The 453363-nt window shown below is 35.8% G+C and overlaps 2 protein-coding genes across 4 annotated transcripts; one reads left to right on the plus strand and one right to left on the minus strand.

Annotated features, from left to right (window-relative positions):
* The first annotated feature begins 4594 nt into the window (after positions 1 to 4594).
* On the plus strand, positions 4595 to 164443 carry LOC150107256 (heme A synthase COX15). Of its 2 annotated transcripts, none has more exons than XM_090391762.1 (10): positions 4595 to 5017; positions 25169 to 25243; positions 31053 to 31210; positions 34824 to 34943; positions 35034 to 35220; positions 68913 to 69080; positions 86715 to 86796; positions 117184 to 117338; positions 125715 to 125769; positions 151268 to 151381. In XM_090391762.1, the coding sequence occupies exons 1-9, from the start codon at positions 4913 to 4915 to the stop codon at positions 125763 to 125765; spliced, it is 1101 nt and encodes a 366-aa protein (XP_090247888.1). In that variant the 5' UTR covers positions 4595 to 4912; the 3' UTR covers positions 125766 to 125769; positions 151268 to 151381. The 2 variants fall into 2 exon arrangements, with proteins under 2 accessions (XP_090247888.1, XP_090247887.1); XM_090391761.1 differs by lacking the exon at positions 125715 to 125769 and adding an exon at positions 161383 to 164443 and having other exon boundaries at positions 4599 to 5017.
* Positions 164444 to 183699: 19256 nt separating this feature from the next.
* On the minus strand, positions 183700 to 435959 carry Zip99C (Zinc transporter Zip99C). Of its 2 annotated transcripts, none has more exons than XM_090391764.1 (9): positions 435593 to 435959; positions 371512 to 371616; positions 344456 to 344559; positions 318877 to 319122; positions 290010 to 290099; positions 259771 to 259884; positions 241292 to 241361; positions 217618 to 217717; positions 183700 to 186609 (listed from the first exon to the last, which is right to left on the minus strand). In XM_090391764.1, the coding sequence occupies exons 1-9, from the start codon at positions 435714 to 435716 to the stop codon at positions 186573 to 186575; spliced, it is 990 nt and encodes a 329-aa protein (XP_090247890.1). In that variant the 5' UTR covers positions 435717 to 435959; the 3' UTR covers positions 183700 to 186572. The 2 variants fall into 2 exon arrangements, with proteins under 2 accessions (XP_090247890.1, XP_090247889.1); XM_090391763.1 differs by lacking the exon at positions 183700 to 186609 and adding an exon at positions 205560 to 205652.
* Between the last annotated feature and the right edge of the window lie 17404 nt (positions 435960 to 453363).

A 453363-nucleotide genomic window follows, 5' to 3' on the forward strand; every position in this document is an offset into this window, starting at 1 on the left:
TCCTGCAGGACCCCTGCATTACCTTCATTTGCCATTGGTCATCCCAGTTTAAAAATGTCAGGAAGCGACTAAATGTTTGCTGTCAAATCATTTCCTGTATTATATTCCTTCACTTCCTCCATAAACCACTTTTTGATATCTGTCCATCAGCCACTGTTCCAATCCAAATCAGATTCATATCCATCCCCCGATATGTGGTCTATGTGAAATCTTGTCAAACCCATTTGCAAAATCTAGCAATATCACCGAGTAGCCATTTCCCTTATCCAACTACACTGTCTCTTGATTATAAAAAGTAAGAAAATTACTAAGGCAAAACCTATCCTTCACAAAAACCATGTTGTCCCTTATAGAGTGTCACATTCCTCTTCATCCAGTCCTGAATTCTGTCTTTCACCAATTTCTCCAATACCTTAACCACAAGATGCTGATTGGCCTATAATTTGCCACTTCTGTCTTGGAGCCTTCTTTATGGAGCCTCCACAACCTTTTATTTGTATGCAATTCCTGCTCAAAGAAGCTTTTCATCCATCTTACTCCTACGTGATGTATCTATCCTTTTGACTCTAGGTATCCATTTAAATGCTGCTTTCTTCAACCCCCCCCTTGATCACATTCCAAGCACCAGCAACAATCTTCACTTCAAGTTCTTATGCCACGGCACTGCTGAAAGCTGAGTCCGCAACTTATCATAATCATCTGCGTTGTAATTCGACATATATTCCTTCTTAATAGAAAATTCTGCATGCTTGGTAACCTCCCGGGCAAGACTACACGATATCTTTCTCTAAACGGAAGCAGTATAGGTATATTGGTTAGTGTTAAGTTCACTGATGAAATGACCAGATCCACTTCTCTTGAACCTCATTTCCCATCCATTACATCAGGGGCGAATTCTCCATGTTTGCTGTGCTAGCTCATTAATTGAGAAAGAAGTAATACTTATTTGTTAATAAATGCATGCTTATAAGCATTCCATTTAGGCTTTTATTTTTGTAGACAGAAGACGTCTTAAGCTTGTGCGGCAATAATTGAGCTTGCGTTGTGTATCGAAGGCCGATGATTGCTCGTCTAGTCATAGCTACCTTAGCTTGCTCGGTTGTAGGAGCTTCTATGCGCATGCATAGCCATTTCACGTCGTCTCACTCTGTTGCTTAAACACAGGCCATACGCAGTCAACGTAGCTCTAGCCAGTGAGCTTCAGCCAGCCTTTACAAGTGTGCGTGTTGCTTGGGAAAATTAAGTTACAACCAACTTTTTATGACGATGTTATTGACCAGTTTATAAAGAAGAACCGTAGGGTAGAATTTGTATTCAAGTAGCTAAATTGAAAGGATAGAATATCATTTGTAAAATAAACGTTGTATTTGTATGATTAAATGTACACAAATTTCTAAATATATAGTTTCTAAATATATATAGTTTCTAAATATTTCTACATATTTTTATTTGCTTTTATAAATACTTTTATAAATATTATAGTTTCTAAATATTTATATTTATATATAGTTTCTAAATATATAGTCAGTAATTCATTATTCCTCTAATCAGACTTTAATCACATCTCTCACTCCCTGAATGATAACAAGAGCAAGCGTGAATTTCAAGACCAGCATTCTCTCCTGCATTACATGTTGTTTCAGGTAATTATCTCCATAAAACCATATAAATTCCCTTTCCTTCCTTCCTTGCTGTGACCATTCTTCTTCCCAATTTATGTCCCTGTAGTTGAAATCACTCATAATAATTATTCGACCTGTACTCATCATGCTAATTTGCAAGTGCATGTCATCTGCATTCTCCTGTATACTCCCTGGATTATAGCAGCAATCTAGTCTTGTTTGCCTCTATCTTACCCCAGATCGTTTCAAATGAATCTCTGTCCCTGTGACGTACTTCTTTTTTAATTCCTCTGCTATCATTAGTGAAACCTCCTCTCTTCTTGTTCTTTCTGTCTTCCATGAAGACACTATATCTTTTGCATTCTATTTCTATCACATATCATCCTAACTCAACCACCTCTCACTAATGTCCATAATTTTTAAACAAGTTATGCTAAGCAATGCCAAAAACTCCTCAACCTTATTTCAAATACTTAGCGATTAGTATACATAAAGGATGATACCCCTTCATCCTACAACCTCCCTTACATCTTTTGTTACTTAGACCACTAAATTTATCCTGAAGTTCTACATTTTTGTATCATATGATCACTCTCCAACTTACTAACCTCTAGGTTGTTTCGACTCATGTTCAGCAGCAGCATCCCCCCCACCCCTAAAAAGAAAACATTTAGCTTCCCAGACTTAGAACTTCTGACCTTTCACTGAACAACGATTTTTTAAAGTGTCCTGCTACCAAATCCATTTAAATGCAAACTATCCACCTTATATAAATCATTCTTTCCATCAAACACACTACATAAGTTCATGAACTACATACCATTTCTTCTGCAAAATAAATGTGGCTGCCGCTAATCGAACCAGGTAACTTCTGTGTGTTAGGTGAATGTGATTACCAATACATCCAAATCACTTGCATTCTTGGACATCCTTTTTGTTTACTCATTTACTCATTTACTTATGTTTACCTATGTTATTCAATTACCTATTACCTTATCCTTATAAGGACTGGCTTAAAGGGACGAAGCAAGAATGCTTTTCATCTTCCCCGTTATCTGCAGAGGAGAGTGTAGGGATAAGGTGTTATTGAGCTATTAAAGCTCTAGTCATGGCAGGAGGGTAAGAGCAATAGCCGAGCCTCAGTTAGAACAGCATTGCCATCCATTACCCTCCAAGGGTATTAATCACCGCATCTCACGGTCGATTAACTCTGTCCTAACCAATTACCTATAACGAGTTCGCTTGTGAAAAATACAATTTTCATGCGTGAGATATAATTTGGTTAGATGGAATTACTAAGGAAAGAGCCACAAGGCTTCATTTCGGTGATGTGAAATTACATAAGAAAAGTGGATATTAAAGATCCAACATTAATAATATGTTGGATCTTTAATATATACATTTCCTATGTTGTTTAGAAGGTTCTAGCATACAAAGATTTCTTCCTGAACTTTAGCGTGTATCGACAGTTCCACATCGCTGCCAGATGACTGAATACACAAATTATAGTACTAGTAGACTATACTGTATATATGTAGAAACTGTATATAGTCTAACAGCGATTTGGAACAGACACAATCACTCACAGTTTTCCTGAGAACCCAAAACTTCGAATTACGGTTCTTGTATACCGTTATTCGGAGTTTCTGGATCTCAGAGAAAACTGTGAGGGTTTGCATCTAGAGGTCATTCTATTGCATTTATAATGCATGTGTGTTTTGTCATTGTATGCATGGGCCTCTGTATCATTTATATAAATAAATGCTAAAATATATGATCATCACAAAAGAAACGAAGAAATTATGAAAGAATTAAACCAAGAACCAGTAATAGAAAAAATTAAAAAATATAAACATAAATGGATGGAACACGTTCAAAGAATGAAAACAGAAAGATTACCAAAATAAGCCTTAAAGTACAAGCCATTAAGAAGGACGTCCTCTTAAACGATTCAACGATGATTTCTAAGGCTGGAACAGGCCATGCTAGGCCTAAATCCTTGATACGCATGATGATCATATGCTAAAATTACTATGTCTCTATTAGTCAGAATGTTATTTAGCAAGCAATGTTATGAGAGTGAACTAGTGCTCCGTTATACTTCTTACGTTGTGATGTAAAACGATGAGTTCAGGGACTGCATGTAGATTAGTGTTCAGTGTCTCACAAGTATAGATTTTAATGATTTCTATACGAGCATGATCATCAGGGTTTATGTTGACCATAACTGATAAAACAAAAATTAATAAAAATTAAATAATAATCATAAAAACTCCGCAAATGCCTTTTATTCCCTTATAGGGAGGTCGAGATCGTTTAGCCCTACGTAACTTTGGAGACCGAAGGGTGGTTCAATCTCCACTGGTAGGCAATCAGATATAGCCAGTCCATGACTATTATTAATTATATACAGCATCCGGTGAAGATAGGCGGCTGACAAGCGCGGCCATCTTGTCGCCTTAATCCTAACACTATATTTTGCTGTCTGAAATAGTGTGGGTTCTAGGGTAAATTTTCTTGACTCTGCGGGACGAAAAGCTTGAGATTCCCAGAGAAAAAACTCGCTCGCGCCGATTGATCGGCCGATCACGCGTTATCGCGTGGACATCGCTAACTAAATAAAAAAATGAAAAAAATTTGGCCACCACACGAAATTCCAATTTTCAGCTTTGCAATGAAAGGCAAGGGGCCACAACCCCGACCGGTTTCGACTTTTATTGAGGCCTAATCAGTGGAAGCCAGGCTAGAAAATATAAGTTAAAAAAAAAAAAAAATCAGCTAAGTGTATCTAAAAACTATTATTGGTCTAATTATGTACTTTAAATGGCAACATCCTTGAAGGATGTGAACAAAATAAATAATAAATATATTTACTTGTTTCCACTTTCAAACCAGGGATGGTAGTTTCGGAATCATTATTATTATCATTATTTTAAATTTTAAGAAAGTAGAAAAACAACAGCAACTAAACCTTTTCTTCCTATGACACATTGATAAGGAAATAGGATATTAAATAGTAGAACTCTTTCAGAATTCGTTGTCAGTAGAACTAATAAAGATATGGACGTAGCGTTTTTTTTTATTTTTTTTTCCTTTCCTCTCTCGAAATGTGATAATTTTATGGATAGAGGAAGAGAGAGAGATGTTTCATGTTCCTGTTGCAATGATTAGTTGTATGTTGTGTGTAGGTGCGGCACACAATTCAACCTGTAGCAATTTTATTTGAAGTCGATGGTGATAGTTTGAATCATGCAAGCCAAGTAGTGCAACCCATGTGATATATAAGCGTGATGGTATTACGTTTAGGAAACTTGAAGTCTCGTTGCACGTTTACGAGCTTTGTCAACTGTGAGATGTTCTCAAATATTACAAATACAGCATCCATGTTATTTTTGGTAAATTAAAATTTCAGAATATCTAAAGTGTATGTCTTGTGATCGTGTGATGATGGAAGTCTGGGTGAATGTTGTATACTTTATATCCAGTGTTTGTGATGTTATTTTACGTTACATGTATTATCCCTCAGAAGCGAAATTAGATTTTAACTTGAAGTTTCAAAGTAATCGATTGTCAATTCTCTGTTATAAAACCTTTCGGATTTGGGAGCCACTTATTAGATCTTTCCACACATCAGACTTTAACTTTTCTGCCAATTATCATGCATACCTATTGAGCAATGACTGATCCATGTCATCTTCCATGCTCCATGTGTTTCTGTTTGTTTTACTTTTGTGTAACAGTTCCTACATGTTATGTTTAGTTATATAATGATTCATGTTTACCGCTTATTGTATTATTTTGTTCTTCCTAATCCAGAAGAAGCCACTAGCATATATGGCGAGACCAGTCGGTTTAACTCTCTATATTATCACAACCTATTAAGCCTAGTGTCCGTTATCATTTGTCACATGATATAAAACAGTAGAAATACATGTGTAAGACTGTTACAAAGTAGAAAATAGCAAGATGTTTAGTTATGTATAATTGAAAGAGAAAAGGGCAGTTATAAGCAGGATAGGAAAAACAACATCAAACTGTAAGCTGGCTAGTTGAAAGAATAAATAAAACCATTAATACACTTACAGTACCCAATGAAACGCAATAATAAATGTTAAGCCATTGAGTATGGAATAGTATATTGAATCAATAATGCAAGACTTGAATAACTAAATAATAAGTATTGTAATGATCAAAACAATCATTAAAAGGTGGATTTTTGTATATTGACATTATTTATCAACACAGTTGAACCTAGAACTGTTTGTAGGTGTGTATAGCAAGATGTACAAGTGCTTGTACATCTTGCCAAACTGCATATGTTATTCCTCATCTCTCTCTCTCTCTCTCTCTCACTCCTTCTCCATATATGTCATCCTCCTTTTATATACTCAGGAATGAATGTTATTAAAATTTGATATATGAGATAAATTTTATCATTTTAGTTTAAACTGAATCATTTCATTTGCAAATTTGTCAAAATGATTCTGAACAAAACAAAATTATATGTTATAAATTTCAGTAATCTATTTCCTCCTCCTACGAGAGGTTTCAGAACCCATAGCAAACTAATGTTATGTATGGACAGATGTCAAGAGCAAAGTAATCTGTTTTGTATGAACAGTTGGAGGTTGGTCCTCCTCATGAAGAAGAATACATAATGAGGAGGGCAATTCTAGAGAACAGAGATGGTTATGGAATGAAAGACAAGTGGATGAAGCACAGTGATTTGGTTAATTATTATTATTATTATACAGGTATCCCCCATGGAATCAGAAGTCCTGATTACATGGGGGTCCATTAATTCACACACTAGCCATCATTCATACAATACCTATCTTACTTCTCCTTAAACTAATTTACTACTGAATTACCCATTACCACCTCAGGGCAACTCATTCATCACCCTCCAAGCAATAAAACCTAGTCCAAACACCCTTGCTAACCACACTGTTATACAACTTCTACTGGTGACCCTTTGTTCTATATCATCTTGTCATGTATTGAAAAACAACTTCAGTGTCAATCCTATAAAACTCTTTTAATAACTTAAATGCTTCTATCATGTCTCCTCTTTTATGTCTATCAGCTGATTTTTTAAGCCTACAGACTGTCAATCTATTCTCATATGCAGCATTCCACAGACCTGCTACAATCTTTGTGGCAGGTTTGTGGAATGAGACCCAAGTCCCTGGTCTCATTAGTTTCCTGCAGTTCAGTTCCATCAATATAGTACACAGTTTCTGATCTCTTCCCAAAGCATATTATGTTACACTTTGCCACATCTAGTCTAAGTCTTCCTGCAGGATCTCTGCATCACCTTCATTTACCATTGAAGATTCATTTTCCAACACAATTGAATGCAGAGTTCAGAGCATTAACAGGAACATGAATCTGCACAAAATCATTCAAAACCGAAGCTCACAACATGGATTTCCATGGTAGGACTGCAGTTAGCATTGTCAGCAAACAACTGAATGTTTCCTGTCATAACATTTCCTATATCATTGATATATATATATAAATTAAATAGAGGACCAAGTACTGAGCCTTGTGGTACACCACTGGTCACTGGCCTTCTCCTGGACTCAACTCCTCCATAAGCACTCTTTGACATCTGTCAGCCAGTCACCCTCTAATCCAAATCCAGATAGATTTATATCTATCCCCATTTGCTCCAATTTATGCAATAGAGTTCTATGTGGAATCTTGTCAAATGCATTTGCAAAAGTCTGGCAATATCACTGAGTAGCAATTTCCCTTGTCTAACTCTATTGCCACTTGATTATAAAAAGGAAGAAAATTACTAAGGCAAGAGCAACCCTTCACAAAACCATGCTGGCCCTTATAGAGTATCACATTCCTCTTCACCCAGTCCTGAATTCTGTCTTTCACCAATTTCTCTTGTACCTTAACGACCACTCCTAAGATGCTGATTGGCCTATAATTTGCCACTTCTGTCTTGGAGCCTCCTTTATGGAGTGGGACTATTTTATCCTCTTTCCACTCCATTGTCACCTTCCTAGTAGTGAGACTTAAATTAAACAGCTTGATCAGAGGAGCTGAAAATTCCCTTGCATGTTCTCGTAATACACAGGCCGATATGTCTTCTAATCCTATAGCTGTGTTCGTATTGAGGTTCTGCAATATTTTAAACACCTCTATTTTTTCAGTCACTATTCTCCTATCAGTTAATGTCACATTTTGAATTGCAGTGTCATCATCTAGATGGTGCACCACTGCAAAATGCTCTCTCAGTAATTCAACTATTTGGTTTGGTTCTGTTACCTCCCCATCATCTGCACTTTTTAAAGTCATCTTTCCATAGTCATTCCACCTTTTACTTGCCACATAGTGAAAGAACTTAGGGTTTTTTGGCCTCGTCAGCTGTATTTCTCTAATAATTAGCTTTGGCCTTCCTTATGATATCAGTTGCCCTTCTTGCCTGTGCCTTATAATGTTCATTGGCATTCTGATCACTTTTTCTTTATAATACCTCCACAACCATTTCTTTGTGTTCAACTTTTGCTTAATGAAACTATTCATCTATCTAACTCCTACCTGATTTATCCTTCTGACTAGATATATATTCAGATGCTGCTTTCTTCGAACACCCCCTTGACTACTTCCCATGCACCAACAACATCTTTCTCCTGTAAATTCTTATGACATTGCTCTACTGGTTGTAATTGCCTTCCTTGTAATTCCACATACACTACTTGGAAAGAAGTCAATGGACACCCACATAGGCAAGGGCATTGTGCCATGTAACCAGTCACATGTTTGTAACCGCTATAAATTGGAGGAATGTGTTGCTCTCAAGTCAGTGCAACTGTGTCTGGGTGAAATGGCTGCAAGAAGGAAACTGACAGAGTTTGAAAGAGGCATTGTGATAAGATGCCATGGCAGATTGTTGACAAATTGTGACATCCCAAGTCAACAATCAATCAACAATTCTCAGATGGAAGCACAGAGAGTCAATTGCAAGTGCTACCTGCAGTGGATGGATGATCCACCATACCGAATATGACTATAGGGTGTTATAAAGAATAATATGTAAATACTCCCATTTGTCAGTATTTACATGTGAAAACAAAATGAAACAAAATTATAAGCTTCGCTATTAAATATAAATGGGCTTTCTTGAATTAATTAATTAATTTATTAATATTAATTATGTTGAAGTTAAACCATGAATTAAGTACTTACTACTATTGTATTAATGTGACTGCATTACATGATTAAGTTTACATTATTATAGCCGGCCTGTTTGGCAGAGTGGTTGGTTTGTCTGCTCTCCAGCCAAAAGGCTGCGCGTTCGAATCCCGCCATGGGCATGGATGTTTGTGATTGTCTGTGAAAATACTAGTGGTAGTGATTGACAGTAGATGGCGTTAGTGTAGATGATGAAGGTAGTTGTGGTTGGTGGAGACAGAGAGATATAGAGTAGGTTCCCTCCCTCCCTCCCTTGATGAGTCTTTGGACTCCCTGGAGGTGTTAAGTAATAATAATAATAATAATTATTATTATTGTTCATCTCCTATCCACAATTTTCCTTCCATTTACTCCATTACTTTTCAGCCCTTCAATACTGTCATATCTACATTTTGTTCTTCTAAGGCACTTCTGACTGAATCAGTCCATCTAAACTTCTGTCTTCCTCTTGGTCTTTTCCCTGCCATCTTGGCATCAAACACTTGTTTTCCTAACTTTTCCTCTCCCATTCTGTTTAAGTTACCATACCACCTTAGATTAGCCCTGCTGACACATTCTTGAATGAAAACAATGTTAAGTTCCTTCCTAATGTCTTCATTTTTAATATGATTCTGCCATTGATGCTAATCTGTTCACTCCCCTAATTTTTTAAAGAACTCTTCTATTTGTGGTCTTTGATCAATGTTTTTTTTTTATTTTTAACCCAACTCTCAAATGCATAACTTAAAATTGGTTTGTATAGTGCTAGTTTAGTATTTTAACTATTTTCTTTCATATTACATATAAATTTATTCACGTGGATCCCCACCACACCAGCTTTGTGATTCATTTGCTTATTCTGTTGTCTGTTTTTCTGTTGGCCAGCCTGGCTGACCGAGTGGTTAGCGTATTCAGCTGCAAGTTCGAATCCCACCGTGAGCATGGATGTTTGTGATTGTCTTTGGAAATGCTAGTGGTGGTGGTGGTTGGCAGTAGATGGCGTTGGTGTATTTGCGGTCAGTTAGTGGATTGGGTGGTGGAGAAGGGCGTTGTAGAGCAGGTACTCTCCCTTGATGAATCTTTGAATTCCCTGGAGGTGTCTAATAATAATAATATTTCCAGATTTAACTTGGCATCTTTACTGAAAACTGTGCCTAAACAGCTGAAGTATTTTACTTGTTCTATAGGCTCTCCATTCAGAATGCAGTTCACGTATTCAATGTTTCTGCCCTATTTTCATAATTTTAGTCTTTTTATTGCTGATTTTCATGCCAAATTTGTTACAGCTGTTATTTAATTTAGTTAGAGAATCCTTAAGACTTTCACTGGATGTGTTTAGGAGTACAACATCACTTGCATAAAGCAAAGAACTAAATTTGATATCTCCAATTTTAATATCAGGTTCAATGCCACTTTCATTCGATTCATATAGAGGATCAATAAGAGTGGAGATAATGTTCATCTTTGTCTTGCACCTGATTTTACATCAAATTCTAACTCCTTCAATTCTAACTGCTGACTTACAACTTAAATATAGGCTACGTGTTGTCCTGAATAACGTTCCATTTACACCACATAACTATTGTTTTGATAAGCTTTTCCCGGAGCACCTTGTCATATGCCTTTTCCAGATTTAGAAAACTTAAGTACAGATCCTTGTCATATGCCAATTATTTCTCAACTATTTGTTGTAAAGTGAAAATCTGATCCTGACAACCTCTATTTAGCCTGAATCCAGCTTGTTCTTCTCCTAGTTTCCCTTCTACAATTTTACACGGCCTCTTTTCAAGTATGCTTGCGTGAATCTTACCTGGAACACTTAGTAGAGAAATTCCTCTGTAATTCTCATATTCAGCTTTATTCCATTTTTTTATAGATGGAAACTATGAGAGCTCTACTCCAGTTATCTGGAATTGACTTTCTGACCAGGCCCTCTGAATTATGCAGTGTAGCCACTGCAGCACTTCCCCCCCCCCCCATACATAAGCATTACTAATTGAATATCATCTACTCAAGCTACCTTTCTGCATTTCAACTTTTTGATGGCTTTTTCTACCTCTACTTTTGATATATACTCCTTTAAAATGTTCTAATACGGTTCTGTCACTGCTTGTTTCATTTCAAAGCGATTATTATTATTATTATTACGGGTATCTCCATGGAGTCAGTAGACTCATCGCGGGAGACCCAAACTAGCAAAACAATATCTGTCATATCTCTTCTTGAATTCATTTACAGACGAAGAGCTCACAACTAAGTCAGGCAATGAATTCCACTCATTCACCACCCTCCAGGCAAAAAACCTTGTTCTGACACCTTTGTTAACCACACTCTTCTTTAATTTCCACAGATGACCTCTTGTTCTTCCATCACTATCACACAGCTGAAACATTTCCCCTGCATCAATCCTATAAAAACCTTTTAGTAATTTGAATGTTTCTATCATATCCCCTCTTCTTCGCCTATCAACCAATCTCTGCAATCCACAAGCTCTCAATCTATCAATGTAGGGAGCATTTTTTATATCACTCACCAACTTGGTCACTCTTCTCTGAACCCTCTCCACAGCCTCCTCATCTCCAAGGAATCCAGGTGACCAGACCTGAGCACAGTAATCCAAATGTGGAAGTATCAATGCTTTATAAAGGGGAATAATAACCTCTTTATCTCTGGATGTCAGTGTGTTCCTCAACAACCAAGTAATCCTATGTGCAATCTTGGACACCTTAGCAATGTGTCCTCTGAACTTCATCTCCCTATCTACCAATACCCCTAAGTCCCTAGCCTCATCAATCTCTTGGAGTACCTTTCCATCGATGTAGTACACAGCTGGTAATCTTTTAATCCCAAAATGCATGACTTTACACTTTTCCACATTGAACTGACATCCATTTTCTTTTGCCCATTTTACCAGCTTATTTAAATCCTCCTGCAAACTTTCAACATCAGCTTGATTTTTTATTGCACTACACAACTTTGCATCATCAGCAAACAACTGAATATCTCCCTTTAAGCCGTTTCCTATATCATTTATATACAAATTAAACAACATTGGCCCAAGCACAGAGCCCTGAGGCACACCACTGGTCACCTGCCTCATTCTGGACTCGGCTCCTCCATACACCACCTTATGGTATCTCTCCCTGAGCCATTCTCCTACCCATATCACCAATTTAATATCCATTCCCATCTGCTCCAATTTGCGTAACAGTATTCTATGGGGTATCCTGTCAAAAGCCTTAGTAAAATCCAGAAGTACCACTGTGTAGCCAGTTCCTTTGTCCAACTCGGATGTTATCCTATTATGAATAGTTAATAGATTGCTAAGGCAGGATCTACCTTTAACAAAACCATGTTGGCCTCTATAGAGTATCATATCCTGATCCACCCATTCTTGAATTTTGTCTTTAACCAACTTTTCCGATACTTTTACCACTACTCCTGAGATGGTGATTGGTCTGTAATTCAATACCGCAGTTTTAGAGCCACCCTTATGCAAAGGAACCACTTTGCCTAACTTCCACTCCCTAGGGACCATACCAGAGTTCAAACTTAAATTAAATATCCATGTAAGAGGGGTTGACAATTCATTTGCACATTCACGCAACACCCGAGCTGATATTCCATCTAAGCCTACCGCAGTGTTTGCATTTAAGTTTTGCAATATATTTAATACCTCTGATTCTTTAGCTTCAATTCTCACATTAGGTATTGCTATAGGTATAGAGATATCCTCACTTGGGTGATAGACTTTTGAAAAGTGATCACTCAGTAACTCGACTATTACATCTGATTTTGTCACCTCAATACCATCAGCACCCACTAAGGTTATCCTTCCGAAGTCATTCTTCCTCTTACTTGCCACATAATGGAAGAACTCTTTGGGATTACCCTTGATCTCTTTGGCTAAGGTCTTCTCATAATCTGATTTAGCTTTTCTTACTATGCTGGTAACCTTCCTAGCTTGAGCCTTGTACTGCTCATGGGTGTCCTGATCGCCTTTCTCCTTGTAAATTCTCCATAACATTTTCTTTTTTTGCAGTTCAAGCTTGATGCTACTGCTCATCCATCTAATGCCTGCCTTGTTTGACCTCCTGACCATGGGGACACAATCTGATATTGCTTTCCTCAGATACCCGCTGATTTTATCCCAAGCACTGCTAACATCTTTCCCTTGCAATATGTTCTGCCATGGGATGGCTGCAAGCTCACTCCGAAGCTTGTTATAATTGCCTAACCTGTAGTTCCGTACATACCCCTTCTTAATAGAAAAATCCACAGATTTTGCGACCTCCCAAGTCAATACCACATGATCGCTTTCACCAACTGGAGGTAACGAGGACACCTTACTTATGCATATAACCTCTGAACCAATAACCAGGTCCAACACTCTCACACCACGTGTCCCTTCAGTTACGTGCTGTTTCAAGTAATTATCTCGTAGAAGATGTATGAACTCCATTTCCTTTTTGCTACGTGATATTTCCTCCTTCCAATTGATATCACCATAATTAAAATCCCCCATAATAAACACTAAGCCTTCACTCATTGCACTAAGTTGCTGATGCATGAATTCAATATCTCCCCCCGTACTCCCTGGCCTATAGCAGCATCCAACTGTATATTTGGTTGCGTTGGTCACTATTTCGCACCAGACTGCCTCAAATGAACTCTCATTCACATGTCTATCATCATGATATACTACTTTCTTTGGCTGCAACACATCAGCTATCATCAACAGTACTCCTCCTCCTGTTCTATCTTCTCTATCCTCCCTGAAAATACTGTACCCATCACATTCAATTCCAGTGACCACATCTTCTGCTGACAGCCAAGTTTCACTAATGCCTACAACTTTTGGTGAGATTTCACTGACTAATGCCAAAAATTCTTCTCTCTTATTTCTAATGCTTCTAGCATTGGTATACAAAAATTGCAGATTCCCTCTAGATCTTGTGCCGGCTTTAGAACTGATATATAAGTCACTAACTACCGTAGTCCTATGCCGATTTTTATCCCCTCTCTTATGCAATTTATTCTGCCTATAAGGATCAATAAATACACAATCAGTGCTAAAGTTTCTCTCTCTTACACTCAACCTTTTCAATATTAGTTTCCCTGCCCAATAACTTCAACCTGTTCAGAAAACAATAACTTCTTCAATCGCTTATGTCCTTCCATGTTAAGATGCAGTCCATCTCTAGCATACAACTGCCTTTTTCCTTCAAACACACTCCAAACATCAACAAACTCAATGTTTGTATAGTTGAGTCTACAGTTTGGTTGTAACAGCTGGCTGCCAAACTTTAATTCTTTTTTAAGAATTTTTTACATACGTTTTTTCCAGTGTGATATTCAGTTTTATCTACTTGAAATTAAGTGATGGTCACTTCCAATTTCAGGTACTCTCTATACACTTTTGTATTATGAACCAGCATAAAGATATCATTATCAGCAGTAACATACTCAATGAGCTTTTCTTATTTCTTGTGTCTTCTCTCTGTGTAAACTTGTGCACATCTTCATGTAGGAATATGGTTTTAGTAATGCCCAGTCTGTATTCTGAGCCGAAATCCAGCAGATATTTACCATTATTATTATTAGCCTTGTCCTTTTCTCCAAATTTTCTCAAAACATTTATATATGTTTGATGAGATTCACTTCCTCCTCTGCTGTTTAGATCTTCAACAAGTACCTCTTTTCCCATTTTCTTTATGTTAGCTGCCCACTCTATTGTCTTGTAAAATTCTTCCACTTCTTCCTTAGGTGTACCTTCTATGGGACCATAGGCACAAATAAATTTCATTGTCCATTTCTCCATTTTGAACTTTGTCCACATAACTCTATTTGAAATTGAGTTCAAATCAATTTAGTTTATCTTCCGATCAATTAGTTTATCTTCATGTTTTCTGTTGAATTCTATCACTACTCCTTCCTTCCTTTCATTGATCATTATTGTCTGAATATATCATTGTATACTTGTTAGTTATTGAGATCTTCCCTGTTTTTGTCTTCTTTGTTTGTGATGCCATGTCCATGTAGCACTTTTTCAGTTCTTCTGCAAGCTCGATTTCTTTTCCATTAATACTCCTGATATTGATGGTTGCTATCTTTAGTTCTGACATTGGGTTTATTCTTCTTCTAGATGTTGAGCTTGTGTCTGTTTTAATCTCTGACTTTTCACTTCTTGCCCTGGTTCCCTGACAAAAATAGCATGAAATCTCATTTTGCACCATCATTTTATTTGTGACTTAAACCAATGCAGAATACAATTTGGTTGGCTAAGCCCTATATTGCTAGCTCATCCTTGTTTGTTCAGTATGCTTTGTATTAAAGGCAAGGGGCCACTACCCAGACCGGTTTGCCTTTAATACAAAGCATCATACATCTCCTCCAGGAGATGTGCTTTGCATTAAGGGTAAATATTAAGATTAGTGATCAGAACTTATTCTACTTTTACCATGAGTTGCCTTGGTCTTGCACTACATGCAGTGTCAGCTAGACTTGCAACACTTGCAGGCGCAAACTTGACTTATTTGTCTGTTTGCTTACTTGGGAAATGGAGTAAAACCAGGTTTAAAATAACTTGGTATCTTTAACATTTATGTTCAGTACCTAGTGGATACCAACTAACAGGGCGCACCTTGTGAAGGTAAGGATTGGACATGAGGTCAGAAGCTTCAGTTGGTTCTCTGCATTCCTTAAAGGTGATCTGGAGGTCTCCTACCAGTTATTTGGCTTTGACCCTGAAATGACCCCAGTTATATTTTTGTGATGTTTTATTTATTTATTTGAAGCTAGAGTTGCAAAAATGGTATACCAGTTATACTAAACTGTGATGATGTTTTTTTCTAGATTTAAATTTGTGCAGCTTGATACATTTGATATAAGAACACGTTTGTATGATGTTATAAAATCTGGAGCATCCTAGAATTAACTAACATTGAATAGTAAACAAATGCATGTGTTAAATGATTGTATAACAAAACATGGCTCTATGTATTTGAATGCATTCATACATGCTCATGACCTTAAAAGGTTAATTTTATGTAAATGTATTTATATTAGTTTTTTTCTTAAGGGGTAGATTAAAACTGTTGGTAGAGTCTAACCTGCAGGTTAATGATCAAACATTCCGGCCTAATAAAAGAATGAAACAGGTAGTAAAAACTCGGTCTGTTTCAGGTTTTATGCTATATTATCAGAAAATGTTGATCATTATTAAAATGCTTAATTATTAAAACAGAAAAAAAAATTCAGATTCCTAGGATTGCATAAACTAACAGATGCACCACTAGCTAGCAAGTCAGTATTTGATTTCAATAATTAAAAAGGAGTAAAAATGAATAATTCTAAAAGTTAAGAATTAACTTTTAGGTAAGTAATTTGTAGGTAAAATTTATCTTGAACTGCAAATAAATATAAATGAAATTTTGAAGTAGGAAAAAAAAAACTTAATGAGAATAATCTGCAGTTGACAAAAATTTTTACAAATATAATTGGGTGATACTGCAATTCAGTCACTTAGCTGTCTTACCAGCAACCGTGCGAAGTTGAAAAACATCCACACATGAATACTTAAAATGGCTTAAGCTTTGAATAATTATTGTCACTTCCTTCCCATTTTCTGCACATTTGTTTAAAGTTTTGTTTATTATTATTATTATTATTAGTCTTAGATTTCCATAGAGTCAAAAGATTCATTGCAGGAGGTTTCATTCTTACACATAGCTTTTACTGTAAATTAAATACATTCACTGTTTCTGAGGCAATTCCAATGACTTGTCACTCTCCATGCAGAAAACCTACACCTCATTCCTTTTGATCACACTTTCTTTATGTTGCTTCCAGGGATGACCTCTTGTTCTCCCTTTGTTTCCATCCATTTTGTGAAAAATCTCATCCAGTTTAATCTGGTATAACTTCTAACTAATATGTCTCAATCATGCCCATTCCTCTTCCTTTTATTCACTAGACTTCAAATTGTATTTCCTCAGTCTGTCTTTATACTCATCATTCTAGAGACTAGAACCCACCTTGTCATCTCTCTGAACCTTTTGAAAGCTAGGTGACCAAATCTGCACACAGTAATCCATGCAGAATCATAATATCCTTACTACTGCATGTCAATGTCCTCTGTATCATTGCCAGAATTTGCTGCTGCCCTACCAATCTTAGCAAAATGTCCCTGAAATTTCAGATTACACCATCATCACTCCCACTTCCCTCAGTTTTGATGCAGTAATATATTCTTCATTTCAGTTAAATTCACTTGATTTTGATATAACCACTAAAATAAACATATCATATAAAATTAACATTATAAATTAAAACATGATAAATTATGGAATGAAAGAATAATAGAAGCTAGAATAAAAATAGATAGAAGCTATTTAGCAATAATTGGTTTATATGACCCAGAAGAAGGAAGAGAACAGGATAATATTGATTTATATAATCAGCTACAAAACATATATAATAAAATAAATAAAAATGATTACGTAATTTTAGCAGGAGACTTAAATGCAAGAATTGGAAACACGAAAATTAATAATAATATAAGAATACATGGAGAACATACTCTAAACAGCAATGGTAAAAAATTGATTGACTTTGTAGTTTATAATAACCTAAAAATAATGAATTCCTTCTATAAACATAAAGAATACATAAATATACTTGGGCAGCAAGAGGATGGAAATCAATATTAGATTATTTTATATTAAATGAAAAGACATCAAAATTTTCACTGGATATTAGAGTTCACAGAGGATATGAAATAAGCAGTGACCACTTCCTTGTTAAAATAAAATTAAGATTACCACCTAAATGGCTACAAGTAACAAGAACAGAAATAAAATTTGAAACATTTGTTTATAAAACTAGACTATTGAATGACACAAATTTACAATGGCTATATGAACAAAGAATTAACCAATATCTAGATAAAATAAAACAAACTGAAGAAATAGAAATAGAATGGCTTAATATAAAAACGATACTAAAGGCAGCAGCAAATTAAAGCTTAGGAAAGACCAAAAAATTCAATAAAAGGAAAAAACTGAAGATCTGGGATGATACAATCAAAGAAATAATCAAAAAGAAAAAAGAAGCCTATCACAAATGGTTAAGCAGTAAAAGATTAGAAGTTGAAATAGAATATAAAAGAATAAGAGCCATAACTAAAAGAGAAGTCAGAAAAAGACATAGAGAATCTTGGAACAAATTTGTTTCTAATTTAGAACATGATTTATTTAAAATAAGACCCAATGTATATATGATTTTGAAACACTTAAATGCAGATACCAAAGAAAACATAAAATTAAACCCTGAATTGAAATTAGAAGAATTTCTAAATTACTACACAGAATTGTGGACAGACAAATATTTTAAAAAAGACAACTGGCAAACAATTAATGAAAAGGAAATAACTAAAGAAGAAAAGAATTAGAAATCAGCCTGAAAGAAACAAGAAACGGAAAATCACCTGGAGAAGATAAGCTAGGTTCAGAACTATATAAATATGCAGGAACAAGACTCAAAGAAAGACTGTTACTATTTTTAAATAAAATTTATTCAACTGGTATCCCCCCAATAGAATGGAAAAAAGCAATTGTGATTCCTATCTTTAAAAAAGGTAATAGAGATGGCCCTAAAAACTATAGAGGTATCAGTATACTAAATTCCTGTTATAAAATATATAGCAGAATCTTAAATAGCAAACTAATGAAATATTTTGAAAACTTTATTTTAGAAGTATAGAATGGATTTAGAAAAGGACGATCATGTATAGACCCGGCCTTTTGCCTAAAATTAATAATAGAGAAAGGAAGAGAATACAATTTAGAAACATATATTGTATTTATTGACTTTGAAAAAGCATTTGACAAAGTTAAAAGAAACATATTATTTAACATATTAAAAGAAAGACAAATACCAAATAATATCCTAAAAGCTATCACAAGTATATATGAAAATAATCAAATACAAATGAGATTAAATCACGAGCTATCATATACGGGAGAGATAAACCAAGGGGTGCAACAGGGATGTTCCCTCTCAGCAACTCTTTTTAATATTTACTTAAGTGAAATAATAATAAAATGGAATAAAAATTTACATCAAGGTATTAAACTTTCTCCTACAGTGAACTTAAACACTCTCCTTTTTGCCAACGACAAATAATAATTACAAATTCTGAAGATAACTTACAGAAAGCTATTTTAGATCTAAATGAGATATCCAAAGATTATGGTATGATAATATCAAAGAAAATCAAAAACTGTGGCTCCTTTAAAGGACAAGATCCTGCAAGAACTAAAATAATAATAGATAACAAGATCTTAGAACAGTTGAATTCATTTAACTACCTAGGATGTATGATCACATGTGAAAATGAAAAAGATATAAACGTAAAAATTGCAAAATATTTAAAAATAACAGGTGTAATTAACTCTATATTTAAAACAAATCAGACTAAAAGTATACAATACATTAGCCCTACCAGTCTTAATGTATGGAAGCGAAATCTGGACAATAAAACAAAAAGACAAACAAAGATTAATAACAGCAGAAATGAAGTTTATGAGAAAAACTGCAAAGTATACCTTATTTGATAACAAAAGAAACGAAGAAAATTATGAAAGAATTAAACCAAGAACCAGTAATAGAAAAAATTAAAAAATATTAACATAAATGGATGGAACACGTTCAAAGAATGGAAACAGAAAGATTACCAAAACAAGCCTTAAAGTACAAGCCATTAGGAAAAAGAAAACCAGGACGTCCTCTTAAACGACTCAACGATGACTTCTAAGGCCGGAACAGGCCATGTTAGACCTAAATCCTTGATATGCATGATGATGATGATGATATAAAATAAACTAAACTAAAATAATAATAAAAATAAAAATAAAATATCAAATAAACTAAAATAAACATATCTTTAGTGGTTCTGCTTTTGGAGTTTCGTTCTTATATATTGTGTTATTTTTGGGTTACCAAGAAGGCGTGGTCACAGTCGGCAGCATTTGCGGTGGAAGTGAAGATAAGTTTTTGCTATCTAATATAGTTGAATATAGCATTATATTTATATATATATGTTTATATTTAGCTTTTATTTATTTATATATATATATCTATGATACAGCGTTCATATATATTTTTAGCGATTGGTTTAGTAGATACTTGGTAGTAAGAATGATGGCTGGTGCAGCAGCAGTCACAAATGCCATTTATAATGGAGTTCGTAAATGTCACCATTTACGAACTCTATTATACGTAACGTAATAAAGGACTGTGGCATGTATACTTCCCAGGAGTTGGATATGTAGTGGGTGAGAGAGGGGGGAGTGTGCATATATGCACAAAATGCAGGCAGTGAGAGGAAATCAGTGAATTAGATATTTCGATAACCGACCTAGTTGCTTCAGGGACAGGAAATGAATGTCGGGAGACAAGTAGTGTGATAGGAGAGAATGACTGTGAAATTTACGGAGATGGTTTTGATTGGGTAAATGAATGGCAAGTAAGAGTGACTAACTTGCAGAGCTGGATAGATGAGCTGAAAGAGGAGTTGGAATGTCTTGTGAATGAGATGAGAAATATGAAAGATGAGATAAGGAGAATGGAAGAGATGTGTGCAAGATGAATGCGAATCAGAGTAGGAGTGAGAGAAGGTTTTGGGAATGATAGAAGAGGAGAGTATAGAAACAGTTGAAGAGAGGGAATGAGAGAGGGGTATTGGAATGATAGAAGAGGAGAGAATGGGAACAGTAGAAGAGAGGGGGAATGAGAGAGAGAGTTATGTGAATGATAGAAGAGGAGAGAATAGGATAAGTGGAAGAGAGGGAATGAGAGAGAGATATGGGCTTTGATAGAAGAGGAGAGAATAGGAACAGTGGAAGAGAGGGAATGAGAGAGAGTTATGGGAATGATAGACGAGGCAAGAATGGAAACAGTAGGAGAGAGGGAATGAGAAGAATGCAAGGGAACACTGGAACCAGTGCTTTTATCAGAACGATAGAAAGTGTGACTATGGCAATTAAGAGGGGTGAAAGGGTGGATGAGATGATTGTGATGGTAGGAACAAATGACTTGATAGATAATGTAAATTGGGCAGTCAGAGATATGAGATTCTTGCTTGAGGTAGTATGAAAGAAGACGCAGAGATGAAAGATAGTGTGTGTGTTGCCTAGGTATGATAGTGACGAGCTGAGCAGAAGTGCTGTAATATTGAATAACATAATAGCTAGAATGTGTCAGAAGAGAGGATTGGAATATGCGGATGCTGGGAGTGTGTTTGAGAACAGAGAGGAATTGTATGCGAGAGACCGCCTACATTTGAATGAGGAAAGGCTTAGGCATCTTGATAGATTGCTGTTCTAAATGAGTCAGTGTGTCTATACAGGGAAACTAGAATGCCCAAGGTAGCAGGGGTGACCTCTTGTGGGAATTGGTACTTGGGAGAAGGGGGAACGACATCAGGTAATGCTGAGCCCAGTGCAGTCTAGAGGGGATAAGGCTGGGTATAGAAACAGTGGCATTTTTATGCTTTATATTAATGTCAGGAGTATATGAAATAAAGGAGAGGAATTGGTGGCACTGATAGCATCAGCTTGGCCAAAGATTATTGGGATCACTGAGACGTGGTTGACAGAAGAGGATATAATAACAGGAATAGAAGTAGCAGGGTACAGCATTTTTTGGCAGGATAGGAAGGGAAAGAGTGGTGGTGGAGTACTGCTTATGATAAGTGACGACTTATGTCCTCTAAGGCTTTGGAAGGCAGTGACACTAATGATTTTGAAAGCATATGGTGTGAGGTAGGCAAGACAGGATATTTAGTGGGATATTGCTACAAACCAAGCAGCTCAGAGGGTGGGAACCAGGAGATGTTTAGTTAGTTCAGCTTGGCAAGTGCAAGAAGAAGGATTGTTATAGGAGATTTTAACTACAGCAGTATAAATTGGAAGATGCATATAGCAATAAGAGAATGAAATTTCTAGAATTCTTGAGGGACAAATGTCTTAGGCAACATGTAACAGAGGGAACAAGAGGTTCAAGAGTTTTGGATTTGGTCATAGCATCAGAAGAGTTGATAATAACTGAGATGACATCTCTCCCACCAGTTGGAGAGAGTGACCATGTGGTTTTGACTTGGAAGATGAATAGAGATGAAGGAGTATCAAAGAGACTGGAACATATGTGGAATTATAAGGCAGGTGATTATAATAGTCTTAGACATCAACTTGGAGAAGTTTCATGGAGGGAGGAATTGGAAGGCCGGGATATCATTAGTGCTTGGGAAATTGTGAAGGAATATTTTTTAGCAGCAATAGTTAGCTGTATTCCATAAGTGAAGAAGAGAACACAATTTGGTTTAAAGCGTATGACAAACAATATTAAACAGGAACTGCATATGAAAAAGAGGCTATGGAAGAGATATAAGGAGACAGGTGAAGAACAGATGCATGAAGAATATAAGTCACAGGCCAGGAGAGTGACTAGTATGGTAAGGAAGGTGAAACTGGAATATGAAAAGAAAATCCTAGGGAATTTTTTAGCCATGTGGCCAGTAGGAGGAAAAATAATTGTGGAAGAATGACATTGTGGGATAACAATGGGAATAGAGTGACTGATGCAGAGAACATAGTGAAATTGTTCAATGAACTTTATTGGTGTATTTCATCCTGGAACAGTAAATTTTAATACTTCAGGGATAGGGCAGGTTTGAGGTCTAGAGGTGCAGGAGGAAAGCGTGTTTCAAATACTGAGTACTCTGGATGTCAGTAAAGCTGTAGTACTGGATTGTATTTCACCAAGTTTTGAGAGAATGTGCTAAAGAACTGACAGCTCCTTTGACATGGCTTTTTAATGAAAGTCTGGCTACAGGGAATGGAAGGAGGGTAAGATAGTGCTATTGCACAAGGGTGGTAGCAGACTGGCATTGTCTAATTATAGGCCAGTTTGTGTGTCATCAGTAGTTAAGATCTTGGAGAAATTAGGGACCATATACAACATTGGGCAGATGAGGATAATGTTATCTGTGAGAGTCCACAGGGATTTGTGAAGGGGCACTTTTGTTTTACTAATATGCTAGCCTTTTATAATAAAGTTACAAGAGCAGTAGATTACAAAAGGCATATACTGCCATTTTCTTTGATTCAGCGAGGCCATTTGACAGGGTGCTTCATGATAAGCTGATATTTAAGTTGCAGCACATGGGTTTGGATGTCAGGTTGGTCAACTGGATTCAGGATTGGCTGTCCGATAGGTATCAGAGAGTTGTGTATGGTGGGGCAGTTTCAAGGAGGCAGAAGGTTACAAGTGGGGGCCTATATTGTTTAACCTTTATATTAATGACATTGTCAGTGGATTGCAGGGGGATATTCAGTTGTTTGCAGATGATATTAAGCTGGGAAGAGTTATTAGTAATAGTGCAGATGTGGTAGTCCTTCAAGAGGATTTGAATAAGCTAGACAGATGGGCAGATGAATGGCAGTGTCAGTTTAATTCAGCAAAATGTAAGGTCTTGAGGTTTGGGACACATTGATGGGATGCTGCTTACTCTATTGGAGGAGCTATACTGGAGGAAGCAAGGGAGACAAGAGATCTAGGGTTGATGATTGATAGAAACCTGAAATTCAGGGACATATTGCAAAGGTGGTGAAGGTAACTCAGAGGATTGCTGCAATAATGAGAAGGACTCTGATCTGCAGAGATAAAAGAGTTTTCATTCCGTTGTATACAGTGGCGTATTTAGATATTTCCCATCCCTAGGTCCACAGAAAGTGCCACCGCCCCATATTTAATGAACATGTTGATTTACATGCATAACCTATTTATATCGTAAATTCGTAATATAAATATAATTACAAAAATGAGAGCCCGGAAATTTCCGCCAACCCTCAAAATTTGCCGCTGTAGGCCCGGGCCTATTCTTAAATACGCCACAGTTTGTTATAAGACCCTGATCAGACCACACTTAAACTATTGTTCTTAGATTTGGTCCCCAGGATTTGAAGGGGATATACTAACTGTGTGAAAGAGTACAAAGGCAGATAACAAAGATGATTTAAGGACTGTACAATGTTAGTTATGAGGATCTACTGAAGGAATGTTGACTGCAAAATTTTGTGGATAGAAGAAGGAGAGGTGATATGATTGAGACTTTTAAACTGTTGAGAGGTGGTTACAGGGTTGACACTGGGGAGTTCTTTCACTAGGTTGAACAGCAGGCAGGAGTGATGACAAGGGGCCATCCCCGGAAGTTACGAAAGGAAACTGTGAGCGAGAAAAATGAGGAGTGGTTTCTTTGCCCGATAGAGTGGTGAGAGCGAGGACGGTCAATGAATTTAAGGAGTGGTATGATGGACTTTGTGTTTCCCTAGGAGGGATCTCCCATGATGAGTCTTGATAGACTTGTGTTTCCTAGGAAGGACCTTTCGTGATGAGTCTTTAGACTCTTTGGAAGCCTAAATAATAATAAGAACATATTTTTATGAAGTTTATTGATATCTAAGTATTTACTGAGCAATGATAATTTCATTTCAGTAACAGGGAACAGTTGAATTTCATGACTTAAACAGGACTATCTCAGACATATATAGGACTGTTGTAGACAAATATGGAATTAAATTGAAATTTAATGTCCATATTTGTTGATGGTCAATTTTAGTAACTATAATGATGTCCTCGTTGAATTAAATTATGAAATGGGTCTATTAATCCACATTTAGCGTGAAAAATGACTTACTGATATGAAAATTAATTGATGATATATTACATAGCTTTTTTAACTCAAAATTGAAGTACTTGTTTTTCAACATGAGTTTAATAGAAAATCATTTATAAAATATTACTCTTTAACAGATTTTTTTTTTTTTTTTATCCAGTGATATTAGGATAATATCACTGGATAAATAACATTGTGAATTCCAAACTTGTATAAAGAAAGTTGCTCTTGTTATCCTCTATGCAAATAACCTACATATTCTTGTATACCATGTGATAAAAATGCCATTCTTGAATAACGTCTGTTTTTTTTTTTTTTTTGGACTTTTTGCTGTTAATTTCAGTTAAATTACATGAAGTAGCATTGTGCATTATCTCTCTATCTATAATTTTTCAAATTATGAAGGAAAAATTATGTCAAAATGATATGTGAAAACTTGCTTTGTCAATAAGTATCTTTTCATCTTTTCATATCAATGCAATTATACTTTAAATTGTATAGGCTTACATATGACAGAGTCCCAGTTTATTTTTATGTAAATATCGAAACCTTTTATATGAAATAAAAATTACTGTGTATGTATCTGAGTGCATACATATTTCATTTTGTTGTTTTACAGAAACAGTATTCTGCTGATGTATCTCAACTTTCATGGATGAGAAAAGTAAAAAGTTTTGGACTACATCATACCAGGGTAGGTAATGAGTTTATTTTAGACAGTTCTAAAAATATAGCATTCGTATCTGTTATATGGTATTGGTTTAAATGAGTTATATGGTATTGGTTTAGAGATACTTAGGGTAGAATATTATAGATAACTTTCAATTGCTGATATGAAGACCTCACAGAGATATAGTTAATTAAAAGAACACAACATTCTACAAGTTTAGAGTATATAGACAGTAGGGAAAAAAAAGTACAGAATGAAAGTTCTGCTTGACAGTAATCAACTAGCAGTTATTTATTTATTTTTTCAACAACCTCCATCAAAAAAAAAAAAAAAAACATACACTTGAACCCACAACTTTGCCACCTCTGTGTGTGTTTTTCAGGGCTTCATCAACATAAACACACAACCTATTCATGATGTAGAAATTTTATTTATGGATTTGGACTTCAAGTTAAAGAAAGATTATTTAATAAATTAATTTGGACTGTTTTCATATGCATCTCTTGCATAGATTTCATAGCATACATCAGCGTTTCCCACATTTTTTCTATGACGGAACATTCACAAATCCTGAAATTTTCACAGAACACCTTGGTTATTTTGTAATGTATTAATAATTAATTATGGTATAATCATAAAGAGTATTAGTACACTTATGTATACGGTGTGACATGTTGACAAATATAAAATTACATTTAAATCAGTTATCAATCACTGACTAATGAAATCTTGTAGCATATTGTAGTTTTCTCAGGCCAACATCATTAAATTAATTTGTGCTGATTTTCATTGACATATTCCATTCTGATGACCAAAAATTTATAATATTATAAGTACTTACAAGTGAATGCAGACTTTTTTTCCCTGTGTGCTGGTAGTTTTCTTTTTGTACATCCTGGAGATTGCTTTGTAGGCTGGAGATGGATAAATCACTATCTGTTGCATCACAAACACCTTCAATAAGAGATTTCTTAACACCAAAATTAAACAAAGTCCCTTATCTCTTATTCATATTAAAATTTAAATCATCTGTAGGCCTATTACTTTTAAAAAATCATTTCAAAACAAGCACTTTCATCCTACAATACAAACTTGCGAAGAAAGTATTCAGTATTACTAGATTTGGAACTGAATACAAACTACCTTGATCTTCAATTTCAGTTGAAAAATTTCCTTTATACTTCCTTGCATTCATTTGCAACACAGATGTTATTTCGTTCAGTTTTGAGAACAGAGGATATACCGCCTATTGTTGTAATCGACTTGCAGGCAATTTTTATACCAAAGTACTTATAAACATGCAGTATTCCCTTTCCTGAATGTTGAAAGATTTCGATGTGTGAAAATTAATGATAATTCATGAATATTTCCATGTTTAAAAATATGCGGCTTGTTCACTGACCTTTGCAGCACAGATGCTATTTCGTTCAGTTTTGAGAACAGAGGATACGCTGCCCATTGTTGTAATCGGCTTGCAGGCAATTTTTATGACCCGGTCATAAACAGCGGTATTCCCTTTCCCAAATTACTTCCATGTTTAAAAATACACAACTTGGTCACTGACATCACGGAACACTTATTCACTTTCTGCAGAACACCAGTGTTCTGTAGAATGCAATTTGGGAAACCCTGGCATACGTGATGTACATACACATTGTGGTGGGGCTTGCATAATTGTAGCTGTTAAGAAAATTATTTACAACAAATTTTCTTTATGAAAATAGATGGTTGAAATGATTGTTTTTCAGCTCACTATCTAATTAAAGTGTTAAAGTGCTAACAAAAGTACCAAAGGCTAGGAAGCTGGTGTGTGTGTGTGTGTGGGAGGGGAGGTAATTGGTTAATAAAAGTCCTTGATTGATTGAGAACAATCTGTCAAAAGTTGAGAAAATAGCATATAATTGTTTCTTTTCAAATATGAAGCATTTTGAAGGGCTCTCTTCACAAGAATCATAAATGAATCTCTTAAAAGTAAAAGTGGCAATGATGGATGACTTGCCAGGTTTTTTTTTTTTTTTTTTTTTTCCCCCCCAAACTGATTATCTGGTTAATATTGATGGCATGATCCAAAAATACTGATTTTTCTTGTGTGAGGAAGTGGTTATTCACATTCATGGAGAGAAAATCTAAGGGAAATCTACGATTCATTCTTTTCATTTTTAGGCACCTTGATGTATCATTTATCCATGTTAGCACTAAAATTTTTCTTAAAGATTTCTATGCTGTTCACAGCTATGTTTATGATGTTTCAGAGATGATGCCATGATATCTGATAATCTCTGCCAGTGGCAGAAGCCAAATAGCCTAAATGTGCTGTATGTATGTGTGTGGAGACGAGAGAGACAGACATTGATCTGATATCAAGAATTAGTGCTGATAGGTAACTAGCAGTGGTGGTGGTGTTTCATCTGTATTAATATTTATGTCACTTATGCTTGCTGTCGTTCATCTTTTAAATCAGGTTTGTTGAAGATGCTTATGACATGTTAATCAAAAATTTTATGAATAAAGAATTTTTTTTTAAAAACTTAAATAATAAGCATTTAATTTCTCTTATAGAGTGATGATATTAGATGGCTAGTTCTGAACCAAGACATTTAAACATGATTTAGGAGGAACTAAAATGAACTGAAAACTGAACTGTCAAAACATTAGTATCTTAGTGTTTCAAGATTCTTTTGACTTTTTTTTTTTTATTGAAGATCACCTCCAAAAGCATGCCTTCCATGCTTTTGGAGGTGATTTGGATTGAGCGTCTCAGCAAGAGTTGCAGAAGGATGATGTCAGGTGGTCATTTTTGTCTGAAAGCTGTTTCAGGAGTATTGTCTGGATTGCAGAGCAAGTGAGATGGAAGCAAGGTATGTAGCAATTCATCCAGTTTCTTTTGCAAAGGACCAGGTGGCATGATTGCTATTTCTACAAAGAACAGGTTTTCTGCATTTAATTCATTTGAAGTCATATTTGGATTGGTTGATAGTTGCTGAGAATGTTGTTGATAGGCTGAGAATGTTCTTGAATTTTTTTCTGTAGTTACTTGTCACGTCTCTTTTTGCAGATCAGACTACTATTTTTTTCCACTCATGAGAGTGGAAAGCAATCAAGGAATTATTTCCTCTGATTGCTTGATTGCTTTTCACTCTCATGAGTGGAAAAAAATAGTAGTCTGACCTACAAAAAGAGAAGTCTTGGAAGTTGTCTCTCATTGTGCCATTGTAACTACAGGGGACTTTGGCAGAGAACAGCTGAGAGAAACGGATTCCACAAGAGAGGAATTGATACAAGGCAGTTATTGCTTTCATTAAATATCTTGACATCTCTTCCAAGTTGGAAGCCATGCTGAGATATTTGAGGGGATGTATGCTTATATATGATAATGAGATATATATGCTGAGGGGACTTGGGTATTTGAAAGTGCTGGATCTAGTGATAGCATTAGAGTTTTGTTCATAACCAAAGTAGCCATGTTGTCTCCAATTGGAGAGAGAGTGATTGACCAAGGCGATTGATGAATATGTGGATTTTTATTTAAGAAGAGATATATGTGGAACTACAGGGCAGGTGATTATGACAAGCTAAGGTGGCATTTTGAAGTGCCAAAGCATAAACATCTTCAAAGGGTAAGGGATAGCTCATGAAAGATGTTCAGACATCCTTTGATCATCCCAATCTAACTCCTACTGACTTGTTCTCATGACCAGGTCATGAGGACAAGTCAGTAGGAGTTAGATTGAGGAGTAGTATCATTAAGTAGGAGCTGTACAAAAAAAGTTTTGGATGGTATATAAAGAGAAAAGTGAAAATCAGATTATAAGAGGAAATTAGCTGAGCAGGCCAAAGGAAATCCCAAACACAACTTTCATTATGTGGTGAGTAAAAGGAAGAATGACTGTGGAAGGAAAACTTGAATAATTGCTTATGGCAAGAGGTAACAGAAGCAGATGAAATAATTGAGTTACTGAGTGACCACTTTGCACGCATTTATCATCCAGATAAAGATAGTGCAGTGATGATAGATATGACAAGAACCGATGTGGGTGTAGCAGTTGATGAATTGGAAGCACTTAGAACATTGTAGAATCTCAATGCAAATATAGTCATGGGATAGCATCCTATGTATTATTATGAGAATATACAAAGAAATTACATTTCCTCTGACTAGACTGTTTAACTTAAACCTCATTTCCTGTAAAGCCCAAGGAAGGCAAAACAGTTTCACTGCATATAAGGCTCCAAAACAGAGGTAATGAATTAAAGATGTGAATTAGAGGTAGAGGTGTGCATCCAATTCACAATTGAGATTGAAAAACACTAACACTTTCTTTTCTGGATACACTTGTCACATGTTTTTCCCTCAATCTGTCTTTCTTCCATAGTCTACAGTTATCTCAACCCCCCCCCCCCACACACACACACATGTGGGCCAGTACATACAGTAAAACCATGTCACCGTCCAACACAGGTATCATTAGCACACTCAAAAATAGGGCTCTTACAATTTGCTCTGAAGAGCAGGTTGGGAAATATGAGTTTTAAATAATAAGCACTACATTAATAAAGAATAATTACAACAGGGAAAACAATCAACAGACAAATCCTTTGCAAGAATGTAATCAGAAATAGGTTACAGTAAGTTCAAGGTCATTTCTTACATTAGAGGAATATCTGAGAAAATCGAATACTTCAAAAATACAGTAGGCTTCATTCAAACTACCCACAAAATTAAAGTTTACTCAGTTCTAAGGATCACTTCCTCCCCTTACCCATCCAAGGGGAACCATATCAGTACACCTGTACATTATATATGTGCCCTGTTTATCCTGCATAGGATAAACAGGGCACATTAAATTCCGTTATTATGGAAAATCAGTTCATTCTGATCATGCACTTCAAATGTGGCAAAAAAGCTTGTGAGATGCTAATCCATCATTCCAGTCTCAACAGAAATGATCTCTTAACTGTCCCAAACCCTTGGGACAGTTAAAAGATCATTCTTGTTGAGTCCATATAGCACTGGGAATAGGACAACAGAAGAAGAACAAAACTGCAGAACTCAAACAAAAAAATCTCCAAACACAAAACTGTAGTAAAAATAGAAATATAGGTCAATATGTAACCAGTTGTTGATGGACAAGAATCAAAACTTAAAAATTACAGAACTGTAAAAAAAAAAATTAAACCCTAACCAGTAGCAATTGATGTAGTTTCACTTAAGTATTTAATTATTTTTTTTCTTTTTTTTTTCTTTTCAATTTCCCTTTGCCAGAGGTCAAACTGGACTCAACAGTTGACCAGAACAATGATGCCCTAACTTACTAGTGTATACCGATGTCATTTGTGCCTGTGTGCGTATTCTTGATGGAAAGGTCAAAATACTGAGTGTTATTTTATCATAGTTTAAAGTAAGTGCTCTAACACTGGAGTTTGTCTCCATAATGCTATACATATTGTATTTATTATCTCATATAACTGAAGTGCTGTGGATACCTTCATGAGTCGGAATTTTATTTAAAGAAATTATTTAATTTTAATTAAGGAAAAGATATAATACATTCCTATATAGAGAGGACTAGTGAAGCTGAAGTTATTTTGAATAGTTAAGCATTAATATCCTATTTTAGCAGTGCTAATCTACTATAGACTAAATGAAAGCAAGCACCCAATGTGAGTAGAGAAGGATGACAGTAGAGTATTCTGAAGTTTCATTTATATATGTAAAAAAGTGTGTATATATATATATATATATATATATATGTGTGTGTGTGTGTGTGTGTGTGTGTGTGTGTTATTTCACTTTTTCAGATTTTTATTAATGTGCTTTTTTTTTTTTTTCCAGAGCAGAATAAAAGCAGTATCACCAGCTAGAACAGTAGTTATGCTGACAGCTCAGCCTATAACGGAAATTTCTCCAAAAGCTTCTAAATGGGTTGGTAGATGGCTTATTGGATGTAGTGGAATGGTATTTGGTGCTGTAATTCTTGGAGGAATTACCAGGTTAGGACTATTTTTAAGCACTGTTTTTGGAATTGATGCAGTTACATGTTTAAGAATGTCTGCAAGCTGATATTCTACAAGTTGTGACAGTCATCTGTTGCATTCACCAAAATGTTTAAGGTGTTAGCTCTACTGATATGAACTTTGAATAATTCTGTTTAGAATGCAAGGAGCATTTATAAGTATTTTACAAGTGAGATTGAGTTAGCTAGTCTCACATAGAAGTGAAAGGAATTTCCCTTCTGGAAATTTTTTGTCATCTTAGAAAACTAGTAAACTGCCCTTAGAACCTGTGTAGTTAACAGACATCATAGCTATAGTTGCTTTGATCATAATTATGACCACACCACTGATATGAATGCTTAGATATAATAATTTCAGTAATTTGTATAAAATTGGATTTTATTTTTATTTGCCTTTCCAGTATCTTATTTAATCATTATTTTATTCTGTATTTGTCTCCTCAGTATAAACTCCTATTTTTGGTTGAGAATAATTCTTTCTCTCTTTCTCTTTCTTTCCACTTGTTTCTCTTTTCTGCTTTTAAGCATTCTTTGCAAGCTAAATGAATGCTATTTGATATGCTTGCTCACTATATATTCTTCATATGTTTTATTTCTCAAAACAGTTGACAGATTTTGAATCTTGATAAAATCTAATATTGGGAATTCATGTATTTATCTCTTTTACATCTTTAGGATTTATTTTCCTCAATTTTGTATCAGTTACACATGTGTTTTTTCCACATCCATAGCAGTGCCATTGCTCCATCATCCACACTGGCTGTCATACCCTCTCTTAAACTCATTCACACTAGATGCAGTCATCACTGCAACAAACTGTTCCATTCACTCACTCACTGCTCTATAAAAGAAAAATCTAACTCTCAACCCTTTCTTCCAACTGCACAAGCACACACACACACACTCTCCTCTCTCTCTCTCTCTCAACTTCCACAGATGCCCCTTTATTCACCCATTTATTTATTCATTCCTTCATCTGTTATATTTGCACGACAACCAGTCATAGCCTTTAGTTCCTACATCTAGTCATTCTGCTTTTATCAGAGGTAATGTCACCTGTATATTCTTACATGAATTAATAGCCTAGCAATAAACAACAAAAGTACATGATAACCACAGTAATTAACTTTAATGAAAGTACATTTGAAGATAACAGTACATTATCAATGTCAAAGAACAGGAACACAAGGTATATACAACAATTGGCTTACCAATAAAAATTGGTTGCCACAACTAAAAACTAATATATTAATAAATAATATTCGTCAACATCAAATTCTTGACATATACCCTCAGGGGTGTAAAGAATCTTATGATAGTACTACATGGAAAAGTTACATCACTACTAACTTCCTATCAACAATTTTCTTCCAAATTAGCCTGTAATCTGTCAACATTCCAGTATTATCAGATTTTATATTTCTGTCTTTTAACACACTTTTTAATGTATCAATCCACCTACATCTTGGTCTTCCTGTTTCACTCACTGTCTGTGAGAGAAAAATCTAGCTCTCAACCCTTTCTTGACCACACACACACACAAACTTATCTTCCACAGATGCTCCCTTGTCCTCTCCCTACCTTCCATATAATGAAAAAGTTCATCAACCAATATATTACAACACTCATTATAAAGTTTATAGACTCTTTCCTATCATTCCTCTTTCTCAAATCTACCAGTGTCTGCATTCCACATAATTCAATCTCTCCTTGTAATCTACATGCCATAATCCTGATATCACATTTGTAACTCTTCTTTATAGTCTTTCTGCAGCTTCTTTACCTTCAAAGAAATCAGGAAACCAAATCTGCAAACAGTAACCCAGGTGCAATCATATTTGAGAAAGACCATGTAAAGAGGCAAAATGACCTCCATATCTTTACATGTTAATGTGTGTTTCCAACATCACAGTTATCCTGTAGGTTGTATTAGCAATTTTTGCTATGACCAATGAACTTCCATTTATTATCCACTGTAATTCCAAAATCTCTGGCTGTGTTAGTTATTCAAAGCATAATTCCTCCAGTATAATATGCTGGAAGTTTTTTTTCCACTTGGTTAGATTATAAATTATATATTTAGTTTAATCCTTTATCCAAGTGTAAGTAAACAAAGTTTGTACCTGAAGTATCTTCAGCACTGGGGCAACTCATAGGTGGACAAAGCTTCACATCACTTGCCTTAGTATCCCATAATGCAAAGCATGTCTCCTTGCAGACATGTATAATGCTATGCATTATGGGAAGGGTCACTACCCAGACTGGTTTCGACCTTTATTGAGGTCTCTTCAGTGGGAGCCAGAGGTGATACCAAGGGTGAAGCAATGCAGAAGTCATATTTACCTATACGAGTTGCCATATGGGATACTAAGGCAAGTGATGTGAAGCTTTGTTCACCTTTGCTATGAATTGCCCCAGTCCTGAAGATATTTCAGGCACAAACTTTGTTTGCTTACACTTGGATAAAGGATTAAACTAAATATATAATTTATAGTCCAACCAAGTGGGAAAAAACTTCCAACATCTTTCTCTAATGCAGAGTAATTTAATCATAAAGTGTGACACCTTTTGGCAACTCGTATAGGTAAATATGACTTCTGCATTGCTTCAACCTTGGTATCACCTCTGGGTCTGGCTGCCACAAGAGACCTCAGTAAAGATCAAAACTGGTCTGTGGCAGTGACCCTTCCCATAATGCAAAGCATTATACATGTCTGCAGGGAGATGTGTTTTGCATTATGAGATACTAAGGCAAGTGATGTGAAGCTTTGTTCACCTTTGCTACGAGTTGCCCCAGTCCTGAAGATACTTCAGGCACAAACTTTGTTTGCTTATACTTGGATAAGGGATTAAACTAAATATATAATTTATAGTATAATATGCCATTAAATATCTCATCAAATGATGTGATATCAAATGCCCTTGACTACTTGGAGATACATTCTATTCCCATTTTCTCCAGTTTATGCAATAGCCTTTCATGTGGTATCCTATCAAATGCCTCATCAAAGTTTAGGTATCATACCGTATTTATTCCTTTTATCCAACTCAGCTGTAACATTATTATGATATTAAATAAGAGCAAATTGCTGAGACATAAACCTTCCTTCAGGAAACCCATGCTATTCCTTGCAAAGTATAGCATATTTGTTAACCCATTTCTCTATGCAAGTTCTTACCAACTTTTCTAAAATTGTCACAATCACTCCAGAGATATTGTTAGGTTGATAGTTACCTGTCAGTCTTTGCACCACCCTTGTGCAATGGTATTATCATATATTCTTTCCATTCCTGTAGGATATTTTCTGAGCCGAGACTCAGATTATACAAACATGGCAAGGGACTAGCCCCTTTAGTATAAGTGCTGATATCCCATATGCCTCTTGATGAATTCTTATCCAGATTATGTGACAGCTCTACAAACTTCTTCCCATGCACTACCATCTCTTCATCCAATGTAGCATTAGTATTGTTGACATAAAAACATATTATACACATAGATATTGTACAATAAAAACAAGGATAATTACATAAAATATTTGATATTATTTCAATGCAATCTTTCTTCTTCTTTTTTTTTTCCCCCCTAGGCTTACAAAATCAGGATTATCAATGGTAGATTGGCATATCTTCAGAGAATTTCCACCAATTGGGAAAGCTCAGTGGAAGATAGAATTTGAAAAATACCAGCAATATCCTGAATTTAAACAGTAAGTAATTTTGTTAGCATTTATGCTAAAATATATTATTAATTTATACAGTATTTTAATTTTGTGTTATTAAAATATTCTTTGTAATAGGAGAAACGAAGAGATGACTCTTGAAGAATTCAAGTGGATTTGGTATATGGAGTATGTACATCGTATGTGGGGTCGCACTCTTGGTGTCATATACATTTTCCCTGCAACATATTTTTGGTATAAAGGATGGTTTACCAAAGCTATGAAACGAAGAGTGGTTGTATTTGGAGGCCTCATTCTGTTTCAGGTAGGAACAATTTGTTTTTAAATATTGAAACCAATTTTACATAGCATTGTTTTTTAGATACTTGCTGTATTAAAACCTGGTTGATGTGATATTGGATAATATAACAGTAATAATAGTATAGTATATTATAAAATAGGATAACTGAAGATAGGCATCATCATTATTGTAAGAAGCATCCATAGAAATGAAGTGGACCCAGCAGAGATATTACAGAAAAACTTTGTTGACATAATATGGACTTCAGGATGAAAAAAAATGTATGTCTTACATCTGATCATAGTAGAAGGGATAGATTCTTTAACATATTTTCTTGTCAGACATTTAGCTAAACTATTTAAGGGCTTGACAAAAGCAATTACCAACCTTTGTTAAAAACTCTGAGCATTTTGTTTCAAGCATCAGCAATATCATCCTTGATGGACGTGACATTTTAGCATGCTTTGATATAGTTAATCTGTTTACCAATATTTCTACTGATTTACTTGCACTGCTACAAGATAAATTCTCTAAGAAGGTTATGGCACTTCTCTGATCTGATTTTTCCTTTCAGTCATTTCTGACCATAGGCAGCTTTGTAGGCATTGCCCACAAAGTATTCCTGGTGAGATTTTTTTACAGGGTAGTTCACCATTGCTTTCCCCAACTTCCCAATTTTATCCGGGCTTGGGACTGACATATGGCTGGGATGTATTCATGACTGTAATCCACATGTGTTCACAGGGCCAGTTTGCCTGTTCTGGGGGATGAAAATCCAGAGTTTCTGGGTGAAAAAAACCCCTACCTCCTTATGAGACTGGCTAACTCACCTTTAGTCAAAAGAGACCAGATAAAGGTTCTTCACATCACTGATGGGAATCGAACCAAGGTCTTTCCGACCAAAGGGCTTCATCTATACTGACTGACTGACACTGTATTTTATCTGGATATTTCAAATACAAAGACACGATATACAAACAGTCCTCTTTTGCCAGTTTCAGCAAATCTTTATATGGAAACATTCAGAAGCCAGGTCCAGGAAGAATACTATCATAAACCAAAATTATGGAAAAAGTACTTTGACAATATATTCTTAGTCTGGAACCATGGACTACCTTCACTTCTCTTTTTCATGAGTACCTGAATTGTCAACAACCTAACATAAAATTCACCAATGAAATGGTTCACTCCCATTTCTGGACCTTCTACTAACCAAGGAATGTGAAAAATTAAGTCTATATTTCGAAAGCCTACATTATAGACCTCAAAAATTAGGCATTATTTCCACATTAAGAGCAAAAGCCCTCCAACTCGTTACTGATAAGGATGAACTAGCCAAAGGATTTCAACATTTAAAAAACAAACACTTTCTTTCAAAACCACATCATCTCTGACTACTACTACTCAACCGAACATGAGACCAGAGAAATTTCTAATAAAAAAGAAAACAGAAGATTCATCATGCTTCCATATATTAGCTCTATTTCCATAAAACTAACAAAAGCACTTGAGGAATATAAAATCAAAGTAGTATTTACCCCCCCCTTATCAAGATGAGATCAATACTCTTATCCACAAAACCTCGACAGAGCTCACATCATCTGGGTGTTCATTGTTTATCGGCTATGGTGCAATTGCCATTCATCTTACCATAGACAGACAGAAAAATCCATTAAACAACATATCGAAGAACACATTCAAAATATTGAATATATCATAGGTATGAAGCCTCAGCTTTGTCATCACATGCTATATTGAGCTGACCCACAAGACATTTTGCAAATGAGACATCAAGTGTTATGGGATGAATTGTAACTATTAAACTGTTGCTGTGATACAATGGAGAGAAAAAATCTGTGAGTCTTTGGAAATGGCATAGATCCTAAAGATCTAAATATTAAAGTATCAACTCATCTGAACATTCTAGACTTCATTAGTCAAATACGTGCATGTGAAGGTGTATATATGCACAATGTTCTGAACAATGCAACATACAATTAGAAATATTTTAAAATAACATCAGTCTCTTTTATAACTGCATAATAGTTACCGCATTTGTTAGTCCATACTGTTTTGTCAAGAAACAAAACAGTAAGGAAGAAATCTTTCACTTGAAGAAATCCTCTGCAATTAGGATGGAATGTCATGTTATCATCTTATCCCAGTGTTCTGAATTATAACCTCTTAGTTACATACTCATGAATCAGCAAACACACTGATATATATATATATATATATATATATATGGGAATAAATTTTTAACTTGGGTATATTGTATATTAGGATAACCAAGCAATTTTATATGCTTGGTTATTTTAGCTCCTAATCCCAAGTATGCAAACAATTAAGTTTGCGCCTGAAACAAAGTTCAAGTCTAAAGATGGTACAACACCAGGGCAACTCATTGTAAAGGTGGTTAAAGCTTTGATCACTATTCTTAGTATTTTCCCATAATGTAAAGCACATCTCACTAGAAGATGTATACTGCAATGCATTATGGGTGGGGTCACTACCCAGACCGGTTTCGACCTTTTTTGAGGTCTCCTCAGTGAGTAGCTAGACCCTAAATACCAAGGTTTTAGTAATACAAAGCCTTATCAACTTTACCTATATAAGTTGCAACAAGGTGTATTAAGTTTTAATAAAAATCTCTGGAGGAGATATTGATGGGAATAAATATACCCAAGTTAAAAATTTATTCCCATCAATATCTCCTCCAGAGATTTTTATTAAAACTTAATACACCTTGTTGCAACTTATATAGGTAAAGTTGATAAGGCTTTGTATTACTAAAACCTTGGTATTTAGGGTCTAGCTACTCACTGAGGAGACCTCAAAAAAGGTCGAAACCGGTCTGGGTAGTGACCCCACCCATAATGCATTGCAGTATACATCTTCTAGTGAGATGTGCTTTACATTATGGGAAAATACTAAGAATAGTGATCAAAGCTTTAACCACCTTTACAATGAGTTGCCCTGGTGTTGTACCATCTTTAGACTTGAACTTTGTTTCAGGCGCAAACTTAATTGTTTGCATACTTGGGATTAGGAGCTAAAATAACCAAGCATATAAAATTGCTTGGTTATCCTAATATATATATATATATATATATATAGTTCTACAAAGTTTTACAAAAGTCTTAGCTTATAGGCTTTGTACGACTCTAAGACCTAGCACAATCAAAAGAACAGGCAGGCTTTCGAAGTAGCTTTAGTACAATGGACCATATTCAAGTTGTACAGCAGATTATTGAATGGTGTAATGAATATCAGTTACCATTATGTCTTGGTTTTATTGATTATGAGAAAGCCTTTGATTCAGTAAAAACTTGTGCAATACTTAAAGCATTACAAAACCAACAAGTGGAAGAGCCATACGTCAGGACCATCAAATCAGCATACACCAATGCCACAGCTGCAATTCATTTCAATGGAAACATCTCTACTGTGGAAATACAGAGAGGTATAAGACAGGGTGACACAATATCTCCAAAATTATTTACAGCATGCCTAGAAGAAATATTCAACCTTCTTGATTGGGAAGGGAAAGGTCTGAAGATAAATGGAAGATATTTAAGCCATTTACGCTTTGCAGATGACATAGTTATCTTTACTTCAACTGTACATGAATTACAGTCTCGTATCCATAAACTCCAAATTGCTAGCAAAACAGCTGGCCTAAAGATAAACCTAAAAAAGACCCAAGTTATGTTCAATAGCTATGTCCAACCAGAAATAATAAAAATCAATAATAAGAAATTAAACAAGTTTAAACCTAAGATATATATACTTAGGACAATAGATATCAACGGAACAAAATATCATGGACAAAATTAAAAGATGCATGATGCTTGGGTGGAAAGCATTTAAAATTGCATTCAATATTCAAAAGCCAACTATCATTATGCCTGAAAAGAAAAGTTTTTAACTACCATTATGCCTGAAAAGAAAAGAAAAGGCTGTGAAACATGGACACTAAATGTAAAGGAAATTCAAAAATTAAGAACAACATAATTTAGTATGGAAAGAAGTATGCTTGGTATCACAAGACTGGATCACAAAATGAATACATGGATAAGAAATCAAGCCAAAGATCTCTGACATCATAGGAAGAGTGAAACATTTGAAGTGGCAATGGGCTGGGCAAATTGCTTGAAGACAAGATCAATCAGCGACAGAAGAAGCACTGGATTGGATTCCATGAGAGGAAAAAACTACCATGACGCTGACTTAAATCGTGATGGATTGATGATATCATCAGATTTGGAGGAGTGACATGGGAAAGGAGAACCATGGACAGGCAGTTTTGGAGTAATCTTGGAAAAACCTTCATCCAGTGGGTGGATCAACAATGGCTGATGATGATTATATATATATATATATATATATATATATTAAAGAAACTTAAATGACTAAAAGCTGAGGAATAACAAAATAGAAAAACTATTTATTTTGAATGCGTGATAGTTTCATTTTGCACAAGAGGTGAAACTAGTCACTAATATGCTATATATTCTTGTACCTCTTGGGTGTGAGATAAATATTAAAATATAAGAATAATATAAATTAAAAAATATTAAAATATACATATAAAAAAAATCTTTCAACTTTAAGACTTCATTGGGTGCATAACATGAAAAGAGAAATACAAAATATACATTATAAGAGAACAACAGTTATAAATTTAGTTACAAATGGACTCTGCTGACATTTGAAGACATTCTGGATCCCGCAGTATTGTCGAGAATGTTCACACGGGTATGATCTTATGTGTGCAAAAGTTTGGATGGCTGAGAAGTAATAATTAGAGAGGTTATAGCTTAGATTGGTATTAAGATGAACCAGATTGAGGATAATTTTTGTTGATGCAATAATTCTTCCTTGAAGCTCATCATAGGATCTAAAAATGTATCTGCTTTGTTCCAGATCACTAGGTGAGTGATGGTATCTTCATCAGGGGTTATTAGAATTAAGAATGCGATTAGATAGAATGGTGGCTCTAGTTCTGCCATAGGTAACGTCTCTTGCATGGTTCTCTAGATGTGGCTCAGTGGATTTTTCCATCGGACCAAAATACAGCACACAGCACATACACCAACGATGGTAAATGCCTGGATATTTTAAGCTGTCATGTTTAGGTGTTTTGCTATACCAAGGAAGAAACGGAGTTTGGTTAGAAGAGTGAAAGTAGTGCAAATTTTATATTTTTTGAGAATTTTGGCTTTTGGTGAAACAGAGCTGATATATGGAAGAGATATAAAACCTTTTACGTCATTATTATCTTTAGCACAGTGAGCAGGTGGATTGAACATGAGGTTATTAATAATCTGCTTATAATAACTTTTGTTCTTTGGTGATCTCTTCACCAAATGAACTGAGGAATGAAAAGGCACCTTTACCCATCTGTTCCAGCATTACACAATCTCTTAATTATCTTCCTGTATTTTTTTCCTCTTTTGATTCATAATTTGTTATTCTTTTTGGAATCCTGTTTGATGCATTCTATTCATATGCTGCATTCATTTGTTAAATTTTCTGTTGTTTGTAAAATTGGTTCTCATAGTTCTTGTAAAATTTTTTTTTTATGTAGTTTAGTTTAACTTTTGCATAAGTTGCTTAAAAACTTCATTTCTGCTGATGTTATTCTTCATTGGTCTATTTTTTTCATTGTCAGTGTTTCACTTATACATAACAGGTTTGGCTAAAACATTGACTATTCATAATGTTCTTTGTACTAAATTTGTTTTAAAGGTATCATTAAAACATTGAGCAAAGCTAATAATAATGTCAAATATCTGTTTGATTTCTGCTCTGGACATGCACTGGTTATTACTAACACCGTGTTCCAACATAAAAATGTGCATAAATTCACATCGAGAGACGAGGCAAGGAATAAGAAAAGTCTCATTGACTATGATATTGTCGATAATGTTAAATTGTGAATGAAACTATGTTGTGTAATTTAATTTTTTTCATTCACATTTAACATTGCTTATTATGTATTAATCATGATTTGTATAAAAATTATTTATTATTCCTTAATTTAGGATTACTATTTAAATATTTATTCTAAACTTAACCTACTATTAATTTATTAAGCAATAATATGTGCAGAATTTATAATAACTAAAATATATATATGATGTAACGAAAAGTATTATTATAATTAATTCTATACGTAATGAAAAAGCTGATTAAGTAGCTCAAATATTCTGTTTATTCTTATTTGTGAAAATTTAATGTTATGTAATCACTCATGTAGTAGTAGAGCATTGTATTACATTAGCGAAATGTTTGCGTTCATTTGTTGTCATGGAGACGCATGAAATAAGCACGAGTCGAAGAGAGCGTGACCTTCGGACTGAAAGGAGAGGAAAAAAATATAAGATTTTTAATTAGAGAGAGGAGAGGAAGTTTTTGCGGAGCGAGAAGGAAGGTAGGATACAAGCAAAGGAAGTGGAAGAAAATTATAAGTTCTCTAGGGCAGAAATTCATGAGAATAGTGTTTAGAAGTGAGCCAAAACATAGTGAATCATATACTTAGCTGCAAGTGAAGTCAGCTGTGTTGTAAAGGAAAATTAATGCCGTAACCGGATAAATAAAGAACTGGACATTCAATGGAAAATTCTGATTAGTTCCAGTTAGTCTAGGATTACGTCTTAATTCTATGTTGCCCTGAGAAGAATTATATTGAGATTAACTAGTTTGAGAAAAGTAAACAAGGAAAGATATCAGTGCCTTATTGATGTGTTTTTTTTTAGAGTAGTGAAGCGCGATTAACAGTAGTTCAGTTAAATCGTTGGAGAAATTTTTATTAATGTGTTCCGCTAACGTAAATAAGTTAATTCATAAGTGTGCTCACAATTAATTGATGTATTGAAGATTGTATCTAATAAGAGTAGTCATACTTGTTTGTTTATTCTAACATTAACATATCTTCGAAGTTCAAAGTCCGAAATAAGATTGCTTGGAATATTGTCTACCTTGATTAGTGCTTCCTGTGAATTTTATACATTAAGTACATCTGATAGATATGTGGAGACTGATTAAATAAGAAGTTTCGTTTTATTAACTTGAGTTAAGAAAGCTTGTGATTTTGAAACTGTGAATTGTATGTGAAAGTTTAGAACATTGAATTGGCATGAGTGACTTAGCAAGATGTATTAAGTTGATTGTATTGTTTCATTTTAAAGCAGAATTCTTGTATTTGTTATATATATCATATATTAAATGTTTTATTTTGTTAATCTAAATATTGTGTTTGCCTGAATTCCTTTTTATTGCACTGTTCATAAATATTCGAATCTTGCAGGAACCCCAAGTGGAATAGGTAAATAATTCGGCCTAAATAAATGAGGAGACTGCTAACTTAATTAAGAATTGATCCTACTATTTTATATAGACTAATCTAAAAATAGGGTGGCGCAGTATAATTATAAATTTCCCTACTTTTGGATCGGTGATCAATTTATAATTAGTTGTTATATTGATAAGAGTGACTTGAACCAAGATGGAGGATTTAGAACATAACATGAAAATAGAACGTCACGACAATAACGATGTTTTCTCCCTGGTACAGGATACTAGAGTGTACAGAGGATTTGAAATTGAAAGTAATCGCTATTTAGTCATGAGCAGCATAAAATTGAATTTCATATTGAAAAGAAGAACGTGTAAGAAAGTTTTAAAGCGAATAAAAGTTGAGCAGCTCTCAGATGTGAACAGTAGACTAAAATACACATACATTATTCAAGGAAAAATGAAAGAGTTTAAGAACAGAAACCAGACCTTGGAGATTCACTGGCAAGTCCTGAAGAAAACATTGATTCAGCCAGAGAGTTGCGTGGTGAGGTTCTCTGCAAAGATAGAAAAATCAGAACTCCATGGTGGACACAGGAAGTTAAAGAGGCAGTGAAGCAAAAGAAGAAAGCATATCAAAAGTTCCTGGCAAATAAGTATATAGGTATGAAAGTCTTACAATGGCTGCACTGCATAGTTCAGAAGGTCTGGATAAAGGAACGAATTCCAGATGATTGGAGTAGAACTCTCTTAGTACCCATATATAAAAAGGGAAATAAAACTGAATGTGAGAATTACAGAGGTATATCGCTACTGAGTGTTCCTGGTAAGAGTTATGCACGTATACTTGAGAAACGGTTGAGAATAATTGTGGAAGAAAAGCTTGGTGAAGAACAAGCTGGATTCAGGCCAAATAGAGGCTGTCAGGATCAGATGTTCACTTTACCACAAATTGTTGAGAAATCATGGGAATATAACAGAGATCTGTATTTAAGTTTTGTAGATCTGGAAAAGGTATACGACAAGGTGCCCAAGAAAGAGAAGCTATTCAGTACGCTACAGTTATATGGTGTCAATACTTGTCTTTATTTGAGTCGAAATCAGCAGTTAAAATTGAAGGAAGTTCAGGAAGATGGTTAATGTTAAATCTGATGTCAGACAAGGATATACATTATCTATATGGACCATATTATGAAGGAAAGTCGTATTAAACCTGATATCAAAATTTTAGATGTTAATGTTAGCTCTTTGCTTTATGCAGACGTTGTTATACTTCTAAATAAATCCGCTACAAGTCTGCAAGATTCTCTGTTTAAATTGAATAACTGGTGTAACAGATATGGTATTGAAGGTCAGCAATAAAAGACAAAGACAATGAAAATAGGCAGAAGGATTGAAAATATCAACTGCGTTGTGAATGGAGAACCTATAGAACAAGTAAAATATTTTAGCTACTTAGGCACGATTTTTAGTGAAGATGGTAAATTAAATATGGAAATAGACAACAGAATCAACAAAGCTGGTATGGTGGGAAGTCAATTGAATAAATTTATATGAAATAAGAGAGAAATTAGTCGGAACACTAAATTAGCTGTATACAAGACAGTGTTCAAACCAATTTTAACTTATGGATCTGAGAGCTAGGTCAGAAGTAAAACACTTGACCGAAGACTAGAGACAGCAGATATGAGAGTCTTGAGAAAGATTAGTGGTACAAACAGATGGCATCGATATCGTATTAAAAATTAGGATATTAGGAAAGAACTTAAGAACTGTCAGCTTCCAGGAATGCATTAGCAGAGCTAATCTCAGGTGGTATGGTCACTTGAACAGAATGGGAGAAGAAAGATTAGCAAAACAAGTGTTCTCTGGGCAGGACAAAGACCCAGAGGAAGACCAAGATATATGTGGATTGATACAGTAAAAAGTGCCTTAGAAGATAGAAATATAAGATCTGATAATGTTGGAGTCTTGACAAGTAACAGACTGATTTGGAGCAAAATTAGATAGGAAGTTAGTAATGATGTAAATTTTTCCTGTAGTACTATCATATCCTGTACACCCCCTTGAGGGTACATTGCAGGAATTTGATGATAATAATGTATGATAATGATATTCATAATGTTCTTTGTATCATTTGATGATAATAATGTATCATTACATTATTATCATCAAATTCCTGCCGTGTACCCTCAAGGAGGTGTACAGGATATGATAGTTCTACATGACTAATTTGGTTTAAAGATATCATTAATCTTGCCTATATTTTAGATCTGTTTCTTCAATGTAATCTATACTAGAGCCAAGATAATTGAAATGGCTGACTTCCTTTAAATGCCATAACTTTTGTTTTATCAGAAGATATTCTCTTTGCTTTATTTGATAACAATCCTGTTCAGGTCATATGGAGCTAACTGTAGTTTATCTTCCATCTGCATATAATAATATATTTAGTTGGTAAATTTGGTTCTAATTGTATAGCTGTTATTTTAATATCTCATTCCCATATATATATATATATATATATATATTAAAAAGAGCCTTCCAAACTATATCACTGTGCTATTTATCAGGTGACAATCATGTAAAACATAATCAGCAAGAGAACTGTTAAATGACTAATTTTGTACATATCCTCAGGTTATGACCATTATTACATGACACCTCCAATGATTCATCACAGAATGACACTCCACTCTACACTACTTTAACCCATCATCTATATGTTGTTATATACACACTATGCCACAATTTATCAACTACATCCATATCGTCTGCTGCCAGTAATGGTGTTTTTTGGATCTATTTCTTCAAAGTATAAATTATATGTATACTAGATTAAATTACAAAATTAGAAGGAAAAAAAAGTTTTTTTTTTTTAACAGTGAGAGAATTCCATTTTAAGAACTGTTATACAATGAATGAACGTGAACCATATTTGCAATATAGCATCAGAAATTACATCAGCACATTGCAATGAGCCATGCATGGCTCATTGCAATGTACTATATAGGTCTTCTGATATATGCTGACCAAAGAAGGCTCAAGATGAGACCTTAGCTTTTTATTACATTAGGTTGGACATCTTAGCATTTTGGCAATTTCTTTAAATCTGGAAACACAGTTATTGAATTCATTGTAGGGAATTCCTGTATGTAATGCTAATCCTGATTTATGTGCTCATTTTTTCTCCACATCTTTGAGGTGATCTTTGATCGATTTCTCCCAATCAATCCCATTTGTCCAACATAGCAGATACTGCAGCATGCATAGAAAATTTTGTGCACTCCTAGTCATTTGAGTGGAGGGAGACGCTATTATAGCAATTTTAACATTCATAGACACTTTTTAGTGGTGTGAAGACAACTTTTAGTTGTATTGCTTGAGCATTTTTGCTCTCTTATCTGTAACATTTTTAATGTAAGGCAAAGAAACAGCACTTTTGTAGTTTTCTTGCTGCTGTATATTCACTGGAATATGTAATGGTCTGTTTAAAATATTATAGATAGTTTTAAGATTGTAGCCCATTTTTAGGGGCACATCTCTAAGATATGCTATTTCTTGTTCTTTTTGTTGTCATCACTTGATATAAAAAATGCTTTAATAATAATGTTTTGGCAATACTCAATTTTTTGTGCTATGATTCTTCACTAAAATGAGAACATATAAAAGAAGTGATCTGCTCCTTTCAGTTTCCAGTGTAAACTAAATTTTGTGGTTGAAGCTGTTAAGGAAGTCTGTGAAATTGTGAAGAGAATTTTTGGAACCTGGCCAGATGACAAAGATGTTATCCATGTACTTCATCCAAAGTCTGCATTTAGCATGATATCTGTTGAGGGCTGTTTGTTATATGACTCTCAACTGCTAAATGCAGGGAAATGGATGCTCCCATTACTAGGGATAAAAACAAAGCATCATCAAAACAGAGACACAGCATTCACTGTATTCTACTGATGACAACAAAAGAAGGCAACAAGTAGTAACATGTCTTTGAGATGTACTTCATTGATAACATCTTAAATAGATCATTACATTTTACAGTGAATTTAGAGCAGCAAGACCACAAAATGTTGTCTTGCTGCAATACAACTTAAAAGTTATCTTTACACCACTACAAAAAAAAAAAAAAGTGCTCATGATGTTAAGATCGAAAAAACAGCCTCCTTCTCTTCTCAAGTAATTAGTGTACAAAATTTTCTATACGTGAAGTATCTGTTATGTTGAACAGATAGGTTGATTAGGAGAAATCTGCATCAAAGAACAAATGAATGATGTGAAGAAAAAAGGGAACACATACACTGCTTGGAAAGAAGTCAACCTCATGGGCAAAGTGCATCATGCCATGTAACTAGTCTTGTGTTTATAGCCAGTATAAATTAGAAAGATATGATGCTCCCAAGTCAGTGCAACTGTGCTGGGTGAAGTGACTGCAAAAATGAAAGTGATGGAGTTTAAAAGAGGTGTTGCTATAGGATAACACGTTTCAGTCCTATTCAGTAAATAGTTGACAAATTGGGCCATTCCAGGTCAACAATCAGTAATACCATACTAAGATGGAAGTGCACAGAATTAACCTCAAGTGCTACCCACAATGGATGACCCACCACACTCACTGAACATTACTATAGGATGGTACAAAGGATAATATGTAAAAACTATTATTCGCCAACTGACATGTTGAATGCAGAGTTCCGGCCATCTACTGGAACACGAATCTGCACAAAATCATTCAGAATCGAGGCTCACAACATGCAAGTCCCACATTACCTGAACCAACATGCAGTGTCATCTTCGGTTATGTGTGTGTGTGTGTGTGTGTGTCTGTGTGCAGTGTAGACATGGAAGCTTGGAAAGCTGAGTTATGGAGCAATGAATCACACTATACCCTCTACCGAGCAGATGGATGGATGTGGCATTTGCCTGGTGAACATATCTTACCAGAGTTTGTAACCCCATCTGTGAAATTCGGAGGTGGCAGTGTGATGGTATGGTCCTGCTTTTCCTAGTTTAGCCTCAGACCTCTGTGATGCCACAAACATTGAACCATGAGAGGTATTGGAACATTCTAGACGGTGCAATGCTTCCTACTTTGTGGTGTTTCTGTGGAACTGACCATTATCTCTTTAAGCAAGACTGCACCATGTCATAAGGCTTCTGCTCTGACTGTGGTTTGTAGACATGATTTGTCACCACACAAGACTTCCACAAAGCCCTGACTATGAACTGGAGCATCAGATGAGGTCAAGGGACATCCACTCCACAACAGCCCAGGACATCATTACATACCTACAGGAAGAATGGCCCAGAATTCCCATTGATCACTATTGAATGCTTGTGAAAAGTATGCCCTGTAGGATTGCTGCAATCATCACAGCAAAATGAGGTCTTACATCTTATTAAGGTGGGGGGGTCCATGGCTGTTTGGTCCTCACACTATGGTGTCCTTTGACTTCTTTCCAATCAGCATACATCATGATTGGCATTGCATATTACTAAAGAAAAACATCCAGTATGTTGGAAGATCACATGAATCTTATACATAGAATTCAACAAGTATGTTCATAGATTTAAAGCTGTCAGTGCTATGTTTTCCAAGCCAGTGTAACAAAAACAAAAACCAAGTTCCTTATCTTGAACCAGCTGTCGTCGGCATATGTCAACAAAGTAGGTCATAATAGAAGTTACACAGAGCATCTTATAATAATGTAGTAATAATAACAATCTGATATCTTGATGCTATATTCCACATCCAATTTAATTTCATTTGTTGTATAACATTTATTAATTTAGAAATCTCTGTTAATACCTTTCTTTTTTAAATTTTATAATTTAATCTGATGATGTACAGGGTGATCAAAATTAAAGTATCCCTTTTTAAGGCCTTGTGGAGTGCCATCCAATGATCCATATGCTGCAAAACTTTGCAGGAATACATTATGGATCATCTTGAAACGATATCTGAGAGGGAAAAAAAAATAGTAGTTCCAAAATTCACCACCACAAGAGTGTTGGAAACATCAAATGCATGGAACTTGCATATAATGCAACTGGGCAGGTACCAGGAAAGTTTAAAAATATGAACATATGATTCTTCCCTTCATTCTGGTTGTTAATACCATCCATGGATGACACTAACCTTTTCCCAATGTGCTTTGCTTGTGAAGCTGTACTACCTAAACAGTTGCAATGCTGTTGCTGCACTTTGTGAATTTTGTCACCTGAACAAATGTTGATGAGGTCCACTATCTCCATGTGCTCTGCAACGAATGACTAGTCGTTCTGAGGAAACTGATTGTTGGGAGTTAGATCTGGCAGAGTTTGCAAACCAGTCAGTTCCCAACAAGTCACTGAAGTTGCTACTGCCATTGTGGAGCATGCCATGAATAACAGAGTTGGTTCCTGTTGCATCAAGATACATGGATGTGCCTTACACAACTATCTGGAAAATATGAAAGATTCTGAATTTCTATCCATTCAAGATAACCTTTTCACAGGAGTCGTGCCTACAGCACTTTGAAGGTTGACTGACATTTGCTTTAACATTCCTTGCTTGAATGGAGTTGGATGTTGTGTGGCTGTGAATGATTTTGAGGGTATTCAAAGCTGATCCTACAACATTCTATCTCCTTTGCCAACCTAGAATCAACCTTGAACACAGACCTGAACATTCTGGAAGAGTACTTCAAGCAGTGGTGCTTGAAGCCAAATCCAACAAAAACTGTGTCCCCAGTATATCACCTGAACAGTGCAGAGGCGAATCGACACCTCAACCTTTCTTTCTGTGGAAAAATGGTAGAACATGAGCCTCACCCGAAATACCTTGGAGTGAGCCTGAACAGAAGCCTAACATATAAAAGGCATATCACCAACCTGTCCAACAAAATTAAAACAAGAAATAATATCATTTCAAGGGTTGCTGGAACAACCTGGGATTGTGGTGCAAAAGTCCTAAGGTCGTCTGCACTAGCCCTCGCATTCTCTGCAGCAGAATATTGTGCCCCTGTCTGGGAAAGAAGCACACACTAACATTATAGACACCCAGCTAAACTCTACCATGTGCACAATTAGTGGCACAGTGAGAAGCACCCCTCTCTCCTGGCTGCCTGTCCTATCTAACATTGCCCCACCAAACATATGGAGAAGACAAGCCTTGATTAAAAAATTTAATAAAGTAATGAGCAACCCACTCATGCCCCTGCACCAGACTCTCATAAATCCACCTAGTGTTCGCCTAAAATCTAGAAAGCCTTTCTGGTCCATGGACAAACTCTCTTCAGCTGCCCTGCCATCAACACCTGACATGTGGAGAGAATACTGGTCCAACAATCTTACAACAAATGGCTTCCTGGTTGAAACTGTTTGCTGGAAGATTGTTTCTTGTGCACAACTCTCTATGCTCCACAGCCTTGTTTGCTCTTCCTAGGAAGATTTGGTCATCTATCAACAGGATCAGAACTAACCAGGGCAGATGTGGCTACCTACTACATAAATGGAGATTGGTAGACCACCCTTATTGTGATCAGGACAGCCACAAAGTGGTGGATGAGGCCTTGGATTGACTTTCCAGACTGGGCATTGACCTGTAGCTGTTCTGTATTCCTTTTTACATAAGAATAAATAAATAAATAACTGTGAAGTGCAGGTTTGCAGATTTGTTTATCATTGGACCATTCTTTTTTGAGGACATTTGCCAGTTCGTTACTGTGATCTGCTCACTTACTGCTGAGAAGTATCATGATGTGATAAACAGTTTTGTTGTGTCACAGCTACAGCAGCACCTGTACATGAATTCAGTCATTTTCATGCAGGCTGGGGGCCCCTCCATATATTGGTACTTGATACTGGGTCCCAAGCACTTGGGACCCAGTATCAAGTAGGACATTACAAGGTGTCCCTTCTGCTAAGTTTTGAATGACACTGTCAGAGAAATATCAGATCTCTTACTGATGTAATCCTTTTGCAATTCTGGTTTATTTATTTTACATTTTCTAGGGAGCATAAAATTGGACTCGTATCTCATTCCTCTAGGTGGGGGTGACTTTCTCTTCCTATGGCAATTACTAGCTAGGTGCCCACTTTGTTACAGTTATGACTTCAGGAGGCTTTCTTCTGCCTTTTTCTTTGCTATTCCCCCCCCCTCCATCCTGACAAGGCTTAATTTTGGAGGTGGTCATTTGGAGCTCACGTAGTTCCTTGATAATGGCATCTAGTCGCTCCATTACTGGTTGATGTAACCTCTCTACCTCCTATCTAAATAACAGTCTTACTGCTTCCATGTCAAAGGAATCGGTTAATTTAGGTTTGGTGGTCAATTTCTCTTCGTCCACAACCTTAATACGAGTCTTATTCTCTAGGTCTATGTCCCTTTCTTCTGTTTCTCTTGGATATTTTTCTTCCTCGAGCCAGGTGTCCCACATTTTCATGCAGGATGGGGGCCCCTCCATATATTGATTGATCCATACAGGAGGTTCTTCGAGAACATTTTACAGAAGCACTTGGGATCCAGTATCAAGGACTTTCTTAGAGTCACAGGTGTAATAACCTAACTGTTTAATTGAGTGTACTTTTTTGGAGGTAGAGGCAGGATGAATATCGCCAAGCCTTTCCTCTCTCTCTCTGACTGCGAGGTAACAGTCTAAGTTCTTTATCTTCTTTTTATACACTGTCTCTTTTAGTTCATCCTTTAATCCCAATTGAAAATAATGGAACACTGCCCAATCCAAATGCGGTTTTTCTCCAGAAACACTCAGACTTTTCGCAAGGTTTAGTTATCCTATTGTAAAAGTCTGTAACACTTTCTTTGTTTCCCTGCGCACAAATCTGTCATTTCCAAAGATTAGGGCTTGCATTCTTCACCCTGGAATATTGGGATTAGGATATCAAAGTATCCTTAAATTTAGAATATTCAGAAGTGTCTCTAAGAATAGGGGAAGCATTTAAAAAGATCTTTGCCTTGCCAACTACTTTGTTTCTTAGGAGAATCAGTAACCAGAAGTCCAACTACCTCCCTATTTTTCTTAATTCTTCTACAAAGCCAAAATAAGAATGTCATCATTATCGTCCCCAGAAACGATGGAATAACAGGGTGAGGATTTACCTTCCTGAAAAACCTCCTTGTCATCCATTATCATGTCAGTCCTAGTTAGGTCATAATCAGTATTGTCACAACTCATATTAATACAATTTCAACTTACAAAAATTACTACCTGTTAAACTTTACCTGTTCCTTAAGCCAAAACTATCCCAATCCACTTCGCTTGAAATTTATTATGTGGATCTCATCCTGTGGACTGTGCCATTTGTAAACTTTATATTATTATGTTATGTTTTTATTTTAACTTCACTATGCTTAGGCTATCTCTTTCTCAACATAAGCCTCCCACAGTTAATCCTTTTGTGACCTATTTATGCCCCCTCCCCACTATTAGACAAACATTGTGGTATAAGTAAGACTAATGTGTGCAGTTTCCCACTCTCGCACAACGTCAAATTGGGAAATGTATTTTTTATTTTCAACTGCGCCACCTAATTTGATTGGATATTGTTTGAAAGATGGGGTGGGAAAAACAGGAAATAATCACAAAACTTATATACTAATTCTCAAAAATGCAAGTTGTGACTAATTGTTAAGTCTGCAGGTTCACAATTTTTTTTTTTTTTTAGAGATAGTGCATTGGCTAAGGAAAACAGACCAGGTAATTACAAAAACACAACATTTTTTTTTTTTTCTAAGACAATAATTACAAAGGATACAAAGGACATAAGTTACTGAGAAGTAAACCACACAACCATTAAACAAAGATTAGAATGTAAGATTCATGCAAGAAAGCTCACAATGTATTTAACACTAAGTTACTTTATAAGGAAGTTTCCTGTGACATTGCTATACAAAATTTGTGCACTGTGATCACAAGTAACATAAACTCATTCTTTATAGTAGCATCTTAAATCTTGTCTAGCTACATACTCTCCTTATTAGTACTATGCAATTAAACACACAATCAATATCCAAACACAAAAATAAACATACTATTCACCCACAACACTTTTGATTTTAGAAACCGCCTGTTTACAAACACTTAAGCAACACACTCAATTCCGATACACACCTTAACGAAGATACAAAAGCTGTTGCTTAACTCATAACCAAGTGTGAACAGTCCCAAAACCTTTTCAGCAAACCATCTCAGGCTTTGACCATTCCTTTCCTGGAAAATTTCTACTTGCTGCTAGGACTTTCACTGGCAGTAGTCTTATAGAACCTGCCTCATTGAGATACTGCCGACATCGGAAGTTCTCAGATCAGACACTATCGACCCTCTACGGCCTGGAGAATGGCCGGCTACAGGAATACGGCTGGAGATGTCGATATCGAGAACACAGCTGGCACCTGTGGGAGAATGGCCAATGATCATGGGAACACGTCCTAACGACTACAGAGAAAGGCCTTGATGGCGACCGGAGAAAAGGTGAGCCAAAAAGGGAGGGAAAAAGGAGAGTGAGCTAAGAGCTACAAGCCCCTTATATATCATACTTATTCCTTTGTTCTCATGGTCTACTTTTCTGGGATAAGCCTATAGCGTTATGACGTCAATGCTGCCTGTTTCGTTAAACAACATTTAGCTTCACGACCTTTGGCAGATATTTGTCATTGCTAATCTGGCTAATCCCTACCAAACTTTACAATTAAGTCGATCTATTGCACTTTTCCAGCAATTCTTATAAGATTATATTCAGCGCGTAATATTTTCACATTACATTTTAAATATTTGGAAATGCTGAGAGAAATAAAAATTATGGAAAATCAGTTGCAAAATTTAACCATAGCAAATTATTTTTTCTATCTTGCCACAGATTTTACGGTTTGGGATCATCCTAATTGGGATGATCCCAATTAGGATGATTGGGATCATCCTAATAACTTGTCAGCACTGAAAGACAGCATAATGTGGTGTGCACAACATCAGTCCCAACCAGCACTCTGCTGTTTAACACACTGTACAAAGGATGCAGTATGTGGCACACCGGGAAGGGCAGCACATTGAACAGTACAGCCTGTGAATACATAATGAAAGTGAATAAAATTTGTTATTTATGCTTATGTCGCTTTTCTCCTTATGCACACACACACACAGAGAAAAAATCACTACCTCTACATTCGGTACATCACACTGCACTCCTGGTGGTGAATTTTGGAACTTCTTTTTTTTTTTTTTTTTTTTGTGGCTTCTGCGTGACATGCATGTATTCCTGCAAAGTTTTACAGCATTTGGATCACTGAGTGGTGCATCACAAGGCCTTAAACAGGGAGATACTTTAATTTTGATCACCCTGTACATGACATGATGCATGAAAGTATTTATTAAACAGTTCTTTTTCTGATTGTGCATAGTTCTTCCCTGATAAATAGCAATGGACATTTTACAGTATGGAAACTAATTCAAACTACATCACTGCTTTGCTGTATTTATTTTTATCTATTCTGAAGATGGGTCACTTGTTTTTACTGTTATGGTATGATTTTCGTATTTATTGCCAGTTGCTTTTATTAACTGTGTAGATAATTCACTGTTAACTAATATTTGAAGCATTTTGTTTCTTTTTATAGATAAAGGCTTTTTTTCTGTGAACAGGATATGAGTATTTTTTGTATTAAATCCCACTCTGACTTCATAAAGACAAATAGCAGAAACTCCTCCTAATGGTAGCCCTGCCTTCTGCTCTCTCACAAAGGCCATTGAACACAACTTATACTCAACTGTATTTCCACCCCTCTCTCATCCTGGATGAGAGAGGGGTGGAAATAGCACCTAAAAAATAAAGGTGACCTCCTGGCATTGCTCTTTTCCCCCAACTCCTCCACAGATGATCAAAGCATATTGCCTTCTACAATATGTCTCCTCTGGTTTTCGGCAAAAGGATGGAAAGAACTTGTATGCTAAAGTCTTCTGGTCATTTGGGTATCTTCTCAACAATTATATTTAAATGTTGTGATCAAGAGTTAACAATTTTCCTGTATTGTCTCTATAGTCTTCTATACATCCCTAGCACTTATCTCAACACAGAAATAACCATATATCCAACCTATTAAAAAAAAAAAAAAAAAAAAGTAAGTCTGCCATCAAACTACTCACCAGTTGCCATCACCTTAATCCTCACCAAATTAATGGAGAAAGTCATTTTCAACTTCTCCACTATCTGGAAACCTACCAGTTAATCAGCAACCTCCAGTTCAGATTCTGCCAATCTAGACTATGGCTGATTTCTTAACCTACATCACCCAAAATTGGACATATGCCATGAAAAAACATGCTTCACTGTTAACACTTCTAGAACTTTTGATCATGTTTCGTTTGATGCCTGCTATACAAATTACCATCCTCTGTAATTGGGAAGCCAGCTTTCTCTCAGGTCACTGCACATAATAGTTGATAGTTCCCTCTCTTCGAGTTTCGCCGCCAATTTAGGAGTGTCTCAGGGATCTGTTCTATTACTTATGCTCTTTCTCCTATACATAAATGATCTACACTTAATCACCACTAATCCTATCACAAATTTGCTGATAATAGTGCACTCCATCCTACTCATTCAACAAACCAGGTCACTTGTTTTTACTGTTATGGTATGATTTTCGTATTTATTGCCAGTTGCTTTGATTAACTGTGTAGATAATTCACTGTTAACTAATATTTGAAGCATTTTGTTTCTTTTTATAGATAAAGGCTTTTTTTCTGTAAACAGGATATGAGTATTTTTTGTATTAGATCACACTCTGACTTCATAAAGACAAATAGCTTTATGAAGTAGTTTTAAGTAGTGCTTAGACAACCCAAGCTTCAACATCATCTCTAACTAGTGCCTTAAACACCGATCACCATACCACCCTTCAGTGGGGTGAGGACAACCTACTCACATTCAGTGCCAGTAAAATGCTTTTTTGCCTTTTCTTTTGCAAAAGAGATCTCAGCTCACCTTTACCGTTACCCTCAGTAATACAAAATTCCCAGACAGGATCATATCTCTCTGTGCGGACTGACATTTCTTTCTGGCTCTTTTCCTGGCATAAACACATCACATTAGTAGCTTTCTCATCCTAAAAAAAAACAAACAAACTAGGAATTCTCTTCTTCTCAAAATGTTATTTTTTGCCTTCCCAGCTACTAACTTTATACAAATCCAACCATCCTTAGAATACTGTTTACAAGTTTGGTGTTGTTCACCTAAAACTTCTTCGAAAAAAATTCCCAGTGCTGTCCACAGGAGGGCAGTTAGACTCATAGATGATTCTGCAGCCTCTATCTTACAGGCATACTGTTATCACCTGTGTTTCTTTTATAGATGCTTCAGTGGTCATTGTTCCACTCAACTGGTAACTGCCATTCTTCCACTTTCTGTTGGGCCAGTAAAAACAAGGTACAGCATCTGCCCAACATCCCTTTTCAGTATAACTGCAAACACATGGAACCTGCTTCTCTTCTTGTTTTATTCTGTGTACTTCTGTCCTCAAGGTCTTCCTCATAAAGTATTAATAAAGAAGGCTATTCAAGAAAAATGCCAATAACCCCATTACCTGTATCCCACACAACACCAATATGGTTATAGGTTCTACCTCTCATGGATCGTATCATTAAAAAAAAACAACAACAAAAAAGAGAACATGAATTCTGTTTGTTTATTAATTAGCTATATGAAGACTGAATCAATACATGATCAACCCCCTTTCTAAATTTGTTTTTGATCTTCTGTTATAGCTACTTTATTATATAATTACTTTTCAATATTGCTATCATCATCATCAAATTCCTGACATGTACCCTCAAGGGGTGTACAGGATATGATAGTACTACACGAAAAATTTACATCATTACTAACTTTCTGTCTACAATTTTCCTCCAAATCAATCTGTTACCTGTCAAGACTCCAACATTATCAGATCTTATATTTCTTTCTTCTAAGGCACTTTTTTACAATCCAACTATATCTTGGTCTTCCTCTGGGTCTTTGTCCTGCCCAGAGAACACTTGTTTTGCTAATCTTTCCTCTCCCATTCTGTTTAAGTGACCATACCACTTGAGATTAGCTCTGCTAAGACATTCCTGAATGCAAACAATGTCAAGTTCTTTCCTAATATCCTAATTTTTAATATGATATTGCCACTAAGGCCATCTGTTCATGTCCCTGAATTTTCAAAGGACTCTCATATCTGTGGTCTCTGGTCAAGTGTTTTATTTCTAACCCAGCTCTCAGATCCATAAGTTAAAATTGGTTTGAACACTGTTTTGTATACAGTAACTTAGTGTTTTGACTAATTTCTCTCTTATTCCATATAAATTTAGAGAGTTGTAGAGTAGGTACTCTCCCTCGATAAATCTTTGGACTCCATGGAGGTGTCACATAATAATAATAATAATTTATTTAGTAGACTTCCTACCATACCAGCTTTGTTGATTCTGTTGTCTTTTTCTATATTTAATTTACCATCTTCACTAAAAATCGTGCAAAGTAGCTGAAACGTTTTACTTGTTCCACAGGTTCTCCGTTCACAATGCAGTTGACATTTTCAATGTTTCTGCCTACTTTCATTGTCTTTGTCTTGTTATTGCTGACCTTCATACCATACTAGTACAGTTATTGAGTTTAGTCAGGATATCTTGTAGGCTTGTACCGCATTTATTTAGAAGTATAATATCATCTGCATAAAGCAAAAAGCTGACATTAACATCCCCAATTTTGATATCAGTTTTAATACTAGTGTCCTTCATAAGGTAATCCATATAAATAATGAATAACATTATCCCATATGTTATGTACATCCTTGTCTGACACCAGATTTAACATTAAACCATCTTCCTGTACTTCCTTCAATTCTAACCATTGAATTACAACCCAAATAAAGACTAACTATTGCTTAATATAATGCCCCACTGACACTGTACAACTGTAGCGTATTGAATAGCTTCTCTTTTGGCACCTTGTCATATGCCTTTTCTAGATTTACAAAACTTAAATACAGATCTTTGTTATATTCCCATGATTTCTCAACAATTTGTGGTAAAGTGAAAATCTGATCCTGACATTTGGCCTGAATCTTGTTGAATGTTGTTTGATTCAGAATCCAACATGACTTTCCGTCACAAGAACTATATTTGTAAATATTATTTGATGTAAATAACATAAATTATAATTGATATCATATAACTACCTTAATTATGTCAAATATTTAATTGCTTAATCAAAGAAATGTTTTAATGGTAAATAGATTCTGTATTAAATATTATTAAGCTGTTTTATTTATTATTTTGTCAATATTGTAAGAACTTATATTTGTAATTTAACTACGCATTTATTGGAATGCAAATATTCTATTTATTCTTTTCATGAAAGTTAACGTTATGTAATAACTGAATGTAGTTTTATAACCTAATGTAACATTCGCGAGAATGTTTACGTCTATCGGTTGTCATAGAGACGCGTGGAAATAAACGAGCGCGTGTGAAGGGAGCGTTTGTAGAGGAGAAGAGAAAATAGATACGTAGTAGTAAGAGGGAGTCGGAACGGAACTTTGGAACTATAAGGTAGCAAGGAAGTAAACTAAAGAAGTAGAAGTAATTAAAAGATTCCTAAGGATAGGAGTTGAGTAGATATTTTTTTATATAAGTGAATCTTATAGTTCGCTGAGAGCAAAACCAGCCGTAGTAATAAAAAGAAATTATTGCCGTAATCGGATAATTAGAGAACTGGACATTCAAAGAAGAATACTGAAAAAAATCCAGTCAGTCTACAATTGCGACTTATTTCTGTACTACCATGAAAGGGAATTGTACGGAGTTAAACTAGTTGATGAATGATAAATAAGAATAATTAATGTACCTTATAGTTGTTATCTGGATTTTTGAAGCGCGATTAGTAATGTTTTAGTTATTTAGTGTTTCGCAAGTGTGATGAATACAATTTGAAAGTGTGCTCACAAAATATTGGAAATACTGAAGATTATTTCTGGTAAGGACAGTCATATTAGTTTATTTCAGTGTATGCAGATTTAAGTATTAGTTCCGTTGCGCTGTTTCTAACATTAACTGTAGCTTACCATCGAGGTTGAGAGTTGGAAATATAGACATTGAAGTGATATCTACCGTGGTTAGTGCCTGTTATGAGTTAATCGTAGAGTGTAGCTGAGAGATACATGGAAACTGAATAAATAAGAAATTCTATTGTAATAATTTGAGTAAAGAAACTTTGTGATTCTGAAACTGTGAATTTGTTTGAGAAAGTTTGAAAGATTGGATTAATATGAATGACTTGACTTGATGTGCTAACTTGACTGGTTTGTCATATTTAGAAGTGGAATTTATGTATTTGTCAAATAACCATATATTAAATATTTTGTTTGTTAATTTAAATATTGTGTTTGCCTGAATTTCTTTTTACTGCACCATTCACAAAAACTCGAATCTAGCGGGAATCCCAGAAAGAAAGAAAATAAATACCATCGGCCTGAATGAGTGAAAAGACTGCTAACTAATTTTGAATTAATCCTACTAATTCATATAGACTTATCTAAGGATAGAGTGGCGCAGTATAATAGAAATTTCTCTACCCTTAGATCAGTGATTAATTTGCAATTAGTTTTCCTTATTTGATGAAAGTGACTTTTAGCAAGATGGCGGATCGAACGTCAAGAGAACACGTCATGACACCTTGTCATATGCCTTTTCTAGATTTACAAAACTTAAATACAGATCTTTGTTATATTCCCATGATTTCTCAACAATTTGTGGTAAAGTGAAAATCTGATCCTGACATTTGGCCTGAATCCAGCTTGTTCTTCACCAAGCTTCTCTTCCACAATCCTTCTCAACTATTTCTCAAGTATTCTTGCATATTACCAGGAACACTCAGTAGAGAAATACCAGTTTTATTTCCCTTTTTATATATGGGTACTATGAGAGCTCTACTCCAAACATCTGGAATTTCGTCCCTTTGTCCAGGCCTTCTGAACTATGCAATGCAGCCACTGTAAGAGTTGTATACCTCTATACTTGAACATTTCTGGTGAAATATCAACTACCTTTCCACATTTCAGGTTTTTAATGGCTTTTTCTACTTCAAGTATGGATATGTATTCCTGATTGCATATCTGGTCAGTGTTTTTTACCACTCTACTGTCACTGATTGTTTCATTTAGCAATTTTTTGAATTAATTACTCTGTACTTCAAGGATATCTTTTTTCTCCAGTGTTCATGTCACCTTTATCATCTCTAATTCCTTTTACAGCACTCTTTCCTCCATTTCTTAGCTTCTTCAACAACAAACTCCAGAATATCTTGCCACCTTCTTGATATTTATTTTCTATGTTCTTATCAAAGTCTTCCCATGACTTTTGTTTAGCTAGTTTTACACAGTGTTTAGCTTTCTTACATTTATCTCTGTATTCTCTAAGAGCACAAGCTGACTTATTTGCCAGGAACTTTTGATATGCTTTCTTCTTTTCCTTCACTGCCTCTTTAACTTCCTGTGTCTACCATGGAGTTCTGATTTTTCTATCCTTGCAGACAACCTTACCACATGCCTGTCTGGCTGAATCAATGTTTTCTTCAGGTTTTGTCAGTGAATCTTCAAGGTTTGGTTCCTGTTCTCAAACTCTTTAATTGTTTTCTTCAATAATGTTTGTGTATTTCAGTCTACAATTCACATCTGAAAACTGCTCAACTTTTATTTGCTTTACAACTTTCTTACATGTTCTTCTTTTCAATATGAAATTCAATTTTATACTGTCTTGATGGAGCTCCAGGCCTGGCGTCTTCAGTGGTTGGAGCACCTGTATTGTATGGACCCCGAAATGACTGTGAGACAAGTGTGGGAGGCACGACCCCGATCAGGGAGGCCAAGAAGGATATGGGCAGATCAGGAGAAGGAATACCTGCAGGCTGTCGGGTTGGAGACCAGAACGTGGCAGACAGTCACATAGGACCATGCCCAGTGGCGACATGTAGTGCTTGATACCAAAAGTCCCCCAGGGCTGATAGCACCTGGCTAATGTAAAATGATATGTACTGCTCAAGACTAAATTATTATTATTATTATTATTATTATTATTATTATTATGATTATTCAGGCCTCCATGGAGTCAAAAGACTCATCGTGGGAGTTCCTTCCTACGAAACACAAAGTCTATCAAGATTCATCGTGGGAGGTCTCTCCTAGGAAACACAAAGTCTATCATACCACTCCTTGAACTCATTGACCATTCTCGCTCTCACCACTCCATCAGGCAATGCATTCCGTGGTTCAACCACCCTCCATGCATAGAAACCGCTCCTCACCCTCTTACTCACAGTATCCTTTCGTAACTTCCAGGAATAGCTCCCTTGTCATCACTAATTCCCACTGTTCAACCAAGCGAAAGAACTCCCCAGTGTCAACCCTGTAACTACCCCTCAACAGTTTAAAAGTCTCAATCATATCGCCGCTCCTTCTATCCACCAAACTCTGCAGTCCACATTCCCTCAGCTGATCATAACTTTCCTCATTCCCTCATAACTAACACTGTACAGTCCTGAAACCATCTTTATCTGCCTTTGTACCCTTTCCACAGTTCATTTATCCCCTTCAAATCCTGGGGACCAAATCTGAGAACAATAGTCTAAGTTTGGTCTAATCAGGCTCTTATACTATGGAATGATAACTCTTTTATCTCTGCAGGTCAGTGTCCTCATTATTGCAGTAATCCTGTGTGTTACCTTCACCACCTTTGCAATTTGTCCTCTAAATTTCAGGTTTCTATCAATCATCAACCCCCTGATCTCTTGTCTCCCCTACTTTCTCCAGTAGAGTATGCAGCATCCCATCAATGTATCTCAAACCTCAAGACCTTATATTTTGCTGCATTAAACTGACACCACTCAATCATTTGCTCATTTGTCTAGCTTATTCAAATCCCCTTGCAGGGCCACCACATCTGCACTATTACTAATTATCCTTCCCAGCTTCACATCATCTGCAAACAACTGAATATCCTCCTGCAATCCACTGACAATGCCATTGATATAAAGGTTAAACAATACAGGTTCCAGTACCATCAATTTTGTATTTTGGTTTAAGCCAATCAACAAAGCTGGTATGGTAGGAAGTCAATTGAATAAATTCATATGGAATAAGAGAGAAATTAGTCCGAACACTAAATTAGCTGTATATAAGATAGTGTTCAAACTAGTTTTAACTTAGGGATCTGAGAGCTGGGTCAGAAGTAAAACACTTGACCAAGGACTAGAGACTGCAGATATGAGAGTCCTGAGAAAGACTAGAGGCGTAAACAGATGGCATCAATGGCAATATCATATTAAAATCGAGGATATTAGGAAAGAACTTGACATTGTTAGCATCCAGGAATGTGTTAGCAGAGCTAATCTCAGGTGGTCAATTAAACAGAATGGGCAAGGAAAGATTAGCATAACAAGTGTTCTCTGGCAGGTTAACAGGAAAACGACCCAGAGTAAGACCAAGATATAGGTGGATTGATACGATACAAAATGCCTTAGACGATAGAAATATAAGATCTGATAATGTTGGAGTCTTGACAAATAACAGACTGATTTGGAGGAAAATTGTAGATAGGAAGTTAATAATGATGTAAATTTTTCATGTAGACACCCCCTTGAGGGTACATGTCAGGAATTTGATGATGATGAGGTCCCAGTACTGAGCCCTGTGGGACCCCACTTGTAATCTTCTGCCTCCTTGAAACTGCCCCACCATACACAACTCTCTGATACCTATCAGACCTCCAATCCTGAATCCAGTTGACCAACCTGACATCCAAACCCATGCGCTGCAACTTAAATATAAGCTTATCATGCGACAAATGCCTTTGCTAAATCCAAGAAAATGGCAGTATATGCCTTTCCCTCATCTACTGCCTATTGTAACTTTATTATAACAGGCTAGCATATTACTAAAACAAGAGCTCCAATTAACAAATCCATGTTGAATCTCACAGATAACATTACCCTCATCTGCTCAATGCTGTATACGGTCCCTCACCAATTTCTCCAAGATCTTAACAACTACTGATGATACACAAACTGGCCTATAATTAGACACTTCCAATCTGCTACCACCCTTATGCAATGGCACTACCTTACCTTCCTTCCATTCTCTGGGTACCTTTCCTGTAGCCAGACTTTCATTGAAAAGCCAGGTCAAAGGAGCTGTTAGTTCTTTAGCATATTCTCTCAAAACCTGGTAGTGAAATACCATTGAGTCTCACAGCTTTACTGACATCCAGAGTACTCAGTATTTGGAACACACTCTCCTCCTGCACCTCTAAACCTCGAACCTGCCCTATCCCTCTAGTATTAAAATTTACGCCTCTAGAATCAAATACTCCAATAAAGTGTTCATTGAACAATTCCACAATGTCCTCTGCATCAGTCACTCTATTCCCATTTTTATCCCACAATGTCATTCTTCCACAATCATTTCTCCTCCTACTAGCCACATAGCTAAAAAATTCCCTAGGATTTTCTTTGGATATTAGGGCCAATCTCTTCTCATATTCCAGTTTCGCCTTCCTTACCATACTAGTCACTCTCGTGGCCTGTGTCTTATATTCTTCATGCATCTGCTCTTCACCCGTCTTCTTATATCTTTTCCATAACCTCTTTTTCACATGCAGTTCCTGTTGAATATTGTTTGTCATCCACTTTACACCAAATTGTGTCCTCTTCTTCACTTGTGGAATACAGCTAACTATTGCTGCTAACAAATATTCCTTCACAATTTCCCAAGCACTAATGATATCCTGGCCTTCCAATTCCTCCCTCCATGAAACTCCCCTAAGTTGATGTCTAAGACTATTATAATCATCTGCCTTATTATTCCACATACGTTCCCGTCTCTTTGATACTCCTGCATGTCTATTCATTTTCCAAGTCAAAACCATATGGTTACTCTCTCTCTCTCTCCAACTGGTGGGAGGAGATGTCATCTCAGTTATTATCAACTCTTCTGATGCTATGATCAAATCCAAAACTCTTGAACCTCTTGTTCCTTCTATTACATGTTGCCTAAGACATTTGTCCCTCAAGAATTCTAGAAATTCCATTCCCTTATTTCTACATGCATCTCCCCAATTTATACTGCTGTAGTTAAAATCTCCCATAACAATCATTCTTCTTGCACTTGCCAAACTCAACTGTCTAAACATCTCATGGTCACCACCCTCTGTGCTCCTTGGTTTGTAGCAACATTCAACTAAATATCCTGTCTTGCCCACCTCTACCTCACACCATATGCTTTCAAAATCATTATTGTTACTGCCTTCCAAAGCCTCCACTCTTTGAAGACATAAGTCGTCATTTATCATAAGCAGTACTCCACCACCACCACTCTTTCCGTTTCTATCCTGCCAAAAAATGCTGTACCCTGCTACTTCTATTCCTGTTATTATATCCTCTTCTGTCAACCACGTCTCAGTGATCCCAATAATCTTTGGCCAGGCTGATGCTATCAGTGCCACCAATTCCTCTCCTTTATTCTGGATACTCCTGGCATTAGTGTAAAGCATAAAAATGGCACTGTTTCTATACTCAGCATTATCCCCTCTAGACTCCACTGGGCTCAGCATTACCTGATGTCGTCCTCCTTCTCCCATGTACATGGTGATCACTTCCAGTTTCAAATCCTCTGTACACTCTAGTGTCCTGCACAAGGAAGAAAACATCACTATCAACAATAATATAATCAATGAGATTTCTTATTCCTTGCCTCTTCTCTCCATGTTAATTTGTGCACATTTTTATGTTGGAACATTGTGTTAGTAATAACCATTCCAAGTCCTGAGCAGAAATTGAACAGGTATTTCCCATTATTATTAGCTTTGCTCTTTTCTCCAATTTTTTCCAAAATATTTTTGTATGTGTGACCATTATTTCCTACTCTGCTATTTAGATCTCTAACAAGGACCAACTTTTCCTTTTTCATTGTGTCAGTTGCTTTCTCTAAAGCCTCAAAAAAATTCCTGCACTTCTACATTATTCTGTGGGACCATAGATGCAAACGAGTCTCATTGTCCAGTTCCCCATTCTGATGAAATTGCCCACATCACTCTACTTGAAATTGCATACCATTCAAGAAGATTAGCCTCATATTTAGTGTTGAATACTATGGCTACTACTTCTTTTCCTTGATTGTTATTGCTTGAATATAACATTTGGTATTTATTGCTCAGAAATATCTCACCCATTTTATGTCGATCTGGTACTTTCCAACTTTCCAATTCCTCAGCTAACTCCATTTCTTTGCCATTCAGGCTTTTTATTTTGATAGTACCTATCTTGAACTCTGATGTTGAGTTGTGGTGTGTTTTAGGATTTGTTCCAGTAGCTGGCTTTTTGCTGTTTACCCTGGTTCCCTGGCAAAAACAACGTGGGCCTTGTTTATGAAATTTGGCATGAAATTCTGTCATGTTGACCATCATTTTATATTGTGGTCTAAACTAATAAGAATACAATTTGGTTGGCTAAATACCAAATTGCCAGCTCATCTTTGTTTGTTCAATCCAAGTAGTAGTTACCTAACATGGTGCACCATGAGAAGGTGAGGATTGGACATTAAGTCAGAAACCCTGGTTTGTTCTCCACATTCCTAGGCCACATGGAGTTCTCCTCAGTTATACAGCTTTGACACTTAAGCATCCCAAGTATTGATATATATATATTGTATCCAGAAATTATTATTTATGATGGATTTTTTTCCTGTCATCTGGAGTTATTTCTGATTGCAAAATTTTATTTAATATATTTCATAGTCTCTCAATGTTGTTCCAAACCAGCATATTTAAATAATTCCATATTTATTCTATCCTTTGTTTTCTTGTTGTTGTTCGTTTTTTTCATTTTCTTTAAAATTTCATTTAATTCATCTAATGTTATAGTTTCTCATTTTTTTACGATTATTAATGTCAGGAGTGTTAAATTAAATCTTTCCATAAGTTTTATTATCATGATGATGATGATGATGATTCATGGAGTCAAATGATTCATCGTGGGAGATCTGACTATTACACACAGTTTATCATACTCTGCCTTAAATCACTGTCTTTGCATTCACAACACTCCCAGACAATGCATTCCAATCACCCACCACTCTCCATGCAAAAAATCTGCTCCTCACCCCATTGTTCGCACCCTCCTTATAGAGCTTCCACGAGTGATCTCTTGTTTTCATTTTGTTCTTCCCCATTCTATGTTAAACATGAACCGCATTAATCTGGTATCTGCAATTTACATTTCCTCAATCTGTCTTCATACCCTGCATTTCAGAGACCAGAAATGACCTTAGTTAATTGTCTCTGGAACATTTTCCGGTATCTCCTAATCCTTTTGAAAATCAGGTGACCAAATCTGTTCACACTAATCCATATGTGGCCATAAGATATTGCCACCAATTGTATACTCTGCATCCTATCTTTGCTTTCCAAATTTTAAAGCTACACTTTGCTACGTTGAACTGGCAACCTGTTCATATTTCATATTTAATTTGCCATCTTCACTGAAAATTGTGCCTAGATAGCTGAAATGTTTTACTTGTTCTATATGTTCTCCATTCACAATGCAGTTGATGTTTTTAAAACAGCAATAAAAGACAATGAAAATAGGCAGCCTATTTTCATTGTCTTTTATTGCTGATTTTCATACCAAGTTTATTACAGCAGTTATTCAATTTGGACATGGAATTTTGTAGAATAGTATTGGATTTATTCAGAAGTATAACATCATCTGCATAATGTAAAGAGCTAAGATTAATATAATCAATTTTGATATCAGATTTAATATGACTTTCTTTCATAATATGATCCATATAAATTATGAATAACAGTGGATATAATAGGTATACCCTCGTCACACACCTAAGTTAACATCAAACCATCTTCCTGTACCTCCTTCAATTCTAATTGCCGATTTACATCTCATATAGAGATTATGTATTGCTTGATATTATGTTCCATTTACACCATATAACTGTAGCATTTTGAAGAGCTTTCTTGTTGGCACCTTGTCATATGCATTTTCCAGATCTACAAAACCTAAGTACAGATCCTTATTATATTCCATGATTTCTTACCTATTTGTTAAAGTGAAAATCTGATCCTGACAACCTCTGTTTGGCCTGAATTCAGCTTGTTCTTCCCCCAGTTTCCCTTCCACAATTTTATTCAGTCTCTTTTCAAGTATGCTTGCATAAGTCTTACCTGGAACACTTATTAGAGAAATTCCTCTATAATTCTCACATTCAGCTTTATTCCCTTTTTTATAGATGGAGACTATGAGACCTCGGCTCCAATCATCTGGAATTTGACCTTCTGACCAATCCCTCTGAATTATGAATCCCTCTTCTGACCAATATATCTGAATTATAACCACTGCAAAACTTTTATACCTCCATACTTGAGCATTTATTACTATTATTACTATTATTACGGGCAACTCCAGGGAGTCATTAGACTCATCGAGGGAGGCCCCAAATCATATTCATCACAACTATTTGACATTCATACAGTATCTATCATACCTCGCCTTAAACTCATTCACTGTCACAGCATCCACTACAGACTCAGGGAGCGCATTCCACTCATTCACTACTCTAAAAGTAAAGAACCCAGCTCTAACACCTTTACTAACCACACTTTTGCCCAGTTTCCATGGTTGTCCCCTAGTCCTCCCACAACCAGCCCTGTTCTCAAAAATATCTTCTGAATTAATTTTATAGAAACCCTTCAGTAATTTTGAATGTCTCAATCATATCTCCCCTCCTTCGCCTATCAACCAATTTTTGCAACCCACAAATCCTCAACCTGTTCTCATACGGTTCATTCCACAGACCTGCTATCATCTTGGTCACTCGCCTCTGGATCCTCTCCACCTCCTCCCCATCAAGAAGAAACCTAGGTGACCAAATCTGAGCACAGTAGTCTAGATGGGGTCTTATCAAGGCTCGATAGAGAGGAACAATAACCTGCTTGTCTCTGCTTGTCAACGTATTCTTCAGCAACCAAGTGATTTGATGAGCTGTTTTGGTCACTTTTGCAATGTGTCCCCTAAATTTCAATTCCTTATCTACCAACACTCCTAAATCTCGTGCCTCATCAATTTCCTGGAGCAGGGTTCCACCAATGCAGTAAACTGCCGCCAATCTTTTCACCCCAAAATGCATAACCTTACATTTTGCCACATTAAACTGACATCCATTCTCCTTAGCCCAGACCTCCAATCTATCCAAATCATCCTGCAAAATTTTGACGTCATCTGCATTCACTATTGCCCTACCCAACTTCGCATCATCCGCAAACAAATGAACTGTTCCTCTCAGATCATTTCCTATATCATTTATGAACAAATTAAACAGCAGTGGTCCAAGAACAGATCCTTGTGGCACACCACTAGTCACAGGCCGTCTTGTGGACTCTACTCCCGAGTAAACCACTCTCTGATATCTCTCCGTCAACCACCCTCCTATCCATCTCACCAACCCTGTGTCCATTCCCATATGCTGCAATTTACTGATTAGAATTCCATGTGGAATCCTGTCAAAGGCCTTGGCAAGGTCCAGTAGAATCACCGTAAACCCATTACCCTTATCCAGTTCAGCCGTCACTGTGTTATAATACGTGAGCAAGTTACTGAGGCATGACCTACCCTTCACAAAACCATGCTGTCCCCGATACAGTATCCTATTTTCCTCTTGACTATTTTCTCTAAGACCTTGACAATGATTCCTGATATGCTAATCGGTCGGTAATTTACAACAGCAGTCTTGGAACCACCTTTATGCAGTGGAACTATTTTCCCCTCTTTCCACCCGCTCGGGACTAACCCAGACCCGAGACTCAAATTATGGTCAGATAGCATCTACTTTTCTGCATTTCAAGTTTTTGATGACTTTTATAATTCAAGAATGGATACATATTCCTGACTGCATTATGATATCTTCTCAGAAACTTGCTAATATCCAACTACATTAAGATATAAATCAACATCCTTAATTTTGTTGATGAAATCCTTCAAATTCTTCATGTAGAAATATGTTTTTCCTATATGTGGAATTAGTAGCTTGTGGGTCAGATTCTGTTGAGTGATTTTTGTATTTTTCTGCAGAATAATTAACATTATGCAAATTCCACCTGTCATTAAGATATCTCATGAGTTCAACTCTGTTTGCAATGGAAAAAACCTTGGTAGTTTCTGTGACATGTATGTTTAGCATTTTGGCCCCACATATGAGAACAAACTAATTATTTGAATCTTTGTGTAATACTTTGGTTAGCATAGATCAGATTCTGAGAAATTTTAAATTAACTTAGATTGATTTGCAATATGAATTAATACATGATTCAGATTTTTTTTCATCTTTTTTTAAGGGCCTCTTGGGATGGTACATGGTAAAAAGTGGCTTAGAATTAAAATCAAGTACAGATGAAGTGGCAAGGGTTAGTCAATATCGACTGGCTGCACACTTAGGAACGGCATTTATTCTTTACAGTCTGATGCTATGGTCAGGATTAAATCATCTTTTACCCCCTCAGAAGGTGAGTTAATTATGTATATATGACTACAGTTTTGTCATAGATGTAATCATAATCTTAACATAGATATTTATATTAGGTAGATATTTATGATATGTAGATATATAGATATTTATGATATGTAGATATTTATATTCAACTCATTGTAAATTCTGAACAGCTGTTAACTTGCGCAAATTCCAAATCTGCCCTGTCACAGAATCGTAAATTACTATGATTGAGCAGACTTTTCTTTTTTGGTTCCATTCTTCACTAAAAAGCAGGTTATTACAACTACAAAAAGGTTTTTCACTTGGTTACAAATTAAATTAAACTTGCCAAGAAATTATATTGTTTAATCCTTTATTATCCGGCGCTGTAAGCAAACAAAGTTTGTGTGAATTACCTTCACAGTTGGGACTACATATATATATAGAGAGGCTGATGATTTCACATCAGCTGCCTTAATATCCCATAATGCAAAGAACGTATCCTTATGGATATGTATAATGCTATGCATTATGGGAAGGGCCACTACCCAGACCAGTTTCAACCTTAATTGAGGTCTTGTCAGTGGGAGTGAGATCCAGAAGAGATACCCTGACTTCTGCATTAATTGGACCTTGGTATTTCTTCTGTGTCAAACTATAATCCAGAGTATTTTAATGAAGTGATGCATCTTTTTACTACTCATATATGGGAAATATAATTTCTACATTAATTCAGTTTCTGGTGTTCAATTTCTGCAGCCTGCATCTTCTTTGGTCTCTGTACATCAGAATTAGCATCAGTAATTCCCATCATCCTCTGCCAAATCTGTCCAAACGCATGAAGCAGCCAATAAACATACCCTCTCACAGTTCAATTCCAACAAACCCACAGAACAAATTTTGTCTCCTCTTTGTTCATCCCTTCCACTGTTCTCTGGAACAATCTACCACCATGTGTTTCCCAAGGAATATAACCCACAGCCTTTCATGTCAAATGTGAACAAGTTACTTATTGCCCATTCATTCTACAGTACTAGTGTTCTATAGGTTGATCAACCTCTCACAGATGGGTCTCCATATATATATATAAATCAATCTTGGTATTATTTTTACAGGTCTGCTCCCACTGATGGTGGTTTGCTTCCTGGGGAATACAGCAGTTCTGCTAGATTGCAGGTTTTTGCCTCTCACTGAATGGAGCCACTGCTGAATTTTCTGTCCTGGAGTGATTAGTTTGGTAGTAATCCTTTAGAGTCACTCAGTGAGATTTAGAGTGATCTTGTAGATTACTCATGTTTGGAGAGAGAGGTACCCCAACACTTTAACAATACCCCAATAAAAGTCAAAACTGCTCTGGTTAATGGCTCTAACCAGATACTTCCCATGATGCATATCATTATATATGTCCAAAAGGAGGTGTGCTTTGCATTATCAGATACCATAGCAATTCACTTGAAGTCAACAGTCTTTATATACAAGTGGCTTAGTCATAAAGATACTTCATGCACAAACTTTGTTTACTTATGCTTGGATATAGGATTAAGCAAGAATATAATTTCTTGTCAAGTTTAATTTAAGTTAATTTCAACTGTTCTCTTGCTGTCCTTATTAAATAAATGCTCAGTTTGTCATGTTTTTTCTGCAGGTAGTTTAATTTTTCATCTCAACTGGTATCTCAGGTGGGAGATACCAGTAAATCAAGTGTGAGACAAGGGTGCAAATCATCTCCAGTATAATTCATCATCTATATGGAACACATTATGAAGGAAAGTGGCATTAAACCTGATATCAGAATTAGAGATGTTAATCTCAGCTCTTACTTTATGAAGATGTGTGTTATACATCTAAATAAATCCAGTACACTTCTGAAGGATAACCTAACTAAACTGAATAACTGCAGTAATAAACTCAGCATTTAAAAGACAGACTATGAAATAGGTAGGAACATTGAAAACATCAACTGCATCCTGAATGCAGAACTCCTGTAGAATAAAAACATTTTGGTTATTTAGACATGTTAAAAAAGTGATGATGATGACAAATTAGTATAGAAACAAACTACAGAATTAGCAAAGTTGGTAAAGTAGAGAATTAAAAATAAATTTATATGGAATAAAAGATATTAATTAAACTTAAAGTTTAATTATGTACAAGAAAGAATTCAAACCAATTTTAACTTATGGATCTGAGAGCTGCATTAGGAATAACACTTGATCAGTGACTGAAGACTGCAGATTTAAAAGTTCTGAGAAAGATTAGAGAGTGAACAAATGGCATCAATGATAGAATCGTATTAAATATGAGGATATTAGGAAAGAACTTGACATTGTTAAGATTCAGGAATATGTGAGCAGAGCTAATCTTAAGTGGTACAATCACTTAAACAGAATGGAAAAGAAAAGGTTAGCAAAACAAGTGAACAAATTTAGTAGAACAAATTTTGCTGAGTTGAAACCGTTATTCACTAAACATAAAAATACTTGTTAGAAACACAAAGCACCGTGTTTTAAATTGTTTAGATTATGTAGGGTTGAGGCTGAGATGCTTGAGAAACAAGCAGATTTCAGGAAAGACAAGAGTACCAGAGTTAGACGGATCATTGAGAAATATAGAGTTTAGAACTCTCTTTGATAATGTATTTCATAGACTTCTCCAAGTTTTGACTGTGTTCAACATGAGAAATTGTGGGAGATAATGAATATAATGGGTTTTTCTGAATACATTATCAGGCTAATGGCTAACTTATACATTGAGCAAGTAGGCATATATTACGAACAGGTGTTGGATTAACTAATTGGCTTTAGGTAGGCAGGGGAAGTTAGCTAAGGATGCTTATTTTCTCCTCACCTGATTAATATCTATGCTGAGGACATCATGTGTGTAGCACTGGATGAGCTTAAGACAGGAATTAGGAGAGGTGGCAGATAAATTAGTGATTTAAGGTATGCTGATGATACAGTACTCTTTTGTAACGTCAAGGAAGACCTAGGGTAAATCTTTATCAAAATTAATGAGAGATATGTAAGAACAGAGGACTTCAACTCAATCCCAGCAAGACAAAGATGATGGTTCTCAAAGGAAACATAGACAAGGAGGCACTTGAGAAACAAGTGTACCTCAACAGAGAAAGAATTGAAGTCAGCAAATTTGAGTACCTGGGATCCATCATTTATGTTAAGTATAGCTGTTCAGAAGAAGATTAGGAATGGCTAAAACAACCACCAGAAACTTGTTTAAAATCTGGAAGGATGGATCTATCTTCACAGAAACAAAGTTGATGATTTTAGATGCATCTGTTTTTTCTAATAGTAACTTATGGATGTGAAACTTGGGACCTAAAGAAGTCAAATAGGAAAAAGGATAGCTGTGGAAGGTAATGAAAATCATGGATTTTCTTCAACACATTATCAAGTTGATGGCTAACTTGTACAATGAGCACAGAAGTGGTGTTACAGGAGATTGTCGAGGATCTCATATACTGGAAGGCAGACAAATGGATGGGTGCCAGAAAGGATTGGTAGAACTTTAACACTCCTTTAAATATACTGACATAAGAAAGCTGAAATACTTGGGACATAAAAATATATAAGACTTATTGATAACCTGACCATAGATATTTAATTCGTACATATGTTCGTGCAATATTGCCTACTGGTTTTGCTAGTAACTGTAATGATAAAGGTTTCGCTAGTAATGATAAAGGTAATGAGATGGATGGATGGTGTGTACAGTCTTCAGAGAGTTGAAGTCTCAAAGCATACAGCAAGACTACCTAGAGACAACTGGTGTGGCACATCACTGAGGAGCAGAGTGACTATACAACATCTGATGATGGCCAATGAACCTATGGAAATGGATATTTGGAAGAATTGTGTGTGCTATAAACTAAATAATGTAAGCAGCTTAAAATTGTAGCAAACAAAAAACTTATAAACATTCTCTTCAGCTAGGAATAACCTGTAGCTGATGGGCTTAAGATATGCTTTAAAATCTCAAATTTTGAGAATAATGCTGATGTACCTCTTGAGATCAAGAGAATGCTTCATTGCTGCTGCTCCTTTTAAAAGTAGCCTTTCATATTTGTAATGATAAAGCCTCCAAAGTTCATTCTGGAGTTCAGTGATGTTATTTATTTGGTAAAAACCTGTGGTCTGGGACAAAAAAGAACCTTTATAAAAGCTTTTCAATAGAAGACAATTAAGCTAGCTAGTCTTTGTAGCGCAGATTTTTTTTCCTGAAAAACTATTTCACTGCAAGATAATTAAACTAGTCAAAAATTAACACACAGCTGACTAGGTCGATGGTATGCTCACTTGACCTCGACAGACTATTGAGTCCTACCTGTTAAGAAAAGATGGAGAAAATGAAGTGAGATTTGTAATGTCTCCAATGTAGAATTTTTTTTTTCTTTCTTCCATCTCTTCCATCTGATCCTCTGTGAAGGGCATTTAAATGCATATGTTACCATTATTATGCAAAACCCAATTTGCTATAATGATGGTTGTGTATGCTCTTATCATTGTTAACCCTCCTTTTGAAGAACCTAGCTAAAATGGCTTAACTTGCAAGAACATTGCACTTTACACATTCTTTATGTCATTTCATCACACCACAAATTACTTGAAACAAGAACTGTAGCTTCATCCTCAGCTTACACTGAAGCATGCAATAAATGCAAAACAACCATCAACAATCCATATCTGATTTTTTAAAGGGTCAGATTGCAGAAAGCTCATTGCCTATATAAATGGCAGTCTTACTTCTGAATACTTGCATAGACCATTAAGCCTGTCAATCTGTGCTCTCTCTTTCTCTGTCTCTTTCTGTCATATAGATGGCACTAGTTAACAACACCTAAATATGAGTTAGCCCATATTTAGGTGTTGTAAGCCCATCAAGTCCTACTTTGCCAATTGCCATTCTTCAGTCTAATTTCTGCCATTTGTAATTGGGTTGTTAGTTTTCTCTCTGGTCAGCCACTGCACATCCTGTTGAAAGTTTTTTCACTTGGTTATATTCTTGGTTTCATCCTTTATCCAAGTGTAAGCAAAGTTTGCACATGAAGTCACTTCACGACCAGGCTACTTGTATATAGACTAATGACTTCATATTAATTGCCTTAGTATTCAGTTTTCACTGCATATTGGTGTAGATTGACCTCCTTTCTTAGATCTTTTGTACTGATGCATAAGTGCAAATGTCAATGAGAGAAGGTCACTAATAATCATAGTTTTTGCTGATAGTGCACTCTATTCCTCCTACATTTGACAAACCTGTCATTGCACGAACATTCCGAATTGCATCACTGAGGCTTATTGTTTTACATTCGGTGCCTTCAACATAGACCTTCATGCCATTCTTCAGTGAGGCAAGAGTAACATTCATTTTTTATCAAAACACACCTGTCTTCTTTCTTAACAAAGGATTTCAATTTACCTTCCCTTACTTTTTTCATAGCACAAAATCATCAGATGAAGTTAAATCTCTCTCTCTCTCCCCTTCTTGGACTTATTACTTATCTCTAACCATTCCTGGCACAATCAGATCTTTACACTCATTCACCTAGTGAACTCTGTACAAATTTCCAAATCTCTCAAACTTTAGAATGCTGTTCTCATGTTTGGAATGATGTGGCACAAAACAAAAATTCATGATCATTGATGATTCCTCTTCTCACTAATTCACTTCAAGCACCGTCTGTCTTTCAGCTGCTTTTTTTTTATGGATACTTCCATAATTGTTGTTTCTCTGATTTGATATCCATTATTCCTCCGCTTTCCACTAAGCTTGTTAAAATACGAAAAGTGATTGTTCAACATCCTATTTCTTTGAATCTATTTCTCCTTTTCTTTTATTTAATTTGCTTGCATTCTCTGAAACAACCTTCCTCACAATAGGTTCCTCAACTACAACTTCTGTCTTTCAAGAAAATATAACCTCTTTAACTCTTGACTGCATGTGGCACTAGGGTGCTATGAGCTCTGTAACCTGTTGTGTGTGCCAAATTGTGTGTGTATGTGTATGTAATGAACATATAAAAGAAGTATATCTTAGGAATATTGAATTGCTTGTTTATGATGCACAGTTCATATGCTTATTTAGATTTGTGTTGGTTATAAATGATTTTTTAATGGTTCATTAACAACGCAAGAGTAAAAAGTTTGAATATTTTAATCCAGTATTTTGCCTAACAGCAACCAAAGTATTTTCAGGTATAAAGATAGCAAAGTAAACAGAGTAATTTGAATAGGAACACATAAAGCAAACATTCAAATAATTTGACTGTGCCTTCTGAGAAGCCTGAGATGATTTTTTGATTTAAATATAGAAATACTGTCTCCCAGATATGTGGAAGTTTTTTAATCCATATTTGTAGATTAGGAGAGTTCTGTAAAGCATAGGCAGACCCTCAGAATAACCCATCACTATTAACCACCTTACTGGCCATTATGGATCAGATACGCATTCTCATATGCTTTGTATCCATCATATATTTCAATGTAATATGAATGGAATTACAATTTTAATATGCACTTCGCATCCATGGTAACTTAGACATATATATACACATCCTGGTCGGTAGCATGGTTAAAGCCAAGTCTTTTTAGGATAACAGTTTTTCTCCACTTTACTCCATAGAGTGTCAAGCACATAGCCTGCCAATCCATATTGTCTCTATTGGTTCATAACTTATAATTTCGATAGTCTTTTCTCCATTTTGTTGGAGCTATGCCAGAATGTCCATACTAAGGGAGTTTTTACTAGCGATGTATCTTGTATATTCTGGGCGCTAATAGGTGAATTTAATCTTTGGAGAGTAGATGAGGGAAGCTAGTTTCAGTATTAGTTTACAGTATTTTGTTATTTCAGTTTTTCCAGATACTCATTCAGTATAAGAACTATTATTGTTTTGGATGATGCAATAACTCTTTTAGTTTGTCTACTGCTAGACAGAGGTGGTGGTGGTTTTTCCCTTTCAGTCATTTTTGACCCTAGGGTGACTTTAGCTGTAGGCACTGCCCATAAAGTGTTCCTGGTGAAATTTTTTGTTGCAGGGTAGTTTGCCATTGCTCCCTCTGGGCTCAGGACAGGCATATAACTCTGGCTGGAACGTATTCATGACTGTAATCCATCTGTGTTCACGGAGCTGGTTTGTATTAGACAGGAGTACAATCTGTTTATTTTTTTTTTTAGGATTGTAGCCATTATTGGTAAAATTAAAAATGTATTAGAATTATTTTTTGGAGTATATTGTCATTTAAATAAATAGCTTTAGCAGTGGATTGCCAAAGATAGATATTGGATTAGAGAAAATATATTTGGGTGGTTTGCAGTAGTAAAATTTTATTTATTTTTTCTGTTTATTTTATTTGCTACGATTACTATTTTTTAAAATTTAATTCAATAATTTTTTAAAATTAGATAATGAAATGCCTTGTCATTTCATTATCTAATTAAATTAAATTTTATTTAAAATCACTTAATTTAAATTTGGGCCTTAATTGTAATGTTATTTTATTGTAACCACTCACTAGATGGCATCCAGCATGTGGCTCAGCTCTGTAAATAGGATTTACATTCTTTGTTATAGCTTCTCCTTGTGATTATGTTGATGCACTGATGATGACCAGTTAGTTTCTTGTTGAAATATTTGCAGTAATAAAATTACTATATTCTTGTGAATATGTGTGTATAATTAAGGTTATAATGACACAAGTTTTTAAAAATTGCAGTAGTAAAATTTCATCTTGCTAGGTACTCTGAACCAGGAAGCGGTTTTTTTTTAGTCATTTGCATACATGTTTTGATTTGTGTGGTAAGGAGTGCTCCAAAATTAATAATACTTTGTTTTGTTATTCCTGTCCACAAAAAGTTTGAACTTATAGTGCAATATTATTCTGGATCTCCTAAGAATTTTTTAATTTTATTTATTTTTTAATTTTTATTTATCATCATCATCATCATCAAATTCCTGCCACGTACCCTCAAGGGGTGTACAGGATATGACAGTACTACATGAAAAAATTACATCATTACAAACTTCCTATCTACAATTTTCCTCCAAATCAGTCTGTTACTTGTCAAGACTCCAACATTATCAGATCTTATATTTCTATTGTCTAAGGCACTTTGTACCGTATCAATCCACCTATATCTTGGTCTTCCACTGGGTCGTTTTGCTGCCAACCTGGCAGAGAACACTTGTTTTGCTAATCTTTCCTCTCCCATTCTATTTAAGTGACCATACCATCTGAGATTAGCTCTGCTAACGTATTCCTGGATGCTGACAATGTCAAGTTCTTTCCTAATATCCTCATTTTTAATATGATATTGCCATTGATGCCATCTGTTCACGCCTCTAATCTTTCTCAGGACTCTCATATCTGCGGTCTCTAGTCTTTGGTCAAGTGTTTTACTTCTGACCCAGCTCTCAGATCCATAAGTTAAAATTGGTTTCAACACAGTCTTGTATACAGCTAATTTAGTGTTCCGACTAATTTCTTTCTTATTCCATATGAATTTATTCAATTGACTTCCCACCATACCAGCTTTGCTGATTCTGTTGTCTATATCTATATTTAGTTTACCATCTTCAGTAAAAATTGTGCCTAAGTAGCTGAAATGTTTTACTTGTTCCACAGGTTCTCCATTCACAACACAGTTGACATTTTCAATGAATCTGCCTATTTTCATTGTCTTTGTCTTTTTATTGCTGACCTTCATACCATATCTATTACAACAGCTATTCAATTTAGTAAGAGAATTTTGCAGACTTGTAGCGGATTTATTTAGAAGTATAACATCATCCGCATAAAGCAAAGAGCTGACATTAACATCTCCAATTTCGATATCAGGTTTAATACCACATTCCTTCATAATGTGATCAATATAGATAATGAATAACAGAGGGGATAATGTACATCCTTGTCTCACACCAGATTTAACATTAAACCATCTTCCTGTACTTCCTTCAATTCGAACTACTGACTCACAACTCAAATAAAGACTAAGTATTGCTTGATATAATGCCCCATTGACACCATATAACTGCAGCGTATTGTCATATGCCTTTTCCAAATCGACAAAACTTAAATACAAATCTTTGTTATATTCCCATGCTTTCTCGACTATTTGTCGTAAAGTGAAGATCTGATCCTGACAGCCTCTATTTGGCCTGAATCCAGCTTGTTCTTCACCAAGCTTTTCTTCCACAATTCTTCTCAACCGTTTCTCAAGTATACTTGCATAGATCTTGCCAGGAACACTCAGTAAGGAAATACCTCTGTAATTCTCACATTCAGTTTTATTTCTCTTTTTATATATGGGTACTATGAGAGCTCTACTCCAATCATCGGGAATTCGTCCCTCTGTCCAGGCTTTCTGAACTATGCAGTGCAGCCACTGTAAGACTCTTATACCACCATACTTCAGCATTTCTGGTCGAATATCATCTATTCCTGCTGCCTTTCCACATTTCAAGCCTTTGATGGCTTTTTCTACTTCAAGTATGGATATGTATTCCTGACTGCATGCCTGGTCAGTGTTTTTTATCACTGTGCTGTCATCACTGCTTGTTTCATTTAGCAGTTTTTCAAAGTAATTACTCCATACTTCAAGGATATCTTTTTCTCCTGTTTTCATTTCACCTTTATCATCTCTAATTCCTTTTACAGCACTCTTTTCTCCATTCCTAAGCTTCTTCAACAACCTCCAGAATATTTTGCCACCTTCTTGATATTTATTTTCTATATTCTTGCCAAAGTCCTCCCATGACTTTTGTTTAGCTAGTTTTACACACTGTTTAGCTTTCTTACATTTGTCTCTGTATTCTGTAAGAGGAAAAGCTGACTTATTTGCCAGGAACTTTTGATATGCTTTCTTCTTTTCCTTCACTGCCTCTTTAACTTCCTGTGTCCACCAGGGAGTTCTGATTTTTTTATCCTTGCACACAACCTCACCACATGCCTCTCTGGCAGAATCAATCAATGTTTACTTCAGAGTTTGCCACTGAATCTCCAAGGTTTGATTCCTGTTCTCAAACTCTTTCATTTTCTTTTCAATAATATTTCTGTATTTTAGTCTACAGTTTACATCTGAGAGCTGCTCAACTTTTATTCGCTTTAAAACTTTCTTACATGTTATTCTTTTCAATATGAAATTCAATTTTATCCTGCTCAAGACTAAATAGTGATCACTTCCAATTTCAAATCCTCTGTACACTCTGGTGTCCTGCACCAGGGAGAAAACATCACTATCAACAATAACATAGTCAATGAGACTTTTCTTATTCCTAGCCTCTTCTCTCCATGTGAATTTGTGCACATTTTTATGTTGGAACATGGTGTTAGTAATAACCAGTCCATGTCCTGAGCAGAAATCCAACAGATATTTGCCATTATTATTAGCTTTGCTCTTTTCTCCAAATTTTCCCAAAATATTTTTGTATGTCTCACAATCATTTCCTACTCTACTATTTAGATCCCCAACAAGGACCAACTTTTCCTTTTTCATTGTGTCAGTTGCTTTTTCTAAAGCCTCAAAAAATTCCTCCACTTCTACCTTAGTAGAACCTTCTGTGGGACCATAGGCACAAATAAGTCTCATTGTCCAGTTCCCCATTCTCATATTTGCCCACATTACTCTACTTGAGACTGACTGCCATTCAAGAAGATTAGCCTCGTATTTTGTGTTGAATACTATGGCTACTCCTTCTTTTCCTTGATTGTCATTGCCTGAATATAACATTTTGTATTTATTGCTCAGAAAGATCTCACCAGTTTTGGTCTTTTTTGTTTCAGTCACCCCTATTATGTCGATCTGGTACTTATCTAATTCCTCAGCTAGCTCCATTTCTTTGCCATTCAGGCTTCTTACGTTGATAGTACCGATCTTTAACTCTGGTGATGTTGAGTTGGGGTTTGTTTTCAGATTTGTTCCAGTAGCTGACTTTTCACTGTTCGCCCTGGTTCCCTGGTGAAAACAACGGGGGCCTTGTTTAACCGGGCGACGCCCCAGCCGGCATGAAATTTTGTCATGTTGTACCATCATTTTTTATTTTGGTTTAACCAATAAGAATACAATTTGGTCGGCTAAATCCCAAATTGCCAGCCCATCCTCGTTCGTTCAGAATGAAAGTAGATACCCAACAGGGTGCACCACGAGTAGGTGAGGATTGGACATTAGGTCAGAAGCCCTGGTCGGTTCTCCGCATTCCTTTAAAGGCTATGTGGAGGTCTCCTCTCAGTTATACAGCTTTGACCCTTAAGCACCCCAATAAATAAATTTTTATTTATTTATTTAATAAACCCAGAAACTAGCAGTGGATTGATCTCCTACCTAAAGCGAACACAAGCATTTCTGCCAATGGAAGGATTCATATCTGTATCCTGGTGGTTGGAGAGAGTGGTTATGTTAATTAATTAGAAGAAACACACGTATAAACCACAGTGAAAATTATTTAATTGTAAATATTTCATCCTAAGTATCTTAGGATGAAATTTACAATTAAATAATTTTCACTGTGGTTTATACGTGTGTTTCTTCTAATTATGAACGCACCACAGGTTTCGTTATTTAAAAAAGTGGTTATGTTAATCACTCTGGCAACTATTATTGCCAGCTGGACTTGTAGCTTCAGAGAAAAGTTGATTTGATAAAGTAAACAGTTATCACTCATTGTAAAGAATTTATGGAGACAAAAAGCACACATGTTCAAGTAATTATTTTACTTATAATGATGAACATTAATTATAAGTAAAGTAATTTCTCAAAAAAATGGTTTTTTATCTTCATAAATTCTTAACAATGAATGCTGACTACCATATAATCTTAAAAGAAAGAATAAACAATTATCACATTCATAAATTCAAAAGCCTCCAATAGCCCAAAGCTTGAAAGCTTGTGATTGCTTGTTAATAAATTCATTGTGTCATTGCTACTAACAGAAGCAGTCATTTTCCCCACTTGAGATCAAAACTTTGACATTACACTCAGACTTCCTAAATAAGAAATTATGGTGATTGTTGAATATGAAATCTACAATTTCCCACCCATAGTTCCTTACACAGGTAAACTCTATAAAGTCATTATTTCTTCAAACAAAAAAGCAGCTCATCTTAAAAATGTATATAACAAAATATTTATAATTAGGACAGATAAAAACAAATTCTGTCATAATGAATAAGTAGACTAAACAGGAAAATATATTTAAAAGGACATGCCACTAACCAGATCATAAATAATGATTTTGCTAGTACATGAAAGAAAAATATATAAATTACTGGAAATGTTCCATCTTGCTATAAAGAATTTTATTTACATGATAAAAGCTTAATATAAAAACTACCCCAGATATACAGGATCTTCAAAATTCTCAAATCTAATTCATTCCTTCATACAGGAAGCAGATAGGATTGACAGTTTCACTTACCAATTTGGCATGCCATTAACTAAATCATCATCCTCTCCTTAAAAATAGAAACCCAGTCCTTTTAAAGCTAGTTCAGAACATCTCATTCTCAGAGTTTCAGACATCATGATTAGCTACACATTCCTTGTCTTTTTTATGGTGTACAAAGGAAATGACGAGAGAGAGAGGGGGGGGTGAGACTTATTTAAAGTATCATCCCTCGTTTTCAGCTGTTTAAATTCACTGTTTGTGTTGGTTATTTCATATGGAAGGAAAAAATGTATAGCTAGATGGTACCAGTGCTTAGACCATTTTTACATTCTACATTCAAAATACCATTCTGGCTGCACTGTGTTGATGTTTACTAATGATCTAGGCACATTATTAGATGCATTTGTAGTGTGTACATTCAGCTAGCATTCTAATACCCAAAAAAAATGTATAGCAAAAAGAATAAAAACTGTTTGTATTTCCTTGACACATTATCTGCATCTTCCAAATGGGTCTTCATTATTATTTTTTGTTATTAAAAAAGGCTGCACATACTTGTTGGCAGATAATAACAAAACAGTAGGACATATCATCATCATGCTGGCTGGTTGGCTGAGTGGTTAATGCACCTCCTCTAGTCAACAGAATGTGGGTTCAAATCCTGCTATGGGAATGGATGTTTGTAATTATCTTTAGATGGCAGTTGAATTTCATCTCTTGGTATGAGACCACTGCCTTGCTTTAAAAAGAAAAAAAAAATGATGATGATAAAATCCTTAGCCTGCCCATTGTACTAATGTACTGTAATTTTACAAGTGGACGAGACACCTAAATGGTGATCAAGACTATTTGTCTTGTGGACATAGCACTCTGTAAATAAGTTACACACACACACAAACATGCATCATTATAAAAACTTTATATACATATATGTACGTGTATATTTGTCTCTTGGCTGTGATAGTTGCTCTATCAGCTGCAACTCATATCAGACTTCTATACTAAAACCTCAGCACACAAGTTTGATCCTAGATATACACTGCTTGGAAAGAAGTCAATGGACACCACAGTATGAGGAACAAACAGTCATGGCACCCACCTTAATAAGATGTAAGACCTCCTTTTGCTGTGATGACTGTAGCAATCCTAATGAGCATACTTTCCACAAGCTTACGATAGTGATCAATGAGAATTTTGGACCATTCTTCCTGTAGGTATGTAATGATGTCCTGGACTGTTGTGGGGTGAATGTCCCTTGATCTCACCCTATGCTCCAGTTCATAATGATGATGTTCAATAGGGTTGAAATTAGGCCATTCATGTGTGGCAACATTAGTGTCCACAAACCATGCAGTTATAACAGCAGTCTCATGACACTGAGCATTGTCTTGCTGAAAGAGACAAATGGTCAGTACCATAGAAACATCATAAACTAGGAAACGCTGTATTCTTCAGAATGTTCACAAACAGAGATCTGAGACTAAACCAGGAAAAACAGGACTGTACCATCAGACTGCCACCTTCAAATTTCATAGTTGGGATTACGCACTCATAACTCTAATGTGAGAGACGTTCAATGGATATCTGCCACACCCATACCCGTCCATCTGCTCGGTAGAGGGTATAGCATGATTTGTTGCTCCATAACTCAGCTTTCCAAGCTTCCATGTCCCACTGTACATGCACTACTGAAGACAATGCTCCATGTTGGTTTGGGTAATGTGAGACTTGCATATTGTGCTCTTACCATGGAAACCCATGTTTTGAGCATCTGTTCTGAATGTTTTTGTGCAGATTTGTGTTTCAGTACATTCCCGGAACTCTGCATTCAACATGGTGGCCGATGAATGGTGGTTTTTACATATTGTCCTTTGTAGCATCCTAGAGTCACATTCGGTGAGTGTGGTGGTGTGTTGTCCACTGTGGGTAGCACTTGCAGTTGACTCCCTGTGCTTCCATCTCAGTATGGTATCACTGATTATTAACCTGGGATGGCCCAATTTGTCAACAATTTGCCAAACACATAGGCCTGCAACATGGCAGCCTATCATAATGCCTCAATAAACTCCATTTCTCTTCTTGCAGCCATTTCATCCAGACACAGTTGCACTGACTTGGAGCATCATATTTCTCCAATTTATACAAGCTACAAATGTGACTTATTACATGGCATTATGCACCTTGCCCATGGGGGTGTCTGTTGACTTCTTTCCAAGCAGCATATGTGTATTGCTGTGATAATTCTCTTCTATTTTTAAATTAAATCTTGAACTTCTGCGGTAATTGAGTAAATTTGAGTCTATGTTCCCATATATAAAATATGCAAACAGTTTAATAATTCTATGATACATACAAAAAAAATGAAGAAATAAATATACAACTTACTTTCTGAAACTTTAACGACAAAAATTCCTTTGAAGGTCTAAAAAGACAATTAAATAATTCACATTTTATCTGAACTCAGAATGTGCTAGCTTTTTAATCCCATGATAACTTTAGACTAAATTTGTTCATTCACTGGTAAAAATGGACATCTCTCTCTCTCTATATATATATATATATATAATGATAAGCCTTTTTATGTCACATTTTTTGAAACTCGGTGGCTGCCCCTGAGTGTCGAGTCTTCAAAATTCGAGTCATCAGAATTCAAGGAGAATTGGCCTACCAGTCCGGAACATGGGGGGGGGGGCGTAGGTGCTAGGGGGACACCCCCCTAGTGTGTGTGTGTGTGTGTGTGTGTAACCCTGCTCTATATAAAACCCTTATATATATAAACCCTGCTCTAGAGACTAAACATGGAACTTTTTCAAACTGTTTCAGGCCTCCAATAAGTGGGGAGGTGGGATCATGCACCATGCAATGAAATTCGTCTTGATGTATTCTGTGTTCCATGTATTTTATAAAGTTCAAAATAACTGTTGAGTTGCCTTTGTCAGTTTTCAATATTACAATATTTTTGTCCTTTTTAATGTTCTTTAAGTCCTTTAATTCTACTTTTGTGATATTATTTTTAGGTGGTTTTGGTATTCTTTGGAGGCTATTTTCCACATTTGCAATGATATCTAATTTAGGAATCTTACTTTAGGAGATCACAAAATTCAAACCACAGAAAAGGATGTTCATTTCAGGATAACTTTTTTGAGGACTTGATAACTATTTTATTGAGTGGTAATCTATCATTATGGTTGTTTTCTTTCATTGATAAGGTTTGGAAGATTCTTCATTCTTTCTTGACTTACAGTACTAATGCATTCTGATTTTTCATATGAAAGTCTGTCTGAGTTATTCTAAATGTTTGTGGAGAGAAAAGATAAATCTGTATGCTTGGCTGTTTGTTTTTGAAAGCTCATATCTTGTGTGCACATTATGTTCTTTAAGTAATTCTACTGCCAGCGCAATTTCAAAAAAACAAGGGAAGATACCATTGTCTCTACACCTTAATAGAAATGTTAATCTATTGAGGAACGGTTTTTATTTTATTCTGAGTTTTTCAAATTTATTCTTGCACAAAAACTCACCATGAGTTTGTATCTTATTGTCATCAATATTATATAATATAATGTATATTAGAATCACTATTTTCCAATATTAAACCACACACAGAGAAGTCAAAAAGAAACTATGTTTTAATTCAACTGTTTCATGAAAAAACTTTGTTTCACTTCACCAGGAAATAGCACAAATAAATTAAAAAAGCTACAAGCAAAGTAATAACAGTTAACATTTCTTGTGAAGAATATTTGACAAAATGTAAACAATGGAAAGTATGCATTTGCTGTTACGATGGCCGCTGGTTTGTGGTTGTTATATACTGCTGGTAGATATAAGTGTCTCGAAAAAATAGGCCTCCAGTATCAAGGAACACAACCAAAAATTTGGTGAAGATATGTCGATAATTTTATCATCTGATATGGTTCCTCTACACAATTAGAAGATTTTGTTACCTTCCTGAACAACATTCATTCTCAAATCAAATTCACAGTTGAATTAGAAAGAAATAGTTCTTTACTATTTTTAGATACACTACTTGAGATATCAGAGTCAAACACACTCATCTTCTTGGTCTACAGGAAAACCAGCTAACACAGGACATTATCTATACAGAACCTCTCATCATCACCCAGCATGAAAAATAGGCATCATCCATTCCTTATGTTGATAGAGCCTACAGAGTTTCCATGAATATAGATAAAAGAAATGAAGAGCTACAGTATCTTATTAAATCTGTCCTTCCAAAAAATGGCTACAACAGAACATTAGCAAAAAAAAAAATAATAATAATAATAAACCAAGACTATTAAATAGCAATGAATTCTCCCATAAATTATCTCCCCAATCAAAATCTCTAATCATCTAAACCCTCCTGAACCAAATCATCTGTCACAAGATCAGTTGCAGTTGTGGGTTACACTACATAGAACTAACTGGCAGATCTGGGAAGATACACCAATTGGAACACATCAAGGACCTTGAAAATGGAAGAAAGCACAAATCAGGACTGGCAGCACACATACAACAGATACAAAGAGCATCTAATAGAATGGCAAGAAACTGAAATGTCCAATATTGATTTCTCCTTCTACTCAAGAGCATTCAATGAATCAGCTGAAATATGAAATAATGAAGTATCCTCTACAGTGTAACAAAAAACAAAGGATGATTTTACATCAAATGTAAAATCATCCTCAGTCTTCCTTAATCCATCATGACTAACTTGTAACTACCAGCAACATACAGCAACCCATGAACCAACAGTTAGCATAATGGCAAGTGTATGTTTGCTATTGTTTAAACATTTTCAAATATTCTTCACTAGAAATGCTAACTGTTATTACTTTTGCTGGTATTTTTTTTTTAATTTATTCATGCTATTTCCTTATGAAGTGAAACAAAGTTTTTTCACAAAACTAATTGAATTAAAATTGTTTCTTTTTGACTTCTCCGTATGTATGGTTTAATGACACACACACATACACAGAAGTCAAAGACCTCTTTCTTTCTAATTCAACTGTGAATTTGATTTGAGGATGAAAATTTTATGTCAGAGAAGATCAAAAGAGAAAATTTACAGCAGTTTATACACATATGTATGTTCATTAATAATTATAAGGTAATATTCACTTTTTAAGATGAATATTGGAAATGATATAGAAAGTAATACATAAATTTTACTAACATCATTTTAGGCAAAACTTGAGTATTTGTTTTATTTACAATAGAATTTATTATCGGAATTGTATATTTCAAAAATTGAATTTGTTGCAGACTTCTTTTACTCCTAAAATGAGAACCTTTTGGAAATTTTCTCATGGGGCAAAATCCTTAATATTTTTGACAGCTTTTTCTGGTAAGATACTTTATAATTGACTTGATAAAAACATTTGCTTTTGTAACATTCTTAACACATAATATTCATGTGGATAGATGAATATGTGCTTACTTTGAACTAAAATGTGCTATAATTTATATGCAAATTAAGAAGAGTAATTTAAATAGGACATATTGATATATCATCCTTTTGAATTTAACTCTCTCAGTAATTATAATAGCATTATCATTATTTTACTTATCCTTTATTAATTCCTGGGAAAGAGATCTAAGTTTGAATTTCATCTGACAGGAGGAATTTTCTAGATAGGTTTTATCCTTTATCCAAGTGTAAGCAAACAAAGTTTGCACCTGAAGTATTTTTAGAACTGGGCAACTCATATATACAAGCTAATGACTTCACATCACTTGCCTTAGTATCCCATAATGCAAAGCATATATTCTTACAGACATGTATAATGCTATACATTATGGGAAGGATTACTACCCAGACCAGTTTCAATCTTTATTGAGGTCTCATCAGTGGGATTCAGAATCAGAGGTGATACCAATCAGAGGTTGAAGTAATGCAGAAGTCATATTTTCATATACGAGTAGCCAAAAGGTGTTACATCTTATTATTAAATATACTTGGTTATACTATAAATTAAAGATGCCAAGATATTATTTTCTTGGTTTAAACCTTTATCCAAGTATAAAGGGTCAAAGCTGTATAACTGAGAGGAGACCTCCACATTGCCTTTTAAAGGAATGTGGAGAACCGACCAGGGCTTCTGACCTAATGTCCAATCCTCACCTTCTCGTGGTGCACCCTGTTGGGTATCTACCTGGATACTGAACGAACGAGGATGGGCTGGCAATTTGGGATTTAGCTGACGAAATTGTATTCTTATTGGCTAAAACCAATATACAAAATGATAGCACAACATGAACAAAATTTCATTCCGGCTGTGGCGTCGCCCAGTTAAAGGTTAAACAAGGCCCCTGTTGTTTTCGCCAAGGAACCAGGGCGAACAGCGAAAAGTCAGCTACTGGAACAAATCTGAAAGGACACCCCAACTCAACATCACCAGAGTTAAAGATCAGTACTATCAACATAAGAAGCCCGAATGACAAAGAAATGGAGCTAGCTGAAGAATTAGATAAGTACCAGATCGACATAATAGGGGTGACTGAAACAAAAAAGACAAAAACTGGTGAGATCTTTCTGAGCAAAAATACAAAATGTTATATTCAGGAAATGACAATCAAGGAAAAGAAGGAATAGCCATAGTATTCAACACAAAATACGAGGCTAATCTTCTTGAATGGCAGGCAGTCTCAAGTAGAGTGATGTGGGCAAATATGAGAATGGGGAACTGGACAGTGAGACTTATTTGTGCCTATGGTCCCACATAAGGTTCTACTAAGGTAGATGTGGAGGAATTTTTTGATGCTTTAGATAAAGTAACTGACATAATGAAAAAAGGAAAAGTTGATCCTTGTTGGGGATCTAAATAGCAGAATAGGAAATGATTGTCAGACATACAAAAATATTTTGGGAAAATTTGGAGAAAAGAGCAAAGCTAATAATAATGGCAAATACCTGTTGGATTTCTACTCAGGACATGGACTGGTTATTACTAACACCATGTTCCAACAAAAATGTGCACAAATTCACATGGAGAGAAGAGGCAAGGAATAAGAAATATCTCATTGACTATGTTATTGTTGATAGTGATGTTTCTTCTTGGTGCAGGACACCAGAGTGTACAGAGGATTTGAAATTGGAAGCGATCACTATTTAGTCTTGAGCAGGATAAAATTGAATTTCATACTGAAAAGAATAACATGGAAGAAAGTTTTAAAGCGAATAAAAGTTGAGAAGAGCTCTCAGATGTAAACTGTAGACTAAAATACACAAAGTTTATTGAAGAAAAAATGAAAGAGTTCGAGAACAGGAACCAAGCTTTAGAGATTCAGTGGCAAGCCTTGAAGAAAACCTTGATTGATTCTGCCAGAGAGGCATGTGGTGAGGTTGTCTGCAAGGATAGAAAAATCAGAACTTCATGGTGGACACAGGAAGTTAAAGAGGCAGTGAAGGAAAAGAAGAAAGCATATCAAAAGTTCCTGGCAAATAAGTCAGCTTGTGCTCTTAGAGAATACAGAGACGAATGTAAGAAAGCGAAACACTGTGGAAAACTAGCTAAACAAAAGTCATGGGAGGACTTTGGCAAGAACATAGAAAATAAATATCAAGAAAGTGGTAAGATATTCTGGAGGTTGAAGAAGCTTAGAAATGGAGGAAAGAGTGCTGTAAAAGAGTTAGAGATGATAAAGATGACATGAAAACAGGATAAAAAGATATCCTTGAAGTATTGAGTAATTACTTCAAAAAATTGCTAAATGAAACAAGCAGTGAGAGCACAGTGGTAAAAAACACTCAACAGGCATACAGTCAGGAATTCATATCCATACTTGAAGTAAAAAAAACCATCCAAGGCTTGAAATGTGGAAAGGCAGCAGGAAAAGATGATATTCGAAGAGAAATGCTGAAGTATAGTGGTATAAAAGTCTTTCAGTGGCTGTACTGCATAGTTCAGAAAGCCTGGACAAAGGGATGAATTCCCGATGATTGGAGTAGAGCTCTAATAGTACCCATATATAAAAAAGGGAAATAAAACTGAATGTGAGAATTACAGAGATATTTCCTACTGAGTGTTCCTGGCAAGATCTATGCAAGTAGACTTGAGAAACTTGAGAAGAATTGTGGAAGAAAAGCTTGGTGAAGAACAAACTGGATTCAGGCCAAATAAAGGCTGTCAGGATCAGATCTTCACTTTACGACAAATAGTTGAGAAAGCATGGGAATATAACAAAGATCTGTATTTAAGTTTTGTCGATCTGGAAAAGACATGACAAGGTGCCAAGATAGAAGCTATTCAATACGCTACAGTATGGTGTCAATGGAGCATTATATCAAGCAATGCTTAGTCTTTATTTGAGTTGTGAGTCAGCAGTTAGAATTGAAGGAAGTACAGGAAGATGGTTTTATGTTAAAACTGGTGTTAAACAAGGATGTACATTATCCCCTCTGTTATTCATTATCTATATGGATCACATTATGAAGGAAAGTGGTATTAAACATGATATCAGAATTGGAGAGGTTAATGTCAGCTCTTTGCTTTATGCGGACAATGTTATACTTTTAAATATATCGCTACAAGTTTGCAAGATACCCTGATTAATTTGAATAACTATTGTAATAGATAGGGTATGAAGGTCAGCATTAAAAAGACAAAGACAATGAAAATAGGTATAATTGTTGAAAATATCAGCTGCATTGTGAACGGAGAACCTGTGGAACAAGTAAAACATTTCAGCTACTTATGCACAATTTTTACTGAAGATGGTAAATTAAATATAGAAATAGAGAACATAATCAACAAAGCTGGTATAGTAGGCAGTCAATTGAATAAATTCATATGGAATAAGAGAGAAATTAGTCCAAATACTAAATTAGCTGTATACAAGACAGTGTTCAAACAGTTTTAACTTATGGATCTGAGAGCTGGGTCAGAAGTAAAACACTTGACCCAAAGACTAGAGACCACAGATATGAGAGTCCTGAGAAAGATTAGAGGCGTGAACATATGGCATCAATGGCAATATCATATTAAAAACGAGGATATTAGGAAAGAACTTGACATTGTCAGCATCCAGGAATGCGTTAGCAGAGCTAATCTCAGGTGGTATGGTCACTTAAACAGAATGGGTGAGAGGAAAGATTAGCAAAACAAGTGTTCTCTGCCAGGTTGGCTGGAAAATGACCCAGAGGAAGACCAAGATATAGGTGGATTGATACAGTACAAGGTGCCTTAGATGATAGTAATATAAGATCTGATAATGTTGGAGTCTTGACAAGTAACAGACTGATTTGGAGGAAAATTGTAGATAGGAAGTTAGTAATGATGTAAATTTTTTATGTAGTACTATCATATCCTGTATATACCCTTGAGGGTACATGTCAGGAATTTGATGATGATGAGTGCAAGAGCATGTAGTTTGGTTCTCTATACACATGTATCCTTCTGATGATGACCTCAATACAGGTTCGAAACGTCAAGTGTTATTTTATTAATAATTAGTAAAATAATCATTTCAACATGTATTTTGTATCCCTAAATTCGTAAATATTAATGCTGATCATCGTGTATCCTTAAAAGAAAAAAAATGTTAATTCAAAAAGTTGCTGATCGAACCAGTATTAATCAACAGCTTACTATATTTGGTCTTCTGAAGTTATTCTGTATCTCTTTTATTAATCTTGTTAACTTTTATGTTATGTATTGCTATTCTTAATTTATTGTAGAAAGCCATGCATCACTAATTGTGGTTTGCAGCCATACAACTATACAAATTAAAAAGAAGTTGACATTACATGCATATGTGCAGAAGCTTGTGAGGGATTTGCAGCTGTTACAGGAATGTGTTCAAGGGAATTGTTCAAAACACAGAAGACAAGTAGATTTGTTTTCAGTCTCTGTATAGAACATATATATATACCAAAACTTCTCTGTCACATATAAATACTCTGATTGAAAGAGCATATTGAATGAAAGCTTAGTATAGAGAAAGGCTTAAAATTTCTATTTGTATGACTGTTAGTGAGGTATTCCATTGAATATTATGATAGATGCAATGGTATGTCCAGACACTTTGGCCATTTACAGTTAATACCAGTAGGCAAACCCTAATATCGGGTATGTCCACCTTTGGCTTTGATCGCCTCCTACAACCTTTGAGGGAGGCTTTCCGCCAATGTGCGACAGATATCAGGTGGAATTTGTCTCCATTCCCTCCATCAAAGCAGCACTGAGTTCAGTGACAGATCGAGGAGACGTACTGCTCTGGATCTCAATTGCCGCTCCAATTCATCCCTCTGTGCAGGCCAGGGTAGTTGTTTAACACCCTTCTCTTCATACCATTCCATAAGAACTGCAGCTTTGTGGCATGGGGCATTGTCATCTTGATAGTAACACGGGTCTGCTCCATAAAAACTCCAGTGTAGGCAGCACCAGATTATTCAGAATATCAAGGTACTAAGCTGTCTTCATGAAACCATGGACAACAACCAGTGGTCCCACTCCAAATCAGCTGAATACATCCCACACCATTACTCCTTCACTACCAAACTCTACTGTGGGTACAACACACTGTGGTAACAAGCATTTACCAGGCTACCTCCACACCCACACCGTGCAATCAGACTGGAAACAGGTGAAGCTTGATTCATCACTCCAGAGTACTGTTTTCCACTGGTCAGTTGTCCAGTTCACATGCTCTTTGCACCAGGCCAGATGAGCCACCTTGGTTGTTGTTGTGGTGTTCAACTTGTGTGCTGCTGCTCTTCTGTGGAAACCCAGTAACAGAGTTCTTTTTGTATAGTATTAGTGCTCACCATGGTGTTACTGGCACTCTGGAACTCATCACAGATGATCTGTGGCCAGATTTTGCATGCCACCTGTTTTAACACCCTCCTTTCCCTGAATGCACCCCTACGGTTATTTTCAGTGGGTGCTCTGGGTGTTTTCCTGTGGTAGTGATGCCGGAACATCTCCATTTGTTGATCACATCACAAACCTTTGATTTTGGATGCTCCAGTTGAGCGGCAATGGCATGTATGGACATGTTACCAGTGGTGACAGCTCACAGACACCTCTCTCAAAGTCACTGAATTCACATTATGTTGCCATACCACCTGCATTCAACTCCTACGATCACATACTGCTTCCTACTATCCGTACACCGGTTTTTATGTTATTAAGAAATCTCGAAATGTTCCATAACTTCAAATAAAAGGGATGTTTGGCCAATTATTGGTAAATAGTGTATATCTACCTGAAGCTAAGTTAAATAATCTCATGTGGAGGTAGTAGTTTTTTTCTTTCAGAAACTCAGATTTTTTTATGACTTAATTTAATATGTTAATAAACATCCTTTTATAATCCACAATATAGCTTAATGGTATAACTAATACCAAGAGGAAAAAATACATTTATTACACTCACTAATATTTTGCTGGTTTTCTACCCAACATTATCAGAGAACAGTGAAATTGTGCCAGGCACAGCACTAAACCAAGTAATTGTAAAAACAATTTAAATTCTAACTGACACCTAATGTCCTTATGTGGCACCTTTTATAATTTTTGTGTCATAATACCATTAAATTAAAATAGTTATGAATAATGTTCAACACTTGAACCAGTCAACTATATACTAGAATGATGATCCTCCATGGGGATGATATAGTACACAATATCATCCCCATGGAGGATGATATTGTGTACTATGATGAACATAGAATGGGGTATCAACAATCTTCTACCTGAAATAGCCAATAATGTTTGTTTAGACATAGTAAGCATCCTAACCAAATCTGAACCACCTAAAAGTAATATACGACAGAAACAGCTGCTTTAAAAAATGTTGTATAAGCATAACAATATTGCTATTAAAGCTGATAATGGTAATGCTACTCTTATCATGAATGAAGAGGATCATAACAAAAAAAAAATCCAGGATCTCCTAGATGACAATTCTATTTACCAGATCAATGATCAAGACCACAATGTCTCAAAAGAAAAAAAGTTCATCAATTATTGGAAAAAGTTAAATTATTTATTATATATATTAATTAATTATTAATATTAATTTGTGATATTATATATCACAGATTAAATTATGAGTAACGAATATGTTGAGAAAATTAATAAGGAATCCTCCTTCCCTTTTTCCCTTTGTAAATCTAAATCTTTACAAAATTGAGTATATACTTTATTATTATTACAGGCAACTCCTTAGACTCATTGAGGGAGGCCCTAAACATCATGTCCACACAACTATACAACATTCTCACAGTATCTATCATACCTTGCCTTGAACTCACTCACTGTTATAGCACCCACAACAGAGACTCTGGCAGCTTATTCCCTCATTTACCACTCTAAAAGTAAAGAACCCAGCTCTAACACCCTTGCTAACCACACTCTTGCCCAGCTTCCATAGGTGTCCCCTAGTTCTCCTACCACCAGTCCTGATCTCAAAAATATCCTCTGAATTAATCCTATAGAAACTCTTTAGCAATTTGAATGTCTCAATCATATCTCCCCTTTTCTGCCTATCAACTAATTTCTGCAACCCACAAATCTTCAACCTGTTCTCATAAGATTCATTCCATAGACCTGCTATCATCTTGGTCACTCGCCTCTGGATCCTCTCCACCTCCTTCCCATCAAGAAGAAATCTAGGTGACCAAATCTGGGCACAGCAGTCGAGATGAGGTCTTATCAAGGCTCGGTACAGAGGTACAATAACTTGCTTGTCTCTGCTCGTCAAAGTATTTTTCAACAACCAAGTGAGTTGATGAGCTGATTTAGCCACTTTTACAATGTGTCCCCTAAACTTCATCTCTCTATCCACCAACACTCCCAAGTCCCTGGTCTCATCAATCTCCTGGAGTACAGTTCCACCAATGTGGTATACTGCTGCTAATCTTTTCACCCCAAAATGCATATCCTTACTTACATTTTGTCACATTAAATTGACATCCATTCTCCTTAGTCCAGAACTCCAATCTATCCAAGTCGTCCTGCAAGATTTTGACATCTTCTGCACTCACTATTACCCTACCCAACTTTGCATCATCAGCGAACAAATGAACTGTTCCCTCTTAGATCCTTCCCTATATCGTTAATGAACAAATTAAACAGCAGTGGTCCAAGAACAGAATCCTGTGGCACACCACTAGTTACAGGCCGTCTTTTGGACTCTGCTCCTGAATAAACTACTCTCTGATATCTCTCCATCAACCACTCACCTATCCATCTACCAACCCTATACCCATTCCCATATGTTATAGTTTACGGATTAGAATTCCATGTGGTATCCTGTCAAATGCATTAGCATGGTCCAGCAGTATCACTGTAAACCCATTACCCTTATCCAGTTCAGCCGTCACTGTGTTATAAAACTTGAGCAAGGGCATGATCTACCCTTCAAAAAGCCATGCTGTCCCCTGCAGTATCTCATTTTCATCGATCCATTGCTGTATTTTTCCTTTGACTACTTTCTCCAAGATCTTGATAACAACTCCTGATATGCTGATTGGTTGGTAATTTGCAACAGTAGTTTTGGATCCTCCTTTATGCAGTCGAACTATTTTCCCCTCTTTCCACATTTAGTCCTTTCGGGACTAAACCAGACCCAAGACTCAGATTAAACAACATGGTCAAGGGCACTGATAATTCTTTAGCCGCTTCACGTAAGACCCGTGCCGGTATACCATCCAATCCCACAGATGTATTCACATTAAGGTTCTGTAATAGACTATTCACCCCCACTTCATTTATCACAATTCCCTTTTAAACTAATGGTTCCTTCATTTTTTTAATGTCACCACCTGGATGATATACTCTTGCAAAGTGTTCGCTCAGTAATTCCACTATATCGACTGATTCAGTGACCTCCTTACCATCGTCATTCCTTAAAATCATTCTGCCGTGTACAGTTTTTTTTTTGCTTGCCACATATTGAAAGAACTGTTTGGGATTCTCTTTAGCTTGCATAGCTAGTTTCCTTTCATAATCCGCTTTTGCTTTTTTTTACCACACTCTTTACCCTTCTGACCTGCACTTTATACTGTTCGTTTGCCTGCAGGTCACCTCTCTCTCTCTCTCTTTAAATTCCTTCCACAGTTGTTTCTTTTTTTTGCAGCTCAAGCTTAATGGTGTTATTCATCCATTTAATCCCTACTTGTTTTACTATTCGGACCCTAGGTATACAATCAGCCATAACCTCCTGTAAATGCTCCTTGACCACTTCCCATGCTCTATCGACATCCAGCCCTTGCAGTTTTACATGCCATGGTACTGAACCAAGCAATCTCCTAAGCTTGTCATACTTGCGAGCACCGTAATTCCACATATACCCTGTCTTAATCGAAATTTTCACACCTTTAGCCACCTCCCGGGTCAAGACCTTATGATCACTCTCTCACCGATAGGTGGCAACATGGTCATATTCATTACAGTCAAATTCTCAGATGCTATTACCACTTGTTATTACTACTTGTTATTGCTATTACTGCTTGTTCTTATTGTTGTTGAAAGTTTTTACTATATAGGTTATACTATAAATTAAAGATACCAGTTTCTTGGTATCTTTAATTTATAGTATAACCAAGTGGGAAAACTTTCTCAACAACTATCTATCTCTAATCCAGAGTATTTTAATAATAAGGTGTTGACACTTTTTGGCACCTTGTATATGAAAATATGATTTATGCATTACTTCAACCTTAGTATCACCTCTGGGTCTGGCTCCCACTGATGAGACCTCAATAAATGTCGAAACTGGTCTGGGTAGTGGTCCTTCCCATAATGTATAGCATTATACATGTCCGTAAGAATATGTGCTTTGCATTATGGGATACTAAGGCAAGTGATGTGAAGTCATACTGCCTTTACCACAAGTTTCCCCAGTCCTGAAAATACTTCAGGTGCAAACTTTGTTTGCTTACACTTGAATAAAGGATTAAACCAAGTATATAATTTCTTGGTATCTTTAATTTATACTTGTTCTTATAAAACGTATGGTTTATAACCATGAGCAGAGGTTGATATCTTTAAGGTGAGTTTCACTGTGTGTGTGTGTGTGTGTGTGTGTAAGCACTTATTTAGATTAATTTTGTCTGTTTATATATATGGATTATTCCAGGATTCTGGTTGAGCAAATTTCATTCAGACTTGGTATTTGGAATCCTTACAAAAATTTGTTGGATCATCCCAATTATTTCATTAGCACAGCAATTGCAAAGGGCAAAGCATGTACAAATTACATACTCCAATAATTCTGCTTGGTTTGGAAAGAATTTAATAAAATGTGGGATTTAAAATACACATGCAAGATGTCTGTGTAGTTCGGTTTTTTTTTTTTTGGTAAAATTATTTAAACTGATATTAATAATTCTGCACATGCTGAATGGAAGTTATTGAAATATGGTGTTTTGAATTTCTGTTGAAATTTATCGGATCTTTTCAGTTTTTAATTTCCATCAAACTACTTCTAGTAAATGTTATTGTCTAGAGCAGTGGTTCTTAACCTTTTATGATTCACATATCCTCTGGAAATGTGTATGTAACTTGCATACCCCTTGTATAGATAGATAAAACTTAGTTATAGTATAACAATGGGAATAAAATAAAAAATACACACACACACATGTTCAATTTTGTATTCATAAATTACATATAACAATAAGCATTAATATTGACATAAACAATTTAACAAATCTTATAAAATTATAAACATTTTACTGGGTAAGATGGTTGTGCTTGATTATGCTTGCACAGATCATCAATGGTTAAGGTTATCTTTCTAAGGTACATTCACAAGTCACCATCAACATCCAGCCTGTTCCTATATTTTTTAAAGCAATTAAAGATGAAAAACCAGTTTCACATAAACAAGTTGTTGTGAAAGGTAACAAATATTTGACTGCAATTTTTGACAAAGTTGGATATTCCTCCATTCCAGTTCATAAACTAATCAGTGGATTTTTGGAATGAATGCTTTTTAAACTATTGTCACAAGATATCTCAATCAACTCTTCTTTATTGGACAGTGGAAGCTTACATTTTTCCAAATCAAAAGTGAAGGGGTCTCGAATCCATTCTTGCGTTTCATCAGGGAGTGGAAAATATTGCCTTATAAGATTTTTAAGAGGACTTAAGTGAATGATTATTTGTTGTCTAGGTCTTAAAAGTCTGCAGTCGTTTGCTCATTTTCTTTAAGAAATGAATCTAGTTGCTGAAATTGGTCACAACTGTTGTTTTTAATTCCATTTTCCCAGAGATAAATTTTTTTTTACCATGGCCTCTGTTTTCTTCTCAACATAGAACACATCAACATTGTCTTTTTGCAATGATAAGTTCCAAATATTAATTTTTTCAAAAATATCAGCTAAATATGCTAACCACAGAGCCATTCTAAGTCTTGCAGTCTTAAAGAGAGTCAAAACTCGTAGTCCATGAAAAAATAGCATACTTCATTGTGGAGTTCAAATAAATGGCAAAGAACATTTCCTCGTGACAACCAACGTACTTCTGTTTGAAGTGGCAATCTCTTATGCAGCTACCCATTTCTTCACAGATAATTGAAAAAAGTCAAGACTTCAATGGTATCATCAGGAAGAAATTTAGCTATCAGTGCTTCATGATGAAGACAATGAGTGAACTTACATAGCAATGAGTGGTTGTATCACAAGACTAGCAGGTTATATAAAACAGGTTGCAAGTCTTGTGATACAACCACTCATTGCTTTTGTTCCGTCAATACATACAGAAATACAGTTTTTCCATTCAAGGTTGTTTTCAAGCTAGCCCAGCTACATCTGTTGACTCATCCACTTGTATGGTAAACCACAGGCTACATAGAATAGCTTGAATGAGTTGGTCCTTAATATTACAGGATATATCTTTAATTCTCCTGGAAATTGTGTCGTTTGACAAAGGAATTGTTCTGAAATGGTTTGCCTCTTTTTGACCAAACATACAAGAAGCTATTTCTTCTACTGTTGGAAGAATGAGTGACTCTCCTATTGTGTGAGCCTTTCTGGCTTTGACAATTTGAAGGCTTGCTTTGTAAGATGCTTTAAGTGCACTTTTTTCTTCTATACCAGAAAAATGCTTAATTATGGTTTTTCTACTACTCGAGTCTTCCAAAAGATGTTCAAAATAGCTTAAGCACTTATTTTTTAAATGCTCATGTTTTGTTTCAAAGTGTTGCCATAAAACATAAAAGAGACAGTTTCATAGAATTTTGTGACAGGACTTCAGAGCAAAAATGCATTGTGGATTTGGTTCTACTAAATTTCCTGTCCATGTAAAGCCAAATTGTAAATATGATTCATGATATTTATGTTTTTTAATTTATTTTATCTCTTCTTGTTTAATATTTAATGTTCTTTTAGTTACTGCTGAATTCATCTCTTTACTCACATGGGATGATGACGTAGTCATCATCCCATGATTTATAACTTTGGAAACACTCATCAGATTTTTACAAAATATCACCACTAGATGGGTAGGTGAAGAGTATAAATTTATCAGACATCATGATGCTATGCAAACAAAATGTTTATCAAAAATTTACTTATGAAAAGTTTTATTGTTTGTGGTATATGAATGAATGATACCAATTATAAGTTCCCTAATCTTCATTTGATATAATGAATAGCATCCACACAGTTCTTGTTTTTAAATAGTTCAAGATCACATGAAGAAAATTACCTCATCATAAATTGTGTTTTATATTGGCAAAGCAGTTTCAAGTTTTTCACTTGGTTACGAAGAGTAAAGAAATTTGATAAATTATTATTATCCTAAAGCCCCATGGAGTTAAAGGCTCATCTAGAAAGCCTCCTTTGTCATACACACAGCTAGGCATGGTATGATGAACCTTGAACACATTCATATTTTCTGCAGACACCATGATCTCAGGCAATGCATTCCAATCATTCACAACTCTCCATGCAAAAAAAAACCTGCTTCTCACTCCCTTGCTCACACCCTCCTTATACAGCTTCCAGGGATGACCTCATGTTCTCCCCCGTCTCCCACCATTTTACGAAAAAACCTCTTCAACATTAATCCTGTAACAACCCCTTATCAACCTGTACTTCTCTATCATATCTCCTCTTTCTCCTATCCACTAGACTCTGCAAATTGCATCATCTCAACCTTTCTTCATATTCAACATTCCAGAGATCAGAAACTATTTTAGTCAATTGCCTCTGGACTTTTGCCAAAATCTCTTCATCCTTTTGAAAACCAACTGACCATAGTAGTCCATGTGTGGCCTAATCAGAGCCTTATATAATCAAGCTGGAATCGCCTTACTTCTACAAGTCAGTGTCCTCTGCATCATTGTCAGAATTCATTTTGTTGTCCTCACAATTATGGCAATATGTCCTCTAAATTTTAGATTCTTATCCACCATCACCCATAGAACTCTTATCTCCTTCACCTCCAACAATATATCCCCACCAAGAGTAAATTCTATATCCCATCTTTGTTTTCCAAATTTTAAAACTTTACGATTCACAACATTGAACTGGTCTTCCCACTCCCATGTCCATTCAATCAGTCCATTCAAGCCTTGTAAGGACACAACATCTGCTCTACTCCTCATAGTTGTTGCAACTTTGCACCATCTGCAAACAACTGTATATCCCCATTCAAATCTTCCCCAATATCATTAACATACAGGTTAAACATCAGTGGCCCTAAACTAGACCCCTGAGATGCAATACTAGTGGTTTTCCTTTTCTGGGATATTGTTCCTCCATACACAACTTGTTGACATCAGGCAGCCAATTTCCAATCCAGTGCATTAGTCTAATATTCAATCCCATCCACTCTATCAACTTATAATCTATCAAAGCCTTTGCAAATTGTAAGAATACTACTATACAGCAATCCCTCGATTAATGCACCTAATGCGTTCTTTAAAACAGGCGCATTAATCGAAAACTCACTAATCGAATATAATAACCTACGGGAAAAAGTATAATTCGTTCCTCAAATTTCTTTTTTGAACCTTAATTTTTTTATAAAAGAATTAAGGTGTGTCTTCTCAGGGCCTAGTTAAAGGAAAGCCATGAAGCTGAAAGACAATAAAACATATTCAGAATATAAATTTTATTATTCTACTTCTTAACAAAGAATTGAGCTAACGTAGTTTGACAAGCATTTTTTTTTTTTTTTTTTTTTTTTTTTTTTCATACAACCGACGGTATGGCCCTATTGCCTCTTCTACTCTTTGCAAATTTTACTGCTTCTCTCTCTCTCTCTCTCTTCATCAGGGTCAGCCTCTAAGCATTGCTGCTTAAAAATTTCAATTGTACGAATAATTGTGAAATCTCTTTTGGCTGACTGTCAGTAGTTAAATTTTCTTCACATTCTTCAAGATCTTCCCGCTGTGCATCTAAATTTAGCAGATCGGAATAACTCAATTCTTCAGAATGAGATTTAATTAACTCTTGGACGTTATCATTGTCAATCTCATGAAAACCTAGTTCACGGCGATGTTGGCAATTTCCTCAACAACATCCATTTCATTTGAAAAACTTCCAAAATCTTTTGCACAATATGGAAAAATGTGCTTCTAAACGGCTCTCATATTGCTAGCAGTAATTTCATTCCAAGATTGATGAATATTTTCAATAGCAGATTTAACATTAAATTTCTTCCAGAATTCTACTAATGTCATAGAATTCTCACCAAATGTTGCTTCTATTCCCTGTTTAAATGTTCTTCTCAGGTAGTATGCCTTAAAGTTTGCAATAATCCCCTGGTCCATTAGGTTGTATTTGGCAGTAAAAATTTGGACATAGTATACATGGAAGTAGTGTAGTATGCCATTAAAAATAACTTTGTAAAATGTTTTAAATCGGTAACTAAATAGTTACCGATTTAAAACCGAGGTAACTTTTAAAACAGAGAAAAAGTTACCGAGGTAACTTTTTCTCTGTATTACATGCATAATCTCTTAATTCAAAAATTTTGCACCTATCTTATTTAACCCTCTGACCTTTGGAATACGTTTAGACATTGCTTCTACTAGATAGTTCTTGTAGAAGAACTATCTAGTAGAAGTATCACCTAAGTAGAAGTATCACCTAAGCAGCATTGATTCTCCTTTCATTCCATGTTACAGCTGCGAAATGTTTCCTAAGCTTCTCATAATTACCAGCCTTGTAGCTCGACATATATCATTTCCTCTCATAGTTGGCAAAACCATCCAGGTAATCACTTAATGGTCACTCTCACCAACTGGAAGAGAGTTGATACCTCATTTATAATAACATCCTCTAATGAGATGGTCAAATCCAAGACCTTTAATCCTTGTGTGCCTGCTCTTAATACTGCCTGAGGTCCTTTCCCCTCAAAAACTCATTAATTTTCCTATTTGTGGTTGTTATTTCATCATCTCAATCTATATTGTCATAATTAAAATCATCCCTAATGATCATCCTTTTCCTTGGCTAATTTACTTATACATTTTCTGTCATTATCATCCATCATTATCAGGTGTATAGCAACATCCTACAAAATATTTCATTCTGTTCACCTCTATCTCACATCATACTGCCTCAAAACCACTATCACTGTTTCCTCCCTTGCATCTTTACCTTGTGCGAACATACTCTTTTTCTGTCATCAATAGGACTTCACCTCCCTTTTTGCACTTTCTATCTTAACGAAATACATCATACCCTTTCATCTCTATTCCTCTCAGGATGTCATCCTCATTCAATCCTGTCTTACTTATTCCAATAATTATTCAGTGAACGAACTTATTCAATGCAACTGTTTCATTTCTCTTGTTTCTGATACTTCTAGCATTCATATACAAACATAACATTTCTGGATCTATAACAAGATTCACTGCTACCATTTATTAGATATGACTTATCTATACCTTCCTTGAGCCATTTCTTTTTCTCCATACTCATCCCAGAACCTTCTTCAAATCCCACTGTTTTTTCTACATCCCAGGTCATCCCCTTCTCTCTTTGTCTTTATAGTTGACCCTTGAACAGCATGGGAGTTAGGGGAGCTGATCCCCCTCCCCCGTGTTGTTCGAAAATCCACGTATAACCTTTGACTCCTGAAAAACTTAACTGCTAATAGCCTAGTGTTGACCGGAAGCCTTACTGATAACATAAACAGTTGATTAACACATATTTTGCATGTTATATGTATTATATACTGTATTCTTACAATAAAGTAAGCTAGAGAAAAGAAAATGTTATTAAATTATATCATTAAGGAAGGGAAAATATTTACTGTACTGTACTTATCGATACTGTAAATTTGTCATCTGTTTACAAGATGAATCCTATGTCTGTCAGTACCTACATCAATATTGTCTTACATGATATGAAACGCTGTAGATGTTATACGTATTACTAATACTAGACATCAAAAATGAAAAGATAGTGTGAAAAAGAAATTCGTATTTATTTACTTACTTCATTAACAATTCAGCATTGATAATGAAGAAGCAGCAATATGATTGCATTATGGAAGCATAGTGTAATCAATGATAGCCTCCGTAGCTCAGTCAGTATAGATGAAGCCCTTTGGTCGAAAAGACCTGGATTCAATTCCTGTCCAAGACATGAGGAACCTTTATCTGGTCTTTTTCAACTAAAGGTGAGTTAACTGGTCTCATACAGAGGTAAGGGTTTTTTTCACCCTGAAACTCGGGTTTTTTTGTCCCCCAGAACAAGCAAACCGGCCCCACGAACACATGCATCTACAGACATAGGATGCACTGGGAGGCATAGGTCTAACCACCTTATCCTCAAAGCGGCCACAGTTCAAAGCATAATAGCCCATGCCTAATACAAACATAACAGGCCACTAGGCCTAACATACATATAAGGAGTATAATAAATTTAGTTTAATCCTTTATCCAAGTGTGAGCAAACAAAGTTTGTACCTAAAAATATCTTCAGGACTGGGGTAAGGTAGTACAACACCGGGCAACTCGTAGCAAAGGTGGACCAAGCTAAACTTTCAATACATATAAGGAGGAGTGTAATTGATACTATTGCTTCACGGGTGGCCTAGCCTATACACTAATGAATGAGTTGTATAAAATTATCATCATCATCATCAAATTCCTGCTATGTACCCTCAAGGGGTGTACAGGATATGATAGTACTACATGAAAAATTTACATCATTATTAATTTCCTATCTACAATTTTCCTCCAAATCTGTCTGTTACTTGTCAAGACTCCAACATTATCAGATCTTATATTTCTATCGTCTAAGGCACTTTGTACCGTATCAATCCACCTATATCTTGGTCTTCCTCTGGGTCGTTTTGCTGCCAACCTGGCAGAGAATACTTGTTTTGCTAATCTTTCCTCTCACCCATTCTGTTTAAGTGACCATACCACCTGAGATTAGCTCTGCTAACGAATTCCTGGATGCTGACAATGTCAAGTTCTTTCCTAATATCCTCATTTTTAATATGATATTGCCATTGATGCCATCTGTTCATGCCTCTAATCTTTCTCAGGACTCTCATATCTGTGGTCTCTATTTTGGTCAAGTGTTTTACTTCTGACCCAGCTCTCAGATCCATAAGTTAAAACTGGTTTGAACGCTGTCTTGTATACAGCTAATTTAGTGTTCCGACTAATTTCTCTCTTATTCCATATGAATTTATTCAATTGACTTCCCACCATACCAGCTTTGCTGATTCTGTTGTCTATTTCTATATTTAATTTACCATCTTCAGTAAAAATCGTGCCTAAATAGCTGAAATGTTTTACTTGTTCCACAGGTTCTCCATTCACAACGCAGTTCACATTTTCAATGATTCTGCCTATTTTCATTGTCTTTGTCTTTTTATTGCTGACCTTCATACCGTATCTATTACAACAGCTATTCAATTTAGTCAGAGAATCTTGCAGACTTGTAGCGGATTTATTTAGAAGTATAACATCATCCGCATAAAGCAAAGAGCTGACATCATCTCCAATTTTGATATCATGTTTAATACCACTTTCCTTCATAATGTGATCCATATAGATAATGAATAACAGAGGGGATAATGTACATCCTTGTCTCACACCAGATTTAACATTAAACCATCTTCCTGTACTTCCTTCAATTCTAACTGCTGACTTACAACTCAAATAAAGACGAAGTATTGCTTGATATAATGTCCCATTGACACCATATAACTGCAGCATATTGAATAGCTTCTCTCTTGGCACCTTGTCATATGCCTTTTCCAAATCGACAAAACTTCAATACAGATCTTTGTTATATTCCCATGCTTTCTCGACTATTTGTTGTAAAGTGAAGATCTGATCCTGACAGCCTCTATTTGGCCTGAATCCAGCTTGTTCTTCACCAAGCTTTTCTTCCACAATTCTTCTCAACCGTTTCTCAAGTATACTTGCATAGATCTTGCCAGGAAAACTCAGTAGGGAAATACCTCTGTAATTCTCACATGCAGTTTTATTTCCCTTTTTATACATGGGTACTATGAGAGCTCTACTCCAATCATCGGGAATTCGTCCCTCTGTCCAGGCCTTCTGAACTATGCAGTGGAGCCACTGTAAGACTCTAATACCACCATACTTCAGCATTTCTGGTCGAATATCATCTACTCCTGCTGCCTTTCCACATTTCAAGCCTTTGATGGCTTTTTCTACTTCAAGTATGGATATGTATTCCTGACTGCATGCCTGGTCAGTGTCTTTTAGCACTGTGCTGTCATCACTGCTTGTTTCATTTAGAAGTTTTTCAAAGTAATTACTCCATACTTCAAGGATATCTTTTTCTCCCATTTTCATGTCACCTCTATCATCTCTAACTCCTTTTACAGCACACTTTCCTCCATTCCTAAGTTTCTTCAACAACCTTCAGAATATTTTGCCACCTTCTTGATATTTATTTTCTATATTCTTGCCAAGGTCCTCCCATGACTTTTGTTTAGCTAGTTTTACACAGTGTTTAGCATTCTTGCATTTGTCTCTATATTCTCTAAGAGCACAAGCTGACTTATTTGACAGGAACTTTTGATATGCTTTCTTCTTTTCCTTCACTGCCTCTTTAACTTCCTGTGTCCACCAGGGAGTTCTGATTTTTTTATCCTTACAGACAACCTCACCACATGCCTCTCTGGCAGAATCAATCAATGTTTTCCTCAGAGTTTGCCACTGAATCTCCAAGGTTTGATTCCTGTTCTCAAACTCTTTCATTTTTTCTTCAATAATCTTTGTGTATTTTAGTCTACAGTTCACATCTGAGAGCTGCTCAACTTTTATTCGCTTTAAAACTTTCTTACATGTTATTTTTTTCAATATGAAATTCAATTTTATCTTGCTCAAGACTAGATAGTGATCACTTCCAATTTCAATTCCTCTGTACACTCTGGTGTCCTGCACCAGGGAGAAAACATCACTATCAACAATAACATAGTCAATGAGACTTTTCTTATTCCTAGCCTCTTCTCTCCATGTGAATTTGTGCACATTTTTATGTTGGAACATGGTGTTAGTAATAACCAGTCCATGTCCTGAGCAGAAATCCAACAGATATTTGCCATTATTATTAGCTTTGCTCTTTTCTCCAAATTTTCCCAAAATATTTTTGTATGTCTCACAATCATTTCCTACTCTGCTATTTAAATCCCCAACAAGGACCAATTTTTCATTGTGTCAGTGGCTTTTTCTAAAGCATCAAAAAATTCCTCCACTTCTACCTTAGTAGAACTTTCTGTTGGACCATAGGCACAAATAAGTCTCATTGTCCAGTTCCCCATTCTCATATTTGCCCACATTACTCTACTTGAGACTGACTGCCATTCAAGAAGATTACCCTCGTATTTTGTGTTGAACACTATGGCTACTCCTTCTTTTCCTTGATTGTCATTGCCTGAATATAACATTTTGTATTTATTGCTCAGAAAGATCTCACCAGTTTTGGTCTTTTTTGTTTCAGTCACCCTTATTATGTCGATCTGGTACTTATCTAATTCCTCAGCTAGCTCCATTTCTCTGCCATTCAGGCTTCTTACATTGATAGTACCGATCTTTAACTCTGGTGATGTTGAGTTGGTGTTTGTTTTCAGATTGGTTCCAGTAGCTGACTTTTCGCTGTTCTCCCTGGTTACCTGGCGAAAACAACTGGGGCCTTGTTTAACCGGGCGACGCCCCAGCCGGCATGAAATTTTGTCATGTCGTACCATCATTTTTAATTTTGGTTTAACCAATAAGAATACAATTCGGTCGGCTAAATCCCAAATTGCCAGCCCATCCTCGTTCGTTCACTATCCAAGTAGATACCCAACAGGGTGCACCACGAGAAGGTGAGGATTGGACATTAGGTCAGAAGCCCTGGTCAGTTCTCTGCATTCCTTTAAAGGCTATGTAGAGGTCTCCTCTCAGTTATACAGCTTTGACCCTTAAGCACCTGTTAAAAGTTATAAAATTATTTTATTCTAATTAACTAAACAAATTTAACCAATTAATAACAGTTAATTTTATGCAGTTATGATTTAATAATGCACCTTTAAGTTTGTTTACATTTCTCTCAACTGCAAATCGCTATGTACCATCTGTAAATACTTATCAAAAATTATGGAGACAACTACCCTATTAGAGCAAAACTTTAGTTTAATATAAACTCGACGTTTCGACCTTCATATCAAGGTCATCATCTGCAGCATACACATATATATACAAAGAAACAATCTGCACTACAATCTACATGGTTTGCTAAAGTTACTGATCAACTGTTCCAACAATTATTGGCCTGACCTCTGATGAGGAAAAAAAAAACAACTTTACTACATCAAAGCTAGAGTCCTATTATTATTATCTATTATGTTACAAAATTAAATTGGGCTGGAGAGCAACATGTTTATATATATATAGAAAAGTATGTGATTATACATATAAATTTCAACCAATTGGTATGGAAGTTTCCAATAAAAGCTGAAAATTGCTTAAAGTCCTAAAATATGCTGGAAACTAAATAGGCTGAATATGTGCCATCCAAATTCTTGGAATTTTTATGCCACCATTATTGTTGAGATTAGGGTGGTTAATCAGAATTTCACAGGCTTCTTTAAATTTTCTTTCATACCAGGTTTTTGTATGATGTAAAGAGCAGGCACTTTTCCAATCAATTTGGTGTAGGGTGTTGAGAGCATGATCTGAGAAGCCTGCTTCACCAAAATTGTAAAGAAAGCCTGTGACATTCTGATAAACCCCATAATCTCAACAATAATGGTGGCATAAAAATTCCAAGAATTTGGATGGCACATATTCAGCCTGCTTAGTTTCCAGCATACTTTAGGACTTTAAGCAATTTTCAGCTTTTATTGGAAACTTCCATACCAATTGGTTGAAATTTATATGTATAATCACAGTTTTATATATATATATATATATATATATATATATATATATATAAACATGTTGCTCTCCAGCCCAATTTAATTTTGTTACATAATAGATAATAATAACAGGACTCTAGCTTTGATGTAGTAAAGTTTTTTTTTTTCCTCACCAGAGGTCAGGCCAATAATTGTTGGAACGGTTGGTCAGTAACTTTAGCAAACCATGTAGATTGTAGTGCAGCTTATTTCTTTGTGTGTATATATATATATGTGTGTGTATTCCAGATGATGACCTTGATATGAAGGTCGAAACGTTGAGTGTTCATTTTGGTTTATGTTAAACTAAAGTTTTGCTCTAACACAGTAGTTGTCTCCATAATTTTTGATAATGTATTCTGATCACTGTGTAAGCATGAAAGAAAGGACCATCTGTACATGCATTCGCATCCTCTTGGAGCATCAACATTTCTCGTGCTGTGTTCCTCTGTACACCTTGAATTGCCCCACTTCTTCATTCATAAGCACCACTTCAATCCCTCTTTCCTTACTTTCCTGCTCTTTCACACCACCTCTAACTTGCTCAGGTTCATTCTCTGCACTCATTACTTTCCTTTCCAGCAGCAGTCTCTCCAAATGACTCACACAAAAACCATTCAAATGCAATCTGCCATACTACAGTCCAAATCTTCCCTCACACTCATTCTGCACATTAACAAATTGCACTCCTTTCTCTTCACATAACATTCATACTTCTTGCTCTCTGCCTCATCTCATCACTGTCCTACCTGGGCAACACACTGACTACCTTTCTTATCATACTATTATCTTTTATTCTTCTCAACAACCTCCTGATATCCAGTCTTACATTCTCCTTGTTTCTAGTCAAGTCATTTGTTCCTACTACCACTACCAACTCTTTTGCTTGATTACTCCTCATATCCCAATGCCTTAATCACTCTATTTATTTTACCTCCCAGAAAACATACTTTGTGCATCTTCTCATTTACCACACCTCTAATAATTGAATTTCCATACAATGCCATCTGTGGGTCTTTTGTACTGACATTATTTGTTTCCATCTTCTTTGCTCTTCCATGCACATCTACAGTGCTTTTCGTTTCACTGTGCATCAGCCTCATCTTCACCAACTCAGTTTTCAAATCTTGCATCCTTTATTCGCTGTCATTCACTCTTGCCAATCACATACACACTTCTTCACAGTTATCACCACTTACCACCTTACCATTAATTGCAGTCTGTTTTTTTCTACATCATTATCGCTCTCTTTATCATCAATTGAACTCTTTTCCTTGCTATCACTTCCACATGCTCTCTGAACATTCACACAGTCTTCATTTGCTATGTCAGTTGTGATTACATGTTCTCTACTCATATTTAAACTGTTTAAACTTGTATTTAAGCAAGCTTTATGGTCCATCAGAATATTGCATTTCATACATACCCACACTTGTACTTTACTCTTATTCAGTCTCATTACATAAATATCTGTGACATCTTCCGTACTACATGCATACATACTACATTCACGGCACCATACCATTTTTGAAAATCAACTCTGTTTTCTTTGTCCTCCATGCCTCTTGAGCTTCTCATAATCACCAGCCTTGTAGTTCCACATATGTCCTTTCCTCACCGAAGTTCTCATAAATTATATTAATTTAATTTTTTACCTGAGTGTATGCAAAGCAAGTTTGCATGCTAAATATCTCTGTATGACTAGGTTACTTGTATATTGATCTGAGCAGCGACCCTTCCCTTAATGCATAGGAATATATGTTTGGAAGGAAGTGTGCTTTGCATTATGAGATACTGAGGCAATGATGTGAAGTCAACTTCTCTTATGTATATATAGAGAGAGATGCACACAAAGTGGCTTAGTTGTGAAGATGCTTCACATGCAAATCCTGTTTGCTTACACTTGGGTAAAGGATTAAACAAGAATATAATTCCTGGTCTAATTTGATTTACTCCCCCCCCCCTTGGCTTGATGGAATTTAATGAAATTTAGTATTTAAAAATTACTATTTAAATTTGACATTTCATTTGAATCATTTTAGGAAAAAGTAGGCAATACAAAAAAGTGTCATAACTGTCTGGAAGCCTACTAATTAATTGGCATTCAACAGTATGGATTCTAAAGCTGATCTTTTAGTTAAACTTATCCACCATGAAAAGATTTAGAAAAATTCACATACATTACTTTTGTTATTTCATATTGGCTTTTTAAAGTATTGCCAACAAAAATTTGTATATTTTGCATTTTTCTCCAAATACTTGTAGTTGATGTTAGCTGCTAAAATTGTCATGAAAATGTTATTTGACATATTCTATAATTAAAATTTTAGATGTTTCCATGACAGTGTCAAAGGTTCCATATTAAACAAAATATAATCTTGAATCTAATCTTTAAAGGTACCTGTGGCATGACTATGAACAACAAATTACACAATAACCACAGTAATTAATTTTAATGAAATGGAAGTACAGATTTCGAACAGTACATCATCACTGCGTAGAAACAAGAATACAAGGTACATAACAATTGATTTAACAATTAAAAACTTTTGCCGGGTGCTAGAAATTAATACATTAACATTATTTATATATACAGGGTGTTCGGGATAAATTTGACAGTTTCGTAAGGAAAAAGAAAATCTTCTTTGTATCTATTAAATTTAATGAATTGACAAAAAAACATTACAGGCAGAGTTAATTACAATACTATCAACAAGATTTACTCAAAATAACCACCATTAGCATCGATCACAGCTTCAATTCTGCTTCGGAATCTCGAACAAGCTGATGCTACAGTCTCCCTGGGAAGGGCCGCAAAAACTGTTTTAATTTTATCCATTAACTGGGCTTTTGTATTACTGGAAGTGCGATTGGTGTCTTTTTCAACTGCGCCCCATACAAAATAATCCATGGGGTTAAGGTCTGGGGAGTTTGGAGGCCAAACATTTGGACTGGTGAAGTCGTAGAAATTTTCAGACAACCATTTTTGACTTTTCCCAGAGGTGTGGCAAGGGGCCGAATCCTGCTGCCATACATACGGCCTACCATTGGCTACCCTTGTTATCCAGGGCTTGACTACAGTTAGCAACTCCACGAACAAAGCCCGAATTCCAATGCCAGGGTTCTTCAACACCTGTTCCTGCAGATTTGCGAGGAATTCTGCTGTACGAACGCAATCAGATCGTCTGCTAGGGATCTTTCTTCTTGCTACATCCTCGTAGTCACCATTGCAAGTCTCTAGTTCATGCCTGATTGTTTTTACTGTATTCAGGGAGCATTGGGCAGCAGTCGTAATATCCTTATTTTGATGGCGGGCACGAATCATCATGATACAATTGAATGATATAATCACGTAATCACAAGAAAGATATTTATTTAACCAAATATTTCGGTCTGGAAATAGCAGACCATCGTCGGTGGTATTACAAGAACAGTTTAAAAAATATACAAGCTAGAATACTAACAATAGATCGTTGAAATTAGAACATGCCGCGTGATGTTATATCACTAAGTATGAAACGAAATATTTTGAAGTAGAAACATGATTGAATTTGCTATTAAAAAAAAAAAAAAAAAAAAAAAATTAATGAGTAATCTTGATTAGGCTTTCCCAGATTTTTGATATAGATATGCAGTCATTACGATTCAGGTTGGGATGATGGAGCAAGGCCTCCACGCTTTCCTTGAACAAACGTTTGAACCTATAACGGGATCTATGTAAGAGGCGCGTCTTGGACCAAAGGATGCTGTGGTCAGTTTCAATCCCGTGTTGAGCCAAACCAGACTTTTCAGGTTTATTGTGAAGAATGGATGATTGATGTTCTTGGATTCTTTTTTCAAGAGAACGTCCAGTCTGTCCAAAGTAAGAGAGATCACAGTTGCAAGGAATTTGATAAACTCCAGGAAGAGATAAAGTTGAGCGTTTGTCTTTAGGAGAAGGAAAATGAGAAGACAATTTGTTAATAGGAGAATACGTAGCTGTTAAATCATATTTCTTCAAAATTCTTGCGATAGGTTCTGAAATACCGGAGATATAAGGAATAGGTACTCGACGTATTGAATCTTTGTTGTTTTGTGGAGGATTATAAGATGTAAGAAGACGTTGAATTTGGTTAAATAAATATCTTTCTTGTGATTACGTGATTATATCATTCAGTCTTATGTCGCAAGTATCCTTAAAACAACATCATGATACAAGTTATTCTCTTCCATGATTCAGGTGGGTTCCAGCTATCCATCCTTTCTGACATCTTGTATATGAATGAAGAAGGGTCCAAACTTTTAAATGAAGAGAAGTGTGTGTTAATACATGTAACTTACGGAAAAATATAATTAATTATAAATATGTCAAATTTATCCCGAACACCCTGTATATATATATATATGAAACGTACTATTAACTCGGGGTTGGGATATGTTCATTTTTTAAATTAACTGACTTAATATGTGGACGATATATTCCTCATATGGGAGCATGGTACTGAGAATCTTCACAAGTTTCTCGACCACTTAAACAACCGCCATCAAGATATAAAATTGACTATGGAGATTGAAGAAAATAGTTCCATCTGCTTCCTAGATGTTAAACTCACCAAGACGCCTGAATCAATTAAAGTCTCTATTTTTAGAAAGCCAACACACACAGACAGATATTTGCATGCGTCCTCCCATCACCATCCAGCGCAAAAGTTGGGTATTATATCAACTCTAGCGAATCGTGCAAGATCTGTACTGTCAGATGAAGAAGAACTGAAAAAGGAACTACAACATCTTAAATGGACCTTTAAAAACAATGGCTACTCTCTAAAAAGTATTAACAACCAATTATTCCGACGTCAACGTAACAACGTAGAGACACAGGACGACTCCAAAGGTCATATCGTCTTGCCATATATCAGCACACTATCCAAAAAGCTGAGCAGAATTCTAAAGAAGTTTAACATAAAAACGTGCTTCTCGACTCTGCCAAAAATAATATCACGCTTCAAGAACTATAAACAACCTCACAACCTTCTACAATTCCCAGGTGTATACAAGGTCACTTGTGAATGCGGAAAGCCTTACTATGGGCAGACAGAAAAATCTATCTTACTACGTCTCGAAGAGCATCAGAGAGACATTGCTTATAAGAGAACCAGAGCAACTGCTCTGTCGGGCCATGTCCTGCTTTCAATAAACACGAACAATGAAGGCCACCAACATGAAATAAATTGGACATTGACTTCAAACCTACACGTCTGCCATGATGAAATAGAGCGCCGCATTGTCGAGTCAAGGGAAATCACCTTAGACCCTTTGCATTTGAATAATAATCTTAGCTATAATTTGGCTGACTCTTTCAACTCTATTATTAGATACTGGAGATCGCGTGATTCCACACACGCACAGGTGCACAACAATAGAACATTAACTCGGACTGTAGTTCAAGCTCATAACTGTAATTTACAGTCGAATATTATGACTTTGTAATTGTATAGCTTTGGAGTGTGTCAATATTAATTTAAGTGTCTTTTATTATCTTTTCTATGTTCTTATCGCCTGAAGAAGTCATTTTTGACGAAACATGTTGCGTTTTTTTCAAATAAATGTCATTGTGTTATAATTCTCGGGTTTAAGTCAGTTAATTTAAAAAATGAATATATATATATATATATATATATATATGACTACTAATATTAACTCAGAGTTGGGATATGTTCATTTTTTATATAAACTGACTAAAAATCTGAGAATTATAACAAATTGAGATTTATTGGATACGCAACATGTTTCGTCGGGATCGACTTCATCAGGCGTTAAGAACATAGAAAGCTATTAAAAGGTACTTAAAAAAACATTGAGACACTCGACACTCTAAAGTTATAAAATTATAAAGCTATAAATTCAACTGTAAATTACAGTTATTATGAACTTGAGCTATAGTCCGTGTTAAAGTTCTATTGTTGTAACACCTGTGTGTGTGTATATCCACGAGATAGCCAGTATCTGATAGTAGAGCTGAAAGAGTCAGGCAAATTATAGCTGAGATTATTGTTCATGTGAAGAGGGTCCAAGGTAATTTCTTTTGACTCGACAGTGCGGTGTTCTATCTCATCTTGGCAAATGTGCAGGTTTGAAGTTGTTCAATTTACTTCATGTTGGCGGCTTTCGTTATTTGTGTTTATTGAAAACAGGATGTGGCCTGATAGGACAGTAGCCGTGGTTCTCTTGTAAGCATTGTCTCTCTGGTGTTCCTCGAGACATAAGAGGATAGATTTCTCCATTTGGCCATAGTAAGGTTTTCCACACTCACATGTGATTTTGTATACACCTGGGAATTGTAGAAAGTTGTGAGGTAGGTTGTTTGTAATTGCTGAAACTTGATCTTATTTTTGAAGAGTCGAGAAGCACGTTTGTATGTTAAACTTCTTTAAGATTTTACTCAGTTTTTTGGATAGTGTGCTGATATATGGCAAGGAGATGTAACCTTTGTCAGGGTCATGTATTCAGGGTGTGCGGTGCACACCCATAGAATAGCAATTTCACCGATATTATATTTTTGTATTTATTCCTGTTGAAGACTCCATAATTGTTTGCTGGCTTCTCATGATTACTAAACACAATATACTAATGCTCATGAAGAGGAGATGTTTCAATGCGTAAACATTGTATCACATTCATGTTAATAGCCTGGGTGTGCGATCACAAATACAGATACACCTTTCAGCCCTTTAAACATATGAGCAGATGCTGCAGCATGTCAAATTCTGAGTGTTCCAGTAGTTTTAAACGGCCCAGAAGGTGAGGATGTACACTGAGACAATAGCACTCAGAAGTCATTAGTGGCTGTGATTGGTTATTGTGTGAAGCAATTCAGTTGAACATTGTCAGTTGCTGTTTTTGTTTTCTGAGTTTCATCTGTTTTGTATGTGTGAAATGTGAACTGACATCTTTATGACATTGATTATAGACAAGTTTTTAATATATAATTTTCTCTAAATAATTTATAACTTTTTTTGTCCATATTTACAATCAGAAATAGTGTTGCCAATGTCCTGTTTTCTGCCAGAGCTTTTGCAGATTGTATGATTATACCTGAAGGAGGTTGAAATTTGTGTATAAGTAAGTAAAACGAGTTATTTCAGCCTTTCATTGAAAAAAAAATTATTATTTTTCAATCCAGAAAAATAATAATTTCTGAAGTGATTACTTTTTCCAATTTCTGTGCATATTATATGGCTGTATTTAAAAATCATCAAAATTGAAATTCTCCCTGTGTCACTGTAGTATTTGCCAATGATAATCTAATCTCACTACGTAGCGTAAACACTTTGTGCTGCTCACATAAACAGCATGCATAAAGCATAGCTATTGTTCATTTGACCTTTATACTTTCAATATTTAAAATTATATTAATTGATAAATTAAAGTATTCAAAGTTATCCTACAATTAATTGCATTGGACCAATTAAGATGAGCATTGATGTGCAATGCATTCTTAAAACTTTCATACATCAATAAAAATGCAATCATGTGGTCAAATTGACATGAATTTTGTAGCGTGAGTTGCAAAAGCCTCACGATAGCACACACAACCTAAATGGGCACACGATGCCACTGTTATATATATATATATATATATATATATATATATATATATATATATATTTATTTAAGTATAATATGGATGAAAACAATGATGCAGTTTTAATTCTGCAATATATTGTTAATAAGTTACAAAAAATGGGAAATTTATATAGTTAACCCTCGATTTAATGGGCTAAGGGGTGTCCGTTAAATCGCGAATTTTTTAAAATAAAAATATCTGTAATATTATATTGCGATTTTATCAATATTAGCACTAATAACAAAAAAATTGTTTTATACACACTTTTAGATAAGTTAATGTTTGATGTTGAGGCGCTTGGTTTAGGTAATCCTGCTTTTAAAAAACTATCAAGGTTTTTTTTTGAACTTTTGAATTCTGCTGTTTTTTTATATCTGCAGAAAGTCACGCAATGCAACAAAAGAACCAATTATAGTGCGATTTGTGTTATCATGTCCTAATCATTCGCCGAACTTGTTTTATGAGCGGTGACTCATTTATGTCGGCTAAATTACTATAGTGTTTCCAACATATGATGACCTATTTGCCAAAATATGTTAAAAATAACAGGAAATTAATAACAAAAAATAACCTGTTAATTTAATTATAAGCAAATCTTGGTTAAAAGCATTTTAAAATTAACGTTAATTTTCACGTGACATACGAACCAAAAATTTTGTCCGTTAAGTCAAGGGTTTACTGTAGTATGATAATACTGTGGGCAGGTTGAAAAAATCAAATAATTCATGGATTGTGCTCTGTAGACAATAAAACATCTTAAGATTTACAAACATTCGTGCCATATATTAGAATTCAAACCCCACAGTCTGTTTGTTGCAAAGTAGTGATGCTGTTTGCTGCCCAGTAAACAACTTATTGTTTAAATAAATTTTAAAAGAGGTATATATACCGTGAGTAGACATCGATACAAAATTAATAACGGAAAAAACTCGCGTACAAAGATTATTTAATAGTATAATTTTCGCCTGTGTGTCACAGGCATCTTCAGTACATATTAAGCTCAAATTAAACAATAACTGACAATTCCAAAAAGCGCCGCCTAAGTAGCTGGTGTAAGATAACTAAAAAGGTCAATAAATTTCCTAAACAAAAAAAAAATCAATACAATAAAAAGCTAGGAAAGATTAACTGATTTGTAAAGTACTATCTCCCATAAAGAGGACAGACATAAGCCGTCGGATCTTTCCTAACTTTTTATTGTATTTTTTTTTTTTTGTTTAGGAAATTTATTGACCTTTTTAGTTATCTTACACCAGCTACTTAGGCGGCGCTTTTTGGAATTGTCAGTTATTGTTTAATTTGAGCTTAATATGTACTGAAGATGCCTCTGACACACAGGCAAAAATTATACTATTAAATAATCTTTATACTTGAGTTTATTCCATTATTAATTTTGTATTGTTATTGTTTAAATAAACCTCAGTTATTATGGAAATAAAAAGATTATTCAAATAAAATCTTCAGAAAATGTTGCTCTAATTCCATATTTTATCAAAGCAGCATTAAGCTTTCACAGAACTGGATACAGTAGTAATTTGATTCATATATGTATTCAAAATTGATATATATATATATGAATTTACATGAGAATTGAATTAATTGTTGAATGAAATCATAATAAGGCAAATATTTGGTAAAGATTTAACGTTTCTGTATTTCATTTGCAAGAAAGCGCCCAAATTACTAATGCATTGCTAAACTAAATCTAATCTGATAATTTTAAAATTTAATATAAAAAAATTGTTTTTCAGGATTGTTATTTTTGGATTTATTTTCATGCTCTTCAGGTGCCTTTGTAGCAGGACTGGAAGCTGGACTTGTATATAATTCATTTCCTAAAATGGCAGATCGTTGGATACCATCAGATCTTCTTCATTATTCTCCTGTATATAGAAATTTTACAGAAAACCCTACTACTGTACAGTTTATCCACAGACTTATGGTAATTATCATTCAAACTTAATGCCAATTTTATATTTTTTACATGTTAATTTCTATTTAGTAATTATAGTAAATTAAGGTTCTACAATTTTGTCTTTGCAAGTATAATAAAAACTGCAGTCTAATTAGTGCAGGCATAACAAAATCTACAATTCGAAGATCTTAACCCCAAAAATACTATCAACTCTGTGCTTCAGATGCTGAATCATCATAAAGTATAAGAAAATGTTGAATGTATAAGAGATTGTCTTTGATCCTTATTAAAGAAGTGAACTTTGACTCTCATTAACTTGGCTGTCATTATCTCTTTATTGTTCAAGAGTGAGTAGCCCTGCCTTGTGGGCATGGCTGTTAATTATGTGTTGTCATGAGATTGGCCAGCTAATGTTTTAATCCTGACACATGAACATTTGTAACTGTTAGACCAAACTCATGGTAGGTCCTGCCTTTTTACTGCAAACATGAAAATTAAAGCACAAACAAGTGGAAAACATGAATGAAGAACAATGTAAGACCAAATGCATTAGATATGGTGTTTACTTGTCACAAAAATAGGTACAGTCATCTCTCACTATAGCAAACACTACTGTTACACTTGCTCATTGTATCACTGAAATGTCCCCGCCACAGCTCTGTAAGTATAATGTTTGATAAAAGAAATTTACTGTAGCAACTGTCCTGTAACAAACTGTTCCTGTGGTCCCTACAAGTTTGCTATTAGTGAGTCAGCTGTATTAATACACACGCTTCTGATTGCCATCTCTTCTCTCTCGCTTTATATATTAGTCTCTTCAGCTAAGTAGCTGTATTAACTTAATTTTCCTAACGATAAGACTGTGGATCCTACTTCATATTCTGATATATTTCATCAGTGTATGTTCTGTAGCTGGTTTGTTTTGTAGGGTGAGACATTTCCTGTAGGGAAAATCCTGTCTTTCATGCAGTGCTAGTTAACAAACTTTGATTAAAAAGTCATGTCTCAGATGGGATTTAAGTTTATTCTTTGCTCCCATAGGGTGCTGTTACTGCTGAAGGAATCAGCACACCATTTTCTGTCCAAAAAGTTACATTCTGACTATAGGGAATGAATGAAAATCAGTGATGTATAGTGTCATCCATCTAGCAAATTAGATTTTAATTTATACTTCTGCTTATATGTGAATATGAAAATATGAATCATCATCTGTGATTCAGATGCTGAATCATCATAAATTTTCCTCCTTGAGCAAGTGAATGTACATAGGTAAATAAGCCAAAAAAACAAATAAACACCTAAATGATGAACAGGGAGTTGCAAGCAGAAGACAGAGCTCCTTAGCTTTATTCATCTTTCATTTACCAGCCTGGTTGACTGGATATTGTATATGCTCTCCAACCACCATGCTGTGTGTTTGAATCTTATCATGCATATAGAATTGTTTTAGGTGGTAAATGCATTTCATTGCCTGGTGTTTTTCTAATAGTGTTTCTGGATTATTTACTTAGCACATTCACAGTACTAATATTAATGTTGCAGGCTTTTATGGATAGGATTCACATAAAAAGTATTAATTAAACTTTAATTAATACTTTCCTATATTTCAGCAGTGTTGCATTTCATTATCATGGATCACAAAGATAATGATATGTGCATGGAAGCACTAACACTTGGCAAATGAGGCTGAAGAAAGCAACTAAAAGTCAGGCCTAGAGAACAATGCTCCTTACTGGACTGAACTGGGTGGTCTTGGCCATGGGCCAAAGATCTTAGGATGTATGCTTCCCAAATTTGTGACAGTCTCATGCACCCAAATTTGTTGTGGTTTGAAAAGTTTTTCGGGGCTGAGGCAGATTCGAGAAATAGCATTTCATATTTGTTTTTGCTGCGGTGTAATAGTGGCCTTCTTTCAGTGTATCCTCTGGTGGGTGTCCAAAGCATGGTCAGCAAGTCTTGAATGGCTGTACCTAATCCACATTAGTGGATTAGGTACAGCCACATCTAGACTAGTAACTAGACCACATCTAGTTCCACCAATTAATTGGTGGAACTAGTTGTGGTCCTTGTGTTTGCAAATTCTAATATTGGTATTCTGCCGGTTTGGCCATAGTAGAACAGTTTGCAACTGCAAGGGCACGTGGCTGGTCTTTGGTGGAATGGATAAGGGATGCCAATTTCTCATGTGGTCTGTAAGTGGTTGTAAGGTTGCATTTTCTTAGGATTTTTGTCAATTTTTCAGATATTTGGAATGGTGATAGATCTTGAGTAATCTCTGCTCTGAAGAGGGGGGGGGGAGAATTGCAGTTACGGGTTTTTTTAATATTTTTCGGAGGTTGTAGCCATTGGCTAAGAAAGTGTTGAAAATATGGTCAAGTTCAGCAGTTAGGGCGCTGTTATCAGAACTGATTAATTTTGCCATGTTTTATAATCCATGTTGTTGTTGGTGTGCAAGGTGTGATGACTGCTGGCGAATGTATCTGCCTGTATGCGTAGGTTTTCTGTAAATGGAGAATGCCGGGGATCTATCTGGCTAGTGTGTAATCAGAGTGTCTAGGAATGGTAGAGTGCTGTTGTTTTCCTTTTCTAAGGTAAAGTGGATCCTGGGATGTTGATTGTTTAGATGTGTTAAGAAATTGTGGAGTGTATCTTTCCTCAAAGGTCTCCATGAAAAAGTTCCCAGGGGTAGAGAAAGTGGATAACCCATTGCTGTCCTCTCTATCTGTCTGTAGAATTTTCCTTGCCACACAAAATAGTCTGAGTTCATGGTGAACTGAAACAGAGCTGAGATATTGGGAGGAAATATGACTTAAAAGAGGTCTAAAGTATCTTTGAGTGGGACATTGATGAATAAAGAAGAGACATCAAAGCTGACCATTATGTCAGTGTGTTGGAGTGTGAGGATTTCTATACTGCTTTAAAGTGGGTTGAGTTTTTTATGAGTGAATGTGTTTTGCCAGTATATTGTGTGAACACTTTGACTAAATGTTGGTGCTATTTTGTATGTGAGTAAATCAGTGTTATCTACAATGGGATGTAATGGTACATTTTGCTTGTGGATTCACAGCAAATACAAATACGAAAGGCTATTTATCGAATCTGCCTCAGTCCTAAAAAACTTTCCAAACCTCAACAAATTTGGGTGCTTGAGACTGCCCCAAATTTGGGAAGCATACATCCTAAGATCTTCAGCCCACTATTCGGGGTGGGGGTGGGGACCATTCAGGACTCTAGGCCTGAGTTTAGTTGCATTTCTTCATCCTCATTTGCCCAATGTTAGTGCCTACATACACATATCATTGTTTTGTGATCCCTGATGATTACAAACATTGTTGAAATATAGGAAAGTATTAATATAATTAATATTTTAGTATATGTTATTATTTCCTGAAAAATAATAGTTATGAGTAACCAACTTATATAAGCCTATCTACCAGAAAGGCATATACCGGGTGACCCAAAAGTAACAGAAAAGGTAAAAATTCAATAATTCGAAAAGTATAGACAGTAGCATGATGCAGTTTTCACAGAAATGCACAGAAAGACATGGGATTTTTTTAATAATGAAAAATTTTATTGCCAGAATAGTTACATTTGCCACCGACAGGTGGTGTTTTGGTGTGTTGTGTCAGTTTGTACAGTGGCGCAGCACAGTTCGCAACGCAGCTAGGGTTACAAATGTTCAATGTGACTGCAGTCATTCATGAGAATGGCTGTCAGATGTGGCACAACACTCTGCACAGTATCGAAGATGGTTTCAGCTATAATTCCTGTCATATGATAGCGAATAGCTTCTTTCAACATGGCCAATGACGTCGGCCGACCTCTGTACACCTGTGACGTCAAGTAGCCCTATAACCAAAAGTCACAAGGTGTAAGATCTGGAGACCTTGGTGGCCATTCATGCAGGAAAGAGCGACTGAGGACATGGTCATCGCCGAATGTCGATCGCAGCAGGTGCTGGACAGGACCTGTGATGTGCTGGGGCGCTCCATCCTGCATGAATGTTACACTATGTAGTGCTTGCCTCTCTTGCAGGGAGGGAATAATGATGCTGTCTCTTAAAAGTGCTGCATAATGCTCGCCTGTGACTGAAACAATTCGAAATGTACTGCTGTGGACTTCCTCAAAGAAAAAGGGCCTATAATGAATGACGCAGTGAACCCACACCACGCTGTCACCTTTGGCTGATGCAAAGGAGTTTCCACAATCGCATGTGGCTTCTCTCTCTCACCCAGATGCGGCAGTTGTGTGCATTTACTCTTCCATTAAGCGAAAAGTGTGCTTCGTCAGTCTGCAGGACGTTTGACAGCCAGTCTGCATTGTTTTCCATATGTTCAAAAGCCCAACTTGCAAATTCATGATGTCTCTCGAAATCAGTTGGTTTCAGTTCCTGTACATGTTGGATTTTGTAAGGATACCTCTTCAGGATGATCCTGAGTGATCTCGACACAGTGTCGTACTAAATGTCAGTTCGTCTTGAAATTTCACGTATACTGCATTCCCCATGTGCAGAAGCTGCCGATTGTGTGTTGGTCTCGTGTTCGACCTCGTGCACAACTGCAATAGTTTTTTTTGGGTCTCCTTTCTTGCATGTGCTTCCAAACTGCCAGTATCCTCAAACCTTTTCATCATAGCTATCAATGAGGAACAAGACATCGGTCCCTAATACCTCGCATTGAACGATAGGTGCACAAAGCAGCACTTGCACATTCGGAGTTCTGATAATACAACTTAACTGAAAGTGCTTTATCTCATAACGATAACATGCCCACATTGGCAGAACGTTTAACTTCGGTAATAAATGTTAAATGCAGAAAGTTTAACTTCAGTATTCACTACATCTGAAATTTACGGTCCTCATGGTTTAAATAGCGACAAGCAGCAGCTCTAGGACCGCTACAGTGCCAGCGGTGACAAATGTGACTATTCTGGCAATAAAAGTTTTCGTTATTAAAAAAAATCCCATGTCTTTCTGTGAAAACCGCATCGTGCTACTGTCTATACTTTTCGAATTATTGAATTTTTACTTTTTTTGTTACTTTTGGATCACCCGGTATATTATTCATGTGTCAAACAAGCACTGCATTTATTTCAACTTAATTTAACTAGCATAATACCCTTGAAAGTTTTACCATGGCTACAGTGTAAAAGAGGTTGCCCAGCTCTTTGCAGATGAGAATTTCTGGAAGCAAAAAGAGAAACAAGCACCAGGTCTGATTTAACTGATTTAGAGAAAAGGATAGTTTACAGTAGTTGTCTGCTGAAAACTTACTACTTCTGAAAAGAGTTCACTTGTGATTGGATAAGTGCTATTAGTCAACATTATTATGATTATTCTAGAAGAGGAAAATAAGACCAGAAGCTAGTATGGTAGGTCTATTGCTTGTATTCTTTTAGCTTTCTTACATGTGGGTGAGAACATGAATAGCTCATATAAAAGTTCCTTGTCATTGTCCTTTACAGCATATTAATTGTTTGGTATATTAATTGGTGCATTGCCACCAAAATTGTGGCATTGCACAATGTTCCTCTCGGAACAATTCAAAAGGAACTTTTTTTTTTTCTAATCACACAAATTAATAATCCCAGATAGAAATTTTTGTTATCATGAATTTTTTATCCATCCAAATTGGAACAGTCTGTTTGTTCCTCTGAAGATATATTTCTGGGTCAGAGCAAAAAATTTCTCTCTGAAAATAATGTTCCATCTGAAAACACACTCTCTCTCTCTCTCTCTCTCTCTCTCTCTCTCTCTCTCTCTCTCTCTCTCTCTCTCTCTCTCTCTCTGTTTGGAAAGAAGTCAATGGATATCATAGTGTGAGGAACAAACAGCCAAGAAAGTTTTAAAAATAATTAAAGTGGGGCAGCTTTTACAGGTTCAACCATACAAACATTGAAGAAAATTTGAAATAGTTTGAAAACAAGAACTTGAACCTTGGAGTCTTAGTGGTAAACTCTGAAGAATACATTGATTGATTCAGTTAGGGACGTATGTGGTGAAGTTCTATCTGTAAGGATAGAAAAATAAGAACTCCATGATGGACACAAAAACATAAAGAAGCATTTCTGGAAAAGAAGAAAGCATACCAAAAATTCCTAGCAAAGAAGTTGGCACATGCCCTAAAAGAATACAGAGAAAAATGTAAGAGAGCTAAGCTACATGCAAAAATAGCTAAAAAAGTCATGGGGAAAACTGGTAAGAATATAAAAAATAAATATCAGTTAGGTGGAAAATTGTTCTAGAAGCTATCAAAAAGCTTTAAAATAGAGGAAAGAATACTGTAAAAAAGGAACCAAGATAGATGATAAAGGTGACATGAAAACTGAAGATAAAGATATTCTAAATATCTGGAGTAATTACTCTAAAAGTTAAATGAAACAAGCAGTGATAGAACCATACACTAAAACATTTTCAAGAGGAATGCAAAGAGAAGTATATATCAATACTTGAGATAGAAAAAAAACAACAAAAACTTGAAAGGCAGTTCGAGTAGATGATATTCAACCAGAAATGCTTAAGTATGGAGATATAAAAGTTTTGCAGTGGCTACACCACATAATTCAGAGAGCCTGATCAGAACGAATTCCCAATGACTGGAGTAGAGCTCTCATAGTACCCATCTATAAAAAAGGGGAATAAAACTGAATGTGAGAATTAGAGAGGGATTTCTCTATTAAGTGTTTCAGGTAAGATTTATGCAAGCATACTTGAAAAGAGGTTGAGAAAGATTGTGGAAGAGAAACTTGGAGAAAATCAAGCTGTGTTCAGGCCAAATATAGGTTGTCAAGATCAGATTTTCACTTTAAGGCAAATAGTTGAGAAATTGTGGGAATATGAAAAGGATTTACACTTAAGTTTTGTAGATCCAGAAAAGGCATATGACAAAGACAGGGGATACACATTATCTCCACTGTTACTTGTCATCTGTATAGATCACATTATGGAGGAAAGTGGCATTAGGCCTGATATTAGAATTGGAGACATCAAACTTAGCTCATTGCTTTATGCAGATGATTCACTAAGTCTCTAAGATTCTCTAAATTGAATAACAGCTTTAACAAATTTGTCATGAAAATATCAGCTGCATCCAGACTGAAGAATCTGTATAAAGAGTAAACATTTCAGCTACTTAGGCACAATTTTTAGTAAAGAATCAAATTAAATCTAGAAATAGACAACAGAATATGCAAAGCTAGTATGGTGGGTAGCTGAATAAATTTATATGGAATAAGAGAGAAATTAGTCCAAACACAAACTAGCATATACAAGACAATCTTCAAACCAGTTTTAAATTACAGATCTCAGAGTTGAGATGGAAATAAAGCAATCAATCAAAGACTAGATATCACAAATATGGGGTTCTGAGAAAAATTAGGCGAGTGAACAGATGGCATCAATGGCAGAATCGTGTTAAAAATGAAGATATTAGAAAGGAACTTGATTGTTAGCATTCAAGAATGTGTAAGTAGAGCTCATCTAAGGTGGTATGATCACTTCAATAGAATGGGTTAAGAAAGGTTAGCAAAACAGGTGTGTGATGCCAAGATGGCAGTAAAGAGACCCAGAGGAAAACCAAGGTGTAGTTGGATTGATTCAGTCAGCAGTGCCTTAGAAGCATGAAATGTTAGATGTGACACTATTGGAGTGGAGTGCTGACAAGTAATAGAGTAATTTGGAGGAAAATTGCAGATATGATATTAATAATAATATAAACTTAATCATGTACCATTGTCATAGTAGCCTGAACACCCCTTGAAGGTGCATATCAGGAAATTGATGATGCTGTATATGTGTATATCAGATGTATATTCAGATTATGCTATGTGTGCAGTGCACACCCACAGAATAGCAAGTTCACTAATATTATATATTTGCATTTATTCCTGTTAAAGACTCCCCTAATTGTTTGCTGGCTTCATGTGATTCCCAGAATTAAACACAATATACTAATGCTCATGAAGAGGAGACGTTTCGATGCTTAAACATTGTATCACATTCATATTAATAGCCTGGCTGTGTGGTTATAATTTGAGCCCTTTAAACACACATGCAGATGGTGCAGCATGTCAAATTCTTAGCATTCCAGTGGTTTTAAACTGCCCAGAAGGTTGAGGCAGGGTGTGCACTGAGACAGTAGCACCAGAAGTCGTTAGTGGCTTATGTTGGTAATGTGTGAAGCAATCCAATTGAACATTGTAATTTGTCATGAGTTGCTGTTTTTGTTTTCTGAGTTTCATCAGTTTTGCGCACGTGAAGTGTGAATTGGCATGTTTATGACAATGATATAGATAAGTTATTAATATATATTTATAATTTTCTGTAAATAATTTAATTTTTTTGGCCATGTTTACAATGAGAAACAATGTCAACAATATACTGAATGTCCCGTTTTTTGACAGAGCTTTTGCAGATTGTATGATTATAGTCAAAGGAGGTTGGAACTTATGTGAATAAGTAAGTAAAAAAAGTTGTAAATATGAGACATTTTCTTTGGATTTTATTGGAGCATGATTTTATATATAAATATATGTATACAATCGTCAACCAGTTTCGCCATCTTCGGTCTGTCTGACTTCTTCAGGACGAGAATGGTTACATTAACATTAAATGCTACAACAGAAGAATGCAGTAACGACCTTAAAATCAGTTAAAAAAATTGAAAAAGACGTGCGACATTAAGAGCATAAAGCGTGGAGAATTAATCATTGTTAGTAGATCGCGTTTTATAGTTTTTCATGTAATTCAGCTCTGCTAAACATAGTGAATTTATTAAACTTTTCCAAATGTCTTTTAATATCATGCCTTGATTTTTATTGAGATTGTCTCTTGTATGGAGTACCACTACAGCTTCTTTAAAGTTTCTACATTTGAAATCTTCTTCAATGTACGGCATGGAGCTGTTGTCCCAATCAATGGAATGGTTTGAAATTGAGAAATGATGGGCTAATCCTGAGGTGTCCTTTCTCTTGTTGTTGTTGACATCTCTGATATGTTATTTTTTTTCGGATTTCTAGGCTTTGTGATGTTTGGCCTACATAGCTCAGTCCACAGGAACATGGGATGCTGTCCTTAGGAGATCTTAACATGTGCCGTGTAGTTAAAATAGGTTTAAAGGCAACCCTGATGTTGAAAGACTTCATGATTTTTGCTATTGTGGTGGAGTCTGAGTCTACATAAGGTATGATGATGTGTACTGTGTCACTTGAGGTTGTCACTGTGGGCTGTTTCTATAGAGAATCTTTTGAATTATATTTTGTGGATAACCATTTTTGGATAGAGTTTTTGATATGAGTGAGAGCTCATCAAGTAGATCTTTTTCTTCTGTGATGATAATTATTGCTCTGTTTTTGAGCATATGAATGATGCTAAGATTTTGTGAATAATGATGAGTAGATTTAAAATGAAGATGATGTCCAGTGTATGTAGGTTTGCAGTAGATTGTGAGCTTGATTTGTCCATGGAAGATGTTATCCTGTTTTTTTACTAATACATCCAAAAAACGTAATTGATGATTGTTTTCTAACTCTAATGTGAACTTAATTTTTGGTGGAAAGAATTTATTTTTTGAAGGAACTCGTGTGAGGCATTTTCCGTGTCTTACCAAACGATGAACACATCATCTACATATCTCCACCAGACTGATGGTTTCAGAGTTATTTTTGATAGGATGTCATTTTCTAATTTTTCCATGAACAGATCCGCACACGGTGGTAACAGGGGACTACCCATGACTAAGCCTTCCAATCGTTGATACAATAAGTTGTTTACTTTAAAATAGTTTGATTTTAGGCAATGGCGAAAAAGCTGCGTAATGTCGTTTGGAAAGAGATCTTCTATGATCTTAATTCCTTCTTCGACCGGTATGTTCGTGAATAAAGACACTATTGTTGGATTCTGATTATGTAGAGATTAGAGTAATTATTATTTGGTTCAGAATCCAACATGATCTTCCATCACAAAGGCTAGACTTGTAAATATTATTTAATGTAAACAACTTATTTTACAAACTAATATTCATATAACTCCTTAATTTTGTCTAATATTTAATTAATTAATCAAAGATATATGTATTAATAATGAAAAGACTGTATTAAATATTATTAAGCTATTTTATTTATTACTATGTTAATATTATAAGCGTTTGTATTTGATAATTTAACTGCGCATTAATTGAAATATAAATATTCTTTATTTATTCCTATTTGTGAAAGTTTAACGTTATGCAATACCTCAATTTTATTGTATTTTATTTTGGTTGTCATGGAAACGTATGTAAGTGAACGAGCACGTTTTTGGAACAGAACGTGGGGAGAAAGCTGAAGGTTTACTAAAAAGGAATGAATTAGTTAAAGAGACCACGAGAAGAATTTAGGCGGGAAAAACTGATATAAAAAGGAGGACCGCTGGAAAAAAGAGTATTAGGAGATTAGAGATTTATTAGAGAGAGAAGGATTGGCATTAGGTTGGAATCGGGCATTCGGCAATCACAGTGCGATAATAGCCAGTCGGCAAGTCACTCAAGCAACTAAATAAAGTCTACAAGTTGAGAAGCAGTTAGCTGATAAAAAGTCTGAATAACAAATAAAGCAACGGAAGATAGCTGAGTGACTACTGAATGACTAGCGATACTTTAGTTGAGATTTATTTTCAGGGCCGACCTTTCAAGGACATACGGAACCTTGAAGTATAGTCTACTTGAAGTATAGAGAATAAGTAGAGGCTGTGAAAATTGAAGTTTAACGATAGTTGTATTCAGAAGTATAGTGCTTAAAGAATTAATTGAATGCCGGAGGGATGAACAACTGTGCATATAAAACCTAAAGTTAAGGAATTATTGTATTGCTTTATTTCATGAGTGATTGGTAGTACTTTATACAACAACTTTTGTTTATGTGGTATTGTGACCGATGATTAATTCAGTTATTGCTTAGAAGATTTATTTTAATGAGTGCCGTATACTGTTTAAGTGTTTACAGTTTATAAAAAGTGTTTGTGTGTAAGTTAAAGAAGAAAAAAGATTATCAGTAAGATTATTCCAACCTTTAATAATTCTATACAGAGAAGTGTGTGGGTTTCATCCTAGAAATTCCCTATACTAACAGTAACTGTTGCGGAGAATTAACTGAAGTGTAAAATTAAAAGTGTTTGTTTGTAAAGAGGTGTTACTGAAATTTTTATTGTATTTTAAACTTAAAGAACTATGAGATATTGATGTGAATGATCATTAAGGAACTTTATTAAATAGCTAAAAGGAACTATGAGAAGACTGTATTACAGATAACAGAATTACCATTGTCTGAGTTTGCATGACTGTATTGCCAAGAAGGCTGAAGTGTTTCTAATAACTTAATTAGTGATTTGAAGTTAAGTGTAAAATTTGTGATTCTAAAATTAAATGTTTGTTTTTGTTAATCGAAAGTCGTATTTTGCCTGAATCTCTTTTACTGCACCATTCATAAAATATTCGAACCAATGCGGGTGAATTAAGTTAGTTAAATATACTCGGCCAGTATATATTTTAAGGAGAAATAGTTGAAGGTTGATTTTTCTTCAATTCTTGAACTAATTCAGATATAGAGTGGCGCAGTCTATAAATATAAATTTTCTCTATATTTGTATTAGAAATCAACTAGCAACCTTCTATTTTGTTAAGAACATCGTAATAGTGATCATGTCGGATCCAAAGCACAGATTAAGAAAAAGTAGGATCCAATACTATGTCTAGACTTGCAGGTATATCTGTATTGGATATATTGATACTTTTTAGTTTTTCAATGAAGCGCTGAGAGTTCTTTATGAATGAGGTTGATTTCTTTATCTTCTCTTTCAACAGACTGGCTAGGTGTTTGGCTCGTAGGTATATAGCCGGCCTGGTTGGCCGAGTGGTTAGCGTATCCGCTCTCCAGCCAAAAGGTTGTGGGTTTGAATCCTGCTGTGGGCATGGATGTTTGTGCTTGTCTGTGAAAATAATAGTGGCGGCGGTCAGCAGTAGATGGATTTGGTGTAGATGATGAAAGTAGTAGTAGTTGGTGGATTGCGTGGTGGAGTGTTGTAGAGTAGGTGCCCTCCCTCGATGAGTCTTTGGACTCCCTGGAGGCGTCTAATAATAATAATAATAATAATATAGGAGAATTTCTACCGTCTACAATCAGGCGAAGCGGAACTCTGACTTTATGGACTTTTGGTACACCATATAGGCGTGATGGTAATTGATCTAGAGATTTTAAATTTCTTTGTAATTCTTGAGGCCATCTAGTCATATTGCATATTAAGAGATTGGTCTCTTTGTGGTTTTTCATGGTTGGATCTACATCTAGTATATGATAGATAGACGAGTCAGAAACTAAAGCATCTATAGGATGTTTATCTATAGTCCCCCCCTAGAGGACTAGGGGCCATGCATGGAAGCTGGGCAAGAGCGTGGTTGACAAGGGTGTTAGAGCTAGGTTTTTTACTTGGAGAGTGGTGAATGAGTGGAATAAGCTTCCAGAGCCTGTTGTGGGTGCTACGACCATGAATGAGTTCAAGGCAAGGTATGATAGATACTGTGTCAATGTCGAATAGTTGTTCTTGACATGATGTTAGGGCCTCCCTCGATGAGTCTGTCAACTCCTTGGAGTTGCCCAGAACAATAATAACAATCTATCTTCGTTATGTAATCTTTGGTATTCATAATAACTGTTGAGTTTCCTTTGTCTGCTTTAAGGACGTAACGTCTTTGTTCTTTTTTAACTTTAAGAGTGCATTCTTTTCAGATAGTATAATATTACGTTTCGGTGGTTTTGCGTTAGAGAGTATGATTGTACTTTTAAATCTTATGTCATTTTGCTACTTGCTCTGAAAATGAAGAAAGACCGTTTTCAATATTACTTATAAAATCTATGTTTGGGATGTGATTAGGAGCTATTGAGAAGTTGAAACCTTTTTTTAAAATCTCTGATTCTTGTTTGGAAAGACTGTAGTCCGAAAGGCTGAAAATAACCTTATCATCTGGAAGACGTGGTCTAGAGTTGTATTTTCTTTGATAAAGTTCATCAAATTTTTTAATTTGAGATTCCTTACTAGACTGAAAAACTTTGCTGTAGCTATTGTATATCATGCAGTCAATTATATTCCAAGTGGTATTATCTATGTTGTTAGAAATATCATAGGGCTAGGCATTGACGGTCTATTTTATTCAGTACTTATCTGATATATTGGATCATTTCCCAAAGTAAGGCTAAAGAAGTTTTGTAGTAAATCCGTTTTACTTTTTTAGATTTTATGTGCTCTTTGACTATTAAGAACTTTGGAATGATAGAAAACTGTCTGCATCTTTTAAGGAAAGTTAGATGGTTAAGCAGTCTTGCCTTTCTGCATTTAAATTTTTCAAAACAACGTACCTTGTGCTTTGTATATCCATCTGAGTTATTCATTTTGATTGTTGGTATTTGGTCCTTGTTACTAAATATGAGACATTTTCTTTGGATTTTATTGGACCATGATTTTATATATAAATATATGTATACAATCGTCAACCAGTTTCGCCAGCTTGGGGTCTGTCTGGCTTCTTCAGGAACGAGAATGGTTACATTAACATTAAATGCTACAATAGAAGAATGCAGTAATGACCTTTGAATTGAAATCGTCTTCAACGTACTGCATGGAGCTGTTGTCCCAATCAATGGTTCGAAATTGAGAAATGATGGGCTAATCCTGAGGTGTCTGTTCTGTTGTTCAGGGTTGCCTTTAAACCTATTTTAACTACACGGCACATGTTTAGATCTCCTAAGGATAGCATCTCTTTCTACAAATATGCAGGAGTATACAACATCCCATGATCCTGTGGACTGAACTATATAGGCCAAACATCACGAAGCCTAGAAATCTGAAAAAAAAGAACATATCAGAGATATTAACAACAACAGAACGGACACCTCAGGATTAACTTATCATTTCTCAATTTCGAACCATTCCATTGATTGGGACAACAGCTCCATGCCGTACATTGAAGATTTCAAATGTAGAAACTTTAACTGCTGACTTTATATTCTACTGACATTGTCCCATATGCTGAATTAATTTTGCGAAAAGTTTATAAATAAAATCAATTAAAATTCTTACTGAAGTAAGAAGTCCGGACAGCATCATAAATTCTTGATATACACTTGTTCACTCACAAAAATGATAAAAATAGTGTTTTATAAAATTTGCATAATCAAGGGATGTTCACTCGATTATGCAAATTACACATTAATTTATGTAGAATCACCAGAATCTTCTTCATCTGAAGTACACAATTCACTTAACTTGGACAATTTTTCTCTTGACTCATTTGTTATCATTGGTAAGATAACGCATATATTTACTGGTAGACGCCATATTGTGACATCCTGGAAATTCCCTCAGTCACGTGGTTTATGCATCGTGCTGCATATTATTATTATTCGTGACACCCCCAAGGAGTGTGAAGACTCATCGCGGGAGGACACCTACTGTAAAACTCTGTCTCCACCCGAACCTCTACTACCAATCATCCACATTAATGCCATCTACCGCCATCCACCACAACTAGTATTTTTTGTCTGTAAATTGCGTGTGTTCTGAAGGGCTGATTTGTCTGTATTCGGGCTGAAAAACCCAAGTTTCCGGGAGAAAAATCCTGCTACCTCCATATGAGATCAGCTAACTCACCTTAGATTGAAAAAGTCCATACGTAAAGATTCCTCCCGTCACGACGATAATCGAACATAGGCCTTTCCCAATCGAAGGGCACAATGTACCGTCGTTCTTCCAATTGTGCTACAGAGGCACTTAATATGATTAGTTGCACCAGTTCAAATTTTTCTCTTTAGAAGTCATACAAGGGCAGAAACCCAAGTCAAATAAACTTCAATTGGTTGGCAATAGATGGAGGAACCTATCTGCGAAGTTTGAATATCTTATGATGATTCTTTCCATACTAAAATATTGTTTGAATATGGGAGGCACGCCAACCGATCAAATCGAGTTAACTTGATTGTAGCAAGGTCGCCATTTTGTTCTGCACTCGAGTTAACTCAACCGTAGCAGTTAAAGGGATAAAGAAGCTGCAGTGATACTCCATACAGGAGACAATCTCAATAGAAATCAAGGCATGATATTAAAAGACATTTGGAAAAGCTTAATAAATTCGCTTTGTTTAGCAGAACTGAATTATGCGAAAAACTATGAAACGCGATCTACTAATAATGATTAATTCTCCAAGCTTTATGCACTCAATGTCGCGCATCCTTTTCAATTTTTTTAACTGATTTTAAGGTCATTACTGCATTCTTCTGTTGTAGCATTTAATGTTAATGTAACCATTCCTGTCCTGAAGAAGCCAGACAGACCCAAGCTGGCGAAACTGGTTGATGATTGTATACATATATTTATATATAAAATCATGCTCCAATAAAATCCAAAGAAAATGTCTCATATTTAGTAAAAAGGACCAAACATCAACAATCAAATAAAACAAGTTGTTTTGGTCTTTTTTTTTAGTTCAATCCAGAAAAATAATAATTTCCCAAGTGATTACTTTTTCAAATATCTGTGTGTATTTTATGGCTGTGTTTAAAAATCTTATCAAAATTCAAATTATTCATGTCTCACTCTAGTATTTGCCAAGGATAATCTAATTTCACCATGAAATGTAAACCCTTTGTGCTTCTCACATAAACAGTATGTGTGAAGCATAGCTATTTTTCATTTGATCTTTATGTTTTCCATATTTAAAATGATATTAATTGATAAATGAAAGTATTCAAAGTTATCCTACAGTTAATTGCACTGGACCAATTAAGATGAGCGCTGATGTACTATGCACTTTTAAAACTTTCATGCATCAATAAAAATGCAATCATATAGTCAAATTGATGTGAATTTTGTAGTGTAAGTTGCCACACAACAGTACACCCAACTTAATTAGGCACACAACTCCACTGGTGTATATATGTGTGTGTCATGTTTTTCAGATGGAGCATTATTTTCTGAGAGTGATATTTTTTGCTTAGACCTGAAAAACACAAACACACACAGAGTTTGTGTGTTTTCAGAGAGCACATTATTTTCTAAGAGTGAAATGTTTTGCTCTGACTGGAAATATATCTTCAGGGGGGGGAAAAAATATGCACGCATAAACACATGCACACACAGAATGTGTGTGTGTGTGTGTGTGTGTGTGTGTGTGTGTGTGTGTGTGTGTGTGTGTGTGTACACGTGTTTTTCAGATGCTGCATTATTTTCTGAGAGTGAAATTTTTTGCTCTGAATGAAAACGATTTACTAGAGTGAAAAATAAATTTCACTCCTCTGTATTAAATCCTCAGAGATAGATATCCTAGAACTTAAATATCAATTGTTTCAGTGGGATAGAAATATATTTACAAAATAATATATCGTTCCACTTCAGAATAATTGTCTGAGGCATCGAAAAGTATTCATTCTTCGGATATTTATTTCAAACCCTGTTTGTTTGTGTTTTTATTACTGAAATAGGTAAATGTTTTAAAGATAATGTATTGTTGGGTTGAATGATTGTAATTATCTTTATATCACTATCCTCCAACCTGTTAGCTTTCAGTAAACAGATAAATCATTTGAAACACATTCAACTAATGTGTCTAGAAAATGCAGACAATTATGGTTGATTTTCTGTTGTTAAGTGTATTTTTGTGCTGGCTATTTGCACTAACCATACCAAATAGCTGGCATATCGTAATAGTCAGACAAAGTAAAGATTTGAATGCAGCAGTATTGAGGGCTTTGTTCTCTAATTGTTCTATACGGAAATTAGCTTTAGCTAAAGGGGAGACATTGCAAATTGCATTGCAGTTTAGTTGTATGTATATTTTTTCTTTCTGTATAACCAGCATGAATAGCGAATTTGAGTAATTCAAATATATTGGTGGTTAGAGTTCAATAAGATCAGGAGAGTCTTGTAGCAATAAAACAGAAATGCATTATCAGAGCTAATTCTTTCCCACCCACAGGTAATTTCTGCTTGGTAAGTTTGAGTAGGACTGTCTGTATTATTAACTACTGAACTAAAGAAGTATTAGATTTGTTGGGGATGGTTTAGCATGCGCCCTTCGATTGGAAAAGATCTGGGTTTGATTCTCCTTGTGACGAGGGGAATCCTTATATGGTTTTTTTTTGGTGGAAGGTGAGTTAGCCTATCTTATACGGTGGTAGCAGTGTTTTTTTCTCCTGGAAACTCTGGTTTTTCATCCCTCATAGACAAATCAGCCTTCAGAACACACACACAATTTACAGACAAAAAATACTGTTGGTGGTGGTGATAATGGGCAATAGATGGTAGTAGTGTCGTAGTTGGAGAATTAAGTGGTGGTGGAGAGGAGGTAACACTACTCTCCCACAATGAATCATTGAACTCCATGGAGGTGTCACATAATAATAATAATAAGAAGAAGAAGAAATAGTTTCTTTAGTAATCTGCAAACCTTTTTCTGTTATATATCAGTCTAATCTAGTAATCCTTTGAAAAATATGTACACAGAGGACTCCAGAAATCCACTCGCCACAGGCAAGTTATCAGAGACAAGTGGTGAGTGAATTTTCAGCCTCGTTCTAAATGCATTCAAAATACCTTTTTTCTTTCTTTTTTTTTTTTTTTTTTTGCATAATTTACACTTTTTTCCATTTTAAAGCATTATTTCCAGCGAGTTAGAAATGAAACTTCTGGATCCGAAGTCCTTAATTTGAACATCCCTTTTAAAGAATCGCAAAAATTTTAGTTGCCAGTTTATTCTGAAAGTCATAACTTAAGTAACTCATCTTCACTTTCTTCCATCCTTTTATCTCCTTTAAAGTTCAGAACTTTATTTTTCTGTTAACCTTAACAGATGTTCTGTCATTGTCATAACATTGACAGTTGATAACTTTTAAATGTTTTTCTTTCTATATGAAACACTTCATAAATATTCACTATTGAGTTCCAAAAATCCTCTTATTTCTCTCAAAGTAATATTATAGTGTTCTGTTCTTGTGTGAGAAACATGTAAGTTTTTCATATCGTGAATGCATTTCAACTAAATTACAGTTATCATTTTGAATAAATAAATTTTTAATCAAATCAATACATTCTGTTAGTTCAATATTAACCTTTACATATATGCACATGCATGACATGTGTAGTCAGTTATTATTTAAAAAATAATTGTACTTTTCTCACAATATAATTTCATTAACAAAATAAACCAGTAATTATAAATACAAAAATTAAAATTGGCACAGTCTAATTAAATACTGCTAAACATCTATACATCTTATTCTTCCAATGACTTTATCCCTTAAGTGTGTATGCAATTTTAATATAGTATTAAAGTATTATTTAAAGAGGCCTAAGATTATTTTCACAGTTCACAACATGAATTATAATAATGCTTGAAAATTTTACATGAAAATTTATTTAAATACTGTTATTTAAAGAATACAGTTATCTTTCAAAGACCAAGAAGACAGTAGTGCTTTGTGAAAAGTAAGTCTGGCTCCATGTTGAGTGCTGTCTACTTTCTTGGTTTTGTGAATGTTATTATTTGTCTTTCCTGTTAAATTATTGTTTATGGATAATTTATATACATTCACCCTTCATTATGAAAAATAAACGAAAGAAAACACAAAATGAGTTGTGATGCGCTATGTTGTGGCATACATTTTAAGCCCACATTAAAGAAAGCATATTTCTTTGTTTATAAATAATTATATATATAATGTATTACTTTATTTTGTCAACATATTAGTTTTTTTTTAACCACCTATAATATTTACCCCTGAAGGACTCACTTTAGTGAGTATAATAGATTTAGTTTAATCCTTTATCCCAGTGAGAGCAAACAAAGTTTGCGCCTGAAAATATCTTCAGGACTAAATATAGTGTTGTACTATCTTATCCAGTAAGTAGTGCAACACCAAGGCAACTCGTGGCAAAGGTGGAGCAAGCTACCAGGCACTTCTAACCCAGTATCTCCCATAATGCAAAACACATTTCCTATGTGGATATGTATATATATACTGTTATGCATTAAAGGGATTGGCCATCTACCCAGACTAGTTTCGACCTTTATTGAGGTCTCTTCAGTGGGAGCCAGGCCCAGAGCTGGAGATACCAGGCAGAAGCAGTAGCAAGTCATCTGTGCCTATGGGAGTTGCCAAAAGGTTTATCACCTTTTTTAAAAATTACTCTGGATTTAGAGAAAGATGTTGAAAATTTATTTATCACTAGGTTAGACTATAATAGATTTAGTTTAATCCTTTATCCCAGTGAGAGCAAACAAAGTTTGCGCCTGAAAATATCTTCAGGACTAAATATAGTGTTGTACTATCTTATCCAGTAAGTAGTGCAACACCAAGGCAACTCGTGGCAAAGGTGGAGCAAGCTACCAGGAGTAGAAGTGCCTGGTAGCTTGCTCCACCTTTGCCACGAGTTGCCTTGGTGTTGCACTACTTACTGGATAAGATAGTACAACACTATATTTAGTCCTGAAGATATTTTCAGGCGCAAACTTTGTTTGCTCTCACTGGGATAAAGGATTAAACTAAATCTATTATAGTCTAACCTAGTGATAAATAAATTTTCAACACTTTAGTGAGTGTGGGAGTGGCGAATCCGAGGTACTTAATGCTGGACCACGTCTTATTTCATGTAATATACATCTGTTGTATTATCTGTAGACTGGTCCATACTCTTCTTTCTTCCCCTCCCCATTCTTTCCTGATTTACTTTTCTTCATCTCTTGCAGTTTGTTTAGCCTTACCTATATGACCTCTCCATTGCTTCTGCCTTAGTATCACTACTCTGGGTCTGTCACCCACTGACGAGACCTCAATAAAGGTCAAAACCGGTCTGGGTAGTGGCTCTTCCTTTAATGCATAGCAGTATACATTGCCGCAAGGAGGTGTGCTTTGCATTATGGGAGATACTGAGACAAGAAGTGATGAGAGCTTGGTTCATCTTTGCTACGAGTTGCCAAGGGATGTACCACCTTACCTCAGTCCTGAAGATATTTTCAGGTGCAAACTTTGTTTGCTTACACTTGGATAAAGGATTAAACTAAATTTATTATAGTCTAACCAAGTGCAAAATAAACTTCCAACATCTCTCTCTAAATCCAGAGTAATTTAATAATAAGGTGGTACACCGGTTGGCAATTCGTATAGGTAAATATGACCTCATTGCTTCTGCCTTAGTATCACAATTCTGGGTCTGCCTCCCACTGATGAGACCTCAATAAAGATCGAAACCAGTCTGGGTAGTGGCCCTTCCCTTAATGCATAGCAGTATACATGTCTGCAAGATGTGCTTTGCATTATGGGAGATACCGAGACAAGGAGAGATGAGAGCTTGTTCCACATTTGCTACGAGTTGCCAAGGGATTTACCACCTTATCACAGTACTGAAGATATTTACAGGGGAAAACTTTGTTTGCTTACACTTGGATAAAGGATTAAACTAAATTTATTATTTAGCCTTACCTAGTATGCTAAACAAACACAGAAGAAGGCAATGGCAAACCACTTCTGTATATATTTTGCCAAGAAAATCTTATGAACAGAGGATTAAGTTATTGTGATATGAAGCTGAATCAAAGCCTTCTGGAAGTTAACTTCTGATAGAGTTAATATCAGAAGATGCTTCTGCTTTACTGATTTACATAAAATAGTAACATGGAATGTAAGAAGCATGTGTCAAGGAAAACTGGAATTGGTGAAGAAAGAAATGAGAAGAACTCAAGTTAAGATGTTTGGAATCAGTGAACTGAGATGAACAGGATTGGGTCACTTTGATACTGATGATTTCATGATGTATTACTCTGGAGAAAACCTTCAAAGAAATGGAGTAGCATTCATAGTTAGAGGAGAATACAGAAAATACATTTTGAGTTACAACCCGGTGTCCAATAAAATAATTCTAATCAGAATAAAGGCATATCCAGTGAATGTTACACTCATACAGGTGTATGCATCCACTACAGATTCAAGACAGTATTAATGAAAAAAAAGATTTTCTCTTGATGTTAGGTGATTGGAATGCAAAAGTGGGTGAAAAAGTAAAAAAGGAGGCATCACTGGAAAATTTTGTTGAGGACTGAGGAATGAAGCAGGAGAAAGGATAGTGTTTGCAATAAACCCGCTGTTTAGTGCAAATGTTTGCAATAAACAGTGGGTTTATTGCAAACACTTGCTTCCAACAATATTATTATTATTATTATTATTATTATTAGACACTTCCAGGGAGTCCAAGGACTCATTGAGGGAGGGCACTTGCTCTACAACTCTATCACTGCCACTCAATCCACCAACTGACCAGAACTACACCAATGCCATCTACCGCCAACCAACCACCACCACTAGTATTTCCAAAGACAATCGCAAAACATCCATGCCTACGGCAGGATTTGAACCCGCAGCCATATAGACAACATAAAGTTTCTTCAAACAGTTTTTGAAGAAACACAGAAGATTGTACACATGGACTTCACCTATGGAGAATACAGAAATCAGATAGATTATATTGTTTCCAGCAGATGGTGGAGGAGCTATTCGAGCAGCAAAAACACTACCTGGTGCAGATTGTGGGGCAGATCATGAATTATTGATATCTGAAGTTAAATTGAAATTAAGGGCCAGGAAAGTTTATCCTTAGATTAGTAGTTGTAAAAGGTAGTTCAGTTAAATGTCTGGAAGAAAAAGCAGTGAAAAAAAGATGGAAAGAGTATGTAGAGGATTTGTACAAGAAAGATAATATTGAAGAGGAATTTGAAAGAAGAGAATTTATTGAGGAACCCATGATAATGAAAAGTGAAGTGATATCAACAATGAAACAGCTGCCAAAAGGAAAAGCTCTTGGAGCTGATGGTGTGTCAGTGGAATTATTGATAGCAGCTGGGGATGAAGTAGTGAGTATATTGACTGAAATTTGTCAACAGTTTTGGAAGAAAATATACTGGCCTAGAGATTGGAAAACATCAGTATTCATCCCAGTTCCAAAATTTGGTGCCATATGTGAATAGAGAAATGCCACAATAACAGGTAGGCTTTAGGAGAGGATTACCAAATAGCAAACATGAGGTGGATTATTGAAAGAACAAGAGAATTTCAGAAGGAAGTATTCATCTGTTTTATTGAAAGAAAACTTTTGATTGTGTGGATCACAACAGTCTGTGGATTGTAATGAGATCAATGGGAATACCTGAACATCTAATTCTCTTAAGAGAGCTGTATGACAACTAAGAAGCTTCAGTAAAAACAGTCTTTGAAGAAACACACTATTTAAGTGGATAAAGGGGTGCGACAGGGTTGTATACTGTCGCCCTACCTTTTTATATTTATAGCGAATATATTATGAGAACTGAATTAGACAAAGATCCAGCTGTAATTAAGATTGGTGGTAGAAAAATAATTTATTATTATTATGTGACACCTCTAAGGGGGGGGTCTAAATACTCGTCGAGGGAGAGTGTGCCAACAGCATCGAACGAAATACCCCTTCCAACTACTAACTGTGCTCAAACTTGCTTAACTTTTTTCGTGAGCCATTAGTGGCAGAGGCTCTAAGATATGCAGATGGTAACCCTCACAGCAGGAACTAAGAAAGATCTAGAGTGGTTGATTCTATTGGTTAAAACAGAAAGTAACCTAGTCGGGCTTAATTTAAACATCAGGAAATCGGAAGTGATGGCTTCTGGCAATTTAAATGAATTTATAATAGAGAGAGAGATAAAATAGAAATCATTGAAAGTTATGATTTACTGGAGGTCCAGAATCTGAAACAATGGCAAATGTGAAGATGAAATTAAAAGAAGGATAGTCATGGGAAGAAAAAAAAAATTATGTTAAACCTGACAAAAATCATGAGAGGTGTGAGTAAGGCCACAAAAGTTAGAATTTTCAAAGCAATGGCATTTCCGTTAGTGATGTATGGATGTGAAAGCTGGATTATTAAGAAGACAGACAGAAAGCAAATTGATTAATTTGAATTATGGGTGTGGAGGAGACTATTAAGAATCCCATGGACTGCAAGAATGACCAATAACGTTTTAGAGAATATAAAGAGAGAATGCTCCTTGGAGGCGATGATCTCTAAACAGAAGTTGATGTACTTTGGACATACTATGCGAGCTGATGAATCATTGGAAAAGGTAATTATGTTGGGGTAGATTGAGAGAATGAGAAGAAGAGGAAGATCACAAAAGAGTTGGAAGGACAACATAAAAGAACTTACAATTACTGAAAGAAAGGCCAAGTGGGATGGAGAGCCTTTGTTCACGGGATCACCAAGAGTCGAAATTACTGGATGAAATGTAACAACAGTTTTATTTATAGAAAATAGACCAATGCATTGAGCGAGTAAAATTTTTTTCCTAGTAGATTCAAGTTGTATTTCTGGAATTCTGTATAGGTTTGTGCGTGTATATATTTATTATTTTTTTTGTCATGCTCCCTTTGATTCTTTATGTGACAATATTATCCTTATCAGCTTTGGTTATGATCTTGTTATATATCTGTTTTTAGTAGTGCTTTTTCTTTCTTTGGAATATTGCTTTTATTATTAGTAATAATATCATTCTTATAATTCCTACTATTATTCTTGCACTTCAAAGGAGTTTAAAGAACCATCGAGAGGAGAACAATTTAGAGAGTCACACTTAAATATCTATATCTCTTCTTGGATACATTTACTGGAAACATTCACAGCAACTAACAGTAGCCCATTCCTTGCTCTCACCAAAAACCACAAGAAGAAATTGAACTTGGACCTCACATGCTTGATAACACAACACCTTTAAACCAGCTTGCGGATGATGACCCCCCCCTTCCCCCCCTTTCCCAACTTCACCATCCACAAGCTGCAAAATGGAAGAACTGCCATGCTGACCTGTATGCTTCTCATATCTATTCCTTCTATGCCTGTTGCTCAAATCAAAGACTACATTCCTTTAGTCCATTCTTATATGCACAATTCCACAGGTCAGTTATGATCTTGGTTACTTACTGCTAAATCTTTTCAACTGTCTTCCCATCTCTTTGGAACCAGTGACCATACCTGTGAACAGTAATCCAAATGTGAATTTATTCTTCTGCCATCATTAGCAGTACCTCCCCTTGCCCTTATTTTATATTTCCTCCTTGAATAAAAGGAAGCCATTTTCCTTGACATGCAATAAATGAATGACAAGAGAGGAAGATATCCCATTTGCCAAGAGTATAAGGCAGACCATAAGATGAAAAAAGTATGGCTGAAATGATTTGTAAATGGAAGATAGATAGCACTGAAATATTTTTGGTATCAGGCACTTCAAAAACTTGTTCAGTGAACAAGTAAATATGATGAATTGTCAAGGAAACTAGATATGTCAGAGTGGTTCCAATATCTCATGTAACCACCATTATGCTAAATGTAATAAAAAAGAGAGAGAGAGAGAAAAAAAATGATAGTTTGTAAGGGATGATCCCAAAAATTGAGGACTAGTTTTCAAAAAAGAAAAATGTTAACTGTGAAAATGAAAGGGGATTTGGTTCATGATTCAACTCATCAGCCCAATAGTCATTAATGCCAGAAAAAAATCAGAAATAAAAAATAAATAAATCTGAACTAAAAGAGAGAGGTTCTTAGCATTGATTAAGCTTATTGAAGGAGATATTGTTACAGGCACAGAATGTGGTGGATTTAATTTAAATAGGAGACTATGTCCATGAATCTTTTGTGGTTGGTTGGTACATAGTCTCCTATCCTTGCATGGCCATAGTGTTCCTTTCATACTACTGTACTTGGATGTACTCCAAGTATGATCTGTCCGAATAAGTGGTAGCAGGATTATTTGCTGGCACTTGCTTATTACCATGTTTGGTCCTGTGCACCCGCTAGCATACATACCCATGAAGAGTGGGACAACAATGATGAAAAACTGCTTTGGAGATAAAACATGGCAACAGTCTCTTTGAGTCTCCAGTGAACAAATGTTTTCATTAGAGAATGAAAGTCATCTGCCACTTATTGATCTTGTAGCATTGACTATCCTACTTACAAACTTTTAAAACAGGAAACATTTATCCTTTCACATGCAATTCCCCTTCCTTTATTAAAAAAAATTCTTTTCATTTCAGAACATCCTTAAAAATCTTCACAAATTGAGACATGATTAGCTGTGATGTTTTATCTGTTTACTAATGTACCTCCTTTTATTAAGTCCCACTGCCAGCTACCAACATGTTTGAATTATTCAAATTCAGTTGTTGTTCATTCATTATTTTATATGCAAAGGAAAAATATACAACTAGATGTAATAGCAATAAGTCCCCCACTCTACACACACACACACACACACACACACACACACACACACACACACACTTAGCTAGTTTCTATATGCAACACTTGGAGAACAAAGCTTCAACTCAGATCTTTTGTCTGGCTGTACTATGTAAGTGATGTGCTAGCTGTTAAGTCATATAGCCCAGACACATCAAATATAACTTTAATCCATTTATCGTTAAAACACCAATACATAGAGCCAGGATTGTTTATTGTAATATGTATTTTCATTTCTCTATGAAATGAAAATGTATATATAAAGTATTTAAGTGAAACCCACTGAGTAGAAACAGAAATGTTTATTCTAATGATTCAACTACACTCATAGAACTAAATTATCTATGCCATTTTTTTTTAGTCATTGGCTACAATCCTTGTAAAGAAAGATAAAATACTACTTTATGTAAATCACACCCACAAAACATAAACCTATAAGCTCATTAGTACCATTGATTTGCTAAACATTAGATAATCTGGAATCAAACCAACATCCTAGGAATCAAACAGATTCCTAGGATGTTGACCTCACTGAGCAATGAAATTAATCTACCACCTAAAGACATTCACAAATGCTCTTACATCCTATGGGAGTTAAACTCTCAGCCTGTTAGTTGACTGAGTGGAGATGTTATCTGCTTGGCCATCCAGACCAAATATGGTTCATTTCAAAAGATAGCCTGAGTGCAAAATAAATATAATCATCACATCAAATTAGCAATCCCTACATATTCTGCTACTTATCGGAGATTGGAATGCAAAAGTGGGAGAGACTGAGGAACAAGGAATAACAGGTTGTTTTGGTTTAAGTATTCGTAACACTACAGGAAGAGACTAGTTGAGTTTTGTGCAGAGAATTCTTTGTTTGTTGCTAACACCTGCTTTAAATAGCACAAAAGAAAATTGCACACATGGACATCACCTGATGGACAATACAGAAATGAAATTGACTATATACTTGGACAAAGAAGATGGAGAAGTGCAATTCAGTCTGTCAAGACTTTTCCAGGTGCAGACTGTGGAACAGACCATGAGTTATTAGTGGCTACAATACATGTGAAATTACGGAAACTGAAAACAACACAAATGTCGATCAGATATGATCTTGGAAACATACCAGCTGAATACAATATTAGTATACAGACAGATTCAACACACTCAATTTTTGTGAAAGAAAACCAGATGAACTATGGGAAGAGATTAAAGATATAATTAAAACAGAAGCAAAGAAGAATATTCCAATAGTTTGTAAGAAGAAAAAGTTTAAATGACTGTCAGAAGATTCCATCCAAACTGCTCAGGAAAGGAGGAAAATGAAGGCCACAGAAAATTTGCAGGAAGTACAGCATTTGAATGCAGAGTTTCAATGACAAGCCAGAAGAGACAAGGAAAAATACTTTAACCAGGAATGCCAACAAATAGAAGACCAAAACAAGAAAGGAAAAAAAAAAAGAGAGATTTTCAAAAAGATCAGAGAACTAACAGGGAAGTTTAGTGCCAAGGTGACAATATTAAAAAGTAAACACAAAGAATATCTTACAGAAACTGCAGGCATCAAAAAAAGATAGAAAGAGTATACAGAAGTCCTTTACAGAAAGGATTCCAAAATTACTGAGAAATTTGAAGAGCAGGATTATACACAGGAGCCAGTACCACTGGAGAGTGAAGTGAGGTGGGCACTGCAACAGCTATCCAGTAAGAAAGCACCAGGAGGAGATGGAATACCTATTGAGCTGCTCAAAGCCCTGGGAGAAGAGGCAGTTAAAATTTTAACAGCTCTATGTCAGCGAATTTGGATCACAACTAAATGGCCTAGGGAATGGAAGAAATCAGTTTATATACCTTTATTGAAGAAAGGCAATGCAAGGGAGTACAAAAATTACAGAACTATAGCACTGATTTCTCATGCAAGTAAAGCCTTACTTGAGATCATTCAGAAAAGACTGGAACCATTAATGAAGAGAGAAATGCCAGATGAACAGGCAGGATTTCGAAAAGGCAGAGGAACAAGAGATCAAATTGCCAATGTGAGATGGATAATAGAAACAGCACAGGAATATCAAAAAAATGTCTACCTTTGTTTCCTTGAGTATAGCAAGGCTTTTGATCATGATCCACAAGGAAAAATTCTTAACACATTCCACAGTTTCATGTGATCTGTAGATCATGTGAAACTGTGGAATGTGCTAAGACCAATAGCAATACCAGAGCATTTCATTATCCTTCTGAGGAATCTTTATTATGAACAAGAAGCTACTGCCTGAACAGATCTTGGAGAAACCAAGTATTTCACTATAGGTAAAGGGGTGCAACAAGGATGTATTTTATCTCCGTACCTGTTTAACTTGTACAGTGAATACATTTTAAGAATGGCAGGGCTGGAGGAGTCTTCAGTTGGAATTAAAATTGGTGGAAGAAATATTAATAATTTGAGGGTATGCAGATGATACCACCTTGCTAGCAGAATGCAAAGAAGATTTGGAGGAACTTATGAAAGTTAAAGAAGAAAGTGCTAAATATGCTCTTAAACTTAACCTCAAAAAGACAAAAGTTATGGCAACATGTGAACTTAATGATTTTGAAGTAGATGGGGGAGAAAATGGAAGCAGTTAACAATTTTATGCTCCTAGGATCCCGAATTGATAAAGATGGTTATTGTACTGAAGAAATTAAAGAAGATTATTACTCAGAAAGAAAGCAATGACAAATTTAAGCAAGAAACAAATTTATAGATAAAGATATTCGCCTCGCAACAAAAATCAGAATCGTGAAAGCAATGGTATTCCCTGTGGTACTGTATGGATGTGAAAGTTGGACCCTGAGAAAGAGTGAAAGAAGAAAGATAGATGCATTCAAATTATGGGTTTGGAGACGCTTACTAAGAATACCATGGACTGCAGAGCAAACCAATAAATCAGTGATAGACAGAATAAAGCCAAATTGCTCCCTTGAGGCTATGATCATCAATCAAAAATTGTCATACTTCGGACATATTATGCGAGCAAATGACAGTCTGGAGAAGATGATGATGATTGCTAAAGTTGAAGGAAATTATGAAAGATATGGCCAGGGACAGATCTGAATGGAGAATGTATGTTCATAGAATCATCAGGAGTTGAAAAACGACTCAATGGAACATAACAACAACAAATCTATTCTGCTAAGATTGAATTCTATCATAAATTTAATGCATTTAGGTATAAACATGCTTTGTACTATCAGCTTGTCCTATAGACAAACTCGAAGATCTCTTAAAATCCACCATGATGAGTACAAGAAATATATGTGCTGCCATCGCTATGGCAAGTTAGGACTGGCAGATCATACATTGAACTCTATTTCATGCAGGATTAAATGGAAAAAAAAACTAAAAAAAAAAAACCTTTTTATAAAAACCATCAGAGTTCTAAGATACTATTTTTGGGATCAGTATCAACACTAAAGCACTCCCTGAGCTTCAATAAGTATATCTACGTTAATTTTTAAAAAAAAGTTTAGAAGCTCTCATCTTAACATTATTACAGTTGCTAAAATGAAAGCTTCTAAACTTTTCCAGTTCTTGGATACACCATGGTAAGACATTAGACTTTATGGCTCATTTGTGATGAAATCCAGAAAAATATTTGGAGCTTAATAAATTTAGCTCTCGTGGAAAGGCTTAGACGGTGGTTATGCATTTTTAACTAAGTAATTTAAGGAAATTACAACATCACTAACTTTCCCTGGAAGAGGAAAAAAACAACTGCCTTCCTTTCTTAGACACACACACTAGTCAGCTGCCAGCCTGATGGAACCTTGGTTTTCTCAGTCTATAGAAAACCCACCCATACAGGCAGATACATTCACCAACAATCCCACCACCCCTCCTCGCAACAATATGGAGTCATTAAGACACTACACAACAGGGCTAAACTTATCTGTTCAAATGACAGTGCCCTAACCACAAAACTAAACCACATTCTCAACACTTTCTCAGCCAATGGCTCCCCCCCCCCCAAAAAAAAAAATATATTGAAACCAGTAAACCACAACCCCCTCCCCCCTCACAACAAGGATTACTCTAAATCCATCACCATACTCTATATCTGAGGCACCTCGGAAAAAATTACAAAAATCCTAAAAAAACATGACTTAACTTCTTGTTACAGACCATATAAAAAATTGGCATGCCTTATCCGCTCTACTAAAGACCTATCTGGTGTATACCAGGTCCCTTGCAGCTGTAAGCTGTCCTACTTTGACCAAACAGGCAGGACAGCCAATATCAGAATTTTAGAACATAAGGACTACATCCAGTTTCACCAGTACAGCCACTCTGGTCTTGCTGACCATGCGCTGGATACCTGCCATAGAATACGGTGGAAGAAAGCCACGATAGTACACTGTAGTAAATACAAGTATGAAAGGCTTTTCATGGAATCAGCTTCAGCCCTAAGAAACAATCCGAACCTCAACAAATTTGGCTGCATGAGGCTTCCTCAAATTTGGGAAACCTACATCAGAAGACCTTCAGCCCAATCGCCCAAGAATACCAACATTGCCTGCTAGAGGGCACCATCAGGATTTTAGGAGAAATAATAGCTTCCTGCTTCTTCCTCATTTACTGTTTGTTGTGCCTGTATGCACGTGTCTTGTTCTTAAGTTTCTTGAAAATGGCAGCGTTGACGTTGCTGAAATATTGAAGTATATTAAAATTTATTTTAATGTATTTCTTAGTGACGTTGTAATTTCCTTAAATTACTTAGTTAAAAATAATAAATTTAGCATATTTATATTCTTGCATTGTTATGAGTTGATATCATTAAATAATCAAAATGAAGATGCATATGTAATTTGATACACCTGAAGTCCTTTGTAATAAAGATGACACTGTTCATGTTTGAGCGTATACCAGTGTATTTTGTTATCTTTCTGGTTTTAGTCATATAAAAGACGAGTCTTTGACTCCATGAGGTCTTGGGGTAATAATAATAAAATCTGTGTGTATGCAGCTTTCTGAAAATGTCAAATAAGATTAAAAAATTTTCCTGATAGAGATTTTTAAGTTACAATCAAGTTGCATCTAATATACGATACTTAACTTTAAGATACTACAGCAGGGGGTCACATACTCAAACGCAGCAAAGGCCCAATCAATTAGATGTATATCAGGTGCAGGCTGTATTCAATATTATTCTGTGAACCAAAACTTAAAAACTAAAAAAAGAAAGGCTCCAACAAAGGCTTTTTGTTGCCAAGCATTTATGAATAATGTAAACAATTACACACCATTTAAATTTATAACCATTTTTATTTTTAAATTTTAAAATATAACAAGTTTAGAAAATATAAGTTCAATTACAATTTTATTCATACCTTAAGAAATTTATTTAAATACATAATTTTGACTTACAAAAATAAATATTTTTTATCTACAAGTCCTTTTTTTAATTTGATTTTGATTCTGAAACCTGATCTTTTCCTCTGTACTAACATGTTAATATCTGCTTTTCCGTTTCATGTTGCAATATGAAGTATTGCATTTAATCCAGAATCTTTTATCCATGAGTGGAAGTTTGACTTATTAAGTTTCATAATAGAAAATAATTGCTCACATACATAGGTGCTTCCAAAGATTGACAATGTTTTTTTCTGTTTTAATCCCCACAGGATGTTAGAAACATTGATTTTTAGAAAAGAAATCATTAAGGTTGCGAGCCAGGTACGAAGCCTTCGCAGGCCGTATCCGGTCCCAGTTTGCGACCCCCTGTACTACAGTAATCTACCTGCCATTTGTCTGACCGTAAAAATAATGATACTTCAATTAACCAACTCTTGTGTGTCCATTGGCTTCTGGTACAGCACGATGTAATTGTACCTTCACTTATCTAATATCAGAATCATTACTTGCTTTCCTGTCATTCTTTTGGACCTATGGTCCAAAAGAATGACAGGAAAGCAAGTAATGATTCTGATATTAGATAAGTGAAGGTATAATTACATGGTGCCACTTCATTTGCCATTTCAATGTGGTTTGAGGAAAATTATGTGAGAAAACTTGACTGGCCTGCTCAGTTTCAGCCTAGTGAATTGAACTTGAATGTTGAGTGCAAGTTGCTACTATATCTATCAGAAGTACATGGACTGGTGATTACAGTGACATAATAATCATCCAAAATACCAGACTGATGTTATCAAGAATCACTATTTTCTGGTATTCTATTATGTCCTTTCTCAATGTGAGAAATAGCTTACACAATGTGATATTATCAAGCCCTGATGGAGAGCATGCCTGTAGAGATGGAAAGTGTGTTAGGATCAAAGAAAGCCTACACGCTGTTGAGATTGTGTGCAGTTTAGGTCTTGCTGAAATATAGTGCTGTCACACTACATATTTCCAATATTGTGTTTACTTTATATTAGAGTATTTATATTAAATATTTTTTTGTAATTGCTCTAGAACTAAATTTTAAAAAAATATTTTATTTATTATCAACCATATTTGTAGACCTATCCTAGTGGAATTTGGAGGAAAACAAAAAATTTCTGACTTTTACGACTTTGATTTCACTCAGTGTTTCCTGATTTTATATTTATTACTGTTCAACACACTTCTACATATATAAAGTGATGAAATTCACTATATAATACATTATAGATATTATCGTTCATATTTATTCGGTAGATAATTATAAAAAATTAGTTTGAATGACTATATACTGAGAATGAAAAGAAAAGGTTTAATATTAAGATACTACTAGTTTCGTTGAATAAATCAACTTCTTCAGGTATCACAGGCAAAGAATTATATAAAATAACAGAGACATGATAAAATTACATCAACAGATCTAGTATAAAACACAATAGCACATTTTAAAACAGGAATGCGTGCTGGAGCTCCAATTGAAGTTGACTATGTGCATGAGCTGTCACGAGTGCGCCAATACTGGACAGTGGCAATGTGTGCATCAGAAAGATTGTAGCTAAGGCTGTTGTTAATATGGGATGAATCGAGCAATATTGCTCTAGATTTGATAATCTTTCTTTCGAGTTCATCATAACACACATCGATATTAGAAGTTGGCAGCCTTCATCCGAGTTGATAGAGAAGAGAATGTGGCTAGAGAGACCGCTGGCCCTGGTCCTATTGTAAGAGATGTCTCTTTGGTCTTCTTCCATACGTAAAAGGATGGATTTAGCTGTCTGGTCGTAATATGGTTTGCCACATTTACACAAAATCTTGTAGACTCCTGGATACTGAATAGGAAGATATTTCACTTTTGGTCTACTTAATATGGAGCAAAGTTTTGGAAACGTAGTGAAGCAAGTTCTAATGTTGAATTTCTTAAGAATTTTTGCCAGTTTTGGGGAGAGAGAGAGAGAGCTGATGTTGATGATGCTGATGATGGCAATGATATAAAAGCTCTCTTGGGGGAGAAGAATCTTCAATAGCAGTTGAGCGATGGAAAGAGAAAAATTTATCAATCTTTTTAAGAGAGAAACCATTGTTGACAAAAGTACTTTTTAGTAATTGGAGTTCATTTTCAATTTCTGTTTCATCTGTTGGTTGATCTGGCCTGATGTGCCAGGGTTGAAATAATACCAAATTTTTGTGAATAGAGCTTCCATACGAAGAAGGTTCGCCTCTTGATTTGGTAATAAGGATGCTGCTTTTTCTATCTTGGTTAAGAATAGTTCTTTAGGTATGGAAGTAGGAGCGATAACAAAATTGAGACCTTTAGCAAGTACACTTTCTTCTGACGATGAAAGTAGATGGGAAGAATTATTTATTACAACTATTATAATTACAGCTATTTTGCCTGCTCTGAAATAGTTTATAATGAGGAGTAACATGGGAGTTTTCCCAGAAATAATATACATTTATTACAACTTTTTTTAAAAAGGTAGAATTATGATGGGATGTGGGACGATCCTGTAATACATTTTAGAGAATCAAATTTTCTTATGAGATTAATTTTATTTGTATTCTGGACTTTGGAAGCTTTTAGAGCGCTAATTTCTTTTAAATTGTTCCAAGATGAAGTGTCTAGAGAATTAGATAAACAGATTTAAAGCGAGGTCTTAGAGAAATAAGAGAACTATATATATATATATATATATATATATATATTATTATTATTATTATTTTTTTTTTCAATAAAATTGGTATTTGGTAGATATCATTGTAACATTTACTCATGAAAATGTCATTGTAGTGAGGAATCTTTCGTATAAATACTCTTATTTATCTATTCACACAAATCTTATTAATCTATGTAAGAAATGTTTCATTCTTTTTTTGATAACTAGATTTTCAAAACTTATTCTGAAATATCAGCAGATAGCAAAACAACCTGCAAGATGAACACTTAAGATTAATAATAAACTAGAACGAATGCAAAGCAGCTAAGGCTATAAATTGGCTTTATAGCCTTAGCTGCTTTGTCTGTAATTCAAAACAATCCAATCCAAATAATATTTTCTGTATGTTCTTGAACCTTAAGCTTTTTAATATATGTAATGCACCCACATATGAGAGCTTACAGAATTATAGCAAATTGATGTTATGTGTAGACAGGCATTGCTTATGGTATTCTATATGTTCCAATTAGAGCACAATATAAAAGGTTTTGCTTTTCAGGGAGAGACAGTGTCGTGTGTGGTTGCTGGAACATGGTGGTATTCCAGAAAATTGCCTCTTCCCCCTCGTGCTAGAATAGCTGTGAACTGTTTGTTTGCTATAGGACTTTTACAGGTATATTTTCTTATATTCTTTCATATCATACAGTGAGGTTTAAATTTTGAATTAAGTGAATTATTAATGTTAATATAATTAATATAGCCATGAATTTTTTTTGTTTTTTTTTGTGGCTCCCACCCACAAAAGACTCTATAAATCTATAGTACATTTGTACCATGGGTGGGCTAAGGATTTTTTCTTCATTTTTTCTTCATTTTATATTTTTCATATTTTTTTATGTAGTCCAGAAACCCTGCTCTAGAAACTAAACATGGAACTTTTTCAAACCAATTCAAGCCTCCAATAAGCAGGGCAGTGGTCTTGCACCTAGCAATGGAATTCATTCCCTGCCTAATTAAGACAGTCACAAACATCCATGCCCACAGCCTGTTGGTCAGACTACTCAATCAACCAGGCCAGCAAATTACAATTCATATAAATTGTGTGATGGTAAAATCTTTAATGTAAAGGCATTCATTATTTTGAATTGCTTAATGCATTTTAAGTTGACATAGAAATATCTTCCAAGAGTAATTCTGCAGAAATTTAAACAAACAAAAAAAAGATGACAGATGAGATTGTAATGTTAGCAAATCTCTCTTTTGCCTTCCCCATCAATGCAAAAGTGCCTCTGGGCTCTACCACCTACTCTTTCTCTTGTACATAAATGATCTCTCAATAACTGTCTGTAGTTTACTGGCAGTAATGTGTTCTATTCCTTTTATTCATTTGCTGATCTCTCACATTGTTCCAATATCCTGTCCCAAGCTCCAAGTATCTACAACCAGTGCCATAAACACAATCCTTCACATTCCTTAGGATACTGAGGATAACTTAGTCACTTTCAGTACTATCAAAAACACAGCCCTAACTTTTTTCATGGAAAAAAGATCTCAGTTCACCTTTCTTATACCCCCCCCCCCAAGACCAACATTTACCTTTAACCTTCCCAAGTGCAAACATTAGTTACTTCCTCAGTTTTCTAGAAACTGTGCATCCTTTTCAGTTCAAGATGCTACTTTTCACCCACATGTATACTTTGTATAAATCTCAAATTCACCCAATCTTAAAAATTATTCTAATCTTTGGAGTAGTGATCCAAGAACATCCATGAAAATTTGGGTTACTGTGAAGAGGATGGTAGTCCGTCCAATTAGCAGTTCTTTTACTGCTCACTTCAGTCATCATCTCACAGATGGTTCATTTTGGTGTTGTCTTCTATAGGTACTCCCATGGTGGCTGCTCCACTGAACAGATATCCATTATTCCTTCAACTTCAGACCAACTGAATCTGCTTCTTTCTTTTTCTGTTTCAACTCTTCAAAATATACATATCAGTGGGTTCCTTCTCTTTCAACCCTTGTTTACAATACCAATTTGCTGTAGGATCTGAAACCTGTCATATTTAGGATTTATATTAAAAGAAAAAAAAGGAGAATTAAAGATATACTCTCTCTCTTGAATTGCTGTAAATAAGATACAGCAATTAAAAATATACTCTTGAATTTAATTGCTGTAACTAAGATACAGCAATTAAAGATATACTCTTGAATTACTGTAACTAAGATATGTTTTTAATTAATAAGTTTTAATTGTATTTTAAGTATCTTGAATGTATTTTATTTAAATTGGATGGATTAGTGAATAAATAAAATAGTTAACTTAGTGTCTGCAGTAAGCAGTGAAGGCATTAAGACCCTTTATTCAACTTTGACCATTCAACAATTCTGTTTGATACAGTGCATGTGAGGTAAATTTTTTGGCAAATATGAGCAGCTTGTAGGAGAAAGGAAAAGTATTAATGGAGTAAGAATTTGTCAAAAATTCATTTTAATTTGACTCTGGAGAAGCAGAAGTTAATGAATGTCAGAAAATAAAGATTGTGATATGTAGAAGAAAGAGAGACTATGAATGAAAGTGTTAGGGTGCATGACTGAGATATAGTGTGGAAGAGGCGAGAACATGATAGGAAAATAGTGGAAAAAGAGTGTGATACAAGGTTAGAAATATTAAGGTTTTGATGGAGCCTCATAATGCTAAGTGGGAAGCTAGAGAGATTGAAAAAGTACTTAGTAACTGTCAGGAAAGGTGAGCAGGGAAAGAAATACAAGAAAAAATAAAGGTGAGAAAGGACAGCAAGAATAAAAAAAAGAATGGTGTACAGTGATTCTCTGATTTTAGGATGTGTTAGATGATTGAGTAACAAATTTTTTTTTTGAAAGTGAAGGCCTTTATTATAAGCAGGTAGAGCAATGTAGATGATATGATTTGTGCTGGTAAGAACAAATGACTTGAAAGAAGCTAACCATAGTACGAGAGAAGATATAAAAGAGGCAGAAAAGAAGAGCAGAAGAATCAACTGCGAGTCTATTGCCAAGGTGAAGGAAGTGTAATTCAGTGAGCATACTATTAAGAGATACTGTTTTGATGGCAGAAAGGATTCATTCTTGTAGGATATTGAATTGATTTGGTTTCAGGAATCTGGAGAAATTGTTCATTGAAAAAGCAATGTATTGTTGGCATTGTAATTAAATGAGAGAGAAATAGTTTGTGGAAGGGATAATTCCAAGAGGAGTAGTTGGTTTTGTCAGATAGGAAAAGTGATGACAATGGCTGTGCAAAGGAAAGGAATTTGGTCGTGGAATCAACTCGGGCTGCTTATTTGAATGGGTCAGCTTTTAAGAGTTGCTTGACTATCAGTTAGGCTGGTGATTTGGTTATCAGGGATGTTCATTATTGCCAGAAACATTAGAAATAAATGGAAAGAATTCCTGGCATTAGTAAATGCAAATAAATAGACACCAAAAATTGTTGACATTAGTGAGACCTGGCTGACAGAAGAGGATATTCCTACAGAGGAAGTAATGCTAATCCAACTAGACTAGAGATTGGTAAGGACAGTGATAGGATGGATAATACAGGCAAAAAATCTTATAGATATAAGAACTATGATTATGATTAACTTCAACTATGGAATATAGACTCGAGGGAAGGAGAAAGTTTGGAAGTGGAGGGAAAGATAATTTATAGATTTACTGAGGGAAAACTTCCTTAAATGGCACATGATGGAAGGAACTCATTCTACAAGAGAAGTTAAATCTGGTGATAACTTCTGAAAAACTGTTTGCAAGTGATGTGGTGAAAGGATTATATTGGTGGAATTGAAATTGGTGAAAGTGATCATGTAGTTTTAACTTGGGTGGTGACAAATCATATAGTAGTTTTGTTATATGTGATTATATATTATAATCAACTGTAAACGGTTGATTATAAATAACTGAGAAGACAGTTTACAGCTATGCTATGGTGTGACAAACTCCATGATAGATGAATCAGCAATGCATGGGAGATGATCAGGGACATCTGAAGAAAGCTATAATTGACTGCATCTCCAGATTTAGGAGAAGAAATTATTGCAAGTGAATTAAATGGATGAACAAAAAAAAAATTTAAAGCAAGAGTTATATATATATATATATATATATGTAGAAAGTATATGTAGAATATATATATATATATATATATATGTAGAATATATATATATGTAGAATATATATATATATATGTAGAATATATATATATATATATATATATATATATATATATATATATAACTCTTGCTTTAAATTTTTTTGTTCATCCATTTAACTCACTTATAATAGTTGTGTATACACACACACAGGGGTGAGTCAAAATGACATGAGAAATTTCTGCCTATTCTTACAAAGAAACTATTTGCGATAGGAAAATGCAGCATGCAGGAATTGAAAAAGAAACTCAGTTTTAGATTACCCATGCGCATACAAGAATGTGTTTTGATAGCTACCACTAGAGCATTTGGCCATTGTAGAAAAAGACAAGATGGCAAGTGGACCAGAGCATGTTTTTTGCATTTTAGAGCTTCATAGCACAAAGTCTGTTATTACCGTGTAGTGAGCATTTAGAAGAAAGTACGGAAATGAGCCTCCTGCTGTGAATTTCATTTGTAAGTGGTACAACAAATTCCAAAACACTGGCTTTATCTGTAAAGGGATGAGTCCTGGCCAACTGCATGTGAGTGATGAAACAATTGATTGTGTTCGACAGTTGTTTCTTTGAAGTCCGATGAAGATAACATGACAATGTGGTTGTGAGCAAAACTTACCACAGAAAACAGCATGGAGAAGCAAGTGGACCAGAACATGTTTTTTGCATTTTAGAGCTTCATAGCACAAAGTCTGTTATTACCGTGTAGTGAGCATTTAGAAGAAAGTACGGAAATGAGCCTCCTGCTGTGAATTTCATTCGTAAGTGGTACAACAAATTCCAAAACACTGGCTGTATCTGTAAAGGGATGAGTCCTGGCCAACTGCATGTGAGTGATGAAACAGTTGATTGTGTTCGACAGTTGTTTCTTTGAAGTCCGATGAAGATAACATGATAGTGTGGCTGTGAGCAAAACTTACCACAGTAAACAGCATGGAGAATTCTGCAAATTCTCCATCCATATAATTTACACTTACTGCAGGCTATTATGCCAAATGATAAGCTGGCCCACTTCTTAGTTAGGCTGGTGATTTGGTGACCTTAGTTAGGCTGGTGACCCATTCTCTTTCGAAGAATGGGTTTCGGTGACAAAGCCACTTTTCATTTGTCAGGAAAAGTGAACTAACACAACATCTGTGCATGAGGTTCTGAAACTCCAAATACAGATGTTGAACATTCAAGAGACAGTCCAAAGATAAATGTGTTTTGTGCCCTGACAGAAGATAGTTTATGGACCTTTCATATTTGTTGAAAAAAAAAATGTAACTGGAATTGTGTACTCTGACATGTTGGAGATATGGCTGTTGCCACAACTTTTGAATGACAGATCCACTACTGTCTTTCATCAAGATGGAGCACTGCTGCACATCCAACTTCCTGGCAGATGGATAGGCTGAATGGGTCTCCTACAGTATGGCTTGCATGGTCACCAGACCTTACTCCCCTAGATTTTTGCACTCTGACGGTATTTAGAGGACAAAGTTTATGTGCCACCTTTGCCACAAAACTTAGTTGATCTGAAAGATCGCATTATTGCATAGCTTTGGAAATGATTGATCGTCAGATGTTGGTTTCTATGTGGCAAGGAGTTATGTATTGTATTGACATGTGCTGTGCAACACGTGGTCCACACATTGAACTTTTATGTGCCACCTTCACCAAAAACTTTGGTTGATCTGAAGGATAGATAACATATGCAGAGCTTTAGAAATGATTGATCATCAGATGTTGGGTTCTATGTGGTTCAATGTGCGCAACGGTGCACACATTGAACTTTTATGAATTAGGTTTTTATGAGCAAAAACTGTTTCGGTTAACTATTTCAACTAATGCAAGTTTCGTATTGTTCAATAAATGTTTCTAATCCCTCATATCATTCCATCAAGATAAATGTAATGACAAAAACACATTGAATGGTATATTAAAAAAAAAAAACTAGACATGGAGAGTAATAACGGCCGTGGAGAGTTGAAATTAGACTGAAGGAGTCTGAACATTCTGAAGGGCATCAGAGTTTTCATTATGTGACAAGTAAAAGCAAGAATAATCATCAAGGATAATCTTGGTGAATTCAGATGAGAGGAAAGTTGAATGTACAGCAAATACTAAGTTATTTTGTACTTTGGCAGGTATATATTCCACACAGATCCATTAGTTCTGTAAGTTTTCTGTCTTATATGAAAAGATAGAAATGGATGAAGTAGAAGTATTAAAGATACTGCAAGAACTTGATGCAAACATTGCAGTGGGATTGGATAGGATATAAAAATGGGTGCAAAGGGAGAATTAGCAATGCCCTAATCTGATTTATTTTTTAACTTGAATTTATACATGAACATTCCCAATGAGTGGAAGGAAGGCAAGATAATTCCATTATACTAGTGTGGAGATAGCAGGCAGTTATAGACCAATCTGTATCAATAGAGTAATTATTAAAGTATTTCATGGTTTTATCAAAAATCACATCCAGGTGTGGATTCTAGAGGGTAACAGCATTGTTTTGTTAAGGATAGGTCTTGCTTTAGCAATATGTTCATATCCACAAATGTGATAGCAAAGTTGGACAAGAGGATTTTTTCAAGGTATTTGGCAGGATTCCACATAGGTTATTATACAAACTGAAAGAGGGGATGGGTATGCAAAATAAGTTTGTGATATGGATTGGAGAATGGCTGTCTGATAGGACAATGTAGAATGTCACAGAATTATGTTTTGATCATTCCTGTTCAATTTAATCTTATACAGAATCCTTGCAGGTTGACTTGAATGAATAACAGAATGTATGGTTAATGTCAATGAATGTCAGCTTAATGTTACTGTGCAAAGATTATGCAGTTTGGACTAAAGTTTTTGCAGGTTGAGTATCATATTAATAAGGAAAGTTGCAAATGGTTGAAGCTGGGGACCTAGTGGTGATGATAGGTAGTGAGTTAGTTTAGAAGCTACATATCATAATGTGGTCAATTCATATAATTTAACTGCTATTTTAAAGATAATACTAACTTATAGGAATAAAGAAATAATTCTTCCACTATAAAGCACTACTATGCTCAGATATGGTCACCTGGGTTCCTTGGGAATATGGGACACTTGAAAAGATTCAGCAGCAGGTCACCAAGATAACAATTTTGTGTATGAATGTAGTGTTCAGCCAAAGGAATGTAGTGTTCAAAGTTTGAAAAAGTTAAAGATATAGAAGAACGATGGGAGGCATGATCATCATTATCTTCATTCAAAGGGACAGTTCCTGTCACTATGGAGAGTTCCCTCTTCCAGCTTTCTTTTAGTAGCATAGCTTACAACCTTTTCTGGTTAAATCAAATACCTCGTCTAAGTATGTGCCATCCTCTTCTTCTTTTTCTTGGTATCTTCCCTTCTAATTCATTTATTTTTCCATAAGTTTTTGAGGAATTTCATTTTTCTTCCTATGATTGTCTTCAGTACTTGGCTCCTTTATTTCACACAAGAATTCTTTGTTGGTGTTCCTTTCTTGCCAATTTACTCCTAGTAATACTCTCTGACAGTACATTTCAGATGCTTCAGTTCTTTTCAGTGTTTTGCTGTTATAGCATAAGTCTCACAATCATTTAAGAATATACTCCAAACGTTTTTATATATCTTTGTCACATATCTAATCAAAAATATCTGGATGCCTGCTCATCTCAACTCTAATATGAAAGAGTTGGGATGAACTGGTCCACCCTTTGCTGCCTTCAGTTTTCTAGAAAGGCTTTCCACTAGATTTTGATATATTGCTGTGATAATTCCTTATCCATTCTTCCAGAAAAGAATCAGTGAGGTTGGTTACTGATATCAGACAATTAAGCCTGTCTCACATTCAGTGTTCCAATTCATCCCACATGTATTTGATGGGATTGAGATCAGGTTCTGGGCTCTGTGCATGCCAGTCATGTTCAAACCCCCATTTCATGAAATCATTCCTGCACAGATATCGCTTTGTGGATGGGAGCATTGTTGTGTTGATACAGGAAAAAGGTCTTCACCTTTTTCCAAAATGTTTCCAACTTTATGGCAACTGAACTGTTGCCATAAAGTTGGAAACACAGAATTGTCTATAATGTCATTATAGTCACCTGTCAAGATTCCATGTTACTGGGACTGTGTGTGTGTGTGGTGGGGGAGGTCCAAACCATGATGCCTCTTCCACCAAACTTCACAGTTGCCACAACACATTTGGACAGGCAGCTTTCTCCTGGCATCTACCAAACAACCCATAGTTGTTTATTGGGCTGCAGATGATGAAGCATGATTCATCACTGCAGAAAATGCATTTCCACTGCTCCAGAGTACAGTAGCAGTGAACTTTCCACTCAGTGTTTGCTGTTGCCCTTGCTTGTGCATGGCCATTAGAAATCTATGTTCTTTAGCTTCTGATGAATAGTCAAGGTGCTGGTGTTGCTTGCTGGGGCATTTTGGAACTTGTGATCTTGCTTGCTGTGATTTTATGTGGCTTTCTAGATTGCAGTTGTGCTGCTGTTGCTGTTATGCATTTCCACTTATAATAATAACATAATTTACAGTTGATCAGGGCAGCTTCAGCAAGGCAAAAAATTTCCCAAACTGAGTTGTAGCAAAAGTAGCATTCTATGACAGTGCCATGTCAAAAGTCACTGAATCAGTATGACCCATTTTACTGTTAATGTTTTGTCTATTAAGATTGCAAGACTGTGCTTCCTTAGTATAAAAGAAATAGCCATATCGATTACTGCAAAGGAGTGTTCAGATATTTTTGATCAGATAGTGTATCTTATCATAATAAATGATCTCATTGTCTGTAATACGTCTTTTGCCATAGCATTTTCTCTTTGTATTTCCAACTTACATCTTCTGTCTTGAATAGTTCCTGTTTCATCTATTTTATTTTGTTCTTCTGAACTCACTACCATTATTTTAGTTTTTGCTGCAGATATGAGAGATATGATAGAAACATATAAATTGAGAAGCGAATCTTACATTATAAATGCAAGGGTTTAATGCCCATTTATAAGGCCTCAGTGAACATTAAAACTAGTTTGAACAGTGAACCATCCCAATGCATGGGAAGCATACTAACATATATAGCATTTTGTATGAAGTCACCATACAAAGCCTCTATGTAGTATCTTAGTCATGAAGATATTTCATGCATACCCCCTTTTTCCCCCCTCATGCTTGGATAGAACAAGTATAATTTATTCTCAGATCTATTCTTATTGTTAATAAAATATAGCCTCTTAAAATTGGAAAATCTCAAAAAAAAGTCTTCAATGGGAGCACCCTATAGATAGAGTTTTCAATGCTTTGTTTGTTATTTTATTCATCTGGCCTTCAACTGTGTAATGACATTTCCACAGGTACTGCATACACACAACGTATATTTTTTAAATCACCATGAAAAATCCTTTAAAACAATATGGCGTTTAATGTTGTACAACAAGCTCTTCCCCCCCCCCCTTTCCTCCCTAAAGATGCTAGATGAAAAAGTTTAGTAGGATATATGTTAATGCCAAACAGCATATCATTCTTGTAAATTTACTGACCTGGTTGGCCAAGTGCTAGTGTTATTGCACTCCAACCAACAGGTTGGAGTGCAACATGTTCAAATCCTGCCATGGGCATGAATATTTGTGATTGTCTTTAGGTGGGAAATGAATTCCAGCACCCAGTATGAGACCACTACCTTTATTGAAGGTCTGAAGTAGCATATTTGATCTCAAGAGCAAAGTTTCTGGATTATGGAAAAATAAAGAAAAAATATATATAATTTTATAGTAAAAATTAAAAACACTTAGTCTACACACATTTCTTATTATAGGTTTACAACCTTTTGTGGATGAGAGTCATAAAAAATTTTTGATATACTCATACATAATCTCTCTTATAAGTGTATAGGATAATCACATATTCATTGGACATCCTGTTTTAAGTGTTAAGCTTAGCCATTAACCTGATTCCATAGACCAAGAAGTTAATTGTAATGATTGCTTTATTGGGTTGCTTTATTTTAATATGCTTAATTACACTTGAAGATCTAGAATGCATAAAGCTTTTTCAGCAATTCATATTGTAGTAACTGTTGAAGCAATCCATATTAAATTTAGTTTAATCCTTTATGCATATCTGCAGGGAGACGTGTTTTGCATTATGGGAGATACTGAGATAGGAGTGATGTTATCTTGCTCCACCTTTGCAACGAGTTGCCTGGTGTTGTACTACCTTACCCCAGTCCTGAAGATACTTTCAGGCACAAACTTTGTTTGCTCACACTTAGATAAAGGATTAAACTAAATTTATTATAGTCTAACCAGGTGAAAAATAAACTTTCAACAATCCATATTAAAGTTGCTGTTTAATATTTTTTGTGAAAAACAGCACAAAAGCACTGTGCTGTCTTCAACAAAATATCATAATTGTAAAATACATTTTTATGAAGTGTTTGTTAAAATTTAAATAAGATTAATGAAAAGTTTTATTCTGAATTTTGGTTTTAGGTTTGTTTAGGTATTGCTACACTGTTGCTGTATGTTCCTAAACCTTTAGCTGCTAGTCACCAGGCCGGAGCTCTTTCATTGCTCTCCACTGCAATTTGGCTTACCCATGAATTAAAACTACTTCGGATAGTTCCAAAGTAACCACTACCGGGAGATATGCTTTTGTTATGCCTGCATAAAATATAAGAAATATATTTTATTGCTGTTTTTTTTAATGGAAATTTTATGAAAGAATAAAAAGTTACCGATCAAAAAAATAGTTTTTTGATACCTTTTGCTAGTTTAATGTGCTGCTATAAAATATGTAACAGTATTTCATTACCCAAAACTTGCTTACAATTTGATATGCTAGATAATTGATCATTAGTGCGCATGAATTTTGTCCTAAAATACTAACATGATATAGCAGAGCACTAGTAGTAAACACTTGTCTGTATTAATGAAAAAGTCAAATTTGTAAAAAAAAAAAAAAAAAAAAAAAATTCAAAATATTGAATTTATCGGTTTTATATGAGATACATGTTTAAAACCACTTTTTCTTTATCCCCATATTCCACATATTTTTGCCCATATAGCATCCTGAATACATTAGTGGTGGTGTCATTGTATGTCACAAGTCTTCCATGATGTTGAAACAGTTATTACTGCCAAAGGTAGGAAAACCTGTTATGTAAATCTACATGTGCTCATGATTTTTCATTTAGTTAGGTTAGTGCATAATTCCCAACTGGTGGTGTGAACCCAAGAGGTCCTGAGAGGTGTTCTAAGAGATTTTCTCTAAAACTGTAATGGCATCTGCTTAAACTTACGCTGATATATTTTTGTAAACTACAAACAAGTTGAATTTATATGGGTCAGATCATAATTTTTATTTAGTTATGGTTCAGATCATGTGTCCCAACCACATCTGAAAAAAGCAAGCATGCATGACAGAATGTTAGCAAAATGGGGGGGAGGGGGCATGTGCGTGTCGATGTGTACTATCATGTTGTGTCGTTCAATCTTGCGTTAGATAAACTCCAGTAAATGTTAGAGTTGAACATTATATAGTATGAACTTGATTTTAATGTCAATCCATAGTATTTTTAAACTTTAAAAATCATTACAGATTGTTGGTTTAAAAAAACATAGGAAAAAATATTGAAATACAAGTTAATGAAAATACTCTAATAGTAATACTGTTTATTTAAGGCCACATATTTCAGCCTGAATATTATCAGTTTATTATCATTCCCATCACATGCCTCTTTCTAGAAAGAGGCATTAAGTCTCTTCCTATTAATATAGCTGATAAAATTCGTTTAGAAACCAGCAATGTTCTGAATCGAAAGAAAACCTTATATAGCAATCTTATAAAAACAGAACTAGCGGCAATCAATTCGTTAAAAGCTAATCAAGATATAATTATAACAAAATCGGACAAAGGTAATGCCACTGTCGTCCTTGACAGATCAACTTGCATCCATCAGATGAATCAACTAGTTTCTGATAGCAGCACGTATCAGCTTGTAAACTATAATCCCACTAACAGAATAAAGGAAAAAAAAACTGAGAAAGTACTTAAGTCAGTCACTTCTTGGCCGTCAGACACTGTTAAAAAATTTATACCCCATTACGCCTGTTCTCCCAGAATATATGGTGTTCCTAAAGTACACAAACAAAAGATTCACAACTTTGGCCGATAGTTGAAGGAATGGACAGCCCTAATTATCGCAAAAAATCACAACTTCGGCCGATAGTTGAAGGAATAGACAGCCCTAATTATCACCTAGCCAAAAAATTAGCATCAACACTCAAGGAGTTGGTAGGTCATTACCCCTCCTATATAATGAACACACAACACTTTATAAGCAAAATTAAAAAATAACACTCGGCAAAGATGATTTATTAGTCAGTTTTGACGTTTCTACCCTTTTCCCAAATGTCCCAATCAATGACACAATTCTTTTACAGAACAAATTTCCGCTTGACGTTACTGCCCTCTTTGTCCACGTACTACATTCCGGTTACTTCGTGTGGTAAAATAAATTTTACTAAAAAAAAAAAGGTACGGCCATGGGCTCACCTATCCCCCCAATTGCTAACTTTTATATGAAAATTTTTGAGCAAAGTGCTCTTGATTCCTTTACTCTAAAACCTGCAATATGGCTTAGATACGTTGACGATGTTTTCATTAGCTGGCTACACGGTCGACAAACTTTAAACACATTCCTTAGCCACCTGAACATATACAATTTACTATTGAAATTGAAAATCAGAATTCGCTCCTGTTCCTGGATACACTGGTCACAAGTCTTCCCTCAGGCAGTCTATCCTTCACAGTTTACCACAAACCGATACATACTGGCCAATATATATATATATGCTAACTCATATCACCACCCGTTTCAAAATTTGGAGTCATTAACACCCTTAAAAACAGAGTGATAACAATTTGCTTTAATCAACAAGCTCTTAAACAAGAATTAAAGATTATTAGCAACACATTTATAATAATGACTACAACAAAAATATTATTATTAAAGAATTTGGATGGCACATATCTTCATAAAACTTCATCAAAAAAGAATATAGATTACAGTAAAACCATAGCCATCCCATACATTAAAGGGTTATCAGAAAAACAATAGAATCCTACACCATTATAATCTTAATGCCACATTATAATCTTTTAAACCACCTATACAATTAAAAAATATATTCAACTCCTCTAAGGATCCTCTCCTCCCATTGGCACATTCTGGAGTTTATTGCATCTACTGCACCTGAAACATACTTTATATTGGTGAAACTGGACTTACAATCCTTATATGTAAAAAAAATAAAAAAAAAAATAAAAATAAAGAACACAAAAGACATTAAATATAACAATTTTGGTGAAGCTGGCCTCTCAGATCACGCTCTTAACACCTACACCAAATTGATTGGAAAAGTAACTGCTCTTTACATCATACAAAAACCTGGTATGAAAGAAAATTTAAAGAAGCCTATGAAATTCTGATTAACCACCCTAATCTTAACAATAATGGTGGCATAAAAATTCCAAGAATTTGGATGGCACATATTCAGCCTACTTAGTTTCCAGCATACTTTAGGACTTGAAGCAATTTTCAGCTTTTATTGGAAACTTCCATACCAATTGGTTGAAATTTATATGTATAATCACATAGTTTTCTATATATATATATATATATATATATATATATATATATATATATATAAATTAGTTTAAATGACTGATACCGAGAGATAAAGAGGTGACATGGTTTATTTAAAAAGATACTACTAGTTTACTAGTTTCGTTGAATGGCTCAACTTCTTCAGGCATCACAATCAAAGAAATATACAAAAAATAACAGACTCATTTTTTGTATATTTCTTTGATTGTGATACCTGAAGAAGTTGATCCATTCAATGAAACTAGTAAACTAGTATCTTTTTAAATAAACCATGTCACCTCTTTATCTCTCGGTATCAGTCATTTAAACTAATTTATATTTTCTACCGAGTAAAAATGAACAGTCACAATATATAAACATGTTGCTCTCCAGTCCAGTTTAATTTTGTAACCTAATTACCTTGATGGACCTGTGATTTAAGTCAGGATTTCTCCATGACTGCAGGTCGTAAAGAGTCCAGCTGTTCCTGTCTTGGGCCTTTCTTCTCCATTTTCTTCCGACTTTCTTAATCATTGGATCTCCCCACCTTAAGGTTGGTCTTCCTGGTTTCCTTTTGGTATCTCTCGGATACCAGTTTGTAACTCTGACTGTCCATCTGTTGTCTTTCATTCTGGCGAGATGTCCTGCCCATCTCCTTTTGCTATTGTAGATTGCTTTTATTACATCTGTGAATCCAGCCTTCCTCCTGATTTTTGTGCATCTTATGTGGTCTAATTTGTTTATATTGCACATTGAGTTGTTATTAAGCTTTGTGCTTCTTTTGTGTTCCATGTTTTACTGCCATAAGTTAATGCTGGTAAGATGTGACTATTGAAAAGATGGGGCTCTTATTTCTATATCTATGTTTTGGTTGGTAATTGTTGATTTTATTTTATTGAAGGCTATCCAAGCAGCTCATTTTTCTCCTTGCTATTTCATTTGATATGTCATTATTCATTTTTATGGACTGGCCGAGGTAGATGTAATCTTCAACTTTTTCAGTGGTGTGGGATTCTAGAGTAATTGTATAATCTTTACAGTATTTGTTTTTCATCCATCTTGTTTTGTTCGGATGTATTTCCAATCCAATTTTTGACAGTTTTGGTTTATGTTATTCAGCATTGATTCTAAGAGTTTGGGTGAGTGAGATATTAATACCACATCATCAGCAAATAGTAGGATATTTAACATTTCACCATCAATGTTTATTCCACCTTTCATGTCAGTTTTTCGAATAATGCTGTCCAGAGTAGATGTGAAGAGATTAGGTGAAACATCACCCTGATGTACTCCTCTACTTAAGTTCATTTTAATTGGGTGATTGAAAGGGTGATATTTGTTGTGCCTTTTTTGTAGATATCTTTTATGAGTTGGATGTATGCATTTTCTGCACCTTGCTCTATTAAATCTTGGAATAGTGCGTTATGTTCAACAGTGTCAAATGCCTTTTTAAAATCTATAAAAAGAAGACAAAGTGGAATCTGGTATTCTCTGCATCTTTCTATTAGCTGAGTGATAGTTTGAATGTGATCTATTGTTTGAAAAGCCTTTTTTGAAACTGGCCTGTTCTTTGCAGCTATTTTTATTGATGGAGGTTTGTATTCTATTTAGGATGACTCTAGCGAATATTTTATGTGTGTGCTAATAGAAAGATGGGTCTGTAATTACTGATGTCTTCTTTATTACCTTTTTTATGCAGGCTCTAGCTTAGATGTAGTAAAGGGTTTTTTTTTCCCTCACCAGAGGTCAGGCCAATAATTGTTGTAATGGTTGGTCAGTAACTTTAGCAAATCATGTAAATTGTAGTGCAGCTTGTTTCTTTGTATATATGTGTATGCTCCAGATGATGACATTGATATGAATGTCGAATATTCATTTTGGTTTATATTAAACTAAAGTTTTGCTCTAACACTGTAGTTGTCTCCATAATTTTTGATAATGTATTCTGATCATCACCATGTAAGCATGAAAGAAAGGATTAAAAAGATGAAATATAGTGTAGATCATGTTAAATTTAGTTTGTCATTTCTTGGAGATTAGAAATATCTATGCCTGCAATGTATCATTTGCAGAGAAGTGCTTATCATTAGTAGTTTGAAAGTTTTCTCTCCTGTTTTGTCATTTAGAAGCAGATACAAAAAATTATGCAGAAAAGTCAGTTGATTTTTTTAAAAAATACAGCAATCACTCGATTAATGCACCTAATGCATTCTTTAAAACAGGCACATTAATCGAATATAATATGGGAAAAAGTGTAATTCATTCCTCAAATTTCTTTTTTGACCCTTAATTTTTTTTTATAAAAGAATTAGGGTATATCTCAGGGCCTAGTTAAAGGAAACCATGAAGCTGAAAAACAGTAAAACATATTCAGAATATAAATTTATTATTCTACTTCATAACAAAGAATTGAGCTAACATAGTTTAGCAGACATTCTGTTTCTTTTTTTCATACAACTAATGGTATTATCCTATTGTCTCTTTACTACTTCTGCAAATTTTACTGCTTCTCTCTTCATCAGGGTCAGCCTCTAAGCATTGCTGCTTAAAAACTTCAATTGGGCAAAAAATATTTTCAAATTGTTTATGAAATCTCTTTGGACTTGTCAGTGATTAAATTTTCTTCATATTCTTCAGGATCTTCCCACTGTGTATCTAAATTTAGCAGGTCAGAATCGCTCAATTTCTCAGAATGAGATTTAATTAACTTAGATTCATTTGAAAACCCTCTAAAATCACAATGTGGAAGAAATGTGCTTCAAAACGGCTCGCATATTGCTAGCAGTAATTTCATTCAACTTTGCGACTTTATAATCAGGCTGAGATTTCTCTGATTTGGCCAGAAAAGTCTTGGAAGGCATTCGCTTCCAAAAAAAAGACCGGTTTAATCGACAGTAAATATTTGTTGGTCACAATAGTCCCCTTCTTCCATAATTTTCTTCAAAATCCCTGGATAATTTGCGACAACCTCCTTATTTGCACTTGCAGCTTTGCCTGTGATTAGAACATTATGTAGGCTATTTCTCTTTTTGAAACGCTCAAACCACCCAGCAGTATGTGCGGAATTCTTCTTCTTTTCCATCATTGATAGCCCTTTCTTTCAAGGTTGCAAAGAGACTTAATGCTTTTGATTTAATAAGGTCGGTGCTTAGTGGGATACATTTTGGTTACAATCTTCTATCCATGTACAAAGAAGTTTCTCTAATTTTGATCATTATGATACTTGATTTCAAGTGCATGCATGATGAACTAGAAGCAACCTTACCTTTCTCTTTGTATTCAGCAGCTTTGATTAAAATTGCTCTTATAGTTGATTCACCCATTTTTGTGTTCTTGTCCTATCTTTGTTCTGGACTCACCTTGTTCATTTTTCTTTATTATTTCAAGTTTTTCTTCCAGTGAGATTACTTTTTGAATAATTTTCTCACTTTCACTTTTTTGTTCACTAATTCTTTTACTCGTGATTTAAGGTTGGGAAAATACTTTAAAATAAAAGAGTAAGGAAAACAATTGCAAAGGAGGCATGAGATATGATCATCAAAATGCTATGTAATTAGCAGACGACATAAATTTTGGCAATAAATTTGGAACATAGTGTACATGGAAATAGTGTAGTATGCCATTAAAAAAATAACTTTGTAAAATGTTTTAGATCAGTAACTAAATTATTTCATCCTGGTGAGTGCTTTTTTAAAATAGTTGGCCATAAAAAATTACAGATAGAAAATTTTTAAAATCTGTAGCATTTATTTTTCAGATGTATATAGGTGCACTAATCGAATTTGGGTATAGAAAAAAATTACGCACTAGGTGGAGGCACACTCATCGAGTGATTGCAGTAGATGTTTTGAGTTCTGCAACTCAAAACATCTAACATTGTACTGATTTGTAAATAATGCTCAGAAATCAGGACACTTGAAAAAAAAGCAGCTGAAGCATCATACTTAGTCAACTATGAAATAAGCTGGGAAAGCCCATATTGCAGAAAATTTTACTTCACCATGTGAGATCAAGTGCATGTTGTAACAGTTTAGTGAAGAAACAGCATGTGATATTGTTTTCTGTTAACATGGTATCTTGCCAAATATCTGATATGTTGAATCTGTTATCATAGAAAGGGTAAGAAAGTATATTTTATGCTTTGCAATTAGATGAGACCATTGATATTTCTAATCTAACAATTTGCATGTTACTTGAATGATGGTAAAATGGGGGAAAAAAATATGCTGTTTTGTTATCTTTTAACAGAGCATACAACTTGAGGACATTTTTAATTCAGTTAATTCTTATTTTAAAGGAAAAAAGATTGGTCTTTGTGTTGTAGAATATCAATGGTCTCATCTAATTGCAAAGCATAAAATATACTTTCCTCCTATTCACGAGGCTTTGCAACTTACATTCTCTCAATCTGTCCGTACTCCACATTCCAAAGACACTAACCATCTTTGTGAATGTCTCTGGACCCTTTCCAACATATTCTCATTACCATGAAAACCTGGTGACCAAATCTATGCACAATAATCCATATGATGGCTGAACAAGACCTCAGGGTCCTCTGCATCATTGCCACTATCAAATGCGATGTCTTCACAACTTGCGCAATGTGGCCATTGAATTTCAGGTTCTTGTCCACCATCACTCCTAGATCTCTCATTTCCTCTACTTCCTTTAAATCCCATCATTGCTTACCAAATTTCAAAACCTTACACTATGCAACACTGAACTGACAGTTCCACTTACCTGCCCATTCATGCAATCTATTCAAGTCCTCCTGTAAAGTCATAACATCTGCTTGACTCTGCATTTCTCTCCCCAATTTTGCATCATCTGCAAAAACAGCTGCATATCACTAGTTAAACCCATCCCATCCCATTATCATTAACATACAAATTGAACAACAACAACGGTCCCAAAACTGACCCCCCCCCTATTAATGACCTTCCTCTTTCAGGATACTGCACCCCATGTACAACTTTCTGATGCTTATCTAAAAGCAAGTCACTGATCCAACTCAGAAGTCTGTTATCCAATCCCATTTGTTTCAATTATTTATGTAACAGTTTGTTGTGTGGCAGTCTATCAAAAGTTTTTGCAAAATCTAACTATACCACTGTACACCCACACACATGTATATAAATATTTATATATATAATAAAATAAAATAATATGAATTGCATGTACAATTGTAATATGACAGACTAGATATATAGCATATTAAAAGACATCTATAACCTAGATGTCAGAGGAAACCTTCCTGTATTTATTAAAAACTCTGTCCAGGTGAGCTTTCCAAAACAAAGTTGAAAGTACCCTACCTTGACTATATCATCAAAAACTCTGCTTTAAGTATGACACTGTATGCTGTCTCATAGTTAAATCAATGTGAAGAGCTATATGAATTTCCCCTATCAAAGGTATTTGTCACCTTCTTATAGTACATAAGTAAGTTAGTAAAACATGATCTCCCTTGAACAAACCCATGCTGATAACCACAGAGAATGCTGCTGTTATCAACCCATTTCTGTATCCTACTTCTCACCAATCTCTCTAGTACCTTCACCACAACTCCAGATATACAGAAGCTACAGCCTTATCACCACCTTTATGCAGTGGAACAGTTTTACCCTCCTTCCACTCCCTTGGAACCTGTGCTGTTGCAAGACTTATTAAACAGGCATACCAATGCTACTGCCAATTCCCTGGAACATTCCCTTAAGATGTGTGGTGATATGTCATCAAATTCTATCACCTTATTGACATCAAGTTTATTTCCTCAAATACCTCCTGCTCACTCACAATTAAACCATCTCTTCCTATGTCCTCTACACTTAAGTTCCTCATGATTCCATCATCCTGATCAGGATGAAACACCTTTATAAATTGATCACTGAATACCTCAACAATGTCTTCTGCAGCAGATACCATTCTACCACTTTCATTCATTAACATAATTTTATCATGATTATTCTTCCTTCTACTTGCCATATGTCTAAAAAAAACTTTTTTTTTTTTTTTGCCTGATTTTGCACTTTTGTTTTCCTTACTAACTGAATCCTGATTATTACCATTATTCCCTAGCCTCAGAGTTAGCTTATTTGTCAGATATTTTTTTCAAGGATAATTGAACTTATTGGGACATCATTATCGAGAACTGTACCAAGTGTTTTAGCATTTTAGACGTTTTTTTTTTTAATTGAAAATGAAAATAGACTGGCCCAGATTGTTAAAAAAAAAAAAATATATATATATATATATATATTAAAGAGCATCTTAAGTAACTACAGGTTGCATTAGGGAGTACTCTCCACAAATATATATATATATATATTAAAGAGCATCTTAAGTAACTACAGGTTGCATTAGGGAGTACTCTCCACAAATATCAAACAAATCTGAAATTTATTTGTAATCCATTAGATGAGTCATTTGTGAAAATAATGGCCTGAAACTAACAAAAAAAAGAAAAGCATTTTGAGATATCAGTATCATTTGGACTTCAAAACTTATTCAAGACTGAAATCTTATTATAAATTTTTGGCATGGATTAAAAACAGAACATCCCATCACTTAGCAAAAAAAAATGTGAAAATCATCTGCCATTTTCAGCTACCTATATACATAAGATAGTTTTTTTACTTACACCTCAGTGAAGCTGGAATATTGAAACAAACTTGATTCAGAACCACATTTGAGTTCTATCTTCAGTCAAATCAAATATTGTTATACTTTGACAAGCCCAACAATCTCATTAAATTTATGCTTTATTTTGATTTACATATTAATATTATATTTAAGGAGATTATATTACTTATAAATCTTCTAGACTTTTGATAAGGAAAGGTAATCAGCATGGTTTTAATTGGGAATGATACAGCAATAATTCAATAATGTTTTGAGGTCATCTATAAATAATGTTCACATATATATATATATATATATATATATATATATATATATATAAAATGACATCTGGAATCAATCATACATCAGACAAAAGGATTATGTTTTAAAAACTGTGCTAAGTAAGATTCTACTTGTGAAATTTGCAGTTTTTTATTTATTCATATGGGGATCTCCCCCCCCATTCCTCAACCGTCCCTTAGGACTGGTCGAGCCCTCCTAATGAGGGATTAAATATGTCTTTTTTGACTGTAGATCCATGTGTGTATGGGCCAGTTTGCCCATTCCGAGAGATGAAAAACCTGAGTTTCTGGGTGAAAAAAAAAAACCCCTCTACCTCCATATGAGACTGGCTAACTCACCTTTAGTCGAAAGAGACCAGATAAAGATTCCTCTCATCACGGACAGTAATCGAATCCAGGTCTTTCCAACCAAAGGGCTTCTTTGTCTATACCGACTGAGCTATGGAGGCTCAGATTTGTCTTCATTCAGATAATTTATTATCAGAGTAAAAGATATATTATTATTATTATTATTATTATTATTATTATTTTCGGGCTACTCCAGGGAGTCCCCAGACTCATCGAGGGAGGCCCTAAACATCATGTCCACACAACCATACGACATTCCCACAGCATCTATCATACCTTGCCTTGAACTCGCTCACTGTCATAGCACCCACAACAGACTCTGGCAGCTTATTCCACTCATTTACCACTCTAAAAGTAAAGAACCCAGCTCTAACACCACTGCTAACCACACTCTTAGTTTTCTTTAAGTCTGCTATATATTGAGTGGCCAGTTTGTCTCAAAATGACAGATGAAGCCTGCATGGGACTTGGTAAATATCCATTTCAAATAACAGTGAGAATTTCTCTTTTGATGAGGGGGTAAGAAATTGGAAAGTTTCCTTTCCATTTTCCTTGGCCAGAACAGGCCAGTAGAATAACTGCCGATCAAATAATTGTCTCTGGTATACTGTTTGAAATGTAATATAGCTTCTCTCTCTATGTGTGTGTGTGTGTGTGTGTGTACACTCCAGATGATGACCTTAATATGAAGGTTGAAATGTCAGGAAATCAAAGTAATTATTTCTAACACGGTTGTAGTCTCCATAATTTGTCTAAAATGAATGCTGATCATCATGTAACACTACAAGAAAGGAAATTGGAAAGTTTGTTTATAGAAAATAATCATATGTTTGTTTCTTCAGAATTCTAGCAATAGTGTCAAATATTCCAGAAACATGAGGAACAGGAATCTTGCATTTAGCGGTGGAGCAAGAGTAGGATGGATCTTTCAGGACTGAAACTCATTCAGCTGCATGGATAGACTTACGAGCACTGAATTGTTAAAAAGATGAAGCAGAAACTAATTAAGTTGTAGGAGGCGAGTATGAGTGAGCATAATGCCTAAGAAAGCTTAACTACCAGAATTTTCTTCTTTTGTTGTAAACTTGATCTGAGCGTAAAAATTGTTAATTTATTCTAAGAACAATGCACTTTTCAGATGACAAATTGCAAAAATATCATCCATGTAGTAACACCTTCAGTTTTTCTTTTTCCCCAAAGTAAAGCTGAAAGTGTTACATCTGAGATTGTAGAGCAGTGGTTCTTAACCGGTGTTCCCTGGAATACTTGTGTTCCACGAACTGGTCACAAATGTTCCGCCAGTGAAAGATATCACATGACATCTTTCAAAAACATTACTGGCAAAATTAAAACCTGTACTAGACCAAGTTGTAAATATGATGATTACATCAAGTCAAGATCTTTAAAAGCACGCCTTTTTAAAAAACTTTGCATATCTATAGAAGCCAAGTACGAATCTTTGCTTTTGCACACTGAAATAAGATGGTTATCCAGGGGTAAAGTGCCATTCCAAATTTTAGAACTTAAGAATGAATTATTGGCCTTTTTCAAAATGAGGGTGCAGATGCTTTTGTAAAATGTCTTCAAAATGATATGTGGTGTTGCTAAAATGGCATATTTAGCCGATATTTTTTTAATTATTTAAATAGCGTTAATATACATATCCAAGAGAAAAATTAAAATATTTTGATATCCACTGATAAATTGTCAGCTTTTCAGAAAAAAGTATCTTTTTGGAAAAACCACATATCATAAAAATACAGTAGATATGTTTCTTTCGCTCCATAATAAAAATATCAAGGGGATTATTTCTGTTATAATAGAACATTTAACAATATTGGAAGAAAAGATTTTCAACTTGCTTTCCTTCCTTAAATACACATTATGAATGGATACAAAATCTATTTGGCATAGTTAATACATTGAGGATTGTCATTACAAGAAGAAGAACAATTAGTTACCTTGTCAATGGATCGTACTCTAAAAATGAAATTCACTGAAATAACTCTTCAGAAATTTTGGATTTTTGTCAAAGCCGAATACCCAGCTCTCTCCACAAGGGCAAAGAGGTGAGTATTACTGTTTTCAACATCATATTTGTGCGAGCTCGGTTTCTCAATATTAACCAATATAAAAACTAAAAAGCGTGAAAGACTTACTAATATAATGATGAGGGCAGCTATATCACATATTAGACCTGATATTGCTGAAATCTGTAAAAGCCAACAAGCTCAAGTATCACATTAAAATAGGTTCCATTTTTATAAAAGGCAAGTCCATGCATATTTTTGTTAGTTTTATGACCCTAATGCTTTTTGGTGTTCCCCAAATTTTTCTTATAATCAAAAGTGTTCCGCAACTTCGAAAAGGTTAACCACTGTTGTAGAGCATGAATTTCAGCAGTAATTAACTATACATCTCAAAAGTTCAGTATCACTCAGCATGGTGTTGAGAAAGAACACAGGATGCTTTGGTTTACAGCAGCCATTTTAAATATGAATATTTATTTAAAGAGCTTCAAGGCATTATTACATCTGAATTTAAATCATAATGATCACTTTTCCCTGCCAAGAGTCTGGGGAATTTTGCTTCTTAATAAGGTAATAACATTTAAAAAGAATTAATAATGTTAGTATCGTGCATAAACTAATTGGATATTATCTTTTTAGCTCATGGCACTTGTTCTGAAGTGAAACTGTGTTTTATGTTCTATACTCTGAATTATTTCATATTATATCACTGGTGATGGAAAGTTAATTTCTATCCAAAATATTTGGATTTCATATTTTTAATAAACTTGGTTTTCTTTGTGGAATACCTGCTTATAACTTAAGATACTGTATAATCACCTCCATATTAATATAGTTAAATTTCTTTCATATTAGTCCCTATTATCACATTTTATTCCTGCCTGTCCAATAAATTTTGCAAATTACATTTCATCAACCTCTTCCCATAACTTACATTCCTCCTCATAATGGAAATTCGATGGTAATCAGATTTGCACACAAAGTGTAGGTATGATCTGATCAAGGCCTTGTACAGTGGTATACATTCACCCTTTATTCATGGATCCACCTTATCATAATAGTAATTTTTCTATACTCTGAATTGTTCTTTATAATTCTTGCTTTGTGTCCTTTGAATTACATGTCTCTGTTGGCCATTCCTCAGTGGATTCAGAATCTTAGCCACCCCCAAGGTAGTTTCACCAGTAGAGTAAACTGTCAAACTCACTCAGCTCTCCTATTCAGAAATCTGAATTGGAGAGCTGAGTGAGCTATTTATGCTACCATTTCACTGTACTTTTTTTTTCTGAAAAACTTGACCCAGCATTGAATGAAAGCTGCCACTTAATTACAGGATGCCTGAAACCAACACCACTAAGAGACCTGTATACTTTTGGCTGGTATTGTATCCACCCCCCCCCCCCTTCAATTCAAAGATTTGCATTCTCAGCTGACGAAAGAAGCAGAACGAATGATGAGAGCCATCCAGTATTTGGCCAGCTACAGTGTCCCAAAGACTAAGATCCCGACATAGCTTCCTGGCAACCGGTGAACCACCTAAAAACCCTCCAGAGACAAGACTTCAACAATGATTTGCACTGTACTCTGAGAATAATACTGGTATTCCAACAGCTGAACATCTTCCACGTAGTGCCCACTTGGACTGGAATACTTGGAAAAGTCTCAACAGACTACAAATGACAGGATGCTGCAAACAAAACCACATCAAATGGGGCTACCTCACTGTACCAGGTAATTGTGAGTGTGGAACAACCCAGTTCATGGAACACCTTCTTTCTTGCCCCCCCCCCCTTCTTCAATCACCTTGCACACAAGAGGATCTTATATCCTGCCCAGAAAGAGCAGTTGATTGCGCAAAATTCTGGAGGAACAACCGACCATCTTTATGGTATATAACTTATGTATAATTTCCTTTTCCTTTATATTTTACTTATTATTCCCTGTATAATTTACCTACTAAATTTAAGCTGTTCTCATCTGTAATGTATCCTAATTTGTTGTAAATAATGCTGTACCAATTACTTACTACTGTACCACTTGTGTTTGGATACGAAGTAAATAACTATTTTTTTGTAAATAGCTTTATTGAGGTTATACTTAAGAGTGAAAGATAAGAAATAAACTCAGAGAATTAAAAGAGCAAGACTTTCAATTCAGTAGATTTTTAAAAAAGGGAACAAATAGTGCAGCATAGTTAAATTTTCACATTTGAACTGTTTAACAACACCATATAATGTTCATCTTTTACTTGATAAGAGTTGTTGGTTCATTTTGCTAAGGTAGCACATAAGATTACTTGGCTAGTGAAGAACACATTAACAGATAGAGATAAGGAAGTTGTAATTCCTCTTTTTAAGGCCTTGATATATACCCACATCTGGATTACTGTACTCAAGTCTGGTCCCCTGGGTTTCTTGGGGATGTGGAGAGGATTCAGAGGTGAGTGATCAAGATGATGAGTGGCCTTTGGAATGTGCACTATGATAATAGATTGAAGGTGTGTGGATTGTAGAAGTTGATTGATAGGAAAAAGAGGGGATATGATAGAAACATTTAAGTTGTTTAAAGGATTTTATAGGATAGATGCAAGGGAAATATTTCAGCATTTGGCTAGAGGGACCAGAACAAGGGGGTCATCCCTGGAAGTTGAATAAAGGTGTGGTCAGTAGGGGTGTGAGGACTAGATTGTTTGCTTGGAGAGTGGTGAATGAGTGGAATGGGTTGCCGTAGTCAGTTGTGAGTGCGTTTTCTGTTAGAGTTCAAGGAGAGGTATAATAATAATTTTCTAATTGGTGTAATGACAATAAGCTTAAGTATAGATTCAAGAAATTATTAATTTAGATATCAGTTTTCTTGAATTTGATTTTTAATTTTTTTTTTTTTTAAATGTTGATTTTATATATATATATATATATATATACACACACACACACACAGTCAAACTTGGTTATAATGGGCACTAGGGAACCAACAAAAGTTCCTCGTTACAACCATTACTCACCATATCAGTGATGAGTCAAATCTACCTCCGGTTTTTTTTAAATCTCAATAACTCAATAAAAAAATAGATTCAAAAAAGCAAAAGAACTATTAGAGAGAAAAATAAAATAAAATAATTACATATTTAGATATTATATGTATGAATATTCTTTAATTCAATATTGAACAGTTTATTTGTCTGTAATATTAAAACTGTACACTTGATGCTAAACACAGTTTATTTCTCCATAATTAAAAACATTTCTAATTAATAATAAATATGATTTCAGTTAGCCAGCCAGCCATTGTTACATACAAAATCGCTGCATCCAAATTTTTTAGAAAATTTAAACTCTGCTTGAGCCTTCAAGATTGGATTGTCTATTAAGAATCCAGCACTTTGTGTTATGAACCATTGAAACAATGCTTTATTGACATTTGTAAGCTTGCACTTTCTAATTTTTTTTTTTTTTTTGTTAATATTAAACACAATTTATTTGTCTGTAATATTAAATTATGTTCTTTTTGCATGTTGATATGTAAAATCTTTATTTTTCTGCAGCATTGATACCGTTGAAGAGGACATAGTAAGCTTTTTTTACACACTTTGAACATTTTTCTTGCCACCATGTAAACTTTTGAATAATTTCCACTTTTCTTAAACTGAGAGACACTTTCGTTTAGTAGTGTCTGTTTTTTTCGCATGTTTCTGGTGGAGGGATTGATTCGTTTTTTAGCTGATTTTATATTCATGGCAGAGTTTGGGTGGAGGAGGGCTGGAGGCTAGACACTGAAGTGGTAGGTAGAGTGGAGATGGTTCTAAAGGACAAGATTATGTTATAAACTGGCTCATAATTCAATGTAGGTGGAAATAAAAGCTAAGTTACTCTTTTCATTTTTGTTTATTCTAAGAATTTGGTATTATTATTGATCTAAAAATCTAGATGTAGGTGGAAGAATTCATTATAATAATTAATAATGGAATTTATTCATGGAATTTTTGGCTATGTTTCATAGCCATTTTCAATACATCTATAGGAAAACAATCACAAAAAAAACAGAGAATGTCGATTTAGTTGAGAGCATTATGATATTATATGCACTATTGGCTGCAGGAGAATAGTGCCATCTGCAATAATAGATATCCAGAAACAATTGCAATAAAATAAATTAGTTAATAAAATATTTTTAAATATAAACAATTAATTAATTGCAATTTACAGAATACATGGTTAGTATTAGTATAACTTCCAAAAACTGCAAAAGTTTCAGGTAATCATTTCTGTTAAGGTTTGGATTATGAATGTGTGCTTCACAGCTTCCTCCATTTCTTTTATGTAACACTTTTATTTTGTTCCGCTAAATCTTGTTTTGTAGATAATGCATGGTTTGTTAAATCAGAATTATTGGGTTCTTTAAGTGAAATATATTCTTGATGTTCTTCAGGATGAATTTGTGCAGAATGATCAGTTTGTCCATGATAACATCAGCTGGAAGAGCAGGTGATTCTGTAAACTCCAGGATAAGAAAGAGGAGGAGGATATTTGTCTTTAGAGTCTGTGCGGTTAGCCGAGTGGCTGTGCACTCCGCAACCAGATGCCTGGGAAAGGAGTGTCCTGGGTTTGATTCCTATCACTGACGTGAGGAGCTTAGGATCTTTCTTAGACATAGTCAAGTTAGCCAGTCTGGGGTGTGGACTGCAGGGTTTTTCATCCCACAAGCAGGCAAACTGGCCTCGAGAACTCAATGCCTCTACAGACATAGAATACACCAGGGAGGCATAGGGCTAACTACCTTATCCTTGTGTACTGTTGTGGTTAAATGAATAGAAAACCCTCAACACCACAAGGCAAAAGAGGAGAAAAAGGAAGAAGAAAAAATTGTCTTCAGGAGAGATAAGGAAGGTATTATTATTTTTCTGATCTCATGGAGTCATGAGACTCATTGAGAGAGGTCAACACTAGTGAACACAAAATCTATCATATCACTCCTTAAAATCATTCACAGTTTGCACACTCGCCATCCTCTCAGGCAATGCATTCCATGCTCCTACCATTCTCCATGCAAAAAAACTTACTTCTAACTCTTTTACTCACCACCTCCTTTTCAACTTCTAGTGATATCCTCTTGTCCTTGTTCCTTTCCCTCATTCTACTATATGAAAAATCTGCTCAGTGTTAATATGATGATAACCCTTGAACAGCTTAAATGTCTTGATCATATCCCCCCCCCTTGCCTTCTATCCACCAAACTCTGCATTGTCTATATGCTCTGTCTGTCCTCATAATCAACATTTGTACAGTCCTGACATAATTTTGGTTATCTTTTTCTATACCCTCTCCAATGTTATTTCATCCCTTTCAAATCCTGCTGACCAGAGAAATCCAGATATGGTTGGATCAAAGCTTTATACAATGGACTAGTACACATTTCTTTCTTTCTCTCTCTCTCTCATGGTCAATGTTTTTTTCAACATTGCCACAATTCTCTGAGATGTCTTCACAACCTTGCAATATGATCCTGGAACTTTAAATCTCTATCCACAATCACCCCAAGATCCCTTGCTCTTTCCACTTCTTCCAGTATAACTCCACCAAGTGAGTATGAAGCATCCCATCTGTGGATTCCAAATTTTAAGACCTTACATTTAGTTGCATTAAACTGACATCACCATGCCTTTACCCACCTTTCTGGCTTATTCAAAACCTCTTGAAGAGCCAAAACATCAGCACTATTACTAATAACCCTCCCAAGGGTTCAGTCCTGGGACCACTGACATAAAGATTGAACAGCAGTGGTCCCAGGACAACCCTGTGGAACTCCACTTGTAACCTTCCTACTCCCTGATATTGCTCTCTCATATCTATCAGAGAGCCAATCACCAATTCAATCCACTAACCTGATATCCAATTCACATGATGCAACTTAAAATCAGCTTGTCATGTGGCACCCTGTCAATTGCCTGGGAAAAATCCAAAAAAAAAATTAGTGTATGTCTTAACTTCATTCACTGCTCTTGTTACTCTGTTGTAAAAGGTAACCAGATAACTAAAACAAGAGTGCCCTTTAACAAATTCATGCTGGCCTGCATAAATAATATTACCCTCATGTGCCCCATTCCATATATGAGTTCTTATCAGTTTCTCCAAAATCTTAACAACTACAGAAGAAATACAAACAGGCATATAGATTGATAGCTCCATTCTACTACTACCCTTATGCACTGGTACTCTCTTATCCTCCTTTCATTCTTCAGGAACCTTTCCCATTGCAAGACTCATTAAACAGCCAAGTTAACAGCACAGTCAGTTCCATAGTGCATTCCTTTAAAACACATGGTGAAATTCCATCTAGTCCCTCCTGCCTTATTAACATTTAGTGCACTCAGTATTCAGAATGCATCCTCTTCATTCATTATACTCATTATACTTCTAGGTCACTGGCCATATTGGCTGAGTGGTTAGCATATCTGCTCTCCAGCCTCTTGGCTGGAGAGCAGATATGCTAACCACTCAGTTTGTGATTTATGTCAACTGATTATGCTAACCACTCAATTTGTGATTGTCCTACTAACCAGTTAGTAGGACAATCACAAACAAAATCTTAAATTAGTGTCGAAATTTCCTATAAAAATAATTGAAGCTAAAAATAACCTTGGCAACCCTCTTGGGGGTCACAACCCACAGGTTGGGAACTCAGGACCTAGAAGTTTTTTTTTTATTTGATTTTTATGGTGCAAAGATATACTGATGTGACCTGTGTCCTGGCACAGCACGACCTTTTTTTTTTTTTTTTTTTTCAAAGACATTTGCCTCTACATATCTTTGTGAGAGTGGATTTTCATCTCTTCTTTATATCAAAACAAAGGCAAGAAAGAGACTGAATGTTGAGGATGACACGAGTTGGCTTTAACAAACACTCAGCTGCGAATTTTGAACCTGGTTGCCATATGCAAGTAAATGTTAAATTAGAATTATATTCTGAAAATCAATGTTTTCTGTACCCTATTAAAAATGCCTTTTTATTCAAATGTAGTGAGGGTAGCAGTTACTTGGCTATTATAAAAGAGGGTCTTCTTCTACTACAGCTTCTCCCACTTAAGTGGGGTCACTGTTTGTTATGAGTCTCCTCCACACCTTCCTGTCTTGGGCTGTCACCACATCCAAGTTCTTCATCTTCAAGTCCTCTTCTACCAGCTCCCTCCATCTCTTCTTTGGCCACCCATGCTTCCGCCTTCCTTGCACATCCATCTGCATGACCCTTCTTCCCACATATTCGTCCTCCCACCTCATCACATGACCAAACCATCTCAACCTTGCCTCCTGTATTTTCGCTCCTAAGTTCGTAACTTTCACTGTTCCCCTGACATAGTAAAAGAGGGTCACAACTCAAAAAAGATTGGGAAACAATGTTCAAGGTATAAAGCCTGTAGTAATAGGATGGAACAGTCTAATAATGTGATCATTAAATAGCTCAACTATGTCATCTATTTTGGTCACTCAATTCCCAGCAAGATAATCTATCCGCTGACATTTTTCCTTGTACTGACCACATAGCAAAAAAAAAAAAAAAAATCCTTTTCTCATATTCTAATTTTTCTCTCCTTACAATACTAGTCACTTTCCTAGCCCCAGTCTCATATTCCTCATGCAACTGTTCTCCACCTCTATCTTTATATGTCTTCCATAATCTCTTCTTTTTCTTCTGTTATTCTCCTTTTTATTCCTTTTGTCATCCATTTAACTTCAAATTGCTTTATTTTCTTCACTCGAAAGACTCCTATTATTTTAAAATAAAATTTATACAACTGGTACCCCCCCCCCCCCAAATAGAATGGAAAAAAGCAATTGTGATTCCTATCGTCTTTAAAAAAGGTAATAGAGATGACTCTAAAAACTATAGAGGTATAAGTATACTAAATTCTTGTTACAAAATACATAGCAAAAATTTAAATAGCAAACTAATGAAATATTCCAAAAACTTTATTTTAGAAGTACAGAATGGATTTAGAAAAGGACGATCATATATAGACTCAGCCTTTTGTCTAAAATTAATAATAGAGAAAAGAAGAGCATACAATTTAGGAATACATATTGCATTTATTGACTTTGAAAAAGCATTTGACAAAGTTAAAAGAAGCATTTTATTTAACATATTAAAAGAAAGAAATACCAAATAATATCCTAAAAACTATCATAAGTATATATGAAAATAATCAAATACAAACAAGATTAAATCATGAGCTATCATATACGAGAGAGATAAACCAAGGGGTCCAACAGGGATGCCCCCCCCCCTCTCAGCAACTCTCTTTAATATTTACCTAAATGAAATAATAATAAAATGGATTAAAAATTTCCATCAAGGTATTAAACTTTCTCCTACTGTGAACTTAAACACTCTCCTTTTTGCCAACGACCAAATAATAATTACAAATTCTATAAGAATATACCAAGATAACCTACAGAAAGCTATTTTATATCTAAATAAGATAGCCAAAATTATGGAATGATAATATCAACAGAAAAAATCAAAAACTATGGCCTTTAAAGCACAAGATCCAGTAAGAACTAAAATAGTAATAGATAACAAGATCTTAGAACAGGTGAATTCATTTAACTACCTAGGATGTATGATCACATATGAAAATGAAAAAGATATAAACCTAAAAATTGCAAAATATTTAAAAATAACAGGTGTAATTAATTCTATATTTAAACCAAACCTAGTTCAAAAACAAACCAGACTAAAAGTATATATTACATTAGCCCTACCAGTCTTATTGTATGGAAGTGAATGGACAATAAAAAAAAAAAAGACAACTGAAGATTAATAACAGCCGAAACGAAGTTTATGAGAAAAACTGCAAAGTATACTCTATGTAAAAAGTTTTTTACCTTGGGTATAATATATGTTAAAGATACCAAGCTATTTTAAATATAAACCTGTTTTTTTTTTTTTTTTTTTTTACTCCATTTCCCAAGTAAGCAAACAGTCAAGTTTGCACCTGCAAGTGTTGCAAGTCTAGCTGATCCTGCACGTAGTGCAAATCAAGGAAACTCGTAAAGGTAGAATAAGCTCTGATCACTATTCTTAATATTTACCCTTAATGCAAAACACATCTCCTGGAGGAGATGTATGATGCTATGTATTAAAGGCAAGGGGCCATTACCCAGACCAGTTTCGACCTTTATTGAGGTCTCGTCAGTGGGAGCCAGGCTTAGAAATACTAAGTTTTAAGTAATATAGAGCTTATAGATATTTTACCAAAACAAGTTAAAAAAAAAAAACAGGTTTATATTTAAAATAGCTTGGTATCTTTAAAGTATACTCTATTTGATCACAAAAGAAACGAAGAAATTATGAAAGAATAAACCAAGAATCAGTAATAGAAAAAATTAAAAACTACTGTGAGTGTAACAAATTAGTTTTACTTAATATTTAAAAGATCTACAAGTACTTCACATTGGGTTTCTCAGTGACAGAATGTAAAAGTTTTGTAACAGCTATTGAGTGCTGAGTGCTAGGATGATCATGCAACTGTATCTTTGAAGAATCCTAATGAATTCTTCAAAGAGAGCTAAAACAGGAGAAATATATGCACATACTATTAAAAATTTTTGTTGATATGATTTATGATAGCATTTTCCAAAAGTTCTGGCATACAGTCCATTTATTCATTTATTATTCCAGTTTAAATTAGGATAACAAAGTGGTGATTTTGAACTGTCTTTATCAAGACAGATTTAATGGTTTAAGGTGATTCTATGCAATAGTTTAGTGTTATGTAGGATTCTGTGTTTAGTGTTCCATACTGTGACTTATATTAACTCCATATTATGCAATCTTAAATGTCCAATAAATGTTTAAGCACAGTAATAAGAAAAATGAATTTTTATTGAAAGATAATACATACAGTACACATGTGGATCTATACAAGTATGATATCATGAGGTGAATTATTAATGGAGGTAAAGACTGAAGATAACATGAGCTGTAATGTAGTAGCATAAGAAAATGCTCAGGTAATATACAGTTGTTAACGAGAATAAATATCAATACATATTGTAAAGAAGGGTAACTACCAGTAATGCAGTTATAAAAGTGTAACACTGAACATGATGTGCAGTATAATTAATATTTAGTCTACCTATGACAATAAGTTATTTCTAATAAGTAATTATTTTTTCTATTTTTATATGCTTATGATACTCTTAAATTGTGTATTTGAAGTATAATTCAGTGTCATTTAGTTTCATAACGTAGGTCATTAGTTTTTTTTTTTTTTTGTAAATTTATAACCTTGACGGTTACATTTTATATTATCTGATAATTTATCATTTTTATAACTTTATAATAAATAAAGAGCTGGTGGCTCTTTGTTGAAAGGATTTGTCAAATATCTCTGTTTGGTTCTATATTAAAAGGAATTCAGCATTCAACTTGTGGAATATATCTGTGGTTCTTTGGTGAAAGAATCTGTGGAATATCTTGCTTGATAGTGCATTCAGCACTATCAAATTTTTCTCACATACAGATCATAATTCACATGATAAAGAAAATTTTTTAATGTTGGTCCTACTGTATAGTAAACAGCAGTATAGTTTCCATAATGGTGAGAAATCATGGCTAATATACAGTTCTCCAATGGAGTAGAAATCTAGGCAGGAAGCAATTATTTAATTTATTATTTTGTTATGCATTCTTATCAGGGGAAGTAGATTATAGTCTCCACCAGTAGTATAGGCATCATAAAAATTCTTTACTGGCAAATTTCTTAACATAACGATTATGTTGATGTACTTTATTTAAAAAGGTAAACATGGGAATTTCACTTTTGCTTGCTGTCAGTATATACCTAGGTATATTACCGAATTTGTTTTCTTTTAATTTTTAAAAGTTAATCTCCGGTGACATTATTATTACATAACACCTCCAGGGAGTCCAAAGACTCATTGAGGGAGGGCATCTACTCTACAACTCTCCGTCTCCACCACTCAATCCATTAACTACAACTACGTTCATCACCTACACCAACGGCATCTACTGCCGACCACCACCACTAGTATTTTCATAGACAATCACAAACATCCATGCCCACCACGGGATTCGAGCCTGCAGCCTTTTGGCTGGTGAGCAAATACGCTAACCACTCGGCCAGCCAGGCCGGCATAGTTGCTTCCTATTGTAATTTTATTGATATATTGTAATCTCCCTTATTTAAAGTGCATATATTTTGCTATGTCTAAATTTATTTTAAGGCCATTATTATGAACCCATTAATGCATTGATATTATCTTCATTATAAATCAGAATAGTATCATCATCAAGAGACAATCTTTTTCCAAATAGCAGATCATTACCATATTTTTTTATCTTCTTAAAAAAAAAAAGGTCTTTGCTGTACATGCTATTTTATATTTCACTGTTATATTTGCCAAAGTTGATTAGCTGTGTTCTATTCCTAGATATGATTTAAGCTAAGGATGGTAACAGTACCTATATATCTAATTGGGTGTCCAACACACACACAAAAAGGGGAGGGGTTGGTACTTAAAATTACTATTAATCAAGAGCAATTAAGCATTAACTGAAGAGTAAACAAAACTAGCTTTTTTTAAAATTGATATGTCTCTAAGGATATGTCTCTAAAAAGATATGTCTCAGATGGCATCAATGACAATATCATATTAAAAATGAGGTTATTAGGAAAGAACTTGACATTGTCAGCATCCAGGAATGCGTTAGCAGAGCTAATCTCAGGTGGTATGGTCATTTAAATAGAATGGGAGAGGAAAGATTAGCAAAACAAGTGTTCTCTGCCAGGTTGGCAGGAAAACGACCCAGAGGAAGACCAAGATATAGGTGGATTGATACGGTACAAAGTGCCTTGGACGATAGAAATATAAGATCTGATAATGTTGGAGTCTTGACAAGTAACAGACTGATTTGGAGGAAAATTGTAGATAGGAAGTTAGTAATGATGTAATTTTTTCATGTAGTACAGTCATATCCTGTACACCCCTTGAGGGTACATGACAGGAATTTGATGATGATGATGTCTCTAAGGGAAAGGAAAAAAGAAATACAGTAAAACCCTGAAGTTATGCAGAAAGCGGGACCAACAAAAAGCGCGCAAGTCGAATTCGCGTAACTCGGGGTATAATTTTGCATGTAATTTATATATACAAACATACAATTGGGACCAAAGGTTTACAAAATCACATATTTTTTTTAAGAAATATAATCATAATTGTAGTTTTTTATACATAAAAAAAAGAAAATTATTTCGATGTCGATGGTTTCATAAAATCTAATAGATTTGTCTGATGGCATAATGTCTTTTTCTTGTCATGCAAAATTTCTTCATAGCAAGCTAATGATTTTTTTAATCCGTGCCTTTTGCCTTGTGGCTACAGTTCGTTCCTCGTTAGAATCTATATCCTCCAAAATCTGTAAACCTTTCTTTTATGATTGTTCTTACTGTGGATTCTTGTAGATCAAACTTCTTTGCTGGCTCACAAATTTTCATTCCACCTCGAAAATCCTTAATAATGTTGAGTTTTTGTTTCCAAAGTCGATGTTTTTCTTTTCTTGCTAGCTGTAGAAGAATCGGACTTGCTTCTTTTGGATGACATTATTTTTTATGTGATAAAATTTTTATCAAGAACATAACATTAAACAATCGCAAGGTTTGTAGACTATAAAAATCGTGTATGAATGGAGATCATGCAAAACACGTCGGTGCTTGTTCACAGCATGTGCGACACTGGCGAATGCGGCCTGCGCCTGAAAGATACGACTAGTGGTGAGGTGTGAAGCGGGGGACGGGAATACGTACATATAACATACACACATAAAATTATAAACTGATTTTGTAAAATATATATATACTCATTTATTTAATAAAAAATAAAAATCGCCAGAAAATGAAATTCCAGCATTCATTATCCAATAATGACATTTTAACATGAGTTATAAATCATCCAAATCAGTTTTATTGCAATCATTCAACTCAAAATTTCCTCAAATGTGCTTTTGGTGACAGTCTTAGTCTTAAATCTCTCATCTGTGAAAAAAAATATGCTCTTTGGGTGATGATTAAAGAATACATAAATAATGTTCAGCAATGTTTACATAGGAAACTGCATGTGTTTTATTTTTCTACCAAGTAATGAATCTTCATAAACTTCAGGAAGGGATCTATCCAGTGATAACACACTATAGGATAATAATGTAATTTTTCCACTTTTAGTGCATTTGTTTTTTGCAGGAGAATTAATGGTATCATAAGTGCTTAACAGTAATCTGTTTTCTACTTCAACAAAAACATCTTTGTTCAGAATTTAGAAAGAGCAAAGATTTGAAATGAGGTTCTAGAGCATAAGATAATACAGGTATACTAGTATACAACTTATCTAGTTTAAACCTGTTATTCAAGTAAGAACATATTTACTTTTACTTTTCTAATGAGAGAACTGTTACAAACTTACATTCACTAATCCAAATAGAATGGGTTATAAGAGATACTTGTTTTTCCAAGGAAAGAGCTGTTGTAACAACTTCCAATGGTTTAAGATAAAGCAATTACGATAAAGCAATAATATCCTATTCATCAGATTTTAAAAGAATGCATTTATCTGCTGATTCTGTTACATTTTTATCTAGCATAACATCTGTCACAAGTCTAGATCCGTATAGCATTTAGTAAAGTCGAATTCCACCTTGTGAGACAGTCTTGAATCAAAATTTAGTCTCTCTCTCTCTCTTTTAAGGTTCCATCCAAAGAATGCTTAAAATATTCTATAAACCTCCTTGATCTTGAGAGTAGCCTTTGAATTTGATGAAATTTGATGAAAACAAGCTTTACAGCTAGTTGAAGAGAATTGGTATACAGAGAATGCTGTTCCACTGATGATCTGAGAAGATCATCAGTCTCCCTTCTGTGAATCATACATTTCTGCACCTCCAACCATATTTCTAGTAGCACATACATCAATTTTTTTTTTTTACATAATATAATAGTCAAGTACTTTTTTTAGTTTCATTCACATTTTCCCATTCTTCACTGATGTATTATTATGATGAATGGATCATTTATCCTTGAAGTCTAGTGATTCTAAGTGCACAGGTTTATCCTTTGACTATTTTCACTGTGTTTGCAAATGCAGAGTATATCCTGGGGTTACAGAACTCAAACTTGTAAAACTACTTCCACTGAAAAATTGCAATGTGAGGCAGTACTTAATTACCATATTTGTTATACTATCTGTTACCTTTTCATGGGGCAAATTACCACATTTGGTAAAGAGAGGAAAAAAAAATGCTTATTTTAGTAGGCGTTATTTAAATGGTAGTTTTATGCACATCTGTGATATGTTTTAGCAAGTTAATTGTATATTACATGTAAGAATTTTATCAAATGATATACATTTGTTTCATTCCCTTTTTAGCTAAGTTATTTTTAAAATATTCCCAGAGTTTGCTCTTTTGTTTTATTATTTAAAAATAACTTAAAAATTATTAAATTTCTTTTATGAAGAAATAAAGAAAACAGTAATAAAACTGAAGCCACCTATAAAAATGTAGAAGCACAATCTAAACATTCATAAGATTGCAACACATTTTAAAGCAAATAGTATGACTGATTCAAAACAGGTAAAAGGACTAGTGACATTTTGAATTGTATATTTGGATATAATTATAATTTTTCATACATCTCTTAAATATAAAATCTTCTAACTTAAAATGTTTATAGCAAACAGCATTTCAGATTTACATAATTGTAGAGATCATATCATTTTGTTAAACCATGCTTTCACATTTTCTTTTGTAAAGTTACTGCACCTGCAAACTTTGTTTGCTTACACTTGGGTGAAGCCAAGAATATAATTTCTTGGCATCTTTAATTTCAGGGTTTTATAGGAGTAGTGGCTGGATTGGGATGGGGTATATACTGCGGCATATTCTCTCCAGGTTGAGAAATAATATTTAATAATGATTTCAAGTAGTTGACAATTCTTTCTTTATATCTACAACAATTTATATTTCTTTATATCTGCATACTCGATTGGAGAAGCTGTACTGGAAGAAATAGGGGAGACAAGAGATCTGGGGGTGATGACTGATAGAAAACTGAAATTTAGGGAGCATATTGCGAATGTGCTGAAAGTAACCCAGAGGATTGCTGCAATACTGAGAAGGATGCTGACCTGCAGAGATAAAAGAGTTAACATTCCGTTGTATAAGACCCTGATCAGACCACACTTAGACTACTGTTCTCAGATTTGGTCCCCAGGATTTGAAGGGGATAAATTAACTGTGGAAAGGGTACAGAGGCAGATAACAAAGATAGTTTCAGGACTATACAGTGTTAGTTATGAGGATCGGTTGAGGGAATGTGGACTGCAGAGTTTATTTGCTAGAAGAAGGAGAGGTGATATGATTGAGACTTTTAAACTGTTGAGAGGTAGTTACAGGGTGGACCCTGGGGAGTTCTTTTGCTTGGTGGAACAGCAGGAAGGAGTGATGACAAGTGGCCATCCCTGGAAGTTACGAAAGAAAGCCGTGAGGAGTGGTGAGAGCAAGAATGGTCAAGGAGTGGTATGATAGACTTTATGTTTCCTAAGGACCTCCCACAATGAGTCTCTTGACTTCATGGAGGCCTGAATAATAATAATTATAACACTTCTCTCTTTTTTTTAATTAGAAAACAAAAATTACAAATACTAATTATATATTTGATTTAATCCTTTTATCCAAGAGTAAGCAAACTAAGTTTGCGCCTGAAGAATTTTCAGGACTGGGGAAACTTGTGGCAAAGGTGGTATAACTTCTCATCGCTTGCCTTAGTATTCCATAATGCAAAGCACATCTCCTTGCGGACATGTATAATGCTATTGATTAAGGAAAGGGTCACTACCCATACTGGTTTCGACCTTTATTGAGGTCTATTGCACAGCCAAGTGAAAAAACTTATATCAACTTATCTCTAATCCAGAGAATTTTAATAAAAAGGTGTGACACCTTTTGGAAACTGGTATATGGAAATATGACTTCTCCATTACTTCTACCTTAGTATCACCACTCTGGCTCCCACTGATGAGACCTCAATAAAGGTCAAAACTAGTCTGGGTAGTAACCCTTCCCTTAATGCATAGCATTATACATGTCTGCAAGGAGATGTGCTTTGTATTATGGGATACTGAAGCAAGTGATGAGAAGTTATACCACCTTTGCCACGAGTTACCCCAATCCTGGAAATACTTCAGGTGCAAACTCTGTTTGCTTACACTTGGATAAAAGGATTAAACCAAATATATAATTAGTAGTATAGTCAAGTGAAAAAACTTCCATCAACTTATCTCTAATCCAGAGAATTTTAATAAAAAGGTGTGACAACTTTTGGCAACTGGCATATGACTTCTCCATTACTTCCACCTTAGTATCACCACCTCTGGCCCCCACTGATGAGACCTCAATAAAGGTCGAAATACTTCAGGCACAAACTTTGTTTGGTTACACTTGGATAAAAGGATTCAACCAAATATATAATTGGTAGCATAGCCAAGTGAAAAAACTTCCATCAAAAATTACAAATGCCATAAAAGCATTGTAAACTCTCTAGTTGTGTATGTGTGGTGTGTGCAGGCTGAAACAGTCTGAAATCTTTTCTTCAATGAAAATTATATTATCCTATCAAGAAATTATCAGAAAGTTTATTCCTGATATTATACTAGTATCTTGAAAAAAAAATTTTTTTTTAATTAATGGTAACAAAATTCACTGTGTGCTTATATATCTTGTCTTTCCTCAGCTTGTTAGGCTGTTGTCTGTTACAGCCAAATAACTTGGGTTCAGGTAATACTACAATAGGCAGTCAATAGTGTGCTGTGTTCTTTGGCCACTTTGTATTGTTAGATGAAAAAGATGAGTTTCAAAAAAAAAAAAAAAAAGACTGAAATCCCATGTCAAGATGCTTCATGTCCTAGATGGAATTTGAACTCAGGTCTTATCAAGCTAAAAGACATTGTTATTAATGACAGATATAAAAGTGTGCTTGTACACATACAACATCACATATTTTATAGTTAAAGAAAAAGTTTACCCATATCTCTTATAATGCTCACATCTCCCTACCAATGTAATATGGGGACACTTAAATTGTCATATTATAATAATACTTATTAGCTATTCATTTACAAAAACATTTAGTTCATAAATTCAAACTGCTATTAAAATCGCTCATGCAAGTATAATATACAAGGACTTGGAAATATGAATGCATAGTTGCAGTACACAGGAGAGACAAAACAGTTTCAAATACATTTATATTATTTTAATATTTTATCTACATTATAAAAATGCACAAAACTTTAATATACATAGTTTGTTCATCATATTTTTACAAGTTTATTCTGTATAAAAATGTATACATAACAAATGTATCAAATCATGGTTAGAGTATATTAATTTTATGATCTTAGACTAAGCATATTAACAAAAAATACATAATATATTTGGCACTGAAAATAAATCAATGGAGTCTAAATTAGTTAAATTATGTAGAATTTTGATTTCATTCACTTTTCATGGTAACTTTTTCTATCCGGAAAATATTTATAAAAATGAGAGTATATAAATACTTATATTTAAAAATAAATGCAAGTATGTAAAAAAAGAGTACCTTAATTTTTTTTTCTTTGTTTTTAAAGAAATTTTTTGAGTTTAACAACATTCAACAATGTTAATAATTTTTTTATTGTTTATCTGCCTAATGTTTAACACTAGTTATATACTTATGCTAAATATTTTGTTACTCCAGTTACTTTTAAATGTTTCCTACTCAAAATGCATTAGTATAAATAACATTGAAATTCTTTGAATTTTAGCTTAGTTCCTTACATGTTTTAGATGTAATTCAGGCTTGGAATAATAAAATAATTTTGTAAATGAACATATGAGCAAAAATAAACATATAAAGGATTATGTAATAATATTCCTGTCAGAAATGAATTAGTGATTATAAATTCACTTTCTTCTATACACTTGCTTATTAAATGCTATTGAACTTTTTTGAATTAATTTCTTTAATATATAAGCAGGTAAATAGTCATAATATTTTTTGTAGGAAACAAATGAGGGAAAAATGTGTAGAATACAGATGTATAGTAAACTTTTTAAACAGTTTTTTTTTTTTTTTTGTGTGTGTGTGTGTGTGTGTGTGTGTGTGTGTGTGTGTACAAAATTTTGTGGTATATATCATTATTTTCTAAATAACTCCTTGGGATAGTCCTCCTCCCCTACAATACACACCAGGGAAAGAATAACAATGTGTAGATTATGTAAGATCCTTTACTTTTTCTACTTAATAAGCACAGAAGATAAAAACAGAATTCCCAGAAAGAGGAGGGGACCTTTATGGCTAAGAACAAAGCACTCAATAAATGCTTGCTGCTTGTGAGAAACAACACATAACACTAAGTTTCAAACTAAATATTTTAGCTTGAAACTAACAAGCCATCACAGTGTATTAATGGTTGCACAAGGAAGAATACTAACAGCAGATTATTTCAATCGATATTAGCCATGTGTACATATGCTGTGACTACACTGAGATATGGATATATTACTTGGGAGAAAAAAAAAAAAAAAAACTAGTGAAGACTAAGAGAATGAGACCATTTCACATTTTTGGTAAAGACATATAATCATTTCAATCTAGGTATGACAGTGTACTAAGACTTGAGTGCTTCTTAAATAAACGTTAAAATGATGAAGTGATCAGAAGATTCTATATTCAGTATCTACACCATGTTATGCTAAGCCTTCTGGTTTATTATTATTATTATTGGTGACACCTCTCCAAGGAGTCTGAAGACTCATTGCGGGAGGACACCAGCTGTACAACTCTCCGTCTCCACCACTACACCAAACCTCTACATTAACACCATCTATTGCCCACCACCACAATTAATATTTTTTGCCTGTAAATTGCGTGCGTTCTGAAGGGTGATTTTTCTGTATGCAGGATGAAAAACCCAAGTTTCCGGGAGGGGAAAAACCCTGCTACCTCTGTATGAGATTGGCTAACTCGCCTTCCATTGAAAAAGTCCATATAAAGATTCCTCCCGTCACAACAAGAATTGAACTTAGACCTTTTCCAATCGAAGGGTGCAACGTACCATCATTCTTCCAATTGCGCTATGGAGGCACTTCATTATAAGCAACATGAGATTGATGCTCTTATACTTGTTTTTCTGCAGAACAACCAGTATGTTCAAAATAAAGATTATAATGATATGGAACCTGGTAAACACCTGAAAGGATAAGAGGACAACTATCTGACCTTAGAGGAAGGTTGCCAAAATGAGAGTTTATTCATTGCAAAAAAAATGTTGGTATCAAGTTATATTTCTTTAAAAATTCTTGAAATAGATTCAGAGATGTAAGGAATTGGAACTCTTAATACAGTTTCGTAGAGCTGGTATACAGGAATTACAGACTGGTTGTAATTGTTTGGAGAAACCATTCTTGAACATAATATTCTCAATGTTATGAGTTTCTAGCTTAAGATCTTGAGGGCTGAAACAAATGTACATGGTTAAGTAGATTCTTTATAGTGTTGAGCTTTTAGGAAGGATGATGAGCTGAATTATGTAGTATGTAATGGCCTGTGAAGGTGGGGAGTTTATTCTCTTTTTCAACTTCTATTGTAAATTTTACGCAAGGATTTAGACCATCTTTTATAAGAACACAAGGAATGTATCCTTGTGTCCTTTTATAAGAACACAAGGAATGACATCAGATTATGAATATATCATCAATATAATGTACCCAGAGGGATGGTTCCGATTGTATTGAAAAAAGTAAAATATCTTCAAAATGTTCCAGGTAGAAATTAGATAATGCAGAAGAGACTGACTGCCCATTGCAGTTCTTTCTATTTGTTTGAAGAGTTTATTTCTGTAACTGAAATAGTTGGTGTGAATTATAAAGTAAAATAGTTTAAGATGTTATTATGATTTCTTGTGTTTATGTATTAAAACTATATTCTTCATTATAAAACAAGTGAAAACTAGCTTGGGTATTAGGCATTTAGGATTTAATATTTCTGATACTTGTAAAGACTGCAGTGCCTTAGGAACTGGATGATGGGGATCAGAGAAAGGTGATATATTACAAGTTGATTGATTAGGGTACCTGTAAGACTGGGGATTGTTTAATTGTTCTTCTTCACTAATGTCAGAGGTAATGTACAAATAGAGAAGAAGAAGAGTGTAGAAATCATCGGTATAGATGGTCCAAAAATTATTTACAGAAAGTGAGACCTAGCTGAAAGAGGAGGATATAGTCACAGGAATGGTCATGTATTAGCTATGATCAGTGAAACATTACTACCTGAAGAACATGGCAAATTGACTAAGAAGGGTCACAATAGCTATAAAAATTATAAGGACACTTGTAAACACACACACACAAAAAAAAGCATATTTAACATAAACACTTTATAGATATCGTTTAAAAATTCGGTAAATATCAGTATGATAAATATGTAAGTACTGCTAAACAGTTTTTTGATTTATTGAAAAAGTAGGGCTTGGCTTACTAGCAGTCAGCAAAAGACCATTATTAACAAATAGCAAATAAATAACAGCATTAATCTAGTAGATCATGAATCAAACCTAAAATAAGATTTTTTTTTTTCACCCAAAAAAAAATAAATAAATGCAGTCTCACACTGGCATATACCAGTTGCAGAACTTAAAACATATTATAACACCACATTGCTATTAAAAAAAAAAGGAACAAAATAAGCTAATTTTTTATTTTTATTTTAAAAAAGAAACATCATTTTAGTTGCACTAAACTAACACTAAAATTATGATGAAACAAAACGCTTATTAGCTTGAAAAAAGCTAAAAGTTAAATTTCTTTAAATGCTCATTTATTTTCATGGCATAATTATAATTTTATAGTTCAACTGACTGTATCTCAGAAGTTGGATTCAGGATATATCAATATTGAATCAGTCAGGTCTTGAAGTATATAAATGCTTAAGAGATTCAAAATACTTGAATGCTTCAGAAACTGTAACTATAAAAAGCAACAAAGGTATTCAATGAAGGCATAGTATCTACCTGTTTAGATCAGTTTTATGTGACCAGGATTGTATAATATATTCTAATCACAAAAGAGCTGGATCATTCAAACAACAAGAAAATTTTAGTTGCGCAAAGAGAAAAACATTAAAATTTTCTTATTCCAAAGGAAACATCACTACTGCTTCTGCCCTGGAGAGCTAGGCACTACTAGAAATTATCAGCTGCAATCCTATTTCGTTTAAATAGGGTTGTGGCTGATAATTTACATCCATGACGTTCATTATAGCAAATTCATAAGGACCATAAGAATAACTTGTTAGTAGTGTTTACTATACTGAGAAGCAGCTACAGTGATAAAGAATAATTTATAATTATAAGGATACAAAGTATCATGAATAATTCATCTCATCTTCTTTCATGTTAGACCTAATGGCCAGTTAATACCAAGTAATTTGGCTTCTTAGAAACCTGATACTACTTGTGATAGGATAGTTAATTCTATCAACATTGTGCTATGGCTGTATGTTGAGTGTATTCTACTGGCTGGTTTGCAGGATGAAAAAACAGAGTTTCTGGGAGGAAAAACACTGCAATCCTTGTATAAGACTGGCTAACTCAACTTCAATTGAAAAGTCTTGATAAAGGTTCTTTGTGTCTTTAATGGGATTCAAACCCAAGTCTTTCTAACCAAAGCTTTTGTCTATACTGACTGAGCTGCAGAGGTTCATTTACACATATTAACTTATTATTATTACACCCTCCATGGAGTTGGCAGACTCATCATGGGAGTTCATCCAGCTGACGACATAGCTAGCATACTGAATCTTAAAATTCTTAACACTCTGCATCAACAACACATTCCTGTAATGCGTTCCATTCACTGATAATTCTCCATGTAAAAATCTACTCATGTGGTGAAGAGGGGTGTAAGGAGTAGATTTTTACATGGAGAATTATCAGTGAATGGATACTCCTCAACCCCCCCCCCTCTTCACCACATTCTTACACAACTTCTAGGAATGGCCTCCTGTTCTTCCCCTCTGGCCTTCTACTCTTTTTATAATATCCTCTGGATTAATCTGATAGAATCCCTTCACTAACTTAGTCTCTATTATGTCACTTCTTTTCCTCCTATCCACCAAACTTTGCAGTCCACATTTCTTTAATCTCTCTCTCTCCATAGTCCTGATATTGGCTTAGTCACTCTTCTCTGGACCCTCTTCAATGTTTCCACATTATACTGAAAACCAGGTGACCAAGTGCGGTATGACCAGTGCTTTATATGGTGGCACAACCACCTCTCTATCCCTTATGTTAGAGTACATCATATCACAGCAGCACTACAGTGTGCAGTATTTGCTAATTTGCAAAAACTTCAGTCTGCTGTCAACCATCACTCCCAAATCTTAAATCTCATCCACTTCCTGCAGTACAGCATCATCAATATAGTACACAGCCTTATATTTCTGCACTCCAAAATACAACACCTTTCACTTGTTAATATTAAATTTACAATCCCACTCCTTTATCTAAGTCAAAAGTCTATTCAAATCTTCCTGAAGGGAATTAATATCAGCAAACAACTGAAGATTCCCCAGTCACTCCACATGATATATCATTTGCAAAGAAGTTAAATAGCAGAGCCCAAGAACAGAACAGAACCTTGGGACATGCCACTGGTTACCCTCCTTTGTTGAGTACACTGCTCTATCATACACAACTTGGTGGTATCGTTCAGAGAGTCAATCTTCGATCCCATCTAACCAATATACTATAATTATTACAATCACCTGACACTTGATGAGTCTTTGGACTCTCTGGAGGTGCCAGGTAATTGTAATAATAATCAGAGTAATATATCATTATAATTGATAAATTGTAATACATCAGAGTTGTAGAGTAGGGCACCTATTCTACAACTCTGTCTCCACCACAACTACACCAACACCATCTTCTACCACCACTAGTATTTTCACAGACAATCACAAACATCCATGCCCATGGCAGGATTTGAACCCCGCAGCCTTTTGGCTGGAGAGTGGATACTCTAACCACTTGGCCACCCAGGCCGCTATCTATTCCCATTGTCTGCAGCTTGTACACCAATTTAGCACGAGGTAATCTATCAGATACTTTTGCAAAGTCCAAGAATATCACTGTATACGTTTCACATTCATCACCTTGTCATAAAATGCAAGTAACTTGTATTTCAGAACTTGTGAATGATTTTGTAGGGAAAAGTAACTTTTTCCATATTGAGTTCCTTAAAGCACAGTCTGGACGAGGACATATTTGATAACAGGTCAAATCCTTTAATGGAAAAGTTTAATCTAATCTTAATGAGCTGTTATTGCTTTTATATAGCACTGTTATATAAACCCTTCTTTTCTTTCCTCAAACACACACACACACACACAGAAAATCATACAATGAAAGAAAGATAGATATAAACAATGCAAATATCCAGCTAGATAATCATACACTGTGGGTTTTTCCATCCTCATGCTAGTTAGTTAGTTTCATATGATGATACGATGGCCATGAGTCCCTTTTACGAGAATGTACGGCACAATCTCAATCCCCCCCCCCCTAATTTTATCCAGGCTCGGGACTGGCATAGCTGACAAATCAGGCCTATGGCTGGGTCTTAAGTATTTCTGACTGTAATCCATGTATGTTCACAGAGCCGATTTTCCTGTTTGCAGAAGGAAAAACCCCAGATAAACTAGGTAGAAAAACCCTGCTGTCCATACCCAAGACCGCTAACTTGGCTATGTCTGAGAAAGATTCTTAAGCTCTTCACGTCAGCTACAGGAATTGAACCTAGGACACTCCTTTCCCAGGCATGGTGGCGAAGTGCATAGCCACTCGGCTAACTGCGCAGATGTACAGAATAATGTATTGTGTGTACGGAGAGAAAATGAGTATGAAAGAGAGAAATAGGACAAAAAAATAAGTTCTGGTGACTGGCTACACTTCGTCCTGACCTGTGCCTGGTCCTCTCTTGCCAACAATTCATGAAATTAATGCCAGACGGTAAAATGAAAACGTATAGAAATATTTGAGAAAGGATTCAGAAAACAGGACGTTTTTCCGAGACTCCTCAGTCAAAAACGAAGCAGAGAGAGATGCATTAGGACATATCTAAACAGCAGTCGCTCTTAGAATTAATAGCGTGGTCAAATTACTGGTAAAGATCCATCTTGGATTTTTACCAGTAATGCTTCCAAATGCTTCGTAAACCTTTAAAATCTGTCTGCATGTTCAGCTACCATACAGGAGGCTTTTCAGTGGTTACGTTGATAGATTGAATAGCTGCTGATGTGTTATAGGGAACAACAAAAGTGATATTTGTTTTAGAAGAAAGTCCATTCCAAATAGAAAGATATTTGAAAACATGAAGAAATCGCATTGTAACTCTCTTCTGTAAATGGTACAAATGACTGTTGTTTGTGTAGGACATGATCTGCTTTTATGAGTGTGTCTCAGATGGGTGGAGATACACTAGTTTGTGTGTGCACATGATACTGACAGGTGTGGAATGCAAATGAGGAAGAAATACCATATGGGGGATGGGAGAATGGGTTTCCCACCCAAGATGAAATCCATTCATACACTGTTTTTTACCTTTCTTATTTCTGTCCTTCTCCTGCTCGGTTAATATTGAGCACGTCGTTTATCTAGAAGTGCTCTTCGGATGTGAATACAAAGGAATTTGATTAAGGCGATCGTATGATAAAAATCAGCAATATTTATCGTGTAAAAAATGCATTAAAATTATGTACTGGAAGACCGCTAGTACTAATGAATCCTAGAGGATATATTCCGTAATGTTCTCAATAATCTCTTGCGGAAAGAGATTTGTTTTTATAATAAATGTAAGCTATTTTAACATGAAAATTCTGGGGGAGATAACAAAGTGCTATTGTTGGTGACAAACCAAACTTTTTCACCAAGATCATAAAATTCTAGCAAACTCCTACTTGGGATGCTTTGGGAAGAATCACGAGAAAAATAAAAAGTTCAAGTCACAGGCCAATATCAAGAAGCAGAGTAAACAACAATAAGCCTGGTAAGAAATGTTATGCGATATACAAATCCTAAAACAAGTCTTGGTAGCATTAAAATTGGCAGACCAAGGCACAGAACAAAGTGAACGAACGTTAAAGTCTGGCACTGTTCGTAGGCAATGAATATTAAATATAATTAGGAATTATAGACATGTTAACACAAGAATATTTTAATGTTTGCCAAATATTTCAGTCTGAAACTAATAGACTATCTTCAGTGGCTACATAGGAACAGTTTTTTACAAGGTGGAATACCAACAATTGATCATTCAAAAGTAGAATGAGCCACGTGATGTTACATTGCTAAGCATTAAAGAGAGGAAAATTTCATCAGAGTGATGAATAAATTATAGGTATTAATTCACAATTTCATATAACAATCTTAATTTATAAATTCAATTAAAGATAACATTAGACTAATGTAAGAATTAAAGGTCTCAATTAAAAAAAAAAAAAAATTTAGTGTGTTATCAGAATTAAACTTTTCCATATTTTTGATAAGGATATACAGTCATTCCGATTCAAGTTAGGGTGTTGAAGTAAGGCCTCAGCACTCTCTTTGAATAGGCGTTCTAATTTATAGCGACATCTGTGTAGAAGGCGAGTCTTGGACCAGATGATGTTGTAGCTTGTCTCTATCCCGTGCTGCGCCAATCCAGACTTATCGGATTTGCTGTGCAGAATGTATGATTGATGTTCTTGTATTCTCTTTTCTACAGAGCGTCCTGTTTGTCCAAAGTACGACAGATTGTAGTTACAAGGAACTTGATATACACAAGGCAGAGACATAGTTGAGCGTTTATCTTTAGAAGAAGGGAAATAGGTGGATATTTTGTTAATAGGGATATAAGTGGCTGTTAAATCATATTTCTTCAGAATTCTTGAAATTGGTTCTGAAATCCCGAAAATATATGGAATTGGAACTCGACGTATTGATTCTTTGTTGTTCTGGATTGGATTGTAGGAATCAAACAGATGTTGTGTACTTTTTTTTTTCTTCAGAGAAGCCATTTAATTTCATGTGATGTTTGATAGTTGAAAGTTCTTTCTGTAATTCATGAGGAGTTGAGCAATTAGTTCTAGCTCATGAATCTATTCGACTATATAATTAAAATATATAATTTTCTCAAGAGACAGAACATCCGGTCTTTAAATGAAAATCGGTAATTTCCTGATTGCTATTCAGGTCTTTAAGTAATCCACAGTGATATCGTAATATCAACAAATTCTCTAGACTCAAATTACTAATTCAAATAAGTTCATTAACACTAACAGAGACAAAGAAAAGCTATAGAACTAAAAGATATAATGTTTAAGGTACCTGAGAAGTTAGCTGGAAAGATTTATTACTCTGTATATTACCAACTTATGTCTTTATATGTTGTCCTACTTTGTAAGAGGTCAGTCTCTGACTGTGTGTGTGTGTCTATATATATATATATATATATGTTAAAGATACCGAGCTATTTTAAACCTGGTTTTACTCCATTTCCCAAGTAAGCAAACAGACAAATGAGTCAAGTTTGCACCTGCAAGTGTTGCAAGTCTAGCTGATCCTGCACGTAGTGCAAATCAAGGCAACTTGTGGTAAAGGTAGAATAAGCTCTGATCACTATTCTTAATATTTACCCAAATTGCAAAGCACATCTCCAGGAGAAGATGTATGATGCTTTGTATTAAAGGCAAGGGGGCCACTACCCAGACCGGTTTCGACCTTTATTGAGGTCTCATCAGCGGGAGCCAGGCTAGAAATACCAAGATTTTAGTAATACAGAGCTTATAAGTATTTTACCAGAAGAAGTTACCATAAGGTGTTTTAACCTTATTAAATAAAAATCTCAGGAGGAGATATAAATGTAGAAAGTATTTTACCTTGGGTATAATCAAACTTGACTTATTTGTCTGTTTGCTTACTTGGGAAATGGAGTAAAACCAGGTTTAAAATAGCTTGGTATCTTTAACATTGATTATACCCAAGGTAAAATACTTTCTGCACATATATATATACATATATACATACACACATACACATATAGTTAACATTCAGTTAACTTTGAACTGTAGCTCCAGTTCAAAGTTAACTGCTGCAGTCTGTTATAAATGGTGGTGAATACGTGTTATCATGTGAGGAGGGGATCATACTAGTACTTGTGAATTAGTAATAGAATAATCATGAATGTCCTTTAGTTGCAAAGGCTTAAGTTAGTTATTCCCTAAATCAGCCAGCCTCAGATGATGGTGGTGGTAGTAGTACTTACTCCAAGAAACTGATCCCCCCTCCTCCCTCCCTGTTCCATAAAGTAGACAGACCAGCTATTGAATTGCACAAAAATGACAGACAATACACTTATCTTGTCTTTATCTACCTCAGCATTAATTCTAAACTAATTAACTAACCTCACACCATTATTATACTGGTTAATACATCTAAAGCAACTAAGACTTATGTGAGGTTAGTATATTATTTCTGAGATTTTTATATATATATATATATATATATATATATAAAGATAAGCCGAAATTTGAAACGTTTTTTGTCTCGTCATTGTTTTGAAACGTCCAACAATGTGTTTGCCTTCATGAGACAAACACATTGTCGTCTTGAGTCATCAGAATTGAAGGAGAAAACCGGCTTACCAGCCCGGAACTTGGAAGGGAGCCCCCCCCCCCCAGCGTGTGTGTGTGTGTGTGAATATAAAATAAAGATTTGAAACCTATAGCACATTGTGGTACAGTGGATGGGTAAGTAAGGGTTAAATGAAGAAAGCTGGAAATCAGAAATTTTATATATATATATATGTTAAAAGTATTAAATGAATAAAGACTGAGAGTAACATAAAAGGTTTTAATCGCACAACTAGTTTCATCTAACATAGATTTCTTCAGGTGCTAAAAAAACATACAAGAATCCCAGTAAAGAACTGTAGAGGAACTGGATCTGAACAGTATTAAAAAAATGCAGCAAAAACACTGTAGAGGCTACAGCCTAGATGAGTTGAAAAAGAACAATCTCCAACTGTATTATTAGGCACATGCGTGCATCCACGATCTTGTGCATGCCAAGTTGAATAACAGAGCTGTGGCAGTCTGATAAGTTGTAGCTTAAATTACTATTGATATGAACAGGGTTTAGGATTATTTCTTTTGACTCCAAAATTTTTCTTTCTATCTTGTCATAACAACAGTGAAGATTTTTAGACTTTTCCCAGAGTACTGGATGTGGGAGGCCCTCCTCGTTTGAATTTGCTGAAAACAGGACATGGCTAGATAAGGTACTGGCTTGAGTTCTTTTGTAGTTGATGTCTCTTTGGTGTTCTTTGATACGGAGTTTGATTGATTTTCCATCTGTCCAAAGTAAGGTTTGCTACAATTGCAGAAAATTTGATAAACACCAGGATATTCGAGACCATTATGATTAGTCTTTGGTCAACTGAGAAGGGAATGTAGCTTAGGCAGTGTTGTGAAGAAGGTCTGAATGTTAAATTTTCTTAAGATTTTTGCTAATTTTGGAAAGATAGAGCTGATGTAAGGAATAGAAATGCTGCCCTTAGAAACTGTAGTATCTTCATTATGGCATAGGGGAGGATTGAAAAGGAGTTTGTTGATAATTTTCTTGGAATAGCCATTTAACTGAAATGTGCTTTGAAGATGATTAAGTTTGTTGCTAAAATCCTGTTCATCCAAAAGAAGTGAGCGAGCCTGGTGCAAGAGTAGATATGATGCCGAATTTCTGCGGAGGGTAATGGTGAGAATCTGCATGGAGATATCTGTCTGCATGGGTCAGTTTCCTAAAAATAGTGATTTTGAATTTTTCAGTTAAATGGGACAGTTTTACATCTAAGAAAAAAAGAGAGCCTTTATCCTCCAATTCAGCTGTAAACTTAATGTTAGGATGTATATTATGTAGGTGTTCTTGAAAGTTCCGGAGGGTATCAAGGCTATGTTCCCAAATTAGAAACATGTCATCAACATAGCATTTCCACACTTTAGGTTTTAAAGGAAAGGATGAAATGGCCTTTTCTTCGAAAACCTCCAGGTAAATGTTAGCAAGAATTGGGGACAAAGGGTTTCCCATGGCTAGGCCTGAATTTTGCTTGTAGATTGTGTCTTCGAATTTGAAGTAACCGGAGTTGACACAGTGTGTCAATAAGGCTATGATCTTCTTAGATACTTTGTCTTTTAAAAGGAAAAGTACTTCTTCCATAGGAACATTTGTAAATAATGAAACTATGCAAAGCTGGCCATGATATCTGTGTCTTTATCTTTGAGCTTGAATACAAAATCTGTGGAGTTTTGCACGAAGGATGTAGGGTTCCCGGAGAAACATTTTAGAGAAGAAGCGAGATATTTAGAAAGCTTATACATCAGAGAATCAATACCTTCGACTATAAGATGAAGTGGAATATTCTCCTTGTGAATTTTGGAAGACCATATAGCCGAGGAATTAGAGGAGGGGAAAAGCGGAAATTTCTTGGTAATTCTGTTGTTATGGTTCTGAAATTCTCTAGTAGGATCTCTTTCGAGAATTAAGTAAGTGTCAGTACATAGTAAATGTAGTATCTTATGCTGATAATCTGTTTTGTTGAGGACTACTGTAGCATTTCCTTTATCCGCTGGAAGAATAATGATGTCTTGGTTATTCTTTAGTTGTTTAACAGATGGTGTGGCACTACCAAGTGGTCACTTACGCTTGGATCCACCGACAGTTCGTCGGCATGAAACATTCAGATCGTAGTTTTCGACCTTAGTTTCGCTTACTGGCTGAAAAACAATAAGGGATGTTTATCCCCTTAACTTATCAACCTCGCCAGAAAAAAATAGCCATTTGGCTTTTCATCTTAGTTATAATATGTTATAATATAATATAGTGACACACCTTTCTGGCAATCGTATAGTGAAAGTATGTAAGTTCTTTTCACTTAAACTCTGATATTCTAGGTCTAGCTATTCACTGATGAGACCTCAAAAAAGGTTGAAACTGGTCTGGGTAGTGACCTCTCCTCATAATGTAAAACAGTACTACATCTCCTAGGAGCTGTGTGTTTTTACATTATGAGAAAATATCAAGAATAGTGAGGGATCTTGCTCCACCTTTGCAACGAGTTGCCTTGGTGTGGCACTACCACGTGGTCACTTACGCTTGGATCCGGCGACAGTTCGTCGACATGAAATGTTCAGATCGTAGTTTTCGACCTTAGTTTCGCTTACTGGCTGAAAAACAATAAGGGATTTTTATCCCCTTAACTTATCAACCTCGCCAGAAAAAAATAGCCGTTTGGTTTTTCATCTTAGTTATAAGACTTCTCTTGTTTTTGTCAGAGAGAATTGAATTTCCTGATTAGTTTTAACTTGTTAACATTTTGAGATTTAGAGGCAAAAAATTCACTCACCTCCTTAATATGGTTCCAGATGCTACTATCAATGGAATGTTATGTTGTTAGAGAGTTCAGTTTTTTTAGCAAATAAAAAGGCCAAGGTGTGCGTTTTGCGTAAAAATTCTCTCGGCGAGGAGTTCTAATTTTGCTCTGTGATAAATCTTATGTGCCCATTCCATTTTGATGTTCTCCTTGAACAAGATAAAATTACAGAAAACAGTATGGAACTTGCAGCATTTCAAAAACACAAGTGTGTTGATAAATAAACCAATTCTTTTCAGAGACTTCTGGTATTCTCTGATGTTGTGGTGAATTGCCTCATCATAAGGACTGGAAATGTTTATAGGAAGATTTACCTGGTTTGGGAACATGTTAAAAGCATTAAATGACTAAAGACTGAGATTAACATATATATATATATATATATTTTTTTTTTCAGCCACTTCATAAGAGCATCATGGTGCTTTCACATGAGATCAACTGACTCAACTACAGCTGAAAAGCTCTTATTATGGGCTAGATAGGATTTGAACCTAGATGTTTCCATAGGACAAAACCAAAGCTATCAATTAAAATAATGGATGGTGTGAAGGATACTCCAACTACTAGCAATTCAGAACAGTTCTACAGTTTCACTTTTCTGCATCATGCACTTTATGACATGCAGCCAGTTGAACTTATAAACATGTTTAATGATTGCCATGCTGTATTATATAAAATGTCAAAGAACATGACAGTTCAGTAAAAGTTCACTAAAAAAAACTTAGTTTTTGCAACCATTGAACTATAGTTTACTATATATGCTAATAAAAAGATATAGATTTTTATATTATTCAAATTAACAATGTCATACTATTTATTATTTTTTGTCTTTAACTATTTCATTAAATTTATTTTATATCATTTATTCTACAGATAAACCCATATGAAAAATAGAAATTCTGTATTTACACGATTTTGCAATTCTTAATTTCACCTGCATGCTGATAAAATAATAGCTTTCGTTCTTTCCATGTCTCAGCTTTATATATTTCTAATTGAACCATGATATGGAAATGGACTGCCCTTACATATTACAAATGCAACATTTTATAGATTATTGATGCTCATATGTTACATGATATCAGTTGAAGTGATTCTGCCATAAGCCTCCACTTACATAATGTGTGCTAAACAATGCAATTTAATTACTTTGATTGAAATGAGATTACTCAGAATATACACTGACTAGAGCCATGATTCCAATTCCTCCAAATATACATGCTAGCTGTTTTAGAGATTCCCTAGAAATTATAAAATATATTAATCTGTATATATATATATATATATATTTAAAAATAGATTTAATGACTTAAAAACCGAGATTACTTATAAAGATTTAATAAGATTAATACAACTAGTTTCGGCTTATAATAGCCTTCATCAGGTATTCTTAAAGGAAGAGAATAGTAATAAACATTGAAGTATCTAAAAACTTGAAAATACAGGTAAAATATCGCAACACATAATTGATACATAAAAAACGTTGTATTTTTTCAAGTTGTTCTAACAGACGTGCCATTGTTTATTGCAAGTATGCGTGCATACTCACGGTTTTGTGATTCTCTTGTAGGATCTTCCTGAAGAATTGAATATGTCGAACTATCTCCAAGTAATTGAAGCATTTTGTTGTGGTAATCTTCGGAGTTGAGGATGACCGTAGAATTGCCTTTATCAGCAGGTAAAATAATAATGTTACTGTTCTGTTTTAGATTTTTTAGGGCTTGTCTTTCAGCCAGAGAAATATTAGCCAAGACAAGCTAATAAAAGACAAGCCCTAAAAAATCTAAAACAGAACAGTAACATTATTATTTTACCTGCAGATAAAGGCAATTCCACGGTTATCCTCAACTCCGAAGATTACCACAACAAAATGCTTCAATTACTTGGAGATAGTTCGGCATATTCAATTCTTCAGGAAGATCCTACAAGAGAATTACAAAACCGTACAAACAGACTGCGAGTAAACTTCCTCATAATGTTCGCCTCTCTTTACGCTCTCTACATCCTCTTATCCCACACATCTATGGAGTTCCCAAAATTCATAAAGAAAACATCCCTCTTCGCCCAATTGTGGAAGGAATTGATTCACCTACATATAAACTTTCAAAATATCTAGCAAAGTACCTCAAGTGTTTCTCCAATAAATCATCATCTTTCATCAAAAACACCGCAGATTTTGTTTCACATATAAAAGATATTCCCATCAATGAAAATGACATTCTAGCAAGTTTTGACATTATATCTTTGTTTACTAACGTTCCTACAGATGAGGTACTTACATTACTAAAGGACAAATTATCCAAAAAAATGTTTGCTTTATTAAAACATTGCATTCATTCTGGTTACTTCAAATATCAGGACTCCGTTTACCAACAAAAACAAGGCCTGGCAATGGGCAATCCTTTGTCCCCAGTTCCAGCTAACATCTTCCTTGAAGATTTTGAAACGAAAGCCATATCTTCCTTCTCATTTAAACCGAAAGTTTGGAAAAGATATGTTGATGATATTTTCATTGTTTGGAATCACGGGCACACATCTCTCATAGCTTTTCTTAATCATCTAACATCCTAATATAAAATTTACTGCTGATCTAGAAAATAACTCCTTGCCTTTCCTGGATGTCATGCTTACACGTTGCTCTGAAAGATTAAAAATCTCTATATACAGAAAACCTATGCATACCAATAGATATCTGCATAATCTTTCTCATCATTTTCCACCACAAAAACTTGGAACTATATCTACCTTAGGACACAGAGCACGCTCTCTCTTGAATGAACAAGATGAACTACAAAAAGAAATAAATCAACTCTCGTTTATCTTTAAACAAAATAGTTACTCTGCAAAAACGATTAAGAAATTTCTTCTGGATCCTCCTAGACAGTGCACCACAGGAACTAGTAATTTTAAAGGCAGCATCTCCATCCCATATATTAGCACAGTCTCTAACAAATTAGCAAAAGTCCTTAAAAAATATAACATCAAGACGTTCTTCACCACCTTCCAAAAATCCATTCTCTAATCAGTCATCCAAAGCCTCCTCATCACAACCTAAAATATCCAGGTGTATATAAATTGTGGTGCGATTGCAATATCCCTTATTTCGGACAAACTAACAAATCTGTTGAGCAACGTATAGAAGAGCATAAAAGAGACATCTCTTACAAAAGATCACATGCAACTGCATTATCCAGTCATGTTCTTTTTTCAAATAATCCTAATGATGATCAACAAAGCCACTCCGTTTGCTGGGATAGATCAGAAAATATTTTTTGCTCTGATGATGAGTTTGAGAGAAAAATTATAGAATCAAGGGAAATCCTTCTGAATCCTGTCCACTTAAACAACAATTTGAGTTATAACATCCCAGATAGCCATGCTACAGTTATTCAATATTGGTGTTCACGTGAGTCTGCACGCATACTTGCAATAAACAATGGCACGCCTGTTAGAACAACTTGAAAAAATACAACGTTTTTTATGTATCAATTATGTGTTGCGATATTTTACCTGTATTTTCAAGTTTTTAGATACTTCAATGTTTATTACTATTCTCTTCCTTTAAGAATACCTGATGAAGGCTATTATAAGCTGAAACTAGTTGTATTAATCTTATTAAATCTTTATAAGTAATCTTAGTTTTTAAGTCATTAAATCTATTTTTAAAAATGTATCACAACAACCGAGTTGAAGCATATAATTACACACACACACACACACACATATATATATATATATATATATATATATATATATATATATATATATATATATATATATATATATATATATATATATAAAGGCAATTTCTATTAATAAATCCTTAAAAAAAAAAACTGTGTAAAATAGTTATAAGGACCAGATGAGAGTAATTTAAATAATCTAAAAAAACATGCATAAAAAGATTTTACACAAAAAATATATAATGTATTTATATTATAAATACATACTATTTTTTGTATGTATTTATAATATAAATATAAACAAAAACTTGCCATCAAAAATTTGAAATGTGGAAAGGCAGCTGGAGTAGATGATATCTGACCAGAAATGCTGAAGTATGAAGGTATAAAAGTTTTGCGGTGGCTACACTGCATAATTCAGAGAGTCTGGTCAGAAGGTCGAATTCACTATGAGAATGCTACTCCAATCATTGGGGAAAAGGAAACAAAACTGAATGTGAGAATTAAAGAGGAATTTCTGTACTAATTTCAATACCAAATTAGTACAGAAGATAGAACCAAATTACTGAAGATAGGAACCATCCATATAAGGAGAATTAATCGATAGGAAATCAAACTTGCAGAAGAATTGGAAAAGTACCACATGGACATAATTGGCATTACTGAGACAAAGAAATGGTAAGTATTTACTAATGATAATGGTAAGTATTTACTGGACTTCTGGTCAGGAAAATTACTAGTCATTACTAACACCATCTTTCAACTATTTTGTAGACTCAACTATACAAACATTATTGGAGAAAAAAATGAAACAAATTGAAAACAATAATCAAACCTTGGAGTTTCAGTGACAAATTCTGAAGAAGACAATGATTGATTCAGCTAGGCAGGTATGTGGTGAAGTTGTCTGTAAGGATAGAAAAATAAGAACACCATGATGGACATGAAGTTAAAGAAGTAGTTCTGAAAAAGAAGAACGTATACTAAAATTTCCTAGCAAATAATTCAGCAGATGCCCTAAAAGAATACAGAGAAAAATGTAAGAGCTAAGCTACATTTAAAAGTAGCTAAACAATGGTAAGAAAATAGAAAATAAATATCAGGAAGCTTGCAAAATGTTCTGGAGGCTATTGAAGAAGCTTAGAAATTTAGAAGACAGTACTGTAAAAGGAACCAAAGTTGATAAAGGTGGCATTAAAACTGAAGATTAGGATAGCCTAGATGTCTGGAGTAATTACTTTAAAGACTTAAATGAACCAACCAGTGACAGAACTATGCTAGAAAATTTTCAAGAGGAATGCAAAGAGAAGTACATATCAATACTTGAGATAGAAAAAGCCATCAAAAACTTGAAATATGGGGGTATAAAAGTTTGGAGAAGAGCTCTGTAAAACCCATCTATAAAAAATAAAAGGGGAATAAAACTGAATGTGAAAATTACAGAGGAATTTCTCTACTAACTATTCCAGGTAAGATTTACAAGCATACTTAAAAAGAGGTTGAGAAAGATTGTGGAAAAGAAGCTGGGTTCAGGCCAAATAGAGGTTGTCAAGATCACATTTTCACTTTAAGACAAAGTGAAATGTGACAAAAATGTGAAAGACAAAGACAAAGTGGGAATATGATAAGGATCTGTACTTAAGTTTTGTAGATCTGGAAAGGCATATGACAAGGTGCCCAGAGAAAACCTTTCCAAACACTACAATTATCTGGGGTGAATGGAACATTATACAAAGCAATACAGAGTCTATATTTAAGTTGTCAGTTAGAGTTGAAGGAAATACAAGAAAATGGTTTGATGTAAAATCAGGGGTAAGACAAGGATATCTCCACTCTTATTCATCACCTATACGGATTACATTATGAAAGAAAGTGGCATCAAGCCTGATATTATTATTGTCTGAGACCTCCAAGGAGTCAAGAACTCATCGAGGGAACCTATAATCATAGCTGTCATACCTTGCCTTAAATGCATTCACTACCCCTAAAGGCAAACTATCACTTACTACTCTGTGAGAGAAAAACCTAGCTCTTACCTCATTCTTGACCGTAAACAAAGTTAATTTCCATGGATGACCCTGTGTTTTCTCCTCACCTTTCATTTAATGAAAAATTGCATCAGATGATATCTTATAACACCCATTCAAAAGTTTATAGACCTCTGTCACATCATCTTTCTCCTGTTAACCAGAGTCTGCAATCCACATACTCGCAATCTGTCCTAATAATCTAAATCCCATAATCCAGGTATAATCTTTGTAACTCCTCTTTGCAACCTTTCCACAGCTTTTTTTATCTCCTTGGAATCTGGGAGACCAAATTTGCACACAAAATCCAGGTGTGGTCTTATCAAAGAAGCAAAATGGCTTTCTTATCCTTAATGGCAAGGTTTGCTTCATCATCACAATTATCCTCTGAGTTGTATTTGAAACTTTTGCTATGTGACCTTTGAACTTCAAATTCCTATCCACCAAGATCCCTGTGCCTCCTCAGTTTCTTGTAGCATAACGCTGCTAATATAATATAATATGCTGCTGGAAATCTCATCATGCCAAAGTGCATAACTTTACATTTACCAACATTAAACTGACAGTTTAATGCATTAAACAATGCATAACATCATACATATCTGCAAGGAGATGTGTTTTGCATTATGGGAGATACTAGGTTAGGAGTGATGGTAGCTTGCTCCACCTTTGCTACGAGCTGTCCGGTGTTGTACTATCTTACCCCAGTCCTGAAGATATTTTCAGGCGCAAACTTTGTTTGCTCACACTTGGCTAAAGGATTAAACAAAATTTATTATATGACAGCCATTTTTGTTTTCCCTAATTTCCAGCCTACTCAAATCGTTTTGTAAGTGCTGAATATCAGTAGCATCCCTGATTGCCCTGCCTTTCTTTGCATCATCTGCAAACAATTGCACATCTAATGTTAGACCATGCCTGATATCATTAATGTATAAATTGAACAATTATAGTTCAAGGACTGAACCCTGAGGTACACTACTGGTTGGTCACCTTAAATCTGGCAGATTCACACCTTGATATCTGTCTGTCAACCATCCCCTGCTCCAAGTTAAGAGTTATATTCCAATCCCATATTCTCCAGTTTATGCAACAGCCTTTGTGTGGTATCCTATTAAATGCCTTAGAAAAATGTAACATTATCATAGTGTATCCATTCCCGTTATGGCTTTTCCTCACAATACTCGTTACTTTCCTGGCCTGAGCTTTATATATTTCATAACTCCTTTGACTCTTATTCTCACAACATTCTTTCCACATCATCTTCTTCTTGTGGATCTCTTGCTTAATAAGATCGCTTCATTTCACTCCCAACCTATTTATTCTTTGAACACTAGGGATACTGCCTCATTTAAGCACTTTTTCAAAGATTCCCATGCACTGCTGACATTTTTTCCCATTCAGTAACTGATATCATGGGACCAAAGATAGTATTCTCCTAAGTTGATCATAATTTCCAGCTTTGTAGTTTAACATGTACCTGTTCTAATCTAAGTTTGATTATGTCAAACTTAGCTCTTTGCTTTATGCAGATGATGTTGTACTCCTAACCACATCTAGTGCAAGTCTCCAGGATTCACTAACTAAACTGAATCACAGCTGTAACCAATTTGGCATAAAAATCAGCCATAAAAAGGCCAAAATTATGAAAATAGGCAGGAGCATAGAAAACTTCACCTGCATTCTGAATGGCGATCCTATAAAAAAGTAAAATATTTCACTATTTAGGCACAGTTTTTAGTGAAGATGGCAGGTTAAATCTGGAAATAGACAACAGAATAAGTAAAGCTGGTATGGTGGGTAGCCAGCTGAATAAATTTATATGGACTAAGAGAAATTAGCCAAAACACCAAACTAGAAGTATACAAGAGACAGTGTTTAAACCAGTTTTTAAGCTATGGAGATCTGAGAGTTGGGTTAGGAATAAAGCACTTGATCAAAGACTAGAAACCACATATATGAGGGTTCTGAGAAAAATTAGGGCAGTGAACTGATGACATCAATGGCAGAATCATATTAAAAATGAAGATATTAGAAAGGAACTTGACATTATGAATATGTAAGCAAAGCTAATCTAAATGGCCCCTTAAACAGAATGAAGAAAGGTTAGCAAAACAGGTGTTTGATGCCAAGAAGATAGGAAAGAGACTCAGAGGAAGATCAAGGTCTATGTGAACTGATTCAGTCAGAAGTGCCTTGGAAGCATGAAATGTTAGATATGAAAATATTGGAATGACTAAACAAACACACTTAATAACCGCAGTAATAAGTTTTAATAAGTAAATATTTCATCCTAAGTATCATAGGACATCATCAGTACACTTAGAGTGCATGATTACAATGGAATCAATATGCATGGAGTAGTGTGTTATAGAATTAAATTAAAATATATCTGGAGGGAAAAAAAAATAGATTACATTAAAATAAGATAACATATATAAAAATTATTTTACACAATTTTGTATGACAATTTCCCATACTTTAGGAATAGCAAGAACGTCATTACGGTTTAGATTTGATCTGTGAAGTAGGGCTTCAGCACTTTCTTTATATAAACATTCATGTTTATAATATAAAGATCTATGTAGAAGTTTGGTCTTTTTCCAATGGATCCTATGGTTAGGGTTTTCAACTCCGTGTTGTGCGAGGCCAGATTTCTGCGGTTTGATAAGACGGATATAGTCTCGATGTTCTGAAATGCGTGTATGAACAGATCTACCTGTCTGTCCATAGTAAGACAATTTACAGGAGAATGGAACCTCGTACATGCCAGGTAGCATCAGACGTGAGAGTTTGTCTTTAGGAAAAGGTAACAAGTTATAGATCTGGTGGATTGGTTTGTAGGTAGTAGCAAGTTACCTTCTTGTTATCTTCTCCTAAAGACAAACTCTCACCTCTGATACTACCTAGCATGTACGAGGTTCCATGCTCCTGTAAATTGTCTCACTATGGACTGACAGGTAGATCTGTTCATAAACGCATTTTGGAACATCAAGACTACATCCATCTTATCAAACTGCAGAAATCTGGCCTCGCACAACATGGAGTTGAAAACCCAAACCAAAGGATCCATTGGAAAAAGACCAAACTACATAGATCTTTATATAAACATGAACATTTATAGAAAGAAAGTGCTGAAGCCCTACTTCACAGACAAATCTAAACCGTAATGACGTTCTTGCTATTCCTAAAGTATGGGAAATTGACATACAAAATTGTGTAAAATAATTTTTATATATGTTATCTTATTTTAATGTAATCTATTTTTTTTCCCCCTCCAGGTATATTTTAATTTAATTCTATAACATGCTACTCCATGCATATTGGGATTCCATTATAATCATGTGCCCTAACTGTACTGATGATGTCATATGATACTTAGGATGAAATATTTACTTATTAAAACTTATTATGTGTGTTCGTTTAGTCATGAATTCGCCACAGGTTTCATTGTACAATAAAATATTGGAATGCTCACAAGTAATAGACTGATTTGGAAGAAACCTGTTCATAGGAGATAAATAATAATGTAAACTAAATCACGTAATGCTGTTATAGTAACCTAAACACCCCTTGGGGGATAAATATCAGAAAATTGATGACAATGAGATATAAAAATACTGTGATCTCTCAATAGTAGCAGACTTTTGCCTGTAACTGAGTGGAGTCATTGCTAAACATAAGTGTGATGGGTTTAGTAGTGATTCTTTAAGGTCACCCGGTGAGTGATCTTGTAGATCACTTACTGGGTGATCCTAAATATCCTCAGAGTTTTTGGAGAGAAAGAGATACCCTTGCACATTAATAATACCTCAATAATAGTTGAAACTGGTTAGATAGTGACTCTCTTAATGTATAGTTAACGCACTGATGAAAGGAAGTGTGCTTTACATCATGGGATGCTAAGGTAGTTGATGTGAGTCAATAGCCTATTCGTGAAGACACTTAACACACAAACTTTATTTTCTTACACTTGAATAAAAGATTAAACAATATAGTTTCTTTCTTGGCAAGTATAATTTGCTTTCTAAAAACTTCACTGTTACCAAGTGAAACTTTCTATGAGCTACAGCTAATGCTGAATGACCATCTACTTTGGATGGTCATTCAGCATTAGCTGTAGCATCTACAATGCAAAAGAATAATTATATGAACTCCTGGCACTGAGTTTGGTCTTTTAGTTACATTTTTAATGTATTTTTTTTTTTCTAGACAAAATCCAAATATATACAAGGTGTGATCAAAAAGTAACTGTGAAAAGTGAAAGTAGCTGCAGTGCTTGATCTGTTACAAGGAGAGCAAAGCTGATAGGAATCACATGATATATCTCTTTCTGTCAGTGGCATGAGTTTTGAATTGATCAGTTCACTTGCTTCATTGTAAATACAATTTTAAATATAATTTCCTTGACAATGATGCAAAACACAGTACCTGTATTTTGCATCACTGCCAGAAAATGGAAAAATGGCCAATCAAAAAGAGAAGCATTCAGGATTTTGTTGGAACTGTGTGATCATGTGACTTCAGATCCAAACTTGTTTCAAAACATCATGACAGGAGACAAATCATGGTTGTACAGTTACGATCCTCAGACCAAGTTGCAGAGTTCATGACAGAAAATACCCAACTCATCTCATCTAAGGAAGGCACGTCAATCGAAATCCAATGTCAAAGTCCTGTTGATTATCTTTTTTGTTTGTATCTAGAGGCACTACAGTCAGCTATGAACATTATAAAGGAATACCGAAATATTTGTGGAATGATGTGCATTAAAAAAAAGACTGTAGAAATGGGTCAATGGTTATGGTTTCATGTTGCATTACGACAATGCTCTATGCCACATGCCTCTTATTTGATAGTAACTTTTATTATTAATATTATTAAACAAGACCTCATGGAGTCAAAGACCCATCTGGGAGGTCCTTTTATCACACACACACATCTCATCATACAGTGTCTTAAACACACTCAAACTCTTTGCAGACACCACACTCTCAGGCGAGGCATTTCAATCATTCACAACTCTGCACGAAAAAACCTACCTCTCACTCCCCTACTCACACCCTCTTTATACAGTTTCCAGGGATGACCTCTGGTTCTCTCCTGATCTCCCACTATTCTCTGTAGAACTTCTCCACCACTGATCTTATAACAACCCCTTACCAACTTGTAGGTCTCTATCATATCTCCCCCCTTTTCCTTCTCTCCACCAGACTCTGCAAATTGCATCTCCCCAATCTTTCCTCATACTCGACATTCCAGAGGTCAGAAACTATCTTAGTCAGTTGCCTTTGGACCCTTTCCAACATCTCTTCATCCTTCTGAAAACCACACATGGACTATTGTGCCCAGATTTGGTCAAAATCTGGGCACAATAGGTCCATGTGTGGCCTAATCAAAGCCTTATACAGTGGAACAAGAATCTCCCTACTTCTACACGTCAGTGTCCTCTGCATCATTCCCAGAAGTCTTTGTGTTGTCTTCACAATTTTGGCGATGTGTCCCCTAAATTTTAGATCCTTATCCACTATCACCCCCAGATCTCTTATTTCCTCTACCTCCAACAATATATTCTCACCAAGCATAAATTCTGCATCCCATCTTTGTTTTCCAAATTTTAAAACCTTACATTTTGCAACATTGAACTCACATCCCCATTTGCTTGCCCAAACACTCAATTTATTCAAGTCTTCTTGCAAGGCCACAACATCTTCACTATTTATGGTTTGTCCCAACTTTGCATCATCTGCAAACAACTGAATATCTCCATCCAAATCTTCGCCAATGTCATTAATATACAAGTTAAATAGTAATGGCCATAAAACAGACCCCTGAGGCACTCCACTAGTGACTTTCCTTTTCCTGGATATCGCACCCCCATACACAACTTGTTGATACCTATCAGATAGCCAGTCTCCAATCCAATGCACTAATCTAATATCCAATCCCCACTGCTCTAGTTTGACTGTCAACTTATCATGAGGTACTCTATCAAAAGTTTTTGCGAAATCCAAGTATATTACTGTGTATCCTTCTCCTCTGTCCAAGGAAGCAGTCACTTTATTTTAATAAGTAAGTAGATTACTAAAACATGACCTCCCTTTAGCAAATCCATGCTGTCCATCAAAGATTATACCATTGTTGTCAACCCAACTCTGAATCCTAGTTCTCACAAGCTTCTCCAACAACTTAGCCACAACACCTGACACAGAGATAGGCCTAACTCTGAATCCTAGTTCTCACAAGCTTCTCCAACAACTTAGCCATAACACCTGACACAGAGATAGGCCTAACTCTGAATCCTAGTTCTCACAAGCTTCTCCAACAACTTAGCCATAACACCTGACACAGAGATAGGCCTATAGTTTGATGCTTGAGTTCGATCACCTCCTTTATGAAGTGGCACAATCTTGCCCTCCTTCCACTCTTTAGGAACTTGACCAAATGCAAGACTCGTATTAAAAAAATATGTCAAGGCAGGTGTTAACTCTCTGACACATTCCTTCAGAATACGCGGTGATATATTATCAAGTCCCACAGTCTTATTTACATCTAGTTTACTCAACTCCCCAAACACCTCTTGCTCACTTACAGTCAGTCTCTCCTCCCCATCATCAACTGCTCTCAATCTCTCATGAAGTCACATTCACAAGATTGAAAGATCTTTATGAACTGCTCATTAAGTATCTCCACCACACATTCTGCAACAGCTCTCTTTATACCATTTCCTCCAATCAATGTCATCCTTCCATAATCATTCTTTCTTTTGCTGGCTACATATCAAAAGAACTCCCTAGGATTCTTTTTGGCTTCATTAGCTAACTGCTGTTCATACCTCTCTTTAGCTACTCTCAGCAACCAAGTCACCCTCCTTGCCTGGTCTTTGTAGACCTCATGAAATTGGTTACTTCCACTTCTCTTATGCTGCCTCCACAATGCCCTTTTTCTCTGTATCACATGCTTAATCTCTTTATTCATCCATCTCACACCTACCTTATTTAACCTTCTCACCCGTGGAATACATTTTAGACATTGCATCTACTAAATAGTTTTTGAAAATCCCCCAAGCTGCATTGATCTCTTTTCCAGCTAACTCCTCATTCCATGCTACACCTGCAAGCTGTCTCCTGAGCTTTGTCCAAAAAAGAACTGAGTGCCTGCATCTGTGTCATTTGCCCAATTTAGCAGCCTGTGACTTCTGACTCGTTCCAAAGTTGAAAGTGATGAAGAAGGGAAAGCATTTTGCATCAATACAAGAAAAGAAACTGAAGTGACCATGAGGATTCACCTAAAAGGAAAGAATGATGACTTCCAGAACTGTTTAAAAAAGTGGCATGCTCTTCTTTCTTTCTTTTCCAATTCATCAGGTTCGGGAAACACATTATTCCAGAATACATGCATTGTATAAATTATAAGTAAATAAGACTGTAGATATATTGTATTAATTAGTTATAAATTGCACTCTAAAAATAAAAAGCCCAGGAGAAGTCACTTACCATGGATCCTCTTCCTTGAGAATATCAGGAAGTACATTAACTAAAGCAATATTTAGAAATCCTCCTGAAGTAAAGGGCAAAATCCAAGCTGTACATTTACCTGAAAAATAATTAACACTTTTTTTTTCTTTTTTGTATAACAAAGTTGTTGTTATGGCAATAAGATTTGGAAATGAAGTTTATTTTAAAACTTCATTATTACTTTTTTTAGATTAGTTTTATTTATGAAAAAGTTCAAAAGCTTAAGATATTATGGAGCACCCTCTTATGTGCATTCCTCCCATGAAAAGTTACAAACCAATAGTAGTACATCAGTATTGCAAATGGGCTAAGTTTAGTCAAGAAACCATACTCTAGAGACATGAAAACAGAACTTTTTCAAGCCACTTAGGTCTCTAATAAGCAAGGTATCACAGATTGGTTATTTAAGAACACAAGTGCAGTTCATCTACTACCTAAAGATATTAAAAAAAAAAAAAAAGACATCCATGTCATATTGAGGTTTGAACCCATAACCTGTTTGGAGAGAAGAGATACTGTCTTGCCAAACAGGCTAGCTAGTTGTTTGATGATGATGCAAAATTGGATAAAGCAGTAGCCATTAAAGATGATGCTGAAATTTTTTCAGGATGATGTAAATAGACTGGCAATATGGGCAAAGGAGAACAGGTGTTGGCTTAATGTGGCAAAGTGTAAGGTTATGCATTTTTATGGTGAAAAGATTATTAGCTGTGTGCCACATTGATGGAACTATTCCAGGAAATTGATGAAGCCAGGAATTTAGAGGTGTTGGCAGAAAGGGAGTTGAAATTTATAGGAATGTTGCAAAATGGCTAAAACAGCTATAAGGCCCCATCACAACTACTGTGCACAAATCTAGTCACCTTATAACAGGGAGATATAGGGAAAGTGGTTGTAGGAAGTAGTGAATGTGTGTATGGGGATCATCACAATAGGAATAGATTAGATTTGGATGTGGGGGTGGGCAAGCAGTCGAGACTGAGGAGATAAGTGGTGATAGAGGTGACTGGGCAAGGGCAGATGTGGTGCAACCAATGGGGGTGGCTTGGATAGGACTGGTTATAGACCTATATAAGTGAACTGCTGTGTTTTGCATAGAAGTTCAAAAATTGTTGGAATAAGTAAAACATGGTTGAGTGAGGATAATATCTTGACAGGAATAGAAATGGAAGGGTACAATATTTTTTTGTAAGGATAGAAAGGACAAGAAGAGGAGGGGGGGGGGATGCTGATTCTAGCAGAGTAAAGTTTCACTTTACTCCACTCTCCTGTCTTAAATAGATCCGATGGTTTACATCTATCCCCTTTGTGGGAGATAGTACTTTATAAATCAGCTAATCTTTCCTAAATTTTTTAATTGTGTGTATATATATATATATATACACATATATACACATACACACAGTGCTTTTTTTCTAGAAAAAAAGGTGCCGGAACTCGCATCTTGTTAAGCTTTTTATTAAAGAAACGATATTCAAATCTTAATTTAAATGAAATATAAAGCAGCTTTTGCTGTGTCACGGAGTCACATAAATGAATTAAATATAATTTATCTTCAGTATTTGTTTATTTTAGACATGATCAAATGTAAAATTAAACAAACAAATTAAAATATACAACCAAAAACCAAATATAAAAGCAAAAGTAAATTTGTAAAAGCATTATATAATGTAAGAGAGGTTCATAGTGTTTTCCAAAGTTTTGTCCAATTCTCGTCGAACAAATCGTCTCGACTCCTTTCTTTGCTCTTAGATCTAAGGCTGAATGTCATCCTCTAAGTAACCAAAGATCAACATACTTTGAAGGATTGAAAAGTCTTAAAGGTGGTCCAACGAGTTTGATGAATAAAAGTGCCGAAACTGTTTTATTCTTCAACAAAGCTTTTGTTGGGGTGATAATTAAATTTATTTGCAAAAATCTGTATTCACATTCACTTGATGAAATGGGAATGGTATTCAGAGCATGTACCAAATGCAATAGTTTTTCTGAGTATGTCTTATCGTGAATGTATTCATGGAATCCACGAATCATTTCTCTTTCATTTAGTTGCAGTCTGATTGACAAATTTCTAATTTCTGCCTCTCCGAATGGAAAATAATCCCAAAAAGGGATCAAAAAATAATCCCTTTTTGGGATTATTTTTTGGAGCTTTTTCGTGAAGTAAAACTCCACGAAAGCGCAGATCGCATACAGCATCTGCAGAACATCTATAATAGGGTCCAAAATTCTGTCTTCTTTCTTCAAAAACTTGTACAAGTGCATTTATTTTTTGATTTGCCTTGTAAAGGTTCATGTCACTGTCTTGCAAGTCAAAACTTAATTGAGACAATTCTTGGAGAGCATCACACATCAATCCTAGATCCAATAAAAAGTCTGTAGATGTTATTTTTCTTCTTAAGCCATCATAAGTACATTTATCATTTTTATCTCTCCTAGGATCATGCATCACATCTTCAAAATGATGCACTAGAGATTCAAATTTATTCCATACAGCTAAAACTGAACGGAAACTTAATGACACCCATTGAGTACTTAAAATTCCAATTTTCAGCAGCTCAACCTCAAGTGATTCTGCACATAAATGCAACTCTACTGTTTTTTGGCGAAGCATGGTATAGGACATAAAGTTTATCAATCAATGATTTGAATCTATTGATTCCTGAAATTTCCTTTACAGCATCACTTACTGATAATTCTAGTCTGTGATTAGCAAAATGGCAAACTGTAATAGAAGGAAATTTTTCTGACAGCAATTTTTTCACTCCACTTTTACACCCTAACATTACAGCGGCACCATCGCATGCTAGAGAAACTAAATATTTTTTTTAAAATAATCTTCTGTCATCCCATAATAGTTAAGACACTGGAGTAAGGAATCAAATACACTTTTTGCAGTTACGTTTTCAAGTTCGATCAAGTCCAAAAATAAATTTATCGGTGAATTAATTCCAACATCTTTGATACAGCATCAAATATACACTATGAGAGTGGTTTTATTGCTTATTGTTGATTCATCAATTATCAATGAAATTATATTTTTGGATTGAATGATTTCTTTAAACACATTTTTTCTCATTCCTTCACTTACATATTCACAACATTAATACATGCATTTGTTGAATGAAGAATATGATCCATTTCAATTCCGTTCAGTTCTTGCAGACCAATTTCACTTTCAAAATTATGGAATGATTGGTTTTCCTTTGCTACTTTATATGCAGTTCGAAAACGTTTTGCAGTTATTTCTTTTTCACAAGATAATGATTTTAAAAAAACATTTTCAAAAGTCCTTTTTTCGGCTTCAGTAACAATTTTTAATGCTGCTTTGTGTGCAGTAGATTCTCTGTGATTGAAGATTTTTTTTTGAAGTAGCTTCCTATCTTTGCCAGAATATGTAATCTCAGTGTTGGCCCATTCTTTGGAAATTTTCATTCCCATCTTTGTTTCAATTCCAAGAGTTCTAACTTTTCTGCAAGGCGTACAGCCAAGTTTCTTTTTGCAAACATACATCCATTCATTTTTCAAGCAAAAATAATTTTTTTAATCTAATGTCCATCAATTCAGCCAGTCATTTTCAATTTGGCCTTGCTCCTCAAGATTTGCTTGAGATGATTCGTAAATATCAACAGGCACCTTTATTTCATATTTTTTGACATTGTATCTGTTATTATTCTGGGCTTTTTATTAATGGGACCGGTGGTTGAGAAGTAATTGGAAATCTTTTTCATTTTCAAACTTGGGGTCAGACTTTTACACTAAAAAGTAAAAAAAAAAAAAAATGCTAAAAGGATATGAAAATAATGACGTTAAACTTACATCAATTCAATAAAGATATTTTTTAGATAAGTCTTTTACTGAAAATCTTTCAAATGTTGTCAATTACACATCCATACAGCCACAAACGTAGATGCTAATGGTGTGCACATGCGTGTAACATGCATTCGCACGTGTTATGTACATGCGAATATTATTTCAAAAATTACTTTTGAAAATTTGAAAAAAACTGCAAAAAAATAGGTGCAGGAATGCCGTTCCAGTGCGTTAAGCCAGAAATATATATATATATATATATATATATATATATATATACATATAGTTTTTTTTGTTTTTTTTAATAAGTTAGGAAATTTATTGACCTTGTTCAGTTATCTTACATTAGCTACTTAGGTGGCACCTTTTGGAATTGTCAGTTATTGTTTAATTAACTTTATACATGTACTGAAGATGCCTGTGATACTCAGGGAAAAATTCTACTAATAAATAATATTTTTACATGAGTTATTCCGTTATTAGAATTTAGCAAGAATAATTATAGCAAGATGATATTAATGGATGAAATTGTAGACTGGTAACTGCTGCTGAGGACATAATTGAGGTATTCAGTGAACAATTCATCAGGGTATTTTATCCTCAGTGTGAAATGAGAAGCATCACATAATAAGGGAATGTTCCAAGGAATAGATGGGCTAAGGCATCAGCCTTAGCCCATCTCTTTAACAAGCCTTGTAAAAGACTTGTAACAGCACAAGTCGCAGTGGAGTTTAAAAAAAAGTAAAATTGTTCCACTTCACAAAAGTGGTGATAATGCTACAAATTATAGGCTGATCCGAAGTTGTAGTTAAGGTATTGGAGAGGGTGGTGAGAGCTATGATACAGAAGTGGATTGATAACAGTGGTATTCTTTGTGCTTGTCAGCATGGATTTGTTAAAGGGAGTTCATGTTGTACCAATTTAAAAAAAAAATAATAAGAAGAAAATTTTAAAAAAAATCTAATGTGTGTTTTTTTTTTTTGTTGTTGTTCCTACATAGGGAGTATGTGAGAACAAAAGTTAGATAGGGCTAAAACAGCCTTGCCGTTTTATCCCTATCTAACTTTTGGAGACTGAGTGGACAACTCAATCTCCACTTAATTAATCGGTACGCAGTGAAGAAGGCGGCTAGCAAGTGCCACCATCTCGTGGTCCCTAACACAACACTTTAAATGTCTGAAAATAGTGTGGGTTCGACGGCCGATTTTCTTGATTTTACGGGACAAAAAACCTGAGTTTCCAGAAGAGAAAACCCGCTTGCCCATGCCAGAGATAGACTAACTCAGGAACCGATCAAGAAAAGGCATAGAAAATGTTCCTCTAGTCAGCGACTAGATTCGAAACCCAAGTCTTTCTTCATGCAGTCAAGCGAGTCAAAGTAGAGTGCAAAAGCCACTTCTACTGAGTTACACAGGCTCATTTGTACCAATTTATGTATTATATATATATATATAATAAGATGACAAATTTATTGGATGAGAGATGTGCAGTATATACAGTGGTATACTTAGATTTTGCAAAGGCTTTTTGATAAATTGCCACACCATAAGTTGGTGACTAAACTGGAGCAGATGGGATTGGATGATAGATTAGTGAGTTGAATAGGCAACTAGCTTTCAGACAGGTATCAGCAAGCTGTGTATGGGGTTGCAGTATCCTGGAAGAGGAAAGTCAGTAGTGGTGTTGCTGCAGGGTTTTGAGACCCATTGTTATTTAATTTGTATATTAATGATATTGGGATAGGTTTAACTAGTGATACAACTGTTTAGAGATGATGAAAACTGGAGAGAGTGATGAGGAATTAAGCAGATGCTGTGGCCTTACAGATGCACTTGAATAAACTGTATGAGTGAGTAAGTATATGGAACTGTCAGTTCAGTGTTGCAAAGCGTAAAGTTCTGAAATTTGGTAGGCAACAATGGGATGTAAAGTATTCATTTAGTGGGGAAATTTTGGAGGAGGTTGAGGAGACAAGTGACTTGGATTGGTGGTGGACAAGGGTCTGAAGTTCAGAGATCACTTTGCACAAGCTGTGAAGTCATTATGTCACATCATGGCAATAATGCAGAAACATGCAGAAATAGAGGTTATGGTTCCATTGTATAATCCTTGATCAGGCCTCATATGAATTATGTGCACAGAATTGGTCCCTTGCTTTTCATGGTGAAGGATATATTGGAAAGGGTCCAGAGATGACTAAGTGGTAACTGGTTTTTGTAATGTGGGATATGAAGACAGACTGAGGGAATTCAAATTGCAAAGCCTCGTGAAAGGAGGTGGCTGCGAGATGTGACTGAGACATTTAAGTTGGTAAGTGATTGCTATCAGGTCAAATGCATTAATAAAAGGCAGATATATGGAAGCCTGAGCAGCTTTTAAATAGTGCAAACTAAGTTAACTCCAATGCCAATGATTGTATTCTCATAAGCTCTCTGGTCAAAATTTCAAAACTTTCAAAGTTCTACATATATTTGGCCTTGAAAAAATGTTGGATCTTTAATAGTCCCTATTTCTATATAACTCTTTTAACTATGTATAAGTTTGAGCAAATGGAAATGAATATAACTACCAGACAGACATCACAGAGTAGTATATGGTGGAGTGGAATCTAGAAGAATGAGGGTAACTAGTGGAGTGCCTAAAGGCCCTGTACTAGAGTGACTACTCTTTAATTTGTATATTAATGATATATGCAATGATTTAAGGATGGGATATCCAGTTGTTTGATAATGATGCTGATGTAAACCTTGAGAAGGCAATAATTGATAAAGGTGTAGATATCCTGCAGGATGATTTAAATTAATTGGCATTGTGGGTGAAGGATAATCAAAAAAAAGTATACGGTTATGTACTTTGGGTTCAAAAGATTACATAGAGTGTATCACATTAATGGTACTAGATTGGAGAAAATTGATGGAGATGGAGATTTGGGGATTAATGGTGAACAGAGTTGAAGTTCTGAGGGCATATTGCAAAAGTTGGCACAATAGTAAAAAGGATTACTCGAATGTTGAAAAACACACAAGTCAAGATAGGGAGGTTATTCTTCCTTTTTATAAGACTGTTATTTGGCTACATTTTGGTTACTGTCCACATGGGTTTCTTGGGTTGAGAGGATTCAGAGATGAGTGACCAAGATTTGTCACAGGTCAAATCTTCAATCTATTGTAATAGAAAGGATGATGCTTTCTATGAGGATAGATTGAAGGTGTGTGAGTTGCGAAGTTTATTTAATAGGTGGAAATAAAGGGACCAGGTAGAAATGTGTAAGTTACTATGTCGAGGTGGGGGAGGGGGTTCTACAAGATTGACAAAATAAATTCTTCAATATAAATACAGAACTAGGGATTACCCCCCTGAAAGTTGTGTAACAGTGTGGTTAACAAGGATGTGTAAACTAGATTTTTTGCTTGGAGAGTAGTGATTGAGTGGAATGGATTGCCAGAGGTAGTTGTGAGTGCCACGACAGTGATCGAGTTTAAGAAGTATGAGAGATAGTGTGTGTATAAAGGTTAGTCCAAGTCTCCCATGATGAGTTTTCTGACTCTATGGAGGTTGCAAAGTTTATTTTTTCTTCTTCTTCTGCAGCTTGTCCCACTTAAGTAGGGGTCACTGTTCTCAATAAGTCTCCTCCACCAACTCCCCCATCTCTTCTTTGGCCGCCTTCGCTTCCTCCTCCCCTGCACACCCATCTGCATGACCTTTCTTCCCACACACTCATCCTCCCTCCTCATCATGACAAAACCATCTCAACCATGCCTCCTGTATCTTTGTTTCTAAGTTCATAACTATCACCGCTCCGCTTACATAGTAATTTCTCAGACGATCCTTTCTGGTCACACTGCACATCCACCTAAGCATTCTCATCTCCGCTACCTCCATCCTGCTGATGTTATTTTTCCCCAGGCCCATAGTTTCCATAGCATATGTCATAGCTGGTCTCACTACTGTCCTGTAGATTTTAACTTTAAGATTGATCGGCACCCTCTTATTGCATAGCACTCCAGCCATCTATCTCCAGTTCCTCCGTCCCACTTCCTTTTCAGCCTTTCCATCCTCTTTCACTGTTGAGCCTAAGTATCTAAAGTCCCTAACCTTCCTGATGACATTTCCTTCCAGCTCCAGATCTGTGTCCTGGCTGCCATCCACTTTGCAACACATATACTCTGTCTTACTTCTGCTCAGTCTCATACCCCTCTCTTCCAGTACTTTCCTCCATCTTTCCAGTTCAGTTGCCACTTCTTCTCTTGATTTTGCACACAGCACGATGTCATCCGCATACAACATTGTTCAAGGTGTGTCTTCTCTCACCTCCTCCGTCACCACCTCCATCACAATATTAAACAGGAATGGACCTAATGCTGTTTAATGGATTGCCAGAAGTAGTTGTCAGTGCGCTGACTCACAAATACTTCTGGCAATAATAATCACAACTTCTCACAACTAATGATGCAAGCCAAATGTCACTTGAAAACTTTCTGTCTCTCCCAGACAAGCCTGAACTCTTGTCTCCACATTTCTGTACATCTCCTGTACCAACCTGACATATTTCTCCGGTACCTTCTTCTCCTTCAGACACTTCCAGAGGTTGCAAAGTTTATTTAATAACTGGAAATAAAGGAACCTGTAGAAATGTGTAAGTTACTATGTGGAGTGGGGGGATTGTATAAAAAAAAAAAAAAAAAAAAAATATATATATATATATATATATATATATAATATATATATATATATTTATAATATAATAAATATATATATAATATTACCACGGTGGCCAAACTGTGGTTCTTAAGTTTTATAGCAGCTAAACTAACAAAAAATATTTATAATTTTTCTAACAGACATGGAGCAATCACCTAATAATGTTTTTCTGAATGATAATAATAATTTAAAAAACTATAGGCAAAGCCAAAAAAAGGAAAAAAAAGCGATGTTTTTCTCTAAAAATCATCGATGTTTGTTTGTTGCTGCTCGATTGGTCAATGTTTTTGAGTGGCTTGATGAAATTTGCTGTTCATATGCTGTTCGGCAATGTAGTTATATTTATATTACCTTGTCAGAAAATTTAAAAAGATACATTATTGAATTTCGTACTTCTTATATTAATAAAAATTTAAATTCCAAATGATTTAAATATTAATATTTTATTTTATTTTATTATAGAATATTTTGCAGCATGAAAATAACCAGAAGCGGAAGTATATCGACGAACATAGAAATTTTAAGGGAGAATGGGAAGAAGACTATACTTTTTTGAGAAAAATGGTAAAGCTTTTTGTCTCATCTGTAGTTCAATATTGAGCAATTTCAAAGTAGGAAATTTAAAACATCATTATGAAAAATTGCATCGTGAGTTTTCGTCTCAATATCCAGAAAAATCTGAAATATGAATTAAAAAGCTTAAATCGTTGAAATCTTCAGTTAATAACCAAATTAACTTCATGACAAAATTTACTGAAGAATCTAAAACTGTAATTGAGGCTAGTTTTAAAATATCATGAAACATCGCACGTGCAAAATGGCCTTATACCGAAGGGGAATTTATTAAGCAAAACATTCTTGATACAATTGAGTCACTAGACCCTAATAACTCAAAATTTTAAAGTTAATTACTGGCATTCCTACCTCACGACATCCAATTGAACGTTGAATTTCAGAAATAAACGTGGATTTATTATCAAAATTAGAAAACGATATAAAAGATTGTGTAGCATTTAGCTTGGCACTTGACGAATCAACTGACATTACAGACCAACCACAATTAGCAATTTTTATTCGTTTTGTTCTTGAGGACGGAGTGACACGAGAAGAATTATTAGATTTAATAACATTAAAAGATAGTACTCATGCCGTTGATATTAAGAAAGCTTTTGATGTTGCCCTTAAAAATGTTCCAAAAAGTAAATTAGTAAGTGTGGCTACTGATGGAACAGCATCAATGGTGGGTAAGAATGTAGGATTAATTGGAATTTTAAAAAAGATGAAAGCATTCCCAATTTAATTCCAATCCAATGTATATTGCATCGAGAATATCTTGTTGCAAAACACTTTAATTTTGAACATGTGTTTACACCACTCATAAAAATCGTAAATTTCATTCGGACCAATGCAAAAAACCACCATCAATTTCGAAGTTTTATTGATGAACTTGATTTGAATGAACAAATAAATGATTTATTGTTGTACTGCAAAGTGAAATGGTTATACGTACAATGTATTGAACAAATTTGTAGCTTTATTGGAACCTATTATTGAATTCCTAGATATAAAAAAGCAATCATATTCGCAATTAAAAAGCAATGAATGGATCCAGGACTTAATGTTTTTTACCGATATAATGGAACATTTACAAAATTTTAATGTGTCGCTGCAAGGCAAGGACAAGAATATTTCAGAATTGAGTCAGAGCAATTTTAGTTTTAAAAAAAAATTACAACTTTTTTAAAAAAATATAAGTGAAAAGACATTCAATCACTTTCCACTTTTGAAAAAAGCGACTTCAGGATGTGATATTCTTCCTACAGCCATCAGTAACTATCGAGCAAAATTAAACAACCTGTTGCACGATTTTGAAGAACGATTTCTAGACTTCCAAAAATTAAAACCATTATCGTATTTCTATTAAATCCATATGAAATTGATGTAATTAAAAATGGTTTCCTGCTTTTAAAAGCTTACTTCCTGGAATGGCATCAGGAGAAATGGAGTTAATAAAAATGCAAGAAGACGAAGGTCTTAAAATGTTATATAAATCAGTAAATTCGATCAATGAATTTTGGAAATGTGTACTTACCATAAAGTACAGCCATTTAAAAAATGCAGCATATCGTTTATTATCAATTTTTGGATCATCGTATGATGTGTGAAGTCAAGTTGTTTGTTTTGTTCGTATGTGAAATTGTGGGTGATGGTTAGAGATAAGGATTCGTGTCGAGATTGGTGGAACACTATGAACAAAATATGGGTAGAGTGAATGGGGGAAGCGATGTTAGTGTCATGGATGTGTGTTGTTATCAGATGAAGATAAGTGACGTAATTTGTTAGTTGCAATTTGTTATTGTTTTGAATGGAAAAGGAAGATATATTAGTGGAAAGGATTTGTGTCATAATTGCTGGGACACTTTAAACCAAACGGGTAGGGTGAATGGGGGGAAAGCGACGTCAGTGTCCTGGATGTGTACTGTTATCACATGAAGATTAGCGACGTTATTTGTTAGTTGTAATTAAATGACGTTATTGTTTTGAATGGAAAAGGAAAATATATTAGTGGATAAGGATTCGTGCCGTGATTGATGGGACACTATGAACAAAATAGGGGTAGGGTGAATGGGGGAAGCAACGTCAGTGTCATGGATGTGTGTTGTTATGAGTTGTAGATAAGTAAATGGTTTGCTTATGGCCTTGTGGGTGATGGTATCGATAAGATAGAGTTTGGAATGTTTGGAATTTCGCCCAGGGGGCCCCTTCTGTCATGGACCTCACGTGGTGTGTTTGGTTCGCGTAAAGCATTGTGGGTGTTGTTTAAAGATAAGGAATCGTGACGTTATGTGTTTGGACATTTCTGGCAAACATATGCCTCTGTGACATCACGTGGTGTTTTGGTTTGCCAATGGAATTGTGGGCGATGTTTTCAGATAAGATATCTTGTAATTTCCCAGGGTGACACACACATCCGTCATTGTCGTCAAGTTTTGTCTTTGGTTGTCTATAGATGCCAGTACTAATTTTCCAATATAGTTTGGGGTATTTCTCTCCTGTTAAAGAGTATGGGAATTCTTAGAGTAGAGTCGAGATGGCGGCAGCGTTTAGACCTTTTCTGAATAATTTAATTATATGCTGGTGTCCCCTGAAACACACACCTTTTTTTCTCATATACATAACTCATCCGAATATTTTGATTTGTCTACATTTAAGTTCTTAAACTTCATTACTTTTTCTAATTAATGTTATCTTTTTTACAAAATGTTTGGCTATTGGTATTTTTAGTTTACAGTCAAGAGAAAATCCAAATGGCATTTAAAAAAATAAATTAAAATAAACTGAGGTTTAAATGAATTACAAAACTTTTGTATATGGTCTAGAAATTCTAATGATAATTTAAATTACTTAGTCATTTCAGAATGGCTCTTAATTGAAGAGATATTTCAAAATAGTTGAATTTTATATCCACAGCACAACACACACACACACTCACAAAACATGAGTTGAAAGAATGATATTTCTGTAAATAACCAGAAAATCTAGTTGACTACATCCTTTAGATTTCTATCCGTTTGGTACTCTTTGTTAATTCCTTCGCATGGTGCCTCATGCTATGTTTTCCCATGCTTTCTGTCCAAAATGACATCATAGAATTGAGGGTACGTGCTACTTCCTGATTTTGGAATTCTGGTAGATTTGGTATTAGGAATCGTAATTTTTTTTTTCTATTTTACTTTAAAAATCAGTTAACTACATTTTCTAGCCAGATTAACTGAGCAATAAATAAATAAATGTTTGTGAATTTTTCCCCCCCACACTGTAGATATTTACATTAATCTTTCGTGAAGATTACTCATTTATTTCGGGTCTTAGTTTTCAGTCCTCTTTCAGTCAGACAATGGGAACTTTAGTTTATTCATTTTGTAAATAACTAACTAATCACATCCTGTATTAGATGACTTGCGGTATTGTTCAAAAGGTATAATTTCCCATGGTTGCTTGTTCCCACACACATGTGACTAAGTGATTTTAGCATTCACGTGATTGTGATGAGACATATCCTAATCTTATTCATTCCTGATTATTGAAAACAATAACACACTTATTGTTTTCAAGTAGATGGCATATTTGTTTACATTTTGTGTAGCTAGTAAACTGGAATGTAACTGAGTAAAGTTTCACTGTGGAAAACACAACAACAACACACATCTTTGTTCATTTAAATTACAAATGCATATTTTATAGTGCTGAAATATTAAATCACTAAATGCTTACAGTTGCACTTTAATTCCAAATGATGAACAAATATACCTTTGTTGGCAAAGGTTGGTCGATTGGTAGAGCCTCTGCAACTAATGGCTCAGTTAAGTAAGTTTCAGCGTGGTTAGTAGTTGGAAGGGGACCAATCGCTCGATGCTGTTAGCACACTCTCCCACGATGAGTCCTTAGACTCCCTGGAGGTGTCAAATAATAATAATACTAGTCTGTTGGAGACATTTACAGATATTGTCACTATTTATTTCATTTGTACTTTATTCATTTAAAAAGACACAATTACATTATTAGCTATCACATCTATCTTTTTTTTTCTCGTTCTCCTAATGGAATAGTATGTGTTGTCAAGTTTTGAAAAAAAAACAAAAAAACTTTCAACTGCCAGTCGCATGTTTTTAAACTTTTATCATGTACAAATGTTTGTAAAGAAAAGAAAAATGTACCTTCTCTTTATTTTTGAAAACAGCATAAACGTTTTTAAGACACAATTACGTTATTAGCTATCACATCTGTCTTTTTTTTTTTCGTTCTCCTGATGGAATAGAAATATTAAGTTTTGAAAAAAAAAAAGAAGTTTCTACTGCCAGTCACATGTTTTTAAACTTTTATTATGTAGAAATGCATGGAAAGAAAAGAAAAATGTACCTTCTTTTCTACACCAAACTTAAGAATTTTGGTAACGTGATAGGTTAAAATATCTACAGTTTCTCTGTAAAATAACCAAATTTTAACAGTCATACTTTATACATGACTGTTTTTTTTCTAGTCTGGTGGAGATATCTACAGATATAGTAACAAAATTGTCACTTTTCAGGTGAAATCTGCTTCACTACAAATTCTGGCTATTAATTTAATACCCGATTCCTTTTGCTTCCAAGAGTTGACACAGTTTCTTGAAATATTTGAGGGGTTTCATGAACAAATAAGACTTAATTCACTGAGTGGATTTTCAAAAAAAGTCTCTGGTTAGTTTGTGGCAAGTAATTTCACAAGGGAAAAAAATATATATATATATATATATATATATATATAGATATGGTCTTACTTAAATTTGCATAACACATCAACGACACCCATTAGTTCATTTAAATTTACACATTTTATTTGAGTGAAATATTATTTACAAATTGTATTTACTGAATCTAACATACAGAAAATAAATAAAGTGAAAAATACAATCAATGTTTACAATAATTAAACAGAATTGCATTAAGGTATAAAGTTATGGATTTAAATATCAAATTCTAAACAGAATAACTGAGTATAAATTTCACTGTGAAAAACACAACAATAATACACATCTTTGTTCATTTAAGTTTTACAAATGCATATTTTATTTTGCTGAAATATTATTATTTACAAAGAAAAAAATCCCTACTGTGAATTAATGCCAGGAATATGGGAAACCTGATATCCTGTAATTAATTATTTAGAAAATTGTCTAATGCTACCTATTGACATTGTTTGAGTTATCTGTAAACATTTCGTTCACATACTCGAAAATCCAACCTGTTAGAATTTGGTGGTTTTACAGAGAGACAGCAGATAATTTAACCCAAAACGTGACTTGAACTCTTAAAGTTTGGTATAGAAAAAAAGGTTTATACTCTCCAGATAACACAAATACAAATTTTAACTTTCCCCACACAAACTAAGATAAAAAAACACATCGACAGTATATCCAGCAACATGCAAAAACATGTCGTTGAGTCATTTGCGTGAAAGTTTCATTTTTGAAGGAACGGTCAGGATAGGGTAGGGTAAACAGTACTATAAGAAAAAACCATAGAGTCGAGTAACTTTGGACTAAAGGTAATTATTCATCCACTGCAGCCAATGTATTGTGTTGTGGTGTTTTGTGTCCGGTAAAGTAAAAATAATGGGTGAGCCGCAAAATTCTTTGAAAGTTTCTTTGTGAAAAGTTCTAATTGTTTAGAATTTTGTAACAGAAAGCCAACATAAAATATAGGATCAGAGATAATAATAATAATAAATAACTATTTATTTGTGGTGCCAAATGAAGTAATGTAAGAAGAAGAATTCAAGTGGGTGAAGGATACGAATTTTCAGTAATCATTGGTATAATTGATGTACAATTTTTTTTGAATAAGAGTTCAAATTTATTTCCTAAAGAAATTTGTATTTCTGATGGAATTATTGTAAGATATGCATTAACCAAATCACCATGTAGTTGGAATGAATTACCTCAAAGAGTTAAAAAACAGAATTCTTGGTTAATAAAATATAATCCTTGTAGAGAGGCTTATATGCTGGTTAAACATGATAACTAATAATTAAGGAATTGACAGCATACTTTACTTGCTGCGGTGTATTACTATGGCTTTCTTCCATCTTATTCTGTGGCGAGTTTCCAGAGCGTGGTCTGTAAGCCCAGAGTGGCTGTACTGGTGAAATCGATGTAATCCTTGTGTTCTGAGATTCTGATATTTGCTGTCCTGCCTGTTTGGCCAAAGTAGGACAATTTTTTTATGCTTTTTAGTATATATTATTTAGTACAGCGTACTAATTTTTAGTACGCTGTCAATTCCTTAATTATTAGTTAAAATATAATCATCAGCTGAAGTGGGAAATTGGCTCACTATCTCTGGACAAACTAAGAAATTGGATAAAAGAATCAACATGCAAATATCAATAAGTTTTAAAAGAGGTAAACTGTGAGTAGACATCGATACAAAATAAATAACGGAAAAAACTCAAGTAGAAAGATTATTTAATAGTATAATTTTCGCCTGTGTGTCACAGGCATCTTTAGTACATTAAGCTCAAAATTAAACACTAACAATTCCAAAAAGCGCCACCGAAGTAGCTGGTGTAAGATAACTAAAAAAGTCAATAACTTTCCTAAAAAATAATAAAAAAATTAATACAATAAAAAGTTAGGAAAGATTAGCTGATTTGTAAAGTACTATCTCCCATAAAGGGGATAGACGTAAGCCGTCGGATCTGTTTAAGTTAGGAGAATGAAGTAGAGTTTCACATGTTTCTTTATAAAGGCGTTCCATGAGAAACTGACTTTTGTGAAGAACTCTTGTCTTTCTCTAATGAACTCTGTGTCTAGTGAAGATGGCATGTTCAGAAAGTCCAGACTTTTCAGGTTTAAAGTATTGAATATAAGATTGGTGTTCTTCTAGCCGAATAGAGGCAGATCTTCCCGTTTGTCCGAAATAAGATAATCCACAAGAGCACGGAATCTGGTAGACACCTGGATGATTAAGATGTGGAAGCTTGTCCTTAGGAGAAGTGAAAAAGGTGGAGATTTTTCTAAACGGTCGAAAAGCAACAAAAATATTCAGTGGTTTTAAAACTTTTGCTATACATTCACTGATGCCTTGTACATAAGGGATAGTAATGCGCGTTATTTCCTCCATGTTTGAAGAGGAAGACATATTAAAACTACTCAAAGTTCTTTTAATGAAGCAATTCTTACAACCATTAGATAGAAAGGAAGAAGTTATATATTGTAGTTCTTTCTGTAAAAGATCGTCTGTAGAACAAAAGGAGTGGGCCCGATGAACCAGTGTTTTAATAGTTCCTGCCTTTTGACTGGGATCGTGATGAGATTCCGCATGGATATAATGGCCTGTATGAGTCTTCTTTCTATAAACTGAGAAATGTAGGTTACCATCTGGTTGGCGAAGAATTAGAAGATCTAAAAAGGCCAACTGCTTATTTGATTCTACTTCTAGGGTAAACTTGATCCTAGGATGAAATGCGTTTAACTTAGTGAGAAATTGTTGAAGTTCATCAGAAGAGCCATTCCATACAGCAAAAATGTCATCGACATATCTGAACCAATGAGTAGGTCTGGGAGAAATATTGTCAAAGATACGTTGTTCAAAATGTTCCATAAAGAAATTGGAGATAGCAGGAGAAAGAGGATTACCAACTTATAGGCCTCTTACATCGGATCCTACCCGGAGTCAATTGAAGAGACTTAATTCTCTTATAGATAATGTATCTACATGGAATGAAGATCAAAAGAAAAAACTTAAAATCTTCTTCGTTCGTCCACCTAGATTGTATGGTCTTCCAAAAGTTCATAAACCAGGCATTCCGTTAAGGCCAGTCGTAGATTGTATAGGTTGCCCCACTTACAAAATCTCAAAATTTTTATCAAATTTACTCTCCTATTCAACTAGAAGAACTGATACTTATATAAAAAATACTTTGGATTTCAAAAATAAAATTTCAGATCTTCATATGGACGTTTCTGATATCATGATCAGTTTAGAAGTTGTTTCTTTATTTACAAATGTGCCTCTTTCGGAAAGTATTGAATTACTACAACAGGAATTTCCTTCAGACATTGTAAACGTATTTGATTTTGTAATAAATTCTGGTTATTTTTCCTTTAAAAATAAGTTGTATCAACAAATTGAAGGAACAGCAATGGGTAACCCTCTTTCTCCTGCTATCTCCAATTTCTTTATGGAACATTTTGAACAACGTATCTTTGACAATATTTCTCCCAGACCTACTCATTGGTTCAGATATGTCGATGACATTTTTGCTGTATGGAATGGCTCTTCTGATGAACTTCAACAATTTCTCACTAAGTTAAACGCATTTCATCCTAGGATCAAGTTTACCCTAGAAGTAGAATCAAATAAGCAGTTGGCCTTTTTAGATCTTCTAATTCTTCGCCAACCAGATGGTAACCTACATTTCTCAGTTTATAGAAAGAAGACTCATACAGGCCATTATATCCATGCGGAATCTCATCACCATCCCAGTCAAAAGGCAGGAACTATTAAAACACTGGTTCATCGGGCCCACTCCTTTTGTTCTACTTTAATCTTAATTTAATCTAAAGCATTAATCGAATAATTCCAATTATTAACTATTCAATCAATGTCAAAACATAAGCTGTAACCTTTAACATGTTGTACTGCATTTATATAATGTAAGCATTGTTATTATTTATAAACACGAACAAAATTTAATTTTTTCATATTTTCCTTGGCAATGCTGCAGTGTCGCAGTGCTTATGTATGGGTCATAGTATGCCCATCACGTTACCAAAACTCTTAAAAAAAGTTTGGTGTAGAAAAAAAAAAGGTACATTTTTCTTTTCTTTCCATACATTTGTACATGATAAAAGTTTAAAAACACGAGACTGGCAGTAGAAATTTTTTTTTTTTCAAATAACGTAATTGTGTCTTAAAAACTTTTATGCTGTTTTCAAAAATAAACAGAAGGTACATTTTTCTTTTCTTTACAAACATTTGTACATGATAAAAGTTTAAAAACATGCGACTGGCAGTCAAAAGTTTTTCTTTTTTTTTTCAAAACTTGACAACACATACTATTCCATTAGGAGAACGAGAGAAAAAAAAGACAGATGTGATAGCTAATAATGTAATTGTGTCTTTTTAAATGAATAAAGTACAAATGAAATAAATAATCACAATATCTGTAGATGTCTCTAACAGACTAGTATATTTGCTCATCATTTGGAATTAAAGTGTGACTGTAAGCATTTAGTGATTTAACATTTCAGCACTATAAAATATGCATTTGTAATTTAAATGAACAAAGATGTGTGTTGTTGTTGTGTTTTCCACAGTGAAACTTTACCCAGTTAAATTCCAGCTTCCTAGCTATAAAAAATGTAAACAAATACGCCATCTACTTGAAAACAATAAGTGTATTATTGGTTTCAATAATCAGGAATGAATAAGATTAGGATATGTCTCATCACAATCACGTGAATGCTAAAATCACTTAGTCACATGTGTGTGGGAACAAGCAACCATGGGAAATTATACCTTTTGAACAATACCGCAAGTCATCTAATACAGGATGTGATTAGTTAGTTATTTACAAAATGAATAAACTAAAGTTCCCATTGTCTGACTGAAAGAGGACTGAAAACTAAGACCCGAAATAAATGAGTAATCTTCACGAAAGATTAATGTAAATATCTACGGTGTGGGGGGGAAAAATTCACACACATTTATTTATTTATTGCTCAGTTAATCTGGCTAGAAAATGTAGTTAACTGATTTTTAAAGTAAAATAGAAAAAAAAAATTACGATTCCTAATACCAAATCTACCAGAATTCCAAAATCAGGAAGTAGCACGTACCCTCAATTCTATGATGTCATTTTGGACAGAAAGCATGGGAAAACATAGCATGAGGCACCATGCGAAGGAATTAACAAAGAGTACCAAACGGATAGAAATCTAAAGGATGTAGTCAACTAGATTTTCTGGTTATTTACAGAAATATCATTCTTTCAACTCGTGTTTTGTCAGTGTGTATGTGTTGTGGATATAAAATTCAACTATTTTGAAATATCTGTTCAATTAAGAGCCATTCTGGGATGACTAAGTAATTTAAATCATCATTAGAATTTCTAGACCATATACAAAAGTTTTGTAATTCATTTAAACCTCAGTTTATTTTAATTTATTTTTTTAAATGCCATTTGGATTTTCTCTTGACTGTAAACTAAAAATACCAATAGCCAAACATTTTGTAAAAAAGATAACATTAATTAGAAAAAGTAATGAAGTTTAAGAACTTAAATGTAGACAAATCAAAATATTCGGATGAGTTATGTATATGAGAAAAAAAGGTGTGTGTTTCAGGGGACACCAGCATATAATTAAATTATTCAGAAAAGGTCTAAACGCTGCCGCCATCTCGACTCTACTCTAAGAATTCCCATACTCTTTAACAGGAGAGAAATACCCCAAACTATATTGGAAAATTAGTACTGGCATCTATAGACAACCAAAGACAAAACTTGACGACAATGACGGATGTGTGTGTCACCCTGGGAAATTACAAGATATCTTATCTGAAAACATCGCCCACAATTCCATTGGCAAACCAAAACACCACGTGATGTCACAGAGGCATATGTTCGCCAGAAATGTCCAAACACATAACGTCACGATTCCTTATCTTTAAACAACACCCACAATGCTTTCGCGAACCAAACACACCATGTGATGTCCATGACAGAAGGGGGCCCCATGGGCGAAATTCCAAACTCTATCTTATCGATACCATCACCCACAAGGCCATAAGCAAACCATTTACTTATCTACAACTCATAACAACACACATCCATGACACTGACGTTGCTTCCCCCATTCACCCTACCCCTATTTTGTTCATAGTGTCCCATCAATCACGGCACGAATCCTTATCCACTAATATATTTTCCTTTTCCATTCAAAACAATAACGTCATTTAATTACAACTAACAAATAACGTCACTAATCTTCATGTGATAACAGTACACATCCAGGATACTGACGTCGCTTTCCCCCCATTCACCCTACCCGTTTGGTTTAAAGTGTCCCAGCAATTATGACACAAATCCTTTCCACTAATATATCTTCCTTTTCCATTCAAAACAATAACAAATTGCAACTAATAAATTACATCACTTATCTTCATCTGATAACACACATCCATGACACTAACGTCGCTTCCCCCATTCAGTCTACCCATATTTTGTTCATAGTGTTCCACCAATCACGACACCAATCCTTATCTCTAACCATCACTCACAATTCCATATGCAAACAAAACAAACAACGCGACATCACACACGCAGATGCTTCCCAGAAAAATTCCAAACTCATGACGTCACACACACACAATGATGTCATCATTTCAAAAACTTTTTTTTCCTTATTCCTTATAAATGCTATTGTATTTATATGTGTACGTATATGACTGACATAGACCTTTGGGATGTGGCTCTTAACAATTCTGGTAGGTAACTTGGGCTCTTGCTGCAAAAACTCTGGCCACCCGTGTAATATTACATCATATATAAAATAAGCAGCATACAACCGCTGGCAAAAAAGTATCCAATCAACATTGTTATCACTACGAAGACTGTAATATATACCTGGTATATTTCTTGGAAAGGGCCGCTTTTAGCATGCAAGAAATGAAATATCTCACTTTAAAGTAAAAAAGAAAAGAAAATTTTTGTATGATTTAAAGTCTAATTTAAAGAAAATAAATTATCTGTTTTGGAAAAAAGTATCTGATTAAGCCGGCAGTTGGAAACAACTCCGCAATCGCTGAGAAAACAAATGTGCACCATTTCCCAATATGCAAATGTTTAAAATGTATATAATTGTCTGTGCACACATAAAGAAAACATTTATAAGGAGCAGAATCGCGATTGCGAAATCTGAATTCTATATACAGTGTTAAAGAATGGCTCCTGTGAAGAGCCTCTGAGCAATTTAAAAAAACAGAATGATTGACTATTTGAAAGATGGAATGTCTCAATGACAAGTAGCTCGATTACTAAAACATGCTCAAAGTACTGTATGTGACATTTGGAAAAAATATCACTTAACCAATAGTGTAAAAAGCATGCCTCGAAGTGGATGTCCCCGTGTCACTCAAGCAAACGGCACAGAAAACTGGCTGAATTTGTGAAGACAATGCTACGTCCGACATCAAACAACTTAATGCTGCATGGTCGAACTACAGAGTGAAGATAAGTGACCACACAGTACAAAATTGGCTGAATGGTCAAGAATTTTGCTTTAGCAAAGCTAAAGCGAAACCTTTTTTGACAAAGCAACACACAAAAAAAATTTTTCCAATGGTGTAAAAGTGTAAAAATCATGTAAATTGGGAATTTGATGACTAGAAAAAAGTCATTTTTAGTGACAAATCTCGAATTTGCCTTAGAACACCGGTGATGTCTTCGAATAGCCCAGACCTTAATCTGATTGAAAATGTTTAGAATATTTTAAAGCGAAAAATTGACATCAAAAGGCCGACAAATGTCATTAAATTATGTTAAGCAATCACAGAAAACGAGTGAAATTCTGCCAACTGACTGTCAAAAGTTTATCGAGTCCATGCCACAAAGGATGCAAGCCGTCGTTCAGGCTAAGGAGGAATAACAAAATACTGAGTTCGGTGATTGGATATATATTTCCCAATCAAAGAATGATCGCATACTTTTTTCTTCAGTGTTTGATTTCCATTCACCTAATTTCTGGTTAAAAGCAACTACAAAATTTTTTTTGTAATAAATTTTATTTCTTTTTTAATCGTATTTATATTCATAACTGTTCAATTTGAACAACATTTATGTATTGAGGAAAAATAAATCCTAATATATATTACACACACAATGTTTGTGTTACAGTCATTGATCAGATACATTTTGCCAGGGGTTGTATCTTCATATATGCAGTTGATGCCATTTTAATAGCAAAACAAAACTTATTTAAAAGACCTTATATCCTTAGTAATGAAACATGAAATCTAGATCCCAAATATAATTAAAGCAAAGTTCATGAGAATAAAAAATTTAAATGCCATAAGAGCAAAAAAAAATTAATGGCATCCTGTAAATTAATACATTAATCATGAAGGGAGGACCAATGAAATCAATTTGGCCTTTCTTATTAGAAAGGCGAAATAATGGCTATATTAAACTTAATAAGCAGAAAAAAAACACAATACGTGCATTTGAGTGTTGAATATGGCTTCACAACAAACAGAACAAAATAGACTGCAAGCATTTGAGATATGATGCAAAGAAAATAATCAATATAGAATTACTGAACAATTGAATTCTAAAGATCAACTAATGAAAAAAAAAAAAAAGAAAATGAAAATGGCAAGGCTTGTATCAAGAGAATCAGCAGACTTTTAATGGGAAAAACAATAGGAAAGAGATAAGAACAGAATGACATGAATACAATGTGTAGCTCAGTTAGTAGATGCAAGTCCTTTGTTTTGGAATATCCAGATGTGAATGCCATCTGTGACATGAGGAACTTTTCAAGTCTTTTCAATCAAAATGAATTAGCTTGTCTCATATGGATTCATTTTTTTCTCCTAGAAACCCTAGTTTCTGGGAGAAAAATATGAACACAGATCTACAGACATAAATGCTTGCCTTTGGGAGATGCAGTAGAAGAGTAGCATGCTCACTTCATTAATCTGCTGCTACCTCTAATTAATGGACCACCAATGATAAGGGCTTGGATGGGTTGAAGAAAGAGAAGTAGATCATGAAATTGTTAGGGAGGAAATCCATACCACAACAAAAAGACTGGAAAAATAAAAACCTGTGAAGCACATGGTTGTTCATCTCCATTTTGAAGATGCCACATAAAAACAGCATTGAATAGCCTACATCACAAATGTATGTATATTTGACATCAACTCTATCAATTATATATTTGGTTTAATCCTTTATCCAAGTGTAAGCAAACAAAGTTTGCACCTGAAAATAGTTGACACACACTTTGTTTGCTTACACTTGGATAAAGGATTAAACCAAATATATAATTGGTAGCATAGCCAAGTAAAAAAACTTCCATCTTTTGACATCAAACCTGTTTAAATCACGTATTTTGTGTTGATATTTGTTTCTGTGAAGTTAGCATGCTCCATTACAAGCAGTCTTGAAACTGATAAATCTAGAATAAAATTATAAACCAAATTTATTATTATGATGGAACATGACATAGTTTTGGTGTTCCATTTTTGCTATTTTAAACTATAATGGCCAAAATATGATAATTTGCCACTACTGGAGATTCTATATACCTTAATGGAATAACAGGAATATATGAAAAGAAGGAGAGATGAAATCTTAATTTACCATTTAGTGAAATGAATATATCTTATGTAGTTTTCTTTTTCAAAACTACATAGTGTATAACTGATAAATATAAAAATTTTGCTTATATATTTACTTAACTTTTTTTTTTTTTTAAGAAAACTTTACAGGGTACAAAAGTACCATTACAGAGATATTTTTATAGATAACAGACATAAAAACATGTAGAAAGAAAGTGATATTGAATGATGAATGCTGAGTATTTGTTACTCACCTACAGTTTCAATTGATTCTGCACACAATGCTACAATTGCTCCCAAAATTCCTATGCTTGCTGTAGACAGCTGAAGAAAGAATGATAAATATAATAAATATTCATTTTATATCAATAAAATTTAATCAATTACATGTTTTGTGAAAATCAAGTACTATCACTCTTCTTAGATTAAGATAAATGAAATATACACTTTAAGTTTTCATATTTTTGTTTCAAATGTGCATCTTGACTACCATGAAAAGTTGTAAACCTATCGTACTTTTCATCTGTGAGCAGATTAAGGTTAAGATGTACTAGGAATCCTAAAGACTAAACATGGAACCTTTTCAAGCCACTTTGGGCCTCAGTAAGCTGGGTAGTAGGTGAACGTCACCTGTACTCTAAAGACATTCACAAATATCCAAGCCATAGCAGATTCCAACTTGTGGCCTAGCTGACCTAATGGAGATGATATCTACCTGGCCAACTAAAACAGCATATTGCTTTAAAGTGCTAATATAGTTTTAATTTTAATTTTAAAACTAATCACTGATATAGTTTTAATTTTAATTTTTTTTTTTTAATGAGGGAACATAAGTATGTATGTATCTTTTCCTTTGGTGTTACACAGTGATCAGCATTCATTTCATTAAAATTATGAAGCCTACAAATGCTAGAAATAATTACTTTAATTTCCCAGTGTTTGGACCAGAGGTCGGCAGCCTGAGGCTCCGGAGCTGCATTTGGCTCTTTGAATGAATAATTGTGGCTCTTTTCATTATTAAACAATCTATTTTTGAATAATGCAAAATGAATGTTATTTATTAAATTAGAAACTAAAAACCTTAAATTTAGCATTTGCAATAAATTAAGGACATTTTACATTTAATCAAGGACATTTTACATTAAGTCAAGGATATTTTACAATTGAAAATAGTACATGCAATGCTGAAAAATTTAATACTTTCATGTTTGAACTCTTTGAAATCATACGCAATAATCCTTCTTTACATTCTATTTACATTTTACAAAAATTCTACTTTATGGTGAATATGACTTCCCATTTAAATGCACTAAATAAGAAACTACAGGGAAAGGGAAATACAGCAGTTTTGCTTTTAGAAGTGATTTCGTTTGAACAAAAATTATATTTATTTGCAACAGACTTAGAGAAAGGCACATTATTACATTTTCCTACATTGAAGAAATATCAACAATAACAAGCTGATAATAATTCCATAAAATAAATTTAACCTTTTCAAAGAAATTGTGGTAAATATGCGATCTGCATTTAATGGGAGATTTGAGGAATTGAGAAAGAACAAGGCAACTATGTCATTTTTATTGCGACCACTTGAAATTAATCCTGCTGAATTAAATTTTTTACCTTTTGCTGGAATTGATGAGACTGTATTTCAATTTCAGTTAGAGGACCTGAAAACACTTGAATTCCACAATTCCACAGGATTTGTGGAATTCAAAATTTAGAAATCTTAAAGCTGACCTGGAGGAGTTGGAAAGACAAAAAATCTACCCATGCAATACAAAAAATGGTCTGAAATAGAAGATCTTAAAAAGCAAGATCAGATTATATTTGACATGCGGAATTGTTTACCAGACACTTAAATTCGGTGATTTCAAACATATGCATTTGGACTTCTATCGATTTTCGGATCGACATATTTCTGTCAGCAAATATTTTCTAATATGAATTTTATTAAAAGTTGAGAACCTACCAAACAACATGAGTCTTTTGTCATGTCTGAAAATGAAAATTAAGGCGTATTCGCCACATATTGAGAAACTATCTCAAGAAGTTCAACAGCAGAAGTCGCATTAAGAAGATATTTCAAATTTAAAAAAAAAAAATTAAAGAAATAGGTATGTTATTGGATTTTATACATATGTTTTTGTAAGGAGGAGCAAATCTTTGTTTTATTATTTAATATTTAAAAATATCATATAATTTCATGTGACATGCCACCCTATTACAAGTATGATAACGTGTTACTGTAAAAAAAACTGAATAAATAATTTAATTATAATATTTTTCAATGTAGTTTCTAAATTTAAAGTAGTGATGAGCAATTAAATAGTAAATCAAATACTCGGTTCGATCAGCATAAAGAATATTTTCTTTTTCTTTGATAAGAAAGTATTAATTTATTTTCCATTATTTAGCTATATTTTAATTTTTTGACCTGCACAAATAAATCCACATGTAAAAGTCAACATTCATAAAATAGATTTTTAATTAAAATATACTAATTATGCCGTACAAAAAAGAACACCGTGGATCACACAAAAAACCTGAGAGGGCCGCATGCAACTGGGGACCATTGGTTGCTCATCACTGCGTGCGGCTCCCTAAATTTTTTTTTAACAGATATAATTTTAAAAATGGCTCTTCAATCTAAAAAGGTTGCCGATCCCTGGTTTGGACCTTCATATTAAGGTTATCATCATCATCTGGAATATACACATATGAGGGTGGTCTGAAAAGTTGTTGGCCTAACAATGAAAAAACAAATTTATAATTTCAAAATTATATTTATTTTTCAACATAATCTCCCTTAAGACTAATACATTTATTCCAGAGATGCTCCAGCGCTATTATCTCGTCCCTGTAGTGGTTCTCAGTAAGATCTGCAAAATACCTCTCTACAGCTGCAATCACCTCTTGATTCAAAGAAAAACGCTGACCAGTGAGGAAGAGTTTTAGTTTGGGGAAGAGATAGATGTCAGAGGGAGCCAAATCGGGGAATAGGGTGGATGTTCCAACAATTCATAGTGCAGATCCCTTAATTTTCCCATTGCCAAAACACCTTTGTGGGCAGGTACATTGTCCTGATGAAAGATGATATTTTTCTTCTGCAAACTGGGTCTTTTCTCACGAATTTTTTTGTCTAGTCTGGTTAAAAGATCGGAATAATATTCCCTGGTTATTGTTTTACCCTTTTCAAGATAATTAATAAAGAAAATGCCCTTAGCATCCAAAAACACCGATGCCATGGCCTTTCCTGCTGATGGAACTGACTTTGTCTTCTTTGGCGCTGAGTAACCAGCTTCTGACCATTGTTTTGACTGCTGTTTGGGTTCTTGTTAAAACACTCCAAGCACTGTTCAGAAATTTTCATGTGAGTGCGTTTTTGATCTGCTGTGAGTACCCAGGGTACCCATCTTGTGCAAAGCTCTTTCATTTGCAGTTCTTCATGCAAAACATTCTACATGTTCTTTTGAAATGCCTATAGTCTCAGCAATTTCACGCACTTTGACTCGCCAGTCATCCAGTACCATATCGTGCACTTGATCAATGATTTCTGGTGTCGTTAAACTTTTTGGATGTCCTTCACATGGATCATCTTCAAGGCTGGTACGGCCATGTTTAAACTTGGCAGCCCATTTCTTAATTGTCGAAAACGAAGGAGAAGAGTGCCCATAAACTTTTATGAACTTCGAATGAATTTCTTTTGGCGTTAAACATTCTTTTACAAAGAATTTTATAACCACACGATACTCAATTTTATCCATTTCAAGGGATACAGACAACACTTTTGCTTCAAACAGCTATATAAAACAAACTACTTGATAGAATGACTTGCAATTTCACATGGATACTTATGACAGATGTACCAACTTGGAAAAAAAAAAAATCTTGCTGATAGTGTTGCCATCTATGGTCCAGGCTGAGAACTTTTCAGAACATCCTCGTATATATACAAACTATATTACATTTCAAACGGTATGCCAAAGTGATAATGATTTGATCAACCATTATTCTACTGACCTGACCTCTAGTGAAAAAAAAACTGCATCAATGCTATATTCTGTTTATAACATCATCATAGAACAAATTCATATAGATAATTTTAATACAGCAAAAGTGGTGGCCTAATCCATAATTTAACATGAGTGTTGTTATATTAGAGTTAAGATCCCACATTACTTACAGTCTTAATTATAATTAATTATAAAAATTAATTATAATTTGTTAGACCAAAAGGTGTTAAGTGGGTAGAATATGTGACATCCATATTCTTGGGATTTTTAGAAACCATTATTGTTAAGATTAGGGTGGTTGATAAGAATTTCACAGGCCTCCTTAAAATTATGCTTATACCACATTTTCAAGTGATGTAAACAACAGGTGCCTCTTTAGTAAATTCTATGTAATATATTCAAGACATAATCAGAAAGGTCAGATTTACAATAGTTATTAAATTTAATGTGTCATTTATGTTCACTTTTTCCATACATTAAATGGATATCAGATAAAATAAACAGAATACTACAGAAATACAACTTTAATGCCACTGTTAAACCTCCTGCAAAATTAAAGAACTTATTCAATTCATCCAAGGATTCACTTCCTTTGCTGGCCCACCCTGGAATATACCATATTCATTGCACCTGTAATTTGATCCATATAGGTGAAAATGCACAATTCTATCAGAAAAAAAGGAACAAATGGCATGTTAAATTTAATAACTATGGTAAGTCTGGTGTTTCTGATCATACCCTGAATACTCTACATAGAATTTACTGAAAAGGCACCTGTTGTTTACATCACACCAAAATGTGGTATGAGCATAAATTTAAAGAGGCCTGTGAAATTCTTATCAACCACCCTAATCTTAACAATAATGGTTTCTAAAAATCCCAAGAATATGGATGTCACATATTCTATCCATTTAACCTTTTGGTCTAAGAGTTAATTATAATTAGGACTAATTAACTCTAACAACACAACACTCATGTTAAATTATGGATTAGGCTACCACTTTTGCTGTATTAAAATTATCTATAGGAATTTGTTCTATGATGATGTTATAAATAAAATAATTTTGTAGTTTTTTTTTTTTTTCATTAGAGTTAAGGCCAGTAGAATAATGGTTGATCAAATAATTGTAACTTTGGCATACTGTTTGAAATGTAATATAGCTTGTCTTTGTATATATATATATATATATATATACGTATGTATACTCCAGATGATGACCTTAATATGAAGGTCAAAATGTTGGGCAATTAAAGTAATTATTCCTAGCACGGTTGTAGTCTCCATAATTTTACTGAAATGAATGAGTATGTATGCAAAATATTTGTGAATATTTTGTCAGAAATATTTGTGGATAGTTTAGTTAATATGGTAAAAGTCTTTTGGATAGCTTGTGTATTAAATGGTTTCCCAGATGTGAGAGATGAGACAAAGCTCTTATTTTTCAGGAATCATGGAAGAGACTTAGTACAGAAGTAGTCAGAACTGCAGATATATATATTAACTAACTTAATCATCACCATTTCCTAACTCTCAGTGGTTGTGTAAGATACGATAATCCAACACAATTAAGTTTGTATTATATTATTACTGGTTTGCTAACAACAGTTTTCTTCAAAACTGGTCTGTTATTTGTTATGGTCTTTTCTTACATGTAATCTTCTAAAGCACTTGAACTTTTTTATTAACATAAAAATTCAAGAACCTGCAATGATCCATCCAAACACATGTTTGATGGCCTTTTATCTCTAACTCTATTATTAGAATGTGCAAGCAGAGATATTATATTAGCTCTGCACATACATTTCTGAATGTTACCATTGTTCTTCCTTCTCACTATTTTCAATTTGAATATAATTCTACCACTGATGCAAATAGTTTGCATCAGTGGTAGAATTATAGAACTCCCATATCTGGTCTTTGGTCAACTATTTTCGCAATTCTCAGATCCATAAATTAAAACTGAACAATGTCCTTATATACAACTATTTAATCAAACTAAATCATAAACTAAACAACAGAATAAGCAAATTCATAAAGAAGTATGGTTGCATTAATTTACCAAAGATCTGGGAGACTATCATTTTAAGACCTAATAACCAGACTATCCTGAATTAACTTTGTAGTTATCTGACCCATAGAAGGTACCACGTAAGGATATTAAGTGTCAGTTACAATTTATATTGTTTCTACAATAACTTGTTTTAGTACTGTGTGCTTGACAGTTATCATTGTACTCTGATGATGCTGAGTGGAAAAACCAGCAAAATATTAGTGCGTTTAATAAATGTATTTTTTTCCTATTGGTGTTAGTTATACCATTAAGTTTTATTAGAGAATAAACAACTGGTATGGTGAGGAGGCAACTTCTCTGTTATTCCATATAAATTTATTCAGTTCACTCCTCACCATACAGTTTTGCATTTTCTATTGTCTATTTTCATATTTAATTTGCCATCATCATCACTAAAATTTTTGCTGAAATATTTCAATCATTCTATGGGTTCTCTATTCAGAATACAGCTGATATTTTCCACACGCCTGCCTGTTTTCATAGTTTTGTCTTTTTATTGCTAATTTTCATGCCATACTTATTACAGTGATTATTATCTATCATCCACTGGTTATATATTGACCTGTATTTCTCCTGGTTTCTGTGTTTGGAGGTTGTTGAAGTTCTGCCATCCTGTTCTTCTGTTGGTCTTCCCAGATGTTATATGAATTGCAGATGGGCCCTCCAGACTCTTGGGAATGTTAGACCATAATTTTTGTTGGGTTTGGGATGATGGATTATCATCATTGAATTTTCTTTTGTGCCCTATTTTGGTATGATGCAAGGACTTGCATGCCTTTCCAATCAATTCTATGGCATCTTTGAAGTGACTGTTCAGAAAAGCCTGATTTTTCATAATTAAGGAATTTAATGCGTCGTTTGTATTCTTCTTTTTTTTTTTTTTTTTTTTGGGATCGTATATCTTGTTTCCCTTATGTAGGATAAATTACAAGTGCAGCAGATTATACCCCTGGGAGGACAAGGGAGAGGATCATTAGAGGTGCTGAATAAGTTTTTAATTTTGCAGGTGGTTTGAATGTAGCCTTATTGTGTTCTTGTAGTTGTCTGTCTATTTTCTCCCTTAGGAGGACTATGACTTTATTGTTGTTATTATTATTATTATTTTAATCTTAGGTAGCATTCTTGAAGGATTCTGTTGACTGTTTCCCTGTTGTAGCCATTCTTTATAAATGATTTGCTCATCATATCTGGCCCATTTTTCAGAGCCTAATCTAATGTCATTTGAGACAAAACTACAGCTTCATACACAGCCCATACTGAAGCTGCAATGATTAACAGTATTCTGACTTTGAAAGTCCTAAATTTATAAAACTTGCTGCCTGTGCCAGTAGCAGCCATGTCTTCTGGTCCTTTGCAAAAGCTGTTGAAAGCAATTTCCACCAATCTGTGCTCTCTCACCTCTTTCATCCATATGGCAATATTGCAACATCAACTAAAGACAAAGCTTGACCTCCTAACATCATTCTTCTTATCCAAATCCTGCATATATGACAACAGTAAATCACCTATAAATATAGCTGAAACATTGCAATACATGCTTCATGTTTTCAGGAGACATGTGATACAATACTGATTAAGCATGGCAGTAGCCACTTCACTTTCTGTTCAGAAGAGAGGAGTTTTGCCAATTGATGACCCCCCCCTCTCTCTCTCTCTCTCTCTCTCTCATTCGTGAAGCTATTCTGCAGAACTGGTATCCATCATGCCTGCATTTCTGCTAAACCCACCTTAACATGAGACAAGAGATATTCCTTTTAGTGTTTCTGGCTTGCTGATCCTGATACTCCCATTCATTTTTAATTTTGTCTACCTCATTTCTATGCAATATCCTTTGCCAGGAAGCATTCTTGAAAGACCAAAACCTTCAACTCTTCAAAAAGGATATCGAAGATTACTTTTCTTCTGACCCCCTTCTGACACATGACATTGATTTTACTTTAATTATCCAAATATTGATTAGGTAGCAGTAAATTCTCAAGAGAAGAATGAAACTGAATTTATTGAGCTATTACGAGACAACTTCCTCAAGCAGCATGTGACAGAAGGAACTCAAGGTCAGAGTGTGTTAGATTTGATTATAGTGTCAGAGGATGTTTCACTAAAAGATGTAACTATTCTGTCTCCAGTTGGTGACAGTGATCATGCAGTAACTGACTAAGTTTACTGAATGAATGTTCCATTCAGAAAAGGTTACTTGCTGAACCTACGAAGCAGGAAATAATGACCAACCAAATGGTGTCGATTGCTGGATGGGATAAATATTGACAGTGCATGGGAAGCATTTAAAATTTAAATGATGCAATATCAGAATGTGTCTGAGAGTTTGAAGAATAAATAGGGTAGGAGTCAAATGGATGAATCTCTTGTGCTCATATTGAGCAAGAGAGTCATAAGAAAAGGATGATGTGGAAGGAATACTGTGTGTGTATATAAGGATGATGTCCATTATGAAAATTATAAGCTGCAGGCTAGAAGAGTCACAACTGTTGTATGGAAAGCTATGTCTCAGTATGAAAAGAAACTGGCTCTGCAAGCTAAAGACAACCCCAAAGTATTCTATTGACATGCTGCAAGTAAAAGAATGAATGAATGAATATGAAAGATAACTCTTCTGAATACGATGGTGTGAGGGTGACAGATGCAGAAGTGGTTGTTCAACTAACGAGTGCAAATTTTGCTGAAAGCTATCGAATTGATGTATGCAACATTAAGTTCACTGCTACCTCTTCATTGAATGAAGAAATTCAGGTGTATGAAGAGGAGGTATTAGAGCTGTTGCACAAACTGAATAAGAATTCAGCAATAGGCACTGATCGGATATCAGCACGGGTGCTAAAAGAGTGTTCAGCTGAACTGGCTATTCCTTTGACCAGGCTATATAATTTGAGTCTCGGAACAGAAAAATAATGTATGGTAAACTTATTGCACAAGGGCAGTGCAAAGACCGATGTATGCAACTATTGGATACATCAGCCAGGAGTGGTGGTGAAGATTTTTGGAAATAATTGTTAGGGCTTGAATTAAGAAATGGTTGACAGTGAATCTCTATTTTGCAATGAACAGAATGTGAGGAACTTGCTAAAAAAACATGACCTTCCCTTTATTAAGGGAAGGTCATGTTTTTTAGCAAGTTCCTCACATTCTATAATAATTTTGACGGAATACAGCATAGAAGACTGTTGCATAAATTGGAGAATAGGGTTTGGATTATAAAATATTAGTGGGGATAAGATGATGGCTGACTGACAGATATCAGAAAGTGGTATATAGGGGGGGGGATGTGAGTCTGCAAGATTGAAGGTAACCAGTAGTGTATCACAAGAATCAATCCTAGGTCCACTGTTATTCAATCTGTACATAATGATATTGGAGAGGATTTAACAGGTGACATACTTATTTGCTGATGATGCAAAAATAGGTAGGGTAATCAGGAATGCTACTGATATGCAGTACTTGCAGAATGATTTGAATAGGCTGGAATTGTGAGCATAGTAAAATAGATGTCAGTAAATGTAAATCAGGCACTTTGGCCTGATTTGATATCCAATGTTTTATTATATTGGTGGGATTATGCTAGAAGAAACTCATCAGGTTAGGGATACTGGAGTGTTATTAGTGTGGATAGGAAGTTGAAGTTCAGGGGGATATGTAGCAAAGATTGCAACTACAAGTCAGAAGATAATTGCAATTATCTTCTGACTTGTATGTCACACATACAAGTTAGAAGATTGACTTGTATGAGTAACATACAAGTCAATCTTTCAATGAAACAAATTTTCACATGTAAAGATAAGGATTGGAAAAACTTTTATTGGGATTATATTGATCAAGTGCATATAATAAACAACTAAGTTATACCAACTAGTTTCGCCAACTAAGTCTGTTGGCATCTTCAGGGTACATAACTGATGTACGGCACTAAAAAGTAAAAAACTGTTACAAACTATAATCAACCGATTCCAATTATATTAAACAAAGAACAGAGCGCGTACAATACATTCATAGAGCGTGGATGATATCACTTGTTGTTATTTAGGAACGTTCTATAGTTGGCACTATAATTCAGTTCTGGCGAGTTGAAGAATCTGATAAGGGTCTTCCAGATCACGGGCAAGATTAGTCCTTGGTTTTCCTGTTAAGGTTTTGTATACAGCGGGCAACTGTTGTGGCCTCCTTAAAAATTCGGGAGCGGAAGTCCTCCTCCATGTAAGGAATTGTGCTTCTATCCCATTCTATGGTATGGTTTGTTCTTGAGAAATGAAAAGCTAATCCTGATTTTTCTTCTCTGTTATTATTGACGTCACCAATGTGTTCTTTTTGCCTAATTTCAAGGCTCCTTGAAGTTTGGCCAATGTAGTTCAAGCCGTACAAGCATGGTATGTTATAAACTCCAGCATATTTGGAGAAAGGATGGCTATCTTTTGGAGATCTTAAGAATTGTCTAATTGTTTCTGTGGGTTTAAAGGCCATTCTTATTTTATGTGGTCTAAGGAGTCTAGCAATCTTATTGGAAACTGTCCCTAAGTATGGAATGACGATGGTAGAAATATAATGTACATCATCTTGTTGTCTTTGTCGGGATTCAGAGAAAAGTATCTTGTGGACGAGTCTTCGAGGAAATCCATTCATGGTAAGGTTGATGGATATCAGGGATAGTTCTTCCTGGAGGTCTTGTTGATCTGTTGTAAGGAGAGAGGCACGGTTCTTCAACATGATTACAATACTAAGTTTCTGAGAAATGTGGTGTGAGGAAGTGAAATGTAAATAACGTCCTGTATTGGTAGGTTTGCAGTAAACTGAGAGGTTGGTACCACCATTCGGAACCTTCTTAATTAAAGTGTCCAGAAATGATAATTGGTTATCTTCTTCAAGTTCTAGAGTGAATTTGATTGTGTGGTCTAGAGAGTTGATTTTGTTAAGAAAGTCGAACAGGTCCTTTTTTTGCGTGGTTCCAAACAATAAAGATATTGTCCACGTATCTCCACCATACTGTGGGTTTAGGGTCTGTTTGAGTTAAGATTTTACTTTCAAAATCCTCCATAAAGAGATCAGCACAAGATGGAGAGAGCGGCTACCCATTGCAAGGCCAGTCAATTGTTGATATATGGTTTTATTCCATAAGAAAAAGTTTGATGTTAAACAATGATGGAACAGAGAAGTAATGTCTTGTGGAAGCAAACCACCTAAAATGTTGATGACTTCCTCCACAGGGATGTTAGTGAATAGAGATGTACCACCCAGGTACATCTCTATTCACTATGAGATGTAACATCCAGGCTGGTGAGTAAATCCGTATTGGAGATAGAGATGTTGTTCAGTTTCTCAACGAAATGTTGCGAATTTTGTATATAAGTGTCCGAATTATGGATGTGAGGTTTGAGGAGGCCTGCCAGGTGTTTAGATAACAGATAAGTTGGCAAATTGATTCCATCCACATTTGGGCATAAATAACAACAAGTGATATCATCCACACTCTATGAATGTATTGTACGCGCTCTGTTCTTTGTTTAACATAATTGGAATCGGTTGATTATAGTTTGTAACAGTTTTTTACTTTTTAGTGCCATACATCAGTTATGTACCCTGAATATGCCAACAGACTTAGTTGGTGAAGCTAGTTGGTATAACTTAGTTGTTTATTATATGCACTTGATCAATATAATCCTAATAAAAGTTTTTCCAGAGCTTTTTGGTCAAGAAAATTAAACGTTTTTGTTTTGTTTTTTAACAAAGATAAGGATATCATTTTGCCTCTTTACAAGGCCTTGATAAGACCTCACTTGGACTATTTTGTGCAGGTCTGTTCTGGTTTCTGTTGTGATTCTGATACAGGGGATAGAGTGCAAAGGAGAGTGTTAAAAATGATACCAGGATTGTAGAATACTGATTGTGAAAACAGATTAAGAATTTGTAGACTTCAGAGATTAGCAAACAGAAGGAAGAGGAGTGATATGATTAAGACTTACAAATTTCTGAAAGGATCATACAGGATTTCAACTGATGAAATTTTTCATTTTATGGAGGGTAGCGAAAAAATAAAAGGGCATCCTTAGAAGTTGAGAATGAATACTGTCAAGAAGTGGGGGAGGGCTAGATTTCTCTCTCACAGAATGGTGTGTGATTGGGATTGCTGTTGGATGTTGTGTGTGCAAGCAGAATAAATAAAAGAACAAGTATGACAGATGGAGCATGTAGGATGTTGCCTCCCTTGGTGAGTCCCTGATTCCATGGAGGTCTCTCTTAATAATAATAATAATAATAATATAAAAGGACAACAAAAGTAAGCAGTGGCCTGTCACTTGAAGTTTATAGGCAGTACACTCATGTTGGAGGTTTAATGGAATATTTTCAGCACTGGGAAAGGATTAAAACTAATCTTAATGCTTCCAATATTTTGCTTCAGTCACTGAGACATCTTCAGGAATTACAAATAACTTTTGTAACAACACACTCAAATGCAATACAATTCTAAGTGAAACACATGGGTGAATCTCAAGTCCTATCTAGGTGGTGCGCCCTCTATGGCATTTGTAGGTGGCCTTGGATGTAACATGGGATCTCTGATAATTAATATTTTTCAAATTTTGGGAAGTTTTATGCAACTATATTTATTTAAATTCGGTTGATTTCTGAGTGCTGCCGCAGATTCTAAAGTTTCTTTTTTGAATTTATTATGGTGGAGCATGGTGGTTTTATCCAGGAGATCCTGTAGGTTGTATCCAAAACTTGGTCTGCAAGGCCAGATTGCTCGTAGTTGTGATTGCAGATGTATAATTTGTTTTCTTCTAAATGGATGGTTGCTGATCTGCCTGTCTGTCCGAAATAAGCCAGCTTGCAGGAACAGCGTACTCTATATACTCCAGGCACTGAGATAGGAGGGAGCAGATCTTTGGTGGAATGGATAAGGGTAGTAAGTTTACGGTGGGCATAAACATTGTGTGGAGGTTGTACTTTATTAAGGACCTAGCTATTTTTTCCGATGTGCTCACAGATGTGGGGTATGGTGATAGCATTTCTGAAGTTCTTCTGAAGAGATGGCCATGGAGGAGGAACTGATTATTTTTTTAATTCTGTAATCACTGTAGCCATTGGGAAGGACGGTGTTGTTGTGTATGTGGTTGAGTTCGGTTGAAAAGGGGTTCCACTGAAACAAAGCTTGTGGGCTCTATTGGTTAGAGTTTTAATAATGCCATATTATTGAGAGGGGTGGTGGTGGGAGAGTTTGCGAATGTATTTGTCTGTGTGAGAAGGTTTTCTATATACAGAGAAGGAAAGGTTACCATTAGGAAGGCATGTTAAGTAATGGTTATTTGTAATCCCTGAAGATGTCTCAGTGATAGATGAAATATTGGAAGCATTAAAATTAGTTTTAATCCTTTCCCAGTGCTGAAAATATTCCATTAAACCTCCAACATGATGTCCTCACAGCACTTAAGCCTCAACACATGGAAGTCCACTCATGCAGGGTGGTATATGTTTTTCAATGTCTACTATAAGGAGGCCACTACCTTGCTTTTTCATGTCACTTCAGATTGTTCATGAAGTGACATGAAATTTGTTTACTGAACTCTTAACCTTGCCATGGCACTAAAATGTACTACAGTTTCTAACCTTTTGCGAATAGAATTTACATGTAAAATCATGTAAAAGCAAACAGATCAACAAAAAATAACAAGAACTTCTATAGAATTTCTATTCTGATCCCTGCCCACACACGGTACTGCTATGTTATAGTTTCTGCAACTTCCTGTATATAGGATTGAATACACACACACACACACACACACACACACACAAAGAAGAAACAAGTTTTTGACAAATGTTATCCATCTCCTCCAGCTAGTTTCCGCATAAGTTGAGTGTAAATTTTCAATGTCACTTAAGGGAAAAGTTTAGTTATTTGTACAGAATAATTTCTTATGGTCATCATACAGTACTAATTAAAAATATTTGATTACTATTGTGGGAATTTCTTGCTTTATATACTTATTAAAAAGTGCAACCTTAAAATTCATTAACAAAAAACTAAAATCTGTGACTTTTGATTATGTACGGGGGGGGGGGGGAATAAATAATTTTCTCTCTTTGGAGGCATCTGTACTAAAACCAATAAACGGAATGAGACCAAATTTTATATTGAGACTTCTGAAGGCATGGGGAGATGATTTCTGCAAAAAAAAGATTTAGTACCAAAAGTCGCCGATAGGGGAAATTTTGATGCTGGTGGAGCCAAAAACAAGTCGACGGTGTAAGCGACAGCCGCATCACTCATTCCAGCTGGATATGTGGCGCGTTACAATGATAATAAGAATAATTATTATTAAACTAAAACAACAACTTGCGAGAGAGACAGAAATTAATGTAGTGATTGAACTCACAGGAAATAATGCTTTATCATCAGAATGAGGGTCCCCTGAACCACATATACGATTTTCAATGTGCTGACCTTTCTTGCATACAACAAATTGCATACGGTGTGCAACATGCTCTACAGCTGAGCATAAGGATCAGATTGGATGTTCATACAGTCCGTTTTATGTTCTCTTTCAAGACATGCAAGTTGGGAACACCACCAACATATACAACGGATTTCAAATATTCCCCACAGACAAAAGTCACATGGAGTGATGTCCGGGGATCGAGGCGGCCATGCCATGGGAAAGAACTGACTGATAACCCTCTCATTACTGAAATGCTGGTGTAAAAGGCCTGTACTGAACGTTCAATGTGTGGCCGTGCTCTGTCCTGCATAAAAATTATGGAGTCCAAACACTGTATTTGCTGCAATGCAGGAATGACAAAATTTTCCAGCATTCGTCGATAAATCCCTCCAGTAATGGAGCAAGTTACAGGACCTGTAAGGGTAATATGCTCAAAAAAGTATGGCCCTATTATGAAATCAGCTGTGAAGCCACACCACATGATTACTTTTGGAGAATGTAGTGTTACTTGCTGGACCGCTTGGGGATGTTCAGATGCCCAAATTCTGCAGTTGTGAGTGTTGACAGATCCATTCAGATAAAAATGAGCCTCATCACCCCACAATATTCTCCAAGGCCAATCATTGTCAACCTACATTCGGGCAAGAAACGTTAGCGCGAAGGTCATGCACTTATCATAATCTGCGGTAGTTAGTGCTTGCACACGACTGAACTGATAGGGATAGAAGTGAAGCATTATCCATAAGATTTTCCAGACTGTACCATAAGTCATATCAAGTTTGCGAGCTATGGCACCAGCGCTTGGACCAATACTGGTCCCTGTGTTGTCGAACACCACATTAGTAACGTCTGTTACTGTCTCTTCTTGTACTGCTTTCTGTCCTCTGCCAGGTCTAACTCCTAGTGATCCAGTTTCTTCAAACTTCTTAATCATGGCTCTCAGTGCTACAGCTGACATAGGACCTGTACGCAGGTTATGAAGCCTTCTAAATTCCCGAAGGGCTGCTATGGCATTGCACTGTTTAAGGTAAAACAACTTAACAAGTAAAGCACACTGAGGCAAGGTAGGATGCATATTGAGCACAATTCGTCATCATTCGAATAACTGCCTGAATGTTCCCAATCCCTTTTTAAGTGGAATCGGTGGCACTGCTGTCATGTACGCACAGTAAAATTTGCATAATCCTTTTACCAGCGTTTATTGCAAATATCTGACTGCTTTTGGCTCTGCCAGCATCAAAATTTCTCCTATCGGCGACTTTTGATACTAAATCTTTTTTTCGTGGAATTCATCTCCCCGTGCCTTCGAAAGTCTCAATATAAAATGTGGTCTGATTCCGTGTATTAGTTTTAGCTATAGATACCTCCAAAGAGGGAAAGTTAATTTATGGCCACTCTGTATTATAAAACTTCTAAAATGCTTATACAATGCATTTAAGCGCATGGATAAAATAAAACAATTAGAATATTTCAGTGAATTACATGTATGGTGTTTTAAGCAGTCTGAGAGAGACAGTGATTCCTAAGTAGTAGTTAGAGAAGTCCCTCCCCCCCATCCTGCCTATGCATGTGCTACAGATACAATATATGACATGGGTCAGGCCATTTGAAAACAGATTCCCAAATGGTGCAATGTTTTTGTGGTCTTAGTTGTTATTGTTGAATTTATATAAATAAATTCTTAACTTTTATGATGGGAGGACTGTTTCTAGAAGGATTAATTCTCCTCAAAATGTAACAAGACTTCCATTAATATCCTCCCTATCAAATTAAACAGTAAGACATCTCAGGTGTTTAATGGAATGAAAACAGAGAAACAAGACTGCTCTAATTATATACCTTTAGATTATGATCCTACCAATTATTGCATTAAAGGAATAAAATGATTGCCATTTTTTTTCCTCCTTGAGCTCCAGCAATTACTGAAAAACTTAAGCCTTTAGCTCCCCCTTCCTCTCCCCTAGCACTGATTGCCAATTGCACAAAATTCACAAACCTAATTAATCCTCTCCAATCCATAGCAGATAGTTCTTGCTTACAGATTAACCAATTAGCAAAATCACTTACTCCTCTCAATGACCATATCATTTCTTATATTAAAAATTCTGCTCATTTTATGTCTTTAATAAAAATTTAATTGTAAATAATTTTGATATTATGATCAGTTTTTACAGTACTTCTCTCTCTCTCTCTCTCTCTTCATTACAGTTCCTTGAATGATACCTAATCTCCACCACCACAATGTTCAGATATCAACTCTTTTGCCATCATTGCAGATTACTTCTCTCGGAAGAACAAAATATACGAATAGGGGAAACTGGTAAAGGTTCTCACTTCCCCTGGGCGAATTTTACAGGGAGAGTAAGTAGACACAGTTGCATTTAAGCCTTATTGACAATGTGTTATTAATTCAGCGTCATAGTCTGGAAAGATTCCTCTCCCTCAGCAGTCCATGCCTAAGAATCCATTTCACTATGGGAGAAAAAAATAAAAAAATAAAATAAAATGCCTTGCCTTTCTAGACTCTTCAGCAACATCTTTCAAATGGCAACCTTTCTTTTACATTATATAGAAAATCTACTCACAATGGCAATATTCACAAATTTTCCCCTCATCCTTTCTCCCAGAAACTCTATTCTGGTTCTTCATCTTGTGAAATGCAAAGCAACCAGAACACATGTGATTTACAAACATAATTACATTGGACTCAGTCTTAGTCACTCTGGCTATAATTTTGTCTTTCCACTAATATGATATGAATAAAACTTTTACTTAATAGAATCAGTAATCTCTGTTCAATGAGGAATCCTCTCAAATGAACTTAACTGCATTCAATTTTGATAAGATCAAATGGTTACAATTACTGCAGAGAAGACAAAATACTTAATCCTTCCCTAATCCTCTACCCTCTCACTATTCCCTATATCTGGGTCATGTAAAAAAAAAAAAAAAAAAAGCTAGAACTTACAATATCTGCACTGCTCTCAAACTGCACACTGGCTGCCATTATCTGCTCCCCTAAAGACCAGATCCTTCTCTTACTTCCTGGCATCTGTAAAGTTCCATGTTCCTGGAAGTTAGCCTATTATGGGTGAACTGTAAGACAGATCAACATCCATTTGAAATATAAAATTGCATCTGATAACAGTCAGCTGGGTCTAGTAGATACCAGTCACTGAATCAAATGGGAAAAAAAAATACTGTGTTTTATCACAGACTTTCTTTTAGAATCTACAGCTATCCTTAAAAACTGACCTGAATTAAGTAAATATGACTATGTGAAACTCCTCAAGCATCCAATGCTACAACCAAGGTTTCCAACTAATGTCATACTGGGTATTTCTTCCTAGTTAGGACTCAGACTTTTAAGTCCACTTTTCTTTGTGTCATTTGTGTGTATGTTAAAATTTATACTGCATTCCTGAAGATTCTAGAGGTGAAATGGTAGAAGCATTGAATAATTGTTTAATTCATTCCTTGCTGTTCACATTCTTTTAAATGTCTGACATCAGTTCTAATGAAATGAGTAAGATATCTTGTTCACAAGCTAAATAATTTTTAAAACAGAACTGAAAAATTTATAGAAATAATATAGGCAATTCTCACAATAGAAAACACTGCTATAACCAACTACTGAAAATTCACTACCAAAGCCCAACATATGCTAAAAGAAGTCCCACTATAATAAACTATTCTTGTGGTCCCTACAATTCTGCTATAGTGAGAGCCAGTAATACAGGGGTAAATATATTCTGATTGGTCGGAGATCATTTACTACTTTCCAAACTAAAGACAAGGTTTATTCTTCCACCAATTTTCTTTCATTGTGACCTTTCTTTTTGTCATCCTTCCCAATGAGAAAATCTTACACACTGTCTAGATGGCAAATATCACTGTCTAGATGGCAAATATCATCAAAACAGTTGTTAGGGTAGTCAAGAAAGGCAATAAAATAAATCCAAGCGATGCTGTTCTTTAGAATCAGAATATAATAACAAGCAATGCATTTGTAGAAGCTAATTCCAGATTGTGTGAGAAAATCAGTCGTGTAAATTTATGTATACTTATACTTTAAGTTTGACACGGATAAAAAATTCTCATCCAGAAATTATTACAAATTTTGTAATGATTAACATTTATGATTTGATAAAATATATTTTAACTAAATATGATCTATTAAAAAATATTAATTAAAAGAATTCACCTGAGCTTTAGCAGCATCCCAGGGATGAAATCCAGATTTCAATAAAATAGCAAAATCACCAATTTCATGGGGGATTTCATGAATAAGGATAGCAAATGTAGTCACCAGTCCCATCTGACAAAAGAAGTTATTCACGAATTATATCCAGAATGCATTCATGCAAAAATTGTCATTATAATATGTTACATACACACAAAATATCATTATTACGAATGCTCCATCAAGAGGGGGGGGGCCCAGTTAGTGCTCATACTTAGACCCAGAGGTGATACTAAGTATCACCTCTGAGTCTGGCTCTCTCTCATCAGTGGGAGCCAGAGGTGATACTAAGGTTGAAGTAATGATGAAATCATATTTCTATATACAAGTAGCCAAAAGGTGTCACACCTTATTATTCAAATACTCTGGATTAGAGATAGTTGTTGGAAGTTTTTCCACTTGGTTATACTATAAATTAAGATACCAAGAAATTATATACTTGGTTTAATCCTTTATCCAAGTGTAAGCAAACAAAGTTTGCACCTGAAATATAATCAGGACTGGGGCAACTCATATATAGAAGCTAATGTATGACTTCAGGGACTAATTCAAGTGATGTGAAGTCATTAGCTTCTATATACGAGTTGCCATAGTTCTGATTATATTTCAGGTGCAAATTTTGTTTGCTTACACTTGGATAAAGGATTAAACCAAGTATCTAATTTCTTGATATCTTAATTTATCAAAGTCTGTGGTATCATTTGATTTTGCAGCCATTTTAGCGACTTCATCTGCAGTTTCATTTCCCTTTAATCCCACATGGGATGGAATCTATTGGAAAATTATTTCAGAATCCTTATGCAGTTTGTTTTCCATGATTTTATGCATTGTCGATTTTTTATTTATTCTGTTTGTTGGCTGTCACTTTTTAAAAATTTCACTTGTTCTATGATGTGCAAGGTTGGCTCGTTTTTCTATAAATTTAGAAAAAGATTTTCTTGCCACCTAATTTTTAAAGGAACAAGGTTGGATTTGATTTCTGCTATTTTTCCAGGAGTTGTATTTCATAGTCCACATATGATTCTAGCTGCATTTTTCTGAATTTTTATAAGCTTGTCTAAACTGGTTTGTGATGTGTGCATCACAAATGGGTGAAGCATATTCCATTATGTGTCAGATAATATAGGTGTATGTGACTTTTAAGGTTTTAGCATTGGCTCCCCCACTCTCTACCAGAGATACTTTTCATGATATTTAGTCTTCTTTTTTCTCTGGCTGCAACATTGTTGATATGTTTATTGAAGATTAGTGATGGATCCAGAGAAACTCCAAGGTATTTTATAGGCATTAGTGAGACTTGGCTAACAGCAGATGATGTAGCAACAGGGATAGAATATGAAGGGTTTAGTATTTTCAGAGAAGGGAGGATTAGGGGAGGGATACTGCTGATGAAAGCAGATGAACAGGAGATAATCAGGAGGGTGGCTGTTCATTTGAAGCAGTATGGTGTGATATACAGCTAGTTGTTGCTATAGGCCAGGGAGTTCCACAGATCATCTGGAAGACATGCATCACCAAATTAGTGCAATGAGTACAGGGCAAGTGATTTTTATGGGGAACTTCAACTATGGAGATATAGACTAGAAGGAAGAAAGATCACATGGCAGGAAGGAAATGGAATTTATACACCTACTGAGAGATAAATACTTAAGGCAGCATGTGATGGAGGGGACTAAGGGTGTGAGAGATTGGACATGGTCATAGGATCAAAGAGCTATCCATAACCAAGGTGACCACATTACCTTCAATTGGTGAAAGTGGAGAGAAGGTCTTCACTTGGGAAACTGTAAAACATGAGGAATATCCGTCAAGAAGGAGTATATGTGGAACTACATGGCAGGTGATTAGGACAAGCTTGGGAAGAAGCTTAAATCTGTGCCATGGTATAAAACACTGCAGGGGTAAAGATGTTAGTAATGCATGGGATATAGTTAAGGGTCATCTAGAGGAAGTAATATTAAATTGTATACCTAAGGTAAGGAGAGCAGGAGTTAGATGGATGAGTAATATCATTAAGCATGAGCTGCAGAAGAAAATGCTGCAGAGGGTATATAAAGAGAAAAGTGACCAGCATAGCAAAAGAAGGCAAAATTAGATTATGAGACGAATCTAGCCAAGCAGGCTAAAGGAAATCCCAAAGAGTTCTTTTGTTATGTGGCAAGTAAGAGGAAGAATGACTATGGAAGATTAACCTTAATGAGTGATAATTGTCACAAAGTGATAGAAGCAGAAAAAACAGTTGAGTCAAAATGGTTACTGAGCGATGTTAGTAGGATATTGCAGAATCTCAAGTAAATACAGCTGCAGGATTAAATGGGATATCAGCTTGGGTTTTGCAAGAATGTGCAAAGGAACTGGCAATGCTCTAACTAGACTCTTTAAGTCTCAGCTCTGGTAGAGTTCAAAGGGAGTGGAAAGAGAGCAAAATAATTCCCTCATAAGGGAGGTTCTAAGACTGCAGTAGCAAATTATAGACTAATAAGTATCTCAGGCATGGTGATAAAAGTATTGAAAAAATTGATAAAAAAAGAGAATTCAAGAATGTGCAGATAAAAATATGATACCGTATGAGGGGCAACATGACTTTGTGAAGGGTTGGTCACACTTTAGTAATTTACTATCTTTTTTTACGATAGAGTAACAGCAGAGTTGTATAAAGGAAATGGTTATATGATGATTCTGCTGGATTTTGCAAAGGCATTTGACAGAATACCACATAGAACTCTGTTATGTAAATTAGAACAAATGAGGATGGGTATGGTTAAGATGGGGATGGTTAAGTGGATAAGATGGTAGCTTCTGAACAGATATCAAAAAGTGGTATATGGAGGAGCAAAATCAAAGCAAAAAAGATGACTAGTTGTGTGCTGCAAGGTTCAGTGCCAGGACCATTGCTTTAATTTGTACATAAATGATATAGGAAATAATCTGAAAGGAAATATTCAGTTGTTTGCTGATGATGGAAATTAGATAGCTTAATAGTTAATCAAAGCAATGTGGGGATGATTTAAATCCTTGCATGACAATTTAAATTTGCTGTTAGTATGGGCAAAGGATAATTGGTATCGGTTTAATGTGGAGAAATGTACAGCAGCGAACAAATTAATCCAAACACTCACATTTTAAAGAAAAATTTAATTTCACAAGAAAATAAGTACAAAAATTAAACTCCAACTTTACCTAATAATTTATGCATTCACCTCTGTTCCTGATAAGTTCATTAATTCGCTTAGGTATGTTGAACACATTTTTCTTATTTTTTATTTTTTTATAATGGATTGTATTAAGTTATCCTTTGCATCACAAATTAATTTTCCAAGTCTCTTTTACACTATGGGCCACAAATTTTCTATTGGCTTAATGTTAGAAGAGTTGCCTGGTCACTGAGGCAATTGGATGTTGTGATTTTTGAGGAACTCTCACTTTTTTTGACGTGTGGCATGGAGCGAGATCCTATTGGAAGATGAGTTCTTTGTCTTTCTGGATCTGTGGGACCATGCATTTCTCAAATATTTTTATGTATTGGTTAACTTTTCATCATACCGTCAACAGGCACAAGTGATCTTGGACTGTCATGTGCAAAACAACCCCAGAACATCTTTTTAGCTGAGAGTTTAGAAACTTGTTGAAGGTGGGAGGAAGAAGTCTTCTCAGCTGCTGATTTGCCAACACAGTGCTTGCTCTCTTTGAACAAAAAAAAAGGTTCTCATCTGAGAACATGACCTCCTTCCAACAGTCCAATCTTTGTACACCTTTGTCCACTGAAGCCTCTTTTTCTGCATAGTCTTCATCAACAGTTGTTTCTTTTTTGGTCTGTGGGCAATCCTCCCTGCTTCCAACAATCTTCAATGGACTGTCATATCAGAAACATCTTGGATTAATTTTTCTTTTCCTAACTAGTAAAGGATCTTAAGTAAGTGTAGTTTTCCTTTTACAACCAATTTCCTTTTCTTTCAGGAGAAAAAGTACCTGTCACCCTAAACTCTTTAAAATTGCATTAACAGTATCTAAACCAACACCAGACTCATTGGCAATTTGTCTGAGTCATGGATATGTGCTCAGAAAGAGTACATATTTTTGAACTTTCTTGGAGATGTATCCATTTTATAGGTACACAAAATGAATAAAACACTACAAATGTCAATTGTTTACACTATTAAAAATGCACAACACTATTAATAAACATAGTAGGGACAGTTCAAACATGCAGTACTCAACCAAAATAGTGAACTAAATCCAAAACCGTAAATAGTAAACCAAAACTAAAACCTTCGACAAAAATTCAATTGTTTGAATTGATTTGTTTGTGTTGGATTCTAATTATATAGAGATTGGAGTAATTATTATTTGTTTCAGAATCCAACATGATCTTCCATCACAAAGGCTAGACTTGTAAATATTATTTAATGTAAACAACTTATTTTACAATTTAATATTCATATAACTACCTTAATTTTGTCTAATATTTAATTATTTAATCAAGATATGTATTAATAATGAAAAAACTGTATTAAATATTATTAAGCTACTTTAATTATTACTATGTTAATATTATAAAAATTTGTATTTGATATTTTAACTGCGCATTAATTGAAATGTAAATATTTTCTATTTATTCCTATTTGTAGAAATTTAACATTATGTAATAGCTCAATTTTATTATGTTTTGTTTCGTTGTCATGGAAACGTATGTTAGATAGCTTCCACGTTTTGGAACACCACGTGAGGAGAAGGTTTATTGAAAAGAGTTTTAGATCACGAGAACAATTTAGGTGGGAACAACGGATATAAAAAGGAAAGAACGCTGAAAATTAAGGGGAGATTAGATTATTAAGAGAGAGAGAGAAAGGAGAGGATTGGCATTAGGTTGGAATCGGAGCATTCAGCATCGGGAATCATAGTGCGATAATAGCGAGTCGGCAAGTCACTCAAGCAGCTAATAAAGTCTACTAGTCGAGAAGCAGTTAGCTAACAAGTTGTAGAATAACAATTATAGCTACGGAAGACAGCTGAGTGACTACTAAATAGACTAGCGATATTTGAGTTGAGATTTAATTTCAGGGCCGACCTGTCAAGGACACACAGAATCTTGAAATAAAGCACGGAGTTACTAGAATAGTAGAGGCTGTAAAATTGAAGTTTACCATTAGCTGTGCTTAGAAGTATATTGCCTAAAGAATTAAATTAATGTAGGAAGGATGAACAGCTGTACATATAAAACTTCAAGTTAAGGAATTATTGTGTACTGCCTTAATTCATAAGTGATCAGTAGTATTTCATGCAAGAACGTTTGTTTATGTGTATAGTGACCGACGATTAATTCAGTTATTGCTTATAAGAATTATTTTAATGAGTACCGTTTACTGTTTAAAGTGTTTACAGTTATAAAAAGTGTATATGTTTGTATAAGTAGATGAAGATAGAAGATTATTGGTAAGATTATTCCAACCATTAATATTTCTATACAGAGAAGTGTGTGAGTTTCATCCTAGAATTTCCTTATACTAACAGTAACTATTGCGGAAGTTAGCTAAAGTGTAAACTTAAAAGTGTTTGTTTGTGAAGAGGTGTGTTACTGCAATTTTTATTGTATTTGGAACTTAAGGAAATGTAAGAAGACTGTATTAGAGATAACAGATTTACCATTGTCTGAGTTTGAATGAAATATTTTAATTAGTGATTTGAAGTTAAGTGTAAAATTTGTGATTTTAAAATTAAATGTTTGTTTTTGTTAATCAAAAGTTGTATTTTGGCTGAATCTCTTTTACTGCACCATTCATAAAATATTCGAACCAAAGCGGGTAAATTAAGTAAGTTAAATATTCTCGGCCAGTATATATAATATTAACACCTAAAAGGAGAGATAGTTGTGAGTTGGTTTATCTTCAATTCTTGAACTAATTCAGATATAAAGTGGCACAGTCTTTAAATATAAATTTTCTTTATATTTGAATTAGAAATCAACTAGCAACCTTCTATTTTGTTTAAGAACATCATAGTAAATAACATGTCGGATCCAAGGTATAGATTAAGAAGAAGTAGGATCCAACATTTGCTACTGTAAATTTATGCATTTTGGGATAAACAAATTACAAGCTGTGTATCCCATTAATGGCACTGTACTCCAGGAAATAGATGAAGCTAGAGATTTAGGGGGGGGGGGGTAGACAGAGAGTTCAAGTTTAGAGGACATATTGCTAAGGTTACTTAGCAATATGTCCTCTAAACCATAGGCCTTCTTATGTGATCTTCCATAGCCATAAGATTACTTGGCTATGGAAGATCACATAAACAAGTAGAGATAAGAAAGTTGTCATTCCTCTTAGAAGGCCTTGATATGTCCACATCTGGATTATAGTGCTCAAGTCTGGTCTCCTGGATTTCTTGGGGATGAGGAAATGGTAGAGAAGATTCAGAGGCAAGTGACCAAGATGGTGAGTGTTTATGGAATGTTCTCTATGAAGATAGATTGAGGGTGTGTGGATTGCAGAAGTTGGTTGATATGAGAAAAAGAGAGGGTATGATAGAAACATTTAAGTTACTTAAAGGATTTTATAGGATTTATGCAGGAGAAATATTTCAGCACTTGGCTTGAGGGGCCAGAACAAGGGGGGGGGGGTCAATTCCTAGAAGTTGAATAAAGGTGTGGTTAGTAAGGGTATGATGCTTGGAGAGTTGTGAATGAGTGGAATGGGATGCCAGAGTCAGTTGTGAGTGCTTTGTCAGTTAATGGGTTCAAGGAGAGGTATGATAGATTGTGTGGATAGTTTGGGCGTCCAGTGATGAATCTTCAGACTCCATGGAGCTGCCCGTATAATAATAATAATAATACAAGGCGCATTCAAAATAAGACTGAACTACAACATTTTAAGCACTGTCCCCCTTCAAAGTAGTTCCCTCTACTGGTGATGCACCATTCCCAACAATGGAAGAAATGTTGGAATGCTTCCTGGAATGCACTTTCTCTGATGACATGTAGTTCTCTTACCGCATTTTCCTGAATCTCCTCTATGGTTTGAAACGACATCCTTTCAAAGTGGTTTTAAGGTCTCATCTCTTATTATGTGTTCTTAAGATATTTTTCATTGCCATTTGCATTGGCAAGCGGTTCCTGACTGATTTCAACACAGTTCTATTTCTGATCGTCAGTCAACAAACACTATGAATTTTGCACTGACATGATGCATCTGAATTTTTCAGTCAAACTTTGATGGCAAGATCCTATGCTGATGCCCACTTCATCAGCAACTTCTTGGACAGTTAAACAATAATTTCCATGAATCACAGCACAAACTCTCTAGATATGGTGGTCATCTTTTAATGTGGAAGGTTGTTCAGGCCTGGGATCTTCACCGACTGATGTTCTTCTCTTTTTAAAATGCTAAACCACTCATAGCACTGCGTACAGCTCATACAGTCCTCCCCGTATGCTTGGTTAAGCAAATGAAATGTCTCTGTAAAATTTTTTACCAAGTTTGCAGCAAAATTTCACACACACAAATTGTTCTTCAAGCTCTTTCATTATCACTCTGTCACTAATCTGACGAACAGCTTGTGCACGTGCTCACTTCAGCAGATGTAACTCGATGATTAATTCTCGTAGCAGAAGGGGGAAATGGCAGTTTGTTGTCAAAACCTGCTGCTATGTGCATAGCCACAGCACAATCTCTGTGCCATTTGGCACGCTATTTAAAAAGTTCAGTCTTTAATTGAACACTCCTCGTAATCATTCACAAAAAATAGGTGTTATCAAAAGCTTTGTGCATTGAGCATGCACAATTTGTTCTTCTGAGTCTTCTATTAAAAGAACTAAATAAAATAAAACTTACTCTAATATTTAATGGATACAAAAAGACCTTTACACAGAAAATATCTGATAATTGTCATCCCTCTTCCAGACTGCAATCTGATGTTTAAAGGATTAGCATACCCTACCTTAAAAGGAACATCTGAACAAATAGCAAGGACCCTTTGCAGACATAATTTGTATACCACCTTCAAACTAGCCCAGAAGTTGACATCTTTCTTACTGCCTATCAAAGATACATTATGTTTTAATAAGGGAAAACCATGAGCAGACATATAAATACAAAATTAATAATGGAAAAACTCACGTAAAAAGATCATTTAATAGTATAATTTTCGCCTGCATGTCACAGGCATCTTCAGTACATTTTAAGCTGAAATTAAACAATAACTGACAATTCCAAAAAGCGCCACCTAAGTAGCTAATGTAAGATAACTAAAAAGGTCAATAAATTTCCTAACTAAAATAAAATAAAATAAAATAAAATAAAAAATTATATATACAATAAAAAGTTAGGAAAGATTAGCTGATTTATGAAGTACTATCTCCCATAAAGGGGATAGACGTAAACCATCAGATCTGTTTAAGTTAGGAGAGTGAAGTAAAGTTTCACATGTTTCTTTATAAAGCCGTTCCATGAGGAACCGACTTTTGTCTTTTTCAGACTCTATGTCTAGTGATGATGGCATGTTCAGCAAGTCCAGACTGTTCAGGTTCAAGGTATTGAATATAAGATTGGTGTTCTTCTAGCTGAATAGAGGCAGATCTTCCTGTTTATCTGAAATAAGATAATCCACAAGAGCAAGGAATCTGGTAGACATCTGGATAATTAAGATGTGATAGCTTGTCCTTATGAGAAGTGAGATAGGTGGAGATTTTTCTGAATGGACGAAAGGCAACAAAAATATTCAGTGGTTTTAAAACTTGCTATACATTCACTAATGCCTTGTACATAAGGGATAGGAATGCGTGTTATTTCTTCTGTATTTGAAGAGGAAGACATATTAAAACTACTCAAAGCTCTTTTGATGAAGGAATTCTTATATCCATTAGATAGAAAGGAAGAAATAGTATATTGCAGTTCTTTCTGTAATAGATCGTCTGAAGAACAAAAGGAGTGGGCCTGATGAACCAGACCCACTCCTTTTGTTTTAATAGTTCCTGCCTTTTGACTGGGATGGTGATGAGATTCAGCATGGATATAATGGTCTGTATGAGTCTTCTTTCTATAGACAGAAATGTAGGTTACCATCTGATTGGTGAAGAATTAAAAGATCTAAAAAGGCTAACTGCTTATTTGATTCTACTTCTAGGGTAAACTGGATCCTTGGATGAAGTGCATTTAACTTACAGAAAAACTGTTGAAGTTCATCAGAAGAGCCATTCCATATAGCAAAAATGTCATCAACATATCTGAACCAATGAGTAGGTCTGGGAGAAATGTTGTCAAAGATATGTTGTTCAAAATGTTCCATAAAATCTCCACCTTTCTCACTTCTCCTAAGGACAAGCTTCCACATCTTAATTAACAAAGTGTCAACCCGATTCCTTGCTCTTGTGGATTATCTTATTTTGGACAAACAGGAAGATATGCCTCTATTCAGCTAGAAGAACACCAGTCTTATATTCAATACCCTGAACCTGGACTTGTAGAACATGCCATCATCACTAGACATAGAGCCCATTGGAAAAAGACAACAGTCCTTCATAAAAGTCGGTTCCTCATGGAACGGCTTTAAAAAGAAATGTGAAACTTTACTTCACTCTCCTAACTTAAACAGATCCGATGGTTTACGTCTATCCCATTTATGGGAGATGGTACTTTATAAATCAGCTAATCTTTCCTAACTTTTTATTGCATATATAATTTTTTATTTTATTTTATTTTTAGTTAGGAAATTTATTGACCTTTTTAGTTATCTTACATTAGCTACTTAGGTGGTGCTTTTTTGGAATTGCCAGTTATTGTTGAGTCTCGGGTCTGGGTTAGTCCCAATGGGGTGGTGGAAAGAGGGGAAATAGTTCCACTGCATAAAGGAGGTTCCGAGACTGCTGTTGTAAATTACCGACCAATCAACATATCAGGAATCGTTGTCAAGGTCTTGGAGAAAATAATCAAGCGGAAAATACAGGATTGGATAGATGAAAATGGGATACTGTATGGAGGATAGCATGGTTTTGTGAAGGGTAGATCATGCCTCAGTAACTTGCTCACGTTTTATAACACAGTGACAGCTGAACTGGATAAGGGTAATGGGTTTGTAATGATTCTACTGGACCTTGCTAAGGCCTTTGACAGGCTACCACATAGAATTCTAATCAGTAAACTGCAGCATATGGGGATGGATATAGGGTTGGTGAGATGGATAGGAGGGTGGTTGATGGAGAGATATCAGAGAGCGGTTTATTCAGGAGTAGAGTCCAAAAGACGGCCTGTGACTAGTGGTGTGCCGCAGGGTTCTGTTCTTGGATCACTGCTGTTCAATTTGTTCATTAACGATATAGGAAAGGATCTGAGAGGAACTGTTCACTTGTTTGCTGATGATGCCAAGTTGGGTAGAGCAATAGTGAGTGCACAGGATGTCAAAATTTTGCAGGATGATTTCGATAGTTTAGAGGACTGGGCTAAAGAGAATGGATGTCAATTCAATGTGGCAAAATGTAAGGTTATGCATTTGGGGTAAAAAGATTAGCAGCAGTATATCACATTGGTGGAACTGTACTCCAGGAGATTGACGAGGCCAGGGATTTGAGAGTGTTGGTGGATAGGGAGATGAAGTTTAGGGGGCACATCGCAAAAGTGGCTAAATCAGCTCATCAGATCACTTGGTTGCTGAAAAATACTTTGACAAGCAGAGAGAGACAGGTTATTGTTCCTCTGTATCGTGCCTTGATAAGGCTCGATCTCGACTAGTGTGTCCAGATATAGGCACCAGGGTTTCTTATGGATGGGGAGGAGGTTGAGAGGATCCAGAGACAAGTGACCAAGATGATAGCAGGTCTACAGAATGAACCTTATGAGAACAGGTTGAAGATTTGTGGGTTGCAGAAATTGGTTGATAAGCGGAAAAGGGGTGATATGATTGAGACATTCGAATTACTGAAGGGTTTCTATAAGATTAATTCTCAGAAGATATTTTTGAGAATAGGATTGGTGGTAGGAGGACTAGGGGCCATACATGGAAGCTGGGCAAGAGTGTGGTTAGCAGGGGGTGTCTGTTGTGGGTGTAATGACTGAATTAGTGAATGAGTCATTGCGTGGGTGCATAATGAGTTTAAGGCAAGGTATGATAGATACTGTATGAATGTCGAATAGTTGTTCTTAGCATGATATTAGGGTCTCCCTCAATGAGTCTATGGACTCCTTGGAATTGTCTGTAATAATAATAATAATTGTTTAATTTGAGCTTAAAATGTACTGAAGATGCCTGTGACACACAGGCGAAAATTATACCATTAAATAATCTGTTTTACATGAGTTTTTCCGTTATTTATTTTGTATTTAAGATACATTATCACCTCTATCCTTGCCTAGTGTTTATTGAATACCCTGTTTTGTTCATGTTTGCTACTTTTGACAGAATGGCCATTCTGCTACTATTAGAATCTAAGAACATCAAGATCATATAAGATATTTAGAATATGAAGGTTCAGGTCTTGCTTTTCATGCTGTCAACACTAGACATAAAGTTCACTGGAACCATATACCAAGATGTTACACTATAGTAGGTTAAAATTTGTCTGTTTTTCAAATCATATGAAGCACTATGCTACCATCATAATCTTAATTGGATGGACTGTATACCTATCTCTAAGATTAGGAAAGTGATCGCTGCTAATTGTTTATAATTTTTTTTATTTAATTAATTATGCAACTATACCCATGTCTCTGAACTCTAATAGTGTTTACTCATACTGTACAGCTGTGACCGAGACACATGATATTATACACATGCTGTATGACTCCTCCTTGTGTTCAGAATTTAAATGTTGCTACCAGTTCTTTCGCTTTATGAATGAAACTCGTGACATATAGAGCAAAATATATAGGATAATAAATTTTATTCAGTTTTCTCTTACGTGTGTAAAGCCATGAATTAAAAAATTATACATTGAATGGTCAGGCTCTAGAAAAAAGTCAATGAGTACACTTTTATATTAGTAAGACAACTAATAAAGCCCAACAAACATCTTGCAGGTTTAGTTAAGAAAGACTTTACTGGTAGTATAAAGGAAAGTTATCTCAAGAAAATCAAATGTATTAAGAGAAAATTCACTAAGAGTTTGGAGGAATTATATCATGACAGTTATGAGAGTCAATTAATTCATTATACAAGACTTATTTTTAACTGTATTAACAAGTTAGTAGAATTCTTCATAGTCACGGCTGACTCAAAAAATAATCTTTTGGATCTGTAATGACTTCTGAATAGCACATTAGTTTTCTTTCATCTAATCCTGTGTGAAGGGGGTGTCCAAAGCATGGACTGCCAGTCCTGACTGTCATAATAATGGCAATGAATGCCTTTTTTATATTCTTCCAGACAGATGTTAATAGATCTTCCTATCTTCCCATAGTAAGCCAAGTCATAGTCACAAGCAACTTCATACACTCCAGAGTATGCTAGAGAGTGAAGTTTATCCTTAGGAGAACAGATTCGAGTTTCCAATTTAACATGAGGTTAGAATGTGGTGCGAAGGCCATGTTTCATTAGTACTTTGGCTATCTTTTCTGATGTACCTCTGACATCAATAGGGAATAGAAATTATAACGTTGTGTTCCTGTGTATTAGAAGCGTAATGGGGCTATGTAGTATTTTATCTATTTTGTAAAAATTGTAGCCACTGGCCAAGAAAGTATGGTGTAGATATTTGAGTTTTGTAACCGAGATGTATCATTAGAACAAATGGCTCTGTGTTTAAGTGTTTTTAAAATACCATACTGTTGGGCTGGATGATGATGATGTGATTGTTCATGTATATCTTCCTGTGTGTGTTGGCTTAAATGGAAAAAGATACTGAGCCATCTGAAGGGCAGGTGACTAATGTATCAAGAAAAGGTAAGCAGTTATTAGATTCTTTTTCTACTGTGAAGTGGATTTTGGGGTGTTGGCTGTTTAGGTAGGTGACAAAAGCATCTAAAGTGTCTTGTCCATGGGGCCAAATGGGAAACATATCATCACCACACCAGGGGCTTGTATGTAGCTGTGGTAGGTATTTTATTTTCAAAGTATTCCATGTAAAAGTTTGCTAAAGGAGGGGGGGGGGAGACCCATAGCAGTACCATTAATCTGTTTGCAGATTTTTCCTTCCCATGTAAAGTAACCTGTATACATAGTAAATTTGAATGAATAATTCAAAGATATCAGGAGGAAATTTAGACTTTATCACATCAAGAATGTCTATTAGTGGTACATTGGTAATAAAGACATGACATCAAATCTAACTGTTATATATGAATTTTTAAGGATATGATTTGAAATGGACTGAGTTTTTTTTACAAAAGTAGAGGAGTTGCCAGTGGGGGGGGGGGGGGGAAGAGACCTCGCAAACTGCTGGGAAAGTTTCCATGTGGGACTGTCTGTGCTATCAACTATAGGGTGTAGGTTTGTAGATTTTTGGTAATCTGTAAATGCAGGGTGGTGTAACATGAATAGGTTTTATTTTTTTGATGAGTTCTTTGGGCCACAAAGTCACTTTTTCAATAATTTGCAAACTTTTTTCCTTGGAGACATAGTGGGTCTCTATCTATAATTTGGTATGTAGAACCGTCACATAGGAGATCTTGCATTTTTTGTTATAAATCTCTTGATCCATGATAACTGTTACATTTCCCTTATCAGCTTTTGTAATACAATATTTTTATTATTATACAACTTTTTTAAGGCAGCTATTTCATTCCGTGGTATATTACTTTTTGGTGGTTGAGTCTTGTTTAGGTTGCTTGCTATGTCTAAATGCACATTATTAGCTATTGCAGGTGGAAGATGGTAGATGCACCGTTCTACATTCATCATGATTTCTAATTTTGGAATTTGTCTGGGTGTAATGGCAAAGTCATATATATCTCATATACAAGTAGCCAAAAGGTGCTTGACCTTATTAATAAAAATCTCTTGATGAGAGAAAGATGTAGAAAGTGTTTTCACATTGGGTGTATTATATGTTAAAGTTACCAAGAAATTTTATACTTGTATAAATTATATACTATATAATTATATATGCTAGCAAAGGTTGGTCAATTGGTAGAGCCTCTGCTACTAATGGCTTAAGCAAAAAGTTAAGCAAGTTTGAGCACAATTAGTAGTTGGAAGGGGATCGATTATTTGATGCTGTTGCCACACTCTCCCTCGATGAGTCTTTGGACTCCCTGGAGGTGTCAAATAATAATAATAATAATAATAATAATAATAATATATAAGACTTCTGCATTACTTCAACCTTGGTATCTCTCCCGGGTCAGGTTCCCACTGAAGAGACCTCAATGAAGGTCGAAACCAGTCTGTGTAGTGGCCCTTCTCACTATGTATAGCATCATACATGTCAGAAAGGGGGTGTGCTTTGCATTATGGGATACGTACTGAGGCAAGCGATATGAGGTCATAAGCCTCTATATACAAGTAGCTGAAGCGTGAATATATTTCACATGCAAAACATTGTTTTGCTTCCTTGGGAAAAGGATTAAAACCAAGTATAAAATTTCTTGGTACTTTTAATGTATAATACACCCAAGGTAAAAAAACTTTCTACACATACACACACACTAAGGAAAACCTAGCTTAACTTTGATATGTGCAATAATCAGTTAGCACGATTGAGTGAAATGACTATTTCCCACTTTAAGCGAGTGATTAATCAGTTAATATGATTTTTTTACGTTATGCGAAATTTTTTGTCACCAATCTGCAGCGAGCAGAAAAACTGGAAGTCATTAAGAGACATGAAAGTGGCACTAGTAATACAACCACTGTGCGAGACCTGTAATACAGTGAGTCTACAGTTTGCACTATATTAAATAAGAGCAAAGAATACAAAGAACAAGGAAAGTTGCTACTGGTTCTTTAAGCATGCAGATCACCCAAAATAGAAGCCATTTAATGATAGAGATGGAGTGTCTTCTATCACTCTGGATTGAGGATTATAACCAAAAAAGAATACCTATTAGTACAAGGAATATTCAAGCAAAACCTCTCAATATTTTTACCTCATTTGAAAGAGACCAAATTTCAAGAGGAATGTGAAAGATTTACTGCGAGTTTAGGATGGTTTGACCATTTTAAAAATCAAGGTGGACTGCGTAGCTTAAGAATAACTGAGGAATCTGCTAGTGCTGATAAAGATTCTGTGGCCAAGTTTCCTGAAGAATTGCAAAGGATAATTTAGGAGGGTGATTATGACAATCACAAATATTCAACGTCGACAAAACTGGTCTCTTTTGGAAGTGCATGCTAACAAAAACTTTCCTAGCTAAAACTTAAGTATCTCAACCAGGATACATAGTATCTAAAGATCGTCTTTTATTTTTATGCTTTTATAACTTGGATTAATGAACTGGATAATGGAGATGTAACAGAGTTGCTCGATTCCCATTCAGAACAGTTACGGAAATTATCTCCTTCAACTAGAAGAACAGCATGCATATGAAGAAGAAGATAAGGAGTGCGAACAAGAAGAGAATGTTATGACTAAGAAGCTAAGTGCAAAAGAAATTGTTTTCAATCACAATGAGGAAATTTTGTTTGATGCTCATCCTGATATGGAACGAAGCTTTGAAGTCTGCCGAAATCTTGATAAAACAATCGCCAGCTATTGCAAATTGCATAATAAGATGAAAAAGTCGAGCACAATTCAAACATCTTTACTTTTTTTTTAATTTTTTGTAATAATTTTTTGTAAAAAAGTTGCTAAATCAAATGTTTAGACATTAAATAAAAATTTAAGCAATTCATTTTTATTAATTTTGATGATTTTATCCTCTAATATAGTTTATACTGTAATTTTTTTTCCAAATTTACGCTAACTGACGGATAAATTATAATTACTGCTATTGTTTATTGTATTTGCTTAACACGATTTTGCTTAGCACACATTAATTGATGAATTAATTAATCACATTAAGCAAGGTTTTCCTCTGTGTGTGTGTGTGTGTGTGTGTGTGTGCACGCGCGCTAAGTTCTCATCACTTTCCTTGGTATCCCATAATGCAAAGCACATCTCCTTGTGGACATGTATAATGCTATGCATTATGGGAAGGGTCGCTACCCAGACCTGTTTCGACCTTTATTGAGGTCTCTTCAGTGAGAGCCAGACCCAGAGATGATACCAAAATTAAAGCAATGCAGAACTCATATTTCCATTAAGGAAAGTGATGAGAACTTAGTCCACCTTTGCCACGAGTTTCCCCCTGTCCTGAAGATACTTCAGGTGCAAACTTTGTTTGCTTACACTTGGATAAAAGATTAAACTAAATATATAATTTATAGTCTAACCAAGTGGGGGAAAAAAAACTTCCAACATTCCTAATCCAGAGTAATTTAATAATAAGGTGTGACACCTTTTGACGACTGGCATATGGAAATATGAGTTCTGCATTGCTTCAACCTTGGTATCACCTCTGGGTCTAGCTCCCACTGAAGAGACCTCAATAAAGGTTGAAACCGGTCTGGGTAGTGACCCTTCCCATAATGCATAGCATTATACATGTCCGCAAGGAGATGTGCTTTGCATTATGGGATACTAAGGAAAGTGATGAGAACTTAGTCCATCTTTGTCACGAGTTACCCTAGTCCTGAAGATACTTCAGTGCAAACTTTGTTTACTTATGCTTGGATAAAGGATTAAACTAAATATATAATTTATAGTCTAACCAAGTGGGAAAAAAAACTTCCAATAACCTTCAACACCTAAGCTTATCTGTAAGATTAATTCATTATAATTAATCTGATGGAATTATTTAAGAGAAAAAGATCTGATTTAAGTTTATAAGTTCAGAGTGTGTGTGTGTGTGTATAAAAGACTGCAAATAATATAGACGACAACTGAACTGTTACTATTGATGACAAATTAAATTATTGACAGTGAATTTCTGATTAGAATAAGTCATTCATTTTATGTTTCAATTAAGAAATAATTTTTTATGTCACTCTCACCCACAATTTTATTTACCTTTTTATGTTTTTTGGTTCAACTTTAGAAGATACTTCAGGCCTCGAAGAAACAGTGCAGTTGTCTCACACCAAGCAATGAAATTCATTTTTCATCTAAAAACAATCACAAACCATTTAGTGAACCTAGCTGGCATTTGAGATTGATGTTTTATGTGGATTGACAGTAGCAAAGTTATTAAAAGCAGTAATGCTGATAATGAATGAATGAGTGGAATTGTCATTTTCATGTTAATAAGTGCAAGGTGTTGCACTTTAAAGTACAGTGGTGCAGTGGTGGGACTGTATCTAGTGGTTTAATGTGCTCAAGATGGTGGATAAGATTTAGGTTTCCTCTGGCATCTATTTCCTGTTTGTCATCACCTCCAAAATCACTAGCCTCATCATGTAAAGAAAAAAAAAAATTCCAATAATGTAACAGACAGCTTGTAATCTTATCAGGCCCAATGTGCCTAAGCTTACACTTTATCATACTGGTAACTATTATCATTTTCTACACTGCCAGTCTATTTAAATTATCCTTAAGATTCTGTGGAGAATATTGTGTGTGTGTGAGAGAGAGACCACCAGCCAGTTTATTAGTGACCCAAAGTAACTTTAAAGTGTTTGTTCTCCTTTTTGTCTGGAGTCAGGATTTCTAGATTATTTAATCATTAACCTAACTACAGTAATGAAAATGTACTATAGGTTGTCAACTTTTGGCAATTCATATAAAAAATAAAATAATAAAATTATTTCTTCTTCTTCTGCTTCCATCATCTTCCTTCTGTTTACATTCATTCAAGCTATCATTCAACAGTCATACTTCTTCTTACCGCACAGAGAAAGAAAAGTAACATTTGCTTTGGCCTGCTCAGCTAATTTTCTTTCATAACTTGATTTTATCTGTGACTATTCATACACTCTACAATGAAATTCATCTTTCATCAAAAACAATGACAAACCATTTGGTGAACCTAACTGGCATTTGTGTTTGATGTGGATTGACAGGAGCAAAGTTATTATGCACTTCACTGGTGGTGAGCTCTCTGATTACATTTTTTCTTATATTCCTTCCACAACAACTTTTTTTTTTTTTTTTTGCAGCTTCTCTCTGTCTCCACCACTCAATCCACCAACTACACCAACACCATCTACTACCACCACTAGTATTTTCATAGACAATCACAAACATCCATGCCATGGCAGGATTCAAACCTACAGCCTTTTGGCTGGAGAATGGATACACTAACCATTCGGTTATATCCCTTGATCATTTTTCATGCACTGTTAACATCCTTTCCTTGCTACTTTTGATGGTATGACAGTGTTTCTAGTCGCTTCCTATGTTTGTAATAATTACTGGCTCTGTGGTTCAACATACTTGGTCATCTGCCCAGTGAATACTACATGATCATTCTTCTCGGTTTGAGGTAATTTTTCCCACCTTGGTTGTGGGTGGATATTCTGATGCTATCATCATCTGCCAGGGATTTTCCTTCTAATAAACAGGCTACAGAAAAATGCATGCAAATTTTAAAGACATAACACTGGCCTCATAGCCTTAGTTGCTTCAGCCATAATTCCAAATAACCACACCACCACCAGATTCAGCACTCTCAAACTCCTTGTTCCCTCCATCACATGCTGTTTTAGGTGATGTATATCTATCAGCAGCTAAGTAACCATTTATTTTCTTCCTTACAATCTATGTTCCTGTATATGAAGTTCCATCACCTATAATAATTGCTTACCCTGTCCTGATTGAGCTAATTTGTTAGTGTATGTTTTCTACATCTTCCTGTGCACCTCAGGCCTATCGTAGCAAATAACTATATATTTTATCCAACAAAGTAAGATATAAAGTCCCTATTCCCACACCAGAAAGCCTCAAATGCACTGCCTCACAATCTTACTATGGCCTTCTTGCTGAACTTTAACTCTTTCTGTTGCATTTCTTCTGCTGTCATCGTCAGTCCTCTTTTCCCTCTTCTATTCTCTCTCTCTCTGTCTTCCCTGAAAATACAATATCTCTCACATTTTCTCCTTATAACTATATCCTCCTCCATCTCATAAATGCCTATACCTTTTGGCTAACTAAAAATTCCTCCCCTTTATTCATGATGCTTCTCTCAATAATATACATAAATTGGAACATCCTCCCTCTTTGCCCACAGGTACCCAATGAATCTTTTAATGACTGTTTCTTTTTTCATCCCTACACATGAGGCAACTGTCCTCCATGGTGGAGAGGACCTTCCAGTGATTGATACTGACTCTTTTCATTTTTCTTCTTCTTTCTATGCTTTTCTTCCTATATTCATTGCTCTGCTTCTCCTGAGTATTTTTTCACATTCTTGTTTTCCAGACTATTATAACTGGGATCCAATGCCTTGCCACCTTGTTTGCCATGTGGTAAGACTTGTGAACATCTGTAAAGCTTTAGATAGGGGGAATCCTGGTCTCTCACTATTTTCGTCCCTGCTTCAGCAAGATGGGTAGTCTTGGATGTCCTAACTAGGATCAATTGGCTAGTCTACTTACCTGCAAGGGTCAGTGGTGTTGTAGTAAGTCTCATTCTCCCATGGTTTGAGAGAGAGAGTCCAAGGTTTGCAGTAGTCTGGTATGGTGCCCAGGGTAGCCCTGGCATTCCACTATCAAGCACATTCATTGCTTGCCAGACAGTGAGTGTCTATATGTGGCTCCATGATGGGAGAGCTCTAACAGTGAACCTCCTATTGAGGATGAGTAATTTTTCATCCTCATGTTTAGCAGGAGTCCTTAACGAGCTCCAATCTAGTATAGAAACCATTTGCACATTAACAGAAAACAAATATAAGAAACAGAGAACATCAGAGACATCATCAAATATACCATCTCTCCTAATTATACATTCAACAGGTGAACATCAACAGGGTACTTTGTATCACTCTTTTTTTTTTATCTAGAAGTGTTTGGAAGGGTTGGCAGAATCCCCAAAATCTATTAAGAAAACTACATTCATAGGACATCCTTGTTAAAGAAGCCTCCTGTAAGCATTAAACTCTTTCGTGTAATATCAATTGAGAAAATACCAATCATGGAAATACCCATCATGAACTTTCGTCATGGAGTAATATCAGAGTAGGACCTTCTCAATGTTCTGAACTGAAAGACCAAGGAGTGACAGCCATAAGAATCCTCATATGTGGGAATGGTTACCTGGTTCTGGACAGGCTTATTATCTTTACATTGGTAGTTTCATACCTGAAACTACCAATATGCAAGCAGGGTATTCAAAAACCCAGAAATGTAGTTATTCTCAGATTGCATCTCATTGCTCTGCCACCTGAAAATATCCGAATTGTGATGGAGAACACTCAGTCTACTCACAAGCATGGAATGATGAAAAGGATATTGAAAAATCAAGAAAGAGAACAACTTTCTGTCAGTGAAGAGGAAGTATGCCACAATACCTAGCGGTAAACCCTCTTCTACTGAGAAGACAACTGCAAAGAAAGTGTCAAATGGGACCTTAACATGTATGACTGTCCTGCCCTCACATAACTGCACTATCCTTGAATGGCATCATTTGCTTGCGATCTTCTTAGAACAAATCAGAAAATATGTACTATACAGAAGTCATTACAGGTCAGAAAGATTATATTTAAAGACAGCCATGGCTATGAAGCATTCTCCTAACCTGAACAAGTATGGTTGCATTAATATGCCAAAAATTAGGGAGATTGTTATCGTAAGACCAACTCCTACAAAGCTGTAATACTTCTTTTTTACATTAGAGGGCCAAAGTCCTATGAGTGTGTTATAGTTAACACACATTCATTGTTGTGTGTTAACTGTAACATGTAGTGTGCACTGATATACTGGTTTGAAATTGAGCAAAATATAAGCAAGTTGTTTAATTTTGACAGTATACATCAGAACACAGAATTATAAGTAAAATAATTATTTATTGACTTATTGCTGATATTTCCTGGTGTTATAACCAACATCTTCAGAACACAAAACCAGAGTTTTTCACAGTATGCGAGACTACCACAACATCGTGAAACAAAGGGACTAGTTTAACAAAATTGTAGCAACAACACAAAGACTTAAGTCCTAATTAGACACACTCTATCTAAAAAAAAAAAAAAAGAGAGAGAGAAAGCAGGTACTAGTTATGTCTTAAGATGACTGTCTCCCAAATCTTAGGGAAATTTATACAGCCATATTTGTTGAGATTCGGAGTATGTTTCAAGGCTTCTGTTGCTTCTAAGAACAATCTCTCTGACTTGTAAAAGCTTCTGTGCAGTACTTTTGTTTTCTTCCAGTTGATCCTGTGTGCAGGGGGTATCCAAAACATGGTCCTCTAAGCCCGACTTACCATTGTGATAGTGCTGGATGTATCTTTTATGTTCACTGATGCGGATGTTCACAGTTCTTCCTGTTTGACTGTAGTAAGCTTGATCACATGACCAGGGTACTTTGTAGATTCCTGGATGTGATAAAGGAGGGATGCTGTCCTTGGTGAACAGATGAGGGTTGCTAATTTGACACACTGTCTGAATACAGTTGATGTTTATTAAGAATTCTAGATAACTTTTTTGATGTGCCTTTAATGTATGGGATGGTGACTGTTTTGTTGTAGTGCTCCATGGTGGATAGTGGGAGGAGTTTCTTAGGAGAATTTAATATTCTGTTTATCTTATGGGGATTGTAGCCATTGGCCAAGAAAGTGTAGCATAAGTGGGCCAGTTCAGCAGCAAGAGCATTGTCATTGGAGCAGATCGCTCTTGCTCTGTGGGTTAGCATTTTTTTTTAAGATACCATACTGTTGAGAAGAGTGATGGTGTGGTTGTTTGTGTAAATATCTCCCTGTATGTGTGGGTTTTCTAAAAACTGAAAATGATAAGGAACCATCTGGAAGACGTGTGATTAGTGTATCCAGGAAGGGTAGACAGTTATTAGCTTCCAGTACCATTGTAAAGTGGATTTTTGGATGTTTGCTATTTAAATGTGCTAAGAATGTATCCAACATGGCTGGGCCATGTGGCCAAATGGCAAGCACATTGTCAACATCAAAGTCAAAAACTGGCACCAGAAAAAGTTTGAAAATCTCCAACAATGCAGTGCAACACAATGACCACAATTACAACAAGGTTGCGCCGTTGTGAATTTATCATCGCTCACCTTAACCAAAGAAGGCATTAGTGCTTTAAGTCGGGGGGGCACAATTTTGCCTTTACTCCCTAAAAAGTTCCAAAAGCCGAAATAATGGTGTCCGTCAAATGGGGAATATACAACCTGCCTCCAGAAATAGACAATAACATACATTTAGATTTGGCCAACATCCTAATCCAGTGTAAGCCTCTAAGAAATAATATCCCTCATAAGGAAATCAGCTCTAAAAAAAGTTACATAATAATAACCAGATTATCATAACAAAAGCAGAGAAAGGGAATGCAACCGTGGTGATGGACACAACAGAATATGAAAACAAAATGCACACACACTTTTACAAGACCAGTCAACATACAAAATTATAGATAGCAATCCCACCAACACACAAAACAATTGTCGTCGTCGTCCGGTAGCATCCTCTAGCAAGAGGGTTGCAGCATATGAGCAGCTCTTCTCCATTTCTCTCTGTCTGTTGCTTCCATCATTCTTAAACCAGTCCATTCTACGATGTCATTAAACCACTCTCTAGTTGGTCTTCCACGTCTTCTCTTCCCCTCAACTTTCCCTTGTAATATAGTTCTTGTCAGGTGTCCCGAAGAATCTCTCAGAAGATGTACTGCAAATCTAGTCTTTCTTTGCATAATATTCTTTAATAGTGTTCTTTCCATCCCAACTTGTCTTAAAACTTCTTGCTTTGATATTCTTTCTGTATAGCTAATCTTTTCCATCTTTCTATAACACCACATTTCCAATGTATTAATTCTTTCCATATCTCTCTTTCTGAGTGTCCATGACTCACTTCCATAACTTGCAATACTCCAAACTGTTGCTTTAACTATTCCAATTCTAATGCCTATTTTAGTGTTCTTGTTTATTAAAATTCTCTTCATTTCCATAAATGCCGATTTAGCTTTGCCTATTCTATTTGTAATGTCCAACTCTGAAGTTCCTTTCTCTGAGATCCAGCTACCTAAATATTGAAATCTTTCCACTTCTTCTAAAATCTTTCCTCCACATCTTATTTTTACATTATCTCCTATTTTTCTACCCATTATCATTATCTTGGTCTTTTTTGTGTTAATTCTTAGTCCATACTCTTTACAAGAGTTTTCAATTCTTTGAATAATTTGTTGTAACCCATTTTCACTTTCTGCCATCACTACTACATCATCCGCATATCTTAAGTTATTAATGATTCTTCCGTTTATTTTTATTCCTTCTTCTACATCCTCAAGTGCCTCTCTAAACATTTGTTCACTATAAAAGTTAAACAATAATGGTGATAACTTGCATCCTTGTCTGACTCCTCTCTCCACTGGGAATTCTCCTGTTTCCTCTCCATTTACACACGCTGACGCTATTTGTGACCAATATAATCTGTTTAAAATTTCCAAATCATAAGAGTCAATATCAGTATTTTCTAGAATGTCAAAAAGCCTTTCATGTTTCACTGTATCAAATGCCTTTTCAAAATTTAGAAATCCCAAAAACAACTTTCCACCATGGTTTAGTGTTTTCTCCCCAATAATTCTTAGACAAGTTACAGCCTCTCTAGTTCCTCTGTTGGTTCTGAATCCAAACTGTTCCTCGTTCATTTCTTTTTCTATTTTATTCCTAATTTTCTCTAAAATTATTTGCACCAGAATTTTTGCTATGTGAGTTATAAGACTTATCGTTCTAAAATTATTACAGTCTAAAACTCCTGTCTTTTTTGGAATGGGGATAAAAATTGGTCTTCTAAACTCCTCTGGTAATTCTTCATCATCATCATCATCAAATTCCTGCCATGTACCCTCAAGGGGTGTACAGGATATGACAGTACTACATGAAAAAATTACATCATTACTAACTTCCTATCTACAATTTTCCTCCAAATCAGTCTGTTACTTGTCAAGACTGCAACATTATCAGATCTTATATTTCTATCGTCTAAGGCACTTTGTACCGTATCAATCCACCTATATCTTGGTCTTCCTCTGGGTCATTTTCCTGCCAACCTGGCAGAGAACACTTGTTTTGCTAATCTTTCCTCTCCCATTCTATTTAAGTGACCATACCACCTGAGATTAGCTCTGCTAACGCATTCCTGGATGCTGACAATGTCAAGTTCTTTCCTAATATCCTCATTTTTAATATGATATTGCCATTGATGCCATCTGTTCACGCCTCTAATCTTTCTCAGGACTCTCATATCTGCGGTCTCTAGTCTTTGGTCAAGTGTTTTACTTCTGACCCAGCTCTCAGATCCATAAGTTAAAACTGGTTTGAACACTGTCTTGTATACAGCTAATTTAGTGTTCCGACTAATTTCTCTCTTATTCCATATGAATTTATTCAATTGACTTCCTACCATACCAGCTTTGCTGATTTTGTTGTCTATTTCTATATTTAATTTACCATCTTCAGTAAAAATCGTCCCCAAGTAGCTGAAATGTTTTACTTGTTCAACAGGTTCTCCACTCACAGCACAGTTGACATTTTCAATTATTCTGCCTATTTTCATTGTCTTTGTCTTTTTATTGCTGACCTTCATACCATATCTATTACAACAGCTATTCAATTTAGTCAGAGAATCTTGCAGACCTGTAGCGGATTTATTTAGCAGTATAACATCATCCGCATAAAGCAAAGAGCTGACATTAACATCTCCAATTTTGATATCAGGTTTAATACCACTTTCCTTTATAATGTGATCCATATAGATAATGAATAACAGAGGGGATAATGTACATCCATGTCTCACACCAGATTTAACATTAAACCATCTTCCTGTACTTGCTTCAATTCTAGCTGCTGACTTACAACTCAAATAAAGACTAAGTATTGCTTGATATAATGCCCCATTGACACCATATAACTGCAGCGTATTGAATAGCTTCTCTCTTGGCACCTTGTCATATGCCTTTTCCAAATCGACAAAACTTAAATACAGATCTTTGTTATATTCCCATGCTTTCTCGACTATTTGTTGTAAAGTGAAGATCTGATCCTGACAGCCTCTATTTGGCCTGAATCCAGCTTGTTCTTCACCAAGCTTTTCTTCCACAATTCTTCTCAACCGTTTCTCAAGTATACTTGCATAGATCTTGCCAGGAACACTCAGTAGTGAAATACCTCTGTAATTCTCACATGCAGTTTTATTTCCCTTTTTATAAATGGGTACTATGAGAGCTCTACTCCAATCATCGGGAATTCTTCCCTCTGTCCAGGCCTTCTCAACTATGCAGTGCAGCCACTGTAAGACTTTTATACCACCATACTTCAGCATTTCTGGTCGAATATCATCTACTCCTGCTGCCTTTCCACATTTCAAGCCTTTGATGGCTTTTTCTACTTCAAGTATGGATATGTATTCCTGACTGCATGCCTGGTCAGTGTTTTTTTATCACTGTGCTGTCATCACTGCTTGTTTCATTTAGCAGTTTTTCAAAGTAATTACTCCATACTTAAAGGATATCTTTTTCTCCTGTTTTCATGTCACCTTTATCATCTCTAACTCCTTTAACAGCACTCTTTCCTCCATTCCTAAGCTTCTTCAACAACCTCCAGAATATTTTGCCACCTTCTTGATATTTATTTTCTATATTCTTGCCAAAGTCCTCCCATGACTTTTGTTTAGCTAGTTTTACACACTGTTTAGCTTTCTTACATTTGTCTCTGTATTCTGTAAGAGTAAAAGCTGACTTATTTGCCAGGAACTTTTGATATGCTTTCTTCTTTTCCTTCACTGCCTCTTTAACTTCCTGTGTCCACCAGGGAGTTCTGATTTTTTTATCCTTGCACACAACCTCACCACATGCCTCTCTGGCAGAATCAATCAATGTTTTCTTCAGAGTTTGCCACTGAATCTCCAAGGTTTGATTCCTGTTCTCAAACTCTTTCATTTTCTTTTCAATAATCTTTCTATATTTTAGTCTACAGTTCACATCTGAAAGCTGCTCAACTTTTATTCGCTTTAAAACTTTCTTACATGTCATTCTTTTCAATATGAAATTCAGTTTTAACCTGCTCATGACTAAATAGTGATCACTTCCAATTTCAAATCCTCTGTACACTCTGCTGTCCTGCACCAGGGAGAAAACATCACTATCAACAATAACATAGTCAATGAGACTTTTCTTATTCCTAGCCTCTTCTCTCCATGTGAATTTGTGCACATTTTTATGTTGGAACATGGTGTTAGTAATAACCAGCCCATGTCCTGAGCAGAAATCCAACAGATATTTGCCATTATTATTAGCTTTGATCTTTTCTCCAAATTTTCCCAAAATATTTTTGTATGCCTCACAATCATTTCCTACTCTGCTATTTAGATCCCCAACAAGGACCAACTTTTCCTTTTTCATTGTGTCAGTTGCTTTTTCTAAAGCATCAAAAAATTCCTCCACTTCTACCTTAGTAGAACCTTCTGTGGGACCATAGGCACAAATAAGTCTCATTGTCCAGTTCCCCATTCTCATATTTGCCCACATTACTCTACTTGAGACTGACTGCCATTCAAGAAGATTAGCCTCGTATTTTGTGTTGAATACTATAGCTACTCCTTCTTTTCCTTGATTGTCATTGCCTGAATATAACATTTTGTATTTATTGCTCAGAAAGATCTCACCAGTTTTGGTCTTTTTTGTTTCAGTCACCCTTATTATGTCGATCTGGTACTTATCTAATTCCTCTGGTCTTTTTTGGAATGGGGATAAAAATTGATCTTCTAAACTCCTCTGGTAATTCTTGTCCTTCATAAATTCCATTAATAATTTGCCATAACACTTCCATGCCTTTTTCACCTATATTCCTTATAGGTGAAAAAACAATAAGGTGCATAAATTACTGAAAAAAAAAAAAAAAAAAGTCACTTCCTGCTCTAAAGAAACAGTAAACAAACTCAAGCCCTTCCATGTTAAAACACCTAGGATATATGGAGCACCAAAAATTCACAAACAAGGTACACCCTTATGCCCTATTGTAGATAACATAAATAGTCCCACATACAAACTGGCTAGACATTTAGCTAAGCTACTAGCCACTCTCACAAACAATTCTCCCTCCTTTGTCAAAAATTCTGCCCAACAAAAAAGTATTTTAGAACACCATACCTTAAAAACTTCAGACTTAATGGTGAGCTATGCTGGCGATGTGCTTGCTATTTGGCCACATGGCCCAGGCATGTTGGATACATTCTTAGCGCATTTAAATAGCCAACATCCAAAAGTCCACTTTACAATGGAACTGGAAGCTAATAACTGTCTGCCCTTCCTGGATACACTAATCACACATCTTCCAGATGGTTCCTTATCATTTTCAGTTTTTAGAAAATCCACACATACAGGGAGATATTTACACAAACAATCACACCATCACACTTCTCAACAGTATGGTATCTTAAAAATGCTAACACACAGAGCTAGAGTAATCTGTTCCAATGACAATGCTCTTGCTGTCGAACTGGCCCACTTACGCCACACCTTCTTGGCCAATGGCTACAATCCCCATAAGATAAACAGAATACTAAATGCTTCTAAGAAACCCCTCCCACTATCCACCACAGAGAATTACAACAAAACAGTCACCATCCAATACATTAAAGGCAAATCAGAAAAGTTATCTAGAATTCTCAATAAACATCAACTACGCACTGTATTCAGGCCGTGTGTCAAATTAATCACTCTCATCTGTTCACCCAAGGACAGCATCCCTCCTTTATCATATCCAGGAGTCTATGAAGTACCCTGATCGTGTGATCAAGCTTACTATGGTCAAACAGGAAGAACTGTGGACATCCGCATCAGTGAACATAAAAGATACATCCAGCACTATCACTACAGCAAGTCGAGCTTAGCAGACCATGCTTTGGATACCCCTGCACACAGGATCAACTGGAAGAAAACAAAAGTACTGCACAGAAGCTTTTACAAGTCAGAGAGATTATTCTTAGAAGCAACAGAAGTCTTGAAACATACTCTGAATCTCAACAAATATGGCTGTATAAATTTGTCTAAGATTTGGGAGACAGTCATCTTAAGACATAACTAGTACCTGCTTTCTCTCTCTCTCTTTTTTTTTTTTTTTTAGATAGAGTGGGTCTAATTAGGACTTAAGTTTTTGTGTTGTTGCTACAATTTTGCTAAACTAGTCCCTTTGTTACACCATGTTGTTGTTGTTGTAGTCTCGCGTACTGTGACAAACTGTGTTTTTGTGCTCTGAAGATGCTGGTTATAACACCAGCGAAATATCGGCAATAAGTCAATAAATAATTATTTTACTTATAATTCTGTGTTCTGATATATATACCCTCAAAATTAAACAACATGTATGCCGAACACATAAGCTTTTCTACACAAAATATAAGCAAGTTAATAAACATTTTTTTTTTATAATTTAGTTCATTTGGTGTTGTAATACCATTAAAAATAAGCTATGAATAACTTTCAACACACCTAAGTTTGTCTATTAGATTAATTATTATTATTATTATTAGACACCTCCAGGGAGTCCATAGACTCATCAAGGGAGGGCACCTACTCTACAACTCTGTCTCCACCAACTGACCGCAACACCAACATCATCTACTGCCAACCACTACCACTAGTATTTCCACAGGCAATCACAAACATCCATGCCCATGGCAGGATTCGAACCCATAGCCTTTTGGCTGGAGAGCAGATACACTAACCACTCAGTCAGCCAGGCTGGCAATTCTTCTTCTTCTTCTTGAGTATTCTGCAATTGAGCAGGTTCTTCATTTAGTAGCAGAAACTTTCCTTCCACTCTCTTCTGTTCTGAGCCTTCTCCTTCAAGGTTGTGTACCTGTCTCCATTCAGCATGTCATCTAGCATTGTTTTCCCTACTCTTCCTCTGGGTCTTTTTCTGTCTATTTTTCCTTCGATGGCATCTCTTATGATTCCATTCCCTCTCAGAATATGCCTGATCCAGTTTCCCTTGCTTCTTTTTATCCTCCTTAACAGACTTCTTTCTTCTTCTTCTACTCTTTTTAAGACCTCTTCATTAGTTATTATATCTGTCCATTTGAGTTTTTTTTCATCCTTCTCCAAATCCACATCTCAAAGCTTTCCAAAATCTTAATTTCTTCTTTCTTCAATGTCCAAGTTTCAGCTGCATAGAGGGCAACACTTCACACATAACATTTTATTAGTCTTTTCTTTAGGTTTTTATCCATTTTACTTCTGAATAAATTCCATTTTCTATTAAAGGCATCTCTTCCCATCGCTATTCTTGCTTTTATGTCACTTTTACATCTTCCATCACTGCTAATAACACTTTCTAGATATTTAAATGTCTTGACTTGATTCAATTTTTCCCCATTTATTCTGATATCCATATTTGCCTCTTTCCTTGCTATTTTCATTACCTTTGTTTTTCTGATGTTAATTTTCATTCCATAATTGATACAGGATTCCAGTAATCTGTTCAACAGATGTTGTAGTCCTGTTAACAATAAAAAGATAAATAGCAATAAATAAGAGCTTAAAATGTCTTGATAATAGGCATAACTGTGTTCAAAATACCAATTTATTTTTTATTTTATTTTCAATAAAATAATAAAATAAAAAATAAACCACATGCACACAAGACACAGCTTCTTCACAAAATTTTAAAACATTGCAATGTTTGGCAATTTGTTTTAACGTGGTTTTTGGAAATTAAGAACATTAGGTTTTATACAGATGGCACAATGATAAACAAGGTATAATCACTCAACTGTTTTCAAAAAAATGTCACAATAACATGTTTAGATTGCTTATATATGCAAACCATCAAAAGATTTTATTTGAAATGAAACTGACACTAATTTTTAAGCTGAAATATTTTACTACTAAAAATATTAACATTTTTATAATAAAATGGATTATATTACCTTTTACTGAAAATTGTAAAATATATAGAACCTGGATAAAGTTTGTTAATATAAAACTGATAATTATCAGTAATAAATTTAAAGAAGGAATTTATGAATGTTAAGAACAATCAGCTATCACTGGACTCATGAGTATGTTATACTCATAAAAGTTTGATTATGACATTAATGCCACATGGCTAACTTTTAAATAACATGGGGAAAAATTACTTACTTTAGTTCCAACAAGGAAACTTGCTGCCACAGCTAGACCATGTGTAAAATTATCTATACCATTAGCAAACAGATTCAAATATCCAGCAACCTGAAATGAATGAAAAATGCAATTATGTGACGGGAGGAAGAGGAAATCTCAACAATAACTATTATGCAAATATCAAATTTATTAGAAGAAATAAACTAGTTACTACGTTATTTTCTGTTTGTTCTATTTTCCATTTTTCTAATAACCCACCTTACAACACTTTACGTTACGACAGTCTATTCATGTGATATTTTTAAATTATGACCAGTGCTCATTTATATACAATGTTGCATTCGCTCATACATGTTTTAGCAACATGATGCTGTGAGTGAACCAAATGCTCAGTGTTCATGAACGCAGTTTATTTACAACATCATTGTTCACTATATCTCTGTGTTTTGTTGTTTCATTCATTATGAACTGTTTATAACTTATTTTATTGCTGTTAGCAATGGCAGATAAAATTCAAAGTAAGGATGCTGTTGTTTCCAGTGAAAAGAAGACTCTGCAGACCTCTGAGGAGGTGCTTTAATTTTGGGGAACACGTTGAAATCACAGCAACTCATATCCAGTGAATAATACAGAGAATGTTCCAATACTTCCCATTGCCACGTGTCCAACATCTCTATCACCAACTACAACACGTGAGATTATGCATTGTTGTGCAACAAACATGGTGGAGAACCTGCGAAAAAATGTGGTTGGTTTCTCCTTAAAGCCAGATGTAAATGATGCTCCAGAAATCATTGATAGTACTATGCATTAAGTGCTCTTGGGGCACAACTTGATGAAGAATGATACCTTGAACATTGTAAGCATATGACTTTAACTTTGCTGGGTTCCTGGCAAAATTTTTTCAGACAAAGTGATGCTGAATGGTTGGATTCTCTCTTCAGTTCAGGCTCATAAGTCCTTGCCCAAGTTTCATCAATGGCTATGATATGAGTCACAAATGCATCAGAATATATATATTGATAATAGTCATCCACTTCATTTTCATATTGTTCCAGATGGAGGCCAGCAACCACATACCTGTGCCATTTTTGCATCTCAGTCAAGTGATGTGGAACCTAATGAGCTGAAATTTTGTGCATATTGAGGAGTCCCCAAACAAGCTCAACATGTTCATCTGAAATAGTGGGTCATCTTGCACAGCAATTATCATCCAGGTGATCTCTCCCTGCATGAAATGCAATGACCCATCCTGCAAGAGCCCAGTACAGTAGGGTGCTGTTGCCACAGGCTTCCCTAAGGACATGATAATAGTTATAACTATACAAAAAAATTATAATAGTCACTTACAGTTTTACCTCGTGCAACCTGGACCTTGATCCAGGATCAATGTTTTAATTTTGTGAACATATCTTAGAGCAGGGATGGCCAACCTTTTACATTCCATGTGCCAATTTTTTCACATACCGGTTCAGATGCACCATACAACTCTTGTACCCTTAAAAACTCCATGTAAAAATATGTTAATATAGACATGATATACTGATTTAATATAAAAACAAGATAAACATTACTTACCTTAATAATGCTTTTGCATCTGTTTTGATTTTGCCAAGCTTTAAATGTTTGGATGGATTAGTTATTGAGAGCAGCAGAGAATTCTTCAAATTTGACTGATTCAAATTTGAAGAATTTTGTTTTGTTTTTAATCAATTTCATGGCTAAAAATGCTTGTTCACATCTGTACATCATTACGAAATGGCAGATATAACTCTGGGCAAATTTTCTTAATTCTGGAAAATGCTCACAGGGTAATGATCACCAGAAATTAATCATGTCGGAAGCTCATCAAATTTCATGATGAGCTTCCGACATAATGAATTTGTTTTGTTTTCAAGTCAATAAGTTCCATTTATATGTTACTAGGCATCTTCATTATTTTTTGTTCACTAAGTGAAAATGGGTTTATAAATGCAAGTATGCAGTCCTCATCTTTAAAAAAATCACAAAAATGACTTTCAACTGATTCTTGCAATAATCTAATTTCTTCAATATATTCTGTAAAATTGCCATTATCTTCAGCACATTCACTCTGTTCTTTTAAGTGTAGAAACTGGTTCAAATCCTCATTTTCTAACTGAGAGGTAAATAGTTTTAACCAGCCATTTTGCCTATCATTGACAGCACTCTGTCAGTACAAACACTGATGTTTACTAAAATCTACTTGTAGATTTTCTAGGCATGATTCTGCTTTCTGAAATATGTCTGATCCTCTTGTTTTTCCATGAAGTGATTCAAGTCTACAAAAATGTTAAAATTATTATCAATTCCTCTTATGAAAATGCGTAACTGGACTACACTTATGTCAGAAGATTTGTCCAAAGCTAAAGAAAAAGTACAAGCATGGACAAGGTCTTTCAGTTGCTCAGATACATCATGAGAGAGAGTGCTTCTGTGCGTCTCATAACTATTTGCTTTGACAGAGCAGTTTCGTCTTCTTTCCTTTCGATATTTTTATCACTAAGACATCTTGCAAATATTTGGAGACAAGGCTTAACAATTTCTATATTGATTGACAATTTCTATCATACCAATAGGGCGGTTTTTGAGGGATGAAAATCTGAGTTTCCGGGAGGAAAAAAACGTTCCACCTCCGTATGAGACCAGCTAACTCACCTTTGGCCGAAAACACCTGATAAAGATTCCTCATGTCATGGATGGGAATCGAACCCAAGTCTTTCTGACCAAAGGGCTTCCTCTTTACCAACTAAGCTTGGAGGTGCTCCAAGAGAACTGATAGTGCCTCTGACTGAGTTGTTTAATCTAAGCCTCAGTTCTAGCAAGGTTCCAAGAGAGTGGAAAGAGAGCAAGATAGTTCAATTAAATAAAGGAGGGTCCAGACCAGAAGTGGCAAATTACGGTCCAATTAATATCTCAGGAGTGGTGGTTAAAGGTAGAATTCGTAAGTAGGTGGAGAGGAATGTGATACTCTATGGTGGGGGCATGACTTTGTTAAAGGTATGTCCTTCCTTAGTAATTTACTCACATTTTATAATTAAGTGACAATTGAATTAGATACGGGAAATGGCTACACCATGGTACTGCTGGAATTTGCAAAATCATTTGATAAAATACTACATGGAACGTCATCACATAAACTGTAATAGGAATGGATGTAAAGCTAGTGGCATGGATGGGGATAGCTGACAGACAGACAGACAGACACTAGAGGGTACTATACGGTAGGGTGGAATCTAGGAGAATGAGGGGTGACTAGCAGAATGCCTCTAAACTCCGTACTAGGGCCACTTCTGTTTAAATTTGTATACTAGTGATATAGGGAATGATTGAGTGAAGTATTCAATTGTTTGCTGGGGAAGGACGTAGTTAATAAAGGTGATATAAACAGCCAGCAGGATGGTTTAAATAAATTGACATTGTGGGCAAGGATAATGGTTGCCAGTTTAATGTGGCAAAATGTAAGGTCATGCACACTGGGATGAAAAGATTACATACATAAACATTACATGTGGCTAGGGATTTGAGAATGATGGTAGAAAGGGAGTTGAAGTTCAGAGCACATATTGCAAAAGTTGATAAATTAACTCAAAGGATTACTTAGATGTTGAAGAATACACTAACAAGTAAAGATAGGGAAGTAATTATCCCTCTTTATAAGGCTATGGCGCAGCTGCATCTCAAGTACTGTTGCATACCTTGTTGGGACTATATTGAAAGTAAGATGTAATTTATTCTTTGTTCATCTATTGTCATTAGCTAAAAACTTAAGGTATAGACAATGGAGTGGATCAAAGTAGTAGCCAAAAGTTCTCACGCCGTACTATATGAAAATTAATAGAAATTTCCTTATTAAACGTTCCAGATAAGATTTATGTAAGCAACTTGAGGCTAAGACAAAAGTGTGGAAGGGAAACTTGGACAAGAACAAGCTGGGCTCCAGCCAGACAGAGGCTGTCGAGTATCTAATTCATATTTCACCTTGCAATAAACAGTTGAGAAATTGTGGTAACTTAAATATAGAAAAGTTTTTCAAAATGCTACACAATGATGTAGAGGAGACTGACTTGTAAAAGTTAAAAGATTATTGTATAAGGGATTGATTAAGCCACATATGGACTACTGTGCACAGATTTAGTCATCTGGTTTTCAAAAGGCAATCGACAAAGGTAGTTTCTGGTCTCTGGAATGTTGAGTATGAAGACAGATTGAGGGAATGCAATTATGATAAAGATATTAAGTTGCTAAGGATTTTTTTATCAAATCAACTTTAGAGAAGTTTTTCATATAATGGTAAGAGATGGCAGGAGAACAAGAGGTCATCCCCAGAATCTGTATAAGGAGTGTGTGAGCAAAGAACTGAGAAGCAGGTTTTTTTGCATGGAGAATGATGAGTGATTGGAATACATTGCCTGAGAGTGTGGTGACTACAAAGAATGTGAATATATTTAGGACATGGTGTGATGAGGTGTGTGTGTCTGTGACAAAAGAACCTCCCATGATAAGTCTTTGACTTCACAGAGGTCTGAGGATAATATATGGGGTACAAAGTATATTATGCAGAGCAATAAACAGTCTATATTTAAATTGAAGTCAGCAGTTAGAATTGAAAGAAATACAGAAAGATGGCTTGATGTGAAATCATGTGCAAGACAAGGATGCACAATATCTCCACTCTTGTATCATCTATATCGATTGCATTATGAAAGAAAGTGGTATTAAACCTGATATAGGAATCAGAGATATTAAACTCAGCTTTTGCTTTATGCAGATGATGTACTCTTAAACTCTAGTGCAAGTCTCCAGGATTCTCAAAATAATTGCATAACAACTATAACAAACTTGGCATGAAAATCAGCAGTAAAAAGACCAAAACTATGAAAATAGGCAATAACAAAATTTCAACTCCATTCTCAATGAAGAATCTGTAGCTGAAATAAATATGCCTAAATAGCTGAAATATTTTATTTCAGCTATTTAGGCATAGTTTTTACTGCTGATAGCAAATTAAATATGAAATTAGACAACCGAATAAGCAAAGCTGGGGGGGGGGGGGGGGAGTCAGATGAATAAATTTATACTGAATGAGAAATGAGACAGAACACTAAACTAGCAGTATACAAGACAGTGTTCCAAACCAGTTTTAAGTTATGGATCTGAACATTGAAATAAATCACTTAAGGACTAGAGACCACAAATTATGAAAGTTTCTAAGAAAAATTAGCAGAGTGAGCAAAACATTGTTAGTATACAAGCATGTATGAGCAGAACTAAATGGGAGAAGAAAGTTTAGTAAAATATGGTTTGATGTCAGGATGGCAAGAAAAAGACTCATAATACCAAGAGTGAATTGATTCAGTTGGAATTGCTCTAGAAGACAAAAATATTATTGGATTTGAGTGCTGACAGGTAAGAGACTAATTTGGAGAAGACTATTGACAGGAAGTTAATATATTACATGATTAAGTTTACATTATTATTATCATTGTATTCTGTACACCACTTGAATATACATATCAGGATATTAATAATGACTGTTTTAATACATGCTTTACTAATTCTTTTGTATTGGGCAGTTGTGTTTTTTCTGAGTTTTAAATATGCTTATTCTTTATTTTATTTATTTATTTGACTACTACTCATGCATGATCAACTCCACTGTCAGTACCATTATTTTCAGCTAATGACAATAGAAAAACAAAGGCCATCCTACTTTCAACATAATGCCAAGGTATGTTTACACTGCTAACTATAAATATAATATGGCAATTTTCTACTTTTTACTTTGGATTTATATTAGCACACATATTATATAGTTCTATGCCTTAATCATCACGCCACAAGATTGAAGCCAAATGAAGTTAACTAGCAGGGTGCTCTTATATATATATATATATATATATAAACTTCCTATTAAATTTTCAGTACATAATGATGAGGATGGCTTGGTATCACTCATGGAAATTTTAAGAGTGTCAAAAGTAAGGGTATGCAGACTACATTTTTTACTTGAGAGTGGTAAATGAATGGAAAATGTATTGCATAAGTCCTGGATGCCCTGAGAGTGCATGAATTAGCACATAAGGAAAGGTATGATAAGAATTCTGTAATTAATGGTTAGTATGGGTCTCCCAGTCAGCCTGGTTAGCATATCTCCTCTCTAGCTAAAGGTTGCAGGTTCAAATCCCGCTATGGGCATGGATGTTTGTGACTGTCCTACTAACTTTGTGTGGAAAGGGCATCTGCAACTCTAATCTTTAAAGGTACCTGTGGCATGACTATAAATAATGTATACCACGGGTGAGATGGTTAAATAAGGTAGGTGTGAGATGGATGAATAAAGAGATTAAGCATGCAATACAGAAAAAAAAGGCATTGTGGAGACAGCATAAGAGAAGTGGAAGTAACCAATTTCATGAGGTCTACAAAGACCAGGCAAGGAGGGTGACTTGGTTGGTGAGAGTAGCTAAAGAGAGGTATGAACAGCAGTTAGCTAATGAAGCCAAAAAGAATCCTAGGGAGTTCTTTCGATATGTAGCCAGCAAAAGAAAGAATGATTATGGAAGGATGACATTGATTGGAGGAAATGGTATAAAGACAGCTGTTGCAGAATGTGTTGTGGAGATACTTAATGAGCAATTCATAAAGATCTTTCAATCTTGTGAATGTGACTTCATGGAGAGATTAAGAGCAGTTGATGATGGGGAGGAGAGACTGACTGTAAGTGAGCAAGACATGTTTGGGGAGTTGAGTAAACTAGATGTAAATAAGGCTGTGGGACTTGATAATATATCACCACGTATTCTGAAGGAGTGTGCCAGAGAGTTGACACCTGCCTTGACATATTTTTTTAATACGAGTCTTGCACTTGGTCAAGTTCCTAAAGAGTGGAAGGACGGCAAGATTGTGCCACTTCATAAAGGAGGTGATCGAACTCAAGCATCAAACTATAGGCCTATCTGTGTGTCAGGTGTTGTGGTTAAGTTGTTGGAGAAGCTTGTGAGAACTAGGATCCAGAGTTGGGTTGACAACAATGGTATAATCTTTGATGGACAGCATGGATTTGCTAAAGGGAGGTCATGTTTTAGTAATCTACTTACTTATTACAATAAAGTGACTGCTTCCTTGGACAGAGGAGAAGGTTACACAGTAATATACTTGGATTTCGCAAAGGCTTTTGATAGAGTACCTCATGATAAGTTGACAGTCAAACTAGAGCAGATGGGGTTGGATATTAGATTAGTGCATTGGATTGGAGACTGGCTATCTGATAGGTATCAACAAGTTGTGTATGGGGGTGCAATATCCAGGAAAAGGAAAGTCACTAGTGGAGTGCCTCAGGGGTCTGTTTTAGGGCCATTACTATTTAACTTATATATTAATGATATTGGTGAAGATTTGGATGGAGATATTCAGTTGTTTGCAGATGATGCAAAGTTGGGACGAACCATAAAGAGTAGTGAAGATGTTGTGGCCTTGCAAGAAGACTTGAATAAATTGAGTGATTGGGCAAGCAAATGGGGATGTGAGTTCAATGTTGCAAAATGTAAAGTTTTAAAATTTGGAAAACAAAGATGGGATGCAGAATTTATGCTTGGTGAGAATATATTGTTGGAAGTAGAGGAAATAAGAGATCTGGGGGTGATAGTGGATAAGGATCTAAAATTTAGGGGACACATCGCCAAAATTGTGAAGACAACACAAAGACTTCTGGGAATGATGCGGAGGACACTGACATGTAGAAGTAGGGAGATACTTGTTCCACTGTATAAGGCTTTGATTAGGCCACACTTGGACTATTGTGCCCAGATTTGGTCACCGGGTTTTCAGAAGGATGAAGAGATGTTGGAAAGGGTCCAAAGGCGACTGACTAAGGTAGTTTCTGACCTCTGGAATGTTGAGTATGAGGAAAGATTGAAAAGATGTAATTTGCAGAGTCTCGTGGAGAGAAGGAAGAGGGGAGATATGATAGAGACCTACAAGTTGGTAAGGGGTTGTTATAGGATCAATGGTGGAGAAGTTCTACAGAGAATAGTGGGAGATCAGGGGAGAACCAGAGGTCATCCCTGGAAACTGTATGAGGAGGGTGTGAGTAAGGGAGTGAGAGGCAGGTTTTTTTCGTGCAGAGTTGTGAGTGATTGGAATGCCTTGCCTGAGAGCGTGGTGTCTGCAAGTAGTTTGAATGTGTTTAAGACACGGTATGATGAGATGTGTGTGTAAGATAAAAGGACCTCCTAGATGAGTCTTTGACTCCATGAGGTCTTGTTTAATAATAATAACAAATTACACAATAACCACAGTAATAACTTTAATGAAATGAAAGTACAGATATTTCATACTGAAAATAACAGCACATCATCAGTGCATAGAAACAAGCAAATCAAAGAAACGGGAGTACAAGGTACATACAACTATTGGTGGTTTACCAATTAAAAATTATTGCTGCATGCTAGAAATTAATATTAATAAATCATATTATTAAAAACTATTGTTGTGTCGGAAAAAGAGCTGACTCACTATTCGTAAGCCATCTTGTTTCTGACCCAACACACAGTGATGATCAGACCTAAGGATAAGGACATGCTTATGCCTCCAGAGAAAGGGCTAAGAGAGTATTGTATATATGTTCACTCAAAAGTATATCAAACCGACTGAGATTGTTAATATTAAATAAACTTAGGAAATCTGTATTTAGAATTGATAATGTCTGTCTAAAATAAGCAAAAGGAAATTGTGTCTCAGGACTGAAATTGTTATTATTAAATGTATTTAAGAGATATATGTATTAGAACCGTGTCAAAACAGTTCGGAGTTGCAGTGACCAATCGGCCGTGGCTAAGAGTATGATGTAGTCACCGAGAGAGGGCGCTCACATTTTGTAATATAAGGCGCGGTGCGAGAGAAAAACGCTCTCTCATTTTCTGTTCCTGTGTTCCCGTCCAATCCTGGATAGCTACGGAAGCTTGTTGCTGGGCACCAGCAACAATCTCCTGGTTGCTGTTGTTAAATTACAAGAATCCATGTTAAAATACAAGACGGAATGTGTCTGACATACTTTGTATAAAGATTGTATATAATTGTGCTTAGAAAATGAGCACTGAGTAACCCTGTATGGAATAATCAAGTCTGAACATAATAATATAACAGAGATATAGGATTGTTTCATTTAAACATAAGAATTGAAATTTTGAATATCTTAACCTAAAGAGGGGGGGAAGGAGTTCAGACGCTCTAGCTTTGAAATTATTACTTAAAGTGTATCTATGCAAGTGCTTATAATAAATGTGTTTCTTTATATCAAAGTTCATGAGTCTGTTGTTTCAGAGATTGAATTACCACTAATAAAACTTTCGGACCTGCATGGGTGAAGGGGGGAGCAATTTATGTAAGAAAGAAAAGGGGGGGAGCCACGACTGCACATCACGTGACCCCTTTGTTGTTTAGCATTATTTATTTGAGTATCAGAATTTAGTTGCCGGCTGGCGCAGTCGTTCTAAACAAAAATATAAATTTGTTGGCAATGAAATAACTGATATGCATGAGAGATAAATAATACATATAGAATAAAATAACATAAGAATAAAAGTAAAAAAGTGACAAGGCGGCAACGTAACAATGGCGCAGCAGTCGACAGGATGTGCTTGAGAGAAAAAAATCACAGAGCACGATAAGTTGGTCTCAATCTCAGACACAGAACTCAATTAAGATTGAAAATTTAATAGAGAGATACTGAGTTAGTAATAAAGTGTATCAATTTGAAAGGGTAAGTATGTCCTTACAAATATCAACTGAGATGAGCGACACTGAGTTTTTCAAAACCATGAACCCCAAACAAATATGTCCCAGATTCTCAGGGGAAGGGAATGATGACATAGAATCTTTCCTCAGTTATATAGAAAGATTTAAAAGGGTAGCAAATTGGAGTGAGCCGCAACTCTTAACTTTAATATGCAGTGGATTAGAGGGGAAAGCAAAGAAAGCGTTGCACTCCCATCACACATTAAACAGAGCATTAAAATTTAACGACTTTAAAGAAGCATTAATATCCAAGTTCAAAAAAAAAAGGGAAGGAGGAATTGACCGAACAATTACAAAATTTCTCAAATGCCTACAAAAAATGGGGGGAAAGGGTAACAGATTTCTTCAACAGATTAACCAAACTCACCCATGACATAAAAACCTCCCCACACGACAAAGAGCACATTGAATGGCTGACATTACAACAATTCCGAACAGGTATCTTGCCTGAATTGCAAAAGAGCATATACCAAAAGGGAATAAATAGCCTTGATGAGTGCTACGCAGCGGCTAGTGAGAGGGAAGAAATAGCAACCACTGCCCAAACCTCTGAATATAGTAAAGAATGGCACAGTGGAAAGGAAGAAGCTTTTGAGGGTCAAAACCCCAAGAATCATGAGACCATACACTACCAGATGAAGAGCACCAACATAACTGAGGCAAACCTTGAGGGGAACCTTGTCCAGGGAGACATAGAAGGAACACAATGTGAATTCCTCCTTGACACAGGGGCACACATACACATATTCACCTGTTCACATATTCACATATTCTGAAGTTGCAGGCGAACTGTGTTCGCCTGCAACTTCAGAATCCAGTCAATATCTCTTTGTGGAAAAACCAACCACCCCAAAACCGACCCATGCAGAAGGTTGCACGAAGATAAGTCACTTGAAACCCATTTGATATCCGCTAGAAAATCTGAAGAGAAGCAAATCACCTGGAAGGAGAGTTTGATGAATAGATCCATAAACAACCATAGCTCTGATCGTGATATAGAAGAGATAAGACTATTTTTTGATGTAGCATGCAAACTGCACCCCCAGGGTATTCACTGAAGGGATAAGCACCCTTACCTGTACAAATGCAGTAGAGCACACTGTACAAATTACCTCAACCTCACCCATACACATAAAACAATATCCAACCCCCCCTCAAACACGTAAACAAATTAGAGAAGTTCATGGAAGTGAGAAGGCAGGAGTGATTAAAAAGTCAGTATCCGCTTGGAACAGCCCATTCATACTGGTCGGGAAGGCAAATGGTGACCTGAGGTTTGTTCTTCAGAGAAGTGAACAAAGTCACAAAGCCCATCGATTTTCCAGTATGTACAAATAGAAGAGCTGCTGGTCAGACTGGAAGGGGCAAAGGTCCTTCTCGAAACTTGACCTGAACTCTGGGTACTACCAGATCCCTCAGGAAGGAAGACAGACAGTATTTCGCATTCACCACAAAGTGGCAAAAATACCAACTATGCCGACTTCCCCAAGGGGCCTGAAACTCGGCCCCATGAGCTTCCAGTGCCTCATGAATGATGTACTGGCGGGACTCTTAGACAAAGGCGTTTTATGTTTCCAGGATGACCTATTGATATATTCCACCACCATGAAGGAGCACACTGAAACCTTACTGAACGTGTTAGATAGATTGGACAAAGCCAAGTTGTCACTAAAATGCTCGAAGTGCGAATTCTTCCTCGACAAAGTAGAATACCTTGGACACATTATCACAGGGGACGGGATAACACCCTCATGTAACAATGTGAATGCCATATTGGATGTAAAATCTCCCCTCCACAATCAGGCAGGTTAGACGGTATATGGGGATGGTAAACTTTTACCGTAAGTTCATTCCCCAATGCTCTGAAATAATGAAGCCCATAGTAAACCTGACCAGGAAGGTGACCAAGTTTGCTTGGAAGGCAGAACAGCAGGAAGAATTCCATGCATTGAACAAGGCACTAACTACGGCCCCTGTCCTCATTCACCAAAAGCTAGGGGGAACCTTCTACCTTGCGGCCGATGCATCCAAAGACACCATCGGTGCCATACTGGAACAGAAGGAAAGGGAGTCGTTCAAACCGGTTGCATTCATTAGCAGGAAGCTGTCCCCCCCTCAGAAAAAAATTACTCAGTAATTGAGAGGGAAGCATTAGCCATTGTATACAGCCTCAGGAAGTTCCATCACCTATTGTTAGGGCAGGACATTGTCCTCAGATCTGACCACAAACCTTTGTCAGAAAATGAAAATCAGAGAATTGTGCGCTGGTCTTTGGAGATGCAGGAATTTAGAATGGAGGTCAGCTACATACCCGGAAGAGCTAACGTGGTAGCTGACTACCTGTCCCAGTCACTAATACCCCAGCCTGAGGAGAGTCCCAACCACATCAGAAGAACCACCGAACGGGTCTCGGTCATCCAAGAATCACAGAGAAGGGGAGCACCCGACCCCCAATGTCAGATCTGGGAGAAAGCTGACATCATTCAGGCACAGAAAGCTGACTCGGTATCAGGGCCGGTTTATAAGAAATTGTTAAGTGCAAACGGCAGGTATCATGGACCAAAACCAGGTGACAATATGCACATTGATAGTGACGGTCTCCTACTATCTAGGCAAGGTGTCACTGGGAGATGGAGAGAGAAAATAATAGTACCCGAAGCTATGATTCCTTGGGTATTGCACACATTCCATGATACTAATCTAGCAGGGCACCAGGGAATACATAGAACTTTGAGGAGGGTGACGGATAGATACCTCTGGAAAGGAATGAGACGTGATGTGGAGGCATATGTCTCTTCTTGTAATCTCTGTCAGAGGAAGTCCCCAATCACTGGTAAGGCCCCCCATTCAGCTGTTCCTGCTCCCCTCGTGCCCTTTCCAGGCCGTGGCCATGGATATTGTGGGGGCCACTCCCCACCACATCGAAGGGGAACAGGTACATCCTAGTCATCATACACATGTTTTCCAGGTTCCCCGAGGCCGTGGCCATGAAGGATGGATCAGACGGCCAAAACCGTAGCAAACATGCTGTTTGAGATGATCTTTTTGAGGTATGGGACGCCCAAGACCCTGCTGTCTGATCAGGGCACTAACTTCATGGCCAAGGCGATCCTACAGTTATGCCATTCATTAGGAATAAAGAAGATTTTCACCACACCATATCACCCTCAGGTGAATGGGATGTGTGAGAGGATGAACCGCACTCTGAAGCTCACCTTCGCAAAGCTAGCAGAAGAGCAGATATCTGAGTGGGATGTTCGTCTACCTCACACCCTTTTTGCCTGTAGAACGGCCCTTCACTCAGCCACTGGGTAAGCCCCGACAGTACTGCTGTATGACTTTGAACCCCCTTTTCCCAAATGACTTCAGGAGCTCCAGGGTGAAGACAGGCTTTCCTGACATAGACGAATACTTAAATAGCCTCATAAGGGATAACAAATTAGCGTATGATTCAGTAGCCAAGACCAGTGAAAGCAGCTCCCTCTGCACAAGACAGTATGCAAACAGGCTTAGGAACACTAAGGACTTGAAAGAGGGAAGTTTGGTTCTGATGGATCAGGGTTTCAAGGGAAAAGGAAAAGGGGAAAAGTTCAGCAAAAGTGCAATTGGACCATTTTAAGTGATAGAGAAAATATTTCTTGATTCTGAAGGTCACAGGACCTTCAGAATCAAGGAAACCAGCCCTCGTGGTAAGGTTATCATTGTACATTCTGATCGCCTCAAATTATACAAGACCAGGTCAGCAAGACTAGTCTGTTTTGGTGACTCCTTAGAGAATGTCTTGGGAAATGAGAGAACAAGGAGGGGCCAGAACAGACATAGACCCAAAAAAGACTCCCATCCAAACTCGTACCACAACAATCCACGATCAAAGGAAAATGGAGGCCACAGTGTAAGGGAGAAAAAATGCCTCCAAGACGAATATTTCCCTTTCTTCATAAGACATAGGGAGGCCCCAGGTGTTGCCTGTGAAAATGATATCAATGGGGAACCATGATGGACTAACCGAGCATGGTGAACGCAAAGAGACTCAAAATCCGATACACAGATACATGTTGAGGAGTAGGCAAGGAGGTCAACCCTTTCCCAGAGAAAGAAAAGGATGTTGCTAACAAAGAAATTTTTGCAACTCCGTTAAGAAAATTTTAATTAAAGGGGGGGCCTTTGTTGTGTTGGAAAAAGAGCTGACTCACTATTTGTAAGCCATCTTGTTTCCGACCCAACACACAGTGACGATCAGACCTAAGGATAAGGACATGCTTATGCCTCCAGAGAAAGGGCTAAGAGAGTATTGTATATATGTTCACTCAAAAGTATATCAAACCGACTGAGATTGTTAATATTAAATAAACTTATTAAAACACTTAAGGAATTGAACAACGTAGTTAAGGATATAAATTAAATTATACTTTAATAAATATTTTCCGATATTTCGGCAATGTCACATTGCCATCTTCTAAAGGAACTTACAAAATAAGCACGTGCACGTAGGCACTACAAACACAGTAACTGGGAATGAAGAGATGAAGCTATTGTACTCCTAAAAGTCCTGATGATGCCCTCTAGCGGGCTAAGTAGGTGTTCTTGGCCGTTGGGCTGAAGGTCTGCTGATGTACGCCTCCCAAATTTGGGGCAGTCGCATACAACCAAATTTGTTGAGGTTTGGAGAATTTCTTAGGGCTGAGGCTGATTCCATAAATAGTCTTTCGTATTTGTATTTGCTACGGTGTATTACTGTAGCTTTCTTCCACTGTATTCTGTGGCGTGTATCCAGAGCATGGTCCGCAAGACCAGAATGGCTGTACTTGTGAAACCGGATGTAGTCCTTGTGTTCAGAAATTCTGATATTCGCTGTCCTGCCTGTTTGGCCAAAGTAAGACAGATTACAACTGCAAGGGACCTGGTATACACCAGGTAGGTCTAGGGGAAGTGGTTGGTCTTTAGTGGAGCGGATAAGGGATGCCAATTTTCTGTAAGGTCATGCTTTTTTAAGATTTTGGTAATGTTTTCCGAGGTGCCTCGGATGTAGGGAATGGTGATGGATTTAGAGTAATCGTTGTTGTGGAGGGGGGGGGGGATCTGTGGTTTGTAGGTTCTAATATCTTTTGGACTTTTTTTGGGGGGGTAGCCGTTGGCTGAGAAAGTGTTGAGGATGTGATTTAGTTCAGTGTTTATGGCCAAGTCGTTTGAACAGATTAGTTTAGCCCTGTTGTATAGTGTTTTCACTACTCCATATTGTTGTGGGGGGGGGGGATTGTTGGTGAATGTATCTGCCTGTATGGGTGGGTTTTCTGTAAAATGAGGAAAACCAAGGTTCCATAAGGCTGGCGGGTGACTAGTGTGTCTAGGAAAGGGAGGCTGTTTTTTTCCTCTTTTTCCAGGGTGAATTTGATTCTGGGGTGTTGGCTGTTTAAGTGTGTTAAGAAGGAGAGAAGTGTTTCAGAGCCATGTGGCCAAATAGCGAACACATCATCAACGTAGCGAAGCCATATGGTTGGTTTTTGTGGGACAGAGGCTAAGGCTTTTTCTTCAAAGGTCTCCATAAAGAAATTGGCCAAGGGTGGGGAGAGTGGTGAACCCATGGCTGTCCCCTCTATTTGTTTGTAGAATTTTCCTTGCCAAATGAAATAGCCTGAGTTCATTGTGAACTGAAATAAGGCTGAGATATCGGGAGAAAATTTAGCTTGGATTAGCTCTAGAGTTTCCTTGAGTGCGACATTTGTGAATAAAGAGGAGACGTCAAAGCTGACCATTATGTCAGTATGTTGGAGTGTAAGGTTTTCTATGCTGGCTTTGAAATGGGCTGAGTTTTTTATGTGTGATGGTGTGTTGCCAGTATAGTGTGTGAGCTCTTTGGCCAAATGTTTAGCTAATTTGTATGTGGGGGAATCAATACCATCCACTATGGGACGTAATGGCACATTTTCTTTATGTATTTTTGGGAGTCCGTTAATACAGGGGGGGGGGGGGGGTATAGAGTTAAATGGCTTTAATCTGTTGGTAACTTCTACAGGCCAAGAAGTGACTCTCTTAAGGAGCCTGTGAAGTTTTCTAATTTGAGAGTTGGTGGGATTGTAATTGATGGGGAGGGATTTTTTGGGAGCAATCGCAAAGTTGTGGCCACGTGACAGCGCGTTGATTGCTTCAGGGTGACTGAAGAAAGGTTGATTACAGTATTGGTAGAAAGTTTTGGAAGGACGGTAGTGTTCTTTTTTAATTTTTCGAATTTTTTCATCTGTCGGCCTCGTATTTTTTTAAATTCTTTGTTGGCAGCGGTACATGAGACGTCACGTAAAATCGACCAAAGTTCGTGGTTTAAAGTGCACGAAAGCTCATCTTCGACGGCACGAATAGCTACGTTAATGTCTGCTAAGAGAAAATGCGTGGCGGTGATTTTTTCGCGTAGTAACGCGTAGCTGGCGCGGTTATATATTCGAAGAGCTTTTTTTGAAACAAAACGGTGCTTGAATTTTACACAGTTCGGGATTACTTTATTATCCCGGCAGCGTTTCAGGAAAGTTAGACGATTTAATTGTCTAGACAGCTTCAACTTCAATTTACCGTATTGGCGGGCCTTCTGTGCGATTGTATCTCCGTGGATGATGTTGATTCTCGTAGACAGGCTTATACGTTGGTTATGCATTATTAAAACACTTAAGGAATTGAACAATGTAGTTAAGGATATAAATTAAATTATACTTTAATAAATATTTTCGATATTTCGGCAATGTCACATTGCCATCTTCTAAAGGAACTTACAAAAAAAAGCACGTGCACGTAGGCACTACAAACACAATAACTGGGAATGAAGAGATGAAGCTATTGTTCTCCTAAAAGTCCTGATGGTGCCCTCTAGTGGGCTAAGTAGGTGTTCTTGACCGTTGGGCTGAAGGTCTGCTGATGTACGCCTCCCAAATTTGGGGCAGTCGCATACAACCAAATTTGTTGAGGTTTGGAGAATTTCTTAGGGCTGAGGCTGATTCCATAAATAGTCTTTCGTATTTGTATTTGCTACGGTGTATTTATTACTGTAACTTTCTTCCACCAGTAAGCTGAATGCTCTTCTCTTAGATCGGGCTACTTACCTCCCCATCAATTACAATCCCACCAACTCTCAAATTAGAAAACTTCACAGGCTCCTTAAGAGAGTCACTTCTTGGCCTGTAGAAGTTACCAACAGATTAAAGCCATTTAACTCTATACCCCCCCCCCCGTATTAACGGACTCCCAAAAATACATAAAGAAAATGTGCCATTACGTCCCATAGTGGATGGCATTGATTCCCCCACATACAAATTAGCTAAACATTTGGCCAAAGAGCTCACACACTATACTGGCAACACACCATCACACATAAAAAACTCAGCCCATTTCAAAGCCAGCATAGAAAACCTTACACTCCAACATACTGACATAATGGTCAGCTTTGACGTCTCCTCTTTATTCACAAATGTCGCACTCAAGGAAACTCTAGAGCTAATCCAAGCTAAATTTTCTCCCGATATCTCAGCCTTATTTCAGTTCACAATGAACTCAGGCTATTTCATTTGGCAAGGAAAATTCTACAAACAAATAGAGGGGACAGCCATGGGTTCACCACTCTCCCCACCCTTGGCCAATTTCTTTATGGAGACCTTTGAAGAAAAAGCCTTAGCCTCTGTCCCACAAAAACCAACCATATGGCTTCGCTACGTTGATGATGTGTTCGCTATTTGGCCACATGGCTCTGAAACACTTCTCTCCTTCTTAACACACTTAAACAACCAACACCCCAGAATCAAATTCACCCTGGAAAAAGAGGAAAAAATCAGCCTCCCTTTCCTAGACACACTAGTCACCCACCAGCCTAATGGAACCTTGGTTTTCTAAGTTTACAAAAAACCCACCCATACAGGCAGATACATTCACCAACAATCCCCCCCCCCTCACTACAATATGGAGTAGTGAAAACACTATACAACAGGGCTAAACTAATCTGTTCAAACGACTTGGCCCTAAACACTGAACTAAATCACATCCTCAACACTTTCTCAGCCAATGGCTACCCCCCCAAAAAAAGTCCAAAAGATATTAGAACCTACAAACCACAGATCCCCTCCTCCCCCTCCACAACAAGGATTACTCTAAATCCATCATCATTCCCTACATCCGAGGCACCTCAGAAAAGATTACCAAAATCTTAAAAAAGCATGACCTGACCTCCTGTTACAAACATTACAGAAAATTGGCATCCCTTATCCGCTCCACTAAAGACCAACCACTTCCCCTAGACCTACCTGGTGTATACCAGGTCCCTTGCAGTTGTAATCTGTCTTACTTTGGCCAAACAGGCAGGACAGCGAATATCAGAATTTCTGAACACAAGGACTACATCCGGTTTCACAAGTACAGCCATTCTGGTCTTGCGGACCATGCTCTGGATACACGCCACAGAATACAGTGGAAGAAAGCTACAGTAATACACCGTAGCAAATACAAATACGAAAGACTATTTATGGAATCAGCCTCAGCCCTAAGAAATTCTCCAAACCTCAACAAATTTGGTTGTATGCGACTGCCCCAAATTTGGGAGGCGTACATCAGCAGACCTTCAGCCCAACGGCCAAGAACACCTACTTAGCCCGCTAGAGGGCATCATCAGGACTTTTAGGAGTACAATAGCTTCATCTCTTCATTCCCAGTTACTGTGTTTGTAGTGCCTACGTGCACGTGCTTATTTTGTAAGTTCCTTTAGAAGATGGCAATGTGACATTGCCGAAATATCGGAAAATATTTATTAAAGTATAATTTAATTTATATCCTTAACTACGTTGTTCAATTCCTTAAGTGTTTTAATAATGCATAACCAACGTATAAGCCTGTCTACGAGAATAAATAAACTTAGGAAATCTGTATTTAGAATTGATAATGTCTGTCTAAAATAAACAAAGGGAAATTGTGTCTCAGGACTGAAATTGTTATTATTAAATGTGTTTAAGAGATATATATATTAGAACCATGTCAAAACAGTTCGGAGTTGCAGTGACCAATCGGCCGTAGCTAAGAGTATGATGTAATCACTGAGAGAGAGAGGGCGCTCGCATTTTGTAATATAAGGCATGGCATGAGAGAAAAATGCTCTCTCGTTTTCTGTTCCTGTGTTTCTGTCCAATCCTGGATAGCTACGGAAGCTTGTCACCAGTGCCCAGCAACAATCTCCCAGTTGCTGTTGTACCGAGTTGAATAAAGCCACCAAAGGAATGAAGTCAGAATTCCAGTAAATAGCCGTTGGTAAGCTATGCCAACATGAAGTCCGCGAAGGGCAACCTTCAAAGATTGTGGAAGTAAGTCGCTGATGCCACAGAAACACGTGGTGAGAAAATACGGAAGTCTTGCACATCAGAAGTGAAAGCGTGGAGGGAAGTCACGGAACATGAAAAGAACAAAATGGTAAAGTACAATTTTCATACTCATTATAGATTTGTAATCGTAAAAGGAATAGAAGCCAAGGATTTAAGGAGCTCCACACATTAACTTACCCATAGTGCCTAAAAGACTACTTTTGGACTGATCTGTCTGTGTCAATTAAGCTGGTGCCACTCTAAGCTTGTGCTGAGAAAGGACCCTAACCTTTGTTTGTCAGGAAGAAGCTATATGATATAATGTTAGATAATAGCCTGAATTTTAATTAAGTTGTAGGGGGGGGGGGGATAGAGCTTAAGCACGAATTAGAATATTTTTCCATGTTAAAATACAAGATAGAATGCGTCTGACATATTTTATATAAAGATTGTATATAATTGTGCTTAGAAAATGAGCACTGAGTAACCCTGTATGGAATAATCGAGTCTGAACATAATAATATAACAGAGATATAGGATTGTTTCATTTAAACATAAGAATTGAAATTTTGGATATCTTAACCTAAAGAGGGGGGGGGGGTTCAGACTCTCTAGCATTGAAATTATTACTTAAAGTGTATCTATGCAAGTGCTTATAATAAACGTGTTTCTTTATATCAAAGTTCATGAGTCTGTTGTCTCTGAGATTGAATTACCACTTATAAAACTTTCAGACCTGCATGAGTGAAGGGGGAAGCAATTTACGTAAGAAAGAAAAGGAGGGAGCTACGACTGCACAGAATTTAGTTGCCAGCCGGCATAGTCTTTCTAAACAAAAATATAAATTTGTCAGCAATGAAATAACTGATATGCATGAGAGATAAATAATACATATAGAATAAAATAACATAAGAATAAAAGTAAAAAAGTGACGAGGCTGCGACATAACACTCTTTTCGGTTACATAAAGCGAGACTCTCTCAAACTTTTGGGAGAGAGAAAAACGTTCCAATTCAGATTTGGCTGATATAAAATGGCTTTGCAACTTCCTTTGAAAAGTCATTCATATTTAAAACTGCTTCTATGGAGAAGACAAACTTCATCCCACCGGATACTGTGTTTAGTGTCAATACTATGTTGTGCCAGACCACACATTTCAGGTTTCATGTATTCAATATAATACTGATGTTCATTAAATCTTTTTTTTCCACAGAATGGCCTGTCTGCCCAAAGTATGTCAGATCATATTCACAAGCTATCTGGTAAATGCCAGTTAATGATATAAGTGACAGTTTGTCTTCTGTATATGCCAACAGATGAGAAATTTGTTGATAGGAAAATATGTGGGAATAAGGTCTTCTTGAAAATTCTACAATCAGTTCAGAGATACCAGAAATATAAGGGATTGGAACCCTGCGGTTTTGTGAAGAATCCTGAGGTGTTGGAACATAGGAGTCAATTATCTGCTGGATTTGATTAGGGTTGTAATCATTCAATTCCATTAAAGTTTTGATAGTAAGAAGTTCTTGTGTAAGCTTGAGGGAGAGGAGCACACATTATGTGCTCTATTAATTAAAGACTTGATAACACCAATTTTTTGAGAGGTGTGATGAGTAGACTTTGATGATTGTATCTACCAGTAAAGGTAGATTTTCGATAAACACTGGTTGATAAATTATCGGAGGCTGTGTGTGTGTAAGAAGGATATCTAAGAATGGTAAACTACCTAGCCTTTTCTTTTTCCATGGTGAATTGAATGCATGGATGAAGGCCATTGATCCATTGTAGAAAAGTGATAAGTTCATTTTCAGAATGAGACCAAACAGCAAAAACATCATCAGCATAATGATATCAATGAGAGGTATGGGGATGAAATGGATGAGAACAAGGTATCTTCCAGATGGTTAAAAAAATAATTTGCCAAAGATGGAGACAAAGGGCTACCCATGGCAGTGCCTTCAATTTGTCTATACGTCTTGTTTTTCTTGCTGAAATATCCTGATTCTATAATTGAAAAATCCTCACAATATCAGGAGGATAATTATCATATAGTAAATCAGGATTTCTCAAACTTTTCCTATAGAACAATTCACAAATCCTGAAATTTTAATGGAACACCTTGGTTAGAGTCAAGTATCATCAGTCCTATATTCAATGTAAAGCAAAGTGCACACTATACAGCAGGCTGTATCGCATTGCAAAAATACGACAGCACACACTACAAGCATGCCGAGCTGCAACGCATCGCACTGACCTTGCTTGTGACCGCACGTTTCCTAGAATAGATACCTTCATACTTCACTTGCACTCGGAGGTGTCGACAACCATGGGTGGCTGAGTCAAGGCCAGCACGTGCTGGCCTTAATAGCACAATCCACACGCAAGGTGAGGAGCTCCTGATTTTCAAGCATGTTGAACTTGTCGCAGCATTTAAAACCATTCCAGGCTCATATTAATTTTGAAAATTTTTTGCAGAACACTTATTCACTTTCCGCGGAACACCAGTGTTCTGCAGAACATAGTTTGGGAAACGCTGTAGTAAATTAACAGTATCAGTTAATGGATTGTTGGAATGTCTATTTTAGCAAGGTCAGTGCGATGCGTTGCAGCACGGCATGCCTGTAGATCTTGAAAGAAAGATTTGAGCTACTCTGGATGTCGAATTACTGGATATTGTTCTACATGTTTCTAAACAATCTTTAGCCTATTCTTATGAAAACATTACTACAGACTAATGCAAAAATATGAATCACTATACTGTAAGCTAAAAATTACTTCTCATAACACTCCTATTAATAAATGGGTTGTGAATATTTCGATGCCCGTTGTCTGATGCTGAAACTAGTGTATTGGCTAAAGGACATCATACCAAACTTTGCTTTGGTACCTAAATGCATCCCGTATCTTGATTTTTTTGCATAATGCTTGTGACTTTCAAGCAAAGATGCTAATAAACTAAGCTTTAAAGCTGCTGCTTTACTCTTTAAAAGTAAATCACCTCCATGTAATTTATCTAGTGCTGAAACCAGTGCACTATTTTCATTAAGATAAAAGATGATACATCTATTTCGAAAGCAGATAAAGGAAAAGCTGTAGTGGTAATGGATAAGGCAAACTATGAGAGGAAAATAGACTACCTTTTACAGGATATCTCCACCTATCAAGAAATTAGTTATAACCCTACAAAAACACAAATTAGCTGCTTGATGAAGTTGTTAGTTGGGATCAAAACACTTTGGGACAAGTTGCGCACTCATTTTGGAAGAATTCCTCGTTTATATGGCCTCCGAAAAATTCATAAAGAAGGTTATCCAGTAAGGCCCATCGTGAATTGTACTGGCTCTCTCACATATAGAATTGCTAAATTTCTGTCATGTTTATTAATTGCCCATACTTGACAATCCAGATCATTCATCAAGAATTCCACACATTTTCTTGATCAAGAATATTCAAATATAAGAGTCGGATTTGTTAGTCAGCATTGACATTGTTTCCCTGTTTACCAACATTTGTTATTTGACACAATTAACTTTAATTTACATATAGTAAATTAAAGTTAATTTACTATATGATGATTATCCTCCTGATACTGTGAAGATTTTTGAATTTGTTATAGAATCAGGATATTTCAGCTAGAAAAACAAGATGTATAGACAAATTGAAGGCACTGCCATGGGTAGCCCTCTGTCTCCAACTTTGGCAAATTATTTTTTTAACCATCTGGAAGATACCTTGTTCTCATCCATTTCATCCCCATACCTCTCATCGGTATCATTATGTTGATGATGATTTTGCTGTTTGGTCTCATTCTGAAAATGAACTTATCACTTTTCTACAATGGATCAATAGACTTCATCCAAGCATTCAATTCACCATGGAAAAAGGAAAGGCTGGTAGTTTACCATTCTTGGATATCCTTCTTATGTGCACAGCCTCTGGTAATTTATCTACCAGTGTTTATCGAAAATCTACCTTTACTGGCAGATACAATCATCAAAGTCTACTCATCACACCTCTCAAAAAATTGGTGTTATCAAGTCTTTAATTAATAGAGCACATAATGTGTGCTCCTCTCCCTCAAGCTTACAACAAGAACTTCTTACTATCAAAACTTTAATGGAATTGAATGATTACAACCCTAATCAAATCCAGCAGTTAATTGACTCCTATGTTCCAACACCTCAGGATTCTTCACAAAACTGCAGGGTTCCAATCCCTTATATTTCTGGTATCTCTGTACCGATTGGTAGAATTTTCAAGAAGTATCATCTCAATCCCACATGTTTTCCTATCAACAAAATTTCTCATGTGTTGGCATCTACAAAAGACAAACTGTCACCTCTATCATTAGCTGGTATTTACCAGATATCTTGTGAATGTGATCTGACATACTTTGTGCAGACAGGCCATTCTGTGGAAAAAAAAGAATTAATGAACATCAGTATTATATTGAATACATGAAACCTCAAATATTCGGTCTGGCACAACATAATATTGACACTAAACACAGCATCTGATGGGATGAAGTTTGTCTTCTCCATGGAAGCAGTTTTAAATATGAACACCTTTTCAAAGAAAGTTGTGAAGCCATTTTATATCAGCCAAATCTGAATTGGAATGATTTTCTCTCTCTTTCAAAAGTTTGGAAGATTCTCATTTTATTATAATATGATTTATTAATAATAAATCATATTATTAAAAGCAGTTTTTTAATAATATGATTTATTAATATTAATTTCTAGCATGCAGCAATAATTTTTAATTGGTAAACCCCTGATTGTTGTATGTACCTTGTACTCCTGTTTCTTTGATTTACTTGTTTCTATGCACTGATGATGTACTGTTATTTTCAGTATGAAATATCTGTACTTTTACTTCATTAAAGTTAATTACTGTGGTTATTGTGTAATTTGTTGTTTATGTGCAACTCTACCATTTCTTCTAGCAGAAGACTTCCCTCCCAAAACCCTATGAGGTATATGAGTGACTATATGTCATTACTTGATGTCACATGTGAATAACTAACTAATGGGTCTCCCATAATGAATCTTCTAAATCCAAGGAGATATTCGTACAATAATAAATTGCAGGCACTTTAAAGACCAACTTCACGATCATGCCTATTTAACATCTTTCATGCAGGCATAGAGGATGCCATGATACTCCCCCCCACCACCACCACTACCATTATATTTTGAACTGTTTTTCCTCCATTATGTGACTGTAGAGCCTTGTTTTTTATTTATTTATTTTGTGAGTATTGAGTTAATATGAAAAGCTAACATGAGTGCAGGAGCCTTATGGATTTTGCAGATGTTATTATTCAAAATCTTCACATTTTACTCACAGCCTTCATATTTTAGCTACAGCCAAAATATGAAGGCTGTGAGGTACCCTTCAATAGAAAAGCATTATAAAGATTCTTTCAATCCTGTGTAAAGGATTCAAACCCAGGTCTTTCCAAGCAAAGGATTTTAATAATCATTATCATTGATAATGACTGAGCTGAATAAATTATATTAAAGACAGGATGGACAAATAAGAAGAGAAAGAAGATGTTAAATTTGCAACAGATCAAACAATGGTGGCAGAAAGGGAATACAGAAGAGAGAGAGAGAGAGAGAGAGAGAGGTTGGATAAGAAGGAGGGGGGGGGGGGGAATAAAGCTAAAACATTTTCACTGCTCAGTTGTTTGCATAAAGAAGAAGAAAAAAGGTTTTTAATTTATTATGATTTTCTGACATGTACCCTCATAGGGTGTTCAGGCTACTGTGACAGCATTACCTGGTAGAATTTTGAATAAGAAGTGCCTTAGAAGCATGAAATGTTAGATACTGTCGTATCTAACATTTCATGCTTCTAAGGCACTTCTGACTAATTCAATCCACTTCAAGGTTGGTCTTCCTCTGGGTCTCTCTTCTGTAATCAACTCCTTTGCTAACACTTCCTCACCCATTCTATTTAAGTGACCATATCACTAGCCCTGCTCACACATTCTTGAATGCAAACAGTGTCGAGTTCCTTCCTAACAATTTTAATTTTTAATATGAGTCTGCCAGTGATGTCATCTGTTCAGACCCCTTAATCTTTCTCAGAACTCTCATATCTGTACTCTAGTCTCTGATGAAGTGCTTTTTATCTAACTCAGCTCTCAGATCCTTAACATAAAATTGGCTTGAACACTGTTATACTGTTAGTTTAAGGTTTTGGTTAATTTCTCTCTTATTCCATGTAAATTTATTCCATTAATTTCCTACCAACCAGCTTTGCTTATTCTGTTGCCTATTTCCAAATTAAATTTGCCATCTTTACTAAAAACTGTGCCTCACTTTTTGAAATATTTTGCTTGTTCTATAGGTTTTCCATTGAGAATGCAGCTGAATTTTTCTTTATTCCTGTCTATTTTCAAAGTTTTGGTCTTTTTATTGTTAATTTTCATACCAAATTTGTTACAGCTGTTATGCAATTTAGTTAGAGAATCCTGGAGACTTGCATTAGAAGTGTTTAGGAGAACATCATCAGCATAAAGCAAAGAGCTAAGTGTGATATATCTCCATATCAAATATCATGTTTAATGCAACTCTTTCATAATACAATCCATACAGATGAATAAGAATGGAGATAATGTGCATCCTTGTCTTATTCCTGATTTTACATCAAACCATTTTCCTGTATTTCTTTCAATTCTAACCCTGCCTTACAACTTAAATATAGACTATTGTGTTGTGTTCTGTATAATGTTCCCCATATAACTGTAGTGTTTTGAAAAGTTTTTCTCTGGCCATCTTGTCATAAAACTTTTTTTAGATATGCAAAACTTAAGTATAGATAGTTGTCATATTCCCACAATTTCTCATAATGTGAAAATGTGATCTTTACAACCTCTATCTGACATAAACCTAGCTTGTTCTTTTTCAAGCTTCTCTTCCACAATTTTTTTGAACCTCTTTTCAAGTATTCTTGCATAAATCTTACCTGGAACACTTAGTAAAGAAAAAAAAGTAATTCTCATAGTTCCTACCAGGAGATGGGAATTATGAGAGCTCTACTACTACTACTATCATCTGGAATATAATCTTCTGACCAGATCCTCTGAATTATGCAGTTCAGCCACTGCAAAACTTTTATACTTCTGCATTTAAGCATTTCTGGTCAAATATCATCTATTCCAGCTGCCTTTCCATATTCCAAGTTTTTAATGGCTTCTTCTGCCTCAAGTATTGATATGTATCCCTGATTGGAGTCTATATGAGAATTTTCGAGTAGTGGGACCATTTATGGATGTCTTCAGGAGTGAATCCATATCAATTTTTCTCTTTGATTTTGTCTAAGGAGTTAGGATTGACATGTCTTAATGTCTTTACTGACACTTTCTTTACAGTTGCCTTCTCAGCATAAGATGGTTTAACATATGCTACCTCCTGGTTGGTGATGCATTGCTCAGTTTTTTTTGGATTTCCTTTATATCCTTCCACCTCTGGCAAGCTCAGGAGTATGTTGGGTGGTCTCCCTCACAGTCAGAGCATTTCAGTGCTTGTTTGTTCCTACCCTTTATTTTCATGATCTTTACTACCACATTGGGTACATATGGCAGAGCCACAACAGGCAGTTTGAAATGTCCATATTTCTAACATTTAAAACAGCACAAATGGTTCAGAACATAGTGCCTTCCTGGAGAGTAGAGATAACCTGCTTTTATGGATGTTGATTGTTTTGATTTTTTGAAGGTAAGAATGGTATGCTCTTGTTGAGAATCAACTGTCACTCCTTGGTCCTTGAGTTCTGAGCATATCTCTTCACTTGGAACATCAAGGAGGTCCCACTTTGATATGATATCTCTGGAGGAGTTTAAAGTTTTGTGAGGGGAGGGGTAACTAATTGGTATTCTCCTAATAGATGTTGCAGAAAAATTTTCTGATTGTATTACGGTTTCTGCTTATCTCTTGAAACTTAGTCTTTGCCAAGTTTGGAGATCCTGCCATCCCTTCTGAATGAAGAAGAGTAAGATTTTTCCAACTGAGCATTCCCCTGAATTTAAGATGAATAACAGCAGTGTATTTGTTGCAGCTTCTGATTATTTATTTTTTTGTTTGTTTGTTTCTTACTTTGTTTTTTTTTTTTGATGATCCTATGGTTTCTGAAACTGGTTGGGGCTTGTTGAGGGCTACTGAGGATCAAACAAGAAGATCAAAAAGTATTTATTCTCATGAGGAATTTAATTCAGTACCAGAGCTTCCCATCCATCACAGAGCCACACATGGACACCCACTCTCCAACAAGCACTAACTGTACTCTGTAGTGGAATGCCAAGGTCATCCAGGATGCTATACTGGCACCAGAGCAAGGGCCCAAAAGGAAACACTGCAATACCTCATCTCGACTACTGTGCCCAGATTTGGTCACCTCGGTTCCTTCTTGATGGGGAGGAGGTTGAGAGGATCCAGAGGCGAGTGACTAAGATGATAGCAGGTCTATGGAATGAACCATATGAGAACAGGTTGAAGATTTGTGGGTTGCAGAAACTAGTTGATAGGCGGAAAAGGGGAGACATGATTGAGACATTCAAATTGCTAAAAGGATTCTATAGGATTAATTCAGATGATATTTTTGAGATCAGGACTGGTGGTGGGAGAACTAGGGGACACCCATGGAAGCTGGGCAAGAGCGTGGTTAGCAGGGGTGTTAGAGCTGGGTTCTTTACTTTTAGAGTGGTAAATGAGTGGAATAAGCTGCCAGAGTCTGTTGTGGGTGCTATGACAGTGAGCGAGTTCAAGGCAAGGTATGATAGACACTGTGAGAATGTTGAACAGCTGCGTGAACATGATGTTTAGGGCCTCCCTCGATGAGTCTAAGGACTCCTGGAGTAGCCTGTGGTAATAATAATAATAATAATAATACCAATGACTCTTGCAGGCAATGCTGATTATCCTTGCCAGGCCTTCCAGGACTGCCTGTATTGCCAAAGTAGTGCAAGACCATTGGTATTCTCCTTTCTGGATGATCATGAGGTGCACCACATAGAAAACATGGTGTTGAGGCATTGGATTCTAGTGATGGTGACCTGGGAGACAGCATAATAAAAAAAAAACTCAGGAAAATTTGAGCAAAGAACACAGAAAGAAAAGTATTCTGTGTTCTTTTGAGTATAAGAATAAGAACAGAAAGTACCATCAGTTAGTAGTGGAGGGGATCTCCACTACTAACAGGTACCTCATATTGAAAGGTTCTCATGTTTTAGCAGCATTTGCCAAACCACTTTAAAGATTCATTAATAGACAGCAATTAGACTGTTTAATGATCCCCCTCCCTATAGAATGGAGAAGTTTCTACTATTCTGCACCTCCATATTTGTTGTTCTCCTGAAATGTCATCTGTAATTTTCTGTTTTCCTTAAAACAGGATCAGTTACTAATCACCATTTACTTACATGGAAAGGTCTCCTGTTTTAGCAGCATTTGCCAAACCCCTTTTAAGATTCATTAATAGACAGCAGTTATTTTATTAAAAATTTTCTGCTATTTGTCCAATCCTCGGTCATTCATAATACTAGAATAGTGAAGGTCTTCAGGTTTTCATGGACATTATTACTATAAAATAATAATGATAATAGTAATGCTTAGGTTATTATAAACAATAATTATAATAAATTATAATATTTATAATACGCAACAATACTTTAGTTAAGAATGAAAATGATACTTTACAAATAAAAAGAACAGTATTTACTTACAAATACAATATTTACGTACATGTATTTTATCAAGCTCAATATGTGACTGAATGAGCTCAGGATGGTGTGTTAAACACTTTGCTGAGGAATATACAAGACCATTTTTAACATCTCCATTACTGAATGAAATGCTGTTGTAGTTAGTCTTTTGAATGGTAACCCTTCCATTACATACACAAGAATGAGAATCTGAATCTGACAATCCATAATCTTTATGCCTTGCATTGATTTCTGTTTTGTCTTCTATAGTTTTCTTTTTTTTCCTCTATTAAGAATAAATATATAAACTATGATTTAGAAACAACTTAAGATAAAATGTCTCTAAAGGAAAAAAAAAAACAAAAAAAAAACAATGCCACTTAATATATAAATCCTATCATAATACTATATAACAAATATATAATAAACATATGATGATGATGATGATATTCAGCCTGTTTTGTACCCACTACAGGGTGAAGGCCTCTCCTCCCATTGTGAGAGGGTTGGGTCTATTATCCCCATGGTGACCAGTCCATCTCGGAGGAGTGTTTATTCACTTGTATGAATGAATGTATGAAGGTGAAAGACAATCAGAAATATCCATGCATAGGTGGGATTCGAACCCGCAACCTCTTGGCTGGAGAGTGGATACACTAACACCTCAGCCAACCAGGCCAACAATAAACAAATATAATCAAGAAATATGCAAACATCTTTTATAAAATGTGATGTTTAAAAAAAAAACAATCTGCAACCAAATTCTGACAATTTCTTCAATTATTTTGTTGATGTCACTGTTGCTCAGTAAGTATTTAAGTTTAAACATTGTAACCAAGTTTTAAAATTTCCATATTCAGATTTTCATAGCTGTTGTGATGATTTGTGTTGAGGTTTCTGGAATAAAAATTATATGAACTGGAAAATGAAAATAAATAATTTACATGGTAATGTTTCACTAGCTCAAGCTAGCATTATCAAAGGCACTTTAAAGATGTACTCAACGAAGACTGAGAATGAAATGACTTAGAACAAAGTCACACGAATGGAAGGTAACAATGGTGCTTTTTGCAGTGATCTGCAATTACTGCTAGGAGGATAGGATGGTGTGCCAAAATTTATGTAGGATCACAAAAGCAGTTCTATTGCAGTTAACCAGGTTCTGTCTGTAGAACATGAGCTGCTTTCAGAAACAGTCTGATTTAAAGATTTGTGTACTAACCTGACTTCCTTCTACCTAATGAAACAGGTCTTAATCCAAGGCGTATTGTGATGGTCCATTGTTAGGTTTCCTGTGTCAGAATACTTGTGTTCTTTTCTTCCTACTGAGGTGGTCATTTCCTGTCTGTCCAAATTACTGAGTCCAACAATGACAAGGGATGTTGTAAACACCTGGAAAGGAGAAGAGATCTTGGCAGTTCTTACAACAGGCTCTACTTACATCATTTGAATAGAATGTTTACAACAAAATCTCTTCCTATGCTCCTTAAAAAGAATCCCTCATCCTCTCAGCAACCAGACTATACATACATACACTGTATTCCTACCTATATCAAATATACAATAGCTAGACTGATACTAGCTCCTAAAACAGAAAATAGAACAGTTTACAAATATCAAATAAAGTTTTCTCTTTCCTGCCACAAATCAAGGACCACCAGGATCCTTTCTCATTTCTCAAGTGTCTATGCATATCCTGTTAATGTGGGATCCAGTATAAAGGCCATTTCACCATGTGACAAAAATTTCATTTTATATTATAGAGATGTCCATGTAAGTGGTTCAAGTTCTACAGAATCTGGTTAATTGCAGTAAAACTACGTAAAAACACACTATCCAATTCCTCCATCATCAGTAATTATATTAGATGACCACAAAGAGAGACATTGTCACGCTCCATGTCCTTGTTCTAGAGGTCATTTCATTCCTAGTCTTTGCTGAGTATGTGTCTTTAAAGTGTCATACTATTGATAATGTTAATTTAGCTGGTGAACCATCACCATGTAAATAATTAATTTATTGAGTAAGTTATTTACTTTCATTTCAGTTCCACATAACCAGCCAGCCTGGTTGGCCGAGTGGTTAGAGTATCCACTCTCCAGCCAAAAGGCTGTGGGTTTGAATCCTGACGCGAGCATCGATGTTTGTGATTGCCTATGGAAAAACTGGTGGTGGTGGTCAGAAGTAGATGCCGTTGGTGTAGTTGTGGTCAGTTGGTGGAATGAGTGGTGGAGACAGAGTTGTAGAGTAAGCGACCTCCCTCGATGAGTCTTTGGACTCCCTGAAGGTGTCAAATAATAATAATAATAATAATAATTTTTTTTTTGTCCAGAAACTTCAACATGAATTATCATTGTAAAATGCATATCTGCAGAAAATTAGCAAGATTATCAGTCATAATGCAAGCTAGATTTAGAATTATAATATAGTGATCTCAAGCTTCTTTTATGTCAGTTTTCATTAGAAATATAATATCATATAATGATAATTTTTTAATATAAATTCAGCTGCTCCTTCCCCCAAAAGACTGCTAGCATGTTCTACATTTGTATTAGTACCAAGATAAGGTATTAAATTGAGCTTTAGAGACCAAAAAATGGAACTCTTTCAAGCCACATCATCCAATAATAAGCAGGATGGTGACCTTATACTTGGCAATGAAATTTATCTACCTCCAAAAGACATTCATAAAACATCTGCATCCATGCCCGATGGTTGGAGCTGAGCCCACAGAGAGCCTGTTGATTTGAAAGCAGATAAACTAGCCACTTGACAAACCAGGTTAGCATTTCACAAGAAGGATTTTTTTTTTTTATCATGTTTCCCTTTTAATTATATGACATAAAAATAGTGAATAATCTTAACATAAATGTTGCATCTGACTCCAGTGATATCCTAATACCTAGTATATCCTATATATAAATAATATATATATTTTTTTTTTTGTAGAAAAGATATACAGTAAAAGTATAAAAATAAAACTTAATAGAAACTAGTTTCCAGTTAGTTATTACAGAACTATAAAAGACATAATATATAATAATTCAAAATTAAATGACACACCAGTAAACATTAACAACACACATGCTTATTCAGCATTTCTGGATGACCCATCCATGATATTATACTAATATACTTTGGAGTGGGATCAACATTAAAATGTACATTCAACTAGATTAATGCCCTAAAAAACTCATCCTACATTCCAGATCTCTCAGGTTAAAAAAAAAAAAAAAAAAAAAAAAAAGCAACATTATGACTGTTGGTTAATTAGATGCATCATAAAGTTCTAAATTGACTACTTATTTTGCTAGCATATCACAACTTTACATGAGAAAAAATAACTAATTAAAAGGTATGTGATTAACTAGTAATAAAAAATTGTGACATATGCATGATTTTTACTACTTAATTATAGCCTCCTAACTATAGCCTCTGTAGCACAATTGGAAGAACAGCGAAACAGTGCACCCTTCAATTGAAAAAGACCTGGCTTCAGTTCTCATTATGACAAGGGGAATCCTTATATTTGCTGTTTCAATTGAAGGTGAGCTAGCTGATCTCATACAGAAGTAGTGGGTTTTTTCTCCTGAAAACTCGGGTTTTTCATCCCAAATCGGCTTCAGAACACATGCAATTTACAACAAAAATATTGTTGTTGATAATGATGAGCAGTAGATGGTGTTGATGGCAGTAGTATTGAAATAGAAGAATTAAGTAGTAGTGGAGAGGGTGAGAAGTATTTAGCAAAGTAGAGTGCCCTCCCACAATGAATCCTTGGATTCCCTGGAGGTGTCACGTAATAATAATAATAATCAGGTCAAACATAAATCTTAATTCTGGATCCACTCTGTTGATGATTCTTTTTATCACTTGGATACACACAGATCAAGACCTTGAACTATTTCTTCAAGTAATATATTTCAGAATAAAATATATAGTTCCTGTCTTTGAGTTCATTCATTCCTAGTGCTCACTTATAAAGCAAAAACTCATAAAACCGAATTCATATCCCATAGAAAATAAATAAAGTAAGATTTAAATTAAAATAGTTAAAGTAACAATAGTTTAAATGCATACGTAGTATACACACACACAGAGTTGAAGTGCTTAGGTAATATTCCACACAAAAAAAAACTTTAACAGTCATTTCTGGCTGCAAGTTTATCTCATTTTGTTTCTAATGTCATTCCTCTTCACTGTTTTTTTTTTATTAATTGGCAAACAACTGAACAGTTACTCTCAGATCCTTTCCTATACCATTAATCTACAAATTAAACAGTAGTGGTCCAAGAACAGAGCCCTGCAGCACGCCACTAGTCACAGGCCTTCTTTTGGACTCTATTCCTGAATAAACTACTCTCTGATATATTTCTCCATCAACAACCCTCCTATCCACCTCAATTCACTAACCCTGTATCCAGTGGTGAGCCCTTTGTTAAATTTTTCTCAAATTTGCAAGCCCCTTGTTCTTGTTTACTTTTTATTTAAAAAAACATAATTTTTTGAAATATATTAAGCCACAAACTCGTACAGTAACCTAACAAAAATTATTCTATTCGGCAGTGTATAGACTATTTGGAATTATTGTTGCAACTCTTCTATAATGAATGCACCCTCTATAATTCCTCTATAACAAAAGTTTGAAAATAAATAAAGATATCATGCTCTATCTTTACCCTTCTCCCTTCTGGTAGCCAATCATATAGTAAACCCAGTAGACAATCAAATGTTCATAAAACTGTCATCAGCAGGTTGTTCCACTGGACATTAGTTCTGTGTTATACATCAGTGTCAGTACACTGATGTATAACAATTGTTTGTGTTTAAAATTTAAAAATAATAATAAATTTAAAACTGTGCATTCAGCAAATTTTATTTTTATAATTATAAAAGTATTTTTACCCATGACACATGAAAAGACAGTGAAATTCATTAAATTTTTTTGGGGGAAAAAAAATAAAGAAAACTGATTCTGTTGATTCTATTACTGTTGTAAATGAAGTCGAAGATGAAGTTGAAGATAATACGCACATTGATTCAATGAAGATGCAACAAGTTGGAGGAGAAAAAGAAAATCATTTACCTGATTGCTGGAACGAGAAGCAAGCACCGTATTTCAAAATGCAGTATAAGTGGTTAGAAGTTAAATATGGTAAATTAAGGTGTCATGTTTGCTCAAAATATAAAAACTTGGGTGTTGAAGGAGAAAAAAAGTTGTCACCTATCAAAGGAATGGGTAAAAATGAAAATGGAACCGAATGGAAACACTACAGACTCAATAACCGCATCTTTACATAAAAAAGTTATCCAAATATAATGAATCATTTGCTCATAATAAAATCATAAAAATAAATGAAGAATGTAGTAAATCTATATTACCAAATTTAATTGACAAACTAAATGAAAAAGAAATTTTGATAACTTCAAAAATGTTTAATTCTGTTTATAATTTGGTTAAGAAAAAACGACCAATGTCTGATTTACCAGATTTAATCAAGCTGCAAATTAAAAATGGTATTGATCTAGGATCATTGCATTCTAGATTTTCAGGAATTAGAATAGTTGAACATATTTCTAAACAAATAAAATTAGAAATATTCCCCAAAATAATAGAAAACAAAATTGCAAAATTTCTATAAAAGCAGACGAATCGATAATGTTGTTAATTCGTCTGCTATTATAGAAAATAAGTGTTTTAGTTATTCACATACAAGTTGAGCTCACTGAACCACGTATGATTTTTGTAGATCTTGTAGAACTAGAAAATACCACCGCAGAATGTATACATGCTACTATAATTGCTACTTTAAATTCATATGGATTTTCTGATAACTATTTAAAAAATCATCTCATTGCATTTTGTTCTGATGGAGCTAGTGTAATGTTAGGAAACAAATCACATGTTGCAATCCAACTTCTATAAAAATAGCTCATCGTTTACAATTAGCATTAGACGATTCGATAAAAAAACATTAAAGAAATCAATCATTTTGAAATATTTATGGATAAATTATATGCTTTTTTTTATCATCAATCACCAAAAAATCAACAAGAATTAAATACGATTACAAAAGACCTTGGTATCGAAATTTTAAAGATCGGCTGTGTGTTTGGACCACGAAGGGCAGCTTGCAGTTTACAAATGGCTCTTGCTGTGTGGAGAAATTACCCAGCTTTATGCAAGCATTTTGCATCAAACGATAACTATAAGGACTTTTTAAACCGACTTCTCAATTTACAATTTTTAAAAGATCTAGCATTAATGATTGATATCTTACAGGAATTATCACATCTGTCAGAAGCTCTACAAAGTCTCATTATAAGTATTATACGGGCTAACTCCTTAATCATGCGAACAATTAATGATTTTAAAAATTCTGTAGGTTCTTGTGGATCTAAAATTGACACCATGTTAAAATCAAAACAATTTGAAGGAATAGTGAAAGCAAATCAGATTTCACAAACTACTGCAAGAAACATTACTAAACCCTCTTATAATGTCTTTAAAGGATAGATTAATGCAGCAAAGAAATTTTAAACTTAAAACTTTAAACTTTCTAAGTTTAAAAATTTTAAACTTAGAAATTTCATTTTTAATGAAATTTCTCGTCATCTCAAAAGTGATTTTATTAAATAAAATATTATAGTTACTGTTACTACCATTTTACAAATAAGAATTCACTTTTCGTAATCACATATAAATAAATAGGACTATAAAATAATGCCCCTTGATTGGTGCCGTTGATTATCACTTGAAGTATAAAAACAAAAGAGAAATATGACGTATTTCAATATTATTGTTTTAGATAATATTTATGTATAATTTATAAATTATTTGTCATAAAAACTTCTATCGTATACAAAACAAATTTATTTTAATTAAATTAAGGGGATATTAGATCCCACATTGTTTAAAAACCAAATAATAAACTCAAAGATTGGAATCAGAGAGTTTCATGCCGAATATAGTATAGTATAAAAAAACTATAAAAGTATTGGCAAATACTAGCGTGAGCTGAATGCAAGTAGTTCCTAGAACATAGTACAAACATGGGCAACTCATTGCAAAGGTAGGGAAAGTTCTGATCACTATTCTTTGGTATTTACCATAATGTAAAAACACATTTCCTAAGAAATGTATGCTGTTATTACATTATGGTAAGGAGGTCATTACCCAGACCGGTTTCAGCCTTTATTGAGGCTTCATCAGTGAGTAGCTAAACCAAATTATTAATACCAAAGGGTAGCGAAAAGAACTTATATACTCTGCTATACGAGTTGTCCAAAAAGGTGCACCCATTAAGTTACTTAAATATAAAGAGCCAACAGGCTTCATTTCAGCAATATAAACATTAATTAAATTAAGGGGATATTAGATCCCACATTGTTTTAAAACCGAATAAGAAACTCAAAGATTGGAATCAGAGAGTTTCATGCCGAATATAGTATAGTATAAAAAACTATAAAAGTATCGGCGAATACTAGCGTGAGCTGAATGCAAGTAGTCCTAGAACGTAGTACGAGTTGCCTGTGTTTGTACTACGTTCTAGGACTACTTGCATTCAGCTCATGCTAGCATTCACCGATATCCCCTTAATTATTATTAAGGATGCCAGAAAAATAGCCGTTTGGCTTTCTTATGTTAGGATATAACGAATGTTCACATGTAAAGATAAGGATGTCATTTTGCCTCTTTACAAGGCCTTGATAAGACCTCACTTGGACTATTGTGTGCAGATCTCGTCTTCTGGTTTCCATTGTGATTCTGATATAGTGGAGAGAGAGAGAGAACGTGCAAAGGAGAGTGTTAAAAATGATATCAGGATTGTGGAATACTGATTATGAAGACAGATTGAGAATTTGTTGACTGCAGACACTAGCAAACAGGAGAAATAGGGGTGATATGATTGAGACTTACAAACTTCTGAAAGGGTCATACAAGATTTCGGTGTGAACGAATTCAAGAATAAGTATGATAGCTGGTCCTCGATAAGTCTCCAACTCTCCTGGAAGTCTCTCTTAATGTTTTGATGATATTACAGACAAATTCTCAGATGCAATATAAGCTGAAGGTGATTTGAAAACTATCGACAATTTTACTCCATAATCCTTCTAATTAATCTAAAATTAATCTAAACCAACTTCATTTTTTATGTGAAAGGTACCTGCCAAAAGTATTGCTTTTTTTCAAATTATGTAAGCATTTTACATAATTACTCCTTTTTTAAACCAATCAATAAATCAGCCACTCATTTCCTTCTCTTAACATAGGCATCTCTTAATCTCTTAGAGCCAAACTGATCCCTTTATCGCTACCCAACTTTTATCAAGTTCCATGTTCATGTTGCCAGCCTGGTTGGTTGAGTAGTTAGCATATCCACTCTCTAACCAATAGGCTATGAGCATGGATGATTGTGATTGTCCTTAAGTGGTAAATGAATTTCATTGTCCAGTGAGAGACCACTGCAATGCTTATTAGAGACCTGAAGTGGTTTAAAAAAGTTTCATGTTTTGCTAGGGTTTTACACTCTATGTAAAAAATAAATTTTAAAAAATCCTTAGCCTACTCATGGTTCTAATGTACTACAGGCTTACAACTTTTCATGAGGGGGACTCCCATAAAAAAATAAAAATAATTGCAAATAATATAATTCAGTCAAACTAACTATTTGGCATCTTTATCAAAATAAAATTACATGCTAGTCTAAACTTGCTCATCATGGCTTAATTGTGTTGAAAGAATACCATGATTAGTATCATGGGATCCTTTCAGCTAACTGTACCAAAGTATGCAAAATATCAAGTGTGATTCCCTATTCAAATTAAACTTTTTAAACTTCAAACTCTTCTTTAAATGATGGACTACATGTACCCAAAGCCTGGGAAACTAGGATATCAAAATGCACTTTTTTTTTCTTTCTTTCTTTAAACTATATACAATCATACATATTCATTTGTATTTTTAATAGTGTTGTGATGTGCCAAGTTTTCATCAAGCTTTGGTTTTCACCAACTATATATATATGTGTGTGTGTGTGTGTGTGTGCATATGCTACAGTAACATTCAAATCCACAGTCTACTGGTTACAAAGTGAGTTGCTTTTTATTTGACCAGCCAAGCTGACTTGTACCATCAACAGATATGATAAACCACTAATGGAGCATGCTTTTTTTTCCATTGGTTTTGTTATTAGGGTATTTGGAAGAAAGCTTTATATTTGATTTGAGAAGTGTCGTATGTATACTAAATGTGAGAAGTATATAGGTAGGATATCTAATAATGACTGTGTTTCATTCTGGTTTCATCAAAAGGATCACCATAGGAATCTGTTAGACCGAAAGTACAGAAACAAAGAAAGATGAATGGGAGTGAAAGTGAGACGAATGTTGGTCGTATGTTGGACCGAAAGTACGGATATAAAGAAGGATGAATGAGAGTAAAAGTAAGAAGAGGGGGTCGAGAGTTAGAAAGATTGAATGATAGAGAGAATGTGTCGTGACATTCGGAAGTTGAATTGGATTGGATGAGGCAAGAAATGAAATGGATGAGGAATGAAATTAAGAGAATTCAGGTCAAAACTATTAAAATAAATCATGATGTCATGAAAGAGTTAACGAAAGATGAGCGAGTGGCGTTGTATGGCGACTCCATTATTAAAGGTGTGCTAGAGGATAGAATGCACAAGGTATGTTTTCCAGGTGGTAAAATGAGTAGAGTGATTGAGGCATTGGATATGAGGCGAGAGTGAGCAAAAGAGTTAATAGTATTAATTGGTACAAATGATTTGAGGGAGGACAAAGAGCGTGTCAGAATGGATATCAGGAAGCTGCTTGGAAGGATAAAAGAGAACAGTGTGACAGGAAGGACAGCCTGTGTGTTGCCTAGGTATGATTATGGTGAAATGAGGCGGAGAGCAAGGATTATGAATGATATGCTGGCTGAAATGTGCGAGGAGATGGGAGTACAGTTTGTTAATGTGTGGAATGAGTGAGGGACGAAGTGAGCTGTATGGGAGCAATGGACTGCATTTGAGTGGTTATGGTGTGAGTCGCTTGGAGAGACTGCTGCTGGAAGGTAGAGAAGTGAATAGAGAGAATGAATCTGATCGAGAGGGGAGTGATGTGGAAGAGCAGGAGAGTAAAACAGGAGAGATTGAAGAGGTGGATATGAATGGGGGAAGTGAGTGGCATGATTATAGAAAATGAGAGAATGGGTGTGCAAGAGGAGCAGGGAAATGGGGAGGCTCAGGGTGGACAGGGATACACAGCATGAGAAAGGTGGATGCTCCAAGAGGAGGTGAGAGCATGTGTAGGCAGGAAAGAAATGGGATGACCAGGGATCAAGAGGAAACAGTTGGAATTGAAAAGGGTTCTAAAATGACGAAGCAGAAAGGGAAATGGCCCCAGTTGAGCATGGAGAGATCACATCAAGTGAGTGGTATCAGTGGAACTAGCTGTAGATCCAGAAATGAGCTGTTGTGTTTGTATACAAATGCTAGAAGTATAAGAAACAAGGTAGATGAAATGGTTGCACTAATTGTGTCGGTTCACCCAAAGATTGTCGGAATAAGTGAGACATGGTTGGAAGAGGATGACATCCTGACAGGAATAGAGATGGAAGGGTATGATGTGTTTTGTGAGGGTAGAAAGGGTAAAAAGTTAGGGAGGAGCTATTGATGATGGAGAAAGAGTTATGTCCATACAAAGTAGAGATGCAAGACAGAAATAGTGCCAGTGGTTTTGAGGCAATATGGTGTGAGATAGAGGTGAATGGAATCAAATACTTGGTGGGATGTTGTTATAGACCAGGTAATGTGGATGGTGGTGATAGTGAAATGTATAGTCAAATTAGCCAAGCAAATAAGAAAAGGGTGATCATTATGGGTGATTTTAATTATGGCAATATAGACTGGAATGATGAGATAGCAACTAGAAGTAAAGAAAATGAGTTTCTTGAGTTTTTGAGGGATAACTACCTCACACAGTATGTAACAGAGGGCACACGAGGATTAAGGGTCTTGGATTTGGTCATCTCATCCACGGGTGTAGCGTGGAATGAGGAGTTAGCTGAAAAAGAGATCAATGCAGCTTGGGAGATTTTCAAACTCTATTTAGTAGATGCAATGTCTAAAGGTATTCCAAGGATGAGAAGGTTAAATAAGGTAGGTGTGAGATGGATGAATAAAGAGATTCAGCATGCGATACAGAGAAAAAGGGCATTGTGGAGGCAGCATAAGAGAAGTGAAAATAACCAATTTCATGAGGTCTACAAAGACCAGGCAAGGAGGGTGACTTGGTTGGTGAGAGTAACTAAAGAGAGGTATGAACAGCAGTTAGCTAATGAAGCCAAAAAGAATCCTAAGGAGTTCTTTCGATATGTAGCCAGCAAAAGAAAGAATGATTATGGAAGGATGACATTGATTGGAGGAAATGGTATAAAGAGAGCTGTTGCAGAATGTGTGGTGGAGATACTTAATGAGCAGTTCATAAAGATCTTTCAATCTTGTGAATGTGACTTCATGGAGAGATTGAGAGCAGTTGATGATGGGGAGGAGAGACTGACTGTAAGTGAGCAAGAGGTGTTTGGGGAGTTGAGTAAACTAGATGTAAATAAGGCTGTGGGACTTGATAATATATCACCGTGTATTCTGAAGGAATGTGCCAAGGAATTGACACCTGCCTTGCCATATTTTTTTAATACGAGTCTTGCACTTGGTCAAGTTCCTAAGGAGTGGAAGGAGGGCAAGATTGTGCCACTTCATAAAGGAAGTGATCGAACTCAAGCATCAAACTATAGGCCTATCTCAGGTGTTGTGGTTAAGTTGTTGGAGAAGCTTCTGAGAACTAGGATTCAGAGTTGGGTTGATAACAATAGTATTATCTTTGATGGATAGCATGGATTTGCTAAAGGGAGGTCATGTTTATAATCTACTTACTTATTACTATAAAGTGACTGCTTCCTTGGACATAGGAAAAGGATACACAGTGATATATTTGGATTTTGCAAAGGCTTTTGATAGAGTACCTCATGATAGGTTGACAGTCAAACTAGAGCAGATGGGGGTTGCATATTAGATTAGTGCATTGTATTGGAGATTGGCTATCTGATAGATATCAACAAGTTGTGTATGGGGGGGGGGTGCGATATCCAGGAAAAGGAAAGTCGCTAGTGGAGTGCCTCAGGGGTTTGTTTTAGGGCCATTACTGTTTAACTTGTATATTAATGATATTGGCGAAGATTTGGATGGAGATATTCAGTTGTTTGCAGATGATGCAAAGTTGGGACGAACCATAAAAAGTAGTGAAGATGTTGTGGCCTTACAAGAAGACTTGATTAAATTGAGTGATTGGGCAAGCAAATGGGGATGTGAGTTCAATGTTGCAAAATGTGAGGTTTTAAAATTTGGAAAAAAACAAAGATGGGATGCAGAATTTATGCTTGGTGAGAATATATTGTTGGAGGTAGAGGAAATAAGAGATCTGGGGGTGATAGTGGATAAGGATCTAAAATTTAGGGGACATATTGCCAAAATTGTGAAGACAACACAAAGGCTTCTGTTAATGATGCGGGGGACACTGATGTGTAGAAGTAGGGAGATTCTTATTCCGTTGTATAAGGCTTTGATTAGGCCACACATGGACTAGATTTGGTCACCGGGTTTTCAGAAGGATGAAGAGATGTTGGAAAGGGTCCAAAGGTGACTGATTAAGTAGTTTCTGACCTCTGGAATGTCGAGTATGAGGAAAGATTGAGAAAATGTAATTTGCAGAGTCTGGTGGACAGGAGGAAGATGGGGAGATATGATAGAGACCTACAAGTTGGTAAGGGGTTGTTATAGGATCAATGCTGGAGAAGTTATACAGAGAATAGTGGGAGATCAGGGGAGATCCAGAAATCATCCCTGGAAACTGTATAAAGAGGGGTGTTAGAGGCAGGTTTTTTGTGCAGAGTTGTGAATGATTGGAATGCCTTGTCTGAGAGTGTGGTGTCTGCAAGGAGTTTGAGTGTGTTTAAGACACAGTATGATGAGATGTGTGTGTGATAAAAGGACCTCCCAGATGAGTCTTTGACTCCAATGAGGTGTTGGGGTAATAATAATAATAATAATAAAAACTATGCTATTGTGTCATTAGGCTGGTCTAAGTCTAATCAGAAAATGGCAGAAGATAAACATACTCCTAAGATCATACTGATCATATTATCTTCTACCACACATTTCAGTTAGAGGATGGAAGTCTTCAGTCACAAGAGAACTCTGATGTGAATAACAAAAAAAAAGTAAACCTCTGCAGCGATTCTGCAACTATTCAGGTATTCCTTTCTGTTTAACTGTAATGGCAAAAGCAAGCATTAGTCAAAACCTTAAGTTCATTTTTTTTCTTTTAAATTCGTATGGGGTTCCCTCCATTCCTCCACCTTCCCTTATGACTGGTTGAACCCTACTAATAAGTATGGACTTAAGTATGTATTTAATGACTTCAGATCCATGTGTATTCATAGGCCAGTTTGCCTGCTCTGAGGGTAGAAAAACCTGAGTTTCTAGGTGAAAAAACCTTCTATCTCCATATGAGTCCGGCTAACTCACCTTTAGTCGAAAGAAACCAGATAAAGGTTCCTCACATCATCGACAGAAATTGAACCCAGGTCTTTCCGACCACAGGGCTTCGTCTACGACTGAGATACAGAGGCTCTCTTAAGTTCACTGACAGTAGTACACTTTAAGATGATTATGGAAGTAGTATGCTGTATTTCTAGAAAACATTCAGAATGTTCTTTTGACTGTTTGGCACGTAAGAATATGAATGTGTCATGGTGAATACTAAATCAGTAGAATGGACATGAATCATGAGATTTTGTATTTCGCTTGGGACTTGGTGTTAGATGTGTTTGTATATCATCAAACACTGTTTCATCAAAGCATGAATGGTTGAGTGGATAGTATGCATATTCTCTCCAACCAACAGGCTGTGGGTTTGAATCCCACTTAGACATAGATGTTTATGAATATTTTAGGTGGTTGATGAATTTCATTGCCCAGTTTGAAACCACCATGTTTAACAGAGGCCTGAAATTTTTTTTAAAAAAAAAGTTCCATGTTTAGTCACTACAGCAACAAGTTGCTTAGATTATTTCGTCCTTAGCCCACCTATGGTACTAACTAATTAATGTATGACTAATGCAGGTTTACTACCTTTTGTGAGCAGGATTCACAAAAAAAAAAAGGAAAAGGTAGCCTCTCCAATCAAATTACATTACAGTGAACATCATGTATAATTTAACCGATACATGCTAAATTATAATACAATGTGGATTACTTATAAAATATTTTATTCAATGTCATGAATATCTTCAGTATGATTTAAATAACAGAACATTACCACAAATGAAAATGGTGAGAAATTACTAATGATGTAAAGATGGCATCATGAGTTTTAACACAGTCTAACTATAACCCAAGTCCTACCATATTTTCTGTTTTTGTAATACAGTAAAACAGTATTGCATATTTTTGTAATACTGTTTTCCAGAATGACAATAAGTATAGTCCATGAAATCTGTTTATATTTTGACAATATGATAAATCACTGCAAATTTCTGTATCAGTCTTTCCATAAGGAACCTGCTCTTAGATCTTTAGGTTTTTTTTTTTTTTCTCAGTGAACCTGGAAAAACAAAGTGCTATCAATGCAATGGATCTGATAAATATTAAGGTATGACAATGGAAGTAGCTTATGGAGAGGGCAGAAATGTGAGGCCAACAGTTCTTTGTATCTTGATAATGAACTCAAAGGGTCCTTGAACATAAGTGATTGGCCAAACAGTTAACCTTGTCTTCAGCAGTTGAAGTTCCTCTAAATTTGCTTATTTCCTTAATGAAAGTATCATGGAAACCACTTGGCAGAAAAGATTTTTATGTTTTGTTTCTTACTGTAACAATGTCCACATGACAATGTGACATTCATTTAAATGATGAAACAACACCACAAACAGAAATGGCAAGAGATTACTAATGCTGATATGACATCATGAGTTTTAGCACAGCAGCACAATCTAACCATAACTCAGTTCCTAGCAAGTTTTAATAAAACTGGACTTGCACAACAAAGTGTGAGTCATATGAACAAGAGTTCATATAGTACCAGATATGAGATATGCATGATGGTGAAAAAGAGCATGAATCATTGGGGAAGAATAAAGAGATGCAATAAAAGACATGCAATTGTTATTTTCATCTTCCAATTTCAAACTGTGTCCTCTTCAACCACTTAAAAAGAGGCTGCCATTCCTTATGTCTGAGATCCCTTGGACATAAAGGATTATAACATTGTCCAAATTGGAACTGATCTGAAGGAGAGATCTGCTTATCATGCAGATCTGCAGGAAGATAAGTAAAGTTTATATATATATGTGTGCTGATATTGTCTAAATTGTAGATTGAGTGTTGCTGTGAGATATTTGAGTGTGGAACATGGTGTTTGGATAAATTTCTTAAGTGATATTATCATAAATTCATTGTTTTTGTTAGCGCACTGATACAATATGGCAATGAAAGGCAAATCATTGTGTAGGTTGGTGCAGAAGACAAAGTAAATGGGATTTTTCAAAAATGGTACGGTGCCATGAATGAATGAATGTATATATGCAGGGAAAGATGTCGCAGATATTTATGTAGAGAGAGAGAGAAAGAGAGAGAGAGAGACAGACAGAGGATGAATAAGAGAAAAGAAAGTGTGGGTATGTAGAAAATGCAAAAATGTAAATAGTTTAAATATGAGTAGGGAACATGGCATCATAACTAAGACAGCAGTGGAAAATTGTGCAAATGTTCAGAGAGTGTGTGGAAGTGATTGCAAAGAAAAGAGTTTGATGTCTGATTGGCAATCAATGGGTGATAATGACATTGAAAAACAGAGTGAAATAAACAATAAAGTGGGCAATAATAACAGAAAACAGAGTGCAATTAATGATAAGGTTACAAGCAAAGTTGATGCTGAACAAGTGTGTGACTGGCGATAAAATAGCGAGAGCGAATGATGATAAAGAAAAAAAAAGGATGCAAGATTTGAAAGCTGAAGCAAAAGATGAGGTGGTGGAGTGAAATGAAAAGAATTGTATATATGTATGGAAGAGTGAAGAAGATGAAAACAAATGATGTCGGTATGAAAGACCCAGATTGGCGTTGTATGGCAATTCGATTATTAGAGGTGTGGTAAACAGAATATGCACACGGTTTGTTTTCAAGGAGGCAAAATGAAGAGAGTGATTGAAGCTTTGGATATGAGATGTAAAGCAAGCAAGAGTTGGTGGTGATAATAGGAACAAATGACTTGATTGGGAACAAGGAACATGTAAGACTAGATATCAGGAGATTGTTGAGAATGGAAAAAGATAATAGTGTGTTAGGAAAGGTAGTCAGTGTGTTGTCCAGGTATGTGACAGTAACATGATGAGGCAGAGAGCAAGAATTATGAATGAAATGTTAGCGGAAATGCTTGAAGAGAAAGGAGTTTAGCTAGTTTGTTAATATGTGGAATAAGTTTGAAGGGAGAGCTGAACTGTAGAGTAATAGACTGCATTTGAATGGTTTTAGTGCAAGTCATTTGGAGAGACTGCTACTGGAAGGAAGAGTAATGAGTGCAGAGAATGAATTTGATCAAGTAAGAAGCAATGGTGTGTATGAATGAAGAAGTGGGTAGCATGAATGTAGAGAATGAGAGAACAATGAGAGAATGTGCAAGACAAACAGGGAGACTCAGGGTGGACAGGGAAACACACACACACACAGCATGAGAAAGGTTGATGCTCCAAGAGGATGTGAATACATGTGTTTACAAAAAAGGGAAGGGGGATGCAGAGAAAAACAGTTGAATTTGAAGAAGGTTCTGGGATGAGAAAGGAGAAAAAGAAATGGCTCAAGGAAGGCGTGAAGAAACATATAAGTGGTATCAGCAAAACTTAGAGATTCAAGAATGAACTGTTACGTTTGTATATGAATGTTATGAGTATCAGAAACAAGAGAAATTAAATGGTTTCACTGATTGAGTTCGTTCACCAAAAAATTGTTGGAATAATTGAGACATGGTTGGATGAGGATGACATTTTATCAGAAATAGAGATGGAAGAGTATGATATATTTTATGAAGGTAAAAAGGGAAGTGAGTCAATTTCTTACTACCAAGAAGCTTCTCATAATCACCAACCAACTTTCTCATAATCACCAACACAGCTTTCAGTTATGGCATTTCATGCCATAACTGAAAGCTGTGGGCATGGAATGAGGAGTTGGTGGAAGGGAGATCAATGCAACTTGGGTGATATTCAAGATATTCAAGTTCCACAAAGCTGGCAATTATGAAAACCTCAGGAGAGAGCTTGCAGCTGTCACATGGAATGAGGAGTTGGATTATACTGATATCAATGCTGCTCTTGGATGATGTTCAAGAATTATTTAGTAGAAGCAATGTCTAAATGTATTCCAAAAGTCAGAAGGTTAATAAGGTAGTTATGAAATGGATGAATGAAAAGATTAAGCATGCAATACAGAGAAAAAAAGGCATTATGGAGGCAACATAAGAGGAGCAATAATAATTAATTCCATGAGGAATGCAAAGAACAGGCAAGGAGAGTAACTCAGTTGTTAAGGGCAGCAAAAGTTCAGTATGAGCAGCAGTTAGCTAATGGAGCCAAAAAGAATCCTAGGGAGTTCTTTTGATATGTAGCAGTAAAGAAGAAAAAGAAAAAAAAAAGAACGATATAGTAGGATGGCAATGAGTGGAGAAAATGGTATAAGAATAACTGCTTCAGAGGATATATATAGTTGAGATATTTAATGAGCAGTTCATAAGGGTCTTTCATCCTTGTGAATGTGACATCGTGGAGTATTTGAGAGCAGTGGACGGTATGCAGGAGAGACTGACTGTGACTGAGGAAGAGATATATGGGGAATTAAGCAAACTTGATATTAATAAGGCTGAGGGACTTGATGATATATCACTGCATATTTTGAAGGAACGTGCCAGGAAGTTGACATCAGCCTTGACATATTTGTTTAATGTGAGTCTTACATTGGGTCAAATTCCAAAGGAGTGGAAGGAAGGCAAGATTGTACCACTTGATAAAGGAGGTAACATAACTCAAGCATCAAATTATAGGCCAATCTGTGTGTCAAGTGGTGTGGTTAAGGTGTTGGAGAGGCTGGTGAGAATCAAAATCCAGAATTGGGTTGAAAATAATGGTGTTATCTTTGATGGACAGCACAGATTTTCTAAAGGATGTTTTAGTAATCTACTTACTTATTACAATAAGGTGACAGCAGCACCATTGGATGTGAGAGATGGATACACAGTAGTACTTAGACTTTGCAAGGCCTTTTGATAGATTACCCCATGATAAGTAGATAGTCAAACTAGACTGGATGAGGTTGGATATTAGACTAGTGTACTGGATTGGAGACTGGCTGCCTGATACATATCAACAAGTTGTATATGGAGGAGCAATATCAGAAAAGAGGAAAGTCATTAGTGTTGTGCTTCAGGGGTCTGTTTTTTAGGGTCATTGCTATTTAACCAGTATGATGATGATATTGAAGAAGATTTGAATAGGGATATTTAGTTGTTTGCAAATTATGCAAAGTTGGGATGAACTATGAGGAGAAGTGCAAATGTTGAGACCTTACAAAAAGACTTCAACAGACTGATATATTGGCAGAGGTGGAGGAAATAATAGATTGGTGATAGTGGATAAGGATCTAAAATTTAAAAGATACACTACGAAAATTGTAAGCACAACACAATGAATTCAGGCAATGATGCAGAGGATACCGACTTGTAGAAGTAAGGAGATTCTGGTTACATTGTACGAGGGCAGGTTCTGAAAAGTTCTCGGCCTAGGCCATAGATGGCAACACTGTCAGCAAGATTTTCTTTTTCTAAGTTGGTATATCTGTCATAAGCATCCATATGAAATTGCAAATCATTCTATCAAGTAGTTTTTTTATACAGCTGTCTGAAGCAAAAGTGTAGTCTGTATCCTTTGCAATGGATAAAATTGAGTATCGTGCAGTTATAAAATTCTTCGCAAAAGAAGGTTTAACGCCAAAAGAAATTCATTCGAAGTTCATAAACATTTATGGGTGACAATGTGCTCTTCTCCTTCGTTTTCAACAATTAGGAAATGGGCTGCCGAGTTTAAACATGGCAGTAGCCTTGAAGATGAACTACATGAAGGACGTCCAAAAACTGTAACAACACCAGAAATCATTGATCAAGTGCACGATATGGTATTGGATGACTGGCGAGTCAAAGTGCATGAAATTGCTGAGACTCTAGGCCAGTGGTTCTCAAACTTTTTGAAGTCAGGGTGCATTTAAAATCCTACAAATAATTGTAGGCGCACTATATACAAATTTCTGAGAAATATGTTATAATAATTAAGTCAAATATTACAGAAAAAAAATAATGCGATAAAAAAAAAATAAAATGAAACATAACCTTAAATTTATTCATTCTTGTGTTTATGAGAAACATGAGCCTGATGTGTCCTAGCGATTGCTTCAATGTTTGGGCATATATTTGAAAGGCAAACTCATTTCCTCATCAATACATTGAAGAGTTCCTCTCTTTTTACACTTAATTGTGGTGAGGGTAGAAAATCCTAATTCACATAAATATGATGTTGAAAATTGTAGTAAAATGTTCAAAGCTTTTTTAGATATTGACACATATTCTTCTTTTATAGAAATCCAAAAGGCCTCAAGAGACAATTCCTTATGTTTAATCATCAATCCACGATCAGTGGATATAGCTGCCACTTCTTCTTCTTATTATTATTACGGGTATCTCCATGGAGTCAGTAGACTCATCGCGGGAGACCCAAGCTAGCAAAACAATATCTGTCATATCTCTTCTTGAATTCATTTACAGATGAAGAGCTCACAACAAAGTCAGGCAATGAATTCCACTCATTCACCACCCTCCAGGCAAAAAACCTTGTTCTGACACCTTTGTTAACCACACTCTTCTTTAATTTCCAGAGATGACCTCTTGTTCTTCCATCACTATCACACAGCTGAAACATTTCCCCTGCATCAATCCTATAAAAACCTTTTAGTAATTTGAATGTTTCTATCATATCCCCTCTTCTTCGCCTATCAACCAATCTCTGCAATCCACAAGCTCTCAATCTATCAATGTAGGGAGCATTTTTTATATCACTCACCAACTTGGTCACTCTTCTCTGAACCCTCTCCACAGCCTCCTCATCTCCAAGGAATCCAGGTGACCAGACCTGAGCACAGTAATCCAAATGTGGAAGTATCAATGCTTTATAAAGGGGAATAATAACCTCTTTATCTCTGGATGTCAGTGTGTTCCTCAACAACCAAGTAATCCTATGTGCAATCTTGGACACCTTAGCAATGTGTCCTCTGAACTTCATCTCCTTATCTACCAATACCCCTAAGTCCCTAGCCTCATCAATCTCTTGGAGTACCTTTCCATCGATGTAGTACACAGCTGGTAATCTTTTAATCCCAAAATGCAAGACTTTACACTTTTCCACATTGAACTGACATCCATTTTCTTTTGCCCATTTTACCAGCTTATTTAAATCCTCCTGCAAACTTTCAACATCAGCTTGATTTTTTTATTGCACTACACAACTTTGCATCATCAGCAAACAACTGAATATCTCCCTTTAAGCCGTTTCCTATATCATTTATATACAAATTAAACAACATTGGCCCAAGCACAGAGCCCTGAGGCACACCACTGGTCACCTGCCTCATTCTGGACTCGGCTCCTCCATACACCACCTTATGGTATCTCTCCCTGAGCCATTCTCCTATCCATATCACCAATTTAATATCCATTCCCATCTGCTCCAATTTGCGTAACAGTGTTCTATGGGGTATCCTGTCAAAAGCCTTAGCAAAATCCAGAAGTACCACTGTGTAGCCAGTTCCTTTGTCCAACTCTGATGTTATTCTATTATGGATAGTTAATAGATTGCTAAGGCAGGATCTACCTTTAACAAAACCATGTTGGCCTCTATAGAGTATCATATCCTGATCCACCCATTCTTGAATTTTGTCTTTAACCAACTTTTCCAATACTTTTACCACTACTCCTGAGATGGTGATTGGTCTGTAATTCAATACTGCAGTTTTAGAGCCACCCTTATGCAAAGGAACCACTTTGCCTAACTTCCACTCCCTAGGGACCATACCCGAGTTCAAACTTAAATTAAATATCCAGGTAAGAGGGGTTGACAATTCATTTGCACATTCACGCAACACCCGAGCTGATATTCCATCTAAGTCTACCGCAGTGTTTGCATTTAAGTTTCGCAATATATTTAATACCTCTGTTATATTTAATACCTCTTCTGTTAATGTTAAACCAAAATCACTTGAAGTTTCCATAAATGGGTTTCTAATCCAATTGTATTGTTCAGTGTTAAGTGATGGAAAATAAGAACTCAATTTTTCTTCTAAACTTGTTAAATGTTCAACTATTATTGGAAGTGTTTCATTTATGCAAGTGTTACTTACCAATGGAAACATTTCCAAATTACCTTCAATAGCTTTTCTTTTCCAAATCTGTAGTTTTCTCTGAAATGCTTTCATTTTGTTAGTGGATGTGAGAATATTTTCTTCTTTCCCTTGCATGCTAGTATTCGAAATATTGAGCTGCTGAAATATATTGGCCAAATACAGTAACCTGCAATCCAAAATTCGCACCGAAGGAGGTTACAAAAATGTAATTGTTTCATCTCTTCAAAAAACGCAAGAAGTTTTTGTCGTAGCTCGTGTACATGGGTAAGTACTTTCCCCCTTGACAGCCACCTCACCTCAGTGTGTAAAAGCAGCCATCTGTGTTGTGAATCCATATTGATACAAAGCTTTTCGACTAAACGCGATTTGACAGGTCTTGTTTTAATAAAGTTTACCATTTGAAAAACTTGACCTAAAACTTCTCTTAATTTTTCTCCCAATGTTTTTGCCATCAAGGCCTCCCTATGAAGAAAGCAGTGAGTTACGATAACATTCTCATTTTGTTTTTTTACAAAAGATATAAAGCCCTTAACACAGCCTACCATGGAAGGGTCTCCATCTGTACAAATGCCTACACACGACTTCCATGTTAACTGCCATTTATCAAGATAGCTATTCAAAATGTTAAAAACATCCTCACCTTTTGTAGACACACTTAATTCTTTGCAAAAAAGAAACTGATTTACTATTTCATCTTCATTAATAAAATGGATGAATGCTAAGAGTTGCGCCTTGTTGGTAATGTCTGTTGACTCATCAACTTGCAATGCAAAATTTGAATACTGAAGTTTATTACTGCATACATTTTTCTCGATATCAGAAGACATTTCTATAATACGCCTGTGAACTGTATCGTTGGACAGAGGAATATTGCTAATTTTCATTACTGCTTCATTTCCAAGCATTGTCATCACCATTTTTTTGCATGCAGGCAAAATAAGTGACTCACCCAAAGTATGATCTTTCATATTTTTTGCTATCAGTTCTGAGACTTGATAAGAAGCGATTTGAGCTTTATCAGAAACAGTTATTATACTTTTAAAAGAATTTGCCGCTTTTGTTTGCTGTTCAGACAATCTCTTGAAAAAACTTACAGATTTATCTTGTAAATTAGAGTGTATAGTTTTAAAATGTTTACTCAATTTACTAGGAAGCAATGATTCATTTGCCATTTTACATCCACATACTAAACATAGCGGCAAAGGATGATCTTCACTTCCGGTCCAAGTGAAAGCAAAGCTTAAATAACTTTCATTATATTTGCGAGTGGGCTGCGATTTTGCTTTCTTACCTGCACTTAACTTTTGCTCACTTCCAGAATCTCATTCTTCAATATCACGCTTCTTTTTGAGAAATCTATCCATTTTATTTGGGTGTATTTATCTGAAAATAAGTAATATGCACATAACATCCACTTCCAACACTTTTAAAATAAGTAATATACACAACAAGAATAAACCATATTCTTGTTCTCTTTGCAAGGAAAACCGCTGTTAATTAACATAATAATGATGTGTTGACAAAAAGAGAGGTATATCCGTAATGAAAAGGTATAATAGAGTAACTATATTTATTTCTCTAGAATACCACAGGGTGCACCCTTTGAGAACCACTGCTCTAGGCATTTCAAAAGAACGCATAGGATATATTTTGCATGAAGAATTGCAAATGAAAAAGGTTTGCACAAGATGGGTGTCATGCTTGCTCACAGCAGATCAAAAATGCATTCGCATGAAAATCTCTGAAAAGTGCTTGGAGCATTTTTAACAAGAATAAAACTGATTTTGTGCATCAATTTATTACTGTGGATGAGACTTGGGATTCACCATTACACACCAGAATCCAAACAGCAGTCAAAACAGTGGACAGAAGCCAGTTGTTCAGCGCCAAAGAAGACAAAGTCAGTTCCACCAGAAGAAAGGGTCATGGCATCGGTGATTTGGGATGCTAAAGGCATTTTGAGAAATCTATCCATTTTATTTGGGTGTATTTATCTGAAAATAAGTAATATGCACATAACATCCACTTCCAACACTTTTAAAATAAGTAATATACACAACAAGAATAAACCATATTCTTGTTCTCTTTGCAAGGAAAACCGCTGTTAATTTGTGAGAAAAGACCCAGTTGGCAGAAGAAAAATATCATCTTTTATCAGGACAATGCACATGTCCACAAAGATGTTTTGGCAATGGGAAAATTAAGGTATCTGCGCTATGAATTGTTGGAGCATCCACCCTATTCCCCAGATTTGGCACCCTCTGACTTCTATCTCTTCCCAAAATTAAAACTCTTCCTTGCTGGTCAGCATTTTTCTTCGAATCGAGGTGATTGCAGCTATAGAGGGGTATTTTGCAGATCTTACTGAGAACCATTACAGGGACAGGATTATGGTGCTGGAACATCGCTTTAATAAATGTATTAATCTTAAGGGAGATTATGTTGAAAAATAAAAATAATTTAAAAATTATAAATTCGTTTTTTTGTTGTTAGGCCGACAACTTTTCAGATCACCCTCATATAAGACTCTGATTAGGCCATATATATATATATATATATATATATATATATGGAACTACTGTACACAGATTTGATCACCTGGTTTTCAAAAGGATGAAGAGATGTTGGAGAGGATCCAGAGGTGACTGACTAAAATAGTTTCAGATCTCTAGAATGTTGACTATGAAAAAAGGTTGAGACGATACATTTGCAATGTCTAGTGGACAGGAGGAAGCGAGATGATATAATAGAGGTACAAGTTGGTAAGGGATTGTTATAGGATTAATGTTAGAGGATTTTCCATAGAGTCATCCTTGGAAGCTGTATAAGGAGTTGTGAGCAAGGGAGTGAGAAGCAGTTCTTTTACATGGAGCGTTGTGAATGATTGGAATGCACTGACTGTGAGCATGGTGTTTGCAGAGAAATTGAATGTGTTTAAGGCACAGTATGATGAGCTGTGTGACTTCCTAGATGAGTCTTTGACTCCATGGGGGGGGGTCTTAGGGTAATAATAAAATAATTAACATTTCTTAATATTAATTTAAATTTTTTTTTTTTTTTTTTTTTTTTTTTTTTTTACTAAACCTGCTAGATCCTCTTCTGTCATTTATATTTGTGTTACTGTTTCACTTCATCTGCTAGGACAGATATGAGAATGACAGTAAGTGAACTGGAGGTGCTTTAGGATATTACAAAATGTCAATTTGAATACTGCTATAGGATTCAATGTAATATGAGTCCCTGTGTTATGAGACGTGCTAGAAAACTGACATTGCCTCTGATCAGGCAGTTTAATTCAAATCTCAGTTCTGGCAGGGGTCCAAAGAATCGGGAAAGACGACAAAATAGATCCATTACACAGCACATTTTAAATCAATCAGAATCTCAAGAGTGTTAAGACTTGAGTCCAGAATTGGACTCAAGTCTTAACAAGAATCTCGAAGTCTTAACATGAATTCTTGATATGAAAATATCATATCAAGAATATGATATTTTCTGGTTATAGCTTGGCTTGGTGAAGGTATGTCTTGCCTTAGTAATTTTTTTACTCTGTTTTTATTATGGTTGAGACATATTTTTACAAAAATAGTATTTTTGTAAAAACTGATTATTCTGGTAAACCTGGCTTGCATATTTTTTGTCAGAAATTTGAATGAGATGTTTGTGTCAAATAATTATTTTAAGGTGTATTTATTTCATCTTGTCTTTTTAATTGGTGTAAGGTTTTGTCTGTTTGTTTTATTATATGTGAGATAGGATCTATTGATATTTCTTGGTATGTTAATAAATTTCCTAGGCTTCCCTGTTTACTTGTTTTCTTTGCTTTTGTATGTTTAAGAAAGTATAGCTGAGATAAGCCATGTTAATCTTCTCATCTCCTTACATATGCACTTTGAGAAAATCTGTCGGTAAGAGGAAAAAGATATTTGAATTATAAGTCAAAGTAATATCACATAACTACTCTACCTATGCAAATATAGCAAAATACAGCACTTCATTCCAAAATTCATTTTATTAGAGCAAACAAATCAACAAATGTAATTAAAACTTAATAGGCCTTACCAAATGTTCTGATGCAGCGAACATCATCTGCACAATAACAAAGGTAAACATACCAACTAATATCCATATTCCTAGGAGCAAATGGGCTGTATACCTGTCTGTTTCTAATGCAAGAGAAAAAAAATAATAGGGCATATGTATGCATTTCATTATTTTAATTGCATTATAAAAGAGAATTGTATTCATTACTAAATGTCAGGATAATCTTCTTGAATGGCAAGCATTATCAAGCACAGTGATGTGATCAAAATAGAGAACTGAAAAATGAAATTTATTTGTGCTTATAGTTCCAAAGAGAGTTCTATTAAAGAGTGAAGGAATTTTTTGAGTTATCAGAGAAAGTAGCTAATATAAAGCCTTGTGGATGTGGTGTTGATGTTGTTGTTGTAGACATGGTCATCCAGAATGCTAGGCCAGCTGAAGAAAGACTGTTTCATTCTAGCTGCCTACTAGTTGCCTACTTTCCTACTACTAGGAACTTTCTCTAAGTTCTTCAATCTATTCCTGAGTTAACTGATCCCCAACAAAAGTACGTAGAGTTTTTGATCCTGAAAATTTGTCTTTAATCCCACAACTCAAGAAAATTGATAACAGAATCTACATTGTTTCAGACAATAACATATATTGTTAGGGATTGTGGCAGCTGTCTGCTGTATTCTTCTCAATGGATGCCAAATAAATCAATAACAGTCTTGGGCTAACGTCTGCGCGGTTAGCCTAGTGGCTATGTGCTTCGCAACCATATGCCTGGGGAAGGAGTGTCCTAGGTTCGATTCCCGTCGGTGACGTGAGGAGCTGAAGGATCTTCCTCAGCCATAGCCAAGTTAGCCAGTCTTGGGCGTGGACAGCAGGGTTTTTTCCCCAGTTTATTCTGGGGTTTTTCATCCCGCAAAGCAGGCAAACTGGCCTTGAGAACTCAACACTACAGGCCATAGGATACACCAGGGTATAAGGCTGACCACCTTATACTGTAAACGGAGTGAGGTCCGATGATCAATGGCCCCTCGACACCGCACGGTAAAAGAGGGTATAAGGAAGATGATGATGATGATGATGATGGTCTTGGGCTAACTATCTATGATTATCAATGGGTGGAGATTGGCGGTCTCCCTCCCATAGTTTTCAAAAGTTAGAGCTAAATAGCTTTGTGTATTTCTTTTGCTGAATAAAAGGTACTAGCAGATTTATATATTTATAGCTGACGTAAAGTAAAATGAAAAGTTGAAGATCTAAACAGTAGAGTAGGAAATGAGTACTAGACATATAGGAAATGCTTTAGAAAAATCACCATCATCATCAAATTCCTGATATGCACTCTCAAGTGGTGTACAGGATAAGATAGTACTACATGAAAAATTTACATCAAAAAATTCCAGCATTATAAGGAAAGTGTAAACAAGGGAGTGGGAAGCATATTTTTGCATACAGAGTTGTGAATGACTGGAATGCCTTGCATGAGATTATGATGTCTACAGAGAAATTGAATGTGTTTAAGGCACAGTATGATGAGCTGTGTGTATGACAAAGGGACTTTACCATATCAATCCACCTATATCTTGATCTTCTTCTGGGTATTTTTCCTGCCAACCTAGCAGAGAACACTTGTTCTGCTGATCTTTCCTCTCCCATTCTGTTTAAGTGACCATACTATCTGAGATTAGCTCTGCCAACACATTCTTGGATGCTAAGAATATCAAGTTCTTTCCTAATTTCCTCATTTTTAATATGATATTGCCAATGATACCATCTGTTCATGCCCTAAATTTTCTCAGGACTCTCATATCTGTGGTCTCCAGTCTTTGGTCAAGTGTTTTATTTCTAACCCAGTTCTCAGACTCATAAGTTAAAATTGGTTTGCACACTGTCTTGTATACAGCTTATTTAGTGTTTTGACTAATTTCTCTCTTATTCCATATAAATTTATTCGGTTGACTTCCTACCATACCAGCTTTGTTGATTCTGTTGTCTATTTCCATATTTAATTTACCATCTTCACTAAAAATTGTGCCTAAGTAGCTGAAATGTTTACTTCATCAAAAAATAAATTTAAATTTATTTTTTGATGAAGTAAAAAAATAAAATAAATAATAAATGGGGAAACCTGTAAAACTTGTTCTACAGGTTTCCCCATTCACAATGCAGGTGATATTTTCAATGCTTCTGCCTATTTTCATTGTCTTGTCTTGTTATTGCTGACCTTCATACCATATCTATTACAACAGTTATTCAATTTAGTCAGGGAATCTTGCAGACTTGTAGCGGATTTATTTAGAAGTATAACATCATCTGCATTAAATGTTATACTTCTAAATAAATCCGCTACAAGTCTGATATTGGATATTAAACCCGATATCTAATTTTGATATCAGGTTTAATACCACTTTCCTTCATAATGCAATCCATATAGATAATGTATATCCTTGTCTGACACCAGATTTAACATTAAACCATCTTCCTATACTTCCTTAAATTTTAACTGCTGACTTAAAGCTTGAATAAAGACTAAGTATTGCTTGATATAATGTCCCACTGACACCATATAACTGCAGAGTTTTGAATAGCTTCTCTCTTGGCACCTTGTCATATGCCTTTTCCAGATAAACAAAACTTAAATACAGATCTTTGTTATATTCCCATGATTTCTCAACTATTTGTCATAAAGTGAAAACCTGATTCTGACAGCCTCTATTTGGCCTGAATCCAGCTCGTTCTTAACCAAGCTTCTCTTCCACAATCCTTCTCAACCGTTTCTCAAATATAGTGGCATAAATCTTACCAGGAACACTCGGCAGAGAAATACCTCTATAATTCTCACATTCAGTTTTATTTCCCTTATTATATATGGGTGCTATGAGAGCTCTATGCAATCATCTAGAATTCATCCCTCTGTCCAGGCTTTCTGAACTATTTAGTGCAGCTACTGTAAGACTTTTATACCTCTATACTTGAGCATTTCTGGTCAAATATCATCTACTTCAGCTACCTTTCCACATTTCAGGCTTTTGATGGCTTTTTCTACTTTAAGTATGGATATGTATTCATTGGACTGTCACTGATTATTTCACTTAGCAATTTTTCGAAGTAATTACCCCATACTTCAAGGACATCTTTTTCTTCAGTTTTCATATCACATTTATCATCTCTAATTCCTTACAGAGCTCCTTACCCCATTTCTGAGCTTTATCAACAGCCTCCAGAATATTTTGCCATGTTCTTGATATTTATTTTCTATGTTCTTACCAAAGTCTTCTCATGACTTTTGTTTAGCTAGTTTTACATAGTGTTTAGCTTTCTTACATTTGTCTCTATATTCTCTAAGAGCACAAGCTGACTTATTTCCCAAGAACTGCTGATATGCTTTTTTAAAGACCTTCCTCCCGTGGAGTTCTGATTTTTCTATTTTTGCAGAGAACCTCACCACGCGGCTCTCTGGCTGAATCAATGTTTCTTCAGGACTTGCAGTGAATCTCCAAGGTTTGGTTCCTGTTCTCAAACTCTTTTCATTTTTCCTTGAATAATGTTTGTGTATTTTAGTTTATAGTTCACATCTAAGAGCTTCTCAACTTTTACATGTTCTTCTTTTTTAGTGTGAAATTCAAATTTATCCTGCTCAAGACTAAATGGTGATCACTTCCAATTTCAAATCCTCTGCATACTCCAGTGTCCTGCACAGTGAGAAAACATCACTATGAACAATAACATAGTTAATGATACTTCTTATTACTTGCCTCTTCTCTCCATGTGAATTTTGCACATTTTTAGGTTGGAACCTTATATTAGTAATAACCAGTCCGTATCCTGGGCAGAAATCCAACAGGTATTTGCCATTATTATTAGCTTTGCTCTTTTCTCCAACCCAAATATTTCTGTATGTCTGCCAATCATTTCCTATTCTGCTATTTGGCTCTCCAACAAGGACCATCTTTTCATTTTTCATTGCATCAATTGCTTTCTCTAAAGCCTCAAAAACTTCCTCCACTTCTACTCTAGTAAAACCCCCTCTATGGGACCATAGGCACAAATAAGTCTCATTGTCCAGTTCCCCATTCTGATATTTGTCCACATCACTCTACGTGAAATTGCCTGCCATTCAAGAAGATTAGCCTTGTATTTAGTGTTGAATACTATGGCTACTCTGTTAAATCTTGAACGAAAGGTTTAAATTGTCATAAATGTTTTATGACATTTTAACTAGGATACAAATAAATTTTCCTAAAGATTTAACTAGGATACAAATAAATTTTCCTAAAGAAGTACTTGTATATAGGTATAAATGAAATTATAAATAATGTATTAGTTCTTTGTTTTGTAAATTCCGCTCTTTTGCTATATTGTTAACTCTCCTATGTAAAACCGAATGGAATCAGATTTTTGTGAGAATTATATTCGAACAGGAAGGGTTAGATCGAAGTTCACATTGAAGTAATTGGCTTAAAGACATAACCCGAGGTAGTCGCGAGGTGCACGCAAGACATCCACGTGGAGAACATATCGAGGAGCAGATAGTACCGAGTGCAAGGGGCTTAGGTGCTGAGCAGAATCAGTGACATAGGGGAAGAGCAGAAACATGGGGGTATAAGAAGCTTAGCAGCGCAGGCTTGAGGCTCTTTTTTCTCTTCATCTCCCTTTGGATTTTGGGTACCGGTAGAAGTGGCACGAGCAGTTGAGAAGGACAATGGTCAGCGGCAGCTAAGCAACCAGGTGGCTGTCCAGTCCAGGCATATCTACGGTACAGCTAGACAGTCAGCGAGAACCGAAGCTTCATGCCGAATCACGAGGACCTGTCCAGGCAGAGCAGTCTCGCTCACATCGGCAAGAGGGTGATTCATGAACGTAGTCACTAGAGGGTCATATCCAATGACAACAGGCCATAACAAGCCACGTGCTCACAAAGGACTGATCGGGAGAAGATACCAGCACGAACCAGATGGTCGGTAATGTAAAATCTTTCTAGTTCCATTGTATTCTGAACTATGCTGAAGTGCAGCAAAGTGCTGATATATTATGTGATAGGACTTGATAATTAGTAACAGGACTCTAGTACTTAACCTATCGATAAATTACTGTAACTCTAAATGTGCATAGTAGTAAAGTTTGACATTGAATTTTTGAGGTATGCCATTGTCTGTTAGCCTTAGATGAATGAGATAATCGCTAGCTTAATTGTGTTACATGAGTAGAAGCAGGACAACTTAAATTTGATATTGTCTCATAATGTAATGTATTGATTGTAATTCTATTTTGTCTAGTTAATAATTGTTAGGTGCAAGTGCAATTCAGTTTAGTTAAGTGAACTTTTGATAAATGTACATCGAGCTAAAGAATGAATAAACATTCATGTTTTCTCTACCTTATAAAGTTGCCTGATCTCTATAATCAATGCACCACTCACTAAAATCAGAACCTGTACAAATTCAAACGCAGGAGGATTGGCTACAACTGCATGTAGAATAAGTTTGTTAAGGATTTATAATTGGGATTGCTGTTTGCTAGATTCTAGAATCATAAAATAGTCTGTGTGTTAACTCCATGACAAGGAGATTTCTTTTGCATAGGAAATAAGATGGCGCAGCATTATCAAACAAATTTTTCTTAATTCTGAAAGGGAATTAATTCTGGATTTTGCATTCAAAGAGGCTTGACTCTAGCCCGAGACAGACTCTTTGTCTGCTGAGCTTTGCACTCATAACCAACCGAGGGAATGGCCACCAAAGGGAGAGGATTTAGCTAAAGCAGATTATAGTAGCAGAGGGGTCATGGATAGATAAATTACTGTGTTTGTAGGTACTTCTAACTATTTTCGAATGGAGTTGAGTAAGGATAAGGGAGAGGATTTCTAGCATACCATGAAACACTAAAAAGTTAGGAAACAAATAATAATAGCAAAAACTAACAGCTCCTTGTTTTCCTTGATCGTCATTGCCTGAATATAACATTTAGTATTTATTGCTCAGAAAGATCTCACCAGTTTTTGTCTTTTTTGTTTGCATTCACCCCTATTATTTCGATCTGGTATTTATCCAATTCCTCGGCTAGCTCCATTTCTTTGCTATTTAGGCTTCTTATGTTGATAGTACTGATCCTTGAACTCTTATGATATTGAGTTGGAGTGTGTTTTAGGATTTGTTCCAGTAGCTGACTTTTCGCTGTTCACTCTGGTTCCCTGGCGAAAACAACAGGGGCCTTGTTTAACAGGGCGATGCCCCAGCCAGCACGAAATTCTGTCATGTTGTACCATCATTTTGTATTATAGTTTAAGCCAATAAGAATATAATTTGGTTGGCTAAATCCCAAATTGCCAACCCATCCTCATTCATTCAGTATCCAGGTAGATACCCAACAGGGTGCACCACGAGAAGGCGAGGATTGGACATTAGGTCAGAAGCCCTGGTCGGTTCTCCGCATTCCTTTAAAGGCTATAGGTCTCCTCTCAGTTATACAGCTTTGACCCTTAAGCACCCTGCTTTAGAAAAATTTGGAGAAAAAAGCAAGCTAATAATAATGGTAAATACATGCTGGATTTCTGTTCAGGACATGGACTAATCATTACTAACACATGAAACATTAAGATGCTTCACTCTTGTTCAGAATGTAATGGATACAAGGAATTTAAAACAAGAAGTAATCCATTTAATTTTGATAAGGATGAAATTGAATATCTCAAAAGAAAAGCGCAGAATAAAGTTTTAAAAAGTATCAAAGTAAAACAGCACTCAGAGATTATGAACTGTAGGCTAAAATATACAAGTATTATTCAAGTAAAAAATGAGAGGGCTTAAAACAAGAACCAATCCTTGTCTGAAAATTCTCTGAGAATATAAGAATTCATGGGAAGATGCTGGAAGAATATGGAAGATAAAGATCACAAAGGTGTTGAAATGCTCTCTGCAGGCTATTTGAAAAAGTTGAAAATGGAGGAAGGAAAGAGTAATGTAAAGGGAATCAGAGATGATAAAGGTGACATGAAAACTAGAGAGAGAGAGAGAGCGAAAGAGAGAGAGAGATGTTCTGGATGTTTGGAGTAATTACTTTGAAAGACTTAAATGAAACAAACAGTACCAAAACACTGGGAAAAAATAATCAAGATGAAAGCAATCAGTAATACATTTCAATACTTGAGGTAAGGAAAAAAAAACTATTGAAAAACAGAAATGTGGAAAGGCAGCTGCAGTAGATAATATTTAACCAGAAAAGGATCAAATGAGCATTTCACGTTTATGCTTGAGGTTGTATGGCAGAAGATTGTGAGGGGGAAGATAGTGTCCTAAATGAGGAGATCATCAATAATGAATGACATGATAGTATTTGCCAAAACGGAGGCCTGGATAAGTGGATGCTTGAAGTGCATCTGAGGATGGAAGAGAGCTGTATGTGAGAAATGGATTGCATTTGAACAATATAGACATCTGGAGATAATGTTTTTCTCAGGATAAGTAAGTATTAGTACTGAAAACTAGAGTACCAGGATGGATGGGAAAAGAGATGGTCTCTTGTGGGAAAAGACACTGTTCAGATGGAGGAATATATGATGTTATGCAGAGTCAAAAGGAGTCTGGAGGGAGTGATAATAGGTATAGAAATACTGATAATGTGTTGATGCTTCTTTATACAAATACCAGAAGTATCAGGAATAAAGGAGAAGAATTAGTAGCACTGATAGTCTCAGCCAGTCCAAAGATTATTGGAATCACTGAAATATATATTTTTTTTTTTTTGATGGAAAATGATATACTGACATGAATAGAAGTAGAAGAGTATAGCATATTGCAGCAGGATAGGAAAGGCAAACACAGTGGTGGAGTATTGCTTATGATAAGTGAGTTGTCTCTCAGATCAGAAAATATGGAGTAAAATAGCACTGATAGTTTTGAGAGTATATAGTGTGAAGTGGAGTGAGCAGGATAGGATATGTAGTGAGATGTTGATATAAGCCAGGAAATACACAATTTGAGGAGCAAGATATGTTTAGGCAGTTGAGTTTCGCAAGTGCAAAATGAGTGATCATTATTCCTAAGATATCTTGATGTGTAACTGGGTTGTAACTGAAATGTCATCCCTGTCCCAGTTGGAGAGCGTGACCATGTGGTCTTGACTGGGGGAGGGGATGAATAGACATGCAAAAGTATTAAGAAAAAAAGGAATTGATGTGGAATTATAAGGCAAGTGATTATAATAATTTTAGAAATAACATTATTAGGGTTAATGGAATGAATACAGCACAGAAGAACAATAAACTACATGTTAATTAGATTCCATATTTCGTCTCTGTCACAGAGACATCACCAAGGATACAATCTCAAAATTGTAAAAGCAAACACAAAAACACTTAAAGCAATAAGCAAAAAAACAAAAAAAAAAAAAATAGACTAAAAAGCATAGCCCCATTAGGGGTCAGCTAGCCTTAGCTGTTGGGCAAGAGGGCTAAGAGTTAAAGTCTCAAATCTTGGGGAGTTTAACATAACCATATTTATTAACATTAGGCTGGTTTAACAAATCTGCTGCTGATTCTAATAAGTCTTTAAAGTTTATATTTGGTGCTGTGAAGCATAGTTTTTTTTTTTCCCTTTTTCCTTTGATTCTGTGTGAGATATCCAAAGCATGATCATAAAGAAAATTCAGCTGAAAGGAAAGCCTGGGTGGAACAGAAGTTGGAAGTTCTAATGACAAGAGTTTTAATAACACCATACTGTTCAGAGGTGAGAGGAATAATGGGGAAAGTTTTATGTATATCTACCTATGTGGGTGGGTTTTCTGTAAACTGAAATAGAAAGGGTGCCATTGTGAAGACACATGATTAGAGTGTCTAGAAAAAGCAGCCTATTATTAATATTTTCTTGTTCTATGGTGAATTTGATTCTTGGGTGCTGGCTATTGAGGTAGAGGAAGAAGGAGTCTCATGTGCCTGAGTCATCTGGTCCAAACAGAGAACACATCATCAATATATCTTAGCTAGATAGAAGGTTTGAGAATGGCAGTATCAAGGACATGTTTGTCAAAATGTTCCATAAAGAAATTGGCTACAGGGAAGAGCCTGGCTATACCCCTCTATCTGTTTATATCCTTCCAAGAGAAGTAGCTATCATGGATGGCAAAAACTGAAAAGATCAATGATGTTGAAGGAAAGCATTTTGCAGTAAAGCTAAAGTGTCAGAAAGGGGTATACTGATAAATAAAGAGCTGGCATCAAAACTCACCATGATATTATTATTATTTAAAAGTAAATTTCGAATTAAAGAATTGAACTGAGTGGAATTTTTAACATAAGATAAAATATGACCAGTAAGTGGGGCTTAAAGATTTAGCTAATGGTTTGGCTAACTTAAAAGAGGAGAAGTCAGTAGCATCCACTATGGGATGGAGAAGGCTGTCAGCTTTATGAATTTTAGGCAATCCATATATCAGGGAATGGGCAAAGGTAACTGGTTTGAATTTTTTAACAATTTCAGGAGCCCAAGAAATTACATTTTTATTAGCCTTTTTAATGTTTTTAGAATTGGTGGGATCATAATCCAGAGGTTTATAAGCAGTGCAATTTCTGAGCAAACACATCTATTTTCCGATTATAATCACTAGCACTGATGGTGTTACCCTTGGCAATTCTAGTGATTATTATGTTATTGTCTTTGCGTAATACATTAGTATCCAAAACCTAAGGAGACAAACACTATTTCTGAAGATTACAACAGCAAATTCAGATGAATCAGCTGTGGCAATTTGTAAAATTAATGATTTCAAGTAAAAAGCAGGTACACATTCAAATTTTCATATCACACACAAAGTGGTCATGCGATAGCACTCAACAGGATAAAAGCAAAAGGCTGCACCGAGCAAACTGTGTTTGAAGGAATAAAGCTGCAAACTTGGATGTCTTGTAATGTCTCAAAGACATCATCTAGATGATTTCACATGGGAAAGAATTATTGGAAAGAAGAAGAAGGCCACAGAATTACTGATATTCCCAGTTTGGAATTTCACATAGCATTGTATCCAGGCTCTGGGCACCATTTCAAACCAATGGAATGTACAGACATTTGCTACGAGGTAGCCCTCACTCTACCACAGAGCATGAAGACATTTTTGGTTATAACAGCAAGACGTATTTGACATACCATGGAAAGTTAGCTGGCAAATTGGCCTCCATTCAAGCACAGATATTATAAAGCTGTGTATGTGGATATCTGTGGAGATATCCATATATTTATTTGCGCCAAGACGTCTGCAACAAGTAGGCCTATATGCCTATAGTCTGCATCCCTTTATTCACAGCTCATCGTAGAACACATTTTCAGTGGTGTTGTATCCATAAAAATTGGATGAGACACCAATGGGCTAATGCACTCTTTAGCTCACTGATGTAATCTTTAAAGTTATTTTAGTCTTTCCTACGATTCTAGATGACACTTGATCTGGCACACAAGTGGTACTGCTTAGAATGTTTTTAAAAAGGATAAATATGGCAGTACTGGGGTAATGGAGTGGGGAGGCATTATGCTTAATGGATGCACCAAGCTATAGATACTGGAGAAAAAGAGGTTATGACTGGTGAATGATATTGTAATGAAGTTCTTTAACGTAGATTGTTCAGTGATGCTGTAGGTGAAGAATTCATTTTTATGGACTGGGGAGATCTCAACCCTATAGAACATGTTTGGGATGCAATAGGGAGATACATTGCTCTCAAAATTCCCCTCCAGAAAAAAAAAAAAAGGCCTTATCCTGGCTCTGAAGGAGGAGTGGGCCAGTTTGCCTCAAGAACTCCTGAATCACTTGGTGCTAAGCATGATACAGTGCTGTGAGAACTACATCACAGTTCGGGATGGACATATTCCATACCAAAATGTATCTCCACATAGTTTTCTGTAAGCACTGTATATTAATTAACTACATCCTTATGAAATTTGAATTTTTACCAAAAACATATTGCAATTTAATTTTTATGAAATTCATAAAAATTTTTTGTGTAATATAATTTATTAGTATGCTGGAAATAAAGTTATTTTCATATTTGGCTGTAGTCATGAAAATTTTTCGTCTACAGATAAAATTGTAGTTCATCCTTAGCTTTTGGACACCAGTGTATATGGAGAAATGCAATGGATTGATGCAATGCAATGCAATGGAAACTGTTGGAGAGATTTCTTTTAGGCAGTGATGGTGGTGTAAGGATGTTATTCACAACAGTAAGAGATAAGTGGCAGATATCATATTCTATATTCAACATCATGTCTAAAGATGAAACTTGATCAGGCACTATTGTAAAGTTGTGGCCAAGGCCATGGACATTAACAGCTGCTCTGTCGAGCCTTTTTAGCAAAAAGGTTAACAACTTAAAGAGGCTGACTATGTCATTAAGAAACAGACCTACTAAAGTTGTCATACTTTGTTATATAGTTATCCTTAATTTTAATAAGCCTAAATACTAGAATCTTAGAAATCAGTTTGGAGCAATTCCATAGATGGTAGAACTGGAATGGCGAGAATCACCAGTGCACAGGAACTAGTGAAGAAATATTTATTAGCAGCAATGGCAAGTTGTATACCTCAAGTGAAAAAAAAAAAGAACACGATTTGGTGTAAAGTAGATGACTAGTAAAATCAAACAGGAACTGCAGATGAAAAAGAGTTGATGGAAAAGTATAAGGAAAGGGGTGGTAAGCAGCTGCATGAGAAATGTGACTCAAGCCAGGAAAGTAACTAGCATGGTAAGGAAAGAAAAACTGTAATATGAGAAGAGTTTAGCCTAAAATCCAAGGCAAATCCAAAGGAATTCTTTCATTATGTGGCCAGTAGGAGGAGAAATGAGTGTGGAAAAATGACATTAAGATGAAAGTAGAAGTATGGAGACTGATGCAGAAGACATGGTGGAGTTGTTTAATGGTCCCTTTATTGGGTATTTCATCCTGGAAAAGTTTTATTACTAGAGTGATGGTGAGGATTTAAAGATTTGGAAGTGCAAAGGAGAGTGTGTTAAAAATACTGAGTACTCTGAATGTCAATATGGCAATAGGATTGGATAAGATGTTACTACATGTTTTAAGAGAATGCTAAGGAACTAACAACTTTGTTGATTTTGCTTTTCAATGAAAGCCTGGCTACAGAAAAGGTGGCCAAGGAGTGGAGGAAGGTAAGATAGTGCCATTGCATAAATAAGGTGGTGGTAGAATGGAAGTGTCAAACCAGAGACCAGTTTCCATTTCTTCTGCAGTTGTTAAGAATTTGGAGAAATTGGTGAGAGATCATACTACACCACTGGACAGATGAGGGTAACATTATCTGCAGATGATGTTATTCTCTTAAATAAATTCAATAACAGTTTGCAAGATTCCTTGGGGGAATTGAATAACTACTATAACAAATCTAGCATGCAAATGAACAATAGAAAGCCATGAAAATAGGCATGAACATGGAAAATATCAGCTGCACCGAGTTAGGACTCTCTAGAACAAGTAAAATATCTTAGCTATTTAAGAACAATTTTTGGCAATGGCAAATTAATGTCAAAGACAAGTTAACTATATCAGAGCAGTATGGGAAGCCCACCAAATAAATTTATATGGAATATTATTATTATTATTATTATTATTATTATTCAGGCCTCCAAGGAGTCAAAAGACTCATCGAGGGAGGTCCTTACTAAGACATAAAGTCTGTCAAGACTCATCGAGGGGAGGTCCCCCCCCTGAGAAACACAAAGTCTATCATACCACTCTTTAAAATCACTGACCGTTCTCGCTCCCACCACTCCATCAGGCAATGCATTCCACGGCTCAACCACCCTCCACACAAAGAAACCACTCCTTACCCTCTTGCTCACAGTTTCCTTTCATAACTTCCAGGGATGGCCTCTTGTCATCACTCCTTCCCGCTGATCAACCAAGCGAAAGAACTCCCCAGTGTCAACCCTGTAACCACCTCTCAACAGTTTAAAAGTCTCAATCATATCACCTCTCCTTCTTCTATCCACCAAACTCTGCAGTCCACATTCTCTCAGCCGATCCTCATAACTATCCTTGTACAGTCCTGAAACCATCTTTGTCATCCGTCTTTGTATCCTTTCCACAGTTAATTTATCCCCTTCAAATCCTGGGGACTAAATCTGAGAACAATAGTCCAAGTGTGGTCTGATCAGAGACTTATACAACGGAATGATAACCCTCTTATCTCTGCAGGTCAGTGTCCTTCTCATAATAGCAGCAATCCTCTGTGTTACCTTCACCACCTTTGCAATATGTCCCCTAAACTTCAGGTTTCTATCAATCATCAACCCCAGATCTCTTGTCTCCCCTACTTCCTCCAGTATAACTCCTCCCATAGAGTATGCAGCATCCCATCGATGTTTCCCAAACCTCAAGACCTTACATTTTGCTGCATTAAACTGACACCTCCCATTCATTTGCCCATCTATCTAGCTTATTTAAATCCTCTTGCAGGGCTACCACATCTGCACTATTACTAATAATCCTTCCTAGCTTCGCATCATCAGCAAACAACTGAATATCTCCCTATGTAATTGATATAAAGGTTAAACAATATAGGTCCTAGTACTGAGCCCTGTGGGACCCCACTTGTAACCCTCTGTCTCCTGGAAACTGCTCCACCATACACAACTCTCTGATACCTATCAGACAGCCAATCCTGAATCCAGTTCACCAATCTGACATCCAGACCCATGTGCTGCAACTTAAATATCAGCTTATCATGTGGCACCCTGTCAAATGCCTTCGCCAAGTCTAAGAAAATTGCAGTATATGCCTTTCCCTCATCTAATGTTCTTGTAACTTTATTATAAAAGGCTAGCATATTGCTAAAACAAGAGCGTCCTTTCACAAATCCATGTTGACTCTCACAGATAACATTACCCTCATCTGTCCAATGCTGTATACGGTCCCTCACTACTTTCTCCAAGATCTTAACAACTACTGATGACACACAGACTGGCCTATAATTAGACACTTCCAGTCTGTTACCACCCTTATGCAATGGCACTATCTTACCTTCCTTCCATTCCCCGGGCACCTTTGCCAAAGCCAGACTTTCATTGAAAAGCCACGTTAAAGGTACTGTCAATTCCCTAGCACATTCTCTCAAAACTCGTGGTGAAATACCATCCAGTCCCACAGCTTTACTGACATCCAGAGTACTCAGTATCTGAAACACACTCTCCTCCTGTACCTCCAGACCTCGAACCAGTCCTATCCCTCTAGCATTAAAACTGACTCCTCTATGATGAAATACACCAATAAAGTGTTCATTGAACAATTCCACTATGTCCTCTGCATCAGTCACTCTATTCCCATTTTTATCCCACAATATCATTCTTCCACAGTCATTTCTCCTCCTACTGGCCACATAGCTAAAAAATTCCCTAGGATTTTCTTTGGATCTTAGGGCCAATCTCCTCTCATATTCCAGTTTCGCTTTCCTCACCACACTAGTCACTCTTCTGGCCTGTGTCTTATATTCCTCATGCATCTCTTCACCTGTCTCCTTATATCTCTTCCATAGCTTCTTTTTCGCATGCAATTCCTGTTTAATATTGTTTGTCATCCACTTTACTCCAAATTGCATCCTCTTCTTCACTCGTGGTATACAACTTACCATTGCTGATAACAAATATTCTTTCACAATTTCCCACGCACTGGTGATATCCCGGCCTTCCAATTCCTCCCTCCATGAAACTTCCCGAAGTTGATGTCTAAGACTATTATAATCACCTGCCTTATAATTCCACATATAAAGTTATTTAGTTACATACAGCTAGTTTAAAAAACACCAAAACAGCTATATGTAATTTTTTCATAATAGCTATATGAAAAAAAGATCCAGAGAGAGAGAGAGAGAGGGAGGGAGACCAAGATCTAGGAGGAAATATATGGTCTGGCAATATTGGAGTCCTGACAGATAATACTAATTTTGGAGGATAATTGTTGATGGAAATGATAGTAATAAGGTAAACTTTTCATGTAGTATTATCACTGTATCCTGTTTATACATCCCTTGAGGTAACATACCAGGAATTTGATGATAAACTCTATTCTACTTCAAACTCTTAATCTAAACTTGGTTTTTAAACCAAATGTGCCAAAAATCAAGCCTTTCAAAAACTTGCAGCATAATTCCTGGTTTAAAATTTTAATTCCTGCAACAATGAAGTTACTAATAATTATTTTGTTCAAAATCCTTAAAGAAGAAAACTTCCTCATGTTAAAATGCTTTATGGTTCACCTTAAAAGAGCTGTCTATAAATCGTATACAGAAAAACTGCTATGCGCCTTCCTACTTAGGACTGAGTAAAGCTTTTTTGTAGTAAAAAAGTTATGCATTTTTTTACTATGCTTCAGTGGCATATAATGCATAGCTTCTTTACTACAACATGTAGGCATCAATCTCTTAAAAACCAGTTAAGATACTTCACAGCCTCATGTTATCTTCAGCATTCCATTTTAGAAATTCCAAGTGTTTAAAAAATCCACCATTTCTGTAGCTAGGCTTAACATAGGTCAGACTTCACAGAAGTTACAAAATTCAAGAAAAGGATTGTGTACTGCAAAATCCATTTTTTCACCATACTAACAGATCTGTTCACATACAAGTTATACAAACAAATATACTATGTATTGCAAATTTTTTACATGCATTAGTAAAGTGAAGCGGCTAAAGAATTGTCAGTGCCCTTGACCATTTTGTTTAATTTGAGCTTCGGATCTGGGTCAGTCCCAAGCGGGGGTGGAAAGAGGGGAAAATAGTTCTGCTGCATAAAGGTGGTTCCAAGGCTGCTGTTGAAAATTACCGGCCAATCAGCATAACAGGAATCATTATCAAGGTCTTGGAGAAAATAGTCAAGAGGAAAATACAAGATTGGATAGAAGAAAATGGAATACTGTATCGGGGACAGCATAGTTTTGTGAAGGGTAAGTCATGCCTCAGTAACTTGCTCATGTATTATAACACAGTGACGGCTGAACTGGATAAGGGTAATGAGTTTACAGTGATTCTACTGGACCTTGCTAAGGCCTTTGACAGGATACCACATGGAATTCTAATGAGTAAATTGCAGCATATGGCGATGGATATAGGGTTGGTGAGATGGATAGGAAGGTGGTTGACAGAGAGATATCAGAGAGTGGTTTATTCAGGAGTAGAGTCCACAAGACAGCCTGTGACTAGTGGTGTGCCACAAGGATCTGTTCTTGGACCACTGCTGTTTAATTTGTTCATTAATGATATAGGAAAGGATCTGAGAGGAACAGTTCATTTGTTTGCGGATGATGCAAAGTTGGGTAGGGCAATAGTGAATGCAGATGACGTCAAAATTTTGCAAGATGATTTGGATAAATTGGAGGTCTCGGCTAAGGTGAATGGATGTCAATTTAATGTGGCAAAATGTAAGGTTATACATTTTCGGGTGAAAAGATTAGCAGCAGTTTACTACATTGGTGGAACTGTACTCCAGGAAATTGATGAGGCACGAGATTTAGGAGTGTTGCTGGATAAGGCGTTGAAGTTTAGGGGGCACATTGCAAAAGTGGCCAAATCAGCTCATCAAATCACTTGGTTGCTGAAGAATATGTTGACAAGCAGAGACAAGCAGGTTATTGTTCCTCTCTATCGAGCCTTGATAAGACCCGATCTCGACTACTGTGCCCAGATTTGGTCACCTAGGTTTCTTCTTGATGGGGAGGAGGTTGAGAGGATCCAGAAGCGAGTGACCAAGATGATAGCAGGTCTATGGAATGAACCTTATGAGAACAGGCTGAGGATTTGTGGGTTGCAAAAATTGGTTGATAGGCAGAGGAAGGGAGATATGATTGAGACATTCAAATTACTGAAGGGTTTCTATAAAATTAATTCAGAAGATATTTTTGAGAACAGAGCTGGTTGTGGGAGGACTAGGGGACATCCATGGAAACTGGGCAAAAGTGTGGTTAGTAAAGGTGTTAGAGCTGGGTTCTTTACTTTCAGAGTGGTGAATGAGTGGAATGCGCTTCCAGAGTCTGTGGTGGATGCTGTGACAGTGAGAGTTTAAGGCGAGGTATGATAGATACTGTATGAATGTCGAATAGTTGTGATGAATATGATTCGGGGCCTCCATCGATGAGTCTAATGACTCCCTGGAGTTGCCCGTAATAATAATAATAATAATAATAATAATAATAATAATAATAATAATAATAAAGCTTATAGTTTACTCTTAGCTCTGAATTATATTTTTAAAAGCATAACCTTTACTGTGGTTTTTCTTAGATTTGAGACTTGTATTAATGTACATTTCACTCTGATGATGCTGGATGAAGGGCAACAAAGCTTGTCACTGTTCTTGTTTTCTTTCTGTATTTGTAATGAGAGTATTCCTGGTATATTGCTGTTTGGTTTCTTCATGCAGCTGAGGAGAGGTGGATAGTTTTCAAAGCTTTTGTTTTAAATACTGTAATTCTGTCTGGCAATTGAATGAATGAAAGAAAGAAATGGCTTGTGAATATGTATTTATATGTATAGATATACAATTACTATTATTACCTTAAGATGCCATGGAGTCAAAGACTCATCTAGGAAGTCCCTTTGTCATACACACAGCTCATCATACTGTGCCTTAAACACATTCAATTTCTCTGCAGACACCACACTCTCAGTTAAGGCCTTCCAATCATTCACAATTCTGTAAGTAAAAATCTGCTTCCCACTCCCTTGTTCACACCTTCCTTATATAGCTTCCAGGAATGACCTCTTGTTCTCCCCTAGTCTCCCACTATTTTATGAAAAACCTCTTCAACACTGATCCTATAACAACCCCTTACTGACTTGTACATCTATCATATCATCCCTCTTTTTCCTATCCACTAGTTGCATCTTCTCAACCTTTCCTCATATTTGACATTCCAGAGATCAGAAACTACATTAGTCAGTCGCCTCTGGACCCTTTCCAACATCTCTTCATCCTTTGAAAAACCTGATGACCAAATCTGTGCACAGTAATCCATGTGTGGCCTAATCAGAACCTTATACAATGGAACAAAAGTCTCCTTACAAATCTCCAACAAGTCAGTGTCCTCTGCATCATTCCCAACATTCATTGTATTGTACTTACAATTTTGGTAATGTGTCCTCTAAATTTTAGATCCTTATCCACCATCACCCCACGATCTCTTATTTCCTCCCCCTCCTATAATATATTCTCACAAGGCATAAATTCTACATCCCATCTTTGTTTCCCAAATTTTAAAACCTTACATTTTGCAACACTGAATTTATATGTATATTCAGGGACCATATTCAATACATGGGGAGTAGGGAGGAAAACAAGGAGCCTCACTTAAAGTTGTTTAAGAGTGTGATTAGTTATGGTGTGCAAACTAGGTTCTTTACTTGGAGAGTGGTGAATGAGTGGAATGGATTGCCAGAGGTGGTTGTGAGTGCCCCAACAGTGAATAGGTTTAAGGAGATGTATGATAGGTATTGTGTTAATGGGCAGAGTTGGTCTCCCATGATGAGTCTTTTGACTCCATGGAGTGCCCATATAAATAATAATACAAAATCATTGTTCAGTAGAAGAGTGAATGTGAATAGTCAGGAAAATTAGATGTGTCTGGGTGTTGCTTGGATTGTGCATTAAGTTTAGATGTCATAACTAATGACACAGAGAGTGGGAGAGACAATGACAGTATGTTAAGGATGAAAGTAGGAAAGGTGGAACTAGTTTTGTCAAGTAAGAAAAGTGAAAACTGTGGAAATATGATTTTTTTTTTTTTTATATTGTGACCATAAACAGTATATTGGCTGATCAATCTATAGTACATTAGTATAGTGTATGGGTAGTGGGTTGGGAAAGGAGGAACTTGTTTACATTTGATTTAAATGACTGTAAATTGTATTCCTTGGGAAACACAGCAGGTGGAAGACTGTTCAGCAGTGCAGCAGTTGCAGGGTTGAAGGAGGAGGAAAAGAAACTTGTTCTGTTTGTTTCTAGGTATACTGTGAAGTGATGTTGAGCAGCAGCTGCACATGTTCCAACGAGCTTAGTACTGAATGGAGGAATTATTGATGTTATTTCAGATGAGCATTTCCTATGGAAATATTTGTAGAATATACATATTGCAGAAACAAAATGTCTGTGCGAAAGTGGGGGTGGGAGTGAGTTGGTAAGAGATGGGTCATTAATGTCTAATTGTTCTCCTCTATATGGAGTCAAGCATTTTGAGGGAGCTTTTAGGGGCACTATCCCATATGTGGGAGCAGTATTCAACAGCTGAGCAGATTTGTGATTTGTATAATGTTAACAGCTGTTCAGGGGTGAAGTAACATCTTGAGCAAAAGAGAAATCCTAGTTTTCTGAAGCTGAGGATGCAATGGTTATGATGTGTTTATGTCAGGAGAGGTTTGATGTGAGGATAATTTCAAGAAGAGAAATCTCATCTTGTCTGGGAATTTGAGTGTTATCAAAAAGAATACTGGGAAAAAATGGTTCTTTTTTTATGGGAAATAGGACAGAAATGGGTTTTATTAGCATTGAAATTGATGAGATTATCCGAACCCCATTGGAGGATGGCATGGAGATTGGAAATGAGGGTGATGGTGGTGGTTGATGCTCTGTAGATTGAGGTGAGTTGTGTAGGGTATGGTTTATCAAATGAAAGTGAAATGTGCTGTCATCTGCAAAACTGTGTATTGGGTTGGAGTCAACTGAAGTAGGTCATAGATATACAGCAGGTAAAGGGTTGGTGAGAGGACAGAACCTTGTGGAACCCCAGCATTAGTTCAATGGTGAGAGGATAGGGAACCATCCACCATCACACTCAGTAATGTGTCCAGACAGAAAGCTGGCAATCCAACTACAGAAGCCCTGGAACAAACCAAATGATGGTAGTTTGCTTAGTAAGTCTTTGTGCCAGACCGGTCAAAGGCTTTAGAGATATCAAGTGCAACCACTTGAGATTTGCCAAAGTTCTCCATGGCATTTGTCCAGAGATGAGTGATATATGAGAGTAGATCTCCTGTTGGTCGGCAGCAACAGAATCCATACTGGTGGTCACGGTCACTTAATAGCTTGGTGCCTTCAAGGTAGTGTAGGAGTTGAGAATTGATGGTTTTTCTCCATCACTTTAGATAGGACTGAGGAGAGTGAGATAGGGTGGTAGTTAGGTGGCAGTGATTTGTCACCCTTCTTAGGAATGGGTTGAATATAGGCCAATTTCCAGGCTTTGGGATAGATAGTGGAGTAAGAGTATGCACAGGATAGGGGGTTAGTTCTAGTGCACAAACTTTCAGGACAATTGGGGGATTGCCATCAGGGCCAGGAGACTTTTTTGTGTCTAATTTGAACAGTATTTTTCCAATCTCATCCTGGTAAAAGGATATAGGGGGTATTGTATGTTAGGTATCTGGAATGGTTGGGGGACATTTACCATGGTCAGTTATGGATGCATTGAAGGAAAGTGTGAAGCGAAGATTGGCTTTTGCTGTGGGTGATGATGCAATAGAGCCATCTGGGTATGATAAGGGTGGGAGTAGTGTTAGACAGAAGTTACAGCCAATTGCTCTGGCGAGAGCCTAAAAGGTTCGGCTGCCATTTGGACTGTGCTAGTTTCCTGCTTTTTGCTCTTTTGAACTCTGTTTTGGAAGCACTGATTGTTTTTTTGCATCTATTTCAGGCTTCGGTGTAAACTCTAAAGGAGGATGGGGTTCTTGATTTCAGCCAGTTACGGTATATCTGGTGTTTCATCTGTACAGCCTTGGCACATCTTTTGGAGAACCAGGGTTTAGTTAGGGAATAGCAGTCCAGAGTAGTGTGTGGAACTCGTTTCCGTGCCAGTGAGGATTACTTTGGTAATATGTTTGGTGCATATGGGTGAGTTGGAAGACAGGAAACAATAGTCCAACCATGGGAATATGACATAGAAGTTGCAGAGGCTGTCCCACTTGGCACTGTTATAATGCCAAACTAGTATGGGAGTTTCTGTGTAAGCGTTGTTGCATGGAGGGGGGGGGAGCACTAGATTGTGATCAGAATTACCCGGGGAGGGGGGCTCACTACTTTCACTGTGTATTTGGAGGGGTCATTGGTAAAGAAGAGCCTATTGTGTTTGGGGAGTGTTTTGGGTTATCTGGTATTCTGGTTGGCATGATGGTGGGGTGGGGGGGGAATTCAATTGAATCATCAATTCCAGCTTTCTGTTTGAATTAGTCATGTTTTAGGAGTTACTTGAACACTCATTTAACTGGTAGTTGGCTATTATGTACATGCACTAATGAAAGAAGCATCAGGAAAAACAGCAAAGAATTCTAAGCAGTGGTAGTAGTAGGACCAAAAATTATTGGCCTTGGTGAAACCTAGTTGGTTTAAGAGCATATTCTTACATGAACAGAATATGACAGGTTCAGTGTATTCAATGAAGAGAGGAAAGGCAAGAGAGTACTGCTAATGACTACATGGGAATTAAATCCAACAAGAGTACAAATCTATGGTGGGGATAGTTATAAGTAGCAAAAACAATGGATGCAATGCTGTTTGGTGTGAGTAGAGGTTAACAGGACAGAATACACAACTGAGCACTGCTAGAGATCAGGATCACTGTGGAGTATTGTGAATGGCATAAACAGTGGGAAGAATACAGACTGGAGAGAAGAGAGAGCAAGAAAAATAAGAGAAAGAGAATTTACAGAACTACTACTACCTTAGGGAGCACATGATATAAGAGACTCATGGTACAAGAACTCATCATCATCATCATCATCATCAAATTCCTGCCATGTACCCTCAAGGGGTGTACAGGATATGACAGTACTACATGAAAAAATTACATCATTACTAACTTCCTATCTACAATTTTCCTCCAAATCAGTCTGTTACTTGTCAAGACTCCAACATTATCAGATCTTATATTTCTATCGTCTAAGGCACTTTGTACCGTATCAATCCACCTATATCTTGGTCTTCCTCTGGGTCGTTTTCCTGCCAACCTGGCAGAGAACACTTGTTTTGCTAATCTTTCCTCTCCCATTCTATTTAAGTGACCATACCATCTGAGATTAGCTCTGTTAACGCATTCCTGGATGCTGACAATGTCAAGTTCTTTCCTAATATCCTCATTTTTAATATGATATTGCCATTGATGCCATCTGTTCACGCCTCTAATCTTTCTCAGGACTCTCATATCTGCGGTCTCTAGTCTTTGGTCAAGTGTTTTACTTCTGACTCAGCTCTCAGATCCATAAGTTAAAATTGGTTTGAACACAGTCTTGTATACAGCTAATTTAGTGTTCCGACTAATTTCTTTCTTATTCCATATGAATTTATTCAATTGACTTCCCACGATACCAGCTTTGCTGATTCTGTTGTCTATTTCTATATTTAGTTTACCATCTTCAGTAAAAATTGTGCCTAAGTAGCTGAAATGTTTTACTTGTTCCACAGGTTCTGAATTCACAACACAGTTGACATTTTCAATGATTCTGCCTATTTTCATTGTCTTTGTCTTTTTATTGCTGACCTTCATACCATATCTATTACAACAGCTATTCAATTTAGTCAGAGAATCTTGCAGACTTGTAGCGGATTTATTTAGAAGTATAACATCATCCGCATAAAGCAAAGAGCTGACATTAACATCTCCAATTTTGATATCAGCTTTAATACCACATTCCTTCATAATGTGATCCATGTAGATAATGAATAACAGAGCGGATAATGTACATCCTTGTCTCACACCAGATTTAACATTAAACCATCTTCCTGTACTTCCTTCAATTCTAACTGCTGACTCACAACTCAAATAAAGACTAAGTATTGCTTGATATAATGCCCCATTGACACCATATAACTGCAGCGTATTGAATAGCTTCTCTCTTGGCACCTTGTCATATGCCTTTTCCAAATCGACAAAACTTAAATACAGATCTTTGTTATATTCCCATGCTTTCTCGACTATTTGTCGTAAAGTGAAGATCTGATCCTGACAGCCTCTATTTGGCCTGAATCCAGCTTGTTCTTCACCAAGCTTTTCTTCCACAATTCTTCTCAACCGTTTCTCAAGTATACTTGCATAGATCTTGCCAGGAACACTCAGTAAGGAAATACCTCTGTAATTCTCACATTCAGTTTTATTTCCCTTTTTATATATGGGTACCATGAGAGCTCTACTCCAATCATCGGGAATTCGTCCCTCTGTCCAGGCTTTCTGAACTATGCAGTGCAGCCACTGTAAGACTCTTATACCACCATACTTCAGAATTTCTGGTCGAATATCATCTACTCCTGCTGCCTTTCCACATTTCAAGCCTTTGATGGCTTTTTCTACTTCAAGTATGGATATGTATTCCTAAATGCATGCCTGGTCAGTGTTTTTTATCACTGTGCTGTCATCACTGCTTGTTTCATTTAGCAGTTTTTCAAAGTAATTACTCCATACTTCAAGGATATCTTTTTCTCCTGTTTTCATTTCACCTTTATCATCTCTAATTCCTTTTACAGCACTCTTTCCTCCATTCCTAAGCTTCTTCAACAACCTCCAGAATATTTTGCCACCTTCTTGATATTTATTTTCTATATTCTTGCCAAAGTCCTCCCATGACTTTTGTTTAGCTAGTTTTACACACTGTTTAGCTTTCTTACATTTGTCTCTGTATTCTGTAAGAGTAAAAGCTGACTTATTTGCCAGGAACTTTTGATATGCTTTCTTCTTTTCCTTCACTGCCTCTTTAACTTCCTGTGTCCACCAGGGAGTTCTGATTTTTTTATCCTTGCACACAACCTCACCACATGCCTCTCTGGCAGAATCAATCAATGTTTTCTTCAGAGTTTGCCACTGAATCTCCAAGGTTTGATTCCTGTTCTCAAACTCTTTCATTTTCTTTTCAATAATATTTCTGTATTTTAGTCTACAGTTCACATCTGAGAGCTGCTCAACTTTTATTCGCTTTAAAACTTTCTTACATGTTATTCTTTTCAATATGAAATTCAATTTTATCCTACTCAAGACTAAATAGTGATCACTTCCAATTTCAAATCCTCTGTACACTCTGGTGTCCTGCACCAGGGAGAAAACATCACTATCAACAATAACATAGTCAATGAGACTTTTCTTATTCCTAGCCTCTTCTCTCCATGTGAATTTGTGCACATTTTTATGTTGGAACATGGTGTTAGTAATAACCAGTCCATGTCCTGAGCAGAAATCCAACAGATATTTGCCATTATTATTAGCTTTGCGCTTTTCTCCAAATTTTCCCAAAATATTTTTGTATGTCTCACAATCATTTCCTACTCTACTATTTAGATCCCCAACAAGGACCAACTTTTCCTTTTTCATTGTGTCAGTTGCTTTTTCTAAAGCCTCAAAAAATTCCTCCACTTCTACCTTAGTAGAACCTTCTGTGGGACCATAGGCACAAATAAGTCTCATTGTCCAGTTCCCCATTCTCATATTTGCCCACATTACTCTACTTGAGACTGACTGCCATTCAAGAAGATTAGCCTCGTATTTTGTGTTGAATACTATGGCTACTCCTTCTTTTCCTTGATTGTCATTGCCTGAATATAACATTTTGTATTTATTGCTCAGAAAGATCTCACCAGTTTTGGTCTTTTTTGTTTCAGTCACCCCTATTATGTCGATCTGGTACTTATCTAATTCCTCAGCTAGCTCCATTTCTTTGCCATTCAGGCTTCTTACGTTGATAGTACCGATCTTTAACTCTGGTGATGTTGAGTTGGGGTTTGTTTTCAGATTTGTTCCAGTAGCTGACTTTTCGCTGTTCGCCCTGGTTCCCTGGCAAAAACAACGGGGGCCTTGTTTAACCGGGCGACGCCCCAGCCGGCATGAAATTTTGTCATGTTGTACCATCGTTTTTTATTTTGGTTTAACCAATAAGAATACAATTTGGTCGGCTAAATCCCAAATTGCCAGCCCATCCTCGTTCGTTCAGTATCAAAGTAGATACCCAACAGGGTGCACCACGAGAAGGTGAGGATTGGACATTAGGTCAGAAGCCCTGGTCGGTTCTCCGCATTCCTTTAAAGGCTATGTGGAGGTCTCCTCTCAGTTATACAGCTTTGACCGTTAAGCACCCTAAGTACAAGAACTAGTAATGGTAATAGTGGATCTAATAATAGTGTTTGAGAATCAGTCTTTAAATGAAGTGATTGTTATGCCTCCAGCTGGTGAGAGTGATAATAGAGTTTGACTAGGAAGATGATGGTATATATATACAGGTAACCCTCGTATAACGCAGATGTTAGGTTCCACAGAAATGCCACATTATATAAATCGCATTATGCGAGACTCAGATCACATAGAAAAAGTAGGGTTATGTTCTGAAATTGTTTTTTTTTTTTTTTTATTATATAAACAACAAGGATATATCCAACAAAAATATATTTTTATTTAATTCGGGTAATTCATGTAAGTTAAGAAAACACAAACTATGAAACAAATACATAGTATAAAATTTACAAATTGTATGTAAACTTCATTATACATAATGCATAAATGTTTTAGGCAAAATAAAATAAAATGCATATTTTAACCTTTCATAGCACGAGGATTTGAGGATCGGTTAATAAACATTGGTTTTGTCATGTAATCACCTGATGCATTACTACAAAACAGTAGAGTAATTTTATCTTTGGAAATTTTGAATCCAGAAGCTGATCTTTCATTTTTCAAAATATAGATGCGTTTGGCATTTTTTTTCAATGTAACCTGGATTCATCTGCATCGAACACCTAGTCTGCATTATAAATGTTTATAAACTTTGAGAGCTTTTTGTTTAATAAGATTTCCATCCAAAGGAATTTTCGTTCGAGTGTAATCTTCTATCTAAATCGTTAGAAATTTCTCCATTTTTCCCATTAGAGCATCGCGTACACAAGCAATGCGCTTTGCACTTACCGCTGACCCAGCAATAACACTTTCTTGGATTTTATGTTCATTTTGTTTGATTGTTCGAATTGTTGATTCATTTAAATTCAAAGTCCTTGCAACAACTCCTGGTTTTTCACCATTTTTCAACCGATCCATCATTTTAATTTTTTCTTCGAGAGAAATGAATTTCCTTTTCAATGTTGGTTTTTCCTTTTTGTTGGAATTTGTGACCATTACTATAAAAATAAATTTTTTACATAAAAAAAGCATTATATATTAATTATATAACTCACTAGAAAATAAAGTGCTTAGCGTTATATCAAAACCGCGTTGTATAAGTACCGCATTATACGAGGGTTACCTGCATGTGTGTGTGTGTGTGTGTGTATATACATACATATGGGAGCTTTGACTATGAAAGGTAAACAAAAATATAATTTAATAAATTTTCTTCAAATATATAAAAGTCTGCAATATTTTGTGATGTGATAGAGAAAAAACAACTATCCTTTTCATATTCAGAATATTTAAATTACTAAGTGGTAGCTAATCTAGATCAGAAAGCTTGGAGAATGTAAATTCTCAGTAACCATAAATAAGTTTTTTTTTAATAACATTGCTATTCAGGTCTCAATTAGTCAGATGCTGTCTCTACCTTGTGGCTTTTCCCATGAATATGAAATCCATTGTTGTAAGTTATGAATTTACCTATTGTATCACTGATGATTGACTATTCAATTCAGTCCAAAATATCTGATATATGTTGTGATATTTTGCCGGCCTGGTTGGCCGAGTGGCTAGCATATCCGCTCTCCATCCAAAAGGCTGCAGGTTCGAATCCAAGCGTGAGCATGGATGTTTGTGATCGCCTGTGAAAATACTAGAGGTGGGCGGCAGATGGCGTTGGTGTGGTTGCAGTTCATTGTAATTGGTGGATTGAGTGGTGGAGACAGAGTTGTAGAGTAAGTGCCCTCCCTCGATGAGTGTTTCGACTCCCTGAAGGTGTCAAATAATAATAATAATAATATAATAACAATAATAAATTATTATCATTACCAGAGAGTTATGGACTCATCTAGTCCATAAACTTCTTTCTTGTATTTCTTTGTGTGTGTGTGTCACTTGCAGTTCAGTTATTAAATTAAAACACATAGGCTTATATTATTAAATGTGTATTACCATGTATGACAAGAAAAATACCTTGTTTTAGGTGGTCCCATGCTTCAGGAAGTAAATGAAGAAAGACATCTCCAAGAAGGCCCCCAACAGCAAAACTAAGAAGAAGCCGTAAAACCTTAGCTCCAGCTGCAATAATATTATAAATGTATTAAAATCAACTTAAAAAAAAAAAAAAAAAAAAAAAAAAAAATTAGAAAATAAATCAATTCAGAAATTAAATGATAAAACATTAAAAATATATCCAAGAGCCTGTGTAGCTCAGTGGGTGTGGTGTTTGCACACCATGGCACTTGACCGCACGAAGGAAGACTTTGTTTCGAATCTAGTCGTCGACTAGAGGAAATTTTTCTAAGCCTTTTTTCGACCGGTTCCCAAGTTAGTTGATCTCTGGCACGAGCAAGCGAGTTTTTTCTCCCGGAAACTCGGTTTTTTTGTCCCGTAAACTCAAGACACTCGACCGTGGAACCCACATTATTTCAGACATTAAATATATTGTGTTAGGGTTAGGCACCACGAGATGGCGGCACTTGTTGAGCCGTCTCTCTTCACTGCGTGCCGCTTAATTAGTGATAGCCTTGGCCAGCTATTTCTGATTGGCTGCCAGTGGAGATTGAACTGCCCACCCAGTCTCCAAAAGTTAGATAGGGCTAAATGGCCTTGCCTACTTCCTATACGGGAATAAAAAGGCGTTAGCTGATTTTTTTTTTTTTTTTAAATATATCCTTTTAATTAGGTATATTTCACAATGTAAGTACCTAAGATTTGGTTTGTCTATCCTGTACGCAAGTTATTTTAGGACTATGGCTATACAGATTTTATTAAACTTTTGGTTTTAATTCCTTACAAAAAACTTGTTATATGCCATCCCAATTTTTCTGACCAACTGTTCATAGTCACACAAAGGGACAAAAATGGGTCTTAATTTATATCAAGTATTGAAATAACTCTGCTCTGGCTGAATAGAGCAGAATTATTTCAAATTTGAGAATTAGACTAGGCCAACAATATATCCATGTCCATATGGATCAGTTATTTCATTCAAATATTTTTGTTAGCAGTGTTTAACAAACCTGGGCATCTAAAGAAGAGAGAGAGAGAGATTTGTGTGAATGAGGAGAAACCTAGTATGAAGAAAGTGTCAAAGGATAATCATGTAGCATTAGATGGGGATTCAATTATTAGAGGTATAGAGAATAACAGGTTACATAAAACATATTTCTCCAGGTTAAACACTAAAACAAATAGCTGAATGTCGAACTAAAGGGTGAAAGAATTAGTGGTAGTTGAGGGCACAAATGACTTGGGTGATTAAATAAAAGAATGTGAATAGGCATTTGAGGAAGCTGTTATGGAATAAATGATAATTTAATGGTGATATCCTCATAGGATGTGGTTGTGAATGATGTATCAACGCTGACTTCTGTTGGTGAAAGTGATCATGAGGTATAGCTTTGGAAGGTAGTCAAACAGGAAAATAGTTGTTATCAAAAAGGTCTGTATGCGGAACTATAAGGTGGATGATTATCAGAAGCTCCATAGTCAAATAGCATCAATACATTGGGTTGATGAATTGTGTAGAAAAGATGTTGACAGTGCATGGGAAATGATAAGGCAGTATCTAACACAAGCAATGCATAACTGTATACCAAGAATTAAGTGAATAAATATAGTAGGAGTGAGATGGATGAACAAAGAAATCAAGCAAGCAGTGTTACAAAAGAAGTTATTATGGAGGAAGTGCAACACAGTTTGCAGCAAACAGGTGCATGAAGAATATAAACAAGCATGGTTAAAAAAAAAAAAAAAAGTAGAATATGAGAGGAGATTAGCCAGTCAGGTCAAAGCTAATCTGAGGGATTTTTTTTTTTGCTATGTGGCAAGCAAGAGGAAAAATAATTATGGCAGGCTGATGCTGGTGGATAGTTATAGTAGCAGAGTAACCATAGCAAATGATATAGTGGAATTATTTAACAAACACTTCATCAGGGTATTTCACAGTAGTGGGAATGATGCTGTGCAGTATGTAGAAGGGAGGCAAAAATTAGGAGAATTAAAGATGAAAGAATTGGAAGTGTATCAAGTGTTGCTTGGGTTAGATATTAATAAGGCTGTGGGAGTAGATGACATATCACCACGTATTTTTAAAGAACATACAAAAGAGTTAGCCATGCCCTTGTCCAGGTTATTTAATGAGAGTCTTGCAGTGGATAAAGTTCCAAAGGCATAGAAAGAAAGCAAAATAATATCTCTCCACAAGCATCATTTGAGAACAGAAGTTTCCAATTATAGACTAGTCTATGTGTCTGCAGCAGTGATCAGTGTTGGAAAAATTGGTTAAAAATAGAATACAGGATTGGATTGGCAAACATAAGATTCTCTATGATGGTCAGAATGGGTTTGTGAAAGGTAGGTCTTGTTTTAGCAATCTGCTAATGTTTTATGATAAGGTAATGAATTTGTTGACTAAGGGAGAATCATATATAGTGATATTCTTGGACTTTGCAAAAGCATTCAATAAATTACCATATGATAAGTTGGTGTACAAACTGCAGAGAATAGGAATGGATAGTATATAGCAGTGGTGTTCAACCTTTTTTACTATGCGAGCTACTTTTCTATAAAAATTTATTCGCCAATCTACTCTCTTATATATAAGTTATTTGGCGATCTACTCTCTTATATAGATCATGTTCCCCCAACCTAATATCTGATTATGCACAAATAAACAACTAAAAAAAAATACACAACTAAAAACTTCATTTGTGTATTTAAAAATTTATTTATCACTTTTAATTATTTTAATACAACAAATATTTTAATACAACAAAAAAAAAAAAACATATTGGAATAAAATATTTATTTCTTTATTTTGGAAAACCAAAGTTAGAAAAACAACAGATTGATTACAAACTCACAATTTACAGGAAATGCTGGTTGATTAAAAAAAAAAAAAAAGTTAATGTGAAATTTGGCATTGTTTGGACCTCACAATATTTTCATAGTCAAGTTGATATGAAGTGGCCAATCACAGACAATCATCCAAATGATCATTTATAATTTGGTTTCTTAATTGATTTTTTATGACTGTTATATTTGAAAAAGCGGATTCTGACAAGTATGTCGATCCAAAACACGACAGAATTTTTCACGCAATATCAGTTAATATTGGGAATTTGTCATATGCATACTTCCAAATTGATTTTATTGTTGATTGATTTTAAATGTAAACAATTCTGAATGTTTATTATCTCAAGTTATACTTCAGCTTGGTTTATATCAAACAGCCCACTAATTTTATTTGAAATTTCTGTGATGTTCAAGTTTTCTTAAAATGGATTATTGATAAAAGATACAATCATTCCAGATTTATTAAAATCTTTAAATCTTGAATTTATTTCTTCCTCAACTAATTCTATTTTACGAATAAATTCTTTTAAATCATAGCGAAGCATTTTTTGATTTTGTTCAAAAATGTTTAATAAATATGGGAGATGTCTAATTTTTCTTTAATAAAAGTATTGTTGGAAATTTTTTATTCAACTTAACATGTCAATTAAATTTTTATCTCTACCTTGTAACTCTAAATTTAAATTGCTTAATTTTGTACAGAAATCTACTAAAAATGATAAGTGTAACAACTATCTTTTATCACTCAGTTGTGGATAAATATCTCCTTTTTCATCAAGAAAATTTTTTATATCGTTAATTAATACAAGAAATCTTTCTAAAAATTGACTTCTGTTGAGCCAGCGAACATTATTGTACAGCAGAAGTTCCCTATCATTATCATCTGCCTGTAATTTAAATAACCGCCGTTGCAGGGCTTTTCCTCGAACAGAATTTAAAATTTTAAATGTAATATCCAACACATCTTTTGTGTTTAATCTTTTACTACACAGTACTTGTTGGTGAATAATACAGTGGTACGTTAAAAAATCTGGATATTTGTCATCGTTTTTACATAATGAAATGAAGCCTAATTTATTACCCATCATTGCAGGAGCACCATCAGTAGTAATAGACACAAGTTTAAAAAGAGGAAGTTTGTGTTTCACAAATTCATCAAATGCCGAAAAATGTCTTCTTCCCTAGTCCTTCCCAATAATGATATAATTTTCAAAAGCTCTTCTTTACTTGAATAATCTTGAAATACCATGCGAATAAATACCATTAACTGAGCAATATTAGTGAAGTCGTTTGATTCGTCAAATTGTAATGAAAATGCAACATACTGGTGAATGTCTGACATTAATCTGGCCTGGAAACTTTTCTCCGGCAATTGGAACTCTTCCTTTCAGCAATTTGAAACCTTGTCTGTGGCCTAGAAGTAGTCTCTCTCTAGCGACATCTCGAAACGAGAAGCTCCTTTCTGGAAGTGGGAAAAGTTGCCGGCCATCGGAAAGTTGTTTGAACTCTTTCTGACTGACTTTGGAGATGTTTACACTTAGAGCCTGCAAGCCTTTCTCATACATACATACAAGTTTCAATAACAATCTTTCTAATGCCGCCATGTATGTACAGCTTCAGCAACAAAAACATTGCCTTTGTTTTTAACACTAACATATTCTTATTAAAGCAGTATATACTGTTAGCTTCAAAAGAGCTATTTACAAAAACATCTAATACAAACTATACCGAGACAAACAACGTTTATTTTTTTACAATATTCACATGACTTAACCTAAATAAAAAATCGATGTAACGTGCTTTGGAATATTTAATATTTAAGCTACAATCGAGTTTTTACACTTTGCTTATAATCATATTCACTCGGCTCACTGTTTGACTTCCACTGATCCAAATTAATTCATTTACCCAGACTTATAAGAAAATTACTGATTTGACAATTTTAACGAAAAATAAGTAAACAATGGCAATACACTTAAAGCAAATTAAAAATAATACAAAATAATGATAAATAAAATATTATGTTTCAGTTTTAATTAAATTTGTAAATAAGGAGGAATACACAAGAGATCGACCAAAAATCGCTCTGCGATTGACTGGTCGATCGCAATCGACGGGTTGAACACCCCTGGTATATAGGTTAGATGGATAAGAGATTAGCTCTCTGAACAATACTAGCAAGATCTCCATATGAGATCAGTTAACTCACCTTCAATTGAAAAATTCCCATATAAAGATTCCCCTCATGATGAGAATCAACTTAGGCCTTTTCCAATTGAAGGGCACAACACACCATTGTTTTTCCAGTTGGCTACAGAGGCACTCAAAAGATTCCTTTCAATATGACGAGAATCGAACTTAGGTCTATCGAAGTGCACACACAAGCTTCCATCGTTCTTCCCATTAAGCTATGGATGTGCTTAATAAGATATCACCAATGCTGCCAGTTGGTGAGAGTGATCATGTGGTACTTGCTTGGGCTGTGATTAAATTAAACAGGAAAATGTCACTTTCAAAAAGGAATATATATGTGAAATTATAATGAAGCTCTGAAGTCAATCAGCAATACCTTGGGTTGATGAGCTATATAGGAAAAAAAAAACTCACAGAGAAGGGGAATTGATTAGGCAGATCTGATATGATGCATAACTATATACTAAGAGTGAAGAAAATATAGTAGAAGTAAAATGAATGAACAGTGAAATCATGCAAGCAGTATTGGAAGAGTAATAAGACAGTCAGTAGTGATCAGATGTATGAGGAATATAAAATGCAGGCTAGAAAGATGACAAGCACTGTAAAGAAAGAAAGAAAGTGCCATATAAAAGGAGACTGGTTAATAAGGTCAAAGATAATCCAAGCAAATCCTTCTGCTGTATAACAAGCAAGAGAAAGAATAATTATGGAAATAAACATAGAAGGATGTAGTGGAGTTATTTGATGAGCACTTTATCAGTGTATATCAAACTATATCAAATGAAACTGTACAACATGTAAAAGGGAGACAAATATCAGAGAAATTGGTGAAAGAGTCATCAGCTTGAGTTAGATGTTAATAAGGCTGTGGAAATTGATGATATATCAATTCCACCCCTGCCAGTGTTTTTCAGAAAGGGAAATGGCCCCAGTCCAGCATGGAGAGATCACATCGAGTGAGTGGTATCAGTGGAACTAGCTGTAGATCCAGAAATGAGTTGTTGTGTTTGTATACCAATGCTAGAAGTATAAGAAACAAGGCGGATGAAATGGTTGCACTAATTGCGTCTGTGCACCCAGAGATTGTCGGAATAAGTGAGACATGGTTAGATGAGGATGACATCCTGACAGGAATAGAGATGGAAAGGTATGATGTGTTTCGTGAGGATAGAAGGGGTAAAAAGGGAGGGGGGAGTGCTATTGATGATAGAGAAAGAGTTATGTCCATACAAGGTAGAGATGCAAGGGGGAAATGGGGCCAGTGGTTTTGAGGCAGTATGGTGTGAGATAGAGGTGAATAGAATCAAATACTTGGTGGGATGTTGTTATAGACCTGGTAATGTGGATGGTGGTGATAGTGAAATGTATAGTCAAATAAGCCAAGCAAATAAGAAAAGGGTGATCATTATGGGTGATTTTAATTATGGCAATATAGACTGGAATGAAGAGATAGCAACTGGAAGTAAAGAAAATGAGTTTCTTGAGTTTTTGAGGGATAACTACCTCAGACAGTATGTAACAGAGGGCACAAGAGGATTAAGGGTCTTGGATTTGGTCATCTCATCGGAGGATGTAATTATCAATGAGGTATCAAATCATCCACCAATTGGTGAAAGTGACCATGAGGTGATTACTTGGGTGGTTGCCAGCAGTGCAAGGACCCCTGTGAAAAAAGGGTATATGTGGAACTACAAGGGGGGTGATTATGAAGAGCTCAGGAGACAGCTTGCAGGTGTAGCATGGAATGAGGAGTTAGCTGGAAAAGAGATCAATGCAGCTTGGGGGATTTTCAAAAAATATTTAGTGGATGCAATGTCTAAATGTATACCACGGGTGAGAAGGTTAAATAAGTTAGGTGTGAGATGGATGAATAAAGAGATTAAGCATGCAATACAGAGAAAAAGGGCATTGTGGAGGCAGCATAAGAGAAGTGGAAGTAACCAATTTCATGAGTTCTACAAAGACCAGGCAAGGAGAGTGACTTGGTTGGTGAGAGTAGCTAAAGAGAGGTATGAACAGCAGTTAGCTAATGAAGCTAAAAAGAATCCTAGGGAGTTCTTTCGATATGTAGCCAGCAAAAGAAAGAATGATTATGGAAGGATGACATTGATTGGAGGAAATGGTATAAAGACAGCTGTTGCAGAATGTGTGGTGGAGATACTTAATGAGCAGTTCATAAAGATCTTTCAATCTTGTGAATGTGACTTCATGGAGAGATTAAGAGCAGTTGATGATGGGGAGGAGAGACTGACTGTAAGTGAGCAAGAGGTGTTTGGGGAGTTGAGTAAACTAGATGTAAATAAGGCTGTGGGACTTGATAATATATCACCACGTATTCTGAAGGAATGTGCCAGAGAGTTGACACCTGCCTTGACATATTTTTTTAATACGAGTCTTGCACTTGGTCAAGTCCCTAAAGAGTGGAAGGAGGGCAAGATTGTGCCACTTCATAAAGGAGGTGATCGAACTCAAGCATCAAACTATAGGCCTATCTGTGTGTCGGGTGTTGTGGTTAAGTTGTTGGAGAAGCTTGTGAGAGCTAGAATCCAGAGTTGGGTTGACAACAATGGTATAATCTTTGATGGACAGCATGGATTTGCTAAAGGGAGGTCGTGTTTTAGTAATCTACTTACTTATTACAATAAAGTGACTGCTTCCTTGGACAGAGGAGAAGGATACACAGTAATATACTTGGATTTCGCAAAAGCTTTTGATAGAGTGCCTCATGATAAGTTGACAGTCAAACTAGAGCAGATGGGGTTGGATATTAGATTAGTGCATTGGATTGGAGACTGGCTATCTGATAGGTATCAACAAGTTGTGTATGGGGGTGCAATATCCAGGAAAAGGAAAGTCACTAGTGGAGTGCCTCAGGGATCTGTTTTAGGGCCATTACTATTTAACTTGTATATTAATGATATTGGCGAAGATTTGGATGGAGATATTCAGTTGTTTGCAGATGATGCAAAGTTGGGAAGAACCATAAAGAGTAGTGAAGATGTTGTGGCCTTGCAAGAAGACTTGAATAAATTGAGTGATTGGGCAAGCAAATGGGGGTGTGAGTTCAATGTTGCAAAATGTAAGGTTTTAAAATTTGGAAAACAAAGATGGGATGCAGAATTTATGCTTGGTAAGAATATATTGTTGGAAGTAGAGGAAATAAGAGATCTGGGAGTGATAGTGGATAAGGATCTAAAATTTAGGGGTCACATCGCCAAAATTGTGAAGACAACACAAAGACTTCTGGGAATGATGAGGAGGACACTGACGTGTAGAAGTAGGGAGATTCTTGTTCCATTGTATAAGGCTTTGATTAGGCCACACATGGACTATTGTGCCCAGATTTGGTCACCTGGTTTTCAGAAGGATGAGGAGATGTTGGAAAGGGTCCAAAGGCGACTGACTAAGGTAGTTTCTGACCTCTGGAATCTCGAGTATGAGGAAAGATTGAAAAGATGTAATTTGCAGAGACTAGTGGAGAGAAGGAAGAGGGGAGATATGATAGAGACCTACAAGTTGGTAAGGGGTTGCTATAGGATCAATGGTGGAGAAGTTCTACAGCGAATAGTGGGAGATCAGGGGAGAACCAGAGGTCATCCCTGGAAACTGTATAAAGAGGGTGTGAGTAGGGGAGTGAGAGGCAGGTTTTTTTCGTGCAGAGTTGTGAATGATTGGAATGCCTTGCCTGAGAGTGTGGTGTCTGCAAGGAGTTTGAATGTGTTTAAGACCCGGTATGATGAGATGTGTGTGAGATAAAAGGACCTCCTAGATGAGTCTTTGACTCCATGAGGTCTTGTTTAATAATAATAATAATAATCACAAATTTTTAAAGAATATACAAAAGAGTTAGCTCTTCCTTTAACCTAGTTATTTAATCAAATTCTTGCAGTGGAAATGGTACCTAAGGAGTGGAAAGAAGGAAAAATACCAGTGGCGGCTCATAAGAATTTGTAGTGGTGGGGCTGTAGCAATAAAAGTATATAAAAAAAAAATCAATATGGATTGAAAAAAATTTCTACAAAGATATAAATTAAATGCTAGAATTAAGTAGAAAAAAGAAAAACCACACAATATTTACTTATAATAATGACGTTAATTTGGGTTGTTTGTACACGTAGTAGCAACGTGTCTTGGGCTACAATGCTACCAGCCCAAACTGCATGTAAATTACGTTATCCCCGCTAGGTAGCGGTTTGGTGCAATCTGCATGGAATGCAGCTCCAGCATTGAGTATACCAGCCAGTACTGATACTAGCCCCAGCCCACACAGCACATTGACTATTGCAAAATACAACTATTGCTACAAAATGAATTATGTAAAATACTATTGAGTGGTATTGCATTACAAACAAGAAAATAATGGTTTCTAGATCTGTTTTAATGACAACGATGTTAATTTGTGTTGTTTGTGCTCATGTAGTCACAAATACAATTATTAATTAATGTTGTACAGTACAGAGATGAGGAAGTGTGCTTCAGGAAGTGGACAAGATGGTTAACTCTGGAGTGAAGTTTAGAGGGCACGTCACAAGTGTTGCAAAGACTGCACGTTGCATTTCTGCTATGATAAGGAGATGACAAGTAGGAATTGTGTCACTGTGTACAACATTGGTCATACCATACATCGACCACTGTGCTCAGATTTGGTCACCTAGTTTTCACTGTGATGTGGAAACATTAGAGAAAGTCCAGAACATTAAAGACAAGTGACTAAGGCTACTTGGTCATGGATGGGCAGAAAAGATATGATATAATAGAGAGAGCGAGAGAGAGATGTTTAAGTTATGAGATTTTAAAAACAGGAGAAGATGAGAAAGGAAGAATAAGAGGTCATTCCTGAAAGTTAAGCGCATATATGGTGAATAAGTTTCACCATATATGTACATAACTTTCAGGAATGACCTCTTATTCTTCCTTTCTCACCTTCTCCTGTTTTTATAATCTCATAACTTAAACATCTCTATCATATCACATCTTTTCTGCCTATCCATGACCAAGTAGCCTTGGTCACTTGTCTTTAATGTTCTGGACCTTCTCTAATATTTCCATTACATTTTCTTAAGGACATGTGAGAAATAGATTTTCTACCAGAAGAATAGTGGGCAAATGGAACACTATTGGGTTCTCTATTAAAATTTCTCAATTCCAGTTTCAACTAAACCATTTATAATGGCAAAATAAGCAAAACAAATGACTAACATGTCATAAACATGCTGTAACTTTCAGTACATTCAGGATTTTAAAAACAACCAGCCACTGAACAAGTCCATGGAACAATAGGAATCTGTCACAGAATCTGAAACTTGCCCCTTAATAATTTCAAACAGTTATATACAGTGTTATATTATGTATAATGTATTTTTAATTATATCCCAAAATTCATTCATTAAATTATTTTTTTTTTTTTTTTTAAATCAGCTAATGCCTTTTATTCATTTATAGGAACAAGGACATTTTAGTCCTATCTATCTTCTGGAGACTAAGTGGGCAGTTCAATCTCCACCAATAGATAATCAGAGATAACTGGCCCAAGACTGTCACTGATTATAAGAAGCAACTGATGAAGATACCAGCAAACAAGTGCTGCAATCTCTTGGTACCTAACCTTAACAGGATATGTTAGTCTGAATTAATGGGTTCTGCAGTCAAATTTTCTTTTTTATGGAACCCCAGAGATCTACTAACTCGAGAACTAGTTGAAGAAAGGCATAGAAAAAAGTTCATCCAGTCAACAACTAGACTCAAACTTAAGTTTATCTTCAGGCAGCCTAGCATAGAGAATGCAATCGCCACTTCCACTGAGCTATTTTTTCCTTATATTTCATGAACAGAATTTTTTTTTCCAGCACATCAGAGTTCTTTGTTACAGGTATGCCAAAACAAAGTATTCAGTACTATATACTTATGTTCAGTGATTTAGAAAAGGGAACTGGAGGAGTGATACATTTTCATTAGAAAAAAAAAAAAAAAAAAGTGTATTCTTTTGAAAATTAATTTAGATAATCAAATTTGTGTAGTTGCATATTTTACTCTATTTACAACAATTAAGAAAACAAAAATTAAAAATACATGAATTGAAAAGTGCCTATAAAAGTCTTCATTTCTTCTTATAATATTGCTGTTTCTTGATTATTATTATTATTATCATCAGTGCTTATTATTTTTTTTTATGTATGCAACAGTATGGCTTACTAGCACCTTTATTAACAGATATGTGTGACATTACAGATGTGATATATTTAGAAATTTGTAATATTTAGTAATTTTTATGCTTTACCTAGTTTGCAAATAAGCTTAATTATTTAATGAAATTTACATTTTTTACATCTTTAAAATATTTTCTATATAAAACTTTTTTTTTCATATTTGTCATATAAATATTTTATTAATCATATATATTTTACTTATTTTTTATATACCTGTACAATCAATTTATACTTAATAAACTGTGTGCTGTATACTTCCTGTTATATAATTTGCCGTTCTTATATGAGCCTGCTGGTTTGAACCAATGCTGAGAAGTTCTTCTCGGTGACGGAGTGAGCCTGTCATCGAGTGGAACAACGCTGAGTTGGGCGATCTTTCGGGATCGTCTTATTTTTAGATGCTTCACCCATACATAAGGTCGAAACTAGTCTGGGTAGTGGCCCTTCCCTTAATGCATAACATTATACATATCCACAAGGAGATGTGTTTTGCATTATGGGAGATACTGAGATAGGAGTGATGTTAGCTTGGTCCACCTTTGCTACGAGTTTCCCGGTGTTGTACTACCTTACCCCAGTCCTGAAGATATTTTCAGGTGCAAACTTTGTTTGCTCACACTTGGATGAAGAATTAAACTAAATTTACTACAATAGTTTTGCATGAACTTTTGCACAATGGAACTATGATACATTCCATTCCTGTGGGATATTTCCTGAACTGAGACTCAGATTATACAAACATGTCAAGGGACAAGCCATTTCAGTTGAGCATTCCTTTAGTGCACATACTTATATCCCAACTGGTCTTATTGCTGAATTGATATCCAGGTTATACAACAGCTATTGAACCTCATTTTTATGTGCCTCTCTCTCTTCATCAAGTGTAGTGGCAGCATTAGTTAGTTATTCACATTTGGCATCACTAGACGTCGTATGGTCACTCCCATACGATGTCCCATTCTGCCGTGGGCATGGATGTTTGTGATTTTCTGTGGAAATACTAGTGGTGGTGGTCGGCGGTAGATAACATTGGTGTAGTTGCGGTCAGTTGGTGGATTGTGAGTGGTGGAAACAGAGTTGTAGAGTAAGTGTCCTCCCTTGATGAGTCTTTGGACTCCCTGGAGGTAACTAATAATACCTCCTAGGTTTTGGGAGTGAAGCCTTCTGCTAGTAGAAATGGTAGGGTCACAGATGCATTTCCACACAGAGTTAGTAGGACAATAAATGTTATAATACATGAAGTTCTTTTAAGGAATGGAACTAAAAAAACAAAATACAAAACTAATTTCATGGCTTCAAGTTGGCATTTAGCTTGACATTTTACAGACACACATTGGTGTTTAATAAAGATATAGACGAAAACACTACCAGCTCGAGAAATGGGAAACAACAATGAAAAAAAAAAAAAAACATTTGAAAACATCTGAAATAATTATCAGAACTTAACAATTGACTGAAAGTTTAGTTTAGATACAACATTTGGTAGGGCTACAACAGCTTGAAAGAAAAGTCAAAATTTTATTATGAAGAAATTCATGAACCAAAATATTATTTAACAAGCTCCGTTGGCCAAGTGGGCAATGTACAAACTCTCACTGCGGACATCGATACTTGTGAATGTCTAAACTCTTTTTCAGGTTATCTTGAAAGTAACGGAATAAACTACATTTCCGTCTTTTCTTACCATTCGCTATAGGTTTACGCCGCATAAAATAGTTTCTTAAATTTTTTACGTTATCACATCGTGTGGTAGTTTTTATATAATTATTTTACTACTTCCTTACTTGCCGATGCTAGAATTATATGTTTCATACCATTAAATTGTTACAAGGAACTTATTTTTGGATAATGCAATTGTCAATCACGTGGTCTCCGACGACCTTTGCCAAGTAACTGCGAATTAATATTTATAAGTAATAATAGATGAATTCATCACTGGTGTGAAACTTCTGCCTTGTTTATTAGAGGTCTGGTTTGATTTCGTGTTTTTTTTTTCTCTCTCTCTCTCTGAAGCCAGTGCATTATGCCTGTTAATTACGTGAAGAACGTTCTTCTGTGTTTTGCAGAATGAAAAACCCTTTAAGACACCAGATAACTTAGCTTTAGTAGAAAAGCCTTTAACAAAGGTTTTTCACCTCCTAGAAGGGATTCGAACAAAGATCTTTCCAACCGCAGGGAATCGGCTGAAAAGAGTCCTATGATGGATTTTTAGAACAAAGTTTCTAATTATCTAATCATCAGCACACGCACTGCACTTTTAGTATTATGGTAAATTTATAACCTTATGTCATTGATGTTATTCGCATAAAAAAACGTAAGAAAATCATCCAAGATAATAATAAAAATAATATGATACGTCATAACATGTTTGTATATAATTCATTTATGAGAAATGCACCTAGAACAGTTTTTAAGCACATTTCACAAACATTAGTACCTCTTTTATCCACTCGCACGTTATTCCTCGACACTAGCTAAATTACAAAAGTACGTTGAACCATCTTAATTCCATCCAATCATTTGCAGGAGCAAAACTTCACACAGACTTTATTCACCTTTGGTATTTGAACTCCTTACAAAAGTATGTTGCATCATCTCAGTTTCGTTCAATCGAGCCATTTGCAAGGGCAAAATGTATCGAAGTTGCATAAATTTTGTAACCTAATTTTGTATAATTTTAATACTGAAATTTAATATAATAATTTTGAAACCTAATTACAAATAATTTGACTGAAAACAAAACAAATGATTCGACAAACTTTAATAGAGATCCTCCATACCAAATTTTCTAAAATTTCATCCAGCCGAGCATAATTATAAATACAGTTAGAATCACTTTGTCAATAAAAATTATCCGAATTAAACCAACTGACCTGCGATGGCTATTCTTGTGTACAACCTAAATCTAAGCTAGATGACAGTTATTGCAGTATGTAATTATTATTATAAAACCTCCATGGAGTCAAAGACTCATCGTGAGAGGTCCACTGTTATACAAACTGTAAATTCAACGTATTTTGTCGCTATGTATCTTCACAAATGCCGCAACCGAAACAAAGGAAGGAGTCCTAAATTTCTAAACATCGAGAATACACTTCAATAAAAATCAGCACAGTCGGAGTCCAGTAATTTGACCCTGTACATAACAGTCTGTTACGCATGGACACAAAATAAATCTAACACGCTTACACATTTTGAAAAACACCTGAAAAACTTTCTAAGACCTTCATTTTCCAACAGTTGACACCCAGTGGCGGCTCATGGCTTGAAATCGTGGGGGTGCTGCAACTTTCGAAATATACATACACACTGTAAGTACAGAGTATACGTGTTTCGATAAAATATCAAAGTTATGGTAAAAAATTAAACGTGAAAAAATATTGTTCATTATCGATAAAATAATACAGTTCAGTATAATTCAAAATTATTTAAAAATAAAATCCATTATAATAATCCCAATAATGTTCTAAAATAAAAACTATAACAAATGTTATGGTAGCCTGTGCAGCTGAGTAGAAGTGGCGTTTGCACTTACGGCGCTTGACCGCACGACGAAAGGCGTTCGAATCTAGTCACCGCCTAGAGGAACTTTTTCTAAGCCTTTTCTCGACCCTTCCAGAGTTAGTCGATCTCTGGCACGGGCTAGCGGGTTTTTCGTGCCGTAAACTCAAGAAAATCGGCCACCGAACCCACACCATTTTCAGACATTAAAAATATTGTGTTAGGGTTAGTGACCACCAGATGGCGGCACTTACTAGCCGCCTTCTTCGCTGCGTGCCGATTAATTAGTGATAGCCTTGGCCAGCTATCTCTGATTGGCTACCAGTGGAGATTGAACTGCCCACTCAGTCTCCAAAAGTTAGACAGGGCTAAAAACGGCCTCGCCTACTCCCTATATGGGAACAAAAAAAAGGCGTTAGCTGATTTAGCTGATTTTGACAAATGTTATGTCTTTAATTGTAATCTCCAAATATTTAAAGAGACGGAGTAAACACGATAAGTACTACGAACACTCTACTACTGGCGCAAACTGCATATAAACAACAGTGGAACTGCGCGGCGGACAGTGTCGCATTATGCTAATAGCTCACATCTTACTATGATGTGCTATGCTTGCATGCGTAGCAATATGACACTGTGGTAAACACAGTGCTGCTAGCGTCCTTCACCCTCCTATGTGCTACAAGATGGATTTTTATTATTTTTTATACAAAAGAGAATTGAATACGATTGTTGAGATAAAATTAAATATTACAAGCAAATATAAATAAATTAATTAATATATTTATGTATCGAGAAAAAATGACTCTTAAACTAAACAAGAAATACTACAAAGAGGTTAAAATCAATCAGCATACTCTAGAAAAAGTAAAGCATTTTACATAGTTGGGAGCAAATGTAAATACTGAAGGTGGAAATGACAGAGATATAATGCAAAGACTGACAAAAAGTCAGTACTGCTTGCAGAATATTTAATAATATATATATATATATATATGCAAAATGTATTATTAAATATTCTGCTATTAAATATTCAAAATACCATAATAAAACTAAAATAAAAAACTTCAATAGCAATGCTAAGGCCGTATAGGCATTATTTCTGGGAAAATTCCCATGTTACTGCTCTAAAAGTAACACGTCTTTCATCGGGTTAAGATCAATACTTCGATCAGTTAAACCCAGACAAGATCCCCTAAAATCAGGGGCAGCTTTTGCATAAGCACTGCTGCAGAACTGCAGAATCCCCAATATTTCTCGATAGATAAATATATTCATTTATTTATATTTGCTTGTATTATTTAATTTTATCATCAACAATCCTATACAATTCTCTTATTTTGTATAAAAAATAATAAAAATCCATCTTGTAGTAAGCAGGAGTGTGAAGAACGCTAGCAGCACTGTGTTTACCAGTGTCATATTGCTACGCGCGCAAGCATATGCACATCATAGTGAGATGCGAGCTATTAGCGTAATACGGCACTGTGCATCGCGCAGTTCCACTGTTGTTTATATGCAGTTTGCGCTTGTAGTAGGGTGTTCGTAGTGCTTATCGTGTTTACTCCGTCTCTTTAAATATTTGGATATTACAATTAAAGACATAACATTTCTTATAGTTTTATTTTAGAACATCCAGGTTAGTCCCGAGCGGGTGAAAGGAGGGGAAAATAGTTCCACTGCATAAAGGTGGTTCCAAGACTGCTGTTGTAAAGTACCGACCGATTAGCATATCAGGAATCATTGTCAAGGTCTTAGAGAAATTAGTCAAGAAAAAAATACAGGATTGGATAGATGAAAATGGGATATTGTATGGGGGACAACATGGTTTTGTGAAGGGTAGATCATGCCTCAGTAACTTGCTCACGTTTTATAACACAGTGACGGCTGAACTGGATAGGGGTAATGGGTTTACAGTGATACTACTGGACCTTGCCAAAGCCTTTGACAGGATACCACAAGGAACCCTAATCAGTAAACTGGAGCAGATGGGGGATAGATATACGGTTGGTAAGATGGATAGGAGGGTGGTTGGAGAGATACCAGAGAGTGGTTTATTCAGGAGTGGAGTCAAAAAGACGTCTTGTGACTAGTGGAGTGCCGCAGGGCTCTGTTCTTGGACCACTGCTTTTCAATTTGTTCATCAATGATATTGGAAAGGATTTGAGAGGAAGTGTTCACTTGTTTGCTGATGATGCAAAGTTGGGTAGAGCAATTGTGAGTGCACAGGATGTCAAAATTTTACAGGATAATTTGGATAGTTTGGAGGACTGGGCTAAGAAAAATAGATGTCAGTTTAATGTGGCAAAGTGTTAGGTATGCACTTTGGGGCGAAAAGAACAGCAGCAGTATATCGCATTGGTGGAACCGTACTCCAGGAGATTGATGAGGCCAGGGATTTGGGAGTACTGGTGGATAAGGAGTTGAAGTTTCGGGGCACATTGCAAAAGTGACTAAAACAGCTCACCAAATCACTTGGCTTATGAAAAATACTTTAATATGCAGAGACAAACAAGTTGTTGTTCCTCTGTATCGAGCCTTGATAAGACCCCATCTGGACTTCTGTGCCCAGTTATGGGCACCAGGGTTTCTTCGTGATGGGGAGGAAGTGGAGAGGGTCCAGAGACGAGTGACCAAGATGATAGCAGGACTGTGGAATGAACCTTATGAGAATAGGTTGAGGATTTGTGGGTTGCAGAAATTGGACGATAGGCGAAGGAGGAGTGATATGATTGAGACATTCAAATTACTGAAGGGTTTTTATAGGATTGATCCAGAAGATATTTTTGAAAATATGACTGGTGGTGGGAGGACTAGGGCCCATGCATGGAAGCTGGGCAAGAGCGTGGTTGATAAGGGTGTTAGAACTAAGTTTTTTACTTGGAGAGTGGTGAATGAGTGGAATAAGCTTCCAGAGTCTGTTGTGGGTGCTACGACCGTGAATGAGTTCAAGGCAAGATATGATAGATACTGTGTGAATGTTGAATAGTTGTTCCAGACATGATGTTAGGGCCTCCCTCGATGAGTCTGTCGACTCCTTGGAGTTTCCCGGAACAATAATAATAACATTATTGGGGTTATGATAATGGATTTTATTTTGAAATAATTTTGAATTATACTAAACTGTATAATTTTATCGATAATAAATAATATTTTTTCATGTTTAATTTTTTTTAAAATTTTTATCATAATTTTAATATTTTATCCAAACACGTATATACTGTACTTACAGTGTATATGTATATTTCGAAAGTTGCACCCCCACGATTTCAAGCCACGAGCCGCCACTGCCTAAAATATTCAGGAGGTTCCCGACTGTGGTGCGACTGCACAACCCAGACTGTAGACAAACGGAAATCTACTGAACAACACACTGAAGAGTATGCTAAAGATATAGAATAATACAGGAAGTGAGGCCACAACTCTATCATCACATGTACCGTCTTCAACTGATCTGCTTCGATAGAGAGGAAAAGAAAGTTCTGTAGAATGAATCCAAAATGTTACGCAGGTGTTATGATAAAACAGGGGAAAAAATCTAGGATTTTTTTAAAATGTTATTAGAACCTATGCACCTTGACGTTAAATCCTAGCATTATCGGAATGTTTCCATGTCCAGCAAAGCACACAAATGATATCATGTCAAGGTCCACAACAATGAATACATGTTCACACATTATAATATGATGCAACGAATATTTGGTTGACTAAATATATATGTATATCTTTACAGTGTTATATATTTATTTATTTACAAAGCTGAGTTTTTGGAGTTTGACCTGTTGAACATTCAGTAAAGGTCGAAATCGGTCTTGGGAGTGGCTCTTTCCTTTAATGCATAGCATCATACATCTCCACAAGGGAATGTGCTTCCTATTAAGGGTTATACTAAGGGAAAATGATCAGATCTTACTCCACCTTTACCACGAGTTGCCTCAGACCTGAATTATGTTCATGTGAAAACTTGACTTACTTATCGGTTTGCTTACTTTGAAAAAAGGATTAAAACCAAGTTTATAAAATTACTTGGTATCTTTAACGTATAGTATATCCAAAGTAAAAAACTTTCTACATCTTTCTCTCATCCTGAGATTTTTATTTAATAAGGTCAAAGCACCTTCTGGCAACTTGTTTAGGTAAAATTTATAAACTCTGCATTACTTCAACCTTGACATCTTTGGGTCTGGCTCCCACTGAAGAGACCTCAATAAAGGTCGAAACCAGTTGGAAGCTTGGGTGATGAATGGTAATGCTGTAGCCCATAAAGTTTTAACTGAGGTTCGGCTGTTGCTGTCACCCAGGTCCAGGGTGGTGGTGGGAGTAATGAATGGCAATGTTGTAGCCTGTTAAGTTAACCGAGGCACGGCTCTTGCTGTTACCCCTCGAGATATAAGCGGCTCTGCCTGGTGGTGGGGGTGATCCTGTCACGGTGTAGAGCCAACCGGTTCCGAGAGTTGTTCTCAGTGGCAGGGTGAGCCTGTTACTGAGGGGAACAACGCTGAGTTTTTGGAGTTTGACCAGTACTTGAGCATTCAGTAAAGGGCGAAACCGGTTGAAAGCTTGGGTGATGAATGGCAATGCTGTAGCCCGTCAAGTTAACTGAGGCACAGCTGTTGCTGTTACCCCTCGGATGAGATATGAGCGGCTCTGCTCGGTGACGGGGAGAGTCGGACTGAGGCTCGGCTGTTGCTATCAACCAGGTCCTGGGTGGTGGTGGTGGGGTAATGAATGACAATGCTATAGCCCGTGACGTTAACTGAGGCATGGCTGTTGCTGTTACCCCCTCGGATGAGATTATGAGCAAATGAGTGGCTCTGCTCGGTGGTGGGGTGAGCCTACCACGGTGAGGAGCCAACCGGTTCTGAGAGTTCTCAGTGGCAGGGTGAGCCTGTTACTGAGGGGAACAACGCTGAATTTTTGGAGTTTGACCTGTACTTGAACATTCAATTAAAGGTCTGGGCCACTACCCAGACCGAAACCGGTCTGGGTAGTGGCCCTTTCCTTTAATTCATAGCATCATACATCTCTGCAAGGGTATGTGCTTTCCATTAAGGGAGATACTAAGGGAAAGTGATCAGAGCTTACTCCACCTTTACCACGAGTTGCCTCAGACCTGAATTATGTTCAGGTGAAAACTTGACTTACTTATCTGTTTGCTTACTTTGAAAAAAGGATTAAAACCAAGTTTATAAAATTGCTTGGTATCTTTAATGTATAGTATATCCAAGGTAAAAAACTTTCTACATCTTTCTCTCATCCTGTGATTTTTATTTAATAAGGTCAAAGCACCTTCTGGCAACTTATTTAGGTAAAATTTATAAGCTCTGCATTACTTCAACCTTGGCATCTCTGGGTCTGGCTCCCACTGAAGAGACCTCAATAAAGGTCGAAACCAGTTGGAAGATTGGGTGATGAATGGTAATGCTGTAGCCCATGAAGTTTTAACTGAGGTTCGGCTGTTGCTGTCACCAAGGTCCAGGGTGGTGGTGGGGGTAATGAATGGCAATGTTGTAGCCTGTTAAGTTAACCGAGGCACGGCTCTTGCTGTTACCCCTCGAGATATGAGCATACTTTGCTCACTTTGAAAAAAGGATTAAAACCAAGTTTATAAAATTACTTGATATCTTTAACGTATAGTACACCCAAGGTAAAAAACTTTCTACATATATATATATACACACACACACGAAGTTCGTGTGAAAAGTTCTCGGCCTAGGCCATAGATGCAACACTATCGGCAAGATTATCGGCAAGATAAGCATCAATGTGAAATTGCAAATTATTCTATCGAGTAATTTGGAATGAATAAAATTGAGTATTGCGCGATTATAAAATTCTTTGTAAAAGAAGGTTTAACACCAAAAGAAATACATTCGAAGTTCATCAAAATTTATGGGCATTCTTCTCCTTCGTTTTCAAGAATTAAGAAATGGGCTACGAGTTTAAAAGTGGCCATACCAGCCTTGAAGATGAGCCAAGTGAAGGACGTTCAAAAAATGTAACAACACCAGAAATCATTGATCAAGTGCACGATATGGTATTGGATGACTGGCGAGTCAAAGAGCGTGAAATTGCTGAGACCATAGGCATTTCAAAAGAATGTGTGGATATATTTTGCATGAAGAACTGCAAATGAAAAAATTTGGCGCAAGATGGTTGCCGTGCTTGCTCACAACAGATCAAAAACGCACTCGCATGAAAATCTCTGAACAATGCTTGGAGCATTTTAACAAGAATAAAACTGATTTTATGCATCCATTTATTACTATGGATGAAACTTGGATTCACCATTACACACCAGAATCCAAACAGCAGTCAAAACAATGGACAGAAGATGGTTGTTCAGTGCCAAAGAAGACAAAGACGGTTCCATCAGCAGGAAAGGTCATGGCATCGGTGTTTCGGAATGCTAAAGGCATTTTGTTTATTAATTATCTTGAAAAGGGTAAAACAATAACTGAAAAATATTATTCCCAGGTTATTGTTAACACTGCACACCGGGTGTATATTCACAAGCACCCGGTTTGCAGAAGACAAAATCATCTTTCATCAGGACAATGCACCTGCCCACAATGGTTTTTTGGCAATTGGAAAATTAAGGGGTCCGCACTATGAATTGTTGGAACACCCACCCTATTCCCCAGATTTGGCTCTCTCTGACTTCTATCTTTTCCCAAAAACTAAAACTCTTCCTGGCTGGTCAGCGTTTTTCTTCGAATCAAGAAGAGATTGCAACTGTAGAGAGGTATTTTGTAGATCTTACTGAGAACCACTATAGGAACGGGATAATGGCGCTGCAGCATCGCAGGAATAAATGCATTATTATTAATGGAAATTATGTTGAAAAATAAAAAAATTTTAAATTCCTTTTTTCATTGTTAGGCCGAGAACTTTTCAGACCGCCCTCGTGTGTGTGTGTGTGTGTGTGTGTGTGTGTGTGTGTGTGTGTGTGTGTGTGTGTTAAAGACACCAAGCTATTTTAAACCTGGTTTTACCCCATTTCCCAAGTAAGCAAACAGACAAGTAAGTAGTTTGCACCTGCAAGCAAGTCTAGGCAACTTGTGGTAAAGGTGAAATAAACTCTGATCACTAGTCTTAATATTTACCCTTAATGCAAAACACATCTCCTGGAGGAGATGTGTGATGCTATGTATTAAAGGCAAGGGGGGCCACTACCCAGACCGGTTTCGACCTTTATTGAGGTCTTATCAGTGGGAGCCAGGCTTAAAAATACTAAGATTTAAGTAATACAGAACTTATAAGTATTTTACCAAAACAAGTTACCATAAGGTGCTTTGACCTTATTAAATAAAATTCTCACGATGAGAGATAGATATAGAAAGTTTTTTACTTTGGGCATAATATACGTTAAAGATACCAAGCTATTTTAAACCTGGTTTTACTCCATTTCCCAAGTAAGTAAACAGACAAGTAAGTCAAGTTTGCGCCTGTAAGTAGTGCAAGTCTGGGTGACCCCGCAAGTCTAGGCAACTCGTGGTAAAGGTGGAATAAGCTCTGATCACTATTCTTAATATTTACCCTTAATGCAAAGCACATGTCCTGGAGGAGATGTGTGATGCTGTGTATTAAAGGCAAGGGGGTCACTACCCAGACTGGTTTCGACCTTTATTGAGGTCTCATCACTACGTGCGGGGTCACCCAGACTTGCACTACTTGCAGGCGCAAACTTGACTTACTTGTCTGTTTGCTTACTTGGGAAATGGAGTAAAACTAGGTTTAAAAAAAGCTTGGTATCTTTAACGTATATTATACCCAAGGTAAAAAACTTTCTACATAGGTGTGTGTGTGTTGAAAAAAAAGGCAAATGCCTATTTCATAAAAGAAGAGTAAAAGACGGAATGAGGTCAGTAAAATAATATGTGTGTGCGTCTTATCCAAGGAAGCTTGTAAGCTTATTGTTCTTGCTGTAGAGGCCATTTGGAACGTTTCAAATAAATGAAAGCCTCATTTAAACAGGTTGGTGGCCTCACACTGGGTAATCAAATTTACTTCCCATCTAAGACATTCGCAAACATTCATGTCCATAATCCGACCACTATTGGCCGGACAGGGGAGAAGCTATGTACTTGGCAAACATGGCCAGCAACTAAAAATTGATACCAGCTCCTAATTAATACAAATATCCCTGAGCATCTTTATCATGCTGTTGGAAAGAACAATGTACGCGAAAAAGGAGAATATAAAGGTAAGTTCAGTTTACGATACAAAAATCAATAATTTACGCTGAATGAGATGAACAAAGAACACTGCTAAAGCTAAGTGAAGAAGGAAAGCGGTGTGGATTAATAATGAACATTGAAAAAACGAACTAAAAGGATGAAAAGCAAATAAAGGTCAATGGACATTGGACATAAGCTGAAAGAGATTGGGATCAACATGATTCACACTGTAAAAAAATTGATTAAAATAAATAAATCCGCTAAGGCCACTAATATGCAAATTCGATGGTAGATTTTATTGAGTTTATGGGACGGAAAATTCCTTTGCCGAGCGACTAACTCGGGAACCTTTAGAAGACAGGGTCAAAATAAAAAGGTAACGAATGAAGAACTCTATAGAAAAGTTAAACTGCAAAGAGAATCTAATGTATAAAATAATTCGAGGAAATAAGTTTTGTGGACATATTTGCAGGATGGCAACAACAGAAAGATTAAATCCTTGATGTTTGGTAGAACAGACGGTATAAACAGAAGAGGATAGCCATACGAGAGTGGGTAGCCAATGTGGAGGAAAAGCGCAGAGAAAGATTGCAGGATTTAAGTCACCCAGCAACGGACAGAGGGAATAGCAAAGAATGGTGAAAACTGCATCAGACACCAATGGACCCATGGGCAATGATGATGAATATGGAAACCTATAGCATGCTACTACTGCGGGAAGTTACATAATTTAGGATTTTTTTTTTTTTCATTGTACTTCAGGCTTCCCATAATGAAGATGTAACCTCAGATGCTACCGAACTTCATCAACCAGATAAACAAGCTTTCATAAACATTTATGCTACCGTTGGTAGCATAAATATCTCCAAATTCAATTTGGAGATATCTGGGGAATTTTTCTAGTTCTTTACACAACATTTGTCCAGAAATAGCTAACATAAACAGTGTTTCTTGAAGAATAACCATGGCAGAATCCATATTGCTGATCAGTGACTGTATGGTGTAGAAGGTGAGAAGATTCTAAGTGATGCTGAAATTGAATGGTAATGGTTTCTCCATTATTCTGGAAAGAATAAAGTAAGGACAATAAGCATATAATCATACAGTACGGATCTGCTTTCCTTTTCTGGGGGAGGAGGGAAAATTTCAAGAAGTTTTCAAATAAAATAATATAGAGAATTCTAGAGTGCTAGTTTGAGAACAATCAGAGAACTATCCCTTGGTGCAGAGAGAGGTTCTGTAGGCCAAAGAATTTTTTGTATCCAAGTTACTGAGAATGTTCCTGACTCGTTGGAATAGTGCAAAAGGCACAAAGTATCTGAGATTGTACAATAAAAGGAGGAAATTTAGATATTCGTACTGATCTTTGTGCAGTAGTTAGCGAATTTGTTGTTATAGATTTGCAACGAAAGCAATTAAGGTCATGAGACCAGCATATGTCTTCAAATTGCGCGTTTTCTTCGGTTTGCTTGTTTCTCAGGACGAAAAGCGAGTTTCGAAAGTAAAACCATACCACCTCCGTATGACATCGGCTAACTCGCTTTCAAGTAAAAGCCCTAAAACGATTCTATATGTTAGATGGGAATGACCTAGATTTGAATCTAGGTCATTCCCATGCAAGATTATAGTGAGTGGTAGTTGTAAGTGAGCAAAGGGGTGCAACCGTTAGCTTCAGTAAGACCAAGAGATTATGGCAACCGTTTTCCTTTTCACAGTTAATATTTTACATAGATTATGTGCACAAGGTAAGTTTTGTCATTTAAACCGTCCACACTGTTGCACTTTTAAGTTGTCTAAATCAATCAGTACTCGATTGATTAGTGGTATAATTGAAAGGAAAATATAACATGAAGGGTAAGAACACCAACTTTTATTGAACAAATAACAGAGTTCAGTGACTATCAGCAGGATCAATTTTCAGCAGGTGGAACCATTTTACTAGTACATCCTCGAAATCCCATCCCTTAGAAGAAAATCACATCCAAACACATCTGCTCTAACTGAACAATTGAAATAATCATCGGTGGAATGAGTGTCTTCATTGAACGCTTCACAGAAGCCCCAACCACTACCTAAGCCTAATTTTCCAAAAAAGTGTAACAAGTCAGCTCAACAAAGATTTAACTTATCTCAACCGACTCAAGTCATAAACCTTATCATGCTAGAATTCGTTTCATGCAGCCTGCAACATCTTTTAAATAAACAATCAGACTGGAATGATCAAATACAGAAAATTGACTCCTGTACAAAAGATAGTCAAGAACTCGCCCTAACTACTATATTCCACTTCTCACCTCCTATGCTTCCTCCTCTCTCGCATTCGAAAGGCACAATTGCAACATTATCCAAACATAAGAATGACCTCTTAGCATCATATCCTTCAACTCTTGTGCAAGCAACCAAGTGAAACAGCTTCCCATATACTGCAAGTAGCCCATTACATGGGTTATCCACAGTATACGAGATCTGATAATATAATACTGAAGAGATACCATGTAATCCAGATTATATTCCTTCCCCTATTCTCCTCAAAAATTTTACTCCCGCATAAATATCCATTCAATATCCCATTTCAAGCTGTCATATCTGTCTGGCAACTATTCAATAACATGGAAGCAAACCCACAGCCAGCACATCCCTAAAAAATTAAGACAAATTTCAGATATGAAACTACTGGCTCATGTTCTCACCACAATTTCTCTCAACAACTGAAAAGAATGAACTGTTCAGTCTAACTATGGATAAGTCATGGTCAGTGAAAGGTCAATGTACGAAGGAAGACTGAAAGCTCTGGGTAGACCTCAGTATGGACAGAGAAATCGGAGAAGTGGAAGCCATCTACATGATACACAATGAATGAAGAAAGTGGCTGTTAGTGAAGAACTGTTGACTTTCTTCATTAGCTAGAGGCCAACCAATTAACTGGTGATTACCAATATCGAGCCCACCGTTTTCGTTCACTAGCAGATCTCCTAAACAATCTTGCCCACAAGATATGGAAAGATTCAGAAAAGCATGTGGCTATTTGACATTTTGAGGATTTGAGGTCGGGAATAAAAGACCTCCTTGATGCCAGCTTACGATCTGTTTTCTTAAGTTGCCAGTTTCTTTTCTGCTGTCAATCACTGTGTACTGCATGTCTTGGTGGATGGTTTGCTTTCTTCAGATTCCTCGTCTATCCCAGCATGGATTCATCTATACACGCTGGGGAATACACTATGGCTTAATGGGTTCACCCATTCTTCCTTTTTAAACTTACCTTTCATTGACCACTACTATCCATAGTTTGGTGAGTAGCATATTCTTTCCTTCTTTCTTCATTCAATAGTCTTACACAGTGCTTAAATGATTAAAGCTTTAAGATCTTCCTTAAACAATATCTTAAAGACTAATCGCCTTACCAGGCCTCAAGTGGGTTATGCTTAATCAACTATATTTCAGTGGTACCAAAATAAAATCCTATTTATTTCTTAGAAGATCTACCTTATTCCCTTTACTTTAAAATAACAGATATTTGGGTCTTTGGTTAAGACTCGATATATCTTCTTGAACTGATCTTATCCCTCTAGCCTTTCCAGGCACAGCCACATTAAATCTATATCTATAGTAGCCACAAAATTTTTAAAAAAAATATATTTTTTAAATTAAAACCAAAAAACTAATCTTACGTTCAAGCCATACTTCTCACTACACAACTCCAAAGAAACTCCACCCAACCTTAGTGTACTGTTCTCACGTTTGCAATGGTGTGCGAAATACTAAATGACTTCTGCAATACAGGATAACTCGCTTAATGATTCCTCCTTCAAGAATTTCCACCAGTCACTTTCTCATAGACACTTTACTTGTTCATAATGCTTCTTAAATAGATATTTTCATGGATGCTGCTCCACAGAACTAATCAACGCCATTTCTCTAAACATGTGTAACTGCTAGTAAACCATGCACAATTCAGCTTAACTTATGAATTCAACTATTAATCTTCTTCTTATTCCATCCACCACCAACTGTTCAAGAAAGACAATGTAGATTCATTTTTCTCTGACCACTTGTCCACAAACGGTTACAGGTTCTGCGACCATTTTTGTGGAGAGCTGATATTAATTTCAAAGTAGAATTACACTGGATTCCATAAATTAAAGAAGAAAAAAGAAAAACCATATACGGGAACAAAAAGACGTAAGCTGTTTTTTTTTTTTTTTTAAAGAAAAACCACGATAACTCAAAATCTGTATGATGAAATTTTGTGCAATTCGGTAAAAAGTAGTAGTATGACATGATATGTGAAAGAAACACGCACAAAAATTATACGTAGTTTAATTCAGTAACAAATTGGTACATGTAGACAATGGGCAAAAACAAGCGCTCAACATGAACTTGTCAAAGTGCATCGATAAAGAATGTAGTCTCCCCTCATAGCAATACTGTTCTCATAACGTTGCGCTGTTTCATAGTTTATAATGGTCTCCAGGAGCTCGGTTGGTAATAACAACTGTTGCTTCTGCAAAGCTCTCATAATTCCCTCAAGGTTTTGGAGAGGAGTTGAAAGCAGCAACACGTCTGCCTAGAGCATTCCACCATACATGCTCAATAGGATTAAGGTAAGGAGACCTGGCTGGCCAGTCAATACGTATGTCAGTCTCCTCTTGAAGATATCGGTCCACGAGCTTGGCTCGAATGGTGACTAGTATCGAATGGTTATCTAAGTCATTCAAGTAGATGGAAAAAAGGAGTGGGCTCAAAATGCTACCTTGAGGGAGTCCCTGTTTCATTTTCACTTTCTTGGAAAAGGTATTATTTATTCTAACTTGTATTGTTCTATTTCTTAGAAAGTCATAGATCCGGTTAAGAACTTTCCCTTCTATTCCAATATGACAAAGTTTGGAAAAGAGTTTCTGCCTCCACACCTTATCAAAGGCATTGCTAAAATCTATAAAAGCTGCAATGGTGGATTTGGTAGGTTTGGTCTGGAAGTTATCTTGAATTGTCTGGGTTAAGTAGAAAAGTTGATCAGTTGTTGAGTGGTTTCTTCTAAAGGCAGCCTGAAAATGTGGTAGTATGCTATTTTTGTTTAGATAGTAATTCAAACGTTGGAGTATCATTTTCTCCATTAATTTGCCTGGAATTGAAGTCAGTGAAATAGTAACCAGAATAAAAACGTTCAATTCATTGCTGCATGAGTGTTAGAATACTGCTAGTTGTTGCTGTCACGTTCTGTGGCACTTAGATTTTTAATGAAAGCAGACCAAACTTGGTGAAAGATTAAGCCTTGATTTGTGTTACATTGTGTTGGGGATCCTAACTATTTGTGAAGCTTCCTTGTAAAACAATTATGATCAAATATATGGCATCTTTATTTGTTGCCAAAGTTACTTGATGGACTGTACAAGATGTACGGGATGCAAGCCTGATTAATGCTGTCTCCTTTTTTCGACGTCTTTTATGTGTTCAGATATGCGGATCTTTCCAAACCTTCCAGTCTGGCCTACGTAGAAAATGCCACAAGAGCTATGAATGAATGAATCTCATAACGCCTGATTTTTTTCATGGGATGATGTGGAGGTTTTGGTGGATGTCACAGATCCGCATGTCTGAACATCTAAAAGACAGCATAAATCACGCTTGGCATCCCACGAGACTACCACAAGCCATCAAGTAACTTTGACAACAAACAAAAATGCCATATATTGATCATAATTGTTTTAAGAAAGTTCAATGAAGCCTCGCAAATGGATCCCCACAAAATATAACAAAAATCAAGGTTTAATCTTAGACTAAGTTTGGTCTACTTTCATTAAAAATGTAACTGCCACGGACCTAGGATACGACACGCGCAATGCCACAGAACGTGACAGCAACAACTAGAAGTGTTCCAACATGCATACAGTAATAAATTTAACGTTTTTTTATTCTGGTCGCTTATTTTTATGTATTTATTGTATGTACTGGTATGGTTACTTACTATATGTACTGTCCGACCACAGAAGCGAGAACCATCGCTAGCAGACTGGCAAGAGTGAATCCATGTGGAAGGAGAGCAAGGAACAAGGCGATGTACGAATTCGTCACCAACACGCGATTTCACATGCTTTAAACGTAAATTTTCCAACTGTTGTACAAGCAAAATAGTTACCACTTTCCGACGTATAATAATAAACTCATCCCACGAAACGTATTGATTACCCTATTATCGAAATGGATTCGCCTTCTTCTGCCATGCGCAGAAGTGTCAAGGGGTCTCGCATCTGTGGCCGCACAGTACCAATTGTGTAGTTACGATAACATCTAATATGCGTAAATAATTGTTTCTAGTCTTTTGTTGTGTATAACTTTTTTTTTTTTTAACTAGTACCCCTGACGATGCAAGTCTGACGACTTACAAAACTTGCAGGGTTATGATTGCTTAGTTTTTATTAAACTCTGTATTTATCTTAAAATGTGATCTGACCTCCCAGGGACATAATTAGGAGTTATTACTTTACTAAATTTACCTTAATATAAATACTACACTACCTAAAACTAGTACATTAATTCATATGAAAAATATTCTCCACTACCATATAAGTTAGTGAGTGTGGGAAACTAAACATTTCGACGTAATCAGAAAGTTAAACTCCAATGATCTCGGTAGAAATTGAATAGTACAGTCACGTGTTTAAGGCCAATGAATCTGATTCGCAAGAGGAAAACCTTACCACTGTCTCCACATGAGACCGCTCAAGTCAACTCCAGTTGAAAAGTCCTTCCTATCCTATACAGGATTCGAACTCAGGTCTTTCCATGCAAAGAGCAAATGTCACGATGTTATGGCTATCCAAGTACTAGGAGAAGATGAACAACAAAGTGTATATAGTGTACATATGAACATAAGAGTCTAGAAGTTTGGTATTTGCGATCATTTATTGACGTGCACATTTTATATATAGATTCTGCTGTTCAACTTTGTACGGAAAATAGTTGAATACATCAGCTATCGAATATTCAAGATTCAGTAAATATTTTTAATAAGTGAAGCGCTTCTTAATATGTGGAAGTGTTTAAGCATCCAAATGCTATAAAATCAGTCTAAAATGAAGGACATAAAAGACTAAATATGCCTATCTCTCTCTCTCTCTCTCTCTTCGATCGCACAAACATTTTTTGCCTTTAACAATACGAAAAGGCGCTAAAAGTTTGGTCCTGCTATGATTCAAATTAATTACTATTTTAAAATTTACTGTTTTATTTCTTGCAAGCAAAATAACTCATGCCGACAACGTGAATACAAGTTAAACAGGGAAATACTGTAAATATTTTAAGGATCACGGTTTCACAAAGTCCAAATTGCCTGCATTATACTATAAGCAGAAATGAAACTACATACACTGAACTTGCTCATTCAGCAAGTTAAGTTATCGCTGTGAAATCTGACCCTCCTGGGTACTGCCTGATACAAAAGTAATATGATAACTGTTTACTGTAAAGGTTACTTTCGTGGTTAATAATGACTGTTGACCCCATTCCTATTATTGCCCATCTATGAAATTCTATTAGGAAAAATAAGGCACATACAAAGGTTACTTTTAATATTTTTTTTAAATCAATTCGAATAAAACATTGGTATTATTTTAGACAACAACCTAATGCAATCAAATTTAGAAAACCTTAGGTCAAAAATTCTCAGACTCAAGGGGAAAGGGTGACTCTACCTCCTAAGACCATCGACGCAGTTTCCGTGGGCATATACAGACTATTTCGAGAAATTTCCACTTCCTAAAGAAAGCCGTGAATTCCCAAAACTGACGGCGTTCAGGTGTAATGGGTGGATGCTCCTTTAACTGGATCGATGGCTTCAATGTTAATCGATGTTTTTCGATTCGAACTAAATATTTACAATCACTGCTTCGAGACAAGAAATGTTATCATGTTACAGGGGGAAAAGGTCAGTTATCATAAAATTTGTCACAATGTAGAACTGTGCAATTGTCAATGTAGGCCAGCATCGTAATTTCATGAGCTGCACCCTAATCCGAATCATAAAAACAATCCCATACCATTACATAGAGCCTGTGTAGCTCAGTGGATGTTGCGTTTGCACACCACGACGCTTCGCCTCGAAAAAAGAGTTGATTTCGAGTCTAGTCGGCGACTAGAGGAAATTTTTCTAAGCCTTTTTTCGACCGGTTCCTGTGCGAGTCGATCTCTGGCACGGGCAAGCGGGTTTTTTCTTCCGGAAACTAGGGTTTTTCGTCCCGTAAACTCAAGAAAATTGACCGTAGAACCCACATTATTTCAGACATTAAATATGAGTGTTAGGGTTAGGGACCACGAGATGGCAGCACTTGTTGAGCCGTCACTCCTCACTGCGTGCCACTTAATTAGTGATAGCCTTGGGCCAGCTATCTCTGATTGGGTACCAGTGGAGATTGAACTGCCCACTCAGTCTCCAAAAGTTAGGGCTAAAAACGTTTTCTACACCGAAATCACTTCATCAAACTGGAAACCTGTGTAGAGTGACTCATCGTTCCACAGTCTAGGTTTTGAGTGCCTCAGCCATACCAATCGAAATCGAATGCATATCGATTGATATGCATTCGGTGCCATTAAGAAAAGTTTGTAGGCTGCAATTTCTCCATGAAAATTCATGGAGAAACTCATGGAAAATTCATTGAATGAACACCATTCCATGAATGGGGGTGCATTCATGCTCTCTACATACCGTGAAAGCATTAATAAGATCGCTTGTGGTTGTTTCATCTCGTAACATAGAATATCTAAGAGCTGACGGCGGGATAGATAAGGTAACCACCTTCCTTAAGAAGTACAGCTCCTGAAGGTCAGCATTTTCGGCTTGTGTGGTCTTATCTCGGTTACCTGTGAGAACTTCCACTTCATCAGCATATTTCCAACTGTGAACTCGGAAATAGCTAACTGTTTCGCAATAACACACGTTCAGACATTTTTCCCAAATGATCCAACTATCGCCTCCCTCTCTCTCTGCTACCCAACGTTCGGCACATAACATCCAAACGTAGAGCTAAATTCCTTTATAAGTCCCAAAATGTGAATAGTGCAAAGTCACTACCATTTTCTTGCATTCAAAGAGCTCCCCGTTAGTTTCGGGAAGACAGTGTATGCACAGATATAAAGGACCAAGTCCACTTGGTCGGCAACCTCCTCCTATCACCACCACCTTAGCTCTGTTAGCAATGAAAAAAGCTACCGTGGTAAAAATGCTTGCATAATTTATTATTTTATTCTATATTCGTTTTATTTTATAGCACTCTTTATGGCATGTAGCACCCTTACGAGGATCCTATGAATTTATTCATAGGATCCTCATAAAGGAAAACATTTTCATTCTAGGAATATACCATACTGCAGATATACCTGCAGTGGAAGTTGTAAACATAAGTAATCGAACCAGGCTTTACAATACTTTGCCACGTTTATATGAAGACAACTGAACTCATAATGAGCTTATTAAATACAGCAGCAGGTATCAAATGATCCTGGTCGGTTGAATCAGGCTGATTAAAGTGAAACAGAAATCATTAGTTGCAGATTCACTACTATGCAAGTCCACAGAATAAAAGCAAGGCAGTAATTTCAAATATCGCTGCTAGATTGCCAATCTAAACGCTGCTTTTTATGTAAAATATGAAGAATTTTAAAGGAAACTTATTATTTTCGATATCAGCTTTAAAGTAAACTTTAAATTAGTAATTAAACAGCAAAAAGTGTCCGCAATGAGGGAACATGGAAGAGGAGTCTGTAAAATTTGGGAAACCATACTATTGTATATGTTTCCCTTCTCACTACACGAAAGAATAGACGGCTTAGTTACGAATTGCTTCATTGTACTTATAACAGTCATGTTCCTTTCTAAAGTAAAAGCAGGCAGGATTCCGTCTCCTGAGCTGAAAATTATGGATATTATGTAATAAGCATATTCTAAAATACGACTGGTCTTAGATTAAATGTTTTGTGTTGAATCAGTTCAGTAGTATCTTGGCATAGCTAACTGGAACCCACTATGTAAACCGAACAATCATATGCCGAAAGGCGATATCCCACAGGAAACAATGCAATAATATATATTGTGTTACAGACAGGTGCTTTTACTTATTGATATAATTGTGTTACTGTCATATTAGGCATGGCTTATCATATGGTGTCAAACATGTACAGTACATGTAAAGTCTATTTTCTTTTTCTTTCTCCCATCCTTTTATAAAGAACATACATACAAACAATGTCAACATCATTTCATCGAAATGTATAGCATTGTCGTCAATTCATTAAGTGATGTTACTGGTTACATTTCAGCCAAAGCGCATGCATATTATATCTGTTAATTGCGCGTGTTAATCGGCTAGACCAGCGTTTCTAAACATTTCTAAGCCCAAGGACCAGTAAAATGCCAAAAACAATTCTACGGACCACTAAGTTACAGAGGCGTAACTGGTGGTGGTGGGGGGGCTTCCCCGGGCGGCACTTCTTTGCGTTTAAGAAATCTTGCATACTGTCTATGGCAATCAAACTAGATTGTTGTTCACTTCACCCCTCTTTTATTATTCCTCATTTTTCTGCTACAAATTTAGCGGCAGAATGACGAATAATAAAAAGGGTGAAGTTGAGAACAATATAGTTTTATTGCTTCTGCCTTTGAACATTCTAACACTATTTGTTGGTTTTTTTAAGTCTTCATTTGATTTCAATAATTTTGACTTACTTATTCAATTTTAATTTATTTTGTTTGGATAAGTTAGATGGGGTAAACGGCCCCGCCTACTCCCTATACGGGAACAAATAGGCGTTAGCTGATTTTTTATTTTGTTTGTTTGTTTGAATAATTAAAAATTATATATTTATTCAATTAATTTAAGTCTGCATGCGGACCACAGGTTGAGAAACACTGGGCTAGACTGTTTTGGGAAGGAAAATGACGAATTTCCGAATGAAAAACTAAAGCGACGGTATAAGACCAGGCTTTCAATAAAGATTCCTAGACGATTCGAATCAAGGTCTTAACTAGTCAAATTTCACGTTTCAGTGTGTTCATTAAGTGGTATACAACATATTATATGCAAGGAACAGTGCGTTTAAATCTAAAATATTACTATTTTGCCTTTTTTTTTTATTTTTATTTATTTATTTATTTATTTTTTTACGAATGCCGAGCAACTGACAACAGGAATCACAGTGAGTCTGAAAAACTAGTACGATAATCCAGAAATGTTGATATAAAGTGCTGCACAATATGCCACATAATACATATAGCACATATGTTGCGCTGTACAAATAATTTAATGTACTTTATATTGTGTGTGTGTGTGTGTAGAGGTGAAATTATTGCAATTGGAGCCAACTACGTCACTGCGAAATAATCCTTAAATCGCTCCTACGGCTACATTATTCAGAAATATATTCCATAAATCGAGACTGCTTCTCGACTAACGCCACAGCATGGAATTGTAAACCAGGAATTAGTATAGTATACTAACTCCTGGTTTACAATTATACAGAGTTTATAGTATACAGAGGAAATGCTGTATAATCATTTAATATACTTAAATGTATCGAACTACAATGAATGTGTAATTCTTAAGCCAAATATCGCAGTCACTAAATTACTCATAATTACAACAACAAAAAATAACATAGAAGCCAAAGTCAACCTACTGCTAACTACTACTAATTTTTTTATGTAGCTATCCCCCACGAAATGTTTAGTTGTAAACATAGTACATTTGTACCGTAGATGAACTAAGGATTTTTTTTTCCTTATTTTGATTGGTTTGATATAATTTTTGTGTGTATATTCATTTTTTTTTTTTTTTGCCTAGTTACGAAACCCTACTCTAGACACCAAACGGAATTTTTCGCAAACATCCATGCCCATGGCAGGATTCGAACCCGTAGCTTCCTGGTTGGAGAGCAGATACGCTAACCACTCGGCCACCCAGCCCAGCAAGAGAATAACAAACAAATCTACACGCCTACAGGATTGCTTCTTCCACAGACGGAATCTTTCAATTTTCGATTCATTTCAGAACATCGTCGTTTCTTATGGTGCTTAAAGCTCATTCGAGAATTTTAGGACCAAACCAAAATGGAGGAAGAGTATGAAGGGATGGAGTGGAAAGTAAGATGACGAAAATATCACCGCAGACTTCATCATTCGCCGATTTCGACCAGTTATTCCTAGATTATTTTACTTCCTTAAAAAAAAAAAAAAAAAGTTATATTTCATAAATCCAAAGTAAGATAAACCACATGAGCATGGGATCTGGTAGACACCTGGAATGTTGACTGAAGAAGCTTGTCTTTTTCTGAAGAGAAGAAAGTAGAAATCTTCCTGGCAGGATGAAAGGATATTACAATATTAAGAGATTTTAGAACTTTAGCTATACGTTCAGAAATCCTTTTAATATAAGGGAAAGGAATCCGGGTGATATCTTCAGGCAGATCTAGAGATTGGTCGTCTAAAACTGATAAAGCTTTTCTTAATAAAAGATTCATTAAAGCCATTTTTCATTAAACCAGTCTAGCAGATCTGCAGCCATCAGTCGTAAAGAACATAACTCTTGAACCGGAACAGTCCTGTCTAGCAGAACATGCTATCTTCACTAAACATTTTTTTGGAAGAAAGCTAAGCTTTTACATAGAAGTAGATTCCTTATAGAGCGCTTATTATATAAAGAGAGTTATGAGATCTTTCTTCACCGACCTAACTTAAAACAGATCTGATAGCATTCAGTTATCGCTTTTATGGGAAAATTGTAATTTTATATTGTGTTCCATTATCAATGTGCTGAGGATATCTTTGATACATAGGCGAAAATTTTACAGCTAATTAATTAATTTCACGTAAGTTTAAGTTTCTGTGTTTAATTTTTTTTTAAGTATGTCAACTTACGTACCGATATTAAAGGTTCTCCAGCAATCTCCAATCCAAGAAACCTAGATGACCAAATATGAGCACAATAGTCGAGATATGGACGCATCAGAACCTTGTAAAGACTTTTTTGTCACCAACAGTCAGCGTCTTTTCGAGCATCCAAGTGATCTTCTGTTTTACTTATTTTTGCAATATGACCTGTGAACTTCAGTTCCCTATCAACTACAGCCCCCCAGATAACGTCTTATTAATTACCAACGATGAAACCCATCAATAGAATACATAGATTGAAACTTTTTCAATTTAAAGTTAATGACTTTACATTTTGCCTCATTTAAAGAAAAACTAACCCTTGCCCACAGTGGCATTTCCAGTCATCTTGAGAATCGCTAAATCACTTTCATTTGCTATAGCATCCTGGCATAATCAGCAAACAACTGGATATCACTCTTCAGATTGTTTCCATCTCCGATATATCATTAACACCACTGGTCACTTTTCTGATCTTTGATTCCGCTTCACCATACACTACTCTACTCTGTAACACTCGTTCACTTATCCATTTCAACGATCAATTCTGTATCCATTCCCATTCTCTTACTTAACATATTCCCATCCTGCAGTGGCGAATTCTCCATGCCTTGCTGAGCAAGCTTATTAATTAAGAAAGAAGTAATATTTATTTGTTAATAAATGCATACATTTATAAGCATTCAATTTAGGCTTTTATTGTTGTAGACAGAAAACGTCTTAAGCTTGCGCGGCAATAATTTAGCTTTGCGTTGTGTATCGAAGGCCGATGCTTGCTCGTCTGGTCAAAGCTACCTTGGCTTGCTCGGTTGTAGGAGCTTCCAGGTCCTAGCTGCAGCACTGTGATTTCATGCGCGCGCATAGACATTTCCGCTCCATTCTTAAACACAGGCCATAAGCAGTCAAAGTAGCTCTAGCCAGTGAGCTTCAGCCAGCCTTTACAAGTGTGCCTATTGCTTGGGAAAATTAAGTTACAACCAACTTTTTATGACGATGTTATTGACCAGTTCATAAAGAAGAACCGTAGGGTAGAATATGTATTCAAGTAGCTAAATTGAAAAAGATAAAATATCATTTGTAAAATAAATGTTGTATTTGTATGATTAAATGTACATAAATTTCTAAATGTATAGTTTTAAATGGTCAGTAATTCATTATTTCGCACATCAGACTTCAATGACACCTCTCACTCCCTGAATGATAACAAGAGCAAGCATGATTTTCAAGACCAGCATTTGCCCCTGCCATCCTGTATTATGTGAAATACTTTTGCAAAGTCCAACAAGAAAACAATGTAAGCATTACCTTTATCCAACTCTGACGTTACTTTATTATAAAAACACAGTAAATTGCTAAGACGAGACCTCCATTTAACAAAGCCATGCTGTCCTCCAATAAAGTAATCAAATTATAATCCACCCATTTATTAATTCAGGTTTTCACCAACTTTTCCTAATGTCCTGTACAATGCCTGAGGTACATATCAGAATATATTTTATTAGGTTCACAATACCAATCGTTCGAAAATGAGTTAGTATGCCTTTCATACAGATAATTATAGGAAATTTGGGAAGAAACTTATTTCTTTCTCACTATCCGGGAAGTGTGAGCTAAAAAATGAGTAGGTGTTCAGTCACTCATTTTTAGCCCACGCTTCCCGGATAGTGACAAAAATAATTTCTCTCGCTCTCTCTCTCTTCCCTTCATAAGCGCTTTCGTTTGGTTCCAATTTCCCTAACTGGAAATTGGCTTACAGAATTATATATAGAGCATCATTCATTGTCATGGAAACAAAAACATCAGTTTGTATTGTAATTGGTCAAGAGTTTAATATGTAATAATAATAACAGATTCCGGTTAAAATAAATCGGTTCGCTAAAAGTATTTAAATCAGAACTTTGCCATACACTACATTCTTTACAGATTTATCATTATCGTCCAGTCGCGCTTACACACCTATAATGCGTATCTTTATAGCGTCTCATGATATTGCTGAAAATAACTGCTATTAATCACGGCTGAACAACGTTAACGTAATATCCTAATGATTATACAGGCCTACTTGACAACTTGCGAAGCGCACATCATTCATTCATTGTCGTGGAAACAAAAAATAAGTTTGTACAGTATTGTCAAGAGTTTAATATGAAACAACTAATATCAGAGGGCACTCGGTGTCTGCGCCATATATAAACAGTGCGGCAAAAAATAAATAAATACGTAAATAAACAAAAATAACGTGTGAGTACAAATACATACACACACATATAGTTATGCACACACACACAAAAATCGCAATACCTAAACACGTGACCTTCATTTTTAATGAGAATAAATATATTCAAAAAAGAAAACAAATGCGACCTCGCAACAATTGTCGCAACTGCAATAACAGTTGAATGCATAATACTGTACATCTAGAATTGCATTATTTCGGAGAATAAATCATTTATCAGAGGAAAATTGCAAGGACTCACAGAGAAGATGGGCAGCCTTCTGAGGGGGTGGTGCAGCACATCAGAAGAGTGGAAGTGACGGAGGCCATGAAGAAGATGAGGAATGGAAAATCGGTGGGCCCGACAGGATTTTCCAGTGGAGGCATAGAAGGCACTGGGGAAAGAGGGAATTGACCTGCTGTGGGAGACCTGTTCATGAAAGTTTGCCAACAGGAAAATATACCCAAGGAATGGAGGGAGAGTACTCTTGTCCCCATTTACAAGGGTAAAGGGGATGCACAAGACTAAAAATTACAGAGGAATAAAGCTGATGTCCCACACAATGAAAATCCTAGAAATGGTTCTTGATGGAAGATTGAGGAAGGAGGTGGAGATTGCAAAGGAACAATTTGGTTTCATGCCTGGTAGATCAACAACAGATGCTATCTTTGGGTTACGGAGGATGATGGAAAAGTTTCAAGAGAAACAACGGGGAGCTACATCTGGCATTTATTGATCTGGGGAAAGCATACGATAGAGTGCCAAGGCAAGAAGTCTGGAGGTGTCTGAGAGAGAAGAAGGTGCCAGAAAAATATGTCAGGTTGTTGCAGGAAATGTACAGAAATGTGAAGACAAGTGTTTGGACCTGTCTGGGACAGACAGAAAGTTTTAAAGTAACAGTTGGCTTGCATCAAGGGTCAGCATTAAATCTGTTTCTGTTTAATATTGTGATGGAGGTGGTAACGGAGGAGGTGAGAGAAGATGCGCCTTGGACAATGTTGTATGCAGATGACATCTTGCTGTGTGAAGATGCAAGAGAAGAAGCGGGAACTAAACTGGAAAGAGGGAGAAAAGTACTGGAAGAGAGAGAGGTATGAGACTGAGCAGAAGTAAGACAGAGTATATGTGTGTTGCACAGTGGGCGGCGGCCAGGAGAGAGATCTGGAGCTGGAAGGAAATGTCATCAGGAAGGTGAGGGACTTTAGATATTTAGGTTCAACAGTGGAAGAAGATGGAGGAGCCGAGAAGGAAGTGGGATGCAGGATACAAGCGGGTTGGAGGAACTGGAGGGAGATGGCTGGAATGTTATGAGATAAGAGGGTGCCGATCAATCTGAAAGGAGGCAAAATCTATAGGACAGTAGTGAGGCCAGCTATGACATATGCTATAGAAACTGTGGCCCTGAGGAAAAATAACATCAGCAGGATGGAAGTAGCAGAGATGAGAATGCTTAGGTGGATGTGTGGTGTGACCAGAAAGGATTGTCTGAGAAATGACTATGTGAGGGGGAACAGTGAAAGTTACGAACTTAGGAGCAAAGATACAGGAGGCAAGGTTGAGATAGTTTGGTCATGTGATGAGGAGGGAGAATGAATATGTGGGAAGAAGGGTCATGCAGATGGATGTGCAAGGAAGGCGGAAGCATGGGTGGCCAAAGAAGAGATGGAGGCTGGTAGAAGAGGACTTGAGGATGAAGAACTTGGATGTGGTGACAGCACAAGACAGGAGGATGTAGAGGAGACTCATCATCAACAGTGACCCCACTTAAGTGGGAGAAGTTGCAGAAGAAGAAATCATTTATCATAGCTACTAATGTTACTGTGACTAATACATCATTATTATAATCATTAAAAAACCGTGTGCATGAAGAGCTGCGCTTGCTCGGCATTTCGCAAGGATACTGAGATCGTCATTTTGCAAAGGATTACACGGAGGTATGTGGCGATGTCATCAAGTTAAGATCAAGTTTACTTAATTCCTGTTCATTCACAACTAACTAGTCCCTCCTTCACCATTCCTTCCAACTCAAGTTATGTATGATATCACATTCACTAAAATATGCTGATGAACTGATTTCATAAAATACTTCAACTATATCCTTTTGTAGTAGTTACATAACATTAACTATCAATAATTATTACCTAATTTACATCATTCCATACTTTTTTTTCTCTTTCCTCTTGTAATAGACCACTGTCACCAGCCTCATATTCTCCAAAATGCCTTTTTCTTTCAAACTGCTTGCTCGTTATAAACCATTAATTAGGCTAGATGTAATAGGGATTAGTTTTACTTTACATTCAGACATCTGTGCTATTATATATTTCTTCAACAGTGCAGAAGCAGTATTCATCTCCTTACTGCCTAGCTTCTTATTTCATACTATTGCTCTCGGCTGTCTCCTGACTTGTAGTTCCACAATGACTTGCACATCCTTTCTTTACAGAAATTCTCCTATGAATTGCCCAGTATCAGGTGATTACCTGATAGTCACTTTCACCATGCTTAGCACTTAATTAACAATACATCCTAGCAAAAATCAAATCTAAAACTAATCCTGATATATTATATCCTCTTGTTGGAGTAGCTCAGTCAGCATCGATGATGCCCTATGGTAGGAAAGACCTGGGTTTGAATCCCATCTAGGATGCAAAACACCTTCATAAGGGCTATTCCACTGAAGGTATTCACCAGTCTCAAATGGAAGTGGCAGGGTTTAGGGTTTTTCCTTCCAGAAACTCAGGTTTTTCATCCTGCAAAACATGCAAACCAGCCAGAAGAATACATACAATTTACAGACATTGGCCTCAATAGCCTTAGTTGTGATGGCAAAAGTCCAAACAACAGCAGCCCTGATTATAAACTGACTGAGGATACAATTGACTTCAGAAACATGGATTTAGTGTAAAAAATTCTGTCCCCTTATTTCTGATACTTTCGGCATTAAAAAAAAACACAGTGATTCATTTTTTTAATGTGTAATCAGTTTTATCTAGGCCACTTCTCAGCAGTAGCTCTTTAACAACAGACCCTGATCCCTTCCCTATCACAACCTACCTTGTTTTTCTCACACCCAAGTGATTCCATGCACTTCAAAGCCACTGGCTCCATCTTTATACTGAATCCTTAACACACAACATTAGACAGGATATACCAAATAATATATGCAAGAAAGAAAAACCCAAGTTTCTAGGAGGAAAAATCCTGCCGTTTCCATGTTTAACTGGTAATATGCAACTGTTTGCAGATGATGCAAAATTGGGAAGAACAATGCAGAGTCAAGCAGATGTTATGGCCTTACAGAGGACTTGAATAGATTATATGAATGGGTGGGTAAGTAGAATTATCAGTTCAATGTTGCAAAGTTTTTGAATTTTGGTAAGCAATGATGCGATGCCAAGTATACACTTGGTAAGGAAGCTTTAAAGGAGATGAAAGAGAAGAGAAATCAGGAGTAGTGGTGGACAATAACCTGAAATTCAGAGGCCACATTGCACAAACTGTGAAGTCACGACATTGAATAATGGCAATGACGAAGAGGACTTTGACATGCAGAAATAAAGAAGTTATGATTCATGGTATAAAGCCTTGATCAGGCCTCCATGGATTATTGTGCACAAACAGGATTGTGGATTATGAAGACAGATTGAAAGAATTTATTGTACAATGAAACCTGTGGAAAATTCATGACTAAACAAACACATGTAATAACCACAGTAATAAGTTTTAATAAGTAAATATTTCATCCTAAGTATCAAAGGACATCATCAGTACAGTTAATTCAAACAATACTAGGAATAACATAAAGTTAGCACATAATTACAATGGAATCCCAATATGCATGCAGTAGTGTGTCATAGAATTAAATTAAAATATATCTGGAGGGGGAAAAAAAAGACTACATTAAAATAAGATAACACATATAAAAAATTATTATTTTACACAATTTTGTATGACAATTTCCCATACTTTAGGAATAGCAAGCAAGTCATTACGGTTTAGATTTGGTCTATGAAGTAGGGCACTTTCTTTGTATAAACGTTCATGTTTATATAAAGATCTATGTAGAAGTTTGGTCTTTTTCCAATGGATCCTATGGTTTGGGTTTTCAACTCCATGTTGTGCGAGGCCAGATTTCTGCAGTTTGATAAGACGGATATGATCATGATGTTCCAAAATGCATTTATGAACAGATCTGCCTGTTTGTCCATGGTAAGACAATTTACAGGAGCATGGAACCTCTTACGTGCTAGGTAGCATCAGAGGTGAGAGTTTGTCTTGAGGACAAACTTTCAGTTCTTCCCAATTTTGTCTTTCCCCATAAGGAAAGGGTAGACCTCTTAACTCAAAAATTTCCATCTGATATTGTTGAATTATTCAAATTTGTTATTATGTCTGGTTACTTCACTTGGAAAGAGGAAAATTTACAACCAAGAGGAAGGAACAACAATGAGGTCTCCCTTATCACCAAACTTAGCCAACCTGTTTCTAGAATACCTTGAAGAAAAAATGTTCACGTTTACACCCAAACCAAAAATTTGGTTAAGATATGTTCATGATGTCTTTGCTGTCTGGGGTCATTCCGAACAAGAACTATATCTGTTTCTAGATAAAATAAACCTTCTTCATCCTCACATCAAATTCACACTAGAAAAAGAATCTCCACGGGGTATCTCCTTTCTGGATTTACACATCCAAAGAAAAGAAGATGGTTCCATCTCCACTTCTGTCTATTGCAAGCTGACATTTTCAGGTCGCTACATTTGCAATTCTTCTGCTCATTATCCATCTCAAAAATTTGGCATCATTAAACCATTAGTAACCAGAGCACACAGATTCTACTCCTCTGAAGAATCTCTAAACAAGGAATTGGAAATAATCAAAAATACAGCCATACTAAATGGATACAATCTTAAAACAACTCAAAAAATCATCAGTCACTTCCCAACACATCAACCTAGACAAGAACAAGCCTGTAGGATTCCCATACCTTATGTCAAAGGCATCTCCGAAAGTCTTTCAAAAATTATGAAAAAATACAACCTTGCTATACTACCTACAAACCAATCAACCAGATCTATAACTTGCTACCTTCTCCTAAAGACAAACTCTCACCTCTGATGCTACCTAGTGTGTACGAGATTCCATGCTCCTGTAAATTGTCTTACTAAGGACAGACAAGTAGATCTGTTCATAAATGCATTTCGGAACATCAAGACCATGTCTGTCTTATCAAATCGCAGAAATATGGGCAGGTCTATTATAGTACTCTGCATGAATTACACACAACTGCATGGTAGTTATGATAAATAGAATGAGAAAGAGAGAAATCTAAAAAAAACATTATGCAATTTATTGACAAGTCTTAACTGCACACAACCAAATATTTTTTTGCTGAAAATGTTTTATTGCCTTACCCAAGGACCATCCTAACCCTTTCAAATAAAGAAATATCCTTCTTTTTTATTAATAATTTTTCTGCAGAAAAAGATATTCCAACAAGAATTATTTTGAAAACTTGACTGTAGCATATGTTTGGAATACAGCATATAACAAAAAAATAATATGAATAGAATATACACACATCATCTCATTTAGCAGGCCATGCAGGATAAAATAAATATAAAGCTGAGAACAGCTGCGGCAAGTGGTTGTGAAAGAGGGGAAAAAGAGAGAGAAAATCTACACTAAATAATGGCCTATTAAAGTTAAGAAATAAAATCTTTGCACTAAAAGCTAGCACACAAAGTGGCTTGTTTGAAAAATATCAGCAATAATGCATACTGTACTTCCAACATTATCTTTTTTTTTTTTATGTTGGGCCCATACATGAGAGGTTGGTTGATCAATCTGTAGTACATTAGTACTGTATATGGGTAGTGGGTTGGGAAAGGAGAAACTTCTTTACATTTGATTTAAAAGCCTGTATATTGTATTATTTGGGAAATACGTTGGGTGGTGGGGTGGAGATTGTTCCACAGTACAGCAGTAGCAGGAATGAAGAAGGAAGAAAAGAAACTTGTTCTGTGGGTTTCAAGGTGTACTGTGAAAGGATGTTGGGCGGCAGCTGTACGTGTTCCAACAGGCTTAGTACTGAGTGGGGGAATTATTGATATTATTTCAGATGAACATTTGCCATGGAAATATTTATCGAATATACATACTGTAGAGACAAACATCTGAGTGGAAGTGAGAGAAGTGAGTTGGTAAGAGATGAGGCCTTTATCAATCTAATTGCTCTCCTCTGTATTAAGTCAAGCATTTTGAGGGAGCTTTTAAGAGTCCCACTCCAAATGTGAGAGCAGTATTCCACAGCTGAGTGGATTTGTAATTTGTATAAAGTTAACAGCTTGTTTAGAGGTGAAGTAACGTCTTGAGTGAAAGAGAAAGTCTAGTTTTTTGGAAGCTGAGGATGATGGGAGGGGTAATTCCAAGAAGAGAAATCTCATCTTGTCTGGGAATTTGAGTGTTATCAAAAACAATGCTCGGAGAAATTGGTTCTTTTTTGTGAGAAATAAGACAGAACTGGGTTTTGCTAGCATTGAAGTTGACAAGGTTATCTGAGTCCCATTGGAGGATGGCTTGGAAGTCAGTGTGGTTGATGTTCTGAAGGTTGAAGTAAGTTGTGTAGAGTAAGGTTTGTCAAATGAAAGGGAGGAGTGCAATGTGCTGTCATCTGCAAAACTGTGTATTGGGTTGGAGGTCAACTGAAGTAATGATAAACAGAAGGAAGAGGATTGGTGAGAGAACAGAACCCTGTGAACCCCAGCATTAGTTGGATGGTGATAAGATAAGGAACCATCCACCATCACGCAGTGTGCGTCCAGACAGAAAGCTGACAATCCAACTGCAAAAGTCCTGAGACAATCTAAATGATAGGAGTTTGCTTAGTAAGCCTTTGTGCCAGACCTGGTCAAAAGCTTTAGAGATATCAAGTGCAACCACTTGAGATTCACACAGATTAGCAATAGAACCATCTGGGTATGTTATGATAGGGGTGAGAATAGTGTAGGGCAAAAGTTACGGCCAATTGCCTTGGTAAGAGACCAGAAGGCACGGCTGCCATTTGGACAAGCTGCAAGTTTCCTGCTTTTTGCCCATTCAAATTCTGTTTTGGAAGCATTGATAATTTTCTTGCATCTATTTTGGGCTTCAGTATAAGCACTAAAGGAGGATGGCATTCTTGATTTGAGCCAGTTGTGGTATTTTTCGTTTGTGCAGCCTTGGCACATCTTTTGGAGAACCAGGGTTTAGTTAGGAGACGGCAGTTCAGAGAAGTGGGAAATGTATGTTTGCATGCCAGTGAGGATTACTTTGCCGATATGTTTGGATTGGAAGACCGGAAACAACAGTCCAACCATGGGAAGGAAGCACAGTAGTCTCAGAGGCTGTCCCACTTGGCACTTCTATAATGCCAAACTACTCTTTTGTGGGAGTGACTGTGTAAGCATTGTTGCATGGGGATGGAGATGAGCACTATATTGTCATCAGAATTACCCAGGAGAGCTCACTGCATTCACCGTATATTTGGAAGGGTCATTGGTAAGGAGGAGATCTAAGGTATTTGGGGAGTGGTTCGGGTTATCTGAGCCTCTGTAGCTCAGTCGTTATAGATGAAGCCCTTTGATCAGAAAGACCTAGGTTCGATTCCCATCAGTGATGTGAGGAACATTTATCTGGTCTCTTTCAACGAAAGGTAGGGGATTTTTTCATCCAGAAACTTGAGTTTTTCGTCCGCCAGAACAGGCAAACCAGCCACGTGAACACACGCATCTACTGACACAGGACACATCGGGAGGCATAGAGCTAACCACCTTATCCTCGAGTTAAAGTAGTGAAGTCCAAGAATACTTGGAAAGGTCGTGGGTGCTTAAGTGCCTGTTAGGACCACTGATAGGATAGGGTAGGTTCAGATTATCTGGTATTCTGGTTGGCATGTGAACAATTTGTGTAAGGTCATTAGTGATAGCAAATGTTTCAGCATCTCTGCCTGCAAAATCTGTACAACTGGAGGAGGATAGCAAGTTGGTGTTATAGACATTAAAATCTCTTAGGATGATTTCACTGTTAGGAGAGTAGGACTGGATGAAATCAATTTTTAAAGAGAAGAAATTAAAGAGCTCAGAGTGGTTGGTGGCATTAGGAGAGCAATAGAGATAGCAGATGAATTTGACTGAGTGAGGAAAGAATATTTTCAACCAATGAAGGTCAAAGTTGGGTGATTCTAGGTTGGGTGCTCTCTGGTAAGGTATGTAAGAGGGATATATGTGCAGACACAAACCTTGGATTGAAAGGAATTAAACAGTGTGTAAGAAGCACATTATATATCATTACAATAGACAGGAATTTTTTTTAGAAATGCTTTGATCTTTAATAAATTTAGTTTAATCCTTTATCCAAGTGTGTGCAAACAAAGTTTGCACCTGAAAATATCTTCAGGACTGGGGTAAAGTGGTACAACACCGGGCAACTCCTTGCAAAGGTGGAGCAAGATACCAACACTCCTATCTCAGTATCTCCCATAATGCAAAACACATCTCCTTGCGGATATGTATAATGTTATGCATTAAGGGAAGGGCCACTACCCAGACTAGTTTCGACCTTTATTGAGGTCTCTTCAGTGGGAGCCAGGCCCAAGTTATGGGAGATACTGAGATAGGAGTGTTGGTAGCTTGCTCCACCTTTGCCCCACTTTACCCCAGTCCTGAAGATACTTTCAGGCGCAAACTTTGTTTGTACACACTTGGATAAAGGATTAAACTAAATTTATTATAGTCTGACCAAGTGAAAAATAAACTTTCAACATCTTTCTCTAAATCCAGAGTAATTTAATAAAAAAAAAGATGGCGCACAGTTTGGCAGCTCCTATAGGAGGAAATGACCTTGCTAATGCTTCTGCCTTGGTATCTCCACTTGGGACTGGCTCCCACTGAAGAGACCTCAATAAAGGTTGAAACTAGTCTGGGTAGTGGCCCTTCCCTTAATGCATAACATTATACATATCTGCAAGGAGATGTGTTTTGCATTATGGGAGATACTGAGATAGGAGTGTTGGTATCTTGCTCCACCTTTGCAAGGAGTTGCCCGGTGTTGTACCACTTTACCCCAGTCCTGAAGATACTTTCAGGTGCAAACTTTGTTTGCACACACTTGGATAAAGGATTAAACTAAATTTATTATAGTCTGACCAAGTGAAAAATAAACTTTCAACTGCTTTGATCTTTGTTAAAGTTTCATTATGAATAGCTCACTGAAGACACCATGAACTAACTCAATGACAGAAGTCATTTTATCCATAAACAGAAAATGCCAAATAATATATTCTGGATTAAACAGCTGTTGAAATAAATTGCATGGATGGAATAGTATGTTTCATGACAAGAAATCATATTTTTATTTTTGAGAATATAAGTTTTATGGTAATCTCTCCCTCAGAGGTCTTAAAACATCAATAGCCTGGAGCTCGCTATCAGTGATGGCTGAAAAGTGGAGGCCAAATTCCTACCAATATTCAAAAATTTAGTTACAGATAAAAGTGCACAATCTCTGAGAATAAAATGGTGTTAAAGGATTTATTTTATTTACTTCTTGTTTTCATTCAAGCGAGATCAAAGAGTAAATATTGATGACAAGATAAAGATAGCAAATGCAGGAGACAATCCATCCTAAGAGATATTTACTCATATAAAGAAAAGTTATATATTGAATTGTCCTAATTATTCAAAACAATCTGGCTTACATCCAACAAATTCTGTTTGGTAACCAAAACAAAACATAAAAATAAATAAATAAATAAAAAATTTTAAAAAATTGTCAACAAATTAAAAAGCTTTTTTGTAGCAATTTAGGTTACTTTTTTTTAATAGATACATATGTTGGCCATAGGTTTTTGGAATATTTTATCACAAATTAGTGTGCAATAATATTAAAATTCTCAAAACCTATTGTCATTAAGCTACTTTTTGGTGGTAGTTGTGATTTTCCATGTAATGCTGATTAGAACATGGCTGAAATTCATTAAGTCGTGTTCGTGATCTTGCATCTGGAATACTGTAACACAAACTCAATATATTAGAGCTTATACTTGCACTCCAGTATCTTTTAATTTTTCAATTCTTTAATTTATATCACATTCAAAGGTTAGAGGCTATAAAATAACTGAAACTGCTTTTCCTTGGAATTGTTTTATGAATACAGCAATACTGGGCTCCTCCCTATTGTTATACTTCTTGTAAAGCTAATATGACTGACTGGATTCATGTCTTTTGGGATGCCAATGACACTGCATATACTTTTAACATGCAAACACAAAAAATGATAATAGCATTTTATTTATAAATATATTGACTTGAAACTAACAAGCCATCATCAGTGTAAAAATAGTCGTACAAGGTAGAATACTAATAATGGATTATTTGAAAATGATATTAGCCTCATGTATATGATCTAACTACATTAAGATAAAAATATAATACTTAAAAAACTAATAAAGACTAAAGAGAATGAGATTTTCCCATATTTTTGGTAAATCATTTCAATTGAAGTTTGGGCAATGCACTAAGGTTTCAGCACTTTCTTTCTTCAGCACTCTCTTCTCCCACTGTGGACTGCACAGACTCCCCAACTTATCACATTTTTTCAAATTTTTAACTAGTCTATCAAGTTCAGATATTGGAAATTCCTTTATTTATTAATTAGTCAATAGCTTAAAGAGGCTGACAATTAATTTTCTCAAAAAATTTTTCAGATTTTCTAGTGAAAATTAATAGCCAGCCTCTTTAAGCTACTGACTAATCAGTTTGGATGTGGGATCATTATTTATCAATGCTCCCTTGGATGTCTCTCTTCAGCTGATATCACGAGTTTTTCCTTCTAATATTGTTAAACTGTTTGACTTTGTAATTCACTCCAATTACAATCACAAACTCTTCAGACAAACAGAAGGTACTCCCATGGGCAGTCCGCTATCTCCTGCATTAGCAAATTTCTACCTGGAACATTTTGAGGATATCTTATTCTCTTCATTGATGATACATTTGCAATCTATCCTCATCTCAAGGATATAATTCCTGTGTTACTTAGAAAAGTCTAAATGGTCTACATCCTCACATAAAACTCATAATGCAAGTTGAAAAAGAGGGAAAACTGGCCTTTTTGAGCATTTCACTTTCTCGTTATCTGTCTGGTAAACTTACTACTTCTGTATATTGTAAACTGGCCATTACATACTACATAATTCAGCTCATCGTCCTTCCCTAAAGCGCTATTATAAAGAATCTAATAAACCACACACATCTTGTGTGTGTGTGTGTGTGTGTGTGTGTGTGTGTGTGTGTGTGTGTGTGTGTGTGTGTGTGTGTGTGTGTGTGTGTGTGTGTGTGTGTGTGTGTGTGTGTGTGTGTTTCCAAGCTTCAACACCTCCAGCTAGAAACTCGATATTCAGAATATTATGATCAAAAAGGTTTCTCCAAAAAACAAACACAACAGATCTGTGATTCCTATTACATCAGCTCCAAGAAACTCAGCTAAAGAGTTCTGATTCCTTACATCTCCAGCATTTCTGAATCCATTTCAAGAATCTTAAAGAAATATACCTTGATACTAACATTCTTTCCAATTAATAAATTCTCATTTTGGCTACCTTCCTCTAACCGATATATAGACATAGATCAAGTCCACGTGTTTGTACATTAATCTTACATTGCTTATAATAAAAAGTTCAGCTTAGCACAAAATGGTGTAGATAACGAACACAGAATCTTCTGTCATGAACAACCAAATTAATTTATCAATGCCACTTTAAATACAACTTTTATTTAAGGAAAGTGCCAAAGCCTTAGTATACCATCTGAACTTATATCAAAACATTTGTATGTCTTCCGTAGAGCAACTTGAAGAACAACAAAACAATGTGCCCTTCGATTGGAAAAGATCTGGTTTTGATTCTTGATGTGATGAGAGGAATCTTTACATGGACTTTTTCAATTGAATGTGAGTTAGCTGACTTCATACAGAGGTAGCAGGGTTTTTTTTTCTCTCCCTGAAACTCAGGTTTTTCATCCTGCACACAGACAAATCAGCCATGAGAACACACATAAATATTGTTGGTGGTGATGATGGGCAGTATATGACAGCGATGGTAGTAATGTTGTTGTGTATAGGTGGAGAATTAAGTAATAGGGGAAATGGAGAGGTATGTATAATGGATTGCCCTCCCCATAATGAGTCCTTGGAGGTGTCATGCAATAATAAAAATAATATAGGAAAGTGTCATTCTCCTTAGTCATCACTAGTTTTTTTTGGTATCATATTTGTATCTCAATGTAGTCACATCTTCAGCTAGTATCGTTTTGAAATAATCTGTTATTAGCATTCTACCTTATTCAATCATTCCTACACCACTGGTGATGCTTTGTTAGTTTCAAGTTGAAATATTTATAAATAAAATATCATTATATTTGTAGTATGCAGACGTGAGAATCGACCAAGACATGCGGTGATTAATACCCTTGGAGGGTAATAAATTTTTTTTTTGCTTGGAGTGCGTTTGAGGAAAGAGAGGAATTGCATGCGAGAGACCGCCTGCATTTGAATGAGGAAGGACATAAGCATCTGGAGAGATTGCTGTTCTGAACGAGTCAGTGTGTCCCAGGGAGGATGATAGCAGGGGCGGCCTCTTGTGGGAATGGATACTTGGGAGAAGGGAGACGACATCAGGTAACACTGAGCCCAGTGAAGTCTAATGCTGGGTATAGAAATAATGGCATTTGTATGCTTTATACTAATGCCAGGAGTATCCGGAATAAGGGAGAGGAATTGGTGGTGCAGATAGCATCAGCCTGGCCAAAAGTTATTGGGATCACTGAGACATGGTTGACAGAAGGGGATATAATAACAGGAATAGAAGTTGCTGGGTACAGCATTTTTCATCAGGATAGGAGGGGAAAGCGTGGTGGTGGAGGCTTATGAAAAGTGATGACTTAGGTCCTCTAAGAGTGGAGGCTTTGGAAGGAAGTGAGACAAATGATTTTGAGAGCATATGGTGTGAGGTAGAGGTAGGCAAGACAGGATATTTAGTGGAGTGTTCCTACAGATCCAGGAGCACAGAGGATGGGGACCAGGAGATGTTTAGACATTTAAGTTTCGCAAGTGCAAGAAGAATGATTGTTATGGGAGATTTTAACTACAGTAGTATAAATTGGAGAGAGGAAGATGCATGCAAACAATAGGTGAATGGAATTTCTAGAACTCTTGAGGGACAAATGTCTTAGGCAATATGTAACAGAGGGAACAAGAGGTTCAAGAGTTTTGGATTTGGTTATAGAATCAGAAGAGTTGATAATAACTGAGATGACATCTCTCCCACCAGTTGGAGAGAGTGACCATATGGTTTTGACTTGGAAAATGAATAGACATGCAGGAGTATCAAAGAGACGGAAACTTATGTGGAATTATAAAGCAGGTGATTATGATAGTCTTAGACGTCAACTTTGGGAAGTTTCATAGAGGGAGGAATTGGAAGGCTGGGATATCATTAGTGTGTGGGAAATTGTGAAAGAATATTTGTTAGCAGCAATGGTAAGTTGTATACCACGAGTGAAGAAGAGGATGCAATTTGGAGTAAAGTGGATGACAAACAATATTAAACAGGAATTGCATGCAAAAAAGAGGCTATGGAAGAGATATAAGGAGACAGGTGAAGAGAAGATGCATGAAGAATATAAGACACAGGCCAGAAGAGTGACTAGTGTGGTAAGGAAAGTGAAACTGGAATATGAGAGGAGATTGGCCCTAAGATCCAAAGAAAATCCTCGGGAATTTTTTAGCTATGTGGCCAGTAGGAGGAGAAATGACTGTGGAAGAATGATATTGTGGGATAAAAATGGAAATAGAGTGACTGATGCAGAGGACATAGTGAAATTGTTCAATGAACACTTTATTGGAGTATTTCATCCTAGAGGAGTCAGTTTTAATGCTAGAGGGATAGGGTTGGTTCGAGGTTTAGAGGTGCAGGAGGAGAGTGTGTTTCAGATACTGAGTACTCTGGATGTCAGTAAAGCTTTGGGACTGGATGGTATTTCACCACGAGTTTTGAAAGAATGTGCTAGGGAACTCACAGTGCCTTTAACCTGACTTTTCAATAAAAGTCTGGCTGCAGGAAAGGTGCCCAGGGAATGGAAGGAAGTTAAGATAGTGCCATTGCATAAGGGTGGTAACAGACTGGAAGTGTCTAATTATAGGCCAGTCTGTGTGTCATCAGTAGTTGTTAAGATCTTGGAGAAAGTAGTGAGGGACCGTATACAGCATTGGGCAGATGAGGGTAATGTTATCTGTGAGAGTCAACATGGATTTGTGAAAGGGTGCTCTTGTTTTAGCAATATGCTAGCCTTTTATAGTAAAGTTACAAGAGCATTAGATGAGGGAAAGGCATATACTGCAATTTTCTTAGATTTAGCAAAGGCATTTGACAGGGTGCCACATGATAAGCTGATATTTAAGTTGCAACACATGGGTCTGGATGTCAGATTGGTCAACTGGATTCAAGATTAGCTGTCTGATAGGTATCAGAGAGTTGTGTATGGTGGAGCAGTTTCAAGGAGGCAGAGGGTTACAAGTGGCGTCCCACAGGACTCAGTACTAGGACCTATATTGTTTAACCTTTATATCAATGACATTGCCAGTGGACTGCAAGGGGATATTCAGTTGTTTGCGGATGATGCGAAGCTGGGAAGGATTATTAGTACTAGTGCGATTTGGTAGCCCTGCAAGAGGATTTGAATAAACTAGATAGATGGGCAAATGAAGGGGGTGGGGTCAGTTTAATGCAGCAAAATGTAAGGTCTTGAGGTTTGGGAAACATCGATGGCATGCTGCATTCTCTATGGGAAGAGTTATACTGGAGGAAGTAGGGGAGACAAGAGATCTGGGGTTGATGATTGATAGAACCTGAAATTTAGGGGACATGTTGCAAAGGTGGTGCAGGTAACACAGAGTATTGCTGCAATTATGAGAAGGACAATGACCTGCAGAGATAAAAGGGTTATCATTCCGTTGTATAAGTCTCTGATCAGACCACACTTAGACTATTGTGCTCAGATTTGGTCCCCAGGATTTGAAGAGGATAAATTAACTGTGGAAAGACAGATGACAAAGATGGTTTCAGGACTGTACAAGGATCGGCTGAGGGAATGTGGACTGCAGAGTTTGGTGGATAGAAGGAGAGGTGATATGATTGAGACTTTTAAACTGCTGAGAGGTGGTTACAGGGTTGACACTGGGGAGTTCTTTCGCTTGGTTGAACAGCGGGAAGGAGAAATGACAAGAGGCCATCCCTGGAAGTTACAAAAGAAAACTGTGAGCAAGAGGGTGAGGAGTAGTTTCTTTGCATGGAGGGTGGTTGAACCGTGGAATGCACTGCCTGATGGAGTGGTGAGAGTGAGAACGGTCAACGAGTTTAAGGAGTGGTATGATAGACTTTGTGTTGCTTAAGGGGGGGACCTCCCCTCGATGAATCTTGACAGACTTTATGTTCTTAGGAAGGACCTCCCACGATGAGTCTTTTGACTCCATGGAGGCCTGAATAATAATAATAATAATAATAATAATTTCTTGTGTTTGTATGTTAAAAGTATATGCAGTGCTTTACTAACCTAGGAGAATTTGTTGGCAAGTGAACTACACTACCAGAATGCATTGTGAATGTTAAGGATTTTAAGGTTCAATATGATAAATATGGTGCTGGTTGAATGATCCACCCATGATGATTCTGCTTACTCTATAGAGGTTGATAAAGTACTAAAGATTCACTTTCTTTAATCTCACGTGGACTTTTTTTTCCGCCTGAAAACCCTTGGTGCAGTGAGTGATGGCCATGATAACTGGTTCAATACAAAACTATAGTAATGAAGCACTGTGCTAGGAAAAATGGAAGGTTAGTATATTTATTATTATAGATATCCATATAGTCAGAAGACTCATCATGGGAGATCCATTATTCACACGCGCTAACCATTGTTCACGCAATACCTATCGTACCTCTCCTTAAAATCATTCATTGATGAAGACCCAACAACCACCTCTGGCAACCCATTCACCACCCCAAAAGCAAAAAATCTAGGCCTAATACCTTTGCTAATGATACTCTTACACAACTTCTATGGGTTACCCTCATTCTCTCCCTTCCTGCCATGTACTGAAAAAAGTCTTCAGTGACAATCATAAAACACCTTTAATAACTTATATGCTTTTATAGTGGCTATTCTTTTGTCACTAGCAGCTATTTTTTTAAGCCCACAGGGAATGCTCCCTAACAGGTTATTAGGAAGCATTCCATAAACCTGTCACAATCTTTGTCACTCACCTCTAGATCCTCTCCACCACGGAATCCAGATCTGCACAGAAGTCCAGAAGTGGCCTTATTAAAGCCTTATAAAGAGGAACATTAACATCTCTATCCCTGCTTGCTAGGTGTTCTTCAACAACCAGGTAATCTGATGTGCTGTTTTGGCTACCTTTGCAACATGCCCTCTCCCTGTCCACAATGACATCAAGTCCCAGGCCTCATCAGTTTCCTGCAGTTCATTTCCATTAATATAGTACACAGCTTCTAATCTCTTCTCAGAGTGCATTACATTACACTTGGCTACATTAAACTGGTAGCCATTTACCTTTGCAAATACTACTAGTCAGTTTAGTTTTCCTATAAGATCTCTGCACCATCTTCATTTACCATTGCTCTTCCCAGTTTAGCATGATCAGCAAACAAATGAATATTTCCTGTCAAATAATTCCCTATATCATTGATGCACAAATTAAAAACAGAGGACAAACAGTACACCACTGGTCACTTGCCTTCTCCTGGCATCTCGCAATTACCCAAAAGTTTTGCTTGGTTTCTTCAAAGAGACGCATATGAAGATACATACAAGAGGAAAAGTAAGGAGAGATAAAATACTTGAAGTATTTAAGGTTCACTTTTTTTCCCCTTACTTATTGTAAATTTAGTAAAATATGTAAGTATTTTGTTTATATTCATTTAATGAAATAAAATTTTTAAAACTATTAATAATAATGATAATCCATTAATGCCTTTTATTCTCTTATAGGAAATAGATGAGGCCATTGAAGATCAACTGACATGGCAGTTCAATCTCCACCGGTAGCCAATCAGAGATAACTGGCCGAAGACCATCAATAATATTAAGCAGAATCCAGTGAAGAGACTGGCAAACAAGTGCTGCCATCTCATGGTACACAATCCCAATATCATACATTATTGTCTGAAAGAGTAGGTTCTATGATCAATTTTCTTGAGTTTCCATTTGTCCATGCCAGAGATCACCTTTCTTCCCGTTGAAGAAAGGCTTAGAAAAAGTTCCTCTAGTCTGTTACTAGAATTGAACCAAGGTCTTTTTTCAGGTAACTGAAGAAGCAAACGCCACTTCCACTGAGCTATAGTTTTACTTTTAATTTTTTTCCCTGAATATTACATTGCTTAGTACTTATGTTTCAGCCAATTCATAACAATGAACTTTGATATGGTGGGGAAAAACTAGTTCCATTTTTTTTAAAATTCTCTATCTTAAAATACATAGAGCCTGTATAGCTCAGTGGTTGTGACGTTTACACACCACGTGCTTGACTGCATGAAGGAAGACTTAGTTTCGAGTCTAGTCAGTGACTAGAGGAAATTTTTCTAAGCCTTTTTTTTGAACGGTTCCTCAGTTAGTTGATCTTTCCATGGGCAAGCGAGTTTTTTCTCCCAGAAACTCTGGTTTTTTTGTCCCTTAAACGGAAGAAAATCGACCGTACAACCCACAGTATTTCACACATTAAATATATTTGGGTTAGGGTTAGGGACCACGAGATGACAGCACTTGTGAGCCATTTTGTCTGCATGCCGCTTAATTAGTGACAGCCTTAAACTCAAGAAAATCGACCGTACAACCGACACTATTTCAGACATTAAATATATTCATGTTAGGGACCACGAGATGACAGCACTTGTGAACCATTCTGTTCACTGTGTGCCGCTTAATTAGTGATAGCCTTGGGCCAGCTATCTCTGATTGGGTACCAGTGGAGATTGAACCGCCCACTCAGTCTCCAAAAGTTAGAGCTGAAACAGCCTCTCCTTCTCCCTATATGGGGATAAAAAAAAAAGGCGTTAGCTGATTTTTTTTTTTTTTTTAAATACATAAAACTGACCTGTTCTTTGTCATTACTGAATCCTTATTGAGCAATTTATTTACTTATCTATTCAAAATGACATATCTGAAGAAAAGAAAAGAAAAGAAAAAATACAACTTATTTTGAGACTTAGTTTATCATACTGAATTTTCACAAATTTTTATCTTGCAAAGAAGATAAAAATTTAGTAAACTGCTTAGTTATTATTATCCCATGGAGTCAAAGAATCATCTAGGAGGTCCTTTTGTCATAAACACAGCTCATCATACTGTGACTTAAACACACTCAAATTCTCTGCAAACACCACTCTCTCAGGCTAGGTATTCCAATCATTCACAACTCTGCATGCAAAAAACCTGCTTCTCACTTGTTTCCTCACACCCTCTTATGCAGCTTTCAGGGATGACTTCTGGTTCTCCTCTGATCTCCCACTATTTTCTGTATTGATCCTATACCTTAATAACTTGTAAGTCTCTATGATATCACCCCCTCTTCTTCCTATCCGCTAGACTCTGTAAATTGCATCTTCTCAACCATTCCTCATATTCAACATTCCAGAGATCAGAAACTACCTTAGTCATTCGCTTCTGGACCCTTTCCAACATCTCTTCATCCTTTTGAAAACTAGGTGACCAAATATGTGCACAGTAGTCTATTTGTGGTCTAATCAGAGGGCACTGACTTGAAGAAGTAAGGAGATTCTTGTTCCATTGTATAATTCCCAGAATTCTTTGTGCTGACCTCACAATTTTGGCAATGTATCACCTAAATTTCAGATCTTTATCCACTATCACCCCAAGATCTCGTTTCCTCCCAACAATATATCTCCACAAGAGTAAATTCTACATGCAATCTTTGTTTCCCAAATTTTAAAACCTTACATTTTGCAACACTGAACTTGCATCCCCATTCCCATGCCCATTCATTCAATCTTTTCAAGTCTTTATGTAAGGCCACAACATCTTCTCTACTCTTCATAGTCCATTCCGACTTTGCATCATCTGCAAACAACTGAATATTCCCATCCCAATCTTTGCTAACCTCATTAACATACAGGCTAGACAGCAATAGTCCTAAAAGGGACCCCTGAGGCACACTACTAGTGACTTTCATCTTCTGTGATATTTCTCCCCCATACACAACTTTCTGATATATCCATCAGATAGCCAGTCTCCGATCCAATGCACAAATCTAATATCCAATTCCAATGAAGCTATTAACTTATCATACGGTAATCTATCAAAAGCTTTTGTAAAATCTAAGTATACTACTGTGTATCCCTCTCCTCTGTCCGAGGAAGCATCACCTTATTGCAATAAGTAAGTAGATTAATAAAACATGACCTCCCTTTGGCAAATGCATGCTGTCCATCAAAGATAATACCATTGTTATCGACCCAATTCTGGATCCTAGTTTTCACTAGCTTCTCCAACAACTTAACCACAACACCTGACACACAGATAGCTCTATAATTTGATGCTTGAGTTCTATCACCTCCATTATGATGAAGCAGCACAATCTTGCCCTCCTTCCACTCTTTTGGAACTGGACCAAGTGCAAGACCCGTATTAAAAAAAATATGTGAAGGCAGATGCCAACTCCTGGCACATTTCTTCAGAACACGTGGTGATATATTATCAAGTCCCACAGCCTTATTAACATCAAGTTTGCTCAATTCGCCATATATCTCTTGCTCACTTATAGTCAGTCTCTTCTTCCCATCATTAACTGCTCTCAAACTCTCCATGATGTCACATTCACAAGAATGAAAGTCCTTTATGAACTGCTCATTGAGTATCTCCGCTATATCTTCCACAGCAGTTGTTCTTATACCATTTTCTCCAATCAATGTCATCCTTCCATAATCATTCTTTTTTTTTTTTTTGCTGGCTACATATCGAAAAAACTCCCTAAGATTCTTTTTGGGTTCATTAGCTAACTGCTGCTCATACTTCACTTTGCTGCCCTTACCAACCAAGTCACCCTCCTTGCCTGGTCTTTGTAATCCTCAAGAAATTGGTTATTACCACTTCTCTTATGCTGCCTCCATAATGCCTTTTTCCTCTGTATCACATGCTTAATCTCTTCATTCATCCATTTCACACCTACCTATTTAACCTTCTGATCCTTGGAATACATTTATTATTATTATTATTATTATTACACAACACCTCCAGGGAGTCCAAAGACTCATCGAGGGAGGGCACCTGCTCTACAACTTTCCGTCTCCACCACTCAATCCAGTAACTACAACTAACCACAACTACACCAACGCCATCTATTGCCAACCACCACTAGTATTTTCACAGACAATCACAAACATCCATGCCCGTAGTGGGATTTGAACCCGCAACCTTTTGGCTAGAGAGCAGATATGCTAACCACTCGGCCAACCAGGCTGCCAAAAAAAAAAACTCTACCTCTGTATGAGACCAGCTAACTCACCTTTAGTCAAAAGAGATAAAGGTTCCTGTCTTGGACTAGAACCGAACCCAGGTCTTTCTGACCAAAGGGCATATATATACTACTGACTAAGCTATGGAGCTTCCGTAGCTCAGTCAGTAGACATTTAGACATTGCTTCTACTAGATAGTTCTTGAATATCTCTCAAGCCGCATTGATCTCTTTTCCAGCTAACTCCTCATTCCATGCTACTCCTGCAAGCTGTCTCCTGAGTCCCTCAATTCTCCTCAGGTAGTTGTCCCTCAAAAACTTAAGAAACTCGTTTTCTTTACTTCCAGTTGCTATCTCATCATCCCAGTCTATATTGCCATAATTAAAATCACCCGTAATGATCACCCTTTTCTTATTTGCTTGACTAATTTGATTATACATTTCATAGTCACTACACATTACCAGGTCTATAACAACATCCAACTAATTGGTAGTAATTTACAGCCAGGACCAGAGCTAGACATTTCTGACACAAAGGTGAATATCATCCTCAATAACAAATGCCTAATAAAAGGAGAGTAATATTCCTAAAGATCAGCACCCTTTACAAGTAGTCACAAGATTGCCTCTTTGTTTTTACCTATTGTACCAACTCTAAGTGCAACTGTAGATATTAGATAATGCATCCCAAAGTAAACGTATGTAGACTTACTTGAATTCAAACTAAATTACATCATATTGTATGATGCTGTTATTCGCAATAGCATCCAAAAATAATGTAATATCACAAATTATATTATATAATAAGCAAAATGAGCAAGGATGATGTGATATTAAAATTTCATGTACCATAGAAACAAAATAGAATTGTAGTAGTAGGAACAGTAAGCATATAATGGCAGGGCACTCCTGTTCTTGACTCAAACTGTTATTCTTTCTTCAACTTATATGTAGAAGTTAATCTGCAATACAGAGAGGTATGTAAACCAAACACTTATTTCTAGACTACAGCAAATGACGGTTTGTATATAGGGGTAGTTGACATTACTGAGGAGAAAGAAAGGATAATAAATACAACACAAAGAAGAAATGGATGAAAGTGGATGAGGGTAAAGTCAAAAACAGATGGATAGAAGAATTGTGGCGCTTTCAAATTGTTTTAACAGGTAAGTGGATGTTTCAACCATGACATCACTTGAAGAATTTAAATAAGAAAGCATGCAGCACTGCAGTGGGGCAAGTACCAGTAATATCATCTTTGTCAAGTTTTGAAAATTCATTTGTAGGAGATACCCTCTAGTGACCAGATGGAGAAGAAAGAAGAGACTTCACTCATGTTTACCAACATGTGAACCTGGTTGAAATGGTTTCTGAGCATGCTAGTTTGTATGGTGCATTATATATGTTGATCTAAAGCCACCCAAGTGTGAGGAAAGTAATAGGTAGTGGTGGTATGGAAAGTCATTTCACTATTGATGTTGATTTTATTTTTATCCTCTGTTTGGTTTTGGAATATTGATAGGATGGGCCCTTGTAATTCTAAGATATGGTGATTGAAGATATGTTCTGACATGTGACCAGTTACATCCAGATTGAAAACAAGCAAGATATACTGGATGCTCTGTATTTATATATTGGGGATGATAGTAAACTGTGCATGTGCACACACACACACATATGTATAAAATTTTATTTTATTTTTATTTTTTTTGTTCATGATAAAGACATTAGTATTTGAACATCATAGTATCGCATAAAGACTATTCAGAAATATACTTGAGGATTTTTAAGTATGTTTGTTTTATAAGTGAATTTTAATATTTTCTTTCACAGCTAGTATTCTGTGGATACAGCAGATACTGACTTAAATTAACTGTTTTAGTGTAGCTGCTGAAGATAATGAAATGTTGCACTATTCAGAGAATGGCATGACTGAAATGCCCACTTCCCTGTTTGACAGCCAGAAACTCCATTTTACTCTATCCATCATTTCTTACCCTATCTCTTCTTCTTTTAAACTATATTCAGGAAAAAGAAAGGCAGGTATGGAAGAAATGCCAACTACTATTACCCTTTACACGCCACTGTCTCTAGAATAGGTTAATTCTTTGTTTATATAACTTGCTCTGGAACATTCTACCAACATAAGCTTTCTATCATACCATTAACCATTTGAGCAGCATTGACATACATACGTAGTGCTCATATTCAATAATTATAGTCATTTATCACTTTTATTCAGTCTCTGTTAATGGCATATGTTACATCCTTACTGTGCTATATATATATTGGGCAAATCAATAAGAATGCCTATGTGCATAGTGATGCAACTTTTTAATACTACTAAGCACTGTTTCTCTACTGTATACTAAGCAAATTAAATGGTGTGCAATATTTCAGTCAAATGTTTGCAAATAATGCCAAGTTGAAAAGACTTATAAAGAATTATTCTGATGTGATAAGATATCCCTTCAAGAGAGAGAGAATAGTTGACATGAATAGATGAGTTGGAATATCAGGACTCGGTTTAACATTGTAAAGTGTATCATCATGAAATTCCCAATATTTTCACTCAAGGGGAGGAGGGGATACAAAGTATTATGATAGTACTATAAGAAAAATTTACATCATTACTAACTTCCTATCAACAATTTTCCTCCATATTAATCTGTTATTTATCATGACTCCAATGTTGTAAGAGGTTGTATTTTGGTCTTCTAAGGCACTTTTTATGTGTGTGTATATATATATTTCTTTCTTTCTTTGGCAACCATATGCCTGGGAAAGGAGTGTCCTGGGTTCGATTCACGTCGCCAATGTGAGGAGCTTAAGAATCTTTCTCAGACATAGCCAAGTTAGCCGATCTTGGGTGTGGACAGCAGGGTTCTTCTCCCCAGTTTATCTAGGGTTTTTCCTCCCGCAAAGCAGGCAAACCAGCCCCGTGAACACATGGATTATAGTCAGGAATACTAAAGACCCAGCCATAGGCCTGATTGTCAGCTATGCTGGTCCCAAACCCGGATAAAATTTGGGGGGATAATCGTGCAAAGATGCCACACTATCTCTCTCTCTCATATATATATATATATATATATATATATATAGTCCCCTCATTAGGAGAGGACTCAACCCATCCTACGATGGACGAGAGGGATAGGAGGATACACACACACACACATTTTTTATGTAATAATACTGCGTGCATGATTACACACACCTCCCCTTAAAAGGGGCCTCACGGCGATTATATCATCATACGAATAAATAAATAAATAAATCTTTCTTTCTTAATCCTCCTCTTCTACCTTTTAAGATGTCAAGGTTTTTTATTCTTGCAACTGCAACCGTCTCGAGGATAAGGTGGTTGGCCCTATGCCTCAATAAATATATATATTTATTACTTGTAAGAAATTACATTCTTGTTTTAATTCTATACCCAAACACAAGCATTAAATAACTCCACAACTAGTCCTCTTATATAGAAGTGACTAGTTGTGGAGTTATTACTGTTAACTTAACATCAATTGCCTTAGCATTCCAATAATGCAACAACATTAAGGGAAGGGTGACTACCCAGACTGATCTTGACTTTTACTGAGGTCTCAACAGTGGGAACCAGACCCAAGAAAATACTAAGGTTAAATCAACGAAGAAGTCATATTTTCCATATACAAGTAGAAATAAAAGTGCATCACTGGCTCCCATAGATGAGACAAAGGTCTGGGTGGTGACCTGATGAACTGATGTGAAGTTAACAGCCTATATACAAATATATTAGCTGTGAAGTTACTTCATGATTATGGTTATGCTTGGGTATAGGATTAAAACAATTTAGTATACAGCACATTTCACTAAACTTTGAAGCAACATATCAGTCTGATGTTTAAAAAAAAGCAAAAAAAAAACAAAACTGCAATGTGTTATCCACTGGTGATGTTGAAGTGCTTTAAAAATTTTGTTATGAAGTTAGTTTACTTAATTACTGAAAATAATTTCTGCAGGGAAAAAAAAGGGAACAATGTTAGATAAGCATTCTGCTAGTAATAACAATAAAGAATAAAATATTTAAGACAGTTTAAATATGTTTAAATACGAGCAAATAAAACAATACAGAAACTAAATGTATCCATGAAAAACATTTACCATCTCTCTCTCTTTCACAGATTTTTTTTAAATTAGTATCAATTAGATTGGTTAATTAAAAAATAAATGCAATGAAATAGTTGGTGCTTAAATGAGAGAAAGGATATTTTGCGAATAAACCAGAACTATTTAAAATATTAAATCAGTATAATTTCTGGGATCCCCCATTTTTCGAGGAGTTCCAAATGAATCCATTTCAACATCTAACAACAAATAATCACAATTTTTCATTAAGTTTATTAAATTAAGTGCGCAAAAACGTGTGTGTGTGTGTGATCGTGCACGCCGTATTATTACATTATATAAAAAAAAAATGTGTATGTATGTATATATCCTCCTATCCCTCTCATGCGTCCTAGGACAAGTTGAGTCCCCTCCAAATGAGGGAACTATATATATGAGAGAGAGAAATAAAGATAGTGTGGCATCTTCGCACGATTATTCTCGGATTCTAAGGTGTCAGTGAAATAATAATAATATAAATGTTTATCAAAAGTAAAATAAGAAAAATTATATATATGGCTCCTTTAATATAACACGCGGCAACCAATTCGAAAAATACTGGGATTATTGAAACTAAGTTTCATATACTTCCTAAACTTGTAAATCTATATAACAAAATCTAAACTTATAGAAATATAGGATATGCTGGGATATAGAATATATTTTAATACACAAGAAAATGATTACATATTTCAGAATATGTACTGATAAGTTTTCTTTATTTATTCTTATTTCATTGCAAATCACTACATGAATGTAATTACACGAGTTGCAAAATTTCATAGTAGAATTTTGGATTAAATCCTTGCAGACATCTAAATGTCCGGTTTTAGATTATTATCTACCTATTCAATTATTTATTAAAGTACACAATATACATTATTTTATTATTTTTCTATAAAGAAAAATAACTCGATATAGTAAATATACTAAACTGCGCTACGTTGATGTTGCAAATATATAATTCAATAATTATTTACTTAAAACAGTATAACTATGATTGGAAATGAAAGCGTTTTCTATGAAACTTCGCAATGAATGTTTATAAATTTTGGCTACTATTACTGGAGAAAAGTGGTAAGTACATAAATCTAATAACGACGATTTATTATACATAGAAAATTATGTGTAACGTTATTTTTTTAAATTTAAAATGTTACAAATAAATGTTTTGTATTAAAAGGTCTTTATTTGCATATTTTATCACTTAACTATTTTAGAAACTTAAAATAATTTTTTGAATAAAGAAATTACCTTGCTCCTGATTTAGTATAACTCTTGAGTTAAGCGGAATAACAAGTAAAGGAACGACACCACTAAGACCAACAGCAAATGATGCTAACAAAGAAAATATCCATGTCTGGTACTGTTCATACATTTCAGAATAAATATTCAGGTCACTGAAAGTATTCCATAAAGAATCTGTCAGCAGCACGTCTCCAGATGTAAGGAAACTGGCTTTCTGAACTCCGGGAACCACAGACTGTCATATAACTTAGTAAGAGCAGAACTCGTAGTCTAAACAATTAATGTATCCAACGATTTTGAAATTAAACAGTGCAAATAATATGCCATATCACATAATTTAATAGACTATTGAAATGACGACGGAGGAGGAATGTAATTCGCTACACCTCCACACTAAACGTAAGCAATACATCTTCTCGAACCACATAATCAGCAGAACACAAGCACGACTTCATTCACTACGCCACCAACACCTAAAGTTAGCGTTTGTTACCAGATGCGGGACAAGTGGCACTTTAATTATAAATTTAAAGTATCGCGATTCGGTCCAGTTACTTGTATGAAATGTGTATGAACTTAACAACATAAATCTATAAAAACAATTTTGCTAAAGAAAATAATTATAATATGAGATGATCTGGAAATTTAAATATCATACATCGAATTATGAAATTTAAATATCATACATCGAATTATGAAATTTAAATATCATACATCGAATTATGAAATTTAAATATCATACATCGAATTATGAAATTTAAATACATTCAGACAAAAACAACAAAACCGATTTTGAGCCGCTGATCATAAGCCCTTAAAAAAAAAAAAAAAAAAATATATATATATATAAATGAGTATACTAGAGTTAACCCCCCCACACACACACAGATTTCCTTAGAATACAATTTTTAATGCGTGCCCAATTGTTGTGACTTCGGAAATAGCAATGAATGATGAATGAATGAGAACACAATTTAAGTTAAAATATATTGAACTAAAATATATTAAGTTAAAAGAAATTGCTTTTGAAGCAAGAGGGCTATTTTTATCTTGAAAAGAAAAAATTAAATAAAGAACAATAAAATGGATTGTATGAGTGACTCATGAATGATAAAGCTCCCTTTAAAAAAAAAAAAAAAAAAAAAATTTTAGTATTTCATGTATGATTGTGATCGGGATAAAAATATAAAGATAGGATAAGTGATTGAAAAGCGACTTAAAAGATAGGCTAACTGAATGTTTTAAAAACTAATAATATATAATATAAAAACTAGGCATTTATTATTTTTTTCCTGTCTACTTTGCCGTTTGGAAATTTCTCACTCTCTCTCTTTCTCTTTCTCTCTGATGGAGCCTCAGTCAGTGGTGTAGCTAGAGCTTTTGCCGCCCGGGGCGATCCCCGAGTTTGTCGCCCCTCTCAATACAAACCAAAAATACTACAAAAAGTCAAAATGACGTATAGGTAAATAAATGTGTTTATTTTTAAAGTAAAACTTTAATTCGAACATTCTAAAATGGTATTTTTCTTGTTTTTCTATTAGCAAAATCGTCGATGACATTTTATTTAGAAAAACAATATTTGGAAATGAGTTCTCGAGACTGTATTTTAGAATTAACTGCAAAAGTTCAAAAAGGTTCAAAGTGCCGCCCGGGGCGGACCTCCCTCCCCCCCCCCTCCTCTAGCCACGCCTCTGGCCTCAGTTCAGTCTGCCATGCCTGTGGTTGGAATCGCAGACTCTTTGTAAAGGCTTCTTAACTGAAAGTGAGCTAGCCGATCTCATGCGAAGTTTGTTATCCGCAATTGGGGAAACAAATCACTAGAAGATATATAAATAAATAATCGACATAATACACTAATCTCGTAGCCCTAGTTCATTCAGCTGTGGTTCCAAACAACAATAACATCAATGTTGCCAATAAAAACTGTCATTAGATCGAAGTTGCTCACAAGGGGAAGGTTTGTTGTTTTGATTTATAGCCAAAGCAACTAAGGCTATGAGGTGGTTGTTTTATATCTGTAAATTGCATGTTTTCTTCTTGCGGTTATGCCTGTTTCACGGGAGGAAAAGCTGACAGAAGTAACTTCTACTAGGATTTTTTCAGCCATTTCTACAGTTAATCGATGTTTGTCACAACCAAGTTGCTCTCTCTCTCTTTCTCTCCTGAAAGCTGAGATATTAACTTCGCAACTTAAAAAATAATCGACCATATAGGGTTTAGGCCCAAGAGATGACAAAAACTGTTTGCTGTTTTCTCTCCCTCTAATGTATATGAAATCATCGATAGACTTTGTCTCGGCCTCCTCCAATCTTCCAAGTTAATTAGTGCTAAAAGCAGAGCAGTTGACCTACTCCTTTGAGAATAAAAGGCTTCAGTGGATAATATGATACTTTTTTGCATGGTAAATTTATTTCTAATAATCATCGTTAAAAATGAATAAAATAAAAAAATAACGAATTGCCTGTGCTAAAGATCGACTTTGTGTTGTCGTCAGAGCAAACGATTAAGTTTTTTTCTCCAGGAAACTCGTTCTTAATATGGTAACTCAGAAAAATCGAACTATAGAATTCACCACTTCAGACAACAATGCGAGTTCGAATTTAGGATTATAATATGGCGCAGTTGACTGCCGTACTCTTTCTCTCCCCTGATTCCTTCAAAATCGTACGTATAGTTATCTTTGATGAATAAGGATGACAAAGCAAAGTTCCTTTGAGCTAAAGGAGCTTTGCCTTGTCCTTTTTGGAAAAGGCATTATATGAGTGATTTATTTTTAAATTATTATATAAATAAATCAGCCAGTTTCTGATCGTCAGTCGAGCGGAAATTGACTGACCGACCCAACTCATTCTGTCGAAGGTTGAGTTGGGTTGGTTGTAATTACGACCATAGTAACTGAGGCTATGAGATTAGTTTACTATGTGTGATCTCTAGATAGTTGTCTGTTTTAAGGATTGAGAAACCTAATTTCCAGGGTGGAAAACCCTTCCATCTCTGCAGTAGTGCAAGAGCACCTGGCATTGGGGCAACTCTGAAGAGTGCCAGTGACAGGGATTTTACCAATGATGGAAATTATCACATTAAATTTAAACAATAAAAAAAATTAAGCCTTGAGCCTGTGTAGCTCTGTGGAAGTGGTGTTTGCACTCCATTGCCCTTGACCGCACGAATGAAAGTTTAGGTCTAGTCGCTGACTAGAGGAACATTTTCTGAGCCTTTTTTTCGATCGGTTTCCGAGTTAGTCGATCTCTGGAACGGACAAGCGGATTTTTTCTCCCGGAAACTCAAGTTTTTCTTCCCGTGAACTCAAGAAAATCGACCATCGAACACACACTATTTTCATACATTAAAAATATTGTGTTAGCGTTAGGGACCACGAGATGGCGGCACTTGTTAGCAGTCTCTTCACTGCGTGGCGATTAACTTAGTTAAAGCCTTGAGCCAACTATCTCTGATTGGCTGCCAGTGGAGATTGAACTACCCATTCAGTCTCCAAAAGTTAGATAGGACTAAAACGGCCTCGCCTACTCCCTAGATGGGAATAAAAGGTGTTAGCTGATTAAAAAAAAAAAAAAAAAAGGCGCATGGCTACGAATTTGCTAAAGGTGACAAAACTCGTAGCTAACCTAAATAAAGTTGAGTTAAAATTTTTCTTAAAGCTTTGATAAAGGTTCTTTGTCTTAGAAAGAATTCTAATCCAGGTCTTTCAAACCAACAGGATATCTTTGATACTGACTGAACTACAGAAGCTAAGCTGTTAAGGGGAAAAAAGAGATAGATGAAATGACCAAAAAAAAGATGAGAAGCTGGTTCACTGAGTTTGAAGTTGAACTATGTATGGATATTGACGAACTGACTACCATCTTAAGAATGGTGGTCGTCAGAACACTGTCCATGAAAAAATACCTACAGTAGAGGCATATGACAGAAACAGAACTTAGAAAGTGATTGAAGTGAATCTGTGAGAAAAATATCATCAATCGAAGTTATTATTACACTACCCAAATGTCAGAAACAATATTCTATGTTTAAAAGGTTTTCCAGATTTATGTGGTGTAAGGAGTTGCAAAGGTGAGGTATACTGGCTTAAACTGGAAAGACCTCCAATAAGTGATGTGTTGGTGCTAGGAAAAGTGAGAGATGTAAGTCAGCCCAACAAGATAACGCTGATCATTAATGGATATTTCCATATTATTAAAGTATCATTAAATGTAAGAAGTAAAGCAAGATATTCTTAAGAAATAAGAGAGGACTGTGTGTTTGTTAGCATTCAAATTTGCAGGGTTGTCGTTATCCTCGATCGATATTGATAGAAACAGGGTGTATAATCAGCAAAATAATAGGTGTAAAATTTGAAGTTAGTATAGGATTAGGTCATTTATATGCGGGAAGAAGGGCGTGGACGAAAGTTCAGAGCCTTAATTTCCACACTTTGACAGGTAAGTCTAAAGGGAGTATATCATCTACCTTCACAAGTAATAAACAATAAGCGAGACGAATCTAGTGATCCAGTTGCAAAGAATGAAAGCTCATCATAATATTTTAGTCTGGTACTTCTTCCTGAGATTATCAAATTAAACATGCTTTGTTTCGATACGATTTTATATAAAAAATATCTGCTAACGCCTTTATTCCTTTATAGGGAGTAGGCAGGCCCTCGATACTGAGGACAATTCAAGAACTATTCAGGGCAATTTGTTTTGCACTATTTAACTTTATTTCGAGACTGAGGGCAGTTCATCCTTAACCAGTAGCCATTGAGAGATAACTGGCCCAAGATTATACTAATTGTAAACGGCATCTAGTGAAGATCCTGGCAAACACGTACTGCTACCTCGGAGTTCATAACTATACCACAATATATTATTGTCTGAAATAGTCTGGGTTCTAAGGTTCGATTTTCTTGAGTTTACGAGACGAAAAGCTCGATTTTCCGTCAGACAAATCCGCTTGCTCGTGCCAGAGATCGACCAACTCGAGAAAAAGGCTTACAAAAAAGTTCCTGGTGAGTAGAAATGAACGAAGAAGTCTTGCTTCGATCTAGAGCTGAGGAAGCGAACACTACTACTGAGTACACAGGCTGTCAGAAACTATGGAATTATTTAGTAATATTAATCTTTAAGAAAAAAACAAAATGGCTAGCCAAACATGTGATTTTCTCAAAATACTGTCTTTATGTGGTAGTGGAAGTTTTTTCGTCGGTTTAAATGAGAATGAATGTTAATGGAAATTGGAGAATCTGGTGGAATACCATCGTCCAGAAATAACGAAACGGAACAGTGGATAGTTTATTCGAAATAATCCACCATTAACCACTGCACAAAATGTGAGTTGCATAAGGCTGTTGCAACTAGAGAGAATCGGGAATGAATAGAACTTCATCCAAGTTTGTGCAATATTTGCTAGCCAAAAACTAAACATAAGTATGGTATCCTCCATATTCACTAGATTTGGCTCTCGTAATTTTTATTTTAGTGAAGCGCAAAACAGTTTTGAAAGGTTACAGATTTTCACTTGGGCTACCCAGCATCTAGTTTTTGCAAGGTTCATATGGCATCATGTGTTTCATGCTGCTGAAATCGAAGGTATAAATCTTCAACGTCGGTACCGAACTTAACCTTCTTAATCAAAAGTGGGCTAGCATATGGAGAATTGCAAGGTGGATGTATGTTGGTTCCTGGAAGAAAAACAAAGTCTTTAACACATTTCCAGTCCTGTTTATAAAGTTATAGACGATTCAATCGAGTATTGAATGTTGAATGGGCCATCACAAATGTTGTTGTTGTTTTTTACAATGCCCGCTAGTAACAGGTTCGTTCTTATGTAGTCTTCATTATTTAGTTCACAGTATTAAAAAGCCTGGTTTGATTTTCTTTGATAACTATTATCACTTAAATAGGCTAATACCATTATCATGTACTTGATTATAACTCCACTACTAAATGAACAATGCATATTACCTTTGTATATCATACCGAGCGATATTTGCCGCAAACTAGAGTGACAATAGAAAACTTAAATATTCTGAAATGCTATAAGAACTTGTCTTCATGCATTTTATGTTACTAAAATCGAAGGTATAAATTTACAATTTCAGTAGCATAAAATCGAAAATATACTCGAGGCTGGTACAGTTGCAAGATCTATGTGTTGAATTTAGAGTGGCTCTTGTGTATAGTATAATTTGTTCAAAATGAATAAATCTTGAAAAATCCATAATTCAATTATGACTTAGTTTATATGGTCACACAATTGGATTTCTGGAATTCTATATTCTGAGATAGTTTGTTTGCCCTGGTTTGTAAGTAATAGAAACATTCAAGTGGATATGTATTCCAGGAAAGCAGCAAGTTTTTTTAGAACCTCACAACGACAATTGTATGACACTCATGAATAATATGCCAAATCCATGCAACTCCAAATGGATGAGAAGAACTAAATTTTAATTTTGATTGAACCTTGGGTTGTGTATCTCAGTTAACCACCTTATTGGCCATTGTGGATCAAATACGCATCCTCATATGCTTCGAATCCATGATAAACTCGAAGTCTATACACGTCTTGGCCGGTAGCGTGGTTAAATGAATTCTGAAATATTTAGTAAGAGTTCTGGCTTTTGAATTTTGGAGCAGACAATAACCAGTACTATCTACCATTCAGGGTGTTTCTCGAAGGGTATCTGTAAAGCGTGTTCGCGCAATATGCTCGAAAGAAAAAAAAAGTTGCATAACACCGATCTAAGTTCACATATACATGTACATTTCCTGAATGGAAGTTGCAAGTTTTTACTTCTCGGAAGCTTTGGTTTTTTAACCTCGCAAAATGAGCAAACCGGACATAAGAACACACTCATATTACAAATGTAATATACTGGACTTAAAGCCTTAGTTTCTTCGTCCTTAAATTCCAAACACAACAACAACTTGAATGGCTAGCTCACTAAATGTGTGCTTATGAAACTAGATAAACTTCAAAGAACATTTGTGGCAAACGAATAACAGTATTGCAATTTCCCACAGCTTTATAAGTACATCTCTCAGACCGTGATGTTGCAGACACTGGAGTCATTCTATCCTAACCTAATGTATTATTATATATTCACAAAGAAATAGAGAGTTGTAGTAAACTTTAGCTACTTGAAAGAATGCATAATCCAATCCCATCCAGTGTCGTAACAAGGTTGGAGCGCGTGGGGAATGAACCTTGGAGGTAAAGAAAACATAGGACGCAAAAATGTTCAGGAGATGGCTGGTGAGATTGTATGATTGTTAAACAAAATTAATTTAATTACACATGATAATATACTCTGTATACAGTTGTCAAAAAATACATTTACGGTATCGTTGCACCCAGTTTCGGAATCCTAATTCTGCCAGTTATGGAAACGGCCGTTTTTTTTTTTATTTTATTTTATTTTTTTTATTATTATTATTATTTCTCCCTGGCCTCCTTTGTCCTTGTTACGGTATTGGTTACATCTTCCTATACGTAATTAAGCCTGGCGATATGTTATGGCTAAGAAACCCGACTATATATATATATATATATATATATATATATATATAAACCGAATTTTTGATGAGGATAGGACATCAAATATCTCCATGGGTCGGCTATGTCTGTCGGTGCCTGTGCTGTCTGGCCATATTGTCTATTTTGTATTAAAAAAGTAAAAAAAAAAAAAAAAAATCCGGGAGTTAAATCCCTTTCAACCTTACCGAGCTTAGATCACGCATCATTGTTTGAAAGCGTTGGCTCGCGTCCTAGGTGGGAATCGAATCTATTTATTTCCCATCGAAAAACGGCGACGCTACTGAATGGAGGTGCTCTTGCAGAATGAAATGATCAAACTATGAAATGCTATAAAACAAAACATCTAGCCAGAACTAATTTATTTCTTCCTATTTGTTTCTTCCTAATTTTTATAATGGTTTGAATGGCAACTTCTGTTTAATAGAGTCTAAGTTACTGTAACATTTTGACTGTCGAAAATTTCTTCAATCTTCTCATTATCATGTAGCTATTATCTGAAGATATGATAGTGACAAGACAGCGCAGAAACTTCGATGGGGGGGGGGGGGAAGCACATCATATTCTTTTATTACCGCTCGCTTTAACCATTGATCTGAATTCTAAAACTGATGATACTCCTCTGCTAATGTTGAATGCCAAACTTCATCCTCAATCAGCAATTATATGCTGCCTTTCAGTTGACTGTTAAATACGTCAGTTCTTCAAACAATGTTGCCATTACTGGCTGTAAATACCTTTGACTCATCAAAGGTATTTACAGCCAGTAATGGCAACACTATCGGCAAAAATTTTTTTCTAAGTTGGTACATCTGTCATAAGCATCCATGTGAAATTGCAAGTCATTCTATCAAGTAGTTTTTTTTTTATATACAGCTGCAAAAGTGTTGTCTGTATCTATTGAAATGAATAAAATTGGGTAACGTGCGGTTATAAAAGTCTTTGTAAAAGAAGGTTTAACGCCAAAAGAAATTCATTCGAAGTTCATAAAAGTTTATGAACTTCGAAGTTCATAAAAGTTTATGGGCACTCTTCTCCTTGGTTTGCGACAATTAAGAAATGGGCTGCCGAGTTTAAACGTGGCCGTACCAGCCTTGAAGTTGATCCAAGTGAAGGACGTCCAAAAAGGGTAACAACACCAGAAATCATTGATCAAGTGCGCGATATGGTATTGGATGACTGGCGAGTCAAAGAGCGTGAAATTGCTGAGACTATAGACATTTCAAAAGAATGTGTAGGATATATTTTGCATTAAGAATTGCAAATGAAAAAACTTGGCGCAAGATGGTTGCCGTGCTTGCTGACAACAGATCAAAAACGCACTCGCATGAAAATCTCTGAACAATGCATGGAGCATTTTAACAAGAATAAAACTGATTTTGTGCATCCATTATTACTATGGATGAGACTTGGATTCACCTTTACACACCAGAATCCAAACAGCACTCAAAACAGTGAACAGAAGCCGGTTGTTCAGCGCCAAAGAAGACAAAGTCGGTTCCATCAGCAGGAAAAGTCATCGCATCGGTGTTTTGGGATGCTAAAGTCATTTTGTTTATTAATTATCTTGAAAAGAGTAAAACAATAACCGGGGAATATTATTCCGATCTTTTCGACCAGACTAGACGAAAAAATTCGTGAGAAAAGACCCGGTTTGCAGAAGAAAAAAGCATCTTTCATCAGGACAATGCACCTGTCCACAAAGGTGTTTTGGCAATGGAAAAATTAAGGGATCTGCACTATGAATTGTTGGAACATCCATCCTATTCCCTAGATTTGACTCCTTCTGATTTCTATCTCTTCCCAACAATAAAACTTCCTCGCTGGTCAGCGTTTTTCTTCGAATCAAGAGGTAATTTCAGCTGTAGAGGGGTATTTTGAAGATCTTACTGAGAAACACTGTTGAAAAATAAAAATAATTTCGAAATTAGAAATTCATTTTTTCATTGTTAGGCCGAGAACTTTTCAGATTACCTTCGTATATATATATATATATATATATATATATATATATATATATATATATATACACGGACACCCCATGAGCAAGTTGCATTTCTCCATGTAACGAGTCACGTGTTTGTATCCGGGAGAAATTTGAGCAATATTATGCTCCAATGTCTTGGTGGACAGCAGCAGATGTCCTGGTGAAATTCCTGCGAGAAGAGAACTGACGAAGTTTTAAAGAGGTGTTGTGAAAGGATGCCATGTTACAGGACTACCTGTTTTGCCCACTGTTGATAAATTGGGCCATCCTAGGTCAACAATCAGTGATACCATACTGAGATAGAAACGCAAGGAGTCAACTGCAAGTGCTATCTCCAGTGAACGACCAATCACACTCACCAAACGTGACAATAGATTGCGACCAAAGATAATATATAAAAACCGTTATTCTTCGACAGAAAAGTTGAATGCGGAGATCCGGGTATCGACTGGAACACGAATCTGCACAAATATTGAGAACTAAGGCTCACAACATTGGTTTCAATGGTAGAACCATAACATGCAAGCCCCACAATACCCAGATCAACATGCATTGTTGTCTTCAATGGTGCAAAGAGCACACATAGTGGGATATGGAAGCTTGTAAAGATGTGTTATAGAGCGAAGAATCACGCTATGCCCTCTACCAAGGAGGGTGTGTGTGTGTGGAGGGGGGTGGATGCCCGATGAACGTCTTTTACCAGAATGCTTAATCCCAACATGAATTTCGGAGGTGGCGGTAGGATGATGTAGTCCTGTTTTACCTGGTTTTGCCTCTGACCTGTGTGGTGCCACGATCATTGAACTCCAAGAGGTATCTGAACATTTTGGACAATGTAATGCTTCCTACTTTCTGGCTTTTCTACGGAATTGACAGGAATCGTGCATTGTCTTCCTGAAAGGAAGACAATGCACGATGTCATAAGGCTGCTGTAACTGCGTACTTTGTATACTTGAACGTTGCCATACTTGACTGACTTCCACAGATCCCTGATCTCAACCCTATTGAACATCTGTGGGATGAACTGGAGCGCCAGGTGATGTCAAGGGACATCCGCCCCACAACAGTCCAGGACCTGATTACATGCTTACAGGAAAAAAGGTTCAAACTTCCCATTGATCGCTATCGTACGCTTGTGGAAGTATGCCCGTAGGATTACTGCAGTCGTCACAGCGAAAGGAAGGTTCTATATCTTACTTAGGTGAGCTTCATGGCTGTTTGTTCATCACACTGTGTAAGGACTCACCAGAGGCACTCTACATCAAACAATCCATCATCTATACCCTTGTTCCTCAACCTGTGGTCCGCGGACCGGTGCCTGGCGGTCCGCCAAAAATTTCTTCGTCTCTCAGAAACAACGTTCCAGCCAAATTATATCAAATTTTCTAACCTCTAAGCAGCAGCAGATGTCGCACTAGCTATAAATTGTAATTTCATAACATTGGATTTAATAAATAAAATACTATCTACATTGGTTTATGTTTTTGTCTTAGCCGTCAGCCGGTCCGCGAAATATTTCTCCTATTTTCCCCTGTCCGCAGGCGTAAAAAGGTTGAAGAACTCTGATCTATACAACGCATAACTAACCATGTGTACTACGCCCTCTATCCCTTACTAATAGAATTTAGTCTGTTAATTATATGCAGTTTTTTTTTTTTTTTTTCGTGACGGTACGTAACATTGCGACGTACCGTAACCTTATTTAACAGTGACATTTGACATGTGGATGTGCGGTATCGTTTCACTCAACTTTTCCTATTAGCAAAGAATGAGTACCAGCACGTATTGTCATTCCAGAAACAGCGCTGATTATATGTGTGTTCTCTTTGCCAATTTGCCTAGACGAGAGACGAAAAACCCTTTCATTTCTCCCGAGTTTTCGGGAGAATTGAAAAAATCAATATAAACACTCCTCTCATCATGACAAGAATCGAACTCAGAGTTAACTATTCCAATTGAAAGGTATATTTTCCCATCAGGACTGTTGTTAGGGTATGTTCCTTTCCTCGGCAAACTCTATTTTGCCGCCTCAAAATTGAAGAAAATATGTGAAATTATAATATAAAAAACGATGTTTTTGTGCTTGAGATGCAATTTTGCCAGTTTTGCTTCTCTCCAAAAACTTGCCACTAACAGGCATGGTTTAGTGATTAGGAATTGCTATAAAGGCTGTTAATTAATTCCTTCCATTTTCCTAAATCAACACAATTTACGAATGTTATGTGAACCATACATTTTTTTTTCCCTCCCGGAAGTGTGGGTTTTTTTCTCTTTGCTGATTTCTCTGGTGGGATGATACTTCACACTAATGAATAAAAGATTAAACCAAGAATCTAATTTCTTGGCATCTTTAATTTATAGTATCAATTAAATAGGGCACTCACGAGACCCAATGAAAAAACTTTTATCAGTCTCTCCCAGGGTAACCACCCAGCAAAAATAGCAAAAATATTTCATACCAACTTATGCAGGAAAAAGGTACTAAATCTGAAAAAAAAAAAAAGTACTAAATTTTTATTTGCTTTCGTTTCACTTTATTTATGGCATTTTACGATATCACTACCTTATTATCATAGACAAACTCAATGTAAAACCGCATGTACGACAAATATGAAAAGAAAAAAAAGTCAAAACTCACCTCCATATAGTCATATACTCACCTCCATATAGTCGAACTCATCTATGAGTCCAAGAGCTACAGTTTTCAATCATCATAACAGAAGTCCCAGTTGTAACTCTAGCACTTCACATGTGTATTAATTTACTATATATTTTTGTCTAATTTTAGTGTTTAAAATAATGTAACATTAAATTTTCAGTTATTTAATATACTATTTACATATATACGGAGGTTCCCACTCACAAGAAAAACACTGGAAGTATTTATTCATTATTTTTTAGCAGATTTTGCAAAATTAATTAACTCTTCAGAAATAGTAAAATCTGTAGTTAATGAATGTTTCAATTTTTCTTTTGTCAAAAGGAGTCCATTCATCAACGAAGTTTGTAGTTGATTTCTTATTTTATTCTTATTTATTCCCATTGCTGAAAATATTCTTTCAATTGCTGCTGATGAATTGGGGGAAGGGGTCACAACACAGTTTTAATGTTGTTAAATTAGGAAACATTTGTTCTCCTACAGCATTTTCCATTTCAAAAACTATATTCCAAAAAACCATGAATTCTTGATAATTTTTCAATGCTTTTACAGTCTTCAATACTTGCCATTCTTTATATATACTTATATACCGTACATTTTCTATGCCTAAAAACTGACCATTGTTGACTAGATTTCTCTTTTCAATCCAAATTACTCTGTGCATCAATAAAAGGTGGTTACTCATATTAAAGTATTTAATTTTTCCACTTGTTTTCATTGTTGTAATGATCTTATAACGCCGAGAAGTGTTTGAATAGAAAAGAATATATTTTCATTGGCTAATACCAGCCGGATTGCGTATGGGATCGGGGGGGGGGGAGAGAGAAGGTTAGCGAACAGCGAGGGGTGGGGGAAGAAAAAAAGAAAAATCATGCTTGTGTCACTGAATGTGATATATGGGGAGGTGGGTTAAGAAAAAAATATTAAACTCATATGTCTAACTCTCATGTTGTTGTCATTGTTATTATTATTCGGAAGGAAGAAAGTGATTGTACCACTGAATGAAATATTTGGTCCCAATTACTGCAAAAAGGGTAATTTTTGCAGGCAGCTGTTTTTGAGACTGGTTAGTTTAATGATATCAATGCGCGTTTGACTAGGACTATCCATGCATGACTTCAACAGCTCTCTCCCTGCACATTTCTGTACTCGGATTCATTTTAGGCACGACCCCCGATAAAATTACTAGATCTGTTGGTGAATGTACTAGAACACTAAAAATTTATAAAAAGTAGATCTAGTACAAAAGTACTTGTGGTGGTCACCCTGGTCTCTCCTACTTAATCCTCCAGCTATACAACACCATCTACCGACCACCACTAGAACTAATAGTATTTTTTGTCTTTAAATTGTGCATGAAGTATCTTCACGTCTGAGCTACTTGTATATAGAGGCTAATGACTAATAATAATATAGAGGCTAATGACATAATGCATAACATTATACACACCCGAAAGGATGTGTGCTTTGCATTATGGGATATTAAGACAATTGATGTGAAGTCATTAGCCAGTTTAGTCTCTATAATATAAAAGTAACCCAGTGGAGAAGATACTTTTTTGCGCCAACTTTGTTTGCTTACACTCGGATAAAGGGTTAAACCAAAAATATAATTTCTTCGTATCATTAATTTAACTACGAGAGACGCTGAGCAGTGTTTAATGGAATAATGCACCCTCTCACGATGAGTCCTTAGACACTTTGGCAGTGTCCGGTAATAGTAACATTACACCCTCCTGGTTGGGAAAAAAAAAAAAAAAAACTTTGCCAAATACATGAACACATTCACTGTTTTGACTTATTGCATAAATCCCCACCCCAGTCGGGTTTTTCCGGAATTCTTTCTCCCTATTTTGTCATTATTCATTTAGAATTTGAAGTAATAGGAGAAGACTCTTGAAGCATTATGAGACTAAAGACGCCTAAAGATTTTTAAGGATCTACAGCATAGGTTCCCAAAGTGGGCGGTACCGCCCCCCAGTGGGCGCTGAAGCCTTCTAGGGATCAGAAGCATTATAGTGGGATCAGAAGCATTTGGGGGCGTTCAGGCGGTCTAGGGGTCAGTGGCTCTTTATAGAAGAAATTAATAATATATATTTAAAAATTAATTATTTTCGTGATTTTGCGATTAGATTAATCATTTAAAATTTAAATATTGCATTTTAATTCATCTTATGCCCGTCTTACACGATCAATTTTTTTAATCAATTTTCTATTTCAATTATTTAATCATTTGAAAATTTACCATGTCAGATTGAAATAGATGTACCCACGCAGCAGACGAGTCTTAACTAGTAATGTCGGTCAACTATTACGTAGGTAATTCACTCAATTCAGCATGTTTTGACAGGAATATGAGTGCTTGCAGTGACTTGTTCAAAGCACGAGTACGATGGTATCGCAAACAAGTCAATGCATGCAGGTCGATTCGGACTAGATTTCAAATCTATAAATACCAGTGATTTAGGAATAAGTTTCATTATTTTTTGTGTGCTTTGCCAACAATCATCAGTCGAAAGTGTGATAGATAAGTAGAGTCATACTGTAAATGAAATCTTTTATTTTGTGAATATTTTTGCAAATTTTATTACTTCATTATGTCTGAATATAAGAAGAAATGTCGACAGTACAGTATTGAGTATTTGAAATATTGTTTTATTCAGTCTCCTTCGAACCAATTTTTGGCAAATCAACCATGTGCTTGATTTGCCAAAAAATGTTTTCAAATGAAGCAATGAAGCCTTCTAGGCTACAAGAGCATTTGACTAAAATGCATGCTGACAAAAAGGATAAGGATTTGTCCTATTTTCAAGTACTAGAAGAAAAATATTTTAAACGTCTAACTATATCAAATCTTTTTACGTCGTCCACTAAACAAGATAATGACGGATTACAAGCTTCTTATAATATTTCATTATTAATCGCAAAAGAGGGAAAACCACACACAATTGGTTAGGAATTAATCTTGCCGGCAGTAAAAGAAGTAATAAACACTGTGCTTCATAAGTCAGCATCAGATATCATCAGAAAAATTCCTTTGGGCAATAATTCAGTGCAAAGAAGAATCGATGAAATGGCTGAAGACGTTGAAAAATCATTGTGCGATTATTTGAAGACATGCCAATTTTCCATTCAACTCGATGAATCAACTCTCCCAAATAATGAACCACTACTCTTGTCATACGTACGGTTCATAAAAGAAGAAGTTTGTCAAGAATTATTATTTGCTAAAAACTTGGAAGCGGATACAAAGGGAGAATCTATGTTTAATATCATGAATAAATTTTTTCAAGAGAAAGACATTCCTATTCGTAATATTTTGTTTGCTGCTACTGATGATGCTCCAGCAGTGACAGGGCGCCACAAGGGTTTCATAGCGCATTTGAAACAAGCAGTACCAAATGTACTCGCTATACATTGTGTTCTTCATCGTCAACATTTGGTTGCGAAAAAAGTGAACGCCTGCACACGTCGCTCCATTACGTTATTAGAGTAGTCAACAAGATTAGAAGCAATTCATTGAGTGACAGATTGTTTAGCCAACTTTGTAGCATACATTAGCATACATTTTACAATCTTTACATATGGGCTACGTTTTACCAAAATCGGTATAGCAATAACTGTGTTCAATATGAATCACATATTGGCCACTTCTTTTTAAAAATTTAACGGCATAAGCAGTAATGTATCATTAGTTGCTATTTACATCAAAAATATCAAACGGCTTGAACGCGGAAAACTGTTATAATGGGGGGGGGGGGACGTTACAAAATGTATATCTTGCAAAGTGGGCGGTGGCCTGAAAAAGTTTGGCAACCTATGGTCTACAGTCTCCAAATCAGCCCATAGTGTCTTTCAAATGCGCCAAATAAAAAAGCACTCGCAATTAGCAGAAATCTCCATACTGTCCTCATAGAAATCTGTTTTTATCTTATTTTATTTATTTATTTTTAATGGGAATCATTCTTACGAAAGATTGCATATCTATAGTTCATTAGTATTTATCACGTGGGTGCACTAAGGTTAGATAATCCCGAAACTCTCTTCTAGAGACAAAGCATGGAACTTTTTCAAGTCACTTCAAGCCTTCAATAAATGACTTAGTGGTCTTTCACAGGTCTGTAAAAGTTCATCTAACACCTAAAGGCATTCACATACATTTATTCTCACAATGGAATCGAACCCGTGATCCATTGGCTGGAGAGCGGAAGTGATTAGATATCGAATTTGTATTAAAATTCGATGAGCAAAAAATCAGACTGGCTGTTTTTAAGTAAAATAAAAATCAGTGAAAACTTGTTATGGGAGGGCAACATTTGTGATTGTACCACTGAATGAAATATTTGGTATCAATTACGTGCAAAAAGGGTAATTTTTGCAGGCTGCTGTTTTTGAGACTGGTTAGTTTAATGATATCAATGTGCGTTTGACTAGGATTATCCATGCATGACTTCAACAGCTCTCCCTGCACACTTCTGTACTCGGATTCATTCTAGGCACGACCCCCGATAAAATTAAGCAGCAATATTATTTGCCAGCAGACTGGGAAAGCTTGCAGATGCTTTACCAAGAGGTTCGGTGCCGTGTGTTATCCAGCAATATTCTTGAAGAAATAGTTTCATTGCTGTACCTCAAATGGAGGAAGTGCTGGCTCCATAGATTCTTAATAAACAATGTGTTGCTGCGCATACCCAGCACAGCCATCAGCTACAATGCATGTGAGAAGAAAGGAAGGCAGAAACGGAAAACCCTACTCTTTAAAAGAAACATGGCAGTAGCCACTAAAGTGGCCAAAAAGTGCACCGATTATTCAGAATAATAATTGCGGCACAAAATTCTTCATGTAACAGTTTTTTACGTCATTTCCAATAAGCAGGACGGTGGTATTTCAGAAGGCGATGATAGTCATCTACCACCTGGAGGTCTAGTTGGCATTTCCTCAAATTAGAGAGGATGTGTTTATTCACAGAGCAGCAGCCTTGTGAATTGGAAAAAAATAGTTGTTGTGTCGGTTTATGATGCATATGAGTGATATGTGGTGAAAAAAGTGCTTACTTATAACCAATCATTGATATGAACGCAGTGAATAACAAGGTGGTTATCACCGCAGGTGTAATAAGAAATAGCCGAGTAAGACAGTTGTAGGAAGGCGCGTTAAATCATTCGGAAGTTTTCTGTGTCAAGGTTAACTGATGAACTCGATATGCCCAAGTCTGTGGATGATTCAGCTGTCTTATTTATGCTTGTTTACTGTGAAACTGCGAAACATCTGGCAAGCGAAATATGTGTGAATCAGTGTCTATAGCACTTAGACATTCGAGAAGATTTTTAATGCGAATCTCGCCCACATAGCTGTTGTGATTTAGCAACATAAGTAGGCGAATATTAGATAATCTAATTCCTCTTCTCTGAAGAGAATTTTTTTTTTTTTAAAAAAAGTACTAAAATGGTACTTTTTCAAAACCACCGTGTTTGGTTACTTTTTAGAACCATGAAAGATATACTTAATGACAAGGTTTTGTTTTTAAAGTTGTTCTGATTTCGTATATGTTGACCAGAGGCCTTTCAGTTTACGTAGGTAGGATTTTTTTAATTTTTTTT

Source organism: Typopeltis vanoorti, chromosome 4 (assembly GCF_054136105.1).
Source record: "Typopeltis vanoorti isolate ZY-2024b chromosome 4, IOZ_Tvanoo_1.0, whole genome shotgun sequence".
Classification (NCBI taxonomy): domain Eukaryota; kingdom Metazoa; phylum Arthropoda; class Arachnida; order Uropygi; family Thelyphonidae; genus Typopeltis; species Typopeltis vanoorti.

Coding starts and splice junctions, on each gene's coding strand:
- LOC150107256 (XM_090391761.1), top strand. CDS start 4,913: ATGGTATTACGTTTAGGAAACTTGAAGTCTCGTTGCACGTTTACGAGC. Junction 31,211..34,823: donor ATTCTTGGAGGAATTACCAG/GTTAGGACTATT, acceptor TTTCCCCCCTAG/GCTTACAAAATCAGGATTAT. Junction 34,944..35,033: donor CAATATCCTGAATTTAAACA/GTAAGTAATTTT, acceptor TCTTTGTAATAG/GAGAAACGAAGAGATGACTC.
- Zip99C (XM_090391763.1), bottom strand. CDS start 435,716: ATGTATGAACAGTACCAGACATGGATATTTTCTTTGTTAGCATCATTT. Junction 259,885..290,009: donor GTTTCCTTGTTGGAACTAAA/GTAAGTAATTTT, acceptor TTCTTTTGTCAG/ATGGGACTGGTGACTACATT. Junction 205,653..217,617: donor CTCAAGGAAGAGGATCCATG/GTAAGTGACTTC, acceptor TATAATTTCTAG/GGAATCTCTAAAACAGCTAG.